Below are 426,956 nucleotides of genomic sequence, written 5' to 3' on the forward strand. Positions count from 1 at the left end.
CTCTCTGCCTACTTGTAATCCCTGTCTGTCAAATAAATAAATAAAATCTTTAAAAAATATATTAGAAAATATTTATTAAACCAAAAGAAAAGGTTAGGGGAGAAGAAATAATGGATAGGACATACAGAAAACTAAAAGCAAGAGTGTAAACTCAGTCCCAATGATATCAATAATTATATTCCCTATAATTGGATTTAATACTGCAATTAAAAGAATAAGATGGTCAGAATGGATTAAAAAGAAGAGAGAGAGAGAGATGCCCATGTCTATGGGAGAATGAACTTTCAAATTAAACACAGTTCAAAGTAAAAGAAGGAGAAAAGATAGATCATGCAGGCAATAAGCATAAGGAAGTACTTGTTATTATATCAAAATCATGCAAAATAGACTTCAAATAACATCACCAGAGATAAAGGAGGAGCATTTTATAATGATGAAAAGATTGATTCATCAATGAGATATAAAATTCTTAAGTATCTATAAGTGTAATAATAGACCTTCAAAATATATGAAGCAAAACTGACAGAACAAAAAGGAGAAAGCAACAAATGCACAACTTTTAACATACCTCTCTTAGTAATTAATGTAACAAGTGGATAAAACAAGTAGACAAAAATCAATAAGGATATAGAAGATAGCTTAATCAACTTGACTTATTTGAACACTCAACAACTGCAGAATATGAATTCTTTCAAAGTGAATATGGAATAGTTGCCTAGATAGACCATATGCTAGCTCATAGAACAATTCCATGTAAATTTCAAAAGGTTGAAATCTTATATTCTCAGAACATAATGAAATGAGAGATGCCTGGGTGGCCCAGTCAGTTAAACATCTGTCTTTGGCTCAGGTCATGATCTGGGGGTCCTGGGATTGAGTCCTACATTGGGCTCCCTGTTCAGCGGAGGGTCTGCTTCTCCCTCTGCCTGCTGTTTCCCCTGCTTGTGCCCTCTCTCTCACTCTCTGACAAATAAATAAATATTTTTTTTTTTAAAGAAAGAGAACATAATGAAATTAAATTAGAAATTAATTACAAACAAAATACCTAAAGAAACTCCAGATATTTGGAAATTAAACAACTCGTTTTTCTATAAGCCGTGTGTCAGGAAACATCATAGAGGAGAGTAGAAAATATTTCAAACTGAAATACAATAACAAGTACGTCAGAGGTTATGGGAAAATGTTTTACTTTTTTAAAAATGCTTATGTCAGGGGTGCCTGGGTTGCTCAGTGGGTTAAGCCTCTGCTTTTGGCTCAGGTCATGATCTCAGGGTCGTGGGATCAAGCCCTGCATCAGGCTCTCTGCTTGGCAAGGAGCCTGCTCCCCCCCCCCCACCTCTCTCTGCCTACTTGTGATCTCTGTCTGTCAAATAAATAAATAAAATCTTAAAAAATAAATAAATAAAAATGCTTACGTCTGAAAATGGCGAATTCTCAAATCAATGACCTCAGTTTCTACCATAAGAAGCTAGAAAAAGAGGAGCAAATTAAAGTAAAAAAAGTACAAAGAAAAAAATAAAGAGCAGAAATCAATAAAATGGAAAATGTATAAACAACAGAGAATAATTAATAGCTTAAAGTTGGCTTTTTGAAAGAAATCATTAAACTGACCTAGAAAAAAGGAGAAAAAAACACAAATTACTAAAATCAGGGGTGAAAGAGGATCTATCACCATATTAGATCCTACAGATGTTAGTGAACTGTCTGGGTTGATGGAAATACTCTGTATCGTAATTACCATTTCATTATAAGAGTATGCACATTTGTTAAAACCAATTGAAATGTCCTTTTTTTTAAAAGATTTTATTTATTTATTTGACAGAGAGAGATCTCAAGTAGGGAGAGAGGCAAGGCAGAGAGAGACGAGGAAGCAGGCTCCCCACAGAGCAGGGAGCCAGATGCGAGGCTCGATCCCAGGACACTGGGATCATGACCCGAGCTGAAGGCAGAGGCTTTAACCCACTGAGCCACCCAGGTGCCCCAAAACCAATTGAATTGTGTACTTAATATCTATGCATTTCATTGTAAGTAAATTTTACCTTAATTTTAAAAATTTAAGTCAAATGTATCATGCTCTCAGTTGGCTTCTTTCTTTCCTTTTGTGTATGCTTGGGTGCAAACCAGCATTTTGCTAAGACTGAATTGATTCAGCCCATTCTCTAACTTGGAAATGCAGTCTTTGACCTATTCATTTTGTAGTTACTGTAATTGTATGTTCTTATTTCCTTTCTTCTTAGATTATATGCTCTTGAAGAATAGGCCTCTCTCCTCTGTACACTATGTTCCAAGGACCTCATAAGGTACCCTGAACTTTGTGGGTGCTTGACAAATATCTGGATTATTTCTCAACTCCCAGCTTTTGATCATAATTAAAGCAAGCAGAGCTAACCAGGATAGGATCAAATATCAGACATTTAAGAGGGTGAATTAGAGCATGCCTGCGAGTGTTTGTGTGAGTGATTGTGTGTATATAGCTCTGTTCCACAACAGATGAAGAACAATTTGGGTTCATTCCACATTAGTTATTTCTCTTCTCTTAGATACTGGGCATGATTAAGCCTTAACATTTTTAATGAGTCTGGAAAATCATCTCAAGGATTTTACTTTGTTAAAAACATCTCTAATAAAGTTAAGGATTACTGTGCCTCACTTCCTTGTCAGAACCTTCATCAACAGACATGAAATCATGTAAAATGCATAGGAAAAAAAATTCCCTAATGTCAGTTAAATTGTTAAATGTGTATACTAGCATGCCCAAACTCCCACAGTAAATATTAATTACAAGAAAGTAAAAAAGACAATGTCAAACATGCATTGGTGTCTTAAAACAAGGGAAGTGCATCAGCTTAACTTCTAAAGAGATGCCTGTGAGGGGTCAAGAAGAATTAGGAGGGCAGGTGGGAGAAAGGAAGAACTGAAGGCCAAACTGGGGGTGAAGACTTGGTTTTAAGGCATTAGAAGCTTGAGGTCAATTCAGGGGCCACATGCTCTCTTCTTTCATTCTCAACATTTATTGTTCATTGATTTTGAAGCTCCATGGTTATTGAGACATTCCCTACCCTTGGGACAGCCTGGGACTTAGGCGGATTCAGTGCATAAAATTACAAAGTGCCTCATATTTCTCAACATTTGGGCTACTTTCAGTCTTATCGTGTTTGTTCACTTTATGGATCCTAGTACTCCTTCCCCTCCCCTGGTCACTCCCATTTAGATTTCAGACTTATGAAGAAATATGCCATGTCTTTTAATTTCATCTGTTATTTTCTGTAGTACTTAACACCCTATAGGCAGCATAACATTACTGTCTTTAGACTCCAGAGAAAGGGCCTTTGCAATGCTTCAGAGGGCTCCACTTACCACACACACAAATAGAGATGTGTGGACTGGGTCACTCATGAGATGAGCTCCTCTGTGGCACAGCATGACCTGTGATCCTAAATCCCATCTTGAGACAAACAGCATTCATCTCCTCACCCCTTGCTACATGTCCTCAACATAAAAACTGCCTGTGTCTGAGTGGTGATGATGATAGATTGTGCCACTGCCAATATTAGAAACAAACATTTTTGAGGGAAAGATTTGAGCAGTAGAAGTGCTTAAGTAAGAGGAAAAAAAGCAAATTAATTAACTTGTCAATTTCTTCCTCTCAGTTAATATGAATACAATAGATTTTCACATAATGAATTATCATATTCCAATACTGCCTAGCATCCATTTTCTTACTTGCTTACAACTGAACACTATATCTGCGAAATACTATGTAATATTAAATGACTCCTATTACTCTTACATTGATAAACATATAGATCTTACATAGATAAACATGTGTAGTGACTGATTATTTATATAGAAGTTTGGATATAGATATTGATTTAAGAAATGATAAAAAACTGGGCGCCTGGGTGGCTTGGTGAGTTGAGCCGCTGCCTTCGGCTCGGGTCATGATCTCGGGGTCCTGGGATCAAGTCCCGCATCGGGTTCTCTGCTCAGCAGGGAGCCTGCTTCTCTCTCTCTCTCTCTGCCTCCTTGTGATCTCTGCCTGTCAAATAAATAAATAAATAAATAAATAAAATCAATCTTTAAAAAAAAGAAGAAGAAATGATAAAAACTATTGAATGATAGTGACTTGTATGGTGAAATTAAAATATTTTGTAATATTTAGCAATCATAATAATTTTTCATATATAGCTTTTTAAACAATGTTTGAATCGGATACAAAAAGTTCATGATCTTTTTCTGAATCTAAGTAATGCTTTAGAGATTTTACTTTAGTTGCTGTTGTTTCAGTAAAGTTTCTCCAAATTGAAGTTAGTGATGAGGGAGCAGGAGGCTGGCTGAGGACACAGCAAAAGCTGGCGCCTTGCACCCCCTCTTCACCCGCTCCCCTCCATATGTGTAGCATTCCTCAGGCACCCCTGATCGTCATAAAACGATAAATAGTTAACTTGCAGGGATCGCAATCCTGCAGAACAGGAATCTCCCTTGCTCTACAAGATGTCCTAGAGACCTAAACAGGGAGGTTACCTTATCAATAGCACAAATTTCCAGAGGCAAATAACTCTTGGTTCCTGAAGCCCTAATGTCCCCCTCCCACCATAAACTGGAGGAGATTGGGGTAGAAAGGAATGTAAATGATGGCCGGATCATAATGCCCCACCAAGAATCCCCCATTATCTTGATGTTAGTGCCTGACCTAAAGACGACATTGATCAAGCCATAATGGCAAAGACACCCCCCCCCCCCCCCCGGCACCTTGTAGACCCTCCCTAGCATGTGAGAACTCTGTCGAAATCCCCCATTCCTTCACCACCTCCCCCCCAACCGTGGAGTATATAACATGCCCACCTTCACAACCCGGGGCAGCAGCAGCTCTTCCTGCCCACGGGTCCTGTCCCCGTGCTTTAATAAACCACCATTTTGCACCAACGACGTCTTAAGAATTCTTTCTTTAGTCGTCGGCTCCGAACCTCCTCACCCCACTGAACCTGACTTAGGTTCTGGGACTTCATCATTAGGAACCATCAAACAAACAAAAACTTATATAGGAACTTCTCTGGTTCAAGAAAGGCCATCTAATTAGGAATGACTGAGAGTAGAAACTAACTATGTGAAAAACCTTTTTTTTAAAATGTGTTAAATTTATTTTCAGCGCAACAGTATTCACTATGTGAAAAATCTTTATTATAACCACATAATTAGTGATTTTGCTAGAATGGAAACTAGAAAAGTAAATTTCATGGTGATGAAGTTCTAGAACCTAGGTGAGGTTTGGTGGGCTGAGGTCCGGAGCCGATGACCAAGAAAAAATTCTTGAGACATCTTTGGTGCAAAATGGTGGTTTATTAAAGCACGGGGACAGGACCCGTGGGCAGGAAGAGCTGCTGCCCCGGGTTGTGAGGGATGGCAGGTTCTGTACCCTGCGGTTGGGGGGAGGTGAGGGGAAGGGAGGTGTCAGTGGAGTTTTCATATGCTAAAGAGGGCTTGCCCTTGTGGCTTGATCAATGTTGTCTTTAGACCAGCCATTAACATTAAGATAGTTGGGAGACTTTTTGGTGGGGTGTCACAATCCTGCTATCAATCGTCTTTGTTAGTGAGATTTAGGACATTTGTAAGCCAAGGGAGACTCCTGTCTTGCAGGATTGTGATCCCTGCACTCTTAACTATTTGCTTTTTGTTCATAGCAGTCAGGGCTGCCTGAGGGATGCTACACATGACTGAGGGGGAGCAGACGGAGACGGGGTGCAAGGCGCCAGCTTTTGCTTTGTCTTCAGCCAGCCTCATGCTCCCTCATCAATGGAATAAATATAATTAATGAATGTTTTGTTGATAATCAGTTATCATTGACTCATCAACAGAATACCCAAGATGTGCGGTAGTAATTAAATACAGTTGTTTTTGATATTTAGCTTTTGATCTTATAAAAAACAGTTTCATACATTAAAAAAATTTTGTTATGAAAGATAATTTGTCAAGGTAGGAGGACAGAACACATTTTACTTAAAAGCTTATTAATGTGAGTTAGACCTTTCCAGTATCTCTTCTGTGGTATGTGAGTCTACACTTGTACTTACACTGGGTCGTGTATGTTATGCCCCAATAATGGGTCCGTGATTAAAGGAGTGAGACTGATACAAAGCGAAGGTCAAGCAAAGCTTTATTTCGGGCCAAGCATCAAGAATCTAACAGAACGTTCAGGGCCGCACCTCTTGCAAGAGAGGGCGACCCTTCTCTGTTCCACAGGCTAGCATTTAAGGGCAAAGGCCATGCGGTCGGGCCTGGCCATGCACAGGTGGCCAATGAGATTGTAACAACATAGGAAACTCCACAGTGATGCTAGGTGACCAATTGAGTTACAATTTACTCTAGTAGACATTTGAAAGAGCCTATTAGACCTTGATTGAGATTGGCGCCAAAAAGGCTCCCAAAGGGCGGGGCCCATACTCCTTGGTATCCAGGGAGACAGTATGCATGCCCCCCACTGATCGGATGTCTCCACCTGGCCTGACCCACCTTTGTATCTGGGCTTTGTTACCGGTAAATCCCCTGGGGGAAGAGGAGCAGGGACAGTTTCTAAATAGGTCCTGACAATGTATATGTTGGAGGAAATTTCACAAAGTTGTGTATGATGACTACAGTTTTGTAGTCAAGATCTTCATGGGAAATAAACATTTTCTTCATGGTTAGAATTCACTTAAAAATGCTTTAATTTGCTGAAGATCTTTTTCTAGCAGATTCAAATGAAAGTTTCTGGTGATTTCTTATTTCCTGGAACAATTCCCATGTTTTAAAACAGCATTTGATAATGTATCAGTTGGCTTCCTTTCTCCTTTCTAAAAAGCTCAGATATTAAAGTCAGAATAAGGTGGGCATTGTGCAGTGGTTATTGTGTAGGGGAGCCAGAGCTGGGTGAGGAGGGCATTCACAGGGCAGGGCGCCCTAAAGCAATGTTGGAGCGCAAGCTAGGTGAAGTGAGCACCCATGTGTAGAGGGAAACCTAGCCATGAGGTTTCAGAGCCTGAGCAGAATAAAGATGTTGTCTATAGAGGGAAAAGATGGCAGCAATAATGGGACATGGATTACAAAATGAGGGGGGGTAATAAAAAAGATAAGATAAAGACATCAAGAAAAATGGGAGTCAAGATTTTTATTATCTACTGGAAAGGGAGAATACTGGAATGGACACTGTGGTGTTAGGTTGGAATTTGTTGTATCTGTGTGAACTCATGATTTCAATAAATATAATAATTTAAATAATAAAGGAATAGATACAGATGTGTGCTATGTATGTATGAAGGCCTTGCAGTAGCATCCCTTCTCCACTCCAGCAGCAATGAGCAAACTTTTCACCCAGGTTTCTAAATGTCATTTCCTACTAAAAAGTATCAGAACTTTCTAGAGATGACTGATTCCAGGCCTCAGTTAAAACTTTTGGGACATTTTATTGAGCCAGAGAGTAAGTGTTCTAGGAATGAAGGAGTATGTCAAATGAATACAGGCATAGCAAAGAAAGCCATCATCAAAATGAAAAAGCATCCTATTGAATGGGAGAAAATATTTGCAAATTATATATCTGATAAGCAGCTAAGATCCAAAATATGTAAAGAATTCATGCAACTCAATGGCAAAAAAATCTGATTTTAAAATGTGCAGAAGATCTGAATATACATTTTTCCAAAGAAGACATACAGATAGCCAATTTATAATGTACTTGTACCTGTTGCTCAATGTCACTCATCATCAGGGAAATGCAAATCAAAACCACAATGAGATATCACCTCATACCTGTCAGAATGGCTATTATGAAAGAGACAAGAAATAACAAGTGTTGGTGAGAATATGGAGAATACGTAACTCTTATACAATGTTGGTGGGAATGTAAGTTGGTGCAGCCACTATGGAAAATAGTATGAATTTTCTGCAAAAAAATTAAAAATAGAGCTACCATATGATCCAGCAATTCCATTTCTGGGTATGTATCTGAAGAAAATGAAAACACTAACTTGTTTTCACCCCAAGTTCATGGCAACATTATTTACAATAATGAAGATATGGAAACAAGTGTCCATCTTTGGATGAATGGATAAAGAAAATACGATGTAGCCTGGTGCCCTTATGCTGCTCCTGCCTAGCTCTGCAGACAACCATAGCACCATTGTCACCCATGCTCTGACTGCTTCCGCATTCTGTCAAGCTGAACCTCTGGGAATGTGGTTTGAAGCTTTTGTTAAGAGTAGAAACAAAATGCTTCTGCCTCTTTTCAGGAACTGGAGGATAAAAAGAGTTATCGGTTAGAATCAGAAGATGAAGGGTTGTAGTTAGAAGAGTTTCCCACATTGAAAACACTTGATTACAAAGAGCTGAAGATAAAGCAATGGTTTTAAAACAAACGGAAAGCAGCTGGTGAACCAATAAAGAAAGAGATAACACTATTTCACTTGCATAACTAAAGCTTATGAAATGCTATCTGATCCAGTGAAAAGATAAGCATTCCACAGTGTAGATCCTACTTTTGATAACTTGGTTCCTTCCTAAAGTAAAGCAAAGAACACTTTTCTTTGATGTATTTTCCCCAGTGTTTGAAAGGAATTCCAGATGGTCAAATAAAAAGAAAGAAGTCGCTAAACTTGGTGTTATGAATTCATCATTAGAAGGTATAGATCCATTTCATTCTTTCTGGTATAATTTTGATTTTTGGAGAGAATTTTCTTATTTAAATGAAGAAGAAAAATAAAAAATAATATGATGAGAGGAGAAGGATTGAAAAACAGAACAGAGCAACAAGGGCACAAAGGGAAAAAAAGAAATAAACAGAATAAGAACATGAATTGATAATGCTGTGATCCAAGGATAAAAAAAAAAAAAAAACTGAGGAAGAAGAAAAAGCCACAAAAGAAGCAGAAAAGAAAACCAAAGCCAAGCAAAATGGAAGGAGAGAAAAACTGAAGAAAAACAAGGACAAGCTGAACCAGAAGCTGTTTGATTAGCCAAGAGAAAGAAGAGGAGGAAGTCAGACAATAAGCATTTTTGGCTAAGAAGGAAAAAGAAGATATCCAGGAAAAAAAAAAAAAAGCCCATTTAAAGGAAAGGCAAAACCTTCAAAACTTGTCTAAGACCTGGAATCACTTTCCTGACAATGAGGCAGAGCAGGTTAAAATGATGGAAGAAGTGGATACAATTTGTGATTGTCTTCAACTAGCAAGCTTACAGTGTTTGAAACACCATCTACTAAGGAAGTAGGAAAGGCTGCTCTGGAAAAAAGAAGAAATAAATGAACAAGTTAGAAAAGAGAAGAGGAGCCTGAAGGTCACATGCAACAGCATCTTAGAATGTAGACAAAGCAACTGGTGAAGTGGAAACAGCAGTACAAATCGGTCAGAATGATGAAGTTCTAGAACCTAGGTGAGGTTCGGTGGGCTGAGGTCCAGAGCTGATGACCAAGAAAGAATTCTTGAGACATCTTTGGTGCAAAATGGTGGTTTATTAAAGCACGGGGACAGGACCTGTGGGCAGTGTAAAGTTTTTCCGACGAAATAAACACAATATCAGGCAAAGTGGGTGTAAGGCAAGGTTTATTAAAGGTTCTCTCCGGTGAAGTTTCAGGGCCCAGGTGAAGGGGAGCTGAGAATGTTGCACCGGGAGGAGGTGGGCACCCTCGGGCGAGGTTCCGCAACTCTGGAAAGCAGAGTGGGGGAAGTCGCACTCAAGGCAGGGAGGAGGGGGCTTTTAAGGGGTCTTGGGGAAAGCTCAGGGGTCTTTTGGCAAGATTCCCTTATTCGGATATCCCGCCCGCTCGTCGGGATCCCATTGGTCCACAGGAGCCCGGGGCGGAGGTCTCAGATTCCTGCTTGGGCCTTTGTTCTTCTGTCCGAGTTCAGGTCTTGTGGCAGGAACTTTGGCCATCTTTAGTAGCCCTTCCTGCCCGGGTTGTGAAGGATGGCAGGTTATATACCCTGTGGTTGGGGGAAGGTGAGGGAAAGGGAGATTTCAAAGGTGTTTTCATATGCTAAAGAGGGCCTACAAGGTGCCAGGACACTGGAGGCCTTGCCCTTGTGGCTTGATCAATGTTGTCTTTAGGCCAGCCATTAACATTAAGATAGTTGGGAGACTTTTTGGTGGGATGTCAGAATCCTGCTATCAATCGTCTTTGTTAGTGAGATTTAGGACATTTGTAAACCAAGGGAGACTCCTGTCTTGCAGGATTGTGATCTCAGCAAGTTAACTATTTGTTTCTTTCAGTGGTCAGGGGTGACTGAGGAATGTCACACACATTTACCAAGAGGAGCAGGTGGAGAGGAGCTGCAAGGTGCCTGCTTTTGCTTTGTCTTCAGCCAGCCTCCTGCTCCCTCATCAAGAAGACTATTGGTCTGCAATTACTAATTAACCTTTTTTGTGCTGGAACAAACTCAGCAAGGGAAGTTACGGCTACATCCTTCTAAGGATGAACATACATCCTTCTTCTAGAGTCAAGAGAACTGCCAAAGATGTTATTGATAAAGTAAAGAGTCTTCAAAAACTTGACCCTCATCAATAACATGATAAAAGAAAAAGGGGTTTGATAAATTAAAAAAAAACAGAGAGTGGTGCCTCAAGCAGACAAAGCAACACCTTCAGAAACTACTGGAAGGTCCACACACAGATTTCACCCCTTGGATAACAGAAGAACAGACGCTTTGGGAACAAACTTTGAAAACATAGCCAGTAAATACACCTGAGAGATGGGAACACACAGCAGAAGCAGTGCCTGGTGGGCTAAAGAAGGACAGCTTGAAACTGATGAGGGAGCAGGAGGCTGGCTGAGGACAAAGCAAGAGCTGGCGCCTTGCACCCCCCCTTCCATCTGCTCCCCTCCATAGGTGTAGCATTCCTCAGGCACCCCTGACTGCCATAAAATAAATAGTTAACTTGCTGAGATCACAATCCTACAAGACAGGAGTCTCCCTTGGTTTGCAAATGTCCTTGAGATTACAACAAAGAAGTTACCTTATCAATAGCCCAATTTCCAAAGACACAGAACTCAGTTCCTCAAGCCTAATGTTACCCTCCCCTCCATAAAAACCGAAGGAGGTGGAGGTAGAAGGAAAAGTAAATAAAGTTAAATTTCTTCTAAACCTAAATCTCATTAACAAGGATGCTTGATAGCAGGAATGTAACATTCCACCAGGAGACTCTCAATTGTCTTTACTTGATAGTAACTAAGCCTTCAATATTCTGATAGTATTCTTTGCCCCAATAGCCCTTCTGAATACCCCTTTGTCCTCACCTACCCAACTCCTGTGTATAAAACCAACCACTCCTAACAACCCGGGGCAGCCGCATCTCTGCCTGCCCACGGGCCCTGTCCCCGTGCTCTAATAAATCACCTTTTGCACCAACGACGTCTTAAGAATTCTTTCTTTAGTCGTCGGCTCCGAACCTCCTCACCCCACCGAACCTGACTTAGGTTCTGGGACTTCATCAAAACGATGTAAGGAAACTTTTGAGATGCTAAAAGCAAAGAAGCTGCTGAAATGCACTGCTGAACACAAGTAGAGCCAAGAAATGGCTTGTGACAATTTTTGTTTTGTGTGCATTTTTATAGTAAAACTGAAAATACTGTACAAAAAAAAAAAAAAGAAAGAAAGAAAGAAAAAGAAATAGTGCTATATATTTACAATGAACTATTATTCAGCCATACGAAAATGAAGTCTTGGGGCCTGGTGGCTCAGTTGGTTAAGACTCTTGGTTTCCAGTCAGGTTGATGAAGTCCCAGAACCTAAGTCAGGTTCGGTGGGGTGAGGTTCGGAGCTGACGACTAAAGAAAGAATTCTTAAGACATCTTTGGTGCAAAATGGTGGTTTATTAAAGCACGGGGACAGGACCCGTGGGCAGGAAGAGCTGCTGCCCCGGGTTGTGAGGAGTGGCTGGTTATATACACAGGAGTTGGGTAGGTGAGGACAAAGGGGTGTCCAGAAGGGCTATTGGGGCAAAGAATACTATCAGAATATTGAAGGCTTGGTTACTATCAAGTAAAGACAATTGAGAGTCTCCTGGTGGAATGTTACATTCCTGCTATCAAGCATCCTTGTTAATGAGATTTAGGTTTAGAAGAAATTTAACTTTATTTACTTTTCCTTCTACTTCCACCTCCTTCGGTTTTTTTATGGAGGGGAGGGTGACTTTAGGCTTGAGGAACTGAGTTCTGTGTCTTTGGAAATTGGGCTATTGATAAGGTAACTTCTTTGTTGTAATCTCAAGGACATTTGCAAACCAAGGGAGACTCCTGTCTTGCAGGATTGTGATCTCAGCAAGTTAACTATTTATCATTTTATGGCAGTCAGGGGTGCCTGAGGAATGCTACACATATGGAGGGGAGCGGATGAAGGCGGGGGGTGCAAGGCGCCAGCTCTTGCTTTGTCCTCAGCCAGCCTCCTGCTCCCTCATCAAGGTCATGGTCTCAGGTGGCGAGATGGAACCCTGCCTCAGACTCTGCACTCGGCCTGGAGTCTGCTTAAGACTTTCTTTCCCTTTGCCCCTCCCCATCACTCTCTCTCTCTCTGTCTCTCTCACATAAGTAAATAAATCTTAAACAGAAAAGAATGCAGTCTTGCCATGTGGAACATGAATGGACTTTGAAGGCATTGTGCAAAGTGAAATAAGTCAGATAGAGAAATAGGATCTCACTTAGGATCTTATTTATATGTAGAATCTAAAAAACTCCAAAAACAAATGAAAAACCAAGCTCACAGATACAGAGAAGAAATCAGTGGTTGTCAGAGGTGAGGGGTGGGGATAAGTGAAGTGGGTGACCGAGGTCAAGAGGTACAAAAGGTACCAACTTCCAGTTATCAAATAAATAAATCATGGGGATGTAGTGTACAACATGGCGAAACAAGTTAATAGCACTATATTTGAAAATTGTTAAGAGAGTAGATCTTAAAAGTTCTCATCACATACAATTTTTTGGGTAACACAAAATTTGGTAACACAAATTTGATATTCATATACATAATACATATCATGTATATGTTAATTAGACTTATGTATATGGATGGATGTTAATTAAACTCATGTATATGAATACGAATCATTATGTTGTATACCTGAAATTAACATATTGTTGCATGTTAATTATACCTCAATAAAAAAAATAGTAAGTAATACAATAACAACAAAAGGACCTGAGTTAGCTTGAAGGAGATCCCACTGATCAATTTGAGCCTCAAAGAGATATAATCTATTATCTTACAGATGGTAACCCACTGAATATAATAGGAAGTTATGAGTCCATTTAATATAAATTAATAAATTTACATTGTTTTAATGTGCTTCTACATAAAATATTTATTAATTATAAAGGGAAGAGTAGGTTTGCAGTGGAGAAACTTGGCAGACACAACCTAAATTATATAGTTAAAGGTGACATTCTCCATAAAGGAACAAATCAAAAGCTGCACCACCTAAGAATGCAATGAGAGGATGTCAGCATTGTTTCTGGAATATTTCTATGGAAGATGCCTAACCTGAATTTAATGAGGAGAAAATATCATCGGATGACTCTAAATTGAGAGGCCTGTCATTTTCAAATATGTCAAGGCCTTGAGTGTCAAGGTCAGAACTGTTCTATCCTAAGAGATTAGAAACAGGACCTGTCTTGATGCAATGTGTGATTGTGAACTGGATCTATGAACTACATTAATAGACAATAGGGGTCTGAGGATTAAATTGTAGTGCAGTATCAGTGTTAACTTTATGCTTGTGTTGGTTGTGTTGTGGACTGTAAGAGGATGCTCTTGTTTGTAGGAAAGATACACTAAAGCATTTAGAGGGTGATGGCGCATCAGGTTGGCAACGTATTTTCAAATGGTCCAGGAAGAAAAGGCCTTTGAATTCTACTTGCAACTTTTCTATAAGTTTGATATTGTTCCAAGACCAAAAAATTGATGATAAAAATAAAAAATTAAAAATAATTCTCAAAATCACTAACTATAATTCTGAAAATGAATAGAAAAGAACAAATCAGTTTTGGCCAACTAACGTGAAGACACTTTAAGAGCAGTTTACATAAAACATACCAGGCTGCACAAAATGCCACATAGCAAGGGGAGAAGCCTACATCTGTGTGAGTACTGAGTACTCAAACTTGACATCTGAAGTAGGCTAATGAGTGTAGAGGATATTTCTATATTATTAGAATAGAAAAAAGAATATATTTCTGTCTGTTAAGATAGAACATCACAAGTGTTTGGATTATAATTAGTTGATTGATTCATCCTGACTCTTTCGTTTGCTAGCTATAAGACCTTGACATGTCACTTAATCTCTCTCTGTGCCTCAATTTCCTCATAGATAAAATAAGGATAATTATAGGGCCTACTTCATAGGTGCCCAATGGGTGAACTTTATCTACTTTTTAAAAAATTTTATTTATTTATCAGAGAGAGAGAGAGAAAGCATGAGCAGGGGAGAGGCAGAGAGGGAGAGGGAGAAGCAGGCTCCCCACTGAGCAGGGAGCCCAACACAGGATTTGATCCCAGGACCCTGGGATCCTGACTTGAGCTGAACGCAGAAGCTCAACCAACTGAGCCACCCAGGTGTCCCACAATGGGTGAACTTTAAATGAGTTAGTGTACGTACAGTACTTAGATTATTGCCTGGCACAAAAAAAAAGTGCTACCTGAAGGTATTAGCAGTCATTGTTATTAATTCATTCACCAACAGTACAATTTGCATTTTCCAGTGTTAATGATGGTAATGCCATGGTGCGTCTCCCTACTGGGTTTTGAGAGAAATTTTCCCTGCTATGGAATTTCCTGTACCAACCCCCCAACCTCCCACACCCCCACTCAGCTCGTGTCCCTCCAGACCCTCCTCAAAAGCAGAGTGTCAATACTCATCATGACCTGACCCCAGCTTTTCCTTCTGACCCTAGAACCACACTGGTCAAGCTGAGAGCACTTAGCCAGCATATCTAGAACATATCTTATGTTTTCTGGCAAATGGTTCATTGTTTTCCTTCGTGCCACTCTGCCTTTAGGATGTTTGCCTCTTTACCTCTTTGTAGAATTAATCAAACTGTCTGGGACTATTGACCAAACCTACCTCCTCTGTGTCACACAGAGCTCCTCTGTTCACCTCAGTTCCATTTTGAAGTCAATGCATTTGAAACTGAAATACTGCTACATTTTTTATATTTTCCCTTTTCAATAACACTCAGGCCCCCAAAATTGATGTTTTTAAAAAATATTTTATTTATTTATTTGACAGAGAGAAATCACAAGCAGATGGAGAGGCAGGTAGAGAGAGAGAGGGAAGCAGGCTCCCTGCTGAGCAGAGAGCCCGATGCGGGACTCGATCCTAGGACCCTGAGATCATGACCTGAGCCAAAGGCAGTGGCTTAACCCACTGAGCCAGCTAGGCGCCCCCCAAAATTGATGATTATGAGATTATTGAACACTGACAGAGAAGGGCTTACATAATTTTTTTAGGATCATGTGCAACATTTTAAGCTTTAATTATTGTTATCAATAATAGTTAGACTTTTGTTCTTGTTTGCATCTGTTTACGGGACTCATTTAGGCAACTCTCTTATGGTCTGTGAGTCGTTTATTTATGCATTTTATTGCTGTGTCACCATGAAGAGCAGATGGCAATAAATATATCCTAACTTGATTTAAGGACTTGAATCTCCCTGGCATTTATGGATTGCCACTTTTAATGCTGCCATCCTCTTTAAAGTTGCTTGCTTGAGAGCATCTGAGACTAGATGGCAAAAACCTGCATGTCCTTTACCTCATCCAGTACATGTGCCTAAATGTGTCCACCAGTGAATAGATAAGGGTGAACATCATCTTGACAGAGAGTAATATCTCAGAAGGGAGAAGTCAGGGGAGAATATTTATAGGATTTAGGTAGGCTGGATAGTATTCAAGGTAGAGAACAAGTAGAAGTGGGCAGAAATGATGAAATCACAACTTTGGATTGGGGCGTCTAGGGAGACAAGTAAGCAGCTGATGTTGGAATTAACCTATTTTATTTGGTTCAAGGTCTTATTTTCCAAGGACAAGGAGTTAGGTCTTTTTTTATTTTTTATTATTTTTCAGTATTGTCTAACACTGGAACAGGAAGGTATATCCAGTTCCAGGACTATTTAACACAGGCTTAGAAAATTTGTTACTTTTAGTTCTAGTGATCAAATTATGTCATCAGATTATCCTATAAAATGGAATACTGTATATAAATGAGACTTGCACTGAGTAAGTGCTCATTAAAATCTTAGTTTCTTTTCTTTCCTAGTGCAGCTGCTTCCAAACCTTTCCACTTCTCTTTATTTATGTGGAGAACTCCTCTTCATATTAACACCATCTAAATCCATGGTCTGCCATAGTACTAATACTCAAAAAAGCTTATTGAATGAGTAAATAAAAATCAAAAGATTAGACTTGGAAAATCAAAGTATTTGCAGAATTTTAATAATAGCTTAAACCCGGGGTGCCTGGGTGGCTCAGTGGGTTAAGCCACTGCCTTCAGCTCGGGTCATGATCTCGGGGTCCTGGGATTGAGTCCCGCATCGGGCTCTCTGCTCAGCGGGGAGCCTGCTTCCGTCTCTCTCTCTCTGCCTGCCTCTCCATCTACTTGTGATTTCTCTCTGTCAAATAAATAAATTAAATCTTTAAAAAAATAATAATAGCTTAAACCCATGAAATTGGATTTCTTCCAAGTATAATTAATTTATTTATTGTTGTACTGAATGGAAATTTCTCATTAACTCATTGAAGTTCTGGAAACTAGAAAACCTAAAGGAAAACACTAGATTTTTATTCCAAATATTTAAATTATTCAACTTTGTTGTCTTTCATGGGAAAACAAGTTATCCAAATTAGTTAAGAGTCGTTATATAAGGATCTTCTAAGGATACTGCTCCGACATCAGAATAAAGCGAGAGGTCTAAAGCTCAGGTTCCTTTTAACATTTTTTCCCCTTTAAACTTGTAGTCTTTGTTTTTGACCACCTTCATTAGAAAATGATTTTAGGTGCTTCTGAATTGCTTTGCATCTACTTTTACAGATAAAGTGCAATAAATCGTACAATTGTAAAGGTCTTACAACCCATACTGCTCTGTTTTCCCACAGCGTTGTCTGCTTTCTCTCTCTGTCTCCCTAACTCTCTCTCTCTCTCTCTCTCTCTCTCACACACACACACACACACACACACACACACACAGATTCCAAACATCAGTAGTTCCTGGACCATTAGAGCCTCTCAGAACTTTTAATGGTACAGATACCAGAATCCCTCTCTCTCCTCATTCACTCTGAAGAGATTCGGACTCAGTCAAGTCTGAGCTGAGTAGGTAAGAATCTGCTCTTTTGCAAAGCACCTCAGGAGATTCTGATGATCCGCCAGGTTTGGGAACCACCGTCTGAGGTATATGGCCATCAGGGCATTCCCAGCTCCTGGGGGTTGGGACAAGCCCTGCATCCTCCAGCAGCCGTTCACACACATAGGGTGCAAGGGCTTGTTTTCCTTTCCTGCCACCATTCTAGCTTTACTGGAGTCCCCCAGGTTGCATCTGGTTCCGGGCATGCTTCATTAGCTGCAAGGTTAATACAACTGTGACTTTTGTTTCGTTTTGTTTTGTTTTGCAAGGGCCACCAAAAGGGCAAGATGAACAGGAAAAGTAATTGATTACAGTAAAATTCTATTTTTTTTTTTTTAAGCAACTGGAGTACCCTTTATTCTTCATGTGCTCTAGGTGTAAGGAGTTGATGTGTCAGCTGACAATTGTTCATGGAAACCTCACCAAGAAATGTCTGAGTTTCTATAGAATTTAAAGTCCAGACAGATCTGTTTGGATTTGGAGGCAGGTGCTAATTCGTAGGGCTATAGCAGGCTTCTCTCCCTCTTTCATGTGGTGTTGGACTAACAATAGCTACCGTTTATTGGCAGCTGCTATGTTCAGAGAACAAGTTCAGCACTTTTTCTACTTTGTTTCATTTAGTCCTAATAGCAACACCGAAACCTGTTTTCCTCATATTACAGAAGAAACTGAGGCTGGGTTAAAATTAAATGATTTACTTGGGGTTAGACACCAGGTACACAGAACAGCCATCCTGGAAACCCAGGTTTTTAGCTCCAAACCTGTACCCTGAAGGCCATTACAGAATAGTGATCACAACTGTGGGCTTTGAGCCTTCCTGCCTGGCCTCAATCCCCCACTGTGTAACCCTGAGCAATTTGTAGAGCCCCTTTATGCCTCAGGTTCCTCATCTGAAAATGGGGTTCTTAACCCAGTTAATAGATGGGCAAAAGATCTGAACAGATGGCAAATGAGCATATAAAAAAATGTTCAACATCGTATTTTGTCATTAGGAAATTGCAAATGAAAATAACAATGACATACCACCACACACTGACTGAAATAGCTAAAATCCAGGGGCGCCTGGGTGACTCAGTGGGTTAGGCCTCTTCCTTCAGCATAGGTCATGATCTCAGGGTCCTGGGATCCAGTGCCACATCGGTCTCTCTGCTCAGTGGGGAGCCTACTTCCCCCTCTCTCTCTGCCTGCCTCTCTGCCTACTTGTGATCTCTGTCTGTCAAATAAATAAATAAATAAATAAATAAAATCTTTAAAAAAAAAAAAAGAAAGAAAAACAAAGAACTAAAATCCAGAACACTGACAACCCCAAATACTGAAGAGGATGTGGAGCAACAGGAACTCTCATTTATTACTCGTGGAAATGCAAAATGGTATAGCCACTTTGGAAGATAATTTGGTGGTTTGTTTATTTGTTTTAAAGATTTTTATTCATTTATATGTCAGAGAGAGAGAGAGAGAGTGAGTGAGCACAAGCAGGGCAGTGGCAGGCAGAGGGAGAAGCAGGCTCCCTGAGAAGCAAGAAGCCCAATGCGGGCTCAATCCCAGGAAGCCCAGTTCATGACCTGAGCTGAAGGCAGCCGCTTAACCAACTGGGCCACCTCGGTGTCCCCAGTTTGGTGGTTTTTATAAAGTTATACATTCTTACCATACAATCTAGCAATGATACTCTTCAACATTTACTCGAACAAGTTGAAAACATGTCCGCGCAAAATCTTGCACATTTACAACAGCTTTATTCTTCATTGCCAAAACTTGGATGCAACCAAGATGCTCAACTGGTAAATGGGTGAACAGGCACATCATTACGATGGAAGATTATTCAGCAATATGAAGAAATGAGCTATCAAGCCACACAAGATGTGGAAGAACCTAACTGCATACTGCTGGTGAAAGAAGCCATTATGAAAAGCCTGCACATTATATGATTTCAACCATAGCATATCCTGGAAAAGGCAAACTATGAAGAAAGTAAAAAAAGCAGTAATTGCCAAGGTTCAGGGATAGAAGGGAGGGATCACTAGGTGGAACACAGGGGAATTTTAGGGCAATAAAATGATTCTGTATGATATTGTAATGGTGGATATACATCATTACACATTTATTAAAACCCATTGACCTGTACAACACAAAAGTCAACTTTAACGTAAACTGTGGACTTTAATTAATAATAATGCATCAATATAGGCTCATCACTTGTAAAAAATAAAAAAAATAGTACTACGTTAATGCAAGATGTAGATAATAGGGAAAACCATGTGCGTGGTGGGGTGGAGAGAAGAGGGAAAATAGGGTATATGGGAACTCCCTAAACTTCCCACATAATTTTTCTGTGAGCCTTGAGTTGCTCTAAAAATTTAATTAATTATTAATTAATTATTAATTAAATTATTATTAATTAAAGAAGAATGTCCCCCAAATTACAGATATTTAAGTAAAACCCTTAAAAATTCCTGGCACTGAATAAATATTATTATCATTGTTGTTGTTTTTATTTTTTTTTATTTTTTTTTAAGATTTTATTTATTTATTTGAGAGAGAGACAGTGAGAGAGAGCATGAGCGAGGAGAAGGTCAGAGAGAGAAGCAGACTCCCCATGGAGCTGGGAGCCCGATGCAGGACTCGATCCCAGGACTCCGGGATCATGACCTGAGCCGAAGGCAGTCGTCCAACCAACTGAGTCACCCAGGCGTCCCTGTTGTTTTTATTTTTATTACTAATCTGTATCACTTCCTTGGAGGTGATCCAGACATTTGTCTGAAAGCAGCCTGAAGGTTTTTTTTGTTTTGTTTTGTTTTGTTTTGTTTTGTTTTTTAGCAGCCTGAAGTTTTGGTGGGAAATTTAGTGTGACCTTGGGCAGGTAACATAAACTCTCTGTACCTCCATTTCCTTCTCTATAAGGTGGGGATGAGAATTGTACATACTTCTTGGGTTGCTGTGAAAAATCAGTGGGTCAATGCATATAAATTTTCTGAACAGTGCCAGGCATGTAAGTGGACCCTAAAGATAGCTACTTTTACTGTGTTTCTATTTGACCTCCTAACCCTCCATAGTCCATGGAACTTGGCTCAAACCCATCACTTAATTTTTGTTTTCTTTGCTTGCCCCCATTTCAGCACAAGAACTTAATATTTGGCCTCAGTACAGGATGCGGCACATCGAGATGCTCAACATCTGCTGAACAAACTGGCAGAGCTGTAGACCTGAAACCTGGACACCTCACCTGCAAGGAGGCCTCCAGCGTTCTAAGTTGTGAGAGCGTTCCACGTTCTATAGGTCTTACATGCAGTCCGGATTTGGAGGAGTACATTTGCTTTCCTGGGGGACTCCCTCCTTTACTATCTAATGTGTCTTGGGCTCTTCTTGGATTATTCTAACGTTTGGGCACTAGTTCTACAATATCTACCTCCCACCCCCTCTTCGGGTTTACAACTCCGACGGACGATATTGTAATTTATTTCAGCTGTTTGATATCCCAGTGATAGTAGGTTCTTAGTCCTATGGTTGACTTTGAATTCGGGAGGTAGAGTTTCTGGTCTATCAAACTTCATCAAGTTTATATCTAACCTTCACAGTCTGATATGAATTCTAGATTTCAAATAACCTTTAATCTCTTAGGGGGAAGAATTACAAGTATTCCACCAAAGTTAGTTTCTTTGTCTAGAATGGTATACATATATATGTGTGTGTTTATGTGCACAGGCGCATGTATGTGTATATGTATGAAAGATATGTATTATTTTATGATCCTTATCAATTCTACAGATATTTAATTAAAATATATAGACACTGAATGTTCTCAAAACAGATTCACTTTTTTATGAGTGCTTAAAAGATTGACGTGTTTAGGTCTAACTCTTCTGAGGAAAGAATGAATGAAGACAGTTCAACAGCAAAAGAATCTATTGCCTTGCATTTTTAGATGTGATAATTATAATACCAATGCATAAAAATTAGAATCAAGTTATTTCAAACTAAAAAAAAAAATCTGGGGAAAATGTACATACAAAATATGACATCTTTACTGATTATTCTAATAATAGGCTGAAAACACATATATACCTTTTACAAATAAACTAAATAATAGTAATTCACTGGTTCTGACTTAAGCTCCTTGGAGTTCTTAAATATGAATCTTAATCTTCCAAGCTGGGGTGAATCAGTTCAAGCACATACTGAACACCATTTTCTCCTCTTAGCAGGAAAGGTCTGTTCACTTTGAGATTCAGCAAACATGAAACTTAAACTTCCTAATTACCTGCAGGAAATTAATTTGTGTATAAAATTAGAGTTGTGAGTTAGGTACTAAAGGTATTGTAAATGGGGCATCTGGGTGGCTTAGTGGATTAAAGCCTCTGCCTTCGGCTCAGGTCATAATCTCAGTGTCCTGGGATTGAGCCCCGCATCAGGCTCTCTGCTCTGCGGGGAGCCTGCTTCCCTCTCTCACTGCCTGCTTCTCTGCCTACTTGTGATCTCTGCCAAATAAATAAATAAAATCTTTTAAAAAAAAAGTATTGCTAGTAAGAAAGGTTAAGAAATGTTATACTGATCTTTTCTCACTGTCAGGTGATTTTCTTGTTCCAATATGATTTTTCCCATGAAGGAAACACACACCAACTTAATAACATATAGAAATTTATATCTTTAGATTTAACGGCTTTCAGTGTTACTCAAATGTTGTCTGCTAACCCACAGTATAGTTATCGCCTGGCATCAGGTTGGAAATGAAGATTCTCAGGTATTATCCAAAACTCTTGAATCACAATCTGCATTTTGACAAGATTTACCTGCTCAGTAAATTTTGAGAAGCATTGGGTCACCTGGGTGGCTCAGTTGTTAAGCATCTGTCTTCAGCTCAGGTCATGATCCCAGAGTCCTGGGATTAAGCCCTGTATAGGGCTTCCTGCTCAGCGGGAAGCCTGCTTCTCCCTCTACCACTCTCCCTGCTTGTATTCCCTCTCTTGCTATCTCTCTCTGTCAAATAAATAAAATCTTAAAAACAATTTTGTTTTTCTTTTTGAGAAGCACTGACAGACTGAGTATCAGCTTGAAGTTAGACAAGTCTGGCTCTAGAACAGCACTATCCAATAGAACTTTCTGTGAGGATGGAAATGTTCCATATCTGTGCTGCTCAAAACATTAGCTGTTAACCACATGGGGCTACTGAGTGCATGAAAAGTGGCTAGTGCCTGAAGAAGGTCCCCTTGAGTATTCAGCAAAGTATGAGATTAGCACATGTGTATGAGAAAATTATTCACATTGGGAAAGAAGCATCCAAGAAGATTAAAGAGAATAATGCTTACCACCAGGAGAGCCAGGAATAGTTCTTGTTCCTATAAATCCAGTGTTCTATACAGTGAAGCAAATGTTAAGTGCTTAGCTAGTATTATGGTTGGTGTTGGTGTTGAATCCTTATACTCTTAAGAAAGTTACTATTATTAACTTTCATTTATAAATGAAAACAGGAACAGAGAGGTTCGGGAACTTGCCCAAGATCACACAGCCAATAAGGAGTACAACTGAATCTCTAATTTGTTCTATTTGACTTCAAAATTCGTATTTTCAACCATAATGCTGACCCATCTCCAATAGATTTTTTTTTTCTCCTCTGCCCTTCAGTACTGAGCTTGCTCCAAAACTGGATTTCAGCAGAACTTGATTCCTCAAAAGGATTTGTGGTTGAGAAGATAGATTGTCCTTCCATAAACCATTTTTGGAAAATGTCAGTGCTCCCTAGGAAGCGACTCACATATCATTTCCCATTTTGCCCTGCACCGATGCTAGCATGATTTCTTAAATGTTGGTAATATGTGGGAAGGTAATTGGAGCCTTGCCCTCTCTGCTAGGAACTAAAAGTATAAGACAATGAACTGGTGGTCTGAGCCACTGTCTGGCCTTCCTTCCATTACTTTGTTAATTTAATCATGGCACTGCTCTCTGCCCTGGGTTTAATTAGTTTATTTATTTTTTTAAAAGATTTTATTTATTTGACAGAGAGAAATCACAAGTAGGCAGAGAGGCAGGCAGAGAGAGAGAGATAGAGAGGAGGAAGCAGGCTCCCCATGGAGCAGAGAGCCCGACGCGGGGCTCAATCCCAGGACCCTGGGATCATGACCTGAGCCGAAGGCAGAGGCTTTAACCCATTGAGTCACCCAGGTGCCCCTAATGAGTTTATTTTCAATGTCCCCATATAAAATCATTCTTCCCATTCACAAACTGAAATGCTCCATGATCTGCTCCTCTTCTTTGCTTTCCTGCCCCGCATGAGCACTTGATTGCCTTTTCTCCTGTCATCCTCTAAGGTCTCGGCATAGCTCTCTTGCCATGCCAGTCACCTCAGGGGTTCTGTATCTTCTCCAAGACCAAGTAGAAAGTCTTTATTTTTGGTTTATGTAACCCATGTGTCAGTTTTAGATCTTTTACCCACTGAAACCCAAATAGGATCACCTCAATCCAAGAAAATTCATGTTTCTTTCCACGATTTCTGTCTCTTCATCTTTTGCATGAATACTCCTACTTCCTGGCTCGGATTTTAGTGGGTAGTGCCTTTGCAGGTATGAGTCTGCTTCTTTGTAAGTTCTATAAACATTTAAGATCCTCCCTCGAATTTGGCCTTGAAATTAGCTGCCTTAAAGCTAATTTTGGGAAGATTTATATTGCATTAGTGCAAGTGACTTCAAATTGAACATTAGATATTCCTTTTTTGAAATGCCTTGTAGCTATTCCCACATTACTGGCCTTTTACCCTACATGGTCTCCAACTGTGCATCATATCTCTTCTCCTCTTACACTCCCTGTTTAGATGTTAAAATTTCTTTCTTTCTTTGCTTTAGGAAGACCACTCTAGCCACTTTTTAAAACATTTACCATGGTACCTGCTGACATTCACACTCTTTGGTCTGTCAATTAGTAATCTAAATATTGGCTCAAAAAATGACAGTAACCTCCCTAAGAGGAATTCTGGTGCCAGCTGTTAAGACAATACATTTTTCACGTCCACTGACCTCATGTTAGCTAACATTTCCAGCCTCGTCTCCCCACTCGTGCATGTGCTATTTCTGTTATCAACATACTATGTTTTTCCTCATTTCCATATTTTAAAAAGATGTCACTACTTCTTTTGCCTAGAACTCCTTCCCATCCTCCCATAAAAGGAAATATATGTTTTAAAGGGAAAGTCTTGCCTCTATACAATTTAATTTTTTTTTAAATCAAAGATTTTATTTAACTCATTAATTAATGTGGGAAAAAGTAATATGCTACAACAGGTTCAAAGGACAGTCCAGAGAGCAGAAACATATACAGGCCATACAGGCCATCAGGAGCATGAAAACAAATTTTCTTCAGAAATGCAAAACTGGTTTATTCCACATTGGGGGAGGAAAATCAATTGAAGCTTCATCAGGAAAAAATGCATTTGTACACCTCTGGACAAAATTAATTTGCACTGCTCTAAGTTGTCTACAAATTACAGAGCTATAAGTAGCTCAATGTCCATGAACGGCACAAAGACCCCATAAAACCAGGTATCTTTGGAGCATGTGCTAGACACCACTTGGTTTTCATTAAAGATATCCAGTAAGATTTTTCATGCATTTCCAAAGAATTCACAATTTCCCCTTTTATTCTTTTATTTCCTCTAGATAGTCTCAACCTGTGTACTTAATCTACAGTTTGTGCAGAATCTGCATCATTAGCTTGCCAAACAGTGTTGTGTTTTTTTTTTTTTCTTATTTCTTTCATTCTTTCTCCTTTTGAACAGAATTGGGAAACCATTGTGTGTTTAGATTTATGGTTACTCTAATGAGTTGGGTTTGGAGGCTTGAATTACCTTGAATGAGCTGTACATTTTCTTAATACATTTTTCCTAAGTCTAAGTATCTTAGACTTCAAATTCTTCTATATGATGTTGGAAGGTTGAATACAGTTCAAATATTATTCTCTTTAACAAAGAAGCAAAAGGGACCTTGAGGAATTCCATATTTGCTGTCATTTGCTGCATTTTTATACATACATATTCTATAAATAGTGGCCCTCTGCTTTATATATTTGTTTATTGCTCTATGAATAAGGCTTTGCTGCCTGTAACATTTATCATAATTCTCAGAATATTAAAGGAGTTAGTCTCTGGCATTTGGTTTACAGGATAATACAACTCTTCAGCATTTATCTTTTGTCATTTCTATATCTATGTCTTAAATGTGAACTGTTTGCAGAGCTGTAGTGCTCTGATTTCTCTATGTTCTTCTTCACTTTCTTCTTTCTTGGGATGATACATCATAATACTGTTAGAACTGTATTGTAATAGTCAATACTTTATAAAGGTAAATTGTATTAAGGCTCCTGATAATTCATGCTATGTCATTCTTACTGGAATATACATTACCAAGTGACTTAATTAGGAGTCCACAGAAGGGGCCTATTGATGCTGAGACAGTATTAATTTCAGAAAAGGATGGCCAATGAATAAACCAAATGGCACTTGAAGGACGGAGGTAAGTAGGATCTCATGTTGGTGTAGAAAGAAATCTTGTGATAACTAGATCATGTATAAAGTACACAAACTAAAGCTATCCAAACAGTGTCACAGTGATTCTTCAGTGACTTAAAAGTACAAATAAAGGTTACTATTCCACTGGATTTTCAATTCTGAATCTTGCCCAATGATAAGAACAGAGAGGAAAATTTTTTTAAGATATTTTATTTATTTATTTGACAGAGAGAGAGATCACAAGTAGGCAGAGAGGCAGGAAGAGAGAGAGGGGGAAGCAGGCTCCCTGCTGACCAGAGATCCTTACACGGAGCTCGATCCCAGGACCCTGAGATGGTGACCCGAGCCAAAGGCAGAGGCCCAACCCACTGAGCCACCCAGGCACCCCAACAGAGAGGAAAATCTTATGTTGTTCTCCTAGATGCTCTGGGTACAGTTGGACAATCTTTGGTGTGGTCGAGACTATAAAAACTGCTGCTCACAAAACTGTGGGGATTGAGGATCTCTGGCCTGGGTTAGAGAGGAAGGCTCTGCCTGCCACAGGCATTGTAGTAGGTAGAAAGCCAGGCTGTGGCAGGTGGGGTCAACTTTAATTGTGTTGTCATGCAATGGGCACCTTCATGGTCTCTGTCTATGGCTTCTATTAAGAGACCTCTGCTATTTGTATGTCTTTCTTTTATTGTTCTTTGGAGAAATGTCTGTTCATGTTTTCTGCCCATTTCTTGGTGATATTTTTGGGGTTTTTTTGAGTGTTGGTTTTGCTATGTTCTTTATAGATTTTGGATACTAGCCCTTTATCTGATAAAACATTTGCAAATATCTTCTATTTCATATATTGCCTTTTAGTTTTGTTGACTGTTTCCTTTGCTGTGCAAAAGCTTTTGATCTTGATGAAGTTCTAATGGTTCATCTTTGCTTTTGCTTCTCCGGCCTTTAGAGACATGTCTAGCAAGATGTTGCTGCAGCCTAAGTCAAAAAGGTTGCTGCCTGCATTCTTCTCTAAGATTTTGATGGATTCCTCTCTCACATTTATGTCTTTCATCCATTTTTAGTGTATTTTTCTGTATGGTGTAAGAAACAGACCCACTGTCATTCTTTTGCATGTGGCTGTCCAATTTTCCCAACACCATTTGTGGAAGAGATTTTTTTTCCATTGGATTTTCTTTCCTGCTTTGTCAAAGATTGACTATAGGGTCCCTATTCTTGGTTTTTTATTCTGTTCCATTGATCGATGTGTCCGTTTTTGTGCCAGTACAATACTGTCTTGATTATTGCAGTTTTGTAATACAGCTTAAGTCTGGAATTATGATGCTTCTGGCTTTGGTTTTCTTTTTCAACATTACTTTGGCTATTTGGACCTTTTCTGGTTTCATACAAATTTTAGGATTGTTTGTTGCATCTTTATGAAAAATGCTGGTGGTATTTTGATACAGATGACATTGAATGTGTAGATTGCTTTGCATAGACATTTTAACAATATTTGTTTTTCCAATCAGACATTTCTTCATAGAAGACATACAAATGGCCAACAGGCACATGAAAACATGCTCAACATCACTTGGCATCAGGGAAATACAGATCAAATCATGATGAAATACCGCCTCACACCAGTCAGAATGCTTAAAATCAACAACTCAGTAAACAGCAGATGTTGGTGAGAATGCAGAGAAAGGGGAACCCTCTTACACTGTTGGTGGGAATGCAAACTGGTGCAGCCAATCTGTAAAACAGTATGGAGGTTCCTCAAAAAGCTAAAAATAGAGCTACTGTATGTCCCAGCAATTGCACTACTATGTAATTATCCAAAGGCTACAAGCATAGTAATTTGAAGGGGCACATGCACCACAATGTTTACAGCAGCAATGTCCACAACAGCCAAATTATGGAAAGAGTCCAGATGTCCATTGGTAGATGAATGGATAAAGAAAATATGGGAAAAAAAATATATATATACAAACACACACACACACACACACACACACAAATGGAATATTACTCAACAATAAAAAAGAATGGAATCTTGCCATTTGCAACATGAATGGACTAGAAGGTATTATGCTAAGTGAAATAAGTTAAGAGAGACAAATACTGTATAATTTTACTCATATGTGAAATTTAAGAAACAAAACAGAAGAACATAGAGGAGAGGAAGGAAAAATAAAATATGAAAATCGAGAGGGAAGCCAACCAAAAGAGACCCTGAACTCTAGTAAATAAATAGGGTTGTTGGAGGAGAGATGAGCCAGGGGAAGGATAATTGGGTGATGGGTATTAAGGAAGGCATTTGGTATAATGAGCCCTGGATGAATGACTAAATTCTACCACTGAACCTAATAAAAAGATAAAATAAAATATAGGAGAAATAAATACACCACCAGCACAGATGGGGATGATTAAAAAAAGAAAGAGAGACCTCTCTTATAGCTTCCTAGAAAGATTAGTAGGGAAGGGGAGATTTTAGCTTTAAAGAGAAACTCCTAGAATTCCTGGTTTTTCTTCTTTCTCTTCTTGTGCAGTGTCTCTCCCATCACAATCCTCTGAGCTACAGGCAGTTTAGCTGTATTAACCAGTTTTGGACAGTGAAAGGGAACAGCAGGACATAAAGTGTATAACCTAAAACAAACAAGCCAACAATGGTGTGCCAGACATTGTTCTCATTGGTTTAATTATTACTTTGTTTACTCCTCAGCACAACTAAGTAAGGCAGATAATATATGACACTTTACAGATATGTGGATTATATAAAATTACACACATGTTGTTCTATATAATTCAGTTATTTTGCCTTGTAAAGCAGTAATCCATTAAAAATAAGGCTCTTCTTATTTTACATGATAGCTAATCCCAAACTTTAGTGGGTTTAGGGGGATGTGAGGGAGAGGAGACCTTGTCTCTGATTAATAGAGTTAATTTCTGCCCTCTAGTCTGAAGTGTCCCCCTGACCCCACCCCTTTCTCTTTTAATTTCTGAGGGAATAAATGCCATATGTGAGGGTCAGCGATGTCCTTCTGCTGCAGGCCATACCTAGAAATATTGATTTGGCATTTGATACCATGACTTAAATCACACTGAATCTTCCAACTTCCTATAATGCATGCTAAACATCTTGGTCTCCTTCTAGATCTGTGGATCTACTCATGATTTTCGCCAGCAATATGGCAATGGTAACTGGTCTTTAGGTGGCTGTGAGTCTTATATTTGATGAAAATATTTGGCTAATAGTGATAACAGGACTCTTTCAAAATAGTTTTATTTGGGTGGGGGGAGCATGGTGCCTGGATGGCTCAGTCAGTTGAGTGTCTAACTCTTGATCTCAGCTCAGGTCTTAATCTCCACGTCTTGAGTTCAAGCCCTGCATTGAGCCTACTCAAGCCCTGCATGGAGCCTAATTAAAATAAATAAATAAATAAATAGATGAATGAATAAATAAATAAATAATAGTTTTGGGGTTATGTGAAACTGCATACAATAGTGTAATGAGGCCCAGCTCTGTTTTCCATGATAGCTGAAGATGTTTTCTGTACCCCAAAGATTGTCTAAAGCTACCAGTGTTCCTTTAAGAATAATAATGGCTAACAGTTATGTGGTGCACTGTGCCTGGCCCTGTTCTAATTCCTGTATGTATATTACCAAATTTTAATCCGTATAGCTTGCATAACTTATACAAGCAAAATTAGTTTGACTTGTTTCCTTCAGTCTATCATTTTCTTCTAATTCCAAGTCTCATGTGGATGCAGTAAGTAGTGAGACATAAAGTCACATGCTTACAGTTGATTGCAAGGGAGGCTGTCAAGGCAGGCCCAGGTCTTTGCCTTAGGAGTTTAGACTCATTGTGAAGAAAGTGAACATGATATGGAAATGTGTTTAAAAGATTCTAGGACACAATAAATATAAATAATGCCAGTATAGAGACAGAGTAGGAAAATCAGGAATGTGGCATCACATAAGCCAAGGGGAAAAGTATGTTTCAAATGCCACCAAGAGGTAGTACTGTGAAGAGTGAAATATATTCATTGGCTCTAGTGATATGGAGGTCACCAATGGCCTTAATGAGAACCATTTCAGCAGAGGATTGGGAGGGGAAAGAGATGAAAATAGTAAGTTTAGGCAATTCTTTAAAGATCAACAGTGAAGAAGAGGAGAAATACAGGATAGCAGTTGATAGAGTGGGAAGTTGGATCAGGGATTTTTTTTTTTTTAATTCTAAGGTGAAGTATTCAATAGAGAGAAGATGATGAAGATATAGGACAGAAAAGGTATAATCAGTAGTGTAAGCTTCTGAGGAGTCTGGGGATGGTATTCAGGGCACACTACTATGAAAGAATAGTAGCAATTGTAAACAGGTCATTGTGATAGAAAGTCAAAGAAAGTTCTTTAATTGACTTTGACTTTTGGGAAGTGAGGCATAAAATTGAAACTGGGAGAATGAGGGTGTGTTGGTTGAAGAAAGAAGGTTTTAGCTGGTAAAGCGTAGCAAGCAAGCTGACTCAAGAAGTATACCATGACTGCCAGGGAGTGCTGAAAGCTCTGGTCAGGGAGGAAATCTTCCAGGTATAGGTAGCAATGCCTCTCTGGCCTATTTCACAATTTCCTTAAGCATGGTTTAGCTGCCAAGATGCAGACACAAAGAGAACAGATAGTGTATTTATCCAGGATTGGGTTTATGAAACAATAAAGGGTAAAGGGGCAAGGGAGTCTTAAGATGTTGGTGAGAGAGTTACTGACAAACGACAACAATCTAAACTGAACGACGTGGGAAGTAAACATCATGGTGGTCACGATGGTAGTGTTGACTAATGGGGACTTCAGTGACCTGAATGTCCCAAAGACACAGAAGGATGTTTGAGGTGGACAATGGTTGAATAATCAAACTGAAAAGATAGAAGTTTCGGGTCAAAAGTAGATGTGGTAAGCAGCCTCTAAGACAATTCACAATAACCCCTGCATCCACTCTTGTGCTTTCTCACTTCCTCACTCTGAGGGTCTGCCATGTTGTCAGCTTCCCCAGGGAGAGGCCCACCCAGCAAGGACTAAAGGATGCTTCTGGCCTATGGTTAGGAATTAAATCTTCCCCAAAACCACATGAGGGAGCTTAGGGGCAGATCCTCTGCTATTTAAACCGTCAGATGACGGGGCGCCTGGGTGGCTCAGTGGGTTAAAGCTTCTGTCTTCGGCTCAGGTCATGATCCCAGGGTTCTGGGATCGAGCCCCTCATTGGGCTCTCTGCTCAGCAGGGAGCCTGCTCCCCTTCCTCTTTCTCTGACTGCTTCTCTGCCTACTTGTGATCTCTATCTGTCAAATAAATAAATAAAATCTTAAAAAAAAATTATTAAACCGTCAGATGAAACTGCAGTCCCAGTCAATAGTTTGATTAAAGTCTCATGAGAAACCTAGTACGAAAGGCACCCAGCTAATCTCCCTAGATTCCTGGCCCACATAAACTGTGAGATAATAAATATTGGTTGTTTTAAGCTACTGAATTGTAAGGTAATTTGTTATGCAGTAGTAAGTAACTAGGCAGGATTTTCACAGTACTAATTAGATGTGAAGATCTTTTGTTTAAAGGAAAAATAAGATCTTTTTCATAAAGGTCATGTTAGAATTGGGTTAGAGTAACTTTTTATGGATTCCAATACCAGTTATAATGAAGTAGTCAACTGGAAAAGAAAATGTCAAAGGATCTTCTGAGAAGGCGGAAAACTGCTGAAATATCCCCTTAACTTAACAGCACCCATCTCCAAGGTCTCATGTTGGAAAATAATGCTGACAGTTAAGTTATTTCCTATAATGATTATACCTGCTCTGGATCTTTCTCTTTTAGCTGCAAAATGAAATAAAAGTGAGTAAAAAAAGTCCATGTTTTAACACACAAAATAAAGTGTGTATTATTATTATTTTTTTTGCCAACCTACTTAATCAGAATTTAGCTCCTTAAGGAATATTTGCCTTCTTCACTACTGTATCCCCAGAACCTAGAGTAATTCATGTACCTGTTTAAGTTTTTGTTCCTCTAGACTGTTCACAGAGTAAAGTCTAAACTCTTCAACATGACAACAAAACTTTTATTGACATGGCCTTTGGTTTTCCACACTCCCACCCCTAGTTTGCTTGGATGACCACAGTGTAAAATGACCACAGTGTACTCATTGCTTTGTTTTCAGTTCTGTCTTCACTTTTGGTTGCTGAACATTTATTTACATTTGAATTGATAGCTACTCACTTAAAAGGATATATATAAAATTATTTGTTTTGTCCAGTGTTGTTGTTGTTGTTGTTTTTGATATATGTAATAGGAGGGTTTTTAAATTTCTAATTTGAAAGACTGCCCAAATCCAAAGTCTTACTATATCCATTTTCATCTCTTTCCATATTAAACATTTCTGTGTAATCATCCTCCAAGTGAGATTCTTTTAAACCAGCAAAAGAGGGATTTTGTTTTGTTTTATCTGATCTAAAAGTTTGTTTTAATAAGCAAATTTAATCAATTTATATTTATTGTGATTACTGATATATTTGGTTATATTTCTGCCACCTTTAATGTATTTTATGTCTACTGTATTTATTCTTTACACCTTTTTTCCTCTTTTAATGGCATATTTTAGTTTGATTATATTTTCTTTATCCCCATTCCCATTTCCCTTTGCTGATTTGAAAGTTGTAAATTTTTCTAACAAAGTCTAAAATTTAACAGATTTTTGCTATGTCTAAATTAGAACTTTAGAATATTTCAATTTCCAATACTCAATTCATTGTTGTCAAGTATTTCAGTGCCACCATGTTGTTAGGATTCTTCCAATTTATCTGTTATTGTCCTCAATATTTTTAGGAGTCAATATTTATTGAAGTTTAGTAATACTTTTTTTTTTTTTACCAGTTTCTCTGTTTAGCATTGTATCTTGTGCTCCACTTCTCTCTTCAGCTCATTTTCTTTTCTGCCATAGTATATTTTATAATCATTTCTTTCAGCAAATGTCTAGCAGTTTTATCCTTTCTGTATTTGAAAATGCCTTATTTGGGGCGCCTGGGTGGCTCAGTGGGTTAAAGCCTCTGCCTTCAGCTCAGGTCATGATCTCAGGGTCCTGGGATCGAGCCCCATGTCGGGCTCTCTGCTCAGCAGGGAGCCTTCCTCCTCCTCTCTCTCTCTGCCTGCCTCTCTGCCTACTTGTGATCTCTGTCTGTCAAATAAATAAATAAAATATTTAAAAAAGAAAATGCCTTATTTTTTTTTTTTTTTAAGATTTTATTTATTTACTTGAGAGAGAGATAGTGAGAGAGAGCATGAACGAGGAGAAGGTCAGAGAGAGAAGCAGACTCCCCATGGAGCTGGGAGTCCGATGCGGGACTCAATCCCGGGACTCCAGGATCATGACCTGAGCCGAAGGCAGTCGTCTAACCAACTGAGCCACCCAGGCGTCCCAGAAAATGCCTTATTTTATCCTCCTTTAAAGTTAATAGTTCAGGTGGATATGAAAATAATTCAAATATATGGAAGAGTAGAAAGACTTTTACAGTAAACACCTATATCCTAACCACCTGGATTCTATATTTGTTAACACCGTGCTGTGTTTGTTTTATCCTATATCTGTTTATTTATTTCTCCATATTATTTTTTGATGCATTTAAAAAAGTTGTAAACATCCATGTACTTTACTCTTAAATGCTTAGATGGAATATGATTAGCTATATGTGTTTAGAATTCCTTTTCTGAAATAAAATATACACAATGTATAAAACTCAAATGTATCATTTTGTGAGTTGTGACAAATACATGTACCTTAATAACCTATACACTCATTAAGATATAGAATGGTGACATTCTTTCTAGAAAGTTCCATCATACCCCTTCCCAGGTAATCTCCAGAAACCCCCTTAAGAGGAAAACATCGTTCTGATTTCTTTTCACCATTCACCCACAAGACTGGGGAGAATTTCCATTTGATCTATGATACCAAGGCTTGCTTTGCTCTTCATTAGATTACACCTGAGGAGGTTAAGTATAAGTTGTACAAAGTGAGTGAGATCTTCTTGTTGTTGTTGTCTTTTTAAAAAAGATTTTATTTATTTATTTGACAGAAAGAGAGCACAAGTATGGGGAGCAGCAAGTAGATTTAAAAAAAAATTAAATTTAAATTTTTAAAATTTAGTTATTTGACAGAGAGAGAGGAGCAGCAGGTAGAGGGAGAGGGAGAAACAAGCTCCCCACTGAGTAAGAGCCCAATGCAGGGTTTGATCCCAGAACCCTGGGATCATGATCTGAGCCAAAGGCAGACACTTAACCAACTGAGCCACTCAGGCTCCCCACAAAGTGAGAAAGACCTTTGTGGGAACAAAAGGAATCCCCCATCTGGTGATCCATGATGCCCACACCATCTGCTATTCTGATCCCCTCATCAAAGTGAATGACACAATTTAGATTGATTTGGAGACTGGAAATATTACCATTTTCACCATCTCTGACACTGGTAATCTGTGCATGGTGACCTGAGGTGCTAATCTGGAAAGAATTGGTGTGATCACCAGTTGAGAGAGTTACCTTTGTTCTCTTGATATGGTTCATGTGAAAGATGCCAATGTCAACAGCTTTGCCACCTGGCTCTCCAATATTTTGTTATTGGCAAACTCAAAAAGCCATGGATTTCTCTTCCCCATGGAAAGGGTATCCACCTCACCACTGCTGAAGAGAGAGATAAGAGACTGGTGGCCAGAGCAGTGGATGATGTGATTGGAAATCCTGAACTAAAGACAATACAGCATGATTACAACAACAATAACAACAACAAAAACCTGCTAGGCTATTTTCCAAAGTGGCTTTTATTATTTTACATTTCCACAACAACGTATGATGGCTCTACATCCTTGCCAACATGTTGTGCTGTCAGTCTTTTTGATTTTAACCATTCCATTGGGTATATATGGGAATTCGTCATGTATTCCACTGTTTCTGACTCTCTTGTTCATGTTGAGATCTCTAATGGCAGTGTCATTTTCATTTCTTTGTAGCTAATGTATTTTTTCCTACAATAGTTTTTAAGATTATCTTTTCCTTTTATGTTCTGAAGTTTCACTGCAATATGTCTGATTTGTTTGTTTCCCCTTATGCCACTTTTTAAGTTTGAGAATTTAATTTTGGAAAACTCAATTTGGTGTAATATGTAATTATGTGTGTATGCTCACTTTTGGGGGAGAATTTTTATCATTTGGACCTTGAGGTATTCTGTTTAGTACAGGTTTTCCTTTGGGGGTAGTTTCTTATTGGTTTCTGATAGGGCTATGTGAGATTTCTATATAAATTTCTTGGCACAGGGATGCCTGGGTGGCTCAGTTGGTTAAGCCTCTGCCTTCAGCTCAGGTCATGATCCCGGGGTCCTGGGATCGAATCTTGCACCAGGCTCCTTGTCCAGCAGGGAGCCTGCTTCTCTCTCTGCCTCTGCCTGCCACTCTGCCTGCTTGTGTTTTCTCTCTGACAAATAAATAAATAAAATCTTTAAAAAAAAATTTCTTGGCACAGAGTTGTCACACTGTGAGGGCATCTGGGAAAATCCCACTCCAAATATGTGGGATGTTTTGTCTAGGGGTTCTGATTCCTGAAGGTCAACTGTTTCTACCCATGTTCTGGGCAAGCTGAGAACTAGGGGTGGTAGGTCCCAATTTTCCAAGCTCCTGATTTCACCAGAATTCGAGTTCCAGTTTCCTCACTATGCACAGAGCCTGTAACCTCAGTTTATACCATCACACAAATACTTAAAGTGCAGCCTGTAAGGTGCCTTTATTTTTAGGTTATAAGCCTCCCCATTCCCTTAGATTCCCACTAATTGCTGTGGGTTCCTTCCTATTTTTGACATGTGAAAATTTCCCCTTTTTGCTTTTGATCTTGGCAATATATTAAACATACATTTAAAAACATTTTTTCCAGGGCACCTGGGTGGCTCAGCGGGTTGTGCTTCTACCTTCGGCTCTGGTCATGATCTCGGGGTCCTGGGATCAAGCCCCATGCTGGGCTTTCTGCATGGTGGTGAACCTGCTTCCCCCTCTCTCTCTGCCTGCCTCTCTGCCTACTTGTGATTTCTGTCTGTCAAATAAATTTAAAAAAAATTTTTTTTTCCCTGTCCTTTCTATGTTTATTGTAGAAAGGCAGTACTCACCTCTCCTTAGCTCAATCTGCCATCTTGATTGTTAGTTTCTAGTTACCCTTTAAAGTCATTGTAACTTGGCTTCTTCCCCAGTATTCCATTGAAAATGTATCTACTAAGGTCTCAAATCACCAGTGAATCATTAGATCCAGTGGACATTTTCCAGTGTTTACAGCATATAGCATATGATGGTGTTCTTCATTTCTCCCACTTCAAAGACTTTTTCTTTCTCTGGGCTTCTAGAAAACTGCTTCTCAGAGTTGTCCCTGCTTCCAAACTGCTCCTTCTCAGCCTCCTCTGAAGTCTGTAAATTGTTGATTTGCAATCTCTGGCTCTACCCAGATGTGTCTTTAGGGCTCTACACCTGTGTGTATCCCCTGCCTACTCAATATTTCTTTGTTATGTCCCACAAACATCTCAACTTTTTCAAAACTGAATAAAATTTTCCCTAAATCTATTTAAAGAAATGAAGAAGAGTAGAGTGTTATTTCTATTGATCATGGTCTTCAAAGGAAAAAGTTTATATGAATGTGGAAGAGTAGTGATTTGAAGACGGTAGTGAGAGGTTAGATGAATTCTCATTGCAGCTTCTGGCTTCTGGGAACACAGGTCATACCAGATGAATAACCTCCAAAGGAGGGGGATCGGTGGGATTTCAAGACCTTAGAGGAAGATCAAGTGTCAGTTAAGAGGAGTTGGGAAAGTCTTCAGGGATGAGATCAAGCTGAACTATAATTTATTGACAGAGAAAGAAAGATTTAGAGTGTGTAACTGAGAGAGGAAGGTAGCTAAAAGCAGAGAAATTGTAAAGAAGCAAAGCATTCACCAAGTGTTTATTGAGTTTCTTGAGCGTAAGTGCCGATCATTAGCATCTTTCCATCCTCAGAATCTCTCCCAGTGACTGCTATATACTAGTCTCTGAGCAAATGTCATAATAAAATGAGACTGCTGTAAATGGCTTTTAATTATTTTCCATGAGGGGGAGTGCAGTAACAGATCCTGTTTTCTGATGGTAATAGGAAATGAGAAAGAAGGATATTAAGTTTGGACATTAGAAGGACATAACCCAATTCTACAGACATTTATAAATGCCTATTGAGTTAGCCACAGTTGAGTATGATTCTCATTGTGGCACATTCTCTCCCTTCTCCCAGCCCTCTAGGGGTGAGGGGAAGTATCTATAATAAAGAACAGGTCCTTCCAGTGGATATGGCCTTAACAACCCTCTTCCTGTAAGTTTATTAGAAAAGAATTTTTGTTAACAGAAATTAAATGTAACAAATAACACATCAGTCATTGGGTTATAGGAGCTGAAATTTCTCTTGCTGCAAATTCCCCCTGTTTTAAATATTTCATCATGGTGGCAGAGCAGGTGAGGTTACCTTCACGTTCAATTTCTCCTAATGGTGCTAATTGTTTGGTAATGATGAGGCATCCCTGCTTGGCCATTTTGGCTCCCAGAGCTTCCAGGACTCATTGGTGACTCTTTCATGTTTGAGGGGTCTGTAGGGGCCTACTTATCCAGAGCGACTCCATCTCGGTTAAACAGCCATTTTGTTGTTTATGCAGTAAAACTTAAACTGACTCTCCCCCACCCCCCTCACTCCCCCCCCCCCCCCGCCACAGCCAGGGGAATTTACTTAAAAGCAAGTCTGGGAAACCAGTAAAATATTGTCAACCAGTCCCTGATAACAGAGCCCCAATACAAGGACGGGTCAGGTCAGGTGGCGATAACAGAGCCCAGAATGCAAGGATGAGCCGGGCCAGGTGGAGACGTCCAATCAGTGAAGCACACATACTATCTCCCTAACCACCAAAGAATGTGGGCCCCGTCTTTTGGCGCTAAACTAGGGCGCCAGTTCTGACCAGAGTGATAGGCTAGTTCAAACAGCCACTATAGGGTGAATTGTAATTTAATTGGCCACCCATGTGTGACCTAGCATGACTATGCAACCTTCTCTGTGTATGACAATGTCATTGGTCAGGCTCAACCACATGGCCTTTACTCAATAAAAGCTAGTCTGTGAGGCTGGGAGTCATCGCTTTCTCCGTAAGAGACGGCCCTGGCCGGTGGGTTTGATTCTCGGTGCAGGCGCGAAATAAAGCTTTGCCTAACCTCAGCTTTATATCAGTCTCCCTCCTTTGATCCCGGACTCCATCAGGGTCCTTGGCTTTCTGAAAGGTGTCACCTATACCTGACGGTCTTAATAAAAGAAAAAAAAAAGTAATTTCTCTCTTTGCATTTTGTCATTTCCACCCCCCCCCCCCATACATGGCATTGTCTTCCTCTGCATTTGATAGAGTTTTTTTTTGTTGCTGTCGGGCATAGAGATTTTTCTGGTAACCTCTGGACTCCTTTCCCAGCCAGTCTGCACACTTCGATTGCCATGCTCTCTCTGTTGTAGAATCCATCACTATCCAGCCCCCGGTGAACTCACTAATTACATCATGGCTCAATTATGTTGGCCAGAACAAAGACTGGCAAAGTTCACCTTTGTTTCAAGGAGCTCTCCATCTATTGTGTGATATGATATAATGATAATATGATATAATTGAGGGATAAACTAAATGCTAGAAAGTACAGGAGGAGAACCGCTGAGAAGGGTAGGTGAGAGGCATTGGAGTCAAAGTTTACAAGGTTTCATTTCAGACTCTATTCTCGGTAGAAGTTCTAGACAGTGGTACCCAACTTTCTGCAAGGAGGGATAGAGGCAACTTAATTTGAATTCTGGTCACAGTTATTTAAAATTGTCCCTTTAAATGAGAAGTGGCTTTGCCTGTTATATAAAAGTACTGGAACTCTCAACTGCTTTGCCAAGGCACATCGGTATGGTGTGAATCCTTTACAAATGTGTTACCAGATTTTGACAAATTTGTAAGAAGAAAGCTTGCTCCAACTGAGATTCTTACATTTCAGTAATAGATCTCAGAATTTGAAGCTGAGCAGATCCTGAAACTGAATGTAGAGTAGGGAACAGAAGGTGTCAAGTAAGAGGTAAGAAGTAGAGTGTATTGTCAAACCTGCTCCTGAAAAGATGGTGTGTTTACTGAGCACATGCAGCCTTGGCCTGTGAATTATCAAAGAGAATGTGGATGGGACAGAACACAACTCTCTTCCCACAGTCTGATAGTGCTGAGCGTGGGGCAAGAGAATGCTTTGCTTTCTCTTTGAGGCGTGCTTTCATAGACACTGTGTGACATGGTCACACTGAGTAGTAATGGTGGTTAAAGATTGCTGACTTTTTAGTGTTCTTTTAGGTCTTTTAATCTCTCCAAGTGTGCCACTAAAATTTATAGTATTTGAAACGGTGCCCCTCCCCTTACAATGTAGTGCATGATGAGAATCACAGTAGTACTACATTTAAAATTAAAATGGGAGAGATCTTCTTGTTCTTTCTTCTTATCAGGTTAAAGTCTTTAACATCTCTCACCTCAAATGAGTATCATCTGTTTCTTTTTTATCTGAGCTGCAGAACAGGAAAGCTCATTAAAATCTGAGAAGTTTTATTAATTCTCTCTGACAGTTTCCCCCCATTCTCTTCTTGATCTTCTTTGCACAAGCAGGATTATGAGGTTGCTTGATGGGTTTTCAATATTGTCATGAAAAATCTCCCTTTGGGCATGTTTGTGCTTTAGATAACATAACCTTAGAACCTTATTCAAATGAACTTATTCAAGTGAAGTGTGCAGTCACCACGGAGCCAGCTCAGCACCAAATACATTTCAGATAAGCTCTTGCCAATCACCATGTTACCTCATTTGTAGTTGAACAAAGGGCCACTAGATGGAGCTAGGGCTTAAGAAATTGCAGCTCTAAGCTTATGTGATGGGCTATCTTATGGAAGAAGTGTTATCATTACTTCGATTTCAAATCCTACACAAACCTTACCTAACTGGGCTATTAGCCCACCCCTGTTTACTTTGTGGCCTCACACGATGATGTCTGCAACAGCCCAATTTATTTGGTCACTCAATGATGCCATCTTACCTTGGTATAGCACTTCACAGTTTAGAGCGCTGCCCCCCACATCATTATGTTTGATCTTCACGGTAACGCTGACACTGCTGGGCAAGAATCAGTCCCTGCATTTTGAGACTAGTAAATGGAGACAGGCAGTCTGCAATACAAATAGGGTGAGTCAGGATGGTTAACCTGGACCATTGGCGTGGTGGGGTCTGTTTTTCCCTTGTAAACATTTTTTTTTTTTTTTTTTTGACAGAGAGAGATCACAAGTAGGCATAGAGGCAGGCAGAGAGAGAGGAGGAAGCAGGCTCCCTGCCTGAGGCAGAGAGCCCAACGCGGACTTGATCCCAGGACCCCGAGATCATGACCTGAGCCGAAGGCAGAGGCTTAACCCACTGAGCCACCCAGGTGCCCCTTGTAAACATTTTTGTGTCAACTATTCATCTAGTCTGGAACTGACCAGAAAACTATCAGCTCATTCCTTTTGTGGGGCACCATTTCTGGCCACATCCACCGGGGACATACAGTAAAAAAGACAGGTAAAAAGAGTCATGTTCAGGTGGAAATGGCCCAACGAAATGAGCACAGGAAAGCGAGCCAACATGAGGTCCTGCCCGGAAAACTTTGATGTATGTGATTCGTTATATCAGGGGCAGGTGTGGAGACCAGTACTTCATCCTTGTGGTATAGACAGTCCTTATGCAAAGTCTGGGGAAGCTGCTGGCCCCATCCCTCCACCCCAGGCATTTGCCCTCAGAGGCAAGCCCACTGTTTTTGTTTTTGATCTTTAAGATATTTATTTATTTATTTATTTGATTTATTTGACAGAGAAAGCGATCATAAGTAAGCAGAGAGGCAGGCAGGATCCTGGGATCATGACCCCAGTGGAAGGCAGAGGCTTTAACCCACTGAACCGGCCGGGGGAAGACTGACAGTCTTGACAGTATTCAGTTTTCCTATCTATGAACGCCTCTCCATTTATTTATATCTTCTCTGATTTCTCTCACTAGAATTTTGTACTTTTTCCTCATATAGATTTTTAAAAAATATTTTTATTTATTTATTTGACAGAGATCACAAGTAGGCAGAGAGGCAGCAGAGAAAGGAGGAAGCAGGCTCCCAGCTGAGCAGAGAGCCTGGTGCAGGGCTCGATCCCAGGACCCTGGGATCATTACCCCCGCTGAAGGCAGGGGCTTTAACCCACTGAGCCACCCAGGTGCCCCAAGCCCACTGTTTTGATGTCTGTCAGTTTGCTCCTATTAACAGGTTGCGCTTGGGCTAAAAAAGGTTATGCATATGTACATATATTTTCTTGCCCTTTTTTTGAAAGTAGATGCTGGATAAGAGTGGCAATGACGTCAGTCACTCAGCAAATTTATCAAACGTCCAGAGCCTGCATTTGTGCCTTTGGTTATCTTAGCAACTCAAGACCGTTCTTCGTTCTTCGGGAACTCGGTCAGGTGGTCACTCTGCACCTCTGACCTCTTTAAATTCAGCTTCTTTAACTACTGGTGGAACACTGGCAACTTTCACAGACGAGGCTAACAAACCCTAAGGAGAGGAGGGAAGGTGTTCCAAGAGGCTCAGAGCTCCCCCAGAGGCTCCGGCCTGAAAGAGAGCGAAGGAAGAGAGTTACAGGATCATGTCCCCCCAGGACTCGGGGTGACCTTGTCTGAAGTGAATCCACCAAGGACAGGGCTCAGAACGCCTTCCTCTCCACTAGCCCAAGGCGCAACCCGAACCCAGCGCGGGGCTGTGCCCAGAGGGTGGCGCTGCTAACCCAGCCTCGGCCCACCGTCGCCAGCAGCTTCCCCGCCGCTGCGGGAGCCCCCCGCTAGCCCTCCCGCAGGCCGGCGGGGGTGGGGGGCGCAGCGCCCGGTAGGGGGCGCCCAGTCCCAGGCGCCGCGGCTCCCTCCGCCCACCCGGAAGCGGCTGCGGCTGGGCGAACCCCGCGCGAGTGCTCTGCGAGGCGGGCCGCAGGGAGGGAGGCGCGAAGAGGGCGCGAGGGTGGCCGCCGGAGGGAGCCGCCGCCCCTGGCCGCCCGGGTCCCCGCGGGGCGCATGGGGCGCTTGGAGCTGGGATCGCGTGAGGGCCCGGCGCCCAGCTTCCTGCTGCCGTGAGAAGCCGCGCCGGGACGCCCCCAGGACTCCAAACTGCCGGGAGGATGACCATGGCCGGGGGCAGGAGAGGACTGGTGGCCCCGCAGAACACGTTTCTGGAGAACATTGTCCGGCGGTCCAGTGGTAAGAGGTGTATTCGGATTTCGGTTACCCAGGCTTTTTACCCGTGCCTCGATTGCCGTCGCCTCCCGCCGCTCGGCGCCAGCAGATGCAGTAGGACCCGGAGCTGTGCTGGGAGCCGCGGCGCGGGCGCCGGGGGCTGCCTCCCGGAGGCTGGGGTAGGTGGGTAGGGTGGGCCGAGGTCTGTGGGGCCCCGTCCCAAGAGGAGAGCTCTGCTGGGGACGCCTTTGGGGCTCTTCCCGCTTCTTCTCTGTCTCCTCTCCAGAGAGCGTGATAGCTGATGGGCAAAGTATTGGGGAAAGTGATGGGAAGCCGGACGCGGCAGGAGCGGCGGCGCGCTCCGCATCGGCACTGCCCACCCCTCCGCCGCGGCCCGTCGGGCTCCGGCTGCACCCTGGGCGCTGCCTCTGCCCAGGGAGAGCCAGCAGCAGGGAAGGCCCCTCGGGTCTGAGCCCCCGAGGGATGGGGGCGGCAGCTGCTTCCCACCTTCCACCGGGCAGCAGAAAAGTCCGAGGTGTGGTGACGCGGGGATATAGGGACGAGCTGCAGGTTACCCGGTTCCACCTCTTCACCCACCCACCCACCCTCTTGGAGGTTAAGTTGAGGCTCCCGAGGGACAGAGTCTCCTGGACTTTTATGGGAAATGGAGCGCATAGGTGCAGAGCTGGCCAAAGGATCACAGGAACAAACCTGCCGTATAGTTCCTCTCTTCCATACCTCAGCGGTGTTTTATGCCTATAAATCTTGCTCAGCTCTCCATTCCCGAGCTCACCCAGTGTGTCAGTCTCTCCCTTACCCAGTAAACCAGTGCCCTCCGCTCCTCTCTTTCTCTGTGGCATTAAGAGGGACCGTGTCGTGAAGCGCTAGACTGTGAGAGTTCCAGCAGCAGGGATGGAAAAGAATATTTCTGATGCCTTTAGGACCCACAGCAAAGCATCCTGGCTAAAGCCCTGGCAGAGCAGTTAGGAGGTGGCATCTGGCAGGTGCGCTGCACACCCGTTCGTCAAAGGGCTGGATGGAAAGGGGCCAAGAGCGGAGATATCTTCACGGGATCTGGGACTCCTCTCCTTCCAGATGCAGATGGTACGAAGAGTTGACTGAGGAAATAGGTTTTGAAAATGCGGAAATATCGCAGCTTTAGAGCTTTCAGAAGGAGCTTGTGTTAAAATCATGGGCTTCTATTTGGATTTAGTTAGGGATTCAGGGGACTTACGCCTCCAAGAAATGCTCTTTAATTAAAAAGTGATGTAAGGTTAGCTTGCAACAAAAAACTTGTCAACTATGATAACATATTATTGTGGATTATTTAAATATTTTAGAAATGATCCTTTATCGTGTGCCCCTGAAGAATAAGAGTATTGAAGAATTTCTGGTTGGTCACCTTTCCCTTCAATGTCTTGTCCACTCAAACTTAGTGAGGTGGCTTTTAGAAGAAGGTCACAGCTATGACCTGGGGATTTGAGGGGATGATAATTACTACACAAAGGGTCAAATGAATTCTTTTGTCATAAAAAAGCTCGAGGTGTTCATGCATTTTTTAAAATGAAATCACTGAGAGTTAACCTGCTGTGGTTATTGACCTGTTAGGGGCTGTGAGACAGTCTTGCAGATTTGGGGATCTCAGTGTGCCTGACACCCAACTTTCTCATAAATATCAATGACAGTTCCATTTTGCAGGGGGCAGGGGGAGTGTGGTGTGAAGAGGCTGTGTTCTTTAAGGCATAGGGGAAAGCTTATGTTTAATGTGCATCATATAATATTTTTGAGTGGAGAGAGAGGTAAGAATCTTATATGGAACAGTCATAAGGTTCACTGGGCTTGTAGGAGGACCTTAAGAATGGTGGAACCAGGGGCACCTGGGTGATTCAGTCCGAGGAGTGTCTCACTCTTGGATTTAGCTCAGGTCATGATCTCAGGGTCCTGGGATCAACATCTGTGGTGGGCTCCCCACTCAGTGGGGAGTCTGCTTAAGGATTCCCCCTCCCTCTGCTTCTTCCCTGCTTGCACTTTCTGTCTCTCTTTCTAAAATTACATAAATCTTAAAAAGCAAAAAGAATGGTGAAATACCACGCAAACATAAAATGAATCTTGGAGCTGAGACGGCAGATTACTCTGATTTTCTTAGAACCACTTCTCTCTAAGCATATATAGAATGTCAATAGACTAAGTCGCTGGGAATATTTTTAGTGTTGGCATTTTAATTTCAGCACCAATTCCAACAGCTTGACTTCAGTTAACCACCCAGCCAAACAACATCAACAACACAAACAAAACATCCTAGGAGAGCTGGATGAATTTTTAAAAATTATCTATTATTTCAGAAGAAAATATTCTGGTCTTGACACGTGGGATATAAGCTTTTAGTGATCCCTTTCACCACATTTCCAAAACAGAAATAGAAGAAAAATATGTGGACTCATGGATCTATCACAATATCTCCATGCATTATTTTATTTTACTGTGATGGAAAAAAGTCTATTTAAAAATATTGATTGTCTCCTCCCCAAATCCACTAGCCTTTTTTTGGACATTACGGTATTGAAATAGCAGTTTACCTTTAAATAGCAATACTTTTTGGATCATCTTTATTAAGCATTTTCTCCCAGTGGTCTTATTGCAGTATTTTTGTTCATCTTTTACAGATCAGAAAACAGCCCTAGGAATAGTAAATGACTTATTCAAAGTGGGAGGCACACAGTGCCTGACGCAGGAGGTCTTTGGAGGCTATCATTCATCATTGTTTTTCCAGCCATAAGATTTAGCATGTGTAACTACTGTTATCCTTAAAAAACAAAACATTTCGAGCCTTTGGGGCACCTGGGTGGCTCAGTGGTTTAGGCTGCTGCCTTTGGCTCGGGTCATGATCTCAGGGTCCTGGGATCGAGCCCTGCATCGGGCTCCCTGCTCCTCAGGAAGCCTGCTTCCCTCTCTCTCTCTCTCTGCCTGCCTCTCTGCCTGCTTGTGATCTCTGTCTGTCAAATAAATAAATAAAATCTTAAAAAAACAAAACAAAAAAAAAACAACTACTCTCATATGTTTATGGATAATAAAACTGGCTTTGTCTTGGGCCATTTGAATATCTGGTGTCTGGAATATTATAACCTGAGGGGTTTGCTGCTATGTTGTCTGCCTCTCCTTCCCCATCTTTGTATACAGGAAGAAAGCGAAGCAAGCACATTTCCTCAAATATTTAAGGGCAGAGCTGATGAGACCCAAAGTCCCTTGACCCCAGTGTCGTGTTCCTCACGGTACATTCTGCAACGACCTCCTTGTATTACCATTATGTTCTCTAGAGAAGCTTGATTTCCCAGTGGAGATTGAATAAAAATGTTATAACAACAAGAACACATCCATTTTGGCTAACAGCCACACTGCCACATCCAAACAGAGTAACAGGGCAAAGGAGAAGTTAATTCTGTTTTAAGGAAGGGCAGCAGTTTCACCTTTGTCCATGGGTTAACTGAAGTCACCTGCAGGGTAACAGGCCCTTACTGATTCAAGTACCTGTCATAAAGTATTAAATAACTTGGATCCTCATATGCAAGTAGAAGAGGAGCAGTGTCTCCATTTTAGAATTTTAAGACCTGAGAATCTTGGGACACCTGCGTGGCTCGGTCAGTTAGAAGTCTGCTTTCAGCTCAGGTCATGATCCCACGGTCCTGAGATCGGGTCCTGCATCAGCTCCCTGCTCAGTGGGGAGCCTGCTTCTCCCTCTCCTGCTTCCCTTGCTTGTGTTCTCTTACTCTTTCTCTCAAATAAACAAATAAAAATCTTAAAAAAAAAAAAAAAGAACCCTTAAGTAATTTACCTCTAGTTAGTAAAAGGCAGAGTTAGAAAATGCAGTTAGAGGCCCGTCAGGGACTAGTCAGCAGCTGGGACAGGTTTGTTCATTTGAAAAGGACTTACTGAGCCCATTTCTTGAACACTGGGGATATAGTGGGAATCCAGAAACCCTCCTTACCCCTTAGAATTCTACATTCGAATGAATCTTGGTCCAAGCACCTTTCCACAGGTGTTTCTGGCTGGAGCTCTTATTTAGGCCTGACATTGTGTTAAAAAAACTTTTTTTTTAAGGTGTTTAATTGTCCTTGATGGGACTAAAAAAAATCTAGTTTAACTTGTTCTGAAGACCATTTGGAGGAGAGATATAGTCATTATCTGTGGTTTGGATAGTTGCAAGTGGTTAGCAGGAATAAGTGACTATGCTCCAGATTTTGCTTCTGATCATGTCGGTGATCATTTCAAATCCTCCTTTTGACTTTCTAACCAGCCCGTTTCTCTTTATATTCATGATTGGAAAGTGTTTTTCCAGAATATTTTTTGATGGTTGCTTAAATTCAGGCATTTACTCTCTTAGGAAGGCTGGCAGACTTTAGTGCCAGAAAACTACAAAAATATTACCCTAAATGGTCCCATCCGAGGCAGAACATATGTTTTAATGTTCGGAAACCTGTATCAAACAATTGTAGGTGCCAGTAAGAATCCATGCACATTAGCAGGAGTGAAACGTAGCACATTCTGGTACAGATTTCTGTACATGTATAATTTACAGATTGCTAAATCAGCTGTGTTTTTGTATAGTGTTAAGTTGGTTCAGGTTGTTGATATAATTAGTACACAAACAGGATGAAAGCGGCGGGTAATGTTGTGTCTCCTAGATATGTTGAGCCACGATAATATTTATAAAACAGAAAACTGGTTAAAATCCATTGTTGCTCTGAAAGGGGACTAGTTGGTAATCTGGATTATTACCAGCTCAGTGGATCCTGTTTTTTTTTTTTTCATGTAATGTGTTCTAAGATAACCTTCAGCCAAGGCTCCGCTCTCTTGCTCTGAAAGCGTCAAAGAGTTAATTCTGGGGATTGATATCAGCTCGGAGATGGGGAGGCTAAAGGCTTCTGAGTTAACGTGAGGCAAGAACATTTCCACACTCCATGGTTTTTATGAAATCCTTCTATTTTGATAATCCATCATAAAAGAAGAAAAGCATTTGAGGAGCATTGTGGACGATTTGGATTTTTGCCTTTATTCTGACACCAGCTCTTCATTTATGATCGGGCCTTCTTTGACAGTGGTTTCTCCAGCATTACGGTGAAGTTCCTCAGTTTCCCCCCTCCCGCCCCCGCCTCCCTCCGTCCTTTATTTTTGGTTAGTTAATGGCTTGTTCGCAAACCCTTAAAAAATACCTGTTATTTTTTCAAAGGAACCACTTTTGTGAAGTGAGTGTCTACTTTGTATGTTTAGGATATTTGGATCATTTGTTATTGTTTTGGGTTTTGTTCTGTTTTGTTTCTTTAAGTGGCCGCACCTGTAACTGGTGAGAAAGAGAAATAGAATCGTAGACTCTTAGGTCTGAAAGGACATTGTTGACTGTTCGTTTTCCAGCGTTCCAATGTCTCCAGAACCTCCCTCTCAGTTTATGCAGCCCAGGCTTGCATAGCTCCAGGGATGGGACACTCACTTTCTTGCAAGGATTGTTCTGCTTTTCAGTCACTGATTGCGAACAGGTGTCTCTTCCCTCCCCTTTGCCTTCCTTTGCCTTCCCGCCCCGCCCCTTCTTTTCTCTTTTTTCCTCCCTCCCCCTCTTCTTCCTCCTGCTTTTTCTTCTCTTGTTATTCTTTGGTCTCACCCAAATCTGTCCGTTTACAGCTCTGCTCTGTTTGAGGTATGCCTCATAGAACAGAACTGACGTACTTCACTCTTTCCTTCCACCCAAGAACCAGTTTGTTGTTGTTGTTTTGTTTGTTTGTTTTTGTTTTGTTTTGTGTTTTTGGTAGTAGTTATTTGGTAATAGTTGTCCTACCTTGATTCTTCTCCCCCCCTCCCCGCTTTTTTAACCTTTTTGATTGTATAATACCACAACAGAAAAGCACATAAAATAATTTTGTACTGCTCAACACATTTGTATAAAGTAAATACTGTGCTGTTGCCATCTATGCCAACAAATCGGATCCTGCCGGCTCTCCAGAAGCCCCCGGATCCCTTCCTAATCCCAGATCCCTTCCCTCCCAAAGGGAGCCGTCTTTTGATTTTATTCTGATCACTTTCTTGCTTTTCCTCCTAGCTTTACCACCTTGTTTTGTGTTTCTGAATACCCATAGGTTAATTTCTTATCTGTTGCTGAGGTTTATATGTGTGGGGCCACAGAGCGTGTGTTCTCTGGTCAGCTGGAGATTTGCCCATTTTGTTACAGGTGCCATTGGTTCATTTTCGCTGTGATGTCATAGTTGATGGTATGACTATACTACACATTTTATTTACCTCTTCTGCTCTTGATGGACATACATTGGTTCACAAGCTGGCCCCTGGACACGGAGGGCGAGGATATACCGAAGAAAGAGGCAGAGCACTTCAGATGGGTAGCTGGCAGGTTTAGTCAACAAAGGGACTTACTTCAGAAGCTTGTCTTGGGCTGCTGAAAGTCAAGTAGATCTCTGCCCCCACTGCCAGAATCTCAAAAGTTTATATACAGGCCTTAACTGGGGTCAGCCATATATACAGCCCACATGGTATCTACCCCTTACTGTCTCAGGGCTACATACTTGGAATGGCTCCCCCCGTGGGAGCTATGAGCAGAACGTACATTTCCAGGGCAGGGGAAAGGGTGAGGTGCCTCTGATTGCCTGGGTCCATCTGGCAGGTCAACCAGTGGTCACGTCATCTCCGTGACTTCCTCCAGCAACTTGTGAGTTGTTTCGAGTCTTATGCTATTCGTGCTGCTGCAGACATTCTTGGACATGTCTTTCCGGACACGTGGGCACAGGTTTCTCTTGTGTAGATACTGGATATGTATGGTTTACTGTGGTTGAAGCTGCCCCCCAGTTGTTTGAAGGATCTGTATCAACTTACCATCCCACCCTCTGCAAAGAGAGAGCTCGCACCACTCCACGTCCTTGCCAACACTTGGCATTTTTGTCTTTTTCTTTTTGGTAGGGACATTGGCCAAAGTGTCTCGTAACTCCTAAAACAGGGTCATTTAGAGTTATGTTAATAGTGAGCACATGAACAAAATGAAATGAAAACGAAACTTGCTCTTGTCCTTGGGGAGGCATCAGCATCTAGTGTGTGTTGAAATGTTCTCACAGTATGAACTCCCTCACACACGCTGGTGAATGACCCGAAAGACTAGCAGTTAGAATTGTGTGCGAGGGGGTGCATGCAGGGGTGCGTGCTTGCAGACATGCGTGTGGATGTGTGTATTTAGGAACCCCATTTTCTGAAACTGAGAATCACTAAACCCCAGGGATGGAGATTGTGGGAGAATCAGAGGTGGAAGTGAGAAGGAAATAGGAAGTGCATGAGTTAGGTTTATTTTAGTGAAAGATGGAAAATGATTGATGGAAAGAAGGGCAGAGATGAAGGAGGAATGAAAAATCAAAGACAAAGTAAAATGAAAAGTAAAGGCTTGCTCGTGGGTTCAGCTTCACGAACATGGTGGACCTCCTTTGTGTCTCATACTGAGCTAGAGGCTGAGCGTACCAAAATGAGGAGGACTTTTGTGATATTGGGGTTCGCTGAGGGATTTATGGTAAAGACCAACACGCCCTATAAACCTGGAAAGATTTAAGAAATGTTACGTCAGCTGAACACCCACTACACTTTTTCCCCTTATAAATGCCTTACCCCCAAATTATTCTTAGATTTTTACAGCCATTTCTTTTTCTGCGAGATGGAATGTGGGATGACTAGATCGCTGAAGTCAGTTTAATGAAGATTGCAGAATGTGTGAATCTTTGTTTCGGTGGGTGGAAGTTCTCCTAAAAAAATCTTATTTCTCTGGGATATCTCATTGCTCTGACTTCTTTGGCATGCTCTCTTGGTTTGTTCACCCATTGTGAGTTTTCAGCTGTTGACTTTAAAAATAAAACAGTTATTTTACCAGCAGAAGTGGGTTGTTTCAGGAATAGCAGAGAATTGCAATTTGGGACAAGCAGGCTATGGCAGAAATGACAGGATAGACCAACAGAGGAGAGGAACGTTGTTTGATGGAGAAGAAGGAGGAAGTTGGAAGGGGTTGTTTCAAACAAACATTCATGGGAGAAAGGCAAAAATTCAGGGTGATGATGGTTTCTCATTGGCTGAGTTGCGGAGGTGGTCAGTTCCTACAGGAGACAGTGAACTTTGTTCCCTATTGGGCCTGTAGCTGATGATGATTCTTTCCTGTTGAGGATTCTTCTGTTGGGGGGTCTGTCTGTAATGGACAGTTTGGTTTTTTTTGGTTTTGGGTGAGGGCATTCATCCTTCCTGATGGCTGAGTAATATTCCATTGTATATATGAAGCCCATTTTCTCAAATCTATAATGGGCAGTTCTTGATGTTGAATGGTACCATGGGAGAGCCCCCCTTTCTGGGCTCTCCACTCGCATTTTATTTTATTTAGTTTTATTTTATTTTATTTTTTTTTCTACTCGCATTTTAGTAAGGTGTCCCTTTTTAAATTTTCACACAGCCTGAGCTAGATGCTGGGATTTGTTTGGTGCTCTGGTGGTTCTCCATGTGCATGCAGTCTTGGCGAACCCACTGTGCTCTGACCAACTTTAGCATCTCCTCAGTTTTCATAGTCTCTGCTCTAACAGCTCCCCATTGCTGTTAATCATCAACTACCAAAAACTCTTCTGATTGGGTATTAGAGAGTTGTGCCAGTGATCAGGATGTTTGCTTACTTATCCTAAGATTGCTCATTTGAAATTTCAAATGACAGTCTTTTGGTTAGTCCTGTGTTGCATAAAGCTGAGTTTGCAAGAGTCAATTCTTCTTCTTTTTTTAGATTTTATTTATTTATTTGAAAGAGAGAGGGAGAGCAAGAGAGAGCATGAGAGCGGGTAGTGGCAGAAGGAAAGGGAGAAACAGACTCCCTGCTGAGCTGGGAGCCTGATGGCGGGGCTCGGTCCCCAGACCCTGGGATCATGACCTGAGCCGAAGGCAGATGCTTAACTGACTGAGTCACTGAAAGACCCCTGACTCAATTCTATAATTATTAATGCAATTGTAACTGAGAGTGCCCCCAAACCATCACTTCTCACATCTTTTTAAAGGTCTTGTGATGATATCAGGTGCTTCTATAAAGAATGGCCTCTCCTTCCTCCTCCTTCTCTGAAAGCAACAAACAAGCATAGGCACCGTGCCCTGACATTCAGGGGCTGGGGTCAGCATCTGGTAGATGTTTAGCTCCTGCTTGAGTTTGGTTTTTTTTTTAAAGATTTTATTTATTTATTTCGCAGAGAGAGAGATCACAAGTAGGCAGAGAGGCAGGCAGAGAGAGAGGGAGAAGCAAACTCCCTGCTGAGCAGAGAGCCCGATGTGGGGCTCGATCCCAGGACCCTGAGATCAAGACCTGAGCCGAAGGCAGAGGCTTAACCCACTGAGCCACCCAGGTGCCCCTTGAGTTTGGTTTTTATTGTACATTACACAACCATGGCAAAGAAGATGGAGTTCATTTGAATGATAAGACTGTATTTATTTTATCTAAATAGATTTTTTAAAAAATATTTTATTTATTTGTCAGAGAGAGCATAATCCGGAGAGCAGCAGGGAGAGGGAGCAAGGAGCCCAATGTGGGACTCAATCCCAGGACCATGGGATTGTGGCCTAAGCTGAAGGCAGATGCTTAACCAACTGAGCCAGCCAGGCACCCCTCTAAATATATTTTTCAGTTTCAGTTTTTTTTGTTTGTTTGTTTCTTCTCAGCATTATTGGTATCAAATTGACTAGAGCTCTATCATGACAGTTGTGCTCTGAGCCTCTGCTTGGGTCACTGTCCTGCCCATTTTCTCTTTGCCTCCCTGGAGCCATTCACTCTTCTTCTCCAGCCTGCTCTGTGTCTGTGAGGCTGACTTGTACAGATTATGTCCATAGGCTCCCCTGCTTTCTGGCTTCTGGCTGGCTTCAGCTTGTGGGGCGTACCACCATGGGGTGGGAGGGAGAATTTATTTACTCTGTGCTATTTATTCATCCAGTCTCCCCCCTCCCTCCCTCCCTCTTTCCCTCCATTGTAGACTTGCTGTTTTGCCGTGATTAATGGTTACATATCCAGCTCGCTCTCTTTGGGTTTGGGGAGGGTTGAATGTCTTACTAACCCTGGGGGTGCTCTGTGTCCCTGAAGTTTCCTCAGAGGTGTTCTGGGGGGGCAGGCAGCAGCCAGCTGGTACCCCCTCTTAAGATCTGATAATGCACGTCTCTTCCCTATTCTAGGTTCTGGGACATCAACTGGGTAGCTGCAAACCTACCCTGCTGGGAGCATTTCCCTCAGAAATCGGCAAATAGTATATATCATTTGCTGCTGCTGGCACCTCACACGTGCCTTTGTAAATAGTTGCATCATTAAACACTCCTCTAGCTAACGAGTTGAGTGTGCCATTTTTCTGCCAGGACTGATGGACAGAACCAGTCACTTGTTCTCTGGATCAAGTACTTTCTCAGCCTTCTGTCCAGACCAGCTGTAATTCAAGGGGTTGAGCTTGGTCAGGGGCGTGTGTGTGTTCAGGTACTTCTTTCAGCTTCATGAAAAACACCTGTGTTCTGCCTGCTGAAGACAGCAAGTCCTTGCTTTTCCGAACGGAAGTTGGTCATCTGGAGGCTGGAGAGCTGCTTTCACTTTCCTTCTCCGTCTTTCCTCACTGTCATGATCTCAGAAGTCCCGGAAGACCATAAGTAAACTGAGAGTTTACCAGAGATGATGGAAAGCAGGAACTGCTAGTTAGGAGCACTATTAGATTAGAGTTATTGGTTACAGTTGTGACCTTGGACAGATGGCCTTTCTCACATGTGTGCCTGGCCGAGTGCCTGAGGTTTGCATGCTTTGCCTACTCTGACCTTCAGGGTGACTCTTGTCCTGGGGGTGCTTCTGTTATTGCCACTCTACCCTTGTGGATGCTGAGGTTTAAAGACACTAAGTCAATGGCCCTCAGTTAATTTCTAATAGTAGAATCTCTGGGACTCGTTAAGAACACAGATTCTCAGGCCCTCATCCCGGGTGCATCAGAATCTCTGGGCGAGGGCCCAGCAGCTGTGTTTTCCTGAGCCTTCCACGCAGCTCTGAAGGCTGTCGCAGGCAGAGAACCACTGCTTTGAGACCCACCCCAGGTGGTTTTTTACTTGAGAGCCACATAGGTTGGCTGCTCGGTGAGCTGATGGAGGAGGGTGCCTGTTGGAGGCTGAGTGAACTTTTTCACTCACTAAAATAGCCTTTTGGTTACTGTTCCAGTTTTTCTAACACGCCCTTCCTGCCTCGTGCGGCAGCTAGTGTTTCAGGGTGTGAAATCTCTCCAGGGACCTGTGGGGCCCTGTTAGCCCCTTCTGTGGCCAGATTCCTCTGGAATTTTGAAATTGTGGTTTCCTGTGCTGCACGTTTACTCCCCATCTACTTTTCATCTCCCGGAAACAGAGTTCATGCCTTCTCTGTGTTGTTGTGTGTATTCCTTTCAGTTTTCAAGCTGTCATTCCAGAGCGAGGAGATACGCGGTGTGATCCATCAGCCGTTTTGAAGTGGTAACTGATACCTTCTGAAGACCGAGGATTCCCTCAACTCTAGTCATTCTCCCTTTGTCAGATGAAATGACACCTGACGGTTTTCCCGCCTAGCGAGCACAGCCAGGGATTGTGCTCCGGCTGGACTTTCAGAGTGTGCCATTTTTCTGTTGTTCTTTTTTTTTTTTTTTGACAGAGAGAGCAAGAGACACAAGCAGGCAGAGCAGCAGAGGGAGAGGGAGAAGCAGGCTCCCCACTGAGCAGGGAGCCCGATGTGGGGCTCGATCCCAGGACCCTGGGATCATGACTTGAGCCTAAGATAGTTGCTTAATCAACTGAGCTACCTAGGCGCCCCTCTCTGTTCTTGACAATGACAGAACTAAAACAATTTAGTGATGACTTTGATGTTCTTTATTCAAAAGAAAAGCAATGCATGGACTGGGGGAGTGCCGGGCCTCACAAGTGGCAGAGGCTCTTCTGGAGGGATTCGAGGGCAAGAGCAGTTTTTATAGAAGAGGCAATGTGGAAACAGGGCAGCATGATGGCTTAGGAGGTCACGGGGTTTCCTCACGAGACTAAAAGGTTTTGTTTTCTAATTAAGGTAGGCTAACTACAGCTGAGTTGGACGATTGGGATTGGTATTGTGAGGTGTCCTTGACAGTGAGGTGTAAGTGGGCTAACTTAAGTTTACATTTGTGACGTGGACTGGGAGACTGGTGCGGCCACCATTTTGTGGGTCGCAGTGTATGAATTAGCTATCTCTCTCCCCAACTTCCCAGTCCCTGCTTTCCTGTTGTCTCTAGTTATGCCTTCTCTTTGAATTTTCTGGTTTTCTTCTTTTTCTCTATCTCCCTCTGGCTCTTGGTCTCTGTCTCTCTCCTCAGTCTCTCCTGCATGCTCTTCCAGTGGGCTTCTGTTCTCTGCTCACTCACTCTCTAGGTCTTGCTGTAGGTATCCTGCTCTTGGGTGCCCATTCTCCAGCTGCGACTCACACTCTAGTACTCCCTGTTGGCTGTCTTCCATCTCCCGCACCCCTCACCAATACTCCCTGTCCTCCTATTCCCTCTTTCTCTCCTCCCTCCTTCTGTCCATCTCGCTCTACTGCTGCTTGCCACAGGTTGTCTCTGTTTTCTGTCTCTGCTGCTCTCTGCATTTTGTCTATATCCCCAAGTGTCTGTCTTGATCTCTGCCACCTGTGTTCATCACTGTCTGTCATCTTGCTCCATCTCATTCCTGTCTCTCTTTGACTGTAGTCTCTGCCTCCATCTCTCCGTCTCTCTGCCTTTGTCTGTCTGCCTCTTTTAGTCCAGTCCTCTCCTCACCTGCCTCAATAGATGCTCTTCTGCGTATCCATCTGAGTGCCTTGCTTCTCTCCCAAGACCTCCTTTCTCCATTTACTAACTAGCACGTATGGGATCAACTGTTTAGACCTCTTGGCCTTATTGTCTTAGTTTTTGTTCTGAGAGAATCTAATTGACCCAGCCCTGCCTATGCGTTGGTTGGGCAGTTGTCCCCTCCTGGTCTCGTGTGCTGGGACTGGGACCTGCATGGGCGATGGGGAGGGTAGGGAGTTAGGTGATGTGTAGACTGTGGTAGGTACAGCTGGGCAGGGGAGGTCAGCAGAGCTTTTAGACACACAGCTATGTCCCCTGTACTCCTTCTGTGTCTGGGACAATGTAGATACTCCAGTATTTGTCGTATTAAACTGAGCTGCTCTGAGATTCCTTCCATTTACCTTGGTACTATACTTTAGCTTCACTGAGCTGTTTACCAAGAAAGTTCTAAAGATTTTATTTATTCATTTGTCAGGGAGAGAGAGAGAGAGAGAGAGCACAAGCAGGGGGAGCAGCCAGCAGGGGGAGAAACAGGCTCCCTGCTGAGCAAAGAGACGCATGTGGGACTTGATCCCAGTACCCTGGGATCATGACTTGAGCTGAAGGCAGACGCTTAACTGTCTGAGCCAGCCAGGTGTCCCACCAAGAAAGTTTTAAAATAACACAGGAGGCAAATGTAAAACTAATTAAAAAAAGAATTTTCTAACACTATATAATATTCTATACAGTTTACTTTGAGTTACCTTTTTTTTTTAGTTCTGGGAATCAAATTTTTACATGTTCTTCAATGATGGTCAATGAGTTTTGTTAAAAATGCCTATAATATGTATAGATATGCATTAAAAATTATCTTGACTATAAAAATGAGAATAAAACACCTACTTGATTAATCTGTTTCACCATTTGTTAGCAACTGAGGACACCAATATATATTTCTTCCCAGTAATTCAACATATCACTGACCGCTTATTTATTATGTAAACTATCATTGGATCATAAAAAATCTACACTTTTAACACAATTTCATGGGGTTTTGTTCCCTTCCATCCTGCTTATACAATTGATTCATCTGTTTTTATTGTTTTAAAATCCTTTGAGTGAATGTAGAGGTCATGTTTCTGAAACCATGTACTTAGAGGTAACTACCCAGTAAACAGAGTTTTGAGTTTGCTCTTCAAACTGAAGCCTCTCTTTCCATTGTAATTTACTGACTTAATCAAAGTGTATTTATGGGGGTGCCTGGGTGGCTCAGTGGGTTAAAGCCTCTGCCTTTGGCTCAAGTCATGGTCCCAGGGTCCTAGGATCGAGCCCCACATTGGGCTCTCTGCTCAGCATGGAGCCTGCTTCCCTGCCTCTCTGCCTACTTGTGATCTCTGCCTGACAAATAAATTTAAAACAAAATCTTCAAAGTGTATTTATGTAGAATATTAAAGTTAGAGGCAAAACAAGTGATTATCGAATCTCTTGGGAGTTTGATTTGTAATGTGCCAATATTGGGCCCTTTATAATTTAGACGAGTCATTTTCATGGAATTTTATTGTTGAAAAACACAATAGAGTCAGAACATAACTTCTGTTAGTATTAAGATTTTAGGTATTTTATGTAGGTGTGTCATACTGACCTAGCTCTCATCCCATCCTCTCCATTCTTCCAAATATTACCATATCTCAATCTTTTTTGTGTTTCTAAAAATTAATTTCTGGTATGGATTTTATTTAGGTTCAGGCAAGTTGAACTATTGTTTTCTTTTCTTTGTCTAGTGCTTATGTACATACTTCTTGTTCTCATCATTTATCTCAATGATTTCTTTTAATTGTTTTTCTAGTGTTTTGAAAGAAAGGAAAAGATAATTAAAGAAAAAAATTTATTTTTAAAGATTTTATTTATTATTTATTGGACAGAGAGAGATCACAAGTAGGCAGAGAGGCAAGCAGAGAGAGAGGAGGAAGCAGGCTCCCTGCTGAGCAGAGAACCCGATGCGGGGCTTGATCCCAGGACCCTGGGATCATGACCTGAGCCGAAGGCAGAGGCTTTAACCCACTGAGCCACCCAGGCGCCCCTAAAGAAAAATATTTTTATTTATTTATTTGACAGAGAGCTCGAGAGCAGCAGGTTGAGGGAGAGGGAGAAGCAGGCTCCCTGGTGAGCAAGGAGCCCAATGTAGGGCTCTATCCCAGGCCCTTGGGATCATGACCTGAGCCAAAGGCAGCCGCTTAACTGACTGAGTCCTGCAAGCCCCCCAGAAAAAGATGATTTTACTCAAACTACTTTTTGTAAGCACGCTGATATCCTTAGTGATCTGTAACAGTGAAAGTATTCCAAAGATGTGTTCCCTTCTAAGAAAAATACCTCTAGTTCTTAGAAGCATATTGCGAAATTTATATTGTAGGCCTCTAAATAACCAGTGTGCGCAGGGAACAATAATACATTACCATGAACTGTTTGCTGGATATAGTTTTTATCTGTGTGATGGCCCAAACTGAGTCACTTGCTAAGTCATTGCTTAGTTAGTCTCTCCTTTTTTTTTTTTTTTTTTTTTTTTGTACTAATGAGGGTGAAAAGCAAATTTCCAATAATTTCTTTTTAGAATATCTCTGTGTTATGCTTTAGGAGCAAATGGTAGGTTTGGAATGATGCTCTTTTAATGTCGTGTGACTTGGCTCATGCCCCATCAGCTGAAGAAACTTTATGTGCTGTGGGGAGGGGAGCCTTTCAAATTTTAAGAGAGTATTTATTTTATTGTACAAACTGGAGGAAAACTGTGGGCTGAGGAAGGTTGAATTTGGGAAACCTCACATTTAACTCCATGCGTTCTTACAGCTAAAGACTTTCAGGGGGTAAGGGGCACCTGGTTGGCTCAGTGGGTTAAGCCTCAGTCTTCGGCTCGGGTCATGATCTCGGGGTCCTGGGATCGAGCCCCACATCGGGCTCTCTGCTCAGCAGGGAGCCTGCTTCCCCCACCCCTCTCTGCCTGCCTCTCTGCCTACTTGTGACCTCTCTGTCAAATAAATAAATAAATCTTTAAAAAAAAAAAAAAGACTTTCAGGGGGTAAAAAGGCATCAGGGGGAGGCAGTAGAATCTATCTAATTTGCATCAAAGACCTGGAGATACAGGGAACTTTCAGATGAGAGCCAATGAATAAATCATGGCACAGGCAGCCAAGTGGAACCTACACATTTTCCTGAACAAGGTAGGAGGGACCTGATCAGTTCACAGACCACGATTCTGGAGGTAGACTTTGGTGCTTCCCACTGGCTGACTGGAAGTCACACATTCCATGTGCAAAAGCTATATGTACGGGGGCGCTTGGGTGGCTCAGTCGTTGAAGACCCAATTTGATTTCCACTTGGGTCATGATCTCAGGGTTGTGGAATCGAGCCCCATGTCAGGCTCCATGCTCAGCACTGAGTCTGCTTGTCCCTCTTCCTCTGCTCCTCCTCCTGTGTTCTCTCTCTCTCTCTCAAATACGTTCAAATAAATAAATAAATAAATAAATAAATAAAATCTTTAAAAAATAGCAGAGCATGTATAATCAAGAGAATATGTCTTACTTTGATTTTACAGATTCCAAAGACACATGTGGGTATTTTCTGTATATATAAGCTGACCTACCAACATGTGATTTCTGTCTACCATAGACTCCCTTGAAAAATGGTACACTTTTACAGGGTTATGGCTCATCATATCACGTATCCAAATCCAGGCAGTTCCGCTGAGCAAATGCTCTGTACAACATGGTTCACCTGAAATGTGTCACTTCCCGCCGAGTTGAGTTTAGAAGGTATTTCTGCTCCTTTTAAAGTGACCTAGACTCTACAGAGTCCAGCATTTAGAGAAGGGATAGTTCAGGGTGATAACTGGTTGATGACAAGGGTCGGTAGGTTGCAGGTTGCAGAAATGCCTTCTGATTTGTGCTTTATTATGAATCCAGTCACTTAGGAGTCAGATTTTATTGCTACCAGAAGAAGAAAACTTGTAGTTCATCTCCACTGAGACCCAGAGAGCTGAAGTGACATACCCACATGGCTCATGAGGGACAACACTGCCAATAGGACCCAACTTATTGTGTCCATGATTGTTCTTTCAGATGGTGCTCTGGGGACCTAGGGGTTGCTGGGGAAGGGTGGATTAATAGGGTGACTTTAACCCTTTTTCTCCCATTGGTTTTCATTGTTGACTAGGTTCCTTGGTGCTTCTCCATAGAATCTCATGGCCTCTGTCTTACTAGATGCCCTCAGCTTGTAGAATGTCCATGTGGTGTCTCTAGTAGTATAGCTCAGGGGTCACCTGGCAGCTCAGGGTTCCCAAGAGTGCAGAAGCAGATGTTTCCAGACCTTCAGAGCTTAGGCCTGGGTGTTTGGCATAGCAAATTGTGTTGGTCAAAGCAAATTGCAGACCCACCCAGATTCAAAGGGGAGGAACTGAACCAGGGCATGAACGCAGGGAGGCATGATTTTTTGGGGGCTACCAGTGTAATCTCAACTATTTATAGGGATACTTTGTTCCAGATCTCAGAGTCATGGAAGGGCTGGTCTCTAACAAATAAATAAATAAATAAATAAATAAATATTTATTTATTTCTCCCCCCTCCCCAAAAGAAGAGAGAAAGTGAAAAGGACTTAACCAAGCAATCAGAGTGTTCTGGAGTGGATCATATTGCCACTTCCTTTGTAGATATTTTATAAAGACTCTCATCAGTGCAATTTGTCAGAGTCAGGAGGCAAGAAAGCAGATGATCTCTGAACACCTTTTGGGATTTTGGAGCTTTAATCCATGTTAATGTGTTTGAGCCCATTTAACCTTCATTCCTCCAGTTTTTACCCAAGTAAAGGTTGTTTGAAGGAGCCACATGAAAGTCAAAATATGGTATCAGCTTTATGACTATTAAACCAGATTTTGGAGAACGTACAATGCCACCAGTTTCCCTCCTCAACCCTGGGCTTTGACTTCTAGACCAGGAGTCACTGCCCTACTCCTAGAGGAAGAAGCTGAAGATGACAGAGCAGAGGGCTGGCAGGACTGTCCCACTAGGTTTTTCTTCTTTTTTTTTTTTTTTTAAAGTAGGCTCGGCACCCAACATGGAGCCCCATGCAGGGCTTAAATTCGCAATGCTGAGATTAAGAGCTGGATGCTTAACTGACTGAGCCACCCAGGCACTCCCCCCACCGTAAGCTGAGACAGATAGCTCAGGCCCTCACTCCCCCAGCCACACCAGGCACAGGCAAGTCTGAGGTCAGTACACATAGTGGATTCTTCTTGCTTTTGAGATGCCTACTGATAGCTTGACCAATCTACATAGGCAGGTATAAGTGAGGGGGGTGAAGAAAGGGATCAAAGGATTCATTGTAACATTTCTTTCTGGGGATGGGTACATACTCCTTCCTCTCAGTGAAAGCCCCAGGTGTGGAAAGATAAATGTTGCCTTTGTGAAATCTGTTTATCAAAATAGAGCTTTATGGGGCGCCTGAGTGGCTCAGTGAGTTAAAGCCTCTGCCTTCAGCTCGGGTCATGATCTCAGGGTCCTAGGATTGAGCCCCACATTGGGCTCTCTGCTCAGCGGGGAGCCTGCTTCCTCCTAGCTCTCTCTGCCTGCCTCTCTGTCTACTTGTGATCTCTGTCAAATAAATAAATAAAATCTTTAAAAAAATAGTTTTATAGAGGTACTGTATTCTGCCCAACTTAGAGTCCTGGAATACTACCACGGACTTTGAGGGAGCTGCAGAATTTATGAGCTATGGGTCCGCTGATTCCGTTAAAGACTTTTGTAGAGCATCATACAGTTAAAAGCATTGGCTGTGGTGTTTGTGATGGTTAATTTTTTAAAAAAGATTTTATTTATTTATTTGACAGAGAGCGATCACAAGTAGGCAGATAGGCAGGCAGAGAGAGAGGGGGAAGCAGGCTCCCTACTGAGCAGAGAGCCCAACGCAGGGCTCGATCTCAGGACCTGGAGACCATGACCTGAGCCGAAGGCAGAGGCTCAACCCATTGAGCCACCTGGGTGCCCCTGTGATGGTTAATTTTATGTGTCAGCTTGATTCAGTTACAGAGTGTGGAGATATTTGGTCAGATACATTCAGAGTGTTTCTATGAGGGTGTTTTTGGATGAGTGTAGCATCGATTTTATTCATTTATTTTTAAAAAATATTCCACCAGCCTTTTTCTTTTCTTTAAGATTTTATTTATTTGTTTGTCAGAGAGAGAGAGAATGAACACGCACAAGCAGGGGGAGCAGCAGGCAGAGGGTGAAGCAAGCTCCCTGCTGAGCAAGGAGCCCAAGGTGGTACTTGATCTCAGGACCCTGGGATTGTGATCTGAACTGAAGGCAGACGCCTAACCAACTGAGCCACCCAGGTGTCCCTGAGCGTAATATTTATTTTTTATTTTTTTATTTTTATTTTTATTTTTTTTAAAGATTTATTTATTTATTTGACACAGAGAGATTACAAGTAGGCAGAGAGGCAGGCAGAGATAGAGAGGAGGAAGCAGGCTCCTCGCTGAGCAGAGAGCTCGATGCGGGACTTGATCCCAGGACCCTGAGATCATGACCTGAGTCGAAGGCAGCGGCTTAACCCACTGAGCCACCCAGGCGCCCTATTTTTTTATTTTTTTTAAAGATTTTATTTATTTGACAGAAAGAGATCACAAGCAGGCAGAGAGGCAGGCGGGGGTGGGGGAAGCAGGCTCCCCACTGAGCAGAGAGCCTGATGTGGGGCTCGATTCCAGGACCCTGGGATCATGACCCAAGCTGAAGGCAGAGGCTTTAATCCACTGAGCCACCCAGGCTCCCTGAGTGTAACATTTAAATCAGTAGACTGAGTAAAGCAGATTGCTCTCCCTAATGTGGGTGGGCTTCATTTAATCAGTTGACGGGCTGAATAGAATAAAAAGCTGACTTTCCCCCTGAATAAGAGGGAATTTCTTCTGCCTGACTACTTTTAAGCTGGGATATTGGTTTCTTCCTGCCTTTGGCTTTGAAATGAAACATTGGCTCTTCCTCAGTCTAAACCATGAGCTCTCCTTATTCTTAGGCCTTTAGATTTGAAATGGAACTACACACCATTGGCTTTCCTGGGGCTCCAGTTTGCCAACTGCAAATCTTGGGATTTGTTATCCTTCATGATCACACGAACAAATTCCTTATAATAAATCTCTTTCTCTGGTTACACACATGTGCACACATGCGCACTTCCTATTAATTTTGTTTCCATGAACTCTGATACAGTGTTAGGCAGTCCCCATTCTACTAGATATATGGCCTAGGAAATGTTTTGTCAATTTAGTACCTTTTTGCAATATTTATAAAAATGAGCTAATACTAGTGTCTGCTTACCTCAGGGAGTAATGACCCAATGACTATTAAAACATGCAGTCTTGATGGTGATGATGCCCTTTGCACCAATGAAGAATGGCAGATTTCCTAACATTTCTCAGTTTAAAATCTCCCGATCTCTCATATCCAGATCAGGCCAATTCTGTTGCAGCCTTAGGAAATTATGTTTGGGGTTTGTTTGTTTGTTTGTTTGTTTTTTAGTGTTTTGTCCATGCAATAGGATACTTTCCTAATCAGGTTTTGCTTGGCTTCAAAATAACTTTTCATGTATTCAGCTTGGAAAATAGTAAATAATCCCAGAGTCATTTATGTTTGGATGTGGACTACGTATCTCTCCGTTTAGCTAGAAAGTCCGTATCACTTCACTAGAGCCCTCTTATTTGGCATTTTTAACCAGTGGGAGTATAGCCAACCACCTGGAGGAATTAAGGAGAGTTAGTTGAACAAGATTGCTCTCACAGAGGTCTTGCACCAGAGTTTATGCACTTTTTTCAGGAGACTCCCACTTTCTGAGCTGTCTTCTTGTATGCAGATATACTTCCGGAAACATGGTAGCAAATTGACTTAGACCCACCCGGGTTCACTTTTTTATTTTATTTTTTATTTTTATTTTTAAAAAATATTTTATTAATTTGACAGAGAGAGACAGCCAGAGAGGGAAACAAGCAAGGGTAGTGGGAGAGGGAAAAGCAGGCTTCCTGCTGATACAGGGCTCCATCCCAGGACTGGGATCATGACCTGAGCTGAAGCAGACACTTAACGACTGAGCCACGTGGGTGCCCTGGTTAACTTCTTTATTTTATTTAACAAAGCTTATTTCCCTCAGAAATTCCCACTCCACTAAACAGCAAAAGGAGACTCTGAATGTCCTGGTTAGTAGTATCTCAAATGCTTCTGTTTTAATTATTCTTTTCGAGGCAACTCAGTCTCTTGTGTTGAAAACCCAATTCAGCCCACCCCACTGTTTCCCCCTCTGATGGTGTGTGGGGTGGACACAAGCCACCCTGCGTGTATTTGTGTGGTGACGTGTACCACTTTGGGGTTCTATTCCCCACCCCACCCCCCGGTCCTTGGGTCTCTGGTAATGGCCTCTGTTCTGGTCACTAGATGTCTAGCAGCTGAGCTTATATTCTGTTCCTTGAATTGAGCAGAACTTGATGCCCTGCTTCAACCCATCACATACTCCTTGTGTGTGTATGTGTTTGTGGTATGTGTATGTGTATGCATGCATATGTGTGGTGTGTGTGTACTAACTTGATCCTGTCTAGGCCCCCACTTGCTGTGCAGCTCACCTCTGATATTTGCCTGAACCCCTAAGTCAGGCCGTTTGACACAGCCTTTGGCTACAGGGTCATTTCACTCTACTGTGATAACCATCTGCTTATGTACCATCAGCACTAGTAGCATAGCTGGTGACTTCTGGATCCTTTCCAGAGTCCATGGTTGCTGGGGTGTGGGAGTGGTGGCAAGGGAGGGTGCCCAGGAAATTAATATGGCCAGGTTTGTACCACAGCTCCTTTAAGTCACCAGTGTGAGGTCCTCTCCCACCCCTGAGTGTCAGATGGGGATCTAGGCACAAAGTTTCCCCTCTTATCCTGTCCTTGTCTGTCACCATGAGGAGGCAGGACTGTTAGAGAATAGGTCAGCACACTAAGTTTTTGTTTTGTTTTTGTTTTTGTCTTTTTAATTTGAACCTCTTTCTTTCTTTCTTTCTTTTTTTTCTTTAGCACAGTAAGTTTTAAGAAGTGGAGGTGATAACTTACAATTGAGGCAAGAGACAAACATTGGAAATCTAGACAGGGAAATGCAAACATTTAGATGAGGAATGATTACTTCCATGCACATCAGTATTTCCTAAGGACATCATTGTCGATCACAGGGTAGAATTATAATGTATGGTAACAAAAATGGTAATGTTAACTCACCAACTAAAAGTCTCATTATACTTAGTATTTTTATCAGAAAGCCATAAATCTAATGTGTTATAAAGGTTTTCATAGAAATGGTCTGATTTTAGTTCTTAATGGAATGAGGGAGACAGTGTAATATGATGATTAAAAGCATGAGTTTTGAAGTCAGATAGACCTAGATTCAAATCCTAACTCTAACCTGCTATGACTGTCCTCAGAGGCTCCGTGTCCTTGTGAGTAAAATGATGAAATCAGTGACACTTCATTTAGTAATATAATACCACCTCACAAAAATTATTATGAAGATTAAAAACCCCTCCCCTTAATATATGATCAAGTCTTAGTATAGAGCCTGGCACAGAGTAAATATTGATAAATGGTATGCATTCTTACTAATATCTTTAATATTGCTTATGTGGAATCCCTTAGTTTCTGATGATATATGTAGCATTATGGTATTTTTATGGGTAGCCCACAATTTAGAAACATTGTTTTTTGGAAGGTAATTTGCAGGTCAGTTATTTGTAGTTTAGGGATTGAAGACAATCTAGACTAGTCCCCCTTTCCAGCCAACCCTAATAGGGTATGCACATGTGTGCAAGGATGGGGCAGGGGAAGGGGGGAACATCTGCTTCCTCTTGGGGACAAATGTCTTTGTGACTCGGACTAGAATCCTTTCCTCCGTTCACTCCACATCCTGGGATATCACGTGTTAGCAAAAGAACCTTGCTTCCTGGCAACTGTAATTTCTTGCTTGGGTTATCGCTGAGAGGTAACTATTTTAGAATTTTAAATTCTATAATGAGACTTGCTTTTTCCCAGATAAGACTAATCTGCACTGCAGCGACAAATGGGAAGGCTTGAGGAAGGGTGAGCACCTTTAAAGGATGACCAGAATACGTTTATGGGAAACTGCAGTGATATCTGGAACTTGAAATATATCCTTTTCTCATTTTTTTTTTAAACAAAAAAATTAATCAATAAGTTAATTTTTTTCTGATTAAATTCATTAAAAATTAAAAATATACTTATTTTTATCAAAGTAGTATATATTCTTGGTTAAAAAGTCAAACTAAAGAGCTTATAAAGAAAAAAAACCATCCTGTGCCTTGTTTCTCTGCCCATCCTGTTCATCAGAGGTCACATGTTCTAATTTTAGCTGTTTCTTCTTATAGTTTCTGCCATGTCTCTAAATAATGTGCACTATAGCTATTTCTAGATATATCAATTTTAGCTATTAGCTGTTGACTTCTGTTAATTTAGCTGAGTTTTTATCTCACATTATTTACTTTCAACCTCCTTCTCCTAATATAATTATATTATTCCCTTATTGGTTATCTTTGCAACTTGAAAATATTTATGCCTTTTTTTTTTTATTATATCAGCTCTAGACACCATCTTATGATTGTTCTCACTTTTCTCTCTAAACTTATCATTTGTATTTTTATAGCATTGGAATTGCTAAGATTATATTTAGATACTTATAGTTAAATATTGCATGCTTTGACGATACTGGTTTTAAAAATTAGAAATTAATGCTGTTGTGATGGCGATGAGATATGGTGTGGTTTGGTTTCCCTTCTTGCACAGCTTTTGTTTCTTTGATACTTCTACTTTCTTTTCCTGCCCATTCCCCACCCCCAAATTATGCACTTATATTGACTTATTTTTTAAAAATTTTATTTATGTATTTGAGAAAGAGAAAGAGAGAGAAAGAGCACAAGCCAGGGGGAGGGGCAGAGGGAGAGGAAGCAGCAGAGTCCTGGCTGAGCGAGGAGCCCAATTCAGGACTTGATCCCAGGACCCTGGGATTCTGACCTCAGCTGAAGGCAAACGCTTAATTAACTGAGCCAGCCAGGTGCACCCTATATTGACTTTTTATGTTGTTTCAAATGATCAGGAATATCATCAGATCCTGACCTCCTTTATCCCTAGATAACTCTCTTCTGGAACATCTGACATCTGTTCTCTGAACCATTCTGTGCTGAATGCTTTCTGTTAGCTTCCTTCCTGATTTCTATATTTGGAGCCACTTTCCCTCTGGTTCTCATGTTATCTTCTTTCCTTATTCCTTCACTTTGCTGATACACATCCCCAAGTAATTTCCCAAGAAAGAATACCTAGGAGGGTTGCCAGGGTGGCTCAGTCGGTTAAGCATCTGCCTCTTGATTTTGGTTCTGGTGATGATCTCAGGGTCCTGTAGTCTAGCCCTGTATTGGGCTCTGCACTCAGTGGGGAGTCTGCTGGAGGAGTCTCTCTTCCCCTCCCACGCCTGCCAGTCATATGATCTCTATAAAATAAATAAGTAAATCTTAAAAAAGTGAGAAATGGCTTTTCTAGGTCTTTGCACATCTGAATATCTTTATTCTACCTTCACATTTGATAGTTCTAACTTTAAAAAAATGTTTGGCTTTTTCTCATGTTGTTCTTTCTCTTGTTCCTGTTAGTATACATGTTGTTCCTGTCGGATTGATGCTCTATGTCTTATTTAAAAAAATGATTTCTGTCTCTCCTCTACTGCCTTTATCTTCTGAAATTTATATTGAATTTTTAATTATTCACTTTTTTTTTTAAAGATTTTTATTTATTTATTGAGAGAGAGGTAGTGAGAGAGAGTATGAGCGAGGAGAAATCAAAGGGAGAAGCAGACTCCCCATGGAGCTGGGAGCCCGATGCGGGACTCGATCCCAGGACTCCGGGATCTGACCTGAGCCGAAGGCAGTCGTCCAACCAACTGAGCCACCCAGGCGTCCCTAATTATTCACTTTTAATTTACAGGGCATCTTAATTGTTCTTTTTTTTTTTCCATAGCATCCTGTTCTTGTTTTATGTTTGTAATATCTCTTGAATCTCTCTCAGGACACTAATCAGGGATTTTTTTTTTAAAGTTATTTTTTGTTTCCTATATTGTTTCTGCTTCTTCCATTGTCATTTTTTCTGTTCTTATTTTACTCTAATTTTTGTGTGGATTTTTACCTTATTAATTCATTTACTTTAATTTTCGGGGTGCCTCGGGTAAGAGAGGAAATAAACACATGCTGTCAAATCATTATCTGTAACTGGCTATCATTCCCTCTTAGCACTTAACTTTAGTGGGACATTAGCCATGAAAGAGCTCACTCAGTTTTTCTTAACTATTTGAGGTCTTTGAGGGAAATTACTTACACTTTTAGGAATCAACAAGAAAGTTAAACTGATTGGATTTCATATTCATTTAAGGTTGATTTAGTGAATTTGTTTCTTTTCTTTTCTTTCTTTCTTTCTTCCTTTTTTTAAATTTATTATTTTTTTTTAGAGAGAGAGAGAGAGGGCCGCTGTGGGGGGGGTGGCATAGGGAGAGGAGGGGAGTGAGGGAGAATCTTAAGCAGACTTCACACTGAACTCCATGCAGGGCTTGATCTCACCACCCTGAGATCATGACCTGAGCTGAAATCAAGAGTCACACACTTAAATGACTGAGCCACCCAGCCACCCTGATGTAGTGAATTTTGTACTTTTTTTAAGGCTTAGTTGTTCTTTTCAAGAATAACTCAGGAAGGGGTGCCTGGGTGGCTCAGTGGATTAAAGCCTCTGCCTTCGGTGCAGGTCATGATCCCAGGGTCCTGGGATTAAGCCCTGCATCGGGCTCTCTGTTCAGCGGGGAGCCTTCTTTCCCCCAACTCTCTCTGCCTGCCTCACTGCCTACTTGTGATCTCTGTCTGTCAAATAAATAAATAAAATCTTAAAAAAAAAAGAGTCTGGTATTTAAAAAAAAAGAATAACTCAGGAAGAGAAGACCAGCATGAAGGATTATCCACACCCCCTTTGAAAAAAAATACCTTATTGAGATATAATTCATGTACCATAACTTTCACACTTTTTAAATGTACAGTTGTTTAGTATATTTACAGAGTTATGCATTCATCACCGCTATCACATTCCAGAATATTTTCATCACCCCCAAAAAGAAACTCCACACCCATTGGCAGTCACTCCATCTTCCTACCCCTCCCCTCCAGGCTTCTAGCAATGATGAAACTACCTTCTGTTTCTATGGATTTGCTGCTTCTGGACATTTCACATAAATGGACCAAAAATATATGTGACTTTTTGTGTCTGGCCTCTTTCACTTAGCTTAATATTTTTAAGGTTCATCCGTGTTGCAATATGTATCAGTATTGTTTCTTTTAATTGCCAAATAGATACCACATTTTGTGTACCTGTTCATCAGTTTATGGACATTTTGGATTATTTTCATGTTTTGGCTATTATGAATACTGTTGCTATGAACATTCATGGACAGGTTTTTGTGTAGACATATGTTGCCATTTTTCTTGAGCACATATTTAGGGATAGAATTGCTGAGTCATATGGTAACTTCATGGGTAAATTTTGAAGAACTGCCAATCTGTCAAATTGACTGCACCATTTTACATTCCCACCAGCAGTGCACAAGGGTTACAGGATGCAGGTTCCAGTCTCTCCACATCCTCACCAACACTTGCTATTGTCTTTTTTATTATAGCCATCCTAGTGGTATACCTGAAGGGTTATCCTGTCTCCAGAAAAAAGTCAAAGATCTTTGACCATCAGGCCCATCCTAGTCTGGTCTTCAGGCTCATCTCCTGCCAGTCTCCCTGGTGCCCTTTGTCTGTTTATGCCAGTCTTTATGTGTCTCATCCTGCCAGGCCTTGGCTTAGGCTTCTCCTCCACCTGGAATATTCCCTTCCTCTCACAACCTCTTGAGTTCACCAGTGAAAGTCAATTTGTGTTCATTTCTTTAAATATTGTTTTTGTATCATATGTGATAGTTACAAGTTAGGCATTCATAATGTTTGAATGAGTTTTACTCATCCTTCCAGATTAGAGCAAGTTCAAATGTGACCCCAAGGAGACATGGTCCTTTACTTCCCTCAGAGTTAATAGTTTTATTATTTGGTTTCTTAGGTAGTTGTGCACATGTCTTTTTGTCCTGATAATTTCCTGGAATGTGTGGACCATATAGCATCAGGCTGGATATCTCCAGGGTCTCGTAATGTGCTTGGTACCTAGTGGACACTCCAAAAGTATTCATGATTATATGGGAGAAATGGAGGGAAAAACTGGTTATAGATTTTCAGTAAAAGCATATTTATAAACTTAACAGTTGTATAGATTAACTTACTGATAGTTGTGTTTTATGTTTCTTTTAAGTAGATGAAAGCATTTTTAAGAATAGATTACCATATTAGTTATTTCTCCTCCTTTTGGTTTCTCTATTCCTCCCCACATAGATAAGAAGGGATGGTTATCCATATTGTGAATAAATTGTAGATGCTGTTCTAGAACAAAATTAACGTCCCAATTAAATGAGGACATTATATATCACTACTATTTCACTTTGAATGGTATGCATATATAAACAAAACCCCTTCCTGTTTACAACGAAAGAAGGGTTGTGTGCGTGTTCTTTTTTTTTTCTTTTCTTCTCTTGGGGAAGGAGTAAGTATTCTGTGGAAAGGAGCAAGCCAAGCTAAAATCACGATGATATTTAAGTTCTGGATGTTATTTGCCTAATTTAAGGTCTTGAAGAGAAAAAGAGGGACAGTTATTACCTAAGCACAAAAAGTATTGAAGACTTTTGTTCTTGAAAAATATGGGAAGTGGTAAGAAAACACTGAGCAGCTATACGTTTCTGGCCCACTTACTCCCTGCATCTGAAGTGAATGTGGGCTGGTGGGCAGTGAAAGAACTCTGAAATACGGCTTCTGTGGCTACAGAATTTCAGAATCAGCAAGAAGGCTTTTGTCATTGTGAGCATCTTGATCAGGTTCTATAAGGCTCTAGTATTAGGAGTGTCTAGTCACTTCCTTACCAAGAGGAGGGGTCTCTGATATGTGTGTTGCACAAGGCAATCCTCCCTCTCCCTTTCTCTGCCTCTCTACTTTCTCCTCCTGGGATGGGTAAATGCTCCTCAGGGTCAACAAGGCCAATCTGTAGCTTTTGGTCAAAGGACTGACAAGGCTAAGATGCTAGATGGAGCCCAGAAGAAATCCCTTTTGCATTCTCTCTTGCTCCAGAGTACCACTGTACTTTCACTGAGATGAGTTAGGACTTGAACATGTCTCCGGGAAATCACTGGATTTCTGCAGGATTCATTGATTGGTTGGTTAAGTGTGCTTCCTTTGCTGACGTCCTCTTGGAGGACAATTACCTTAGCATTTGAATTCAAAATATTCAGCTCTAAAAAACTATTCCTTTGTATTCCTCACAGGGCCCTCTTCCTGTTCAAGAGACTGTTTTAGAGGGAAACCAAGATACCTGGATTTGTTGACATTATTTATGTCCTCAATGATTCTCAATTAATGTCTTGCCTCCTATGCCCCTTTCTATTCTTTTCTCCTTCTCCTTCTTCTTTTTCTTCTTCTTCTTCTTTTTTTTTTTTTTTTTAACAGATACTAATTTTGTGTTGGGGAATGCCCAGATAGTGGACTGGCCTATCGTGTACAGCAACGACGGATTTTGCAAGCTGTCTGGCTATCACAGGGCGGAAGTGATGCAAAAAAGCAGTACCTGCAGGTATTTATGTCCGGGCTTGTTCTGTTCAACATTCTATCATGGTATCTTCTGGAAAAACAAAATGGCTTATGCAGTGTGGGGATTGCCCTTCTCTAATTTAGAGTTTTCTTCAGGAATATTTGTGGTAGTATCATCTCTCGTTCATGCACTATACCAGGGAATCAAAGAAGGCTTCAAATGTGGTCTCCACAAACTGACTGGACTTGTAAGTCACTGAGATGGGCACCTAGAGAAACTCAGGAAGCTCATTTTACCTAGAAAATGGGGACTCAGAAGTTTATGAGATGTTAGATGAAAGGATAGGAAAGTTAGAGGATTCTTGAAAATGAGATAAAAATGAAATATAATTTAAGGTGATTAAATTAATTTTTGAAATTACATGACAGTTTGAGAAGAATCCCTGCGATGTTGCAGACAAGGGCCTTGTTCATAGGGCTTTTCACCAGAAAGAGAGAAGAGAACTAAGATTTGGTTGCCTTCTAATTCATGCTGTCACATCTCTGGTCACTCACTGGAAAGCAGAGGCAAACGGTGCTAATGGCTCACACCGCCTGGGCATTTGACAGGGTTACTCACTAAGCAGTACCCTTGGGCCCGGGTGCTAGAAACACTCTTTTAAAGCATCTACAAGGTGTGGAGCAGAGTAGAGCAGAATGAGTTGAGCAGAGCCTGTGCCCTGCCCCTCCTGACACACCCCTGTGGTACCCTGACGAGGTCTTGGTTTAGCACAGCCTTTGGGGCCTCTCACTCCTTATTCCTTCTTTGGAGTCGTCTGTCTTCACTGGTGTTTGCGTGATCCCAGAGCTGCTGGACCAAGAAATAAAGTCATCTCTGAAAGGTGGAAAAACCTGAAACAGGCATCATCTTCACAGTTTTCAGAAGTTGCATGTTGATGGTGTTCAATCAGCCATGTTACTAGTTCTGGTGAAAAGTATTCAATGCTTCAAAAATTTCATTTTTTTAAATTTTAGGTGTTTGGGGCTGGGAAATGGGAAGTTTAAGAGTCCCCTTCTTCCCTCAAAGGTATAGAAATTGTGACTTTTAAATCCTACAATAAAATTTTCTTACCTTTGTGACGTGCTGTTATCCTCATTAGTGTCTCTCTCTGTATCTGCATCTCTGTCGATGTTTGCGTCTATACAATTAAAACAAATCGGGGGGTTAGCCTCACTTTCTGGTGGGACCTGAGCAACCTTTCCTTCCCTTTATTCCTTCTTGTTGGTTCTAACCGGACACTTGAAGAAGATCAGAGTAGATAACTTGCAAATTTAGGTTTTATGCACAATTGTAGGAAACTCATTTAATTCCCTGGGGATGTCCCTTTCCTGAAGATAAAGAAAACCTGCCTTTGTGCTGGCTCTGTTCCTAATCGCTCAGGAGCCTCTTTTGCTTATTTTTTGCATTGCAGGTATCTGAAATCTAATGTCCAGGTAAAGGAAACTTCTAGCTACCAGTAAATTACAGTTTGAGGAAACAGTACATAAGACCAATGAGAGCCTGGTGTGATCATGGCACCTCACTTACTTCAGGTCTCCATCCTGCAGGGGTTTGTTTCACATTGTGAAAGAAACAGCCAGCATATATACCATCGTGTCACTTAAATGGAGGTCAGTTATCTAGCAAATTCGCTCAGAAAGAGAAAGTGGGAGGAAGCTAAAAAGGCAACCGGCTAAGTAAGACGGGCGCGCAGCTTCCGGTTTTGCCTCCGAGGAGAAGTCCTCTTGTTCTCGGGCAGGGCTAGTTTAGTCTTGATCGAGCCGTCTTTTTAAAGATAATGAGACAAGCTTGGTTATCCGTTTTCCTGATTTATAGATGGAAAGTGGAGCATTCCACAAGAGAAGTACGAGGGCAACCATAGATAATAATGTCTCTGAGCAGGCTGGGAAGGGCCGTAATAACAAAAGTGACACAGAATTCATAAAGTCAGCAGCAGGGCACTTTTTTTTCCCCTTTTTTTTTTTTTAAAAGAGCGCTGGCAATTGCAAGCCTGTAGTAAGCTCAAGGCTGTCCCAGTATCAAGCCAAGCAAGGCCCTTGAGTTGGTGGTAGCCTCTGGGGTTCTTCGTGGCTCAGCAATTCTATGACTCTGCGATTCAAGTCATCACCAGAGATTGCATTCAGTATGTGCAGTTTTGGAAGATGGGGACTGTATTGTTTAGGGAGGCATGCCCTTCTTCCACTTTACCCAAGGCTTGGGGGCTGAGTGTTGGTGTCTTCTTGTTCTGGTCAAATGAAGGCCTGAGGTTGTCAGGGGAAATGCTTCCTGGGTCCATGGGGAACTTTTGACAACTGGCTTTTCCTGCCCCATGGAGAGATGGCTTTTCTCCTCTCCCATGTTGTGAGTGTCCTGTGCCGTGGTTTACTCCACCTAACTGGGGGTGTATCTTATTCCCAGAGGTACAAACCTTGTTCACAATGGAGCCTAGGAAAATGGACAGTTTCCTCCCTCTGCTGAGAACCAGAATTAGTCAGTAGGAAGTTCTGTCTGGAAATTTTCTCTCATGCTACTCATTTCCCCCCTTAGTCTACTTTTCTCCAAATGTGAGCAGTAGGGAGGTATATTGGTAAGAACTGTAGGATTTCATCATTTCAATTTTTTAAACCTAATGCCTTTTTTGGGGATGGGGTAGGGTGGGTAGGAAAGCAGAGCTCCACACACAGTGGCTGAATCTTCTCTTTCTTTCCTTAGCTCTGCCTTAATGTTTAGAGCATCAGATTGCCCCCTTTGGTGCAATCTTCGGTTGACGAATTTTTGTGATTTTTCCTATTCTTTTGTGTATTTGTTTGGGAATTAGAAAAGGAAAAAGTCTGTGGGTCCAGATTTACTCTGCCATCTTTTCTGGGAAATTTCCCAGAGTTGTACTTCTAAAATGCAAATCTGATTATGGAACTCTCTTGCTTAAAACCTTCCAGTGTCTCCCCCACACTCCCCCTCTCCCCCCATTGCTTTTGAAAGCCATGTGTTCCTTCATGATTCGGTCTGTGCTTATCTTCCTGTGCTATCTGTTGTGAAATCTCCCCTCAGTGTGTATATTCCAGTTACAGTGAACTGAACTGCATTCAGACAGAATGAACCTCCCTCTCACTTCTCTGCCTTTGCACATACTTTTCTTTTGTCTGGAATGTTCTTTTCCCTCCTTCCCGTCTAATTTCCACCGGCTCTTCAGATTTCATTTGTCTTTATCTCTGGGAAGCCTTCGCTGACCACACAGGGCTTTGTGCCTGAAATTTTTGTTCTGTAATGTATTGGTCACACTGTTTTCTGATCTACTCTTTTCTGTGTGTCTCCCCTTATTGACTGTTAATTTGGGGGAAGATGGTGACAGAGTGCTGGTGTATCAGTAAGTCTTAAAATTTTTTTTTAAATTTAATTATTTTTATTAACATATAATGTACTATTTGCCCCAGGAGTACAGGTCTTTGAGTCATCAGGCTCACACATTTCACAGCACTTACAAAACATATACCTTTCCCAGTATCCCATCACCCAGCCACCCCATCCCTCCTCCACCCCCATCCCCTAGCAACCCTCAGTTTGGTTTTTGAGATTAAGAGTCTCCCGATCGTGAAGGTTTTCATTAAGTGTGTGTGTGTTCATTCCACATAGCACAGTGCTAGGTATAGGACAGATGTTTAACATGTGCTGGTACAATACTCAATATTTGTTAAACTAACTTGAGCTTTTTGGTTGATTTGCAGTTTTATGTATGGGGAGCTGACCGATAAAGACACAATTGAAAAGGTGCGGCAAACGTTTGAGAACTATGAGATGAATTCCTTTGAAATTTTGATGTACAAGAAGAACAGTGAGTATTCAAACCATTCCGAACCATACCTTTATGTGCTTGCCATACATAGTAAAAGAAGTGCCCTTCCTCTGTTGTCTTGCATCTTCTTCTCCCCCACCAGCTAAATGTTGTTTCATGAGGCTATTGTGTATGTTGGGATAAATGGTGTAGTTTGCTGAGTTACACTCTTCTTTATGGAACTCTTTTTTTTTTCCCCAAGATTTTATTTATTTGAGAGAGAGCATAAGTAGGGGACAGAGGGTTAGGGAGAAGCAGTCTTCCCGCTGAGCAGGGAGCCAGACATGGGGCTCCATCCCAGCACCCTGGGATCATGACCGAAGCAAAGGCAGATTCTTATCCGACTGAGCCATCTAGGTGCCGCCTAATTAAGACTTCTTGATCTTGGGGCACCTGGCTGGCTCAGTCAATAGAGCACATGGCTCTTGATCTTGAGGTTATAAAATTGACCCTGATGTTGGGTGCAGAGATTACTTAAAAATAAAATCTTAAAAAAAAGAACTCGATCTCTTTTTCTGCCAAGGTAATGTTTTCCTTATTGGTTTACTTATGGTGAGCTGCTAGCTGCAAGCACTTGTAGACTTTAAGGCTTCTTGGGGGAAAGGAAGACATGGGACAGTGACTCTGGCCAGATCATCTTTGAGTCCGTCCTCCACAGTACCTAGCACAGCAGGTGACCCCAGTAGATGCCCTGTTGGGGAAGGAGATTAAGAGCACACGTATCTGGATGAGTACTGAGTATCGTATAGAATTGTTGAACCACCATGTTGTACACCTGAAATGAATATAATCCTGTATGTTAATTATAGTGGAATTAAAAAAATATAGTTTCTGAATAAAATTTTCTTCTCCTCATGACCTTACTTTTCTGTCAGAGATGGTATTAATATTCAGAGTAGATTGTGAATTTGTATTTGTTTTGGCTACAGTTACTTCCATGGAGTATGTTAATGACGAATTTTGGTCAATAGCCGTACACAGGTATAAAACTCACTTTTCCCTCCTGAGGTTTCCTATCGAATGGAGACGAGCTGTGTTGGAAGTATGAGACAGTGGGGTATATGGCCATAGCAGGTTCCAGAGATGTCTAATAGTGCTGAGTTTTGGTTTTAGAAAATGATTTTGTCTGTAAAGCTTTCTGTTCTTTATATGTAGGATTGAATGGCAGCTCATAGATTCAATAGAATGTTTCCAGAGTGGCCCAGATAGCCCATGAGATTACGTGTTTCTCTTGGTGGCATATTCAGAGTGATACATTTGGCTCTGGAAAGCAAAAGGCACACTTTTTTCTTTTTTAAGATTTTATTTATTTATTTGACAGACAGAGATCATGAGTAGGCAGAGAGGCAGGCAGAAAGAGAGGGGGAAGCAGGCTCCCCACTGAGCAGAGAGCCTGATGCGGGGCTTGATTCCAGGACTCTTGATCATGACTTGAGCTGAAGGCAGAGGCTTTAACCCACTGAACCACCTAGGCGCCCCAAGGGCACACGTTTTTTCTGGAAGGAGCTGGAGATTCAGTCTGGACTGTTGGAGCAGACAGCTGAGAGCGCTGTTTGCTTGGTGCCGTGAGCTAATGTTGATCTGAGAGACTGGCTCGAGGCATCAGCTAAGCCAAGAGGGTTGGTTCTGAGGCTTTCACACTCGCATGGAGTCTTGTTCTATCCCCCTTCTTCACCCAGCAGGTTGAGTTCCTCCTGGCAGGAGAGGAACAGGGGGAAAGACTGAATGGCTCTGTGCTGGTCCTCTACCATGGTGACCACAACCCAGAGCACCAGCTCTTACCAGGAGCACACATGCCTTTTTGTGGGGAGGAGGGGCCCTGTCCATGTGCCCCAAGCTAATGGAGTAAGTTCTAGGTTTTCTACCCTGTGAGCTTTGTATACTGAGCAGTTGGATTTCCCCTTGACACGGCATACTAATTGGATAGGTGTGTCACAAAATTAATGCTTTGCATTTATATTTTGCTTTAGAGTTTTTAAGCTTCATTAGACTATGCATTTAACTTTCTGAAATTATATGTGTTTGGCACCAAAGCGAGAGAAGAGGAAACTTAATTTAAATTGAGTCAGTGATTTCATTTGCTGTACCTGTTAGGGAGCGTGTACCCCAGAGGAAGTGTGCAATGGGGGAGGAGAAGCTTCTGTTCCTGCAGCTGCCTCTGGGGCTGAGACCTTGTATTTATGAGTGTCTCGTTGCCTTGAAGGTGATTCTTAACAGCTGACGTTCTGTACTTGAGGCAGACCTGGCCCATGCATGTAAGCCAATTGGTTCTACTAATGTTCTACAAAGAACTAGCATCTCTTTCCTGCTTTGAGGTTGTGGGAGGGGTATTGAGAGATGTATGCTAGTCTCTAGGGCAGCATGCCAGCCTTGGGATGGGGGTTCTACTTCTGGGTGGTGGGAAAAAATTTTCCAGAGTAATTGTGGTCATATGCAATTTTTTCCTTACCCTTTGGCTTGAGAAAATAAACATTGTGGAAAATAGGACTCCACTCTATTTTAAAATGTTGATTCTTGAAGCCCCATGAAGTAGACATGGCTGATGTTATTTATGCCCATTGTATAAGAAGTTAAATTCCTAATTCAAGGTCACGTGGAGCCAGGACTTGGTTTCCAGTGTCCTGGCTATTCTTCCAAGGCTGTGAGTGAAGGCAGGGCCACCGTGTATGGTTGTGGAGGCTATTCGCTGAATAGAGGACAATTAGAAACCAACTTACGGTTTGCTTCCTGAATCCTCCATACACCATAGCCTAGCCTTACCTCTGTGCTGAGGAGGAACTTCTCTTTCTGATTTACACAACGATGTCTAGAAAGCTAGTGGGAATTCCATACAAGGTTAAGCCTGAACGGAAAACCGGAAGCATGAAATTGATGCCAATAATGTTTGTTTCTTCCTAGGACCTCCATATCCCATCCTATCCTAAGGAATTTAGAAATTTTAAATTATATATTAAGCCTGAGAATTTTACATTTACACTGAATTCTGTGCTTAAAAAAAAAAAGATTCTATTTATTTATTTGAGAAAGAGAGAGCACAAGTTGGGGGGGAAGGACAGAGGCAGAGGGAGAAGTAGAGTCCCCACTGAGCAGGGAGCCTGATGCAGGACTCGATCCCAGGACCCAAAGATCATGACCTGAGCCGTGGGCTGATGCTTAACCCACTGAGCCACTCAGGTGTCCCTATGCTTTTTGTTTTGTTTTGTTTTTTAATTGCTTTTTATTGACCCACTACTCTGTGTCAGACACAGACTTCCGCTAGGGATGTGGTTGTGAAATGAAGCCCAGCCTTTGCCCCTGTAGCAGCGGTGGGGCAGCATCTATTCCACAGCACACAGCTGTAAGTGTTTTGATGGTGACACCCTTTGGAGAGGATCATTGAGTTCTAATGTAGAAGGTCAGGAAAACAAGTTTTCCCAGCAGAGAGCAAATCCATGTAGAAACTGAAGATGTGGGAGTTAGGCAGAGGGAAGGGAAAAGAGCAGCTCAGGCGGATGAAATGCACTGAAGCCCCAAGAGACCCAAAGCGGGGCTTCTAGGACTTCGACACACATCGGAAATCACCTGCAGCAGACTGAGCAGACGGAGCAGACATGGGCGGGAGGAGGGAGCAAGGGAGAAGGCAGAGTTTGCTCCTGCTTTCAAAACATCTAGTTCAATAGACTGAAACTTTCAGCATTTTGAAGCTGTATAGGATCTCATGGAGGAAAGGCACTCCTGTTGAGATTTTAAAATGTGACATGTCATCCTCTAAAATAATTTTTTTTTCTGACTTCTAAATTGAATCATTTTTACTATGGAGAATACACGAACATGGGAAGGAAAACAACCACCTACCTCAAAGACTCACAGCAATTTTACTATGCTATAAACTTTTCGGTGTTTCCTTTTAGGTTTTGACTTACACATGTTACATAATTGAGATTTTGATATGTATGCAACTTGAAGTCATATGTGTATTTAATCTTTTATCATAAAAATATTCTCCTCATTAAAATCCCCCATAAATATAATTTAGAAAGAATTCATTTATAGTTCCTCCACTGTTGGATATTTATGAGGCTCTAAACTTTATTAAACACAGAGCTGAAGGTAGTATCTTCATGTAAATATATTTATTGGGATTCTGAAGTATTTCCTAGAAGTTGAGAATTACCATGTCAGAGAATAGGAACTGAGGTTCCCGAGATGTTTTGCCAAACAGTATTTCAGAAATGAACTGATTCCCAAATTCATTAACAGGTTTCGAGTGTCTGACTCATTGTGCTACACCAACACCACAAACAGTAGAACATTCAAATGTCAAACTGCCTACAGTTGGACTTTTTTTGTTGTTTAATGCGTGTTTTTCATGCTAGTGAGACTGAAGTACTTTTTCCTATTTACTATCCATTTAAAATTACCCTTTTTATGTGAATTGTTCAGATTCTTCACTCATATCTTCTATTAATTCCAGTGATTTTCTTACCAATTTTTTTTAATAAACTCTTAATAAATTAAGTTTTCCTCTTTCCCATTATTTGGTAGTATTTGCAAGGACAATTTCGTAGAAAGACTCTTGATAAGCATTAATGTTTGTCCTGCCTTTGGGTGGATGAGGGTAATTAGCAAAAGTCTTACTGGTGTGCTTTGGAATGAGTGTGTGGAGTACTATTAAGTATCTGGAAGGACGGATGATTTGAAAGGTTTCTTTCTATCTGTTAGCCAGTCTGATGAAGAAACCTGGGCATTGGGAGTCCTGGGTGGCTCAGTTGGTTAAGCCGCTGCCTTCAGCTTAGGTCCTGATCCCAGGGTCTTGGTATCGAGGCCCGCATTGGGCTCCTTGCTCAGCGGGGAGCCTGTTTCTCTCTCTGCCTCTACCTGCCACTCTGCCTGCTTGTGTTCTCGCTCTCTCTCCGACAAATTAAAAAAACAAAAACAAAAACAAAAAACCAACAACTGGGCATTTTAGTAATGCTATGTGGTTCATATCATTCCTTAACTCATACACGGGTGACAGTCATCATTAACAAACTCATTCAGTAAATATTTAGGTGGTCACTCTTGTGCTAATCAATTAGTTTTTTCCATTTTTCAAACAAGGATATCATGAGTGTCAGTTTTGAGAGAAAGCAGGACACTCTCTGGCTAATGGTCCGAGGCAGGTGACTGACTCCACTATTTGTGGCATGGCGGGCACCTCCTGTTTGGGACCTCTGGGTCAGCTTCTGTAACAAAGGAGTACAGGAAAAGCCTTTTCCTGCCATTGTCCAGGCCAGCAAGAAGAACCTTCCAGCACGATACTCATTGATTACCTACCAAAGGCCTATGAGATCCAGGTATAAGAAAGGAGAAACCTCCTTTGAGGAGGTTACAATCTAGTTGTGGAGGCAAATCCGATAGGAAAACCAACATATTTTACTTATTCAGTGCTAGGAGCTATTTATATGTGAGGGATAGTGATTCTATGTTGAAAAACATTTCTATTTAAAATGTTTTTCTTTTTTCTTTTTAAGATTTTATTTATTTTTTTGACAGAGATAGAGATAACAAGCAGGCAAAGAGACGGGAGGGGGGGGTGAAAGCAGGCTCCCTGATGAGCAGAGCGCCCAGCAGGATGCTCAGCTGGATCCCAGGACCCTGACATCACGACCTGAGCCAAAGGCAGAGGCTTAAGCCACTGAGCCACCCAGGCACACCAGAACGTTTTTATTTTTAATTAGACTTTCTAAATACCATTTATAAAGTAAAAAAATTATGGCTCCGTTTTCCCTTAGGGTTCTGAGCTTTATATACTGTTTGAGAAGCTCTTCTCTTTACCTAAACTCATGAAAATATTCTTCACTTTTTCCTTCTGGTACTTTTATGTTCTGTTAGACTATTTAAAAACATTAAATCATTTGGAATTTGTTGGATTTGTGTGTGTGTGTGTGTGTGTGTTATGTGACATCGCAGTTTAACTTCATTTATTTTCCATATTGCTTATTTACATTGTCTCAGTACAGTGTATTGTCTCAGTACAGTGCATTAAAGAATCCAGCTATTCCCTTTCAGTTTGAAATTGTCCTTTTCTTAGATGCTAGATTCTCCCACATTCATGAAGTTGTTTCTCTCCTCTCCTTTTCCAGGAGCCCTTTTGTAACTTATTAGCTATGTGAGTTTGATTAAAATGCTCTCCACTGGGGTTTCCCATATTTATTTTTTTTTTTTAAAGATTTTATTTATTTATTTGACAGAGAGAAATCACAAGTAGGCAGAGAGGCAGGCAGAGAGAGAGAGAGAGGAGGAAGCAGGCTCCCTGCAGAGCAGAGAGCCCGATGCGGGACTCGATCCCAGGACCCTGAGATCATGACCTGAGCCGAAGGCAGCGGCTTAACCACTGAGCCACCCAGGCACCCGGGTTTCCCATATTTAAATGGGGGATAATGCAGACACAATTCCATGCCACAGAGTTGCTGTGAGAAGTTAGCCATAATGTGTCAGGACTGGGCCCCACTGTAAGCACTTAATAAATGATATTGTTGTTTTCACTGTTGTTTGTTTTAGGGCAGTGCCAATGGCTCTTAGTTACTGTACAGTTGACCTTTGAACAAGGCAAAGTTAAGGATGTCAGTAGTCTGTCCATCCCCCCCCCCCGCCCCCGCAGGAGAAAGTCTGGGTTTAACTTTTGACTCCACCCATCTGAACTACTCATAGCCTACCATTGACTGGAAGCCTTACCAGTATCATAAATAGTTAGCATGTATTTTTGAATTTTATATGTATTATATACCATATTCTTTTTTTTTTTTTAAGATTTTATTTATTTATTTGACAGACAGAGATCACAAGTAGGCAGAGAGGCAGGCAGAGACAGAGACGGAAGCAGACTTCCCGCTGAGCAGAGAGCCCGATGCGGGGCTTGATCCCAGGACCCTGGGATCATGACCCGAGCCAAAGGCAGAGGCTTAACCCACTGAGCCACCCAGGCCCCCCTTATATACCGTATTTTTTTTTTAAATTTTTCATTTTTTATAAACATATATTTTTATCCCCAGGGGTACAGGTCTGTGAATCACCAGGTTTACACACTTCACAGCACTCACCAAAGCACATACCCTCCCCAGTGTCCATAATCCCACCCCCTTCTCCAAAACCCTCTCCCCCCAGCAACCTTCAGTTTGTTTTGTGAGATTAAGAGTCACTTATGGTTTGTCTCCCTCCCAATCCCATCTTGTTTCATTTATTCTTCTCCTACCCACTTAAGCCCCCATGTTGCATCACCACTTCCTCATATCAGGGAGATCATATGATAGTTGTCTTTCTCTGCTTGACTTATTTCGCTAAGCATGATACGCTCTAGTTCCATCCATGTTGTCGCAAATGGCAAGATTTCATTTCTTTTGATGGCTGCATAGTATTCCATTGTGTATATATACCACATCTTCTTGATCCATTCATCTGTTGATGGACAGCTAGGTTCTTAACATAGTTTGGCTATTGTGGACATTGCTGCTATAAACATTCAGGTGCACGTGCCCCTTTGGATCACTACGTTTGTATCTTTAGGGTAAATACCCAATAGTGCAATTGCTGGGTCATAGGGCAGTTCTATTTTCAACATTTTGAGGAACCTCCATGCTGTTTTCCAGAGTGGCTGCACCAGCTTGCATTCCCACCAACAGTGTAGGAGGGTTCCCCTTTCTCCGCATCCTCGCCAGCATCTGTCATTTCCTGACTTGTTTATTTTAGCCATTCTGCCTGGTGTGAGGTGATATCTCACTGTGGTTTTGATTTGTATTTCCCTGATGCCGAGTGATATGGAGCACTTTTTCATGTGTCTGTTGGCCATCTGGATGCTGGTTGCTCATAGTATGTTCTTATAATTGTTTGTATTTCTTTGGTGTTAGTTGTGATCGCTCCTCTTTCATTCATGATTTTATTTATTTGGGTCCTTTCTCTTTTCTTTTTGATAAGTTGGGCCAGGGGTTTATCAATTTTATTAATCCTTTCAAATAACCAGCTCCTAGTTTCGTTGATTTGTTCTATTGTTTTTTTGGTTTCTATTTCATTGATTTCTGCTCTGCTCTTTATGATTTCGCTTCTCCTGCTGGGCTTAGGGTTTCTTTCTTGTTCTTTCTCCAGCTCCTTTAGGTGTAGGGTTAGGTTGTGTACCTGAGACCTTTCTTGTTTCTTGAGAAAGGCTTGTACCGCTATATATTTTCCTCTCAGGACTGCCTTTGTTGTGTCCCACAGATTCTGAACCGTTGTATTTTCATTATCATTTGTTTCCATGTTTTTTTTCAATTCTTTTTTAATTTCTCAGTTGACCCATTCATTCTTTAGAAGGATGCTGTTTAGTCTCCATGTATTTGGGTTCTTTCCAAACTTCCTTTTGTGGTTGAGTTCTAGCTTTAGAGCATTGTGGTCTGAAAATATGCAGGGAATGATCCCAATCTTTTGATACCAGTTGAGTCCTGATTTAGGACCGAAGATGTGATCTATTCTGGAGAATGTTCCATGTGCACTAGAGAAGAATATGTATTCTGTTGCTTTGGGATAAAATGTTCTGAATATATCTGTGATGTCCATCTGGTCCAGGGTGTCATTTAAGGCCTTTATTTTCTTGCTGATTTTTTGCTTGGATGATCTGTCCATTTCCGTGAGGGGAGTGTTAAAGTCCCCTACTATTATTGTATTATTGTTGATGTGTTTCTTTGATTTTGTTATTAATTGGTTTATATAGTTGGCTGCTCCCACGTTGGGGGCATAGATATTTAAAATTGTTAGATCTTCTTGTTGGACAGACCCTTTGAGTATGATATAATGTCCTTCCTCATCTCTTATTATAGTCTTTGGCTTAAAATCTAATTGATCTGATAGAAGGATTGCCACTCCTGCTTTCTTCTGATGTCCATTAGCATGGTAAATTCTTTTCCACCCCCTCACTTTATATCTGGAGGTGTCTTCGGGCTTAAAATGAGTTTCTTGGAGGCAACATATAGATGGGTTTTGTTTTTTTATCCATTCTGATACCCTGTGTCTTTTGATTGGGGCATTTAGCCCATTAACATTCAGGGTAACTATTGAGAGATATGAATTTAGTGCCATTGTATTGCCTGTAAGGTGACTGTTACTGTATATGGTCTCTGTTCCTTTCTGATCTACCACTTGTAGGCTCTCTCTTTGCTTAGAGGACCCCTTTCAATATTTCCTGTAGAGCTGGTTTGGTATTTGCAAATTCTTTCAGTTTTTGTTTGTCCTGGAAGCTTTTAATCTCTCCTTCTATTTTCAGTGATAGTCTAGCTGGATAAAGTATTCTTGGCTGCATGTTTTTCTCGTTTAATGCTCTGAAAATATCATGCCAGCTCTTTCTGGCCTGCCAGGTCTCTGTGGATAAGTTTTCTGCCAATCTAATATTTTTACCATTGTATGTTACAGACTTCTTTTCCCGGGCTGCTTTCAGGATTTTCTCTTTGTCACTGAGACTTGTAAATTTTACTATTAGGTGACGGGGTGTGGGCCTATTCTTATTGATTTTGAGGGGCGTTCTCTGAACCTCCTGAATTTTGATGCTCTTTCCCTTTGCCATATTGGGGAAATTCTCCCCAATAATTCTCTCCAGTATACCTTCTGCTCCTCTCTCTCTTTCTTCTTCTTCTGGAATCCCAATTATTCTAATGTTGTTTTGTCTTATGGTGTCACTTATCTCTCGAATTCTCCCCTCGTGGTCCAGTAGCTGTTTGTCCCTCTTTTGCTCAGCTTCTTTATTCTCTATCATTTGGTCTTCTATATCACTAATTCTTTCTTCTGCCTCATTTATCCTAGCAGTGAGAGCCTCCATTTTTGATTGCACCTCATTAATAGCTTTTTTGATTTCAACTTGGTTAGATTTTAGTTCTTTTATTTCTCCAGAAAGGGCTTTTATATCTCTCGAGAGGGTTTCTCTAATATCTTCCATGCCTTTTTTGAGCCCGGCTAGAACCTTGAGAATTGTCATTCTGAACTCTAGATCTGACATATTACCAATGTCTGTATTGATTAGGTCCCTAGCCTTCGGTACTGCCTCTTGTTCTTTTCTTTGTGGTGAATTTTTCCGTCTTGTCATTTTGTCCAGATAAGAGTATATGAAGGAGCAAGTAAAATACTAAAAGGGTGGCAACAACCCCAGGAAAATATGCTTTAACCAAATTAGAAGAGATCCCAAATTGTGAGGGGGGAGAAAGGGGATAAAAACAGGTTCAAAAAGGAAGAAAGAAAAAAAAAAGAAAAGAAAAGAATTAAAAAAAAAACACATAAGAAAAATATAAAAAAGAAAAAATATATATATTAGATAAACTAGTTAAAATACGTTAAAAAAGAAAAAGGTAAAAGTTAAGAAAAAAAATTTTACCTGAAGGCGAGAAAAAAAATAAAAAATGAAAAATAAAAAAATTAAATTAACTGCAAGACTAAAAAAAATCACAGGGAAAAAGCCATGAGTTCCATGCTTGGCTTTCTCCTCCTCTGGAATTCTGCTGCTCTCCTTGGTATTGAGACCGCACTCCTTGGTAGGTAAACTTGGCCTCGGCCTTGGCTGGATTTCTTGTTGATCTTCTGGGGGAGGGGCCTGTTGTAGTGATTCTCAAGTGTCTTTGCTCCAGGCGGAATTACACCGCCCTTACCTTGGGCCGGGGTGAGTAATCCGCTCGGGTTTGCTTTCAGGAGCTTTTGTTCCCTGAGCACTTTCCGTAGAGTTCCGGAGGACGGGAATACAAATGGCGGCCTCCTGGTCTCCAGCCCGGAGGAGCCGAGAGCCCAGGGCCGCACTCCTCATGTGCGCCCTCAGAGAACAGCGCCCAGTCACTCCCGTCTGCCTGACCTCCGGCCGCGCTCTGAGCTCACTGAGCCTGCGACTGGTTCAAGGTAACACCGAGCTGTGAGCTTACTGTCGGCTCTGTCTCTGTAGCCGGCTTTCCCGTTCCAATACCCGCAAACTTTGCAACACTCAGACACCCCCGATACTTCTGTGACCCTGCGGGACCTGAGGCCATGCTGACCCCGCGTGGGCTTTGCCCCGGGTAGCCTCTGGAGCGATGTCCCTCAGCGGAACAGACTTTTAAAAGTCCTGATTTTGTGCACCGTTGCTCCGCCGCTTGCTGTGAGCCGGCCCCTCCCCCCAGGGTCTATCTTCCCGTCGCTTTGGATTCACTTCTCTGCCGGTCCTACCTTTCAGAAAGTGGTTGTTTTTCTGTTTCCAGAATTGCTGTTCTTCTCTTCGATCTGCCGATGGATTTTCAGGTGTTTGCAATCTTTAGATAAGCTATCTAGCTGATCTCCGGCTAGCTGAAGTAGTCTCAGCCTGCTACTTCTCCGCCATCTTGACTCCTCCCTCTATATATGGTATTCTTAAAGTAAGCTAGAGAAAAGAGAATGTTAACAAAGAAAATTGTAAGGAAGAGAAAATACATTTACAGTAATATATTTATTGAAAAAAAAAATTCATGTCCCCCAGAGGAAGTAGAAGTGATAGGCTCTGTATTTTCATTCCAAATAAAATTCTCTTTCTAAAAAGAAAAACAATCCATTTTTTTGGACATGTGCAACTCAATTGCGTTTTATTCAAGGGTCAGTGATGGTAGGTAGTCCTTGTTACTATTTTTCTTTCAAAAAATTTCTAAGTTTTCTTGGCTGTTCTTCTACCTTCATTTTTCTACTTGAGTTGAATATCAATTCATCAAACTCCAAGAAAAACAAACAAAAAAAGAACAATTGAGATTCTGATTGAAATTGCATTAAATTTATATATTAAATGGGGAGGTTGACATGTTACAAAATTGAATCTTTTCATCTACAAACAATGTACCTCTCTTCATTTATTTAGGTTTCGCACTTTGTTTTGGTCTTCAGTCACATTTTAATTAAGTTGAGGCTTAGGCATTGATTTTTCTAGTTTCCCCATGTCTGAGACCATCCCTCTTCCTCAGAACAGGTAGAGGCAGCTCTGGAGTTTCATTAAACACCTTGAAATACATTCTCTTTTAAGTCATCCAAACACCCCTGTGAGGTAAGATCGAACATTTCAGTCTTATAGGTGAGGAATATAAAAGGAACAGAGGAATGTATCAGACACACATATATTTTACTGAGTCTAAAGTAGGTCTTATCCCCATTTTGCAAATGAAAAAACCAGTTCTAAGATGTTAGGTTGACATGGCCAAGGCATACAGTAAACTAAGAGATAGGGTTCAACCCGGGGATGTGAGGTTCCCAGTCAGATGTCCTATTGGCCAACGGCTACTGCTTCTCCCTGGAGCTCTCTCAGACTCTCTGTACTTGTCATTTGTCTCAGTGAAGGTAACCTGAGACCAACTAGTCTGTTTCTTAGGGGAGGCAGCCATTCCCCAGTCCTTTCTCGACCTGTCATCTGAATGGCCCAGTACATACATCCATTCCCATGAATCAGTGATATGGTCATCAGTTCCATTGGTGTTGAATATGGCCTGGATACCTGGCTGCCTCTTACTCTCTGTTACAGAGAGTACTTGGGAGGAGGCCCAGGGTAGGAGGAAGCCTAAAGGAGGCCAAATAAATCTTTTATATTCCTGAGCCTTGCTTTTCTGTTATCTGACTGCTAGGGTTGAGAAACCCCATGGCCACGTCAAGTTGTCAGGGTCAATACTAGATGACCGGAGGCAGCTTGTGAGCATGAGAATCACAGAGTGAGCGGGAGGCAGAGCCTGACCTGTAGCTGTCCCTCCACTGGTACCCTCCGCTAGGAAAGACCTTCTGTCCCAGCAGCAGCCGCCTTTGCCATCAGCCTTTGCTATGTTTTCCCCAGATTTGTGCATTGATCTTCCTTTATCATTCACCCTTTGTCCTTTTTGCAGAAACAGAACATCACATACTTGCTTTTCTCTATTTGCCCACTGTAGGCACTTGGGTGCAGTGGCAGAATTTTAACCTCATCTTCCTGATTTTGTGTCCGTATGTGTGAATATTTGTGCTTGGATTGCCTCTCTTGTATCGTGGTGTATCTTGTATCGTGGTGAAATTAATTATAGTCCAGAACCCAGGCTCTCAGAGAGATCCCTGGAGGCCATCTGTCCTGGCCTCTGCCTCTGGGCAGGTCTATATCTGAATGGAGCCAAAAGGCTCCTGACTGTTCTTGGGGGCATCCAGAGGAGTAGAAGAGAAGCTGAGAGAGGGCTCCAGGTACTGGGAACTCTATGTTCATTGGAAGCACCTGTTTCATATTTTGAGACTTTGAGTAATGTTTCACTAGTTAAAAATGCTTTGCTCTTAAGAGTAGTAGGTTGAGGGGCGCCTGGGTGGCTCAGTGGGTTGGAACCTCTGCCTTTGGCTTCAGTTAATGGTCTCAGGGTCCTGGGATCGAGCCCTGCATCAGGATGTCTGCTTGGTGGGGGGCCTGCCTCTCAGCCCCCCCTCCCACCCCCGCCTGCCTCTTTGCCTACTTGTGATCTTGTCTGTCAAATAAATACATAAATCTATTTTTTTTTTTTTAAAGAGTAGAAGGTTGAGATTACTGGTCTGTGCCAAGTAGCTGGGATTCATGTTCTCCTTTGAAAGAATTTCAGAAATGAATATTTAAGCCAATTATGCTTGATTTCCTAGATTGTATAGGGAATGCTAATTTGTGAGAGAGGCAGGTCTGAGTGACTCTGAAGACACTGGAAGTAGGATTTATTTCTTTGGAACTCAGCAGGTATCCCTAGAGTACCTGCCCCTCCAAGGGTGTTGAGTTTTCCAACTCTAAAATGACACCTTCTGGAGTTGACTGTTATAATAACCTCATGTAACCCAATGCATAACCTTGTACTACACAAGGGTGCAGGGTCATGAGACAGAAACCTCAGATCTCCTGCCCCAGAGTGAATTACAGTCTATTTAAGGAAAGAGCCCTCCATTGTTAAGGTTTAAAGGGAGCTCTCACATAGTCCTTTCCTTCCTTGCCTGTTACCAGAAGCAATTGAGAGAGATTCAGGACTCAGGCAAATGGAGGTTAAAATATCCCCTTTAGGACCAGCAAAGCTGATCCTAGAGAACATAGTTTATGTCTGTGGACAAGTAAAGTTTCCAAAAGTGAGTCCTAGAATCAGACTTCTGCACCCAACACAGGTAGCACTGGAGAACCGCAGGCTTCTCCTATCGGTCATCACCCTACCATTTTGAGTTCTCCCCTAACATCTTTAGAATGGGGAAGCAGAGCAGGGTGGGGATTCATCTCTAAGAAAGCAGATGAAGAGAAGTGGTTGAGCTACATATGTCCTCTGAATTACCAACCTAGAGAAAAGACTCGGGAGTTCCTTTGAAGTCTGTCTGTCCATGAGGAGATACCAGATCAGGGAGAAGGAGGTTCCCTCCCCCAGGAAGCCCAACGGATCAATTAGACACATGCTCTAAGGCATCTTGGCTATATGTATTTTGGTATAAGATTCATATTTATTGCCTGAAAAGAAATGATCGGAATAGCACATGTTTAATCAGGCAGAATTTCTGGAGGAAGCATTGGGCTCAGTTTGGTGGAGAGAAGTGCACAGTTTTAAGTAGATTGACCTCTAGAAGTAGGGGAGGGGGGAGTTCAAGATGAGCTTGAACTGCAGTAAAATGAAAAAGGCCTTCCACCATGACAAACAGAGTGGGCTCTCGTGATCTGGGAGGTGTGGGTAATGTTATCAACCCCAGGAGCCATAAATGGAATATGAAGATGAGATGGCACAGTCCCAGCCGGAAAAGTTCACAGGCATGGGGCCCAGCTGATAAGTACAGTGGGTTGCCCATAGGTGGCAGCTGGGTTAATGGTTCCAGGGATCCAACAAAAGATGAAGCCCTTGGGTTAGAGCTCATGAGTGGGGGGGCCTCGCCTCTCATTCCTTACAGGTTTGATAAATTAGCAGCATTTTCTGGTTTACCATCTGAGCAGAAAGAAAGAGCAGAAAGAAAATGGTGTTTTGATTTGTTTGCTTTTTGTCTTACCGCTATAGGATGTAAGCGAGAGCTGTGGGTGTGTGAGTTCAATTGGTGTGACGCTTTGAGTTTTCTGTTGTTTAATTGAAAATGGTTTAAAATCCCATAGTTTCTGAGCAGGGAATTGGAAGAATAGTAATATAGACCTTTCAAAAACAGTAGGTGATTCAAAGGCCATATTCTTCTTGATTTTGGAAGGCTATGTGTGATTTTTGGTATAGTGGATTTTTCTTTCAAAACACTTTTTTCATAGGGTGACATTATAACCTGTTTGTCTTCTAAGAGCACCCAGAAACTGGCAGCTGAAAATTATGGAACAGAAAATCAACAGAGGAATAAAATTAACTATGGATGAATGTATAGATAATGAAGATGTAAGGAGAATATATTCCCATCTGATCCATTTGCTGCCTGTTTGACTATATATTTTTATGGTTATTTATCCTTCCATGTGAGTAAGTGGGATACCAGATGTGTAAGCTGGGTATTGTTAAGTTGGATTGGCTAATCCTCATGTCAGTCAGATGTCTGTCTGGCCATGTTATTGTATGAGGTAGAGTTTGCCGTGATTGCCCGCAGAGAGGCCCAGAGATACTTCTTGGGGATTTATTTCCATCTCCCAAGATTCAGTGAGTTGTTTGCTTACTATCTTAAAATAAAATAATATATGTAAAATGCTGAACACAATGCCTGGTATATAGGAAGCTTCTCTACTTCTTTTTGTAAAATATTTATTTGTTTGACAGGCAGAGAGAGAGAGAGTGCACAAACAGAAGGAGTGACACAGAGAGAGAGAGAGAGAGAGAGAGAAGCAAGCTCCCTGCTGATTAGGAAACCCAAGGGAGGGAGGTGGGGCTAAATCCCAGAACCCTGGGATCATGACTTGAGTCCAAGACAGATGTTTAACCAACTGATCCACCCAGGTGCCCCAGGAAGTTTCTCTAATTCTTAGCATGGAGAAATACTTAATGTATTTTAAACTGAAAGTGGTTATAAAGTAGCATATAAAGTATTATCCCAGTTCTGCAAAATTCAGCAAATCGTTGAGTCCTTATATCCCAGATGCTGTTTAAGGGGATATGAGAACTAGATAGGGAAGAACTTACGTTTCTTTGTGTCTCATTTAATTTTGCATCACAGAATTGTTTGGTGTGGCTGGCTAGAATGTCCTCTATAGATAGAAAATATTTGTTTTCCCTAATTCTGTTTTGGAAGCCAGGCACTGACTTTGTGTAGTTAGTGGTTGACACCTGAGTGGGTGCCCTCCCTGAGAAGTTAGATGAGTCCTGCCCACCTTCTCCTTGTGTGGATTAGGACAGTGCTTTGGAAGAGCTCATTTATCCCATTTTCACTCAGGAATTAGGATCGGAATTGGAAACACAGTGGTTGAGCTCTGTAAAGCACTAATGTAAACACAGCCCGAAGCCACACAGGAACCTCCCTTTTTGAGGGAGTCTTTGCTGGGAGAATGATCGCGGTGGTTCTCTTCTTTCTTCAATGTGTTGTCATTTGCTCATTGCTTTTTAGACCTTTTGGGTTTTTATTTTGGGAATCGAGAGACTTAGAAATATAGCTTTTGGTCCGTGGTTGATTGAGCATGTGAGTCAAATTGATAGATGCCCAAACTGGATTTGGACACTGGGGCCTTTTAGCAATGGAAATTCGAGTTTGCCGTGGTCTGCCAGCCGTGGTTGGCAATGCCTGTCCTGGTCCCTGCTCTTTACTTACCTACGGCATGGTGTAAGGTAAGTATTTAGGTTTCTATACCTTAGTGACTTTCCATAAGATCAGAAGGGATTTTTCAACCCATTTTCTAATCCTTTTGCAAGGGTTAAAAGACCTACATTTATAAAATATTGGAACCAGAAGAAAATCCCTGCCAAATAGTCACTGAAAGTTTCTTATCCTAGCAAGAAGAGGAATTCACAGTACGACATCCCAGCCCCTGAAGAAATGAAACCATTTAAGAATGAGAAATTATTTGTACCTATTCATTCCCAAGTCTTTTTTTTTTCAGAGCCCCTCATGTGAGAATGCAAATTACTGACCAACCTTTTGATATTTCTTTCAGGGACGCCTGTGTGGTTCTTTGTGAAAATTGCTCCAATTCGAAATGAACAGGATAAAGTGGTTTTATTCCTTTGCACTTTCAGTGACATAACAGCTTTCAAACAGCCAATTGAGGATGATTCATGTAAAGGTGTGTAATTCTGATTGTGCGCTTATATTTATGCACTGTGTTTTTTTTTTTTTTTTATTCCTGTGGTGTGACCCCCCTTCCAGAGAATTTGAGGTTGCCAAGGCAATCTCTGCCCAAAGATCAAGATTTAAACTTTAATTTGTATCGGGTAAAGCATCGTATCATTCTGGAATATATTAAGGGGGAAGAAGAGAGGGGAAAAAAGCTTTGTTTAGGAAAGCATTTGAATCAGTTTTATACCTTTTTAGATTAACCCTTTCCAGTAATGATTAGACAGAAGAAGGGAGGTGGGCACCTCTGGTAGCAGCAGCTTCTTTTCTGGGGTCCCCCGGATAGATGCCGGTCACCCAAATGAGGCAGTCCATGGCTACATTCATCTTATTTGTATGTAAACTTTGTTAAATATGATTGACTTCTTGTATCTCAAGATTGTTAAAGTAGATTTTAACATATCTCTGCCTCTGTGGTTGATTGAGTTAAGTCTTGGCTGGTGAATTCATTGGAAGCTTGGTATTAATGAGGCCAGGGTCTTGAGTGACATTTGCATATGGGTCATTTAATCAACCTGCAGATGGTAGTGCTCACTTCAGCTGTATCACAGGCATGTATTCTTTAAATAACACTGGGGGCCAAGGAAGGAAAGGGCTTAGAATTTCGAGGACAACGGTACTCTTGAAGAGCTTGAGCTAATCAGATACACACGAGGTGGCATGTTATTCCCGGAGGTGTGGGATTCGGAGGCGTCCCAGCGCTCTCTTCTGTCCCTCTTCCCCAGCGTGCACATGAGGTAACCTGGAGGCTGTAGCTCCCCTTAGCTGTAGTGCTTCTAGGGCCTGTTGCTGATTTTCCAGCTCCCTGAGAACCATGCTCCTTAAGGTTTCCCGAGATGCACCAGAGAGATCTGAGCGGAGTCCAGGGAGAAGCCAAATGGGGATGTGACAACATTGTGATTGTTAATTGTGCCTAATAGGAGGAAATAAAAAGCGTGATGTGGCTCCTCTCCTGGGCTGTGTCCTCTAGCACTTCTGGAGGCCTGCATTTATAAAGTTCAGAGCACAACACTGTGTATAACTGTCATCATAGTTTTCATCATATTTTTCCTTTTAACTGTCTGATAACCCAGCAAATCAATTGCAGCCTTCCTCTTGGTTTCAAGACGGCAGCAGGTGTAAAGTTTCTCGAAGAGCACCCCAGCCTCCTGCAATCTCTTCTTTTTCCTGCGGGTTTGTGATTCCCCAATTTCTGGATTCTAGCTTGAGGATTTCTCAGTATGATAGTGATTCCACGGTGAAAGACCGACTCGTGATTAAGTATCACCCTGCTACCCTCTAGAAAAGCGCTTTGCTTCTTTAATTGAATAAACTCATAAACAATTAAAGGCCATTAGATATTTTGCCATTTGTCTTTGTTAAGTTTTGTCTTAAAAATGTAAAGAGTCTGCAGGTTGGTTGAATCAGGCTGCTTGCCTCTTGCCACCTCTGGAAGGTCTTTGGGTGACACGCAAATGTTGTTTAGTAGGAAAGCCATCCTCAGCAGAGAGCACGCCTTACGTGCCGCCGAGGCTTCTGCATTCGGCTCTCGGGAAATGAACGAGGCCATCAATCAAAGTGAGGCAGTGAGATTCGCCTCGGTTTATTGTCCAGGAAAAAATATGCTCTACGTCATTTAACCTGAGTCAGTGATGCATTTCCTTGCTGATGAGTGTTTGGGTGCACACACACGCACGCACACACTCATGCTTACAAGCACACACGCACGTATGCTTCAGTACTCCCTGTAGGAATGCTGCTAGTGATCGCTTAAAGCCTTCTCCAAGACATGACTTTATAAGTTTGTCCATTTCCGGTGCCACGACAGATATATTTGGACCCTCCCTCCTGTTATGTCACTGTGCCCCTGGCCTCCTTTGAGTGGAGCACTCTACTTAGGACAAGGTCAAATTTTATATTCGTCAGTTTATGGTGGAAGAGCTCTCAAGCTTGTTCATTCTCAGGCCTTGTTCATTGTAAGTCTATAAACTGCAGCTCTGGCTGCAAGGATCGAGTCTAGGAAGATACTCTCCCATGTCGCTGGATTGTTCTTCTGACTTGTCGTTTCTTCTTGGATGTGCTCTCCCATTGGGAGCTTCTGGCAGATTCTAGCTGGGTTTTCAGTGCAGCATCCCAGTTGGCAGTAGGAGTCTTGAGAGCCTTGCTGATCCAAGGTTATTGGGAATTCACTTTTGAGTGGGAAGGGGAGTGTGGCTTATCCAAATCCCCAGAAATCCCCAGATAATTGCTCTTTGGTCTAGGAGCACATGTTTCCCACTATCAGATTCACCCTTTGCTTTAGTCAGCTGTGCTGAAATTGTCTTTAAAAGGAGATTTTGCTCCTTGATCACGCAGTGCCTAACTCTGAGGCTTGGGACAGGGCTGAGTGCCTTGCTAGTGATTGAAGAAGCCAGCGGGTGCCTCACATTTCCTCAAAAACAAGCAGCTGTGGACTATTTCAGCATCAGACACAAAGTAACTCCCCTTCACCCAGGCTCCTCTTTGCCCGAGCGTATCAATTCTCAAGCTCCTTTGTAGGAACTATCCAGGCCCCTGACCACCTCATTTTCTCTTTTATGCCCATCTTTTGACTGCTTCCCCTGGTTTCTGATACAAAGTGTCCACGGATGGCGGGAGCCAGGAAATGCAGGTCCGGCTACAGCTCTGTGTGTGTGTGTGTGTGTGTGTGTATTTGAAGTCAGAATGAGAGAGTAGATGGGAATTCTTGGCTGAAACGAGAATCTGTAATGTTCCAGGGGTTTCATTTTTTCTAATCTCTTGCTTAATCTGTTTTTTTTTTTAAAGTTTAAATTCAATTAATTAACATATAGTGTATTATTAGTTTCAGAGGTAGAGGTCAGTGATTCATCGGTTTTCTCTAACACCCAGTGCGCCTTACATCGCGTGCCCTCCTTGTGGCCGTCACCCAGTGACCCCGTCCCTTCATCTCCCTCCAGCAACCCTCAGGTTGTTTCCTGTGGTTAAGAGTCTCTTACGATTAGTCTCCCTCTCTGATTTCATCTTGTTTTATTTTTTCCTCTCTTCCCCTGTGATCTTCTGTTGTGTTTCTTAAATTCCACATATGAGTGAGATGATATGGTGATTGTCTTTCTCTGATTGACTTGTTTTCCTTTCTTACTTTCTGTTATTATAGATAATTGATAGTGGCTGCAGGATATTTTTCTCTGTCCTATTCTCCCCTTTGAGCGAGGAGGCTTGGGTACCTGGGTAGAGAAGAATTAGATGGTGAGGCTCAGAGTTTTCTCTCCCCATTGTTCCCTGAAGAGTGAGGCTGAGTCATCCCTCTTGATTTGTCTCTTACCCCACCAAATAATCTCACATTAAAGGAGTGAATTCACTTTTAAAGACTCACGTATTTACTTCCACACAGTAAACTTGAGCCAGATTCAGATCAAAAAAAGAACGTAAAACTTTAGAAGAGATGTTTTTAAAGGCCAAGATTGAGAACGTGTGGGGAGGATGCTCGAGCAAGCTGTTCTAACTGTAGACCCTTCCTCGTATCTCTTTCTGTATGATGTTTGTGAGGCAGTCTTGGAAAAGAATCTGGGCAGTGGATAGAAGCCACAGGTCCCCTTGGCTCCTCCAATACTAACATTTTGTCTGTCTGCCCTTGGGATGACAGGAAGGTGATGATTTAGTGACTCCTCCTTGAAGAAGCCACTCTAGAGTTTTGGTTATTTCTACACTGTTGAGGAAAAGATCAGGGGAGGAGGACCTGAGAATCCTTAGGCAGTGTCCACACTGACTGTCCATCTTGGTCCCCGGTGTCCTCTATTCTCTTACATACATTGGGTTACAGCACCAGGTCCTCTAATAGAATCTGTGATTCTGCAGATTAGGACCTGCCTGTCCTCACAGTCTCCCCACCAAAGTCAGGACTCCTGCCAGCCATCCTCTGCAACTTCTACTCAAAGCGACTTGGCATTCTTTCCTGGGGCGGGGGCCTGCACGTCAGTCTTGTCTCCGATCCCTGAACTTACTTATCCTGGGAGGAGCTAGAATTTCATTTCATCCCAGAACCCTCTTGTCTGGCTGAGGCAGGATACATGGCTGTGTGGGCTTAAGCAGCCTGATGGGGGTCTCGCCCGCATTGAATTCTGTTGTGTGGTCAAGGAAGGGGGATGTGGTTGTCCTTATGGAGAGTGGAGAAAGGATCCAAGGAGTACGTTTTAGCCAACTGCTGGATTGTACATTGTGTTTTGTTCCTTCTGGCCTTCTTCTGCTTTCATGCTTCCCCTTCCTGTCCACCCCCACTCACCCCAAGGACACCCAGTACCTGTGTGTGCTGGGTAGATACAAGTCAGCCTGAGACCGGGGGGAGTAGAAAAAGAGGGAGTGGGAAGTTCTGCCTGTGGAGGGGCAGTATCCAGGAAGGGCACTCTTGAACCTTATCTTCCTGTGGAAAAGGTCCACTGTGCTTCCCCAAAGGAAAGTCATCCTGAGCTAGGTTCTCATTGGGTAGTCTCCTCCCATTTGGCCTTTCGGACAATAAGAAATTGTTTCCAGGAGGGTTTCTCCTGATGGCTCTGGTCCAAATGGTACCTGATATGGTCCATCATGTTCGTTTGCTTCTCCGACATGGTTTTACTCTCATTGTGTGGCTGTCACCCCAGTCCCCCAAACCAGGAACCAAGAGACTGCCTCGGTTGCCTCTTCTTTCCTTCTGCAGCTGTTGCTCCCCGAGTTCTGGGGGTCTTACCCCTACAGCTGTATTCAAGCTCTCCTTGTTGCTGGGCCCAGGCCCTAGGATTGACCATGCATGCAGGACCTCTTGCCTGGGGTCCTGACTGGTCTTTTATCTGTCAACCTTGTTTTTAAAAAGCCTACCATGCTTGTTCCCATTCTGTTTCTCTAAAGTGAAGTTGGTGTGTTTCTTCCTTCCCAACCTATTAAAACTCCTTCCTGGTTCCCCATGGGTTTCAGGATGAAGTTCAAATTTCTTAACCTGTTATCTTGGTTCTTACCACTGACATTCTTCTCCCTGTGGCCCCTGGCAACCACTTTAACATCACTTCAGGCCATGGTCTTCACCCTTTTCCCTCTACCAGCTGTGCCTCTTCCATCTAGCCTTTTAGGTTGTCTTACTCTTCACTGACACATTACTCTGTTTTATGGTTTTTGCCTTCGTAGGTGCTGTGCTTTCTGTGTATAACATCTCTCTTTTTCTTCTTGTGTTTTAATTCCTACTCATCTTTCAAAATTCTGTTCTGGTGTCACTTCCTCTGCCCTAGCCCTAAGCTATGCCTTCTCCGAACAGTCTTGACCATACCATCCTATACTCATGTCTGTCCCAGAATTTAGCTTCCATATCACGGCTTTTTAAAAATTTATCGGGCAGTCTTCCCTGCTGGGGTACATGCTCTTTGAAGCCGGGTTCCGTATCTTATTGATCTTATTATCTCCAGTACCTAGCACTATGCCTGGCATGTAACAATTATGTTTACAGAATTAATACATGAATGAAGGAAGTTTTTCATCAGGCCCATTAGAAAATATCTATATTTCAGCAAGGAAAACATGGGGTGTAACTTGGAAGAGAACTTATTTCCTTCCTTCAGAAAGCCTTCCTTCAGGCTCTGTCTGACCATGCTGATAGAGGTGTGATGGAGAATTTTACAGTTTTGGTCCATTTCCCCATCGAACACCCATTCATCTTCCCCTGCCTTCCACTCAGCCAGTGGAGAGCCAGCTCCTTTGAGATCCCCATTCCTGGAAAGGTTTCAGGGCTAGCCCAGAGCGCAAGAGGCTAGCCAGAGCCTGGGGAAATGCCCAGAGGTCCAGGGATCTTTCTTTTCATCCATTGTGCTAGATCAGCTTATGGACCAGGACCCTGAGCTCCCTGCCGGGCAGGGTCTGGGGTATCTGTCATGCCATCTCCTTCTTATCATCTGTGTCAGAGTTTGGTCGTGGTGGGGGTGTAGTGATGGCAGCGGAGGGGTGGGTTGGACCGAGCGCTTGCAGAGCCCTTGCTGATCTTTTCATGCACAGCTGTGCTTTACCTGATGGAAAAATATACTTTCTGTTCTTGAAAAGCCTTGCAGAATTCGATTGCAGTTTTGTTTCCAGCTAAAAGAGCCTAACTCTGAAAAAATCCAAGTTCAGTACTAGGCTCTTTGGGATTCCTGTTATTTGGGGAACCTCTCACCAAGAGTCCTTCCCCCATCCCAGAACAGGCTAAAATATGCCCTTGCTTTCTCCCCACCTACCCAGGGGTATTAGATTCATTTCTTATTCCCCTGGCTTTGGAGATTGTAAGGCACTGGACGGCCATTCAACTAGCTTGTCCTTGCCACCCCTGGAACCAGCTCAGTCTCTGCTAGATCAGACCATGTGTGGGTTGGGAGCAGCCTGAGCCCAGTCACAAATTCAGAGAAATAACTCAACTGTCTGGTATCATCTAGTGGGAAAGCTTTGGGCCAGAGTGGAAAGATCTGGGTTCTAGAATCTTTGTAATTGTCTAGGCATTCTGTGCCTTGGTTTCCCCATTTGTAAAACGGGACTAAAACCTGCCCTACTTACGTCACAAAGCTAAGATTAGAACAAAGTGAAAGTGCAGGTAAAAGTAAATTGCTACACAACTTTGAGTGTGTCTAGATGCTTTTCTGAGAGCCAGTCTGGGTTGGGAGGAATGCAGAGGAACTCACAGGAGCCCAGGGGACAGTCGGTGTGTGGGTTCCCAACAGTGTAACCGGTGGTGTGAATGTCCGTGACCTTCAGTACGTGATTGAAGCTGTCTTTTCTCTCCTCTGTATGCTCCAGGCTGGGGGAAGTTTGCTCGGCTGACCAGAGCTCTGACAAGCAGCAGGGGTGTCCTGCAGCAGCTGGCTCCCAGCGTTCAAAAAGGCGAGAATGTCCACAAGCACTCCCGCCTGGCCGAGGTAAGGACAAGGGGCTAGCTCTTCGTAAACCTTACTTCCTTGGGTCTGTGCACTAAGAAAAGGGTACAGAACAAGTGCATGGTTTGGAAGGGACCTTCAGGACCCTCAGATTCATGTCTTGGTTGGGTACACATGATGTGTGACTTTGGGAAAGTGACCTCAGTCCTTTGACCTCTGGATTTTCCGTTAGGTAAAAGGAGTCTGCAGATCATTCCAGTCCAGCTTATTGAGGTTACATGTGTCAATTCATTTCCTTGAGAGAGTAGGAAAGAAGGTAGAAGTGCTACATGTATGAAGGGGTGTTTATTTATAAACCATAAATAATTTCATTATTTGATCAATACATATTAGAGGAAAACAATAGGAAACAAACAAAAAATCACCTGCAGTCCCACTAACCAGATGGCTTTGTTATAATTTTTGTATGCATTCTTTAAGTTTTTGTTAGGTATATCCTATTACCTAAAGAACAATAAATACATTTTTTCATAGTTAATATTTATGAAGTTCAAATGTATCTAAGAATCAATGCATATATTTAATGTGTTTGTGTTACCTTTTCTTCACTTTATATAATCATGAACATCTTTCCAGGTTAATAAAAGTACTTGAATTTATCATTGTTTTGGTAACCTTTGTCGTAAGGAAAACCTGTGGTGGTGGTATGTTCCCTGTTGCAGGGACAAATGAGTGGCTGGGAAGCCAGGGCAAGGGGGTTCACTAGGTTTAATGCACCCCAGTGATTCTTACCGGTTTTGGTGGTTCTGCATCCAAATTGTGTATCATCTTTGATGGTGCCTGGCCTTCATTTTTCCCACTCAGCCTGGGTGGAGAGTGAAGAGTGTTACCCTTGCGCATGGCATGTTTCCGACAACATAAGCTCTCTGTTTGCCGGCTGATGGCCGGCTTGGTGCAGCTTACGTTCAGGGCTCTGAATATTAGATGGTTCACTACTGGTGATCTTGCAGCATCCCAGAACCTCTGCCAACAGTGGGGATGAGAGCATTCACCTGTGTCACGTTTGAGAAGAAAAGGCACTTGGAAGCATAGCTTTTGGTCCTGATGTGGGCTCAGTACATCATGGAAGGAAATCTAAAGGAGACCTTTTGGCATACAGGCTGAACTTATCCTGTCCCTGCTGCTGCTTTTTGTTAACAAAGCAATCTCCTTTCCTGCTGCTCTCTGCCTTGCTGACTCTTACTCAGCTGCATTCCTGCTGTTTGCTCCTCGTGCACACCAGGCTCGCTCTTCTCTTAGATGTCTTGTGTGGCAACTCCTTCACCAGCTGCAAGTCTTGGTTCAAGTGTCTTTTTCTCTGGGGGGCTACCTGCATCAGTCAGGGTTCTCCCAGAGAGAGAACCACAAGGCTATTTATATATTCAGGGATTTCTTGCAAGGAGTTGGTTTATGAGACTATGGGGACTGGCTGGGTGAGTCCAAAATTTGTAGGGCAGCTTAGCCAACTGGAAACTCTTGGAAGGATCCAATGCTAAAGTCCACAGATGGTATTTATGCTTCCTCTGCTTTGCTCTTAAGGCTTTTCCACTGATTAGATGGGGCCCACCCAGATTATAGGGTATAATCTGCTTTCCAGAAAGTTGGCTGAATGTAGATGATAATCACATCTACAAAATTCCTTCACAGGAATGCTTAGATTAGTGTTTGATCGAATAACTGGGTACCGGTGGCCTAGCCAGGTTGACCTATAAAACTAATCATTAGAGTTCACCCCCTATCATCCTGTCATACACATTTCCTTAAACCATACTCACTCACCAAATAAAGAGAGTTACAGAGTCATACTTCCACCTAACATGATCCAGTTATCCTGCATATAACCAAAAATGCCAACTCTTTCCACCGGAGAGGGTGCAAAATCTTTGGGGGATGTTTACTCTTCCCTTTGGTATTCTGTAACTTAAGTAACTGAGGTGTAAACTGTTGTTAATACATCTTATATTTGATAAGGGAATAAGAGAGGGAAGAAAATAAAATATTTGCTTAATAGATATATGCAAATATGTATGTCATATATATACACAAACATTCATGAGAAAATAGAAATACTCATACCTCCTAATTCTCTCCTATTCTTTTTCTCCACTTAGTACCTTCTAATATACTATAGAACTTATTTATTTATTCTGTTTGTTCGTCATTGATACATCCCAAGCACTTGAAACAGTGTCTGGCACATAGTAGATGCTTATCATTAGTGGTTTTTGTGTTTTGTTTAAATTGATTGAGTGGATGAAAGAAAGGAAGTGATGTTCATGCTTTTGTTGACCTCCTCTGGCAGAAGTAGTTGCTCATTGATTGGCAATATAAGGCAGACATCTGGGTCCCATTTCAGGGACTAGTTAGCCTGGCGAGAGGCTTATGGATTTTACTGATCTTTTCAAAGAACCAGATTCTGATTTTGTTGATTTTCTCAAAGGATTTTCTATTTCTACTTTTATTGATTTCTGCTCTAATTTTTATTATTACTTTTCTCCTACTTACTTCGGATTTAATTTGCTCTTCTTTCTTTTTTAGTTTCCTAAGGTAGAAACTTAGATTATTAATTTTTACTCTTTCTTCTTTTCTCGTATATGCATTCAGTGCTATAAATCTTCCTCTAAGCACTGCTCTCACTGCTCCCCACAAATGGGCACAATTTCTTTGTTCATTTTCATTTGGTTTAAAATATTTTAACATTTCTCTTGAGAGTTCTTTTTGATCCCATGTGTTATTTAGAAATGTGTTGCTTCATTTCTGAGCATTTTGGGATTGGATAGCTATCTTTCTGTTACTGATTTCTAGTTTTAATTCCACTGTAATCTGAGAGCAGACATATGCTTTCTTCCTTTTAAGTTTGTGAAGGTGTGTTTCATGGCCCAGAATGTGGTCTCTCTTGCTGAATGTTGCAGGGCAGTTTGGGAAGAACATGAATTCTGCTGTGGTTGCATGAAGTAGTTTATAGATTGTGAGTCACATCTGGTTGATTGATCGTGGTGTTGAGTTCAACTACGACCTCAGTGATTTTCTGCCTCCTGGTTCTGTCCATTTCTTGTAGAGGATTCTTGAAGTCACCAACTGGATAGTGGATTCATCCATTTTTCCTTGTAGTTCTCCCAGTTCTTGCCCCACATACTTTGATGCTCTCTTGTTAGGCACATACAGATTAAGGGTTATTGTTGTCTTCTTGAAAAATCGACCCCTTTATCATCATGTGATACCCTTCTTTATGCCTGATAACTTTTCTTGCCCTGAAGTCTGGTCTGCCAGAAATCAATGTAGTTACTTCTGCTTTCTTTTGAGTGTTAGCTTGGTATATCTTTCTTCACCCTTTTATTTAATCTATCTGTGCCTTTATATTTAAAATGGGTTTCTTGTAGACAATTGGATCTTATTTTTTGAGCCATTTGGACAATCTTTGTCTTAAATGGCATACATAGACTATTGACGTTTAAAGTGATTATTGATACAGTTAGATTAATATCTGCCATATCTGTAACTGTTTTCTATATTTTGCCCTTGGTCTTTGTTCCTATATTGTTGTCCAATTTTTCTGCTTTTTTTGTGGTTTTAATTGAGTGTTTTTTTTTTTTTAAGATTTTATTTATCTATTTGACAGACAGAGATCACAAGTAGGCAGAGAGGAAGGCGGGGTTGGGGGAGAAGCAGGCTCCCTGCTCAGCAGAGAGCCCGATGTGGGGCTCGATCCCAGGATCCTGGGATCATGACCTGAGCTGAAGGCAGAGGCTTTAACCCACTGAGCCACCCAGGTGCCCCTTAACTGAGTGTTTTATATGATTCTATTTTCTCTCCTTTCTTGGCATATTATACTTTTTCTTTTACTTTTTTAGTGGTTGCCCTAGAGTTTGCAATATATATTTACAACTAATCTGAGTCTATTTCGAAATAACACTGTACTGCGTCATGGGTAGTGCAGCTACTTTATATAGTAACAAAATAATCCTAATTCTTGATTCCTGCCTTCTATTTTTTGTATCATTGCTGTCATTATCCATAAGTGTAGGTAAGCATATATATGTATATATATATATATGTATATATATACACACACACATACATATTTGTGTATATATATATATATATATATATACACACACATATCCATAGATGTATATGTATATACACACATATATATGTATATATAATATTAATAAATATGTATTCATATAGAATTAAACACATTGTTGCTATTTTATTTTGAACAACGTGTTACCTGTTACATCATTTAAGAAAATGAAAAGTAAAAGTTTTTATTTATCTTTACTTATTCCTTTTCTGATGCTCTTTCTTTGTGTAGATCTGAGTTTCTGACATGTATTATCTTCCTTCTCTCTGAATAACTTCTTTCAACATTTCTTGCAAGGCAGTTCTACAGGCAACAAATTCCCTTAATTTTTTTGAGGCAAAGTCATTATTTCTCCTTCACTTTTTTTTATAAGTGATTTTCTTTATTTGAGAGAGAGAGAGAGAGCGCAAGAGCGAAAGCACAAATGGGGGAGGGGCTGGGGCAGAGGGAGAAGCAGGCTCTCCACTGAACAGGGAGCCCCGAGTGGGACTTGATCTCAGGACCCGAGATCATGACCTGAACCAAAGGCAGATGCTTAACTGACTGAGCCACCCAGGCACCTCTCCACTTTTGAAAGACAATTTCATAGGGTATAAGATTCTTGGCTGGTGTTTACTTTTTCTTCTTTCAACTCTTTAAATATCCAGTCAGCTCTCTTTTGTTTATGTTTCTGAGAAGTTAGATGTAATTCTTATCTTGGCTCCTAATAAGTTAAGTGGTTTTTTTTCCCCTCAGGCTTCTTTCAGGATTTTTTCTTGACCTTTGATTTCCTGCCATTTGGATATGATATGCCTAGATGTGGTTTTTTTGTTTGTTTGTTTGTTTTGCGGCCCTGTATCCTGCTTGGTGTTCTGTGAGATTCCTGCACCTGGGATTTGGTGTCTAACACAAATTGGGCATAAATTCCTAGTCATTACTGCTTCAGATATTTTTTTTCTGTTTCTCTCTTTCTTCCCCTTCTGGTGTTCTCATTACACACATTACACCTTTGACAGTTGTCCCACAGTTCCTGGATATTCTGTTTTATTTACTTATTCTGTTGGACTTTTGTTACAGGATCTCTCTTCCTTTAGCACCTGTAGTTCTTGGTCACACTACTTGGAAGAATGAAGAGGTAGACCAGACAAAGAGTGGTTGGTGGGCAGCAAGGCAATGTTTATTAAGCATGAGTACAAAGCTCTCAACGAAGGAGGGGACCCAAGAGGCTTGCTGTTGGAGTTTCTAAGTTTAGGGGTTTTTATGAGCTCTTCTGCAGAACCATCTTAAGCAACCAGGGTGTGCTGAGTTGTAGCAGTCAGGGCTTTGATCATGTATCTGTCTACCTATTAGGTTCATGTCTAAGTGCTGTTGGTTGTTTTGGGCTGACTACTAGGAGCTTTTGTCTTAGCTGCCCCTTGCTCATGATAGTGACAAATGCTCTGTGGCTACTTGTTTTATTTTAGGACATTTTGCAGAAGTCATTTCTGCAAAGTCTGCAAAACAGAATGTTGGTTGGGCCCTGTCTAAGCTGTGAACAGAATGTTAGTGCCGTTGAGGTTAGCTGACCTGACTCCATGTTTTCTTGTTGGGGACCCTGGCCCTGACTCCCCACTGTCCAAGTAACTCCTACACTTTTTATCTTTGCTTTTTGGTTTTGGAGGTTTCTATTAACATATCCTCAAGCTCAGAGATTCTTTCCTCAGCTGTGCTCAGTCTGCTGATGAGCTCATCAAAGGCAGTCTTCATCTCTGTTTTAGTGTTTTTGATCTTTAGTATTTCCTTTTGGTTCTTTCTTAGAATTTCCATTGCTTTGCTTAAATAACCCATCTGTTCTTGCATGTTACATTTTTCATCAGAGCCCTTCACATATTAATCATAGTTTTAATTCACGGTCTGATAATTCCATTGCCCCTGTCATGGCTGCGCCTTGTTCTGATGCTAGCCGTGTGTCTTCAGACTGTTTTTTGGCTCTTAGTATGACTTGCAATGTTTTGAAAGCTGAACTTGGATGTGCTAGGCAAAGGCTCATGGGTAAGTAGGCCTTTAGAGGTATGGGGGTGATGGGTCAGGGAGAGGCAACATTGTATAATTCTATGTTTAGGTGTTTTAGGGACTTTATGCCCCCTGGGATGTGAATTTCATGAATGCCTCTGAGTATTTCCCCTACTTCGGCCAAATGAATTATATAGGAGGGCCCAGAACTGGGTATTTCCCTCCCTTCCCCCAGGGCAGGGAGGCTCCATGAAACCCAACGCTTTAGGCTCTGGTTATACACTTTGTCCTAAGGGCAGGCCTTTCTGAAAGAGAATAGAATGCTCTGGTGCATTTCAATATAGTTACATTTGTTCTCCTGTTCCAGAAACAGGAGGGGATTTTTTCTCTGATTTTCAGGGAGGATCTGGTACAGCTCTTGGAGATAAAACTCACAAAACCAGCTGGCTCTCCCTGGACTTTGTAACTGTCAGACTTGGCCACACTGAGCTTCCAGAGATTTGCCAGTTTTGGGAATAGGTTTTCCTATCTGGTGCTAGTTTTTGTGGAAGCTTCTTTTCATGGGTTTCTTCTCTGGCAGGTTGTCACTTTTATTCACCTGCCTCCTACTGTAGTTTTTGGTGTAATGATTTACCTGCAGTTTCACTTCTCTGACAGATCTAAGAATTGTCAGTTTTGGGGGTTTGTTCAGATTTTCACTTGTTAGGATCAAGTGACAAGTTCCAAGCCTAACTTCCTGGACTGGAAACTGGAAGATGGCTAGTAAGTTTGAAACAGAGAGAGCTTTGTTCCCTGGCCATAGCTTGCAGCCAGTTTCCTGCTCAGTTTTCTCACTGGTCGGTGCCATTAGCCAAATGGAGATTGAGTACGAGTATGGATATGCCTGGCCTCTCCCCCTTGTAGGAAAAATTTGACACAAAGCTCAAGTGCACTGGAAATAGCAGTTTTGTTTTTTAAATGGATTGAACTTGGTATTTTCAAGGAGAACTTATTTCCCTGTTTGACTATTTTTCCCTGAGCTCTGGCAATGTGGCTTTGGCCCTCACTTTACTCCTATGTCTCCCTCCTGGACTGATTGTAGGAAAGAAGGAGGCACTTACTATGTGCTAGGCTCTGTGCTTCTTATCTTCAATACTCCGGGCAGCTCAGAGCAGTTTTACAGAGGGGGAAACGGGGCCATAGGGAAGGTCACTAACTTGTTCATGGTCAACCAGCAGGACATGGTGGACTTTGGATTGAGAACCAGGTTTATGTGACTTTAAACCCAACCCATTTCCGATTAGGTTGGTTCCTTCTCTGCATTCTTTTCTTCCCAGTCCTGTGCTGTTATACAGCCCAAGGTTATTCCAGACCTTCTGGCTTTAGATGTAGTAGGGGTCCATGATCTCCCTCATCTCAGGATGGAGAACAAAGCCCACCTTGTCTGCTGTTCTTGGGCACCTGTTCCCTTGCTCTCCGTTTGTTTGAGCATTTGTTCTTTTACAGACCAGTTTATTTTCAGATTCTGAAAGTATCTTAGTCAATATGTACGTCTGGCTGGAGGACCTTTGTCAAGTGTTGAGTTTTGTGGGATGCAGACGCTGGGTAACATTGATGAAAGAAAAGGGGGAGGAGGCAGCCCTGGGCTGGGGGAGCACCAGACCACAGTGCAAATCGGAGGGAGGCTCTGCAGCAGAGAGGAGTCCCACACGGGGACTAGAGGAGTCCCACACAGGGTGGAAGGGTCATGCCTCTCAGCCACTCTCCTGATCAGCCATTGGTAGTGCCTCAGCAGAAAGTTGGGGTTTCCATCCCTTAGGAATCTGATAGGAGGCTGTCTGCTACCTGCACCTGCTGCTGGGTAGAGAATCCTCTCCTGAAGTGGGATTTGAAGGGGCACATTTCTGAATTTACTACCATGCTTTCTGCCTTTATAGGGCGGAGGGTCACTGTCAGTGTCTGAGAGAGCATTGCTCCTGCTCTGTAGGATTTCACCTTGATTTTCACGTAGGGGTGACCCTGCTGGTGTTTGGTGTGTCTGGGAGCACCCTGCTGCCGTGCCGGCCGCCCTTCTCCCCCTGGAATGGCTGTGGGGAAGACCGGGAGGGGAAACCACATTTCCCTGTCCCCTCCTCTTTGAGTCCTTCCCTATGAGCGAGCCAGGTCAGGATGTAGTCTGAGATCTGCCATTGTGGTGGCTGGAGCCCGGGAACATCATGCAGCCAGGTCCCTAGGAGGCGCGAGGTCCAGTGCACGAGGCTCTCCGTCTCTCTGTACGGACATCTGGCCACTGCCGTGCGTTTCAGCATTCTGCTGCTGTTCTTCATGCAGGGGATTGGAGTGCCGGCCCGAAACAGCGCTCAGCTCCAACCCACTGAGCAGCGTGTCCAGTTGTGTGGTTACATGTAGGGCATTTCATCTCTGAGAGCTTTAATTTCTTCCTCTTCCTTGTTTTCAAGTGGAGGCAGTGAGTGCAAATGAGAGTAATAGGTGCCCATAGATTTGTTTGGGGCAGGGAAGTTTCCGAACTCAAGCACTATGACATATACTAAATGCTCAACAAGATTAGCTTAATATTAAGTTTCAGTGTTCGGTTCATTAAGTCCTTTTGAAAAAAGTTCTCAAAAGGGGAATCCTGCCATTTTGGACAAAATGGGTGGATATTAAAGGCAGTGCTAAGTGAAATAAGTCAGACAGAGAAAGGCAAATACTCTGTGATCTTACTTATTATATGTGGAATCTCAAAGCAAATAGGCAAACAAAGCCCTGAGCTCAGAGAGACAGAGAACAGACACAGAGAACAGGTTAGTGGCTGCCGAGTTGTGGGTGGGAGAAAGGGGTGAAGGGGTTCAAAATGTACAAACTTCCATGTATGAGGTGAATAAATCCTTGGGATGTAACTTACAGAATGGTGGGTATAGTTAACAATACATTTTTGGATATTTGAAAGTTGCCAAGACTTTTGTTTAAAAAAAGAAAAAGAAAAAGAAAAAAATGCTGAACTAGGTGTAGTGATCATTTCACAATATATACATATATCAAATCATGAGGTTGTATACCTGAGACTAGTATAATGTTATATGTTAATTATATTTCAATAAGAAAAAAATTTCAATTTTGGGGAATAAAACAGGTTCTTCTTTATCAGATTTTATTTTATTATTTTTTTTGAAAATTGTACTTACTTGAGAGAGAGACAATGAGCAGTGGGGAGGGGCAAAGGAAGAGAGAAAAAGAAAGAGAGGGAAGCAGACTCCCTGCTGAGCAGGAAGCCTGATGTTGGGCTCGATCCCAGGACCTGGAGATCATGACCTGAGCTGAAAGCAGATGCTTAATGAACTGAGCCACCCAGGTGCCCCTTTTAGCAGATTTTAAAACAGAGGCATATGAAGTAAAAAGTGAAATGCCCACTGTTTCTTGGGTGTAACCATTTTTAAATAGTGTATGAGTTTTATTATAATATGTTTGTATAAATTTATATTGATTTTTTTTTTAAACAAGAAATGAGGTCAAACTATATTTAAGTCACATTTTTTTCTTCTTCACTTAATTGTATATTCAGGGTATTTCCCTAAGAGTACATATCCCCTTCATTCTTTTTAGTAGTTGCCTTATATTCCCCTGCATGACTATATCCAAATCTATTTAGCTATCCCCCGTTGATGGATATGTAACTGTTACCAGTTGTTGGCTATTATAGTTAATGCTTCAGTAAACCTCCTTGTTTGTGTGTGTGTGTGTGTATTTTTTTTTTCAAGATTTTATTTATTTGACAGAGATCACAAGTAGGCAGAGAGGCAAGCAGAGAGAGGGGGAATCAGGCTCCCTACCAAGCAGAGAGCCCGATGTGGGGCTGGATCCCAGGCGCCTGGGATCATGACCTGAGCTGAAAGCAGAGGCTTTAACCCACTGAGCCACCCAGGTGCCCCTGTATATATATATGTGTATATATATATATACATATATGGGTGCCATATATGTATATGGTGGCATATATATATATATATATATGTGCATATATATATATTTTTGCCCTTGTATATATATTTTCTAAATGTTTTATTTATTTGAGAGAGAGAGAGCACCTCAGCAGAGAGAGGGGTACAGGACTCTTCACTGAGCAGGGAGCAATGTGGGGCTCGATTCCAGAACCCTGAGATCATGACCTGAGCTGAAGGGAAACACTTACTGGACTGAGCCATCTGGCGCCCCTCCTTGTCTGTATATTTTTGGTTTTAATTTTGAAATCTTTAAAATATTCAGAGTAGGGGCGCCTGGGTGGCTCAGTGGGTTAAAGCCTCTGCCTTCGCCTCAGGTCATGATCCCAGGGTCCTGGGATCGAGCCCCATATCGGGCTCTCTGCTCAGCAGGGAGCCTGCTTCCCTCCTCTCTCTCTGCCTGCCTCTCTGCCTACTTGTGATCTCTGTCTGTAAATAAATAAATAAAATCTTTAAAAAAAATATTCAGAGTAGCAGAGAGTTATTAATCAGCAAGAATTCCTTTATTTATACTATCTAGATATGGATTTCTCACTTCAAATCATTTTGTAACAATTAAAATATTAAAGTTGAGGTGCTCTTTGAACTTATTTCTAGAGCTAAATCACTACCCTAAAGTTGTGTGTCTCCTTGTTATTGATGTTTTAATATTCATATTACTTACCTACTTATCCAGAAAGCACATATAGTGTAATTGTGTGTTTTTTAAAAACACAGTTGCACAAATGATATCATTCTGTGATATTTTACAACTTGGATTTCACACCCAATAATTGATTTTTTTTTTAATTTTTTTTTTTAAAGATTTTATTTATTTATTTGACAGAGAGAAATTACAAGTACACTGAGAGGCAGGCAGAGAGAGAGAGAGAGAAGGAAGCAGGCTCCCTGCTGAGCAGAGACCCCAATGCGGGACTCGATCCCAGGACCCTGAGATCATGACCTGAGCCGAAGGCAGCGGCTTAACCCACTGAGCCACCCAGGCGCCCCCCAATAATTGATTTTTGAAATTTTTTTATTTTGACAGAATTACAGAATTACCGGAAGTTGCAAAACTAGTACAGAGTGTCTGGTATCTTTCACCCACTTCCCACATTGGTACCATTTATATAACTGTCCTACAGGAGCAAAATTAGGAAAGTGACATATGTAGAATAGTGTTAATTAAATTAAAGATTGTAGTTGGGCTTCCCCAGTTTTTACACGCATTCATTTAAGTGTGTGTGCGTGTGTGTGTGTGTGTGTGCATGTATGTACGTGTATTTTTAGTCTTGTAAGAAGCTGCCAAACTATTTGCCTGTTGCAGTTGGTTCTACACTGTATCTTCCTACCAGTAACATAGGAAACATCCAGTTTCTCTGCATCCTTGCCAGCCTTGGATATTGCCACTTTTTTTTATTTTTACTAATGAGGATGTCATGATATCTCATCGTAGTCTTAGTTTGCATTTTAGTAAATGGCTCAAGATGCCGAACATCTTTTCAGGGGTTTGTTTCCAACTACGGATTTCATTTGGTGAAAAGCTTACTCATGTCTCTTGCCCATTTTTCAATTCAGTCCTGCTAACATTTCTTTCTTGTTCATTGCTTTAAATATGTAGGCATGCTTTTAAATCTTCTCTCTTAGTGGCTCATTTCCTCTCATGAGGAGCTTCTCTACAAGAGAGGTTTTTGGTGGGAGGCCAGTGGGTTCTCAATGGTGGAGGCATCTGGATGTGGTGGTTGAGATTTTCTGTGCCATATATCATAAACTTTCTCCTGGGTCAGACCAGCTTTTCTGTAAAAGTTTTAGCCCTGGAGTTCCCAACCATGTGAGCAGTGGGAATTCCAATTCCACACTTGTGTACAGCACATGTTTCCCACAGATAACCATTTTGCCACCCCAAGTTCCAGACAGGTGTCCAGTTTGCTTCTAATTTCTCTGGTATATGTGGTAGGTGTCCTCTGTTCTGTGTTTCTCCGCCAGGGCTGCCCTTTGTCATCCCAGTCAGAGCACATGTGTTCCCCTCCTGTACTCTACAATGTATTCCCTGTTCTGGTAACCCCTGCTTCTGAGAGATGCTGGGACTGTTTGGTTTCCACTCCTACGGACTGGTTTGGTTTTGTGTTCCTGCTTTGTTTCTAGTACCCGAGATTTTGAACTTCTCTATTTCTTTTTCAATGTTGAATTTTTATTTTTTAATTATTCTTTAAAGATTTTCTTTATTTATTGAGAGGGAGCAAGGGAGCATGCTTGAACAGAGGAAGAGGCAGGGGGAGATGGAGAGAGAGAATCCCAAGCAGATTCCCTGCTGGGAGTGGAGTCCAACTCAAGACCTGATCTCATGACCCTGAGATCATGGCCTGAGCCAAAATCAGGAGTTGGACACTTAACTGGCTGAGCCACCCAGGTACCCCTTAAATGTTTAATGTTTAAGTGGCATCTCAACATGTTTGGTGTAACTGGAAGTTTGCCATATTAGAGCTTAGTTCACTGTATTGACTGTTGGCTCGCTACACACTTGGGTTCTCGTGAATATAATAGGTTCCTGGAAGTGGAGTGAAGGAGACAGAGGGTACAAACATTTAACAGTTGGTAGAAAGTGCCAGAGTTCACAGGACAAGGTAATTCCAGTTCGCACTGCCTGTGCAATCTCATGTGCCAGTTTCTTCTCTCACCATCACTGAGAATTGGTGCTAGCAATCATTTTACTCAATCGAAAGTTTTAATATTTTTTAAAAGATTTTTTTAGTTATTTATTTGACAGAGAGAGACACAGCGAGAGAGGGAACACAAGCAGAGGGAGCGGGAGAGGGAGAAGCAGAGTTTCTGCCAAGCAGAGAGCCTGATGTGGGGCTTGATCCCAGAACCCTGGGATCATGACCTGAGCTGAAGGCAGACGCTTGACAACTGAGCCAACCAGGTACCCCTAAAATTGTAACATTTAAAAAAAAAAGATTTTATTTATTTATTTGACAGAGAGAGAGATCACAAGTAGGCAGAGAGGCAGGCAGACATAGAGGTGGAAGCAGGCTCCCTGCTGAGCAGAGACCCCCCCCCCCACCCCATGCGGGGCTCCATCCAAGGACCCTGAGATCAGAACCTGAGCCGAAGGCAGAGGCTTTAACCCATTGAGCCACATAGGTGCCCCGAATTTTAACATTTTTTAAAAAAGACTTTATTTATTTATTTGTCAGAGAGAAAACGAGCATGCACAGAAGCAGGGGGAGGGGCAGAGGAAGAGGGAGAAGCAGACTCCCTGCTGAACAGGGAGCCCAATGCAGGGACCTATCCCAGGACCCTCAGATCATGACCTGAGCTGAAGGCAGATTCTTCACTGACTGAGCAACCCAGGGATCCTGAAAGTTTTAACATCTTCATTATTTTTTAAAATTTTTTATTTATTTGACACAGAGAGAGATCACAAGTAGGCAGAGAGGCAGACAGAGAGAGAGAGAGAGGGAAACAGCCTCCCTGCTGAGCAGAGAGCCCGATGTGGGTCTTGATCCCAGGACTCCAAGATAATGACCTGAGCTGAAAGCAGAGGCTTAACCCACTGAGCTACCCAGGTGCCCCAACATTTTCATTAATTTTTAAAGGAAGATCTCTTGTGTTTTGTGCACTGCACAGGGATTTGATGGGGGAAAGTATAGAGGATGCCTTCCTTACATGTGTGAGAATGTTGCCCTAGCTGTCCCAATAGGATGTGCAGGAGGCGTGGGAGGTGGTGCTGAGCCAGCCCCTCCCCAGGACGAAGTTGCAGAGAACTCAAGTCAGCTCAAGGCACATAAGCACAGCTGTGCTTGCTGTCCGCATTTGCAGGGGATGTGCTGAGGGCTGCCTGCTGCCGAGGAAGGGCAGAGGCGGGTCCTGGTTCTGGGGTGAGTCTGTTTTCCAGTCTCATGGGCCAGAGTCTCCCGTGGAAGCTGCCAGCATGTATGGGAACAAAGGTGTTATCCTTTCTCCTAGAAACAGACTCTGTGTACCTTGAACCCGAGATTTCCTACTTCATTTTTTGTTTTGTTTTATTTTGGGTGTTGACTTCATTTGATTCCTTTAGACTCAAGGAAAAGTCACAACACTCCAGGGGTCCCTTCCTGCTAGATGGTTCTTTCCTGCTTCGCAGAGGAATCTGATTTGAACAACTTTTGCCACAAGCATCTGGGTTTTGGGCTAATTTGCCTCTCGTAAAGAGTCTTTTTAAACACTCAACACTGTCTGAATGTGGGATAGGCGTGCCTGTAGGTAGTGAGTTTGTCATTAGCACGGGTGTTTGGAGGACCACTCGATGATCTGCTGAACATGAGCTTGGGAAGGGCAGCTGGACTCATGGCCTTGCCCTTGCCTTCCAGCCCCAAAGGCCAGCCTGTGCCTGGTTGCTCCGTGTGCACTCACTGTCCGTGGGGCTCCTACTGGCCAGTCCTCTCTTGTCTGAGGACTGGGATCTTGTGACGGTGGGGAGGATTCTTGGCTAATCTCCTAGGAGGATCATTTTGTGTATGTTTATTATATTTTAATAAATTGTTTACTCAAAACACACATGGGAAAATTCAAATGTTTGGTGATACCAGAGATCAACCCTATATTTGATTTTGGTAAAAAGTTGTAAATAATCAGGTGAAATGAGGGTTGAAGATTTTCTACAGCCCTTTTCTTTTTTTTTTTTTTTCTCTTAAGACACAGGATGATATAGTGGAAAGAGAAGGGGATTTGGAGTCAGACTGACCTGAATTCTCATCCAAGACTCCACTGCATTCCAGCTGTGTGACTTTCTGAAAGTTACTAAGCCTCACTCATCTTTCCTTATCCTCATGAAATAGGATATGACCTACCCCAAAGATGGTAGTGAGGATTTGCGATGCTTTATTAGTATGATCTTATTTCTCCCTTCTTAAAAATCCTTTAATGTAATCTTGTTGTTTCTTTGGATGAACTTAAAATTTATGTCATGACTTACAAGACTTAGCTCGTCTCCCCAGCTTTATCTGGCGGCTCCCAACTCACTCTGAGCATCAAACTCTTTCTTGCCCCTGGGCCTTGGAACATGCCCTTCCTCTGCCTGCAAGTTCTTGATCCTTCTGTCAGCTGAGCTACTTCCTACCCATTCCTCATATCTCTGTGTAGACATCACTCCTTCTCAACTATCCCTGCCCCAGCCAGGCCAGTTCAGCCTCCTCACACACTTTCCTCACCATATGCAATTTCCATGTTGAGCACTCATGCCCCTGGGAATTGCCTCCTCTGGTAGATGGAAGGTCTGTTAAGTCTCTTAATTATTCCACATTCCTGCCATTGAACACAATGCTGACATGTAGTCAGTGCTTGGTAAAATGTTCATTAAATGAATGTAGGAGGAAAGAAGCAAGAACCTCACTCAGTGCTTGACACTTAGTAGGTCCTCACTAAGTGTTGATTCCCTTTCACATTAATCCCTTCCTCCTGTATGACAGCTCTCTGCCTTGGTGATGGCCTGTGGGGTACTACTTGTTGCTGCTTTGGTAATGATGGCAATGCTTTTGTAACTCCGTCTGATCACTTCTTCTCAACACTTTGATTTAAAAAAACATAGTTGAAGATTTCAAAGTAAAAAGTTAAAAGAATTTCTCAGGAAATTAAGAAGAAACTGAGATCACAACCCTATTACATTTCAATATGGGCTTATGAAGGTGTCATGTGGGTTGGTACTCAAGTGTGACATTAAGTATACAGGTTCATACTTTTAATTGCTCCTCGCTGCCTTTCTCTCTTCATGGGGGCACCTCGGTGGCTCAGTGGGTTAAGCCTGTGCCTTCGGCTCAGGTCATGGTCTCAGGGTCCTGGGATCAAGCCCCACATCTGGCTCTCTGCTCAGCAAGGAGTCTGCTTCCCCCCCTCGATCTCTGCCTGCCTCTCTGCCTACTTGTGATCTCTCTCTCTGTGTCAAATAAATAAATAAAATCTAAAAAAAAAAGCAAGTGCACCACAGAGAAAGTTCTAAAAATAGCACCTTCCTGGTTTACGGGGAAGGGTGTTCATGACAAGAATTAAGCAATGGTTTAGCTCGGGTTGTCTGAAACCCCAAATCAGGCTTTATTTAGTGGCTGGAGCTTCATTCTCAACCTTGTTAATATCCTCCTCTCCCTTTTCCTTTGAATGGGCTTTTTCTGGCTGAGACTGAGTTTGTTCTTACTCTGTAGTCATAAAAACCAAAGTAGGTTTTTCAACAGAAACAGGAGATATACTAATAAGTAAGAGGTAGGGGTCGTCTGGAGTAAGGGGTTCAGAGAAGCAAGGTTTCTCTTTGCCCATAGGTGGAGGATGTCTGAGATAGTCGTGGTGGATGATGGGATGGTGGTGTTGGCAGGGTGCTCCCGGCTATGCCCTGAGATGATCAGTGAGGCCAGTTTGGTGGGTGAAGTCTTGAGTCCCATAGGGCAGCTCTCAAAGTGGAAGCCCCTGTGTTTGACTCTGGGTCCTTGTGCTGATATCATTCTGGGAGATGATATCTGGTACTCCCCATTAGATGGCACCCTTGAGACTGCTGCCTCCTCTGACCCTTGTTAAGAGCCATCCTGGTCATGATAGATTGGCCTGGTCTCCAGCTTCCTAGGAAGGCTATAGAGTCTGCCCATGGTCTCGTCCATTGCTACTCCTGTGTTGAAGCCCACATCCTGCCTCTTCTGGAGTTCTGTGGTCCTTCTTGCCGGCCTTCCTGAGCTTCTGGGCCTGCCTCTTCTGGTCCTTCCGCCACACAGATGCTTGAGTACCTTTGTACACAGGGATTGATTATGAACCTCCCTTTCTTAAAATGCTTACCTCTACTTAAGGGGCACATCAGATCTTGCCCTTCCCTTCCATTAAATTTAAGGTCATTTTCCAATTTTGTCTTCTATAGAACCCCCCTCCCCAATCCCAAGACATAAAACAACAGCAAAAAGCAAACCACTCTTAGACCCGAGTTATAACAGCCTCCTCCCACACCGAGCTCTTACCTTCCTCCTTCGCACGTCCAAGGCTTGGGTGCACTCTGTGCTGAAAACGCTCGGTCTGAGCTTTGTCTGTGGCCTGTCCTTCAAGGGAAGTCTTTTTTTTTTTTTTTTTTTTTTAGATTAAAAAAAAAATTTATTTATCAGAGAGAGAGAACACAAGAAGGCAGAGAGGCAGGGAGAAGCAGGCTCTCTGCTGAGGAAGGAGCCTGGTCTGAGACTCGATCCCAGCACCCTGGGATCATGACCTAAGCCAAAGGCAGCTATTTAACCAACTGAGCCACCCAGGCGCCCCTCAGCGGAAGTCTTGACAATCACCTCATATCTAAGCCTTTCCTGACTCCCTAAGTTTGTTCATTGTCTCTTTTTTCTCTGCTCCTGCAGTACTTTTTTTTTTTTTTTAAAGATTTTATTTATTTATTTGATAGAGAGAGATCACAAGTAGGCAGAGAGGCAGGCAGAGAGAGAGGAGGAAGCAGGCTCCCTGCTGAGCAGAGAGCCCGATGTGGGACTCGATCCCAGGACCCTGAGATCATGACCTGAGCGGAAGGCAGCGGCTTAACCCACTGAGCCACCCAGGCACCCTCCTGCAGTACTTTTATCCGTGCATCTCTTCCCACTTTTCTATTATGTGTTAGTAGTTTGCTTACTCATGTCTCTTCCGTTATAAACTATGGGATCCTTGCAACCTCGTGGGTCCTTTTCAGTGTCTGAGTGTCTATGTTTGCTTTTATAAGTGTCCATAGAATTAATGGGGTCTGTGAGGCCATTTTATTTTGTCCTTTTTCTTTTACCCCCCCCCCCCCAAATAAATGTACTTTCTCAGTTTTCCTTTCTTCCCAGGCCATTCAGTTCTGTCATTGTTGGTCCCTGACCAAGGCCTGTAGACAAGTAGGATGTACTCCATGAACTGATTGCTGGAGCCTTCCTGATTATCATCCAGAATCTTCTGAGTGGGAGATGTTTGCAAATAATCTATCCAATAAGGGGTTAATATTAAAAATATATATAAAATATTATATAAGTCAACATTTAAAAAATCTCCAAGTAATCTTATTAAAAATGAGCAGAGGACCTGACGTTTTTCTGAAGCACCCATTACAGATGGCCACCAGATACCTGAAAAGATCCTGAAACCACCTTTTCTTTATTTGCACAAAACCACTCGTGTTTGGATACTATTTAACGATTTACAAGAAAAATGTATAGATTTGTATATACAGGTACACACCTATCTACATTTGTATTTTTATTTGACCTTCACAGGAACTATCTGGTGTAAGTGCTATTAGTTTCATTTCCCAGTTGAGGAAGCTGAGGCACAGGGACCTGGCGTTGCCTGAGGTTGATCAGCTGTGGAGCCAAGATTGACTCCATCAGGCGGAGCTTCTGCCTGGTTCTGCCTGCCACAGCTGTATCTCGATTGACTTCCTGTGTTTGCAGTTCCCCTCCCTAATGATTTCCCTGGCCACCCGTTTGTTTTCTGCCATGTCCTCCCTCCCTGTCTTGTACATGTTTTTACATTTGCACACGCACTTCTGGTTCACATTTTGAATGTGTTTTCTGTTGTCTGATGTACGGTTAGTTCATCCCTTCCAAATCTGCTTTGGAGAGCAGTGCCTGCCTTTGTGTAAGTTGGTCCAGGATATTACTATGGCTCAGTATAATGTCTTAGTTCAGACTTGTGCTGTCCAGTATGGTGACAGCTGGCTGCATGTAGCTCTTGAGCAATGGGGATGTGATTCATCTGAATGGAGGGGTGTAGTAAGCTACGTGACACATGCTGGATTTCAAACTAAGTATGAAAAAAGGAATGTGAACTATCTCACTAATAACTTTCTGTATTGATTATATCTTGAAGTTATCCTATTAGGTATATTGAGTTAAAATATTAAAATTATTTTGACCTGTTTCCTTTTACTTCTTTTTATGTGGCTACTAGAAAATTTAAATTGCATGTTAGAGCACATTGTGGCTCCCATGCTCTTTGCATCCAGTTTGGGCTGTGGGCTCTTGAATCAGATTTGGGTTTGACTCTCAGGTCCACTCCATCAACTTTGTGGATTTGGGCACTTAGCATCCCCAAAATCATTTCCCTTACTCATAAAATAAACATCTACCTTGCACGGTTGTTGTAAGGATTAAGTTGTATTTTTCATGTAAAGTGCTCAACCCAGAACATGGGATGAGAACAGAGGGGTTACAAATACGGATCTTGGCGTTAAACTTGACGAGGTTAGCAATGTTGGCTGCACCACTTAAAACCTTTTCTGGCTTGGACAAGTTATTTGAATTGCCCACACCTGAGTTTCTTCAGTGGAAAATAGGGATGATAATAGTATGTACCTCATACGTATTAAATACATTCATCTATGTAAAGGGCTTACTAGCTCAGGGTAAGGCATATAGGTAGCACTCAATAAATGATAACCAATACTGTAATATCTAGGGAAGGGTATCTGCTGGAAGCACATGCTATTTAGTGGTATATGTAGACTTTGGTTTTTGTTTTTATTTCTTTATGACTACACATGTAATTACAATAAGGTCTTAAGATAAAACATTTTCTGTTGTCTTTATCATGGTTATGGTAGTATTCTAAGAACATTCTTGATATTATATTTTTGTCAAGAATTATATTATTATTTAGGTCTTTTTATAGCCTCTCCTTTGATTTTCTTCATTCAGCTGGTCATTCATGTATTCAGGTGGTTTTTGTTAAGCATTTACTGTGTGCCAGGAGCTATGCTAAGGACTGAGTATGTGGGAGTGAGAAGACAACCTCCCTGCCCTCGTGGCACTTGTAGTCCAGTAAGACAGCCATCTGCAAACAAGTAAATAGATAAGGTATTACTGTGATTCCTGATAAATGCTAGAAAAGGAACAAATCTGGTGATGTGATAGAAACGAACAGAGGAAGGGAAGTGGTGGGTGGGGTCGTTTCAGATCAAGTGATGAGGGAAGGCCTCTGTGAGAAGATGGCACTCACACCAAGACTCAGAGCTTGGGAAGGACCCATCCATGCTAGGGAGGAACATTGTGAGCTGCTCCAAGGTGGGAAAAGCACTTCCGTGTTTTGCAGAAAGCCAGGGGGGTGGAGTGGTTGGTGAGGTAAAGGGCTTAGGTGAGGTTGGAAAGATAGACAGGGACTCATATGTCATAGCACGAATGTGGATCTTGTTTGAAGTTCAGTGTCATGAACTGGAGGGTTTTGGTTGGAGAGGCAACATGACCTAATACAAGTTGCTGTATGGCAGATGACTTTGAGGAGGGCCAGCTTGGAAGTAGGGAGAGGTTGGGAGGCTGTCTCCATACTGCAGTCGGGGGGGATGGGACATTGAGTGGACTTGTAGAAGTAAGCTGGAGAATAGTGCATGGATCCTGAGTTATATGTTTTTGGTGGTAGAAGCAACAGAACTCCCTAATGGATTAGTTCTGAAGGGTTTCCTGAAGGGAGATCTGAGCTGTACCCCTCTGTGGTACCCCAACAGGAGGGAGTGGCAAGACGAGTGTTTCAAGAAGGAAGATATGTAAAAACCTGTAGAAAGCTGCCAAGAGAGTGAGATCAGGAGACCCCACTGGATTTGGCAACACTGAGATCTTGGTGACCTTGGGAAAGCGATTTCATTAGCTAGAGGAGGTTGTAGTCAGATTGGAGTATGTGGGGTGGGTGTGATGGCAGGGGAGGAAGGTGGAGACACCGTGTTTACTACTTTTTCAAAAAGTCTGGCTACACAGGGGAACAGCAGAAGGAGCCTAGCAAGAAAGGAGAGTTGAGTGATGTGCAACAATGCTGCTGGAGTGATCCTGTGTCTGAAGAGAGCTTGATGGCATGAAAAGAGAAGGAATCATGGCAGGGGGTGGGTGTAAAGCACTTGAGTTAGGGAAGAGGGGTGAGGTTCAGGATTTGGGCACTTGTTCTGTTGAAACCAGAAGTAGGTAGGCGGGTAAGGGTAAAGGCCCATTGTAGACGTTGACCATTGGAAGATGCAGGAACCTTTCTCTGGTGCTCTTACTTTCCTTTCAGGGGAAACCACGAGCTAAGAGGGAGGTGTAATGGGGAGCAGCATTTAAGAACTTAGAGTGAGATGCTCTCATCTCTGAGCTACTTAAGCAGAAATCACTTGCATGGGGACTGTCTCTTGACATAGAAGGGTTTCCGAGTATGGTAGTTTGGTTTCTGCTTCTTTCTTAATCTAGCTAGGTGAGGCTTCGGGAGCAGGGTAGTGATTTCTGGGAGACAGGCTCTGGCCACTGTGGCTGGTTTGGGACTTTAATTGGGAAGGCCTGGAGAAGGTCCACAGTGGGAGTTGCTGCCTTTGACCGGATGTTGGCTTCATAAGACGGCAGGGTGTCTTGTTGCCATCATGCAGAGGTCTTAGGGAGAAGTAGTAGTTTTTCAAGAGTCACAGAGGAGAAGAAAAGCATTGAATTAGGAAACTGGGCTCGGGCTTAAGGTCTTGTTTGGTTATCTACAATAACGACGGTGAGCAAGCCATTTACGTTGTGAGCTTACATTCTCAATTTGTAAAATAAGAAAAATACTATTCTCCCTAGTCTCCTGAGGTTGTATGAGATGTGATGACGTATGGCACTGTGCCGTGAAAGGTATTTCAGGCTGTACAAATAGATTAGTGAAAACACTTGAAGGCTTGGGGTTGGCAGCCTGGCTTGTGCTCCCAGCTGTCTGCTTACTCAGGCCTGGTATGACTCAGGCTGAGTCACTTGGCCTCTCTGAGCCTCTGTTTTCCCATCTGTAGAACTCCCTTACAGGGTGATTATGGGGATTCAAAAATACAAGAGGGCTTTGGAAGTAAAAGCGCTGGAGAAATGTGACAATCAGACTGATGTCCCTATTCTTTATCGGGGGTGGGGGAAGCCCTATCTCTATTTTTCTCCCAGAATCAGTCTTCAAGATGAGCATTCTTTGGCATTGTTCATAATGACCTGTAATGAGCGCTTCCTGTGCAGAGCCTGGCACCAGTTGTTGTAGGGGGAGAGACAGGGAGAGGGTAAACTAGTAACATTATACCTGGTGAAGTTGTATCTGCATTTGGGGGACTCCCGGTCTGACTGGGCATGTAGGACAGACACAAGCCCATCTTAGAAGTGCATTTTGGAAGGGCTGCCAGCTCTCTACCTTTGGAAGCTTCCACTGTACAAGACTAATCAAATGGAAGGAACTAGAGGCACACATCACACTGACAAGTGCAGAAAAGAGGTAGGGGAGGAAACTGGCTGCTGTGGCCCCGGGGACCACCATACCAGGTCATTGTGTCCCACGTCTGGTGAAGCTGTTTCTCTGCAAAGCTTTTGAGGTGTCATCAGATATCTCATAAAAGGCAGGCTCCTTATGGCTGGACACAAGGTTGGCATCCTATCTTTCTTGACTCTGTGCCCTAAGACTTCCCCCCCTTTGGAGGGCACTGGCCCCTTTTCCAGATAATGATATTCTGAATGACTCTGAGAAAGCTTTCTCTCCTGAGGATGACAGTCATGGAGCTCATCAGAGTGGTGTCTGGGTTTGAATCTGTTTCCACACATACTTCTGAGAAGGAGAATAAGTGAGTCTCCCAGGAATCTTTGGGATCAACACGCATAATTAGTTATTGTCGCTGTACTCTGTATATCTGTACACTGTACTCTGAAAAGACTATTGGAGTCGGATAGTTAAGTGGATGCGAAATAGTCTTTTGATCAAGGAATTTTCCTTCAGAGTATTGATTATCTGTACTGAAGAACTCCATGGATATTTCGGCCTTCCATTTTCTATAGATAATTGCTGAAGAATTAACGTGAGAATGAAATATATAGGATCTCAAGTCAGACTACAAACACTTGGCCTAAAAAGACTTTTAAAAATTTATTTATTAGAGGGGCGCCTGGGTGGCTCAGTGGGTTAAGCCCCTGCCTTCGGCTCAGGTCATGATCTCAGGGTCCAGGGATCGAGTCCCGCATCGGGCTCTCTGCTCAGCAGGGAGCCTGCTTTCCTCTCTCTCTCTCTCTGCCTGCCTCTCAGTCTACTTGTGATTTCTCTCTGTCAAATAAATAAATAAAATCTTTAAAAAAATTTTATTTATTAGAGAGATAGAGAATAAGCAGGAAGGAAGGACAGATGGAGAGGGAGAAGCAGACCCCCCGCCCCCGTGCCCCATTGAGCAGGGAAGCCCAACATGGGGCTTGATCCCAGGACCCTGAGATCGTGACCTGAGCCAAAGGCGGACGCTTAACCCACTGAACCACCCAGACGCCCACATTTGTAGCCTTTACCATAAAGATTTGGAAAGACAATGTATCACATTTATCCTAATCAAACGTCCTAGCATCCAAGTCTACTCCCAGGATGCAAGTTACCCTGTGGTTTCAGTCTAAAAAGCTGCATCTCAGAGATGGGAAGAGAGAAATGGAATACAAGTCTCCAGCAGCCCTCTCTGGCTAGCTGCACACCTCTGCCAGTTCCTTTTGAACATGTGATGTGGGAATAGCAATGGGAGGTGGGTACATGGGGCAGGGGGTGAGTGTTTTGGGGAAACACTTTTTTTTGGGAAATATGAAGTTTTGGGGAAATATGAAGACACCATTTACTCAGGCTTCATTCAAGCAGAGCTTAATAGTGTCCTGGAAAGCATGGGAATCCACTTAAAAACAATTATGGATTGTAGTAAACTGTTACAGGAACAGTCATTTTTCTCTAAAAAGGTATTTTGTCCTAAGGCTTGCTACTGAGAATCTTGGAGCTCCAGGCAACTTTGGTGTGTGGTCAGCAGGTGGCTGCTTGCTTGCGGATTCTTTTGAGTTCTGGCTGAATTGTCTTATCACCCTGACTGTATTTTGCAAACATACAGTAAACCCCTAAGCAACTCGCCTCCCTTTCCGCTGCCTTTTCCTTAGCTGACTGCCCATGACCACTTCCTTACAAGGCTCATCATTCATGTCTATTCATTGACTTTTATTTTATTTTTTAAAAGATTTTATTTATTCATTTGACACAGAGAGAGAGAGGAGAGAGCACTAGAAGGGGGAATGGGAGAGAGAGAAGCAGGCTCTCCACTGAGCAGGGAGCCCAACTCAGGGCTCGATCCCAGGACTCTGGGATCATGACCCAAGCTGAAGGCAGATGCTCAACTGGCTGAGCCACCCAGACATTAACTTTTTAAAAAATTAAACTTCTTATTTTGAGATGACTATAGATTCACATGGAAGAAATAATGCAGAGAGATCCCATGGATTCACTCAGTTTCCCTGGATGGTAGCTTCTTGCAAAACCGTAGTACAATATTCCAGCCAAGCTACTGACATTGGTACCGTTAGGGTACAGACTGTTCCATTATGTCATGTCACCTTTTTATAGCCACACCCAATTCCTTCCAGCCCCCACCCCTTCCTTAAGCCCTTGATAACCATTGATTTGTTTTCAGGTCTTACCATTTTGTCATCTCAAGGATGTTGTATGAACAGACTCACACATTATCTCTGGGGACTGTTGATTCAGTCTCTGCAGATTCATTGAGCTTGCCGCCTGTCTCACTAGTCCGTACACATTTATTGGTGTGGATGTATCGCAGTATGTTTAACCATCTGCCTGTTGATGTACATCTGGGTTATTTCCAGTTTTTGGCCTTTGTAAATAAAGCTCTGTCAACGTTCATGTACAGGTTTTTATGTGAATCTAGGTTTTCATTTTTCTGGGTTAAATGCCCGGGAGCGTAACTGGTGGGTCCGTCGGTAGTTGAATATATGGTTGTCGAAGTGCAAAACTTTGCTGGAGTGGCTGTACCATTTTATATTTCTGCTAACAATATATGAGTGCTCTAGTTTATCTGCATTATCATGAGCACATGGTACTTTTAAGTTTTTAAATTTATTTATTTTATTTTTAATTTTTTTATTATGTTCAGTTAGCCACTGTATAGTACTTGGTATTGTCACTTGCTATTGTCTTATAGCCATTCTGATAGGTGTGTGGTCATATCTCATTGTCCTTTTAATGTGTATTTCCCTAGTGACCGATGATATTGCATTTCCATAATGACCGATAATACAGTCTTTTCACAGGCTTATGGGACATCTGTATATGCTCTTGGGCGAAATGTCCCTTCATGCCTTTTCCTCATTTTGGATTGGATTGTTTGTTTGTTTGTTCAGTTGTTGAGTTTGGAGATAATATATTGTGAATTATGTATTCTAGATACTATTTCTTTTTTTTTTTTAATTTTTAAAAAAATTTTTTATTTTTTTTTTATTTTTAAAGATTTTATTTATTTATTTGACAGAGAGAAATTACACTGAGAGGCAGGCAGAGAGAGAGAGAAGGAAGCAGGCTCCCTGCTGAGCAGAGAGCCCGATGTGGGACTCGATCCCAGGACCCTGAGATCATGACCTGAGCCGAAGGCAGCGGCTTAACCCACTGAGCCACCCAGGCGCCCCCTAGATACTATTTCTTTGTGGGATATGTGGTTTGTGAATATCTTCTCCAAGTCACAGTCTGTCCATTCATTCTCCTAATAGAGCATTCTGCTCCTGATGGGTGGAAGTGTTCTATAAATGTCAGCTAAATCCTGTTGGTTGATGATGTTGTTGAGCACTGCTGTATCCCTAATTTTCCGCCTGGTCATTCCAGCACAGGTTGGGAGAGGACAGTGTAGGTTTGTCTGCTTCTCCTTCAGTTTTGTCAGTTTTTGCTTTGCGTGTATTTAGAATTCCTTGGTGTATACACATCAGGGTTTCAAGATCTTGGTGAATGGACCCTTCCATCATGATGTAAGATGCCTTTCTGTCTCTGTTGTTCAGCCGGGGTAATTTCTACTGTTTGCTCGGTCTCCTCCATTCTGCTGCTGAACCTATCCACTGAAATGCTTAAATAGTGTTATTGTATTTTTGGTTCTGAAATTCGCATTTGGTTCATCTTTGTATCTTCTCTTCCTTTGCTGAGACTTTCTACTTCTTGGCTATTTATGAGACTCTCTATTTTTTTCCCCCATTTGTTTCAAGCGTATCCGTAATTGCCTGTTCAAGCATTTTTAGGGCAGCTGTTTAAAAATTTTCATCAAATATTTCTGGCATCTCTGTCAATTTGGATTGGTATCTATTAATTTTTTCATTCATTTGAGATTTTCCTGTTTCCTGGTATAATGAGTGATTTTTGTAGAAACGTGGGCATTTTACATATTAAGTCATAAGACTCTGGATCCTCTTTAAACCTTTTGTTTTAGGTGCCTTTCTTTGACCTGAGTACGGCAAAGGAAGGGGTGGGTCTCCCCTCATTCCTCCACAATAGGGTAGAAGTCCAGGTTTTTAACTCAGCCTCTACTGATACCTGAGGGGTGTCCCTTGTTATCTGTGGGTGAGCATGAGAGCTCCAGTGGCCTGGTGAGGTTACATGGATCCCTCCCTGCCTTGTGGGCAGACATGGCTTCATTACTGCAGGGTGGGCAAGGAAGTCCAGGCTCCCCACTGGGCCTATTCCAGCACTACTCCTGCAGGGGGGAGGAGAAAGAAAAGGAGGTTGGGTGCTTCACTGCAGCCCTGAGATGGTGGAAATGCAGCTTCCTAGTATCCTTTGGTGACATGGGTGGCAATGGGGGTCAAGGTTTTTACTGTGCTGCTTATCTGTGGTTGCGTGAGTCTTACCTGCAAGTTTTTTATCTTTTGAGGCTTTCCCTTTCCCAGTTCCTTTCCCTTTCCCAGTCCCTTTGCTACAGAGTGGGTTTTTGTTGGGACTCTTTTGGTCTGTACCTGTGCATCATTCCAGGTCCCTGGTTTCTTCAGCTCTAAGTCTGGGAACGTCTGAGGCACAGAGAACACCCACAGAGCTCCTCACTGTTATTCCTAGGCAGTGTGCTCTTCTCCTTCCACATTTCAGAGTCTTAAGTTTGTGTTATATGTAATGTCCAAGGCATTTAGTTGTACTTAGAGGAGGAATAGAGAAAACTGTGTCTACTTTGGTCTTTCTGGAAGTGGAAGTCCCATTCAGTTCACTTTTATTGGCTTTATAATTTTAAGTCAGTCCCTTTTCCTGCCTTGAGAACTCAGGGCCCAAGCTTCTTTAATCACACGTGTATAAATTTCTTTGCATGGGGAGAGAAATTAAAATCCCAAGCCTAGGAGAGCTCTGTGCATTGGTGGGAGGGACTGGAAGCAGTTCCCACATTCGAAGATGCACATTGGGAGCTCTGTGGATTTCTGGCTTGCTTTAACTCAGCTTTTAAGGCCTGGGGCCAACCCCAGAGGAAACAGCGATGTTCGATCACTAAGGGATCTTTATATCCTCCAGAGGGAAAAACAAGTTCCCCGGACACAAGAGGAAGTTTCACCCAGAGATTTATAAGAACCTGTAAGTGGCCGAGAGGAGCAGCTCAGTGTTGGGAGTGAGGGTCCCTTCCAGCTTGGCCTGGCTTTTGAAAGTGTGGCTTTTTGCTTTTGATTCCTGAGGGTGAAACCCATCTGTGATACTTTCCTGGAGCCAAGCTTCTCTGGGCTTCATCCTTCATGAGTCAGCTTCCTTAAAACCCTTATTCCTTTGGGAAATGTAACCTCAACATATAACAGTCTATGTTTCTAATCCAGCTAGACCTAGTTGGGGACCTGGTTCTGTCTTTTGCTGGCTGACCTTGACGTTCAGTTGTCCCCTTAAAAACCATCTTGTGGTGCCGACTCTGGGCCAGCCATTGTGCCAGGTTTGGGGTAAAGTAGTGGGTAACTTTCATTTCTCCCTTTGCTTTACCTTCTAGCCATGCACAAGTCATCAGCTGGTTTAACTTCAAAAATCTATAAAAAAATTGGACTACTTTTCCCTATCTCCTCATTTCCTTCCCAGGCTGTTAGAATAAGTTCCTTGATTCTGTCCTTCCATCTAATTCTTTGCCTCAATTCATTATGTACACAGCACCCAGGGTAATCTTTTAAATCATGTACCAGATTAACATTCTTTTGTTAACTCCCTCCAGTTATACTCAGACATATTGAGGATGAAGTCCAGCCCCTCCTCAGGGCCCACTGGGTCCTGCATGTTCTAGTTTCCACGTCTCCTCTGATCTCCTCTGGTATCCCTTTCCTCCCATCCGGTGGGCTTCAGTCATGCCAGACTTTCCCCTCTGCCTGAGAACATTGAGCTTGTCTTACCTTTGGCTTATTACGCTCGTTATGCTCTCTGCCTTGGATAATTTTCCGTTCAAGTTTGAATGTCTGGTTTCTGGTTGTTATTCATTCAGGTTTCCATTCAAATGCTGTCCCATCCCTGCTCCTCCTGTCACATTTTATCCCGTCACCGGATCCTCACCCTTGCCTCTTCATTAGCACTTACCACAACTGGAAATTACCTGGATTTGTCTACTGGACTGAGCTCCGTGAGAGCAAGCATCACGCTCTTTCCTTCATTGCTGTCCATCCAATGTCTCCAACAGTTCCTGGCACTGAACAGTAAATGTTTGTTGAATAAAGTTGCTTAATCCTCTGGGGCCTACGTTTTTCTCTTGTCACATGGAATAATAATTGGCTAACAGTACAAGGTTGTAGTTTGAATTAAGTGAGATAATACATGTAGGAGAAGTACTTAGTACAGTGCTTGGCTCACAATAAGCCAAATAAGAGTTTGTCATTGTTTCCTTACGATTATTTATATTATAATGTTCTTTTCTTTTCTCACATGCTCCTGGAGTGTCATGGGCATTTGTCAGTGGCAGATGCTGACTGGTTGGACACTTGCAGTAACATCCTAACTGGGTTCTCTCTTGACTGTGTTTTTCTACAGGTTCTGCAGCTGGGCTCAGACATCCTTCCCCAGTACAAGCAGGAGGCCCCAAAGACCCCCCCGCACATCATCCTACACTACTGTGTTTTTAAGACTACGTGGGATTGGATCATCTTGATTTTAACCTTCTACACAGCCATCTTGGTCCCTTACAATGTCTCCTTTAAAACCAGGCAGAACAACGTGGCCTGGCTGGTTGTGGATAGCATCGTGGATGTCATCTTTTTGGTGGACATTGTGCTGAATTTTCATACTACCTTTGTGGGACCAGCTGGGGAAGTGATCTCTGACCCCAAACTCATCCGCATGAACTACCTGAAGACGTGGTTTGTGATTGACCTTCTGTCCTGTTTGCCATATGATGTCATCAACGCTTTTGAGAACGTGGATGAGGTTAGTGCCTTTATGGGTGATCCAGGGAAGATTGGTTTTGCTGATCAGATCCCACCACCCCTGGAGGGGAGAGAGAGTCAGGTACATGCCTCAAATCTCAGACCTTGTTGTCATGTCTTGAAAGCTGAATAAATGTGGGTGGTCAACAGAAGAGTCATTACGTGGGTGGGAACTGGCATGGCTGATGTCTGAAACAGAGGGAGCATGCTTGGTGGATAGTGTCGCCTGCTGTTTTTGTCCTTTGGAGGATTGGATGCCCTGCATGTCTGTGAATGGATGTGGAAGGGATCAGAGGCTTCCCTCCTATTTCATGTGGAGTGCAAGCCACTGGCTTGGGGTGGTAGGGCTGCAGAAGCAGGCATGCATCGCCACTGCATTGGAGAAACTTCCACTTGGTATGCAACTGCTGAACGTCTACCTATTGATTATTCTAATTATGGGGATTTTTCTTGCCTCTGCTGCTGACCTTTGGCTGTTTCATGACTCATTAACTCCTGCCAACAGGGATGCTGTTTACCCCCCAAGTTTGCTTGCTATTTTTTTTTTTTTTAAATGTTGGGAAAAGTTGTTTCTTTGCTAAAATGAGTCTTCGCAGTTAACAGTGGTCCTTAGTGTCCCATGTGTAAATTTGCTGAAGTAGTCAGGCTACGGTTGACTCCGGTCCTGTGACCAGGACGTGTACTATTGCTGGATGATGCTGCTTTGGATTGTTAGTCCTGCAGGCAGTGGAAGGAATGAAGAGGAAACAAATGCTCTGTACATGTGTTGGAATTAGGACATGCTCAAGCAGTTGGTGAATGGGTGCCTGTGTCCTGTTGCTTAGGAAGGGACCACTGGGCTCGTTCAGGTGATTGTCTCCTTTGAAAAAGCGAGGACATCAAGTCATCACAAAGGAAAATGTGAGATTTTTATTCAGCTTCAGTGTTCTGTGGGTGTTGTCTTTCCTTTTTCCACTGCCTCATTGATTCTCCAACTGGATGAAGATAAGGTAGTTGTCTGGTAAATCTTTAGCCTTGTAGAGCAGTGGACCCTCACTGCCTTGGATGGCAGAGCATCCCAGAAGTATTAGTCTGGCTGGGGTGTTAACTGGGTGGGTAATTCAGGAAGCTACCTGGAAGTTGCAATGAAGCAAGATTCATTTTCAGGCCTAGAGGGTTAGTGGGAACTAGCCTTGAGATAATTGGAAGGAACAGCCAGCTCCCTGCCAAGACAAGGCCTGGCCAGTGACTCTGACTTGCTGCTGACATAATGATGCCTCCCAGCCTTCAGATCAGTATCAGTAGTGGAGGTAGACTCCAGCCCCTTCCTGGGTGAGAACCCAGGTACCTACCACTTCCCTCTTCAGGGAAGGGGAGCTGATGTTCAGATGCTCTAAACTCAGAACAACCCCTGCTTTTATCTGTGTGCTGAGTTTTAATATACTGGTAAATCTCAGAGACTAAGGCTCTGGGTGGCTTGTGTGGATTTTTAAGGGGATTAAATGAGTGAGACTGATCATGTATAAGAACAAAACATCTCTAATGTGAACGCTGGGATTCTTTAGTGTGAATATGAGTACACATTGGGAAGGATATTTTTCTTTGTGAGACCATTTCTAGAAGATTTTATGTTAGTTGGTGAGGAAAATATGATCATTTTGGCTTAGATTACACAACGGAATTATTTCAACCTAAAAGAGCTTTTTATACACATATGGGAAGTTAAATTTAACTTAAAAAACCTTACAAGTTTTTAAAATAAACCATTTACTATTTAGAGCAATAGCATGGAAAATTTGCAGATAAATAGAACAGTTCTTCAGCTTTCACAGGTTCTTGTTAAACATGGGCAGAGCCATAAACATATTTGTTAATGTGTCAAGATTACCTTGTCCCTTAGCAAAAAGCACAGTGGCTCCCCCCAAGCACTGTGTGTGTCACAGTGGCAGTCCGTTGCCATCGACTGTGACTACTCCTGATGTGGTTTCTGATTTCCATAGTCATGAACTAGGTTGGCAGATAGGAAAAATGCCAGTTATCCGTAGTTGTCTAGTTGGGAGGGGTTTAGCGTCATAAGTAATTATAAGAGTATTAAGGGGCCCTTGTTATGATTTGCTTCCATGAAGACTTGATTTTACGTTTCATAATTTCTTTTCAAGCTTTGGCTGACACCTGAAGCAATGCCTTTTCATAACATTTGTTGTGGTGTGTGGGAGTCAGCGCCAGGAACCTGAAGATTTGGCTCCTGGCCCTCTTGGTATCACCTGTTAGGACAGCTGGGACTTTGTGCATGCCGTTTAGCCTCTATGGATCAGTTTTCTTCTCTACACCTTAGAGACCATGCTACCGTCCTGCCTGAAGACATGGCATTTCGGCAGGAGATTATTTGAGTTCCCTTCTAGCTGCAAAGTGGCCTTGGTGAGTTCTCACATCTCATCTGCAGTCATCTCACTTCAGGAGCTGATGATAAAAACGAGAAGCCCCACACTTTGAGCTCCTACCTGCAGTGGAGGTGGGAGGGAGGTGAGATGGGAGGAGTGTTCAGAGCCCAGGACTACCACGAAGGTCACCCAGTTCAGCCCTCTTCGCTCCCCGATAAGGGAACAGATGCAAGGGCAATATGACTCACTCAAGATGACATACAAATCATATGGCCACAGCAATAATGAGTCCCTTTCTGACTCCTCTCCATTTTTCATGGTGACAGAGTGGATAAAAATAGGGACAAAACACTGATGGACACCGTTGACCAAAACTGACCAAGAAGCTTCCAAAGTCTGAGGCTTAGCCCTTGGCCTGGTAGTGGTGGGGATGTTGGGCACAGTGTCCAAGGAGTGGGGGAGGTCTCTGTGTTCCTCCCAGAGCAGCCGTGTTAGTGATGTGACAGGCAGTTGAAGATGCTCACAGAGGGACAGACCAAGCATGGTTTTCTAGGCATAGGCCTTTTGTCGAAAGGTGCCATTAAATTAGTGGAAATGGAAGGCTGGTGGGACTTAGGGGAAGTTGGGGAGGCCACGAAGTGGGTTGTACCTGTCGAACCTGGGTATATGGCTGGATGAGAGAATTCCACTTACTGGTTTCTCATCTACTGCCTGCTGTCTTCTTGCCCATGCTCTATTGGTGGAGTTGCTAATCTAAGATTGCAACTCCCTCTGCTCTAGTCCCTTTTTCTTTGGGAGAGTGTGGGGAGGACAAAAAATTATTGACTCATTTTTTCATAAAAAAATACATGGAACTGAAGCCTCTCTGGTGTCTTCTTAATTATGCCAATGGAATTGTGTCCCAGTGGAGACCACCAAAGAAGAGAGGAATGTGCGGTGGTGGCTTTGCCATCTGTGTGTGTTGTCGCGGGTGGGGGGTGGAGGCTCTTGAAGTGAAAGGACTAGATTCAACCCAAGGCTTAGGGTCAAGAAAGAAGCGGGTTAAATTGCTAATGCCAGCAGTTGTGAATTCAGCCCTGTGGATGTCGCCCACCTCCATGATTTAAGCCACACAAACGCTTCCTTTGGACTCAACTTGTTTCACTTATGTAGATGGTCTACATTTGCGTCATTCTCCAGCCTGTTGGTCATAATCTGTTTTGGAGGCTGTTTGGGAATATGTTTGCACATTAGTTAAACTGGTGAGAGCACAAAAGGTCTGGAAGCTGGGTGAACTGAAGCTGGCCCTGGGTCTGCCACAGCAAAAGCCAGATGAGTTTTCTCAAGCGCTTAGTGGATTACTGGCCTGGTGAGCTTCATAGATTAAAGATGGAATTATTATTCACCAAACATATTCTCTTTCCCCAGGAAACCTTATTGCCTCCTGCCATTGGAGTGTGGAAGTGCCCAGGGACAAATGGAGCCAATCAGGCTCCTGCCCAGGTTACAGTTCTGGGGCCAAGAGCTTCCTTCCAGCCTTGGCTCTGTTACCTTGGACAGCAGCCAGTGGTGTTGCCACAGCTGACCCTTGCCAAGAACCTGCTCTCACAGGAGATGCTTCCCGTAGAGCAGAACAGGAGCAAGGAGTGGAAAGATGAATAGTATCAACAACAAATTCCCTTTAGTGAGGGTGTTTAACTTTCCAAAACATTTCACACAGTTTATCTTGATTCTTATTCTTCTGTCCCTTTGCTACCCAGCTGGGCAAACTTGTACAAGTGTTTCATCTCCCTTTGTTTGCCTTACCTGCAAGACGGGTCAATCCCAGCTCTAACCTTGAGGCCCCTGTGCAACTGTGGTCCCAGCTTTGCGGCTGATGGGAAAGGGCCTGACAGTGTTCAGGCAGTGAAGCTGAGCATCATTCTGGCTTTTGGCCTGCACTTTTCCCCGGGCAGGTCATGCTGCCTTGGCACAGAATCTGGAGCCAGAGTGAACCAGGCTGTGCATTTTTTTCCCCCGAGTCCCCCTTTTCAAATTGTTCCCTGGCACAGTCACTTCTCCCTTTTACACAGCTGACAGGTGAAATGTTTGAGTGGCCGGCATGGGTAAGTCTCTGTAAAGGTTGCTGGTCCATGTGCACAAGGCTGGACAGTGAAGGTGAAGGTCAAAAGTGACTCCCACATCAGGTTGCCCCCCTGCTTCTCTCTTCTTGGCAGATGGGCTCCTCTCTAGGTTCTCCTAGGTTCACTGTTCCTGGCTCTTCCAGGCTTTTCCTGATGCTGAAAACAAACAACCCCCATGGGTTGCTTGTCCTATTAATTGGTGATCATCAGTCCTACACTGTGGCTTTGATTTAGGTGGATGGACACCAGTTTAATTTTCATACAGACTCTTCTGCTGTCACCTGAAAGTCACGAGGTGACCTGGAATTTGCTTCCTTAGGATCCCAGCAATAGAGGCCATATCCATGGCTTGCAGTAGCAATTAAAATCAAGACTTTTTCAGAGCAATTTTAGGTTCATAGAAAAATGGAACAAAAAGTGCAGAGACAGAGTTTTCCTATCATTACCATCTTGCATTAGTGTGGTACACTGATTACAGCCAATAGTGATACATTCTTACTAGCTTAAATTCATTGTTAATGTTGGGGTTTACGCTTTGTAGAATACATCCAAAGGGTTTTGGCTAATAGTTAATGACAGAGCTCCATCATTATGTGTTACACATAATGTCCCACTGCTCTAAACATCTCTGTGCTCCACCTGTTCAACCCACCCTCCTCCCCAACCCCTGGCAACCACTCATCTTTTTACCATCTCCATAATTTTGCCTGTCTGAGGATGTCATATAGCTGGAATCATACAGTATGCAGCCTTTCCAGATTGGCTGCTTTCATTTAGTGATCTGTATTTAAGGTTCCTCCTCATTTTTTTGTGGCTTGATAGCTCATTTCTTTTCATTGCTCAGCCATATTCTGTTGAGTGGATGTATTATATCTATCTATTCAGTAATAGCAATTAAAGAAATTACTGAAAGCCATTGGTTTTCAAGCCTGATCAGTGCAGACCTTGTCCTGGGATTTCCTCCTGCTGTGGACCTGTTGGACACGGAGAGTAGACAGGTGCTGAGACACTGGTGTGCAGCCCATGCTATCTCCTGGATAAAAACTGACAACCTTTAGCACAAGTTGTTATGTCTGATATACTATGATGGACAGCAAAATGAACGTGCAGGATACTTTCCTTGTATTTCAGACTCTTTTCCTTGGCGTTTCTTTTATTTTGGTACTATTTATGCATTCAATTTTGGCAAACAAAAGAGGACACAAGCAGATAAACACACTATAGTTTTCATCCCCATGTCTTGTTAGGGGCAGGAAGTGCTGCTGGTGGGTGTGGTTCTCCTTTGACAGCCTGCCACGGTGGCCAGGGGTTGAGGTCTGATCGCAGTGATGTTCCCGATGTTGCCACTGGCCCCGTGCTGGCAGTGCTGCTCTCTTCCCCATCTTACTTACCAGGGGACTCCAGCCGAGATCTCTCCCTCGTATTTTATTACTTACTTACTTACTTACTTAATTTATTTATTTTTGTTATGTTCAATTAGCCAACATATAGGACATGATTAATTTTTGTTCAGCTCAGTGATTCATTCGTTGCGAATGACACCCAGTGCTCATCACAACGCCTGCCCTCCTTAATGCCCACCACTTGGTCACCTCATCCCCCTGTCCTCCTCCCTCTGTGACCCTCAGTTTGTTTCCCGGAGTCCAGGGCCTCTCATCGCTTGTCTCCCTCTCTGATTTGTTCACCTGCGGTTGGGCGCTCCCTTCCCCTGTGGTCCTCTGCTCTCTTCCTTACGTTCCACATTTTTATTTATTTTTAAAATCATTCTTCCAGGGGCGCCTGGGTGGCTCAGTGGGTTAAGCCTCTGCCTTCAGCTCAGGTCATGATCTCAGGGTCCTGGGATCGAGCCCCGCATCGGGCTCTCTGCTCAACGATGAGCCTGCTTCCCACTCTCTCCGCCTGCCTCTCTGCCTACTTGTGATCTCTCTCTCTGTCAAGTGAATAAATGAAATCTTAAAAAAAAAAAAAAAATCATTCTTCCAAACTTGTGCTCATAGTGTGTGAAGGACTGTGGAGATTTTTGGAGCAAACTAGACTCAGCTACCCTGCCTTGTTTCTCAATGTTTCCCTACTGTCAATTCTCTCCCAGGCTCTGTTCTAGCCAACCCAAGTTCTGCTTCTCTTTTAATTCTCCCCCAGCTTTTCTTGGTACCTCTTTAAGCTCTTTAAGCTTGTTCCTTCTTCTTCTTTTTTTTTTTTTTTAAAGATCTTATTTATTTATTTGACAGAGGGAGAGAGAGAGATCACAAGTAGACAGAGCAGCACGCAGAGAGAGAAGGAAAAACAGTCTCCCCGCCAAGCAGAGAGCCCTATGTGGGGCTCAATCCCAGGACCCTGGAATCATGACCCAAGCCGAAGGCAGAGGCTTAACCCACTGAGCCACCCAGGTGCCCCAAGGTTGTCCCTTCTTTAAGGAGATCTTACTGACTGGGGTGCTAGGGGAGCTTGCAGTCTGGTGGGGGCTGCTGGTAATTGACACTTGCAGCTTGCAGTCTGGTGGGGGCTACTGGTAATTGACACTGACAGAGAAAGTGAGACATCCTGTTCCAGGGCTCAGTTCAGGGTGCTATGGCTTACTAAAGGGGAGTACTTAGGTTAGTGAGAGAATCCAGGAAGTCTTCCTGGAGGAGATGATGGGAGTTAATTTGGTGAAGAGTAAGAAGGATGTTCTTGGAAGAGGAGAGAGCCTACAGGGGAGGGAGGCACGGTGAAAGACGGGGGCAAGATCCAGTGATGGAATCTCAGAGTCTTGCCAAGGAGTTTACGTTTTATCTTGTGGTCAAAAAGAAACAATTAAGGATTTCCATTAGATGTGTGCCATGATCTGACTTTGATTCTGAAGATGTATCAGGCAGCAGTGGTGACAATGAGAGGAAAATGCCCCAGATCTCCCCTGTGCTAGTTCCCTTGAACCCGCAGCATTCAGGCTGTTCTCTTCCTTACTGTAGTAAAGCAACACTACTTCCCTGCCCCGGATCTCTTATTCCTCTGGCCCTCCCAGTTAATGCCTGGCCAAGTGCCCACCCTGAACCCTGATTGGGCCCTGTTCTCTGCCCCTCTGGGCTGTGTTCCAGTGCCTCCTGTCCGTAGAGAACTCCACACCACGTACATCCATCCTCAGTACACTTGGGATGCCTGCTGTATTTCTCCAGGCACTGCCCTCCAAGGCAGGTCCTTTGTTCCCTAACCCATTCAAGCCTGGCTGTTACCTCCACCTCAGCTCTGAGCCTTGTCCATAAATCAAGTGGCTGTGCGTGTGGAGGCTTATTGTTGGACTCTGCTATTGTGGTCCACTGGTTTGTCTATTCTTATGCCAATACTGCACTGTGTTAATTAGCATAGCATGGTAGTGTTGGAATCAGTTACCTGTGTTCTTTTGTTTCAAGACTGCCATGTCTATTTTATTTTATTTATTTATTTTTTTAAAAAGACATTATTAGTTTATTTGACAGAGAGAGAGATCACAAGTAGGCAGAGAGGCAGGCAGAGAGAGAGGAGGAGGCAGGCTCCCTGCTTAGCAGAGAGCCCGATGCGGGGCTCGATCCCAGGACCCTGAGATCATGACTGAGTGGAAGGCAGAGGCTTAACCCACTTAGTCATCCAGGTGCCCCTGCCATGTCTATTTTAGATGCTTTGTATATCCATATAAATTCCAGAGTTGGCTTGCCGGTTTCCACCCAAACCCAATAAAACCTGTTGGGATTTTGCTTGGAATTACATTAAATCTAAAAACCAAATTAGAGAGGGGAGCCTGGGTGGCTTAGTCAGTTAAGCATCTGACTCTTGGTTTCATCTTAAGTCCTGATCTCCTGGGTCGAGACTGAGCCCCAGGTTGGGTTCTGTGCCCAGGTGGAGGCTGCTTGCTTATTCTCCTCTTCTGACCCTTCCCCTACTTGTAGGCATGCTCGCTCGCTCTCTCAAATAAAATCTTTTTAAAAAAATATTTGGAGAGAATGGAAGACTTAATATTGAGTTTTCTAAATGTTGGTCATAGAATATCCATTTATTTGGGTTTTCTTTAATTAGCAATATATTAACAAAATATTCTTAGCAATATTAGCTGCCATTCCTTTTGTTCTTGCTGTTAACTTATTCCTAAACACCTGGTATTTTTGGCACTCTGTAAATGGCTTCATTTCCTGATTGTTTTTTGCTGGTATAAAGTGTTTTTTGTTTACTGATTTTGCAGTAAATTTACCAAATTTTCTTATTAATTTGAAGATTTTGTAGGCTACTTAGAATTTTTCACATGCACAGTAATGTCTTTGTGAATAAAAATTATTTTGCTTTTTTTTCTCTGCAAAATCTATACCTTTATTTTTCTTCACTTAGTCCTGTCTAGCATCTATCATATAGTGTTGAAGAGAAGTGGATATAGGAGACATCCTTATATTATTTCTGATCTCAGGGGGAATACGTTCAGTGTTTCAGCATTAAGGATATTGTTGACTTTTGTTGTTTGTAAATACTTTCTGTTACATTAAGGAAGGTCTCCTGTATTCCTGGTTTTCTGAGAATTTTTACCATTAACAGATTTTGAATTCTACCAAATACTTTTCTGCATTTATTGAGATCAAATGTTTTTTCCTCCTTTAGTTAATGTGGTGAATTATATTGATTGACTTTTTTTAAAAAGATTTTATTTATTTATTTATTGGAGAGAGTGAGAAAGCACAAGCAGGGGGAGTAAGTTGCAGGGGGAGAGGGAGAAGCAGGCTCCCCCTGCTGGATTTGGGGCTTGATCCCTGGGGTTATAACCTGAGCTGAAGGCAGACGCTTAACAGACTGAGCCACGCAGGTGCCCTGCTGATTGACTTTTGAAGGTTGAATTAACTCTGCATTCCTGGAATAAGCCCTAGTTGGTCATGATGTCTTCTACTTTTTTAAAAAAAATTTTTATTTTCTTAGCTTAGTCACCATACAGTACATCATTAGTTTTTGATTTAGTGTTTCATGCTTCATTTTTTGTGTGTAACACCCAGTTCTCCATGCAATACGTGCCCTCCTTAGTACCCACCACTGGGCGAACCCGTCCCCTTACAGCTTCTCTCTAAAACACTCAGTTTGTTTCTCAGAGTCCATAGTCTCTCATGGTTCATCTCCCCCTCCGTTTGCCTGCCTTCATTTTCCCTTCCTTCTCCTGATGTCCTCCATGCTAGTCCTTATGTTCCACAAATAAGTCAAACCATGTGATAATTGTTTTTCTTTGCTTGACTTATTTCACTCAGCATAATCTCCTCCAGTTCCATCCATGCTGATGCAAATATTGGGTATTCATCCTTTCTGATGGAGACATAATATTCCATTGTATATATGGACCACATCTTCTTTATCCATTCGTCTGCTGAAGGACATTCGGTTCCTTCCACAGTTTGGCTATTGTGGACACTGCTTCTGTGAACATTGGGGTGCCTATGGCCCTTTTTTTCACTACATCTGTATCTTTGGGATAAATACGCAGTAGTCCATTTGCTGGGTCATAGGGTATCTCTATTTTTAACTTTTTGAAGAACCTCCACACTGTTTTCTAAAGTGGATGCACCAATTTGCATTCCCACCAACAGTGGAGGAGGTTTCCCCTTTCTCCACATCCTCTCCAACATTTGTTGTTTCTTGTCTTGTCAATTTTTGCCATTCTAACTGGTGTAAGGTGGTATCTCAATATGGTTTTGATTTGAATTTCTCTGATGGCTAATGATGTTGCACATTTTTTCATGCATCTGTTAGCCATTTGTATGTCTTCTTTGGAGAAGTGTCCATGTCTTCTGCCCATTTTTTGACTTGATTATTTGTGTTTTGGGTATTGAGTTTGAGAAGTTCTTTTTTTTTTTTTTTTTAAGGGTTTATTTATTTACTTGACAGAAAGAGATCACAAGTAGGCAGAGAGACAGGCAGAGAGAGAGTGGGAAGCAGGCTCCTCCCTGAACAGAGCCTGATGCGGGGCTTGATCCCAGGGACCTGGGATCATGAATGGAGCCGAAGGCAGAGGCTTAACCCACTGAGCCACCCAGGTGCCTTGAGTTTGAGAAGTTCTTTATAGATCTTAGATAGTAGCCCTTTATCTGTAGTGTCATTTGCAAATATCTTCCCCCATTCTGTGGGTTGTCTCTTTGTTTTGCTGACTGTTTCCTTTGCTGTGCAGAAGCTTTTTATCTTGGAGAAACCCCAAAGTTCATTTTTTGCTTTTGTTTCCTTTGCTTTTGTAGACTTGTTTTGAAAGAAGTTGCTGTGGCAGATGTCGAAAGGTTACTGCCTATATTCTCCTCCAGGATTTTGATGGATTCTTGTCTCACATTGAGTTCTTTCATTCATTTAGAGTTTATCTTTGTGTATGGTATAAGAGAATGGTTGAGTTTCATTCTTCTATACGTAGCTATCCAATTTTCCCAACACCATTTATTGAAGAGACTGTCTTTTTTCCATGGGATATTTTTGCCTGCTTTGTCGAAGATTAGTTGCCTATAGAGTTGAGGGTCCATATCTGGGCTCTCTGTTCTGTTCCATTGATCGGTGGGTCTGTTTTTGTGTCAGTCCAGGACCTGATGGCTTCCCAGGGGAATTCTACCAAACAATCAAAGAAGAAATAGTGCCTATTCTCCTGAAGCTATTTAAAAAAAATAGAAACAGAAGGAAAACTTCCAAACTCATTCTATAAAGTCAGCATTACCTTGATCCTGGAACCAGGCAAAGACCCCATCAAAAGGGAGAATTACAGACCAATATCCCTGATGAATATGGATGGCAAAATTCTCAACAAGATCCTAGCTAACAGGATCCAACAGTACAGTAAAAGGATTTATCTCTGGGATGAAAGGGTGGTTCAACATTTGAAAATCAGTGAATATGATAGAACATATAAAGACAGGAATCACGAGGTCCTCTCAATTGATGCAGAAAAAACATTTGACAAAATGCAGCATCCTTTTCTGTCTTGTAGTTTTTTACAGAACTGTAAGTGGGTGAAGGGGAGTGGGAGGTACATGTTTCCGGTTATGAAATGAATAAATCATGGGAATAAAAGGTACAGCATAGGGAATATGGTCAGTGATACTGCAGTAGAGTTGTACGGTAGCTCCATTTGTGGTGAGCATAGCAGACGGAGTTGTCCAAGCACTCTGTTGTACACCTGAAACTAATGTAACAATGTGTGTCAACTATACTTAAGTAAGAAAGACACAGGAAATTTAGGTAAAGGAAGTGGAAAAAGCCATGTCAGGCAAACACTCTCAAAAAAAAGTTGGATGCCTGTATTATCAGACAAAGCAGACTTAAAAGCAATAAGTATTATTAAATAAAAACAGGAATATTTCATAACAGCAAAAGGATTTATTCAACAGGAAGACAAAGCAATCCTACCTGTGTATACATCTAGTAACATAACTCCAAAATATATACATCATATGTGTTTATTTTTTTAAATGTTGGACCAATAATGTTTTTTCTCCATTGGTCATTTGTGTCTTCTCTTTATTTACCTTGGTAGAATTTTCTCAATTATAGTAATCTTTGCAAAGAATTAACTTTTGGCTTTGTTAATTTTCTGTTTTCTATCTCATTGATTTTTGCTCCTGTTTGTTTATTTTCTTTGTTCTACTTTTCTGAGGCCTTAAGTTTACTAGGATTCCACTACCCAAAGCAAAAATTAATAGAAATAAACAATTCTGGGCACCTGGGTGGCTCAGTGGGTTAAAGCTTCTGCCTCTGGCTCCGATCAAGATCCCAGGGCCCTGGGATCGAGACCCGCATCAGGCACTCTGCTCGCTCGGCAGAGAGCCTACTTCCCCCTGACCTCTGACTGCCTCTCTGCCTACTTGTGATATCTGTCAAGTAAATAAATAAAATCTTAAAAAAAAAAAAAGAAATAAACAATCCCATAATCAAATTTTAAGACTGTATATACCCCATTCTCAGTAACTGAATGATCAAGCAGACAAAATAATTAGTAATACAATTTTTTAAAAACTCTATCTACTTGACCTAATTAGCCTATAGAGAATAAACACTTAACAACTTAAAAATACCTTTTTTTTCAATTTTATTTTATTTTTAAAGATTTTTTTTGTTTGTTTATTTGACAGAGAGAGATCACAAGTAGGCAGAGCAGCAGGCAGAGATAGAGGGGGAGGCAGGCTCCCTGCTGAGCAGAGAGCCCGATGTGGGGTCGACTACAGGACCCGGAGACCATGTCCTGAGCCAAAGGCACAGGCTCAACCCACTGAGCCACCCATGCGCCCCCCTTTTTTGCAATTTTATACAGAATATTTACCAAAATAGACCAGATGATGAGCTATAAAGAAAGTCTCAACAAAATTTCAAGATTGAAATCATATAGTGTATTTTCTTACCACTAAGAAATTAACTTAGAAATCAGTAATAAAATGGTAAGTAGGAAATTATCAAAAGTTTGAAAATTAAGCAATACACTTTTACCTCTGGCAACCATCAGTTAGTTCCCTGTATTTATGGGCCTGTTTCTGCTTTTTTTTCGCTTTTTCATTGGTTTTTGTTTTTGTTTTTGTTTTGGTAGATTTCATATATAAGTGAACTCATATGGTGTTTGTTTCCTCGTCTTACTTATTTCACTTAGCATAGTGCCCTCTAGGTCATCCATATTGTCCCAGACGGCAAGATCTCATCTTTTTTTTTTTTTTTAAAGCTTTTATTTATTAATTTGACAGAGAGAAATCACAAGTAGACGGAGAGGCAGCCAGAGAGAGAGAGAGAGAGAGAGAGAGGGAAGCAGGCTCCCTGCTGAGCAGAGAGCCCAATGTGGGACTCGATCCCAGGACCCTGAGATCAAGACCTGAGCCGAAGGCAGCGGTTTAACCCACTGAGCCACCCAGGCGCCCCAAGATCTCATCTTTTTTATGTCTGAGTAATACTCTGTTGTGTGTGTGTGTGTGTGTATAACATCATCTTTATCCATTCATCTATGGACAGACAGTGGTTGCTTCCATATCCTGGCTATTATAAATAATGCTCCAATAAACACAGGGATGCATATATCTTTTCAAATTAGTATTTTTGTTTTCCTTGGGTCTATACCCAATAATAGAATTACTAGATCACATGGTATTTCTATTTATAATTTTTTTGAGGAACTTCCTTATTGTTTTCCACAGTGGCTACACCATTTTACATTCCTGCCAACAGTACATGAATGTTTCTTTTTCTCCACATCCTTACCAACACTTGTTATTTCTTTCTGATAGCCATTCTGACAGGTGTAAGGTGGTATCTCACTGTGCTTTCCTGATGATCATTGATGTTGATCATATTTCCATATGTCTGTTGACCTTCAGTATATCTTCTTCAGAATAATGTCTATACAGGCTCTATGCCTATTTTTAATTAAATTATTTGGGGTTTTTTGATGTTGAGTTATAGAAGTTCTTTATATATTTTAGCTCTTAACCCCTAATTGGATATGTCATCTGCATTTATCTTCTCCATTCAGTAGGTTGCTTTTTTATTTTGTTAATGGTTTCTTTCACTGTGCACACGCTTTTTATTTTAATATAGTCCCAATGGTTTATTTTTGCTTTTTTTCCCCTTTGCCTGAGGAGACATATCTAGAAAAATGTTGCTGAGGCTCATGTCAAAGAGATTACTGCCTGTGTTTTCTCCTAGGAATTTTATGATTTTATGTCTCACAATTAGGTCTTTAATCTATTTTGAGTTTATTTTTGTGTATGGTGTAAGAAAGTGGTCTACATATATTTCTTTAGCATGTAGCTGTCCAGTTTTCCCAGCACCATATATTGAACAGACTGTCTTTTTCCTGTTGTATATTATTGCCTTCTTTGTCATAGATTAATTGACCATACAAGCATGGGTTTATTTATGGGGCTCTCTATTCTTCTCATTGATCTATGTGTCTGTTTTTGTGCCAGTACTGTACTGTGTACTGTTTTGATTATCACAGATAGCTTTGTAGTGTATCTTGAAATCTAGGATTGTGATGTCTCCAGTTTTGTTGTTCTTTCTCAAATTGCTTTGGCTATTCAGGGTCTTTTGTGGTTCCATACAAATTTTAGGACACTTTGTTCTCGTTCTGTGAAAATGTTATTGGTATTTTGATAGGGGTTGCACTGAATCTGTACATTGCTTTGGGTAGTATGAACATTTTAACAATTCCTCCAGTCCATGAGCATGAAATATTTTTCACTTGTTTGTATTGTCTTCTTGGTTAAGTTTGTTCTTAGGTTTTTTGTTTTTGTTTTTGTTTTCGTTTTTTGGTACAGTTGTAAATGGAATTGTTTTCTTAATTTCAGTTTCTGCTACTTCGTTATTAGTGTGTAGAAAAACAGTGAATTTCTGTGTCTTAAGTTTACATCCTGCAGCCTTACTGAATTCACTCATTAGTACTAATAGTTATTTTTAGTGGAGACTTCAGGGTTTTTATATATAGTCTTGTGGCATTATTTTTAGAGAATATCTCTTATAAATAAATAGCAAAAGATTGAGTCTTTTTTTATTTTTTGAAAATCTGGTCCATTGATAATTGTCTTATAATTGGAATACTTAGTGCATTACTTTTGTCATTGTTGTTGCTATCATTGGGTTTTAGTCTGTCATCTTGCTATATATTTTCTCTTTCTCACACTTTTTTGTTGTTGTTGTTCCTATTTCCTGTTTTCCTACCTTCTTTGGATTAATTAAGTATTTGCTTATTATTCCATTTAATTTCCCAGCTTAGCTTTTTAGTTATATACATTTTTTTTATAGATTTTATTTATTTTATTCGACAGAGAGAGAGATCACAAGTAGGCAGAGAGGCAGGCAGAGACAGAGGGGGAAAGCAGGCTCCCGGCTGAGCAGAGAGCCTGATGCGGGGGCGGGGGGCTCGATCCCAGGACCCTGAGATCATGACCTGAGCCGAAGGCAGCGGCTTAATCCACTGAGCCACCCAGGCGCTCAGTTGTATACATTTGTATTATTCTTTTAGTGCTCACCCTAGAGATAACAATTGCATTCTCCACATATTAAAAGCTATTTAAATTAGTACTTTTACCTCTTTTCAAACTACATAAGATTTTTACAATAGTTTAATTCTATTTAACCTCCTTGCCCTTTGTGCTATTTTTGTTATAAACCTACAGGCTTTAAATTGCCAATATCTTTTAATTTATTTATATACTTATTTATATTTTTATATATTATATATTATACAATATTTTATATTTATATATTATATAATATATACTATTATATAATTTATATTATTTTTATATAATATAAATACTGATATAATATTAATATAATATAAATATAAGTATAAAATATATAATATAAATAATATAACATATAATATATATTTATATATTTATATTTTTATATTATATATACTTATTTATATTTTTCACTCTTCTTTTTAGTTTCATATTTTTGAAAGGGGGATCAATTTTTTTCAGCCTGAGCATCTGTTTTCATTCTTTTTTACAGTACAGTTCTTTCAGTGATGAGTTTTTTAAATCTTTGTTTGAAAATGTCTTTATTTGAATTATTTTCTCAAGGTGTAAAATTACAGATTTTCTTTTTTCTTTTTTCTTTTTAAATCTTTTGGCAGTTTAAATATGTTATTGCTTCTGATGAAAATTCAGATGCCATTCTGCTATTGTTCTCCTGAATGTGATATGTCTTATTTTCCTCGGCTTCTTTTATTTATCTTTTCTTCAAAGTTTTATTTAAATTCTAGTTAGTTAACATGTAGTGTAACATTGGTTTCAGGAGTAGAATTTATTGATTCATCACATACAACACCCAGTGCTCATCCTATCAAATGCCCTCCTCAGTACCCATCACCCATTTAGCCCACCCCCCGCACACCTCCCTCCATCATCCCTCAGTTTGTTCTCTATCATTGAGAATCTCCTGTGGTTTGTTTCCCCCTCTCTCTTTTTTTGCTTCCCATATGTTCATCTGGTTTGTTTCTTAGACTCCATATATAAGTAAAATCATTTGGTATTTGTTTTTCTCTGACTGACTTACTTCGTTTAGTATACTACACTGACTCCATCCCCGTCACTGTGAATGGCAGGGTTCTGTTCTTTCTGATGGCCAAGTAATATTCCATTGTATATACACCACATCTTCTTTATTCATTCATCAGTCAGTGAACATTTGGACTCTCTCCGTAGTTTGGCTATTGTGATCATGCTGGTATTAAACATCAGGGTGCACATACCCCTACAAATTTATACTTTTGTATCCTTTGGGTAAATTCCTCTGCTTCTTTTAAAATCTCCCCTATATTTTTTGTTTTTAACATTTTTTTTTTTTTTTAAGATTTTATTTATTTATTCGACAGAGAGAGATCACAAGTAGGCAGAGAGGCAGGCAGAGAGAGAGGAGGAAGCAGGCTCCCTGCTGAGCAGAGAGCCCGATGCGGGACTCGATCCCAGGACCCTGAGATCACGACCTGAGCCGAAGGCAGCGGCCTAACCCACTGAGCCACCCAGGCGCCCTGTTTTTAACATTTTGACTATTAAGTTCCTGGGTTGGGTCTTGTTGTTGACAATATTTCACATGTCTCTTGTGAATGTTCATCTGGTTTGTTTCTTAGACTCCATATATAAGTAAAATCATATGGTATTTGTTTTTCTCTGACTGACTTATTTCATTTAGCATACTACACTGACTCCATCCACGTCATTGTGAATGGCAGGGTTCTGTTCTTTCTGATGGCCAAGTAATATTCCATTGTATATACACCAATTTTATACCTTGAGAAAATAATTCAAATTCTTGTGTTCTGTTCTTTTCTTTATTCTCTTTCCCTTCTGTGATTCAGGTTGACTACTTTTTACTGACCTGTATTCGAATTTACTAATCCTATTTCTGCTGTAATTAGTCTGCTATAAATCTATCTGGTTAATTTAAAATATAAGGTTTTTTCCCCCTAGAATACCCATTTGATTCTTTTTTCTCCTCTTTTATAAGAAGTTGAGATACAATTCACATACCATATCATTTACTCAAGTCATGGTTTTTAGTATATTCCCAGAGTTGTGCAACCATAACCAAAATCAGTTGTAGAATATTAAAAAAACTAATTATGGTAAAATACACATAACATAAAATTTACCACCTGAACCATTTTTAAGTGTACAGCTTAGTGACATTAGTACATTCCCATTGCCTTGCTATGGTCACTACGATTCTTCCACAGAGCTCCTTTTGCCTTGCAAGACTAAAACTCTGTACTTGTTAAATAATAACTCCCCATCCCCCTCATAAATACAGGTTTTGTATATATTACCTTCTGACTCTTGATGGGGTCTGAGACAAGGAGATTGGTGCTATTACTGGAAAGCACAGAGTGAGTGAGAGGCAGAACAAATCTTGTCTTCCTCTTTGAGGTTCCAGAATTATTGAAATGTTTGGATGATGGCTTGTTTAACCTTGAGTTCACTGCAGACTAGGGGCCCAATTTAGCTTAGATGATTGTGGCTTCTATTGGAATTATCCATCCCACACCAATAATAGCGTCCATGGCGTGCATTTGTAGGAAAGGGAGTCTGAAGGATATGGAAACTATACTAAAGAGTTTTGAGAATTAGACCTCAGGGAATTAGCATCTTACTGTTTCTCCAACCACAGGAAAACTGTGTGGATAAGACATAAGGTTTGAGAATTAGCTAGAGTGTATCTCAGGGTGTTGGTTAGGAGGCAAGAGAGCATTGCCTGCCTGGTAGCTGAGGCCTTTGTAAAGACTCATGATAAAGCCTTCCTTTAAGAAGTGGTCGTTTCTGTGCGCATGTGCTCTTACCTTCCTAATATGTTGAGAGTTTTTGAAGGCAGAAATGATACTCACTGCTCATTAATTGACAAGTGTCCACGTATTTGAATTAGAGCATGTGAGAAGGAAACTCCCCAGTAGAATGATAAGAGATGGCCAGAAAAATTCTCTTCCATATATCATCTCTCCCACTAGCCTGCTTAAATTCTTTTTTTTTCCTCTTTGTTATTGTTCTCTGTTTTTCATATTAAGCAAAGGAGCAAATCAAAACAGTTGTAATTGTGAGAGTAGTGGTAGGGGGCTGGTCTCTCATGACCTTTGGTGAGGCAGAGAGGAGTGTGTGCTCCACTGTCAGACTGTGGCCTTGTGGAATGAAGACCTACTGTGGAGGTTCCAAAAGCCTGGTCTGCCCCAGAGACAAGGATGGCAGTGAAGGAGATGGGCTCTTTTCTTCCCAGTGGTCCAAAGATGAACCTGCAGAAATAGTGTAGGTAGTGGATGTAGGGTCAGGCTTGCTATAAAACAGATTTCCAGATGCATGTGTAGCTATGTAGGAAAGAGACTTGAAATGTCATTGAAAGGAAGCATAGAGAAAAGAATAGGAAATAAAGAGTACTAAGCAACAGAAGAGACTTGACTTTTTTAGTTACATTTTTACATAATCAGATTTCTTTGAAAGAGATGTATGTAAATGAAAGGCTTCTATTTGAATAGAAAAAGCAACAAAAAGCCTAGCAACACTTAAGAGGAAAGAATGGGACCTTGTAAATAATGTCATTTTAAATGTTTTACAGAACTCCTTATGTCTTATTCCAATAAAAATGTTTTGTTTTGTTTTTTAAAGCAGTCACTTGAACAGATGAGAGAGTAAATGTGAGTGTGTTTTGTGTTCTTTGGGAAAAGGTACAATAGAAACATACCTCTATTTATTCGCTGGTTATTGATTGAACAGTCCCAGAAATAGAGCTCTGTGTTCAGTGCCTTGGGAATTTTAGAGGAAATAAAATGGCCTCAGGTGGAGGGTTTTGAGCCAGGTCTGGAGGAAAGGTAGAGTCTGGGGCTGGCAGGTAGACCTGGCAGTTGGCCAAACAGTGTAATTTCATGATGAAATAACCAGATGCTTGTTTGATTCTGTCTCTGGGTAGCAGTGTGATCTTGAGCACATGAGTTATCCTCTCTAAACCTTGGTGTTCTTTTTTTTTTTTTTTTTTAAAGATTTTATTTATTTATTTGTCAGAGAGTGAGAGAGCACAAATGGGGGGAGCAGTAGAGGGACAGGGAGAAGCAGGCTCCCCACTGAGCAAGAAGCCTGATGCAGGACTCAATCTCAGCACCCTGGGATCATGACCTGAGCTGAAGGCAGATGCTTAACCGACTGAGCTCCCCCAGGCATCCCTAAACCATGGTGCTCTTACCGTTAATGAGGGCAGTGTCTATCTTGCAGGGTGTTATGGGGATTACATTAGGTAATGTGTGTAGATTAATGCAGTGCCTGGCACATTGCCAGCACTTAGTAACTAGTACTGCTCTTCCTATTGTTGTTAGTTCAGAAAATGATCTGAAAGAGTAATAATTAACTTCCCTCATGAAGATTCTTGGCCCCGGGAAGTATCGCTGTTAGGAGGCTCATCTTTGTTCCTGAGCACATAGCCTTGAACCATCTGAGGACCATTCACACCCCACCCTTCATGGAGATCTGGCAAAAAGGAGAGACCTCAATTACAGGAGAGATTTCACATAGATTTTGCATACAGAGCTGAAGACCAGACCAGAACAGCTATGTTGATAGCCCACTCTGCCTTCTAGTTCTGGGTACAACCTGATTGCACATTTAAATCATCTCGGTTGCCTGTTGAAAATACATAGTCCCAGGCGCCACCCCAGTCTGTTGATTCTCTGATCTCCAAGCTTGTATTTTTAACATTCTTCTCTGTTGGTGCCTCGGTGGCCATCCCAGCTCCTGATTAGCATTTAGAGTCCGTTCAGACCATTTGGAAACTCTCCTAATGGACTGCTATTCCAGGCCTTACCGATGTGCTCCCTGTTTTCCTGGGTCTTGGGATGTCTTTGAACATTGACCTACCAGCTCCTTGGCTGTCCTCCTCTCCCACAGCCATGCATTCTGAGTTCTCAAAGCCTGCACCAACCCCCACATTTGAATCAACAAACATTTACTAAGCTCCAGAGTGGCAAGGTGTGCAAACAAAGCAGAACAAATTCTTGTTTCCTTTGCTCTTTGTGTACTCTCTGACACACACCTCTTTACACTGCGGTGATGATAATAATTATTCCATACAAAAAATATGTTCGTTGAGCACTTACCACATGCCAGGCATGTACTGGGCTAAGTGCTTGCTGCTTCTCATCTAATTTTGTTTTATTTTCACAGTTCAGTGACAGAGACTCACTCCCATTTTATAGGAGTGGAGACTGAAGCTGAGAGTGGCAGTCTGCTAAGGAACAGAGCTGACATCCTCACGTGGGACTTGGAAGTCCTGTCCTCTCCACTTTGTTGATCTTAGGGTTCGTATTTATAGCAAGCTCTACAGATTTCTTAGGGAGGACTTGAAACTTTAGTCCGTCAGTCCCTGCCCCTCCCCCCACCTCTTACATAGGCTGAATGTACCGGGCAGGTTGTGTTTATGAGTGGAGGGATGCAGAGGGGCTTGCAAAATGCTCTGAGAACCCGAGGAAGGAGTTGTTAAATGGGCATGATGGGAGAGTTCATGGAGGAGGTGTCTGAAGGGCCATGCCTTATGGGAATAGGCTTGTTTTGACAGATAACACTGTGGCCAAGCACATTTTCTCCACAGCCACAGCTTTAAGGATTCAGGACTTCAGTGTCATAACCAATCTGGGGGGTTTGGGTGGGGCTTAGTCTATTTTTGGTACTTGTTGATATGATTGTGCTAATACTGATAATGTCTTCCTTGAGCCATAGTTTATAAAGTGGAGTTTAAAATGTGGGAAACATATAAAAATGCTTAGATTTTATAGCTTTCCAGAGGAAAGAGAGGTGGAAACAGAAGGCTCCCAGTGTAAAAGATGGTTATTTTAAAAGACTTCCTTGTGTATGTTGAAGGTCACCTGAAGAAGCATATCTTGGAACTGATCCTTCTCTAAGAGGAGTCAGGGATGCCAAAGACTAGAAAGTTTTAACCAGGGGAGAAATAGTATCAGGAGGTAGGAGTGACAAGGGACCCTCTAGCCTGAGCAGATAGGATTGCCAAATCCTGGAGGTACGGAACTGCATGGTGCGTTCAGGGCACAGCGAGCTACCCTGCAGAGCTCTGGAACATAGTGTGTGAGGAAGAGCATGGGAGATAAGGCTTCAAAGGTGGGATTGTGGGGACACTTAGGTGGCTCAGTTGGTTAAGCGTCTGGCTTCGGCTCAGGTCACGATCCCAGGGTCCTGGGATGGAGTCCTGTGTCAGGCTCCCTGCTCATTGGGGAGCCTGCTCCTCCCTCTGTCCCTCCCCCTGCTTGTGATCTCTCTGTCTCTTTCTGTCAAATAAATAAATAAAATCTTTTTTTTTTTTTTTTAAGATTTTATTTGTTTATTTGACAGATAGAGATCACAAGTAGAGAGGCAGGCAGAGAGAGAGAGAGGGAAGCAGGCTCCCTGCTGAGCAGAGAGCCCGATGTGGGGCTCGATCCCAGGACCCTGAGATCATGACCTGAGCCGAAGGCAGTGGCTTAACCCACTGAGCCACCCAGGCGCCCTAAATAAAATCTTTTATTTTTTTTTTTTTTTTAAAAAGGTGGGATGGTGGAGGACTTTGAATTTGGGGTATACTTTTGATGGAGGTAAACACAGTATTCATCCTAGACTTTAACGCCAGCATGGGGGATTGATTTTATATCCTCTTATCCAGGAGGTGCCAAAGGAAGGGCCTTTGGGGAGCATCCCACATAGTTCTCTTGCCTGTATTTCCGCCATCCCTGCTGGTAAAACAAAGCAGTGGTTACTGCAGGTTCTAACGAATCTCCGTGAACTCTGTATTATAGTGCTTTATTTTAGCACTGTCCTTCATTTCCATATGAAATCTCACTTTGGAGTCTCATTATCAAAACGGATAGAGTATTGCTTTCGGATCCAATAATAGTTACCACTTACTGAGTTCCTAATATGTGTTCCCAACAGGCCAGGGCTTCACGGACAGGATCACCAAATCCCCACCATTGTGCAAGGTCGTTGTCAATTTTTTCTGTTTGCCTGAGGAGGAAGCCAAAGTACAGAAAGCTTAAGTAACTTATTCTTTCATTGAGCCTGCATCTCCGGTTTTAGAAACCCATATTGCCTTACAGCTGAGTCCATGCCAGCTCTGCTGCTGCCTCCATCTTACTGCTGGGGGACCTAAGGTCTAGAGAGGATATCTTTTTTTTTTTTTTTTTTTAAAGATTTATTTATTTATTTATTTATTTATTTAAGAGAGAAAGAACACGAGTGTGCATGAGCCCACCCAAGTAGGGGGAAGGGGCAGAGGCAGAGGAAGAGAGGGAATCCACAAGCACATTCCCTGCTCAGTGCCGAGCCCAGCAAGGGTTTCAATCCCAGGACCTTGAGATCATGAGCTGAGCTGAACCCAAAACTTAGTCACTCAACCGACTGAGCCACTCAAGCGTCCCCAGAGAGTGTATCTTGCCCAGGGCACATTTGGAATGGCGAGACAGCAGCTTCTCCCGGTCACTGTGAAACTTTTCTTGAGCTGCGGGCACCCTGCTGACTGCCAGGTACCTCTAGTGTGACCCTAGTGTCCCATGAGTCACTGGCCAGCTAGCCCTCTGGAATCTAATACTCATTCTTCGTCATTTGTCCAGGGGCGTCTGGTCCTACCTCCTTCTGTAGTTAGGACTCAAAGCTCCCTCCTAGTGTTGACAGCTTAGTCATTATACTTTCTTCTCATATTTCCAATGTCTTCACCCATACTTGCTGTGTAAATCTCCAGAAATAGCCTGTTTATAAAGGGTCTTGGACAAGGCTGTATCTCTAGCCTGATTTGAGGAGGCTGCTATGATTAGTTACAGCTTGGCATTAGCTAAATTGAATATAATCCATCATGCTTATTAGATGTGGTGGGGGAAATTGCCCCCTGAAGGCGCAGTAGGAGGAAAGACACATTAAATATAGATAAGCTGAGTATTTCCGCAGGCAGCTGCAGATACAGAATCATGGGTTTATAACACAGCAGCCCCCCTACACCGGCACAGAAGAAATAGTGGGGACTGGGGAAGAGAAAGCACTTAGAAGCTTTCAAAGGAAATTGAGCTAGTTACAAAGTACCTCTAATAAAATTTAAACAGTAATATGTGAGAACAGAAAACAGAGTAAGTGACTCTTCCAGTAATTCCCAGAGATTTCTCAGGTAGGATGGAGTTTTCTCCAGACACTGGTGTCTTGACACGTTATAGACTATCCTAGGAATCCACTGGTTTTAACAGCATTTAGGAACTTTGGCTGCTTTCAGTAGCCTGCAGTGCTACAAATACCATTTTCTTGGTCCCAGTTACTTTGCAGCTCTTTCATATTTTGGTCCTCAACATCAAGACAAACCTTTATTAACAGACTCATTTTAAGATGCATTAGAGCACCTGAGTTATATGGCTCGGGTCCCTTGATGTTTTGGGGGGTGTGCTCTTGAAGGCAGCACTGTGATAGCAGGCTCCCTGGATATCAGAAGCAACCCAGATGGACAGGCTCTAATACGAGGTTTGTTTGTGTATTTCCCAGCTGGGCAGCAAATCTCTGCTTGTGGCTGTAGTAAGAAAATTCACCGACTGGTTTTGATATGTATTTCTTTTTTTTTTTTTAATTTAATTTAATTTTTTCCCAGTGTTCCAAGATTCATTGTTTATGAACCCAATGCTCCATGCAATACGTGCCCTCCTTAGTACCCACCACCAGGCTCACCTAACCCCCCACCCCTCCCAAACCCTCAGTTTGTTTCTCAGCGTCCACAGTCTCTCATGGTTCATCTCCTCCTCTGATTTCCCCCAATTTTAACTTTTCCTTTCCTTCTCCTAATGTCCTCCATGTTACTCCTTATGCTCCACAAGTAAGTGAGACCATATGATAACTGACTCTCTCTGTCTGACTTATTTCATTCAGCATAATCTCCTCCAGTTCCATGCATGTTGATAGAAAAGTTGAGTATTCATCCTTTCTGATGGAGACATAATATTCCATTGTAGATATGGACCATATCTTCTTTATCCATTTGTCTCTTGAAGAGCATCTTGGCTCTTTCTACAGTTTGGTGATTGTGACTATTACTGCTATGAACATTGGGGTACAGATGGCCATTTTTTCACTACATCTGTTTGATGTGTATTTCTGATCAGAAAATTGTATTTAGTACTTTTTAACCTTTATTTTTGTTTTGTAAACCTATGGGAAGTTCGTAAAAAAAAATTGCCCCACAACACAAGTTAACAACTGTAAGAGTCCCGAGCTTAGTAGAGTGTGGCCCTTGTGGAGGGCAGGTGCATTGAATAAAGAAGGCTTGGCCCCAATCGCATTTCCTTTTACCACTTGTAGGCTGGCCCGTGGTCATAGGGGCACTGACAGAGGATGTAAAAATGCCACTGCTTGGTCCATCTTGTTCCTGGAAAAGCAACCTGAAATGTATGACAATAATACCATTCTTTTAAAAAAGAGAAAAAGGAAAGAAACAGAGTTACCCAGTTTTAATTTCCTATTGGACACCTGCCGTAAGAATGTACATGAACCATCTCTTATTTTTATCCTATTAAGCATGTCCATCTCCAGGGCCTGATGGAGACACACACAGCCAGCTGCACAGCACTACTGTTCCTGGTGAAGGAAATTTCCTTACTTTGTTGAATGTTGTCAGGTGTAATCTCAAGCACGCAGCACAAGATAAAGTGTAGCTCCCGTCATCTTGTTTTTCTTCTAGAGTAAGAATCTGATTTTCTTGGTCTTTACTCTTCTAGAACGTGGGCACGCTTCCCTGCTGCATTCATATATTAAACAGAAATATTTGTGTAGAGGGCTTATAGGTCTGTTTTCACAGAACCCAATCCAATTTTCTGGTTCCCCACATTAATCATTATGGCCATTTATTATGTCTTGGGGGAAGTATTTTCAAATGTGTTACTTCTAAATATGTATCCTGTGGTCAGGAGCTGGATTTCCTAGCTGATAGCTTATTAGGATGAAGCTGGCTTGTGTTGCTGGCCTTAGTTTCTTTTAATTTCATCTGAATTTTTCAACAGTTCTCAGCCTATTTTGCAATAATAAAGCTTTTATTAGTTTTCACATCCTTTACCTGTCTGTTATTTTATTTTATTCTCATCATCTCCATGTGGATGTTGGGAATTTTATGAAAAAGGGAGACAGAGGTCAGGAGCGATGGACTTACTCAAGGTCTTATGGCTGTGGAACTAAAGATCAGATTTCCCAACCTTTAAGCCAGTTTTCTAATTCTTGCCTGATTGAATCCTGAGTTTTTCTTTGTGATTAATTGGAACTTTGTTTTTGACATTCTCTTTTATTTTATTTTATTTATTTATTTTTTAAAAGATTTTATTATTTATTTGACAGAGATCACAAGTAGGCAGAGAGGCGGAGAGAGAGGAGGAAGCAGGCTCCCTGCTGAGCAGAGAGCCCGATGTGGGGCTCGATCCCAGGACCCTGGGATCATGACCTGAGCCAAAAGCGGAGGCTTTAACCCACTGAGCCACCCAGGCGCCCTTGATATTCTCTTTTAAATTCTACCTCCTGTCCAACCTATACACCAGGCTCAGACACACATGCTCACACACGCGTGCATGGGTCCACACATGGGGATTCGCCTTTTCCTTTGCTCCCCATCAGACCTTGAAAATTTGAGTTCTTTACTGTGTCCTCACACACTCTTCACTGCTAGAGTTAAGGGGGAAATGGAAGAGGAAGTTGGAGCAAAGGGACAATGCTGGTGAGGGGGCGGGGAACGCAGAAGTTTCCAGCATGTTTTACCTGAGTTCAGTGGATAGCTGGTCCCATTTCTGCCTCAGTTTAACAGTATAGATAGACTTTGGGCAATTTGAAAATAATCATAGAGAAGGGGAACCTGGTTTCGGATGATGCCATTCCTGAGTTAGTATTTATAGCTAGAAAATGGAGAGATTTTTATATTGAAAGAATTTCCCCAGTATTAAGGACCTGATTCACTTGGGATGGCCACATGGTCACTCCTACTCAATCCTCAAGAAAGCCGAACACTGGCTTTTCTTTTTCCATATGCTAGTGATTTTCTTTGTATAGCCATGGTGTGAAAAGGGATGATTCATATGTTGTTGTTGTTGTTGTTTCTTCTGTGACTCATTCATGGACTGAAGAGTCCTTTGGACTAGATGTGGTTCCTGCAATGATGATATCTTTAAAACTCAGCTTTCTTTTGGGTCATCAGTTCCCTGGCATATCAGCCCAGCATGGTCTATGTGTAGAATGAGACGTGGGTTAGACTCCCTGCCTGTTTCTGTCCGACCTAAATATGCTGTAAGCACTGTCTGCCTGGGCGGGGAAAGTCTTGAGTGGCCCTAGCTGAGTGACTGTAACACGTGTTATCCAATCATGAGAAGGATTTTTCCAGAAACCCAAAGGATTACTTAGAAGGATATAAGAGTCCCTATTCTGGTATATCCATGGAACTTTCTCCCCAGTTTCAAGACACCTATTCAAGATTTTAAAAGTTGTTCCAGTGAAAATGTGAAGGTCCTGGAGCTAGTGAACCAGAGTAACGTCTATAATAAGCTTCTGTATCTTCATATATAAAATGTAGGTAGCAGTGTCTGCCTTGCCTTGTCACATCCACACACCCACCCACGCATACACACACACACACACACACACACACACAGTTACCTAATACATTGTGATGCCTGTTCTCAAGCTTCTTATCTTATTGCTTCTCAATATATATTGGGAGCCATCACCCTATACAGAGCTTAGGATCAGAGTAGAGAACTGGATGGACTGACTCTTTCTACCCATTACTGCTTACACCTGTCTCCAGACTGGACAGTTCAGTTACCTCAGACAACGTCTTCCAGCCTTGGATTGTATCATGAGGCCATCCACGTTACTTTTTTTTTTTTTTTTTTTTTTAGGATTTTATGTATTTATTCGACAGAGAGAAATCACAAGTAGATGGAGAGGCAGGCAGAGAGAGAGAGGGAAGCAGGCTCCCTGCTGAGCAGAGAGCCCGACGCGGGACTCGATCCCAGGACTCGGCTCATGACCCGAGGCGAAGGCAGCGGCTCAACCCACTGAGCCACCCAGGCGCCCACACATTACTCTTTTCTTTTCTCTGAGCTTCCTGATGACCTACCTATTTGTACAAGCTATTTCTGTATTATCTTTCATCAGGATGCTTTTGTGGGGACAGCATGCTGCCTGTACATCTCATGTTGGGGAGAGTCTGTTATGGAAAGATTACTTGAGGTACCAAGCCCTGTTAGTGGGTAGATTCTTGTGAGCACCCATTAGAGGAGGTGATATTCTCTGACCTATAGTCTTCATGCAATCCTGTCCCTATGGCTGCCTTGGCCTGCCTTGACCTGCCTCTGGGGATCAGGCTTATATTGGAGCTTGTGTGTCTTGTCCAGCTTCCAAGTTCATGCTAGACTTATTTAGCAGTTGGTTCAGACAAAGCCTGGATTAAAGCTTGTCAACCACAAAGGAAGCCATTTTCAGGGTGATGGAAATGGAAGAGGTGGACAGAGGAAGACAGGGCATATTTAATCCAAATTCTTGCAATAATTTAGCATTTTGTAATACATTAATATTGGTGCCAAATTAAAAATGTCTTTATAAGTGTTCTCTCCAGAACCTCTTAGTGTTCCTTTGTCAGAAGCTAAAGATAGTGCAATAAATATAGTAGAACTGTATATGTTATTTAATTTGGATTTCACTAATTAATATTGCCTCCTGTTTGTATTAATTTTCTGTTAAAATAATTTAATTCATTAAACACTTAATGAATGGCTTGTTTACTAAGGAAAGTACTGTGTGTAGAGTGGGCTGGAATTGGGAGATGAATGCATTAGTTGAAAAGCTATTCTAACTGGTTTTAGTAGAGTGTAACTTTCTTAGGCTTAAAGCTTTAGAAAACACTCTGAAGCTTGAAATGAAAGCTTCCAAGGAAAAATTATGAAAATAATATAAGAAAAATAATTGAGGTCAATACATCAAACATATATAGGCAAAAGTTTGATATCTATAATATGTTCACAGAGATAAGAGAAGTATCAGGATGAGTGGGAGTAAAACAAAAATAGAAAATTCACTTGGGCAACAAGTGAACAAGAAAATATTCAAATTTCTAATAAATAAAATTAGCAAATGAAACAGTAATGAGAAATTGAAAATATGGGCTAGCAATGGCTAAATGAGGTTGTCACATCCTCTTGCTAAAAAGTGACTCTAAACTTGATGAACTTGGTGAAGATAACAATTTTGGAGCTCTAGAAATTGACCCAAATTATATAATCCTCTGAGAAATATTTATACACAAAACCCCCACAGAACTTCAGGTAAGAACAGTGGCGGTATGTGGCCTGTTTGCTTGGGTTACCTGTTGTGTCCCCTCATTCTCCCACTGCTCTGTTGGCATGGAGGCTCTGCCAGGCAAAGGCAGGGTGAGGACCAGCCACTGTACTGCTGCGGTCAAAAGGGATTCACTTGATTTGGACCACCATCATCAGCAGAAGGGGACATCTCTATGATAGGGTCCGTGCAGAATGCCACTGTCTCTAGCTTAAGATTGCCATTGTGATTAGGGCAAAATGTTCTTTTTTTTTTTTTTTTTTTAAAGATTTTATTTATTTATTTGACAGAGAGAGATCACAAGTAGGCAGAGAGGCAGGCAGAGAGAGAGGAGGAAGCAGGCTCCCTGCTGAGCAGAAAGCCTGATGCGGGACTCGATCCCAGGACCTGAGATCATGACCTGAGCCGAAGGCAGCAGCTTAACCCAGTGAGCCACCCAGGTGCCCTAGGGCAAAATGTTCTTGACTGAGGTGCAGCAAAGACCGGAAATTATACAAACTATCTCCCTATGTGGGTAATAACCTCAAGGCTGTTTGCACGTGCAGAGAAGGCGCCAAAAGCCCCAACAGTCAATAAAGCACTAGGCAGACTTAAAAGGGCTTGAATTTTTGATGCACTCCCCTAGTTCCATACATATTCATTGCAGAAGATGGAAACCTAATGGGCGTGGGGTGTTCAATACCATGCTGTGACTGACTGCCATAGGAGTGAACACTATGAGCCCAGGCTTAAGGGGCACCTGGGTGGCTCAGTTGGTTAGGGTTAGGGTCCTGGGATCAAGCCCTGCATTGGGCTCCCTGCCTCAGCAGAGACATTATGACCATACAAAACAAGGGAGACAAGATCTTAAAAAATAAATAAATAAATAAATAAATAAATAAATAAAATAGACAGATTTCATAGATTTACCTGAGGCGAGTTAGTAAACAAACAAAAACCAAAAACGAATGACTTACTGTGATTCTATTATCTATTATATTATCTATATTATATTATCTATAATGTCCTATTTGCAACAAAACATGATGAGGTAGTCATACAAAGAAACAGTAAAGTGAGGGCACCTGGGTGGCTCAATGAGTTAAAGCCTCTGCCTTCGGTTCAGGTCATGATCCCAGGGTCCTGGGATCGAGCCCCGCATCAGGCTCTCTGCTCTGCAGGGGCCTGCTTTCTCCTCTCTCTCTCTGCCTGCCTCTCTGCCTACTTGTGATCTCTGTCTGTCAAATAAATAAATAAAATCTTTAAAAAAAAGAAAAGAAAAAAAAGTAACAGTAAAGTGTGATCCATACCCAGGGAAAAAAGTAGTTAATAGCTGCCTCTCAGTGTCCTCAGATATTGGGGTTAGCAGACCAAGACTTCAAAGGAGTTAAATACATGCTCAAAGAAGTAAATGAAGTTATATTTGAAAGAATTGAAGGACAGTATGACAGCAATGACTCGACAAATAAAGAGCCAAGAATTAAAAAACAGAATTAATTCAGAATTCTGGAGTTGAATAGTGTAATGACTGAGATAAAAAATTCACTGGAGCCAGTGGCGGGGGGGAGGGGTCGGTGCCTGGGTGGCTTAGTCGGAGGAGTGTAGGACTTTCTATCCTGTGGTCCTGAGTTTGAGCCCCACATCGGGTGTAAAGATAACTTTAAAAAATAAGCTTAGATCATAGATGGCAGAAGAAACAGTAAGTGAACTTGAAGATAGGCCAGGAGAAATGATCTAATCTGAACAGAGAGAACAGAATGAAAAAGGTGAGAAATGGATGAAGCAAAAGACAAAGGGAAAATCATGGAAGCTTCAAGAGAAAATTACTCATGGGCTTATGGATGCGGTTAAAGGCTGACTTCTCATCGGAAACAATGGAGGCCAGAAAACAATGAGATGACCCATTCAAAGTGTTAAAGTTAAAAACAAAACCAAAATTCTGTTCAACTAAATTCCTCCGAGAATCCTGCATGCAATAAAGCTATCCTTCACAAATGAAAGTAAAATAAAGATGTTCCCAAAAAAACAAAGATGGGGAGAAGTGGTTGCTAGCAGATATGTCTTTCAAGACATACTAAATGAAGTCCTTCCCAATGAAAGGAAATGACATTAGATTTAACTTGAATCCTCAGGAAGAAAAGAAGGGCATCAGAAATGGCAAATATGTGCATTAAAGAAACTTTTAATTATACCTTCTTATCATTTCTCCTCTTAACTTCCTTTAAAGACAAGAGTGCTTAAAGCAATAATTATAATCCTGTACTGTGGAATGTGGAACATATATAGATGTTATGTGACAATAATAGCACAAACTCTTTTAAAAATAGGGGAAGGGGGAGCCCATCAAACAGAGAACACTTTATCTCTGGGACTGATAACAAAGACAGACCATACAAGAAAAGAAAACAATAGACCAATATCTTAGGGACATAGACACAAAACTTCTTAACACAATATTAACAAACCAAATATGGAAACATATAAAAGGATTTATTCACCATGAAAAAATGAGATTTGTCCCTGGAATGCATGGTTGTTTTAACACCCCAAAATTAATTAATATAATATGCCATATTAATAGAATAAAGGCAAAGACCACACACAATCATCTTTAATGCAGAAAAAGCATTAATAAAAGCCCAATACCCATTCTTGATAAAAACTCCTAACACAGCAGGAATAGAAAGGAGATTTCTCAACCTGATAAAAAGCATCTATGGAATACAGCTAACATCATTATGGTAAAAAACTGGATGTTTTACCCCTAAGATCTGGAAGAAAAAAATGAAGGAAGGAGGAAGGAAAAAAGAAATAAGAAGTTAGTGGCATTCAAATTGCAGAGAAAGAAATAAAGGTGTTTTTATAAGCAGATGAAATGATTCTTTATATAGGATATTCCATAGAGTCTACAAATGGCCAGAACTAATAAAGAAATTTAGTTTGTTAACTATACGATCGGTATACAAAACTCAATTCTATTCCCAATTCTGTTTTCTATTCCCAGAAAAACAAAAACAAAAAATGAAATTAAGAGAGACTATGGACTCTGAAAAACAATCTGAGGGTTTTGAAGGGGCGGGGGGTGGGAGGTCGGGGTACCAGGTGGTGGGGATTATAGAGGGCACAAATTGCATGGAGCACTGGGTGTGGTGCAAAAATAATGAATACTGTTATGCTGAAAATAAAAAATAAATAAAAAAAGAAAAAGATTTTATTTACAATAGCATCAAAAAGAATAAAAGTTGTAGGACTGACACTAATTGATTTCAAAACTTGCTATAATGCCACAGTAATCAAGAAAGTATGGCATTAGCACAAGGATAAACCTATAAATCATAACAGAATTGGAAATCTAGATAAAAATGTTTACATTTATGATCTTTGGAGAAAGTGGACTTTCTCCAAGGGTACTGAAACAGTTCACTGGGGGGAAAAGATAGTGTTTTCCACAGGTGGTGCTGAGACAGTTAAGTATCTAAATCTCTTCCTCACATCCTACACCAAAATTAACTCAAAATGAATCATGGATCTAAATGTAAAAGCTAAAACTAAAAATTCTAGAAGAAACCATAGGAGAAAATCTTAGTCACGTTGGGTTAGGCAAAGAATTCTTAGATACAATACCAAAAGTGCAATATAATGAAGGAAAAAATAGATAAATTTAACTTTATTAAGTTAAAAGCATTTACTTTTTAAAACATACCATTTAGAAAGTGAAAATATAAGCCACAGACTGGGAGAAAATGTTTGTAGATCATATAACCAATGAAATATTTGTCTCCAGAATATATGAAGAACTCTTAACATTCTGTTATAGCTTAGCCATCCAATTAAAAGTGGGCAAAAGAACTTTGGAAAACAGTGTAGAGATTCCTCAAAAAATTTAAAATAGAGCTACCCTATTACCCTGCAATTGCACTACTGGATATTTACCCCAAAGACACAGATGTAGGGAAAAGAAGAGCCATATGTACCCCAATGTTCATAACAGCAGTGTCTGCAATTGCCAAGGAGTCAAGATGCCCTTCAACAGATGAATGGGTAAAGAAGATATGGTCCATATATACAATGGAATATTATGCAGCCATCAGAAAGGACGAACACCCAACTTTTGCATTAACATGGGTAGGACGGGAGGAGATTATGTTGAGTGAAATAAGTCAAGCAGAGAAAGTAAATTATCACATGGATTCACTTATTTGTGGAGCATAAGGAATAACATGGAGGACATTAGAAGAAGAAAAGAAAAGTGAATTGGGGGAAATTAGAGGGGGAGACAAACCATGAGAGATTGTGGATTCTGAGAAACAAACTGAAGGATTTGGAGGGGAGGGGGTGGGGAGATGGGTAAACCTGGTGGTGGGTACTAAGGAGGGCACATACTGCATGGAACACTGGGTGTGGTGCATAAACAATGAATCTTGGAACACTGAAAAAATTTTTTAAAAAGACAAAAATAAATAAAAATGGGCAAAAGAACCTCCTCAGGCCCTGGAGAACCTCTCCACCCTGGAAAACCTGCCTGAAATTCCCAGGTCATGGAGATGACCTCTTCCAGATCACATTTTATACTTATTCATCTCCTCTTCTCAAAGAGGAGCCTTCAGCCCCAGTCTAGAAGGTAGAAGCAACGTAGTAAGAGCTGCTGTTTACTGAGTGCTAACTATGTGCCAGACACTTGACCTATGTGGTCAACTGGATAATGGGCCCAAAGATATCCCCATCCTAATCCCTGGAACCTGTGAATGTGACCTTTTGTGGCAAAAGGAGCTCTGCAGATGTGATGGAATTAAAGATCTTGAGATGCAGGAATCATCCTGGATTGTCCAGGGTGTCCCTAAATGTGATCACACTCGCCCTTATAAGAGGAAGCAGAGGGAGATGGGATGACAGGAGAGGAGAAGGCGAGGTGATGACAGAAGCAGGGACTGGAGCAGTGTGATATGAAAATGGAAGAAGGAGCTGTGAGACAAGGAATGGGGCAATCACTAAAAGCTGAAAAGTCAAGCGATTGGATTCTCCCCTGAAGCCTCCAGAAGAAACCAGCCCTGCCGTCACCTAGACTGTAGAACTGGGACACTGATTTCAGACTTCTAACCTCCAGAGTGTAAAAGAATAAATCTGTGTTGTTTAAACCGTCACCCCCAAAATGGGCAAAAGATTTGGATACACTTTACAACACTACAAATGGCAATGAAGCATGACTAAAGATCCCTTTTTTGGGTCCTGTGATTTAATTTCTTTTCTTTTTTAATTTTAATTTTTTTGCATTTGACTAAAGATTCTTAAGATCACTAATCATTATGGAGATACATATTTTAAAACCAAAATAAGATATGTCTATTAACCCACCATAATAATAAAGTATCGAATATTGATGACAATGTTGATGCATCTGGAACTCTCATACATTGCTGGTAAGGAATACGAAATGGTAGAGCTACTTTAGAAAATAGTTTGGCGTGCTTAGTCAGTAGGGCATGCGACTCTTACTTTTGGCTCTGATCATGATTTCATGGTTGTGGGATCAAGGCCCATGTTGGGCTCTGTGCTCAGTGGAGAGTCTGCATGAGATTCTCTCCTTCTCTCTTTGTTCCTACCTCCGCATGTTCTGTCTCTCTCTCAAATAAATAAATCCTTATTTATTTATTGGGCACTTTCTAAAAAGTTGAACATTTGCCACACAACTGAGGAATTTCACTCCTGGGTATCTACCGATGGTATATGAAAGTGTATGTCCACACAATGACACCTGTGCAAGTGTTCACAATAGCATTTTTTATTATAACTGAAAACCTGGAAGCCACCCAGATGCCCATCTGGTGAGTGAATATGTTTTTGGAGGATATTGGAAATGTACTAATGCTGGACTGTGGTGATGGTTGCACAGCCTTATAAATGTACTTGTTATCGTTGAACTACTCACTTACCCCCAAATGGGGCTGATTTCTTGGGAGAGTGTGGTGAAACCGACAAACTCATGCTTTGAAAATTGTTAGGAACATTTGCAAAAATAAGGCAGCAATAGATGGTATGTATAAATATGACAGTGTAAGTGTTTGGATTTCACTCACTCTTAAAAATGTTTATTTGGAAATAATTCCAAGGAAGAAAACTGGTCTCATGTGCAGGGAATCTTCCTGGCAGCATTCTCTCTACAGTTGTAACACTGGAGACAATCCAGTAGTCTCATAATAGTGAAATGGTTAATACATCGTTTAGATGAAATATGTTTTCATTTAAAAACAGCTATGACTGGCATGACCAGATGTGTATAGTAGTCTCATAATCAAAGAAAACAGTCTTTAAAATTATATATTTGCTCGAATTAAATTGTGTAAAATTATGTATACTGGGCCCATGTTGGAAGGGACTGTTAACTGTGTGCAGTTGACTCTTATTACCTTTTTAAAAATCCTATTATTCCGGGGCGCCTGGGTGGCTCAGTGGGTTAAAACCTCTGCCTTCAGCTCAGGTCATGATCCCAGGGTCCTGGGATCGAGCCCCGCATCGGGCTCTCTGCTTGGCAGGGAGCCTGCTTCCTCCTCTCTCTCTGCCTGCCTCTCTGCTACTTGTGATCTCTGTCTGTCAAATAAATAAATAAACTCTTAAAAAAAATCCTATTATTCCTGCTATAAAATTGTCAGAATAAGACAGATATGGCAGTAGGAGGAGAAAAAGTAGCAACAAGCGATATGGGAGGTATTTAAATTTGAATAGAAAAGAAGAGATGGATGGATGGATAAGAGTTTTGTTTTATAGATTCAGTTAGTTAGGATATAGGGTTGGGATAGAAAAGAGTTTCTATACCCAATGAATTTCGGTCTTTTTCAGAAGATGATGATTCCATTACTAGACAAAGAAAATAGGTCTAGGGGCCACAGGCAGAGACAGCAATCACATTTTCTGTTATGTTACTGAGCACGCACATGAAATAAAGGTATTCTCTTAATATTCTCTCCCCTTTGGATGTTGAGTTTGAAGTGCCACTGCGGTTTCCAGGTTGAGATGTCCAAAGGGCAGAGTGAAATGGTTATATAGAAGTTTGGAGAGAAGTTGGACTAAAAGGATAGAGATGGGGACCATCTAACATGTGGTCGCTAGAGCTGGAAGAGTTCATGAAGTTGATGGCTGGACATCCCTGTGACGTGAGAGCACCTGCTGGAGACGATGAGTGCCCGGCATGAAGGGGAGAGCTCTAAGTGTGTAGGAGGCAGCCAGCCAGTCTGTTAGGAGATGTTTGGCAGTGACCGGAAGGAAAGAGGTGAGACAAAACTCAAGTCATACATAGCAAGACGGTAGAAAGGACTTGTTACAGAGGTCTTCCTGAAGATTTTAGGGTGAAATTTTTCTTTGCTTGGAGAACCACCCAGAGTCTTCACTGCTGTGAATGCGCGTCTGCCTCTCTCTGACTTGAATGTATTTGCCCAGCAGATATAGACCTTCCCCAATGAAGCAGAAACAATTTCGTCAGGTTCTGCAACTGAAACGATTGTTGCTGTAATGGTAATTTTTCTACTGCAGTGAGAAAAGAATTTTAAAAATCAATTTCTCATTTTAGTGACTTTTACAATGACTCTTCATCAGAAAACAAACCCGCTTGCCAGTTTTGACAGCTTTCTTGTTAGAAGCAGCGTTTTAATCTTTTCCGCAAGTGTATAAATAAGCCTTTTAAAAAAGTAACTTTAGGGCAGCTGAAAATCATTACAGAGATGGAGGGCTTTCCTGATGAGGTCCGACAAAAAGATCACAACTCCTTAGTCTGAAATTACAGAGGTGAAGCTGGGCAGAATTGGAATCAAAATTGATAGAAACTGTGAGGAAACACAAACCTGGTCTGTACATCTCAGGCAACGAAATAAGAGACAGTCTTCTGGACGATAAAAGCGACCTTGTGGGCTCTTTGCTAGTATTAAGAGATACTGTAGAGAAAAATGCTTTGTAATCCATCAAGCACTATTCAAATATATGATGTTATTATTAGAACTTGGTGGGTGGTGTTTTGGAAAAATAGAAGGGAAAAAAACCCCTACTTTGGTAGTTGGGTAAGGTGCATGAACCAAGAGAATAAGAATAGAATGCCTGCATAAGGTCACAGGCACTTGCACCTGAGTGGATTTTTAAGGACCAGTGGGGTCTTTTCTGTACGTTCCCTTGACCCTGAAGTTGAACTACCATATGCCCCTTATCTATTTGTTAATGGCCCAATCATAGATGGGATGGAACTAAACCCACCATTTCCCACAATATATAGCATTTTTAAACTCCTTTAAGTAACAAAATATTACATGCTAGAAAATAAATATAAAACTTATACATATTTAGCAACTTGCTCTCCAAAAGAAAAATATGCTGAGTTGTAGAGCTTACTAATTTCTGTGGTACAAATACTCCCTACATAGCCAAATTCAGGCTACTGACATGAGGTCACTGAATGTTACTTGGAAGAGATACACAGTAGCATATCATTATATTTATTCTGACCATCCTGACACAATAAAAGTAAATGACCTTGAGAGCATGGATAATAGTAAAGTGGAATAACATAGAAAGTAATATGTTTTGACTATTTGCTTTTAATATAATTAATTTTAAGCTCGTATAATTTTGTTTTTAATAATAGTTGTATTTAAGAGCCAGCTCTCAAAATTCCTAAAAATTTAATAATTGCTCACTTGAGGTGGTGTAAGCAGTCGCAAGTACACAATATTCTGAATAACTTGTGGGTCATGGATCAAAAAATATTTAGGTCTATTAGATGATACAATTACTGTAAATCAAAACCTGTAGGATGATGCTAAGATATTGCTAGCAGGCAATTTAAAATATTAAATGGTTGTACTAGTAAATAGGAAAGATTAAAAAATAATTAGATAAGCCCTCAAGATAATAAAAAACAACCAAATAAATATTTAAAAAGTAGAGGGAAGATAATAAAGATGAAAGCAGAAATGTTAACAAAAATACAAAGACAAAATCATCAGTGACAAAATTTGGTTCTTTGAAGAGACATAAAAAATTGACAAAACTCTGCTGAGATTAATCCAGAAAATCAGAGAAGACACAAACAAAAGAGCAAAAATAAGGCACATCTACAGATCTAATGGAAATTGAGAGAAGAGTAAGAGAAACTTAAGGACTTATAGTACCACGTTTGAAAACTTGGATAAAATAGTATAATTCTGGCAGGGTGGAGGGACTTAAAATTGACCCTATTAAGAAATATAGGAAACTTGAATTCTCTTATAACCATTAATAATTGAAGTAGTATTTAATAAACTTCTAGTAAAGAAAATGTTAAAACCAGCTGATTTTATAGATTAATCCTACCAAGTTTTCAAGATAGATATCATGATAGTCTTATATAAGTTGTCCAGAGAATGGAAAAAGGAAGATTACTTCTAATTCATTCTGTAAAGCCAGTAAATTTGCAATACTGAAGCACACAAGGCTGGTGTCAGAAAGACAATTACAGGTCGAACTCATTCATGAATACGGATGCAGAATTCATAACCAAACAAAGTAAATAGGATGCTGTACTACACAGAAAGCATTGTATGTCATAACCAATTTGGTTTGTTTTAAGAATGCATAGGAAGTTTATGGAATGCCTGGGTGTCTCAGTCGGTTAAAATCTGCCTTCAGCTCAGGTATTGATCTTAGGATCCTGGGATTGAGTCTGCATTGGGCCCCGCGGCTTCTTCCTCTCCTCACTGTTCCTGTGCTCTCTCTCACTATCCCTGTCTCTCTCAAATAAATAAATAAATAAATAAATAAAATCTTTTCTTTTTTTTTAAAAGAAAGAATGTTTTCTAAAAGCCTCTGAAAATAATCATTTTAACAGGAATATTTTATAAGCATTTTCCTTAAAATCAGGAATAGGAAAATGATGTTCATGATCACAGCATCAAATCAACATTGTACTGGAAATCCTTACCAGCATGACTAGAGAAAAAAAAAAGAAGTAAACAGTATAAGGATTGGGAGGGACAAAAGAAGAAAGATTAAGTGGGAGGATCTCCTCTAACAGATATGAGGACTTTCTTTCTAACAATATAGTCACTGAGACAGTGTCATTTGATACAGGAAAGACAAATTAATGGAACCAAAAAGATGGAGGCCTACACAGATGGGGATCTGGTAATGAACAAAGGTGGCATTGCATGCACAGGGGAGATGAGTGGTTCTTGGATATTTGATTATTTGTATGGGTAAGATGATATTGGTTCTTTTCTTCCTACCACATGTAAACTCCAGATAAATTGTTGACTTAAATGTGAAAGGCAAAACTAAAACTTTTTGAAGAGAATCTAGAAAAACCTCTTTGTCCTTTGATAGCAAAGGGTTTCTTTCTTTTTTTTTTTTAATTAACATATAATGTATTATTTGCTCCGGGGGTCAGGTCTGTGAATCATCAGTCTTACACATTTCACAGCACTCAACATAGCACATACCTTCCCCAATGTCCATTACACAGCCACCCCATCCCTGCCCCCCCCACCCCCCAGCAACCCTCAGTTTGTTTCCTGAGATTAAGAGTCTCTTATGGTTTGTCTGTATCCCCGGTCCCATCTTTTCATTTTTCCTCCCTTACCCCTCATGACCTCCCTGCCCTGCCTCTCAAATTCCACATATCAGAGAGATCATATGATAATTGTCTTTCTCTAATTGACTTATTTTGCTTAGCATAATACCTTCTAGTTCTATCCATGTCATTGCAAATGGCAAGATTTCATTTTCTGATGGCTGAGTAATAGTCCATTGTATGTATATACCACATCTTTATCCATTCATCTGTTGATGGACATCTAGGTTCTTTCCATAGTTTGGCTATTGTGGACATTCAGGAGCACGTGCCTCTTCGGATCACTACATTTGTATCTTTGGGGTAAATACACAGTAGTGCGATTGCTTTGTCATAGGGTAGCTCTATTTTCAACTTTTTGAGGAACCTCCATGCTGTATTCCAGAGTGGCTGCACCAGCTTGCATTCCCACCAACAGTGTAGGAGGGTTCCCCAGCAAAGGGTTTCTCAAAGCAGTTACCAAAAAAGCTACCCACAAAAGTTTGATGTGTTTAACTGTATTAAAATTAACAATTTTGTTTGTTTGCATTGTTTTTTAAAATTTTATTTTGAATTCAACTAATTAACATATATTATTAGTTTCAGAGGTAGAGTTCAGTGATTCATCAGTCTTCGCTAACACCCAGTGTTCATTATATCACATGCCCTCTTCAATGCCCATCACCCAGTTACCCCATCCCCCCACCTCTACCCCTCTAGCAACCCTCAGTTTGTTTCCTAGAGTTAAGAGACTCTTATTATAAGGGTTTGCCTCCCTGTCTGATTTCATCTTACTTTATTTTTCCCTTCCTTTCCCTATGATCTTCTGTTTTGTTTCTTAAATTCCACATGAGTGAAATCATATGATAATTGTCTTTCTCTGATTGACTTACTTCACTTAGCATAATACCCTCTAGTTCCATTCACATCATTTTAAATGTAAGATTTCAATTTTTTGATGGCTAAGTAATACTCCATTGTAGGTATATACCACATCTTTATCCATTCATCTGTCAGTAGACATCTGGGCTCTTTCCATCGTGGACATCACTGCTATAAACACTGGGGTGCAGATGCCCCTTGGGACCACTGTGTTTGTATCCTTTGGGTAAATACCTAGTAGTGCAATTGCTGGGTCATAAGATTAAAATAAAGAATTTTTGTTTGGCAAAGACAGCATGAAAAAAATGAAAAGATGGGTTGCTAGTTGAGAGAAGATATTTCTAAAACTTACAATCATTAAAGTATAAGTGCCCAGAATATATACTTTTAAAAATTCAGCAGAGCAATAAGAGGAAGGTAACATACCCAGTTAAATTAATAGGAAAGGCACATGAATAGGCATTATGCAGAAGAGGAAACATAAATGGTCAACAACGTAGGAAGTGATGCTCTTCCTCATTTGTAACAAGAAAAATAGAAATAAGACTATAAGAAGATGCTTTTAGGGGCGCCTGGGTGGCTCAGTGGGTTAAGCCGCTGCCTTCGGCTCAGGTCATGATCTCAGGGTCCTGGGATCGAGCCCCGCATAGGGCTCTCTGCTCAGCGGGGAGCCTGCTTCCTCCTCTCTCTCTCTGCCTGCCTCTCTGCCTACCTCTCTGCCTACTTGTGATCTCTCTCTGTCAAATAAATAAAATCTTAAAAAAAAAAAAAAAAGAAGATGCTTTTACTTAGTAGGTTAGGGACTTTAAATTTTACATCCAGTGGCAATAATGTGATAGGACAGTGTAAAATCCAGCAGTCCTACTTCTAGAATCCTAGAATCCTTAGAATCTTGTGCAAAGATGTGTTAAGGGACTTGTTCAAGAATATTCATAGCAGGGGCGCCTGGGTGGCTCAGTGGATTGAGCCGCTGCCTTCGGCTCAGGTCATGATCTCAGTGTCCTGGGATCGAGCCCCGCATCGGGCTCTTTGCTCAGCGGGAGCCTGCTTCTCTCTCTCTCTCTGCCTGACTCTCCGCCTACTTGTGATTTCTCTCTCTGTCAAATAAATAATAAATAAAATCTTTAAAAAAAAAAAAGAATATTCATAGCAGCATCATTTCTAAGACTAAAAACCTGAAGACAACCCAAATCTCCGTCAATGGAAAAATAAAGATACAGTGGCACAGTTACCTAATGGGATGTTATTAGGTGGTAAAATGAATAATCTTCAGTTATTTGCAGTAACATGCTTGAAACTTGAAAATAGAGTGTTTGATAAAGTCAAGTAAAAACTTAGGAGGAATGCATAAGGTGTATTTATTATGTTTCTAAAGCTCAAAAATAAGCAAAACTAAGTAACATATTATTTAGGGCTTTATATACATGTTAAAAGGAGAAAGAGAGAAATAGACCCAGCATAAACACTGCTCTGGTCTTGTCTAACAATCCTTAAAAGCAAGACCTGAAGAGATCAAGGAATAGCTAAGTAATGTAACAGGGTCCGAGAACAAAGCTCGGTAGTACTTACAGGAATACAGAAATATCTGTACCAAGTGCGGTGAATTCACAACGTGTGGCATCAAATAAAAAGTTACCAGTCATGCAAAGAAACAGGAAAGTATGTTGTACAATGGGGAGGAAATCCCGTCAATCAAAACTAACCCAGAAATGATACAGAGGATAAAATTAGCAGACAAGGCATGAAAGCTATTATTATAATTGTATTCGTATGTTCAAGAAATAAGAGAAAAGATGGAGCAACACAGATAGGAAAGTCATAGAGTTCCATGACTGGGGACATCCAGAACAGAGTGGGATGGCTCAGTCTTGAAATGAAGAAGGCTCATTTTTTTCTCTAAAACTCTAGAATAAAGAGGCAAAGATGACTCCAGGTATAGATAGGTGTATAGATGTGAGAGAAGGAATTTGAGGGAGTTGGTAGCTGATTATAATTATAATTATATGGGTCCAACAAGAGCTGGGTTAACTTTTGAAATATGGTACAGAAGTTAAGAATTGCTATAATAGCATATTAAAGAAGGAGTGGACCAAAAAACAGACAAACAAAACCATGCAAAATTACACCTACAGTTAAGGCCATTTCAAATGGTTGTGTGGCTTACTTAATGCACAAGGCTAGAAACACCAACCTTCTCATAATAGTCTATGTGAATAGTACTGTGGAGGATTGTGAAATAGGCAACCTAAACAACTGTACATCGCAGCCTTAGCTTATTGTAAGCTAGACTGGGATTGGAAGCCATAAATTTACAGAAAATTGCATCTGAGATTAGAAAGCATAAATCTGCAGTAAGAGCAGTCAACATGTTTATGTGAATTTCTTTAAGGGTGAATCTTTGGATTGATCCCAAATATCCAAGGTTAATGGACTTTTGGGAGCATTGAGGAGAAAGACAAAGGACTGAATGTTAAATATCATTGTTGGAGAGTGATGGGAAGGCTGAACTTGAACCTCTGTTCTAGTTCAGATGTCTGTGTGTTCCCATCCTCTTCCTGTACTGTGGATGTTATTAGTTTGTCTCCCTCACAAAGCTCTAAGCTCCATGAAGAAGTGACCGGTCTTAATGTCCCCTGTAGTGCCATGCCTTGGTCACACGTGCAGATAGAAAGGACTCCATGAATGTCAGTTGGATGGACAGATGGATAAATGAGGTCTGGGCTGCATGGGGAAGGATGTCACATTCAAAGAGTGGGGACCATGGAAAAAGGAAGGAGATAGGGTGTATTCGATGCATTTCGAGGACTAGTGAAGCTGGAGTAGAGGTGTGAAGGAGCTGGAAGGGGTCTGTGGTTAGAGGTGAGGTTAGTCCAACCCTGTGATTCTCAGATAACGACCTTGACAGTGGGTGCTGGGGGCGAGAGGAGGTAAAGGGACGAGGAGGAAGATCAAGGCACCAGTGTAAGGCATATAGCTGATTCCAGTTAAGTGAGTCCGGGGAGGGTGTTGGGAGAGGGTGGTGGAGGGGAGAGGCGTGCGGGGAAAGGCTGGACCAGGTTCAGTTAGGAGTTTATCTGCCTGCACTGAGTAGCGATGCTACTTTGGCTCTCTCCCTGAGCAGCTAGTCTCTTCATATATATACAATAACCAGTTGATAGTTACAATAATGCTTTGATATTTTAAAGAAATCACACCATTACAGAAAAGACATAATCTGCTGGATTTTATCCCATTACTGATACATTTTTCTGTGTCTGAGGGAAGCTTATCCCATTCACCCCCAGAACTGTGACCAGCAGAATATCTGGAAGGAAACTGCTTCTGCCAAGAAGCTTAAACCAACAAGTTACTAGATGGAGCCCAACCCTGTTGTAGAAATCACACGTACAGACGTTCAGATGCTCTTCAAGTAGGGAGAACGTTCTCTTCGACAGACATTAACAGGGATGTCTCTATTTCACTTTTTCCACTAGGTGCTATGCTTTACAAACCCTTACCTATACTTTCCTTTTCATGTTTTTCCAGTTTCCTGGATGCACACAGGCCTCTGGGGCTCCCCCTTTACACACTGCATCCTGCGTGGGGGGCCAGCCCCTCACAGGGTTCTTGTAATAGCCCTGAGAACAGAACAGCCTAGTCCCCGCCCCCGCTGAGGGTACTGAGTACAAAGATTCTCGATGCACATTTAGGCTGAGGCTCTCTGGGGCAACTCCTCTTCCTCCCCCTTTTCATTAAAAATGGTTCTTTACCCATTTAACCAATTTATGTCTTTATAGCACTTTACATAGTAAACTTGTTATTTTCTTATTTTTTTGTCTCACACTAGAAGAGTAAGTTCCATGAAGGTAGAACTTCTATTATTTACTTACCATTGAGTTCCTAGTGCTTTGCACAGTGCCTGGCAGATGGGGCCACTTGGTAAGTAGATCTCTCAAACCAGGGTATGTTGGTGCTCCTGCATTTTTACTGAAATGAGGATAAAAGTACTTGTCTCATGGAGTCATGGTAAAGATGAAAGGAACTGCTGCATTATTTAAGCACTTAGCACGCTGTTTGGCATGGGAGTTATGAGTCTTAGTAAATGGCGGCTAGTATGAGGGGCTGGACACTTTCTGAGGCATGTGCCTGGGACCTTCCCTGGAGACCTCTGACCTGAGAAGTGAGGAAATCAGCCATCTGCTTGTCACTTGCCCTCCCCCCGCTGAGCAGTAGGTGGCGCTTTGGAGGGAGAACAGCAAGAGATTCCCTTGGAGTAAGGAGTGTGTGCACAGGGAGTAGAAACTCACCTTCTCCCTGTACATTTGTTTTTATTCTTGTTCTCTTGTGTCTGTGTGGCTTGATAATCTTTTCCTCGCTGATGTCTGGTTTCAGAAGAATACTGTGTTTGATTAAAGTGGGTTTCACATGGTTGGTTTACCCTTCTTCCTTTAAAAAATCTTTCCTATACCTGAGTGATTGATTCATAACATCTTTATCTGATGTTACCTCCTAATGTCATTGCTAAGGCCTATAATTGCAGTGAGTGGTTCTGTGCACAGAATGTAATTACTTTTGCAGCAGCTTGAAATGTGTCAAAATAATGACCAGATGAACAATTATAATGGGCAATATGGCTCATGGTGGCAGATCTGCAGAGAGCACTAACCGTATCATTACTAAAATCAACAGCAGAAACCTGGACCATCTGCTGGTGTACCCCACCCCATTCATTGGCTGGGTCTCTTCTAAGCACTTACACTCAGTGAGCATTTGTGAAGTTTTGTTGTGTGTACGTTGTTCCAGGAGGGGCTGTGGGAGGTAGGAGGGGCTGTGGGTGGTAGAAAAGTAGCAGAACACATTGGTCCTGATCTTGATTTTGCTATCTTATTAGAAGAGAGAACATATATTACAATGAAACACCTGGAAACAATACTAAAACATCGATATTCATACTGCTTAATGAAGCAAAGGAGTGAGCTGTTTGGGCTGAGTTTTCTGAGAGGCGAATCCATGAAGAAGGTGAGCCAAGGCTGTGATCTTCAAGAGTGCGGTCAGATTTGGGCTGTCAGGGTTAAGACATTAGAAGAGAACTTAAAATGTCAAAGCTGAGAAATCAGCAAGTCACATACTGACATCACCAAGGAGAGATGAAGCTGGACACCTGGGGCTGTGGCAGCTTCTCTGGGACATGTTAGGAGTTTGCAGAGGAAGTAAGGTCCTGCAGGTTCATGTGTGAATCTGAGCTTGGTTAGTTTAAATGGCTCTGGTCGATCCCACGGAATGCATGGTATCCCCCCATCCCCCATAAATATAAAAATCATGTGACAACAGTAAAGGCAATTAAAATTAAAGAAAATAGTTTACTACACATCATTGTAATCAGGGCTCAGCAAACTGTGTCCTGTTGGTCAAATCCAGCCCACCATCTGTTTTTGTATGGCCCAGGAGCTAAGAGTTGTTTTCACCTTTTTAAATAGCTGAAAACATTCAAGAGAGAAAAATAATTTTGTGATATATGGAATGACATGAAATTCAAATTTCAGTGTCCACAAATAAAGTTTTATTAGAACATAGGCACACATTCGTTTACATATTGTCTGTGGCTGCTTTGGGCTATAGTGGGCAGAACTGAGCAGTTGTGACAGAGGCTAAATGGCCTACAACACCTAAAGTATTTACTATGTAGTCTTTTTCAGAAAATGTTTGCTGATCCCTGTCCTAACCGAGTAACCCAGAAATTTCATTTCTGCCTATTTCCTTTCAATCTTTACCTAAATGTATACATAATTTGCACCATTTTACATTTTTTTTTAAAGATTTTATTTATTTATTTGACAGACAGAGATCACAAGTAGGCAGAGAGGCAGAGAGAGAGAGGGAAGCAGGCTCCCCGCCGAGCAGAGAGCCCGATGCGGGACTCGATCCCGGGACCCTGAGATCATGACCTGAGCTGAAGGCAGCGGCTCAACCCACTGAGCCACCCAGGCGTCCCCGTTTTACATTTTTGTATATAGGTTTTCATGCTTTATATCCTAAACATTTTCCTGTAATTAGTCATCATAATTACAATTTGAATTCATGTAATGCTTTAAAATGTAAAAAGTGCCTTATATCCATTGTCTTGTTTTATCATCATAGCAATCCATGTGAGAAGAGGGAGTGCTCCCATTTCAAGGAACTGTCACAGTGATTAAGCGATCAAGGTCGCACAGAGAGCAAGCAAGTAAAGCCAGGATTTCTGACTCTAAATCCCTTATTCACTTCACTTTATAATATTGCTCACTGATAATTACATAATTTTCCCCAAGTTAATGTGAATGATTTTTTTTTTTTTAAGATTTTATTTATTTATTTGACAGAGAGAGATCACAAGTAGGCAGAGAGGCAGGCAGAGAGAGAGAGGAGGAAGCAGGCTCCCTGCTGAGCAGAGAGCCCGATGCGGGACTCGATCCCAGGACCCTGAGATCATGACCTGAGCTGAAGGCAGCGGCTTAACCCACTGAGCCACCCAGGCGCCCAATGTGAATGATTATTAATTAATTATTCTTCTATTGTCAGATATATATGCTGCCTCTTGTTCTTCCCTTTACCAGTCATATCTTAGTGAACATCCTGTCTATGACTTGTTTTGTCTTTTATGTACTTTAAGGGGAAGAATTTAGATTTGTCTTAACACCTGCTTTCAGCGGAGAGCACCAAGGGTGTGGATGAGGCGGGAATTGAGGTATAAGTCGGGGGAATAAAAGCTGCCTGCCTTCTCAGAGGCTGAACTCATTTCCAAAGTTATCTAGCAGTTATTTGTGGAGTGTCTGTTAGTGCCAGACACAGGGCTGGCAGGTCCTGGGTGTTTGGTATTGAAATTGATGGAGTCCCTGCCTTTAAGAAACTAAGTCGTGTATGGGCAGAGAGGGGGATGGGTAGGCTGGCAGGAAGCTGCACAGTGTTAATAAAAAAATGGATGGGATTTTGATAGGGATTGCATTAAATATGTAGATGGCTTAGGTAGCATGGACATTTTCACAATATTTGTTCTTCCAATCCATGAGCATGGAATGCTTTTCCAGTTTTTGTGTCTTCCTCACTTTCTTTCATGAGTACTTTATAGTTTTCTGAGTATAGATTCTTTGCCTCTTTGGTTAGGTTTATTCCTAGGTATCTTATGGTTTGGGGTACAATTGTAAATGGGATTGACTCCTTAATTTCTCTTTCTTCTGTCTTGTTGTTGGTGTATAGAAATGCAACTGATTTCTGTGCATTGATTTTATATCCTGACACTTTTCTGAATTTCTGTACAAGTTCTAGCAGATTTGGAGTGGAGTCTTTTGGGTTTTCCACATATAGTATCATATCATCTGCAAAGAGTGAGAGTCTGACTTCTTTGCCGATATGGATGCCTTTAATTTCTTTTTGTGTCTGCTTGCTGGGCTAGGACTTCTAGTACTATGTTGAATAGCAGTAGTGATAATGGACATCCCTGCTGTGTGCCTGACCTTAGTGGAAAAGCTCTCAGTTTTTCTCCATTGAGAATGATATTTGTAGTGGTTTTTTCATAGATGGCTTTGATGATATTGAGGTATGTATTCTCTATCCGTACACTTTGCAGAGTTTTGATAAGGAAAGGGTACTGTACTTTTTCAAATGCTTTTTTCGCATTTGTTGAGAGTATCATATGGTTCTTGTTCTTCTTTTTATTAATGTATTGTATCACATTGATTGATTTGTGGATGTTCAACCAACCATGCAGCCCTGGAGTAAATCCCACTTGGTTGTGATGAATAATCCTTTTAGTGTACTGTTGGATCCTATTGGCTAGTATTTTGGTGAGAATTTTTGCATCTGTGTTCATCAAGGATATTGGTCTCTAATTCTTTTTTTAATGGGATCCTTGATTCCCATTCTTAGATCCCCTGGTTTTGGGATCAGGGCAATGCTGGCCTCATAAAATGAGTTTGGAAGTTTTCCTTCCATTTCTATTTTTTGGAACAGTTTCAGGAGAATATGAATGAATTCTTCTTTAAATGTTTGGTAGAATTCCCCTGGGAAGCCATCTGGCCCTAGGCTCTTGTTTCTTGGGAGACTTTTGATGACTTCTTCAATCTTCTTACTGGTTATGGGTCTGTTCAGGTTTTCTGTTTCTTCCTGGTTCAGTTGTGGTAGTTTATATGTCTTTAGGAATCTATCCATTTCTTCCAGATTGTCAAATTTGCTGGTGTATGGTTGCTCATAGTATGTTCTTATAATTGTTTGTATTTCTTTGGTGTTGGCTGTGATCTCTCCTCTTTCATTCATGATTTTATTTATTTGGGTCCTTTCTCTTTTCTTTTTGATAAGTCTGGCCAGGGGTTTATCAATCTTACTAATTCTTTCAAAGAACCAGCTCCTAGTTTCATTGATTTGTTCTATTGTGTGTTTTTTTGTTTTTTGGTTTGTTTGTTCCTATTTCATTGATTTCTGGTCTGATTTTTATGATTTCTCTTCTCCTGCTGGGTTTAGGCTTTCTTTGTTGTTCTTTCTCCAGCTCCTTTAGGTGTAGGGTTAGGTTGTGTACTTGAGACCTTTCTTGTTTCTTGAGAAAGGCTTGTACTGCTATATATTTTCCTCTCAGGACTGCCTTTGCTGTGTCCCACAGATTTTGAACCATTGTGTTTTCATTATCATTTGTTTCCATGAATTTTTTCAATTCTTCTTTAATTTCCTGGTTGACCCATTCATTCTTTAGAAGGATGCTCTTTAGTTTCCATGTATTTGGAAATACATTTCCAAAACTAAATTTGGAAAATTCCAAATTTCCTCTTGTGATTGAGTTCTAGCTTCAGAGCATTGTGGTCTGAAAATATGCAGGGAATCATCCCAATCTTCTGATACCGGTTGAGACCTGATATATGACCGAGGATGTGATCCATTCTGGAGAATGTTCCATGTGCACTTGAGAAGAATGTATATTCTCTTGGTTTGGGATGGAATGTTCTGTATATATCTGTGATGTCCATATGCTCCAGTGCGTCATTTAAGGCCTTTATTTCCTTGTTGATCTTTTGCTTGGATGATCTGTCCATTTCAGTGAGGGGAGTGTTAAAGTCCCCTACTATTATTGTAGTATTGTTGGTGTGTTTCTTTGATTTTGTTATTAATTGGTTTATGTAGTTGGCTGCTCCCATGTTAGGGGCATAGATATTTAAAATTTTTAGATATTTTTGTTGGACAGACTCTTTGAGTATGATATAGTGTCCTTCCTAAACTCTTATTATAGTCTTTAGCTTAATATCTAATTGATCTGATATAAGGATTGCCACCCCAGCTTTCTTTTGATGTCCATTAGCATGGTAAATGGTTTCCACCCTTTCACTTTAAATCTGGATGTGTCTTTGAGTCTAAAATGAGTTTCTTGTAGATAGCATATTGATGGGTTTTGGTTTTTTATCCATTCTGATACGCCGTGTTTTTTGATTGGGGCATTTAGCCCATTTACATTCAGGGTAACTATTGAGAGATATGCATTTCGTGCCATTGTATTGCCTGTAAGGTGATTGTTACTGTTTATTGTCTCTGTTCTACTGGAGACTGTCTCTGTCTACTGTTCTACTTTCTGGTCTACTAGATTTAGGCTCTCTCTTTGCTTAGAGGACCCCTTTCAATATTTCCTATAGAGATGATTTGGTGTTTACAAATTCTTTTAGTTTTTGTTTGTCCTTGAAGCTTTTTATCTCTCCTTTTATTTTCAATGATAGCCTAGCTGGATATAGTATTCTTGGCTGTATGTTTTTCTCATTTAGTGCTCTGAATATATCATGCCAGTTCTTTCTGGCCTGCCAGGTCTCTGTGGATAAGTCTGTTGTCAGTCTAATATTTTTACCATTGTATGTTACAGACTTCTTGTCCTGGGCTTCTCTCAGGATTTTCTCTTTGTCACTAAGACTTGTAAATTTTACTATTAAATGACGGGGTGGGACCTATTCTTATTGATTTTGAGGGGGATTCCCTGTGCCTCCTGGGTTTTGATGCTTGTTCCCTTTGCCATATTAGGGAAATTCTCTCCAATATACCTTCTGCTCCCCTCTCTCTTTCTTCTTCTTCTGGAATCCCAGTTATTCTAGTGTTGTTTCATCTTATGGTATCACTTATCTCTCAAATTCCCCCCTCGTGGTCCGGTAGTTGTTTGTCTCTCTTTTGCTCAGCTTCTTTATTCTCTGTCATTTGGTCTTCTATATCACTAATTCTCTCTTCTGCCTCATTTATCCTAGTAGTAAGAACCTCCATTTTTTATTGCACCTCATTAATAGCTTTTTTTATTTCAACTTGGTTAGATTTTAGTTCTTTTGTTTCTCCAGAAAGGGCTTTTATTTCTCCAGACAGGGTTTCTCTAATGGCTTCCATGCCTTTGTCAAGCCTGGCTAGCACCTTGAGAATCATCATTCTGAACTCTAGATATGACTTATTACCAATGTCCATATTGATTAGGTCCCTGGCCTTTGGTACTGCCTCTTGTTCTTTTTTTGTTGTTGTTTTGGTGGTGAGTTTTTCTGCCTTGTCATTTTATCCAGATAAGAATATATGAAGGAGTGAATAAAATACTAAAAGGGTGGCAAAGACCCCAGTAAAATATGCTTTAACCAAATCAGAGGAGACCCCAAATTGTGGGGAGGCGGGGAGAAAGGGGGTAAAAAGAAGTTGAGAAAAAAGAAAAAATATAAAAAAGAAAATATTTATATATATTAGACTCGTGAATAGAACAGGTTCACCCACTTAGTTTTGGGCGTATTTTGGTCTCTTAGAAGAAACTACCTTCCAAAATTTTAAAGAATGAAAAACATATATAAGGGAAAACATGATGAAGTGAGGGAAAATGACTATAAAGATGAAAGAAAAAAATTTTTTTAAACTTTTAAACAAGGAGTTGATACGATAAGTTGTTTGGGAGAATAAAGAAAAAGAAAGTGGAGAGAATTTGCTCAGACTGGAGACTAGAACAAATCCCTGTGCTAGATTTAGGATATATTTTGATCTATTAGGAGTTGTATCCCAGATTTTTTTAGAAGAAAAAACCCTATGTGTATACAAAAAGTAAAGTTAGATACAATAAAGGATAAAACGTGAGTATAATAATGAAGGTTCAAAAAAGATTTTTTTTGAAAGGTATTGTTAAGTTAAACTAGTTAAAAAAACATTAAAAGAGGAAGGGGTAATGAGAAAAGTGCTCAATCACTCCCTGGATTCCAGCTGCGCTCCGCAAGCTCACCCAGCCTGTGACCAAGCATCTCTGTCTTTGGCACACAGCTCCGTCTGGAGTCTCTGAACCCTGCAGATACCTGCACTCTTCCAGGGGAGTCTGCCTGGGTCCTGCGGGGCCCCCACTCACAGAGTAGTGACATGGCCATAGATCACGATAAGGTAACCCCGAGTTGAGAGCTCACTCCTCAGCTCCGTCTCTGTAGCCAGCTTCCCCACTCTAATACCTGTGAGCTCTGCGACACTCAACACCCCCGATCCTTCTGTGACTGCGTGGGACCTGCTGTCCCCATGTGGGTTTTACCCCAGTTTAGCCTCTGGAGCGATGTCCCTCAGTGTAGCAGACTTTTAAAATATATGATTTTGTGCTCTATTGCTCCGCCACTTGCCGGGAGCTGGCCCCTCCCACTGTGGTCTATCTTCCCGAGGCTTTGGATTCACTTCTCCACAGGTCCTACCTTTCAGAAAGTGATCTATTTTCTGTTTCTAGAATTGCTGCTCTTCTTCTCTTCCATCTCCTGTTGGATTTGTAGGTGTTTGGAATGGTTTGATACGTTATTTAGCTGATCTCCTGCTACCTGGTGTCATCTCAGCCGGCTACTTCTCTGCCATCTTGACTCCTCCCCACTGCCTTTTAGACTTTTTTTAAAAAAAAAAAAAAAAAGATTTTTCACTCCTCTTTTAGATTTTTTTCCAAACTGTTAAAGTCCAATAAAAGGATTGCTGGACAAAGGGGACATGAATCTTTGAAGATTCTTTCTCTCTCTCTCTCTTTATTTTCTTTTTAAGATTTTATTCATTTATTTAATAGAGAGAGAGAGAAAGAGAGAGATCACAAGTAGGCAAAGAGGCAGGCAGAGAGAGAGGGGGAAGCAGGCTCCCAGCTGAGCAGAGAGCCTGATTCAGGGCTCCATCCCAGGACCCTGAGATCATGACCTGAGCCAAAGGCAGAGGCCTAACCCACTGAGCCATCAGGTGCCCCTCTTTGAAGATTCTTTTTATGGTTTGAGGGTATTATATTCTCAAAGAAGCAGTCAGTTTACAATACCAACAGATGGGTTTTGTATAGGAAAGTAATTTGATGAAAAAAGTATAAGATGACAGAAACATGTAGGTCACAGTCAAGGAGTCCTGGAGAAGTGGTTCTTAGAGAATTCTAAGTCTGGGGATAAGGGTGGAGTGTTAGCCAAAGCTTGTCACATTCTTGTCAATAGCTGATCATTTGTTTGTTCATTCCAGAATCAATTACTATGTGCCTGCTATGTACTAGGACTGCGTTGGATGCCAGGGACATACCAAGGAGTAAGAATCACACTCTTTTGCTTAGAAAGGGATTCTGTATGTAGTAAAAGATCAAGATACACAGCAAAAACTTTGTCAGAGGTAGGGTGCGATGAATGTATAATAATGGTACAAAATGAGGAATTCAGTGAGAAGAGATTAATTCTTGAGTGGGGGTAGGTTGGGTAAGGTGGAGGAAGAGACCACTGCAGACCAGGTTTCTTTGAAGAGCTATTGCTTGAGCTGGTTTTTATAGTCTGTAAGTAGAAGTTTGGGACAGGTGAATGGGAAGAGTCAAGGTGGAGTATAAGACACAAATCTGGGGATACACTGCTCCCTGTTTATTGTGAGATCTGTCTTTGGGCTGTGGCTGATGCTGCCAAGAAAGTGGCACAATTTGTTTTTGCATCTGAAGCTGGATGAGTAATACAGGAGTTTCTAAAACCAGGAGTCTCTCAGTGTTTCTCTGCCTCACAAGACAGTGCCCTAGTTTTGTCCCAGAGTGAAGCCATGGAGAAGGATTTCTGATTTGGAGACACAGTGTTGCCTCCAGGCTTTTGTTAGGGACACGCAAGGCTTCTTGCCCTCCACAAGGCAGGCTGGGGTGCTTCCAGGCTTCTAGGACTGGACTGGGTATCCTCTGGCTATTTTCTGGCCTTTGGTTCCCTAACTCCCCCCCGGAAAGTGCAATCCACACCTCAGGCCACCAGAAATTTGTTCCCAGACTGGTGAGACATGGAAAGCCTGGCCTTCGTGGTTATGATTGAACCAAAACATTTTCAGTTATTTTATGAACAACAAGTGGGATCATATTCATGGAAGAGCTTTGTAAACTGTTAAGTGCCAGGTGGATGCTCAGTATTCCTCCATTCAATGAGTCATTATAGAGGGTCTGCTCCAGTGTTCTAGGTGCTGAGGGTACAATGGTGCCCTTCAGCTTGGGGTTTATATTCTAGGACATGGGACAGTCAACACACAAAAGGTAAAGCCTCCCATATGTTAAATCTGATAAATGCTCCAGAGAAAAATGAAACAGGGAAGGTGGAGACGGTGGGTCTATTGGGTTAGGCATTGTGATTTTGCTGGGGGCTTAGAGAAAGTCTTGTTTGAGAGGGTAGCATTGGGTAAACAGCCCCTGGAGTATGAGGGGTATTAGGGATCTTGGGGTACTGGAGTCCTGGGCAGAGGGAAAGCAGGTGCAGAAGCTCTGAGATGTGTGCCTGTCCGACATGCCTGAGGAACAACAAAAGTTCTGTATGACTTAGGGGGAGGGAGAGAAGGAGTGGGCAATGGTGGGAAATGAGGTTGGATATGTCCTGAAGTAGGAGAGAGAGAGCAGTGCAGGAGATATGGGCCTCGTGACCACTGTGAGGACTTCGGCTCTCCTTCAGAGCAGAAGTCATCGGAAGGCCCATTTGGCATGTAGCCGTTGCTCTTCTTGTCCCTGTCCTGCCTTCCTAGCGATCCTGAGCCAGATGGCCTGGCTTGTATCCAGCTGGGACAACTTAGCTCACTTTGTAATCTGGTGCAAGTTACTTAGCCCCTCTGTGTCTCAGTTTCTCCTCTGTAAAATGGGAATAATCGTGGTTCCTACCTTATAGGAGTCATAAGAATTAAATGAGCTCATGTGTATAACATGAGTGCCTCGCACGTGCTCAATGCTGTGCAAATATTTGTTAAAAACAAAAAAGTTTTTAAATTATTGCATCCTTGGGGAATCTGGGTGGGCCAGTCAGTTGAGCTTGATTTTGGCTCAGGGTCGTTGGATCGAGCCCCTCATCAGACTCTGTGCTCAGCATGGAGTCCACGTTTCCCTCTCCCTCTGCTCCTCCCCCTGCTTGAATGCGTTCTCTCTCTCTCTCTCTCTCTCTCTCTCTCAAATAAATATCTTTCAAAACTGTTGCAAAGCTTAAGGACTCAAAACAGATATTTGCGCACTGATTCGTACCAATATTATTCACCATGGCTCAGTGGAAACGTCTCAAGTGTCCATCCGTGGGGAAATGGGTAATCAGAAGGTGGTATAAAACTGGTGGAACCACTATGGAAAGCAGTATGGAGGTTCCTCAAAAAATTAAAAATAGAACCACCCTATGATCCCACAATTGCTCTCCTGGCTGTCTATCCAGAGGAAATGAAAATACTAACTTAGAAAGATAACCTGCACCCTTGATGATAGTAACATTGTTTATGACACTCAAGACATGGAAACAGCCTCAGTGTCCAGAGATTCAGCTCTAAAAAGAACAGGGAGGGGCACCTGTGTGGCTCAATAGGTTGAGCTCAGGTCAGGATCTCAGTGTCTTGGGATCAAGCCCTGTATCGGGCTCTCTGCTCAGCGGGGAGCCTGCTTCCTCCTCTCTCTCTCTGCTTGCCTTTCTGCCTACTTGTGATCTCTCTCTGTCAAATAAATAAATAAATTTTTTTTTTAAAAAAAGAACAGGGTATCTTGTCACTTGTGACAACATAGATGGACCTTGGGCATTATGATAAGTACCTGAAATAAGTCAGGTAGAGAAAAATTAGTATTTTCTGATATCACTTACATGTGGAATTTTAAAAAAGGTGTAAAAACCCAAACTCATAGAAAAAGAGATCAGATTTGTGGTTACAGAAGTGGGCGTGGGGAGAGGGGAAATGGGTGGGAAGTGGTCGAAAGGCACAGACTTCTAGTAATAAGATAGTAAGTGCTAGGATTCTAACAGGACTGTATGATGGATAGGAAAGTTGCTAAGGGAGTAAATGCTAAGAGTTTGTATCACAAGTCAAAAAAATTTTTTTAAATCTATATAAGATGATGGATATTAACTAAACTTAATGTGGTCATGATACCAAAGTATCATGCTGATTTGACTTATACAGTGCTGTAAAATCAGTGCTGAATATCAATTATGTCTCGATTAAACTGGAAAAAAGTGGAGTATTATGCACAATGGAATATTATTCATCCATAAGAAAGATTGAAATTCTTGTTATTACTTGGACAAGCCCTAAAGACAGTAGCAGCTCCGTGATCCCTGGGGTCACCTTCTGACCCAGAGTTCTTTGATGGCCAGGACTCCTGAGCCGAGGCTCATGTCCTCAGCCCTCCATTGACATCTGGGCCATTCCACAGTCCCACCCCTTGGCAGCCTCCTTTGGCCATCTGCTTTGTGGTCTGGGGAACTGCAGCTCTGTCTGCTTGCCTGGAGGGCTTTGCAGCCGAGAGCTCTGTTCTGTACAAAGATAGTATTGTGTCCTGGTACCACCAGGAGGGGATTTAAATTACTGTCTGTAAAGGCATCATGTCTTTAAAATAATCATTTGTGTGTAATACCACCACTGCCAGCAGCATTCATTTGTAGATCTTTTGATTTTAACTCTCTGAAAGACATCCCCATGAATTAATTTGCTATAGCCCCATAGTTCAGTGAGTCAGGTGGAATGCCCTCGGGAGTGGCTACACCTTGGCCCCTGGCCTTTGGGTCAGCCTCTTACCCTTCCTGGTTCTTAGAGGCCTCATCTGCGGTGGGACTGAGAATCTTGGGAATCTCTAAATGCCCATTTTGTTTCACATCTGAGGTGAATTGATTTGCATAATAGCAGCATGGAAAGAGCTGGAGCCAGCTTGCTGTGACTGAAATTGTTATATGTGGGAAACCCACAGTGATGGAGTCTTGGTGAATGCACACGAGGGGCTGCCCTGGGTAGTCCTCGGAAGCTATCCTGCCTACGTACAGGTCACCTTGTGAGAGTCCAGAATCCTTAGTCTGTCCAAATGCAGCAGGGTTGAGTCCAAGCTTTTTGCAGGCATTAATCTTTAGGCACTGGAAGGAACATCATGTCTTTATCCTAGCACTGCTTTTGTTTTTCACTTTTTCATTCTGCCGCTTGCTCTATAGACACCCACAGCCTACTCACTGCTTGAAGAGAAGCTGGGAACCATCAATTTCTCCTATTATGGTCAACCTGGCTTTGGCAGAGGACTTCTGAGTGGAGGAGAATAGTAGGTTTATGTCTTTGGAACAGCCATGGAAGAGTTTGATCGCATTGCTTGTATTTAATTAATTGATAAATTATCAGTCTTAAGCAATTTTATTTATTTTATTTTTATTTTTTGTTATGTCTGGTTAGATGGCGCATATAGCACATCATAAGTTTTTGATGTGGCATTCAATGATTCATTAGTTGCATGTAACTTGTTTTTAAAATTCTGATTGCAATCAACACACATCATCTTCCATGGCTGCTTGTCCATCAGTTAGTTCATAAAAAAACCCAAACACTCCAAAAAAATGGAGAGAATTGTCTTATTTATCCTTTAGAATAGTTAAGAGGAGTTAAGCAGGTTGATGCCTAAAAGACTAAGAGTTAGGATTCTGTGCCCTGTTGCAAGTGGTTAGTAAATTACAGCTGTGATTGTTTCCTGTTACTTTGTGGGATGTGGCTGACAGGTCCGGGTCTGCATCTAACTTTTCCATTAAAATAAACTTGTAAGTGACATGTTTGTAATTTTCATAATTTCTGATCATGGTAGAGAGTGCTGGATCTTTTAAATTGAGTTTAGAAGTACAAATATCTAGATTTATAGATTGTATTCTGTTATTTTCACAGGTATCCTTGTCAGGTGAGCCTGGGGCTCTGCGTGTCCTGAGGCAAAAGGCCCCCGCCTGTTCTCCTTGCCCTCACGTGGCAAGTTTGGCCAAATGTCCTTAACTGGTTGTTCTTGACTTTTCAGGGAGGGGCCATTATTTTCCCTCTTAATTCATCCTCACATAGAGGTGACTTCTTTCTGACATTTCATATCTTTTCTCTTCTTTTTACTGAGGGCAAACAGTTTCTCCCCTTTGTGACTCTGACTCTCTCTCTCTCTCTCTTTCTCTCTCTCTCTCTCTCTCTCGGCTGAAGAAGATCGAGGTGAACCCCCTCCCAAATAACATACTTTTGTGAACATTAACCTGGTAGGTGCATTTTCCCCACTTGACAGGTGAGGAAGTGAAGCTCAGAGAGGTTCGGTGGCCAAGTCGGGTCACGGAGGTAATAAGAAACGTACCAGAGGCAAAGGCCTTGTTGGATGCCTGAGATGCACACGTGGCTTTGGGTGTGCATGGGATTTTTCATGGTGGCCTTTTTTTTTTTCCTCCTTAAGGAGAAGACAATTTCTTTTCTCTGTGGCTTCTCTCAGTCTCAAATGTTGTAGCTACTGATTATTTTTAAAAATTATTTTTATTAAGGTTATTTATTTATTTATTTGACAGATTGAGAGAGAGAGAGAGAGAGATCATAAGTAGACAGATAGGCAGACAGAGATTCTGAGGTCATTTTTTAAAAAAGATTTTATTTATTTATTTGTCAGAAGGAGATCACAAGTAGGCAGAGAAGCAGGCAGAGAGAGAAGGAAGCAGGCAGAGAGAGAAGAGGAAGCAGGCTCCCCACTGAGCAGAGAGTTGATGTAGGGCTTGATCCCAGGACTCTGGGATCATGACCTGAGCTGAAGGCATAGGCTTTAACCCACTGAGCCACCCAGATGCCCCGCTATTGATTATTTTAACCACACAAAATGGTGACTATTCTTACTTCCATCGGCTTCCAGAAAGTTTAGAACTCTTTATTTACCAGAAGCCTCTTAAAGGAACCATAACTTTAACTTAGAACCTTCCTGCAGAGACTTATCCTCAGAAGGCCAGATGGCAGGAGAGTAGAACTCTGTGTTTGTCGGTTGCCTCACAGAATTAGAGTCTAGAATGATTAGCGGTCCCGTCACTGTTCACTGCTGAGGCTGCAAGAAAGAAGTGCCCTTGAGGGCTTTAAATCTATTTGTGAAGATGAAGCAGAGTTAAAACCATGAATAATAGTAGAGGCGAAGCCCTGGTACTTCTAGCTGAAGGGGCTCCTTATTGCCTTTAACCTACGGGTCCCTTAAGTTGCGGTCACTCGGTCTGCCCAAGAGTCTAGTTTCTCCCTGTCCCTTTCTCAGTACTTACTGTGTCAGTCACACACCATGTCCTGGGGCTAAGCCCACCCCCACAGCTTGCTCCAGGGACTCTGCTTTGATGTCCTCTGTGGTCTGCCAGAAGTGTGCCCTGTGGCTTGTCTCACTCTTGTCCTGAGACTGCTTTGCCCCCAGATATTTGTTTGTCCAGTGCCATGACCTAGTCCTTGAGCACTGTGGATACTTTGTACCCACACCGGCTCTCACAGGTACAACCTAGGAGGCTGGGCTGCTGGCCTGCAGCTCACTATACCAGGTTCTTCAGATTCTGGGTAACTCTTTTTTTTCTTTTTTTTTTTTAATTAAGATTTTAAGATCATATTATTTATTTGACAGAGAGAGACACAACAAGAGAAGAAATACAAGCAGGGAAGGTTGGAGAGAGAGAAGCAAGCTTCCTGCTGAGCAGGGAGCCTGATGAGGGGCTTGATCCCAGGATCCTGGGATGCTTAATGACTGAGCCCCCCAGGCGCCTTCTGGGGAACTCTTCACACATCCAAACCAGCTGGTAGAGCCTTCCCTCCTCACCACCCCTATAGAGGCCTCAAGGTCACACCACAGATTCCTGGTGCTTGTCTTGAGGCAACACATTTGGGGGGCTCCTGTATAGCATCTGGGGGCTTCACCTTCTGATTAGAAGCTTAATTTTGGGTGACGATGAAGCTGAAAGTGGATCGTGTCTGAGGATGGAGGGAGTGTATTTTTTTAAAGATTTTATTTATTTACATGACAGAGACCACAAGTAGGCAGAGAGGCAGGCAGAGGGGTGGAGGGAAGCAGGCTCCCTGCTGAGCAGAAAGCCTGATGCAGGGCTTGATCCCAGGACCCTGGGATCATGTCCAGAGCCGAAGGCAGAGGCTTTAACCCACTGAGCCACCCAGGCACCCTGGGAGTGTGTTTTTTTTTTTTAAAGACTTTATTTATTTATTTGACAGAGAGAGATCACAAGTAGGCAGAGAGGCAGGCAGAGAGAGGAGGAAGCAGGCTCCCTGCTGAGCAGAAAGCCCGATGCAGGACTCGATCCCAGGACCCTGAGATCATGACCTGAGCTGAAGGCAGCGGCTCAACCCACTGAGCCACCCAGGTGCCCCGGGAGTGTGTTTTGTTTTTTATTTTTTGTTTTTTTTTTTTTAATTTTATTTTTTTTTAATTTTTTTTTTTTTTTTAATTTATTTAACAGACAGAGATCACAAGTAGGCGGAGAGGCAGGCAGAGAGAGAGGGGGAAGCAGGCTCCCAGCTCAGCAGAGAGCCCGATGCGGGGCTCGATATCAGGACTCTGGGACCATGACCCGAGCCGAAGGCAGAGGCTTAACCCACTGAGCCACCCAGGCGCCCCAGGAGTGTGTTTTTTAAAGCCAAATTAGATTGCGTAGGGATGGATCTCCACCTCCCTCATCATTAAATAGACAGTGTTATCACATGTGGTCAGAAGGTCTGAGCTGCGTGCTCATATGCTTCTTAGTGAGGTGAGACTTTTGTAATGTCAGCCCTGCTTGGTACCACGAGCTCTGGCCAAGCAGTGATAAGTGGACTGAAGCCTTCCTTGGGCCCAGTGCTGAAAAGTCTTACGTACACAGCCCTCACGAAACTCACTGGGATTTTAACCTATACCAGACGGTCAGATTAGCTTAAAGCAAATTAAGGGCATAGCTAATTCTGCAGAAATGTTATAGCTGTAAGCACAACATGTATTTATTGTTTCTTTGGGTATGAGAGAATGTACAATCTAGGTGATTTAGATTAATTACACTTCCATGGAAGAAAGGAAACTGAGATGAGGATTCTGTGAAAGACAAAGATGCGGCTTGACAAAACCAGATTCTCTATTCTATAGACCTAGGATTTTTATTTGGCCAGGGATAGATTTCAATTTTTGGTGCCACCAGAAAGAGAAAGAGCCTGAGTGAGGCTTTAATATTGCAATTGAATACATGGTTTATTTCAAGGTTTGAATTGTCAACAGAAGGAAAGTGGATGGCTCTAAACTTCCTTCAGTGATTGTTTTCTGTGGTGTCTGCAGATGTGTCCATTGGATACATTACCAGATTAAACAAAGGCAGGGTTGCAGGCTGTCCCATTCCTGGTTATGAAGCCCCCCTTAAACTTAGCAACCACATCCTCCTCCTGAATATGGTCAATAGACCTGTTAAGTGAGGTAGAAAACAGTTCCCTTTATGTACAGCCCCTGGCCTCGTGGGAATTCAGCCTTGATGGTGGCAGCCGACTTGCGTTTGCTGCTGCTTCTGTCACTGGCAGGCTGTGTTTTCTCTGTGGCCTGATGTAGGCATCTCGAGGGCAGGGCACTGCATGTTTATTTTTGTAAGCCTGGTAGCTCTAGGCTGTGTCTTTCTGCACAGGTTTTTAGGAAATGATCATGGCATTGAAATCAATAAGCTGAAAGTATAATGTGGAAACAATGGAAGGGAAGCCAATTGTGCTTAAACTTCAGTGAATAACTTCCAATAAGATCTGGTAAGCCAATTTATTGCATTAGGTAGTTAAAATGGATCTGCAGTTTTCAGAATGGTGAGATCATCGTGGAAATTTTATTTATTTATTTTTTAAGATTATATTTATTTATTTGACAGATCACAAGTAGGCAGAGAGGCAGGCAGATAGAGAGAGAGAGGAGGAAGCAGGTTCCCTGCTGAGCAGAAAGCCCGACACGGGGCTGGATCCCAGGACCCCAGGATCATGACCAGAGCCGAAGGCAGAGGCTTTAACCCACTGAGCCACCCAGGTACCCCGGAACTTTTATTCTTGAAGTCATCTCTGTTTTAAAGACAACAAACAAACCAAGCTCTGTTAATAAAGTAGTAAATCCTCATGCCAGACCACTATTTGCAGCGGTCACAAGTTCTCCTTGTGAGCATCAGTGTAGGTTTCCATTCAATAAACATGTATTGAACAATGGAAAGGAGCTGGAACTTTAATGGTGGGGAATTAGAGCAAGGAGTTAAGGACGTACACTGGGGAGTCAGTTGATCAGGGTTCAAATTCTAGGTCCACCACTTTCTACCTGCATGATACTGCACAAATGAAAACGTCAGTTTCTTTATCGGAGGGTTGGGTGGATAATATATTTACCTCCCAAGGTTCAGAGGATTAAGTGAGGTAATCCTTGTAAAGTCCTTAGTACTCAACAAATGCTAATTATTACTCTTACTAAAGGTGCAGTTTGTGATCTCAAGGGGCTGTGTCAGCCTAATATAAAATAAATTATCATATGGTTTCACTTATTTGTGGAGCATAACAAATAGCATGGAGGACAAGGGGAGTTAGAGAGGAGAAGGGAGTTGGGGGAAATTGGAAGGGGAGGTGAATCATGAGAGACTATGGACTCTGAAAAACAATCTGAGGGGTTTGAAGTGGCGGGGGGGGTGGGAGGTTGAGGAACCAGGTGGTGGGTATTATAGAGGGCACGGATTGCATGGAGCACTGGGTGTGGTAAAAAAATAATGAATACTGTTATGCTGGAAATAAATAAATTTAATTTAAAAAAACATTGTGACATTCCTGCCTCAGGACATTTGTACTTGCTGATTGCTGTGTCTGCCACATGCTTCTTTTAGATACTCTTGGGTCCACGTTCTCATATCCACTGGGCTTTTACTTAAATGCCAAGATCTCAGGGATGTGTTCCTTCACAACCCTGTTGAATGCTGAACATCACCCCCTCTTCCTGTTACTTTTTATATTCATTTTCCTGCTTAATTTTTCATCTTTTTGTCTCATACCATTGATTTTACTTATTTATCCTATTTATTGTCTATCTTTCCCAATTAAAAGAAAGCTCCAGAAGAATGAGGATTTGGGTCTGGTTTGCCCCTGATCAGTGCTAGAAATCATGCGTGCCCCATATTAAAGTGTTCCATAAGTGTTTGTTGAAAGAATGAATCAAGGACCAGTCATGGGAATCTGGACGGCATTTTGAACTTTGTGGGTGTCAGGGAGAGACATCACAGAGAGATGACTCTGTGTGAGTCTTAGACTTGCCATTCTTGGCCTTTCCATTAACACTGCCAATAATTATGGAGGCTGAGAAGTCCCATTATCTGCCACCTTCAAGCTAGAGACCCAGGAGAGGTGGTGGCATAAATTCTAATCTGAGTGCGGGAGACCGAGGTCCCAGCTTGAAAACAGTCGGGCAGAGAGGTGAATTCTTCCTTACTCTCCTTTCTGTTTTATTCAGGCCGCTAGTGGATTGGAGGAGGCTCAGCCACACTCGCCTCAGCAATTTTGTTCTATTCAGTCTGTGGATTCAGTTGTTAATCTCAATCCAAATACATCCTCCCAGACACACCCAGAATAATGTTTAGCCAAATGTGTGGACACCCTGTGTCCCAGTCATGTTGAGACATAAAATTAAGCATCACAGCCACACAGAGAAATTCTGTTTCTCTGAGTGACCTCTGAGTCACAATTTTGAGGGTGCTACTGTAACTACACTCCTTTCTCTACATGTTGAGAAAGCAGATTGAAATTCAGATGGGAGAGTAGTACTATTATTGGAGTAAGTTTGAATTCACTGTGATACTTACTAATACTTACTTCATTTTATTTATTATTATTATTTTTTTTTTTTTTTTAAGTTAGTGGAAGAGAGAACAGTGGAAGAGGGGCAGAGGGAGAGGGAGAGAATCTTAAGCAGGCCCCATGCTGGCAGGCAGCCTGACGTGGGGCTTGATCTAATGACTCTGAGATCATGACCTCAGTTGAAGTCAAGAGCTGGACACTTAACTGAATGAGCCACCCAGGTGGCTCCCACTCTATTACTTACTTTATTTTATTTAATTTTTAAAATTTTGAAAAAAAGATTTTATTTATTTATTTGACAGACAGAGATCACAAGTAGGCAGAGAAGCAGGCAGAGAGAGAGGAGGAAGCTGGCTCCCTGCTGAGCAGAGAGCCCCGTGCAGGGCTCGATCCCAAGACCCTGGAATCATGACCTGAGCTGAAGGCAGAGGCTTAACCCACTGAGCCACCAAGGTGCTCTTACTTCATATATTTTTTTAAAGATTTATTTATTTAGTTAGTTATTTGACAGAGAGAAGAGATCACAAGTAGGCAGCAAGGCAGGCAGAGAGAGGGGGGAAGCAGGCTACCTGCTGAGCAGAGAGCCGGATGTCGGGCTCTATCCCAGGACCCTGAGATCATGACCTGAGCTGAAGGCAGAGGCTTTAACCCAGTGAGCCAACCAGGTGCCCCTATTTTTTAAAAAAAGATTTTATTTATTTGTCAGAAAGAGTGAGCACGAGCAGGAAAGAAGGGCAGAGTGAGAGGGAGAAGCAGGCTATTGCTGAACAAAGTGCCCAATGCAGGAATCAATCCCAGGACCCCTGATCATGACCTGAGCTAGGAGACAGACACTTAACCAACTGAGCTACCCAGACATCCCCTCTAATACTTATTTTAAAAGGCAAAATGCTTGTATACTTGCTGAAGATATGTGACTTTTCCTGCCATTGGGGTGTTGAGAAATGTTTTTAAGGATGGGTAAGGGTTTTCCAGGCAGACAACCAGGGAAATAGTCTTTTGAGGCAGAGGGAACAGCATATGCAAAGGCATAAAGACACAGTGTGATTGTTGAACCACAAGTGATTTGATATGACAAAAGCAGGAGATGCCTGGGAGAGAGGCAGTGAGAGACAAGGCTGTTGGGGACCAAATTGCAAAGGATTTTGTTTGCTAAAGGAATGGAATTTTATCTAGAAGGCGATGGGAACCATTGAGTGGTTCTAAGCAGGATTGTGTCACATTTTTAAATTTATATTTGTAACTCGATTTTTTAAAAATTGGAAAAATAGTAATTCACAAGAAACAACATTCAAAAGGGTAGATACAGTAAAGAATCTCTTTCCCTGGGACAGTCAGTGTTTTAGTATCTTATTTATACTTCTAGAGATATTAATGCATAGACAAGAAAATTTGCTTGTTTTCTGTTTTTATCCAAAATTAGGCATTGGAATACTGATACACCTTATTGTCACTTTTCTTAGAAGAACACCCTATTAAGAAAAGTTTGTATAGCCAACTGAGATGTCATATACATGGCATATACACCTAGTGTCATCATCTCAGTTGGCTATACAAACTTGTGGAAGTGGAAGACTGTAGACCTGGAGCACATTTTCCACACTGGGGAGTAGGAGATGGGCTGAAGGTTACATGTGCCAAACTCAGGAACTCATGGGATAGGCCACTGTCAAGCTCATAGGGGTCTTAAAGTTGGGAGAAATATCTAGTTTGGAAAGATGTATTTGTAGGTTATTAATTTATAGATATGGTGGATGCAGCCACATTAATGGATGTAGATGACAAGGAAAGGGGTATATGGAGAAGAGAAAAAGGCCACAAACAATCATTAAATATCTAATATTAAATATCTGATCAGGAATAATTAGAAGGAGTTATTATGGGAACCAAAGGAGGACAGTGCATGCCACATGTTGTAGTAGTTAGTGTTCGAGTCTGGCAACTATCAGAAAAAGTTTATTAAAAGGGCATTGGGTACTCGGAGAAGGTTTGGAAAGACCAGGAAAATATTTGGAGCCTTTTTGGCAAGATCATATTGCAATCTAGTCCTGTAAATAAGCCACTGCTGCTCCTGAACGTGTGCAGAGTTGATGCCACGATCAGTGGAGCCTGGGCACTGATTCTGGAACAACTACCTGCTGCCTGTGTGAACTAGGTGATGCGGCCATGCTCTTGCAAAAAGGGTCATGCTCAGTTTCTCCAGTAGATGCTCTTCAGCGTTGGGGTGTGTGTCTCTGATGGTGGATTCTAGGTCATGTGCTCACATGTTAGCTGCAGCGAGGGTTGGAGAAAGATTTGTGGTTATTTTCAGTTTCTGGGGTGGGAAACAAGTTCTATTTTGTAGGGTGGTGATTCCTTGTGGATGTAGATGACAAGGAAAGGGGTAGACCGTTTTTGTGTAGTGTGGTCTTAAAGGATGTTAAAGGATGTTAAATGTCCATTGCATGTATCAAATGCCAAAAGTGTAGCAATTAGAAGGCATTTGGTGACCTCAGAGATAGTAGATTCTGGGGAGTGGTGGGAATGGACATCTGAATGCAGTGGGTTGATATATGAATGGGAAATGAGGAAATTGAGCCATTATGTGTTGGTTATGGTTTGAGGAAGGAATATTAAGAAGAGGAGGAGAGTTGATATATCTGGAAAGTTGCATAGATCTTGAAACAGCAGTGTGATTATAGTCTAAGAGAAATTAGTTCCTGAGAGGGAGGTTTGAAGACATAGAGAAGAGAGAGGAGGGTGGATAGTGACGGAGTGATGTCCGTGAGCAGGTGGAAGAATTGTGCAAATGCACATACTTGTATTTGTGGAGGTGGGGTATAGAGGGAGAGTTGATACTAACAACCTCTACTTCCTCTGTGAGTTAGGAGGTAATGTTGGCTGAGAATGAGAATGGCATGGGTCAGGTGGGATCCTGAAAAGAGTAGTGAAGATTTGGAATATCTATCGCTGTGAAGGAGAGAAAGCATTGTTCAAGGAAGAGAAAAAGGATGCGTGAGAAGCATCCAGGGACCCACCTGAGAATGGAATTGAGAGCTGGGTCCCTGCTATTGGATCCCATGCAATGCTGAGTTTGGCAGGAGGGCGAGGAGACAGGTTGTTGGTTGGTAAGGAGAGAGTACTGGAAGTGACGTAACAGAGTGTGGTTAGATGGGAAAGGAAGTGAAATCTGGAGAGTCAATGGCTGGAAAAGAAAATACATCAAAAAGAAGCCACTACATCAAAAACTAATGAGGTACTATATAATGACTAACATAACATAGTAAAAAAAAATTAAAGAAAAAAAAATTAAAAATATTAAAGAAAAAAAAATAAGCCAAAGTAGACTGGGTTGGGTGGGGATAGAGGAGAGAGTGGAGAACTGGAAACGTGTAATTACTGTGTCAAATGGTGTGTAAGATGTCAGAGAGGGAGTGGTTTCCAATGATGACCAAACTCAAGACATGGAGAGGGGGTTAAGGTCACTGGGAATAGAGAGGCAGGAGTGTTGAATGAGTTTTCCTCATGGATGTTGAATGTTCCCATGCTGATAGAAGAAAATGGGCTGGGAAGCCAGGTGCAAAGATTTTAAAGGATGAAAGGAAGAAGTTGATAAGTGAGATAATTAATGAAGGATTAGTTAAATTTTGGCATATTTGTAAGCATTAAACAGATGTTAGTCATCAATAATCAGATGGCCATAATGAGGAGGTGTTTTTTTTTTGCTGGTTGGCATGAATCTTAAAGGAAGGGTTTTTTTTTTTTTTTTTTTTTTTTTTGTTTGTTTGTTTGTTTGTTTTTTTGAGTGCTAACACGCTCTTTTTTGGAAAGAACTGTGGAGAGCGAAAACTCCCTGCTCCTAACTCCGGGATGTATGGGAGAAGCAGGGGGAAAAGCAGAGTGCTCAGGGAGAACTGGCTTCAGCTAATGGAAGAAGATGGTGGGAACAATCCAGGAGGATGTTGAGGCTGGGAATTTTTTGACACGTGAAGATGGGTTCTAGAGGCTTCACAGCAAAGCATGTGAAGAAGGCCTTTAGTTGCAAGAGAATGTTGGCGAAGAGGAATCATGTGAGGTTGGACTGTTCAAGGACCTGAAAGACTCAATGGTTTTTTTTTTTTCATTAGCACATTGTCCTTAGTCTGTGACAGTGTTCTCTCCATGTATATGACAGAAAAAAAAAATATGAACCAAAACCTGATGAATTGGGCTGACCGAGAAAGTAAGGTATAGTCCAAGTTAAGGAAATGACTAATGTGTAGTCCAGACAAATAGGTAAAATTTTATAGCTCACATAAACATGAATCTGAATGGGGATTAATATTTGAATGGCGTCAGTATTACTGCAGCTGAGGTGACTGCGGATCTAGAATGGCTTCCTTGCAGTCACACTTGTTGGCCTCAGGGGTGAGGCTCACCAGCACTACACCATCCCTTTATCCACATCAATTCATCTCAAAAGCCTTGGTTCTTCATCATTTTAAGGTTGTGATAAAGAACTTTCTGGGACAATTTGGAATGTGAGATAGGTTTTCTGATACAAGAAGTCCCTGGAGAAATGGTGATTCTCTACCATATGGTGCTGTCATGTTTTTAGCATACTAAAATTAAAAAAAAAAAAATTGGAGTATTCTGCTTATTTATTTCATCTACTGAACTTCAGGCAAATAAGAAAAAAATGCAAATTAATAACTTGAAATGATTTTAAGTAACTAGAATTCCAGCTGTTAATGCAATAGGAGAGAACTTATTTAAAACTGTGTCATAGGTATCAGTGTACACAGATAAATAACACAGTGAAGAAGTGCTTATTTTATGTTGTTCCAGAGGCTTCTTGAAATGAGAAAGAATTCTCTAATAATCCACACTTTCAATTCTGTTTAGAAAATGATTTAGATCCTTTCTGAGAAGGTGCTGGCTTTAGATCCTGTGTGGATATATTAGTTTTCCAGGGCAGCTATGACAAATTACCCCAAACTGGGTGGCTTAATAGAATAGAAATTCATTCTCTCACAGTTCTGTAAACTAGAAATGCGAAGTCAAAGTGTCTGTAGGGCCATGTTCTCCCTGAAGGCTCTAAGAGAGAATCTGTTCCATGACTTTCTCTTAGCTTCTACTCTTGCTGGTAATCCTTGACATTCCTTGGCTTGAAGACACACCCACCTCAATCTCGGCATGGGTAGAGAACACCTGGTTTTCTCTCTCTGTGTCTGGCTCTTCTCTTTCTATAAGGACATTAGTCATACTGGATTAGGTATGACCCCATCTTAACGAATTATACCCACAACAACCCCATTTCCAAATAAGGTCACATTCTGAGGTTCTGAGAAAGACATGAATTTGGAGGGGACACTGCTCAACCCAATACAGGAGGCTTTTCAAATGAGTAGCAAATGACTTCTGTCTTCAGGAAGATGTAGCACCTACTGTAGTTGGGAAAACTGTAGTGCAAAGCAGTGTGTTCAGTTGGTGATGGACACAGAATACCATGGACACATCGAGGGGTGAGTGATTGGTTGTGACTCCAGGGTAGTCATGAAAGGCTTTAGGGTGGAGGTAGTGGCGGACTTGAAGGATAACAGTGTACTAGCTGGTTAGAGAGGGGAGGCTGGGCCTCGTCTGAGGAGCGTCTCGTCTGAGCAGGCACAGAGGTGCAAGTGTGCATCCCCTGTGTGAGATGCTCCAGACATCTGGAGCGTATGGCTGGAGGACAGCAGGACTGTGGGTCTTGGTTGCATGTGTTGGGTGGCCATTGGGAGGCGATGGAAAGGGGAAGAGGGATGAAGTGCAGGTGAAACAGGAAGAAAGGTATGGAGGCCCAGTGACTCATCTTCATGAATGCTAGCTAGAATGGGGTCTTAGAGATGTTGTGGTTAAGGGGGAGTTCGAGGAGAAACTGAATGGAGCTCCTGGAAGGTATCACTGGACTCAGAGGGCTGGACGGAATGATGTCTGTGCTTCCTCTCAGCACTCACGTTCGATGACCATTAGGTGGAAGTATCTCTCACTAGTATGTTGCCTCCTTCCCTGGTTATGATGCTCTTGCTTCCTCTCTCTTTCTTCCTATCAAGACTCTTCTCCATGCCAGGCACTGGTGCCACAACAGTGAACAAGAAGACAAGGACAGCATCATTTTAATTTCCTCCCTGTGGCATTAGCACAGGAGTATGTAGTAGGTTTTCCTTAGATGTTGCTTTGAATTAAATATGAGTGAGGAAAAATGACGAGGCAGTTTTGCCCTGGGTAATAAGTTCTGCTTCAGAGTAGAACTGCTTTGAGGATGATCTCAGGAACCTCCTTATGAGCAGGTGGAGAGTAGGTGGTTGCTTACATGTGTTTGGTTTCTGAGTCATCAGAAAGGCTCCTTTGCCTCCCAAAATATCTGCTTCACCCAGGCTGTGGGTACTTTTAATTCCACTATTGGAGGTTGTTTAAATGCAGATATCCTCTATAGAGAGGATACTCATTTACCCTCATCAGTCTTTTGCACCTTAATATGGGGGAGTTTTCTTAGCATTTCCTGTATGGCAGGTTTTTAAGAAAAACATATGGAGGGAGAGGGGACCCAGGAGAGGAGTACCAGACATGCCAAGTCCATACTGGACTTCATCAGAGTGAGCAGATTGGATAAGCTGACCCTGGGGATGTAGCCCATTGGCCTCGAAGAATACACTGTTATTTATTTGCTTGTGTATGTTGGACAAGAAGTGATTCTTTCTTTCTTTCTTTCTTTTTTTAGGTTATTTATTTATTTAGTTGGAAGACAGAGATCACAAGTAGGCAGAGAGGCAGTCAAGGGGAGGGGGAAGCAGATTCTCCGCCGAGCAGAGAACCTGATGTGGGGCTCGATCCCAGGAACCCGAGATCATGACCCAAGCGAAAGGCAGAGGCCTAACCCAGTGAGCCACCCAGGCACCCCAAGAAGTGATTATTTCTGTTCTAAGTTTTATGGCTACAAAAATGTTGTTTATTTGTTTTATTTTTTAAAAGGTGCAATAAATCCCACCTCCCCCACCCTCACCTTAACAAAAATAATTTGTGTGGCAGCCTGATCTGTGGTCTTTTTAAAAAAATTATATTCAGTTAGCTACTGTAGAGTACATAATGAGTTTTTGATGTGGTGTTCAGTGATTCATTAGTTAAGTATAAAACCCAGTGCTCATCACAGCAGGTGCCCTCATCGATAGCCAGGACCCTGTTACCCCCTCCTCCCACACTCCTCTCCTCTGAAACCCCCACATTGTTTCTTGGGGTCCGTAGCCTCGCGTGATTCATCTCCCTCTCTGATTTTCTCCCCATGTGGATTTCCCTGCCTTCCCCTGTTGTTCTGCCTGCTATTGTTTATGTACCATGTATGAGTGAAACCATGTAATTGTCTTTCTCTGCTTGACTTCCTTCACTTAACATAATCCCCTCCAGTTCCATCCATGTCGATGCAAATAGTGGGTATTCATCCTTGCTGATGGCTGAGTAATATTCCACTGTGTACATCAACCACATTTTCTTTATCCATTCGTGCCCTGTTGAAGGACATCTCGGCTCTTTCCACAGTTTGGTGATTGTGGACATCACTGCTATGAACGTGGCCCTTCTTTTCACTATATCTGTATCTTTGGGGTAAATACCTAGTAGTGCAGTTGCTGGGTCGTAGGGTAACTCTATTCTTAACATCTTGAGGAACGTCCATATTGTTTTCCAGAGTGGCTGCACCAACTCGCATTCCCACGAACAGTGTAAGAGGGTTCTCTTTTCTCCATATCCTCTCCAACCTTTGTTGTTTCCTGCCTTGTTAATTTTTACCATTCTAACGGGTGTAGGGTGGTATCTCCTTGGGGTTTTGATTTGTATTTCCATGATGGCTAGTGATGATGAGCATTTTTTTATGTATCTGTTAGCCATTTATATGATCTGTAGTCTTTACTGACAAGGCTATGCTACATAGGGTCTGTGTGTTCGCATCTCAGGGAAGGCTAATAATGGCTACTCCACCAAATATTCCCTGAATTTTCAGTGGCTTATTTCAGAGGTTTTAGTGTTCATTCACATCATAATATGATTCACATTGATTGGTGGGGACAGGATGTTCCATCCACATAATCTTTTAGGGACCCAGGCTTCTTTCATGCTCTATGTCCCATCTTTAATACTTGGCCTCAGGATCTCACTAGACTCATTTGGAAGGCATACCAAGGGGAAGAGAAAGCACATTCACTTTTACCTGCCTTGGCTTAGAAATGACACATATTTCGTCTCATAGCCATTGCTGAGAAGGGTCTCAGAGACCCACCCAGATGGGAAGAGGCTGGGAGATGTAGTTTAGCTGGGTACCCAGGAAGAGGAAGCAGCCTTGGTGAGTCTCTCACACAGGCTTGTCAGAAAGCAGGTACACATTTTCCTTCTGTCTGTAACATAACTGACCCTTGGGGGTTCTTATTAAGGGAATGGGGGACAAGAGACATGGGCAGTGACCTGGAAGCTCTCCAGTGTTTAGAATAGTGTAAAGTGATTGATTCTAGTTGGTGAAGGGCATCATCCTGCCATTGGATTATTGCTGGGTGTGAAGGAGACCGAAGTTCTGGTGCCAGGAAGTATTTCTGTTTTTGTGCTTGTTTGCTTGTTAATTGACGTAAGAACAACTAATGGAAATCTCCCTTCCTTACACCTTGGAATCACTTTGGAATAGGAATTTTGTGGTTCTGAATGCTGACATCACTGACTTCTGTGATGTTAGCATTTATTTCCTCTAGTCCACTTCCCTCATTATCTAGATGAGACAGGCTATCGAATTGCCCCAACTTACATAGTAAGTTAGTGGTTTGCTTGGATCTCAAACCCTGTTTTCTAGATTTCTACTCTAATGTTCTTTTCTGTACCACTGTTGCCCTTGGGAGGGTCTGCAGGATGGCCGGAGGCTTGACCAGCCTAAATCAGAAGCTTCCTTCTAGCTCTGAGATTCCTTGACTGATTATGTTTAATGTATGGTGTCTGATTAATAATCCCTGGCTTGATAGGAGTGACGTAGCTTCAAAGAATTTACAACTTTCCTGAGAAAACAGAATCTTAGTTCTTTATTTTCTCAGCTGTTTCTTTAGTTCATTTTTATCTTTTTTTTTTAAATGTGTTTGTTTTTAAATGTATGTATTTTTCTAACTATAAAAGTAATAATTTCAATTATAGAAATTAAATAAATCTATTCAAGTGCAACAAAAATTTATACAAATATAACCAAAAAATTTCCTGTAATTCTGTAACTTGACAATGCAGTGGTAACCACTATCAGTGTTTTACATTTCTCTTCATGTGTTTCCTAGCCATTTTTTGAAAACATAATACTTGCATATTATGTATAGTATAATTAGAATGAAATATTATACAATATGAAATAAATACCATACAACTCTTAAAATATTTCATATTACTTAGTATGAAATATTACATAACCCTTAAAATTATTTTAAAATAGTAACAATAGGGGCACCTGGGTGGCTCAGTGGGTTAAAGCCTCCGCTTTTGGCTCAGGTCATGATCCCAGGGTCCTGGGATCGAGCCCCACATCGGGCTTTCTGCTCTGCAGGGAGCCTGCTTTCTCCTCTCTCTCTGCCTGCCTCTCTGCCTACTTGTGATCTCTGTCAGATAAATAAAGAAAAAATCTTAAAAAAAATAATAAAAAAATAAAATAGTAACAATATGAAACATGCTCACATATATTTGTATTCTTATCACAATAATTAGAATAAATTAGAAATAAAGTTCTAATTTTGTCTTTTTTGTTTTGTTATCTGCCTTTTAATGGAAGCAGAAAAAAGCAAATAGAAATATCCCTTTCATATATCTTGGAATAAAATTCTAATTGTATTGTACATAACTATACAAATATGTGTGAGCATTTCTCAATATTGTGACTTGTTTTAAAATATTTTTTTAAAGGCTTGCATACCTTGCATCTTGCAGAAATGCGCTATGCTGAAGCAAACAGCCCAGGTGGGGAGGAGGCAAGGGGTAGTAGTATTTTTGGTTCTTGGCCCTAATGCTCCACTCTTCTTCTCCCAGGGCATCAGCAGCTTGTTTAGCTCACTGAAGGTCGTTCGGCTGCTTCGTCTGGGGCGAGTGGCCCGTAAGCTGGACCACTACATTGAGTATGGAGCTGCCGTGCTGGTCTTGCTGGTGTGTGTGTTTGGGCTAGCTGCTCATTGGATGGCCTGCATTTGGTACAGCATCGGGGACTACGAGATCTTTGATGAAGACACCAAGACCATTCGCAACAACAGCTGGCTCTACCAACTGGCGATGGACATTGGCACCCCTTACCAGTTTAATGGGTCTGGCTCAGGGAAGTGGGAAGGTGGTCCCAGCAAGAATTCTGTCTATATCTCCTCATTGTATTTCACTATGACCAGCCTTACCAGCGTGGGCTTTGGCAACATTGCCCCATCCACAGACATCGAGAAGATCTTTGCAGTGGCCATCATGATGATTGGCTGTAAGTATGACAGTTGCTGGGGCTGGGTGGGGGATGGGCAGGAGGCATACTGTTTGGAGGTCTGTTCCATTGGCTGGAAATAGGGTAATAACTCCAGTGCTAGCAGGATCAGGATCAAGATCAATGTAATAACTTAAAACAAGAAAGGCTTTTTTAAAAAAAGATGAATTTATGGTTTCCCTGATAAAGCATTGCTGCAAGGTGTTTACTGCAAAGAAATTTAGAAAATACAAAAGAGCATGAAGTGTAAAATGGAGACCAACTATAATTCTGCCTATCAGAGATAACTATTATTACCTTGGGCCTCTCCCTTACAGATTACTTTCCACATAGACACAGGTTTTTATAAAGTTAGAATAAGATCATGTTATTTATACAACTTGGTAACCTACTTGCACATAGAAAGTGAACGGTGAGTCTTTCTGTGTCAAATTGAACATAGCTCTAGACCTCCACAGCCCCATGTGGTACCAGAAAAAGCATGTATGAAAAAAATGTGAGCTATCTCATGAATTATCTTTTATACTGATTACATGATGAAAAAACAATATTTTTATAAAGTGGGTTAAGTAAGATATTATAATTAATTTCATGTTTCTTTTTTATTTTTTATATGTGGCTCCTAGGAATATTTTTATTGCATTTTTTATTTTTCATGCATTTTAAGAAAAATTTAATTTAATTTTTTGGTGTGTGTTCCAAAATTCATTGTTTATACACCACACCCAGTGCTCCATGTAATATGTGCCCTCCTTAATAGCCACCACCAGGCTCACCCAACCCCCCACCCTCCTCCTCTCCAAAACCCTCAGTTCGTTTCTCAGAGTCCACAGTCTTTCATGGTTTGTCTCCCCCATTTTTGATGTCTACTTGATGATTAAGAAATTTCCCAAATCCAAAAAACAATCCCCCGCTCCCAAAACCCACACAGGATAAAAAGGCTCCTGTTCAGGTCAGAAGTAATGGGTTATTGAATTGACTCGAGTGGACTGAAAAACAAAAACAACCTTAGTTCTTTTTTTTTTTTTAAAGATTTTATTTATTTATTTGACAGAAATCACAAGTAGATGGAGAGGCATGCAGAGAGAGAGAGAGGGAACAACCTTAGTTCTTGAGGAAGGTGCTTAAATCTGTCACTTTCCCATGGACCGTTGTGTAGCTGTTGCTAATGGTGGGTCTGGGAACAGCCTTGGCCTAGAAACCATTGAGAAATCTTCACTGGAGGGAATCCTTGGGAGAAGTGGGCCTTACTGTGCTGAGTAAAGTATATGCATTTGAATGGCCCAGACTCACTTTGAACCTGCCAAGTGCACCCTGTTGGTACTTCAACAACAAATGGCAGCATGGGCGAGGACAGTTCTCCCATGAAGCCTCAAGTGTGGACAGGAGTCTGGTCACACATAATGAAGCTGGGCTCTGGTTACAGCAACCAGAGACTGTTCTGTTCTTTGTGCTCCCTCAGAGTAGAGTTGATAGCAATTGTTAAATTAACCAGGGAATTCCAAGATCAGGAAACCTAAGGTGTCAGTTTGCCTTACTTTGTCCAACCTCCCAGGGATCCAGCACCCCCTCTGCAAATGGGTTTTATGACCCCCCAGTTGTCCCACTGGCTGCTTGCCTCCTCCTTTTCTGTAACCAGCTCATCGTGTCTGATATGGGTCTTCATGTGAGCCCTCTCTGCAAGGCACAGAGCTCGGGTCTGAGTAGTCACTGCATGTGTCTAGGTGTAATTGATTTGTGGGAAGTGTGTGCTGATGGAGCTTGGGATTTACTTCTTTTAAAAGGGTCTTAATAGAGATGATTGCCTGTCCATGGGAAGCAGCGTTAAGTATCTGTGGGTGGCTAATTGCTTTAGCTTAATTAGAACCTGAGGTGCTTTCTCATGTAGAAGGATTTAAGACCTTCGCTCTTCTAGGACAATTTCAGCCTTAACAGCACTAGTTTTCTAGGTACTGCTTACAGCATTTTTGTGAGCCATGGGGCATGAGATAAGCAGCCATATGTGCTGTGCTCTGAGCCCAATTTCTGTCTCTAAGAAGGGGAGAGGAGACATTTTGTTAATCTAAATACTTCATTAAATGCATTGCAGGAAACTTGCTGCAAGTGGTCATTTAGGAAGCGGGCCCCATGTCATGGGGTCTTCAAGGCTTTCAGATATGAGGTAAATTATTTGCAACTTTTTACTTGGAAGAAAAGAAGAAAAAGAATAGTTTTAGGTGGCAAATAATAAAGATAAGTGCAGGTGGCTGGGTGGCTCAGTCGGTTGAGTGTCTAACTCTTGATTTAGGCTCAAGTCATGACTGCAGGGTCGTGGGATCGAGTCCCATGTCAGTGGGGTCTGCTTGTCCTTCTCCCCCTGCCTCATCCCCACTCATGCGTGCAAGTGCACATGCGCTCACTCTCGCTCTCAAATAAATAAATACAATCTTAAAAAAAAAAAGTTTGTTTTTCCAAAACCATTATTCTATGGAGAGCATGACTTACTGGGTATAATCTTCCAGGAAAACCTCAAATTATTATTATCACCTTTTTTATCTACCTTCTCAGATCTTTATGATATTTCCATTTCCTTTTTAAAAAGTGCAATAGTACACAGGCAGTCACCTCTGCATTATGCAACCAAGTGTGACGTTTAGGTAGGCAAGCCTGCTGCACTGTAACGCCATTTCCCAAACACTCATTATGTGCCAGGTGCTGTGACGAGTGCTCCATACATGGATTCTGCTGCTCCGAATCACTCTGTGCTTAGAGATTATTATCACCGGCTTATAAGGAAATGGACCCAGTAAAGGTAACTTCCTTCCCAAGAACATAGGGCTGGTAAGCAGGAGAGACAGGCTTTGGACCCAGGCTCCTCTGAATTAGAAGCCAGGTCTTTCTGTGGAGCCCACCTGCGTTCATATGGTCTGAGAACACAGACGGCCAGCCTGAGGCCCTGACTCAACACCACCCTGAAAATTCTCTCTGTCCATTTTCATAAGTCAAGAGTTCCTGCAGTAGAAAGTTTTGTATGCTTGTTGTTGTTGTTGTTTTAATTTAAGAACAAGATTAGGATACAGGCTCAGGGCACCAGGTGCCTTGGAAATCAGCTATTTTTCATCAATCTGTCACTTACAGTTACAGCTGTTCCACTTTCCATGTGACATGTCTGACAAATGGTTGTGCTAACAACAAAGTTATTGCACTCCGTGTAATGTGGTGGCAATTATCCTCATAAACACACATTCTAAGCAACCTTTGTTCGGGACAACTGCTGTTGTCATACTGGGCTTATGGAGCGCTCTGCTATCCTGCATTGCCTGTGTGTACACATGCACACAGATGTACCCTTACTGTGTGCTCATGGGTGGGGTGGGGGGCTGATGCCAGAACTGGGGTCTAGGGGAGTGGTGGGGCATGAACCACAGCCTGCCTTTGTGCCAAGGGGTCATGCTTCTCCCTAGCCAGTCACCCTAGCAGTCAGGCCCCAGGAGTCCTCAAGGAGTACAGAGAAAACAAAGGCTAAGTGGGCTTTTTGAAGTAATGGTATTTTGTGAATTTTTCTTCTTGGCATTGAGGTTTACATGTGTTGATAATAGTATTTCTTTTGGGGCAGCTGGGTGGCTCAGCCATTAAGTGTCTGCCTTCAGCTCAGGTCATGATCTAAGGGTCCTGGGATCAAGCCCCACATCGGGCTCCCTGCTTGGCGGGAAGCCTGCTTCTCCTTCTCCCACTCCCCCTGCTTGTGTTCCTGCTCTTGCTATCTCTCTCTGTCAAACAAATAAATAAAACATTTTTTAAAAATAGTATTTCTTAGAAATTGAAGAAGACACAAAAAGATGGAAGACCATTCCATGTTCTTGGATCGGAAGAATAAACATTGTTAAAATGTCTATACTGCCTAGAGCAATCTATACTTTTAATGCCATTCCGATCAAAATTCCACCGGTATTTTTCAAAGAGCTGGAGCAAATAATCCTAAAATTTGTATGGAATCAGAAGGACCCTAAATTGCTAAGGAAATGTTGAAAAACAAAAATAAAACTGGTGGCATCACGTTACCTGATTTCAAGCTTTACTGCAAAGCTGTGATCACCACGACAGCATGGTACTGGCATAAAAACAGACACATAGACCAGTGGAACAGAGTAGAGAGCCCATATATGGACCCTCAACTCTATGGTCAAATAATCTTTGACAAAACAGGAAAAAATATACAGTGGAGAAAAGACAGTCTCTTCAATAAATGGTGCTGGGAAAATATATGTAGAAGAATGAAACTTGACCATTCTCTTACACCATACACAAAGATAAACTCAAAATGGATAAAAGACCTCAACATGAGACAGGAATCCATCAGAATCCTAGAGGAGAACATAGGTAGTAACCTCTTCAATATCCACCACAGCAACTTCTTTCAAGATATGTCTCCAAAGGCAAAGGAAACAAAAGCGAAAATGAACTTTAGGGACTTGATCAAGATCAAAAGCTTCTAGAGCTTCCCTATGACCCTGCCATCGCACTACTGGGTATTTACCCCAAAGATACAGATGTAGTGAAAAGAAGGGCCATCTGTACCCCAGTGTTTATAGCAGCAATGGCCACAGTCGCCAAACTGTGGAAAGAACCAAGATGCCCTTCAACGGATGAATGCATAAGGAAGATGTGGTCCATATACACTATGGAGTATTATGCCTCCATCAGAAAGGATGAATACCCAACTTTTGTAGCAACATGGACAGTACTGGAAGAGATTATGCTGAGTGAAATAAGTCACAGAGAAAGTTGCAGAGAAAGTTGCAGAGAAAGTCAATTATCATATGAATTCACTTATTTGTGGAGCATAACAAATAACATGGAGGACAAGGGGAGTTGGAGAGGAGAAGGGAGTTGAGGCAAATTGTAAGGGGAGGTGAACCATGAGAGACTATGGACTCTGAAAAACAATCTAAGGGTTTTGAAGGGGCGGGGGGTGGGAGGTTGGGGAATCCAGGTGGTGGGTATTGGAGAAGGCATGGATTGCATGGAGCACTGGGTGTGGTGCAAAAATAATGAATACTGTATGCTGAAAAAATTAAAAAAAAAAAAAAAGAAATAAATAAAAGTTTATTGCCCCCCCCCCCAAAAAAGAAAGAAAAAAAAAGATCAAAAGCTTCTGCACAGCAAAGGAAACAGTCAACAAAACAAAGAGGCAACCCACAGAATAGGAGAAGATATTTGCAAATGACTGTACAGACAAAAGGTTGATATCCAGGATCTATAAAGAACTCCTCAAACTCAACCCACACAAAACAGATAATCATATCAAAAAATGTGCAGAAGATATGAACAGACTCTTCTCCAATGGACATGCAAATGGCTATCTGACACATGAAAAAATGTTCATCATCACTAGCCATCAGGGAGATTCAAATTAAAACCACATTGAGATACCACCTTACACCAGTTAGAATGGCCAAAATTAGCAAGACAGGAAACAACGTGTGTTGGAGAGAATGTGGAGAGAGGGGAACCCTCTTACAGTGTTGGTGGGAATGCAAGTTGGTGCAACCACTTTGAACAGTGTGGAGATTCCTCAAGAAATTAAAAATAGAGCTTCCCTATGACCCTGCAATTGCACTACTGGGTATTTAGCCCAAAGATACAGATGTAGTGAAAAGAAGGGCCATCTGTACCCCAATGTTTATAGCAGCAATGGCCACGGTCACCAAACTGTGGAAAGAACCAAGATGCCCTCCAATGGACGAATGGATAAGGAAGATGTGGTGCATATACACTATGGAGTATTATGCCTCCATGAGAAAGCGTGGATACCCAACTTTTGTAGCAACATGGACAGGACTGGAAGAGATTATGCTGAGTGAAATCAGTCAAGCAGTGAGAGTCAATTATCATACGGTTTCACTTATTTGTGGAGCATAACAAATACCATGGAGGACATGGGGAGATGGAGAGGAGAAGGGAGTTGAGGCAGATTGGAAGGGGAGGTGAATCATGAGAGACTATGGACTCTGAAAAACAATCTGAGGGTTCTGAAGGGGCTGGGGGTGGGAGGTTGGGGGAACCAGGTTGGGGGTATTAGGGAGGGCATGTATTGCATGGAGCACTGGGTGTGGTGAAAAACAATGAATATTGTTATGCTGAAAAGAAATTTTAAAAAATAGTATTTCTTGACTATTCTACAGCAGTGTATTAAATAATATAGATTATCCAGATATCTTCTGTAGATTCCCATCTCTGCTCTCTGGCACCAAATATCTCCTTATAATTTGGCTAGTTCCCCAGAGAATACAGGAACACTATTTGCAAGCTTGTCCACCTTTCTCAGTTCTGGTAAAAAGTTGCAGGAGCACCTGGGAGGCTCAGTCCATGAAGCATCTGACTCTTGGTTTCAGCTCTAGTCAGGATCTCAGGGTTCTGAGATTGAGCCCCACATCAGGTCCCGACTTGGGGTGATAAGATGGAGCCCTGTGTCTGGCTCTATGCTCAGTGGGAAGTCAGCTTGAGATTCTCTCTCTCCTCCCCCTCCTCTTTCTCTCTTTCAAATAGATAAAATCTTTTTAAAAAAAAAAAAGTTGCAATAGGAAGAGGCTCAATCTATTGGCTAAAATGAGTTTTTATGATTTGCTGTGGATATAGGTGACTATGATGTCCCATTTCTAGTCTGGCATCTTGACCCAGACTGGGGCGAGCCAACCCCCACCCTGATCTCCCTGCTGAATGCCTGCCCAGCAGACCCCCAGCTGTGTGCCAAGGACACATGCGCTGTAGGTGGCACTCTCAGGGAGTCTGATGGAGGCAGTGGGAGGAACAGAGACAGGTCCCATCACCCAGCAGCTGGTGACTGAGGCCTGCGGATAGAGCTGCCACTGTGGGCCAGACCTTGCCCAGGCCTCTGAGGGATCCCTCAAAGGAGGAAGGATTGTCCGTAGGAAAGAGTCTCTTTATCTGGAATGTCTCAGACTAGGGACATGACCCTGTCTTGGGGAGCTCTCCAGAGAGAATTTGATGGTGAAAAGACATTTTCACCATTTTCCTAATATGGGCTTTTGCACTTTTCTGATTCTTTCCTCATAATGTCATTGCTGTCATCCTGTCATTATAATTAAGCCACATTCGTTTCCTTTCCCCGATAATGGCAGGGGGCCTAGACATTGTACTTCTACCCCACACACTCTCCACCCCTCTACCTTCCTTTCTCCCCCCCCACCCCCCGCCCCGAACATCAGTCTCCTACCTCAGCACTGCACACCTGTTTCTTTGGATCATTTCTCCCTTGCCAATTCCCCCCACCTCAGCTCCTCAAAACCACAGCAGAATGTCAGTGCTGAAGGGACCCTGGAACTCTCCATTTGCCCCACAGTAGCCCTCCTTCTATTTCTTCTGCTGAGCCAGCTCTCCTCCTGGTCACTGTTTGAGTCAAGCTCCCCCTGAGCCCAGGAGATACCAGAGAGTAACTGGGCTCACGTCTGGTGGCTTCTGTATATCACCTTCTCTCCTGAGGAAGGGACACTGGTGACCTGCACACCGGGACATTTGACCCCACTGCCTCACCCACATGCAGTAGGCTAGTAGGCTTTGTGGCTTCCTTTCAGCAGAAACTGTTATTTGCAAGCAAATAGGGACTTTCCCTGCCTCCTTTGTGATCTTTCTCAAACATTTCTTGTTTCTTTCCATTTCACCTTTGTTGAATATACTTTTTTGCATTCTATACCAATATTGTGGTTTTTCAAAAATGAGATGGCACACATCTCCCAGGAGGCTGTAAATATACTCTTGGGAGACTTCAAACACATAGTAGACTCTCAATAAATATTTATGGTTTTGTTGATTCTGAGCAGTCGAGGAGACTCCAGAGTTTTGGAAGTAGTCTTTAGTCCCATTGGCAAAGCTTTATAAGTTAGGATATGGGTTCTGCTGCTGGACAGAGACAGAGAGTAATAGTAGCATCAACAAGGGATATGTTTCCTACAAGGTTAGGGGTGGTCTGGTGGCTCAGCTGTCATCGGAGACCCAGGTGACTCTGGTGTCTTCAGCACGTGACTTCCATATCAGGATCCCATATTGCTGTTCCAGCTTCAGCCCTATTTTTGTTTTCTGGAAAGTAGAAAGAACGGGAAGGGAACGACTAGGAAGTTGTACCATATTATCTGTTTCATATCTCATTGGCTGGAACTTGATAAGCTGGCCACACCTAGCTGCAAAGGAGGTTGGGAAATGTAGTCTTTATTCTAGGTAGTCATGGGCTCAGGTGGCCTCAGCTTTCCTCCATTTCCTCGCCTCCCTTCTGTTGATACCAGCAAACATTATAGACATCCTCTGTTGGAGCTTCATCCCTGAACTGCTGGTTGAAAGACTTTGGTTCAAGTCGTGGGTCAGCTCTGTGCTTTGGGTTATACCCTTGAATTCCTGCAGGTTAGGGGTAAGAGGCTCTCCTTACATCTCACTTAGTCTTGTGAGAATTAAATGAGATCATGATGTAGCATAGCTCTTTGAAAGAGTTGAAAATTTTACATTCACATGTTGTGATTTTGCTGTTGTTAGTCACAGTGATTATTTCTTGTTCTTCTCAGTGAATTTTTTCCTTTCCTGTTCTTAGGGGAAAAAAAAAATCCTTCCTTCTCAGGAGCTGTTTAGTTTTGTCTTTGGTTTATGTTTATGTAGGAAATAGGGCACTGTCCAGAATGCTATGGGAGAAGGAGCCAGTCTTTTCTCATTTTTTTCTTAAGAGGTTTTTTCTTAGCTGGTAAATCTGGTTATTTTTTTCCTCTAGAAACTGATTAAAAAAAAAATCTGCTTGCTACTGTGCAGTTCACATGGGTATCCCCATCCCTGACACAACCTCCAGCTAGTTTCTGTCTTCTCCATCTCTGTCTGCCCCCCACCTCCAGAAAACTCTCTCTGGATTCTCCCTCCCGATTTGCAACCCATAGCTGTCTTCACACTCCCTAAGGCTAGTGGACTCTGCTTGGGGTTTATTCACTTGCACTTAGACTTCACACTGCTCTTTAAATATTCTTGTGACTTCCTAGTTATTGTTCTTGTCTTGTGTATATTTTGTTACTTCCTCTGAAACTCTCGGCTTCTGGAAGGCAGGGCCAGTGTGTCTCCCTTGCCTTCCTCTTTTCCTTTGTGCCTGGGTGTGTGCTTTGACTATGGGAAAGAACATGAGCTTTGGAGCTGGGCCGTTCTGGTTTTCAGACCCACCTCTACTCTTGATTAGTGCTTTCTCCTTTGGGAGGTTACTCAGCTGACAAGGGAGGCCCTACGTCCTGTGGGGCCAAGTTTGGAGATGGGAAAATGAAATGCCCTGTCTCTAGCAAAGTACTTCTCACATGAGTTGTTCAAACAGTGGTAGTTCTCTGCCTGGCGCCTGCCTTGGTCCCTCTCTTCCTATACATCTCTTGGGCTCACTGAGCAGTGATATTTCTCAACCATTTATTGGTCCTTCAGGTGTGCTCCACTTTGAGAGAATTGGAACTTGCCTAGAGGATCAGGTGCATTGCACTGTTTAAGTGCAGGTCACCAAAATACATGTATATGGATGTAAGTTTCTTTTGCTATAAAGCTTCTTAAAAAAAAAAAAAAATTGTCCTGACTTAAGAAGAAATTAGAGGAGCCTCTTTTAAAAAAGAGAGAATGATTTTGTGTGGTTGGAAGGCCTCCTAGGCATCATTGCCCATACCAGACTGGCAGGATCTTCACTGTACAGGAAATAGTATCATGAGCAGTGAAAGTGCCCTCTGGAGGAGGAGAGAAGGGGCTAGAAACACTGGTGCACTGAGCACCCAAAGTGAGCCTGGTTTCATGCTGGGAGCTGTCTCTTCCCCAGTAACTTCAAACAAGGCTTTATTATCCTTGTTTTGCAGCTGAGAATACTTAGGTTCAGAGACATGAAGTAACGAGATCACAGGTTAAGAGGAGGCTGAACTGAGTTTTGAACCCAGTTTTATCTAACAGCAAAGTTTCACTTTGTTTTGTTGGTTCTGTTGCTGATTATTTTGGAATATGGGAGCAGAAAATGTTCTCTTTGGTGTGTGTGGTGTTGGGAGGCAGGGAAAAGAGCTGGGGAGGCAGGGGGCTGTGGAAAGATTGCAGAGAGGAGGTGCTGTCCTTGGAATCCTTCTCTGTTATTTTGAATTTTAATTATAGTGACACCATATCCGATTACGTGTGTTGTGGGAAGATATTACCCTTGTTCATAGCTGGATTACTGTACTGAGGAGAAGAATTTACAGCAAAAGTCTTAGATGCTAGGGAGCTCTTCCAGGGGGAAACCAACTGGATGAAGGGTATTGTTTCAGACCTTAGAGATGCCCACGTCATTTGCGAAATTTCTTCCTTTTTGAAAATACGATTTTCTTCCAAGTGAAAATGATCATGTGGAGCTGTTGCTATAATTCTTTTTTTTTTTTTTTTTTTTTTTTAAGAGAAGGAGAGAGAGAGGGAGAAGGAGAGAGAGAATCCCAAGCAGGCTCCCCACTCAGCCTGGAGCTTGACATGGGGCTCAATCCCACAACCCTGAGATCATGACCTGAGCCTAAATCAAGAGTCAGATGTTTAACCGACTGAGCCACCCAGGCACTCCTGTTATCAAGTCTTTTGCTTCTGTTTTGCTTTTGTGTCTCTCTTACCTTTGCAACCTTCCTGTTCCATGGGATCGATCTTCCCCATATTTAATTTTTTTTTATTAAAGATTTTTATTTATTTATTTGACAGAGATCACAAGTAGAGAGGCAGGCAGAGAGAGAGGGGAAGCAGGCTCCCCGCCGAGCAGAGAGCCCGATGCGGGGCTTGATCCCAGGACGCTGAGATCATGACCTGAGCTGAAGGAAGAGGCTTAACCCACTGAGCCACCCAGGCGCCCCATTCCCCATATTTTAGATAAGGAAGTTGTGGAGTCACTTGCTGTAGGTCTAACAGCTAGTTAGAAGCAGAGCTGAGCTCCAGCCCAGATCAGTGCCCTCTGCTCAGTGTTTTCCCTTCTTTCATATCAGCATGCCAGCTGCTGGTATCCTAGCCACAGGTCTTGGTTCTGGCAGCAGGGCCCTTGATGGGACATCCTCAAAGCTTGATGAGAAGAAGTGAAGGTGGGGAAAGAATGGGTAAGGCTTCCATTTTGCTCGAAGCAAAGGAACTTGATTCATCAAGCTTCACACCTCTTTGTTGCTTGTCTTTACTGGGGCTCTCAGCCTCTGGGCTTATGACTCCAGACGGATAGAGGGAAATCACACAGAGGAGAACATCATTTTCCAGAGGAGGAAAGCCCACCAGGGAACTATGAGAAAACAAATGTCAGAGTCACCTGTCAATTCCCTGGAACCCCAGTCAATCGGCAGTTTAGTGGATGTTCATGTAACAAACTATTTTCAAGCATCTGCCATGTGCCAGACACTGTGTAAGTCCTATTGATGGAGCAGGGGGTAAGCCTGCTACACACTGTGCTCTCATGTTGCTTGTGGTCTGCTGGGGGAGCTGGGACTTGTTGTGGAGTGAGGTGAGCTCTGCTAAGGGAAGGGTAGCTTGTTACGGGAATAGTGGCAGAGGCCTTTCACCCAGCCGGGGTCAAGGAGGATAACAAGGCAGTCACACCCCATTTATCTGCGCGGAGCCCTGGGAAGACATCATCCATTCCTGAGTTTGCTTATAATCTTGTTTGGAAAATACAAAGTAGGAAAGACTTTCCAGCAGAAAAGACCATGGGAAGCTGGAAAGTAGTGCAGTAGTCCCCCATCCCCACCCCCTCCACCTCGCTGTCTGTGGAAGACACGTTCCAAGACCCCCAATAGATGCCTTCGACTGCAGATGGTACCAAACCCTATGTGTACTAGTTTTGCCCGTGCAAACCTATGCTAAAACTTCATTTCTAAATTAGGCGCAGTAAAGATTGACAACAACTAATAATAAAATAGAACCACTGGGCTGTCTGGGTGGCTCAGTCAGTTAAGCAGCTGCCTTTGGTTCAGGTCATGATCCCAGGGCCCCGGGATGGAGTCTGGCGTCAGGCTCCCTGCTCAATGGGGAGTCTGCTTCTTCCTCTCTTTCTCCCCCAGATTGTGCTCTCTCTTTCTCTCTTCCTTGTTCTCTTTCCTCAAATAAACATATAAAATCTCTTAAAATTTTTTTTAAAAAATAGAACAATTATATCAATATCTTGTACTAAAAGTTAAGTGAAGATGGTCTCTCTCTCTTTCAAAATATCTTACTGTGCTGTGCTCACATCACAATTTCTTGTGATGACAGGAGGTGGTAAAATGCCCGTGTCATGAAATGAGGTGAGGGGAATGATGTGACCTAGTGTTAGGCTACTGTTAATCTTCTGACAACAGAGAAAGGATCCTCAGCTTCCAGGCTGTGACTGACCATGGGTCACTGGAACCACGGGTCAGGAGGGGTGGGATTATGCCCACAGTCCATGTTTGGGGAATAGCAATCCAGCCAGTTTCTGTGTCCAAACTTCTGGAAGGACAGTGATCTTTTTTGTAAAGTGGAGATGAGTGTCATTAAAGAAGAGAAATTTTACTGGCCAGGGAATAAGGGGTAGGATCTGCAGGGCTTACAGAGATGCTAGGTAAAAACTGTACTAACAGTGAGCTACCCAACATGCACTGTGTATAGAACCTTTCACACATGCACTTCTTGGGCTTTCCTGGCACTCTACGTCATAGGTGTTTTTATCCTAGATTTACAGGTAAGGAGGCTGGAGCATAGAGCAGTCAGTTATATTCCCCTGGCTCAACCTCTTAGGACTGGTGGGGTCAGAATTCAAACCCAGATCTCTGGCCCCCAAGTTCATTGTCCCTCCACCATCTGTGCTACCTTCCCAGTCACTGGCAGCGGTAAGAAGGGCCACTGGATGAGCAGAAGGCTACCAAGAAAACAGCCAGCATCCCTTCCTGCCAAACACTCATCCAAGAGGGGCTGAGTGCCTGCTCTGTGCCTCCTAGCCCATCAGCATCTCCGTCTCCCTCCTGCAGTGGGCTTGTGCTTAGGGACCACCTCCAGCCAGCCGTTACGTGCCAAAAGCCTGGGATGGCGACAAATTGCAGTGAGGCTAATTGACCGCATTTCTTGAACACCCAGATCTCAATCTTTCACTCTACCCATTAGAAAAATCATTGCCATACAGACTTTATTGTTTTACTTGGAGGACATCCTCTGTGATTTCTGGATTAAATGGCAGCTGGTTAAGCTAAACATGCCACAGCCATGATTCTGGCCAGCTTGTTCCCATCCAAGCCTGTCCTCTTTTCCTGGCCAGCCCCTTTTTCAATCAACACTCCTCAGAAAGGAGACTAACTCCAAAATGAGGCTGGTTTATGAGGCCGTCTCCATGGCTGACGAAACCAGTTAAGCTGCACGTGCAACTGACATTGGATCAGGAGGATGGTTTTTAATTTCTAAAGTTATCATATTGTAGACTGTCCATGGGAGCAGGAGAGATAAGTGTGGGCACGAATCCTGGCTCCATTACTTAATAGTCGCGTGAACAAGCTACTTAATTCCCAAGGCTGTGTCTTCATCTGTAGCATACCAATGCAGTGACATCCACGAAAGTGAGAATTCTCCCCTTTCAGAGCCCTCCATTCTGCCTCGTGCCAAGCCCGGGGCCCCAGATGGCCTGTCGGTTGATGTTGATGCCATTCTTACAGCACACTTGGTCTGCGCTATTGGTTCAGCAGCTTGGCAGGGGACTTGGGTGGGCACTGGCTGGGGAGTAGAGGCTGGAGGAGGTGTGCAAAGGTGGTGACAGAATAGGGCCAGCACAGTGCTCTGCCTACAGAAGAGCTCGATAGGGTTTGCTGGTGGAACTAAATATCAAGAAGACAATTTGCTAGTGAGGCTGCCACAGATGAGATGCTGTCGGGACCAGCTCTGCCAGTTGTTAGCAGTGACTTTGTAAGACTCAGAAATGTTTCCATTTTCACTTTTCCCCATTGTGGTCCTCGATGTGTATGAGAGCGAGAATAATTTTAGCTCTCATCAGCGAGAGGTCTGGCTCTGAATCATAGCTACATGGTGATAAAAACCCACTGTTGCCACAAGAAAGCTTGGCAGAGAGAGGGGTCTTGGTGCAAAGAGCAAAATGACAGAGCTAAAAAAGAAAATCAAATAGATGAGAAATCACCTGTGAGTTCTGCAGAGCTGCAGGTTACTTGTAGGGCTAACCCTGTTCAGAAGGGTCCCTTTGTTCCTCCCTGGGCATGAGAAGAGGAGTTGGGCTGGTCTGGAGCGGGGGTGATGGCAAAGCCAGAGCCAGGGGAGAACTCTGTCTTCCTGATCATAACCCCAGATCTGAGGGCCAGGTCTCCCTCTTAGCGCTTCCTGGGTTAGGTAGAGGGAAGCAGAATGCACCCCTTGGAATAACAAGAGTAAAATCTGAAGGGTTCTTACAAAGCAGGGCGTTAACAGGCATCTTAACAGCTCTGCAGAGACAGTACACAGTGGGGGGGACTGCCTGTCCCTTTAGCCTTGCCAAGCAGCAAGCAGGAAGGTGGGGGAAGTGGCAGAAGCCACAGGTTCTCTCCTGATTGTCATTTTGATTCAATCCCTCCTGGGAACTCGGGTGTTTAATTACACTGAGCTGTGCTCCCATGCCTGCACTGGAGGCCTTGGCTGCCATCCAGTGCCTTGAGTGGAAGGATTTCTTAGCAAGAACCTTTCTCGATGTCCAGTGGAACATGGGATTTGGACTTGCCATCTTTGCTTCTTTCTCTCCCTCCCTCCCACAAATATTCATTAAACCTCTACTGTGTGCCAGCCACTTAGATATGGAATATGGACTGTTGAATAATCAGCCATTCTTTGTCTGTGATAATTAACTAGATCTCCAATTATGTTATTGGCTCTCATAGAATTTTGAAGTTGGGAAGGACCTCAAGATGTCATCAAGGTCCCCTACTTGTTAGATCTTGACTCCCTTCTCCTGAGGTTTGAACAGCCCATGGAATAAGACCATTCTATTTCCAGATAAGTTCAAGGGTGAGAATTTCCTTTTTATATAAAACTAAAATTCCCTCCCTATGGATTCCATCCTCTTTTCTTGCCTTTTTACTCCTGGGACTTCATGGGACAAATCTAGCTTTTCTGTTGCACAATGATGCTTCAAGTATTTGAAAACCATTATTTCTGCCTAGAGGCTTTACCTCTCCAAGATTAATAAAAAACAGCTTCATTCATGTGGTGTGAGAATTTTTTGGTGGTGATCTCTTTTCTCTCTCCTTTGTCCTTGTGTCTCTCACAAGGGACCCAGGACTAAACTCGGTTTTCTTTCTGTGGTTTGGTCAGAGCAATCTCAAGCAGACTTTGCACTGAGCATGGTGCCTGACACAGGGCTTGATCTCACCACCCTGAGTAGGACTCTTGCTTTCCTCACTTTGAAATCACATTTATAGATTAGAAGAGCATCAGAATGAGAAGGGTCTTAGAGATCACCTGTCCTAACAGCATCCTTGTGAAGGTAACAGATGAGATCTGGAGGTAAGTGGCTCAGCTAGTTCATGGCAGAGCAAGAAAAAGATTTAAGTCTCCCCAAACCCTAGTCCTTTAAGGTTTGAGTACTTTCCATCACTCCTCACCACATCTCTACATCTCTCTGGATTGCTCTTAATTCAAATTTGTATTTTTGACTACTACATCATACTGTTGATTAAAATTCACTGGCCCCGGCTAGTCTTAAGTTATTTCATAGATTCCACTATGAACGATGTTTCTACCATCTTCTTTTCCAGTCGGCGTTTTGGATCCAAGTCTGTGATTCGACATTTCTCCAGATCTGTTTCCCCCATTTCCCTTGGCTGCACCAATCTGGGAATATGGTCATGGAACAAATCACAGTAGTAGGAAGAGAACAATGACTCCTTTTTCTGTTGCTTTAAAGCAAGACCATTAGAACCTAACTTATGGTTTAAGGGGTATTCATGATCTCATGTTGACTCAAGAGTAGCCATTGATGCTCTCTTCTTCTACCTAGCTCTCTTCTTTGTGGTGAAGGGAGTCATTGGAGATGGTTATGAAATCCCCTTTCTTTCCCTGTGCAGCCCTATCACTTACCATTGTGAACCCCGCCCTGCTGGGCTATGGACCTTTTTCTCTATCAAAGTGCTGATGTTACTCCTGTGTGACCCAGAATGACACACAGAAGCTCTGTCCTCTATTCCAGTGTGGGCGAAATGCCTTTCTCCTACCAGTGCTAAACCCTGGCATCTGGACAGAACAGGATCACATCGTGCTTCCAGTTACAGAACACTTTGATCTGACTCTTGAGTTTGGACTAGAAGACACCATGTTCTGCTGTACTCTCCCTTTCCTGCTCTCACAGCGTCTCACCTATCCCAGCGCTCATAGACAGAGCTCATTCTTGGTAAGCATCTTTACATGGAGAAACCATAGTTCTGCCATTGTTTGCTTTTGCAGTTGGCTCTTTGGACTCAACTCCATGACTGCCGGTAGGGTGAGTCTTAACCCAATGGCTAGAACTTGGCCCTGGGGGGACTGTTGTTCTCTAGGTACTTAGAGGTCTTATCTGGGAAGCAGCCTTTTGTTTCCTGCACCACTCTCCTCTGAACTGCTCATGGGGCCTCGTATATAAGTAAGTTGCAACTTTTTGCCCCCATATGCATGGATGTAGCTTCAGCCAAGTAACAGTTTTAGATTTATTTTTTATGATATTTTTGATTGTCAGATATTCTGTTGGTTGCCTTTTCATTCTTTAGATTTTGTTTATTTATTTACTTATTTATTTATAGTGAGTGGGAGGAGGGGCAGAGAGAGAGGAAGAGAGAATCTCAAGCAGACTTTGCACTGAGCATGGTGCCTGACACAGGGCTTGATCTCACCACCCTGAGATCATGACCTGAGCCAAAATCAAGAGTTGGGTGCTTCACTGCGGGCACTCTGTCTTTTCATTTTCTTGATGGTGTACTTTGCACAAAGTTTTTAATTTTAATGAAGTCCCAGTTACCTGGGTTTTTTTGTTGTGGCTTGTGTTTTTGCTGTGTTAAAGGATGGCACTCTTTAATCTGCCTCCCTTGCCAAAAGTTATCCATGAATTCGATCAACACATTTTCCATCTGAGGTGTTCTGGCTCCTTTCATCATTTGTTCATGGTACATTGTATGAAAGCAATATATGTTCTAGAATCCCTCCCTTTCTCCCACTACTTCAGAACCTTTCAGGGGAGGGATCAGAGTGAATACGAGGAAGGCATGGAATTAAGAGCAAGGTATGTAGCTTATAAATCCATAGATTTATTATAGACAGGAAATACTAGTTTGTGAATTTCACTGGGTTTGTCTTCTTTGTGGTGAAGGGAGTCATTGGAGATGGTTATGAAAATCTCTTAATTTTTTAAGAGCTGGAGCCAAGACCATCGTTGTGGGGAGTGACAATCAGCACTGTTCTCCAGTGGGTGTTCCTAGGTGTTACCTGAGTCTGGGAGGAGGCATGTGGTGTTGAACAGTGGTGCCTGACCTGGCAGCATCTTGTCATCAGGTCCCTGGCTCCATGACCTCCATGATGCTCTGGCATCCCAAAATGGCTGCTCCTCATCCCGTATTAAACCACTGACCTGCTTTTCACAATCAGCTCAGCCCTAGAGACCAGGCTCTTTCTAATTCCCAGGCTCTGAAACTGAGCACGAGGCGTGGGGCATGGAGAACTCTCACATGAGGTCACATGCTGACCTTTCCACCACGAGCCCAGCTGAAAATAGCACCCTGACTCTGTCTTTGGGAGTTCAGACCAAACTGTGCATTTGTCACCCACATTGCCCCTTTCAACCAGCTGCTCCCCTGAGACCCTGAAACCAGCTGAGAGAAGGGAGTGTACAAAAGTGTGAGCAAAAGTGTGCAGGTGAGGTCTGACTGGAGGGAAGGAAGAGCTTACATCGGAGCAGGCACATTTGAATTAGGGAGAACGAAAATATTAATTCTAGTTCCCTCCATGGCTATGATGCCTTACAGCAAACGGAGTGTATTGTGCACATTATGCCCCTTAATCCTCATAGTAACACAGCTGAGGAAGTGAGGCGCGGAGTGGCTGACTGGTTTTCCTGACGTGGCACAGCCACTGAGTGGAAGAGCCAGGCTCACACCTAAGTCTTCTGGGGTGTTCCCTTGGCACCCCACAGCTGCCCCTTTGAGAACCCCACAGAGAACAAGGCGAGGCTGAGCCAGTTCCACCTTGTTCTTTGTTCACTGCGATGAAAGACATGAGTCTCACACAGAGCTCTCTTGCTCACCACAGTCTATGTGGACACTTTATTATTAGTGAAAGTCTCAGTTCTGTGGACTCAGGGCCGCCTGTCAGGAACTGAAGGCTGACTGAGTGTGGGAAGGAGCCAGTGTTCAGCTTTGGGGAGGCATCTGCGTCGGCCATTCAGACCCTGGTCAGTCTCAGGGAGCAGCCGGTCTCAGGACTCCCTGTATATAGAAACACATCGGTTCCAGGATGTCTTGCTTGGTTTGCTTTGCTTCCTTCCTTCCTTTCAGAGAGAAAGAGAGGGAGAGAGGGAGTCTTAAGCAGGCTTGAACTCACAACCCTGAGATCACAACCTGAGCTGAAATCAAGATTCTGACGCTTCACTGACTGAGCCACCCAGGCGTCTCAGGTGTCTTGCTTTTCTGTGTTTGGATTAGTCGGGATAATGTCAGTGTTGCCGGCCATATTAAGAGCTAAGATTTATTGAACACTTATCATGGGCCAGGTCCTCTTAAACTCCTATGGATTCATTTAATCATCACAGAACTATGAGATGGGACTATTACCATCATTCCCCTTGTACAGATATGAAAACAGAGGCACTGAAAATCAGCCTCAAGTCAGCTAGGAAGTGGAAGAGCTGGGAGTCACAGATTCCAACCACAGATGTTCCCCTAATTCAGTGTGTGTTGAAGACCTACCTTATGGGCAGACCTCTGGGGCCCAGGCCACTTACAGGGCGTGGCTCTCTTCCTGCTCTGCCGATTCTTCACCCCTGCTTCTGCCTTTCTTAAGGGCTGAAGGTGTGGGGAGTTGTGAGGGAGGGCCTGGTGGGGTAGCCCCTCGCATGAAAATAGGCCGTAGAGGTGTTATCCTATTCACCTTGCCTTCCCTTAGCTACTAACTGCCTCTGTGACTTCGAGACGTTCTCAAAGCCAGGGTTTACCTTCTGAGCGTGTTTCCTCATCTGCAAAACAGAGATGATGATGTCTACTTGGCAGGGTGGCTGAGAGGACATAGTGTCTGTGAAATCCCTGACACAGCCTGGCGCGTAGTAATTTCCAAATAAATCAGCACTGGGGTTCTTAATCATGATGACTCTTTCCCCTTCTCCTTCTCTTTCCTATCCCCACCCCAGACAGATGTGGCTATTGCCCAGTGAGCGCTGTCTGCAGGTTCTCTGACCCCATCCCCTCTTTCCAAATTGGTTCAGAGGCCCGTGAAATGGGAGAAAGTGACCCACTCTCACCAGTCCAGTTCCAGAACCTTCTCCTCTTACTATGAAATGGCAGGCATTGATCTCTTTTTCAAACTCTTGGTCTTTGGGTTAAATTAAATAATAGTGCACCAATGAAAATTTCTCCACACCTTCTACTGAGTGTGTCAGCCCTCCCTCCCCAGCTACAAGCATCTGGAGACTGGAGACAGTAGCCCTGGAGGGTGGGGTAGGGAACAGGGAGGCCTGGGGAGAGGAAAGAGGCTCTTCTGCATTGTATGCGAGCTTCTGTGATGTCACCTTCTTGCTAGGCTCACTCAGCAGCTGCTTTCCCCTTTAATCAGACTGCTTGCAAAGCTGTTATCTCATTATTTAAATATCCTCTAGTCAAATGTTCCCACATTCATAATTTAATGACCTTAATTATGCATATTAGCTGCCTGCTGACATTCCAAGGTTCCTGGGAAGCCAGGAGTTGTGCTTGGAAGTGCTGTTCCCTGGTCAGGTACAGAAAGAGATCAGAGAACAAGAGAACTGCTAACAGGCTGACTGCCACTCACTGTCCACAGAGGAGGTGGGGTGTCTTGGCTCAGCTGTGCTCCCTCTTTGGGGTTGGGATGAGCAGAGAGCAAACATTTAGAGGAGCCAGTTTGGTCTCTGTCCCCATGGAGCAGTTTTGCATTTCTGTGCCTCTGTGTTTCTCCCCCTGGAGAGAGGAAAAAAGTAACCCTCTTTATCCCTCCTGGCTCCCTTCCTGAGAGCCGGTGCCTTGGGCGTATTTGGGATTTGCTGTGTAACTTTGGGCCAGATCTTTCAGACCAACTTCAGTGAAAACATTAACGGTTGACTTGAGGTCGTTATTTTAGTATAGAAGGTGAACAGGGTTTCATCTCTTAGTTATGGCATTCCATTTTTTCCTAAACTTATATTTAATGCCTACTGTGTGCAAGGCACATCAATGGTATTGCCAGGTAGCAAATTGAACTTTCTTTGTTCTGAGCCTGCATATCGATAAAAATTGTTGCTCTTTGCTGATGGACTGAAATACCTACTGTGTCCACCATCCATGCACAGAGTGGGGGCTGGCGGCGGTATTTCTGAACAAGCCAAGTAAAGCCAAGTTTTCAGCCTAGCTGGGCTTCCAGAGGCTTGACATCCAGCAGCCCTTCTGAATCTTCCCAGAGAGGTCACTGATTTACTGTCTGTGGTTGGCAAGCATATTTTATTCATTCATTTGAGAAATAATTGAGCAGCTAGACACTGAGAATAAATAAAACAATAAAAACATTGCAAGGAGGAGACAGCAGGGAAACAGACGGTTTTAATGTTCCATGATGGTTGGTGAGGCTGGAGTTCGAAAAGAAGACATGGGCAGAGGTTTCTTAATCCAGTCTGTGGGGTCAAGGAGAGATGGATATTTGCTGTGCCCTGAAGGCTTGTTACAGTTAGCCTTGTGAGAAGAATTTTGGGGGCAGGGTGGGGAGATGGGAGAGCATGGAGACAGTCCAGAGAACACGGTGCATTTGGAGAGAATGAAATGAGTTCACACGGCTGGACCTTAGGGGGAGAGAGAGCCACGAACTAGCAAGCATCGGGGCTCCAGCAGAAAGTAGGGGATAACCTTGTGGGATCACAGGTGGTAAGAGCTTGCATTTTTGCCAGAGAGCAGGAGGATCTATCCAGAGATTTTCAGCAGGGACTTTTCCCATTAGAGAATGGATTGGAGGGGAAGCCTAGAAACAGAAACAACAAATAGGAAATGTTGGTATTATTTTAGTGGAGAAATAATGATGGTTTGAGCTAAGGCAGTGGTAGTGAGGGGGTTCCAGAAATATTAAGAAAGTTGACGGGCAGCTCTTGGCAATGTCCCTGCCTAGGCTTGGGGACAGAGTGTGCCACTACACAGCTTCTTCACCATGGGCTTCCTTCCCAGCCAGGCAGGTAGATAGATGTGGCATTTTAACAATGCCCAAAAGCACCACTTTGAGCCATATGGAGGGTCTGTGGGCGGCTGGGCAGAGCCAGTAGGGAACAGACGGGCTGGCCGGCAGCGATGATAAATGAGCACGTCTCCTGGAGCCAAGACTTCCCTCCAAGCTTCCCTCCCACAACTGCTGTGCGCAAGGGCCTGGGGGCACCCAGTGGCAGAGATGCCATGGTCGGCAGCAGAATAGCATCTTTGTTTCTTAGAACTCTTTTTCCTGCAGTGTCCTTTGCTTGAGCTCCTCTGGGGCACAAACAAAGAATTGCTCCATCTTTATGGGGTGATTTTACTAAAGGAACAATTGGTCAGCTCACCCTCCAGCCGAGCCCCACGCGTACATGTCTGCTCTGCCCTGCCGACGTGGGGCCCAGCTGCTCCTGGCTGGGGGCGTTGCCGGTGGGGGTGAGTGCCCTCTTCCAACCCTCCCTCCTCTCACTGCTTCATTCGCTCCTCGTTGGTGTTTCCCCAGAGTCTGTTCATCACAGTCTTGCCAGACAGACCATTGCCCCTCACCCCACCTGTCTGGGCCATCCACGTGTGCATCCTGGAAGGTGCTGGACATCCTTAGGGAGGCCAGCCCTTGGTGCTGCTGAGATAGACTGGCGTGTGGAAGGCAGAAGCCTCCCCACTGTCCTCCAGAGGCCTGAGGTTCTGAGGTCCAAGTGTTCTGATGTTTGTTCCTCTAAAATCACTACCCATGTTTTTCTCCTTTGGGGCCACCGGACTTCGCTGCGCATGATCCAGGCTGATCCCGCATGTGTGTCCTGTCCCCCCCTTGTCTCCTTGCCCACTTCCTCCCCCCAACGCAGGGCTCCCCTCCTCCAACTTTGTGGGAATAACTACGCTCTTCCCTGCTCCCATTCCCAAGTACTGCCTTCCTTCCGTTCTGGCTCCTTCCTTGTCTTCTCCACTGCTGTCCCTTATTCTCCTCTTCCTAGACCCAAGTCCAGGACTTGGATTCTGCGCTGCAGAAATGTTTCCCAGCAGCTTCACGGGCTTTGGAAGGACACTGCTGCCCTCCTCGCAGCCAGGCTTCGGGCTCTGCCACTTTGCACAGAGTTGCTGGGCCTGCTGTTGCTGGCGCCAAGCTCCAAACCGTGGGGCTTGAAGCCTCCCCTTGGGGAAGCCTCTCCCAGCAGCCTTTATGTCCTTGGCTCTGACACAAGCCTGCCAGCAGGGCCCCTTCCCTCTTGACAGCTGGGAAAGAACCTGCTTCTGGGGAGAGGCCCCTCCCCTCCCAGTCTCCTTTGTGGAACACAGGGGCTGATGTGTTGCATTTTTTCCTGAAACTCTTCCTTGTCCTTGCCCACCTTATCCCACTCCTAATCCTAATGCCCCCAGTTGGGAGCGTCCTTGGAGTCCCTAGAAATAAAAGTAGGTCTGCTTTGAAATTGTTTCTCCTCATGTGAGGAGAAGGGGATGGTGGGGTGGGCTTTGAGTGTTGGCCTTCTTCTGAAATTCAGTAGCCATGGTGAATGCTCTCCCAGCACCCCAAGGCCAGGGAACCCCCAGAGGGAAGGGCTACGTCCGTGTATTTATTCGGGCTTTGACTGTGTCTCTTGGGCTGCTGGGATTCGGCTGCTGTGAGCCAGACAGGAGCAGTGGCGTTTTTGGTCTGACAGGCAACTCACAGGTAGTGGAAGCAGCAGCTCCCGGGGACCTGCTGTGGGTCCTTGGCTCCAGCCGCCCCGAACATTCCTCTCTTTCCCTTCCTCTTTGTTTATTCTTGGCAGGTCCTTGTTGGTTTTTGTTTGGGGGTTGGTTCTACACCAAAGCATCGGAAGTCAAATGAGTGCCCTCTGTCCTTGGAGTAGGGGGAGGGAAACCTGGCTCCTGGAGGACTGGCACATCTGCTCTGAGCAGCCCCCCAGCCTCACTGGTGCCATCAGCAGATCAGCAGGGGCGGTAAGGGAAGCCGGAGTCATCGCCCTGTGGTGGGCTCTTCTTACTCTTTTTACTTTTATTATAGGGTCATTTTATCTTTACCTGGCAACATTGGTTCTAAGCCTCTAAGTATTCCTTGAGTTTTGAAGTTGACACAGACAACTGTCTGTGCGGACTGTGCTTTTTTCATTTCTTTGCTGATGATACATGCTGGAGTCCTGTGTTTGAGGCACTGGGGATCCTAGAGATGAATCATTCTCAGAGCCTGCCTTTGAGGAGTTCTTAATCTGGTGGTGTAGCAAACAACTGTCAATTAGAGTGCACATGATAAATGCTGCAAAAAGATCTTTGGAGAAAGGGCTAGAGTTTAGAAAATGAGAAGACACACCTTCTACAGCTGCAGGAGTGGGTCCATGAGAATACTGTGTTCATGCGAATGAGCTCCTCACAACTTTGTTACTGCTGTTACTGGATAAGCCGAGATTGATTTGTGGACCATGTAGTATTTGATGTGAGTCTGAAAGAAGGCTTTATGTTTTGGGTTATGGGACTGGGCATTTCTTGTCTGTCCATTGGACCAGTGTAGATATGCCATGGACCTTAGGCAAGCCAGAAGAGGAAGCTTCAGAAGTTCTTCCTGCCTACTTGGGAAGACCTAATTCATGGGCTTAGAAGACATTTAAACTAAGCAGATAGCAGATATGGCTGGCTCAGAGTCAAGGAATGCTAGCATAAAACAAGTGGATCCAGGATATCTCAGCTGGAACATTACCATGTATGAAGCTATGTGAAAGAGGCAGGGAAATTTATTTTGAAAATAAGCATTAGCCTTCAGAGGTGAGGGGTTCCAAACCGTAGGAGATGTGGTCTTAGCCACCAGGCAGCTCATCATTCATGTAACTATTAGATCTTCCATATAAAACACATAAATGAGGTATAAGACACTGTGTGAAACTGTTCTCTACTATCTCAGGGTCAACAGGGTTTGCTCCAGACCCCCAGAGCAGCTCTTCCTCCTGACTTCCTTAACTCTCGTAATAGTGCCACTGCACTCCCAGCTACCAAGTGTCTGCCCCTGGGCCTTTCCCCTCCTTTTCTGCATCACCTTCTCCCTGGAGAGCCTAGAGAGTTGCATCCCCTAGAGCTTGGTGTCCATCCACCACTTTAGGGTCTCATTACCACACCCTGATCCTGGCCCTCTTCACACTTCATTAGGAATATCATAAGAGCCTCTTGATTTGACCCCTACTTCTTGCTTTTCCCTCTTAAACCCAACCACCTGCTGCCATGCAGGGGTTGGATTGGAGGCTGAGGGTGGAATGGATGCAGAGTCCTGTAAGAAGGGCACTGTCACTGTCCAGGTGAGAGGTGAGGTGGGCTCTGATGATGGCCGTGGAAGTGGGAAGAGCAGGAAGTGGGAAGAGCATGGGTAGACTTTGGAGGTGGAGCCAACAGGAGCAGGGGGTGGATTGGCTGTGAAAGGATTGAGGGTGGAGGTTGTAATACTAGTTGATTAGTTGGACTAGTTAGACTAATTGGAAAACTAGTGACTTATCTGGAGCTGGGTTCATAGAAGTGGCCCATGTCTTAAAGTGAGGGTCTGGTGTTATTTAAGGGTGGATCATGAGTTTGGGTTCAAATAGGTTGAGTTTGATCTATTCAAGAGATGTAGTAGAGAGTTGACTTTGGGACTGGGGCTAAGGAAGGAGGTTTGGCCAGAGATATAAATCTGGGAGCCACTGGCATAGAGCATCCTAGTTAGATCAGGATGAACAAGCAGAATACTACTAGACACATTTTCCCAGCCAAAGGTCTTGGTAATGGTGCATGTGTTTTATTTTTACATTGGTTATGTGAGCCATGTATCATAGGGTACTGAAGCTGGGCCTTTGTCTGGCCAGGTTCAGGAGGAGGAGGACGGGAATAGTAAACAGGGGGCCATCTGTGGTTACACACATCAGTGAGGGAACCCCACTGTTCTTTAACCATCACCTGGGAAGATGACCATGGCCTTCTATTAGTCCCACAGAAAGGCAGTTTGTGTGAGCTGTTCACACCTCTCCTCACTCCTTCGTGACCTTGGCCCAGTGTTTGCACACCAGAGCCAGGAGTGTGGCTGACTGCATCAAACCCACCTCAATACCACCCACCGGCCTCGTTATTATTCTTGCGTCTGCCCAGAGTCCTGTTCCAGAAATTCTCTGAACAGACCAAACATACCCAAGAGCTTCACACCTCCCACAGACTTCCCTAGCCCACCAGGCCTCACAAAACATATTTGTCCTTTCAAATGAAACAGTAATTTTGGCTTATCTAGATTCCATAGTCCAGAGATGTCTGCAGCTGAAAAATAAAGAAGGAAACAGTGGAACTTTTAAATGCGCGTGTGCTCACACTCACTGTGTGAACAGCCCCAGCCAGCCTCTGACAGGAGGGCCAGGGGCGGCGTGTGCCACAGGGGTGCCTGCCCTGCCTGCTCCTGCCCTCCCCACTTTGCTGTATGTCATGAACAGAGACGGCTCTTGGCAAGCTCAACTCCCATCCAGACGTCGCTGTGTTTTTGCACTGCTTTATGTTTGTGTAATTATTTGTTTAAAGTCAGCCGCCTGCTCTCTAAGCTCTTTAAAGGGAAGGAAGGGTCTGTCTTGTTTATTGCTGTCCTCTCGAGGCACCAGACAGCACCTGGCAGACAATTCATGTTCAGGGTTAAAGAATTTTACTCATTTACCCATCAACTACTCATTATATATGCATTAGTTTCTACCCCTTTACCCTGAAGTTTCCTCCTTCACAGTGGGTCTGCTCCATTTCCACTATTAGGTCTATGGGCTTTTTTTTTTTTTTAACTGTTTTCTTTTTAAACTATCTTTAACATGTAACATCTTTGCAATATTGGTTTTTTGTTGTTGTTGTTTTGTTTTTTTAATTTTTAATTTTTTATAAACATATTTTTATATAAATTTTATATATATTTTTATAATTTTTTATTTTTTATAAACATATATTTTTATCCCCAGGGGTACAGATCCATCCACACACCCCACAGCACTCACCAAAGCACAGCCCCCCCCCATGTCCATAACCCCACCCCCCTTCTTCCAACCGCAATATTGGTTTTATAAGAGCGGGATAGCCATTAGTAGCCTGGGCAGACATGGGCTTGACTTTTGTTCTGCTCATTGAATAGCTGCAGGACCGTGGACAACCTCTCTGTGCCTCACTTTCCTGATCTACAAAATGGGGACAGGTTTCCTACCCTACTATGTTGTTGTGAGGAACCAATGAAATCACAAATATAAACCGCATAATGCACTGTCTGGCCCATCCTTAAGCAATGGTTAAACACAAATACATTTTCAGAGTCCGTCTTTACCATTATTCTTTTAGACCCATGGTTGTCAAATTTTGGGTTTCAAGACTCTTTTATCATCCTAAAAATTACCCAAAATCCCAAAGAGCTTTGTTTGTATGACTTATATCTACTAATACTTACTGCTTTAGGAATTAAAACTGAAAAGATTTTAAAATATTTATTAAGTCATTTAAAGATAGGAGTAATGAACCCATTGCATATTGGCTATAGCTATATTTTCCAGAACAAAACAAAACCATTAGTGTCAGGAGTGATATTGTGGGGCACCTGGGTGGCTCACTTGGTTAAGCATCCCACTCTTGATTTCGGCTCTGGTCATGATCTCAGGGTCATGAGCTGGAGTCCTGTGTTGGCTCTGCACTCAGCAGGGCTTGGGCGTGATATTCTCTCTCTCCCTCTCCCCCTCCCCGCTGTTGGCTTTTGCTCTCAAATAAGCAAATAATCTAAAATAAATAAATTATAACCTAAGATAAATATTAAAAATGTAAAAAATAAAAAGAAGGGCATTGTTTTACATCTTTGCAAATCTCTTTAATCCTGCCTTAGTAGATGACAGCTGGAATGTCATATGTGCCTCTGCATTCAGTCCACTACACGATCACAGACCATGTAACCTCTGGAAACTTTACTCACTGGACACTTGTGAGAAATCTAGGGTGGAAAAGGAGAGTAGTGACTTAGTATTATTATGAGAATAATTCTGAACTTAAGGACCATCTGGAAGGGTCTCGGGGCTTCTCGGGGGTTCCTGGTCACATTTTGGGAACTGCCGTTCTAGGTATTGGATTCCAAAAATTAGGATCACAATCAGATATTTGTGGCTAATCTGAGCGAGGAAATCAATGAGACTGAAAACCTTTGTGAGCAGAGCCTCATAAGGTGCTGTGAGAATTTCAAAGCCTGAGCATCTTCAATTGATTCTTTCCTCCCTCTCCAGCATCCAGGCAGGTGCATAGCTCTCTGGAGAGCCTTCTTTCACTTCTGTTTTCTCCAGTCTCCACTCGAGTCCAAGCTCTAATTACCCACTCCTGTATGGTCAACCCCAGGATCCTCTCCTGGGTGTGACCATGTGATGCTGGAGTCAGATCTGGCTAAAATTCTAGGTTCATTTACCATGAGGTTTTCCCATCTGTAAAGAAAGCTGGTTGCCAGGACAGTCCTCAGGGAGTCATGTAGTTCTAAATGAAGATTATGATGCCCCACACCTGGCACAGGGCCTGGCTTACAGTGGGGACTCAGTGATTTCTGCCAGCTCACTCCTGGGGCATCACCAAACCCCCCTCCCCTGCACTCCCAGGGGCCTAAAGCCACTACTGTCTACATTTACCACTCACTTGTAGGTTGTGTTGTTTCTTAACAAGTTTGCTAAGATTGTTAGGCATGGGTAGCTCATTTGGTTAAGTGGCCAACTCTTGATTTCAGCTCAGGTCATGATCTCAGGGTCATGAGATCGAGCCCCATGTTGGGGTCTGAACTTAGCAGGGAATCTGCTTGAGACTCTCTCCCTCTGCCCCTCCCTGCTTGCATGATCTCTCCCCCTCTCTCTCAAATAAATAAATGAAATCTTTAAAAAATAAGATTGTTAAGCACAAGAGGCAAAACCATGCCCATATATGTTTCTGTACCTTGCATGGGGCTAAGGTCTATAAATATCGGCTTTGTGTAAAAGAAGTAGAGGGTGCCCTTGCCAGAAGAATGGCTTGGTGGGAGGACATATTCCATTTGTACGAGGAAATATTGTCATTCTTAGAAACTGATGTTATCCACAAGTGACAGTCAGCAGGCAGATCAGATCCATGGGCAGGAGATGGCTACTACAAACACATCTGTTTAACAAAGATTGCCAAAGGCTTTGCCAATGGTGGACATATTTTGGGTGTTTTTCCGTATGATGCAATTCACAGAGAGAAATAAACGTAGTGGTTTAGAGTTATGTAAAAAGACATTCGTCTTGGGCGCCTGGGTGGCTCAGTGGGTTAAGCCGCTGCCTTCGTCTCAAGTCATGATCTCAGGGTCCTGGGATCGAGTCCCGCATCGGGCTCTCTGCTCAGCGGGGAGCCTGCTTCCTCCTCTCTCTCTCTGCCTGCCTCTGCCTACATGTAATCTCTCTCTGTCAAATAAATAAATAAAATCTTAAAAAAAAAAAAAAAAAGACATTCGTCTAAGGTAGATGTTACCTGGAAGAAGCAGCTGAAAAGTGGTCTTGGCCAGTTACCACCTAGTGACTTCCACCAGCCCTTCTAGGGGCTTCCACCATCTCCCCAGCCCTGTGAGGGAACCCTCTCTTCTTAGAACCTGCAGACTTTTGTCCCCTTCTGGTCTTGGAGCATGAATTCTCTCTCCTTGCTTCCCCTCTTGGCTCCCTCTATAATTTGACCATCTCCTCCCACCCCCCCCCCCCCATGCAGAGTACTCAGAATGGCAGGAAACAAAAGCCCAGGAAGAGAAGGTGAAGGCAGGTTTTGCTTCTGCCCTTCCAAGTACACTACCCTCTCCCACTGACCTGTAAAGACAGGTGCACAAAATGTCTCATATCTCCTTAAAGCAGAGAAGAAGAAACCGTACAAAGACTAATGCAAAATCCAAATATATATGCCAGCAAGTTATTTTGTCTCATTAGGGAATCATAGTTGGGCTTTTGCCTGATTTCCTTCTTCCTAGGACTCTATGGGAGTTTTGGAATGGAGACTGGGGGGTCATCATTACATGTCTGGGAGAGAACTGTCAGCTTCCTTGCAGGGTCCCACAGAATGTTCCTGATGGGGCCAATCCTTAATGGGGATCCTGTCTAATCTTTTGTCTCCGGATGAGTTTATAACCAACCCACTCAGAAGGGCTAATTATTTGTCCTGATTTTAAAGATTTTTTAAAGAATATTTTTATTTGTTTATTTGACAGAGATACAGAGAGAGGGGGAACACAAGCAGGGGTAGCTGCAGAGAGAGGGGGAGAAGCAGGCTTCCTGCTGAGTAGGGAGCCCAATACAGGGGCTCGATCTCAGGACCTTGGGATCATGACCTGAGCTGAAGGCAGACATTTAAAAACTGAGCCACCCAAGGTGCCCCGGTTTTAAAGATTTTTAAGCCACACCTCACAGTCTTTCTTGCATCCTTAGTCTTGTGTCCAGTCCGTTCAGCACTGTCCTGCTCCAGGGGTGAGATATTCCACTGCTGTTTCCTGGCTGACCTTCCTCAAATGGCTCCTCCCTCACTTGAAGGCCAACTGCTCTCTGTCCTCTGTGCTCAGGTTGCCTTTGAGCCATCTAGCTGTTTGCCAGCCTGCTGCTGGTTTAGGGAGAGCTCATTTCTGATCCTGTTGTGATGCAGTAGAGGCCTAGGACCGTGGAATGCTCCCTTCCGCAGAAGACCATTCCATTTAAAGGTGTGGACTCTACACAGGCAAGGGTTTGTTTTCCAAAACCAAATAAACTTGTTTAGAAATGCCGTGGGGACATTCTGTCAGGGAATCCTATTTATGTGCTGTGATGTGTGTTTGCTGGAAGGACTCAGAAAAAGATATAGGATTTTATAATGGTGCAGTTACCCACAACCCTCCCCAGCTTGGGCTAATCGGAATAGGAAAATAAAGCCTGACTTTCTTATTCTTCTGTTCCTTTCTTTTCCTCTTTTGTTCCTATTATTTCCTCCCCACTCCTTCCCTGTTCTCTTCATCACCTGCTACATTGTGGATTGAGTCGGCATGAATTCTCAGAGAGAAAACTGAACTTCACTGGGATGCTGGACACCAGGAATCCAGAATGTCCCTGCTGCAGGTTGCTAGGCAGCTTCCACATAGCTTTCTGGAAAAGGCCCTTTCTGTTTAGCTGTATACCTTTTGTGTATGTATAATCCAAACACAGTCCTTTGGAGTTTCTTCAGCTGAGATTAAAGGTCCAGGACCCTGTTCTTCCCTAATTCTGTTTGCTCGCTGACTGGACTCTGCTCCTTAGCCAGTCTGTCTGCGGTGAGGACAAGAAAAAAAAAAGAGGAGAAAACCTCCAGTCTTTTTGGGGGGTAGTCTTTGAGCTCATGTCTATTGCACCTTCACTCTATGCTGCTTAGAAGTGTTCGAAGGTGGGAACGCCTGGAGGGCTCAGTCAGTTAAGCCTCTGCCTTTGACTCGGGTCATGATGCCAGGGTGCTGGGATCGAGCCCCACATTGGGCTCCCTGCTCTGAGGGGAGCCGACTTCCCCCCTCCCTCTGCCACTCTGCCTGCTTGTGCTTTCTTGCTCTCTCTGTCAAATAAATACATAAAAATATTTGAAAGAAGAAGAAGAAGAAGAAGAGTTTGATGGTAGCTTTCCACAGTCTGGTTACCAGCCAGCTTTTCTCTAGGGCATCTGTTTTTGATGGCAGGGGTGTTGTCAGGCAACATTATAAAACGACCTATATATCAATGACACCAACTTCATCAATTACTTGTGATCTAGGGTGGTTGAGGCTAAGATCTTAGAATTAAGAACTAGGAAAACCAGTTCTAGACTTTGTCCTTTAGTCATCCTGGATTTTAGCTCCTGTATTTACAATGAGGGAACATGGGACTGTCTTACCTAAGGTGCAGGGACAAAGAGGATTCGTGCAGATTGTTAGTATCCAAGTTCCTTGTAGTAGCTCACATCACATTTGTTTTCACACACTCTCCTCATGATAAGCAAAACCAGTAACGATGGTTGACGTTCTGCATCACTCAGAATCTCTGTGACTGTATGTGGTCTTACTGTGAGATTGCTTGTTTAGTGATCTGTGTTCATCCCAGCCACATGGGGGTTTAGGGTCTGTGCGTGTACCTGCACGTGCCTGCATGTGCTGCGAGTGGCTTGATGCCACTTGGAAAAAAGAAGGCAGAGAGATGTCTCCTGCTAAGTCAGCACCATGTGGGAACCAAGGACAAAGATGAAACGGGGAGAATGAGGAGGCCCAGCCCTTCTTCCTCTTCAGTAGTCTCCTCCAAGGAGACTTTGTATTCTGTTTGGGGCCTGTCTCTTCTCTGCTACCATCTCTACCCTGTTTTCTGCTCTCAACATGTATCCATTCCCTGTGCTTAGTGGTCCTGTTGTCTTTGTCTCCATAGCCATGCTGGTAATGGTTGCATGTAGGGAGATTATTATGAGCCAAAGAGGCTTCCATTGCAAAGCATCTTACCTGCAGATGAGAAATGGTACCTTGTCTCTTGTCTTCTCTCTCCACATAAGCACCATACCTACTTCTGATGTCTTGTTAGGGATGTTTTGCCAGACTTTTATGTTTTTTAAAGGAATAAAATGGAGGGCCTGCATGTTCTCTTTCCACCCCAAGATGTTGTAATTATATAGTGGATCCCTGGTGCCAGAACTCCCATTGTGGTCAAAAGCAGTGGCAAAAGGCGGCATATGTTTTTGATACTGAATTAACCTTCATCAGTTATTATTACATCTCCACTGTGAGCCAGGAATGTATAAAGGTTTGAAGGTGAATAAAGCACAGACCCTACATTTAAGGAGCTCCAAGTCCAATGGGATGGCTAGACCCATAAACACAGTATTAAAATACTGTGTGATTGATTGGGCTGATGTAGTAACAGATTTGATTTAGCCTCCTGCCTCAAAACAAAACAAAAGAAAACAAAAACCAGATAAAACACACAAAACAATGCTTTCAAGACACTGGGCATCAAGCGATGAAGGACAGTGGTCTCTGAGACAGGAAATAAAGGAGCTTATTTCTCTGATTGCACTGAATTACTGCTTTAGAAGAATTTCCAAACTGAGTCCAGGGAAGAGGAAACCAGGCCTGGGAAGATAAAGGAGAGAGTCTGGAACAGACTAAGGCAGTCAGATTTTACAGAATAGAGTAGCAAACAGGAGAGAATGTGCAGAAAGAGAACTCAGGGTACGTAGAGAGTCTCCCCTTAAGATTTCAATAGACCACTGATCACTGCATGCAAATGAAGGTACTACCCAAGTCTAGGAAAAGAATCACCCAGAAGGATTAAGGCAACAGTACTTAGTGCTCACATGGGGTGAGAATAGTGCCTATTCCCACCTGGCAGTCTGGATTCATAGGCATTGGGTTAGGCTCTCAGGAGGATCTTTCCTAGTGAGGGATAATCAGCTTTAGACTAAGCACTGCTCTGACTTTCTCAAAACCAAGAACCCTAAGGGTCACTCTATTTCCAAGTAACTTAACCATTTCCTAGAACAAAGCTCAAAAATATTTATAGGAATGCAAAAATATCCAACATCCTAAAAAGGTCAAATTCACGAACACCGACATTCAATAAAATATTACCAGTTATACAAAAAAGGAGGAAAATACAGTGCATGATGAAGGAGAAAAATCAACCTATCAAAACTAATCCCGGGGTGCCTGGGTGGTTCAGTGGGTTAGAGCCTCTGTCTTCAGCTCAGGTCATGATCCCAGGGTCCTGGGATTGAGCCCTGAATTGGGCTCTCTGCTCAGTGGGGAGCTTGCTTCCCCCTTTCTCTCTCTGCCTACTTGTGATCTCTGTCAAATAAATAAATTCTTAAAAAAAAAAAAAAAACTAATCCAGAACTAATCCAGATGTTAGAATTAAATCTTAGAAAGAAATGAACTTAGTTATTATAACTGTATTCTGTATGTTCCAAAAGTTAAACATGGGAGGTGTTTTTTTGTTTGTTTGTTTTTTCATTTTTGTAATCCAAATCAAGCTTCTGGAGATGAAAAGAATAATATCTAGGGTTAAACAAATGTACTGGTCAGGATTAATGGTAGAAATAGACACCAGACATTGCAGAAGGAAAGGTTGATGGACTTGAAGATGGAACAATAAAAGCTACCTAAAATGAAACTCAGAGAAAGAAAAGAATTTCTAAAAAATGAACAGAGCATCTGTGAACTATGGCACAACGTCAAGGGGTTAATATACCTGTAAATGGAGTCCTTGGGAGAGAGGAGGGAACAGAAACAATATTTGAAGCAATAATATCTTAAAAAATTCCAAACTTGATAAAAACTGAATTTACCAATTCAGGAACTCAGTGAACCCCTAACACAAAAAACATGCAGGAAAAAAGCCTTACACTGGGGCACATCAAAACCAAACTGTTCATATACTTTACTAAGGCATAAGAATACCAGATTTCTCACTGGAAACAATACAAACAGAAGACAATGGAGCACCATTTTTAAAGTACTGAAAAAAAGGAAGGAAGGAAGGAAGAAATCCTGTCCATTTAAAATTCTATATCCAGCAAAAATATCTTTCAAAAATAGAAAGTGAAATGAAGACATTTCAGACATATGAAATCTAAAAATATTTATTACCAATAAGCCAGCACTATTAAAAAAAATGTACACAGAGCCTTCAGACAAAAAAGAAAATGGCTCTTGGAGAAAGTATGGATCTTCACAGTTGCCTCTCTGCCTGAACTTTCTTTTCTTCTTTTGCTAAATGACTTCTACCAGTCTTTCAAGACTCAGCTCAGATGGCTGCCATCTTTCCCCAACCTCCGAGGCTGGAGTCTGTGTCCCTCCCAGAACACTCTATGGTGAGCCCTTACCCTGCATTCATCAGATGGTATTGTAACTGTCTGCTCACTTATCTAACCCCTCCAGGAGCTTAACAAGCTCCTTGAAGGCTGAGACTGCATGCTGGTAACTGGCGGTCTGTGACCAAAAATGCTTATTGGGCGCATTAGAATTCTGAGCTTAGACATGGTAGTGGTGGTACGGAAAGGTTGTCTGGAGACACTTCTGAGCAAAACCAGTAAGATATTGTTGGTGACCAAGCAGTAGTGGAATCCACGTCTTTGTTTCCCAAGACATTAGTCCTTTGCAGACTCCTTTTTGTCGTATCCAAGTTCAACATGTATTATTATTTACTTAACATTATTTTTAAATCAACTCACACATTTTTATATAACTTGATGTATTTTTTTGTTCAATGTATTTTTGAAAGAGCAAATACATTGTAACTAGTGCTGGAATGGAGGCATGGATGGGGGAGTCCCGCTGGGGGTGGTGAGCCTCTGGGAACCAAGGAAGGCTTTGCTGTTGTTCGCATAGGTGTGACTGAAAGAAGGAATGGGGTGTCATTTGAACACTTCTTAAAGAAGGAATAAGCAAATCCTCCAGCAGAAAAACAGAAAATCTGCACCTTGCCTAGGATACTGCATCTGCAAAAGCAGTGAGCCTGGTTTGCAGATGAACTTTAGGCATTTGGGGAATGGCGACTGGCGAAGGCTGAGGGCAGGGGTTCATGGTGAGAGTTTATTTTTGGCCTCAAGCTGGTTCTGGAATAATGAAGCTCACTCACAATAGTCCAATCACTGACCTTTGGAAGGGATGGAAGACACTCAGCTGAAAATGGCATTAGATCTCAGCTCAGAAACTGTGCTACGAACTGACATGCATGTCTGGCCGTGAGCAGGGCAATTTGTGAAGAGACATCCTGCAGCTCCTACCAGGCACATTTGGGGTGCTGGTGATTACCTCCGTGAGGCCAGTGTGGCTCCAGGCCAGGCCTGCCGAGTGGGGACAGGGGCAGAGGGTGGCGGGCAGGTTTCCTGGCTGCTGCTGCTCTTCTACCCGCAGCAGGAGTGCTCCTGAGGGGGAGGAGAGAATAGTCCAGGGTCTGAAGACAAGTCTGGGCCTGAGGGCCTAGGACCATGACTTGCAAAGACACTTATTCTCTCTGAATTGTGGGCTCTTCATCTGTATAGTAGAGCTAGAAAGAACTTTTCTACCCACCTAGCAAGGTAAGAAATACAGGAATGCTTTGTAAGCCTCAGATGCTCTGCAGGTGTTACTTGTTTGTGTGTTACTTGTTTGTCTGAAGCGGCTTTTGAGAAGGAGGTTGCCTTTGGTGTAGATCCCGTGTAGTTGGACTTGCTATTGGAGCCAAGGATGGCTACACACAGTCCTTGCCTAGAGTCAGAGTGAGGCTTACTCCGGGCTCTTTCCTTTTCAAAGGCTAATGGCGGCTCTCTGCATGCCAGGGCCTATGGCTGCAATAGCTCCTCTGCTCTCTCTTTGTTGCTCTTAGTTCTTTTTCTGTCCCTCTCTCCCCCTTGTTCTGATGTGGGCATCCAGGGGCATGGCTTAGAGCTCATAGTGGCTACAGAGCTGAAGAGGCTGATGAGTCACTATCCGGGCTGGGAGGAGGAGGGTCCTAGCAGACCCTTAGTTTAACCCTCCGTGATTAATCTTTTTTTTTTTTTTTTAAAGATTTTATTTATTTATTTGTCAGAAAGAGAGAGAGAAAGCACACAAGCAGGCAGAGAGGCAGGCAGAGGTGAAGAGAGAGGCAGGCTCCCTGCCAAGCAAGGAGCCCGATGCGGGACTCGATCCCAGGACCCTGGGATCATGACCTGAGCCGAAGGCAGCGGCTTAACCCACTGAGCCACCCAGGCGCCCCTAATCTTTTTTTTTTTTTTTTTTTTTAAGAGATTTTATTTATTTATTTGGCAGAGAGAGAGATCACAAGTAGGCAGAGAGGCAGGCAGAGAGAGAGAGAAGGAAACAGACGTCCTGCTGAGCAGAGTCTGATGCGGACTCAATTTCCGGACCCTGAGATCATGACCTGAGCCGAAGGCAGAGGTTTTAACCCACTGAGCCACCCAGGTGCCCCCGTAATTAATCTTTTGATGACCCTTGTTCGGCAACCATTTGTCAGTGCCGTACATTTCCATTGACCCTCTTGCGTTCCAGACCCCGTACTAGGTTCTTTACTGTTTCTGTTTCCTCAATAGGCCAGCCTCTACCAAACTTGCTTGGAATTGATGAAACTGGGCTGCCCAAGACAGAACATCATAAGCCTGTGATTTGTTCAGCTCTTTTCTATGTATATGTATATGTATATGTATATGTATAACAAAGGCTTTCGCATGGCCCTTTTTATGCTTTAAACAACACTACACAGTATGCAATATAATTTTTTAAAAGATTTTATTTATTTGACAGAGACAGAGAGCACAAGCAGGGGGAGCTGCAGGCAGAGGGAGAGGGAGAAGGAGACTCCATGCTGAGCAGGGAGCCTGATGTGGGAATTGATTCTGGAGTCCTAGGATCATGACCTGAGCTGAAGGCACAGGCTTAACCAACTGAGCCACCCTGGTGCCCCAGGGTCCAATATAGCTTAGGTGCCCTTAAACTCAGGCTGGCTGGGATGAAAAGAGATGAAGCAGCTTGTTCAAAGTAGCACAGCTGGTAAGTGGTGGACTTGGGATTCAAATGTAGCTTCTGATTCTAGAATCTCAGTGCCATCCAGTACAGGACCTGAAGCCCATTGTGTCTTATCCATGAGGAAGGCCAAACATTTTTAGGATGTGTGCTTTGTGTTTGTCGGTGGGTTTGTAGAAAAACTCCTTTGCTCCTGATCTGGTGTGGTCCCTCCACAGGTCCGATGCCAACTTCCCTGAGGCAGGACAATGAGGTGCCTTCCACCCTGGCCAGGGAGGAAGAGCTTTTCTCTACTGTTAGCAAATCCTTGAATGCCCCCTTTTGTCTTCAGGAGGACAGATTCCCTTCTCTAAGGCGGGACCGCCTCTGTCTGAATTCATTTACATTCATTTCTCTGAAAAGACCGCCCCTGAAGGTTTTTCTAAACACTCCCTCTTCCTAACCTCATACTTAAGGGCTTGTTCCTGGTCAATTAGATTTGTAATTTAGGAAGAAAATTAGGCGACTTCATATTTTAGGGCAGGATTTATTCATTTTAACCCCACCATTGCTACTAGAGCTTATTACTTATTCTTCCAAAGTGCATTCCTGCTAAATGCTGGTGGCTGTGAGCTTCACAGACTGTTTTTTTTTTTACAGTTTCTATGTTTCACAGGGTATTAATGACTCCATTTTGCAGAGTGATAATGTGGTGATATTTTTTCTTTTCAGGGCTGAAAAGGTTTAGAGATTCTGCCTCGTGTGGCTTCTCATTCTAAATGGAGTTTAGAGGCAAGCATTGATTTCTTCTTTCCAAACAAAGGGAGACACCTCAGTAGCCTTCCAGCAAGCATGTTCAGCCTGAAATGGGAATGATTTTTTCCCTCCGACCCCTCATCTTCTTATGTTTGTATTTTCTTCCTCCTCACGACTGCTCACAACTACTCTGAAAGCTTCTCTGACTCATACCATGGGAGCCCACAAAGTTCCTCTTCTAATCTTGAATGTTCCATGCTTTGGAATAAGAGGGGCTGGAGGGTTTGCCGTTTGAACCTGTTCGGGTTTGAGCACTTGAGATTCTTGACGGCTTCTTTTGGGGTGGGCAGGGCTTTTTAAGTTTTTCATTTAATTCTGGGGAGTTGCCATGCAGTGTTATGTTAGTTTCAGGTGTACTACATAGTGGGCCAACATTTCCATACATCACCCTGTGCTCATTGTGACAGGTGCATTCCTTGAGGGCTGTTTTGATCTTGAGACCTGGGGAATGAGGTTAGAAGTGTTTGTGGGTGGTGGGGTAAGGGGATTCCTTCAGGAGCTAACTTCCTCTGCTTCTGTCCTGATTTCTCCTCCCTTGATTAGAATTTAACTTCTTTCTCTTGGACCCACATGAGAATCACTGTTTTCTAGAAATATTACTTACCTGCTTGGTGTGCGCACCTGTGACTACACATGGCTGTGAAAATCAGCTCCGTTAGGCACTGTTTTTTAAAAAAACATATTTAGGGGCATCTGGGTGGCTCAGTGGGTTAAAGTCTCTGCCTTCAGCTCAGGTCATGATCTCAGGGTCCTGGGATCAAGCACGATCAGAGTCCTGGGATGGAGCCTCACATTGGGCTCCCTGCTTGGGGGGAAGCCGCTTCTCCCTCTCCCACTCCCCGTGCTTGTGTTCCCTCTCTCGCTGTGTCTCTCTCTGTCAAATAAATAAATAAAATCTTAAAATATATATATATTTATATATATATATATATATATATAAATATATATATATTTAAAGGGGTTCTTTTATCTGTAGACTTCGTAAAACCCGAAGATAACCAACACATAGAAATTTTTTAGTTCAGTATTGAATTCATATGCCAGATTTATAATCAGGAAGATAATTAAGTGACTTATTTGTTTATTTATTTCATTTCTGTGCATTTGTATGTTTGGCTTACATGGTCAGTGACAGGAGGAAAAGAATCATTCATTCATTCATTCCCTTTGGTACCACTTGGGTTACAGATAAGTCTCTTTTTGGGAATACAGGGATGAGTAAGATAGATAAAGTCTCTTCCATCTTGGATCTTTGGTCTAGTGTAGAAAATGAAAAATTAATTAAGTCCCAGTGGTGGGGGCTATGAGTACCCAAGCCATAGCTATCTTTTATATTTTCCCCAGAAGGTAATACAGCAGTACACACATAGAAGTTGTTTAGCATTTGCAGAACAGAAGGATTAAAGAATTTGTAATCATGCGGTGAGAAAATGGGGGCAGATTTAGGGAGGCACTTTTGGGTAGTAGTGGCTAAACGTTGGGGGTTTGTTAGTACTGTTGTTGGTGGAGCTGGTGGGCCCTAATGCTGGTGTGGGAAATAGGGCATCCTGTGCCCTGCTATCTAAAGACTTTCACGGCTTACCCAGCTGCTCAGGTTGTGGGTTCATTCCTTCCCCCCGGGAGCTGCACCTCAGAGCCACTTTTCCTGACTGATTTATGCCCCAGGGAGACTCCAAACAAGGCTGCACTCAGTGTCCTGCTTCAGATTCTGCAGCCCCGTCTTCTGCCCTCCCTTGACCATACTCCTGCTCCCCTCTTCTCCACACAAATGACTAGATCGATATACCTTTAACTAAGGATGCTTCTAAACTTCTAGAAGCAGCTTTCTCCCTTTCAGAGAGAGAGAGCGAGACCAGACAGAGAGAGAGACCACAAGTGGGCAGAGAGGCAGGCAGAGAGAGAGGGAAGCAGGCTCTCTCTCTGACTCTCTCTCTGCTTGCACAGAAAGCAAATGGCGCTTTCCACACAAGCAAGTTGTTTATCCCCACTGGTGAACTGTGGATATCAGGTTTGGTAGTGGTGGTAGTGCCTTTTTTTTTTTTTAATTCAGGGGAAAAGCCCCACCCTAAGTTGACTTAGGTTTTCCTCATTTGAGTTGATTTTTCCCTGCGACTTGCTGAAGGCGCAACTCACTGGAGGCAGAACAAATTTGGCCATGGATTTAGAGGGGTCTAATGGTGCTAAGTGCCACTAAGGACACCAAGTGATTCCATGAGAAACCTAGATGAGTTTCACAGTCCCATAGAGAATTGGGTGCTTTGTGCTGCTTCTTACTTTAGTGCTCCTTGAAAGAATAGGGATTGCTCAGGGAGCCTAGGTGGCTCAGTGGGTTAAGCCTCTGCCTTCGGCTCAGGTCATGGTCTCAGGGTCCTGGGATGGAGCCCTGCATTAGGCTCTGTGCTCGGCGCAGAGCCTGCTTCCCTCTCTCTCTGCCTGCCTCTCTGCCCACTTGTGGTCTCTCTCTCTCTGTCAAATAAGTAGGTGTAATGTTAAGAAAACAAAAACAAAAACAGTAGGGATTGCTCTGGTTACCTTCTTTAATTTGTGGGCATTAAATGCTGGCACATTTTTTTGGCTCTTGAGAGAAGTCCATAAAACCAAAGGCTGCACAGAGATGGAGGAACCTCAGGGGACTCCTGTACATGTGGTCAGAAGAGCAGTGAACAGATGTCTGTTTTTCCTGTCATCCCTGTTACCCCTGGCCATTTCACTATAGTTTCAGGGAACATTTCACAGTCCGTCCCCATCGATGGGAGGACTAAAGAATTGAATCCTTGGGAAATAGGCAGAAGCACTTTCCCGCTTGTTAAACAACTAGATTCCAGGGAATGTCTGTCAACTGAAAGGGGAAGATGGGGGAAGAGGTTGAGGATGGGGGTGGAGAGGGGAGACATTGGTGAGGGGTTTTGGACATTTGGAATTTAACAAGTTTTGGACTTGTTAAATTTGAGATGCCAAACACAGATGTTTCCAGCATTTTCTAACCTGATCTACCAATCCCAACCACTGTGTCGACTTCTTCTTTAATATAGACATTTAATATATTTTAACCAGTGGGTCAGTTTTCTTTTTTGCTCTTCTTTTAAAAAATTATCTTAATTCTTCACATACTGTTATTATTGCACTGAAATTTTAAAATCAGTTAATGTGCTCTAAACTCTAGGAAGATTTCCTTGGAATCACTTTTATAGCCATTTTGGGAATTATGAACATTTTAATAATGTTGAGTATTATCATACTTAATGATTTATTTCTCCATTTATTCAAACATTTAAAATTTTTTTAATGATATAGGTTGGGTAATTTTCTCCATTAATGTTCTGCACATTTTTATTAGGTTTATTCCTAGATGTTCGCTACTGTTTTGTTTCTATTCTGAGTGGTCTCTCTCCCTCTTTCTTTTTTTTAATTAAAGTTTTCTAATTGATTATTGCTTCACGAATACATTTCTAATTCCAGTTTAGTTAATATGCAGTGTTATATTAATTTCAGGTGTATAATATAGTGATTCAGTACTTCCATATATTACGTATCAGCGGTAAGTGTACTCTTAATCACCTATTGATTTTTGCACGCAGAGTTTATATCCAGCAACCTTTCTGAACACTCTTATCAGTTCTAATAGTTTTCTCTGACGGTTCTCTTGTATTTTCTACATAGAAAAATATATAACCTACACCTACAATTTCAACTGTTATTTTTTTTATCATTACCACTCTATTCTAGTGAATTTTTAGGGGATTCAGCGTAACAGTCAGTAGTTATAGTCATAGTAGCCTTGTTTCCTTCATTCTTGACTTGAAGGGGAAATGTTTTATTTTTTTTTATTTTTTTATTTTTTTAAAGATTTTATTTATTTATTTGACAGACAGAGATCACAAGTAGGCAGAGAGGCAGGCAGAGAGAGAGAGAGGAGGAAGCAGGCTCCCCGCTGAGCAGAGAGCCCGATGTGGGGCTCGATCCCAGGACCCTGGGATCATGACCTGAGCCGAAGGCAGAGGCTTTAACCCACTGAGCCACCCAGGCGCCCCTGAAGGGGAAATGTTTTAAAGTTTCACCACTGAAAATTAATGTTGACTCTTGGTTTCTGATGGGTGCTCTGTACAGGTTAAACCAGTGCTTCTTTAATCTTGGCTTCTTAAAAGTAATTGAAAGTATGTTTTATTAATACTTCATTAGTATCTCTTGAAAAGAATATATATTTTATTTCAGTCTGTTAGGGCGGTGAATTACATTGACAGGTGTCTGTCCCCTTCCTTCTTAATGCCTTTCTTCTTCCCTTGTTCCCTCTCCTTTCCTTCTTGCTGATGTCTCAAGAGTAGGGAATTGAGTTGCTCATTGTCCTCAGAGTATGGAAAACTCACAGCCTTGATCTATCAAGACCCTTGTTGTTATTATTATCATTTCCCTTTAACTCACTATTTTAACTTTTACTTGTGTATTTAGAAATACCTGTAGATTGAGAAATATACAGTGTGGTCTTGTGTGTATGTAGAGGTATATGTATGTGTGTTTAATTTGCATAAAAGATACTGTGCTATGAATATCATGATTTCTTTTTGTCTCATTCAACTCTGTGATCTTTGGCATTATATTTGTGCTAATAAATATAAATATATAGAAATTCACTGATTTTTTTAGTAATATGATATAAATATATTACTACTGATGTGATTCTGCCCAGAATGCAATGTTATATCAAACTACATTTTACATTTATTCCCTGGTGATAGACTTACATTACCTCCCATGGCTTGGTACCACAAACACTGCTGTGTTGAATAATCTTGGTCGTGTTTCCATAGGACCTTTGGGAGAGTTTTTCTGGAGTATAAATGAATGAAAGTGTGACATGTTTGTTAGGTTTTCTAATATTGATCAATTCTTACATTTCTAGCACAATTCCAAGTTGGTTATTAGGTAGGATGTTTTCAGCTATAAATAGAAACTCTAACTCCCATTGGCTTGAATAAACATGAGAAAAATTTATTATCTCATTATAAGATGACCTAATGTAGAGCTTTTTCACTGTTTAATTCAGTAGCTGAAAGGCAGCATCAGATTTCTGCCATCTCTCTGCTCTGTCATCTTCCATATTGGCGTTACCCTCTGCCAGGGTCCCAGGGCTCACATTGCAGGTACTAGAACTAGAAGACCCTAGAAGTAGTAGACAATTTCTTTTCTTTGGATCCTTTTAAAAGTGAGGGAACTTCCCAGAAGCTTCCAGGTTCACTCTGAACAGATTCTTTTGTGCCTTGTTGGCCAGAATTATATTACATCATGCCGAGGGCCTAATCTGCTCCCCAGCCAGGAGAATAAAACCATCACAAGTTGTTTCGACCAGTGACTCTTAAACCTGGCTACACATCAGAATCACCTGGAAGTTAAAAGATGAATCAGAGGCTCTCAGTTTTGCTTTTCTGAGTTATAGTGACTAATATTTTATCTGAACTTTTAAAAAATTTCTTTTCAGCGTAACAGTATTCATTGTTTTTGCACCACACCCAGTACTCCATGCGATACGTGCCCTCCCTAATACCTACCACCTTGTTCCCCCAACCTCCCATCCCCCACCCCTTCAAGACCCTCAGGTTGTTTTTCAGGGTCCATAGTCTCTCATGGTTCACCTCCCCTTCCAATTTCCCTCAACTCCCTTTTCTTCTCCATCTCCCCATGTCCTCCATGGTATTTCTTATGCTCCACAAATAAGTGAAACCGTATGATAATTGACTCTCTCTGCTTGACTGATTTCACTTAGCATAATCTCTTCCAGTCCCATCCATGTTGCTACAAAAGTTGGGTATTCGTCCTTTCTGATAGAGGAATAATACTCCATAGTGTATATGGAACACATCTTCCTTATCCATTCGTCCGTTGAAGGGCATCTTGGCTCTTTCCACAGTTTGGTGACCGTGGCGATTGCTGCTATAAACATTGGGGTACAGATGGCCCTTCTTTTCACTACATCTGTATCTTTGGGGTAAATACCCAGTAGTGCAATTGCAGGGTCATAGGGAAGCTCTATTTTTAATTTCTTGAGGAATCTCCACACTGTTCTCCAAAGTGGCTGCACCAACTTGCATTCCCATCAACAGTGTTAAGAGGGTTCCCCTCTCTCCAAATCTTCTCTAACACATGTTGTTTCCTATCTTGCTAATTTTGGCCATTCTAACTGGTGTAAGGTGGTATCTCAATGTGGTTTTAATTTGAATCTCCCTGATGGCTAGTGATGATGAACATTTTTTCATGTGTCTGATAGCCATCTCTATGTCTTCATTGGAGAAGTGTCTGTTCATATCTTCTGCGCATTTTTTGATATGATTATCTGTTTTGTGTGTGTTGAGTTTGAGGAGTTCTTTATAGATCCTGGATATCAACCTTTTATCTGTACTGTCATTTGCAAATATCTTCTCCCATTCTATGGGTTGCCTTTTTGTTTTGTTGACTGTTTCCTTTGCTGTGCAGAAGCTTTGATCTTGAAGAAGTCCCAAAAGTTCATTTTCGCTTTTGTTTCCTTTGCCTTTGGAGACATATCTTGAAAGAAGTTGCTGTGGCTGATATCGAAGAGGTTACTGCCTATGTTCTCCTCTAGGATTCTGATGGATTCCTGAACTTTTGACTACTATCTAGTGTCTCTTCTAGTTATTGGTCTGTTTGAATATTTTAAATTCTTTGCTTTAAAGTTTTAAATCTCTGTGATTATTGTCTGCTTTCTCTGGAGGAATTTCTCCTTTTTATTTTATGTATTACTTTTCTATGCTCTTTTTTTAATGCCCTCAAACCTGTGGCATGTTATCATGGTAAAAGGCAGGGGCCCAAAAGGGAAATCCCAACTATGTAAGCATATTTCAAGACTTTGTTCATTATATACTTTCTAAAATCCTATTTTTCTCATAAATTCACATGGTTAACTCCAAAGGCAACTTCATTAGACTTACTCTAAGGCCATTGCATAGGTTTGGATAACAATGTTGCTTAGGAGAATGAAGGTGTAAGACCAGTGATTCAATCTAGACCAGATAGGAAGTGAAAAAGAACAATTCAGTGGTAATGGTAGCCAAAAAATTAGAGAATGGGCAGCTCTGTCAAATTCTAAGGAAAGGCCAAGAACTAAGAGGACTTTTAAAAGGCCACTTAATGTGGCTCAGTGGTCACTGGTGATTTTTAAGGAAGGTTAAAGTGTTTAGGATAAGGGCTGGATTAAAGGTAATTAAGAATAAGGTGGTAGAGAGTTATAGAATTGATAAGCCATATATATGAAGAGCTGGGAAGGGAAGAAAAGAACATACTGCCTTTTTTTTTTTTTTTTTTTTTTTTTAAGTAGGGGAAATCTGGGAAAATTTAGAAGGAGAAATGAAAGGAGATTGACGTTGCTTGATTGGTAGTTAGGGAATAATTGTAATCATCAGGCAGAGGGGTGGTAGGTGAAGTGTGTGGAAGAGCTAGCTTTAATCAGCACCACTGTCATCATAACTCAATTTATTAAGCTTTTATTGTGGTCCAGGCACAGTACTTTCCATGGATTATTTTACTTAATCCTTAAAATAACCCTAAGAGATACATGTAATGGATTATCCCTATTCCAGAGTAAGGGCGCTTTCAAAGGAAGTAAGTAAATTGCCTAGGGCTACCCAGCTAATAAGGGCAGAACTAGTACCAGAATCCAAAGTAGTGTTATTCATCCTGAGGAAGGATGGGTGTGGAGGAGTGATGAGTTGAAGTGAAGGTGGGTGTGCCCCACAAGCCTAAGGATCTCACAAGTATGAAGTGTATTGAGTAGGGGTATAGGGTGGGTAACCAGAGTGGGCAAAGAAAAACGCAACTACAGTATAAAGAATATATAAATACCACAGAAAGGCAGGGTGGTATTAGAAAGGGTGACTCTGTATTGGACCAGTTCTCATTCTCCTCTGTCAGAAATGATCAACATGACAAGAGATACTAAGGGGAAAAAAAGGTCTAAGACTTGAGACTTGGTATGTCCACTAATGAGGTATTACTAGGAAGATGCTGGGACCAGGCTAAGAATGAACACTGGGGAAAAGCTAACTGACTAACAGAGGCTGCAGCTGTTAGCAGATACGTGAGTATACCAAAGTAGGGGAAAGGAACTGGGTGACGTTGCTCGAAATGGTAAAAGAGAATTGAGAATCTTGGGTGGGAGTAAGTACCCAATAATTTTTCATCCCACACCTGGTATGGGAGAGCTCATGGTGTTTTGGGTTAAGAGAAGACCATCAGGGGTACCTGGATGGCACAAACAGTTGGGTGTCAGACTCCTGGTTTCAGCTAGGGTCCTGATCTCAGGGTCATGAGATTGAGCCCTACATCAGGCTTCATGCTGAGTACAGAGTTTGCTGAGGTTTCTCCCTCCCTCTCCCTCTGCCCCTCCCCATCTCATGAGCTCTCTCTCTTTCTCACTTTCAAATAAATATATAAATCTTTTAAAAAAGAGAGAGAGAGAGGAGACTATGTGACTTAAACCAGGTCTTGGATATTGAATATCACAGAGACACTTTTAGGGGGGTAGGAGGGAAAGGGGACAATACTGGATCTTTTCATGGCATCAGTTACTTCTACTTTCATATATAAAGAGTAGCTGGGACTAGACTTGCTTTCCTCCTGTAAACAACTAGGAAAACGGACAAAAATCTATGAAACAACTCTTTTCTAGATACTGAGAAATAGAAAGTACAGGCTTATGACCCTTCAAAGAAGGGAAACAAATGCAATAACGCCCCTGAAAGTGTCAGCTTTCTGTCTTTGGTACTTTCTGGACAACCAAGAAGAACATGATGGTACTGCTCAGTTCAGGAGATAGAAATAGGAGTTTGGAGAGGCTAGGGTGGCTGGAATGTACTATGCAGAAAACGCTTAGGATCTGCTTAGAGGTCCTCTTGCATCTATTGCTAAGTACTAACTATAGGGTGAAACCACATGAGCAGGAAAAGGAAAACTAGATACCTGTGAGGTGAATAATTCCTAAAGGTAATACAGAGTTATTAGAAATGTGAGTTCTAACCAGCCAGAATGGAAGATCCTTGATGAACATCAAGGTCTTTACAAAAGAGATCACAAAAATGTCACAGCTTAGTAATAGGACTAAATGAGTCCTAGAGTAAACCTTACTTAATAATATTTTAATAAAGCTTAGAAAAAGATCAAGCTGATATGCAAGTAAATTAACTGCCTGACAGAACATAGCCCAACCCATATTAAAGAAGACAACAAAATATTTGTAATGGAGAAAGCATTTTAAGAAAGGTTGCTAAGAGATTTTTCTTGGTTAAATGATGACAAAGAATTTTGTTTCTGAATATGGTATGAATGTGTTTACTCTGAAATATTAATCTCTGAACTTTTAAAAAATATTGGAAACATTTTTTCACCTGTTAAAAATCTTATAAATAAAAAGTTCTTATGGGCTTTGATTCCATTTTAAAAAGAAGAAGAAGAAGAAAACAACAAAATCCAACATTCAATAACATAAAAGGCACAATTTCTAGCATCTAATCCAAAATTACTAGTCATGTATTAAAGGGGAAAAAAAAGTTAGGATTTTAGGTTAATTAGGAGTTGAATTTTAGATTAATGAGGAGAAAGACCAGTTAATAGAAACAGACCCAAAATAACAGAGAAGAAAGAATTAACACCCACGCCTTTAGAATAGCTATAATATGAATGTGACTGGAGTCCCAGAAAGGGAGGAGGGTAAAAAAAAAATTAAAAGGAATCAAAGCTAAAAGCTTTCTACATTTTATGAAAATTATTATAAATCACATATCCAAGCAGCTCAACAATTCCCAAGCAGGATAAACACAAAAGAAAAGCAAACCAATGGGATTCAGATCAAATTACTGAAAACAATTTATAAGGAGAAAATTTTGAGAATGTATGGAAAAATACTACATACAGACAGAAATGCATTACATATGCAATATGAAGATAACATACGTCATATCAGGCACTTTTAAGGCAGAAGCAGATGAAATGGTATCTTTAAAATGTTGAAACAAAAGCAACAACAAAACAAGGTATTCACTTTGGACTCTATATACAGTAAAAATAGCCTTCAGAAAAAAATGGGAAATAAAAACTTTTTTGCAGAAACAAAAATTGCAGAACTTTTCACCAGCAGACCTGAAATGCAAGGTAGATAATATCAATGAAAATTAGATCTACCCAGGTGATAGAAGAGCATCATGTGTGGATAAATACAAAAGAATAAAAAGCCAACTCCAAGAGGGTATATACTTTATGACTTCATTTATATAGCATTTCTAAAAGGACAAAATTATGGAAATGGAGAACAGCCTAGTGGTTGCCAGGGCTTAAGACAAGGAGAATGGGAGGAGTGCAGGAGGGAAGCGGGTATGGCTATGGAAAAGGAAGCATGAGGAATCCTTGTGGTGGGAAAGGTGCTAAGAGTATGTCAATGGGGAAATACGTCTTTTCAACAAGTTGTGGTAGGAAACTTGTTATCCATATTTGAAAATTAACTTTAACCCTTGCTTCACACCAGCATAAAAATAAACTTGAAATAGATAAAAATTAAAATGTCTAGGAATCAGGATATTTTTGCAGTGTCTGGATAGGCAAAGATTTCTTAGGACACAGAAAATTTGAAACATAAAAAATGGATACATGGGACTTTATTAAAAATACTGTTAAGAAAGATACCATTAAGGAAATGACATTTCTAGCCATACACTAGGATAATATAGCTGATAAAGGATTTGAATCCAGAATTGATAAAGAACTCATACAATTCAGTAATAAAAAAAAAAATCAATTCAGTTTTTTTAACTAGGCAAAAGATTTGGACAGAAATGTCACAAAAGCAGATATATGAGTGGACAGAAAGCACATGAAAACATGCTCAATTTAATTAGGCATCAAGAAAATGCAATTTAAAACTATAATGAGAGGGGCGCCTGGGTGGCTCAGTGGGTTAAAGCCTCTGCCTTCGGCTCAGGTCATGGTCCCAGAGTCCTGGGATCGAGCCCCGCATCGGGCTCTCTGCTCAGCGGGGAGCCTGCTTCCTCCTCTCTCTCTGCCTGCCTCTCTGCCTACTTGTAATCTCTGCCTGTCAAATAAATAAATAAAATCTTTAAAAAAAAAAAAAATAAAACTATAATGAGATATCCAATAGGCTAAAATTAAAAAGACTTCAGCCTTTGCTTGTGGGTGTGCAAAAATGGTATTTACATTTTGTAAATCAGTTTGGCAGTCTCTTATAATGTTAAATATTCCCTTATAGTAAGACCCCGTGTTTCCACTTCTGTGCATTTACCCAAGAGTTATGAGAACATATGTCCACACAAAAACATTATACAATAATGTTTATAATAAATCAAATTAGGAAAATCCCAAATATTCATAAGCAGATGAACGGATAAACAAATTGAAGTAGCTTCATATGATGTGATCCTATCAACAATAAAAAAGCAATGAACTAGAGATACACATAATACTGTGATTGAATATCAAATCTATTAGGCTAAGTTGTAAAAAAAAAAAAAAAAAAAATGCCAGATCCACAGTAGTACACACTGTGTGATTTAACTTATATGGAATTAGAGAAAAGGCAAAACTAACTTGCAATGAGGTTAAAACAGATACCTGGTTCCCTTGGGCTGGGCACTGGGGCACAGATAAAGATGTTCCAGGGAACTTTTTTCGGGTAATTAAAATGTTCTTTATCTTGATTGTGTTGGTGGTTACATTTGTCAGAACTCATCAGGCTGTAAACTTCAAGTGGGAACATTGTGTCACACGTAAATTGTACCTTGATAAAGCTTTTTAAAGAAAATTAGCATCATCTAGTTGCTTTTCAGTCTACCTCTGTCACACAAACCCAAATGCCAGGCTGAAGCAAAGCTCCTGTGGGCGGTTCGTTTCATTCTTGACATTGCCCAGGTCTTCTTTGAAACTTTTATACATATGTATGGCTATGTATGCATACTATGTATGTGCATAGATATACAAGATTAGATATATCTGTAGGTATATATACTTTATTGAAATAGAGCTCACATATACAATGCACACATTTAAATTTTACACTTCAATGGTTTTTAGTATATTCCCTGAGTTGTGAAACCATCTCCACTGTCAATTTTAGAACATTTTCATAATCTCAGAAAGAAACCCTGTACCAGTTTGCAGTCACCTCCTATTTTTTAAAAAATTCTTTGTGAATTTCTTCTCACATCCCTTAGCCCTAAGTAGATTAATGGTACTCCCACTAATACACTGTTTCTCTATCTATATAGATTGCCTATTCTGGATATTTCATATGAATTAAATCATACAGTATGTGGCTTTTCTGACTTGTTTCACTTAGAATAGTATTTTCAGAGTTCATCTATAGTGTCCCATGTCTCACTACTTCATTTCTTTTTAGTGCTGAGTAATATTCCATTGTATGGGTATATTGTATCCTATTTATCCATTCATTATTTGATGGACATACAAGTCGCTTCTACTTTTTTTGGCTCTTATGAATAATGCTACCAAGATTCATGTAACAAGTTTTTGAATGGACATGTTTCGATTTCTCTTGGGAGTGATTGCTCAGTCATGTGGTCACTCTATATTTCACACTTTGATGAACTGCCAGACTGTTTCCCAAAGCATTTACACCATTTTGCATGCCTACCAGGAGTTTCCATGTTTTCACCAGCATTTGTCTTTCTGGTTATCACCTTGTGGTCTGAAGTGGTATATCTTATGGTGATTTTGATTTGTATTTCCCTGATGACCAATGATGTTGAACATCTTTTCATGTACTTATTGACCATCTATATATCTTCCTCAGAGAAATGTCTATATATTTCCTTTGTCTATTTGATAGTTAAGTTGTCTTTATTATTGAGGGTTTTTAAAATTATGTTCAGTTAGCCAACATATTATACATCATTAGTTTTTTAGGTACTATTGAGTTTTAAGAGTTCTTTATAGTCTGGATACAAATCAGATATATGATTACAAATATTTTCTTCCTTCTGTGGTTGTGTTTTTACTTGTTCGATGGTATTTTTTGCAGCACACACTTTTTTTTTTTCTTCATTTAATCCAGCTTACTTTGTTTCTTATGCTTTGGAGGCATAATTCAGAAGGCTTTGCCTGCGCCAAGGCCATAGAGATACAATCCTATATATCTTTTTTAGCTTTTGTAGTTAGGTTTCTGACCCATTTTGACTAATTTTTGTATGTGGTGACAGGAAAGGGTTTAGCTTCATTCTTTTGTATGTGGATATCCATTAGTCCCGGCACTGTTTGTTGAAAATACAATTCTTTCCCCCATTGAATTTAATTGATATAAAAAAGCTGTCCTTTATCATACTTTTTGATTCATATTTAGCCTGTCCATCTATCAGCTGCCTGAGAGAGAGAAAAGCAATGAGGATCAAAGTGGGAATTCCCCCATCTCATTTGATTGTGCTTTTGTCCCACAATCTCAGTTAAGTTTCAAAACAAAAAGTATCTGTCTTAAGGGGTTGAGGCAAAGTAAGAGAGTGGCCTTGCTCCACTTTGAAAAACAAATTTTGAGCTGTGCCTTTCTTTTCCCACTCTGGAAAATGTGATGGGGTTGGAGGGGACAGGGGAGAGACCAGCAGGGCAGCCCACACACATAGCTTCCATCCCATCTGGAGACATACCATTTTTTCCAAATCTTTCCTTCTTACATAAAATGCATTTATCAGCAAGAGAAATAACATTTATGAGTTCCAAGGCTTAACTATGGCATTGCATGTACGCTATGAATGTTGAGGCATCAAATGAGCAATTTTTGATGAATTAAAGGCTGCCTTCTTTTAAAAGAAAAAACAACTTTGTTCCCACCGCCCTAGAACCCAAGATCATTTTGTTTGCAGCACCACGTACTAGAAAGATTAGCAGCTTTGAGTTTGAGTAAGTTGTTAACAGATTTAGATCTGGACTTGATACTGTTTCTGTTCTTAAAAACTGCATGCATGACCTTGGGCAAGTGATTTGAAGTCTTTGAGTTTGGTTTCAGGTACAAAAATGGGATAATAAACTATGTTGTAGTATTATTGTGAAGAATAAATTACCAAGCTGCCACATGAAAATACTTGGTTCAGAGCTGGCACATACAGCCTTGCAGTGGGAGAGTATCTGCCCACGACTCTGCTAGGCAAAGAGTGTGTGCTCTGTGGATGCGCCGATGGGCTCACCACATAAATCAGACCAGGCCTCTCTGTGTCTTGGCAGCTCCAAACTTAGAAGTTTTCTCTTTGGAAGCCCTTCCTGGGTTCAAGGAAGTTCTCCTTGCCATTTTTTACTTTTGTGGGAAATAAGTCATGCCGGCTGCCCCCTTTGTGAATCTCCCAACTCAAGTCCTCCCAGGCTAATGCAACAGGCATGCGCTGAAATTCCTTCTCCCACCTATGAGAACAGGGCAGATTCCAGTTAGCATTTGGTTTTCTTTCCCATTGGCTCCAGGGAATCCCTGTGGAGGATGGGGACACTCCTTTCAGGTCATAGGTTTTTGAGGTTTGGCCAATTAGCTGTGAGCAGAAGTTGAGATAAGACTGGGATAAGGACCTCTCTCCCGTATTCCCTGAGTTTCTTTCACATGGCACTGCCCACAAAAGCAGGAGTGGGTCTTATTTCCCCCCTTGTGTGCCCAATGCCTAGGACAGAACCTGTCACCTAAATGGGTGCTCACGGATGTTGTTTTGAGTAAAGCACAAAGGATCACTCATCAATCCGACCTCTCTGGAAAAACATCCAGGCACATTTTCTTGATCTTTGGCTCAACTGTCTGGATGGTATGGCTTGATTTCATCTAAAGGTCTGGCCTCATGCCTAAACAGAACAGGCAACCACCCTTATGGGCTGCTGATAAGCCCTCAGGCCCCTCATTTGTTCCTCTTTTCTGCTTCTATATGCCAGAAATTCTTCTAAGAGAAGTAAAGTCTTTCATTATGAGTAATATTAAATGGGGTCATTGGTGTGAATAGTTACCTATTGACCCAAATGTGCTATAAACCGGTGCTTCTCGGATGTTAATGTACGTAGACCAGCTGGGAATCTTGTTGACATGTGGATTTAGATAGAGGAAATTTGGCATGCAGCTCCTGGCTCTGCGTTTTTATTGTCTCCCAAGGGGTGCTGCTGCTCCTGGCCAGTGGCCCATACTTTGAATGGCAACCTCTGTTATGGGCTGAATTTTGTCCCCTTGAAGTAATATGTTGAATTCCAACACCTAGTATTTCAGAATGTGACTATATTTGGAGACAGAGTCTTTAAGGAGGTAATGAGTTAGAGAGAGGTCATTCAGGTGGGACCTAATCAAATATGACAGGTTTCCTTATAAGAAGAGGCAATCAGGACAGAGACCCACACAGAGGGACAACCACGTGGAGACACCTGTTGATCCATCTTCAGGCCAAGAGAAGAGACCTCAGGAGAGCCCAACCCTGTTCACACCTTGATCTCAGAGTTTTAACCCCCAGACCTGTGAAGAAATAAGTGTTGGTTGTTTAAACCACCCAGTCTGTGGTACTCTGTTATGGCAGACCTAGCAACATAATACAGACCCTAAGCCAGGGTTTCTCAACTGCGAGTGCATCCGAATGATCTATGAGGCATGGCTGAGATTTAAGGCCTTTATTATTAAAGGTTCCCAGTGAGCATCTCCAGAGGCAATGCCAGGCATGTGAATGAGTACTTTTTGAAAAGACCCACCCAGAATTCTGATGTGCTCCACTGGGTAACAATTCTAAAGCGTAGTTTCTCTTGGTGGGAGTTTCCAGCAGGGGGTTGGGTGAGGGTGACTGTCTTTAACAAAGAGAAGATTTCTATACAATTCTGTAGTGACTCAGCAAGATGGTGACTTGTGCACATGGCTGGCAGCGTCCAGGTAGGAGGAAGAGGCTGAGCAGAGATCCTTGCCTCTCTCTGTGTTCTGTGATTTCATGTTTCATCCTGCTTGCCTTTTTCTCATCACCTCCCGCATCAAGGTAGGCTTCTGTAGAAGTCAGTGGGGAAAAGCAAGGCTGGGGTGGAGGATGGGCAACACAATTCTTCTCTGAACACCCATTCAAAGAGCAAGGAAGCAACAGGCATTCATTCATTCAGAGAGTGTTTCTGGCTCTTCTAGAGAAATAGGGCTGGGGATCGCTCCAGTTGGGCTCGGTTTGTGAAAGGTACATGAAACATCTCAGAGCAAGTCTCTCTCTCTCAAGAGGGGTGGGTATGCATGGTAAGAATAAGTTCAATGAAAAATTATGATTCTAGTCATAGATGGAAAGTACAGTTTTTAGATGGCAGCTACCCAAAAGGTTTGGAATTCTTGCTTTATAACAAAGCTCAGTTGAGAACTCAAGAGTCAGTAAGGAGGAAGATTTGAAAGAGTCTTGATGATGAGGGTAAAAAGATGCCTTCAGAACATCAGCACTGTTGCCTGGAGCATGAGATCACCTGCCAAGAAATGGCAGTCAAGAGTAAGTTAATTGCTTGATTTTTTAAAAAGCTTGTGAACTTATTCTTTGAAAATAAATGAGCTAACTACAGTTCAAGTGCCGGCAGGTGGAATGAATCACAGAGGGAGAAAGTGCTAGGGGGAAAAGTAGATTACATGAGAGCCCAGTCCCTTAGACCCTGTGTGAAAGCGTCGCCAGCATTCCCCGTGAGTCACAAGGCTCTGTTATAGACGAATAGCAGGTGGAGTGGGGGAAGGCTGGGGACCCTGAATATCCCATAAGGTTCACTGAGACTGGGCTTGTTCTCCATGGTGCCAGTGGACCAGCTTTCAGCCTCTGGCTAAATAATACTCTTGGTACCCTACCTGCTCAGTGTCTTTAGTTTAATTCCCAGTCTAAAGAGGGAGAATATGGTCAAGGTCATGTCCTTAAAAATCAGCAGATGTCCAGAATCTGGGCTTACTTCTTCTCCCAGGTTCTGCCAGTAGCCATGGCCACAGTGCTCACACCTTTGGTGGACCACAGGGGAGGTATTATTTTTTAGGAAGAATTGACTCTGCTTAGAAGCTCAAGGGAGATTGTGAGAGGTTTGAAAAAGAATGAGTTCACATTTCTTTTAAATTATCTGTTTCAAACATTGTGTGAGAAATTCAGAGTCTTGGTCACTTTGCGGCAACTTACATCCCTCCTTACTGTGGTTCCTTTGCCCATGGCTGGCGATGTCCTGGCCTGGGCTGTGGACCAGTTTGACATTGGATAAGCTTTAGATGATGTTTTGGAGAGGAGAATTCCAGAACTTCCCCACATTGGTAGTTTTACCCTTCTTCATCACTAGACATTTGTATCCAGGTGGAATCTGGTTAGAATGAATAAGGAGAGCGGCCTTTTCAAGAGAACGAAATTGCAAAGGGCGAGCCCCAGGCATTTTTAGCATTAAGGAAAAATCTCCTAGGGGTTGTCATGATATTAAGTCCACAGCTAAGGACAATGGCTTGATTCCCTGTGCTCAGACTTGTTTAGGCTGATGTGAGGTGCATCTTGCATGCACGGCATGGGCCGGCCCCAGGTTGGTGATGTACTTAGTTGTTACCAGTTGTGACTGGTGGACAGCCATCATTTGACAGCTCGTCTCCAGGCCTCTCTGACATAAGCTCGGCCATATTACTTTTCAGTCTGCAGTGGCTGCGGGTTGTCCAGATCTCTTTCCTTTCCGTTGTTTTTGACTCTACTGGAATCCGGCACTGACCACTCTTCCCTCCTCTTGGACTGGATGAATTGTCTGAGGCAAATTGTTCTCTGAGCCTGTTATTTTCTGTTTTTAAATGGAGAGGCTCCTCCTTCTATTTTTATTATTCTGTGAAATGAAGGAAAATCTTTCTCATTATGACTTGACAATAAAATAAGATTAGGAGGAAAATCCACTATTAAAATAAGATTTGTGGATTTTAATGTGTAAATTCCAGATATAAAGGCTCTTCTCTTCTAATAATTGATCATTTGCTGGATTTTTCCTACTTCACATAGAGTCATAAAAATGAGAGGCAACGTGTTTCCGGAATAACATGAGTTTTGATCCTTGGTTATTTTGTCTATATGATAAGACTTATCAAGAACATCAAATATCAATAGATAAGACTTTGGTCTAATTTTTTTTAACTAAGGAAACCCTTTTATTTCTCAGGATATTAAAATGTTGCCTGATTCAGACTCATTAGTTTCCTAGTAAAAGAATTGAAATGCTAGACAGAGAAGTCACAGGAGGCAGAAAACAACTGGACTGACTTTCACCAGGATGGTTGGGTTCGTAGGCAGAATTTAGACAAGGGTATTGATCAGAAAGATAGGAAAAACAAATAATGGGTTCATCTGGTAAAACCTGAGGAATCCCCCTCCCCCCCCGCCCCACCAAATTATGTTTCTCTGATGCCAGGCTAGGGCAGTGATGGCTTTTTCAGCTCTTAAAAAGCAAATACTTCTCTGTGTAGTTCTACCCTGTTAGGCTGAGTCTGGACTCTGTGGGATGCTCTAGTCCCTGGTGCTCCTGCCCATCCAGGAGGCCTTGGTCCTTTTGTTTTCCTTAGACTCCTATAGGAAAGAGTCCCCTGGGGGATTTGAGGTCCACTGGAGGATTTTTCACCCTGGTGGGCTCAGCGGAGTAGATCTCTCATGCCGAGCTCCAGATGTTTCTGCTCATCCTCACTCTTGATGGTCAGGCCTCTAGCGAACAGTCCTGCCAGCAAGAACTTTGCTACATCCTGCACTTGGACCCCCTTTCAAACCTGTGTTTTGTCATTTTGTGTCTATTATGCTCCTCACGCCAAGCTAGGGCCTTTCTTTAGATGTTCTCTTTTAGGCCACAGAGGCCCTGCTGGCTCTGTGTTGTCTCTTATCTGGCAGAAAAAAGAAATAGATTCAGAAATGGATAGCCAGGGGTTGCAGCTAGCTGTGTTTCCATCCAAACTTTCTATCGTAACTGAGTGACGGGACCTTGGCCAAAGACACATCTTAGCTGTGTTTAATCCTGCCCTTTCAGTGGCCTCATGTTCACGCCTGATCGGCACTTAGAGAGCCACCGAATGATGGAAACATTGGAACCAGAGAAAGGGGAGAACACACGGATCTCCCCAAAGAGGACACATCACTCAGATGAGATGTGGGTTGTGAAATATTTATTTATTTATTTATTTATTTATTTATGTAGCAGAAACAAATTGTGTTGTTGTGCCTGGGATGTTCTAAATTGCTTTGGGCCGTGTGGCTCTTTTTAATGGGACACCTGAGAAATGCCAGCATTTTTTCTTGATGTGTGAGGCTTGTGTTTATTTATGTAAGAAAGGGAACCATGAAATGATGTTGACCTTGCAGGACTTTTGTAGCTATGGAATCATTTGTTGCCTCCCTTGGGCTGACGATGTTTGCCTGAATTGCATTTAAACAGGGCATCCTTCCTTGGGGCGGATGAGAGTAGTAGAGGAGAATTCTAAGGGTAGAATTCCCTTCCCACAAGGGTTCTGTTAATTTTGTGGTTCACAAAAGACAAGGGACTCTGTTAGATTTTTTTTTCCTTTCTTTAGGAGTTTGTAGACTAGAATCACTGAAAAAGAAGGGGTCTTTGCAATCATTTCGCTTAGAAATTAAGTTGGACTCTACCAGCCAAAACATTTGTTTGGAGCCCATGTTAACTTCTGGCCTACTGTGTGCTCAGTGCACTACCTCCCTTGGTGAGCTCTTCTCCAGCTTCTGTCTCACAGCCTCCTCTTGCTCCTCATGGTCCCAACTCCAAACATCTGAGTTTATTTGAGTTCTAGAGTACACTGAGTCCTTCTTTCCTTCTGGGCCTTTGGGTGTAACATTTCCTTGGCCTAGAATCCCCCCTTTGCTGTTTCCCAAACTGGTTTTTCTTCATCCCTCTCACATACCTCCCCTTAGAGATGCTTTCTTTACTCCCCAGCTGGAAGAAAGTCCAACCCCCCATTCCATCTTGCGTTCTTCCAAAACACATTGTTTTTACCCTCTGAACGTTTCAGATTCATTATTATATATTTGTTTGCTTACTGATCTAGGTTCTTTCTCCCCTACTTGTCTTTAAGCTGTGTCAGGGCAAAGGCCAAGTTTGTTCACCAGGGTATTCTTGGCAAATGCTTCCTGACACATGGCAGACAGGCACTCAGTAGAACATTTACTGATTTGGGAGTAAAAATCATAATTCTTATTCGATGCAACGGAAGCACGGGGAGGTGATCGTGACTTCTCAAAGTCACCCACCTAGTAAGTGTCAGAACTAGGACTCTAATCTGGTTCCTTATTCTCAAATCCAGCGTTCACTTCTCTTTACAGTTCAGTGCGACTTTCATTTAGCTTTTTTGCTTCATTGTTGTGCTGACAGAAATAGACTCTTTTAGCCATTAGTTTGTTCTAGTTCAGGATCAAGACACGGTACAAGGTCCCTGTGTACATCAGACCAAGAAGACAGAGTATCTTTTGTTAAATGGGAGCTCCTTGGGCTCAAGAGTCACAACTCTCCAAAGCCTGGCAGCCCTGTGAAGAGAGAGAGTTCTGGACTGACTCTTTTCTGTGTCCAGAGCAGACAGCACATGGCTTTGTCTTATGGGAATGCATAGACCAGGAAGGCTGATTTTGAACAGCCCTTTATGTGAGTTAGAAAGTTGATTTGTTGAGTGTTGCAGCCAGAGAGCTGCCTCTCTCTTTCTGCCTGAAATGACCTGTTTGTACATGAAAGGAGAGACACCGGTGACATGGCTATGCGAGGCCAGTGCTCTCTATAGGGATGGAAGGGACATCTGGAACAACTTCTAGAAAGTGTGCTTTTGATCTGCCCGTGGATGCTGACAAGCAGAGCCCATTTTCTCTTTCCTTCCATGAAAGGCTGTTGTTGTAGTTGTGACTCACTGTAAATCACTGATATTAGAGTGCCATTGTTCTGCCTCTTGGCTTGCTGTTGGAGCTGCTGTATCAGGTCTGAGCTGGTGCCCTGAAATCCCTCAGGAGTCCCTGCTTTGCCAAGGCTGAGCTAGCAGAGCTGTACGAGAGACAATATGTCTGCCCATCTCTGGACCTGACTTTGGATTCAGCAGTTTATCTCTGGGTTCTGCATTCAACACTGATCCAAAGACTTTTAGATACAAGTAAATGACTTGCCTTGTGCCCTTGCTGCTAATGTCTTCCTTGACTTCTTTTCCTTTTCTGAAAGCCCTTCCTCTGGGATGGGAACTTCAACAAATACTTTGCTTTTCTTCTTCTCAAGTGTTCAGCTTCCTTCCTCCACTGTAGGGAATACTCCCAAGGAGGACTCTGTCTGAGAGAGCATGCTCTTCCTTCTAGACCACACATTGCCCCACAGAGACTTAGGCTTGAATTGCAGGCAGTGGCAGGAAAGGCAGGAAAGGACTTGCTGATCATCTCAGGGGATTTCCATCTTCTGGTATGTGGAGCCCAAGGGTCTTTGTCAAATGGGAGGCAGGTGCAGGGCACATGGAGTTCCATTTCCTTCCTCTTTTTTTCAGCCATTCTTTACGCATTTTACATGCTGAGCTTCTATCTAAAATGTTGCTTGATTGAAGGATTAATGACTTAAAACATTGGATTGAGGAACTGTGTTCTAATTCAAATTCTCCAGGGAAGCCATGGTGATCAGAATGAATCCTCATAGAAATTCTTCACCTAAATGGAGTTGTCAAGCTTTCAGCAGATACCATGTTATTTTTAAGAAAAATTATGTTATATTTTAATTCTGAATTGCATCCATGTAGTAGAATGTTTGTAGAATTCTGTACAAGCATAGGTTTAGTTTAATATGTGTGCATAATACACATCCACACAAAATACACGTGTGTGTGTGTGTGTCTGTGTGTGTGTGAATGATAAGGCTCTAATACGCATATCTCTAAAGAAGCAGTTGGTATCCTCCCATCTGGAAGTAATCTTGCATTGCCTTTTAACAGAAGACTTAGACATTTTTTTTTCTTAATTTCCCTGTGCCATGAATTGTAATTACTTGTGTGCATTTCTCTCCCCTGTAAACTCTAAGTTCTTTAATTTCTGAACTGCTTATCTTTAATTTCTGTAACACCTAGCCATATGCTCTCTCTGCACATGCAATGAAGGAATCAGTATTTTATAGTATAGTATTTTATTAAGTCAGAACTTTATGCTTAGGTCTCTTAAGGACCTAATGAATTTTTCATAGAGAAAAAAATGACATATAGCTATGGACAGTACCCTGGCCTCCACCTCCTGGATGTATGCTGTTATTCACAAGGTGGGACAGAGAAGATGGCCCTGAGTGCTCCATGCAAGTTGATTTCCACTGCTGCTAAAACAACTCTAGCTATGGGACTTACTCTAAGAAGTCACGAATGTTAGTGTTATACGGGACTTCGTGGAAGTGGGTGTGATGGTTAATTTTGAGTTGCCAAGTTTATCCTTCAGTTTGACTGGGCCACTGGGTGGCCATGTATTTGGTCAGACAACATCCTAGGTGTGTCTGTGGAGGGGACTTTGGTTGAAATTAACCTTTGAGTCAGTATACTGAGAACGGAGATTGCCTTCCTCAGTATGGATGGCCTAAATAGAACAAAAAGGTTGACTGGTTGACTCTGCCATGAGTAAGAACTTGTTCTCTGTCTGTTGAGCTGGGACATTGGTCTCCTTCCCCCCCCTACCCACAATAGGTTTTTTTCTTGCCTTTGGACTGTAACTTAAAAAACTGGCTCTTCATGGATCTTGTGCTTGCTAACTTTCATAGTGGAAATTACACCATAGTCAGCTCTTTTGGTTCTTAGGTCTTCAGACTCAGACTGAACTACAGATTGGCTCTCCTGCATCTCCAGCTTGCTGACTGCAGATCTGGGGACTTCTTAGCCTCCATAATTGTGTGAGCTACTTCCTTAAAATAAACCTCATTATCTCTGACGCCTCTTGGTTCCATTTCTCTTGAGAACCCTGATTAATACAGACTTTGGTACTGAGAAATGGAGTCTTGCTGTAACAAAAGTCTAAAAATTGGGGAGTAGCTTTGGAACCAGATGGAAGCTAGAAGAGTTTTGAGGTTCTTGTTAGAAATATGGATGTTAAGGACATTTCTGGTGAGGTCTCAGACGGAAATGAGAAACATGCTATTCAAAATGGGAGAGAAGTTCCCATCAATGACAACACCTTGACTGAACTGTGTTCTAGCGTTTTGTGGAAATTAGAACTTCCAAGCAGTGACAATGGATATTGAGCTGAGACAATTTCTAAGCAAAGTGTTGAAGAAGTGGTTGTTCCTCCTGCCTGCTTACAGCAAAATGCACAAGGAGAAAGATGGATTAAAGAAGAAATTGTTATGCTAAAAGGAATCAGAACTTGATGATTAGGAAAATACTCAGCCTGTCCATACTGTAAACAATGAGATAGTATGTTCTAAGTAGAACATCAGGGGTGTAGCTCAACTATCAATAAAGAATTTGTGGGATTATATGAATAGAAACACTGCCAGTTTGAACTAATGGGAACAGAGATGGGGCAAAATGATGGAAGGCTATTATTAGACTTCTTAGATTTGACAGGACAAGAGAGCTATTTGACAGCAAAGGTGGGCTGATCTTCAAGAAGAGAGAAAATGACCCCAAAGGCAATTCAGAGATCATCATGGCCACCACCTGAGTTTTACCAGGCCCGATAGCCTCTGCCTGAAGCCTTGCAGGTTGGACCATTCTGCAGAACCATGGTGGTGGGACCTTGGCTTGTCAAAGCCTCAGGGGTGGGAACCCCATCTAGACCTGTGAGGTTGACACAGTTGTCCCAGTGGGCCTAGGGACAGAGTATTGAACCAAAGAGGATTATTCATTGGACTTAAAAGCTAATTTGCCTTGCTAGGTCTTATACCTCCATGATGTTTAGACAAGACTTTGGACTTCAGACTTTAGAGTTGATGGTGGAATGAGTTAAGACTTTAGGGACTTTGGGGATGGAATTAATGGAAATAATGTATGGAATTAATGTAGTAATGCATGCAAGAAGGACATGAATTTTGAGGGGCTGGTGATGAATACTATGGACTTATTCCATCCTTCTGAAATGCATACTTTGAAATCCTAACCTCCAGAGTGACTATATTTGGGGCCTGGGCTTTCAGAAAGTCATTAAGGTTAAATGAGGTCATAAAGAAAGGATCCTAATATGATATGATTGGTGACCTTATAGAAAGGCCAATCTCTCATCCTCTCTCTCCACACACATTCACTGAGGAAAGGCCATGTCAGCACAGAGCAAGAAGGTAGTCATCCACACCGGGAAGAGAGATCTCTCTAGAAACGGAAGTTGTTGGACTTTGATCTGGGATTTTTCAACTTTTCAACAACTGTGAGAAGATTAATTTCTGTTGTTTAAGCCATCCAGTTCTTAGTATTTGTTTTGATAGTCTGAGCCGACTAATATGGTGGAGTGCCTAGAGATCACTCGTGTAATAAAGGTCTAGGACCTGGGTGGTTAATATGGACTATTGAGTCTTGGCAGAACTCAACTCAAATGCTTGTCTTACTGAACTGAATTTATCAAGACAAGGGCCAAGAGAAAGCAGCAGTATGACCAACTGTCAATGAGAGAGACATGAACCTTGGAATATTTGTATCATTTATGACCCAAATTCTCTATGCCCAATAATCTTCTACAGTATAAAATAATAGGCAGGAGAAATCATGCGTTGAGTAAGGTATTTCAACAAATATTTATTGAATGTCTACTATCTATAAAGGTACCCTGCCCCATCTGAGTAAAAGGTATTAAGATTCCTAAGAATGTGGCCTCTGCCTTCCAAGAACCTATAGCTTTGTGGCTTTCCTGCCTCACCAATCCTTAAACACATAGGTGGACGTTATCAACATGTAATGTACTTCAGATAGAGATTACACATTAATCATAACTGTTGTTCATCGTCAGGGATAGTTGCCTCCCAGGGTCCAGCCCAACCTATTTTTCCTTCTTCCACTCTTCATCCCTGACCTCTACCATTAGATCTTTGGCAATTGCTACTTTCCATCTCACTTTGTTCCTGGTCCTCTTAATCACCAGGGAAATGCTAAAAAACTTCTAAGAAATGGAAAATGGAGGTATTGGTTCATGGGTTACAAGACTACTAACTTGACACAATTTAGGTTTCTGTGGGAGACGTTAGAAGATGAAATTTTAAGTATATTATGCTTTCCTGATAGGCACTAATGATGATAATGAAACTTCACTTCTAATCAGTGAGTACAACATGCAGTGGGAGTACCTTCACCCTACCTAATGCAGGCATCTATTGTGCTTTCTTGCTGTTGCCCACATTTTCTCATTGGCCAGGACATGAATAATAGGCCATCTCGTGATTTGGATTGAGTGTTACTCTGAACATAAATGATGAGATTTCATCATTTTGCTTTAAAATATAATGCCTATATCATAGGGGGATTTTTGAGGCACAGGTTTATCTTTTGACTTTCCCATGTAAAAATATGGAAATAACGTGCCTTTCTTTTTTTTTTTTTAAGGTTTTATTTTTTTTAAATCCTTTCTACACCCAAAGCAGGGCTCAAACTTACAACCCCAAGATCAAGAATTGCATGGTCCACCAACTGAGCCAGCCAGGTGCCCCAGAACTTGTCTTTCTTGTTGAAAACTGTCTTTGCTTTTCTTCCATAGTGGAAGAGGCTGTAATTTTTAAATTTGTGAGAAAATTGGACATTTGTGGGTTAATTGGCAGTATTTGCATGCTGTAATTAATTTCATTATGCTTCAATTATATTAATTAAACTCTTGTCCTGGAGAGGACATTTTTCTTCCCTGGGTCCTTCCAAATGTGCATCTGGAAACTGCTTCCCTGTGGTTTTGTGAGCACATGAGGCAGGGTCCATGTTTTTTCATCCTTATATTTCCCAGCACAGTATAAATGTTTGTTGAATCAAACATGTAGAGACATGGTTTCGGAAAATCAATGCTGGTAACTCCAGTGGCTTTTAAACTTGTTCACCATGTTTTCCAGTGCCTAAATTTGCTAGCCCACACACATGCTTTGTAAGTCTTCCCATTCCAGCTCATTTTATGAATTAACAGAATCAGTAGGACAACAATCTAGATGCATGGTGAGAGATAGGAGAAAGGAAAGATAGAAGAGATAGGAGAAAGGAGAGATAGGAAAATTGTTCCTGCCAATGTTATGCCAGGAACAGGGTTAGGAGCTTTCACATACATTGTCTTATTTTATCAGCAAAGTGTTTTTTCCCTTGGCCCACCAGGTTGATTTTAACAAAAAGCCAGCTGAAGCAAAAAAGAAACTGCAACTTGGCTTGCTGGAAATCCCTAATGGCCTCAGATGCTGCTGAAGGGGTTGATAAAAATGGGTTTAACAGAAGTCCTTCTTTGTGATCTCATCACTAAATCCTTACAGAATACTGTTTGGAAAACAATTTTCTAGATGATATACTTACAATAAGCTGTTCTGAACTCCCAAATCCTTACTATTCCTTACTGACTCTGAGTCAGTTGCTGTTCACCTGGACAAGGGTAGCTGGTTCTGAAGCAGGGCTGTATGTGAGGTAGAAATATGAGGCCAGTTGCCTCCTTAACATGTTTATGCTTTTAGAGGGGAATAAAATATGGGCCACCTGGGAGTGACTCTCGAACTCAACTCTTGAGGTCTTGGTCTCAGGATTGTGAGGTTTGAGTCCTGAGTTAGGCTTCAAGCTGGGTGTGGAGCCTACTTATAAAGAAGAAAAAAAAAAAAGAGAGAGAGAGAGAGATAAGGTACATGACATTGTGTTAAAGGTGCTCCTTAAACAAATTGTGATTACAGACAATAAACAACTGCCTTCCATCCCTGATACTAGATGTGAGTATCAGTGCCCTGCTTTTTCACAAAATACATGCATTAAATGAATGAGATCTTGTGACTCTCTGGTAAATGCTGTCATTTGGTTCTTTTCAATTAGCTGTGGCCTCCCCAGGGCTACCGAAGTGTGGTCCAATATCTAAGAACACACAGAGGTCAAATAATACTCACCTACAGGCGGTTCATCCCCAATATGTCAGGTGCTAGGAGACTTTATTGCAATCTTTCCAAGCCAATAATTTGCTGATAACAGTTACCAGAATAGAGTTGCAGAATTGAAAGCTCAGTGTTCAGCAAGAATGGGAGGAGCATAAACATTTGTCAAACAGTTAGCTTGGTCTCCACCTTCTAAAGAGTTGAGCATCTTAGTGGTTGGTTTCCTAATAAATTATACAACAGGATGCTCCAGGGGGTCCATTTCCTGATGGTGATGGCTCAACATCATGGAGCATTGAGCACTGTCAGCACCATTAATGTTCTATCAGAATCGTCCAGTGGTCTAGAAATGCCACTCACATATTTCTTGCAAGCACATTAATTCAGGCTGAGAATAAGCTGAGCATTGCACCAGATGGTTGATGCACTCTTCTATCTTCTCTTTCTTTCTCTTCTTCCAAGAGCTCTTCCTACCTTCTCAGGTCTGGTGATAGATAGGTCCACATTGGATGATCCTGAATATTTTGCAGGCAGCGTTCCTTATTTGTTTCATTATGGCATCTTAGAGGAAAAACTACTTTCTCCTTAACTCTGGCTTGTTGACTTGTTAATACATAGAAAGAACAAGGGGCTCTGGGTGGTGGAATATCATCTCCAGCTGTGAAACAGCAGCTCCTTGGGGTTCTTACAATGTATTAGCTATTAGTTATCAACTCACCATCACTGAGGATTTTTTCATTTTGTCTCTCTTAAACACCAGCTCTTTTGTCACCTGAAATCTAAAAAAAGTAACACCACACCAGGGTGGTCTGAGTAATAAATACCATGATTAGAGGGGCTAGCCCTGTCCCCACCCCTTAGTAAACACTCAGTAAGTGTTAGTCAAACTTGAATTCCCACCACCATCCCTGAAGAATCACCTCGTTAAAGCATTGTACCTTTGGCTTGAGCATAATAGGTATTTTTCCTCATGTCCATTTGTTAGCTCAATTCCTTGCCATCTGTGCTCTTTGTCCATCTGTCAACCTAGAAAAATCCTCTTTTTGTCTCTTAACGATGAATTCAGTTTTGTTTTGTTTTGTTTTGTTTTTAGATAATACTTTTTATATTTTGGGCTTTATTAAGGTGGAATGCTGTGGAGTATTATTTCCAAGCATTATACTAGCGTCTTAGCTAGATGATTAAGCTCTTGGGTGTTCTCTAGGTGAGCTTTCTGGTCATGGTAGAAAAGGAAGCAACATGCTCTTGTGTCCTCGTGCTATTTTTGGCTAACAGAGCAAATGGGAAATCCAGAGCTGGTGAACAAAGCCAAAGTTACAAGTATGTTTGATTTACTGAGTAGGTGCCTGTTGGGTCGGTATCCCTTGCCAGCCTGCGGTAAGGGGAATTAGAACACTCAGTGGGGAAAAGTTTGGTCTTTGGAGAAAGTTGTCAAAGAAGGAGTTCATGTTGTATACCATTTAGACCCAGTTAGTCAGAAGTTTTCAAGATTCTCTCACCTCCTGTCATCTCATAAATATTTCTCAATCCCAAATAGAGTGTGTGGATGAGGATTTGAAAATCCTTGTCCAAGCACCCCATCCCACCCATGGTGCTTATCTTCTGGTTGTATTTATATATTTATACACTAGGGTTGCTTATACTTGTAGATTCACTGGTTCTTAGAAAAAAAGCCTCTTGATATAAACAGGGGAAAAGCCTGCTAGGGGGCAGTTTCCCCCATATTAAGATAAGAGATTATGGAAGCTTTGGGGTATAACATATTAGCAGCAACTGTCCCAACATAGATTCAAGATGCTGGATCTTTATGGCTCTGTGACCTTTTCCCTGTGCTGAAGAAGGTTGGTTAGGATGTCATAGTGGGTGGTGGAAAGAAATAGGCAAGTTTCTTTTCTTTTCTTTTCTTTTCTTTTTTTTTTTTTTGACAGAGAGTGACAGTAAGAGAGGGAATATAAGCAAGGGAAGTGGGAGAGGGAGAAACAGGCTTCTTGCTGAGCAGGGAGCCCAATGGAGGGCTCGATCCCAGGACCCTGGGATCATGACCTGAGCCTAAGGCAGACGCAGACTCATGACTGAGCCACCCAGGGGCTCCAATAGAAAAGTTTCTTCCATGGTTTTAAGAACATCTACATCTGATCTAGTTTTATAGTGGAGTAAAAGTCACCATCTCACGATTATTATTTTTCCTAGCCTGACTCATATTCTAAAAGTCATCTTCACTGTGCAGGGAGTAAACTACATTCCCTGTTCCCTGGTGGCTTTCTTTATGGCACAGAGGATTGCAGAAGCTTTGTTCTGGTAGAAACCAGCTGGGAGCTACTAGTCTCTGGGTTTTACAGGGGACCTTGGAGGCTGGTCTGTTAGAGTGTTAAAATGATATTGAACCACCATGGCTCCCTCACAGAAGAGGACAGTTACACATGCATGTAACTAAATGGAGATGAGCATAGCTGGGAGGAAGATGAAACATAAGCTAATGAATCTCTTACATCTTTAACTGATATTTACCAGGAAACCACCCCAAGTGTTGACTCATTACTGACTGACCATTTTGGGGGTCCAGATATTGAACTGTTTTGTTTTGTTTTGTTTTTTTAAAGTAGCAAAGACAGATGTTTGCAGATGGTAATTCTGTTTTGCCTGAGCTCCTTTTTTAAAAAAATTAATTAATTAATTAATTAATTTTCAGCATAACAGTATTCATTGCTTTTGCACCACACCCAGTGCTCCATGCAATCCCTGCCCTCTCTAATACCCGCCACCTGGTTCCCCCAACCTCCTACCCCTCGGCGCTTCAAAACCCTCAGATTGTTTTTCATTTACTGGCTCACATTTGCAGGACAGCTGGCCTGGTGTCTGTTTTATGGGGAGAGAGGTAACACGCCAACATAGGATCCAAAACCACGAGATTGTCCTCCTTAGGAGAAGCATGCTCCTGATGGTTTTGGTGAGCTTGGCATTTGTTTGAGTTTTATTATTTAAATTCTAGCAGGGAGGCTGCCCTAAGTTTAAGAGACCTAAGGGGGCCTTTGTGTCCCAAATGATAGCCCCACAGAGAACTTTGGATATCGGCCAAGACCATCCCCTGGCCTCTATTCGTCTCATAAAAACAGAACCTTAACTTCTCGGTAGCCTCTCTGGAGAAGACTCCAAACTTGACTTTGCAAAATGCTAGAAGCAAGCTCTTCCTGCTAGCTCATCCCTGGCCCACCTGTGATGTCACCATTTCCATTTTGTCCTCACCTGATATCCTCATTACCCCTGAGCGTCCCTCCTGCCTGGCCTGGGGCATGTAATGCCAATGGTATGGGAAATAGCCCCAGCCCTGTCTGGTTTTCAAGGTTTGGGATTGTTTACCCCCCGCCCCCCACTTTTCCTTTCTTTTGTCCTTTATATTTTCTTTTCCTGGACTTCATTGACCCCTCTCAAAGTCTGGAAATACTCAGGAGAACACCTGCTGAGTGTTTTGTTTTGTTTTTTTCTTATTTTTTGTGTTTGATCTTGGCTGCTTTTGTGAAAGAAAAGCTCCAGAACCACTGGCTAAGGTGTGTACATAGTCTTGACTGAAAGGACTTCATGCTGTCGAGGAGAGGTAGCTCTTCTATGACCCACATTGTCACAGACTGAGAAATATAAGTAGGTCTTCAGATATTTCCTGGAGAAACTTTCAGAAGACATCAGAACACACACACACACACCCCTCACCCTCCCAGCCCTGTTTAGCTTATTCACGGGTGCTGGAACCTTTCCTTTATTCTTGGTAGATCCTCCTTTAGACAGGCTGTCAAGCGATTCTTCATCTGCGCCGAGAACGTCGGAAACCAGCCTTCAAGTGCCAAGGCAATTCCTTCCACTATGAATACAGAATATTTCCTTTGAAGTCTATCTTCAGAGTTTTAAAAGATACCAGAATATATCTAAATGAAATTAAGCAGGATATTACTTTAAAACGGCATTCTAATTTGACATAAAGTTATTCGCTTATAGCTCTCCAGGGACTTTCCCTGCTGTCAACCTAAAGAGACTTCTGAAAATGCTATTTTATTTTTCAGATCACAGACATTTGTTTAGCACTTTACAAAGCATTTTCAAAAAGCAAAAATGGCAACAACAACAGTATTTGGCATTTACCAATTGCTGACGACATAAAGGATGATCTCCTCAATGTTTTCCAGGCACCAGCTCATTTAATTGTCTCTATAACTGTATTGATGACATGCTGCATGGTCCCCATTTTCAGGTGTGGAAACTGAGTCACAAGGGGCTAAATCACTTTCTCTAAATCACATAGCCTGTAAGGACTAAGGCAAAGGATTCCTTTCCATGTATGGCTGATTCCAAGGTTCTTGAACTTTCCACTGCCAGCATCTTAATCATCAGTGTCATGTGAGAATCCCGAATTTCAGAGCAATTAGATGACTTAATTCTGGCTGCCCAACCTGAAGTGACAGAATAAAATTTAACTTCTTTTCCTTTTCCTTTTATTGGTTTTTCCCCTCTCCTATGTCATGGGGCCCTAAGTCATTATTTTGGTGGCCCAAAAGCATACACTGAATCCATGTTGTGTTCCAGGTGCCGAGAGACTTTGGGTGATGCAAAGATCCTGAAGTTCCTGCTCTTAAGAATTCACAATTTGAGTTTGGGGAGTTATACAGATAAAAACACAATGACAAATGCAGGCAGTATGATTAAATGCTCTAAGAAGGCGAAGTACTGGGTGTTTTGGGAACACAGGGTTTGGTGGCTAACCCAACTTAAGGACTGTCCAGAAAAGTTTGGTTGGAGAACTGAGTCTGTAGAAATGAATGAGAGTTAATCAGATTGAGACAGGGAGATGTTCTGGACAGAAGGAACACCTTGTCGGAAATCATAGATATATTTGAGATTACAGTGTCTTTGGAGACCACCAAGAACTTCTGTGTGACATTTGGTTTAGAAGAAGAGAAGCCAGAGAGAGGAACAGGATTTAAATCAAAAAGAACACTACAGGTCATGGTACACAGTGTGGACTTTTGCAGTTGGCTGGATGTCATTGAAAGGTTTTAAGCAGTTGTTGTAGAGAATGGGCTAGAAAGATGAAGTAAGCTTCGAGGCAGGGAGACCCATTCAGGAGGCTCTTAGAATTGTTTAGACAAGAAATGACGAGGGTCCTGACCTCAGGCACAGACACAGAGAAGAGCTTTTCCTGCCTCCCCAGGATACGCTTCATCAATTTATTTGTTGCTTTCAGCACTGGCATGTCTGCCTGCCCGTCTGTGTTACCACCAAACCTTCATCCCTTGTCTCTGTAATATTTGTCTTGTTGTACCGTGATTCATGTGCTTCTCTCCTCCAAGACCTCGGCTCCTCGGGAGCAGGAGTGTTTCTTTCTCACCTTCGTTTTCGCTGTACGAGTACTGTGCCTGGTACACGCTCTTCAGGTTTAGCGTGACTATAGTCTTGAGTCCTTCTTGGGAAGTAGTCGGAAGAAGGGACTTTGGAAAGGAAAGATGAGGGAAGATCATTCTTTCACCCTAGAGCAAACTGAGGGATGTTGGTGGTTGAGAGTTTCGTCTGACTCCCCTTGGACTCAGCCAAAGGGCATCAGTCTTCTGGGTCTGAAGGTAATTTCCCGGCAGGCTTCTTGTTTGCCCTCAGTAATGTTGCACAACTATAGTACATCATTAGTTTTTGATGTAGTGTTCAGTGATTTATTAATTGCATATGACACCCAGTGCTCATCACCCCACGTGCCCGCCTGAATACCTATCAGCCAGTTACCCCATTTACCCAGCCCACCTTCTCTCTGAAGCTCTCAGTTTGGTTTCTGGAGTCCAGAGTCTCTCATGGTTTGTCTCCCTTCTCTGACTCCTCCCCCTTCAGATTTCCTTCCCTTCCCCTGTGGTCCTTTGCGCTATTCCTGATGTTCCACATATGAGTGAGTCTCTGCTTCGCTTATTGCACTCAGCATAACCCCCTCCAGTTTCATCCATGTCAATGCAGATGGTGGGCATTCATCCTTACTTATGGCTGAGTAATATTTCAATGTACATATGGACCATATCTTCTTTATCCATTCATCTGTTGAAGGGCATCTCGGCTCCTTCCACAGTTTGGCTGTTGTGGACATCGCTGCTATGAACATTCCTGACACGGGTGCATGTTCCTTTCTTTTCACTACATCTGTATCTTTGGGGTGAACACCTAGTAGTGTACAACTTCTGTGCCATTTCCTAGAAAGAGATGAGACTTCAACACAAATAATGAGACAAAAGAATAGCATCTGTCATTCTTTTTTTTTAAGCTTTACTTTTTAAATTAAGTTTTACATTTTAATTCCAGTATGTTAACATACAGTGTTATATAGTTTCAGGGGTACAATACAGTGATTCAGTGAGTCTCTACATCAGTACTCAGTGCTCATCAGAGTACTGTCGTTCTATTACCTCTGTTCCTAAATACACACCTGCCCTCCCTGTAAGCAAAAGCCTGTGCTCTTCCCTGTAAGTTCTATGGGAGCTGATCATTTAGTTCAGGGGCTTTCAGAATCTTTCATCCTATTAAATACAAAAGCCTACATGGAAGCCCAGTGTAGAAATCACATTTTTACAAGGAGCTGCTCTTATTGAAGCCAGAGCCAGTTTGGGGTCCTGAAGCCTTGTCCAGTGCCTCTCTTTGTCCTCCCATTCCTACCTCCAAATAAAGGGACTCTGAAAATCACTACTTAAGAAGATCAACATTTTCCCTCTAACCATACACTTTGCTCAGTTTCTCTTAAGTTACATGTGGCTTTCACAGATACTTTTGCTAGTTTGGTTTTTATGAGCTCAAGTGCTCCACCACTTTTTGAGTCCTAGAGTCTTCCAAGAAGAGAGGGATTTGGATTATCTTCTGCCTACTCCCATTCCCTCTCTCCCAGCTTCTTCTTCTTCTTCTTCTTCTTCTTCTTCTTCTTTTTTAAGAGTTTATTTATTTATTTGAGAGAGAGAGAGCAAGTGGGGCAGAAAGAGAGGGAGAGAGAATCTCAAGGAGACTCCATGCTGAGTGTGGAGCCTGATGGGGGTTCAGTCTCACAACCCTGAGATCATGACCTGAGCCAAAACCAAGAGTCAGACAGTTAACTGACTGAGCCACCCCCGCCCCTCTCCCAGGTTCTTATATACCATTCCTCAGCCTTGACTGGAAGACAGTCTTGCATCTAGCCGTGAATGCCTCTAGAGACCCTAAATCAGATATCATCATCATTTAGATAAAAGATTTCTTTGAAAAGGTAAGTGTTAAGGAGGTAATGCTTCCCTTGAATTCGTGCCATTTACTATTCTGGTTAAAATTTAATTATACTTCATGGAGTTCTGGCATAATTGAGTATCTTTCATGGCCTTCTTACCACAGTTCTTACCAACTGTGTTAAAATTACTGCTTGTCCTTACAGAGTAAGAGGCTAAACTCTGTCCTAAAGATTTTTCAGGGTTACTGATAGGCTGAGAGAGGAAAGAGACCCCAACTTGCTTATGCCTATATGTGAAAATGCGGTCATTTATTTCTCTTGAGCACACACAAAAAGGATTTGTGTACATGAAATTTGGTAAAGAATTAACTTTATTAGAAGAAACGAAGGGCATTCTATGGGTGTGAGTTTTTAGGTTCTCTTTCAACGATTCCCAGCCATTTCTCCCCTTCTGTCTCCGAAGACTTTACCACTCACGTACAGAAAGCTGTCAGGGGCTGAGGTGAGGGGCTCCCTGTCAGCCCTGCAAGGTGACTTTGCAATGAATTCTTTCTGTCCAGTAAAATAATTGTGAGGTGGTACCCCACTTGAGAAGTTGGATTTACAAACACAGCATACTTAGTAATTGTCAGCTCTGTGAAGGGTGATTATTCACTTTGGAAAAGGTCTTTGTGAGTAAGTGTATTTACCCAGATTCCTAAAAATAGCCCTCACTTAGTGCTTCCCAGGGATTATATACAGATCATGAAAAATATAGTGGTAGGAGAAGAGAAACGTTAAAGCCAAGTTGTTTAGCAATCTACTGGCTCTTTGAAGAACAATCTGCAAAGATGATAAAGAATTTCTGAAATGAGGGGCACCTGGGCGGCTTGGTGTGTTAAGGATCTGCCTTCGACTTAGGTCGTGATCTCAGGGTCCCTGCTTCTCCCTCTGCCACTCTTCCCATTTGTGCTCTCTCTATCTCTCTCTCTCTCTCTCAAATAAATAAATAAAATCTAAAAGAGAAAGAAAGGACGAAAGAAAGAAAGAAATTTGTGAAATGCTGTAACTTTCTCAAATTCAACTTACACATAACTTTTTTTAAAGAAATCTAACTCCCATCGAATGATTTGTCTAAGGAACACAGCAACTATAATTTGCTGATATCTGACTTTCTGTGTAATACATAAGACATATTAATGAATGGATTGAAAGGAATGGAATGAAATGAAATGAATGTAACCCCTTCTGAGATGGCGTCCAAGGCTAAGTGACGAGAAGAAAAGCTTCTGCCCTACCCAGCAGAGAGGACTGAACTTTCTCTCACTTTGATTAATGTCATTTGTAATCTCTGAAAGGAAGTGCTTACCTAGAAATGTTATTCTCCACCAGATAGTGATTATTATCTTTTCAGAGGATTACTTTTTGTTATCTACTCCTAGAGGGAGATCAAATAACCCTACTTGTCCTTTATAGTTGAGTTTTTACACAATGTGTTTTTACATAGTTTTAATGTAGGAATATCTGATGTCATTAAGAGACAAATTCTCAGAGCCAACAAAACAAATCAGAACAGAGGGAAGAAAAAAACGTAGATCTGAGAAGACTCTGAACTGAGAAAATGGGCTCATCAGATTACACCAAGATACCTGGAATATTCATTTGAGCTTTAAATATTTATTGAGTGTCCAGTACCTGCCAAAAATTTACAGGCTCAGTTAGGTTTAAGGAGAGAATCATCGAACATCTGAGCAGGACCAGGTAAGAGACCATGGTCTTTTTGGGCAGACCTTACCAGGAGTTCCCTGTTTTAATATGTTGTGGCAAATCCGGACATATCCAGAGAAGGCTGACTGCATGGAGAAGGTTCTGGAAGCCATTTTGCTTGAGAAACTATTGAACAAACAAGGGCAGTTTCCCTAGAGAAGATTTTTGGTAAAGAGGTCATGAAAAATGTTTTTAAATCTTCTCTGCTCGATATGATAGCTACTAGCTACATGTAGCTTTTTCAATTTAAATTAATGAAAATTGAGTAAAAATTTGAAGACTCATTCCTCAGTTACAGCTGTACATATCAAGAGCTCAGTAGCCACATGGTGCTAGTAGTTACAGTATTGGCCAATGCACAGAAATAGTAATTTCCATCATTGCAGAAAATTTTATTGGATAGTACTGCTGTAAATACCTAAAGAATTTCGTGTAAGAGAAAGAATAGGTTCATCCTGCATATATCTAGAAGGTATGGTTATGCCCAATGGAGAACAGAGAGGAAAATTTTCCCAGCACTTGAGTTTGGTCAATAACCAAAAAAGCAGAGTGGAAAGCTAAAAAGGGAAATACTGACTCTTGGTGACCCTGTCAAGGATGCTGTAGCAGGAAGGAGGAGTGGATGGGTTCTACAGCTTCCCAGCTGCTGGACTTTGTCTGCCTGTCCATGTCAGCCCCTGAGCTGTAGCCTACCCAGCCCACTCAGTCATCTGTTAGAGCTCTTTCCAACACCTTCATTTGGTCATAGAAAGTACCTGATGGTCTGGTTGAGACTAATCTCAGTTCCCTCTCTCTTTTCTTAGTCTCATTTGAACCCTCCTTGGGATGGCTGGTAATATATAAAGTTTATTAAAAGCTTATTTCTCAATGAAGTTATGCCCGGAGAGTACTTATTTCTAGAAATCCAAAAACAGAGATATCTTTTCTGAATATAAATTTGGGTGGATGATGGATGGGGATAATGAAAAGGCATTGTTTTCTAACCCCGTGTAGGCTTGAATTACCCAAGGTCCTATGTATTCAAATACTTGAACTTAGGCAGAGTGAAAACATCAGTTAAAAGTTGGCAACAATATTTTCTTTGGATAATCCACAAAGCACGTAGTTGGTCTGTGTGTTTGGAGGGGTCTGTGTTTGCGGGATGTCTTTATGGCCAGGTGATGCTTCCTCTGATGCTTGGCTGAATGTACACAAAATTAAGGGACCATAATTAATGGGGGCTTATAAAGCTTTTACTGGCTTTTGGTAACTTTAGTAACTTTTGATAACTCAAAAGCATTACTTCTGGAAATCTAAGACCGGAGTTGATTACCTGAGCACATTCTTAAATTAAAGCTTGGTGATGTTGCCTTTTGTAGGAATGTCACCTCTGGTCAAGCCTGGGCAGTTTTATTGGTCCTTTGTAGTTCTGAAATGACATTCTCAAATGGCCTGAGAGTACCAGAGGAGGAGAATGACACATCAAATACATTAGGATCATCTCTCCAAGAGGTCAGGCGAGAAAGGTGGCAGAGTCTTGGAGACAGATTGCGGTCCGAACACCTCAATTATTTTGGATTGACTTTGTCATTTTTCCCTACTCTCAATGAGAAATCATTGTCAACTTTTTTTGGAAACTTCTTTGTTTGTCTTTCAGTGTCTTTTAATCTGCTCCTGTGAATGGCATAAACAGCTGACCTCCCTTTTCTTTCTCTTCTCTTACTCAGTACAGAATCTGGTTTCTCTTTCTTTCTTTCTTTTTTTTTTTAGATTTTATTTATTTATTGACAGAGATCAGAAGTAGGCAGAGAGAGAGAGAGGAGGAAGCAGGCTCCCCATGGAGCAGAGAGCCCGATATGGGGCTTGATTCCAGGACCCCAGGATCATGACCTGAGCCGAAGGAAGAGGCTTTAACCCACTGAGCCACCCAGGCGCCCCTCATTTATTCTTATCCAGTGGATGGGGTTAAAACATACTCTAGGCAAGGGCTTTATCAATGGCGTATTCCAACTCACCTTGTGCTTAAAGCTCAGGTATTTTTTCTAAGCCCCGACTCTTCAAAGAAGTGTCTCCTCAAAGTAAACATAGATGTATTTATTTGCCAGAACTGAGTTTCTTTGGCAAAGTATCCTTAGTTTGATGTGTCTACAGTGAATAAGAAGCTCTTACCTATGTCTGTACATAGTGAAGAGGAAGTTCTCATGGGCAGTGAGGCTTAAATCACGCTAAAGGATAACTAGGCGTTTGTGGCCTAGATGATGGGTGGGGGGAAGCATTCCAGGCAGTGGGAGTAGCCTATACAAATGGAAAGAAACTCCAGATCTTGAGGTGTTGAAAGGAAATTCAAGGATGGTTCTGTGAAAAGAACTAGTGGGAGAATCATTCATTTATTAACAAATAGATAGTAGCCATGATGTGGTAGGCACTTTTCCAGACACCAAAGATATATTAGTGGATAAAACAAACATTCCTGTCCTTATGGAACTGATATGTCAGAAAATATTCAATACATACGAAATGATAGTAATTAATTTGTTATTTCTAAAGAGCTTAGAACAACCCTTGACACATGGTAAAGGCCACATGAGTGTTTTATTGATAAACCAAATAATTTTATGTGTTTGTTAGAAGGCGGTGACTGCTGTGGGAGTAGGGGGTCATAGAGTTTGGTAAGGAAAGTTGGAAGCACCAAAGGGAGGCATTAGGCATGGGTCGCAATGTTGCACCCTCTTCAAGAAACCTTTTGGAAGAAGTACCATTGAGCAAAGACTTTAAAGAAAGAGAGTTTACAAAGCAGTTATTTTGGTAAAGAGCCTTCCTGTGTGGGTAAGAGCCCTTTTAAAGGCCCTAGGGCAGGACAATGTCTTTGGGAAACAGCAAGGATGCCGGAGTGGAGAAATGAGGTTGGAGAGATGGGAAGGGACTGACAGAATGTCATCATCAGGATCTCTGGGTCATCATAAGGACTTTGGCTTTTAGTCTGAGTAAGATGGAGAGTTGTAGGAATATGATCTGACTTAAGTTTTAGAAGGTCAGTCTTGCTGCTCTGTTGAAAACAGATTTTAGGGGGACAACATTAATGGTTACATGAAACCACTTAGGGTACCAATCCATAAAGAGCATTGCAATAGCCCTAGGAATTTTATAAGAAAGAGATATTTCTTACCAGAACTCACTGTAGGAAAGTACTATATATCAGGAAAAGTTTAACACTGGGACATGTTTGGTGGGGTAACAAAGTTATCCACTGAATGTCTTCGGAGGACTATGGGTCTAGTTAATTATAGGCCTTTTGTTTTCCTGAGTAGGAACTGCAGTTTGCTGCCAGAGCTTAATTGTTTTTCCTTCCCAGCTTCCCTCTACTTAAAGCTCATCTCTTCTTAGACTAGGGTTCTTATAGAATCAGACTCCCCAGAGAGCCCTGTGTTTTAGTTCTTCCACCCTAAGGAGAAATGCAGGGGCCAGATCCTAAATGACCTTGAACATTTTTCAAAACATGCCTAGTTACATAAAATATACACACTTCCGTGATGGCCTTCTTTTCCCACCTCCAGACCCTGTAGGAGAATGTTCTTTTCCTTCATCCTGAGAGTAGTGTTATTCCATTCATTGTTATTCAGAAAGTCATTACAAAGCACAGGTGAAAGGGTCTGCTCTTGAATAATGGGTTTAGCTGAGGATATCTAAGAGGATTAACTGCCACTGTGCTCAAAGAGGGGAACCCTACCTGGGAGGAGAGCCCCAGGGATCTTTGACAGAGATGAGCAGTTTTCAAAGCCCCTATCTAGAAAGGACAGTCTTGGGCATTACAATAATGATAAAGAGGTCAATTTTCCAAGAAGATATAACGACCTTAATATGTATGTGTCTAACAACAGAGCATCAAACTATAGGAGGCTGGGATACCTGGGTGGTTCAGTCTGTTGAGTGTCTAACTCTTAGATTTGGATTGGATCATAAGATCAAGCTCCGAGTCGGGCTCCATGCTCAGTAGAGTCACTTGTACCTCTCCCTCTGCCCCCACCTTCCTCAAATAAATAAATAAATAAATAACATCTTTAAAACCCCACAACACTATATGAGGCAAAATCTGATAGAACAGCAAGGAGAAGGAGATGAATCCACTATCATAATTGGCAAATTCAACACCCTTCTATCAAAAATAGACAGATCTAGCAGGCAGAAAATCAGTAAAGACAAAGTTGAACACAACATTACCATCAGTCAACTGGATATAATTGACATCTGTAGACTATTTCATCCAGCAACAGCAGAATACAGTCTTCTCAAGCTCACATGGAATATTCACCAAGATAGACCACATTCTGGGCCACCTAAACAAATTTAAAAGAATAGAAATCATTCAGTGTCTACTGTCAGAGCACAGTGGAATTAAATCAGAAATCAACAGAAGAAGGTAACTGGAAAGTCCCAGAAAGGACAATCTAAGCATCAACAACCTACTTTAAGTCAGCATGCTTTGTTGAGTGCCTGCTTCATGGCAGGTCCCCAAGGGCGAGCACCATAGCTATGTCCTCGGGGTGTTCATTCCTTGACTATGATCTGTCAGTACTTGTATGGTAAGTAAGGATTTGGCAAAATAGTAAAACTTACCTAGACTTCATAATCTACTGGCAAGAGGGGTAGGTGTGTGGTAGCCAGAGACTCTGACAATGATAGTGTATTCCTTAAGTGCTATGAGATCTAGATGTTACTATGGAAACATTGAAGATGCAGTCCTTATCAGTGCCTCATCTGTTGCTTTTGTTTTATTATGTTACATCCTTTGCCTATTTCTCCTTGTATTACATGGTGAGTGCTTGTTTCTTTCTCCACATTCTATAGTTCTCTTGATGAAATAATGATAGTAATGATAGCTACCATCGCTTACTGAACTCCCATCTTCACAAACACTTTCAGTAAATCCTGCAATAGCCTATTCAGGTAGGTGTTACATATCTCCATTTTATAGATAAGAAAATGAAGTGGGCTCATATGTCTAAAATAATCAGCTAAGGTGCTGACCACTGGAGCTGATTTATTAACACAGATACATCTGATCCCCAAGCCATGCTCTTAGCCATCACTGTGTTCTGGATCATACCCTTGTGGTATGAATATAAGGAGATAATTTTAACAAGTTCTATTTTCCAGTTCCTCTTTGGGAGAATGGCAATAATTCTTCCCTGCCTATTTCAGTTGAGATATTCAGATGTGAGCCGTAACGTGCAAATAGAAGATACTGAAGTAATGACTGGTTTATTTTATAGCAAAAGTGCCGTTAGCATAGAGACTGTCATACTCATCTTTGATCTTCCTGATTCTCCACCCAAGCCCTTGGGGGAGTAGTAGTACTTGGGAATGTTTGTTGCAGGATAAAATTACACGTTTAAGAAGAGATTATGTCGTCATGAAGGGTTTTGCAAACTGATATCTCTAAAAGGTTGGAATTGCATTTATAAAATGGAAGAAGGTTGAATTTATATTCCCTCCAGTTTTAAGAGACTCACTTTTTGATGGTGAATGTGTTTCCCACCAGACTCTGAGTTGCCACGTGCCAACTCTGCAGGTCCCGGGCTGACTTGGCAGAGGGGCTGCCTAAGCTCTGTGCCTGCACAGCGTGGTCAGGAGGGAGAGGTCATTGCTCGCTGGGCTCTGCACACAAAGGCACATTTTACAATGCTGCTTTCTGCACATCGTCAGTTGGAAATGGAACATTCAGAGCATAAGTCATTTTAGTTTGCGTGTATTCAGAGTGACTATAGAATTGCTGCATTATAATTTCATGTTGAGAGGAAAAATACTTCTTAGATATTCTCGACTGAACTCCTGCAATCCTGAACTCATGGCTGTCAGCTCTCTTCTTTCAGTGACTGTGCTCCCTTTCAAAGGAAGGAGAAGAAAAAAAAAACAATAATCTTCAAGTCCTTCTTCCCTTGAGGATAAGATCCCATGACGCCTACATTGTCTGACCTTTTCAATGGACTCTCTTCTGGTTGGTTTTATTGTCTAAAATGAGTTGCACTGATGTGAGGTTGCATCTTTATTATTTTCACTTTATTCTTTGTGGACAGCGTTTACTAACTTCATGGGGAGCCGCCTTGTGATGTCACGAGCATAGGGAGATGGGTGTAGGGGAACAGGTAGAGGTTGCTCCCCAGAAACCCTTTACTGCAAGTGGAAAACAGCTCAGAGCACATCTACCAATAATGGGGTTGGAGAATCTCCACAAATCAAAAATAAAAATAGTAGCATATGCACTCTTGTCAGTCCGCTAGCTTAGTTCTCAAGCTGTCTGTGGCAAAGAGCTAGTTTTTGATTTCTCAAAATATCCAGTCCATCTCACAATAACACTTCTGTCAAAAGAGAATAATTTAAATGCAGAAAAATTAAATCTTAAATAGGTAAATAAAGTACAAATCCCAAGTTTTAAATTAGACTTAATAGACATAAACTTTTATTTCAGTAAACATACTCAAGCATAAAAAGGAAAGAATTACAAAGACTGTGCACATTTTTTATTTGACATGCACGCACTGGTGATTGATACAGAAAATTCCTATTACACTTGTACTTTGTCGTTCCACAGTCATAGTTAGACAGAGTCACAAGTGAAAAGGCAATTCCTTCTATTAAACGCCTATATGCACACTTTGAATGAACACCATGTGTAGATGAGCTTGCTTCTTGCTGGCTAATTTATCGAGTCTAGGTTGGATTGACAAAAATGCTGTTCTTGGGGGATAGATGATGAAGCCCAAACTGAGTGCATCAAGGACACAAAGCCATGGTTTAGGCATTCAACAAAAGCATGTGGAATTAAAGTAGGTTGTTGGTAAGGAGATGGTCCTTTCTGATATGTGGTTTTGGGAACCACTCATCCATGTCAAAAATCTAAAGAGGTCCACTCCCAGGTAGAGCCCACATCTTTTAGGACAGCGACAGCTAATCCTCTGAGCCTTCCTCAGCTAAACCCCTTTGTTCAAGAGCAGAGGCTTTCAGAAATGATTTGCAATAACTTTCTGAATAACAATGAACAAGAATTGTTATTACTCAAGAGTGGAATAAAGCTGCTCCCAGCATGAAGGAATAGAACAGTCTCCTACAGGGTCTAGAGACAAGAAAGGAAGGCCTTTGTGGAAGTATATGTGGCTTATGTTCCTAGGTATATTATGAAGGGCACTCAAGGTCATTTAGGATCTGCCCCTGCATTTCTCCTGATAGTGGTGGGATTACCATACAGGTTCTCTGGGTGGTTTGATATAATATGTACAAGAATAAAAAAAAAAGGGGGGGGCGCCTGGGTGGCTCAGTGGGTTAAAGCCTCTGCCTTCAGCTCAGGTCATGATCTCGGGGTCCTGGGATCGAGCCCCGCATCAGGCTCTCTGCTCAGTGGGGAGCCTGCTTCCTCCTCTCTCTCTGCCTGCCTCTCTGCCTACTTGTGATCTGTCTGTCAAATAAATAAATAAAATCTTAATAAAAAAAGAGAATCCAGCTAATTTAGCCTCGCTCAGAATATTCATTTATAATTTTTATCTAAAATGAAGCAAGTGGTGGTGTGTTTCCAAATTCATCTTCAGTCCTTCATCAGTAGCCAGTTCCAAAAATGTTAATTAAATTTAAATTATCTTTTGATGAAAAAAAGTGAATCCATAGGATGGTCTATGCATAAGCTTAAAAAAAAATTCAAAACATTTTCTCAAATTCAGAAAATATTTGGTGATAACTTTTTTCAGATATGTTAAATCAACATCATCACCTCCTTCAGTGATACTTGTTAAATCTGGAAGCTGTGGAGGCTGTTCTTTTAAGTGTCTAGCTTTTGTTTTGGTCTTCAGTCCTCTCTGTCATTGAAAAAAATGTTCCTCCTTTACATAGAAGTATTAGGATCATTGAAATAACAAGGACAGACAAAGAAACAAGTTTGGATGTCTAATTTACATCTTTGTAAAGTTGGGACGAAGCTGGCAAAACACTAAGAATTTCTCCTGTACTTAAGACATTCTTGACAGTACTCTTCCTCTTGATAACCATCAAATGTCAACCTGTAATACTGTTGTTTATTATTGGCTTCCTTCTCAACCATTTATACAGAGTAAGCATGAATTTAATTCATTTACCTTAATGAATTTACAATATTTACTGTATCACTAAATACAGTGTTTCATTTAGCTGACTTCCTTTTGAAGCAAGTCTTTCTCAACAAAGGCAGCAATGAGTTAATTTACATTCTGGTGCAAGTTTATTAATCTGTGTAATTCCAGAATGTTTTCTCATCTCTGCAGCTGTGCCATCAGAACATCCTCTACACAAAACTTAAACTCCAAGCCCCATCTGTTGACAATGTAATTCTTTATACATTTGAGAGCTAATTATCTCTTTTGGCAATGAGCATGGGAAAAAAGGGATTCTTCCTTCATATCACCATCATGTTCGAATCATATATGTACTGAAAGATTGCCGTCTTAGTGGTATTGGTGCATTTGTCAAGTTGCAATGAGAGATCCTCTGCTTGCTTTATTTGGTTTAAGAGTTGATCTCTAGGGCGCCTGGGTGGCTCGTGGGTCACGCCGCTGCCTTTGGCTCAGGTCATGATCTCAGGTCATGATCCTGGGATCGAGTCCCTCATCGGGCTCTCTGCTTGGCAGGGAGCCTGCTTCCCTTCCTCTCTGCCTGCCTCTCTGCTTACTTGTGATCTTTCTCTGTCAAATAAATACATAAAATCTTTAAAAAAAAAAAAAAAGAGTTGATCTTTAGCTTGCTGAGTTACTCTGATATCTGAAAGAGGTTCTGGAGCTATCTTCTTTGCCACAGATTCACCCAACATTTCTAAGCAAATACTTCTGCTGCAGATTTTATTGAGAGAGAAAGAGAGAGAGAGAGAGAGAGAGAGAGTGAGAGTGTGTGTGTGTGTGTGTTGCCTTAGCAACCCAAAGTGCTATTTTATTAGAAGCCTGCAAAGCGTTAATAGGTAAAATTTTGAACCTTTGCTTCTGTGGCTTTCTAATGCAATCCTCTCATTTCAAAAAATTCTTTTGGTTTTGAGCATTTTTTTTTTAATCTTGTGTAAGTAAATGTTGCCCAAGAAGTTTTGGAGAACATCTCTGTCAATAACACACTTTTGGGTTTAGCATGCCACCCTTAAACATGTCTACAAACCCAAACTTAGTAGATGAGGAATGGTACTTCCAAATAAAACTAGCATGAACTCCTTGGTCTCCATTTCTTTGGAATCATTTCCACTGCCATTATCCAGTTCACTTCTACCGATGGGCTCAGTTGAAGTACATCTTGTCTTAAACAAGTCCCGTGAAATTGCTTTTACAGTTTTAAATTAGAGCTAAAAATATATACTACAGTTTTTGCTTTCTTAATTTAACTTATAGTGTTAAGCCACAAATAAACAAGTTTGCTTACAAATGGAACCAATCACAAAAATAGCAAGTTATAAAAGTAAATACATGCCAACATTGTCTCCATCTGCCTTGTCTTCTCTGGCCTCCCTCATCTGACTTCCCAACTGGCTACCTCATACTTCTCATCTGAGCTGGCCAGGAGGTAGGTAGGAAGACATTGGTCTGGTAATGCCTGTTTAAAATCCTTCTATAGTCTAATGCATGGGTGGGGGGGGAATAGGAAGACTAGGGTTTCATGTCATTTCCTAACAGGTATGGTAATAATCTAACCGTATCCTGCATAGGATCCATGATTAGACTGAAACAAGTGCTGACTTCAGGTCAATACATACATTTTGAACCCTTACAATGTGTACAGCCCTGTGCTAGATGTGGGAGGGAATACTGGAATAAGTATGTCATAGTTACTGTCTTCTCTGACCTGACAGTTTGGTAAGGAAGATAATTCACATACCAGGTGTATGGGATATCTGTTGCTGCATAACGGATTACCCCAGGAGCACCTGGGTGGCTTAGTCGTTAAGGGTCTGCCTTCGGCTAAGGTCATGATCCCAGGGTCCTGGGATCAAGCCCCACACCAGGCTTCCCACTCAGCAGGAAGCCTGCTTCTTTGTCTCCCTCTCCCCCTGCTTGTGTTCCCTCTCTCTCTGTAAAATAAATAAATAAAATTGTTTAAAAAAATAACAGATTACCCCAAAATGTAGTGATTTAAAGTAGTGGCTTTTTTTTTTTTAATTTAGCTCAAAAATCTGTAGCTGGTCAGTTGTTCATCATGGTGGCTCATTTCTGTCTCACATGTGGTCGGTAGGCTCAGCTCCACTGAACACTGGATGATCCTTTTTTAGGAAGGTTCACTCACATGGGTAGCAAATTGGTTTCCTGGATGGAGGCTAGGAGCCCAGCTTTGGCTTTGAGCCAGGGACCCAGTTTGCTTTCCATGTAGGCCTCTCCAGGACTGTTTGGAATTTCTCCTCATAATGGCTGTGTTCCAAGTGGGACTGTCCCCAGATATGAAGGCAGAAATGCATGGCCCTTTAAAGACCTAGCCTTAAAAGTCACATGACATCTTTTCTACTGTGCTCCAAAGGTTGGTGCAGTCACAAAAGCCAACCAGGTTAAAGGGGAGGGAACAAACCTATGGATGACTATGTGGCAAGAATATAGAAGAGTAAGTATGATGGAACATAGTGTCATAACCATCTTTAGAAAACACAATCTACTGTAAAAGTTCTTCACTCACTGAACAGCATTTATCAAGCAATTACTATGTGCTTGGCACTGTTAAGGCCTTGGTATTCAGAGATAAATAAGACATAGTTTCTGCCTAGAGAAACTTACAGTTGTAGGGAGAAAGACGATGTAATTAACTATGCCTCATAAAATGCTGTAAGTACTATGCCAGATGTTTGTGCAAATTACAGTAGTAGCTCAGAAGGAGGGGAAGTGGTAAGATTCTTCAGGGAAGTAACCTTCAAATTGACTCTAAAGAGGTGTGTAAAGGGCAACAGTTCTCAAAGCAGGATCTTTGGTTCCCAAAGAACCTTATGGGGCTTCCCAAGACCTTCTCAAGGAGGTTGCAAGGCTATAAGTAGTTACATAATAATGCAAAGACATTATTTGCCTGTTCCACTGTGTTTATAATATGCACTGATGGTACAAAAGCAATGGTGTGTAAATAACCACATCTCAGCAGGAATCCAGGCTGTCCCAAAGTATTGTTGTCCCAAACTGTATTAGTTGTCATTTTATTCTTCACTTTCAGGCACTTGTAAAAAAAAAAATCCAATTTTACTGAAAAATGCCCCTGATGAAGTGATAAGAATAGTTAAATTTGGTAAATTTATCCCTTGAGTATATATTTTAATATTCTGTGTGACAGAACAGGAAGCATACATAAAACACCTCTGCATATTGAAATATGGTTGTTCCAACAAAAAGTATTTGTGCAGTTGGATTCCAAGCTGAAATAGGGTCTCCTTTCTCACTGGTTTCACCACCATTTTTACTCGAAAGAAAAAATGACACACAAAGCATGGCTTTTCAGACTTGGGTATTTGGCAGACATTTTCATGAAAATCAGTGGGGTGAGCCCATCACATCAAGGAAAACGGCTAATAGTATTTGCTGCCAATTAGGAAATTCAAGCTTTCCAGCAAAAATTAGAATTATGGCAAACCAGTAACGGCCATCACAAATGTGACAGTTTCTAATATTAAAGACTGTATGGTGCAACTGACAGGGATATTAATGAATACGGTTTTTGGTATTCTTTGATGGAAAGTGTTGACTTGTGGAAGATCTTCATAGCTTAATGAACTCATTCCATAACTCGTCACGCACCAGAAGAGCTCAGATATTTAAAATAGGGATTGAAGTGTGCCTGTTACCTAGGTCTGCTAGGATTCAATGAAATAAACTCTGTAAAATTCTTGAGCTAGTACTTGGCATAAAGAAAGCACTCAATAAATGTTAGCTATTTTTTACTGAGGTGTTTGGACTCTGTTCTCCAGTAAGGAGAGTGTTGGAAGGCTTTTAAACAAGAAAAAGACAATTCTGGATTAAGATGTGTTGTAAGAAAAATGTGGAGAGAGCGCATGTCATATTTGGGCCTTTTCTTGATGTGACACGGTCCTTAGGGGAACACATTTAAGCTGTATTCCGTTGGTGCTCTTTTGGTGGAAGTCTTCAACCTCAGGAAGCCACTTGGGCATACTAGTCACTTCAGGAACAGTTTTATGCACAACCAGGGATCGAGTCCCTTTTGTGGAAAATTTTGCTGGCCTGTGAGCTTTCAAAGTTGGGTTGGTTTTTGTTTTTGTTTTTATCTTTTTGTTTTTTTCCCCTCCTTTTCACTCAGAGTGCTCTTCATGGGTATGACTAGTTACAGAATCATTTCGTTCTCCTCAAGTAAGTGACTGCCTGGTGCCCATTCTCCCATTACCATCGTTCCTGAGAGGGTCAAACGTTACTATGGGTACCACCCATAGAACCAGGCGGAGCTGGGAGCCGCTCATGGAAAGAAGAGGCCCCGGTGTCCAAGAAATCACTGGATTATTCTGGAAAGGAAAATTCATTTCATCAATAATGCATTGCCCCTCCCCCCCATACATACCCCATGCCCCAGGGCTGGGTCAGTTGCTTTGGCTTGGGAGTCTTCCTTTCCCACTCCATTGCCACACCCCCAACTCTGTTTATCCTTCAAAAGTGTTCTCAGGGCATGCTGCACAACCTTCCCATCCCTACCCCCATATCTAGATTGTACCTGACCACACCATGTCTCATTTGTCCATGCATATAGACGTTGGTCTCATCAGACATTGTACCTCAGCACTAGCACCATGCCTAACACAAGAGACATGCTTGGTAGATGTTTGTGGAAAAAATGAATCAATAAAGAGATCAAGTTTGGCCATTAGACTGAGGTGATTATCTGAAAACCCATTCATTTCCGCATTAAGAGCTGAACTCTTTTTGGTTCCAAAGAGGGCATGTGACCAGTAGTTCCTCCGCAAGCAGAGCATATACCACTGCTGCTTAAACAAGCATGTGCCAAATGGAGCTCACTTTTATCATTCTGACACCCCAGCCCCTCTGCTGTCACCAGAGACCAGGGAGGAGCAGGACCGACGCGAGTGCAAGAAGGGGGAGGGAGTGGTCCATGCTAATAATGTATTGTTAGTGGAGAATGTAGGTGAAATTAGTTGATACTAAAATATCTATGCTGGCACTTCTAAATGTCAGAGGTAAAATACTCCTTCCCCTCAGAGGCTGTCCTGTTTTCTCCCCCAGAGAACCCCAGAGAGCCCCACTGGGGAGCATCTCAGGTTTCAATCATGCCTCTCAGGGCAGAGTAGAGGCTATTTATCTGCTCTTTCTATAACTGTTGGCCCCTCAGAACTTCCTTTTTCCTCCTCCTGTTGATGGCAATGTCACAGTGACCTTCCCAGGGCCAACCAAGCCTGGCACTTCTCAGGGGCTCTGCCTCCCTCCTTTTAGGTTTGGGGAGGCATCCAGAGGCTTGGTTGGCTCAGAAAAGCCTCTTGGAGTGGAGCTGAAATCTAAGCTTTAGAAGGGAAATAGAGGGCTGTCACAGACTCAGCATCTCTGACCCTGTGTATATACTGGATGAGAGTCTATTTCTGGTCTTCCACTTACATGTGTAGACTGTAGACCTCACTCAGTGCAAAGATCTTTCTGAAACCCCTCCCTCTGTGCTGAATTAAGTTGGAAACTATTTCAAAGCTACAGAAACTATGGCAATTTGAGGACTTTTGCTAGCCAACATTTCGTATCAGAGGTATTGTATTAATATGGTGCCCCATCTTGGCAGACCAAATTAGCAGTTTGAAAGGTATGGTGGTACCAGTGGGATCACTCATAAATGTTGAGATGATTGGTGTCTCCCTTGGCCTTCAACCAGCTCTCAGAATGAGCAACCCAGTTGGTGGGCTGCTCTGACCCTTCTCCTGGAACCTGTGAGCAGAGCAAATTCTGCATCTTGGATAATTGAAGTTGCTATGTTTGTGCTGGCCTGAGGGGTGGAGAAAATAAGGAGCTCCACTGCCTATAGAATAAAACCTAAGAATGCCTTTCATGATAGGGGTCTTGTCACATGCCAACTTCCTCTCGTAGGGTCATCCCACCACTAACCTTGAATTATAGGAACCAGCTAGCTATGCTGAGAGACTGGCAGTTCCTCAGACAAGACTTGTTCTCTCAACCATTCAATCATTACCTTTGCCCAGATTTTTCCATTTACTCTCATTCCCTCATTTACCAGAATAATTTAAGACTAAGTTCTGGCATCTTCTTGTGCAGGAGGGCTTTCTTTGTTCACTTCCCCAAATGGCATCAGTTAAACGCAGACTTTATGTCCATGTACTTAATATCACAGCTAAATAACCTCTCCTTTCCCCTAGACCACATCATCCTCATCCCTGCCTTCTGCACCTTTGGAGATGTTATTTATATTGTCTGGGACACCTTCCCACATACTTCCTTCTATCCTCAGTGTGGACTCTCCAGGAGAATTCTCTGGGGATGTCTTTTTCTGCTTATCTCAAGTCTGATTATGTTTTTATGAGCACTGTTCTTACAGTCCCTGATAGCTACCATGAACTCTACTGTTCAGTGGTAATAGTGTGGTGAGACTGAATCAGAAATCTGCAGGAATTGATCACTTGGGCCTTTTCTGTTAACAATACTGTCAACAGAAGAATAGAATCTAATAATTTCTGATTGCTATTTTTTAGATGAATTTATCAAGATATGTATATATGTTATCGATACAAGTTGAATATTGGTTTTTCTCCTCCCTAAACTCAATGCATCCACCTCTGCTTAGCTTACTTTTTATTTTTCTCTCTCCCCTCAGGGTAACCTTGACTATCTTGTAGCCCTAGTGTTTCAGGGCAGGAAGCCCAGGGCCTTTGGCTTGTCCAAAGTGTCATGGCAGACACTCAAGTCTTGGCTGTTCAAAACCCTGGTAAAGGCTCTGTTTCCTCCTCCTGACATTTGGCCAGCCCCCCTTAGGCATCTCTCTTCATGAAAAATATTGACCTTGCTAATTTCAATGACTAAATTTATCTTTTTCTCTACATACTATTTCTTAATCTTTCTTCTTTCAAGTGAGAAAAGAGAAAAAGAAAAGTCAAGGCTGCAAATTTTTTCCTGATCTCTGTAAAATCTGAACCTAGCCTATGATTATTTCTTCTTAACTAGTAAAAAGTTCAAAAGTTACTAGTTTCTTCAATTAACTACACCCCCTCTTTTATTTTTTTAAATTATAAGTACCCAGTTAGCATTAAGTGTTTTCAGCTAAAACTTTTCTTTTATAATCTGTTTCCTAAAGGCATCATATTCTTTTCCTTAAACATTTTTAGAATAGTTGAACATAACCAGACTTTTTTAAAACAAGGCATCCAGTGGTTACTTGCGGATAATTTAGAGGCTCACAGATGGGGATGAGATAATGGTGCCTTTAAGAATCATAGGGAATTTTTAAAAATCTACTTGCTCACCGTCTTCTCACCCCACATCACCCCTAAGTCTAAGTAAACCGAGGAGAATATAATTTTTTTTTTAAAAAAAGCTATTTCGATGATTCTAATACACCCCCTGATTAAGACACGTGGACATGATGGTTCCAGGCAGGCAGGACCCATCTGAGGATTGTTGGTTTCACACAGGAGTCACAGTGAGGAGCAGAAGTGGGGGGTAGTTAGATGTGATGGTTCTGGGAGGCTTTTGGAAGAGTTATGTGTTGTTTTGAGTTGGATCTTGAATAAAACTAATATAGCAACAACTGACATGTGTTGAGCATGTACTGTGTAGAGCACTTCATCTATGTCATCATGTTTAATCCTCACCAAGCATGGTATTATCCCCTCTTTGTACAGATGGGGAAAATGGAGCTCAGAGGGATCAAGTGCTTTGCCCAAAGTCACACAGCAAGTAAGTAGCAGAGTTACTATTTAGCCCTTTCGTCAGTGTGACTCCAGAGCTCTCACTGCTGTGATGTGTCCGATTTAGTGGAAGGAAAGCAGCAGAGAGAGACTCATGGTGTGGGTTATGACAGGAAAGTTATCTCACCTGATCAAAATCTTTGCAGGAGACAGGTATCTGGGTTTATGAGAAGTCAATTATGGACATCACCATTAGGCTGAAATTTGTCTTTGTGTCTCTGGGAAGGTGAGAAGGGCCAAGTTTTTGTCATCACGAATAGACCTGGTATATGATCATCCACCTCAGTTTCTCTATATAATTTCATAATCATAATGCATAATCATAGTACTTTCTTGAAGATCAGAGGGATTTTAGATCCCATGCAGTGCTTTTTCTTGTCCTACTTCCTCATTGGGCAGGTTTTATTGAAGGGAAGGCAGCAGCCAGCCAAGTCCCGCCGAGCTGCCCTAGACATCCCAGCGCAATGCGGCCCGCGGCCGGAGGCGGCGGTAGTGAGACCAGCGCGGCGCTGCAGCCCCCTTCCGTCCTCGGATTCCCTCTGCTCTGGGGAGTCATGTAGCTCAGGGGCTCAGCTCAGTTGCCTGCCGCTGGGGACTGTTCGAGGGCCCTCCCCGTGCAGGTACAGATGCCTGTCACCCCTCCGCCCTTCAGCAGAAAGTGAAGTTTGAAGAGTGGGGAAGAGGGAAGCATGGATGTGGAGAGGAACCTGGAGCCGAGGCGTCTGACATCCTAAGCTGCTGGAAAACTTGTCCAGACAACTGCAGATCAAATAATGGGAACATTGCGGGCTCAACACTGAATTTGTGAACTTAGAGTTGCTCAGTTTCATAAATGCAGCTTGATTTCAGTTTCACATCACCCCCAGCTACCTGAGCTCAGTGACAGTAGCATCTTTGGAGGTCTGGACGTGTTAGGAGAAAACCTTTCAAATCTCACCCATCCGAACGTCAGCGCATTCTACTGCAAAATATCAGCACCTTGGAACCTTTGAAAAAGTGAGAATGTCTGAAAACCCCGAACCTGTTTAACTGTGGGGTTACTAGTCTGAATGACGAGGGAGGACCGTCTTCCCCTGGCTAGGACCGAGAGAATCAAGAAGCCCCTGGTTCAGATGCCCAGGTGAATGGTGAGCATGAAGAAGAGCCCTGCTAAGGAGAACACGCGGAGGATGAGGACGGTGAGGAGGAGGAGGAGTTTGATAACCATGAAGATGGAAAGGAAGAAGAAGGTGTAAACGGGGGGGGGGGGGAGGGGGGCGAGCAACGGAAGGTGAAGTCAGTGGGGAGGAAGAAGGATTTGGACATGATGGAGAAGGTGAGGAAGAGAAGGGGATGAGGAGGAAGAAAAGAAAGTGGGAAGGTAAGAGAGGAAAAGAAAAATTGATAATGAAGGAGAAGATAATTAAGACCAAAATGACCTGCAAAATTAGAACTGCTCCATATTGGCTGGACTGCTCACAGGTAGCAGTTTAAATAGTAATAGTTATACAGGTAATAATAGTAATAAAGGGTATCGGTAATACCAACCACAGGACCCCACCCACCCAAAGAGCCAAAGAATAGTTCCTGTGACATTGTGCCTTCCTCCATTTGGTCTGTCTTCAAAATCCACCATCAGCATGGGGATAGCACCCCAACAAAACTGCACGTCCTGTTAGGTTCTCATATAAGACTTGCTGAGCAGGGGTCATCATGGTCAGTGAGTCAGCCATCAGTGCCTACTAGTTACATCAAGACTATAACAGCATTTTTATTTTCTGTACAACAAAGAAGGCCTGTAAATAAAATTTTAGCATAAAAAAAATAGTTTCCTGCAGCAAGGAATGAGTTGGCCCAAAATATCAATGGGGCTGAGGCTGAGAAACCCTGGTATAAATGTCAAGGCATGGGATGAGTTTGAATCCAGCGCTATATTTACTAGCTGTGTGACCTTAGCCAAGTTACTTAACCTCTCTATGGCCTATCTACAAATAAGGCTTCCAATAGCTCCTTCCTCCTAGGGCTGTTAAGAGATTTAGACAAGTCGGTGTATTTGAGGTCTGGGAGCAGTAGCTGGCCCACAGCAGACTTGGGCTTAAGAGCGGTGTCTGGTGCTGTGCTGGAACAGGTTCCCAAGTCGGCCTGCCAGTGTGTAAATCCCCCATCTGTCATTTAAGCTGTGTGACTTTGGGCACATCACTTAAACATTCTTAACTCAGATGCATCAGTAGAAGGAAGATAATAATAGTATCTATCATGAAGATAAATCATGTATGCAAAATGATTGGGACAGTGATTTGTACACCCTAAAAGCTGTATACAATCCAGTTGTGATTATTACTGTTCTTATTCCCTTTTTCAACAAGTATTTGGGCCTCCTGAGCACAAAGGGGTGAAGTCACTCGGCTTACAGCTATTAGACAGCAGAGTCTGGATGAGAACCACAAACTCATGAAAGAAGGAAATCTCTGTCCAGTGTGAGAGTTACCAATTCTCTCTAGTCCTTGGCAGCCTGTTTAGTAGAAAGCCTGGTGGGGCACAATACTTCAGGGTAATTAGTACTTTGGAGTCAATGTAGAGAGAGGCACTCTCTTAGCAACCATGTGATTCCAGAACTGCCTTTGAAAAACGAAGACTGCGGGTCATTCACGGAGGAAAACCACGAGATGCTGAAGTGTCCAGATCAGGGGAGAAAGTGGTTTTAATTTCTTTCTATTAACTATTACTGGAAGAGGTATTTCTTTAAAAGATTTTTTTGCAGTCATTGCGCTGTTCCAATTTAATTCACCATGGTGATACTAGTGCCTTTTGAAAAAAAAATTCTTTTCTTTTTTGTAGTTGTTTTGAGATGTAGAAGAAAACCCAAATTTTGAGCTTTCTTCAGGAATTATAACTACTATCAGAAAATGAGCCCAGTTAAGGTTAACATACCTGTTTAAATGGCTTTAGAAAAAAACTATGTATTTTAAATGGATTTGTTAATTAGATTCTCTTTGATGACTCATATTGGCAAAATATAAACTTAGGGCTCTCATTATGACATCAAGCAAGACCCGGGTTGGGAAAGCCACAAGCCAGTCTACCTTTTCAGCCAGGTATAACTGTAACTAAGTGTTTGTCTCCTTGCAATCAGGAACACAGCAAGCACAAAATAAGTGAAAGCAGCAGATTATTTGGAGACCTTTCCAACCTGTGTCTGACCTTCTTGATTCATTTGCAGAGGTAATTGCCTGTGGAAATTGCTGTGCTTTTATCTGTGGTGCTATTAAAACAGTGGTTGAAATGAGGTAGCACAGACTGCATGGATAATGGGGTATCGTGGCGTGGGAGCTGTTGTTTTATTCGACAGATGAGAAATGGCTGAAAATAACCTTCTGTCTCCCCTGTAAGAATTTTGCTTGTTAAGTGACATTCACCAACACAGCAGAGTTTTCAGCGTGGTAAAGGAATTTGAGCTATTCTTAGCAAGATATTAAGTGAGAGTTTTCAGGCTTTTCTTGTTATAAAGTAGGCAGTGTATGAGTGTTTTATATTCCCTGATTTCGGGGGCACTTTCTGTTCCAGCTTGGGGAGGAATGAGGACACCATGCTATTAGGACATTCGGAGTGGAGTAGAGTCATTCCTTTCAGTGTCCCCTGCATCAGGGTACCACTGACCTGTAGGATCACTCCCTCATTCTCTCCTGGTTTCTCTGTCATTTTGCTGCCTTCTTGGCCTCATCCTGCCTCCTCAGTATGGCCCAGGATTTCTTTCCCCTTTAACATCCTCTTCTCTTGGAATGGAGCATTTCACTTAAAACTTATTAAGGAAATTGTGGGGATCCATGTGGTATAAAACAGTATTTCTCAAACTTGAAGATGCCTCAAAATCCCCTGGAGAGTTTGAAGAGATACAAATTCCTGAGTCTCACCCCCAGAGATTTGGATCCAGTAGATTTGGAGGGGGCATGAGAATTTGTATGTCTACAAACTAACTGCCCAAGCAACTGATGTTCCTGGTTTGACACCACATTGTGAAGCCTTTGTGTGATGTTATGATTTGTAATAGTAAATATATATTTGGTTTTCCTCCATGTTTCTGGCACAGAGTTCCTAAAACTCTTGGAATTTCCTGTGTCAACAGCAATAAATATGTCTCTTGTATGAATGAGGTGACTTTTGGAAGCACCTAAGGATCTGGGCTGGTTGCCAGAAGAGCCAATCACATGATTAGAGGGTTGGAACTTTTACCTGCCCTCTGCCTCCATTTCTCCTCCCCCACCTCCAACCTTCTGGGAAGGAAGAGGGACGAAGATGGACTTGATTCACCAACGGCCAGTGATTAAATCAGCCGTGCCTACGTTACAGTCTCCATAAGAACCCAGAAGGAAAGGATTTGGAGAGCTTCCAGGTTGGTGAACCAGAATGCTTCCAAGTGCCATGCCAGCCCCAGACTCTAGGAGGACAGACACTCCTTTGTTGGGGCCTTGCCCTGTGTGTCTCTTCATCTGGCTATTGACTCCTATCCTTTAATATGCTTTGTAAGCACCCAGGAATCTAGTGAGTAAATAGGTTTCCTGAGTTCTCTGAGCCACTCTAGCAAAGTAACTGAACCCAAGGAGGGGTTCATGGGAACCATTATCAGAAGTACAAGTAGCCATCTGGACTTGCAAATGGCATCTTTAACTGGGGGCAGTTAAAGATGTGGAATCTGATGCGGCCTTTGACAGATGGACTCAGAATGGAGTTGAATTGTAGGACACCAGCTGGTGTCAGAGAAATGGTTGTGAGGTGCGGAAAAATCCCACCCACATTGTAAACCTTGTACCGATGAACCTGAGGGAACTCACCTCATTGGGACAGTCTCTTCAATAGTTAGCCAAGAGCACCTTCTGAGCACCTGCTGAATGCTGAGGAAGAAGTCGCTAAATTGACCCCCATAATTCCTGCATTCCAGAAAGTCTTCTGTTTATAGAAAAGCACAAGCCTACGTATCACTGTAGGAGGAACCCACTCAAAGCCAAAAGAGGGGGGGGGGGACTGAGTCTCAGGGTGTTGAATGGAGGGATGTTAACACCGGATGGGTCAAGAGAGAAAACTAAGACTTATTTTGGATCTGTCCTATGCCAGCACTGTGGCTGGCATTCGTCATGTTAGTTCATTGAATCTTCACAGAAATCCTGAGAGATGAAGATTTTGCTCTTTCTCTCATAAATGAGGAAACTGAGGCTCTTATGACTTGAATTTGTAGGGCCAAGGGCAAGATGTCCCAAGCTGAGGCACTTTGGCATGAAGATTATTTTGAGCTCTTGACAGTCAACACTCTGTGGGGTCAAGAGAAACTCTTGCCCTTCCCTTAACTACATAGAAGAATCTAAGTTGAGGGTCTTTCTCAGAATAAGGGTTATTAGCAGAAATAAATTTTATCTGAGTGCCCCATCTGTAGGAGGGCAAACATTTAATTACCAAATATCTGCTCTTCTTACTGCCCTGTGAAATGCTTTCCTTTCCTCTGAAGTCCCAGACCCCTACCCCCATCTTGTTAGTCCAAGATGACCTATGGACCTCATTTTACCTGACTGTCTTCGGAATTCACGTAGAACTCTGTACTTCAGAGACAAAAAGTTCCCTGGATTCCCTGTATGTATGCTATCGAATTTGATTTTTTCCTGTTAATCTGTCTCATGTCAATTTGATTCTTAGTCCAGCTAGAAAGGACCCTTGAAGGGGACAGAAATTTTTGTGCCCCCCCCCCACCACCAAAAGTGGCAGGGCCAATAGGGTTCTTTCTTCTCAGAGACCAAGTTATTTTCACCGCACCATGTTGCTTCCCAGGATAGAGCATGACATGCCTGAGTATCCAGTTAATGTTGGTTGAATTGAGACTTAAGATGATTAAGTTAGTAAGCAAATGTTTCCAGAGATGGTCCTTAAACATACTGCTGTTAATTATTGTTATATTTCTTGAGCATTTTATCATGTACCAGGTACTGTGTGTGAAAAGCATTTTATCTACATTATCTCACTTACTAAAAAGTAAACTATAAGGTCATTATTAACTCTATACTCTGTTCTGTATGAAGATATTTAAAGAGGAAAAAGAATTGTTCTGGGGTTGGTAGTGAAACCAGGTTCCCAAACTGCAACTTTTTGTCTCCGAAGTACAGAGTTCTCCTACTCTGTGTTGATGTGCTGTAGTAACCCAGTAATCACTTTTTTATCTTCCCTTTGTTACTACTCATTTCTTCCCCCAAAATGAGATAGATCCATAGCCATGGATTTCAAGACACAGGAAATACGATTTTAAAAGTTGGTTGCCGGTTACTATACCAATATAAACCTTTTTTTTTTTAAAGATTTTATTTATTTATTTGACAGAGAGAAATCACAAGTAGGCAGAGAGGCAGGCAGAGAGAGAGAGAGAGGAGGAAGCAGGCTCCCTGCTGAGCAGAGAGCCCGATGCGGGACTCGATCCGAGGACCCTGAGATCATGACCTGAGCCGAAGGCAGCGGCTTAACCACTGAGCCACCCAGGCGCCCCAATATAAACCTTTTTTAACGTCCGCTCATCATGATCACATTAGGATAAGCACGAGCAGTTACAGCAGCAAAGACCAAAAATACTACATGAACAAAATGAGATATGCTGCTGTCTGGTGGGCCAGATGACATAGGACCAGGATTTAAGTCTGTTTCCCAGGCCTTCCTCCCTACCCTCTCTGCCCTCCTATATGCATCCACTAATTCTTCAGTCATTCCTAATCTATGAGTAGCTTCATCCAGAATCACCATGTGGTCAGTATTTCAGCTGATGTGTCAAAATTCTCAGTATTTATGGATTTTAGAGATTCCTCTGCAGGCCTCAGTTTTTGCGTTATGAGCTTGGTTGAAGACCTCTCTCTGGACACCAGTGCTTTCCTATTGTGATAACTTTTGAGTCTGTCTGTGCAACTAAAAGATAATAGTTCCCGTTCTGGCTAGTGTTCCAGGTTGCTGTCTTAGTGAAATGCCCTCCCATGTGTGTGTTCTGACATTTGACTCCAGGACAACAGCTGAAAGAGATGATAACTTTGAAGATCTCTTTGTTCCAACTGAGTACTCTGGGTACTTTCACACAGCGTCTCGTTACCCCAACAACACAGGGAAGTGAGCAGGTGATATTTCTTTTATCAGACTGACAGAAATGGAGGGAAAAGCAGCAAAGTAATTTGCCTCTGGCCGCACAGCTCTAAGTGGCTGAGCCAGAACTTGAACCCAGCAGGATATAACTCAGAAGACCCCCATCTTCCTGTCCTTATCCAATAATACTGGGGGTGCAGAAGTCATTGGGTTCACTTCTCAGGATGTGCTGGGCTGTGCTTGACCTAGAAAGCAGAAGATTCAATTTCTGAACTCCTTCTCTGGTTTTTCAGATTCTACTTGCTGTATCTCATTGTCTTGGGAGTGAAAGGCTGTCTCTGGACTGCTTTGAGCTCTCAGTGCCAATTGTTGTGTGTGTTAATGACTTTTACCACCAACCCACCAGTGCAGCCACATGACTTAATGAGTAGTTCATCCTAATCAGATGGCGGCTAATGGGGAATTAAGGATCATAAGGCTGGAGATTTTATTGTAGGGGAAATTCATATAACAAGAGTCTTTTTTCTTTTTCTCTTCAAAAAAATGAAGAAATTGGGACACCTGGGTGGCTCAGTTGGTTAAGCAGCTGCCTTCGGCTCAGGTTATGATCCCAGCGTCCTGGGATCGAGTCCCACATCAGGCTCCTTGCTCCGCAGGGAGCCTGCTTCTCCCTCTGCCTCTGCCTTCCACTCTGTCTGCCTGTGCTTGCTCTCACTCTCTCTCTCTCTCTGACAAATAAATAAATAAAATCTTTAAAAAAAAAAAATGAAGAAATTAAGTCTCATTAAAATAGGCAGCAACAGGGGCGCCTGGGTGGCTCAGTGGGTTAAGCCGCTGCCTTCGGCTCAGGTCATGATCTCAGGGTCCTGGTATCGAGTCCCGCATCGGGCTCTCTGCTCAGCAGGGAGCCTTCTTCCTCCTCTCTCTCTGCCTGCCTCTCTGCCTACTTGTGATCTCTCTCTGTCAAATAAATAAATAAAATCTTAAAAAAAAATAAGCAGCAACAAGCCATAATCTTAATAGATATTGAATTTGAGGCACTATCTGGTTCAAAATCAGGGGTTGGAAAGGGCTTCTGCTTCCTTGGTTTTTCCTGTTGGCATCTATGAGGTCTGGGGGTGGCAGGATAGCCCGGGTGGGAATAGAGTTGAAGAGGGGAAGGAGCGAGTGGAGAAAGGTGGAGGAATAGTATAGTCTGTATCCTGGAAATGAGCTTTTTATAGAAAAGCAACTCTCCTTTTGATCTTTCTAAACTACTCTGAAAAAAGAAGTTGGTGAATATATAATGGACCTTGACCATGAAGAACAAATCAAAACCAACATTTACGTCCATAGAGTTTGACAACATAGCCTGAAATAAAACATAATTTATAAAAGAGGCTTGAAGATCATAGTACTATGCTTCTCAAGGTTCCCAGCAGTAACAGCATCACCTGGGAACTTGTTAGAGATATCCTTTCTCTAGGGCCCACCCAAGACCTACGGAATCAGGAACTCTGGGGTCAAGGGCCCAGAACTGTGTCAAATGCCCTCCAGGTGATTTTGACACACACTGAAACTTAGGAGTCAGATTCAGTAAAGGATGGCCTTGCAGTCGGAGAGACCCTGGCTTCTGGCCTCTGCATGCTGTTTCTCTGATGTTGGACTTCATTTTTCTTTTCTGCCTGAGCAGTGATGGTACCCACCTTTAGGTTGTGCTGTTTTTTATGATTACGACCTACATTGCTCTGAGTTCTTGGCTTTGAAGATTTGGAAACTATTTTTTTCAGGTTTGTGGAGGGTCACCTTGGGCCAGAGCCAGCAATTCCTAATTGCCTTTGTAAACCATCTGTATGGTTGTCAGTAAACATGGCTGTCAGAACACACACATTTGCATCTGATCCTTCCCAAAACCCCACCAAAGCAACACCAAAAGAAAGGTCCTTTTAGAGTATTAATGCATTAGGACAAAGAGCATGAGAGGTGAGGAATACAAAATGGAAAGCTAGAAGGCAGTGATTGACTTGGCAGACCAAAGAAAGCTGAACCCCAAGGTGATGGAGGGGAGATTTAAACAGTAATTTGATTGGCAGCAGAACTTCCCCAGACTCGGGCATTATGGCAATAGTGCCACTAGAAGTGAGGATGAAGGGGGTGCTAAGAATAGGGCTAGTTGAAAGTTTGTTTAAGAAGCATGTCGACCCTGCCCTGGTCCTGGATGGCTCAGTCGGTTAAGAGTCTGACTCTTGATTTTGGCACAGGTCATGATCCCATGGTAATGAGATCGAGCCCCTCATCAGGCTCCGCACTAGGTGTGGAGCCCAAGATTTTCTTTCCTCTTCTCCTCTCCTCCTTCCCACCCTTCCTCCCCATTTGCTCATGCTCTCTTTCTCTCTAAAAACAAAACAAAACAAAACAAAAACATTTTTTCTTTTAAAAATAATTTGCTTTCTTTTGCATGCCACAGGACAGATTTCTAGTTTTAAAACAAGGTACATCAAGAACTAAAATATTCCCTCCAACCATCTTTCTTTTCACCAATACAAGAAATCCTTCTGGAAACACAAGCAAGTGACTAAACAGGATCAAGCCACCAAATCTACAAGTTAACACATGATCTGTTATGGCAGAATAATCAAGAATTTTCCCCCAAAGAAAGATTTTAGTTTTCCAAATATAAAAGAGTCTAAGAGGATCATATATGAACAGAAATCTTATTCCAGATTTTATGGTAAAGAAGGATAACACACCAGCAGCCGAAGGAAACTGAAACTCTGTCTAATAAATAGATCCAAATTAAGAATTTCTGCAATATTTCTTTAGGACACAGAACCAGAATTCTTAAAAAAAAAAGAGAGAGAGAGAGAGAGAGAGAAGCATCTAGACCCCCCAAGAGATTGAGGACTTCTCTAGCAACTCAGAGAGTCCAAAAGGACAATCCTAAAGTTGATGGCACCATAGTTTCTTCAACATGAGCTTCAGGCTGGTCACCCTACAGTGAATTCCCATAGTTGACAACCCCCACTCATACTCAGAAGGGTCCCACTGTTAAATATGAGCAGGCATCTAAGGATTACCATACATTTCTAATCTGAAAGGCAGGCAGACACAAATGAGGAAGTAAAAACCAAGCAGGAGTAAGAGAACTTAAAAATACATCTATTATTGATATTCTCAGAAAACTAAAGGCATTAATGTCAATGAAACAGAACAGAATGCTATTAAAAAACAACATTCAGTTCTGTGAAATGTGTAAGCCTGAGGATTCACAGGCATGTACCTCTGGGGCAAATAATACATTATGTGTTAATTTTTTAAAAAGCAACATTTAATGAACCTGAGGGAAATGAAAAGTATGATATTGGTTGGAAATTAAATAAAAGGAATAGAAGATGGGGCACCGGAGTGGCTCAGTTGGTTGAACGTCTGAATCTTGATTTCAGCTCAGGTTATGATCTCAGGATTGTGAGATTGAGCCCCGCATTGGGCTTGGGCTTGCGTTGAGCATGGAACTTGTTTAAGATCCTCTCTCTCCCTCTCCCTCTGCCCCTTCCCTGTCACGTGCGTGCTCTCTCTCCTAAAAGGGGTGGGGGAATAGAAGATAAAATGAAGAAATATTCCATAAAGTGATAGGAAGAAACTGGAGAGAAAAATAAGAAAATTAGATTAATCTAGGAGTCCAGCACCTGATTCACAGGAGACCTGGGGTGGGGGGAAATGAAGGGAAAGAAACCATCAAAGAAATAATCCAATTAATTATGTGACTAAACTATTAACTATATAACTAAACATACATAATCATTTCTCAATATATACATATATCAAATCATTAAGCTATACACCTTAAACTAATGCAATGTTGTATATCAGCTACGTCCCAAAAAACTGGAGGAAACCAATGATGGGACTTAGAGAACCTTTACAACTGCAAGCCTACCTCCATGTCTAAGGATTCTCTTTTCAAAATTATTACGTTTTTACCTGACTTGTTTCTTGCATCAGTACTTATTCCCTCAGCATATTCATTCAGCCCATGCTTTTTTAGTCTTTTTCTGTATTTGGCATAAAAGGGGAAAAGAAAGATGTCAGAGGTATCACATGGTTTTATCCACGTAAGCTCATCTTCCATCACTGCCAAATGGAGTGGCCAGATCATAAGAGCTAACAAAGGCCTGATGATCTAATTCTGCTGGGAATTAAGTCAGAAACCAGCATAGGTGTGAGTAGTCTTCTTTAAATTCTGTTTTAATATATCTTTTGGAATTCTGTATGGAACAAAGTCAGTTTGGATAAACCTGTAAACTACCCACAGAGAGCAATGATTTTTAAATTATTACAAGGAGGAAAAAGACTCCTTAGTCCTTTATCTCTAAGCTTTGATACACCTGCAGAAATGGCTTTTTTTTTTTTTTCTAGCCTTCTTGAGTTTAGGAGTAAATTACGCTCTGCAGAGTCATTTAGAAGTTGGGGTACACTTTCCCACAGGAGTAATTTTGTGAATAATAACGGACTTCCTCATTCTGCCCAGACGTCTGTTTACCTCCCTGATGATGAAAAGGATGCAGGTGAGGGGCGAACAGCTCTGTAGAAGCCAGTCACCCAGCACTCCAGAGACGCTCTGCTAACACCGGGCTGGGCGCTTCACATCTTCACTCCCTTATGTCAGCAGGCAGATTAAGTGCCCGTCTCGCTTCAGGAAGCTGGAGTCGATGTCCCAAAGAGACAGTGATGAGAGATGGGGGAGTGGTATGCCCACTGGCTCTCGACTGGAGTGCTACGGAGAAATGGCTGGAGCTGGAGAGCACGTTAAGGGTAAACAAAGAATAAACTAGGGGCTTCGAAACTGCAGCCTCAAAACACAGTTCTTATGTTGAAACTCATTCCTGCAACGTCTCTTTTCTGTCCCACCGAAGAGCCTCAAGGCTGACCTACACATTCCCAATGCCTTTTTTTTTTTTTTAAAGATTTTATTTATTTATTTGACAGACAGAGATCAGAGGTGGGCAGAGAGAGAGGAAGGGAAGCAGGCTCCCTGCTGAGCAGAGAGCCTGATGTGGGGCTCAATCCAAGGACCCTGGGATCATTAACTGACTGAGCCACCCAGGTGCCCCCAGGAAAGATTTCTTTATGGAAATGACATTGATAGGCTAACTAAGGTATTTTAATATATTAGGAAGAACTTTTTTCTGTGGGAGAATTGGAGTCAAATCAGTGATACGCAAACTAAACAAATGAAAAGACTATTATTAGCTGTAGGGAAAAGGAAACACTGTAGAAAAGGAAAAGTGACCTGAGTATCCTGTGTGGCTTAGCTGTGAATATGTCTCATCCAGTTACAGTAATATCTGCACAGATAATGATCTAACTGAATTGATGCTATAAGCACATTAGAGGATGGGGACATGGGAAGTGCTGTGGGGAATGAGTGTGAGATTGGAGGGCAATGGGAGAAGAGAGTGAAATTTTCAGAAGACCAAATTCTCAGGCCAGCAGATAATTCCTAAGCCTGAAATATCAGGACAGGGTGACTTGAGAATGACATTGAACTATGAAGATTAAAACAATCAGCTTAATACAATGGAAAATGGGTGCTTCTGCAGAATGGGAAATTGGGTGAAAAGAAAGAATATCTAGGGGAGTAAAGACTTCAAAAGAGGTTTTGGCCACTTTTTAAATGATGTGTATGTGTACATATGCACAAATAAACATGAAAATTTAAAAAGGGTAAACAAAACCTTTTGCCACTCTTCCTCTAAATTCCATACAGCAACTTTTAATTTAGGGCCAGAGAAATTAATGTTTATTTTTCTTTAGGTGGGACCCAGAGTTCTTGCTGATTCAGTGTTAACTTTAAACTGCTCAAAGAGAGAAAGAAACCTGCCCTTAGGCAAATCAGCATTTTGCCTTGGGATTGAGAAAGGGCCTTTCTACCGTGGGGGATCGTAGGGGGACCCAACTAATTCACATTTAGAGTCATCCAGGGCCTCATCTGCCCTGTGAGGCTCTGTTGTGCAGGGACATTCCAGTCTCCCGGTCCTCATCCTCATATCACACTCGAGTTCAAGCGATAGCTAGACTTATATGCAATCTCTCCCAGTTAGGTTGTGAGTACATAAGGCATAGTGCTTTATCTAGAGATATAATAAATAAAATGTATGTATGAAAAATGTATAACCTCACTTCATGTAAAATTAGATAACCAGCATTGAGCAAATTATCCATTTTTAATAGTAATAATGTTTCTAATAGTGATAATAATTAAATAGGTCCTTCCTTCTAGAATGTCTCAGAAGCAGACCGGCATGAGAGCAGCCCTGGGCTGTAAATGACAGATGTGTCATCACTGCCTTAATGGTCTGACCAGCACCCCAGTGCTTCAGATGTGAGCCTAGTTCTCAAGCCATGGACAAGAGAGCTATTCTTACTGTATCGATTTGGTATAACTATATTTTTAAGCTCAAAATTAAATTAGTTTTCTGGCAGCCCTCCTGAGAAAGCTACCTCTTACTATTCATGCATGACCTCTGGTTCATCATGGACTAGAAAACAGAGCCGAGCCACGACTGCTATAGAGGCTTATTGAGTTAGAGTCAGACTCACTGGGAGCAAGGGAGCCAGCCTGGGGGGCTCTGGGAGGCGGGTTCTGGGAACTCTTGCTGATACAGGAGGCAGGAAGCTGGAGAAGGTTAATTTATGAGCTTCCAAGAGCCGTGTCTGCATTATTCAGACTTTGACTACTTTTGCTTTTCTCTGGCTGCTTTTGTTCAGATTGATAAGCACTCCCTGGTACCTTTCTAGAACTGGCAGCCCTCCTTCCAGTCCTCATTTATAATTCTTCTTGGGTAGAATTTTGTCCTCAGTGTCTTGGGCAGCCATATTCAGCCTGAGTGGATAGACAACTGAAGACTTGCCTCCCTTCCATCAAGATCTACGCCTTTCTCTCTGATTTTTTCCCCTCTCAGTCTTCAGCTAAGCCTAAGATCATTTGAAAGAAATCGTTGTGGCCTCTCCATACAGTGGGACAGTATTCATGAACAAAAGGGAATGAACCATTGACACATGCACCAACATGGATGCGTTTCCAGAGCATTTTGCTAAGTGTAAAAGGCCAATCTCAAATGTTCACATACTGTTTTTGAGATGGCATAAATATAAAAAAGAGAGAAAAGATTTGTGGTTCCCTGGGGGAGCATAAGTATAAAGGGGGGAGCACAAGAGAGATTTCTGCAGTGATGGGACAGTTTTGTCTTCTAAATGGTGAGCTGCTTACGTGAACCTATCCAGGTGATAAAATGACAGAGTCATACACATACCTCATGGCAGCGTAAATCTCGTTTTGACATTGCGCTCTACAACACTTCTACAAGATGGAACCATTGGGGAAACTGGGTAGTGGGTATACAGGATCTCTTCGTACTCTCTTTACACTTTTCTGGGAATTTATAATTATTTCAAAGTAATTTTTTTAAAAAAGAGATGAACTATTCATAAAAGAACAATATGGATAAATCTGAAAATAATTATGCTGAATATAAGAAACTAGTCAAAAAAGTACAAAAGGAAAAATATAAGCGAATTGTACTACCTCAAAACTAAAAATGTCTGTGTGCAAACAATACCATCAAATAAGTGAAAATACAAAAAGAAAAGTGAAAAGACAACCCACATGGTGTGAGAAAGTATTTGCCAATCATATCTATCTGATAAAGGATTTTTAGCCAGAATATATAAAGAATGCTTACAACTCAATAATAAAATGACAAACAACCCAGCTGAGAAATAGGCAAGATTCAGGTGGACATTTCGCCAAAGAATAGATAAAAATGATCAATAAGCACACAAAAAGATGCTCAACACCACCAGCCATCAGGGAAATGCACACCCAAACTGGGATGAGATAACAGATCTTACTCCCTAGGATGGCAGTAATCTAAAAGACAGATAATAACAGTGTTGAAGGGGTGCTGCAGACATCTGGAACTCTCATACACTGCTGATGGTATGATAGAACCACAGAACAAGGTGCAGCTGCTTTGGAAAATAGTTCCTCAAAATGTTAAACATAGTAACCAGATGACCTAGCAATTCCACTCCTAGGTGTTTACCCAAGAGAACAAAAAACATGTTCATGCAAAAACTTGTTCCTAATGGTTCATAACAGCACGATTCATAATAGCCAAGAAGTAAATCACCCAAATGCCCATGGACTGATGATTGGATAAATGAAATGTGGATTGTCAATATGTCAAACATTATTTATTCAACATTGAAAAGGAATGAAGTACCAAATTATGCTGCAAAATGGAGGAACCTTGAAAGGGGCCAACCGTAGGAGTTCATATATTGTAGGACTTAATTGATATGAGATGTCCAGCGTAGGCAAACCTATAGGGAGAGAAAGCAGATTACTGTTTGCCAAGGGCTAGGGGACCGGGATGGGGTGGGGAATGATGCTCATGGGTAGGGGGTTTCTTTGGGAGGAGGATGGAAATATTCTAAACTTAGACGTAGTGATGGTCACCCAGCTCTGTAAATACAATAAAAGCCACTGAGTTGTACACTTTAAATGGATATATTTCATGGTATATGAATTATATGTAATTAAAACATTTAAAAAAGAGTACATACTGTATGATTACATTTATAGAACTTTCTTGAAAATGCAAGCTAACCTGTGGTGACAGAAAATATTAGCAGTCGTTTGGGAACAGGAAGGGGTATAAAGGGATATGACGAAACTTTTTGGAAAGTGATGAAAGTGTTCAGTCAGACTGTGTGATGGTTTTGTGGGTGTATACATATTTCAAAGCTTATCAGATTGTATATTTTAAGGGTGCGGGTTTATCATATGTCAATAATCACTCAATTTTTTGAAAAGCAAAAACGTGTGAATGTTACAAATAATATATATATATATATATATTATTTATTAAAAACTAATTTGACAAATATTTATTGAGTACTGGTTTAGTGTTAGCTCCCAGGGATGCAGTGACAAGGAAAAGATGGGTCTAGCCTTCAAGCAACTCATACAGGCACAAAGACACATATGGTTGCAAAATGGCTTATGTACCATTTCAAGCCCGGGAAGTCATGGTCAACTTCAAAGGAAGGCTTTCTGGAAGTGATGAAACCCTTGAGCTCAGCCTTCAAGGGAAAATGAGAGTTAAAGGTAGAAGGGGGGCTTTGTGATGCCATAATGGTCCTCCTTCCTGACACTAACGTAGGAGGAGCCAGGGGAGCACATAGTAGATACTTGTCATATCTCAGAGGTGACCCGACTTTATTTTTGCCATATTGCAGTCATGCTCTTCTCCCCAGGAGCCACATCACAGTGGAATAGATTGTTGTCTTTACCTGTACCTTAATAGTAAGTGTGAAGCCAAAGTATAAATAACATCCTTCATTGCTCTTGGCCGATTTGCTATTATTTAGTTATTTGTGATGATGTATTCAAGTTCTGTCTTTGTACTATATTTTTGGCTGTGTGAGAGCCAGGACTGAGGGTTCTCACACCATCCTGTCCTCAGCAGGTAGCATAGTACTTAGCACGTTAGCAGTTCTTGAAGAAGTTTACTTGCTGATAGGTTAGGAATTGGGCTGATACAGAATAACACATTTGACTGGTGGCCTCAGGCACGGCTGAAACTTTTTGTGTCAAGAAGTATAAATTGGAAATAAATAAATAAATCTTTAAAAAAAAAAAAAAAAAAAAAAAGAAGTATAAATTGGTCTCACTGCTCCTATCCCTGCTCCCTTTTCTCTGCCTCTTAGCTCTGGCTGCAGTCATGCCAGGTCCTGTCCATCCTAGCCCTGCCTACCACCTGTTGGTCCTACTGGCCTGCTGTCAGGCAACTCTTTTGATGGGTCCACTCCCAGAGGCTGCTGCATGAGGTTCTTCTGAAAAGGTCAAGACAGTCTGTCCTGGAGAGGGCAGCTCTGGCCGTTGGCCTGCTCTTGGCCAGATGGGCATTCTTGGGCCCTGGTTGAAGGCCCACTCACGTGTTGTCTCTTCTCCTCAGCTCTTCTGTATGCCACCATCTTCGGGAACGTGACGACCATTTTCCAACAGATGTACGCCAACACCAACCGGTACCATGAGATGCTCAACAGCGTTCGGGACTTCCTGAAGCTCTACCAGGTGCCAAAGGGCTTGAGTGAGCGAGTCATGGATTATATTGTTTCCACCTGGTCCATGTCCAGAGGCATCGACACCGAGAAGGTAAGAAGGGCGATGAGCTCAGGTGAGCCCTGTGTGTCAGCTTTCCCAAGGAGACTGGAGGTGCACCTGCGGGCAGGGGGGGTTCTCAAACCTGGCTGAGGTTTGGGTAGCTGGGTTCCCAAGTCCTACCCCCAAAAGTTTTGGTGGCTTCCAGTTCGGCTTTGCTCAAGGACCAGCAATTAAGAGATTAAGAACCATTATTTAAGAAACTGGGAAGACAGTGTGTGTCTCCTGGAGAACTTGTTGGAAGTCTAACTGTCCAGGGCAGAATTTCCCAAACTTGTGTGATAGTAAGGCTCAGAGCCATCCCCGGGGAGGTCATCATTGTGACTAATTTTCTTTTGACCTCAGGCTCTGAGATGGCCCAGCCCTGCCACTGATTCTATCCTTATTGAAATTTTTGGTATTTTGTTCATCGGGGATTTTTTTTTTTTTTGGTGTGGATTTTGATTTTGTAAAATATTGTATTAAATTGTAATTAATGTTGATTACTGAGATTTTAGCCCAAGGCTTTTGCCTCACTGTAGTCTCAGCTCTGATAAGATTCTCAGAATTCGCAGTCATTAAACAGATTCTCAGCCTCTATACCAAATGTACGGAATTCCGGATTTAGAGGAGGGGGTGGTGTGAGGAAAAAAATCTTCATTTTTAACAATTTCCCAGGGGATCCTCTTCATCAGACAAGTCTGGTGAATACTTATCAAGGGTTTATGCCTTGGTTTCACTGGCTTAAGGAAAACCTCAGTAAACCTCAGTTAGACCTCTCTCTCAGGCTAAGGTATCAGTTTTCCCATCTGTGAAATGGAACCAGCCATAAATCCCTATTGTTCTGTAAGAGTTGCGTTATTCTAGATGCATTTCAATAAAGTGGAGAAACTTTGGTGGCTGGGAAGAAGCAGCTACCTCCTGTGTTCATTTTCCATGAGCAACATGTCATCCTGGGGCCGTTTTTCTCTGCTTCTCAGTGTTTTCCACCCCCACTTCTCCTTTTACTGCCAGTCTCTAGGTACTTGGGGAATTCTGATTCCTTTCACTGTCAGAGTAAGAAAAAACAAAGATAACACTGTTGCAGAAACCTAACACATTCAAAGGCAAATGCGCTGACTTTGAGCAGCTATGCTTGCTCCTCTTCCTCCCTCAGAAGGGTTAGCTGAGAGTGGAAGTTTAAAAGGAAAACCTGAGGGGCACCTGGGTGGCTCAGTGGGTTAAAGCCTCTGCCTTTGGCTCAGGTCATAATCTTGGGGTCCTGGGATCGAGTCCCACATCGGGCTCTCTGCTCGGCAGGGAGCCTGCTTCCTCCCCTCTCTCTGCCTGCCTCTCTGTCTACCTGTGATCTCTGTCAAATAAATAAATACAAATCTTTAAAAAAAAAAAAAAAAAGGAAAACCTGAACTCAATTTAATTGGTTCCCATGTAAAAGGAAGAATAATTCAGGTTTGTTGAAGATCAGCCATGACCACAACGGTAACATAATAAGCTCACCACGGTAGTAGCACTGGCTACCTTGCCTTGAACGCTCGTTAAAAACAAGTATTTACCGCGCTCTCTGCATGCAGGCCCCGCGCTCATGCTTCAGTGATGCTCTATGGCAGCTCTGGAAGGGAGCTGCTGTTACTTTGACCCCAGAGACAAAGACCCAGAGGCCTGATTAGTTTTGTTAACTGCCTCTGGTCATAGAATTAAGAGTGGCAAAGTCAGGATTTGAATCTGGTTTTGTTTGACTTGGAAGCTTGTGCTTTTCCTACTGTTACTTTTTAATTTATTTTAATTTATTTTTTTAAATTAAAACGCGTACTGGAGAGAAGAAGGATGAGCAGATGAGTCCGGATGGAGTTGCCCTCATTTCTGACCCAGGCAGGGCGTCAGTCGGGTGGGTCTGAGTCCCTGGCTTTGCCAACCACCTGCCCTTACTGAGTCTGGTGTTTTTGCTTCATTCAGCAAGGCATGTATGTTCTGTGGGTGCCTGGCAGCTGATGGAGCAGAAAGGAACTTTGATCTGTCGGCCCTGGGGCTCCATTTCCCAGGGACCAGGAGGGCTTTGTAAATCTGGTTGTCTGGAAAGAAACCCTTCCCCATCCCATGGCAGGGCTGGGCTGGGTGGCTGCCCGTGGGAGACAGCACCGTCAGCGTTTGCCTGCCCTGCCCCTCTCCACTGACTCACTTTCCTGAGAGGCTTTGGGATTTGCCCCAGGTCCTGGCCTAGGCGGAAGAGGGAGTACTGTGACAGCTCACTGCAGGGCCCAGCCGGCCTGGGCGGCTGCTCTTTCCAGCAGGGGCTTAGGACAGGCAGCCTCTGCAGAGGGGTCCAGTCCCGTGGTCCCCTGGCTCTCCCTGGTTCTGGGTCAGAGGGGTCAGGGAAGACTACCGGAGCCTAGGGGTATGGTGGGGAGGATGGGGGGTGCTGGGCTCCTCTCGTTTGACCAGCAATTAGCCAATGACCATGAGCATGTCACCTGTTCTCTGAGCCTCAGTTTCCATGTCTATAACACATGGACACTAAATGCCTTTTAGTGCTAAGGCCAGCCGTTAAGGCCCCTTTATCTATGGCATTCTGGACCTCCCTCAGCCTGACTCACTGCTCCTCTGTGCTAAGGACCTCAGAAATTAAAGCTCACATGCACTGAGCCCGTGTGTGTGGAAGGCACTGCACCAGCACTTACCACACACCAGCTCAGGGAATCCTCAGAATTCTGTACTCAGGTTCAAAACAGAAGACTTGGGAAAAGAAACTAAGTACGGCTTCAGGTTCACAGGATCGGTAACCTTAAAGCCAGGAATTGAATCCGGGTCTGCCTGATCTTAAAGTCTATTCTCTCAACCATGTGTCTGTCCTGTCTGGCCTGGGGTGGTTCCATGAGCCTCCATGGTGACATTTCCCTGTGGCCTTTGAGGTCCTCAAGAACCAGGACGGATGGTTTCTCTTAAGGACCAAACAGAAGGGAAGGTGCCCAGGAAGGGGTCTGCAGCTGAGAAGCATTCAGCTCAGAGAGAAGGGTTCAGGACCCCCTAACCCGCCCAGTGTGGAGCCAACAGGAGAATGATGGAGATGCCTGATGGCATGGCAGTCCCGAATGCTCGACCCCCCGCTTCCCTCTCCTCCTCACAAGTGCCTTCCAGTGGATCCAGGAATAGGGCCCATGAATAAAACATTGTTTCTGTGCCAAGGCCTCATTCGTTAGCAGCCTCTGCCAGCAAAGCCCAGCCCAGGGGAAACCAAATGCTGAAAGGTGAGTTTACCTGGAGAGCAAATGTCGGTTTTGAACTGCTGGGCACAGTTTTGACAGGACATAGGAGAGTTCTCCCCCTGGCGTTCTGCATGGGGAGAAGAGGAACCAAATCAAATCTGCATGTCTATAGGAGTCTTGTGTTGTTCTTTTTTTAAAGATTTTATTTATTTATTTGACAGACAGAGATCACAAGTAGGCTGAGAGGCAGGCAGAGAGAGAGGAGGAAGTAGGCTCCCCGCTGAGCAGAGGGCCCAATAAGGGCTCGATGCCAGGACCCTGGGATCATGACCTCGCATCCCAGGATCCTGGGATCATGACCTGAGCTGAAGGCAGAGGCTTTAACCCACTGAGCCACCCAGGTGCCCCTGGAGGAGGAGTCTTGTTTTTAAATTAGCTGGAAGGAGGGAAAAACTTAGCAAGCCCTCAGCCCCAGCCCTGCCTTGGCAGTCTGAATTTTCCTGTCCCTCTGCTCAGTCAGGGCTCCTTCCCATCTCGCAGAGATCCTGCTCACTTCCTCAGCATCCCACAATGCCAGAACAAGCAGGAAGAGGCACATGGAGCATGGGGACCAGTGTGTATGGAGCCACTTCCTGGGTCCTACACTTTCCCGGGGGAACCATACTGGTACTTGTCCTTTCAGTTAATCCTCCTGAGCCAATGTGAGCAGTGTGCACTTTATAGGAGAAAGTCAAGTGTAGAGCAGTTAGGCCACTTGGAGGGGAAGGAGCTGGGATTTGGACTGTTGGACCTCTCTGTCCACCGCCTCGCCTCCAGGCAGAGTGCAAGGGCTCCTGAGAAGGTAGGGTAGGAGCAGCACAGTCACGGGCAAGTTGGGACCTGCACAGACTTTTGAAGGAGGCAGAGAAACTTACAGATTCCAAGGGGAGCTCCAGGCGCAGAGGCAAATGCCCTGTGTGAAGGCACAGAAGCAGGAGGGTGGGGGTAGCCAGCATCCTAAGTGTCTTCATTGAACTTGTTTGATTTTATGCCCCCAGCTTTGCTCACGAGACTAGAATGAAAGAAAGGGTTATTTAAAGGACACACCTAATTTCTCTGGAAAAGCCCACTTGAAGGCATCCTACTGTGTTACCTAATGCTTGCTATGGGAGGGGCCATGCAGTGGTTTCTTGTAAAAATTTAGTTCAGGGAATATTTGTCCCCCTAGAAAAGACTGAGAAATTTTCCTTTCTCGAAAGACCCACGTGACCTCTTAGAGTTCTCACTTTGCCCTGAGTTTCTAGATACTAAGAGTGGAATTGCTAGTGCCTTTGTTTAGGGTAGCCATGTAACATAGGAAATGGTTAGTATCTAAACTAGGCTCTGGACTCAGACTACCTCATTTGGGAGCCCAGCTCTGCCATTTTCTGGCTGTGCAACTTTGGGGGAGTTATTTATCTTCCCTGTGCCTCAGTTTCCCTCTCTAAGATGGTACCATACTAACACTTACATCAGAGGGTTATGTGAGGATTAAGTTAGCTATTAAATGCACCTAACAATCATGTAAAATCATTGCTTAATTTCACTCATTTTGCTTAGGATTTGTCTTTTCCCACGAGATGGTAAGTTACAAAAAGGCAAGGCTTTTGTCTGTGCTGTTCACAGCTACATCTTCAGAGCTGAGAATGATTCCTGGTACATCATAAAGTCTCAAAAATAAATATGAAATGAATGAGTGGCTTTAAAGCACTTAGCAAAGCCTGGCACAGAGTAAGTGCTCACGAAATATTACTTTATCTCTCTTTAATCCACACACGTACTCAGACCATCAGCAGTGTGAGCCCAGCCTTCAAAATACGCCCTGAATCTGACCACTCCTCCCTGGCTTCCCTGCCAGCATCCCAGTTTGGGCAACCTCACTTCTCACGGGGCCTCCTGCAGGAGTGACTTAACTCAAATCCTTGGCTCCATCCTTGCCACCCCAAAGTCCGGGCCCCCGAACTCCACTCTCTAGCTATGGTGATCTTCTTAAAATACAGCCTGGTCTTGTCACTCCCTCCTCACACTCCTCCAGTGTCCCCATCACACTCAATAAAGTCAGAGGCTTTTCATAATGTCAGGTCTTTAGGTGCGTGTGTATTGGGCATGCTCCTAAAGCTTCATCCCCTACCCTGAGCCCCTCTTTCTTGCTGGCTGTTGCTCAGGTCCCCTCACCATCTTGACCTTGCTGCTGGGATGTCTTCTGACACATTTTGCAGGTGTCCGCTTACATGTCACCTCCTCAGACAAGCCTTCACCAGCTATTAATCTAAAGAGCTCCTTGTACTCCCAGCCCCAACTCTCTGATCCTTCTTCTGAGCATTTAGCATGGATTTTATGCTTGCTGTTTATCTTTCTCATGAGAGTGTAAGCGCCATGGGGACAGGTACTGTAGCTGTGCTGTCTACCTCTGCCTTGAAGAATGCAGTCTAGCCCAGTGGGGGTGGCTTCTGCTCCTGGGGTCATGAGGGACCACAGGCTGGAGAACACAGTGAGGACCCTGACACTTTTTCTCCCTGTGCCCGCCCAGGTTCTGCAGATCTGCCCCAAGGACATGAGAGCTGACATCTGTGTGCACCTGAACCGCAAAGTGTTCAAGGAACACCCAGCTTTCCGGCTGGCCAGTGACGGCTGCCTGCGGGCACTGGCCATGGAGTTCCAGACAGTGCACTGCGCCCCGGGGGACCTTATCTACCATGCAGGAGAGAGTGTTGACAGCCTCTGCTTTGTGGTCTCCGGCTCCCTGGAGGTGATCCAGGATGACGAGGTGGTGGCTATCCTAGGTAGGTGTGTTCATTTTGTTGGACATACACCTCTGGGGACCAGGGTTGGCCAAGTTACTGGGCAGCTCAGTGCCACTGTGGCCTTCAGCCAGGGAGAGCGGGAACCTCAGGGCAAGGCCAACTGCTCGCCTCTATCCGACACACAGATATTTGAGTGCCTGCATTGTGCCAGTTGCCATCTTAGGCACTTGGGGTATTTCAATGACAAAAATGGGTTTTGTCCTCTAGGGGCTCCCAGGCTACTGGGGGAGAGGAGCAAATAAGCAGACACTTGTATACTGCGGAGGAAGGATCTAACTCAGTATTCAAGTATCTGGAAGGCTTCCTGGAAGAAACAATATGTAAGCTAAAACCTACAGACTGGAGAAGTGAAGGGCAAGGGGGTGTCCTCAGCAGGGGAAGGCACGTGCAAAATCCCGCAGAGAGAGCAGGATGTATTTGTAGAACTGCAGTGTGTCCCTTTGGCACAGCTGGAGCAACAAAGCAAGAAGGGCCATGGGTGGGAGCTACGTCCTAGGCAGATCATGGCAGGCTCTGGGAGCCACGCTGAGGGACTTGGACTTGACTACGGTGCATGTGGGAGGTTAAAAGCAGGAGAGAGGGTAAGTCAGATTTGAACTTTAGAAAGAGAACTATAGTTGCTGCTTTGGGAGTGACTGCAAGGGGTTGGCTAGGGCAGGGAGAAGAGGTTGGAGACATGCTATCCAGCATATCCAGGTGGATGGTGCCCCAGACTGACACTGTGGTGGGCAGAGGGAGAGATCCAAATGGAGTTGACTCATTTAAGAAGTTGAGTCAACGGAGGATTTGCTGGGGCAGGGGTGGGGGGTGGGGGTGTGGTTGAGGACTACAGGATTTCTCACTTGGATAACAAGGAAGCCGGCTATGGGGGATGTGGAGGATGGAGCAGGGGATGCGGGGGACATGTTGGTGCTTTGGCCTTTTGAGCATCTGCAGCCTTTGAGAGATTCATCTGATTGTCTGAGGAAGCTACAGAACAGCTCTTCACTGGGGCCATTTCTAGCTCTCCGAAGGGATCAGCCATCAAGTACTAGCCAACATTTATGCTCATCTAGTCGGTGCCAGGCATTTTACGTACATATGCTCATTTAACCCTTGCAGTAACCCTATGAAGTGATTTTATTATCCCCATTTTGCAGATGAGACAGTGAAAGCTCAGAGAGGTTAGGATGAGGTCCATGGAGCCAGCATCCTGGAAAATCTCCACTCTGATCCATTTTGGAATACCACAGTCCTAAGGATAGATTACATAGCTTGCTGGCCCATTATATTTCCAGATACCGCTAGACATTGTGGACATATTTTACCCTGTATATATGAATTCTTAAGAAACTGAGGGAGGGAGAGGTTACATTTTGTGAAAGTTAGAAATGAGATTCAAATTAAGTAACTAAGCATACATTGTGTGTGTGTGTGTGTGTGTGTGTACATATGTATATATATATATACTTTCCAAACTTTGTTCCTGCTTGACTTTGGAGTGCACAATATGCAGCCTTCCTGTTGCTTCCCTGGCCCCAAGCCATCTTTCCCTCTTGATTACATTCTGCTCAGGTTAACCCAAGGATGATTTATATTCCTTCAGCATGAGCTGGCAGATGGTCAGAGGGAGCCTGGGGTAGAGACTGGGTGCGGGGTGGAGGGTGAAACTATTCTTTGCTAAAATAAGGATGTGGATTCCTGCTCTCCACTGAAATCTGTAGATAGGGTTATTCTGTTCCTTGCTGTCCTCATCCACAGAGAACTGAGATTTGACTGTGTGTAGGACTAGCCCACATGAAGGGGACAGCTACGGCTTTAGTGGCTGAGAGGCGGAGAGGCCCTTCATCCCTTCCTTTAATCCTCATCGGTGTCCTTGATAAAGAGGACTTTCCATTGGTAATCACCATTGAGATATTCACCTGGCTAAGAAGTAACTAGTGATTAGTGAGCTCTTCTTTGAGTTGGAATTGGAATTGAATTTGAATTGATCCTCTGGTTAAGGGCATCCTTCATTCATTTCTGCCCCCCCCCCTTTTTAAAAGATTTTATTTATTTGCTCATCAGAGAGAGAACACACAAGCAGGGGAAACAGCAGGCAGAGGGAGAAGCAGGCTCCCCAATGTGCAAGGAGCCTGATGCGGCATTCCATCCCAGGACCCCGGGATCATGATCTGAGCTGAAAGCCAGCTCAGGACTGAGCCACCCAGGCATCCTGGCCCATCCCCCTTATTGGTAACTCACCAAATGCCTTTCCAAGGCATCTACACCTGTGACCAGCACCATCCCTCTCCCATCCGCAGGGCCTCCTTAGTGACCCACCTCACACAGTTGTGTGTTAGGAGTTAGGATTGGGCAGTGAAGCCTGGAGAGAGTTCATAAGTGCAGAAGGCTTGACAAAGGCAGGTGATTGCTTCCCAGTGAGTTCTCCTCTCTCTTCTCTGTTCTCGTGGGGAAGCCCACCAGGGCTTGATCCACTGTTGATTTACTTGGTCACTTGACTGCTTCTCGAAATTCAGCCCTCTGTCTCTGGCTGCCTGCCTACCCAGCCTGCTCTGGTTAGCAATGCGAACAGGAATTCTGGAATCAATCACTCAGCAGCTTCACATTCGGGGCAGTTGTTGCCCTCAAGCTGTCCCGACTAGAAAAAGCATCTTCGCTGTGTCCCTGGAGCCAGATTAGCTCCAAAAAGTAGGTCCAAACTTGAGATCCTAAGTAGCCTGTAACATTTCAAGAGGTTCTTATTCTATAAAAAGACATGAGACAAGTCCTTTGACCAAACTTGAACTCTGGGCCAAAATGCGTAAAGTTCCCAGCTATTTGCTCCCTGGAGTTCTATTGTTGTTGCTCCTTCCTAAAGAGACTATCTTTTGCTCACTTTACTGAAATCAGTTGTTCATGCAAAGGGAGTTCAGGTGACAAGTGGTTGCTAAAACTAGAGCTCTATTTCCTTTTGATACATTTCAGTTCAATACAACCAAAATTTATTGAACATCTACTACTTAAGAGGTGGCTGTCATAGAATTGGGAGTATCAGTGGACAAGAGATTAGCTCCCCTTCCAAGAGCTTCTACAAGCACAAGAGACTGGTGTTATGAAAAAGTGTTACCTGTTCTAGAGGGTCATCTCAGAAGTAATTTTTAAGCAGGTACAATACTATATCTAGTGCTCCAACAAGGAAAAAATAAATAGCCAGGGAATCCTTAATTATCACAAAGCCAGAGGCTTTAGAATAAAGCCCAGAGCTCATCTGTCACATTCAGTTGTCTCTACTGTCTTGTTATCAGATAGCTTATTTACATTCTGCTAATTTGTTTTTTCCTCCCAGTTCTAATAGTCTGCTTAACTTTAGCACAAGAATAAGGAAAAGCGTATGTAGTCATAACTGTGTTCAATAAATGTTAAAAATAGAACCCTTTCTAAAAAAGTTTTCTACGAGAGTGTTTGTCAAACTTTCTCAGCTCAACTCACCTAGGAAATGGTGTGTTGTCTCATGAATGAATAAACACATGTGCGCACACAGTCATAGGTCAAACTCAAGTGCTTATTCTTGCCGCAGGCGATGCGACCTGGTGCTTTCTATTAGATTCCATTCTCTTTCATTTAAAAAGAAATTGACGTCATGACTCACTAAATTGCTTTCTTGACTGACGCAAAGCCTGCTGTTTAAAAACGGGGTTCCACCAACGTCAACAGTACTTTTGGACTGAAAGCCTTGCTGTCCCCTGAGGGCAGAGACTACGCCTGCATCATCTCTTCTGATCTCCTTTTCTTCCGATGTTCTCTGCCTTACAACTGAGAGGACATTTTCTCAATCTCCTTTTGGAATTCTCTTAGAAATCACACATGTCTTCTCTAATTCAGTTTGGCAGTTCTTTGAAGTAAATTCAAGCCTTTAGCATGTTCATTTTATTCATTATATTTTTAAAGGCATTTTCTCCCAGTTTGTCATAGCTGTCAGGATAAAAAGGCATAGGTACCCATTTTACCCCTCCCCAAGTGGTGGAGATGCCCACGCACCTGCAAGTAAGTCATTATCTTGGTTCTGTGACACTTGACCAAAGTAGAGGAGTCGTGGAATTTCTTCCGGGCTCTGTCTGCTTGAGTGTGGTCTGTCTCCCTACATTTTCATCTCAAATATGCAGGGTTTAGATGATCTTGTTTTCCTGTGATTTAGTGTCTCTATAGTAACTTCTGTGGGTTTTATATTTTAATACTTAATTTGTATTTAAACCCTGGATCATCTTGTGTCCTTTCTTTCTGTTTTGTTGTTGTTGTTGTAGTTTCCATTCCCTTGGGCGAGGTAGAATCTTTCTGGCCAGACTGCACTGAGGAGTGGAAAGAGCCATGGGCCCGGAGCTGGAGACTTGCCCATAGCCCAGGCTCTGCACAAACTCCCTGCAGAAATGCCCCCACTAACCGATGAAATCTCGGGGTCTCCTGCACTTCTCCTCACCCCATTACACTGTGCCAATTGCATGTTTGCTCCTCTGTCCCTCCTTGTGAGCTGAGATCCTTTGATTTCCTATCTCTAGCTTAGCCCAGCATATGGAAGGCACCAGGGGCTCTTTGCAGAATGGAATTGAATTGAGCTGAAAGGCAAAGAGAGACTGAGCAGTGAAGGGCTGCTAGTTCCAGAATAGGGGGTCTGGACTTTCTCTTGTGGGGATGAGGAGCTCAGAGAACATTTCAAACATGAACGACATGAAGATGTGGGTCCCACAAACGCACAGGCGTGGAGGCTAGCTAGAAGATTCAGATGAGCAACGATGAGAGCCTATGTATAGTGGTGGAAGGGAGATGTGGGGACGAGCTGCAGCCCAGAGATATTAGGGGAGGGAGAAGCTTCTGGCTGGGGTTGGTGAGGGAAGGGAATAGCTTCTGGCAGCTCATGGACAAGCAGGAGGGCCAGAGCAAAGATGAAAGGTTTATTCTACTGAATTTGCTGCGTCATTATGGAACAGATCTAAGTGTGGCTCTCAACTAGTGGAAACTCTTCTCAACTTATGGATGAGCCAGAGTCTGCCCAGTGAAGGGAAGCAGTCTTGGGGAAGATTGATAGGCAGGTCGTGGCTCATCACACACTCTGAATTAACTTATGATCTGCGGTCCTGTCACTATTGAACTAGGACTTACATGTAGGTTCTTCTTACATGTACATGTAAAGTTGTAAATGCTTATTTACAGGTGAAATCTTTTTTTTTTTTTTTAAATGAACAACCCCTTCTCTTGGTTCCTAATTTGGAAGACCCTTTCATCTTTGCTTAGTTAGATTTGTATTCCAGAGGAGGAGGACCTAGCCTAGGATGGTGGCTCTGTGAAGGTGGAGTTAGGATTTGGACATCTGAGGTAGGGCATTCTAGATGGAAAGAATAGTGTGAGCTGAGGCCTGGCAAGGGAGAGTGTGTTGTGTAAGCCCAGGACCAGTACTTGAGTTAGAGTTGAGAGCCCCAAGGGGCAACAGTGGAGCCTGGGGCCAGAGAGGCAGCTCAGAGCTCATTTCTAAATGTCAGCATGAGGAACTAGGCTGTGGGGAAATCACTGAAGATGATGGGTAAAGTGACACCATTAGAGCTGTGCTTTGTAAAAATTAATGAACTAGACACAGAACAGGGAGGGAGGGCAGTCAGTGACTCTGGCATGTAGTAGAGATGAGAGATGGTAAGGTACGGGCAGTAGAAATGGAAATAGAAATAGGGTTGCCAGGTCAGATATAGCACAGCCAGTTAAACTTGGATCTCATATTAATAGGTAATTTTTGACTGAAGTATTTCCCAAAGATGGAATGGGATATACTTACGCTAAAAATAAAAAAGTATACATTTATCTAAACAGGGTGTCTTTTTTTTTTTCTTTCTTTTTTTTTGCTAAATTTGGTAACCTTTGATGGGAGGGATGTGTTGATGAGACATTCTGGAAGGAGAGTCTGAACGACTGTACGGAATAGGATATGGAGAGGAGCCAGAGGGAGTTGAGGGAGGTGATTCTGACATCCCAGTGAGTGGGGAGATGGAGGCACTGGAACAGACAATGCTGAGTCAGGAGGAAGACATAGTGAGAGAGGAAGGTGATGAGCTTGGCTTTGACTTGTTGCATTTAAAGACCAGTGGGGTATCCAAGTGGAAAGCTCAGAAAAGTGGGTCTGGAACCGGGGAAAGAAGGTAGGGCTCAAGACAGAGATTTAGGATTCAGAGGAAGGACTAGGAAATAGGCAAAACAAACCAACAAACAAGACTGGTGCAGAGAGAATACAGGTATCACATTCATTTTACGAAGTGACCAAGTATTTCAGAGCATTTTTTTAAAAAAGGGAGTCTAGGGTGTCTGAAGATACTAGTTAAGCGTCTGCCTTTGGCTCGGGTCATGATCCCAGAGTCCTGGAATTCAGCTCTGCATGGGGCTCCCAGCTCAGTGGGAAGCCTGCTTCTTCCTCTCCCATCACCTCTGTGTGTGTTTCCTCTCTCATTGTGTCTCTCTCTGTCAAATAAATAAATAAAATCTTTAAAAAGAAAAAGAAATGGGAGTCTACCCATTCAGAATGCTCATGAGGAATTTTATTTTATTTTATTTTTTTAAAAGTTTATTTATTTATTTGACAGAGAGAAATCACAAGTAGATGGAGAGGCAGGCAGAGAGAGAGAGAGAGAGAGAGAGAGAGAAGCAGGCTCCCTGCCGAGCAGAGAGCCTGATGTGGGACTCGATCCCAGGACCCTGAGATCATGACCCGAGCCGAAGGCAGCGGCTTAACCCACTGAGCCACCCAGGCGCCCCGCTCATGAGGAATTTTAAATGGGATTAGAAACTCTTATGATAAGTAAGAAAATATAATTTTTAAATGCAGTATGATCTCGGTTATGGGGAAGAACACATCTGTAGATAAAAACCCACAAACATCTCTACCCACATGTCATAGTTGATGTTTTTAGTCTGTGAGCCTATAGGTTATTTTTGTTTCCCTTTGTCATATATATATTTATCTTTCAAGTCTTCTTTAAAAGAGCATATGCTCTTTTCAAAATGAGGGATTTTTTTTTTTAATTTAAAATGGAACTTGAGAAAGTCAGCATTGTTTCATATATTCTTTTGGTTCTTAGGTTATCATTTGAAAGAATAACATTTTTTTCAGAAAGCAGTCTCAACCACATTTCTTTTGTTATTTACCAGTCCAGTCAGAAAAAAAAAAAGACATTACTTAGTGGGTAGTACCCAACCCTTCCCTGAAACGCTTCTAGAAAAAGGAGATGGCTAGGTGGTGAGGACAGAGTGGCTATCTACCCAGAATTTTGAAAAGATCAACAACTTTATGTAAAACCCTCATTATTTTGGAGATGGAGGAGCTAAATCCTTCACGGAGCTGCTTCCCACGATGCCTGTGAGCTGGAGGGGCGGAGGGAGAGGTCCCCCACTTCCTGTGCTACCATCTTCTGGACTGCCCCTGCCCCCCACTGCCCTGGGGACCTGGCGTAGCTGCTGGTAGAATATGGCCGCAGGGCACCATATAACAATGTCACTTGCTCGTGCTCAACCCAAGGGGAAGGGGCTGTGTTTAAGCATCTCAATGCTCCAACCAAGCATTAATCTTCATACAGCTGTTCCATCATCCGAAGCAATTACTTTAAATCCACACTCCCAGGGAGAAGCTAGCCTAGGAATCATCTAGAACTTCCAAAATGCATAACATTGGTGCCTGGTAATGCACAAGATACTTGACTGAGGCAGGGTAGAGGTAGGGACCAGGTTCTACTTCTTTCATTCTGTTTTTATTTAAGCAATTAAAAAAAAATTGGTTTGTAGTCTCTGAAGACACTGGAAGTTTGCAGAGTCATTAGATCTTTCTAAAGGAAATTCTTACAACTTTAGTGCCCAGACAGATGGGAATGGTTACAAAACTATGGTAAATTGAGGCAGCTGTTACGATAATGATATTAAAAAGTGTTATCGGCATGTGAAATGTTGTAAATATAATGTTAAGTGGGGTGGGGGGGAGAAGCAGAGTCTGTAGCTGTATGTGCTATAACCCCAACTGCATAAAAGGGGACTTGCAAGAAGAAAGATGGGAAATGTACCAAAATGTTCAGAGTTTTCTAGGTGGAGGCCTGTAGAGCCAATATTTTTCCGTTTCTCACTATATTTCAGTCATTTTCTGCAGCGCACACAGTCTTTTATAAACAGGAAGGGAAAAAAATCAACTCAATTTGCAATTCTTATCTGCAGTGATCTTGGAAATTATCACCTGCCTTCAGTGAGAGATTTGTGATCTGTTTACTTAGCAGAGACACATTGGGCTAATTTAATTTTACCTAATTGCAGTCGCAAAGAATAGAAGAAGAGCGTCATGATGTTTCCAAGCCATTGCTGTAATGTAACCATTACCGAGTGAGTCTGCGTTCACAGAGAGAGGCCAGTGCTGTTTGCTCCTGCTCAGTGTAGTCTCCACAAGGAAGCCTGGTGACCCACCTTTGGCTGAAATTTTTATTCCTTAAAGGAGAGCACTTGTATGATAGGGTGATTTCTTATCTTTACATCTTCTTTTTAAATTCATCTATAAATTTTCAGCTTATCATTAGCTAGATAGGCGTGAATTATGGGACCGTTTCTGAACAGGTCAGCAAATTCCTTCTTGGGCCAAGCTGACAAGGTAGCTACCTGAGGACACCCGGGTTCTTTGCACTGGGACTGGGGCCCAATCCTCTCCTCAAAGGTGCCATCCTGAGACATTCTAAGACTTTCATATCCTGGCTCACCTTACAGTGTTCCACTCAAACCCATCTTTTCCTTGATATATTGATTTATTCACTCCATAAACATGCGAGGTGTAGTCTGGGGATTGAAGATACATCGGCAAATCAGACAGACACACCTGGGATAGAGCTAATAGCCTCATCCGGGAGACAGATAAACAAACACACAGTTTTATAGCATAGTATGCCAAGGGCAATAGGAGTAAGAACAAGATGCTAAGGAAGCTTATAAGACAGACATCTAATCCATCCTGGCCAAGAGAAATCAAGGAAGGCTTCCTGTCAGAGGTGGTACCTGAGCTGAGAATTGCATGATGAACTGAACTCCACTGGAAGCAGCAGTGGTAGTGGGGTTTGAAATGGGGGATTAAAGAGAAAGTATTCTAAGCAGAGGGGACAGCATTTTCAAAGACTTTTTTTTTTTTATTTTTAAAGATTTATATATTTACTTGAGGGAGAGAGAGAGCATGGCTAGGCATGGGGGGTGGGGACAGAGAGAGAAGGAGAGAGAGAAAGAAAGAAAATCTCAAACAGATTCCCCACTGAGTGCAGAGCCCGACTCAGAGCTTTATCTCATGACCCTGAGATTATGACCTGAGCATAAATCACTTAACCAACTGCCACTCAGGTGCCCCGAGTATTTTAAAAGACTTTAAAGCAGAAGAGTGATATTTGTGTTTAGAGAGGTCATCTTGGATGCTGTAAAGAGAATGGATAGCAGGCAAGAAGACCAGAGAGGAGGATGTTGAGAGATGAGTGTGGCTTGAATTGATTTGATATCAGTGGAAATAGAGAAGAGTAGACAAGTTTATGAGATCCTTGAAGGATAAAGTGATTATAGCTTGGTCTTTTGTTGGATATGGAGATGAGCAAAGGGGAGGGATCAGGAATAACTTGGACAACTTTCACCAGGACAGGGAACTCTGGTGGGTGGGCAGGCTGACCTGGGGGTGGGACCAGTTCCATTCTGGGATTTGTGGGTTTGAGCCAAGTGAAAATGTCCAATGTGAGGTTCTAGACTCAGAAGAGAGACCTAGGCTAAAGACATAAACATGTGGACCATCAGGAACCAGGTGGCAGCTGAAGCGAGGCGAGAGGCTGAGAAAAACCCAGAGAGAAGGAAGGGCAAGAAGCAGTAAGGTCTAGAGCAGAGCCCTGAGGAATGCCTTTATAGGGGACAGGTGGAGAAGCCAGTGATGGACTGTCAGCAGGGGGGAGTGGGCTATCACAGAAGACAGGGAATGAGGGAAGGAACACGCCAGTATTTTATGGCGCCCTGAGACATGATGCTGCCAGTTAAATGGTGATATATGGTTGACTGTAAGACACATTCTGATTTCAGAGATAAAAAAATGCTCGACAACTTAAGTATATATTAGAATCAGAGAGCTAGAATAAGTTGAGGACTAAAATATATCTTTTAGATTGATTAGGAACAGAGCTATGATTGACTGTGGTGAGAGTAGTGTTAGCAGGGGCTGGGGGATAGAAGCAAGATTAGAGTAACTTCAGAAATGGGGGAAGGTGGCCATTAGTTTCAGGGTGCTTGATAAATTGCAAAGATCTTTCAGAGTTCTGAACCAAGAGAGAAATAAGTAAGAGAGATACCTGTCAAAATATCACCTCTTTTTTCTGATTAAGCTAATATTGAAGAATATGCTTTGTATCTGTATCCAAAAGGTCTTCCCCATATGGAACACCGGAATTAGCCTACCCCGGTGAGGGTCTGCCTCGCAGATCGTACGACATGGAGGCATGGAAAGAACACGCTTCCTGCAGGCAGGCAGATTCTGAAGAGAGCAAGGGGCTGGCCTACTACGCATGTGCAGGTTCTTCTTCCAAACTCCTCACACAGATGAGGGCCACTGAGAGGCCAAGAGGGTGGTGCGACTAGGATTGCCTTTACAGAAGACGAATATTGGGGAATGGGGGTAAATCACCCCTTAACCCTAAGAGTGTAGAGATGCTGTAAATACTATTACCCAGACATTGAGTCGTAAAAGAAAGGAGAACAGCCCAGACCAGTAACCTCATTTCCAACCATGCCCCTTTACCCCTCTCGCTGTTCAGAAAAATTACCCATCTCTTCCATGTGTCTCAGGTCTCTTGCCTAGCCGTAGAAGCCCTACTCCATTCTTAGTTTTCACTATGAATTCCCCATAGCCCTGCCCAAGACAACCTCTGATGTATGTTGTTATTATGTTTTTGTTTTATACTTTGCCATTACACACCTTTGGTTTGTCTTTCACCATGTAAGCCTCTTGAATGTAGAGACCTTGTCTTTTCCGTGTTCTGTGCCCTGTCACCTCTGGAACGCTGCCTGGTCCATGACAGGTGGGGCCAAATTGTTGAACTGGAATGAACTGGGTGCCAAGAGATGGTGAGATGTAACCCCATCTTTGGGAACCCCCAGTCTCATCGCTGTCCAGGAGAGAGAGGCAGGGGCCGTTCCCATCAGAGCCAGTGTGTGACATGACAGTTCCTGGGTTTGATTGACCAGGGATGTGGCAGACCCTCGCCAGTGTCCCATGTCCAGAGGTAGTTTGCTGAAGAGCCTAACAATTGTTCTCCTTTGTACTAACTTCGAAAGAAGACAATTAAAAAAAAAAGAAAGAAGACAAGTGTTTCTTAAACATCTCTGAGCTCTCCTACAAAAGCTAAATTAAAGACCAAGCCTCTCTAGAAGGAGATGCCTTTCTCTGAAGTGGGGTGACATGTGTGCCTCTGCCTGGAACCCAGGCCTCCTGAACATCTCCAGGCCCCACTTTCTTTGTTGGCTAAAGAAATCCAATAAAATGTGTTGGCTCAGTACCTAACACCACAGCACACTCAGATAAGACCTGGCACTTTAAGCCGAGGCTTTGTTCCGAGTGGTATATTTTCACAACTTGGACAGGAAAGTGCATCGAGGAGGTCTCCACGCTGTCTGTATTGGATGGGCCTCTCACTGCTCTAAGCTATAGCAGGTGAAGCAGAGGTCACCGACTTCCAGCAGCATTTATTTTCTCAGTAAGAGCAAAAAAAAAGGGGGGGAGAGGGATGAACTTTGTAGCTTCATTACAAATAAAAGAAGGCAAAATTTACCAGGTGTCAAAATTTCCCTATCTACTCTTTCCCGTGGTCTCAGGTGACCTGAGGGAAGAGCCATAGATGCATGTGGGAGGGTTAAGGATTCCAAATTAAGCTGGAAAGCCTGGACTTCATCATCTTTGGGGTAAGGGACACGGTGGGTATCTATGGCAGTGTCCTTGGCTGGAGTCTGGCCTGGTACCCAGTGCACCCTTGGCAGATCCTGCCCACCCTACCCCTGCCCTGGCCTCCAGTCGCTGGTCTGAGAAGTGGTTGAGTATCACCAAGGTATTTCACTGAAGTCCTTGGATCTTTGGCTCTGAATGTGCTTCCAGAGCTCCATCATGATGTGAGTGCTGGGCCCTTCTGGTGCATGGAAGCCCACGCCTTTCCCCGCAGCCGGGGGAGAAATGTGTGGATGGACCTTGCCTACAGCAGAACCCACTGTACCGCCCCACCAGACTGTGGACTCTGGAATTGGCTAGGATGCGGGTTTAGCTGCTCCACCAGAAACCCAAAGTAAAAGAAGCTTAGACAAGACAGACACGTGTTTTTCTCTCCCGCCGCAGCCCAGGTATTAGAGCTGGTGTGTCCATTTCATGGTGTTGGGTGCCCTGCTTGCTTCTTGTCTCTGGCTTCATCCTAACTAGGTTGTCACACTGGCCTCCTGGTCTAAGAGCACTCACATCCTTGTTCCAGCCAGGAGGAAGGGAGGAGGGGAGAAGGGCAGAGCAGGACTCTGGAAGTTGTGCACATTCCTTCTGCAACCCTCACCTTAACCAGAACTTGGACAAAGGGCCACAGCTAGGCGCAACGCGGTGTTTATCCCGGTCATCTTTGTGCCCAGCTACAAGTCATCGTCTCCTTTACTAGAAGAGGAGAGAACCGGTTTTGGAGAACATGAGGATTCCTGGGCCATAGCTCCTTAAGGTCAACCCTGACTCTGATTTATCCTTTTTCCCATCACCTAGCATGGTGCCTGACCCAGGTGAATTGGGCGATCATTTAACCTCTCTGGAGCTCACTTTCCTCTCTTTAAAATGGGCCTGATGATCTCTGTGGAATTCACTTCACAGGGCATTAGGAGAATTCTTCTTTCACTGTGTCTCTGATTTACTGAGCACCTACTGTGTTCCAAGCCCAGGGCTAAGTGCTTTCTTCATATTAATTTCATGTAAGCCCCACCATGGCCCTATGAGGTGGGTGTTAGCATCCACATTTCTTAGCTGGGTCAGTTGAGACTAGGAGGGGTTTAGGAAGAGGCCCAGTGCATTGGTTTATCTCTGTATCTAGTATCCGCTGAGTGTCCATCGTGCACCAGAGCCACTGCTGGGATCTAGGGCTTCTGGGGATGGGGGTTGTTTCTAGAGGACAGCGGACACACGTAATGGGAAGATGCTCTGGCCAAGGGCTCAGGGAGGAGGTTGGAGCGTGTTTGGAAGCCAGAGCAGAAGTTATCTGGACCAAGGAGCAGGGTGGAGGTCCGGGATGGTGCTGGCAAGGCCCTGAGGGGAGCAGAGAGCCAGACTTGAAGGGACTGTAGGAGTTGCAGTGTGGCCAGAGGGCAGAGTGAACAAAAGAGGGGGCAGGGGCCCCCTCGGGCTCCCAGCAGGGGAGTTCAACCTGTCTGGCCCTGAGGCTTGAGTTGAGGGAGTTCGATAAAGTGCTTGGAAAATGTGCCGTGCCGGGGGCGGCACCAGGGAGGGAGGGCGAGACTTGGCAAGTTCTCTTAGTGTCTTTGCCACGTCTCCGAGGACCAAGGAGGGGACCTAGATGTGACATGCCTGGCTTATGTGATGAATCCAGGAGGTCTGAACCTCCCTTGTTCTCATCCTCATCCTCCTGAACTATACTCCGTCTACTCCGAACTTCCCTGGAAATATTTGTCCAGCCCCTATTCTCTGTTGCATAAGCAAAATTTTCCCAGGGCCAGAAGACAGAATGGCCGACCCCCTGAGCCTCTCTCAGTGGTGCCAGGGTCTCTGTGGTCCCATTTTACCACCCTGATGAAGTGAGTGACGAGGCCCCTCTGGTCTTAAAATGGCTTGAGGGCAGAGGACCTCCTGATGCCCCAGAGAGGAGGGAACTAGGTGGTATGGTAGGCTGAGGGTACTGACCCACCCTGCACTCTGTGTCCTGGCACCACTCTCAGCAGCCCCAGTGTGGCCCTAACAACATCTCGAATCCAGGTGAGATGGATTTAAGCAGTGACTGAACAAGTTGGTGTCAACGGCTCACTCTGTAGAGTATGGAAGGCACTTAGGTGAGTTTATAGCTGAGTAAGGAGACTGGGTACTTCCCTCAAAGGATTACAAAATATACTGGCAACACTCATCTCTTCAGGTGAGTGAAGGAACTACAATCCAAACATGGGATAATGTAGGTACTTCCTTTCCTCCTCTGCAGAGCCCTATGACATGCCTCAGGGCCTTTGTATCTGCTGTTTCCTCTCCCTGGACTCATCTCTGTGCTGTATATTTTTTTGCTGGTTAATTGGAACTCGTCCCTCGGGTCTCAGCTCGGACATCCTTTCTCCCTGAAAGCCTTCCCTCACCCCTTGACTTGAGCCAGACACCCCTCCTGCCTGGTGTCCTGTCATGTTAGAATTAGGCACTTACCGCTGAAGTGTTATAGTTTGCTGGGTCTCTGTCTCTCACTATATCATGTCTGTCCTTCCCCTGCTATACCTCAGCTCCTAGGACAGTGCCTGCCAAAAGTTGCACAACTGACTGAATGAGATGTTTCTCTTTGGTTCTAGAAATGGTTGGTGACTTTAGAAGCAGATAATAACTTCTACTGCAGCCCCCCGTGAGGGCTCCTTGTACGAGCACACAATAGGGAATAGTGAGGAGAAGCACCTGGAGATTGCAGTTTTGTTCTTACCCCTCTGGCCTGGCAAACTCACTCAGAGCCCGTCTTTGAAGAAACAGGGCCTTTTCTAAGGGTTCCAATTGTCAGTTTCAGAGCAGAATTGCTTCCCTGTGACTTTTTAGCATTTGGGTAGGTTGTTTGATCCTCCTGGGGTCCCAGTTCCAGCACCTCTAGAATTCACCCTGATTACTCTTCCCAGCCCCCCACTCCCCCCTTCCATGACCCGTCGAGCCCCCACATGTGGGCATTCCTGCCTCTGCCCATCCTTAAGTTGAATTCTCTATAGGGTCTTCTTCTCCTGTGCTCCTTGCAGAGATCTGCCCTCCCTCTCCCTGCGCCACCTCAGCTCTGTGTCCCACCTCCCACCTCTGCCTTATGAATGTTCTTCAGTCCCACGGCTGTACCCCATGGGGTTGTTTATGTCCACTGCACAGTGGAGGTGTGGGACAGACAGCTGCATTGACGTGGGGCGACAGGGGGAGGAGGATTAATTATCACAGGGTTGTTTGCTTGAAGTTTTAATTAGACTGCCTTTCCTTACTTCCCCTCTTCATTCTTTTTTCTTTTCCCCAGCTCAGAACATCCACTTAGAATGTATTTTAGAAACTTGGAACGTTAGGTTTTAACATTCTGCACCCAGCGCCTCAGTGTAATAAATAAATCAATAAGCTGATTGCCTCCAGTAGTTTGATTGCCAAGTGCATTGGAGGAACTTTTGTTTTTCAGTGAGTGATCATTTCATGCTAGGGAACAAGGGATGAATGTGGGTATAGGGCTTGTCCTGGCCTCGGATTCGTAACCCTGACCTGGGACGTCGTTATTCCCAGAGCTGTGCGTAACTTACAAGCAGCCTGCTCAAAGCTCTGTATCCTTCCCTTTGACAGTTTCCCCAAGTTCCATGTCATAAATATATTTCTCATTTCCGAGAAGAGGCTTAGGTTTGTTTAGAATCTAACAGGCCCCCTGACACCACACTCTTAAATCTCACTAACAGATCATGTATACCAAAAATGCTGCCTTGACAGGAAGAAAGATCATAGGGTATTCCATTTGGGTGGAAAATCAAATCCAAGTTATAAAAACACTTTGATTTCCTGGACCTATAGATTAATCATGATTATCTTACCGTGAAATACTTCATATAGTAGTAACTAATCTCTATTTATTGTTTGTGTTTAAGCCTTGGATTGGAAAACTTTCTCCAGTGGACTTGTTGTCATTTCTAAAGATGCTTTTATTAATTTCATGATGTGTTACAAACATAATATGGTTGTCCTTTATTTTATGCAATAGTTTGAATTTCTACAGGTAAATCATATGTTAAACATACATGAGGAATTATTATTTTACTTTCTGGGTTCTTTTCTAATTGGAAAAACTACTCCCAAGTTTGTTTGAGAAGTGTAATGCTCATTCATTAGGTTTTATTTAAATGCAGAACAGTTGACCCTTGAAGAATGTGGGGTTAGCGATGCTGACCCCCGTGCATATCTACATATAACTTTTGAACCCACAAAACTTAACTACTAATAGCCTATTGTTTATAAGAAGCCTTACTGATAACATCAACAGTAAATTAACATGTGTTTTGTATTTTATATGTAATATAGACTATATTCTTACAACAAAGTTAGCTAGAGAAAAGAAGATGTGAATAAAAAAATCGTTAAGAGGGGCATCTGGGTGGCTCAGTCAGTTAAGCATCTGCTTTCAGCTCAGGTCACAAACCCAGAGTCCTGGGATTGAGCCTGGCCTTGGGCTCCCTGCTCAGCAGGGAGTCTGCTTCTCCCTCTGCCCCTTACCCCACTTGTGCTCTCTCTCTCTCACTCTGACTCTCTCAAATAAAAAAATAATAATAATAGGGTGCCTGGGTGGTTCAGTGGTTAAGCCTCTGCCTTTAGCTCAGGTCTTGATCTCGGGGTCCTGGGATTGAGCCCCACATCGGGCTCTATGCTGAGCAGGGAGCCTGCTTCCCCCTCCTCCTCTGCCTGCCTCTCTGCCTACTTGTGACCTCTCTCTCTCTCTCTCTCTGTGTCAAATAAATAAATAAATAAATCTTAAAAAGATAATAAAGAGTTTTAAAAAATCATAAGGAAGAGAAAACTCATTTACAAAAAAATCTACATGTAAGTGGACCCGCGCAGCTCAAGCCCGTTCAAGAGTCAGCTAGGATCTTAATGAGAATCAGGCAAGATTACTCATGGTAATCTATGTTCGGTAGCTCTGGCTTTGTCATACTACGTTTCATCAATAGGAGGCTTTAAGATTTGTCAGTGCCTCATGCTCTCACTGACCGATACTCAAAACTCTCTGGAGAGTCTGCCCCTGTTTGAGCCCCTCGTCGCTCTTTCCTGTCCCATTCTGTCAGAGCAGGAAGTAGAGTGCCCAGCTCAGGGCTGGGATCCTTTTCAATGTTCTGGTGAAGTATTAGCTAACCTATAAGTAATTTCTCATGGGTGTCTCAGTCCAGAGTTCCATGAGCCTGTGTGTTCAGGTGATCTATTTCTGCATAATAAACCTCCCTTAAATTTAATGGTGTAAGAAATTGATGCCTGTGTCTCACCATTCCATGGGGTCTTTAGCTCAGCTGGTTGGTTCTGACTTGGGCTTTCTGCATGCAGGGCTGCACGCCAGCGTTGGCTGGGGCTGTGGGCATGTGAAGGCTTGCCTGGGCTGGCTGGCTGACCAGACGGCTCATTTACATGACAGGCAGAGGCTGGCGGTCAGTGGGAGCTCAGCTGGGCTGTCCCCCAGAGCACTGATATGTGACCTCTGGTGTGGTTTGTCCTTCTCAAAGCATGTTACCTGGATTCTAAGAGGGAGCATCCTACAGTAAGTGTTCCAAGAGACCCAGGCAGAAGCTGCAAGTTTTTTTTATGATCTGGTCTCAAAATCCCTGCCACACGCTAGAGAAGGGACTAAGGCAGAGTCCAGATTCAAGGGGAAGGAGATTGGGCTTTGCCTCCTGATGCCTCTTCACCATCTACCACATTATCATGTAAAAATGAAAGGCATGGGAGGCATTCGAGTTAAGTGTAGGAAGTTACGGAATGCTTCCTGTGTATGAACAAATGGCCAGCCTTCTTGGTTGGAACTCAGTACCAGGGAGCCCACACTGAATGAACCCCACCCCATGGAAGCTGGTAGCACCCCACAGAGAGAAGCATTCCCAGCCAGTGGCCCCAGCCCTCAAGTGACCAACTCAGAGAGCAGATGATTGAAAAACACCTCGGAGGTGAATTTAATTAGTGCAAGTTTAAAGACATTGTTCTCTAAAAGCTCCCCCATGCATGATATGAGTAGTAAAACTGTCTTCATAAATCAGAACTGTACATCACCTCATAAACACAGAGGAAACTCTGGAGGAATGTGTCTGGTACAGTTCATTTCTTGCTCACACTTGGAGGTGCTTTGAGAAGGCTATGCGCGTGGAGTACCCTGTATCCTTAGAATGGAGTCTTTGATGTTTGAGAAAAGATCAACCAAGCGTCCAGGCGCTTGGAAGTCTAATCTCTTCTTGGCCAAAATGACAAAAACGCCCGCCCTGTTAATCATACTGAGTCAAGGGGACCTGGCTCCCTGCTGGGGAGTGTGACGGGTCTGGGTGCGTGGGACAGCCGCTCTCCAGAGGGTGACGAGGGTTCCTTTCCACCCTCATAGCATTGTTTGTTGGCCCCTGCATACTCCTCTCTGGCTCCCCGTGGATTCAAATTTGTGTTTATCTGTGCTGAAAATTTAGAGGCACGATAAACAACATTTCAAGCTATTTATAACCAGATGCTGTGCCAGGAATGAATTAGGCTTTGCATTAGACATATGTTAAAATGTTGGACTCGGGGAAATGTAGGGAGAATATGCCTCGATGTGAAAAGCAGATATTTAGAGGAGGCTGATGGAAGTGGGACCCAGAATATGGTTACATGGAATTAGTACTCTGTTGGCTTTTTATTTTTTTATTTTTTATTATTTTTTAAAGATTTTATTTATTTATTTGATGGACAGAGATCACAAGGAGGCAGAGAGACAGGCAGAGAGAGAGAGAGGAGGAAGCAGGCTCCCTGCTGAGCAGAGAGCGCAATGTGGGGCTCTATCCCAGGACCCTGGGATCATGACCTGAGCTGAAGGCAGAGGCTTTAACCCACTGAGCCACCCAGGTGCCCCTCTGCTGGCTTTTTAAATACACTCTTGAGGAATGCCAGATATGGAGTGGCTTGGAGATGCCATGTGGAGGGGGCCCATAGTTTTACCCTCCCAGGAAGGCCTTTGGCAGCGGTGAGGAACATGGAAGCAGGTAGAGGGGAAGGGTGAGGAATGAGACACCATACAAGCATAAACCCGAGGGCTGTGGACAGAGTATGGAAGAGAATGAACTCTACCCCTAGTGCCTTTTTCCATGTGAATCATCCTAAACAGAGGAGAACTGTCCTGATGTTCAGCTCCCGAAGGAAAGTCCACACCTTCTCCATAGTGTTCGTCTGTCAGTCTGTCCCATGAATGGAGATCCACAGTCCGCCCTGCTTCCTTCCTTCTCTTTTGCCTGCGCTTACTGGCAGAACTATTTGGTGCCAGACATGGTGTGATGTGGAGGGAACTCTCACGTTGGGAGTTCCACAATCAACAAAGACACAGACAAATCACGTGATTATAGATTATGATTGGTGTTTTGGGAAAATGGGGGAGCGATAAAGAATAACAGGGGGTTCCCACTTTGGATAGGATGTCCAGGAGGTAACATGACCCCAAGGTCATTGGCTAAACTTTGACATGTATTATGTAGTATTTTAAAGTTTCTTAAATTGCGTGTTTTTAAGGTTCAAAATAAAACCTGTTTTTGTTTTTTGGTTTTTTCCTTTCCTGAGCCCATGTTGCAGAATGTAAAATGGGAGATGGGGGAGCGAACAGGGATGGCCAGATGCCGTCTGGTTGACACTTTCTTCACCAGAACTTTCTCTCCTTAGGGAAAGGAGACGTGTTTGGAGATGTGTTCTGGAAGGAAGCCACCCTGGCCCAGTCCTGTGCCAACGTTAGGGCCCTGACCTACTGTGACCTGCATGTGATCAAACGAGACGCCTTGCAGAAAGTGCTGGAATTCTACACGGCCTTTTCCCACTCCTTCTCCAGGAACCTCATTCTCACCTACAACTTGAGGAAGAGGGTAAGCTGACAGCTTCAGTTTCTTCTCCACCAAGAGCTGTCTCTGTGCACTTAGCATAACCACACAGGCCAAGAAGAATCCTCTTGCGGTTTCGGAAGGGGAGCAATTGTTTCTGAGCGTGGTTTGCTCTTCAGAGCTTTTGCTATGAAATAAGGGCAAGAGGAATGTTGCTAGATTAAAAGATGGATTTGTTTTGCTCCAGAAGGGATTTGTTTGTGTATCTGAGCGTTTTTTTCCCCAGCGATAGCTAGACCTTCTAGCATTTTGAAAAGATGAGTTAAAAAAAAAATGAGGTCATTAGTCAGTAAAATGGCTAAGGGGGGCTACTTAATTAAAGTAAACTGAATTTTCCCTGGTGACTAGGACTCACTGATTGGTGTGAGGCCATTAGTCAGCTGGTAATAATAATTTTGAAAAGCCATGAAGATGAGTCAGTTGGGTCTAGAAAATCAGAAAGGTATGGAATCTGATTGCCTAGAAAATATCTTGTAGACACTGGCCTATTTAATGGGTTGTGAAATGATGAGTAATTTTAAGAACCAGAGAAGATTTCTTGTCTGAAATTGTTTCCTTCACCCTCAAGTGATCGGGATTGCTCCATCCATCTCTGTGAGGGTTAAAGTATTCATTTGTCTTATACTCTTTAGATTTTTCTTGACTGATTTCTTGCCCATCATATGTCTCTTCTTGTGAACAAGGTAGCTCTGACCTATAGAAACCATCAGGAAGGATTGTTTTAAGAACCTTTCCAAAAATGACCTCATAGGGGGCACCTGGGTGGCTCAGTGGGTTAAAGCGTCTGCCTTTGGCTCAGGTCATGATCGCAGGGTCCTGGGATCAAGCGCTGCAGTGGGCTCTCTGCTCAGTGGGGAGCCTGCTTCCTCTTCTCTCTCTGCCTGCTTCCTTCTCTCTCTGCCTGCTTCTCTGCCTACTCGTGATCTCCTTCTGACAAATAAATAAATAAAATCTTTAAAAAAAAAATGACCTCAGAATCTTTCCTCCAGCACTGTTCTTCTTGTGGTCCTTGTCTCTATGTATGCTTGTATCATGCTGGTCCATGTATCATGCTGGTGTACCAAGTTGGAGACTCTGGCATTGTGGTTGACTTCTCCCCCTCTCCTGTGTCTCAGGTAACTCATTAAATCCTTTTGGTTCCACCTAAGCTCTCAAACCTGGGTCCACACTTTACTTCCATCCTTGGGGCTCAGCCCAAGCTCTTGGGACATGGTGCCTCATTCCTGACCGTCCCTGTGTCCTGCAGCGCACAGTAGGTTCCTGCCTTGTGTCAGTGTTCAATGCAGTGCTCCCTTCTTTGGCCAGTGGTGTGACCTTAAAAACAAATTGGATCATGTCACTTCCTTTGTAAAGACTTTTTGCTCCCACCCTAACTTTAGGATAAGGTCTGTACACTTCAGGATGGTTTCTGTGGCTTTTCACATCCGACGCCATGCCCTGCTCTGCCATCCTGACCATTCTTAGCATGAGAGCTCTGCCCGCTTCTGCCCTGCTCTGCAAGCACGCCACACCCTTTCAGAGCCCTGGGCCTCTGCCTGTGGCTTCCTCAGCCCCGCATTCTTTTTTCTCCTGCTGTGTGTGACAAACGCCTGTTAACCCTTAAGATGGCTGAAATGTTTATTTGTTCAATCATCGAACCCAGTGTGCACCAGCGGAATAAGCCTCAACATACAAAGCTGAACCACACTCAGGTCTCAATCCCCTGCATCCTAAAGTCTAACAGAGATGAGCCCAGGAAGGCTGGATGCAGTGCATGATGCCGAGTACGACGAGTGTGATTTGTAGGAGATACCGCGGGAGCGTGGAGGAGGAGGCCGCTAAAGGGGGAGTTGGGAAGTAAACGTTGTGGCAGGGGCTCGAGACACTTGAGCTGACTCTTACAGGACGGAGTCTGCCTAATAAAGAGAGAGGGCAGCTGTGGCATTTGGAGGGGCAATTTGAGCCAAAGCACAGAAGAAGAAAATAGCCTTTTGTCTTTCAAGTTCCTTGTGCAAGGTTCCAAAAGCCTATCGTTGGGTGCCCCAACAATATGCTCCCACCTATTTTATTTTATTTTAAGAGAGTGAGCAAGCACAAGCAGGGGGAGGGGCAGAGAGAGAGAGAGAATATTAAGTAGGCTCCATGCTTGGTGTGGGGAAGCTGATGCAGGGCTCTATTTCATGACCCTGATATGACCTGAGCCAAAAATCAGGAGTCAGAGGCTCAGCCAGCTGAGCCACCCAGCTGCCCCTGCTTCCAGTATTTTAAATCCTTTAATTGTATTGTCGTGTGTGAGTCCCTGCTCAGAGACTTAGGAGGGCAAGGCCTCAGTACCTTGATATCCTCAGTGCCTAACCCAGTATTCAGGATTAATGAGCATTTGGGGATGCCAAAGAGAAAGAGATGGGATCTCTGCACCCCAGTTTCCACATTGTCAAATGTGAGGTTGTAGCTGGATCATTTTTATGGGTCTGTGATTTGAAAACTTGTCATTCAAATTCTCGTAGAGTGGGCCGTGGTGGAGAAGTATATATTCACAGTACTTCCTTGTTTATTTGGGAGCCTGGAATGCTTTCTGGTCGTCCTTCTAGCCACGTGGATTCTTCTAAAGTCTATCTTTTTTATTTTTTCCTTCTTTTTATGAAAGCAAGTTGATTATAATCAGCTTTCAGCGTTGCTGATAATATAGGTTGAAAAGAAGCGCAGTTTGGGTTATTTGGAGTAGTAATCATTTTGGAATAATTGTGAATCAAATAAATCTGTCTTAAAAAAAAAAAAAACAAGGACAACAACAAAAACAACAGTGCCTCAGTGGTCAGATTGTTTTTGTAAGTGCAAAGTGATTGACAGCTCTTGCAGAAGGGGAGCCCCGGGGGTGGCATTTTTGAAGGGCTGGGGTGGAAGAGGCTTGGGCAGGGCCTGTGTGGCCACAAGGTGTAGAGGAGTCATCCAAGTTGTAGAATATATGAAAAGGAACTTGGGAAAGGTCAGAGGTGTCCAAGTAGGCAGTGCCGAATGGTTCTTAAGGTATTTAGACACTCCCTAGATACCATCAGACATGTGGTGGAGGAAACTGAGACACCCAATGGAGAGTCACATCAGTTGACCTTCAAATGTCCTTCCAATGGTAAGTGCCTATGAGTCTGGTATGGAGCCAAGACAATTTTAGGGAGATCCTTTATAGGAAGAGGTAGGCATTGTTTTTCTTGGAAAAAAGAGGCTTGTCATTTTGGCATTGCCATTGTAATCTTTCATTGTGTCCTTCTGAGAATTCATCGTTAACATAGGGCATAGAAGACAGGAACATTACATGCATGAATTATTCTTGTAGCTATTTTTTTTCCTGGCAAAGTAAAGTGTATTCTTGTGGCTGTTTCTGTCTTGGCAAAATCGAGTGTTATTTGCAAAGATTCCTGAGAACAGAGTGCCTTTGACATCTGCTTGGGGAGTTGTGTGGGTCTGGAGAAGTCCTCTACGGCACAGCAGGAACTCGGAGCTGGCGGTGCCCCCATGGCCATCCAGTCTCTCCTCTATTTTCCCACCACCCTCATTTCACAAATAGGACTTTTCAGAGAAAGGCCACAGAGCCGGGTCAATAACCAAAGATTTAGAGGCACCCCTGACTCACTGCACAGGCCCCCTGCAGGTTCTCCCAGCTCATTGGCATTCTCTGGTCTCTACATTCTTACCCTCACCACCCCATCCCCAAATCCATGTATGTGACTACAACCCTGCTCCTGGCACTGCTCTTGGGACCCAACTCAGGAAGGGACCTGTCACCTTCCTCGGTTTCCTCCCCAAACACCTGAAGTCCTAGGCAAGGGTGAAAGGGGCAGGACCCGGAAGCCAATCCAGCATTTTCCCTGCTTGTGGACACTGAGCCAGATGAGACCCGGTCTGTGTCCTGCCTCTGCCACTTAGTGCTTCTGCAAGAGTTGTTAATGTTCCCGCATCTTTCAAATGAGGGTGATGAGAAGGTCTACCTTGTACCATAACTGTGAGGCTCAAATAGGGTCTTCCCGGCAAAGCTCTCACACTCAGGGTCTCGAGCACAGTGCGAGCTCCCATCCATTGTGGCTCATCATCATTTCGTTTTATCCACTTGACAGGCTGCTCCACTCTGCTCTTTGTCACCGTGCGCCTTCTGGCAAATAAGGAGGCAGTTCTTCTGCCTTTGCTTATGGAGGGTACTCGCTCTGCAGAACTTTCCGCAGGGCGGATGCTGTCTCATAGCAGAGGAGGTGCTGGCGGCTGGGGGATGCTGGGGGGGGGCGGTTCTGGCCCGCCCCTAGAGGGGTCAGCACTCATTCTTCTCACTGGTTTCATTGCAGAGGGAGAAAGTAGGCCATTCTGACATCTTTGTTCAGTCACCAGGGGATCAGGGTTTTGCCAAGAGGAAAGCACAGCATCCTTGTTTCTTCTGAGGGATGTGGCACATGTCCGTGAAAAGCAAGGGTAAGTGGAGCCTTCCTCACCCCAGGCCCTCAGCATTCTAGGGTCCAAGCCTTTCTGGGCATTTTCCTCCAGGCCCTGAGTGGCCTTTGCTCTGCACTCAGAGCCTTGCACAGTGCTGATACTAGCATTATCATCAACTCCCCATATGGGGAGAGCGGCAACCTTCAGCACGAAGGCAGGATGTGTTTTAGGTCAGTTTATTCAGTCCTGAGAATGGCCTCATGGCTTTATAGTATCAGTCCCATTTCTCAAAGGAATAAACTAGGACCCTGTGGAGAAGAGAATCACTTCTCCAAGGTCACAGCCAAGAAGTGGCAGGTTCCAAACCCTGCATGTGCCCCCGAGGCTAAGCAGCACTGTGTCCTCCGGTAAAGCCTGACTCTCCGCTTTTACCGTGTTGGTGTTCTTCAGCTTTTGCTTTCTCCTGGTTTATTGACTTTTCAGAGGTGGCACAAATTCTCTCCAAAGTATACTCACTATCTCCCAGCACACTCAGAAACGTATGCAGTAAAAAGGAAGGGAGGGAGGTGGGGAGGGAGGGAGGAAGGAAGGAAGGAACTAGTTTGTATAGTGGATCATAGTAATATCCCAGTTTGGGAGATATCAGAAGTTTCTCCCGCAGAGTGATGACCACACCATGGCCAGGTGTGCGGGAGAGGCAGCGTACACTTCCCTTTGGTTGGGCAGTAGGCTAACCTGGCAATGATATCAGTAATACACAAAATGGAACACCAGCTTTGGGGTGAGCGACCTGGGTTTGAATCCTGTTTTGTTTTTTTAAGATGTTATTTATTTATTTGACAGAGATCACAAGTAGGCAGAGAGGCAGGCAAATAGAGAGGAAGGGAAGCAGGCTCCCCACTGAGCAGAGAACCTATGTAGGGCTTGATTCCAGGTCTCTGGGATCCTGACCTCAGCCAAAGGTAGAGGCTTTAACCCACTGAGCCACCCAGGCGCCCCTTGAATCGTGGTTTTGACTGCTGACTAGCTGTGTACCCTTGGGAAAATTACTAAACTATTCTAAGCTATCTGTAAGAAGGGTCTAATGAAAGTCCCTCCTAATTAGGTTTATTGAGAGGATCATATGCATTGAAAAAAAGAAAGTGACATGATACCTTTAGGAACCTCTCAATACCTATTTGTATTCTTCTGTCTATCTACCTTCAGCCTTAGAAGTTCCGAGTGCAGGCTTTGCTCCCCTTTGTGTGTATCCAGACACTTTCTTTAATCAGTGTCTCATTTAGTTGGGCTCTACTGTCCCTTCAACCTGGGATGAGCGTTCACCTCCCAGCAGGTGCCAGCTAGGAGGTTGGGTTGTCCTGCTCATCACTGGGACAGGAGAGAAAATGTACCACAATTAAATGATGTATCGTAGACAGATAATTAGCTAATTAACAGTGGTCCGCACATGGGATACTTGGCATGTAGGTAATTGGTGGGGTGGTTCTCTTTCTTTGTGTGGGGGGCTTTATTTTTGAAGCCAATGTTGTCATGATTTTGAGTATGTTTTGCATCAATTGTGTTTATGGTAATGTGTTCCAGGATGGATTTTTCTTAGCTTGATAAGGCCCTGACCTAGTGTGTTTGGGAGGGAGCTGAGACTAGAGTTACTGGCAGCTTCAAAGCAGGGACCTACTGATGCCTATTTTCTGTGACTGAGGTTGCCATAGTGAACTGTGTCAAGACCGTTAAATACTGCACATGCATTTCTAGCCATCCTCCTCCTCAGTAACCAAAGGGCATTTTCTTCTGGGGAGGAGAAGGTGAAGACATTGGAGGCTTTGGAAAAAGAGCTCTGTTCTGGAAAGCCTCTCGGTTTTCTTTCGGCACAAATTCTTGTAGAAGGTGGTAAGATGGAGAGAAAGATCCCAAGGCCAGGTGCTTGGCAATGTATCTCCTTCTCCATTGAATCATCACAGCCTAAAGTTTAAAAACAATCTCTACATAACATACATATATATGTATATATATATATATATATATATATATATATATATGTATGTATATATATATACATATATATATATATTTATTTATATTTATATTTGTCATCCTTCCATAGTGAGGTCTTCTGTGGAATTAAAATCATCTATTAGACTGTCAAATTATGAAGATAATAAAATCAGGGTGTTGGAATTAGGGGTGGGGGATGGGGACATGATGTGAGTGGTAAGGCCATAATTCTTCCAGGACAACAACATAAAAATCAAAGCCAAGGCCCTTTTCCCTCAAGAAGATCAGGGGATGATGTTAGGGACCTGTGTAGACTTCCATGTATCCTTAAGGATCCTCCCTAATACCCCAAAAACCTATAGCAGAGCTCCATCATGATCCCTGGGGGATGGGAGACAGTGAAACCACTCCATGCTTTGTTATGAATCAGCTTGAACTGAAGGTGGCTAGGGTATATGTGGACACCTCCAAGGAAGCAGTAACGTTTTGGGATGTATATGGGCTTTGAAGCTAGATCTCTGTATCTGGGCTCAGCCACGTGTTTGGTGGGGGGGAGGGTGCAGGGAGAGATTGTACAGCTGTTCCTCTTCTGTGGATTCATGCTGTTCACTCCAAAAGGTGGCTATGGGAAGGATGATCGTGGCCCAGGCACAGTGCCTTACACATACACATGGGCACAGTTGAGTTACTTTCCTTCCATTGTCCATAGGAAAGGGGGTAACAGAGTGAAGCAGAGCAGGAGCCCTAATAGTGTGGCTCATAGAATAAGCATAAGGAGGCAAGAGAGAGTGGCAGCTACGAATGTGGACTCTGGAGTCAGAGTTCTTGGGTTCAAATCTTGACTCTCCTTGGTGACCACAGGCTGGTTATCTAAACTCCCTGGGCCCCAATTCATTCATTTATAAAATAGGAATAGGAATGGTACCATAGAAGGGTTCTTTGTCATAACAAGTTTTCAGTGCATGTGCTGTTCTCATCATGATTACTGATGAGCTCAACTTTTCTGGAAATGAAGAGATCCCATCAGGTGGTAAAAGTTTTAAAAGGCAAGTAGGGGCCAAAGTTTAACACCTGGAAATCTAGATAGATGACTCTAAGATCTGTGCCTGGGCTTCTCGAGTAGCACCAAAGGATCAGTGAGGTTTGGCAAATAATGACTCTGTTGGGCTTGATTCAGATCCTGTTCCTCTTTGGGCAGAATGGATAGAGAGAATGAGAGAGTCCAGTGTGGAGTAGGTGCTGTGGGAGGGAAGTTATAATTTACCTTACCCCTTACCTACTATTACACAGTGTGTTTACCACAAGTTAGAATAGATCTGGCCAAGTTTAGAGACCCATGGGGCCAGGGCAGTTCTTTAGAGAGTAATGTACCTGCCTAATATTTTCTTAGAAGTGTGTGATTGACTCCTAACAAGTAGGGTAGTGCTAATGAGTCCCAGATCATGGGTTTAGTCCCCAGGTGAGCAAGCTGGCTTCCTGAGGTCTCCACTGGTGAGTCCAGCATTTCACACATTTATTTGTCTCCCACCCCCAAACACTTTTTTGAATCTCACTAGGACTTTCTACTGTCTACTCCAATATAGCTATTGACATCTGTCAGAGCCGGTGTTTTCCCAGACATCTCTAGGAAACAGGGACTAGATGCTCTTCGGTGTCTCTTCTGCCTTAAATGGTCAGTGACCTGTAGAATGGCCGGGTCGTGTCTGTGAAACGTTCAGAAGCCAAAGATGACCCTAGCAGAGGGAGTCCGTCTCACTCGGTCTCGGTGGCACCCCGAGTGGACACTACTGGCTGAGTGTCCCTGCTTTCTCAGCATCCTCCTTTCTCCCAGCGTTCCCCCATCGCCCCTCCAGGGGTGCATTCATGTCTAGTGAGCAGCGGCCTTGTGTTTCCAGCGAGCAGTTTGTCCCCATTCTGGCAACCCCCGTGTCAGTGAGAGGCTGCTCCCCAGGGCGCTCTCCCAGGCCCTGCCAGTCCTTTACTAGCCCAGTCCCATTTCCCGTTCCTACCCACCTGCCCTGTTTCTGGGGCTTCCTTGTTTAAGGGCTCCTCCACTCTTCAAAATGTGCTCTTTGGCTTTGAACATGTTCTTATGAATTTTTCCAGTGAGTCACGGTGGCTTTTATTCTAGCCTGTGCTTTTAGTAAGTGGAGCGTTAGGATCACAGCCCAGGTGACCTTTCATAATAATAACTACCTTCGAGATCTTAGATTAATGGAAGTGAATGTTAGTTCAGCCCCTCCAAGGAGACTTTGAACACCTGCCTCAGGAGCTCACACACCAAATCTATCCCAGCCCAGATGTCCACATGGACCGTTTCTGTGTAATGTGTGTTCATGGGCCTGCCCAGTTTTAGTTCTTCTCATTGCACACTCTGTTGATGGCAAATTTGTTTGTGACTAGTGTTGCTTAATGGTCTGGTCCTGGCTGTATTTAACTTAGGGATCAGGAGTGAAGCTCTGAATCCACAATGGGCCCTGACTCTATACAGCGTCTCTTGAATCTCTCTAGTGTAGGCGAGGGCCTGTGTCTTTCGATCCAATAAGTAGCAGTCACTTTTTCTCTGTAGCTCTCGTCATACTTCCAATGAATTGTTCACTCAAAGTTTTTTTTTTTTTTTCCAATCTAGAAGCTCTGTAAGGCCTCGGCCTTGTCTACCTGATTGAACTCTCTTTCCTGATCAACTCTCTTAGAGCTTGGTGCAAAGTAAGCATTCGATAATTGAATGAATGGATGAATAGTGGGCCATCCAACCATTCGTGCAACCAACAAATGAACACACAAGTACACCAACCTCCTTTTTGTTATTGTTGTAGATTTTTAGTGCCTTGACTATAAGTTGGTTTCTGTAGAGATACCTCGCCTTTTTTTCTGTCTCTGAAATTTTGCCCACATATCCGATCTCATCCCTCTCCCCGACCCTGGGTATAGTGGTCTTTCAGCCTCTGTAGGTACCACTGATGCCACCATAAAATAATAATAATCACCCCCATTTATTAAGAATCTCCCAGACCCAGTATGTGCTAAAGCCTTTATATGCATCGTTATCTCATTAAGGTGCTGAGGAAACTAAGGTTCAGTTAGGTGAAATAATTTGCCCCAAATCCAATAAGCTAAATGGAGCTGGAACTTGGACTCAAGTCTGGCAACTGCCAAGACCATACTCTTTCTTGCTTTCATGCCCCTCCTCTAAGTGGGGACCCCACTTTGCTCATCTGGGGTTAACAGTCCTGTTTCACAAGCCTTCGGTTCCCTGGGAGGAGGCTGTCAACCAGAGGATGGCTTTGGAGGCCATAGCATGGCCTGCCTGTGTCCTGTGTAATTCTGTTAGAAAACAGGCCCAGTCCTTTGTGGGTACCTGGCTATGCCATGGTGGACAGGGCACAGATGTTTGGTTGAATGGCTGACACTCAATCAGGAAGGTGTCTTCGCATGGATGGTGGAAGAACAGTGAATCTGAATCATTAAGAATAATTGGAAGAGAAGGCCTCCCGAGGGAAGGCACTGGCCAATTTGCCCATCCCCCAGGTTTTGTTCTTGCTCCTTCCCCACCTGGTTTTGAAGACTCCAGAAGGGCACTGTCCCAGACTTACAGGGCAGCAGCAGCTTCAGCTTTCGGGTTTGACTTTTCTGGAGGTGCCTAGAGACCCCAAGGAGAAGCGGACCAATATGGAAGACGTGATGCTTTTGGGGGTCTGAGGGAGCTCGATACCTCTTTCAGCCCTCTTCCCACTACACCTGTGGCTGCTTACAGGACCCCAGCCACCCCTCAAACCCCTCACTTTCCAGGCTTTAAAATCCACCTGACTCTCCGTGGGCGGCCCAAAGTAGCAAGAACCAGCATATTTTCTATGACGGATTTAATTTTTAAAAAGCCCCTTGCTGCAGGCAGCATGCGGAAGATGGGGCCTTATCCCCGGGAGATCAATTTGCAGACAGCTCGTGCATCCATGCTGCTGCATTTCCCAGAGCACTTCTTGCGAATGCTTAAGCCAGACTTGAAAACAGCTTCTGGTTCACAGGGTATGAATTTCTAAAAGGGGATCCTTGTTCAGAGTATAGCACCAAAAATCCTGCCCTCCGCAGGCTGGAGCACATCATACGTTTGGCACTTCCTGTGTGTGAGGCGTGAGAGTGCATCCTAACCATGTTGGGCCTCTGTGACCATCTGGGTGAAGAGACAAGTGAAGCTGGGTCCCAGCGACAGAAGGAGGGCGAGGACTTCCCCATAGCAGGTGGCAGGTGGCAGGGGAGGGGAGATGAAGAATACCACGAACACCTGTAAAAATAAGAAATGGCATAAAATACTAAAAATCCTAGGTGATGGGTGGTAACTGGACTTGTGATCATTTGGCAATAGATAAAAATACAGAATCATTGTATCGTATACCTAAAATGAATAGAATGAGATATATCAATTATATTTCAATTAAAACAATGCTGGAAAGCCTGACAAAGCAAAACGCTTTACTGAGGACGGCAGCTAGCGGTGTGCTGTGTGGGAAACCTCCCCTTCCCTAGAGCCCCTCACTCAGGCACACAGGGGAATACTGCCATGGGATTTTAATTTAACTTATTTCATGAAAGAGATGATGAAATGATTATGGAAGGCACAGGCGCCGGGAGGGGTGCTGCCTTTCTTCGGTATCTTCCCTATCTTGGCCTTCAGGGCTCCGGAGATGTGGGCAAAGCCACTTTCTTTGGTCCTAGGACAGCAAGGATCGGGGGCAAGCCTCCGGGTAAGGGGAGGAAAGGGGATTGAGAGGTCAAGGTGAAGGCGATCTGTGGTTGGAAGGTTTCAGAAGGTTGAGTAGATTCTGCAAATAGTATTCATTGAGGAGAAGAACCTGGCACCTGCTCTGTGCAGCTGAGCTTGGCCTGGGGAGACACATGCCTTTGCTAACCCGGGACTGAGAGCCAGGCTAGAAGAACAACCCAGGGAAGAACTCATCTGCCAAATCTGGTTTCCCCAGTCCCTCCGCCCTGGGGCAAGTTGCTTGCCGCAGCAGAGTGGCTTTGTTTTACTATTAGACTGCCTGTTGAGGCTGCTGGGAAGCTGCCAGAGTTTTTCATCCTGGGCTTTCTGCTTAAGCTCTGTCTCATTCCACTCTGACATTTCTCTCCAGTCAGAATCTGAACAGGGATGCTTGGGGCTCAAGGGCTCAAGTCCCGCTCACTGGCGCCAGAGGCAGCTCCTAATCACCTGTGGTCACGAGCGACAAACCTCCTCCTAATCTATAACCAACCATTTCGAGCAGTGTTTCCATTTCCAGCAGTCCCAGCTGCCCTGATGGGAGAGCAGCCGCCCGGACCCCCCTGCTCAGTGCTTCCTACCCCACCCCTCCCCGCAAGCTCACTGCTCCGAGAGCCTCGGGCTCACACAGGAGCCCGGAGCAGGAGTCGTTGTCCCTTTGTCACCGCACGGGTGCTGGATTCCGGCCCCTGCTGCAGAGCCAGGTGCCCTCTTCCTGTGTGTGTGCATGCCCCTCACGCACCCTTGGCTGGAAGTTTGCAGGCTTCTTAGTGGATTGGTCTGTCTGCCAGCAGTTGTTGCTGCCACCGCTGCTGTGTGTGCGTGCGTGTGTGTGTGTGTGTGTTTGCATGCACCAGTAATTCCTCCCATCAGTGATTAGTCCTAAAGGAGGCTGGTGTCGTAGCCAGCTGGTGTAGTCCCCCAGCACCCTGTTCCTCTCCCTGTGAGGGCTGTGAGGTCAGCTCTGCTTGGCTGGGAAGCAGGAATTTTTTCCTCCGGGTTAGAGGTAAAGATCGGCTTGTAAGATCTGTAAGCTTGGTAACCCTGTAAAGTGCCCTGTGTGGCCGGCTGTTATTTGTTCATGTGTGTACTTCATTGAAAGTAAATGCTCCTATTTGGGGCCACTGGCTGGAGCCCCCAATCCTGAGTGATTGCAGAGCATGACAGTGGGAGGTGGAGGGAAACTGCACCTGTTCTGTACCCTGAGTGCGGGGCCTTATGGGCCTCGGACCTTGGGTGGCTTTTAAAAATAACTCATGGCTACAACCCCCCAGTGAGTTTACTACAGTGTATTTATGACCTGAGGCTCTGGTTCAGGATACAAAAGCCGCTCTTCCATAGAAGCAGTGGGAAGCAGTACGTTCAAGGTCCCAGCCTGAAGCTTGGGAACAAATGTCCAGGACAGAGTCTATCTCCTCCCCTCTGTGAGGCCAAGAACAGCCCCTCCGAGGAGCTGGCCTCTGGCTCTCTTGGTGCTAGAGGTGGTGCCGAGACTCCAAGTTTCGATTGCATTTGACTTGACTTCCAGTTTATCTACATGTCTTTCCTGTTGTCTGTGTGTGTCTGGTATGGAGCTCGCCAAGGAAAGAAAACCATCCAGTTAGATGCTTCTTGGGAATGGCACCATGGTATCTCCCTTCTGCCTCCCAACACTCACTCAGCCACAGCACTGCCAGGTGTCTCACTTCCCTGAGCCTGTGGTCACAGATGACCATGCACTGTGTGGCATAAAACCATGGACATTTACTCTCTCACACTTCTGGAGGCCGGAGGTCCAAAGTCAAGGTGTCTGGAGGGCTGTGCTCCCTCCTAAGTCTCTAGAGCAGAATCCTTCCTCGCTTCTCCCAACTTCTGGTGGCTCCTGGCATTGGCTGGCTTGTGGAAACCAAACGCCAGTCTCTGTCTCTATGCGCAGATGGCCTCCATCCCTTACCTCTGTGTGTCAGGTCTACCCTTCCTTTCTCTTACAAAGACACTTGTTCTTGCATTCAGGGCCTACCCTAATTCCAGGACGATCTCATCTCTGGGTCTCTATATTAATTACATCTGCAAACAACCTATTTCCCAATAAGGTCATATGTATACGTCGGGGGATTTAGTCCTTGCATCTGTGTTTTGGGAGGGCGCATCTTAACTGCTAACACCACTCTCCTCCCCCTCCCCTCTCTTCCTCCTCCTCCTCCTTCGCCTCTGCTCCCCTTCCCCCTCCCCCTCTTTCTTCTCCTTGAGCCCCCTCCCAGTGCAGGAATTCTTTTTTCTCATAAGGATTATTCTTGTATAAGCCCTGCCCCTTTTCTTGCATGGTTCTTGGAATAAGGTCCAAGGATTTAATTAATCCTTGTTCCTTTGAATCTTAGAATGAAATATTTTCCTTTGTTTTTCTCATCACTTAGAACCCAGAGGAACTCAGAAAGAGAGATTGACAAAACACGGACAGCACCAGGATCTCAGGAAAGAGAGCACTGTGTTAGACATTAGAACGTGCTGCTGGCAGAGGCTGTGAGATGTTGGTAATACCCACCGCAGATGGCCAAGAACAACCTCTGCCTGACCGTCCAGCTCTGCTCACTCACACTCTCACTCTAAAAACCTCTTGTGTTTCGACACAGGCTCAGAATCAAGTCCAGACCCAGGGATCTTGTGTCAGCCTGTACTTCCAGCTACAGAGCAGACTGCACCTTCATGCTGCTCTGTGATGCCCACCCACACTGACAGTTCTAGAACGTTCCATGTACGTACTTCTGTGTATGTTGTCTGGCTTGGATCACCCCTCACCCTATCTCACCTCCTCCCACAGCTCCCAACCCAGCCAACCCCTACTCAGATTCTCCTTCCCACCAAAGCCGCCCCCAGTCTACTTCAGCTCGAATCTCTCTCTTCTCTAATTTGTCTTTCTACAGTATTTTGTTGGGTCCTTGAGAGGAGATAGCACTCAGGTTTCCTGTTTGAATGGGTACATATCTAAGGTTTCCTATGGATTTGGGGACCTTATCGATATGTTTAGTCCTTGCATTTCTTCATGTAGTGCCTGGCACATAATTTAAGCTGTTAGAATCACAACTTAGTTGCCACTCACCCGTCTTCACACTTCAGGTCTAGAAGTGGGGATTCCAGCCCCATGTCCTCATCCAGGCTGTCTTTGTCCTCTCTCTCTGGAAGACACCCTCAGATAAGGGTGTTCCCCCAGTGGCCCACACCCTCCACACCAGGGTGACAGGCCATCTCAACTTACCGGAGACTGTCCTGGTCTCAGCAGCTAATGCTCTACCTCCCAAGAAACTCATCATACCTGGGCACATGGGTTGCTCTTCTCCATTCTCGGCCTCTTGGGGCTCTTGCTGGAAACACCTCTGAATGGAATCAGAGTCTGGCTCAAACTTTTTCTGGTCATTTGTTGTGCAAGCACCTAATTTCTTTCCTCCCCTGCAGGTGGGCATCTGGCCTGGCCCGGCGCAGCCCTCCTGAGGCTTCCCCGAAAGACAGTCTCATAAATGTGACTTCTGAACTTTCCACCAGCTCAGGGGCATCCTGATCTGGTCTGCATACCCGCACTGATCCTAGCTTGATCCATGTAGCTGGCCCTCCCAAGTAACCTTTCCCTCCCCACTCCTCCACCCAAATCCCTGCCTTTATCACATTCAAACAGGGTCTGGGAGGATCGGATCCCAGACCAAGCCCTCCTGTCTATAGAGCCACAACCCAAAGATGCCTTCTCTGTGAAGCCCTCCCCAGGAAACTTTTCCCCACCAGCTCCTCACCATTCCATCCTTTTTCCTTTGGGGGCTCCTAAGTGACTGAATGGATCATGACCTCTTGGCACCATGATATTTCCCAGACTAGTTGCTGGGACCCAAGTTCTACCCCAAGTTTGCCGTAAGGTCAAGTCCTTAACCTCAGTTAAGTTAATGGTAAAATGAGAAAGTTAGGTGAATCCTAGTAATTTTACCAGCCTTACCAAACTTGGATTCCAAGGGTCTCTGCCAGCTGGTGTCCTCTGGAGAGCCTCGGATACAAACATCTTAAGCAAGAGATCCATGGCAAGAGACGTCTGGAATCTCATCTCCTGTTGGCACATTCCCTTCACCAAGCCAAGCTTGACTTGTAATTTCTACCTTCATCCTTTGATTCCCAGGATAAACCCATCCTGGCCCAGCTGTGAATAGGTCACAAAGCCACCACCTATAGTTTAAGAGACTACTTAAAGTACAATTAGAAGTCTGGTTCCTTGGCCATGACTTGACCTACAGAACTCAGCATTTGTGTAGAGAGGTTTATATTCTTGAGCTTTGTCCTGGGCTTAGTTTCCAGCAGACCCACAGCTCTGACTTTCTCCTTCTGTGCCCGGGGATGAGTGTGTCAGGACCCACGTTTTTCTGCCCTCAGATGTTTTCAGGGGTACTCTGCCTATCGGAAAATCAGACTGGGGGTCGTTCAGCTTCAAATTCTCTAACATGTGCACATATTTATGTGTGTGTATGTGTGTGTTTACTTTTAACATCTGTGCCCTGCTTTCCTCTGGACAAGGTATTTCCACATATTTTTCTTATCTGATCTTGGCAACAACTTTGTGAGGAACGTGAGGCTGATTGGGAGCCTGAGAATTTGAAAGAGGAAATGTAAGCTCTGTGGCAAAACTAGAACTTGAACTCGTATTGTCCAGCTCCGCATTCCACATCCCTTCCACCAGCCCACTGGCCTCTGTGCACCTGCAGTGAGGTGATGGACAGCCTTGGGGATCCCCAAACAGGGGCCCTGAGAACATTCCATTGGCAGAGGCTGGTGGCCAAGGAAGCTACCTCATCCCTGAGTTTAGTTCTGTAAATCTTGTCTCCCAGTCTTCAGTGCACACACAAATCATCATCAGTCTTGTTAAAATGCAGATTCTAGTTCAGGAGCTCTGGGGAGGAGTCAAAATGAAGTGTTTCTAACAAGGCCGCAGGTTGTGCTGGTATAGCTGCTAGCTAATGGCATTTTGAGGAACACACCTGAGCAGCAGGGCTGTGACAGGTCCAGGTGACACAGGCTGACAGGGACAGTGACTCTCTATCTCCCCAGGCCTGTCCCCAGGAATCCACCGTTCTTCCCCAGTGTCAGAGGCCATGGAGAGATGCTGATCATGGGGGAGGAGAACCTAAATCCCAACCCCGCCATCCCTGCAGAATCTGTCTGTAGTCAGGAGCAGGGTGCACGGGTTCCTGTGTCTTACAGTGCGTCACTCTGGGCTGTGACCTGTGTGCCCCTGTATCCAGGGCCCCTTGGCAGAAGGAGGTGAGCGCTGTCCTGGAGCAGAGGCAAGCATATTGTCACAGAACACCTGCCTTGTCCTGTGTAACACCAGATGGGTAGCTTTCACGTCTGGTCACCATCGGTTCTCACCTGGCATCTACAGTCTAGAAAAGGCCTTTTCAGCTACCTTCAGGAGCAAATGCACATCTGGAAATATAGTTTCAGATATGCTCAATACCAGAGTTCCCGGGTTTAAAAAAATGGAGCAGAAAATTCGAATCCTGGTGGCCCCAGAAAATCAAGGCAATTCGATATTCCCTTAGAGCATTTCTTCACAGAGACCTTCCCTGACCCTTGCACTCTCCATCCAGGTTAGTTCTCCCACCTGTTTTTTCTCACAGCACCTTTTCCCCCCTTTGTAACACTTAAGCTAATGATCATTTTAAATATAAGATCTTTGATATTTGCTTCCCAGAGTAGTTTTGTCTCCTGCTGTCACCCCAGTAATTCTACCTCTGTCTTTGAGGGTGGGTCCCCTACTCTGTACCTCTCAGGCACTAGGCAGCGGTTCTCAAGGTGTGGTCTCTGGTTAGAATGACAAATTCTTGTTCCTACTCTCACCCTATTGACTTAGAATTTCTGGTGCTAAACCCAGAATCCTGTACTTTGTTAAGCCCTGCTGGGCATCCTAATTCCCCTTGACTCTTGAGAACTACTACATTAGGGTTTGGGACAGGTGCCACAGTGTCACACAGGTACCCCCTTATGTGGGCTGACCGTCAATAGGAGAAGAGGGCCATGGGGCCCTTGGAGCCGCTCATCATCTCACAGAGAGGTGCTGGCACCCATTCTGCACCTGCAGTCAAGTGGAGGGATCCTGAGCTTTGTCCATCTTCCCATCGTCCCCCTTCTAGTGTAAGTGGGAGAGCAAGCTATTGGTGAAGGGCACGCTGGGTCTGCGGAGCTAGTGGATTCCAGGTGTAGACTTGGAACATAGCTGCCTGAACCCAGGAAGCCCTCAGCCCAGAAAAAGCTGGAGACCCCACCACCCCAACAGAGTGGAAACCCCTGGCCCCAGGAAGTGGAGCTGGATGTAATCCCTCCCACGGAGAGAAGGGAAACGTCCCAGTCCCAGCTAGCTTGCTACCTAGACAATGCAGAGTGAGATCCCAGGATCACTGTGATACAGCTCCGATCACAACCCTGGCACTTAGTAATAGGCTCTCAGTATTTTGGGGGTGAATGAGTAGGATCACTTCCAACTCTGAGGCTGATCCTGTTTTTCCAAGATCTGGGTTGGTCACCATTAGACTGGTGGCTTCTGAAATATTTAAACAGGAATGATCTCTCTTGAGGGGCAGGCAAAGGGCTGTATTAGCCCCTGTTTTATGCCCATACTTAAAAACAGGTGCTTGTGTTGAATTTCCGGATTCCTCCCTTCCACGCAGGCAACTTGGCTTTCTGAGAAACTTTGAGGGCTCCTCAGCTCCACTCTCCAGTTGTAACCAACACCAACAGGCTGCCAGGTTGACTCAGGCCAATGGAGAGACCAAGTCCATTGGACGCAGGGCCACCCAGGTAGAGGCAGTGACTGGGAGTATTTCTTTCCACCCGAATGAAGGAACCCACTAATGACCCAACCCCCAAAGCTTTCTCTGAGGCATGCTGGCCCTCCCAGGAAAGCTGATCTTGCCTTGCTCCTGCCATCCGCCCAAGAGCCTCCCTCCGAGGGCCCTCTGACTTGCATGGTTCCATTAGCAGTCTCTGAACAACCCAGGGAAAGCAATTACCCAGGGCCTTTGTGACACCTGCAGGAAATGACAGGGGATTTCTTGCCGTGCAGGCCCCCAGCCCCAGCCCCAGGCTCGCATCTCTTTCTTCTGCTCGCCATGCCTCTGGCTTTGGCTAGAAGCTCAAATTCTCCCCCATTTTTGGCAAAGAAATCTATCCCATGGATCATTAACAAGCAGTCCTCTTCCTTGACTCTTGATTTCTCCTCAGTGCCTTAATCTCTGTCCTCTTGCTCAATTTCCTCTCTGCCGCCTAGGACGACATTTTCTGGGCTGGTAAATAATGCCGCTGACAATGCTTTGAAGTGACTTTATAGTGTTTTCCATCCCTGATGTGTGCACACACCGTGAACTGAGACTCCTCCATCTGTTTTCATGACTTTCATGACTTGAACTTTTCATAACTTGAAAGGTACATGATTCTTCCTATCTCTCTGCATGGGGCTCCCCCCACTTATTAAACCTGCTCCCGGGTATAATTACCTTACAGCTTCTCTGAGCTTCCTCTGGAGCTGAAAGCTGGGGGTGGGGGGGGGGCACTGGGGACAGAATCAGGGCCCTGACCCACAGTGTTGTCCCTCAAACCCAACCCTGTCCCGGAAGCCTGACTCTGTGCCCAGCTCTGTGCTCGGAACAGTGCAAGGGATGGGGGGCAGGGCGTGGGGTGGTGCCCCCTCCAGCCTGAGGAAATCAAAGGCTCTGGAATTCTCAAACCAGGGGTCTCATTCACTCTCCCTCTGCTGTGCCCCAACATCGTTCCCCTGGAGACTTAGAGAGAAAAGCCATAGGTAATAGTTGCATGAGGACTTCTGGTCTAATGAAGCGAATTATTTTTATGACAATGGTTGCCTTGAGCCAATGGTCCCCTTTGGATAAGAGTGACTCTAGCCAAATTCTCAGGAATAAAATAATTCCTTCTGACTTCCCTGTGACTAGATTTGATCCGTTGTCATTTTCTTCATTGTTTTTGTTGCTATTGTTTTCTTGGCCATTCTCTGACCTCACCTGGTGCTTTTGAGAAGGTCTGCAGGGGTGCAGGCTTCTCCCTGCCCGCCCTCAGCTCCAGCAGGTGACTGCCCAACTCAGTCCTGTCTGGCAGCTCACCCAGTTGTCTTCCTTGTTAGGAGTTATGGGAGCACTGTCGCTAATCAATTTACTTCAGGCAAATTAAGCAGGATCTTGCCGGCCAGGAATCCTGTCTGCAACTTCTAATCTGGCTGCGTTCTTCAGCCCGCCCCCAGAACGTTTCCTTTATGTCGTTCTTTGAAATACTCCCACACTGGTATCCAGTTGGTTACTCAGGCTGTCACTGACAGGATGTCCTTTCGGGCTGGTGGGCTGTTGACTCTTTCCGCATGGTGCCCAAGGCTAGTCCTCGGCACAGAGAACGTTGTGCACATTGTGACACACCATCTGTGGAGGGTTTTCCGTGAAGGTTTTCCATTCTCCACCTGCGCCTCCAGCCTTCTCGTGCCTGCCTGCTTGCAGCCGGCCTTGGGTAGAACTGTTGCTCGGGTGCAGCTTGGTGTCAAGATGCCCGGGCTGGGAGCCCCAGGAAGGGAGATGCTTTTACTTCCTTATTTCTGCCTGGCCTCTTCTTTCATAATTATAGTGTTCTCAGTGTCCTTATGCCTTCTTCTTTTGACCTATCCCTCCTGCACAAGCCGAAGGACTGAGGAACAAGACTGCCAAGGAAGAGTCAAGTTGGCCTGGATCCTTCTGCCCAGTTGCTTTTGGGATGTCCTGGCCCATGTATATGAAGCCCATCCTATTGACTAGCACGCTTCAGTTTAGCAAATATGAATTCATCCATCCCATTGGTGGTAAACTCTCTGTTTACGGAAGCCAAAAGGAGAGGGAAGTTCGGTGGTATTCTGTTATTTTTTTTAAGTCTTCATTATCATGGATCAGGTAGTGTCAGTATTCAGAAAGCCCCCACGGTCACTCGGCCATTCGAAGGATCCCCAGGGACCAGTTTACCAAAGCCTGCAATGGGCCAATTGAAATGAGCCTGTCTCCCCCCAGGTGAAAGTTGTCTGTCTTTTTAGAGATGATTTTATGTGAGGAGAAAGCAGGCACCTTGGTCACTCTGATGGGAAATGATTGAAGAGGTTGCCTTCCATTTTGGTTTTGGACTGAACTCACCTTTCCTGTGTCTGAGTCTGAGTATGCTGAGTGTGTTTCGGTTCTCACTAGCCTGAGTCTCGTTCTTCAGAATGCTCTTTAATAAAGAAAAAATTTTTAATAATAAAATTTAATCAGAAGCTTTGTCTCAAAGCAGGGAGGAAGAGAAAATTAGGTACTGACCCTAAGAAGAAGACGATGTCATATCCACCTAATTAAACCCTAACAGGTAAATAACATAGGACAAGAGAAATAAGACAGTGGCAGCCTGTGAGTAAAAATCTGAAAGCTTTCCAGAAGAGAACAGCTTCTGGCAGAGTATAGGATTGAGGATCTAGAATTAAAAGAAGGGAAAATACACCCAGAAACAATGGAATTGGGTAATCAGAGGAGGAAGAGCAGCAGTAGATGTGAGAAGCCTCCTACCGTGGCCAACATTTCACCAGTTCTAAATATAGTCACCATTCTTAGAAGGTAAAAGTTCATTTTTTTAAAAAAGATAAGAGGGAATGAAAAGAGCTTTATCAGAAGTTAATTTGCAATTCTATTTGAAGACTATATTTGAATATAATTACAAGAAGACAGGATGGGGCATTCTTTTTCAGAGATGGTATTTCCTGGTGGGGTGGGGAAGGCTGAATGTATTGACGGAAACAAGTGGGTTGGACTTTATTGTCTCGTTCACCTTTATCTATCTGTTCCCTCCTGCCCTGTGCACCCTTCTCTCTATCACATCAAGTCCCTCCCTTCCTTCACATCCCTGGGTAGGTCTCAATTTTTCCAGGAAGCTGTACTATCTTTGCTTAGTACAGCCCCATATTACACTAGGGAGCCGCTGCAGACCTTTTTGTTTGTTGTTTTATGTTCTTGTGTTTGCTTTTCCTCCCGGTATCCTGGGATGATCTTTAGGACAGAGACTAAGATGGGACAGCTGGGCTGTTCCACCTGCAGAGTGTAGAACTTGGTGTCCCGGAGCTGGGCTCAGAGTGCCCTCAGAGGTCCTTCTCCTCTGGCTCACAGAGAACACGCTGTCCAGGGTACTGATTGACTGTTTGTCAGATGGTTAAAGTGACTTCTAAACTTCCAGATATCTTGGACTGAAAATTCATTTTGGCTAAAGCCCTGTGGCCGATGTCCAGACAAAACTACAAACATTTTTAGTTAGAGTTGAGAAAGGCTGTGACTGGCACTCATGACAGATGGTTAAAGAGCTTCTATCCATAGTTCTTTCTCTCTTATACCTGCTTAGTCTCATTTTGGTGAAAACAAGCCTGGTGATGTCAGAGAAGTGGGGTAGCACCAGCTCACTGGACAGATCTCATGGTGGATTTGGGTCTGCCAGGTTGGCATAATCTCTGAGGATTTTCTGTGGCCAGCCTTGGCCTTAGAAAGCAAACTATGCTGCCTAGTGGAGGCCTCTAGCTGTTGCTTGGTTGGGGGTGGGTGCTGGGGGAGGAAGGTTGTCTTATTCTGGCAACTGTGATTTGGGATGAAGGGTTCAGCCCTAGACACTGTGAAGGAAGATGACTGGCCGTGCCGTTCTAGCTTATTCTGTTCTGCCAGGATGAAAATGACCATTTTTGAGCACACAATTGGCCAATCACTCTGAATTCTTTGTTCTTTCTTTGGCAATCAAACTCTAAATTCTGGACTCTTTTCACACAATTTCCAAGTTCAAATTCTTGGGCTTCCAATTTCTTTTCAGTAAAATGAGAAATCAACTCACATTTTGGAGCTGTAAGGAATATGGTAGGAGAATGGAATCTTAGAGTGTGAGGAGTACTTAGTAACAAAATAACTAGATTAGACTGACTAGTGTTCACGCGAAGCATGGAACACTTCTGCAGAGGAGCTGGGGAACCAAGAACATGAGAGTATAGAAATTGGGAAAGGAGACAGCCAGCCAATCAGAGTTATTGTTTCAGGCAGCAGAAAGTGATACTGGCTAATTTGGGGTGGGGGGGAGTATTGGTAGGAGGTAGAATAGGTCACTGGTCTTACTGAAGAACCTGGCTAAGAAAACTAAGATCCAGAACAAGACAGACTGCAGACAAGACTGTAAGAGCATCACTGCTGGATGGATTCATTCCATCTGATTTTTCTCTCTTCCCATACCTTAAGGTTCACAGACCCAGGAGAGAAATTCCAGTAGTCCTAGCTTGGATCAAATGCCTACCTTTAGGTAGATTTCTTCATAGTTAAAAATATGTGAGTGTCTCTACTGTGTTAGGCTATATTGTATGTCATGGATACATCAGGGAACAAAGTTCCTGCCTTCACTGGTCACTTGATGTAGTCAGAGGGGCCTTCACAGTTGAGAAAACATTTGATCAAAAACTCAGAGTGTATGAGGGAACAGGCTATGTGGATATCTGGCCAAGAATGTCCACACCGAAGAAATAGCACATGGAAAGCCTTAAGGTGTATAAAAGGAAGCAAAGAGGCCAATATGTTTGGGGTGGAAAGAGTGAGGGGAAAGTGACAGGAGATGATATCAGAGAGGTGGAGGTAGGGAACTTACCCCATAGGACAGTATGTGGACGTTGACTTTTACTTCAAGGCAGATGGAACTGTTAGAGTATTTCGAGCAGGAAAGTGATGTGGTCTTAGATTTTGAAAGACCAATCTGATACCTGGATTGAGAACAGAGTCATGTGGGGCAACGGTGGGAGCAGGGGGAGGTCAGTTAGGAAAATACTGTAATGATTGACATAAGGAATAATGGTGACAGACAGTGACAGCAGAGGCAAGGGGGAAAGTGATTGAATAACAGAGTTTCCTGTGGGAGTACAAGAGAGAGTGGAGAATGATAGAAAGACCTTTGACCTGACTGACTAGAAGGGTGGAGTTGTTACTTAGTGATGAAGACTTTTAGAGGATCAAGTGTGTGGGATGGGTCTGAGAAGGGGCAGGGGGAATCAGGAATTCTAACTCAGATTCTGGGCTGTATAAATTTGGGAGCCATCAGTGCATATATATGTTAAAGGCATAAGACGGGCTAAGATGACCTGAAGAGTAAGTTTTATTAGAAAAGGGATGAGGCCCGAAGTGTGAACCCTAGGTTACAGGAGCATAAATTGGCCTAATTAGAGTAACTGAATGAACTAAGGTCTATAATTCCAAATGCCAACAAGTAGGCTAGCAGACAAGCAGATCATCTTCTGCTCCTGAAGAAAAAAGTTAAAATGCACACCTAGCTACATAAACCCACCTTCTCATTATGCACTGGGTGCCTTTTTTTTTTTCCTTTCTTTCATCCTCTACCCTTTGGTTCATCTTTCTGCATTGTTGCTCTCTCTCTGACTGAACCCCTTAGCTGGGACCACTTCTACCAACATGTTGAGAGCAGCTGCTGGTGGCTGTGGCCTCTGGCTGTCCAGTGACCCCCCTTCCTCTATCCCCACTTCCCACTGGAAAGTCTGGTGGAAACCCAGGTGATAGGGCATGGAGAGGCTGGAAATAAAAGATCTGATTACCTCTTGTCTTGGCCATTCTTTGTCCTGTACCAGAAAGTGGCTACAGCCTCCTTTAGGAGGAGCTGAATCATGTCATTCAGCATAAATGGTGATATTTCTTGAGGGAGGAGCAGGGGAGCATACTGAAGGCTCTTGTGTGAGCAAGCAGTCCAGGCACCCACCTCATGATCAAACTAGCAGTCTGCCATGTTGGCCAAAAACCCACGGAGGAGTCCTGAGTCCTTTGAGGGTTATAGCCTCGTGATGTGGTATCTAGTCACACCTGCCGAAGAAGCCACTGCAACCTCCTCTGGCCCCTCCAGCCTCCTACTTCACTTAGCCCCTGCAACCTGGGTATTGAGGAGCTTGAGACTATTTGGGGCCCATCTTTGTGTGCCTTTCAAGAACCAATACGTCTTTTTTGGGTCCCCCCCCCCCCGTTTTTATTATTAATCTGGGAACTTCCGAGGGCAGGGAGTATAGGGAACTTCTGTGTCCTGGTCATGGGAAGTCTCATACCTGCTCCCTTTCTCCAAGAGAATCTCATTTTTAAAGATCTAAGGTTAGAAAAATAGATAAAATAATACAAAAGACAATATAACAAAAACACAGCCTGCAGAAGACAAAGTGGATAAGATAATGAAAATTACTATAATGAAAAAAAACACAAAGTTTTGAACAAAACACCCATTCAAGAATAAAAGTTTTGGCAAAATTGAAGTGGTAGGAAATAACTAGAGTACTGTGTGTGTGTGTGTGTGTGTGTGTGTGTGTGTGGTCTGAGCCCAGTATCCTGGACCTGTGTGGGGGAGAAGATATAGTTTGACTCATAGGCAAGTAAAAACCTTGTTCCCATTGTGATCAATATCTAGAAATCTTTTTGGCAGCCCTCTCATCTTACAGCACTGGGTTGTGGACTGACCAGCAGATGTTGGTAGATGGGGTCCCTGCCCTCTGGGGCATGACAGTCCATTTTCACAGGCTCTAGTGCTAAATAAGCGTATCTTCCATCTTCCTTAACCCCTATCTCTCCCTCCCAGCATTAAAAACACTGCCTCCCCAATACACATTCATTCACCACACATTTGTTGAGTGTCCCATGTGTGGATGAGACATGCAGAGATGAAGTCTCACTCCCCAAGGAGCTGGACTTCTGAAAGATGAAATGGACAATGATGGAGATAGTATATGATGAGTGCTGCGTCAGGAGTACACGCAAGGTCCATGGAAAAAGGGAGGACTGAGAAGTCTCACAGATGAGGTGCTGCCTCCTTCTGGATCCCATCAGGTGAGGGGGAGTTCACTGGTGAAATGGGAGGCTGTGGTGTGGGCATTCCAGGCAGTGATCAACACACAACAGTCCTGAGCTGTGGAAGAGCATGGGGTCTCTAGATCATCCCAGACTAAATGCTGGAGTCTGAGCCTTGGGTGACTGGAAGGAAAAAGCAGAAAATGAGGCTAGAGAGTTAGACAGTGACAAATTGGAGGGGTCCTTGTAGCCTTGAGGAGCCGATGAGGACATTATTTTAACTAAGGAGGAGGAAAAGTAATATTAATAGGAGTGTCTGGCATGGAGCATTTCACAAGTGTTATTCCCTTTAATCCTTCAAACAATCTTTCAGGGTGGGTACCATTCAGGCTTTAAGTAGGCACCCTCTCTGGTTCCTAAGAAGCCCCACGAGCAGGTTGACCATCACAGAGTCAGGGCCTATGGCTCTCACTGTGCCCCTGGAGCCACAGGGCTTGGCATCTGCCCACACATGGTTCAGATGGCAGGAGAGAAGGCTGAGCCCCCTGGGGAGGTCCTTGCCTCTGCTCTAAAAGCTGCTTCCTGGAACATCCATTGTACCCAGAAACTTAGGGGGGGAGATTAGGTAGGAATAAAAGCAGATGTTTTGTGGAATAGAATGCAAACTCTAACTGTAAGATAAGTGTAAAACTTAAAGAAAGAAAATGTTGCGTTTTTGATAGGCCTTAGCTGGGCTTCTGTTTTCCCTCTTGCTCCGTGTCCCTTCTGGAACATTTTGGTGGGAAGGCTTTAAGAAGCACAGTAGTGTTCTGATTCCCAGAGAAGAAACAGCTTCTTAGTGAGGTCTCTACAGGGGGGCGCTGCCTGGGAATATTTAGGACTGGCTGAGAGTTGGGAGGGGTCCTATTTATTTTTTTTATTTTTTTTTAAAGATTTTATTCATTTATTTGACAGAGAGAGAGAAATCACAAGTAGTCGGAGAGGCAGGCAGAGAGAGAGAGAGAGGGAAGCAGGCTCCCTGCTGAGCAGAGAGCCCGATGCGGGACTCGATCCCAGGACCCTGAGATCATGACCTGAGCCGAAGGCAGCGGCTTAACCCACTGAGCCACCCAGGCGCCCCGGGCGGGGTCCTATTTAAAGGGGGTCAACAGGATATCTTTACATGTAATCCTGTAAAGTCATTCCCATGACTTCCCCAATTCATCTGCTTTGTAAGTTCATCATGTTTTGGAATTGGGTGCAGGATAAATAACAACAGACAGGCAATTGCGGAGTTTCTTTGAAGTCTGATTCCTTTGCACAAGACTTTAGGGCCTTGCCTCATAGCACCATGGACAGAGCCACCTGAACCTAGACTTCCCAAATCTGCGCCCTGCAGAATGACCTGTGTCTCTTCTCCTAACTGTCAGTCATTTAAGTTCTTCCTCTTACCTAGCAAAGTTTAAAATTTCAGGAGTGCCCTGGTACATGCCGACAGCTGGTATGACTCACTCTTCTCAAAGGGCAATGCAATTTTAATAACTATAGTAATGTCTCAAAATTGCTCAAAGGAAAACATGAATGTTAAAGTAGAAACTTATCAATTAATTGTTAATGGTATGATTTTAAGCTTTGTGAGAGGATGGTGTAGAAAGTGTTTGAGGAGGCTTCCTTGGGTTTCTCAGATCCCTGCCTTCATCTGTGCAAAACCAGGAAGCATTGTGCTGCTCCATGGTCACCTGTCATAGTCCAGATTAATCCTCAGTTAAATGCCAACCCTTAGTCAGATTTCCATGAGCTGTGCTTCATCTTTCTCAAGTCAGAACATTTTCCAAACTTAAGCTCATTTGACTTGAGCTCCACTTAGAAAATGTTTGCTTCGTTTGCACAGCTTTCTAAGAAGGGCAAGAAAGACAGTCTACAACTTGAGACAAGAAAGAAAAAAAATTGGGCTCTGCCATTGTACTTTGTTTTTCATTTAGCTTGCTTCATTTAATTGATAATTTAATCCTTCATTCTTCTGTCACCAAAAACAAGGAGAAAGGAGCTTATCTTTTCAGCTGACAGACTGAGGGGCTTTGGGCATTTGAAGGCTTTACTTCAGAGAGCTGTTGCACCCTGGGGTCTGAATGACCTGTCAGCTAATCCAGAAAGTGTTGGGGCCTCCTGTGTGCTGAAGACTGAGTGAAGCTCTGCCCTAGAAGGCGCAGAGAGGGAAGAACCTCTCATGAACACACATTAGAGCTGGCCAGCCTTACTGCAGAGCGAGAAAGGCTGCTCTGTGGTAGGATTTCTGCAGGGACCCAGGTCAGTGTGGACTCCAGTCTTTAGGAAGAGTTCTGAGGCTGGTGCACAAATTGTGCCCTTTGTGTCTGACCCACTGTTTCCCAGGCACCTCTCCCAGATTATTGCGTTCTCTCTGTGGGCCGCTCTGTTACTGGATGTGAGCTGCTGATTGGATACCAGGTGGGCGATGCAGCCCGGAGGAGCCCACACAGGGTTACCTGGTTCTGCCTGGCAGGGGTGGGGCTTGCGAGGCCTTTCCTGCAAGAGCAATTCATCCTTGGTCAGCTAACTGCCCTCAGAGCTGTGGTCTGACAGTAGGGGCCACAGCCGGTGCTATTTGGGGTGTCCTCAAGGTCCCAGCTGGCCTGGGTTCCCGCTGATCTGACGAGCTCCTGAGTGACTTCGGAGGTAGTCAAGGGCCTGAATGCTTCTGCAGCGCATGGGGCCTCAGGCTACGGGGGGTGTTCTTTAGCTTCACTTGCTCCAGCCTGACGCCAGTGTGCTCGGCGCAGAAAATCAAAAGTGGTTGAGATAAAAGGCATGATCGCTCCTTCTCAGCATGGGCGGTGCAGCATCCTGCCAAACCGGGAAGAGGAATCCGGCCAAGCGTACTTCTCAGATATTGATCCTCACGCTTGCTCAGGGTTTGCTCGAGTCATAATTTGTGAGCTTAATAAATGTACCTAGAGCTCCCTTACTTTACCTGAGAACTCCATCAGAGCCTCCCTAAGACAGCCCTGTATTTGAAAAGGAACACGTGTGTTTTTGAAGAGGTGGTTTCATCAGAATTTATATTCTGCGCTATTTTTTAAAGGACCTGCAGTGTTTCTAGCATGCGAAGCCTTCCATAAGATTGCCCCAGTAACTGGAAACAAGACCTTGAGTTCCTCCCCTTCCTCTGACATACCTATGTCTGCTTTATTAAATTCATTTACTAGAGCCTCTGTAAATAAATTGTCTATGCAGAGAGAGAGAGAGTCTTGTGATAAAGAGAGAGGTAGGCCCGCCCTGGTAAGGGACCGTGTGGTGGGGTTGAAGGGTGGAGGCTGTGAGGCCCTGCTGCCCAGATCCAGATCCTGGCCCTGCCTCTCCTAGTTGCCAATATGGGCAAGTGTCTTAGCATCTCTGGAATTAGGGGCCAAAAGGATTTTTACTCCCAGTGTAAGAGCATTTTATAAAACATCAAGATCTATGTCTACATTATTACTGTAACTATAAATAATACTTCATAGGAAGTTAGGGAAGGTGATGGGAGAGCCAGAAATATTTCAGAATCATTTCTACTCTTAAAAAGCTTGCAACCCAGCTAGGAAGATAAAACACAAGAAAATAGCAGGGTGGAGACAACCCTCAAATCTTTTCTCCTTATTTAATCAGTTGGCTTCTTCTGTGTCATCGATTCAGCGGTTGTAAACAGCAGAGTCCTCATCTTTAATAAGAGGAGAGTTAAAAAGACCCAACGTGTCTTTTTATGTCAGGTGAATGCCCAGGTGCCTGCCAGGATGCCGTTGAGTATATTGTAGATAGCCATTGAGTATATTGTAGATCACAGTTGAAAACACAAGAGCCACTTGGTTTGATTACAATTGAGCCTGAGTAGGCAATATGAGTATTCCAAATTGTTTTAAGTGCCATTTGAAAGGACAAAGTTAAAGCCAATGGTTTGTTAGGCTCTGGACTGGGTGAGAGGTTGCTGCAGGGCAAGGCAGTCCTTGAGGCCAAGTCAGAAATCCAGGCTGAGTTCCCTCTCCTTACTACCTCCTCTGACCTCCTGCCCTCCCAGAAAGTTGTCCCACCTGCATCCAAACGGACTCTCCCTCAGAGTGGTAAGGGACCAGAAGAACTGCACTGGGATGGATGGCATGGGAAAATGGCAGGTTTCATCCTTGCTTACCAGATACACTTGCAACCGGAGGGGGTCGGGGTAAAAATGAGCCTGGGTTATCACTCAGCTGCTTCTCACCTCAAAGCGGTTTGCTGCTGTTACACAAGGGGACTGGTACACGAGGGGACTCCAGAAGGAGCCACAGCAGTAACCAGGGTCACGTAGCGAGTGGCATGGGCCACTCCTTTTTTCTCAAGTCCCTGTCAAGAGCTCGTTCTGACTTAATGTGCCAGACTTTGTCACCCAGAGGCTTAGCCCTGAACTCATCCCTTTAGAGAGAGATACCAGCTGCCTTTTAGAGAGAAGAAAATTTGGCAGTGAGTCTAATTTTCCTGCCTTGCCTCAGGCAGTGATAGTTCTCAGCTGTAGCTTTGAGAGGCCATCATCCTTGTCACAGCAAACACATGCAGCATTTCCTATGGGCCAGGTTCTGTCCCTAGCACGTTGTAGATGTGTAACTATTTAAATCTCACCCCTGAGTCACAATTGCTCTGGAAAACAAGTCCACTGACCCGAACGTCAGAGTAACCTTTGGTCTTTACTGACAGCGTCCTGCTGGAATGAATAGAGAGGGCGCCTTCTCTCCAATCTCTCTTCCTTCCCTGATCTCACCAGGTCTGGATGGTTTATATCTGTCAAAGAGGGTGGGGCGAGCAAAAAAGACAATGGATATCCTTTAGCTATCCTTAAGTCTCCAAGCAAGGTGATTTGGGGAAGCTACAGCAGGACTGGCCCTGATGTTGGCTAAACTCTGCATTTGCACACTCTGAGAGCTATTTGTGGAGTACTGATAATATGCTTTTGAAAGGAGTCACCATCTTCCTCCAGGGGGAAGCGTCTTATCAGCGTGCTAGGGCTTTTCATGTTTTTCTAACTGATAGCCCAAAGAACCAGTACTTGGTTGTTGAGTAAGATAGAGGGACTTCTTTTTCACAATTATTTGTGAGGTGTTTGCAAGTAATTTATTACTAATGACAGTAAATTACAATGGTTTCAGATGATTTGCTTTAAAAAATGATGACATTCAAAGTTATACCTCCAATAATGTGATTCTCATTCATGGTGTTTCAATATGCTTTCTTGAGTGGAGAAAAATGCAGAGTTACAGCTTGCTAGCTGGAAGGACCATGATCAATGCACAGTGTGTTTGAACAACCCCTGCCATGCATCAGGGGGACACTGTTGCCCTAAGTATTTCATGCTGGACTTGGAGTATTTCCACCAGAATCTTCTGCTTGATTTTTGAAGCGTGGGAGAAGGACAGCTGAATTTTTTCTTTTCTTTTCTTTTCTTTTTTTAAGATTTTATTTATTTGAGAGAGAGAGAGAGCCTGAGCAAGAGAGCATAAGCAGGGGGAGCAGCACAAGGAGAAGCAAGTTCCCCGCTGAGCAGGGAGCCCAACGCAGGGCTTGATCCCAGAACTCTGGGACCATGATGTGAGCCAAAGGCAGATACTTAACCAACTGAGCCACCCAGGCACCTCAAGGACAGCTGAATCTTTCCTGATGTTTACAAGTAAAGTTAAGTTCAGGCCAGCGTTAGGAGGAATAAGCAAATACAAAAAGAAAGAAAAACTAAAGAAGAATCAACTTTATTGTCATTGACTTGGTCCCTTAATTTATAAATGTACCCCATGCTCTAAATTCTCCTTCCCTGTCCAGCGACATGCAGGGGAATTTAAAAATATAGAATGGATTGAATGTGAATGGTTACTTCTGATCCTTTTCTGTTCCTCACAGTCTCATCTATAATCCACCCTCAGCCACATTATAGTCTACTTGGAATTTTCTTTCTAAATTTGGTAGACTTTGTGCTCCTACCTGCCGGTATTTGCTTTGGCTCTTGAGTTTCCAGCGGTCAGGGACTGCATCTGAATTGCTCTGAACATGTCTCTTATAAAAAAGTACCCAGGGACGCCTGGGTGGCTCAGTTGGTTGGACGACTGCCTTCGGCTCAGGTCATGATCCTGGAGTCCCAGGATCGAGTCCCGCATCGGGCTCCCAGCTCCATGGGGAGTCTGCTTCTCTCTCTGACCTTCTCCTCGTTCATGCTCTCTCTCACTGTCTCTCTCTCAAGTAAATAAATAAAATCTTAAAAAAAAAAAAAAAAGTACCCAATGCAGTCACTTTGGGAGTTTGGGATGCAGGTGACTAGGGCAACAAAAGGCAGCAAAGGGCAACAGCTCAGCCCAGCCAATTGCCTATAAGACATTTGCTGGCTATGTATATGCCTCTGTGTTAAGTGGCAACACCATCAAAATGTAGACCTTCACCTTCTAATAAGGGCCTATTCAAGGCTGAGCTTTTCCTTGGTGAACATGTTTAAAGCTGACTCCTGCTGAGCTGATCAGTATTGACTGTGGCAGCCGGATCCCTGGGTGGCTGTGTGTGTACACGCATGTGATAGATACCTGCACATGTACCTAGAACCTGTGGTCTCCACTATTTATTTTCCTGTTTCATATGCATGATATGAAATGACCAGAGAGAAATTTATCTGAAGTTGTCATGTTATCAAGGCAAAAAATTCACTCCAAGTTCATATTTTGTAATTGCTATGTTGAATCTATTATTCCTCCATTAACCTTTATTATTCCCTCCATCCAGTCACCTGTCCTTCTATTTGACCTCTCCACATAGTCTGTTCCCCCATTCCACCATTCAGTGAGCATTCATTGTGTGCCAGGCATTGGAAAGGAGAGATACTCACATCCTCTTTCACATGGATCTGGCCTCTGAGGTTATCACTAAAGAGGGCACAAAGATAGTCTAGAAACACAGAACTCATCAGAACTAGGGAGAAGGGGCCGAGAGTCTTCAGGCTCCAAGGACTCAGTTCACTATGGTTTGAAGCAGTTGTCTGCCAACTCTGATTCCCAAAGAGCTTATTTAAAAATTTAGGGTCTGGTGCCAACACCCTGAGATGAAGAGTCGGTAGATACTGGTGTTCCTTAAGAGTGTGTGTTTAAACAGGTATCAGGTGATTCTGCAGGTGCTCTGCCGACCACAGAGAACACAGATTTAGAACCCAAGTCCATCATCCTAATTTAGCGTTCCATACATAGCTGTTTTACTTTGTTTTGTGCTTCAGATCAATTGCTTGTTTGCAAGACTGTCGAGATCCTTGTGGAATTAGTTGTGTAAATCCCTGGAGACAGGAGATAGGCTTCGGGGGGATTTTGTTTTGAATTTTCCTTGCTACTTTCTATCCCATGACAGTCTCTTGGACTATTTTGAATATCGAGGAGAGGCTGAAAATGCACTTGGCTTCTGCATGTTAGCAGAAGCTGGACTCCAAAGAAGGTTTGCCAAGTAATTTACAAAGAATTAGATTGTCTCATGCCTTGATTAAGAGGAATTTGTTTTGTTTGAGGATATAATTCCTTGTGTATCTCATGTTTAAACATCTAGACCGTGTTTTTGAGATTATCTATATTCCACTTTGTCCCTTTGCCTAGAGTTATAAACATCCTTTGCACCATTTCCTCCTGGACAATGACAAGTTAACCCAAGGCCTTGTGTCTGTATCCTATGAGTCTCTTCAGTAATGGAAGCTTCTGTATGCAAATTGGAACCATCACATAGTTAGCATGAAGGAGACCCTGCTGGGATTTGCCTTGATCTTGCTGATCAAAAATAGGACTTTGGTATTCACGTGCATTCTTTCTCCCCACAACACACTTTGAAATACACATCTCTCCCTCCCTCTCTTTCTCTCTGCCATAGTGGACAGAATAGTTTCTTCTGAAGTATAAAGACTTGCAGTAGAACATGAGAGACTTTGTGCTCTTCCTAATCATAAACAACAGCAAGACATAAATAATCATTCATCATGATTAACAATTGTTGACCCTGTATGTAACACATGCTAAGTAGAAACTGAGGTCAGACTGAATGTGGTGATAAATAGCCTCAGCCTCCTTGAGCTCATGTTGGTGTCTCACAGCATTTATGATGAAAAACACGGGAAGAGTTCCCATCCCACTTCTCTCTACCGAGGGCTGAGTAGAGATTTCTGGGTTGAAACCTGCCATTTTGAATGAATGGCGAGCAGTCTCCACCACTCCTGGGCACCGTCCATGGTGCTGAAATATCAGGCTGTCTGTCACTGACTCCCCTTGTTTGGGGGTTCACTGCAGTACATGAGCTACAGAAATTCTGACATAAGCAGTCAGATCCATCTTGTTAATCACCTCATCATGCAGCTAAAAGGGCTGTCCTTAAAAATGAGACAAATTCTGGGTGACTGGCTTGGATTAGGGGCATAGGCTCTGGTCACATAAAAATATACCTTATTGTGATGCAAACTAGCCCAAGAGGAGTTGAACCTGACCTTGGCCTGTCAAGTCTGAGGAGTTGAGCTGGCCTGCCTAGGATGATTCACCGCATACCGGCCCAAGCTTCCTGTCACTTCAAGGTCCAGATGCCAACCTGGCAGGGTTTCCTCTGTCCTCTGCATGAATTACTATAGGCATCTGAAAGGGGCCTTTCTTGAGCTGTTAGTTATAATTGGGTTGATGAGTAATCAGTTTGCTCCCAAGTCTCTCCATTCTTTTCTGCTTCCTCTGGTGCAATTGTGCATGTGCAAATCACCAAATGAGCCTTCCTTTCAGAAGGTAGGCAAGTGCTGCTGCCAGGCATGTGGGGAGCCAGTACCAGGATCCTATTTTTTTTTTTTTTACTCCTATTTATAGTCTGCACTGGGGAGACTGGCTTGTGCATTGCATTGAATAAAAACAATCCACGTGAATTTTTGATATGTTGCTTTTTTCCTTCATTCCTTTGTCAACATTGGGAGTGTGAGAATGATTAAGAGGTAGTTTCTGTCCTCCAAGATCTTGCAACCTAGAGAGGCAAACACATAATTACAATACAATGCCACAAGTGCTGATTGTCCAGAGGTAGGGAAATAGTCACATAAAAGGTGGCATTTGTACTAGACTTTGAAGGGTGAGTAGCAGCTCAGTGGACAGAAAGGGTGTGATAGGTATTCCTGACAAAGAATACAGGCCCAGCAAGAATGAAAATATATGGATGTACAAGGTCTGGCTGGGGAACAGTGATTAGTGGTGTGGAACTCGGTGCAGGGGACTTGGGAAAGAGAAGGAACCAGAAGGCCATTTTGGAAGGGCCTTCAAGGAGACAGAAAAATATGAATGAGGCAAATGCTGTCTTGGCCACCATGCAGAAGTGAGCTTCCATGGTGGGTCATTAAGTAACTAATGATCCTTGATGCTTCTCTGCAGATTTTCATCACTCCTAGTTCCATTTGTGTAGGAGGTCCTTCCTGTTCAGCCTCCACTTTCTCCTCTCAGGCTGGGTTAAGTAACCCATGGGCAAGTCATCGTTCAGCCATCACATTGGGTTACATTGACCTTTCATGACCAAGCTTCCTTCCCCAGACTGGAAGCTTCCTTAGGTCAGGGGCTAGACCTGATTTGTTCTTTGTCCTGCATGTAGGGTGGTGCGTAGCATAGAGAGGATGCTCTGGTAGTGTATCTTGGATGAATGTGCAAAAAACTGAATGAATGCCCTAAAATTTCCTTTAAGATAGAGCCTGAGATTTACATTGAGGGATTCAAAAATACTTTCATAAGTAATTCAGACACTAAAATATATCTGTGTGGTATGGCTATGGGCTAGAAACAGTGGAAAGCCATTGGGAACAGACGTTTCCTAAAATGGATTGTGAGCCAGGGTGGCCTTCAGGCAGTTCTAAGCTATAATCTGGCCTGCAGGAAAGGGTTAATGTGTGATCGCCAATGGCTGATGGCTCCAATTAGCCTAACCTTTATTAGGGAGCCCAACCTAGGTGTCTCATTAATATGGCTGGGGTGGCTCTTATCCCTGGGAAAGCAGACAGTTTAATATGGAAATTATTTTCCATCAGTTCCTCATGACAGGAAAAATCAGGGAGATGGAAAGTTCTGTTCCACATGGCAATCAGTAGAAGATGCTTCAGTCCTGATGATTTTGCCTAGAAAAGGAGGACTATTCCCCGAAGCATTCACTGGCATGGGCAGGCAGGACCCATGTCTCTGAACAGATGAGGTCTGAGTGTGATGTTGGCCAAGGGTGTCCTTAGTGAGCCGATACACTCATTTTGGGCCCCAGAAGGCAGCATGAGACCCTAAGGTCAAACCCCAGTTCTGCCCTCCAGCACATGGCTGGAACTAGATGATAAAATACAAAGATTTTGAATGTCTGAGAATCCTGTTCACAAAGCCCATGCACTTGCTGCTTGGGAAAGACACTTAGACTTCACCTGTTTCTTACCCTATTTATAAGAAAAGTAGATAATATGCCAAAGACACTTCCTTCTTCTGAATCCTAAGTCTCTCCGTATGTCTTACAGCAAAGCCATTTGATGAATATTTAAGTCTCTGGATTGTTCCTTTGTGACTGGCACTATCACAGAGAAGACTGAGCAGAGACTTAGGATCAGATTCAGATCCTAAGTCCACTGTTTATCCACTAAGTGGCTCTTAAGCCATCACTGCACATAGGAATCATTCAAGGAGCTTTAAAAATACTCCATCCCAGAGATTCTAATCTAATTGGCCTATAGTGCAGCCTGAAGAGTATGTTTTGGGGTTCTAAGGTACAGTCCTGGTTGAGAGCTGCTATATTAAAAGAATCACCTTGGAAACATCACCCAGCACCCGCCTCAAGGTTTATTTTTTCTTGCCTGTTAATGTGAACCTCACGGAACTGTAAGGAGGAAATCAGATAAGGTCTGTTCAGTAAGTGATGGCTACTGTTGTTATCACATTGCTGAAGATGGGATCAGGGATGGGCTGTGTTAAGCTAGTGACCTTGAGTCTCCTGCATAAATGACACAGGCCACACACTTTCCCAGCATTGGTGGGAACTATGTGAGAGACAGTAGATGGCTTAGTGAGGTCCATGTCTGGAGCACAGTGAGGAGTGCTCAGCTCACTGCAGGGACCGACCACAGGCCTTTTTTCCACATGAGGATGTCCTGTGCTGGCCAATGACCAGACTTTGGCTCACAGGTGTCCTCTTTGTTAACCTTCTGAGGGCTGCACTTTTCCACCCCCTGGTTGGCTTGTTTGTCTTCTTTGTTCCAGAATTACTGATTTCTTATTTGTTTGTTTGTTTGTTTCTTTTTAATCCTGAAGAAATCAGGACCTGAAAGCAGAGGAATGGAGGGGAAAAAAATATTTTGCTTTTATTTTTTTCTCTGTTGCTCAACAGACTGGCTGACAGTCCCCAAACTGCCATCAGAAGGCCTCTTTGTTTTGAGGAGGTCATCAAATTATCAATTAGCTTTATTTTTTTAAGATTTTATTTATTTATTTGACCCAGAGAGAGAGCACAAGCAGGGAGAGCAGCAGGCAGAAGGAGAGGGAGATGCAGGCTCCCTGCAGGGAGCCCAACATGGGGCTTGATCTCAGTAACCAGAGATCATGACCTGAGCCAAAGGCAAAGGCTTAACCAACTGAGTCACCCAGGCACCTTCAATTAGCATTATTTTAAGGGAAAGATTAGGAGTGCCTTTTCGGTTTTTCCCTGTGGAGGGCTTCCTGGAGGCCAGTGTGGACCCTTCCCTGCCTTCTCCTTCACCTCTGAGGACTGGCTAGACCCATGAGGCAGGGCTCCTCTCCCTGGGGCCCACAGTCACTCCTAAGGCAGAGATGCTCAGTGTTGAACACCCATGATTGACCATGACCATAAAAGAACATTTCTCTGGTGGCTGAAGGATGAGAGAGGCACAGTTTTATTTTATATAACATAGTCTTAGAATTTTAAGTTTAAAAATATAAGATTTTTTTTTCCAGGGAAGAAAAGGATTTGGTGGGTTTTCAGACACCCAGTATGGGTGGGGCCAGATGGGTTTCCTGTCTGATCTGCCCCAGCTTATTTAAGTACTTTGGTGAAACATCTCTATTGATTAATTTTCCCCTTAAAGTTGCATGCCCTTCAGAAGTCTGTTTGCATTTCCATAAATCGGTTATGATTTTATCAGATTAAGTTCTCTCCTCTGAGGCCTGTCAGCAACAGGAAGCACATTAACACCAGCAAGACAAGTGTGGGATTTTTCCAGAAATGCCTCGGTTCTCCCACATATATGGGGTTAAAACAAACAGTGCATTTTCTAGAAGGCTACCTTTTGCTCATTATGTAAACTGAATCTCTCTTCTCCCATCCCTTTGGGTTTAGATTACTGTATTTTCCTGGTCTCAATTCTAGGATATCTCAGAAACCCATAGGGAAAGACAATCATTCATTTCATGAACTTATATTGAGTCCCTAGACTGTGCCAAGCCAAGAGATGGAAGATGGATCTTAACCCAAGGAGCTCAGGTAGCTAAGAGACAGACATGGAAATTGTCTGTTACAACTCTAAGGGGTGAAGGGGAGGAGCATGGGGCAGAGGCACACAGAGGCCTGGGGGCAGAGTGCATAATCCATCTGTGCAGTCCCCTCCCTGGGGCACAGGGGGACTGATCCTTCCTCAAGGAGCTCTGGCTTTCCTTCATTCCCTGGTTATTCAGTGTGCTTCTGCTCTGGGCCAGACATTGTTCTCAGTGCTAACAATAGAGCAATTACAAGATAGCAACAGTTTATCTTTGATGGCCAGTGTAATGCGGGAGGTGGTGCCTCCCTGCAAAATGGGAGTATACAATAGGAAACTGTACTGTAAGGACCTATTTTAGAAACTGTCCCTGCTCCCCTTCCCCCAGGAGATAGATCAGCTTCAGGTAACAAAGCCCAGATACAAAGGTGGGTCAGGCCAGGTGGAGACATCCGATCAGTGGGGGGCATGCATACTGTCTCCCTGGTTACCAAGGAGTATGGGCCCCGCCCTTTGGGAGCCCTTTTGGCGCCAATCCCAATTAAGGTTGTAATAGGCTGGTTCAAATGTCTACTAGGGTAAATTGTAACTCAATTGGTCACCTAGCATCACTGTGGAGTTTCCTGTGTGTGTTACAATCTCATTGGCCACCTGTGCGTGGCCAGGCCTGACCACATGGCCTTTGCCCTTAAAAGCTAGTCTGTGAAACAGAGAAAGGTCACCCTCTCATGTAAGAGGTGCGGCCCCGAACATTCGGTTAGATTCTCGATGCTTGGCGCGAAATAAAGCTTTGCTTGACCTTCGCTTTGTATCAGTCTCGCTCCTTTAATCACGGACCCATTATTGGGGCATAACATGTACGACTGTGTCTAAGCACACAGAGCTAGAGCCAAAGCAGCCCTTGGAGCCCTGGGCAAACTTTTGAAGGCAACTCAATAGTCCTTTCTACCTGTAGAGCTTCCTCTTATGCATGGGTCTTCCCATCCTTGCCTTTGGAGCTTTACTTCAGCCCTTGATGCCATATAGCCTAGACCACTGTTCCTGTTCATATAGGACAGGGAGGAGACTGCTTGGGTTTGAAGTGCAGTCTCTTGGTCTTAGAACAAATTTTCCTTTTTACGTCGCAGTGAAGTTCATGGTCTCTTGTGAGATGGCAGCGCAGTGCCTTGGCCTCCTTACAGAGTCTGCGACTGGAACCCATTGGAACTTGCTCATTGCTTAGTCATGGGTCAATGGGCATGGAGGGAGGTGTGAGGGTATGTGGGAGAGAGGCTCATTCTCAGTAGACCATGAGTCAGTTTAGAAACATAAGGACAGAAAGCTGGGCCAGGCCTTGCTGGAACCACAGGGAAAAGGACAGCTCAGATGTAGCAGTTGACTTCTGACAGCTTCCTTCTGCAGCTTCTGACTTATCTCCAAAAAGCGATGCGAAGCCAAGACAGAGTCTGCTCTGTGCCTTGTTGCCTGGGAGCAATTATACCCCTCCATTGAGGGAGAATCTAAATTTTATTTTAGCCATCCACTTCTACGTGGTCTGCCATTAAGTCTTGGAGACATATCAGGGATCTCATTACTCTAAATACAACACAAAAATACCTCAAGAGAAAATGCATTTCATGAGATCTAAAAATTTTATTAACCCGAACTATCAAGTGCTTATATAGCTGATGGCAGCCTTTGCGAGCCAGAACTCTTGCACTAAAGAATTTTCATTAGAATTAAAAACCACTCTGGTGATTAGATGGGGTTGGCTAAGAGCCGGGGCAGCAGGAGCTGGGTCATGCATGTTGAATTTAGGTGCTTTTCATCACCAGGGCATCAAGCACCTGTTGGGCAAATCCAGCACCAAGTGGAGAGGTCCTGAGACACAGAGGAAAGAGCTCTGAACCTTAGCCAGAGCCTGGCCTGGGCTCCTCACCGTGGCTCCCAGTTGCCCCTCCTCCCCCCAGTACTCCTCCAGTGCACAGCACTTCCATCTGGCTCTCTGGGTCATTGAGTTCTAGCTATTAAAAAACGAGGAGACTGAGCTTAAGTCCTTGAGTCCTCCTGGCACCAAAGCTCCAGGAGAAGTGGTACGGGTTGCAAAAACTCTAAAGAAAGGAGATGCAGAAGGGTGAAATGACATCAGTTCACCCTCCTGTTAGGAGAGCATTTTGTTGACTCTGTTCTCCTCCATTCATCCCCCTGACCCTGACTCCCACGCCTCAAGGAGGCCCCACTTTCTGGGACAACATTGTGGAGCAGAGAGAACAATCTAAGCTTCTACAGTCGCTCCTATCCTTAGTCAGGAGAGAGATCTGCGGCCCTGTTCTGGGCCATGGTCCCTCCAGACAGGGGTTCGGCTGAGAATAACAGACGAAACCCTGTGGAGAGAGCCCTGTGCAATTTCTTATACATCATTTCTGGCCAGAGTCTGTGAAAGAAACCATAGGTCTGTCTTGTTCCCAACTCTTTGGAGCAAGCAGGTTCAAGTTAACCCATTTAGACATAATTAAAATCCTATCCCCTATGACTTGCCCTTTGTCTTTGGCACAGATCATTCCACATTCTTCCCCATACCGTCCCTAAGCTAACCTGACCTTGGGCGACTCTGCCTTATTTACTATTTACTTTAATTGCATGTGGTTATTCTCGCATTGTTGTCATTGCCATGAGATAGAGATTTCGTGGCCTGGACGAGCCAGTGCAGTGTCAATCTTCATGAACTTCTATTTGATTAAACCCTCCTGTCTTCTTGTCTCACTTCGTTTTGTTGTCGTTGTTGTTGTTAAAAGAATACAAAGAATTGCTCAGTTCTCTCTCCCTCTCCCCCTGACTTTCCATACACCTTTGTTTTCTTTTTCTCCCCATAAAGTGTGGCTGACCATACTCATTATATTGCTCCTACAAATCCTGATGCTCTTTTTAGCTTCTGTAAAGTGGTTTGTTTCTATTAATTCTGTCTACTTGGTAGTTTGGAGTTTGCTTTTCACAAGCCCTCTTTGGCCATGCATTGTCCTTCCTCCTGTGGGGGAGGGGAGATGGGGTCCCCAGTGCAGTACAGTAATGTAGCCCTTGTTTTCAGAGAGCTGAAAGTCTGCCTGCTCCCCTGTTCAAGAGGAACAGAGGTCCACACAGACACACATACACGCAGCTCTAGAATGGAGAGGGAAGGGAGCCAATGTGCCAGACCTTGGGATAGGAGGTGTCTGACCTTCTTTTGTCTTTTTTTTTTTTTTTTAAAAGATTTTATTTATTTATTTCACAGAGAGAGATCACAAGTAGATCACAAGTAGGCAGAGAGGCAGAGAGGCAGGCAGAGAGAGAGAGAGAGAGAGAGGGAAGCAGGCTCCCTGCTGAGCAGAGAACTCGATGTGGGATTCGATCCCAGGACCCCGAGATCATGACCCGAGCCGAAGGCAGCGGCTTAACCCACTGAGCCACCCAGGTGCCCCTCTTTTTTTTTTTTTTTTTTTAAAGATTTTATTTATTTATTTCACAGAGAGAGATCACAAGTAGATCACAAGTAGACAGAGAGGCAGAGAGGCAGGCAGAGAGAGAGAGAGAGAGAGAGAGGGAAGCAGGCTCCCTGCCGAGCAGAGAACCCGTCTTTTGTCTTTTTTAATCCTCCTCCCACGGTGAGGGGTGTGAGACGGTTTGGTTTTCCAAGTTTACAAACAGAGCAACATGCTCCCAGAGGTAAAAGAATGTCTATTAAAAGTTAAAATGAATTATTAATCCCATTGCACAAATTCAATTACATAAGGAAAAAATGACCTTATTTTTCTATAAATCGATTCAGAAGGTTTTGTTACAGGCCCCCATGCTTATAAGCAATAGAACCTTCATCTCGTAAAATTGGAAGCTACTTCCCCCCCCCCCCCGCCCACCCTTTTCTTAGGGGTTGAATCAAGTTCTGTCCGATAGAATTTCCTGTGATGATGGGAATATATTTGCACTGCCCTTAGCCCTATGTGACTAGTGAGCATTTGAAATGAGGCTAATGCAATTGAGCTAATGATTTTTTAATTTTTTTAAACTTAATTTAAAGAGTCATATATGGTTAATGTCTATGATATTGGACAATGCAATTGTGGACAAACTTACATGGTACAAAAACATTTAGTTGGTCTTGGTTGGGGGCATGTCCTGGGAATCCTCATTTACCACATGGAGAACCCTAAGAATGAGTTTGTTCCCAGCAGGATATCCAAGTCATCGGTCCCTGCAGACTCCTGGGTCACCTCTATCCCTGACCCCATGTCTCTTGGGGCTTCCTCTAAGTCCTCTAAGTCACCCCTTCACACTGCACTGGTTCTAGGGCTACAGTGTTTTGTTTTGTTTTTTTTTTTTTAAGATTTATTTATTTATTTATTAGACAGAGATCACAAGCAGGCAGAGAGGCAGGCAGAGAGAGAGAGAGGAGGAAGCAGGCTCCCTGCCGAGCAGAGAGCCCGATGCGGGACTCGATCCCAGGACCCCGAGATCATGACCCGAGCCAAAGGCAGCGGCTTAACCCACTGAGCCACCCAGGCGCCCCCTACAGTGTTTAAAATGGAAGCCACTAGCCACATGCACTTGTGAGCACTTGAAATATAATGTGTGAGGATTGGGGTGTTCTATAAGTATAAAACATACAATGGATCTTGAAGACTTTAGTATAAAAACAGAATATAATGTATCTCCTTTATAGTTTTTTATGTTGATTACCTGGCAATTGAATTACATTGTAATTGATTACATTGTAAATGAAGCTTGGACATATTGGGTTAAATAAAACATTATTAAATTTAAATTTCATCTATTCCTTTTACTTGTTTAAATGTAGCACCAGAAAAGTCACATATGTTACTCCCTTCTGTGGCTTGCATTGTCTTTCTGTCAGACAGCACTGTTCAAGAGGGTCACTGTGCTTCCCCAAGTCCCCCACAGGGAGATATAAATCCATTTCCTGAGAGTCTGGCTTACAGGATGGGGGAAGTGCTAAGAGGTAACAGGGAATAGGCAAGATGGGGTATTTCAAAACGTTAACCACTTTACTACCCCAGCAACTGGGTTCTCCAATGTGGAAGAAAGAGTTCCCAGCCTTTGGGTCTAGGAACCAGGGACTGGGCCTCCTTACAGACTGAGGGTCTTCCCAAGAGTGAAGTGAGGCCCAGGAAAGGAGAGAAGAGCACTAGTCAGCCTCCGCCTTAGGGTAAAATCTATTTTAGGGGTCAGAGGCTGAATCCCCAAAGGCTAAGGAGTAGCAGGGGCCATACGGAGGTGCAGCCTAGAGACTAAAGTGCATCTGTATCCCGATCTGTGGTGCTTGACTGAGGGATCCCATCACAGCCCCTGCATGTTCCACTGGGTATACCAGTTGGTGCATTCCATCCCCATGTCAGGAATTGGATTCTTCCTGTCACCCACAAACTCTAGTCAGGCCTGGGCCTTCAGAATGCTTTGCGAAATGATTGTGTGATTAAAGTTAGGCAAATGAGAGCTGCTTTTCCTTCCCCTAATGTCTCACCTGATCCCAGAGGCCCCAGGGGAGGCAAAGAGAGCTACTTGTAAAACAAAGTGATTTGAGAAATGACTCAGTATGTCATCAAGTAGGAGACAAAACTCAAATAGAAGATGTAAACCCCTGTCTTTCATTGGTCAGTCATCTGTATGCCCAGCACCTATACTTGGCCGAGTCCTCGTGCTCTCCATAGCTGAAGTGGAAAGATAGGAGAGGCACGATATGCAACCAGAGTTAACCTGGTCATCCTGCTCAGTGGACCATGTCGACAACCAAAGGTGAGCAAAGCAGGCCTCCGACATGTTGGGGGAAGGTAGAGATCCCATGCAAGTTAAAGTTCATAAATCACATTCCATTCCAAATGCCTGTAAAGGAGATCCCATTGTTTGAAGAATCCTGCAAACAACCATCCTGCAAGGTAAATCCTTTAATAATAGCATATGGCTGTTGAGCGTTTTCAGAAAAGTCTGTATTTGTGTGTCCTCCAACCCCTTAACGCAAGACCCACCTGACCTGCCTGAGTGTTGCAAAGGGAACATCTTTGAGCAGGGATGAGGTGTGCTTAGAAAATGGGATGACTAAAAATGGAGGGTGCATGCTGATTGCCTTCTCTGAGAGACCAGTGCCATTGTCCCAGACTCTGCTTCCCTCTGGAGTCCTGAGGCCAGGCAGCCAGGTCCCTGGAGTTTCTCCTTCAATTTCTGTTCTGTCTAGCGGCTCTGGTCTCAGAGCCTGCACTGGGGCCAGCAAGATCCCACTGAGAATTCCTTCAGCCCCAGGCCCCCCACAAGGCTGTGTTGGTACAGCTGCATACCTCGGGGCCCTGTCTCCTTCAGGTCCCACAGAGGGTCACACAGAACTCGTTTTTATGATTATTGTTGCTGATGTTGGGTTAGAACCCCAAGCCCCACTTTCTCAGCCCTGAAAAATCACAGCTTCTCATGGCTGTCTGTAACAATTAGCTCTTGATAGGAAAATTATGCCCTAGGGATAATGGTACAAAATCCTGGAGGGGAGGGGTGGGCATGAGCAAGATTAGTAATGCACGGTTGAATCAACCCAAACTAATCCCCTTAAGATTTACCTCGCGTGTTGTATGAATCTGGCTGTTGACAGCTGAGGCTCGGCAGAAGAGACTCGCGCTCCTTTCTCCTCCCGTCCGTGTCCTCATCCTTGGGCCAGCAGTGGCCGGAGGCTCACGCCATGCCTGGGCTTGAGTCATCCGGTGCAGGCAGCACATGGTTCTTCCAGAAATGGTCTCCAGGCCTGTCAGAGTGGGTGGAGGACTGTGCTTGCCCCTATTGGAGAAGAGCTGGGGGTTTCTATTTCCAGAACCTTCCCTGAATCATCACTTATCTTTGCTGCTTCCACCCCGCACCCGCACCCCCCGTGGAAGCAGATCCTTCATGGAGATGACCTGAAAGCTTCTCTGAGGTCTGGCTGACCCCATGCCCTCCCTCGAGGACCCACACAGGCCTCCAACAGAGACTCTGGTGGTCAGACATCACCATGGATCGTCCCTTTGGGAACCAACCCTCTGCTCCAGTACATTCCAGGGGACTCCCCTCAGAGCAACAGCCAGGGCAAGGGAGGTTACCTACCAGCCTCACAGAGGCACTGCATAAACCATGCTTTTTGCTTAGCTTCTGGGTCGTTCCTTCCGGAGCAGACAGCCCTAGAGAGACAAAGGGCATACAGAGGAGGGTGGAATGCACGAAAGATAGAGACGAAAGGGACGCCGCCCCTTTGAGGGCGGGCCTGGTGCCGGGATCCTCCGCATCTCCCGTGCCGGCGCACAGTGCCTCACATGCAGGAGCCGTGGGCCATCTGGAGGGACTGGCTGAGGAAGTAGATAAACAGAGACCATAATTCCTGAATGATGCTGCACATGGGACCCCCTGGAATAAACGTGTCTGCTCTGACCCCCTCATGTAAACTCATTGCATGCATAATGGCGTTGAGTCCTCAATGGCCCATTTCACGGATGAGGACACTGAGTTCTGAGTTGAGCAATTTGCATCAAGTCACGTGGCAAGGAAGCAGCAGAGGTCCTGGAGCCTGAGTGAAGGAAAAAACAAAACAAACCCGGGAAGGAAGATAATATTTAATAAGCACAATCCCAGGCCGGGTATTACTATAAATCCTTTCATAACATTGATATTTTATAAAGTTGGGTGAGGTAGATTTTCCTCTCCTTATGAACAGTTGTAGAAACTGAGGTGCAGGGAGGTTAAGAGATGTGCCCTTGTCTGTCAGCCACGTACACAGCCACACACAGCCACACACATGATCACACACAACCACAGACAGCCACACACACAGCCTCACATGCCCACACATACAGCCACACACAGTCACATACAACCTCACACACAGTCACACACAACCTCACACACAGTTACACACAGCCTCACACATGCCACACACACAGCCATACAAACAGCCACACACAGTCACATACAGCCTCACACGTGGTCACACACAGCCCCCCACACAGCCACATATAACCTCACACATAGCTACCCACAACCTCACACAGCCATGTAGACAACTACACACAGCCACATGTACAGCCACACATAACCACGCACATGGCCACAAATGTGACCACACACATGGCTATACACACAGCCACACACATGGCCACACAGAGCCACACACGACCACACAGACTTGGAATTACAGTCCCCTTACAGCTCTTCTCTCTGCCCTCCACGCCGCCTCCCACACCTTAGACAAGACAAGGCCTCTCTCTTGCTTCTCACGGTGGTTGGTAGGTTAGAGAAAAATATCAATATTCACACCCTTCTGGTTAAGACAGTAGTGAGAAGCCACCCTCCTGAGTGGCAGGAAAATGTGTGAGTCTTTCTAGGCTGTGGAGGCTCCCAGGACACGGTCTGATTTGTGGGGGCTGAATTCTTGCTAGCTTCACTCACAGCTGCCTTGGTCACAGAGGAAATTAACTCCTGGGTGTCAGACCTCTGACTTTCCCATTTGTAGACAATCTTTACTACAACACAAGCAGATGTATATTGATGATTGCCTGCATGCTTGGACCTGGGCTGTACCCTGAAGATATAGACATGAATCAGGTAGGTCAGAGGGCAAAGCAGAAAAGCCCATGCCAGAAGGAAAAATGAAACATGTGCTAAATTGTCACATGCCATGGGAATAATTAATTTAGCCTGGGAATAGATTGGGAGGCTTCCTGCAGGAGGTGGCATTTGAGTTGGACTATGAAGGATGAGGAATTCTCTGGGCAGTGAATGAAGGATGGGGCTTTGCGGGTCAAGAAAAGGGAAAAATTTAGACTCTAGTTCTCTTCCCCACAACCACTTTCCTAACCCCCACACCTCTGGGCAAAAACTCACCACCCAAAGCTGAGCACAATTAGGGGGGCAAATCTATTTCTTTATGGTGAGCAGGGGAAGGGATCACAGCTTGATACATATTTTACTCCCCACCCGAACCAATGCTTAAGTCTAGCTTGGCTGAGAGGGGTGAGTTCCATGGCCAGGAACAGCCAAAATGAAGGGAGGTCCTGGGACCAGAAGGGCAACCTGAGCCCGAACCTCCATGGGAGAGCAGAATGTGGGAGCGGCCAGATGTGCAGCCCAAAGCTGGTGTTTGGAGCCAGTGCTTTGAGGGAAAGCAGGTTGGAATCATGGAGCCAAGGGCAGGAGCCTCGTGATGCCCCTGATTGGTGAGGATGGACTGGCCTGGATTGCAGGGATTGAAGACACATTTCCCCCTCTCAGTGGGTCTGGCTCGTGGGTCAGTTTTGTTGAGTTCCTTTATTTGAATGTGGGATCCCTGAGGGCAGGGTTTGTGCAAAGCAGCAGGTGTGAGAAAAGGACCCCGTGTTTGAGGCCAGGTGGGCCTGAGTATGAATCGCAGCCCTGTCACTTAGTAGGCCTGGGGATTAGACAAACGACTTAACCTCTCTGAGCTTCATCTTCCTTTTTGGTAAAATGGGGATAGGGGTATCTTTACCACGGACTGTTCAGGATGACTCATTGCCATAGTGATTGTGCCTTGTGGATCCCATCATCTCCTTGTGTGATGCTTCTCCAACGCTCAGCCACCCACATAGACCAGTGTCTCTCCAGTCCTGCGTGGGGGAGCTGCTGGGCTAGGGAGAGCCCAGGCACCATGTCTGCACATTAGTTAGAGCCATCTGTTTATCCATTATCTATTCATCTGTCTGTCTATATATCTGTCTACTTATCTATGATCCATCCATCCATCCATCATCTAACTAGGTGTCTATTACCTATCTACCTATCCATCCATCCATCCATCCATCCATCTACCCATCATCTATTCATCTGTCTGTCTGTATATCTGTCTACTTACCCATCCATCCATCCACCCATCTGTCCATCCGTCCATCCAACCATCCACCCATCCGTCTATCCGTCCATCCATCCATCATCTATCTGGGTGTCTATCACCCATCTATCTATCTATCCATCCTTCCATCTGCCCATCATCTATCTGTCCATCTATCCATCTGTCATTACCTATCTACCTACCCATCCCCTCCATCCACATCTAATTTTTTGTACACGTGTTTCTTAAACTAACAGGATCATGGGTCTAACCCTTAGTTAACTTAGCTTCATGGTCTCATTGTCCGCACATGTAGTCTGCCTCAGGTCTCTATATTAATTTGCTCAGGCTGCCACTACAGAGTACCATAGCCGGGGTGACTTAGGACACAGGAATGTATTGTCTTACAGTCTCGGAAGCCAGAAGTCCAAGACTATAGTGTCAGCAGAGCTGGCTCCTTCTGAAGGTTGTGAGGGAGCATCTGTTGCTGGCCTCTCTCCTGGCCCTAGGAGCTGGTGGATTTCTTTGTGTTCCTTGGCTTCTGCTGCCCTCTGCCTTCACCCTCATGTGGACTCTAACCCGTGTGTGGCTCCATCTCTAGTCCAGATGCCCCCTTTCTATAAGGACATCTGTCATATTGGACTAAGGGCCTATCCTGCCTCCATAGAAGGCTGCCTTCTGAGGTAGGAAAGGTCAGGACTTCAGTAGATGAATTTTTGAGGACACCATTCAACCCCTAACGGTCTCCCACTCTCTTCTCCAGCTGCCTGTGCACTTGAGAGATGGCTGTGTGGCATCATGGTCACAACAAGGTGGGGTTTTGGAGATTTGAGTCAAGTGAGTTCCTAGAGCTTGAATGCACACCTTGGGTGGCCAGGACTTACCAAGTGTAGAGGCCTTATCATTGTGAGTTATTTCGGCCTTTCTTCCCTGTGTATAAAAGCATGAAAAGTACCAGAGTATCTTTAGTCTGCACACCCCTGCCAGGCACTACTCCAGCCCCTGGCCGTGGGCTCAAACACAAATTCCTCCTCCACCCTTGTCCTCCCTCCCAGGGAACTGAGAATCGTGCTGGTGCGAGGCGTTTGGAGAGGAACATAACGAGACAGAGACTTTCCACTTTGGAACTGGGAATCAGAACATTGCAATTAGACCAGAGGTTCTAACCTTGAAGGAAACTTTCACGGAAACTAATTTGACCCCATTCCAATCCCCCTGATTTCAGCCTGTGTCTGTGCCTGGGAGAAGGGGCAGGTGGAATCCTTCCCCCTTGCTGGGTCTGTCCGGTCACTCTGCCAGCCTGAAAGAGCTGACTGCAGCCCGAGAGCCATCAGCAACTTCCACCGTTGGTTTGCAGAGGCTGGAACTGTTAGGGGAGCTGTTAAGGAACTGTAACCATGTAATGGGGGATCTAGTGATGGTCACCGTGTCGTTCAACTTCCAGACACAGAAAGGGTCTCTTCCACTTTGGAGGCTCAGGATTCCCAGACAGCGAGAGTTTCTTAGTGGTCCTCACCCCGGATGTGTGCTCTGGGTTGGATGCTGGGAGGAGAGGCCTTGGACGGAGCCTGGTGGTGTGGCCATGGCCCTGCAGCTCCTGTTGGCCCCGGATGAAGCGCGGTCTCTGTGTCAGCCCTTGGAGCACACTGCAGGCTGGACGCCTTCTCACGTCTGGGTGCATGCAGAGCTTACCTCCAGGGCGCTGTGCTGGCTGCGGGGTCCCTTCTTTTGGAATCCATCCAGCCACCCCACCCCAGCTTCTTCCAACCCCACCTTCCTCTAAGGAGTGCTGGCTGTTTCCCCAAAGGGCAGCATTGAACTTCTGGGTCCATCCTTGGGAGCTCTTGCCTGATTTTTCCAGGCTTGAGAGTATCTGACTCTTAGACACAGTGTTTCTTTTTGCTCATGTCAGCTACCATCCATTGCACACATGTGATGCAAATGATGAACTGAGAAGAAAAACACTTCCATCCTGGCGAGCAGGAAAATGAGGGGAACAAGTGAGAGCACCCCAAGATACCTGCCTGCCAGTCTTGCTTGTCTTTCACATGTGTGAGCAAGAATGTTGTGTTCCTTCATTCAGGAGACGTTTGCTGGGCTCCCGCTGGGAGCCTAGCACTGCATTTAGACCTGTGGGGGACACTGGAATGAGTCAGACACTAATCTTGCCCGGGGTGGGGGGGGTTCATAAATTTGGAGGGGAATTTCAGATATTTACATAAAAGAGTAATGTTGGGCCAGAAAGCATTGTTTATGATTAGAGCTGGATGAAGATCACGTTGTGTTCGGAAAAGGGCTGCGTGCCCCTGGCTGGGAGACTCAAGGAAGGCTTCCTGGAAGAAGTGGCATTGCTCAGGCCTTTGCCGAAGAGGTGGGATTTGAATCAATGGAAATGGCATGGTGGGGAGCAAGGGCGGTCCAGCATGAAGGCAGCACAAAGGGTCCCGGAGTGGGGGTGAAGGGGGCGCAGGAGGCATTCGGAGTCTTTCTCCATCCGGAGAGCAGGGCAGCAAAGGGCTCTCGCCAGGGCACTTGCTGCTGCTGGCGCTGCGCCATGTTTGTGCCTCCAGACTGCCTGCTTTCGTGTGTGTGCTTACGTTCTGTGTGTGCCCCGTCATACCGCTGCATGACATACCTGTATCACAGCTCACGCACACTGCACAGCAGGCAGCGGGCCGGGAAGGGAGACCTTGCTCATAGTTCCTCAACAGATTCATGTGCCCTCTCCAGGGAGCACAGAGAAGGCCCCTTCCTTTCAAGGCTCTGCAGGGGGAAGGAATGGCCTGGCTGTAGGGGTGTCATCTTTGTGAGCATAGAGGGGCTTTGTAGAAAGTGTCCCCACACACAGGCCCCCCTGGAGCTGGTGGCCCGCTCTGGGTGGGGCAGGAAGCCTGCAACCTCTCCCCCCATGGCCAGCTGGTTTCCCGGTCGGACACTCACCCCTCAAGTCCGCTGCCAAGGACACGCATCAGGTAGCCACTTTATTGACCATATAAAAAACACAGTGGGGAGTGGAGCAGAGTCGGGCTTGGGTTTTACTGTCAGTAACTGTTTGTGCTGTCCCTGTCCTTCAATAGTTCTGGATGTAAATAGCTCTCTCTGGGAGAAGAGTCTGGGTCAAGCCAGGGAAGATGCCTGCCAGCCTCATTCCGGGCTGGCTCTCTGTGTGCCTGGGCAGGAGCGAAGTCCTGGTCCGTTGTGGTGCTGGGGGTGTGGGGACAAACATCTCACTTCAGAGCTAGGGTAGGGGCCCAGCCCAGCCCAGCCGCTGATTACCTGGTACCCCTTCCCGCCCCTTCCAGGCATGGCCATCCTCACCCACTCCTGCCACACTCCTCTCTGACCTTGGTCAAGAAACAGTGTATATGGAGAAGTGACCTCAGTGCCTTCTCATGTCTGTCCCAGCACAGCGTCCGTGCCCTCTACCCCAATACCTGTTATATTCCCAGACTGTGAATTCCCAAGGAGACAGGACTGGGCTTCTCTTCAGCCCCATCCTTCTGTGTGGTATGTGATGGAACTTGGCTCCAGTACATGTCTGTCCAACAGAAGGTAGAGAGAGAAACTAGGAGATGCCAGCCCAGGACCTCCTCGTGCCCAGACTCTTCCACTGAGCTTCTCTCCTCAGCCATAAAATGGAAACTACAGCATTGACCTTGGGTGTCATGGTGAGAAGGGGCCACTATGCTTAGTAAGAACTGCTAAGGCCTTCATTACCTTCCACCCACTTGCTAAGAGGCATGGTCTGAGCTCAGAAGAGCCACTGATTCCCTGTTCAGGCTGCCGTTTCCTGACTCTTGGGCTCAGAGAATGCCCCTCCCCCTCTGTGGGCCTCAGTTTCCTCATCTGCAACGTCAAGAAGCTGGACGAGGTGTACGAGGTGTACGAGGTCTTTTCCAGCCCTGCCTGTGGTTCTAAAAATTAAGTCATTAAGCACCTGTCATCCACATTCTGAGCCACCAGCCACGGTGCACATGATTCTAAAGAATGGCTAAAGCAAGGGTCATTTTTATTTGATTTTCAAAGGCTTTGTTTATTTTGTGGTGGGCTGTACTCTCCATGCTGCATTTTGCTTCTGCAAATACTAGAAGCCGTTTGCATGTCTTATGCACAGCAACGGGTTGTGGGTAAGGAAGGGGTGACAGCCTGCCCTCAAGAGACTGCTCCGCCCCCCACACGATTAGTCCTTCAGGCTGAGCGAGTCTGGAAGAGGCCCTGCAGGCCTCCTATGGAGAGGGGAGATTTCGGGATGAGTGCAAATAGTGCCAGTGAGGAGGGGAATGAGTGGGCAAAAGGCCAAGATCTGCAGTCCGACTTTCTGGATCCGAATCTCAGTTAAACTCCTCACCCGTCCCACATCTGTTTCCTCAGCTGTAAAGGGGGCTGGTGATGGGACCCACCTCAGAGCTGTTATGAGGATTAAATGCCATGCAATAAGGGAAGAGTGGGTGGCCCATCACGTGGCTCTTAGTAAGCGGATGGCGATTACCGTCGGGGGATGTGGTTTTGGTGGGGGGGGGGGGGTCGTGGCGCAGACGCAGGCTGGGATTGAATTGGGAGGCGCAGACACTGGGCAGAGACACAGTATGACGGGGAGGGGAGTGAGGAATGAGGGCGGGATGGCTGACCGTCATGGGTGAGTGAGAGGCCCTTGAGCCAGGACCAAGAGGAGGACCCTGGCTGAGAGCCATGGGCAAGGGGATTGCCAGGGGGAGGATGACCAAGAAAGGGCGACCAGGAGGTCTGTTTTCTGAGCTCTTTCCTTCTATTACACCTTCTGCGCTGTCATAGCAGGTGGTTTTAGCCTTTTGTTGTCGTCGTTATGGAAATTGCAGCCAAATGGGTTCTGCTCCTGGGCCAGCCAGGGTCCTCCAGGAACACCATTGGCCTAAGTGGGCCTCAAATTTGGCTGTCCAGACCCACGATGGTGTCCCCACTGCTCTGACAGTGATGCTTGCTAGCTGAAAATCACACACATCAGGATGCTATTTTCTGTCTGGTCCAAGACTTCCATGCATTTCTTGAAGCGAAGGTCAAACCCCCAGGGAAGAGAGACTGGAGAGGCCTGTAATTCTTCTCCAGCTTCATCAGCTTCTCGGGGGCAAGCTGCAGGAGAGCTCAGAGCTGAAGGCTTAGAAGAATGTGTATTTCCACCAAGGGCCTGGGCTGACAGTTCTTTCCCCTGGAGAGGCTGGCAGGCCTCCCCTGCTCAGTACCTCTCAGCAGACCCTCTCTCCTTGTCTCCTCCCTGGCAGGGAGGCGATGGCGGGGAGAGGTGATGAAGCCCACAGCTTTCTCCAGCATTCTCAATGCCAGTGAAATGACCTCCCATCTCCAGAGCACATGCTACCCTACCTCCCTGCCTTCCCACCTCCCTCCCCCCTGCCTGGGAATACCCACACCAAACCCCTGCTGACCTACTTACAACCCCACATGCTCCTGCTAACTGGAGAGGGAAGGAGAGAGCTTGGGTTTTTGCAGGCTGGCAGGGAGAGGGCTTCTGGCTGAGTCATTTGCTGTCCTTGGCTTTGCAAAGTATATACAGGAAGAACAGGCAGTGACCAGCTGCTCTCCACATACATGAAGAAATGAGCAAGTGGAATTGGGTTCACTTAAAAGCCAACACTTTGGCTTGTGTGTGTGTGTGTGTGTGTGTGTGTGTGTGTGTGTGTGTCTAACATTGACCATAAGATGATTAAATGCAGAACTGACTGTCTGGACCTGCAGAAAGAGAAAATAGCATTTGGTGTTGCAAGAGCAAGGGACCTGGGCTCTCCCAGCTCTCTCCTCATCTACACAAAATAAGAACACTTGCCCCACATATGCTGCAGGGCTGCTGGGATCTCAAAGGAGACAGCGTGCATGCCAGCTCTCTGTCAACCGAAAACAGAACGAATGTCAACTGTCATATTAATAATGCCAGGCATAATGGCGGCTTGCACTGGAAATGGTTTACAAGGTCACTGACCTGAGGACAGAGGACTGGCCGGTGACTTCCCGAGGTCCCCCTGATTCCAGCATCGTTCTTTGCCTCCCTCTGCCTTTGTTCTCAAAGGAGCCAGGGCTGCTGGGAAACAAAGGCTGGTGGAAAGGGCCTAAGGTCTCTAATCTTGGAGGCTTAGAAATTGTTACTGGAAATGGGATCATAACCTAAACATGAAATGGTTGGGGCATCAGGAGGCCTCCTATGGAGACCTCCAGCATGGGGTGGCTGCTCAGGCCCTCCCTTCCCTCGGATTCCCCAGCAGGAGGCAGATAGGGCCCCTGTCTCTGAGACATGTTCTCACGTGGCACTAGAAGCTTCCCCCCACCCTTGACCCCAGGGAGATTGCATTGTGGGGTCTGCCCTGCCCTGCCCTGCCCCACACATCTCTCCCCGACGAGCCGGTGCTTCCTGGAGCTGGCAGCTGGGCACCAGTGATGGGCAGTGCTAATGACCACTGAGTCACCTGTGGTGACTGTCTCACCCGTGACAGGCCTGTCTCCTGCTGGGGTGCCCTCTGCCCTTCAACCCCGTGGCACCGGCTCTACACATGGGCCTGCACCCCTGTTGTTCATCTCAGCGGCTGGCCTCTGCCCCCCTGCTTAGAGGCAATGGAAGAAACTCTGGGCACAAGCCCAAGATTATAGGTGGAGGCTAAGAATGAACCATTGTATTTCATTATATTTCATTATATTTCAAACCTGGGTGTTTAGTGAGCCCAGGCTCTGTGTCCTGTCCTGCGCCTGGAACCGAGAACCGCACGAAAGTGTGAGGCTTGGTCTCTGCCCTTGCAGCTCTCACAGGAGCATAAGAAGGCAGCATTTAGTCTCATCTTTTGTAGAAACTTCTGTGAAGAAAACTATAATAATGGTCAAATGGATGTTAATAATATTAAGAAGTAGTATTTATTTCTTTTTAAGATGTATTTATTTATTTGTCAGAGAGAGAGAGCACAAACAGGGGAGAAGCAGGCTTCCTGCCAAGCAAGGAGCCCGGGACTCAATTCCAGAACCCTGGGATCATGACCTGAGTCAAAGGCAGACCCTTAACCAGCTGAGCCATCCGTGCATCCCAATAAGTAATATTTAACGAAGGGTTCATTAAATATATGTTAGACACTCTACTTGCATTATTTCTTTTCATCCTTCTAATAATTCTATAAAGCATGTAGGCACTATTATTAGCTCTATTTTACCGACAAAGGAAACTGGTAGTCAAAGACTACAAAAACTTGCCAGAGGTGCAGGAGGAGATTTATTTCCCCACAGCCTTATCAACAAGGTGAATTACCAAACTTCAGGTTTTTACCTATCTGATAGTTGAAAAAATGGTATCTCAGAGTAGTTTAAATTTGGACTTCTCTTATTATGAGTGAGATTTGGCTGTTTTTCATATACTTAGTGTCATTTAAATTTCTTTTCCTGTGATCCTGGTCCATTCTGAAAATTAAAGTGTTGAGGGTTTTTTTCTCATTCATTTCTAGAAGCTTCTTTTTGTAATAACAGAAATATAAATAAGCATCTTCCCATTTTTTTCATTTGTCTTTTAATTTGTCTTTAATTTTGCATACATTGTCTTTTGCAGAGCAGGGTTTTTTTTTTTTTTAATGTTACCAAATTTATTATTTTAATGTTACAGCTGCTGGATTCCAGATTAGTTAGCAAGGGCTCCCTATGGAGCCCAAAATCACATTAAATATAGAGGATTGGGCAACAGCATCTATTATTTCTCATTTCCCCTGAAAATCCAAAAACCAGTGGAATGCCACTAGAGGAATTTTTTTTTTCTTTTTTGACATCAAGAAGCATTTTACTTCCAGGTACTAAGCAGCCCTGCGCCACCAGCCAAGAGCCCCCAGACTGGGCAAGGCCAGTCCTCCTGGCTCAGTCCTAGCAGGCAGGGATTGGCCGTCAGAGTTTGTTCCTGAAGGGGTTTTGGTGGAGACACAATTATGCGGGAGAAGGAGGGGGTTACTCTTTCCGGAATATGACGCATTTGTGGGCTGGCGTGTCCACCATTCTCTCCAGGAGGAGGCCGCTGGCTTGGTCCACATCCTCCAGGAGGGCTGGATCTAAGCGTTAGGTAAAAATCTACATTACTCTGTGGCGTACCCCTCCGTGGATTTTATTAGGTCCGTAGTGATCAGCAGCACCTTGGGAGTGAGCAGGTAGATTCCCTCCTGCTCTGAAGAACATCTCGGTGCACTTTGGGGGGCTGATGCGGATCATGTAGATACTGAGTAACAGGTCTGGGGACCTTGCAGGATCCCGCCCCACTTGCTTCCAATCCCAGGTCACATCCAAGTAGTGTGGCCCTCACACTGGATAGCCCCTGAGCCCAAGTGGTAACTGAGATACTGATGAAGTTTTAGAACATAAGTGAGGTTTGATGGGGTGAGGTCTGGAGCTGATAACCAAGAAAGAATTCTTATCTCAAAAATTGGTGCAAAATGGTGGTTTATTAAAGCACAGGGGCAGGACCCATGGGCAGAAAGAGCTGCTGCCCCGGGGTTGTGAGGAGTGGTCCATCATATACTTGTAAGTTGGGAGGGGGTCGGGGATGGTTTAAGTCTCTAAGGAATTTTGGAAGCAGGGTTTCCAGGACCTTGAGGGGCTAGCTATTATTGGGAAAAGGTTATTCATTACCAGTAATAAAACCATTGTCCTGAGACCCTTTACATGTATATCAGTGGGCCATATATTTGGGAATGATTGTCAACACTATCATGGAGGGTTTAGAGATAAAGGAAGTTTCCAAAGGAATTGTTAAAGTAGACTTATAGGATCCTGGTTGGGGGTAGGGTTCAATCAGGCTAGGCTTTCCCATTGCCCTTAGCAAAGCCTTAAGGTGGAGGTAGTTGAGTCCCTAGTGGAATGTCACTCTTCCTTGTTAGCAGGTAAGGAAATTTAATAATTTTTCTTCTGTCTCTGTTTCCCACATCAATGCTGTCCCCTTGGATGACTCCACTTGACATGGGGAAGGTCTTCATAAAATGGGTAGTAGGCTGGCCAAAGCCCGAGGCCATCTCGTGCCTGCGGACGTCATGCTGGGCCGGGTCCAGGAACTGCCCCAGCACACACAGGATGGGCTCCCTGTTTCGCTCTGCTGCCCAGAGTTGTTGTAAGAACATTTTTCAGAGCCAAAGAGCAAAAGTCCTAGTTTGCAAGGTCATCAAGTGTCTGGCTCTTTGGGTAGAGAAGACCCACATCAAAACATATCTTTGGAGAATCCTGGAACTTCAGGGGGTTAAAACAATCCTAGAGACTTCCATAGAGATAGAGTAGTTTAATGCAAGAGATGAGTAGTCAGAGTGCCTACATCAATAGTAATGCAGGCATGTAAAGTCTAGTGGAGTGGTACTTGCAAAATTTTGATGAAAAAGTATTTTGTTCTAGAGTTTTGTATCCGGTTAGCCAGGGATGAAGGTAAAAACATTTTTAGAAATACAGGGGTTCAGATGGCTTTCAGGGAGTTTTTTCTTGGGGAGCCACTGTAGGAAATGAGGAGGGAGCTAAGAAAGAGGAAGTACCCATGAAGGAAGCTCCTGAGCCTGGCAAAGAAGCCGGAACAGACTGGAACAAGGGGACGGAGGGTTCCAGAAATGGTGTCTCGAGGGGGGAAAAAAGGGAACTAATTACTTAGAAATATAGAATATATTATTAATGGGTATATTATAGAGATATCAGGGCATATGGAATAAGTTATTGAGGGTTCACGGACAACCAGGCTGATTTAAAAAATTAGGTAACAATTAACTTCAGAAAAAAGAAAAGAGTGTGTGTGTATGAGTGTGTGTGTATGTGTGTGACTGTGTCTTGTCCAAGCATAAGTGACAGACCAAAATTCAAGGCGGAGGCTGTCTGATCACAAAGTTGGTGCCCTGTGACCTTATAGGAGAACAAAGTTCCTGCTACAGAGTACCTGTGAGACCTTTGTAAGCCATTCTCCCTCCTGGGCCTCACTGTCTTCACCTATAGAATAAATGGGCTACACAAAAAGCATAAACCATACATCAAAAGACAGAAAAATGTGACTGTGTCAAAGTGAAAAATGTTAGTATGACAAAAGAACATAAAAAACAAAACTATGGGGGCACCTGGGTGGCTCAGTGGGTTAAGCCGCTGCCTTCGGCTCAGGTCACGATCTCAGGGTCCTGGGATCGAGTCCCGCATCAGGCTCTCTGCTCAGCAAGGAGCCTGATTCCCTCTCTCTCTCTCTCTGCCTGCCTCTCCATCTACTTGTGATCTCTGTCTGTCAAATAAATAAATAAAATCTTAAAAAAAAAAAAAAAAAAAAAAACTATGGACCAGGACAGCAGTGAGCCAAGTGGCCTGACCCAAGTTAGGTCCACAACTTGCTTGTGTAAGTAAAGTTTTATTGGAACACATCCACTCCCATTCATTTATGTTTTCTCCAGCTGTTTCTGTCCTACAGAGGTGGAAATGAATAGCTTTGACAGAGACAGTATTGTGGCCTACGAAGTAGGAAATATTTATGAGGTGTTCCTTAACAGAAAAGGTTTGCTAACCCCTGAACTAGGAGGAGATTCTTACAATGAATGTAAATAGCAACAAATTAAGACCTAAGATGCATAAAGTAAGTTGACAAATTAATATAAAGAAGAAAGAGAACACAGGGTGAAGGTGGGAAGAAAGGCACTAGATGGTGATGTTGAGATGCAGGCAGAGCACCTTTGAAGGGATGGGGGGGCGGGGCTCCTGCGCACAGATGGACTCCGGACCCTGGTCTGGGACCTCACACAGGAGGCTGACTTTGGGCACTCCTGACCTGCTACAGGGAATGTGGTGGGGATTTTGAGCCCTGCCAGTGGACAGTGAGGTGTCTGCTGCTCATGCTAAGGGTAGTGGCGCTTGGTTCCCCGCTCAGAGCTTTCAGCAGCCTCTCCTGTCACTCCCAGTGCTCTCGGGAGAGAGTCTAATTGTGGCAACCATTGCATACAAAAAGACATGTGCCAAGAACAATACCTTTGGTGGCTTGTTACTTTCCAATTTGCCTTAATTGGCTCACATGTTGGCTGGCTGATTTTCAAAGGGCAGCACAAGGGGGACTCTTCCTAAGTAGGAGAGGGACCTGGGACCATCAGCTCCCTGCTTGTGTTCTTTCAGCCAATTAAGCTTAATCCTGGGAGCCAGCCACTGAGGAGTGGCTGAGTGCTTGGCAGCTGGGTCGGAGGGAAACAGCCTGGATTCGTGGGCTCACACCTTGGTTCATCTCTGCTCTGTTGATCAGCCAGACAAGCTGAGCACCAGCGTTCACATTATACAACAAACGGTAATAGGTATAGCCCAACCGCCAAGAATCCTCATCTGGTCAGGTTGACTTTTTTCTTTTATCCAGGAAAAAAAAGCGTGTATACAATGTCCATTGGTGAAATACTTTTGAACTATTGCTGTGAATTACGGAGCAGAGGGCAGCACACAGCCCTGCACGCTGGCAGCGAAGCTTCCGCCACCTCCCAGCAGACCACCCTGGTTCCCACCGCCTTCCTTCGATTATGCACAGTGACTTCCCTGGATGCCCGAGGACCAGGCTCCCCAGGCCTGAGGGGTTCCGTTCCTGCCCCCAAAGACGGCTTATTGAAGCTTCTCCTGTGCAGAGTGGGGCTCTCTTGGCCGCTCTTGTGCTCACGGGACAGAGATATTCCTCGCCAGTCTTGATCTGAGCCGCCGTGACCACATCATGCCCAGGTCTGACCAGACGCGGCTCCTTTGGCCTGGGTGGCAGAACAGTCCCTGCCACTGAATGGGGGACCCAGAAGGGCCACATTTGCAGTATGAGGGGGAGGAGGAAGATGCGACGTTCTGTGCAGGATGGCGGGGGGCAGAAACTGCATTTACTGATCCTGGGTGGGTGCTGAGTCCTGGGCACATGGTGGAGCTCCTTTCGTCCGCATGCCCACCCTGAAGAGTGTGTGGTTCTGCTCACAGCAGGTACAAGAATGTACCAACAGAGACCCACTTTGGGGAGAAGGTCCAAAACATGGAGGCAGAGTGTGCAGGCAGAGACTGGGCTTGAAGACTGAAGCTTCCCTTCTGTGGGTCTGTGCTGGGAGGCGGCCTTGGGGAGAGAAAAGGAGTCCCGTTTTCATGGCAAGGTGGATTCTCCACCAGGTGAGAATCCGGGAGGAGGAGGGGCCTTGAGGGGCTGCAGGCTGGATGGCAGTCAGGTGCTCCAGCCTACAGGCTAGCCCTAGCTGCGCCCCTCACTCACTGTGTCCTTTCCCTCCACGTCAGCTTCCTCCTCTGTGTAATGGGATTACAAGAGGGGCTACTCTGTAGGGTTGCTGGGATTCACTGAAATAACGTATGCAAGCTGTTTAGAGGAGCATCTGATGGACAGGGAGAGCGCAGCGCCTGGGGGCCCCTGCTGTCTTCAGATGACTCTGGGCTCCCTCTGTGCAGGCTGCCCCTGCTTTTTCCCTTCTATGGTTTGGGTACGCGAGTGCTTACTTCTCTGCCATCTCTTCTGTGCCCATTCTCTGGCTGTTTCTTATTGCACCATTCCCGTGAGCCTCTTCTGCAAGGGCTGCTTCTCTTTCTGTCCTGCCTTCCATCCGTCTCGTTCTTTCTTTCTTTTTTTTTTTTTTTTTTTAAAGATTTTATTTATTTATTTGACAGAGAGAAATCACAAGTAGGCAGAGAGGCAGGCAGAGAGAGAGGAGGAAGCAGGCTCCCCGCTGAGCAGAGAGCCCGATGCGGGACTCGATCCCAGGACCCTGAGATCATGACCTGAGCCGAAGGCAGCGGCTTAACCCACTGAGCCACCCAGGCGCCCCGTCTCGTTCTTTCTGTCCTGCCTTCCATCCATCTCATTCTGTTCTGTCTTGTCCCCCTTTTAGGGCCTCTATCCCCCTCAGATGCCCGGGTCCCCTGGAACAGAGCAGGCATCCTCAGGTCCACTTCCCTAGCTCCTCACAGATCACATGGCCCTTTTCTTGCTCCCCAGTGATCTCCCAGACTTTGGGGGTCAGAATAGAGTGGTGGGACCAGTTTGCCACACTTGTCCCCCACTCCCCATCCTCTCCCCCCGAGAAGGTCAAGGGCGTTGATGCATTCCTGCTTCAAGTCTGTGGACCGAGTGTAGGCGTGTGAGACGGAAGGACTATGGTCTAGATGTTCAGCTTCCAGGTCAGCTCAGACACCAGATTCTGAGAAACCCAAGGCCAGATTCTGCAGCCTGACGCATCAGCCTTCCTTTGTTGTCCTGGACTCAGGACTGACTCCTGCCATCTGTATACCCGAGGAAGGAGAGAACCACAATCCGGAAGGTGTCTCCCCGGGTGCCATGTGCTCTGATGGTAGCATGGGAAAGGATTACAGAGTAAAGGAGGTGGAGCTGGTTCAGCCACCTGGTGTGGGCCACAAACCCCCCGGAGGCAGCCTCAGCAGCTGCTTGGCAAGGAAGATGTCACTTTCCCAGATGCGCTGATGTGGTTGACTCTGTCTGACCCAGGGCAGGGCGTGGAGGGTGGGGACAAGAAGAGGGTCCTCGGCCTTTGAAGATCACATGACCAGATCCCCAAGCCCAGCAGAAATCGTGGGCCAGAAGGAGGGCACAGTCCCTGCCTCCATGGGGGAGAGTGGCAGCGGCAGGCATGGACCATGTGCTTGGCCAGTCTGGGATTTGGCATGACTGTGTGGCTGGGGAGGCAGGTTTTTGCCCCTGCTCCCTAGGATTGAGTTGCTGGCTGGGATTGAAGAAACACATCTCATATCTGTCCTTGGTCAAAGGGGTTGCAACAGAGGCAGGTAAACACTTCTGAGGGTTGACTTGACCCCTCAGCCCCAGGCCTAGAGCCTGGTCCCAGTCCGGGAGGCAGGCCTGGGTCTGGGCAGCTGACATTGGTCATACCTGACCATCATCTCATTCATTCTTGGGGGTGTTCAGTGCTGATCCCAGGATAAGCTTTGAGCCTGGGACAAGTAGATGTCCTGCCTGTGTTTCTACAGTTCTGTCTGCCAGGAACGTCCTCTTGGCCCGCAGTTGCTCAGAGCACTGGAGACCTTCCCCGGGCAGCTTTCTCAACAGAGGAGCTTGACCCTTCCCTCTACTCAAGGACCCTTTGGTCTGGGATCTGTGGGGATCCCAGCCCCAGGGGCAGAGCTTGAGAAGCCAACTTGGGCTCTGGTCATCGTTCTGTAGACTAATTGACTGAGTAACATTCATCTCTGAGCTTGAGTGCTTCATCTCTGAAAGAGGGGTAATCATAGTCCCAACTGCATGGGCTTGTGGTTAAGAGTTAAGGGAAGGCACGTAAGCGCTGAGCATTGGCCCTGACTCAGTAGAGGGCTGTGAGTCACACAGGCCGCAGCTGGGCAGCGGCTGACTCATCCAGAGACAGGGTATTTCTAAGGCAGACGTGGGTGAGAACCAGCCTCCTCCTCCCCTACCCAGGCCCTGTGCCAGCTGTTTTCTGGAAGCTTTAGGAACAACAGATCCACTGAATGATGGGAATAGACTGAGCAGAGAGGAGGAAGGAAGGGGACCCCCAGCCCTTGTAGTCAAGAGAACCAGGAGAAAGTCAAGGCCTTGATGGGAGCCCTCACAGGCTCCAGAGAGAGAAGCCAAGGTGCTAGGCACATGGGCAAAGGTAACACTGACTGGGGCCCTCGCCCAGTCCCCGTGGGCGGCCTGTGGTGAATAAAACGGGGGCTGTGGACATCAGGTGAGGGTTCAGGCCTCTCCTCCTCAGGCACTGCTTCTTTTCCACTTAAACTTCCTCCCCTCAGCTCCTCCCCCTGCTGCAGTTAGGGCCCTGTCAGGAAAACAGAAGTCGAAACCACACTAATTTTTAAGAGCTTTAAATCAGGGAATTGGTGTCGAAAGGCTGAAAGAGGGAAAAGCAGAGGTCGAGGATGCCCGGATATTAGGAGCTAGAAACAGCAGTGGCGTTGCCATGGATGTGCACGAGGGAGCAGCATGATCGCATCCGAGGGCCCAGGGAGGCCCCCCTTTCTAGGAAGGGTGCTCTGGGGTGCTGTAGTATTCAGACCTCTAAAAGGGACATGGTGTGTCTGGTGCCAGGACATCCAAGGAGACACCCAGGGCTTGTCCCCAGCTCTCGGCACAGGGCCTGGTTTGGGGGCACCCAGGGGGCAGGGAGAGCTGCGGGGCCAAGCTCTCTGACTGCCATGTGCACAGCGGGGCTGCCACTGGTGCCCCAGGGGAGCATGGCAGAGCTGGCACGCAGGGATTACGGAGAGGAAAGGAGCTGCCGGAGGGTGGGCCCGAAGCTGCCCGCTGCTGCTGGCGCCATGACTATAGGAGCTACAAGCAGGGAGGAAGGCTCTTCTCCTCCCCCTGCCATTCAGTCCTGCCATGGCCTGCCATGGACAGAACCTAACTAGGAGCTGGCTGCCCAGGGAGTCTGGGAGACATGGGTGTCGGGCTGTCAGCGCCAGCGTCTCCAAGCAGAGTGTGGAGGGTGGATCGATCAGCAGCATGTAAATAACTGCACACATGTGCACCTGCGTGTGCGCACACACACACACACACACCCTGGGGTGCACCATCTCATTTTAGCCTTGTGGCATTCCTCTAGAGATTCCAGTAATGGCTATTATTCCCAAGCTATAAAGACAAAACCGAAGACCAGGGAAGCTCATGGCTTTGCCTAAGTCAGACAGTCAGTCCCCAAATGCTCATGGGATGTCTGCTGTGTGCCAGGTGTCGGTCTAGCTGTGGGGGCCCGGCAGTGAGCCAGAGCCTGTCTGGGCAAGGACATGGGTCTTGTAGCTGGGGGCATGGGGACTGTGGGAGTGGGGAGACCATCAGAGTACCCGTGGAGACAGGTGTACACAGTAATAGTCTCAGGAACATTAAACAAGTGCTGAACAGTGTGAGTGCCTCGGGTGGTATGGGAGCAGGGCTTAGAAGAGGTCCAGGCCCTGGGGGACAAGAATGTCAGCAGCTGAATACCGAATACCCACATGCATGGCCAGTGGCCATTCTGCGTCACCCTCACATCCGAGACCTGGGAGCCATGCTCCCTGGGCTGGAAAAGCGCTTCATCGAGCGCAGGGTGCAGACCAGCTGGGCTGCGGGCTCCTCCCAGCAAGGAAGGCCAGGCAAGAGGAACCCAGGGCCCGAGCCCTCACCGGTGGGGCCGGTGCCGCAGCCTGGGACCGGGACTTGGCCTGTCCTGATGGAAGATGGGCGGCCCCGTCCCGGCCTCAGCATGGCAGAGAGCCTGGCGGCTCAGCACAGGGAGAGCACGGTAGAGGCAGACACTGGGAGGGGCCCCTGGCCCCCCGCCCCCTTTTCCTCATTCCAGGGGTCCTTGCGTAAAACGCCGTGGTTTCAGATCAGCTCAGGCCCGAAAAGCCATTGGACCGTCACTTCCCAAGGAAGGCTCTTTGTACTTTCTTTCCACGTGGACTCCCCCCCACCTCATATACCTTGTACCTCTGTCTGTATCCCGCAGGCACTAAAAGACTGAATGGCTGATCAGAACTGCTTCCTGGTGGGATGAGGTTTGGGGGAGCGCGCCCGCCCTCCCTGTGGCAGAGCATGAGGCTCAGGGCCGCCGTGAGGAATTCAGGGTAGGCCTTGGGAAGGAAGGATTGATCACGGAGAGCCTCAGACTGGCCGCCTGACTGGGGGTGGGGGCTAGGGAGGCTGCCCAATGCCAGGGCTGATTTACTGGGTATGTCTGGTGTCCGAGGAGTGGGCCCCTTCCCAGCTCTGGGATCTGCCTATAGCCGCAGACTCCTAGCTGAGTTCCTCCCCACCGGGGAGACAGGCTATGGCTCTGCTCCCCAGCTGCATGCATCCAGCCCACACAGGGCTCAGACTGTGTAGACATATATACCTGGGGCCCAAGTGGAGCTGTTTTTTTCTTCAGATCCATTGTCTCAAGACCTCTGCCCTGATGGGGCTCAAGACCAGGGAGGCGGGCAGTGATGGCTGGTGCCCGGGACGGAAACACACAGCAAGAGGGGGCTGGTGAAGCCAGTGAGGGGCTACGGTGTGTGCAGCTGGCCCCCTGGCACTGAGCGGAGGGCATCTTTCCTCCTGACCATGGGCACAGCCATGGCCTCTAAACACAACTGTGAACTATGTGCCTGTGGAGCCATCTTGATGACACGAAGGAAGTTCCCCAGGTGATTCTGTTCCTCTCCTGGTAGACAAGCACAGCTGGGGAGGGGAGGCAGGGGACTCCAGGCTTCTTCCCATAATGAAGGAGCCCTGAACCACACAGCTGGGCTGTGAGCTTCAGGGTGGAACTTCTGATGGGAAAGGGGAAGAGAGTTAAAGATCTCCAGTCTCGAAGAGGTGCCATTCAGTTTGGTGTCCCTGACATTTTTTCTTTAATGATTTCTCCTGAGAATGGGCCCACTGTGCCCCTTCTCTGGATGATTAAGGGACCAGAAGGACCAGAACCCTGAGACTGGAGGCAAGGACAAGCAGAGGAACTGGCAGTGTATGTTGCCCAGAGATGCCCCTAAGGCTGCAAATACCCCTTGGGAACCTGGCACAGGTGGGGCCCCAGGTTGAGGTTCAAGATTCTCAGACTACATACATACATACATACATACATACATTTATTTTTAATTAACACATAATGTATTATTTGCCCCAGGGGTACATGTCTGTGATTCATCAGTCTTCCACAATTCACAGCATTCACCATAGAATATATCCTCCCCGTGTCCATGACCCAGCCACCCTATCCCCTCCTAATACCCCAGCAACCCTGTTTGTTTCTTGAGATTAAGAGTCTCTTATGGTTTGTCTCCCTCTCTGAAACCATCTTGTTTCCTTTTTCCCCTCCCTATTCCCCCACAACCCCCTGCCCTGACTCTCAAATTCCTCATATCAGAGAGATCATATGATAATTTCTTTCTCTGATTGACGACGTATTTCACTCAGCATAATACCCTCTGGTTCCATCCACGTTATTGCAAATGGCAAGATTTCAGGTTTCCTGATGGCTGCATTGTATTCCCTTGTATACATATGTATCACATCATCTTCATCCATTCATCTGTTCATGGACATCTAGGTTCTTTCCATAATTTGGCTATTGTGGACATTGCTGCTATAAACATTTGGGTGCATGTGCCCCTTTGGATCACTACATTTGTATCTTTAGGGTAAAAACCCAGTAGTGAGATTGCTGGGTCATAGGGTAGCTCTATTTTCAACTTTTTGAGGAACGTCCATGCTGTTTTCCAAAGTGGCTGCACCAGCTTGTATTCCCACCAACAGTGTAGGAGGGTTTCCCTTTCTCTGCATCTTTACCTGCACCTGTCATTTCCTGACTGGTTAATTTTAGCCATTCTAACTGGTGTGAGGTGGTATCTCATTGTGGTTTTGATTTTTATTTTCCTGATGCCGAGTGATGTGGAGCACTTTTTCATGTGTCTGTTGGTCATTTGGCTATCTTCTTTGTAGAAATGTCTGTTCATGTCTTCTGTCCATTTCTTGATTGCATTATTTGTTCTTTGGATGTTGAGTTAGAGAAGTTCTTTATAGATTTTGGATACTAGAGGCCTTTTATCTGATATGTCATTTGCAAATATCTTCTCCCGTTCTGTTGGTTGCCTTTTGGTTTTGTTGACTGTTTCCTTTGATGTGAAAAAGCTTTTTATCTTGATGAAGTCCAGTGGTTTTGTATTGCTATATACTTTCCTCCCAGGACTGCTTTTGTTGTGTCCCACATATTTTTAACAGTTGTGCTTCATTTTCGTTTGTTTCCATGAGTTTTTTAAATTCTTCTTTAATTTCCTAGATGGCCCATTCATTCTTTAGTAGGATGCTCTTTAGCCTCCATGTATTTGAATTCTTTCCAACTTTCCTCTTGTGGTAGAGTTCTAGTTTCAAAGCGTTTTGGTCTGAAAATATGCAGGGAATGCTCCCAATCTTTTGGTACCAGTTGAGACCTGATTCGTGACCCAGGATGTAATCTATTCTGGAGAATGCTCCATGTGCACTAGAGAAGAAGGTGTATTCTGTTGCTCTAGGATGGAATGTTCTGGATATATCTGTGATGTCCATCTGGTCCAGTGTGTCATTTATGGCCTTTATTTCCTTGTGATCTTTTGCTTAGATGATCTGTCCATTTCAGTGAGGGGGGTGTTAATGTTGCCTAGTATTGTATTATTGTCGATGTGTTTCTTTGATTTTGTTATTAATTAGTTTATATAATTGGCTGATCCCATGTTGGGGCATAGATATTTAAAACTGTTAGATCTTCTTGTTGGACAGGCACTTTAAGTATGATACAGTGTCCTTCCTCATCTCTTATTATAGTCTTTGGCTTAAAATCTAACGTATCGGCTATAAGGATTGCCACTCCAGCTTTCTTTTGATGTCCATTAGCATGGTAAATTGTTTTCCACTCCTTCACTTTAAATCTGGAGGTGTCTTTGGATCTAAAACGAGTTTCTTGTAGACAGCATATTGATGGGTCTTATTTTTTTTATCCATTCTGATACCTTATGTCTCTTGATTTGGGCATTTAGCCCATTTACATTCAGGGTAATTATCGAAAGATATGAATTTAATGCCTTGTATTGCCTGTAAGGTGACTGTTATTTTATATTGTCTCTGTTCCTTTCTTGTCTGTTACTTTTAGGCTCTCTCTTTGCTTAGAGGACCCCTTTCAGTATTTCCTGTAGGACTGGTTTGGTGTTTGCAAATTTTTTTAGTTTTTGTTTGTCCTGGAAGCTTTTTATATCTCCATCTATTTTTTTTCCCTCCATCTATTTTAAATGACAGCCTAGTTGGATATAGTATTCTTGGCTGAATATTTTTCTCATTTAGTGATCTGAATATATCATATCAGTCCTTTCTGGCCTTCAGGGTCTCTGTGGATAAGTCTGCTGCCAATCTAATATTTCTACTTTTGTATGTTATAGACCTCTTATCCTGAGCTGCTTTCAGGATCTTCTTTTTGTCACTGAGACTTGCAAGTTTTACTATTAGATGACAGGGTGTTGATCTATTTTTTGGAATTTCTGGGGAGTTCTCTGTGCCTCTTGGATTTTGATGCTTGCTCCCATTGCCAAATTAGGGAAATTCTTTGCTATAATTTGCTCCAATATACCTTCTGCACCTCTCTTTCTTCTTCTTCTGGGATCCCAATTATTCTAATATAGTTTCATCTTATGGTATCATTTATCTCTCTAATTCTCCCCTCATGGTCCAGTAGTTGTTTATCTCTCTTTTTCTCAGCTTCCTTATTCTCCATCATTTGGTCTTCTATATCACTAATTCTCTCTTCTGCCACATCTGTCCTAGCAGTACGAGCCTCCATTTTTTATTGCACCTCATTAATGGCTGTTTTTATTTCAACTTGGTTAGATTTTAGTTCTTTTATTTCTCCAGAAAGGGATTTTACTTCTCCAGAAAGAGATTCTCCAGTATTTTCTATATTATACTTCTATATATACTATCTTCTATATTATACTATACTATACTTTTTTCAAGCCCAGCTATCATCTTGATAATCATTACTCTGAACCCTGGTTCTGACATCTTACCAATGTCTGTATTGATTAGGTCCTCTTGTTCTTTTTTAGGTGGGGTTTTCCATCTTGTCATTTTATCCAGAAAAGAACAGATGAATGAGAGAAAAAAATACTAAAAGGGTAGCAATGAACTTAGAAAAATATACACTAACCAAATCAGAAGAGATTTAAAACTAGGGGAGTGGGGGCGCCTGGGTGACTCAGTGGGTTAAGCCTCTGTCTTCGGCTCAGGTCATTCAGGATCCTGAGATCAAGCTGCTCTCTGCTCAGCAGGGAGCCTTCTTCCCCCCTCTCTGCCTGCTTGTAATCTCTGTCAAATAAATAAATAAAATCTTTTAAAAAAAATTGGGGGAGCAGATAGGAGAAAGAAAAAAAAAGTGTATATGTACAGTTAGAACAGAGCCACACCCTTGATTTTGGGTATATTTTGGTCTGTTAGAAGAAACTGCTTCCCCCATTTTTTTTTTTTAAGATTTTATTTATTTATTTGACAGAGAACACAAGTAGGCAGAGAGGCAGGCAGAGAGAGAGAGAGAGAGAGAGAAGCAGGCTCTGCACTGAGCAGAGAGCCCGATGCGGGGCTCGATCCCAGGGTCCTGGGATCATGACCTGGGCCGAAGGCAGAGGCTTTAACCTGCCGAGCCACCCAGGCGCCCCTGCTTCCCCAAATTTTAAAGAAATAAAAACTTATGTATATACAAAAATAAGGGTAAACACAATGAAGGGATAGACTATGACTGTAAAGATGAAAATTAAGAAAGATTCTAAAACAGGAGTTGATAAGAAGTTGGTTGGGAAAAAAAAAGATAATGTGATCAGGCTGGAGACTAGAACAAAGCCATACACTAGATTTAGGGTATATTTTGATCTGTTAGAAGAAACTGTATCCCAAAACTTTAAAGAAAAATTTATATGTGTACAAAAAATAAGGTTAAATACAATGAAGAATTAGAATATGAGTATAACAATAAAAATTTAAAAGAGTTTTTAAAAAGATATTGATAAAATAGTTTTTCATTTGTTTGTTTGTTTAGATTTTTATTTATTTATTTTTATTTGACAGAGAGAGAGATCACAAGTAGGCAGAGAGCTAGGCAGAGAGAGGAGGAAGCAGGCTCCCTGCTGAGCAGAGAGCCCAATGTGGGGCTTGATCCCAGGACCCTAGATCATGACCTGAGCCAAAGGCAGAGGCTTAACCCACTGAGCAACCCAGGCGCCCCAGATAAAATAGTTTTAAAAGTTAAAATAGGAAAGAGGAAAAATTTTAAAAGGATAAGAAAAAAATAAAATTAAAAAAATTTAACATCAAAAGGCTAAAGAATCATGGGGAAAATACCATGAATTCTATGTGCTGTGTTCCCCTAGCTCTGGAGTTCTACAGTTCTCATTGATCAGTGAACTGGGTCTTGGCTGGATGTTCTTGTTGATCTTCTGTGGGAGGGGCCTGTTCCAGTGATTCTCAAAAATCTTTGCCCAAGGTGAAATTGCACCACCCTTGCCAGGGGTAAGGCTAAGTAATCTGCTTGGGTTCCCTCTCTGTAGCTTTTGTTCCCTGAACTATTTCTGTACAGCTTTGGAGATTGGGAATGAAGATGGCGGCCTCCCAATCTCCAGCCCCGAAGGAGCCAAGAGCTCAGGGTCCCACTCCTCAGTGCACCCTCTGGGAAAAGCAGTCAATCCCTCCCATCTCCCTGGTCTCCAGTTGCATTCATGCTCACCCAGCCTGTGACTGAGCATTTTTGTCTCTGGCACACATACCCATTTGGAGTCTCCAATCCCAGCAGACTCCTGCAGTACCCTCCCATGCCACTCCTCCTGGAGGAGGAAGGAGGGGGTCTCCCCAGATCTGCCACTTGTGGGGTCCCCGCTCAAAGATCAGTGGCCCAACTATACCTTGGATCATGGTTTGTGGCAACCCTGAGCTGAGAGCCCCTCTCCGGCTCTGTCTCTGTAGCCGGCTTCCCTGCTCCAATACCTGGGAGCTCTGCTACACTCAGATACCCCCTGGTCTTTCTGTGACTTTGCAGGTCCTGAGACCACACAGTCCCCTTGAGGACTCCACCCCGTAGTTAGCCTCTGGACCGATGTCTCTCAGTGGAGCAGATTTCTAGAAGTTCCAATTTTGTCCTCTACTGCTTGTGGGGAGCCGGCCCCTCCCCCTGTGGTCTATCTTCCTGTATATCACATCAGATTCACTTCTCTGCACATGGCCGCTTTTCTGCTCCTAGAATTGCTGCTGTTCTTCTCTGCGATCTCCTGTTGAGTTTGTAAGTGTTCAGAATGTCTTGATAACTATCTAGCTGAATTCCCAGGACCTGACGATATTTAGGTCTCCTACTCCTCCCCCATCTTACTCCTCCACCTTGATCCATTTCTCTTCTATGGGGAGTGGGCATGTGTGCCCAGAAGTGGTCCATTCTGCAGGCCTGCAGCCGATCCTCTGCCCCAGACCACCCCTTCCATATCTGTCCCAAGCTACAATCACAGCCTTTTACCTGGCCTCCCACTCTTCAGTTGCCCCCCTCCATCCACCCTCCTGCCAGTCTTCAACCCTTGCTGTCTCCTGTGCTCTCCTGGCAAAGCTCTGTCTCTCTTGCTGGAGACTCCTTGGGAATAACCTCGCCGTAGCTGGCATATGCAGCTGTCTTCCTGGTACCAGCACTGCCTGAGAGCCAAAGCAAGCGTGATGGTTCCCAGCTTCCAGATGGGGACAATGAGGCTCAGAGAGGCAAGGCAAGGCAAGGGGCTTGGCCCTCCGCTCATTGTGCCTGGGCTACAGCTGACAGGTGGTTAGCTGGCTCTGGGTACAGTGCTGAAAGAGGATTCTGTGATAAAGTGGCCTTCTCTGCTTCTGGTAGTGTTTGCAGAGAAGGCTGCTTGAGTCCACAGGTGAACAAAGGGCCACATGCCTCCTTCTGGCCCATATGTTATCACGTGGCCCAGGGTTGCTCGCAGCCATGCACCCCTCCTGCATGCAGCCCTGAGTCTCAGTCATTGGTGTGGGACCAGGCACGACTCTGGCCCTGGGGTACAATGCCCACACTTTAGCAAGTAGGGAAGACCTCTGCCATGAACCAAGAAAGCAGGGAAGATACTGGGTCAGAGACCCCTCTCTGAAGTAGCACAGCATGGGCAGGGAATGGAAGAGACCCCCTTACCATCTCATGTACTCTATATTCTACAGGGAAGGAGACTAAGACCCCAAAAGGCAAAGCTCAGGAATCCAGTAACTTTCTCCCTTATCACTGAAAGAGCCCTTCTCCAGACCTGCCAGGCACTCTTGATTCAGCATGGCCCTGCGGGGAATGAGGGATTCCTGCCAACCCCCATCCCTGGGTTGATAACAACCTGGTGGGGACGGGGGAAGCAGGAGCTGATCTCCAGATGAGCCCACATGACTTGATGAGGGCTGCTGGGCTGACAGCTTGGGAGGAGGCGCAGGTACCTGGGTACCCGTCAGCAAGAACTGGCCCACATTCTGAGGTTCTCCAGAGGCTTCTTACCTCCATCCACCCTGTTGTGAGAGACTCCACTGTGTAGACAATGTTGATCTTAAGTCTGTAGTGGAGGTGGGACCTTCTCAAGTAGTGTGGAACCAGTGAGCTTCTGCGCCCATGGAAGTAGGGGAGCCACCTGGACTCCTGTGTTTAAGAGCGTAGAGAGTCAGCATCTTATAACGGGAGTTTTAACAGCAGACCAGAAAATGACTTCTTGGGATAGTCAAGCCCTCGAATGATCCAAACAGTGAAATTATTACAACCATTATTTTTCAAAAGATGATTGCATCAATCAAAGAGTTAATTGCACTAGAGCTTTATCTGTGAAATGGTATGGTCTGCGGGCTGCACTGGGGGGTGTCCAAGCTACCCCAACCATTTGCCACCAACAGGGTGGGGAGTGGGGAGGGCAGCAAAAGGATCAGTAAAGACAACAGTGATGTCAGACCCAACTCTCTAGGAATGTACAGGTTGTCAGGATTCACAGTTGTATGTCCATTTTGGTAGAAAGTGCCTATTTCTTCCTTTTTTGAAAGCATCTTTTTTTATTAGTTTCAGAGGTAGAATTTAGTGATTCATCAGTAGCATAGAACACCCAGTGCTTATTATATTATGTGGCCTCCTTAATCCCCATCACCCAGTTATCTCATCCCACCAGTCTCCTCCCCTCCAGCAACCCTCAGTTTGTTTCCTATGATTAAGAGTCTCTTATGGTTTACCTCCCTCTCTGGTTTCTTCTTACTGTACTTTTCCTTCCTCTCCCCTATGTTCATCTGTTTTGTTTCTTAAATTCCACATATGAGTGAAATCATATAGTGTTTGTCTTTCTCTGACTGACTTATTTCGCTTAGCATAATACCCTTAAGTTCATTCCATGTCATTGTAAATGGTAGGATTTCATTATTTTTGATGTCTGAGTAATATTCTAGTGTGTGAGTGTGTGTGTGTGTACACCACATCTTTTTTTTTTATTGTGTTTTGTTAGTCAACAGAATATACATCATTAGTTTTTATACAGTGTTCCAATATTCATTGTTTATGTACAACACCCAGTGCTCCATGCAATACGTGCCCTCCCTAATACCCACCACCAGGCTCACCTATCCCCCACCCCTTCCCCTCCAAAACCCTCAGTTTGTTTCTTAGAGTCCACAGTCTCTCATGCTTGGTCACCCCCTCTGATTTACCCCAATTCACTTTTCCTTTCCTTCTCCTAATGGTCTCCATGTTATTCCTTATGCTCCACAAGTAAGTGAAACCATATGATAACTTTCTCTGCTTAACTTATTTCACTCAGCATAATCTCCTCCAATCCTATCCATGTTGATGCAAAAGTTGGGTATTCATCCTTTCTGATAGCTGAGCAATATTCCATTGTATATATGGACCACATCTTCTTTATCCATTTGTCTGTTGAAGGGCATCTTGGCTCTTTTCACAGTTTGGCTGTTGTGGACATTGCAGCTATGAACATTGGGGTACATATGGTTTTTCTTTTCACTACATCTGTATCTTTGGGGTAAATACCCAATAGTGCAATTGCAGGGTCATAGGGTGGCTCTATTTTTAATTTTTTGAGGAATCTCCACACTGTTTTCCAAAGTGGCTGCACCAACTTGCATTCCCACCAACAGTGTAAGAGGGTTCCCCTCTCTCCACATCCTCTCCAACATTTGTTGTTTCCTGCCTTGTTAATCTTTGCCATTCTGACTGGGTAAGATGGTATCTCAATGTGGTCTTGATTTGAATTTTCCTAATGGCCAATGATGATGATCATTTTTTCATGTGTCTGCTAGTCATTTGTATGTCTTCATTGGAGAAGGGTCTGTTCATGTCTTCTGCCCATTTCTTGACATGATTATCTGTTTTTTGGGTGTTGAGTTTGAGAAGTTTTTTTTTTTATAGATCTTGGATATCAGCTCTTTGTCCGTCATGTCATTTGCTAGCATCTTCCTCTATTCTGTGGGTTGCCTGTTTTGTTGACTGTTTCCTTTGCTGTGCAGAAGTTTTTGATCTTGATGAAGTCCCAAAAGTTCGTTTTTGTTTTTGTTTCCTTTGTTTTTGGAGACGTGTCTTGGAAGAAGTTGCTGGGGCTGATGTCGAAGAGGATACTGCCTATGTTCTCCTCTAGGATTTGGATGAATTCTGGTCTCACGTTGAAGTCTTTCAAACATTTTGAGTTTATCTTTGTGCATGATGTAAGAGAATGGTCGAGCTTCATTCTTCTATACATAGCTGTCCAATTTTCCTAGCACCATTTATTGAAGAGACTGCCTTTTTTCCACTGTATATTTTTTCCTGCTTTGTCGAATGTTATTTGGTCATGGAGTTGAGGGTCCATATCTGGGCTCTCTACTCCATTCCATTGGGCTATGTGTCTGTTTTTGTGCCAGTACTATGCTGTCTTGGCGATCACAGCTTTGTAATAAAGCTTGAAATCAGGCAACATGGTGCCCTCAACTCTGTTTTTCATATTCAACATTTCCTTAGTGATTCAGGGTCTTTTCTGGTTCCATACAAAGTTTAGGATTGTTTGTTCTAGCATGTTGAAAAATGCCGCTGGTATTTTGATTGGGATGGCATTGAATGTATAAATTGCTCTGGGCAGGATGGACATTTTAACAATGTTTATTCTTCCGATCCATGAGCATGGAATGTTTTTCCATCCTTTCGTGTCTTCTTCAGTTTCTTTCATGAGTGTTCTGTAGTTCCTTGAGTATGGATCCTTTACCTCTTTGGTTAGATGTATTCCAAGGTATCTTATGGTTTTTTGTGCTATTGTAAATGGGATTGATTCTCTGATTGCCCTTTCTACAGTTTCATTGTTAGTGTATAAGAAAGCAGCTGATTTCTGTGCATTGATTTTGTATCCTGCCACAATACCAAATTGCTGTATGAGTTCTAGTAATTTGGGGGTGGAGTCTTTTGCGTTTTCCACATAAAGTACCATGTCATCTGTGAAGAGAGAGAGTTTGACGTCTTCTTTGCCAATTTGAATACCTTTTATTTCTTTTTTGTTGTCTGACTGCTGTTGCTAGGACCTCTAGGTACTATGTTGAACAACAGTGGTGAGAATGAGCATCCTCGTTGTGTTCCTGATCTCAGTGGGAAGGCTGTTTTTCCCCATTGAGAATGATATTTGCTGTGGGTTTTTCAAAAATGGATTTTATGAGTTTGAGGACTATTCCCTCTGTCCCTATACTTACAAGAGTTTTAATCAAGAAAGGATGCTGTATTTTGTCAAATGTTTTTTTCTGGATCAGTTGAGAGGACCACGTGGTTCTTCTTCTCTGTTCTTTTATTGATTTGCTCTGTCACTTTGAGTTGCGAATGTTGGACCACCCTTGCATCCCAGGGATAAATCCCACCTGGCCATTGTGAGTAATCTTTTTAAGGTACTGTTGGATCCTGTTAGCTAGGATCTTGTTGAGAATCTTGGCATCCATATTCATCAGGGTTATTGGTCTGAAATTCTCCTTTTTGATAGGGTCTTTGCCTGGTTTGGGGGTCAAGGTAATGCTGGCTTCATAGGAAGAGTCTGGAAGTTTTCCTTCTGTTTCTCAGGAGAATAGGAATTATTTCTTTGAATGTTTGGTAGAATTTCCCAGAGAAACCATTAGGTCCTGCACTCCTGTTTTTGATCACTGCTTCAATCTCGTTACTGGTTATTGGTTGTCAATTTGTGTTTCAGTCTTGGTAGTTTATAGGTTTCCAGGATTACATCCATTTCTTCTAGGTTGCTTAACTTATTGGCATATAGCTGTTGATAATAATTTCTGATGATTATTTCTATTTCCTTGGTGTTAGTTGTGTTCTTGCCTCTTACATTTATAATTTTATTAATTTGGGTCCTTTCTCTTTTGGATTAGTTTGGCCAGTGGTTTATCAATCTTATTCTTTCAAAGAACTACCTTCTAGTTTCATTGATGTGTTCTACTGTATTTCAAGTTTCTAACACATTGATCTCTTCTCTAATCTTAATTATTTCCCTTCTTGTGCATGGGGTTGGCTTAATTTGTTGTGGATTCTCCAGTTCTTTAAGGCGTAAAGAGAGTTTTTGTATTCAGGATTTTTCACATTTTTTGAGTGAGACTTAGATGGCTGTGTTTTTCCCCCTTAGGATTGTCTTTGCATATCCCATAGGTTTTAGACCAATGTGTCTTCGTTCTCATTGGTTTCTGTGAATTGTTTAAGTTCTTCTTTGATTTCCTGGTTGATCCAAACAAACATTTTTTTAAAAAGATTTTATTTATTTATTTGACAAACAGAGATCACAAGTAGGCAGAGAGGCAGGCAGAGAGAGAGAGTGGAGGAAGCAGGCTCTCTGCAGAGAGCCTGATGCAGGGCTCGATCCCAGGACCCTGGGATCATGACCTGAGCTGAAGGCAGAGGCTTTAACCCACTGAGCCCCCCAGGCACCCCCAAACAAACATTCTTGAGCAGGATGGTCTTTAGCTTCCAAGTGTTTGGATTCCTTCCAAACTTTTTCTTGTGATTGAGTTCCAGTTTCAAAGCACTGTGGTCTGAGAATATGCAGGGAATAATCTCAGTTTTTTTGTATTGGTTGAACCCTGATTTGTGAGCCAGTATGTGGTCTATTCTGGAGAAAGTTCCATGTGCACTTGAGAAGAGTGAGTATCCTACAGTTTCAGGGTGAAATGTTCTGTATATATCTATGAGGTTCATCTGGTCCAATGTGTCATTCAAAGCTCTTGTTTCTTTGTTGATTTTCTGCTTAGATGTTTTGTCTGTTGCTGAGAGTGGTGTGTTAAGATCCCCTACAATTAATGTATTCTTATCAATATGAGCCTTTATTTTGATTAACAGTTGGCTTATGTAGCTGGCTTCTCCCATGTTGGGGGCATAAATATTTACAATTGTTAGATCTTCTTTGTGGATAGTCCCTTTAAGAATTATGTAGTGTCCTTCTGTACCTCTGCCTATAGTCTTTAGCTTAAAATATAATTTATCTGATTTGAGAATCACTACCCCAGCTTTCATTTGAGGCCCATTGGCATGAAAGATGGTTCTCCATCCCTTCACTTTCAGTCTGGGTGTATCTTTAGATTCAAGTACATCTTTATCCATTCATCTGCATTTGGACATCTGGGCTCTTTCCATATTTTGGCTATTGCTGCTATAAACATTGGGGTGCATGGGAAAACAACTATTTCTAAGAGTAGGAAAACAATTATATACATAAATGCTTTGTATCAGATTTTTCAGGAAAAATAATGAAGAGAATGCAACCAACCAGAAGACGTTGGGGATGGATGAATCTTTAATTATTGTTCTTCTGGGTGGTAAAAAGTACACAGTGCAAAGACATGAATCCAGAGGGCAAAGGTGCAGACTTACCTGGGGAATGACTTCTGTGTTCACCTCTGAGGGTTGGAAGGGTCACTGATGTAGACAAAGCACTTAGTCCAATATCTGGTCCTTTGTTGAATGGCTGATGAGCTTTAGCTGCTGTTGGGGTTGAAGGCTCAGATGAGGAAGCAAGAAGCCCTGGAGAGGGATTCAGATTAAGACAACGATAGTGGAATGTTGACTCGTCAGTGTGTGCCCTGAGTGCTCCCTTCCCCGCATGGGCGCCCCCCGGTGGCAGGCTCCAGGGCATACCCTTTCTCCTACTTTCCATTTCCCTTTGCCTCCTGGCCTGAGGCACTTTGTGCCCAGGGTGGAGAGAAACATGGACTGTCAGGAGACAGTGTGAGTAAGGTTGTGTGGGATAATCAGGCTGAAGGCGCAATGGGGAGTGAACCAGACGCCCAGAAGTATTTGGTGGGTTTGATATCTGCAAATCCCAGGTCACCTTCCATTTTCTCAAGTTGCCCCACAGAATAATGAGACCACATCGTGTTAACAGGATTTCCCAGATCACAATCAGAGTGTCCCCAGACGGGGAGGCATTACTGAGGATGAGTTGGAGGCTGAACGCTAGTTCACCGTTCTTGGCCTCATATCCTCCTGACCCACTGATGACTTGGGTCATGCTGGGGAAAGGTTGGGTGGGAAGAGAAGCTGCTCTGGCCAGGAGTGCAGGGCCTGAAGGGTCTACAAGACACTGACACAGCCATGCTCAGCACAGGAAATTTCAGGTTTAGGGATGAACTAGTGAGAAAAGCAGGATTATTTATAAAAAGGGGAAGGGCGGAAGGGGTGTCTCACAAATGTCATTTCCTGCATCACCACAGCAAGGCTGGAAGGAGGAGTAGATGAGAGAGCTGGAGGCTTAGAAAGATCGAGAACCATCCTCTGTGTCTGTGGCAGCACACAGCAGGGTGGGCATTTGCTCTGGGTCTGGCCAGCACCTCCACAAGCTCTCGGTTGCATGAAATGTGCAGTGAAGTGGCGGACAGCCAGGGGGCGCATGGAGAGCAAACCACAGGCGGGATGGGAAATAGCAGCCGCAGGAAAGTGAGGTCTAGAGGCCACCGGCCACAGTAGTAGCAAGTTACCACCAACTGAGAAGGCTTAAAGCAGCAGCAATGTATTCTTCCTCAGTTCTGGAGACCAGAGGTCAAACCAGGGTGCCTAGAGTGCCAGGTCCTGCCGGAGACTCTGGCAGAGACATCGTGCTTCTCTTCTAGCTTCTCAGTGCTGCCAACAATCCTTGGCATTTCTTGGCTTGTAGCTGCATCACTGCATACTTGCCTCCAAGTTCACCTGGCCATTTGCTCTGTGTTTTGTGTCTTCTCTTTTCTGAGACACTCACCATTGCATTTGAGCAAGATCTTAGGAGGTATGACCTCATCTGAGGATCCTTACCTTATTATGTAGGCAGAGACCCTTACTCCGAATAAGGCCACAATCTGAGTTCCGGGGGAACATATCTTTTGGTGACCATTATTTGGTCCACTACACTGAGGGAGCAGAAAGCAGGGAGAAGAGTGACAGAAACAGTCCTGGTGAAATGCCAGAGGCTGGCAGCTCCCACACAGTGGTGCCATCTCATCCCTGAACAGCAGCCAAGGGTTGTGTGTCTTTTACTGGGCAGCGGGGACCAGGAAGGGTCTTGAATCACCCTCAAGACAGAGGAACAGGTGCATCTGTAGGAGTGTTTCATGCCCTAGATTAGTTTGTCCAAAGAAGACCTTGGTGTGGGGGCCAGGAATGAATGAGAGGATGCTCGTCTTGCTGGGATGTCACTAAGGGGTCTGGCAAGGTCCTTCTTGCTTAATGCCAGAAGGAAGTGCAGATGTGAGTGGTGGTGGGTGGGGCCAGCTGAGAGTAGCACTCTGACGGGCACCAGCCCAGGCCACCTGAGGGCAGAGCACCTCTAGCCTCTAGATGATTCCTGGAGAAGGTCCCCTGGAACTTCAGTGCATTCTTGCTCCCCTTCCAGTGCTGGGCCTCGAGGTCACTCATGGCTAGGAGGGTAACTGGTGCCCTCAGCATCCTCCAGGAAGGCACAATTTTTCCCGTAATCCAGATGACCTGCTCATGAGCTACACAGACTCTGCTACTTGTCCCAACCACTCAAAGTCTGCATTTCACTTTAAGTGATTCCTCCCCATCCTGATGAACTGAAGGGCCACACAGTCTAATGGCCCTGGGGAGACATCCCCCTGCCTTGAATGCTCCTGGAGCCGCAGCTTCTTGGCCAGATCTCTCCAAGTTCTTGGCCAGAACTGCCCTTGAAATCTTTAGAGAAGTTGCCGAAGGACAGGAAGTGAGAGAAACTAGTTGAGAGGGCAGGATGGGCATGGATAGAGGTTATCAACAGATACTGGGGAAAAACTGTCCTTTTCCCAAAAACCCAAGGCATTTTCCCTTAGCAGAACGGCTCAGAAGTCGGGCCTGGGCAGGGATTCAAGTGGCCAGGCTTTGAGTGTCACCTCCACCATTTGCATGCCCTTAGATAGTCACTTACCTAGTTTCTAGGCTCGATTTCTTCGTTCAGAAAATGAGGGTAGCGATGATACTCTGCTGCTGGGGCTGCTGTAAGGATGGCATGAGATAGCACACGCCAGACATGGCACAGCAGTGCCTGGCACACAAGACACTTCCGGTCAGTGTCAGAACTGCCCACCAGGGCTGTTCCCCCAGACACATGTTTCTACGTTGGTGACATTTCTGCCTTGTCATTGTCTGTGCCGTCCTGGCTGGATACTTTTGCCCAAATTCTCCACCTTTTATACCTGACTACTTCCAGCTACTGCTTCCAGAATCATCTCAAGGGTCACCCCCACAGAGAATGACTCAGAGCACACTTCTTCAACAACTATTCAAAGGTTTACTGAGACCCTCACATGAGGCCCGTGAATTTGGTCATGTTATCTGCTTTTGTGGGTGAGGAAGCCAGGATGCAGAGCACATGATCCCCAGGCCATGTGACTTCAGAGGGTGTGCTTATGTTGTCTGTCCCTCATGCTGCCTCCACCTGTGCCCCCATGCCCACCACCCCGGGCCCCAACGGCTGTTGTCAAGCCTGTCTTGCTCCCCACACGCTGGCTGCCCGAGGAATGTGGGCTGGCAGAGATGGGCTCCATCCCCTTCTAGCCACAGGTGCTGGCAGCTCACAGTCTGGGCTCTATGAGTGATGTCTGACCTGGACTGGCCTCCGTCGGTCCTTCTGGAAGCCTTGACCCCTCCCTGGGCAGTCCACATATTCATGCTGCTGTGAGAGGAAAAAAGTAGCCCTTGATTCCATAAAGAGCCATTCGGAGGGAGGTTAAGAACTGGCCTTTTCCAAAAGCAACACCCAGCTCACTGCCTTATCAAATCGGTCCATCTCCACTTTGTTTTTCCAGGTTTTCAGTTTCGTAAATGGCCCCGTTTGTTAATCTTCATGTTTTATGCTCTGTCGTAAAACCAGGCAGGGCTGTCAGTGGAGGGGGCTGGTGGGAGGGAAAGCCATGAGGAAGAGGCCACGTCAGCAGGGCCTTTAGGGACAGGAGGCTGGGGACCTGCCCCCCTCTGACGCTGCTCTGTCTCTTGCAGTAGCTTGGGTCTGTGCCAGCCCAGACCCCCGCTCCCCCGGGCATGGCACGGCTAAGTGTGTGTACCCCGCCGAGTGCCCCACACACCAGAAGTGCTCTGTAAATGTTTGTTCTATAAACGTAAATCTTTGTGTCCTCCATTCCAGGCCACAAACCTCTTTCTGGTGGATCAAAGGATGAAGGAGCCTAAAGTCATAGCAGGGCCTGTCAGGCCTCTTTGGGTCCTTCTCCAGGGACCAGGGGTTCATTGGGTCTCACTGAGGTCAGCCCGGCCAAATCCCAGGCAGCACACAGTGGGTGGAGCTGCAAGTGTGGGCTCTAACAGAGGGGCACTCGGGGTGGGGGGATGGGCCAGTGTGTGGCCACACTCCTGTCTGAGCATGCGTGTACAAACAGAACACAGCAGAGTGGCTGTGACCTCACTAGTCATCAGTCCAGGGGTCGGAGACCTGGCTCAGGCTGCCGGAGTCACAGTCACTTGGGAGCTTGTCACCTGTGCCAGTTTCTCAGCCTGCTGCAGGAAGCTCTCACTCAGTAGAGTGAGGTCTGAATGACAGCCAGGTTTGAGAACTGGTGATCTCGTCCAGCCAAGGAAGGACATGACTTACCCAAGGCCACAGGGTGGCTGGTCAGTGATAGCGTTGGGAGCACTCCAAGCCTGTGCTCTGCCTACTGCTTCTCCATGTTCAGGATTGAGGGCATGTGTCTGAATCTGATGAAAACCAAAATAAATTCCTTTTGGTTTATCTGTGGCTTTCTATGATTCATGCTCAGTCTCTGTTCATTTATGTAAATCACTGAGAATTGACATTATATATATATTTTTGCTTCCAACCTGAGCTCTTTCAAGCAACTGGGCTCCCACTCAGCCGCCCTCCCCTCACCTCTGTGCTGTCCAGACTCCAGGTGGTCCGTTCCCTTCCCTGCCCCTTCCCCAAGCTGTGCAGCTGGAGCCCTCTCACTCAGTGACACTGAGGAGACTCTGGCCCCCCTTGGTCTGGGTCTGGGGCTTGGAATGGGCTTGAGAGGACCCAGGCTTTCCGTGAATGGAACCCAGAAGGGCATCAAAGGTACTGACTCACCTCAGACTCAAGGCGGTTTGCTTTTTCAAACACACTTGAAGTAGCTGCTCAGAAAGCCCTGTAGCTTGACGAGCCAGGTGTCAGTTCTGTTCAGCTCAACAGCCACCTAGTAAAGGCCTCCAGGCTCAAGGCTGGTGCCTGGTGAGCCCCCAGAGGGATGCAGAGATGAATGAGGGAGGCCACAATGGCCATCCTGCCCGGGACCTCCTCTGTCTCCCCAGGCTGCCATCAGTCATGAGCTACTCGGCATTCTGCGGGGGCCTCTTGTGCCCCCCTACGTCAGGCAATGCAAAATATATGTCCCTGTGGGCCTGCAGGACTCTGGCTGGCCAGGAGCGATCCAGACTGATCCCGTCATCAGTGACTGGACCCAGGCCAAACTGTCACCAGGTTGTGGCCTTTCTGGCGAGTGACTGGAATCCCTGGTAGCAGTGTCTCCAGACTGACCCCTGGTGCTGTGGCCCTGCTACCCTTTGCCAGTGGGAGGAAAGGTGATGGCAAAGTGAGAACACCAGCCTGCCCCTGAAGTTCTGGTTTTACTTATAGCCCTGTGACCTTCCTCTAACACAAAGCTTATTTTATAACAAAGTGTTGACCGTCTCATGTAAATGATCGAGTGCCGTCCTGAAAGGGAAGGACAGCACGGTTGCGTGAGTAGGAATGGTCCTACATGGGTCAGCTGTCTACCTTCGTGATTGCCTGGCTGCCCAGGAGCTGGGGCTCACTGCCTCTGCCTGGCATCACAGGAGAGCATCGTGGAGTGTATCGCTGGCCCCACCAAATGCATAATTTCTAGAGAACGTGTATCCCTTGAGCACCATCTTAAGGTAGAAGTATCGTAGATCAGGGCCCATGTGTTCACTACTCATTAGGACTGTATCTGTTGTGGATAGACAAGTCCACTGGTAATCTTTCCTGCTCTCCATTAGACCCCAAACATCTGAGTCAGCTTTGTCTCTGTGTGTGTGTGTGTGTGTGTGTGTTGGGCGATGGCATATGCATCATTTCTTTTACTCTAGCACAAGCTCACAAACAGGGAGATGGCCACAATTTATTCACTGACATACTTAGTGATTCAATGACCATTGATTAAGCACTATATATATCAGACATAGTACCGAAGATGAAAAAAAAAAAAAAAGAAAACAAACCTGGAAAAGATGAATAACCAAAATGCTGCTTTTCATGATGGTTGCAGCTGGCTGTGACAGGGCTGTGTGCTCCCATCTGCAAAGGTCTTTGACGGTGGGGAAAGCCAGGGAAGCTTGTTGGAGGACATGACTCTTAAGCTGAATCCTGAAGGCCATGCAAGAGTCAGGGTGAAGGGGTGGGCCAGGAGATGATAGGGCATGGAGCTTCAAGCAGGTGAATGGGGCTTTTCAAGACCTGAAATTGCTCAGAAAGGATGGAGCTTACCCAGTGCCCAAGGGGTGGGAGGCAGGAGAGTTGATCGTGCTGCTTCATCCGTCCACGAGGGGGCGATGGAAACCCAGAATCACCCGCTCTGCAGGTCCACAGTGGGGTTAGAGATGGGAGGCACCACTGGACTGGAACAGGGCACAGGAAATGCCCTTCCCGCCCATCAGAGTGATGCAGACATACAGAGGGCGCCCCATTCCTGCCTCACTACTGTGAGTCTTGTGGCCACCCCTGCCCACTCAGATATGAAATACTTGGCCAAATGTGTGGTCGTGGCTGCCTTGGAAACAATGATTCCAAGACCAGCGTCTCCAAACACACAGGTGACGTTAGTAAGCAGAACCCCAGAGCCCAGGTCTGCACAGCTGTCAGACCCCAGCAGCTCTGTGTCTTCTGGGCGTTGCTGGTTTTACTCGTGGATTCTCAAAGGGCAGGCGTTTTTGCAGGGCAGGAAGCCCTTTCCTGGTTCATCTGCCCATCGGGCAAGCCACAGATGTTCAGGTAGGGCTGTCTCCAGCTCGCAGGATGGCTGATAGCAGCACTAGGAGGATACTCTGAAATAAGCCAAGAGGCTTCAGAAGAGTTGGCATAGAGCCAGACATCCCCTAGAGGGAGCCCCAGCCCGAACGTGCTGAACTGCCCTGTTAACATGACTACACAGCTGAAAACGTTGCCTGGGTCAAGCTGGGCCCCCATCCTCTAGGCTAGGATCCATGGGGCCTTGGGTTGAAGAGCAGAGGATACCCTGCCCCTCACAAGCGTCCATCACGAGTGCATTTTAACGGCGTTTGTCGGTCTCCTGATTTCACATTCAACCTCTTGGGATAAGTTCTGTGTGACCTTCTTGGTGTCTAAAGAAGTACTTCCTTTTCTTTAGTGTTCAAACACCTCAGGCCTCCAGAGCTGCCCTAGCAGCTCTTTGATGTTGAGAGAGCTGCCAAGAGGACTGTGTGTGTTCCAAGCCAGTCCCTTCTTTTAGACATTGATTATGACATCTGTGTTTCCTCTTTCTGGGCAGAAGACATTCTCCCATCGATTGGCACCTAGAGGTTAAAAAGGCTGAGGACTTGAGTGAAGGAAGAAGGGTTCAGATTGAGCATCAACCATGGGCCAGCGCTGTCACATAAGGAGTCTTGTGTTAGCTTTACACCAAGTCAGAAAATCCCCACTTTATAAGGAGGAAATAGACTCAGGAGTTAGGATGCCTGTGTGAGGTCACACAGTGAGGTGGCAGGGCTGGCATTTCATTCTTTCTAATCCCAAAGCCTGTGTTCCCCACCTCCCACCCCATGTGCCTCCCCAAGACCTGAGAACCTTGTGGCAGGTCCTCAGGGTGGGATCTGCATTGGTCCGAGTCTGCCTGCCCAGGGCACAGGTTTCTAGATTGCAGTGGTGGAAAAGCTGCTTCTCTCCCTTACATAGGCCTTTCCTCTGCTTCTCAGTGATCACAGGATGGGTCCTCAGACCAGTGATTTCTATAACAACATATGGTAGGTGGCTTCCCATAGGTTCAGAAGTGGGGCAAGTCAGCACATCCCTGAGTGCACCTGCCCCATGCCGCATAAGCCAGAAATTACATGGCTTTTCCGTAATCGGAGGGCAGCCCGGGAAAAGCCCTGTCATTTGTGGCTCTTGCTGCACTCAGGGCCAGACTCTTGAACTGGTTGGCTGGCTGACTGTCCATCCTCTGCATGAAGCATTGTCTTCATCCATGAGTACTTGTTGGATGTCTGACGGGTCTGGGGTTAGATGCCACAGGAATGAGTTGCTTATGGCAAACTTGTCTTTCATGGGACATTTAGCTACCCTGAACTTTGGTTTTCCTCTTCTCTAAAATGAGAATGCATCCCAGGGGCCTTCCAGTGCTGCTACAAGGAATATATGAAGTAACATTTGAGTACCTCATGACCCATTCCTGGTGGTTGCTGGTATTAAGACGAGGCCGTGTGCAAGGCCATGGGCTCTTCCCCTGAGTCGCCTGAGGATGGCCGGGCCTCCGAGTGAGACTTGCTTTTGCTTTCAGAGCCAGCCGAGTTCACTCAAGGGTCCAGATCTGCAGATGGCAGTGATGGTCTTAGCTGTGGCCCTGCATGGGTACTCATCTTAACCTTCTTGCACTGGAATGTGGTGTAGACCAGGGGGACTCAAACGTTCATGCATACATCACCTGGGAAGCTTGTTATGGATGCAAGGGCTTCCTGTCTGGAGGTTCTAACGCAGCAGGTTGGAGGCGGGGTCAGAAAAATGGTTTTTGAAAAGCTAGACTCCAGGCCAGGACAGGTTAACAGGGGCCCCGCTGAGGCACCAGGACAATCTCCCAGGAGGAAGCCATCTGGCATCTCCAGCCTCCCTCCGGGCTCATGGGAATGGACGGGGTGGGGGGTTGTTTCTCTTGAAGAGAATGAGAATGGGAAGGAAGGCTGAGGGTCGGGAAAGGCAGGGGTGGGCAGGCCCAGAGCAAAGCCCGGTGGGGCCCAGCAGGGATGCTGTTGCGCCATGAGTGCGCCCGGCCCTTGGGGGACCAAGAGGCTGATGCCGAGGGGCTGAGCTTTGCTGTGTTTCCGTCTTGCTGCAGATCGTGTTCCGGAAGATCAGCGATGTGAAACGTGAGGAGGAAGAGCGCATGAAACGCAAGAATGAGGCCCCCCTGATCTTGCCCCCGGACCACCCTGTCCGGCGACTCTTCCAGAGGTTCCGGCAGCAGAAGGAGGCCCGACTGGCCGCAGAGCGGGGCGGCCGCGATCCCGACGACCTGGACGTGGAGAAGGGCAGTGCCCTCCCCGAGCACGCCTCGGCCAATCACAGCCTGGCGAAGGCCAGCGTGGTGACCGTGCGTGAGAGTCCGGCCACGCCCGTGGCCTTCCAGGCGACCTCCACAGCTGCAGTGGCAGACCACGGGCGGCTGCACGCGCCTGGGGTTGAGTGCTTGGGCGCCAGGGCCGGCGGCGGAGGCGGCGACTGCGCCAGGCGCAAGGGCTGGGCCCGCTTCAGGGATGCCTGCGGCAAGGCTGAGGGCTGGAGCCAGGTGGCCAAGGCCGAGTCCATGGAGACGCTCCCCGACAGGACCAAGGCGTCCGGAGAGGCCACCCTCAAGAAGACGGACTCCTGCGACAGCGGCATCACCAAGAGCGACCTGCGCCTGGACAACGTCGGCGAGGCTAGGAGCCCCCAGGACCGAAGCCCCATCTTGGCGGAGGTCAAGCACTCTTTCTACCCCATCCCTGAGCAGACACTGCAGGCCACGGTCCTGGAGGTGAAGCACGAGCTGAAGGAGGACATCAAGGCCTTGAACACCAAAATGACAAATATTGAGAAACAGCTCTCTGAGATCCTCAGGATATTAACTTCCAGAAGATCCTCTCAGTCTCCTCAGGAGCTGTTTGAGATATCGAGGCCCCAGTCCCCAGAATTAGAGAGAGACATTTTTGGAGCAAGCTGAGTGGTCTGTTTAAAAAAAAAAAGGAAGAAAGAAAGTCAAAGATAAAACCCCGCCTCCCTGCCCTCAACACCCCTCCCACCACACACACCTACATGACCAACAACTTCCAAAGTAGGCTTTTCCTGACAGAAAATCAGAGCGGGACCAGTCGCTTAGGCACTCTCTCTCTCTCTCTCTCTCTCTCGCTCTCTCTGGGAGCAGACGTGGAGGAGGCGCACGCCACCACCCTGCAAGATGGCAGCCGCTCTCAAACTGTCTGCACAATTTTGGAAGAGGGGGCATGCTGTCTAAAGGGTATTTTCCTTCATTTTTAATTTTTTACTGCCATGATCTTTGTAAAAGAGGACAACCGCTAGAAAAGAGGAGCAGCTACTTGGGGACTAGTGGGAGCGCCCTGGAGAACACCCCCATGTAGATACCAGGCTGGGCTCCTGCGCCAAGAACCCCAAAGATTGCGGTGGGCACAGGGACTTCCCAGCATTCCCTGTCCTTGTACAGCCCATGTCTGTCGTCATCTTCTATTTTCCTATAGTAGTCATTTGTAACCAGCCCGGGACAAGGGGAGCTTGAGGGATAAGGCGGGCAGAGCCTTGCAACTTTCTGTCCCTAATGGTTAAGACCAGAAAGCTGTGAGGTGCTTTGGGTACCTGGACACTGAGAGCCGGGTATCCTCGGGTCTCCTTTCCCAAGTAGAAGAGCTGGAAAGGGCCTTTCAGGAAGCAGAGACTTTCTGGGCTGTGCTCTGCAGCCTACGGTCATGGGAGAGACCACAGGGAGGGTTCCAGAAGCCTCTCATGCGCCTCTGGCCCTGCTCCACGCCGCTGTCCTCATCGCTCGGGCCCCTTCGCTTCCTGTCCTTCTCAGCCTCTCCCCAGTGTTCCGTGGCCTTCCTCAGGGTGTGCGGCATCGGCAGGAAGGGCAGTGAGCCCAGAGTTGCTTTGTTAGCAAAGCAGACACACACACACACACACACACACACACACACAACCTCAGAAAAATGATTGTAGCAAGTCCTATGTTTATGTTGATTCTCACTGGGATTCAGGGCCCTTCAGAAGTTTGTATTTTGTCCACTGCCTGGGGTCATTAGAGGACCCTTGGGATCCATGCTTGGCCTTATTTTAAAATTAACTTCTTTTTCTCCAGCTACAGTCAGCAGGACTTCAGGAGAAATGGAGAAGACTGCAGGCCAAGGTTGTACTTGCTTCAGGTGCAGGAGAAAGAGAAGGAGGCAGCAGGTTCTCCGGATGGCTTTGTAGGGTGATGGAGAGAGGAGGCCCAGGGAAGGTCTGAGCTCAGGGCGACAGTCACAGAGCCACCTGTGGGCCACCCAGACCCCTATGCCAATGCTTGGGGACTCTCTGTTGCCTCCTAGGCACCTGGGGTCAAATTATTCATGTGTTTGGACATCTGAGAAGGGAGAGAGGTCTCTCCTAGGCCCAGTGGATCTAGCTCAGGTGTATGCCCTGCAGAGAGGGTCAGGACCCTAAAACTTGACAAGCAAAGTTGGAAGTTCAGCTCTAAGAACTAGCTTGGAGAGAGAGGGGACCTGGGCTCTGGTTGACAGCAGGGACTCATCCAGGGCTCTGGCTTTCTGAATGAGTCACACTACAGCACCTCACCTCTGCACCCGGCATGATTTTGCTGCACAGATCCTGAACCCGTGCTTATCCCCTCAGTACTAGAGGGGAATTCCCAGGGCAGGACTTGCCCTACCAAAGATACTAAACATTTTTGAAGGTCTCCTGTCAGCATACCCACATGTCCCTTTGGTCTTGTTCAGTGGCCATGACAGGTCCCAGGACTTGGCCTTCAGCAGTCTGTGCAGAATGGGGTTGTCCCCTCCTGGCACCCAGCACTGGCACAGATGGCCCTGGGGAACAGAGATCCAGGAAGTCAAGAGAAGGTTCCTTCCCCAGGGGTCCCATATAACTTATTAACCCACTCATGGGAGGCTTACTGGGGTGGTTCTTGGCTTCCCAAGCCTGCAGCATTATTCAATCTAGCCTCAGATGGCAGCATAGAATGAGGGGGAAGTATATTTTCCCAAGACCAAGTCATGACTGTTTGTGACTCTGGATAAAGCAGTGGGAATTTCAGTCTCCTTGAGAAGCTGCCAACTAGTCCAGAGGCTCTAAAAGATCTGGAATCCCATCTGCTCCAGAATATTCTAGTTTGGTATTCCTTAAATGTGCTCATTACCCTGCTTCTGAAGTTTAGTGCCCACTACTTTCAAGTCAGGGGTCAGGGCCCTAATAACTCCATCGCCCAGCTTCGGAAGCACCCGCCCAGCTCTCTGTGGGTTTGATGACAGGCTCCTGTACAGCGCCCTGCAGGCCAACCTAGTGGGGCCCTTCCCCACTGGTTCTGCTGGAGGGCACAGTTGTGTTAGTAAGAAATGACTCCCCTCTGGGGTCTGAGGGGCAAAGACACTGATGGGCCAGACTTGAAAGTCCACACTTGTCTTGGGGGAAAAAATAAAGCTTCGTGAATGTACCCGTGGATTGACTCCTAGGATTTGGGTAGGGCTCATGACCAGAAGCCTGGATCCTGTGGATGGAATGTGTTCCTCTCGGGCTCACGGGGCCTGCACGTGAGCCTGTGGTGACAGATCACCGCAGTGTGGCTGTACGTGCTTTTAGTCTTTTCTGCTTAAGGATTATAGGGACTTGTGCTTTGTTTCCTCTGGAAAAAAAAATTTTTTTAAATGAGCCAAACCTTCTCTCCTTTCATCTTTGCGATACCCATGTGGCCGTGGGCTGCTCTGTGCTAACTACCTACTCTTGCCTGGATGCAGCTCTGGCTTCCTGAGCAAGGGCCACAAGCTCCAAATACTGACTGAACCTTCCACTATCTGGTGGCTGAAGAGAGGTTAGGGAAACAGAGTCACTAGGTGTTGGACCAAACATTTAGACTTTAGAAGTTCGGCTGAGACATATTTACCTGAGTAATTTGTTCCTTTCCAAGGGAAGGGGACATGATGCATTATACCATTCCATTGCCCAGACTTGCTGGTTACTTGATCTCATACTTAAACTCCTTACCTTGAATGTGATTTGCAGGGAGGCTCTGCTTTCCAGAGTGTCCCTGCTTTGGAGCTAGAGGTCCTGCCCCACCACTTGGCTGCTGTCGACCATGCTCTCCTCTCTCCCACTGAGGGAGGTGTGGGGTTGAGAGTTGAGTCTGTGAAAGAAAATGACCAACCATCTCCTCTTGGTGGAGCACACAGACTCCATCTTTGAGGGCTGCTGGCCCATATACCTGCAAGGACACCTCCACCAAGTAGGATAAGGTTCCCCTAGGAAGGAAAGGGAGGCACCCCTCTGGCTGAGAAGCCCTGGTTTCATGCACAACTTTGATATCTGCACCTTCAGCCACCTTATTCTCTCATGCTCAGACCTGGCTCGTTCCTAAGACCATATTTTAATTCTCAACCCCAGACTACATCTGTGTGCCGAGTTTGTAGCCAGTAGCAGGCAATCAATGGCTTAAAACATCTCTGATGCTACAACAACATGGGCCCAAGTGTTTCAAAGTGGTTCCTATTCCTTGTTATCCAATTCCTGGGCCTATTTTACCCTCAACCTTCTAGATCCTGTGTGCTGTGGCTGGCCAAATATCAGGCCCTTTTCTGGAACGTTCTTTCAGAAGTGTGGAGCCAGCACGGCACAGAGTCAAATATGCCTTGCACTACCCAGCCCATCCCTCAAGCTTCCCCTCCTCAGTCCTCCAGTGGAAGGTCAAAGTAAGAAGCCAACGGTTAAAATTTTTGTCCAAGCCTTTGTGGGAACTAAAAGAATGCCTTAAGGGGGTCCCAGGTGTAGGGAGAGCCTCCTCTCCCCTTGTTGCCTCGACCACCATATGGCACATACACTCTAGAAAATTTTAGGAGCCCTGGTGGAGATAAAAGTTTCTGATGTGCATTCAATTAATACATTGTACGTTTTGCAATAAAGATGTTTAGCCTTAAGACCCTTGAATGGAACTCCAGCTGGGATGGAGCTACCAACACCCCCCCCCACTCATGTTGCTTAAAGAGGAACCCCCTAAGGGCACTCTCAGACCCTAGGGTAGCCTCTCCTCTGTCACAAAATTGTACTGCCTTCTCGCTCGCTTCAAGACCAATACTTCCACCAGCTCTTGTGCCCTCCAGCTGGGGGTACTTCACTGTCTCTCAACACCATTCGCAGCCACCAGAGAAAGCATCATTTTCTCACACAAGGCGTTCGTGTTGTGAATCCCACTCTCCCCGCCACCACCATACACGGTTCAAAAGAATCAATGTGAATTTGCCGCTTAAATTAGTTTCAAATGAAACGTCTTTCTCATGCGAGCAAATCAGACTCATTCTGGAACCTCTAGAACTGGACTCGAGCGCCCCACAGGCGCCAGACCCGGTGGGTGCCCTCCCCGCCCCAATGAATGTATTCTCTTAGTATTCAGACGTACTTCTGCATCAGTGGGAGGCTGTCCACAGCCGACGGTTCGCCAACCCCGTAAAGGCACTTCTACTCCTGAGCAGCCCGTCAGTCTGGGGCTTCTCCTTCTATTGGTATCTTTCCATTGAGTCCCGCCAAATCCTCCATTGGGTTTTTTTTTTTTTTCCTTCGCATCTGCCACTTTGTCCAAAGGAGCATGAATAGACAGAAGTGCAAATGAGCTGATACTATTTTTATGGTCAGCTGACCATGCTGCCAGAAACTCCACTGTATATGTGCTCTTGGGAATGGTAAGAGGAATATGCAGGCCCCTCCATTGATGATATGCCCTTCTCAACATTTTTAAACAAGCACAAATGATATTTGTAAAAAAAAAAAAAAAAAAAAAAAAAGTTTAATTTTATTTATTATGGTAATAAACTATTTTATACAGGATACTTGCTTTTTGCCTTTTCTTACATAACTTTAAGGCATTGAATTGGATGTTCTGACTAAGATGACAGAACAAGGATGGTACTTTCTATTCCTTTTCAAGAGCTTGGGAAACCCTAATTTGGAGAGTACCTGTAAGTCTGGTTTTGGGGGCCTCAGGATTCTAGAGACCCCAAGATTGTGTGTCTAAGGACCACATAGCAAGAGAATGTTTGTGACAGTGGTTTGCCACATGATCCAGAAATAAGGCTGTATCTGCTCTTCGGACATCCCGAGATGCCTTCCAATGGTGCCATCCCTGGAAAACTATGGTACAACACAGTGATTTCACACATATCTGAACATGACCTCCTAATTAGAAGTTTACATTTTAAACAATTCAGGTTGAAATCTGTTTAAAATCTATTAATGCTTCTCTGCCTTTTAAAACAGTGTAAAAAACAGAACTGCGTCTTTCTGGAGTGATTCCATATCAACCATATGAGTCCTGACCCGTGCTTTAATTCATGGATGGTCTCAGAAGCTACTAAGGTAGAGGACTGCTTGACCCTAAATGAACTAGTCCTAAGTCCCAGCACTCTCAGTTTGGCTGTGGTTTTAATACCTGCTTGAATAATTGCTTCTTGCTGGTGAGATTCTCCAAAGGACTGTCAACCTTTCTTTTTCAATACCAGGGGACTTCATTTCAAAAAGCACACCTTGCTTTTTGTAGACAGAACATAACTCAGGATGAGGAATTTGTGATCTGCAAGCCATATTTGGGCCTCTGCTTGATCCCATAGGGCCATAGTATGAGTACAGCATTTTTAATGATGTCCTCTACAACCCATTCTTTCATTACATTGCAGAAAAGCATAATAAAAATAAAGGAAAGGTGATAATATTTAGAAGTCCAAGTGACTGATACTCATTCAAAAGTCTCATCTAAAAAAAAAAAGAAAACAGTTTCACCTAATAAAGCACTGAACATTAGGTTCTTTATATATCCTCAATGGTGAAAAAAAATCCCTCTTTGTGAATATGATTTTTGTAATTAGTCAAAAGGACTAGTAATACAGTGCTAAGTAATAGATACTAAATTCTGGGTGCCAAAACTATTAAGGGGATTTTGTTGGTTTGTTTTAAAATAAAACAGTTTCCCTGAAGAAGGGCCTTGGGTTTCTCAATGCCCACTGAGGAAGGCCAGTACCCTCAAGAAAATCTGGCTTTTCAGTGGTTGGGCCTCTTGTGTGGAGATATTCTGGGACATTTGTTAGAAAACAAACTCATTATATTATGGTTTATTTCTTATTATATTATATATAATTATATTATTATATATTATATACTTGGACATCTTCTTGCACGGTCCCCAAAATAACTCAAAATGACCAAGAGTTGGCTGTCCTTCAGATGTCCTGCTTGCCTCCCTGGGGAATCATCTTGGCGATCGTATTTGCAGCTCGGCTTGTCCACAGGGCTCGGTTGAGGTCAGAGGATCCCGGGGCTAGAAGTGACCTTGGTACCTTGCCTAGTTGTTTTCCCGCCCCATGCCTGAAGCTGCCCGGGGCTGATGGCCTTTGCAAAGTGAATATCAGAGCTGCTCTGTCCTGCCAGGACCTTCAGGAGTCTTTCATTTAGAGCAAATCCAAGACTTTACTTCACATGTGTGAAGAGAGATCTATTACGCTTTCATATTACAGTTGGAGAACAGCAAGAGGTCAAAGAAAGAAAACAACGGTCCTAAATAATCTGCATGTTGGTTAATCAGACCTCACATATGTAGCTCATCGTGAACTAATTCCCAAGAACCACTCCAAGTCATGTAATAGCTTAAAAGAAATTCAGGATTATTAGCTCCAAATATATTCACCAATTCTTCCAATATAAGTTAAGTGAATAAATTTGTTTTTACATAAATGGTGTCTCTGAAGAATTCAAAATACTTTGCGTTATTTACATATGCACATACATCAGACACTTGCCTATAATCATCTTCACGCCCGTGTGTGTGCTTAGCCAGGCTCCCTGTGGCTGGCCATGGTTCCGGAACGAGTCGGTTGCCGTGATCCTGTACTATAGTCTCTGGAGTGTTCTCTCTTCCCAGCACCATACCCTACTTAAAACTTCCCAGTATCT

At 43.7% G+C, this 426,956-nt stretch overlaps 1 protein-coding gene and 1 pseudogene across 3 annotated transcripts; both read left to right on the forward strand.

The window, feature by feature from the left end:
- Nucleotides 1–8,112: 8,112 nt before the first annotated feature.
- On the forward strand, nucleotides 8,113–8,882 carry LOC131815322 (dnaJ homolog subfamily C member 2-like; annotated as a pseudogene).
- A 32,279-nt stretch (nucleotides 8,883–41,161) lies between these two features.
- On the forward strand, nucleotides 41,162–423,173 carry KCNH1 (potassium voltage-gated channel subfamily H member 1). 3 transcript variants are annotated; one of them, XM_059146887.1, is made up of 11 exons: nucleotides 41,162–42,181; nucleotides 70,636–70,759; nucleotides 74,458–74,564; nucleotides 91,558–91,686; nucleotides 98,496–98,614; nucleotides 127,340–127,813; nucleotides 200,933–201,362; nucleotides 307,801–308,000; nucleotides 313,734–313,986; nucleotides 333,626–333,822; nucleotides 419,104–423,173. In XM_059146887.1, the coding sequence occupies exons 1-11, from the start codon at nucleotides 42,103–42,105 to the stop codon at nucleotides 419,965–419,967; spliced, it is 2,976 nt and encodes a 991-aa protein (XP_059002870.1). In that variant the 5' UTR covers nucleotides 41,162–42,102; the 3' UTR covers nucleotides 419,968–423,173. The 3 variants fall into 3 exon arrangements, with proteins under 3 accessions (XP_059002870.1, XP_059002872.1, XP_059002871.1); XM_059146888.1 differs by having other exon boundaries at nucleotides 41,165–42,181; nucleotides 127,340–127,732; XM_059146889.1 differs by lacking the exon at nucleotides 70,636–70,759.
- Nucleotides 423,174–426,956: the final 3,783 nt, after the last annotated feature.

Source organism: Mustela lutreola, chromosome 14 (genome assembly GCF_030435805.1).
Source record: "Mustela lutreola isolate mMusLut2 chromosome 14, mMusLut2.pri, whole genome shotgun sequence".
Taxonomy (NCBI): Eukaryota; Metazoa; Chordata; class Mammalia; order Carnivora; family Mustelidae; genus Mustela; species Mustela lutreola.

Bases quoted from the DNA above. Each gene is read 5' to 3' on its own strand.
- KCNH1 (XM_059146887.1), top strand. From the start codon at position 42,103: ATGACCATGGCCGGGGGCAGGAGAGGACTGGTGGCCCCGCAGAACACG. The intron at 70,760-74,457 runs GTATTTATGTCC...GTTGATTTGCAG, and splicing joins CAAAAAAGCAGTACCTGCAG to TTTTATGTATGGGGAGCTGA. The intron at 127,814-200,932 runs GTACATGCCTCA...TTCTTCTCCCAG, and splicing joins TGGAGGGGAGAGAGAGTCAG to GGCATCAGCAGCTTGTTTAG.